The 576,716-nt window shown below is 41.4% G+C and overlaps 22 protein-coding genes and 1 long non-coding RNA gene across 38 annotated transcripts in view; 15 read left to right on the top strand and 8 right to left on the bottom strand.

The window, feature by feature from the left end:
• Window positions 1-28,140, top strand: part of slc25a21 (solute carrier family 25 member 21) — a 119,862-nt gene extending 91,722 nt beyond the window's left edge. The window contains exons 5-12 of the mRNA XM_079527730.1: window positions 4,264-4,347; window positions 16,832-16,898; window positions 18,187-18,246; window positions 20,644-20,751; window positions 21,429-21,593; window positions 24,615-24,796; window positions 26,725-26,777; window positions 27,290-28,140. Of these exons, the coding sequence (XP_079383856.1) occupies window positions 4,264-4,347; window positions 16,832-16,898; window positions 18,187-18,246; window positions 20,644-20,751; window positions 21,429-21,593; window positions 24,615-24,796; window positions 26,725-26,777; window positions 27,290-27,351 (781 nt within the window). The 3' untranslated portion in view covers window positions 27,352-28,140. The remainder of the gene's footprint in view (window positions 1-4,263; window positions 4,348-16,831; window positions 16,899-18,186; window positions 18,247-20,643; window positions 20,752-21,428; window positions 21,594-24,614; window positions 24,797-26,724; window positions 26,778-27,289) is intronic.
• A 3,576-nt stretch (window positions 28,141-31,716) lies between these two features.
• nkx2.9 (NK2 transcription factor related, locus 9) lies at window positions 31,717-61,315 on the top strand. Of its 3 annotated transcripts, none has more exons than XR_013792305.1 (3): window positions 31,717-32,256; window positions 50,936-51,004; window positions 60,210-60,346. XR_013792305.1 is itself a non-coding variant. In XM_079528427.1 (2 exons), exons 1-2 carry the CDS (start codon window positions 59,897-59,899, stop codon window positions 60,812-60,814), a joined length of 759 nt encoding a protein of 252 aa, XP_079384553.1. In that variant the 5' UTR covers window positions 59,481-59,896; the 3' UTR covers window positions 60,815-61,315. The 3 variants fall into 3 exon arrangements, 1 of the variants encoding a protein (XP_079384553.1); XR_013792306.1 differs by lacking the exon at window positions 31,717-32,256 and adding an exon at window positions 42,633-42,689; XM_079528427.1 differs by lacking the exons at window positions 31,717-32,256; window positions 50,936-51,004 and adding an exon at window positions 59,481-60,050 and having other exon boundaries at window positions 60,210-61,315.
• pax9 (paired box 9) lies at window positions 32,490-42,455 on the bottom strand. Of its 2 annotated transcripts, none has more exons than XM_079528426.1 (3): window positions 42,284-42,455; window positions 41,009-41,638; window positions 32,490-33,900 (listed from the first exon to the last, which is right to left on the bottom strand). In XM_079528426.1, exons 1-3 carry the CDS (start codon window positions 42,285-42,287, stop codon window positions 33,725-33,727), a joined length of 810 nt encoding a protein of 269 aa, XP_079384552.1. In that variant the 5' UTR covers window positions 42,288-42,455; the 3' UTR covers window positions 32,490-33,724. The 2 variants fall into 2 exon arrangements, with proteins under 2 accessions (XP_079384552.1, XP_079384551.1); XM_079528425.1 differs by having other exon boundaries at window positions 41,052-41,638.
• A 10,775-nt stretch (window positions 61,316-72,090) lies between the features above and the next one.
• Window positions 72,091-73,706, top strand: nkx2.1 (NK2 homeobox 1; the record flags this gene model as incomplete). The annotated part of the gene is made up of 2 exons (XM_079528255.1): window positions 72,091-72,457; window positions 72,929-73,706. The coding sequence occupies 2 exons, from the start codon at window positions 72,091-72,093 to the stop codon at window positions 73,600-73,602; spliced, it is 1,041 nt and encodes a 346-aa protein (XP_079384381.1). The 3' UTR covers window positions 73,603-73,706.
• A 16,164-nt stretch (window positions 73,707-89,870) lies between these two features.
• Window positions 89,871-95,695, top strand: mbip (MAP3K12 binding inhibitory protein 1). 2 transcript variants are annotated; one of them, XM_079528181.1, is made up of 9 exons: window positions 89,871-90,043; window positions 90,419-90,535; window positions 90,702-90,917; window positions 91,510-91,606; window positions 91,959-92,024; window positions 92,373-92,531; window positions 93,150-93,247; window positions 95,250-95,288; window positions 95,383-95,695. In XM_079528181.1, exons 1-9 carry the CDS (start codon window positions 89,939-89,941, stop codon window positions 95,491-95,493), a joined length of 1,008 nt encoding a protein of 335 aa, XP_079384307.1. In that variant the 5' UTR covers window positions 89,871-89,938; the 3' UTR covers window positions 95,494-95,695. The 2 variants fall into 2 exon arrangements, with proteins under 2 accessions (XP_079384307.1, XP_079384308.1); XM_079528182.1 differs by having other exon boundaries at window positions 89,872-90,043; window positions 95,386-95,695.
• A 128,085-nt stretch (window positions 95,696-223,780) lies between these two features.
• rps6ka5 (ribosomal protein S6 kinase, polypeptide 5) lies at window positions 223,781-256,885 on the bottom strand. The gene is made up of 17 exons (XM_079527691.1): window positions 256,586-256,885; window positions 249,827-249,898; window positions 249,408-249,626; window positions 247,485-247,600; window positions 247,223-247,324; window positions 246,100-246,183; window positions 245,519-245,622; window positions 244,991-245,141; window positions 244,645-244,806; window positions 243,151-243,276; window positions 242,384-242,517; window positions 240,870-240,963; window positions 238,813-238,983; window positions 238,232-238,423; window positions 234,479-234,638; window positions 231,905-232,068; window positions 223,781-231,642 (listed from the first exon to the last, which is right to left on the bottom strand). Exons 1-17 carry the CDS (start codon window positions 256,653-256,655, stop codon window positions 231,340-231,342), a joined length of 2,424 nt encoding a protein of 807 aa, XP_079383817.1. The 5' UTR covers window positions 256,656-256,885; the 3' UTR covers window positions 223,781-231,339.
• A 4,829-nt stretch (window positions 256,886-261,714) lies between these two features.
• On the top strand, window positions 261,715-265,436 carry LOC306941741 (trifunctional enzyme subunit alpha, mitochondrial-like). Its single transcript, XM_079527381.1, has 5 exons — window positions 261,715-261,872; window positions 263,801-263,839; window positions 263,941-264,011; window positions 264,131-264,264; window positions 265,081-265,436. The coding sequence occupies exons 1-5, from the start codon at window positions 261,803-261,805 to the stop codon at window positions 265,235-265,237; spliced, it is 471 nt and encodes a 156-aa protein (XP_079383507.1). The 5' UTR covers window positions 261,715-261,802; the 3' UTR covers window positions 265,238-265,436.
• Window positions 265,437-272,133: 6,697 nt separating this feature from the next.
• LOC306941740 (trifunctional enzyme subunit alpha, mitochondrial-like) lies at window positions 272,134-282,577 on the top strand. Its single transcript, XM_079527380.1, has 20 exons — window positions 272,134-272,292; window positions 273,632-273,670; window positions 273,772-273,842; window positions 273,962-274,095; window positions 274,915-275,053; window positions 275,130-275,249; window positions 275,386-275,488; window positions 275,950-276,072; window positions 276,247-276,365; window positions 276,528-276,584; window positions 276,714-276,823; window positions 277,924-278,058; window positions 278,656-278,827; window positions 279,019-279,105; window positions 279,443-279,583; window positions 279,776-279,844; window positions 280,098-280,293; window positions 280,440-280,554; window positions 281,289-281,434; window positions 281,983-282,577. The coding sequence occupies exons 1-20, from the start codon at window positions 272,223-272,225 to the stop codon at window positions 282,126-282,128; spliced, it is 2,292 nt and encodes a 763-aa protein (XP_079383506.1). The 5' UTR covers window positions 272,134-272,222; the 3' UTR covers window positions 282,129-282,577.
• A 576-nt stretch (window positions 282,578-283,153) lies between these two features.
• Window positions 283,154-288,998, top strand: kif3cb (kinesin family member 3Cb; the record flags this gene model as incomplete). Its single annotated transcript, XM_079528460.1, has 8 exons — window positions 283,154-284,560; window positions 284,688-284,789; window positions 284,951-285,073; window positions 285,318-285,436; window positions 286,333-286,449; window positions 286,693-286,807; window positions 288,041-288,216; window positions 288,869-288,998. 8 exons carry the CDS (start codon window positions 283,154-283,156, stop codon window positions 288,996-288,998), a joined length of 2,289 nt encoding a protein of 762 aa, XP_079384586.1.
• A 1,557-nt stretch (window positions 288,999-290,555) lies between these two features.
• On the top strand, window positions 290,556-310,151 carry asxl2 (ASXL transcriptional regulator 2). 2 transcript variants are annotated; one of them, XM_079527140.1, is made up of 12 exons: window positions 290,556-290,703; window positions 292,778-292,860; window positions 294,070-294,178; window positions 295,896-296,037; window positions 299,411-299,529; window positions 300,470-300,590; window positions 300,701-300,847; window positions 301,880-302,037; window positions 302,944-303,040; window positions 303,163-303,268; window positions 304,216-305,230; window positions 305,358-310,151. In XM_079527140.1, exons 1-12 carry the CDS (start codon window positions 290,647-290,649, stop codon window positions 307,203-307,205), a joined length of 4,002 nt encoding a protein of 1,333 aa, XP_079383266.1. In that variant the 5' UTR covers window positions 290,556-290,646; the 3' UTR covers window positions 307,206-310,151. The 2 variants fall into 2 exon arrangements, with proteins under 2 accessions (XP_079383266.1, XP_079383267.1); XM_079527141.1 differs by lacking the exons at window positions 290,556-290,703; window positions 292,778-292,860; window positions 294,070-294,178; window positions 295,896-296,037 and adding an exon at window positions 299,041-299,157.
• LOC306941607 lies at window positions 300,311-399,783 on the bottom strand. Of its 2 annotated transcripts, none has more exons than XR_013792190.1 (3): window positions 399,518-399,783; window positions 333,754-333,860; window positions 300,311-300,544 (listed from the first exon to the last, which is right to left on the bottom strand). It is a non-coding gene; the product is annotated as an uncharacterized lncRNA (long non-coding RNA). The 2 variants fall into 2 exon arrangements; XR_013792191.1 differs by lacking the exon at window positions 300,311-300,544 and adding an exon at window positions 310,439-311,852.
• dtnbb (dystrobrevin, beta b) lies at window positions 314,541-353,551 on the top strand (the record flags this gene model as incomplete). The annotated part of the gene is made up of 19 exons (XM_079527149.1): window positions 314,541-314,607; window positions 318,156-318,236; window positions 318,899-319,112; window positions 321,685-321,770; window positions 323,729-323,883; window positions 326,399-326,504; window positions 326,779-326,945; window positions 327,821-327,945; window positions 337,598-337,672; window positions 342,878-342,968; window positions 343,586-343,674; window positions 344,122-344,235; window positions 346,302-346,398; window positions 349,180-349,200; window positions 350,915-351,074; window positions 351,546-351,635; window positions 352,030-352,083; window positions 352,769-352,795; window positions 353,140-353,551. 18 exons carry the CDS (start codon window positions 314,541-314,543, stop codon window positions 352,780-352,782), a joined length of 1,806 nt encoding a protein of 601 aa, XP_079383275.1. The 3' UTR covers window positions 352,783-352,795; window positions 353,140-353,551.
• dnmt3ab (DNA (cytosine-5-)-methyltransferase 3 alpha b) lies at window positions 362,879-414,169 on the top strand. 6 transcript variants are annotated; one of them, XM_079527147.1, is made up of 22 exons: window positions 362,879-363,045; window positions 368,013-368,123; window positions 374,178-374,535; window positions 383,908-383,954; window positions 385,703-385,849; window positions 396,446-396,889; window positions 397,470-397,628; window positions 397,819-397,926; window positions 400,781-400,937; window positions 402,436-402,582; window positions 403,372-403,416; window positions 403,804-403,883; window positions 404,205-404,317; window positions 404,567-404,750; window positions 404,968-405,052; window positions 405,634-405,779; window positions 406,626-406,716; window positions 407,896-408,044; window positions 408,512-408,597; window positions 409,648-409,717; window positions 410,139-410,257; window positions 410,783-414,169. In XM_079527147.1, the coding sequence occupies exons 1-22, from the start codon at window positions 362,965-362,967 to the stop codon at window positions 410,946-410,948; spliced, it is 3,093 nt and encodes a 1,030-aa protein (XP_079383273.1). In that variant the 5' UTR covers window positions 362,879-362,964; the 3' UTR covers window positions 410,949-414,169. The 6 variants fall into 6 exon arrangements, with proteins under 6 accessions (XP_079383273.1, XP_079383271.1, XP_079383269.1 ...); XM_079527145.1 differs by lacking the exon at window positions 385,703-385,849 and having other exon boundaries at window positions 406,626-406,707; XM_079527143.1 differs by lacking the exon at window positions 385,703-385,849 and having other exon boundaries at window positions 406,626-406,707; window positions 408,512-408,612.
• A 2,554-nt stretch (window positions 414,170-416,723) lies between these two features.
• Window positions 416,724-434,615, top strand: dpysl5a (dihydropyrimidinase like 5a). Of its 2 annotated transcripts, XM_079529025.1 has the most exons (14): window positions 416,724-416,863; window positions 418,966-419,248; window positions 422,493-422,651; window positions 423,024-423,203; window positions 423,365-423,433; window positions 424,298-424,342; window positions 424,437-424,512; window positions 425,130-425,286; window positions 425,962-426,103; window positions 426,992-427,134; window positions 427,407-427,614; window positions 427,947-428,115; window positions 429,651-429,732; window positions 434,519-434,615. In XM_079529025.1, the coding sequence occupies exons 2-14, from the start codon at window positions 418,988-418,990 to the stop codon at window positions 434,535-434,537; spliced, it is 1,710 nt and encodes a 569-aa protein (XP_079385151.1). In that variant the 5' UTR covers window positions 416,724-416,863; window positions 418,966-418,987; the 3' UTR covers window positions 434,538-434,615. The 2 variants fall into 2 exon arrangements, with proteins under 2 accessions (XP_079385151.1, XP_079385152.1); XM_079529026.1 differs by lacking the exon at window positions 434,519-434,615 and having other exon boundaries at window positions 429,651-431,680.
• Window positions 434,528-441,688, top strand: mapre3a (microtubule-associated protein, RP/EB family, member 3a; the record flags this gene model as incomplete). Of its 2 annotated transcripts, none has more annotated exons than XM_079529028.1 (6): window positions 434,528-434,648; window positions 434,985-435,130; window positions 435,266-435,422; window positions 437,067-437,203; window positions 439,861-440,013; window positions 440,236-441,688. In XM_079529028.1, 6 exons carry the CDS (start codon window positions 434,528-434,530, stop codon window positions 440,302-440,304), a joined length of 783 nt encoding a protein of 260 aa, XP_079385154.1. In that variant the 3' UTR covers window positions 440,305-441,688. The 2 variants fall into 2 exon arrangements, with proteins under 2 accessions (XP_079385154.1, XP_079385153.1); XM_079529027.1 differs by having other exon boundaries at window positions 435,266-435,458.
• Window positions 441,689-452,801: 11,113 nt separating this feature from the next.
• LOC306942865 (otoferlin-like) lies at window positions 452,802-487,466 on the bottom strand (the record flags this gene model as incomplete). Its single annotated transcript, XM_079529013.1, has 43 exons — window positions 487,367-487,466; window positions 481,848-481,924; window positions 479,178-479,245; window positions 478,397-478,520; window positions 478,181-478,235; window positions 477,955-478,086; window positions 477,788-477,850; window positions 477,564-477,648; window positions 477,277-477,436; window positions 476,835-477,021; window positions 476,429-476,615; window positions 475,969-476,192; window positions 475,412-475,520; window positions 474,923-475,097; window positions 474,524-474,644; window positions 474,149-474,249; window positions 473,948-474,038; window positions 473,746-473,862; window positions 473,410-473,562; window positions 473,050-473,239; window positions 472,599-472,723; window positions 468,546-468,680; window positions 467,016-467,177; window positions 466,243-466,362; window positions 465,467-465,628; window positions 465,076-465,238; window positions 464,627-464,700; window positions 464,403-464,429; window positions 464,014-464,145; window positions 463,431-463,500; window positions 461,997-462,106; window positions 460,560-460,697; window positions 460,144-460,275; window positions 459,620-459,747; window positions 459,314-459,484; window positions 458,645-458,805; window positions 457,710-457,852; window positions 457,523-457,611; window positions 457,094-457,192; window positions 456,356-456,597; window positions 455,845-456,023; window positions 455,051-455,151; window positions 452,802-452,982 (listed from the first exon to the last, which is right to left on the bottom strand). Exons 3-43 carry the CDS (start codon window positions 479,218-479,220, stop codon window positions 452,802-452,804), a joined length of 5,361 nt encoding a protein of 1,786 aa, XP_079385139.1. The 5' UTR covers window positions 479,221-479,245; window positions 481,848-481,924; window positions 487,367-487,466.
• LOC306942866 (pre-mRNA-splicing regulator WTAP-like) lies at window positions 486,675-491,034 on the top strand. The gene is made up of 8 exons (XM_079529014.1): window positions 486,675-486,862; window positions 487,208-487,261; window positions 487,388-487,443; window positions 487,559-487,617; window positions 487,741-487,868; window positions 488,004-488,182; window positions 489,800-489,954; window positions 490,210-491,034. Exons 2-8 carry the CDS (start codon window positions 487,232-487,234, stop codon window positions 490,722-490,724), a joined length of 1,122 nt encoding a protein of 373 aa, XP_079385140.1. The 5' UTR covers window positions 486,675-486,862; window positions 487,208-487,231; the 3' UTR covers window positions 490,725-491,034.
• On the top strand, window positions 490,819-504,177 carry LOC306941816 (uncharacterized protein; the record flags this gene model as incomplete). Its single annotated transcript, XM_079527456.1, has 15 exons — window positions 490,819-490,830; window positions 492,010-492,226; window positions 495,592-495,702; window positions 495,947-496,021; window positions 496,133-496,296; window positions 496,957-497,059; window positions 497,514-497,630; window positions 497,919-497,973; window positions 499,010-499,248; window positions 500,285-500,465; window positions 502,111-502,279; window positions 502,459-502,563; window positions 502,680-502,721; window positions 502,837-503,047; window positions 503,436-504,177. 15 exons carry the CDS (start codon window positions 490,819-490,821, stop codon window positions 503,444-503,446), a joined length of 1,812 nt encoding a protein of 603 aa, XP_079383582.1. The 3' UTR covers window positions 503,447-504,177.
• A 90-nt stretch (window positions 504,178-504,267) lies between these two features.
• On the bottom strand, window positions 504,268-514,565 carry LOC306942007 (uncharacterized protein). Its single transcript, XM_079527657.1, has 13 exons — window positions 514,234-514,565; window positions 513,601-513,720; window positions 512,594-512,713; window positions 512,194-512,313; window positions 508,560-508,679; window positions 508,199-508,407; window positions 506,806-506,851; window positions 506,484-506,617; window positions 506,168-506,299; window positions 505,869-505,983; window positions 505,557-505,691; window positions 505,253-505,378; window positions 504,268-504,929 (listed from the first exon to the last, which is right to left on the bottom strand). The coding sequence occupies exons 1-13, from the start codon at window positions 514,457-514,459 to the stop codon at window positions 504,775-504,777; spliced, it is 1,758 nt and encodes a 585-aa protein (XP_079383783.1). The 5' UTR covers window positions 514,460-514,565; the 3' UTR covers window positions 504,268-504,774.
• Window positions 514,566-515,385: 820 nt separating this feature from the next.
• On the top strand, window positions 515,386-529,702 carry ahi1 (Abelson helper integration site 1). 2 transcript variants are annotated; one of them, XM_079528965.1, is made up of 27 exons: window positions 515,386-515,512; window positions 515,836-515,901; window positions 516,021-516,145; window positions 516,237-516,787; window positions 517,416-517,501; window positions 517,584-517,770; window positions 517,985-518,177; window positions 518,885-518,980; window positions 519,092-519,277; window positions 519,780-519,932; window positions 520,182-520,314; window positions 520,806-520,929; window positions 521,200-521,429; window positions 521,694-521,800; window positions 521,886-522,004; window positions 522,301-522,431; window positions 522,570-522,710; window positions 522,919-523,109; window positions 523,584-523,629; window positions 524,071-524,123; window positions 524,428-524,491; window positions 526,258-526,316; window positions 526,643-526,708; window positions 526,800-526,962; window positions 527,286-527,347; window positions 528,274-528,353; window positions 528,716-529,702. In XM_079528965.1, the coding sequence occupies exons 2-27, from the start codon at window positions 515,892-515,894 to the stop codon at window positions 528,897-528,899; spliced, it is 3,540 nt and encodes a 1,179-aa protein (XP_079385091.1). In that variant the 5' UTR covers window positions 515,386-515,512; window positions 515,836-515,891; the 3' UTR covers window positions 528,900-529,702. The 2 variants fall into 2 exon arrangements, with proteins under 2 accessions (XP_079385091.1, XP_079385090.1); XM_079528964.1 differs by having other exon boundaries at window positions 524,383-524,491.
• A 716-nt stretch (window positions 529,703-530,418) lies between these two features.
• On the bottom strand, window positions 530,419-547,576 carry slc18b1 (solute carrier family 18 member B1). 2 transcript variants are annotated; one of them, XM_079528537.1, is made up of 14 exons: window positions 547,139-547,575; window positions 546,237-546,376; window positions 544,911-545,006; window positions 536,218-536,291; window positions 535,817-535,964; window positions 535,374-535,530; window positions 535,122-535,258; window positions 534,505-534,606; window positions 534,051-534,142; window positions 533,835-533,930; window positions 533,574-533,648; window positions 532,680-532,773; window positions 532,449-532,498; window positions 530,419-531,958 (listed from the first exon to the last, which is right to left on the bottom strand). In XM_079528537.1, exons 1-14 carry the CDS (start codon window positions 547,167-547,169, stop codon window positions 531,838-531,840), a joined length of 1,413 nt encoding a protein of 470 aa, XP_079384663.1. In that variant the 5' UTR covers window positions 547,170-547,575; the 3' UTR covers window positions 530,419-531,837. The 2 variants fall into 2 exon arrangements, with proteins under 2 accessions (XP_079384663.1, XP_079384664.1); XM_079528538.1 differs by lacking the exon at window positions 544,911-545,006 and having other exon boundaries at window positions 547,139-547,576.
• A 646-nt stretch (window positions 547,577-548,222) lies between these two features.
• Window positions 548,223-566,937, bottom strand: tulp4b (TUB like protein 4b; the record flags this gene model as incomplete). The annotated part of the gene is made up of 14 exons (XM_079528333.1): window positions 548,223-550,120; window positions 550,289-553,770; window positions 553,924-554,067; window positions 554,241-554,334; window positions 557,303-557,447; window positions 558,016-558,154; window positions 561,084-561,318; window positions 561,726-561,950; window positions 562,536-562,702; window positions 563,754-563,861; window positions 564,424-564,637; window positions 564,827-564,988; window positions 565,398-565,526; window positions 566,686-566,937. 14 exons carry the CDS (start codon window positions 566,935-566,937, stop codon window positions 550,004-550,006), a joined length of 5,613 nt encoding a protein of 1,870 aa, XP_079384459.1. The 3' UTR covers window positions 548,223-550,003.
• Window positions 566,938-569,638: 2,701 nt separating this feature from the next.
• On the bottom strand, window positions 569,639-571,023 carry myct1b (myc target 1b; the record flags this gene model as incomplete). The annotated part of the gene is made up of 2 exons (XM_079528361.1): window positions 570,933-571,023; window positions 569,639-570,135 (listed from the first exon to the last, which is right to left on the bottom strand). The coding sequence occupies exons 1-2, from the start codon at window positions 570,985-570,987 to the stop codon at window positions 569,639-569,641; spliced, it is 552 nt and encodes a 183-aa protein (XP_079384487.1). The 5' UTR covers window positions 570,988-571,023.
• Between the last annotated feature and the right edge of the window lie 5,693 nt (window positions 571,024-576,716).

Raw genomic sequence — 576,716 nt, 5'->3', positions numbered from 1 at the left:
GGATCATTTAGGTTGGAAAATGCTTTTAACCTCATGTACCGATGCAATGGACTTTTACCATCTTTATGATCCCGCTCATTAAAATTAACTGTCTGGCTGTAAAAAATAGATTTCCTTTTAATGCTGCCTTCTGGATTGTCTTATGCAGCTAAGATCTATTATGAGAAAGTGTTTCAAACATTGGTCCCCTCCCCTCTGGCTCATTCAGTTTCATTTTTCATTTCATTGCTATATTGTTTTTTAGTTTTAGTTTTAAAAGAGGGGGGTTGCCTCTCCTTTTTTTGTTCCATCAAACCGCTTGCCGTTCCACGCAGGAAGGTGTAAGCAGATCGAGGCTTACAATCTACAGCAATCAGCCCAAATTCTCATTAATAAATGAACACATTAATGGCACCAAATCATTATAGTTTTACCATGTCAATTAAAGTCTTACATGATAATGGATAACTACAAATAATAACACTTTGTAGATGACATCATTGTTTTAATATGTAACTTTTATTCTTAATATAGCTACAATATATAAGACTGTATTTGATACTTTTAGTCCTCTGGTAGTCAAAGTGCTGGCTCTCAAAGAAATGAGACATTGCGCTCTCTCCCTGACATAGGAGTGGTGTGGAGGGAATACCTTCTCATTTAACAAGGTAATTTTTTAAAAGACCCCCTTTAAAAGCACGACCTGCCCCTTTAAAAGCAGACCCATCAAGCCTCTGTCTTTTGATCAATCCAATAACCTTCCCCCCCTTCCCATAGGCGTCTGTTTAACACCATCATTATTGAGCTTCACCTCAACAGCTCGTCCTCTCCTGGGTGACAGCCCGCCTTGTCGGTCCCGGCCCAAGCCCTATTACCACCAGGGTCTAGGAGCGGACACGACCCTAGACCAGTGGCTTCGCCTGGCCCTCGAACACCGCGCTCCGGTCCATAAAAAAATACAAAGAAAGCCCGCCACTCCGCCCTAATTTACCTTTTTGCCTCCTTTGTGGATGCCTGAAAGTTGCACTTTTATAGGGAGTGGAGGTCAGGTGGTGGAGGGTTTGAGGATCATTTACCCCAGAGTGCTCGTCTCACTCACAGAAGCACCAACCTGTCCTTGCGATCACCCTCACCTGGCCAGCTCAGGGACCTGTAAAGCAGGGCCGGCAGGACTGGGGTTGGGGGGTTGAGGTTGAGGTACAGGGCTTTCAATGAACTCACAGATCTCATCACCTCGGAGTATATCTCCGTTGTTGAGACCCAAAAGTGAAGGAGATGCTAGCGACGTGTTTTAAAGAGGCCCCAGGGCTTTCTTCTGTTCCTCTGTCTACTGAGTTTACAATCAGGATGGGCTGGCTCCCAAGGCCAAACGGCCAAGGCTATATACATCCCTCTGTCCATTTGGGCCTTATTAATGTAGTTCCATGTCTATAAGTCCTTTTAAAACGGGACATTTACTCAGATTCTGCACACAACTTCCCTATACATCTTACCGTGCTTAGCATGCGTTGTCTTCAACATTAGTAGTTGTGAAAGGTGACTAGAGATGTCCCAATACTATATCGGTATCGGCAAAAGTATCGGTATCGGCCCTTATTTGTCATATCGGGTCATATCGGTATCGGCGAATATGCCAATTTAACCACCGATCCGACACAGGGGTAAGGTGTTGACACTATGGCAAGGAAATAAAATGTTGGAGCATGTGGAGTTTGCTTTGGAGTTATATAGCTACAGTAGATAGCAGTAGATCACAACACTGGTATCTGTATTCGGTATCGGCTAACACAGATATTGTGGTATCGGGATCCGGAAATGAAAAAAGTGTATCGGGAGTCGGGACATCCCTAAAGGTGACCTTTAGTAGCTTCCTACAGTACCATGGGCTTGTCTGCCTTTTTAAAGAAGGAGTTTCACCCAGTACTGACGGAGTCTTCATTAACACATCTCCCTGCTATCACCGATGTGTTGTTTCCACTGTTCCGCTGTTGTGAAAGGCATTAGAAACTTCCCCACCTGGGGGCCGGAGGCTTTCCCCGCTGCCCAGTAGCTCCTCTAGTCCACCCCATTATCTTCCTCTCCCTGGGCTTTGACGTTTGGTCCAGCTTTTATGGCAGGGTAGTAGAGGGCCATGAGGAAATGAGGTGACCCCAGGGTCAGGAGTGGAGTCAGTCTGAAACCTGGACCACAGTCTCTGCCAACCCCGCTTTCTCCCTCGTTTCCTCTCTCTTGCTCTCTCAGTGCCGGTTTGGGTTGGGTCAGATAGAGCAGAGGGCAGAGAGACAAAGTATGGATCCTGCATGGGGACAGAGGACCCCTTCCATCCTTGACCCTGGGAGACATGTGCCTTTAATTAAGCCCGATTTGAATTTGTTTACAAGCCCCACTGGTCTTAAATCTTCCGGGTCTGTGCACCCCAACCCCCATCACCTCATCTCTTTCATGCTTCTATCCTCAAGTTCCTTCTTCTCTTTTTCTCTTCTTTTAACACGGTGTCGCACATCCATTTATTATGCTGTTTTAACTGGTTTTCAGGCACGGGTTACAAGCTATTTGGGAATCCACCAAATCGGGGGTTCTGAGGGGGAGCACCCCTCTAAGATGTTAATCTGTTAGCGATATGAAAGGCCGCTCACCCCACTAAAACCCACACCCCCGCTCCCCCCACCCCACTAAAACCCACACCCCCGCTCCAAACCCTCTGCTGGAACCTGGGGCCTTCTTTATGGCCCCATCAGGCACCCGCCTGGACGACTTACTGCTGACCTTGTGACCCTGGCAGTAGGAGCCATATGAGGAGAGAATCTTTCCCCAGCATGTCTCTGTTTGCGCCTCTCTTGTGCCATAGCCGTCAATATGAAATGTATTGGCCCAATGCTTTCATTTGTGCTGCTTCTATGTTACTGAAATAGTCGGAGGTGAATTAACTTAACATCAGACTGTTATGTTCTGTGCTGTTATTTCTTACTGGCTATATGGTTTCCTCTCATCATCTCCGAGTATCAATATCGCCAGCCCTTAATTTCTGGACCATTCTTTCAGATCCTCCACCACCACACCACCCCGCCCAACAGTTCTCTCATGTAAAAGATTTACACACAGCTCCAGGAGACTTTATTGGGGAGGTACCAGTGCTTTTTTTTTGCTGCAACCCAAAAAAAGCCCCTCGACTGGCTCCATCATATTAAACATTTACACGTAACTGAAGAGCTGTTACAATGGACTTACTAGCGTGTTAGCAGCAGAAACGCTCGCTGCAAAAGGCCTCGTCCCGGGGAGTTGGGCAGCTAATTGGATCGGGTGGGTTAAGTAAATGTTTGAGTTTTCCTCTGTGCTGCTGCTGCTGGTGGTGGTGGTGGTGGTGGTGGACGGTGGTGGTGGTGGTGGTGGTGGTGGTAGGAGCCTCTCGTTTCAGCTCAGGGGAACAGGGGATGAAAGGCAGAAGAGGAGGGAATGTGAGGGGGAAATTAGCTCATTATGATGATGCATTCAAATCAACTTCACGATAAAGTAGCCTACCAGTTGTATTATTGCATGTTTAGCCCATTTACGACAAGTCCGGACCGGCGGATCATGCCCAAATATGGACATAACCCGACGTCAGAGCAAATCGTCAGTCCAGAGCTCGATCAGTGAGAGAGAGACAGAGACGCATACAAGAGAAGAGAGGGAGAGAGAGGATGAAGGAAGTTATATGTGACATCGTCAGGCCAGCCACATTGAACTTTATTTTATATTAGGCCTGTGTTGGCCACTCCCCCTAGCATGTCGGGCAGGCCCATCACATGTAATAGATAAATAGTGGTGAGTAGTACTTGGCTGCAATAGAATTTGTTATTGTACTTAACTTGAGCTGATGTGCCACTGCTTTTTGGAAAACATTCTATCTATTGATAATTTACGGTATTTCTCATTATTTGAAGTGGGTTCCAAAATGACCTGGTCGCTGTCCGTGGTGCTGAACTCCTTTGTGTCGTGTGCGTGCACGCACTGTCGTGCATATTTTGGTTCCCTTTGTTTTGTCTGTCTAATCAAAAAAGTGTTTTGCTATGATGAAAAAAGGGAGATGAAGCCCCGCATTTGCGCGCATTTGTTCATTGTAATTTGTGCTAAATAACAATTATTATTTAGCACCATAATGCAAGAGTATAGTGCTTTTCTTAACCTGGCTTGTCCACCGCACATGGTACTGGTATAACACAGCACAGTGGTTGGGGGGAGGTATTATTGCGAATATATTAGGAATGCCTCTCATCAATCCCATTTTTGTATGTTTTGTTTCAGGTTCCAGATCCAGCGAGGAACCGGTGACCCCCATAGCTATAAGGGCTTGGGAGACTGCTTCAGAACCATCTATCGCAATGAAAGGTACAGTAGGATGTTGATGTCACTGGCAGCAGACAGTTGTAGTACAACAAAAGGCACTTTAGAGATACATGTGGTTTCCTCTTACATCAATCCTCCTCGTGTAGTTGTCCCTTGCATTGTGTAAAGTAGAGATATTCCCATATTTCCACCAATTCTGATACCTGCAACTTGCATCGATACAGAGTAATGATTCCAAGCTAGGAATAAATAGTAAAACAGTAGTGCAAAATGAACTGAAGCATTCAAATAAAACAAATGTTGTTTCACAACATACATTTCATGGTATTGGATTGGATCGGCAATTAGGTGTAGACGGGCTGACGGGCATACGGATATAACTCTATAATAAAGTGCCATCAGAATTATTACTATACCACTTGCTTACTGTAGCTATATAAATAACGTTTTTTGTGTCGAAGGCACTTTACTCACATAATATTTCATGGGTGCTATGGTGAGTGGTCATTGGCCATGGTCGTGGGTGGGAAGTGAGCAGCGGTGGGTGTTCTCTGTCGCTGTCTGGGCGCCTGCATGTTCATCAGGGAGCAGGAATATTTCAGCTCTGGAAATAATGTCAACGAGTTTATGGCGGTGTTGACAAGAGTGGTGGATGATGTTGTACCCATGGTGAAGGTGACGTTTCTTTCCAACCAGAAACCGGGTCGACAGATCCATCTGTGTTGCTCTGTACATGTGCACTCACTGCTGCTTATAATGCAGGACTTGTCCCCTATCACCACTGTGCTGATCAGCGTGAAGCTTTGCGCACACACTTCCAGTCAAGAAAGAACCTCTATCCCAAGTTTTTCAATGCTTCACATTTTGGCCATTTGACATTTATTTGTGTAAAATCTTATCTTATATTTCTCAATTTCGGTCACAATGACCAAACTTTACGTTTGGCAGTGACCTGGTTTCCTGCTGAAGGACAGGCCCAGAGTTACTGTAGGAGTATTGGAACAGTGTACACATTGGGAGCAAACGAGAACAAGTCAAGACAGAAACTATGAGTGTGATGTGCTCTTGTCTTAAGACTAAATAACACACACATATTATAGTCACAGTATAATGGCCATAATCTTTGTTTCACTCACAGTTTTGATTAATAAAATAATGCTGATGATACAACTGATGACTTCTGTCCTGACCATAACGCTTCTATACGTGTATGCAAATACACTCCTTGGGCTAAAAACATCCATAGCCACTTGCTCAAAATGTGCTGACCTCATCACATTTGTCATGACATCTATGTCCGTTTTTAGCCCAAGGAGTGTTTTTTTGTGCAAAACTAATGCTTGGAATAGATTCAGAATCATGAAAACCCCCTAGTTTGACATGTCACAGTCACTACTTAACGCATAAGGAAAGTGTGACATTTTTGAAATGTTTTCCTGCCATAGGATGTTAATAAAAAAAAACTAACAGCCGGTCAGCAAGTGGATTCATGAATGAATGTACATAGACAATATTTTAGACCAATAAAAAAGACTATACCAAATGCCCCACTTTAAACAAAAGAAGCCTGTTGGCTGCCGGACTATTAGAAGGTTTGTGTCACTCACTGATATGGTGCAAGCAGCGAACTGTTGGTGTGAAGAATGCACTATTATTGCAAATACATGCACATACTGTACGTTAGGTTACAGACTATAAAATACTACATGATAAAATATCTGTAGGTGCTGCTTTCTTTACCCACACGTGCCTTAAAACCCGAGCAGTGTGTTTGCCCGATGGAGGTATAGCGTGCAGGCAGAGCGGAGATGATCGGCCCAAGGTTAATCCGTCCCTGCCTCTTCCAACTGTTGTTTTCTTTGTTTCTAATACAAAATAATCTCAAAGTAAATATAGTAAAGTCAGTATGTCAACAACACAATGTAGGCAGTGGTAGAATAAGGGGTGTGCTATAAATTAATTGCAATGTAAATATTGTAGAGTCAATAGTATTGCCATAATTGTACAGTATGTCTAAAACACAGTGTAGAAAATGGTGGAATAAAGTGTGTGCTTATAGCATACAATACACAACGTGCTTCTGTGGAAATGGATGAAGGGAGAATAAACGTTGGGTTAATGTCACCAGTAGTGTAGTGGAGGCTTAGGACTGTCACAAATCACATTTGTACGACTAGCCAATCACAGCGCGTCCTTGCACAAGTGCACTCGCCAATCACAGAGCGTCCTTACTCAAGCGCGAAGGCCATTCGGCACTCGCGACAATCACTGACAGATACAGGCATCTTCATATGTGGGCATAACGGTCAGATCGGCGGTGGAACGTATACTGTAGGTGTGAGGACAGTGTGGCCTGAACATTTGTTGAAAAATCCCTTTAACCACTGTGCTGTCATGGGCACTTTGTGAGGACTAATAACACAAGTATGACTTGTTAATGTTACTCTAATTACCACCCAGGGGCATTATGAAAGAAGATAACTTGGTTCATTATCCCTTTTAATATTTGCAATGCTCAGATTAATGAGATTTACGACTTGCTTCTGCTCTGTGTCAACACCCCAGACACTTGCCTATAGCCTTGTGTAGAAAAAGACTTTGTTTGCCATAGATAAGGACCAAGTTGAAAGAAACGGTAGTCGTGATCCCAATCCCCATGCAGGCCTGCATGTGTCTGGCCCTGTGACAGGACATTGAGACAGTGCAGGCCCCAGGAGAAAGTGCTGGCCACTCTGCTCTGTTTATGGTGAGTCGACAGCTTTATAGTGGATATAAAATGGATCTGCTGCGAGGTGTGTGAGTGAGCGCTCCAGGAGAGCGTGAGGGCCGGCCCCAGGGCCCAATCTCTGACAGTCTGAGGAGGAGGGAGGCCGCCAGCTAGCAGTGGATGCTCAACAGCACCCATCTATCCTGCTACTGTGCCTCTCCCCCACTGCAACCACCACTCCACACACACACACACACACACACAGACACATGCACACATGCACGCACACGCACGCACGCACGCATGCACGCACGCACGCACGCACGCACGCACGCACGCACGCACGCACGCACGCACACGCACAGTGTCGCGCGTGCACACACACACACACACACACACACACACACACACACACACACACACACTGTGACCAAACACATCAGACATGCCATTCACATGCCATACCGCCACACACAGGAACATTGTCAGAGACGTCCCACGACTCCCACCATACACTGTATACATATGTGACACTTGTCTTTGTGTATACACTCAGGGTTTTGTTGTGTCCACATGCAGTGAACATGGCTCAGTATGTCAGGGAGACCTGGTAGACAGAAGATCCTCTTGCATACAGAGCAATTATCACTGACAGTATATTTTCGCTGAGGCCATAATCACTCCTTAGTGGCGAGTAGTGGATTGCCCCCAGGCCAAACCACTTAGTTATAATTTGTACAAATAGTAGTTTTAGGCCCCAGCTCTTGTAGAATTATTATTAAAAATAAACTCATGCCGGGACATGGCAGGGCTGAGCCACTGACTCTAGACCCTGATCTGTCTCTTTTTGTCTTGTTATTTCTCTCTCTCTCTCTCTCTCTCTCTCTCTCTCTCTCTCTCTCTCTCTCTTTTTCTCTCCCTCTCTCTTTTTCTCTCCCTGTCTCTCTCCCTCTTTCTCTCTTTCTCGTGCCCTCGATGTCTTTGCGCCTCACTCTCTCCTTCTCCTTCACTTTCGCTATTCTCTCAGTCTTTCTCTCTCTCTAAATATCTTATCTTATCCTTATGGTGTTGCGCGCCAAAAACAGCCAGTGTGCAAGCTCACAGTGCGTCCCAATGCGATGCATTGTGAGCTTGTAGATCGTATTCTTTGGCATGCAGCAGCGTCACGCGGCAAAGTATACATTGGGCTTAAGCCGATGAGGGAGAGGAAACACGAGCCCCCAGCCCTAGCACGGTGATTAGACTGAGGAAAGACACGCAGGCCCGCACATCTGTGACTCCGTCTCTCAGAGGCTCTCCAGCACTGTTTAGTATTGGCAAAGTAGTCAGGTCTGTAGGATTTGTATAGCTGGATAAAATTAGAACTATTAACGCTGGAGAAATCACTACTGTACTATATTTGTATGTTATTCCTGTCAAAACATTGGCCACATTTTTTATGTTAATAATTACTTTTTTTTAACAGTTTTTTGGAGCAGAATTGAGGAAAATATAACTTACTGTACCAGTACGGAATAGCTCATGCTTGTTGGCATGTAGTGCATGCCAACCATATTCGTTAAGGCTTTGTTACATGCCATGACTTGAGTGTAGGCGCTGCAGCAGCAGCATGAGCTTGTGCTTCAGTGTTTCAGACTGGACACACACAGAGTCACTGCATGCTAGTACAGTTGGGTGCCACCGATATTGTCCCTTATCATTTGACCCATTTAGGCCTGACCTCAAAATTTTAAAAAATCCATAGCGCGCCACTCGGTGGCGCGCTATGAGCTTGTAGATCTGCTATTTTTCAATAGCTAAATTATAACATAATGTTTAAAACACCAAAAGGGGTTCCCGCCCAAAATGGGTTAACTGTGCTTTTGCGCAGATCACGCAAACCTCAGCAAAAAGAAAAGGACAATATCGATGGCCTCCAACTGTACATTCACTACCACTGCATGCTAGTACATTCCCTACTTCACTCACTGAACTCCCCTCAGGAACTCAGGAACAAACATGATCTTGAAATCACCAAACCAAGAGTACGTTCCAACTCAACTGAACTTCAACATTGTCACATCAAGGTTAAAAGGAGTAAATGTTGAAGTTATTTGTCATACGAGCACCCATCATTTGCAGTTTTAAAGAATAATGGAAGAGATAAAAATATAAAACAAGGAAAACAGGTCAGATACTTCACTTACTTTACTTCAGTTACTTTACTTAGAGTAAAATAATAATTAAAAAAACAATAGCAATATACTGTAGCATTAAACATCGAAACATAGTCCCTTGTGCGTATTGTCTCACATGCAGGTGAGACATAATTTAACAGCAGATATCAGACAAACATGTCGGTGTAAAGGCAAGTGTCAGTTCCAGTGCAGCAGCACCAAGCACCAATGATATGTGTCAGTTCCAGTGCAGCAGCATCAAGCACCAATGATATGTGTCAGTTCCAGTGCAGCAGCATCAAGCACCAATGATATAAAAATACATGCATTTGTTACAGATTTTACGCACATCCCCTTTTATGTAAAATACAGAATGAGAAGTTCAATATGCATGCACTCAAAGATAAGGCACTATAAATTCAATTATGTCGATCATCTTTTTAACGTAATAATTACTAAAGTGGCGATTTCACACGCATACCCTCTAGCATTCCCTGCTCTTTGGAATGTAAGATATGTCAAACTTTAAATAAATAAATAACGTGTTTAAACACTAAAAAAATAAGTTAAAATTCTATGTCAAATGGGTTTCTACCATAGCCCACAGTTTGGATTGGGACAAAAGGGGAAAAAGAATCCTTACAAAAAATGTGCTTCCCTGGTGGTGGAAAAAAAGTTTGAAAGCCACGGAAATACCACATGGGCTCATGAGCAATCTATTCTAGCATTGAAGCTATCAGCTGTGCCTACTTCACTACACCCATATTCATAGTCCATTTTCATTGCACTCTTGCATTCCAATGGTATGATTTAGCATAAATCATAGCAGAATGGGTAGAGAAACTGCCAGGGAAATCAAAGGTCCGTGGTTCAGTTCCCGCCCACGGCAATGTGTGGAAGAGTCCCTGAGAAAATCACATAACCCCATCTCAGTACATTGATTCCTTACTATTTATTGCCCAGTGCAATATACTTGATGTTGTGATTTTATATAAGAAAATAAAAACTAGGCTAGGCATTGGGAACGTTTGAAGTCTATCAATTTGACGGTTCTCGAGATATGTGGGGGACAGTCACCCAAGCAGTGATTCTGTGTATTTACTGTATAAACATCCTATACACGTTTGGATTCATAGGATGAGATTCGTTGTGTAGCTGTATCTTGCATATCTTGACTTTTAAACATGATTAAACACAAAATCAAGTTCATAGAACGAGTGTTCCTGATTCTGACTCGGATTCTAATACCGATTTTGGTACAGAATGAGTACAACGGATCTTTAAAACATACACCAGTCCACAGTATAGAGCTGCCTGTGTTTGTGCGTTTTTGTACCATGAAACCTGATCAGTGACCCTTGGGCTGTATTGTGGCTGTTGGTGACAATGTCAAGGTTAGATCACTGGGAAACATGACAATATTTGCAGATAAAGCATGCTGGTGAAGGAGTTGTCTGTGATGACTCACAGTAGTGTGAAACTTCAAGACGCAGTCAGCAGCAATCGGTCTGACCATCTAAATGTTGTGTATGTTTACATGGGTCCTCAAAGAGATTGACTTGTAAATGGAAAACAAAAACGTTTGTTTTGGTTGTTTGAGATGGTGATAAACAGTACATTGTAACTACTCTCGCTTCTCATGGATTCCCAGTACTGTGAGACTTTAAGATACATACAATCAGCAAAACTACGCAGCCATCTAAATATTGGATATAACTACTTTGTGTCCTTGAAATATATTTAAAAATTATTTTAAAATACTATCAATCATTGTTATTCTTATTCTTTTTTCTTATTATATTAATCTCAGTTTGCATGTTCTCCGTGTCCCCTAGGGTAGGTTTTCACGATGTTTCAGAAATAGCAGATCTACAAGCTCGAGCTTCATGCTATTTTTTTAATAGTAAATTGTAAAATAATGCTTTTCAGCTGAAATCTAAAATGACACAGATGCTTTCCCGGTCTTAATGGGTTAAAGGTGTGACTTCAATCAACACGTTGCAATGTAGCAATCCCAACCAAGTGTCGTCAAGACCCCGCCCTCCAATCACTGTGGCTGAGATGCACGCCACATATTCTGCGTACTGCGGCTTGCCAACTCGGATTGGTGCACTCGTTGACGTGTGAAGCCATCGGCTTTTACAACATCCCTATGTTGTAAAATAGGGATGTGCCGATGAGACATTTTGGGCGATATCGATATCCGATATAATGAATTGCTGTTATGGCCGATAACCGATATTACCGATGTCGATATGATTTCATTCTGAAATTTAAAAAATATAAAAATGTTGTCCATTCTGAAAAAATTCATGTAACAGGATATCTGCACTGCAAGTCTGATTTAACTTTAATACCGTATATTTAATATTGCGAGCTTGTAGATCTGTTCAAGATGTTACTTTGGGATTATTCCGTTTGAATAATCAGACCGATGCCGATTAATAAAAAATCAACTAGAATCGGCCGATACCGATGTGTTTGCCGATTAATACCTTGCACATGCGTGGGCAGGACGTTGAGTGAGACAAACTGAGCTCTCCCAAAATTACTGGCCTGGGAATCACTTACACGCTAATCAAACCTCTGCTACCATTACTTGTGGTCGACAACACTTATTTTTTTCTTCTAACTTCATACGATCACTAACACATCGTTATCCTGTTCATTTCTAATTATGAGAAATGATAATTTGTGATGTGAATGATTGTGATTATCCAATTTGAGTAATTGGTTATTTCGGTCCCCTTTGTGGTGTGTTAAGCTGCTCCCCAGATGGATGGAGGTGGTTATAAGAAGGGAAAGTTTATGAAAATGAAAGACAAAGCATGCACGCACGCACGCACGCACGCACGCACGCACGCACGCACGCACGCACGCACGCACGCACGCACGCACGCACGCACGCACACTCACACACATGCACACATGCACACATGCACTCACGCACAACTACACGTGTGCATTCACAGGTCAAACATGCACATTTAGTAATACATGCCTATACTAACATACTGTAGCCTACACACCCACACACACACACACACACACACACACACACACACACACACACGTTCGCACACACTCTAGCCAGCTGGCAGCCCGCAGTAGCTAGTCCTGTGTCGAAAATGGATTTGTTTAGGAAAGCCAAAAGGGGGACTTAGTGTGTATTTTACATTGACAGTCAAATCAGGATTCAAATGACGGCCAGTCACTGGACAGCCATATTTGGCCTGTAACAAATTTTACTCACATTGTCACCTGGTGGCTCCATGACCTAACCACACCCGGGAAACCTGTGGCCAGCCATTTGCATGGACAAAGAGAGCCGAGGGCATGGGCTTCCGTCTGACTGAAATAACTTGTACACAGACAATACAGGGGATTAATTTCCACTTCCAGGAGGGATATCCCTGGAGCTATCACAGCATTATGATGGCTGTATCACTCAGAACCCGTCTGCCCGTGTGACTTCAGCTTGTTGACCAAATAGGTTGACGCTGTCATTTGATGAGAAGTGTTTTGATCATTAGCTTTGGGTCGTTGCAGGGTTTTCTGGGAGGCATCCCACTCCGGAGGTTTAAATGCTCCTCCCGTCCGTCCCGTCTCCACGTAATCGTGACATCTGTACTTCCAGAAACAATAATATTTACGCTTGGACGCAATCGTCCGAGAACATCTCCACCGGCCTGTGGAGCGGTGTTGCCACAACAGAGGAGGCCTGAGTTCACATACAAGACCTGGTCACGCCACACTGTCCACCATGTCCACAGACCTGTGTTCACTATCAATATGCACTTTCCTACTTATTTTGGGGGGGTATTTTGGCAAGAGATAGAAGGGAAACAGGACAGGGCATAGCGGAGGGGTCCCCGATTGGACAGTCAGCTCACACACTGTCTCACTAGCTTTATGTTTTCTCCCTCTCTACTTGTTTGATAATGTCACACCAGCACTCCATCTGCTTCTTTCTCTCTCTCTCTCTCTCTCTCGCACGCGCGCAGCCACGCACGCACACACACACACACACACACACACACACACACACACACACACACACACTGTGACACACACACAGTGACACACACACACACACACACACACACACACACACAGTCACACACAGTCACACACAGACAGAGCTGTTTGTACAGCCCTATTTCCCTTGTTCAAAGCAAAGGGAAAAATCTGAAAATTGTGTTTTCGACAATTTGTATTATACCTCATGTTTTTATTTCTGGCGAAGCCGTATCCTCTTCCTGACGGTTGAACGTGATACAAACGTTTGGAAAGTAACTTCCAAATGTTTACCAAAGTTCCCATGAACTTCTGTATTAATTCTCACAAAGGAATGATGTTGTGTTGATTGTAGTCATTTTAGACCTGAAGATTTAGACCCGTTCAACCTGTTCATGGTTGGTAAAATAACATTTGACAACAAGTCTCTCACCAGCTCTCACCAACTCTCTCACCAGCTCCACCCAGAACTTCACCCTCAACATCGATGACTAACCTCCCCCCACATCCGTAACCTTGGTGTCACATTTGACTCCACCCTCTCATTCCTCCCCCACATAAACCAGATCACCAAAACCGCCTTCTTCCACCTCAGGAATATCGCCCGCCTCCGGCCCTCTCTGTCTTTCCCTGCTGCCGAAACCCTCATCCACGCATTCATCACATCCCGGATTGACTACTGCAACAGTATACTCAATGGCACCACCTCCAAAGTTCTCAACAAACTACAACACGTGCAAAACTCTGCTGCCTGCCTGCTCACCAGTACACGCTCCAGAGACCACATTACACCCGTCTTCCACGACCTACACTGGCTTCCAGTCAAACAAAGAATTCACTACAAAATCCTGCTCACCACCTACAAAGCTCTCAATAACCTGGCTCCCCCTACCTCTCCGATCTTCTCGAACCATATGTCCCCCTCCGCTCCCTCAGGTCCAGTGAAGCCAACCTCCTGAAGGTCCGCAAGGCCAAGTACCACACCTGGGGTACTTGGGCCTTGGGTTACAGGGCCTTCTACGTTTCGGCCCCCAAACTCTGGAATGAACTCCCTAACCATCTCAGAGTTGCTCCCTCTCTCCTCTCATTCAAAACCTCACTCAAAACCCACCTCTTCAGGATAGCTTTCCCCAGCTGAGGTCTGGTTAGGATGTCCCCCCCCCCTTCCCTCGTTTATCCTTTTATCTTTTTAACCCTGTACTGTTGTTGTATATGTTATGTTTTGCTGTTCCTAGTGTTCCTATGTAAAGCGCTTTGGGTATTTAGAAAAGTGCCTGTCAGCCTGTCAGCTCAAACCCACAATGCAATGTTTTCAAGAGTGTTGCGCACATGCAGGCGTCAGTAGCATTATAAAGTTATTGGGACGCAGATTACTCTGAAAACCTGCAAAACCTGTCAGTAATTCAGTCAGTGACTCCGGCACGCCACCATCTATGGCAGTCAGTCTGTCACACCTCGTGACACGTCACGCCACTGTATATGGTCGTCACTCCGTCACGCCTCGTAACACGCTCCATATATGGCCGTCTCTATGTATGAAGATCATGACACTGACCTCATCAAACCCTGGATAGCCATATATGGAGAAGACTGGATCATCACCTAGATCTGCATCAAGCCGGCCAGCAACTCTACATCTGACCTGAAACCTCAAACCCTTAGATCTCCATATATGGAGCTGACCTGTTCTAACATTCCATATGTTGATCCTTCCCCACCCGTCCTTCTTCTTCGATATCTCCCTTTTGACTGATACCTGTCCATTCAAACTCTAGATGGGCCCGCCCCAAAGTTATTAGTGCAGCCGCGAAAACAGCCGGCGAAACCTAGAGTTCTCAACAGGCCCGGAAATTAAGGCCCGGCCCTACCTGGGCCCTCATTAAACCTTGTACACTCAAGACATTGCCCCCCTTAGATTCTATATGTTGATCTGACCTCATCAAACCCTGTACACTCAAGACACGCTCCATATATGGCCAGTACAGAATTCATTCCATATGTTGAGCTGACCCCCATGCCAAAGCACCAGCGCTCGCCCAGCAGTCTGCTGTCACCCAGGCGGATGCGTGCACGCACTAAAGAGCGAGGTCGCTTCTCACCCTCAGGGCATCTTACTGGTATATATAAAACCCCTATCACTTACATTTCCTCACCTCTATTTCCCATTCCAAGTGCACCGCTAGGTATATTTTTAAACAATTTTCAGCAATGTGATAATACTTTTTTGGTGGGCAGATCTATTTGAGCTGGTCATTTTGAAAGTAACCCGCAAGTCAAAAAAGTGTCTGCTGTACATGTACCTCACAGTGGGGAGAGCACGGCACCAAACCCGTGGTTAATGCCCGTGGATTGCATAGTGAGACGCTCATCCACTGGTTCTAACTATGCTGAAAATGTTACTTATGGTAAACTACTGTTAGGTGCTTTAGATAAAGCATGTGGTAGCCGGAGAGCAGTAGTTTAGGTGCTTTAGATAAAGCATGTGGTAGTTGAGGGGTTGCCGTTTGTCGTCACAATTTATTACATAATTTTCTGCAAATACTTTAAATGATTGTCGTAGCAACTGATATGAGTGTCAGCAAAGCAATTGAAAGTCAAGTTCCTTTTTGTATCCAAAGCTATATAAAAGTGACTGCTTGGCTACCACAACGCAGATTTGAAAATGCTGTCTCAATATACACATTGTGTGTGTTTGTATACAAAAATGTAATAATGCACATGCATGCTGCATGCACTTCCTGAAATGTGTATACAACACAATTTGTGCACTCTTAGCAAAATAGGGAACATACAGAAGTAGCTGTTCCCGCGTAGGGAACAAACATGAGAGTGGAGTTGTGCCAATAAAGGTTTCACTATAATAGGCTCTATTCAGTTGTTAGGGAGAATTCCCTGTTCTACTTTTGATCGACTTTGGTTGACAGTCTTGTAAATAAAAAGGAACAATTCATAATATGAATAACCTTTCATAACGTTTTCTTCTGCTCTGGCCAAGTTACATCATTCTAATGATGATTTCAAAACACTTCCGCATGATTATAATTGGTTGGGTCAGTAGAGGTGGTCGGTAGTCTCTAGAACAGTGGTTTTAAGTTTTCGTGCTGTCGACCAAGGCAGACCAAAGTCTAGTCTATTATGTATTGATTTAAAAATCATATCAAAGCGCAAGAAAACCCGTTTGAACACCAGACCTAAAGTCTCTGTACTTTGAAATGAGTGCACACATAGTACCGACATAGTAAATTCAACTTTTTGTATAGTTACATGTTATTGCATTGATGTGTGGTTTCTTGTCACAGAATCCCAAGACACACGTGGACACACTAGTGTGCCTCAGCACACCGTCTGGAAACCACTGCTCTACAAGTATACTTATTCTGATTACTGGCTAGTTAGTGGCTACTGGTGTGGTATTTCACTCAGATTGTTGTAGCATTCAACAGGGCTCGGTTTGTGACAGATTCTTTTGAAAAAGATTCAAAAGAATCTAAATCATGACAGACTCCGATAACTGTAAAGTACTAACCTGTTCTAACCTGTATCTACCAGGACTGTTCGGTCCAAAATACTGTAAGCCCTCAAAAGCTCTATTTTGTTTCCCAACATCCTAACTGGATTCCTTTGTTTATTTTCTATCTCCATGCAGAATCTATGGCTTCTATAAGGGGATCCTTCCTCCAATCCTGGCAGAGACTCCAAAGAGAGCAGTTAAGGTAGGACAAATTAACCTACAATCTATAGCCAAAACATACAAGCAAAACATAATATATGTATAATATTTACTTTACACAACCAGGTAGACCTACAGTACTGTATGCCCCCCCCCCCCCCACACACACACACACACACACACACGCCACACACAAACTTTACTCCTTCGCTTCTGCCCCTGTGAACATGCAGCACACATGGCAATCAAACATGTGACGCCATGTTTCCATGTTTGCCTTTCCTGTTCCTCGCGTTTGCTCTGGAGGACGGCCAAATATTGATCTACAAGCGTTACTGTAAACCATACCAGTGTGCGAGACATTTTAATGTAAGCCACTGTCTGTTGGGTTTTGGGGCTTGGCTGCCGCACAGTATGTTGTTCTCTCGCCCCGCCGGTGTGTAGCGATGTGTAGGGCTGTCACGCTTACACATTTAAGTTGCTGATTAATTGCCTTTAACGATTTAATTGTGTTTTTGTCATTGAACATTGGAACATATGAATAAAGAATACAGTTCTGTTTGCCTGGTAATCAAATAATGCACAGCGCAGATATCACAAGTAACTGAAATATACAAAGAAATTACTGCCATATTCATTATTGTTCATAATTTATTTTAAGGTAAAAAATAATAGCTGAAATAGCTTGTAGGTCTTTTTTTAATGTATGAACATTTTTCAACATGGAAACTATTATGACGATTATGACAAAATAATAATGCGATTATCTCAAATGATTGTGATTAGACGATTATGTAATAATTGTGACAGGGCTAACGAGGTGATTGGGGATGCGGGTGGGTTGGGGGTGGCTACCTGGCATGGGTCCGCCATATAATGAGATACTGGAGACAGAGGGTGTGTGAAATGTTGGATGTAAACACTGAGAGGATGGCGGTAATTGCTCGCATGGCAAACAAAGCCGGCTGGTGGTGAGCAATGTCTGGGGCGAGGGAATTTAAAGCAAATTAAACCTACGATTAAAACGCCTTTGCGGGCTTTTTGCCCTCTTGCTAAGACAAACAAATCAGGGAATGTGTCTCCCCTTAAACAGTGAACATGAAACATGCCTCTTTCAGCTGACGGTATGGTGCGAAACGTTAAGTACTGCGTAATGTTGTTCATCAGTTTGTTTACTCGATTTGAGACCCTTGCGGGCCAAAGTGTTCTCTTGAAGGAAGCTTTATTCTGCTAAGTGTACCTATGTGGATGCAAGTGTGCATGTGTGTGCTTGTTGTTGTGAACATCCAGTGGCTTTTGACAGCTCATTTATTCCCATCTCTTCTTCATAGTTCTTATGCTTTGAGCAATACAAGAAGCTGATGAACCTTACCTCTTTGTCTCCTGCCCTGGTGAGTTTGAAATGCAGAAACACCTGAACACACTCACACCTGATCTTTGTACCTAAACATGCACGCACACATGCAACTATCTGTGCAAACCAGGAAGGGAGCCAGCACAATGCATCACGAAGATGCAGGTGGCCGCATCCTTCTTGGCTGATCTCCATTTCTAGCGTAATGAGTCAGGAGGTGTAAGCAAGACGGATTACGATTTATGAGGGGGTGTGGTTACGCGCGCGCACGCCCACACACACACACACAAACACGCCCGCGCGCGCGCATGCACACACCTATTCAGGTGGCAGCCAAGTGTCAGCCATGATGGATGGCCTTCCTACAACCCGGCTTTCGCCTCACAATGCCTGGGCCGTCCCAGCACGGCGCGCATCCTCGGCTTTGTTTGCACAGTCATCGGAGAAGAAATGTTTACCTGTCCACATCCACATCCATCATGCTCTACTCCCCCTGGGAACTCACTCTGCCAATCCCCCCACTCCCCTTCTTCGCTCACCTTCTTTTCAAGCAGTATCAAGTACAGTAATCACATTGGATTATTCATTCATTAGTGCGGCTGAATTACAGATTTTGGCCTGAATGGCACTAACCCCCACCCCCGCCCCCCCCAATCCTGCTCTTTCTCTCTTTCTCTCTCTCTCTCTTTCTCTCTCTCTCTGTGTCTTTCTCTCCCGTCTCTCTGTTTATCTACCTCACCATGTTTCTTTCTGTGTCTGTCTCCCTCTCTCTCTAGTTCTCCTGTCTCTCTGTCACTGTCTCTGTCTGTCTGTCTGTCTGTCTGTCTGTCTGTCTGTCTGTCTGTCTGTCTGTCTGTCTGTCTGTCTGTCTGTCTGTCTGTCTGTCTGTCTGTCTGTCTGTCTGTCTGTCTGTCTGTCTGTCCTCTCTCTCTCTCTCTCTCTCTCTGTCTCTCCCTCTCCCTCCCGGGCCTCCCCTCCCCTCCATTCTGCACCCAGTGCAGCTGAATAGCTTCACTCTGATTAATGAGGACGCGCACAGTAATAATACAAATAAGGAATTAGAAGGTGGCCAGTATAAACAGCACTGGGGCACGTCTAAGAGGATGGGTCCAGTCCCGGGGCTCTGACAGCAGGATGAGTAATGAGGTACGGACACGTTCCTGACGCTTTACCAATCCCCCCCCCCCCCCCCCCCCCACACACACACACCCTGAGCACATATGTGCGCATGCACATGCAAGCACAGACGCACACAGACATGCTTGCTTGCACGCATATACACACACACTAACGGCAAACATGTTGTTGTTTCGTGCGTGCATGCATGCACACAGCCACACGGTCGCTTGCAGCCTCACGCGCACACACAGACTGCCGCAGCCATCACACGTGTGGGCATGCACACAAATGTGGATGGCCACTCTCACATCCACAGTTCATTTACACAGCTACCCATAATACACCTCCCCCCGACACACACACACACACACACACACACGTGCCTGTACACTTCCTCAGACCAGCAGAGCGCACGCACATGCTGTTACATTGCAACCTGTGAACCCACATTATAGCACACATGCACATGGCATGCACAACACCACTACACATATACAGTAGGCAGTGTTGCAACATACACTCGACTGCATACCAGACATTTATATACAGTTCGTCTTTATTTATCACCATCTGTCACTTGAAATGGATTGCAGTGCTCTTGCCGTCAGGGAAAGTTATATATTGCTTCCCACTGAGCAAACCTGCAAATATGTAGGTTGAAGCAGTCCATATTCTGGGACAAACCCGGGTCCCAGAATGTGTCTGGATTGAAAACCAGTGTGAGCTTGTAGATCAGCTACTTTCGCCGTACAACGACGTTTATAGGGTTTAAGTGATTAATAGACCAGATCTGCAACTTGATTGATTTCCTACTTCCTCCTCATTCCTTCTGTCTCCTCTCATTCACCTTTTCTCTTCCTCTTACCTATGGCCCTGACATTTGTCAAACGCTCACAATGGCAGCCATGACAGAGACGGATGACCACCCTAGAGGAGACACAGAGACTTGGCGAACAAGTTTCTGGGAACAAACCCGCAATTCAGAATCAAGTCCTTGTTACTTGAGTGTGTTACTGTTGACTGTTAATTATTCTCCCTTCTTTGTTGTTCACATTATTACCTTGCTGCTGTTTATCCGTTTTTTCAGTGCTTTTGTGACACTTTCACTCAGTGAGGACTGGAGACGCCTCCTCCTTCGCCCTCCATGGCAACAAATTGTTCAATAAATATTTATTTAACATACACACATACAGTAGAGTAATGAATAACAATACTGTTTTTCTTTTTTCTCTCCCTTAAAAACATGTTAGCAGACAGTGTTTCAACTTTTCAGTTGTACCCATGAACCCCCTCCGTCTCCGTCTCCCCCCATTAGGTGCTGGCGTTGGCTGGACTAGGGTCAGGTTTGACGGAGGCAGTGGTCGTCAACCCATTTGAAGTGGTAAAAGTCAGTCTGCAGGCTAACAGAGATTCTTTCAAGGAGGTAGGTAGCAATGTTGTACCTTTTTCTGCCTTGTAAGTAACCTTAATGTATTGATTTGTTTAAACGCCCATTTTCTGTTTTTGCATTTCCATTTTAAGGAATGGCCTGATTATATTTCCTCTCTTGCTTTTAAATCAAAGATCTGGTTTCGGGAAAAAGTGTAAAACAAGGAGATACACTGTTGAACAGTATTTTATCATTATTGTACATTTTCATTGTATATTTTAATTATTACTTTTGTCAGAATATTGGCACATTTTTTACGGAACAAGTCCTTATACTTGTCACTAAGTTAGTGACAAATCAAACTTGATTATTCTATGTAGAAAAACATGTCAAAATGTTTTTCTTTTTTCTTGAAGGGGCATGTTTTGCACAATAAGTCTTTTCATTATGTCTGCCCACGATCTCTTTGATTCATACAGTAGGCTACGTTTATTTACCTCAGTCACTGATACTAAATCTGATATTTTATTTTTATTTTTTCTATGAACCTGTGACTGTTATAAAACGGAAATAAAAAGATTTTGAAAAGAAAGAAAAACATGTCAATATTGAGTCATATTGTATACTGTATCAACATTTGGTCCATATGTATTGTGATAACTGACATGGCATCAAGGTAACAACTGAAGACAAAGTTTTGTTTCTGACACATACTCTCACTCCCAACACAGCAACCCTCCGCATTTAGGCAAGCTCGCCACATCATCAACTCTGACGGCTTTGGACTACGAGGACTCAATAAAGGGTTAACGTCAACGCTAGGTCGCCATGGTGTCTTCAACATGATCTACTTTGGGTTCTACTTCAATGTCAAGGACGCCATTCCTGCCAGCCCGGTAAAACATCAGAATCTATGCAGATATACGAGCTCACAATGCATTGTGACGCAGCGAGTTGTGACTTGTGAACTAGTTGATTGGCCTTGAAGTACCACTGTACTTATCAGGCTTAAGTGGTAAATCACTGAACCATACTAACTGTATGTCTGACGGGGCGAGCAGCAACCTTTTTGGAAGTAGGCATGATAAAACAAACAACGTTCAATAGAATTCTGATGTGATTGATTTTGACTTTTAAAACCATCACGGCATCTTACTTCTTGCGTCTTACAGTAACATGAGCACATACATTTAGCATGGGTGGCCTCGGTGGGGCTGATGCCCACTGAGACCCCTCAAACTCTGCACGGTTTAGCCATCCCTTTTTCTGCCATTTCCTTACTCCAACTACGCATTGAGTATTGCAGGCAATGGAGCCCCTAACGCCACAAGTGTTACTGGCAATCTTCTACACTTTGTGCTACACACAGGACTTAAGTAACTTTGAACTAACCTCTGTGTATATGATATCCACGTGTCCTAACCACTTAGCCTGTGGGGAATAGCAAGTTTTTGACAGCATGATTGGTTGGCCCGAGTTACCGTGGTGAGGGAGGGGAAGAAAATCAGAGAGGAGCTTGTAAGATCAATCCCACTAATACCTCGTCTGTTTGCGCTCCATAACATCCTCAAAGTCTCAGATTACACATCCGGCAGGGCCTGATGGCCCAAACAAAAGTTAATTTTGTTTAATGGAAACGTTACCATACGCCAGTTCCACATGTACAAACTGGAGCATTAGATTAACTCCAATGAACTAATTGGAAGCAGACAATAGTACAGTTTTTTCACAGTGGGATTTGCTGCGGTATCCTGATCGCTGCAGAACTCGACGTTTTTCCAGTAAAGTATGATGCTGACACAGAGAAGTAGTCATCCTCATACATGAATTGTAATGATGTATAGCCCACTGGCACTGATATAATTGCTTTTACACAGTACATTCCTCAGTGTTCATTTATCCATTTATAACTGAGTATACAAATGTGGGTCCATTTATGCTGTAAACCTGGTCTTTTTTTAAATGTTTTTTTGTGGCTTTCGCCATGTTATTTTACATTTTTTATGGAGGGATAGACAGTAGGCAGACAGGAAATGGGGAGAGAGATGGGGGGTGACATGCAGTAAAGGCCGTCAGGATTGGGAGTCGAACCCGCGGCACACTGCTAGACTGGTTTACCAGCCAAGGTGCCTAGACCGCTGAGCCACGGCCCAAGCCAACCTGGTCTTTGACAGTGACAGGTATATAGTCTACGTAACCAGACGACCGTACTAGCGGTATGTCTGGTGTCATCTTACTCATCTAGTTATGTAGTTGCAAGAACTACATGTGCTGACATGGCCGCTAACGAACCTATATCCACTGCTTTGAAAACAAATCATATCACCATCCCAATATGAACGACGGCCCCAATGTCTTTTCCTTGGTTCTGCAGTGGAGTATTTTATTTCAATATCCAAATTGGTTCTACACCGTTCTAGCATTGGATTTAGATGTCAGCAGATGTATTTGTAGGCGGGGATTTCCGTTCGTCAGGCTACACGAGACTAGTATACAGGAGAGATGACATACATGTGACTTACATTGTGACTATGACCACTGTACATTGGATAGAATGAATGCTGTGGCCTTTGGCAGCTCCAAGGATCAAGCCGATGATGGGCTCCCTCCACGTACTTTTGTCAGCAACGTGAGCAATGAGCTCGCAACTCAAACGTGTCCGTAGTCAAATTCGGCGCGCCAAGTCTCGGCCTCTCGCATATCGATATTTGAATATGCGAGTGAGATGTGGCATACTAGCGTCATTCAGAAGTGAATATGTGCGAGGAGATGTTTGCTCAAGGCTGCTAGCATGTCACTTGATGGATGCACTTATACTGCCTCTCTTCCCCATGTACACAGCGAAATCCACACTCTCGGAGTTACAAATGGTTAAATTAACACTGAGGATTTTTCCTGTGTATATCTCACTTGAGAGAAGAAAAAATAACTAGAAGAAGTGGGATTAGCTGTTGATTTAGCGCAGCTCTCAGGGTGTCCAGCCGTCTTGAGAAAGGCCTGGACCAGAGAGGCTGCTGTCATTTGTAAAAATATCCTGGCCAATTAGCTGTCAGAGCTCTCCAAGTCTGGGCTTCTTTGGTACAGTAATACCCCTGTGTCGAGTCACAGCCCAATTACCCAAATTGTCCCCATATGCCTTCCCCAGTCTGCCTGCATGAACCCTGTTTATAAATCCTCTCCCTCAGCCTCAACCAGAGAACATGTGCTTCTGCTCAGCCAATCAGAAACCCGCAATGCAGTCAGGAAGCACTAATCTGCCCCCCGCTACCATAAAATGATCAGGGCTTTCATGCCAGCTTTGCAATCATATGCTCAAGACCCCGTCATGCTCTCCCCCTCCCTCCCCCCAACCCTCACTCGCTCCCTCTCTCCCCCTGCCACAAACTCCTACTATCTCTGATTTTCCTTTTATCAACCCCATGTGCTCGCTTTACCCTATATTTCACTGCCTCAGGTATGACGTGCTATTTTCGTTTTGATACTATGCAGCCAGATTTATCACCAGACCTCCTCGCCTGAAACATCCATTCCAATAAAATCATGCATGTGGAATACAGACATGCAAGATACAAATCAGAAGCCTTGTATCTTCAATTTCAACTTTTTATGTTTTTTCATAAATTAAAAGTAGTGAAAATATCTACAAATCTACGAACGTCACAAGCTTGGTTTTATGAGTATTTAACCAATGAAAGGTTTTAACAAGAGAGTGTGTCTATACAACTACATTGGATCCATTCGAACACAGGTTTAAGTATAAGGCTTGATTTATACATTGCGCAGTGTCATGCACCAAACATTGCAGCTCTACAAGCTCACAACACATCATCTATTTTGGCACGTGGCACTGGCTTGCAAAAAAGTACTGTATAATTCAGGTTTTCACTTTTCAACCCGTCTTTCCTCTCATCTTATAGGATCCCACCTTGGAGTTTATGAGGAAATTTGTCATTGGCCTGGCATCCGGCACTATTTCCTCTTGTGTGAATATTCCCTTCGATGTGGCCAAGAGCCGTATCCAAGGTCCTCAGCCTGTACCAGGAGAGATCAAGTACAGCACCTGTTTCCAGTCCATGGCCCTGGTATACCGTGAGGAAGGGTATGATCATCTCCTACTTCATTATAAATTGTATGGAGCAAAGGGAGGTGGAGTGCTATTGGATGATTACTGTATACAAATATATCGTAACAGTCTCTAAAGTTAATGACATTACTCTGTCCCTTTATCTGTAGTGAATGTATGTTTGTTTGTTTGTTTGTTAGTTAGCACAGGGAAATGGACATGCTTGGAATGACAACCTTTCATGAAAGGTGGAGAATGGTCCCTAGATTTTGTGGCAGTTGGGTCGAAGTCAAAGGCCATGACAATTGGCTAAATAGATTTTCTCCATAACATTAATAGGAATGGTCCAACTAACATCAAACTTACTAGTATTACTATTTACCATTTCAAAGTTGAAATCTTGTGGGTCACAAATAACATCACAAATTACAAATTATATATTTTTGCCATAACTTCCTCAACAATATAGCTACATTTATTATTTCAGAGATATAATTGTATTCATAAGTGGATCATTGCCCAGAAAAGTCAGGGTTTGCTCAGTGTTCTATTTAAAGGGAAGTGGGGTTTGTCATGCCTGGCGCCACTTACTGTGCTGATTGATGGAGAAACTTTGTGCACCCTCAGTAGAATTTTGGGTATAGCAAGTTGGTATAGGAGAGGTCTATACAATTTTCACCACTACTTCTAAAATTATTGCTACTGGTACTTTGTGCGCCATAAGTAGAACTGCAATTTAAAGAAGCTTCACCATCTTCATCAGAAGTTATATACAATTAGCCTGTTTGTGTTGCTGTTGTTTTTATTTTTTATTTTTTGGAAGAATGAAGACCAATTCCTACATAGGTCTTGGTCCAAAATGTTGGACCTATATTCTCTGTAACCAAGAATCCACCACTTCAGCAGACAATCAGATAAATTATTCTAAAATTGTGCTTTTCTATAAGTACACAAATACCAGCGACAACCAGTGTTTACCATCACTTGGCTTGGAAAGTGTTTACTTCCCCTGCCTACAGCAGAAGTGCTTGCAGACAGAAGCTGGCCGCCAAGCCTCCATTGAAAAGGAGTAGATTAGTTCATAATATTTATCATCACAAAATGGCATTATTGGAATATTATTCTCTTCTATGACTTCATGCAATATGGGAATCTGCCATATGTCGCATCGGTTTGTATGTATGTATGTATATAAACTTATAGCCATACCTCCAGTAGTAAATGGTGTGAGCATCAGATATGAAACAAAAGACTCCTTTGACCCTAGAATAGTCATGCATGATAAAGAATTTCTAGACAAGGAAATAAGAGCCTGGAGTGCACACACTAGATGTGGGCCAATGAGATGTTTGTCGTTAGTGCAGGACACAAGAGCCTAGGGGCCTTGCTCCACAGAAATGGCACCGAAGCCCCGTCTTTCCAGGGGTGCAGAGAGGGGGTGCCCCCTCCGCCACATCCAGTCCCTCTGCTCTAACACAACACAGTCGCAGCTAATTAGTGGTCCCTATGGGAGACGTCGTTAAGCAGGCCCTAACGAGCTGCGCGGCGCTCCGCGGGTCAATCTAATCAGACAGAGAGCCAGGGAGGAAGTGGGTCGAGCCTTATTAACGCCACCAGTGGCGGGGGCAGGCAGTGGGACGGGGAGCGCGAGGCGGAGGCGGCCAGCCACTGATCACCTTGAACACATTAAGGGGCAGGTACCCTCCGCCACTGGCCATTAGGCCTCGCTCTGTACCTGGCTGGGGTGAGAGACAGGCAGGCAGGCAGTCGCCTCCACACATACCCCAGTTGTGCCACCATACACATACACGCACATTTATATAGACAGTATTGTACATGCACGCACACACGCGCACACACACGTAACCATATTCCTCTGTCTCCCATAACTGATAAACTGCCATACTGAATTCCAGTTTGTAGTACTGTTACATAATTTAACATCATGTTTCTCCCTTTTGCAGATACTTGGCGTTGTACAAGGGATTAGTTCCAAAGATAATGAGGCTTGGACCAGGTAAACAACATTTATTTTGGCCCTCATGGCTGCTGATATTAAAAGAGTCATATTGAGTGGCATGACACAGGTGGCTGAGATTGGTCTTGATATTGTCTGAATAATTGTTTTGTAATTGAAGGGCAATTTTAAATCATTATTTTGGCAAACGGAAAATCTCCATTAATTAGTCTGGGCTGGGTTTCCCAAAATCGCTTCACTACTAAAGAAGTCCTGGGCCAAATAATATTTGCAGATCATTTCTGTGGTTTGTTTTAAGCCACACTGGAGCCAAACAGGTGGGGCTTAGTCTCGTATAATAATAGGATGATATATAATAAGACAGTTGATATCACAAAAGACATCCGGTGGTTTGAAACAAAACTCTGAGGGTTCTTCACTGTAAATACTATTTGACCCTCCCAGAACTTTGCTTGATTGTAGACTCTCTGCAAAGAAGAGTGTGATGGGAAACGAGTCATAGTGCAGTGACCCTCCTATTTAATCTATCTCTCCTGTTTCTTTGGGCACAGGTGGAGCTGTGATGCTGCTGGTTTATGAATATGTGTCTGGATGGTTGCAGCTGAATTGGTAGCTCCACCCACTCTATGAAGTGTTATATGGACTTTGGACCTGTGCCATCCAAAGCATTTTTTATCTAGTATGCACAATGCCATTATGGACCACGCACGCACGCACGCACGCACGCATGCACACATGCACACACACAATTTGATCGTGCCAAATCCAATCATAGACCTACACACTCGTGCAAACTTTAGAGTGTTCTTTTAACTTCGAGTGTGTAGAAAATGGACCTGTAAGGTTAAAGGGATTCCGAAGTTTCACCAAAATTGCTGTTGGGGAAACTAGTCTTAATCTAAAAAAAACTCAATTTCTCAGGACTTCAGAGAAAGAAAACATGTATATTTTTAGATTTCATTTACAGTATTTTTTTAAATGTGCAATGGGTTTTTGATCGCATTCTGTGGGGGTTTGGTTAGGTTTCACAAACACATTTCTAATATAATAGAAAATAAACATGCACATTTAGCTTAAATGTTACTGAATTCTGTATTTTGTCCAGTTGAACACAATGGATCATCATCTATTTCCTTGTATATCCTGATATATATATATATATATATATATAAGTAATTTGTAATTTAATACATGCTTTTAATTTTTATATTTGTCAGTACAAATAAGAAGGCATGGTAATTAAATTGTTGATTTGACATGTCATAGAAAGTGTGTTATTCTTTCGTGTTACGTCACCATGTTCAAATTGTGTCACCTTATGTTAACTATGCTTTTCTCATTTAGAAGAAAAGAAAATCAATACTGTATTTTTCACTGTATTGGTAACCAAATTAAAAGCAAATGTACCCCCGCCCCAGTCTGTTTTGTGTCAGCATGTGTGTGTGTGTGCGTGTGCGTGTGCGTGCGCATGCGTGCGTGTGTGCGACGTGCGTGTCACACGTGCGTTTATGTGCATGCATGAGTATCGGCCTAAATACGCCACACAGGTGTCCTGTTCCCGTGCATTTGTGTTACACGTACCATGCACTGAATGGGAGAAGTATTTCTAGATTGCAGCAGTGCTACAATAGAGGCACGCCACTTCCCTCTAGTTTACCTCTTCTTCAACCCACCCCACTCCACCTTACCCCACGCCATTAAAGCCCACTGTTGTTTGAGAACCTGTCAGCCATTGTGGCTGCGTTAGCCAAACGGCGTGTCAGTCTTCTTGCTCTCCCTGTAGAGATGAGTCAGTGCTTCAGCATAGCTGACTGCAAGCTAAAACAACAAGCCCCGAGAAATTCAAATAGGTTTGAGGAATGGAGGTTACTGCACACGCATACACTCCCTGAACTGATCTGTCTCACACATACACCCCCTATACACACACGCACGCAGCCACGCACGCACTCATGCACCACACACACGCACGCACGTGCACGCACATACGTGCACGCACACACACACACACACACACACACACACACACACACATGTACACACCTGTTGCTCAACCTCAGGGGTAGTGGATGCTCCAAATAAACACCTGACTTCACTGACTTATTTTGATTCATTAATGTGTGTTAATTATATGATATAGTTTTGGAACTACCCAATAATTATGCAATTGTACAATCTGAAGTTGTGCTTATATTGTGTTGTCCCATGCTGATAATAAATATATTCTGCATTAGTGATTTATATAGTGTACTTCCAATATGTTTGTCATGGGTGAACAGGTCAATGGAATATGGCCATTACAATCTAAACTGTTTGCGAACCCATCTTAAGCTTCTCTGGCAGTCATGGTTCATACTGAGTCAGGTTTTCATTTAACACTTGTCATTAACGTGAGCGGAGTTGCCCTCTGCCAAAATGGAAAAGACTATTTTTTTGCCCGGAGGCCCGGTGCTGATAGACGAACAACTGTGACTTGCTGATTGAAGGAATTGTAAACGTTTTAACCTGCACTCTCTGTACGGGAGTGCTGAATGCATATGTTTGTTTGGGTCTTGACAACTTGTAGTGTGTGTAACATGTATTGCGTAGTAACAGTGACCACCCTTCACCTGAATTCTTTGCACACCATGATGACCATAAATCTTCGACAACCTTGTTCTCTGTCACCCCCTTTCTTATTATTTTTTGCACCCCTATCCCACATATTCCTCATCCTCACCCTTATAGGTCTACTTCAACATTTCCATTCCTTGGTTGAGTTGGCTCCACTCTGACAGGCATGCAATCAGGACGTGGCTGGACCTGTCTTCCTATGGAGCCAGGGTGAAACCTAATGATTAATATTCATTAATAAGCCCTGATACTTGCAGTACTGTATAGGTTCATATTGGCATGATTAGATATTGAAGGCACACACACACACACACACACACGCACGCGCACACACCACAGTAGCACAGAAGGAGCCACGAGCCAGACAAGCTGTGAGCACATTTGATTTCTTTTTTCTTAAAGAAAGAAAAAGGTTTTCTCACCTGTGTTTAAACTTGCTGTTTTAAGGCATTGGGAAAACAATCTGGCTGTTGTCAGCTTCTCCTTAAACTCCTCCAGTGAGCAAGAACATACATAAAGCATAGTGTATTGCAGTAGTGTTATGTACCCTGTTCAGTGTTACTCTGAAAAAGCACTGTCTCGCTTCTGATTGCATGTCGAGAAGTAAAGATAACCATATGACATTGAAGTCAGACTCAACATCATTAATTATAAACACGTGTTTGCCCCTATTTTTTCAAAGGATGCCTGTAGACCTCGCTTCCTTAAGGTTCACTTACATTAGACTACAGTACAAGAACACAGATTAGGTACAGTATATCTTACTGTCTGGAAGAAACAACCACTCCAAAATGTTCATTTTTCAGGAAATGAAAAGTTTTTTGTCGAAGCGCTTAATACTTTTCATTGGTTCAATAATTGTTGGTTAAAAAAAAACACACAGACGTAAAGGGTGTTCAATAGCATTGATTTATGTCTAAAAAAACCTCAAAAATGGAGTTAGGTGGTTTCTTCCGGACAGCAACGAAATACACTATATGCTTTAGAGAAACTTTCTCCCACTGCAACACATGGTCCAAGTTCCTTTAAAGCGCTGGGCTCCAGAAAATCATACACACTTTAATTTCATTGTGTGACTTAAATGAAGCCTCAGCCTACTCAAGTATGTACTTTTGTAGCCCTTGTAAGTTGCTTGCAAACAACACGACAGATAGGCGATACCTTGGCCACTTGCAGACAGTGGTGGACTGAACAGTAATGAAGTAGCCTATACATTTACTTAATTAGTACTGCGCTTAAGTAAAACATTTTTAGTATCTTACTTTACTTGAGTATAGGCCTGATTTGTATTTTTGGATACGTAGCCTATGGCTTTCCCTTTCCCTCCACTGCATTTCAAAGACAAATATTGTGCTTTTGACAATACTACATTTCTACAAGGGAAAAACTTATTATTAATTAATTGACCATTAATTTATCTGAAAATAGCAGATCTACAAGCTCACGATGCATGGCAAGAAGGCATTATTGTGTGCTTGTAGATCTGGTATTTTCATTATTATCGATATATTTTTTCTAAAGTCTGGAAAACCTTCCATTTTTATATATTAAATATAGATATTAAAGATAGATATTAAAAGGAAAATGCACTTTAATTTGTAGGCTACTTTTGAATACTTAAAAAAAGTACAAACAGAGCAACATTCACTTGTAGTTGAGTAGGCTAATATTTGACTAGGACTATCTACTTTTACTCATGGTTGAGTAGGCTACTTTGTCCACCACTGACGACAGGCCTATCCAGAGATAGTAGGCTACTAGTAATTTATAATAGACACCTTGGCCATTTGCCATTTGGCCATAAGAACTGCCATGACTGAGAGTTGTTGGCAACTATCATTTACTTGCACGTGACGGGTGGTGTTAGCAGGGAGGGTTGGCTGGTACAGCACGTCCCTGTGATGTGGTTCATGTACGGTCAAAGAAACACTACGATCCCTGAGCAACGGTCCGTGACCACTGGATGCGGGGGAGAGTGCTTTCCAAGTCAAATCAGCCCCTGCAGAGGGTGGACTGTTTACACTGTCACACGGAGGGACTGTTTATGCTGTAACACAGCATGAATTGAGGGGGGTGCGCGGTGCGGCTGGTGCTGGGCTGGTGGTGGGAAGGCATAACCAAAATATCCATCCCCTCACCCGTACCCCGGTGGATAATAATAGGTCTACTATGTAAATCAACTGCAGGTTAGTTTTGTTAAATTATAAATGCAAATGCATGGGCCCCATGTGGGTGCATTTGTGCGTTTTAAGAAGACACAAAAAAGCCCGATTTAAAATATGAATTTATTGTAGGCCTATTTTATTATTGCCATTATTTTTTTTGTAAAGTAGCCCACATTACAAATCATGCCATGATGCTGTGATTCTTGTTAAATTCAGGATTTCATTAACAATGAAGATTAGCCTATTAGCCTCTATTATTTACCCTTGCATGCTAATAGGCTATTCATTCGTTTTATAAATGGATGAGAATTCTCACCAATTTTGGCCCGAATCAGAATTAAGGGCGGGCACGAATGCCTTGACGTTTTAATAAAACGAAACTATTTGTTTACTTTTTGTTTACTTTTTTTTAAACTTTCTTCCCCAGCAGGAATTCTTCTATCTGGTGTCAATTAGGCCTGTATAGTCTCTTGAGACAGACTGTTGACTCCGTCAAATTCAAAGGAAAAGAGGGCACTGTTTTTCCTTTATTTTTTGACGATGGTTTCTCATATTGGGCCTATACCACCACAAGGTGCAGCCAGCGGACCATGTCAAACAGGCTAATGGCTATGTCCTTCTTTCCAGAAGTGTTAGCAATGAATTCGGCTGGTCGTCGTGTATTCTACGAGCAAGCAGTAGGCTAAGCACATGCACATCATATTTTTGAAGAAAGAAATTAGGCTGCCACGCTTTCGCTGGTAAGTCAACTCTGTGTGGTTTGTTTGCAGATATTACACGCGATGCTATTTCCTGCCCGTCTAAAAAAAGGCGTGTAGTCTGCGTTGAATTTGACCCCGGCTTCAGTTGCGTAGAGGAAGCAAATATATAGGCCTAAGTATGTTTGACGTCTTTCATCTTGCCACCGTCACGCTTTAAAATTGTTAAAGATGCTAATGATTTTCCAGCAGAAAACTGTCAGTGGTTCAGAAAGCTCAGTAACATCAAAACAATTTAATAAGATACATTCAATTTCATTGTGCAACATTTGGACATCTGTTAACGCTATCGACTCAAACATAAGACCAAATGCCAATTTTGTCTAAATGTGCGTGGAGAATCCCGTGCTGTCTGTGAGGCTAATTGCACTTCATTCAACGTACCTTAGTCTAATAAATAAACATGAACTTCTCTTGGGAGCTCTTGAACTGGCTACATTTTTTGAGAAGTGGGGGAAAAACAATGGTCCATAAGACAGATACTTTTATCAAAAACATAAACCAAAAAGCATAAACGTAAAACCTAACAATTGATAAGCACCCTGAAACACTTAAATGCAAATGGCGTATTCATGAAGTCATTACCACTGTTTTCCCCAAAGACATTTGCATATGCATGCAGTCATGAAATTGAGAGAAAATTAAGAAGATGGATGGCAAAATGTCCTCGTGTAGTAGCTGTCATGCCAGTCCTTCAATACACCTGTCCCTGGTTAGCTCTTTCAACACAACAGAGTCATTCTTTATACGAAAGGACCAGTCCGTCCCCATTTTGGGCCATGTTTATCTGGTGTCATTTTCTCACATGGGACCTATGGAGTGTTTGAGACCAGCACAAACATGGGTAACTTGGTACTGTAGGTCCTTCATGGGCGTACCGAGGAGATGATTGTGGTGATGATGAGGTGACGCAGGCCAGAAGCGGACAGACCTGAGCCATCTGCACCCTGGCCTTTCTCCACCCAATCTAGGCTCTATGCACACAGAATAACTTCCTACTTCTGTGCCACTTCCCTACTCCCTGTGTGTTACCGATTATACTAATTAAGGCTCTGTTCCATACAGTGGTTCTCAAACCCTTTAATTTCAAGGACCCCCATAACTCAAGAGTGTACAAATGGAACCATTTTGGTTCCATTTGAACACTGAGTTACACACACCTATACGGGGCCATTTGTAACCCACTCAAGGACACTTTGAGTCCCACTGCCTAGTGTTTCTGTTGTACCAAAATTAACGGCCTTCATTTGTATCGGTAACACCTGTGATTGAAGGAAGTAGGGAAGGGGCTCGGAAGTAGGAAGATTTATACTGTGTGCATAGATCCTATTCCTTTCTCCCCTGTGTCCTGTCTCTGTCTAGTGGAGACTTTACAGTGCTGAAGCTGTGATGGGGTGGACAGCGTCACGGTTTGGCTGTCCTGCTCTTGAAGGCCAGTGGGGTGGTGAGGTCACAGCTGTGGGGAGATAGAGCACTGCCACTGGCTGGGTGCCATGTGGCCCCGGTCACATAGGCCGACGTGGTGCCGCTGTACCCCATGTAGGGCGACACTTGGGTGGGACGGTGGTAAGGAGGGATGCTGGGAGCTGTGACATAGCTGTTCACTGTGGGCAATCCACTCGGCATCTACCGAAGGAAAAGAGAGTAATTGTTATTAAGGGTATATCTCTACTAAGAATCTCTAAAGAAATTGTTTTAAGGACTTAACTACTTTGTGTCAGACGCTTCTGCTTTGAGAAGATACTTATAGTTTGGGGACCAGGGTGTGGACAGAGACCTGCCAACCAGTGACATCATCGGTAAGCATGCTTGAATTCCCCATGATGATGTCACTGGTAGATGGTTTCCGAACTGTCCATGATATTCCTCTGAGATGCAGAGCGTGCAGACGAAAATGGTGCCATCTTATGCAGAGCGTGCAGACGAAAATGGTGCCATCTTATGCAGAGCGTGCAGACGAAAATGGTGCCATCTTATGCAGAGCATGCAGACGAAAATGGTGCCATCTTATGCAGAGCGTGCAGACGAAAATGGTGCCATCTTATGCAGAGCATGCAGACAAAAATGGTGCCATCTTATAAGGACTAATTATATGAATATAAGGTATCGCAATGTGAATTGTCTTCCTAGTTCAGAAATTAGGAAATGAATTACACAAAGAAAAGTCCTCACTTCCACTCTGTTAATGAAGGTCCCATTATTCATGTGTCACTTGCGGTTTACACTTTGGACAGAGTGAATTGAAAATGAGTAATCCCAATTTTGGTAGACGTATGTTTACAATTTAGGCATTTAGGAGATGCTCGTAATCCAGAGCGACTATACAGTAAGCGAGAACAAGTTAACACATGCATGGTAATACATCAAATACATACAAAATTGAATCATAACTAAGCTATAAGAACCTAGTAGAATATATGTACAATGAAACTATGAGTACACACACACACACACACACACACACACACACAATTTAACATTGAGGCTACCTGCAAGGCTGAGTGGAATGCAGGAGAGAGGGTATGGAAGAGCCAGTGAAAAAGAACAGAACTTGAATAGCTCACTGCTGTCTCCTAGATTACTCATTACTCAAATCTTGGTCAATTTGATTTATTTAACATTTTCCTGAAACCCATTCATTTACTGAGCAGCTCTAACACGAACGCGATTGAGGAAAATCAGCAGCAAAATCCTCATGTGTTGATTTGATTCAATTGACTGAATGAAATCGTAACACTGAGGGTTTTGCTGTACAGTCTTTTAATTAAGAGTTGGTTACAAAATGCCACAATTTGAAAACAGTCAAATCTGCACTTGCTAAATGAAAGTAAAGCTTATTGGAGTCTCTCTTAAGGCCCCTATCAAAAATAAATAAATAATAATAATCATAAATATATTAAGACAGTTGAAAGTGAGGGTCACTTTTTCAAATGACGGCTTCTTCTGAAATTGATGCATGCCGTTTTGGAACATATAGCTAACTCCTCAATTTCCTATATTATTGTTATGATCGTAATGTCTCAAAAGTTGACTCGAGATGCAGGGTTCTTTCTACATAAGTGGCAAAGTGCCATGCCAGATGATGGGAGACATGGGGTCTGGGTTAGGGTGGGGGGCACCGGCTCACCGCAATACAAATGTCACAAGAGATTGGGAGTGAAAACACAGGAAGAGTTGAAATATGATAGAGAATGAGGCAAGCATGAGGCTTTCACCATGAATGGTCTAGCGTTGCTGGCGGAGCGACAAAACTTAACTGGAGGAATTCAACAAAGCATTTCAACATTAGGGCAGAATTTCTATTCCTGGGTGGTCTATGACTACTGACAATCACTGGTGGAGAGCTGCATGCTTTTTTTCTGTTCCTCTGTCCTGTTTGACTAGGATTTGCTGCTAAGATAGCTGTGTGTGTGTGTGTGTGTGTGTGTGTGTGTGTGTGTGTGTGTGTGTGTGTGTGTGTGTGTGTGTGTGTGTGTGTGTGTGTGTGTGTGTGTGTGTGTGTGTGTGTGTGTGTGTGTGTGTGTGTGTGTGTGTGTGTGTGTGTGTGTGTGTTCACATTCATGCATGCATCTGTCTGGGGGTGTTTATGCGTGTCAGTATGTTTGGAAGTTTGTGCAAATTGATCTGATTATGCTAGTTTATTCCACAAAATGCCAAATTGACTCTAAAAGTGTTACATCATTATCAAAGTCATAGATTTTCAAATAAATAACCCCATAAGCTGTCATGATAGTTGGGGAAACTAGTGGGCCTATGTATTAGTGCATTAGGGCACAATTTCATGTTGGATCTTTGTATTATCCCCCCCCCCATCAAGATCACCATCTTATAGCCTATTGCCATTAGACTATAGTTACGTTTCTTCAGTTTCGAAATTATTTGTTAATTGAGTTATTTCCATCTCCGTTAATTGTCAATTTGTCATATAGTATCGATCCAAGCCTGACTTTAAAAGCTCGACTGAATGTCCAGACAAAAAACGCTTGCATGATTGACAATAATTAGACCTAGAAAAACTCAAACCAAACCTGATAAATGTTTGTATAACCATGTCAAATCAAATGTGGTCATAATACTACTAATAATAATAATAATTATTATTATTATTTGTTTTTATTTTATTTTATTTTTGATCAGCTAAATGTGGCGTTAACGCATGTTAATCTGAAATGGCAACCTAAATTTGTTTGCTAAAATTTTAGTTTATTTGGAAACTCAATGTATAAACGGTGTCTGTCTGATTGATATATATCGTTTCAGTCCTTTGGAGACACGGGGACGGAAAGTGGGCATTATGAATGACTTCCGAGCCGCAGGCTCTGTTTACATAGACTTGTGCGCATACATTAACCCTGAATCGAAATTTAATGATCCAATTCTTCTTTCAAATGAGGATCGTGTGATAGTCCCATGGGCGCATCTGATTGCAGTGCCTCTAGAAATAGCTTACGGCCAATGGCCAAACAGCCATTCGGCGTTTAGACTGGCGACTGGGGCTATTTGCGACTTCTCATTGGGCCGAAATAACGCCAAAAGACACAAATGACCCATAACATCTTTCGTCACCTTCTCCTTTAGGGCAATAGAGAAAAATAAGCTTAGCTTATGCTTATTTGGGTGCAGTGTGGATATCGAGATGTCTTGTGGAATTTGCGCCAAAGAATTGCTATCATGCATGGTTGCCATACAGCCGCAACACAGCTGCGCAACAAGCACAGCGTGAATATCATACAACATCGGTTGGGATTTATGTCTGTCATTTTCTCTCAGTCTCACTCACGCATTTTCACGCACGGTCTCAAATGGTGCACGCCTAGGTAGGCAACAGTGCAGCAGCTAAAATGGCTGATGCAAAAGAGCAAGCTTTTATAGACTATATGCCCTTTTGAGAAATAGTTGTTGTTCTTGGTTTGCCGTGAAATGCAGTCTGTAATTTATAGTTGTTATTTTCTGTATTTTCTGCTTTGCACTATAACTCGTTGTTCTGTGTAGTTTGTAGTCTAACCACATTTGTACATGCGCCATTACTTTGAAGAAGGCTTCACACGCCCTCAATGTCTGACTGTATCTGTTGCTTTATGCTGTTTTAAATAAAATTAGCGTAGAAACCAAACTATGCGGCTTGAAATTGTTTAAATGGTTTTGTCTCCACCAGGAATCGCGTGCCATGTAGGCCTACGCGCGCATTAGTATAAGCTACCGTATATGCATAGGCCTATACTGTCACACCAACACGCACGTGTGCACACAGGTACAGCTGTCATCATATCCCGCCATTGTCGTTTTCAGAAAATCAAAATAGCCTTTTGATGAGATTATTATTATTATTTTATAATTAAATACAGGCATGTGCCGCTGACATAATTGTATAGCCACCATGAATCACTTGAAAATCTAATCAAAAAGCCTCTGGATTAAACAAATAGTCCTCCCCTGACAGGCTGAGATGCATTTATTTTTCAGTTTTCGTTATTGTATTTAGAAACTGAAACAATTGTGTCAGTTGTAACATTAGAGCCTACATAATAACAATGATAATAATGCGCAAGATATTAATAGGCTATGCAGTTTCCAGTTTTTATATATGACTGGTAATGGGATATATACAATAGAATTGTTGAATGCTTAATTTCCCATATGGGCTATTTGAATTAGTCAAGCAAATATAGGCCTATTTATAACGCTCGAAATATTTAGCCCATTTCACAGGACTCCTCTTATAGGACATAGGTCATAGGCTATATACTATTTTTATTTATTTATTTGTTTATTTGACAAATCACGCATTTTTGCGCCAAATTAATATTGTTAAGGCCACTGAAACGTATCCTCAACTAAAATGCAGCTGAAATCCGAAAGTTGTCTTATGTCTTATATTTCACATTATGAATTATGTCATTCCTTAGCATATGGGCTGCAATTCATTTTATATAGCTTTGACGTGCATGGTTCTGCAAAAAAATGTATGAAAATATAGAATGGAAAAAGTATTTATAATTTCTTATGTTCACTTAAATGTCGTGCAGAGACCAAATCCAACACGACACTGGAACAAATGACAACGTTTGAGTGCGCCCACTATACAGAAGGAATGTATTCATATCGTGAGACAATTTTCCAGGCCATATACTTATTATTAGATCATTAAGCCTGGCATTAGGATCGTAGCCTTAATTACCAGGCTCTTATACTGACCGTGTTTAACACCAGGCAGGTCTCCATGCTAGCATTTAGTCCTCGAAAGTGGAACCCTAAGTAAATGAGAGAGCTCCTTATTTTTGTTTTACCTGCATGTGTATTTTGCTTCAGGTTCTAAATGCGGTTTATCCACGCCATTGACTATATAGGGTAGAGCTCGCTGGAGGAAAATTTGTCCTGTTTATAGCGTTCCATTCTTCTAGTTTGGCACTGGGAAAAGACTGTCACTAACTGGGGGCAAAAAAGAGACAGACAGAGGAGATAAGGGACGTCAGAGAAGATAAAGAAAATACCTGCACACTTTCCATTTATCTTTGCAGATCTGCACCCCGTTGCCAGACTATAGCCTATACATACCGGCCCTATATAAGCTAACATTTTGCTTGACTCATTCAGTATTTTCCCGCACGAACAATAGACTGAATAGTTTGTGAATATAGTATATAAGCATCGTCGACGTACAAAACAGCTTCCATTACATCCCTGCTGAAATCAGCGTGCGCGAACGTGCGCGCCCCCATAGCCGCTGATCAAACTGAAGGCCAATTCATGAACGCAATGCAGTAAGACGACCCTTTCGTGTAATAGCCAGGAGCATTTAGCCCACCAAACGCCTTCCTGTGGGGGGACAAATTAGATTTACTTTAACCGCTTCCCCTTTGTGCGTGATGGATATTATATTATACACGGCTCCCAACGTTTAAAGAATAGAGTAGGGGAAAGCAAGCCCACCGGTGTTGTAACTTGATGCGACTCAAGACAAAGAGTGTCTTATTTAAGATAGCTTATAGGCCTATAATTGTTCCTCCTACTTCTCGAAAATATATTTTTCAATAGTGGCCTATACTGAATTCATCATAAGCGTGTGTGTGTGTGTGTGTGTGTGTGTGTGTGTGTGTGTGTGTGTGTGTGTGTGTGTGTGTGTGTGTGTGTGTGTGTGTGTGTGTGTGTGTGTGTGTGTGTGTGTGTGTGTGTGTGTGTGTGTGTGTGTGTGTGTGTGTGTGTGTGTGTGTGTGTGTGTGTGACTATATAGCAGCCTGATATTTAAGTCCCTATTTTGATTTTTAAAATTACAGGGTAATAGGCACGCTTATACCTGTCCTTTGTAATAAGATTCATTTTCTTAATGAAATCATATGGCTGGTGAAATGATTGTGACACTAAAGGAGGCCTCACGTCATGTGTATGGTATAGGCTACTTATTTCGGCTTTCCAAACCTGCCGCAAACATCTGTTAATAATTTGGAAATGCATAAATTGTTTAGAAAGGCAGCCTTTGAGAACACATTCCTCCCCTAGTAATTTCTTGTTCGGCATGAAATATCTGCCTCGCATTTGAGAGACAATGTGTTGTTTAGACTGACCGAGTTAAGTTTGCATAGAATTGCCGAGGCCTCCCAAATCAAAGCACTGTCTGTCTGCCGGGCTGGGCATGTTTCTGCAAGGCACTGTCGTGCTATAGGTATACTCTGTCCTGACAGTAGTACTAGCACGGGCCCTCGGCTGACAACACTTCCCTTGCTGCCACAAGAAACATTGTCTCAGGAAAAAAGAAAAAAAAAAGTTTCACAACAACTTGTCTACCATTAACAGTGATTTATGGAGGATCCTGTTTCACTGTTTCCAAAACAGTTGCGGTGCTATTGAGTGCAAGAAGAAGTTTTATGGCTACCTGCATGTTGGCCCTACAAATATGCGTATATAGTCTATCTATATGCAATCAAAATTACCTTCATAAAACATTAATCTTTAGCACTATAGTAAACAGTAGCTTATCGCAGTCCAGACTCGACTGAAATGAAATCCCTTCAAAATCGAAGAGCGTATATTACTAGCCATACTTTTGAATGTGTGTGTGTGTGTATGGTGTGTTTGGTAATAACAGCGCTAACACAAAATGTCTGGTTCCTGGCAAACGTTGTGCACACCTAATTCTGATTCCGTTCACCTCGCCACTGCGCCTTGCTTTGGTTTGTCCACCCAATAGGCTATTCCACATCCGCTTCTTAATTATTACTGCAAGCTGAACCATCTGTTTCTATGCAAGACGTTTGAACTACAGTGCTATACAGTCCTATAGCCTATACTTTCACATCAATAACAAACCGGAGCCGAGGAGTAGGATATGATTTGCTCTCACTCCCTGCAGAGACGCCTACAAATCAGATCAGCTTTCGAGCGTCACTTTAACCAAAGTTGTTGTAACTTCTACAAAACGAGAGTACTGAAGAACTGTTATAATACACACACACACACACACACACACACACACACACACACACACACACACACACACACACACACACACACACACACACACACACACACACCAAACATACTGACACGCATAAACACCCCCAGACAGATGCATGCATGAATGTGAACACACACACACACACACACCAGCAACAGCAAGCAAGCATGCATGCATGCATGCAGCAGCGCACAAAAACCTTAGAAATTACATTGTGCCCTTTTCGTATAACTTCAAAAACACAATTAGTTTCCAAAGGTATATAGGCTACAACATGCTTACTTTGTTGCTCTGTTATCGACCGTATCCCAAGAATATCTGTTACCGAGTGCGATGAAGGCCATATCCTGTGCATAGCCATGTGTCCGGGAAGGGTGTGCATTCCGGGGGGAGTAGGTACTTTGGTCCCCGTGGCACCGATGGGAGTTGGATACGAGTATATGTGATTGTACGGTATAGCGGGCTGTGGTGGTGGGTGACCCTGCTTGCTCGACTCGTACTGATTCTGCTGGGACAGATTCCCAATCTTGTTTCGAAGGATCCGACTGATCGAGCTGACAGACGGCAGGTTGAACTTGTCGCAAACCCCGTCAGCGAGTAGTCTGTCCCGAATCTCCCAGGCAAAAATCCCCGGGTCTCTCTGCTTGTATGTCCGTATGTGTTTGACCACCGTGGGCGTGGTGACCCGCGGCTTGCTGCCTCCGATAGCCCCCGGGAGAATAGAGCCAGTCTCGTTGTACCGAGCTAAGATCTTGCTGACGCAGCCATGGGAGACCCGGAGCTGCCTGCTTATGTCACACGGCCTTATTCCCAGCTGGGCCAGCTCTACAATCCTGAGCCGGATGGCATTGGGTAGTGGTCTACCGTTGACGAAAACACCACCCAGCTGGTTCACCTCCCCGAAGGCTGGTTCTATAGTATAATCAAAAAACACAAAGAGAAGAAAAATGTAACCCATCACGCCAGCAGCAAGGCCCCAATTTGCTAGTACTGTAGGCTAAAGTGGTTACAATTTACGTCTGCTGATCATTTGATGATGACCAGTTTATGCATTTCAGTGTAGGCTATATGTTATAGGCTAAACTGAAGTTAATAAAGTGAGTTACTATATTGACTGCATGTTCTTTGGCACGGTTTTTCGATAACCAATATATTTCTGAGCATCATGCATCAAGTCGACCAGGAGAAAAGCCCATGTCTTGGGTTATTAATAATAATAATAATAATAATAAAAACACCCTCTACATACCACGGTCTTAATCAACGTATTGGTGATCTAACTAGTTATATTTCTCACAATGTATAATTTTGAGTTTGATGTTTGGATAACCTATATATTTTACTGCGTGCTTGAATAGACAGCGGCCATTGCCAACGTTCAAGCATAATTGATTCGTTCAACAATGCGTAACAGCCTTCCTCCTCAGTTAGATTACATCGTGAGGAAATCGCAACGCGGTGCAAAAACAATATGCCGCGCGTTTCCACCTACCGTTGCGAGTTCGACCGATCGCTCCATCCCCTGACACCAAAACGTTCAAACATCAACTTACTTACCCATTGCGTTATATCCACAAATGATGAACGCGGTGTCGCAATCACGCCTCCCGTGTGGGTACGGTCCTGTGTCCAGTTTTGCGAGTGTCCAGAATGCTGTCAAGGAAATCCCCTCGTGCGCCACGGGTACGATAAAGAGCGAGAGGAACAAATTCTCGATCTGTTTCCTGATGGTCTGGGAGACAGGCTTACATTTCAATCTGCACAAATCATGGGCTGGACTTCCAACACTTTCCCCGTCTGGTAGCGTCAGTCCACCAATAGGATGTCTAGATCGCGCACAGCTGCTATTCTATTGGCGCAAAACTTTGACATGACATGTGCCGTGCACGGGCTTCCCTCCTCTTCCATCAGAACCTGAGCGGGGATACCACGATGCATTGCATCTGTTATTCACACAGATATGGTAAGTTTCATACAATATCCAGACTGTGATTCTGAATATGAATCAGATCTTCATTATAACACAGTCGAGCCTTTGCAGAGAAGAGCTGGCAAAAGGGTAAATGGTTAGTTTTGAGTACAACATACTTTAGGAAGGTTTACAAACCATATGTCCATGCGTTTGAGGGCCATTGTATTTCAAGACATGACCAAGTATTCCCCAGGTGGATTGGGTATCCGTTAATCATCAACGAGCGAATGACAGACTTTATTACATATCACGTCATTCCCATGATGCTATTTCTTGTTCTAAACAAAGCCATCAAACGGTAAATATCATGAACCCTCTGAGAAATCCGTCTGGACTATATGAAGCTGGGACTGGAAAATGTGTATATAAATTAGATTAGACATATAGGACGAAGTTGTATATTACGCGCAAAGTTTCTATACCCAGAAAATACATGATATAGACTCTTTCAATTTATATTAATTTGTGCGTGTAGGCCTAACAGCTGACATTTATTCTCGACTTTTGTTACATACACACACATATATATAGGCCTACAATCACGTGCTGTTGCTTACCGGTATGTCAAAATGTCGGTTTGAAAGAGCTGCCGAGAAAGACTCAACTGTCAGCCTGCATTTCTCTCTCTTCATTTGAATAATTACGCGCATATTATCACCGTGTCATCGTCGCGCTAAAATCACAATGATCGAATTAAATTATGAAACAGTTACGTTGTTGTGTGTTGAGAGCACAGTAACATGGCTAATGTTTTGTACCTGGTCATTGTGGTCATTGTGAAAGTATTTTCACGGGGAATATATTTAGTTCATTGATTATTGTTCGACTCTTGGCCTATACTTTTGCATTAATGTAGTCGTTCTATAGATATTCCGTGCCCAAGACTTAAGGCACGTGTCTTTGTCAAGAGAAATAAACATTCACTAGGTATAGCCATATGGGAGCTGCTTCTTTCTCTCCATTTCATCCATGCGCTGTTTTCCCTTGCCACTACAAGGGGCCACGTAACAGCAGTAAGCTTCGCCCATGCCATAGATTTCAGGGGCTCAACACTACATAAACACCAAATCACTCGCAGCCATATAGCCCACTGCAGTAAGTTGTAAATATTAATGGCATATTTGGATAATCGATATAGGCTTTAAGTGGCAAGAGAGCAATGGAGAACAAGTAGGCTATAGGCCTCGTAGACTTTGTTGCCGTTCCCTGGCGCTATGGGCGTTTGAGGGGTCGATCCCCTGGCCCCACGCTCCCATGCCACTAATGCGTCAAGCATAATGTTTACCATTGGGAAACGTGCTCAACTTGTTTCCATTGAGGTGCTTCCGGTGGCTGAAATAACAAAAGGTCAACTCTAGGGATCAGAGGTCCCGATCTTCCAGGTTCGAAATAACCTATGCGGGATAATAAGAAAGTACGACAATTGGGGAAACAGGTCTAAGTGAACTTGTGCGCATTGATCTGTTATTGCACACCTGAGACAATAAGGGGCAGCAATAGGACGTGCATGCCATTACAACTCGGTTATAACTTATGTAGGCTACACATTTTGTCCATACACGTTTCTCTGCCAATGAAAAATGTCATAAAGAAATTGGAAAACTGTTTGGTAAATTAGCACAATTAAAAGCCTTGTGCATTGTACAAAACTGCTTGGAATCACAAATTATTACTTTTTGAATATATTTTCGCAAATTAGCATTTTTATGCTCCAACATAATAATTCAGACTTTTGGCTAAATTATTATTGTTATACATTATTTTTTTATACTTAAAAAAAGCCAATTCCATTATTGTATAAATTAATTAGGCTATATTGGATAACTATTGCTGATCATGGGGCATCGATCAGCAAGTCAGGCACGCGAATTTAACCAAGCATGGAAATGCCACGCGACACATTATGTCCAACAGATTCTGCACATGCATGATGTGTGCTTATAGATTTACATTAGATGCTTAATATTTACAATGGAATCATATCCTTTTGGTAAATGACAATTTATGGGACTGAATAATTCAGTTGAATTATGTCTTGTCTAATGGTTCAGTTCCTCAGCAGAAAGGCCATCAGTTAAAAGCTATAGATGGATCGTATATGGTTGTTATGCTGCTCACACTGAGTCCACTCAGCCAAAACTGTCCATGTCGAATTGAATTGTTCATACATGCCCGTGAAGGCAACGCATCACTTGTGATCTATTGATTGTGTAACAAGGAGCGGTGAGCAGGCTTAAGTCCTCACCGCGCGTTATTTCCTTAGACGGGATTATTGTGTTATAGTGAATTGGCTTATTTGGTTTCTTAAATTGAGTTGGGTTTCTTTTATTTTATTTACAAAAAAATATATGGGAGAGACATAAACAAAAAACTTGAATATTGTATTGCTTTTTATAAGTAGCCTATGCTGCAGTATAGGCCTATAGCAGGTCTGTCGCATATTTGCTGCAGTCACAAATGGTATAGCCTCCTTATTGCACCGTAGAATATTTATAATGCCATTTGGATGTTTAAGTCTATATTTTGAAATAAAAGCGCCTTTAAGTGTGATAATATTGAATTTGCAATATCATACTCCGAGAAGTATATAGGCCTATATATCAATTGATTGCAGGATATTCAAAATATGTAATCGAACAGAACGGTTTGGGCACACTGCTTTATTGTGTACAAAACCCTGCAATATTTATATTTTAACTGATTTTATAAGATATATGTCCTGTCGAGCAGGCAGCCAAGGGGGCCAGACCCCCCTCTGTAAACACACAAATGCGTTCCCATGAGACGCCAAGATCTGTATGATTTTTGGAAAAGGCATGCGCATGACATTTGAAATGTGATGCCATCACAGCTCCAGTGCACATTACTAATCCACGTCATATGTTTGTCTAACTTCAAAATGTTTAAGAAATATTACTGTGATATTTTTCTCTCAGCAGTCAATTCAGAAGTGTTATACAGCAGCATCCAGCACCCACCCCCCTTCCACCAGTGCCGATTTGGTATAGCCTATGTCAAGTTTATCCAGGAGCGCACCATGCATTTATTGCATGAAGTCGCTTCTATCGCATAAATGTCAAGCTGAACTAAAATGACTAACATGAACATATGAGTGACCGTTCAGTATCTATCTATAATTTAACTATTGGGAAATGCAATGTGTATAAAATCAGCAATCGTTGCTTAACCAATGAAGTTCAATGTCAGTCAATCGACACTCAATAATATAACGGAATAGGCCTCTGTACATTGCCTCAGCCTTTTCACGTGATGTTGTGATGCATAGGATAAGCAAGCATGCATTATCCTTCATTTTCTGTTTCCAGTTTTTCCTCATCTTTCTCTCTCTCTTTTCAAAGGAAAACACATCTATTTAATAAACATTACAAGCTATATATATCCCAACATGATCATCACCGTGCTTGCATGTGTGTCTACATCGAGTGTGCTTCGTTGCCTCGATGTTTACCTTTTCAGTAAAACAACGTAAACGTGCCTCACTGCTTGGAGCTGCATGCATGGTGCTTGGCTATTATATAGCCTAAGGTTGTTTGCATGCCATGGCTGAGATCCTTATGCTGACTCGGGATGAATTAAGTTGCAGTTCTTTGTTCTCAGTTGGTGTGTTGAATGTCGTTAGATCGTTGGATCTCTATATTAGCCTATAGGCCAGATGCGGCTCCAAATTGGTTAATGATGGCGATGATGATAATGAGGATGGTGACGTGATTGTACGATAACCGATGGTGCGTTCAGACGGGCAGATGAAACGATGCAAAGGCGCGCATCATTCCGTCTTTGCAACGTCATGTCGCTGGCTTCCATTGAAAATGAATGGTAGACTGCATCGTTTCATCTGCAGTCCGTCCGTGCATGTGAACGCAACATAATGTTATGTTAGTAACTCTGACTGTGACTGCGACTCTCCAAGTTTAGAATTAATTTGTTAATTTAAATTCCATTCCACTGACAGTGCGAGAGTTGGATCTGTGTGTTAATGCAACGTTTTAATAATATAATGATAAATGACTGCATGCACGGGCTTCCCCTTTCCTTTGTTTTTCTGTTGGATTCAAGACGCCACGAAGTCTCGTTTGGGACAGCCCAAAGACGACGATGAATGATGACAGCAAATTGCACAAAGCCCAGATCTGCTATTCTGAGATATAGGCCTATACAGGCTGCGATATGCTCTTACCTCCATTATCTTCTCTTTCTGTCTATAGAAGTGTCAGACTTGTTTCTGGTTATATTGTGACCAAATGTTCATCCTTTTCAGCAGGTGAAATTGGTTGTTTTACTGTAGTTAAGAACATATAGCCTATAGATGTGAGTGACAGCCTACAGCGCACCAAGCCGTGAGAATCTCTTTAATTATGCTCGTTTCTATAGCACTGGGCCTGTGTGCCCATAGGCCTGCTTTACAGCAAGTAAAACAAATCCGGAGACGGGGAATTCGCTTGCCTCAGGAATTCGTTTAAGTCTGTTTAAAAAAAGTGTAGGAAGTCTACAAATTAGGCTACACAGTAAATTAACAACCTTCCCACAAATATCCAGATATCGACAATTGCTTTAGGGGTTAGCGTGAACAATCAATCTAATCAGAGTCCAACCAATTGCTAAATGGCGCCAGTTCCTATAATTTCGTTGCATCGCCAAACTTAGAACTTAGAAAAGATTCTATACGTCGAGATCGAAATGTTGTGCTTTAAACATTTGATCACCATATGGTACATTCTTTTATATGAATATGCATTCGGGTTATTGTTGTTAATATGCCACCTGTCAAAGCATATTATGCTGACGCGCTCATATGGATGCTTGAATGAAGAAGTCATATAGGCCTAATTCACTGCATTTAAATTAAGAATCGGCATTATATTCGTCATTATTGTCCCTTGATTGGAAATGGTCAAGCTCATCTTTTTTTAAACGATGAGGATGACGGTGATATATTGGGATATTGGCTATATGTTTTAATGGCCAACGTTTATCGTTGAAATAATTTGAATTGGTTGGTTACATGTCGACGTTGATCTTGGTGATGGTAGCCTTTAATATTAGTTATTACTTGTTGTCATATAGTATTATTAGCCATACCTCCCTGAAAATTATACAGGCATAGTCAAAAAACCGAATAGTCTACTGAACAAAATGAATGTCCTTGATGGCGGGGAAACAGCACGTGACTTATAAAGTGAATGGATTCTTTATACCACGAGGCCTTAAATAAATACTGTAGAAAAAACTAGCTCAATTAACATCTATGGTCGCCATCAATTTGCAGCGAATATGCTGTGCATGGCCTATTTTATTTCCGATGCTGGTGCGTTTACAGTATGTTGTTACGTGGACGCAGAGCAGAATAAGGATGATTGATTGATTGATTGAAATTTGTATTCAGTTTGTAGAAAGGGTACAGTTCAAACGATAGTAGCCTGTCAATACAAAATCAGAAACCAGAAAAAGCACTAAGACTTGTTTACATTAGGGTCCTCCGTTTTCAATTAATCAGAAAAGACATATATTATATATACAGTTATATATGCGTGATGCATGTTGAAGTGTCTCTTACGAGGACATCATGCTATTGGTCCAGACTCCAGAGAAAACACGATTTGTCATGGTAAGACATTGATGACGCTAAGTAGCAGGTCACGGCTCAAATGTCTGCAGTCTCAGCTGTAATTTTACGCAACTTAACATTTCAATAGGCCTAATAAGGCATCATATTTCTGCCAGTTGTTGCCATATCTGTATTGGCTATAGCCTAACATTTAAATAGGTAGACAATTACATATTTCAATAAAACAGACTGAATATTTCATAATTTGAACATTTGCAGGGCTTTATGGAGTGATGTTGGTTATGGATTATAAATTCCCCCTTTATTTAATTTTTTAAAGATATATTTTTGAGGGCTTTTTGCCTTTAGGTTGACAGGAAACGGGGAGAGAGATGGGGTGGAAGACACGCAGCAAAGGTCTTCGGGATTGGGGCTCGAACCCGTGACACGCTGTCGCAGGTGTCGGATTACCAGCCTATAGGTGCTATATCTCCCCCCTTACATTTATTTATTATTTATTTAATATTATGTCTCCTTCAGTAGTTTCTATTGAGCTTGCATTTCACATGTTTTATCTATCCAAGTTAGACTTGACTTGACCATAATAAAATCCATCTGCTTGAAATTCATTGTAACATGATAGTATACATGGATTTGTGGGGCTAAACATAAAAAATGCATAAAAAGCGCATATTTTATCAAGACGCTTAATGGAATTGGCTTGAGAAATATACAGTAGGCTACTGGCTCTAATCCTCTCTGTGATTCCCTTTTCTGGGATTTCCCAAAAACATAATTTGTTCTCGTGGCGCTGTGGCGCGACTGTTCCCTTGTCCTTTGGATTCTCACAGATCTCCAATGACACAAGGTTAAAGCAGTGATGAATAAATGTTGTAGTATACCCATGTTTGCTGCATTAGCCAGTGGGAAGTTCAAATAACCACTAATGGGCTTTAAGGAGGTGCAGTAATTCTTATTACAGCAAAGGTTAGGGAAGGCTAATATCTCATACAACGGCTTGGGCTCCCATCATCATGCCTATAAGAACGAATTACAGTAGGCCCACATATAGAACATATTGAACTATTGTATTTGCGTTGCTTTGGAAAATGCCATCGCTTCAACCAACCCTTGTTGAAATAATAACCATTGATGACTCTAACCTTTATCGTTCAAATGGTGGTGACGCCATTAAAAGGCCTTTACAGGTTAACACTTCTCAAAGGTTGAGTGGCCCTGTAACTTTAGTGCACCCTTAATGAGGACGAACGCAGGTTAACGACGTATGTAGTCGTGTTTCAGAGGCCAGGGCCGGGTTTCACGTGAGAGGGACAAAAGAAACAATATTTACGACACTTTTAAGCATCCATCACTCCTGACATCTGTTCGTCTGGCACCTGGACTTCATTAGTATTAAATATTACATTCCACTCTAATTTGGAACCTTCTTTGTCCTGTCTGACCAAGGACACTGGAAAAACTGAGGAATCTACATGTATAGTGTGCATGATGTCATGATATTTTAATGAAACAGCAAAGCATATACAATATAAATAGCTGTAGTGGAAAGTTGAGGAAGCATTTACTCACAATTTAGGAATGTCAATATTAATAATTTTTCATTCATTATGATGCATGCTCAAACACAGACACATTTCTGCATGTGACTAATTTTGGGTCAGTGTTGGGCACACACTTTTCAGTGAGTGCACTCACAGAAGACACCAGTGAAATCCTCAGTATTCATTATAACTCAAGAGTATCTAATTTCATTATATTTTCAGGGATACAGATGAAGTTATGCCTTTGGCTTTTATGCAGGGAAAAGACATTGGGGACATAATCCATAAGATTTTTTTCGGTGATAATGAATGAAAAAATGATGAAATCTGTATATGACTTATTAGGAAGGTTTGTCCAAATGCTTGCCTTCTAACCTTATACAGATTATACTTATAATGTTCATGGGCCTGCAGTATAACCACATATCTCCGTAATTCAGAAAATATTTGTTGCTAACTACATTTTCAAAAAAAAACATCTTTATCTCTATTTTATAAAACAAACAAACAATTATAGATTTGAATCAGTGTTTCCAATTTTATTTCCAAATAATAATGTCTTACTTTCTTGTTCTTTCCAAGAGACAATTTAAATCACCATACACCTCCCTTTCTAACACACCCACAGGGGGCGGTATTCAATCAAATATAGAGGTGTATAACTATAGAATACCATTCTAATCTACACCTGACTGTAACCTTTAAAATAAAAGAGGCATTAATAATCACCCAAATGGGGAAAAGTGTAGCCTCAAGCCTTTAACTTTGTTTTCTTTTGACTTTTTTGATTGGGTACATTTATTGCATGGCTTATACTCTATATTTTGTTATTTTCAACATACCTAGATGGATGGGATGGATGGGATTCAATATCTCACATGCACATACACTTACTAAAGTACAGTATTTTAAATGTTTTAATGTGTGTGAATATAAACAACAATATAGACAACACTATGCTTGGAATGCTAAAATACCCATATACTGTCAACAGAAATTGAGGCAAATTGTTTGCATTTTGCAGGGTGTACACAGTATGTAGCCAATGCTATGTATAGAAACTGGGTAACTAACAATTCCTAATTGAATCATGTTTGATTTCTTTACAGGTGAGTTTGAGGGTGGACTGGAAAATGTGTCCTTGTGTCAAGCAGCGGCTTCAGAAGAATGAGAAACAGGTAAACTGAGGTTGAGTCCATTTTTATGACAACCCAACAACACATTTTCCAGTGGTAGTGTAATCATGGTGATACACTCAACATTTTTCTAGGCAATAGCGATATGGGCAATACTCCCAACAGGCAGCAAGCAACTGAGGCAAAGTTTCCAAAACGCCATTGAAATGATTGTAGGAAACAAAATGTTCCTATGTGAATAAGTAAACAGTTGAAGCAGTTATACATCATTGTTTGTATCAAATTATCCACAAAATGTTTTGTCATTGTCTTAAAGAACCAGTCCCTTATTTGGAACTATACAGTGCTGTGTCCCTGATTCAGTGCTGACAATCCTTGATCAGACTTTGCTAATACTATATCCCATAATGTTGTGGCGCCATCTCCTGGTCATTTCGATACAAATCCCATGATCTTTTCCCAAGGTTCAAGGTTGTACTTTATTGTTACATCTTGTGTACAGGTAAATAAGAGTAAAACTTTTTTGTTTGGCTTCCTTCAGACAATGCAGCAGCATAGATAGCATAACATAACATCAAACAACGATCACAGCAAACAAAGGGATAGAATAAAGAGTGTAAGAAAGAGCAAACGAGTAAAAAAGAGTAACATATGCACATTGATTGATTGAAGTATTTATTAACAGTTTGCAGAATTACATTTCAAGCCCAACTCAATACAAAAACTGTTAACTGCGAGTGGACGACCCAATAAAGCACTACACTTGTTTACAAGAGGGTCCACCTTGTTCAATTCATCATAACATTTAGAGACATACAAATATACACTTCTATATAGTAAAAAAACAGGAAATCATCATAAAGGAGGTAAAAAGGGAAAAGAAAACATATACAGTGAGGGTAAAAAGGGTTGGTGGGGGGAATCAGATTTTACGGGGGCCAGTTTCGAATTGTGTATAGGTGCGCTTTGAGAGCGGTTTTGAAGGAGTTAAGGGATTGAAATGAAATGAAATGAAATCTATATTTACCCAGGGTATCTGGGCTAAGCTCATTCGCATGTCCGTTGGTAGGGCGTTCCACATTTTGGTGGTATAGGAGCGAAATTAATTTAGTCCCTTGTTTGTGCCAAATATGGGTTGCACATGGTTTGTTGAGCTCCCTCTGGTGTTGTGGGTGTGGACGTTGACATTAAGGACGTATTTAGACAGGTACATGGGTATCTTGGTGGTGTATCGATGTGCATGTTTTCCCTGTAGTAGCAAAGTTAGGTAAAGCTTATGTTCCATATACTGTATACAGCAAAACAACGTTTAGAAAGGTGCAATTCGAGGCTATCTTCCATACAACACATTTAGTTTAGAATAGGCCTATCTCACAGCCCGCTTTCCACGCCCACTTCCGGTAAATAGTGGCGTCTTTAACATGAGCATTTACACGTTTTTTTCTCTGGAGAATCTAAGTACATTTTCTAATGTAAAAATGTGACAGACCAATATTATTATGAAACAAACAAGATGGTAAATCAGGTCGAACAGATAGAACAAATCTTACCTTGAGAAAACAAAAGTTGTAGACTTCTTAAATTAACTCTGTTAACATGTAGCGTCTATGGAGTGACGTCACGCTATCACCACTAACCCCGAAAGGGGGCGTATTTAGGGGGGCGGGGAAATTCTGTGAGATAGGCTTATTAGAAAGGTGCAGGATAATAGTGCGAGAGGTGTGTGTGTGTGTGTTAGGGCATTAAGCAACTAGTCGACTAGTCGACTAGTAAATCCACTAGTCGACCTTGCTGGTACTAGTCGACTAGTTGATAAAAAAAAAAGTTTTTTTTTTTTTTTACTGATTTTGTAGGCCTCAATATCAGGTAGATTATAGTTATAGTTACCAATGTACACAGTTTTTTAATGTACAAATATTTATTTCCAAAAAAAATAAAAAAAATAAAAGTTTTTTTTTTTTTTTTTTTTTTAAACATAAAAGGTGGTTTAACAACTAGTCGACTAGTCGACTAGTAAACTAGGCAACTAGTCGACTAGTAAAAATGACTAGAAGTGAATGCCCTAGTGTGTGTGTGTGTCACTCTGGTTCTAATCAGTTCGTTCATGTATCTGATTGTTCGGGGAAAGAAGATTTTTTTGCAGTCTGTTTCCAGTGGCTGCAAAAAGCTTCTTTCCCCGAAGCTTCTTTCCAAGTCAAGGTCTTCATCACCCTTAACCCCAGTTTACATTACAAATAAAATGCATATCTCAGGCATCATTGAGGGCACTTGGAATCTCTTAACCCTCAATCTGAGCCATTTTTTCCTTATTTTACTTATAAGCTGGTGATGACATTCCATATCGACACTGGGGCCTCCATTCCCACATACTTTGGGAATGGAATGAATTTAAGATAGATGTAATTGACTAGTATCCTTAGTCTACTTACTATTTTTAAAAAAGAAGATGAAACCTGTCTGATGAAAGTCTGTCATTCTGTCCTCATCCATTTTTGAGGGGTGCTAGCCCCTCCTAGTGCTATAGCAGCTACAGTGTAGATTTTCTCTTATACGGGGCGGCGGTGGCTCAGGGGTAGAGTGGCTGGATGGTAACCGCAAGGTTGCCTGTTCGAACCCGGGCTCCCCCAACTCGAGTTAGTGTCGAAGTGTCCTTGAGCAAGACACTGAACCCCAAATTGCTCCTGATGTGCTGGCTAGTGCCTTGCATGGTTTCTGCCGCCATCGGTGTATGAATGTGTTGTGTGAATGGGTGAATTGATGCACAATCTATGTAAAGCGCCTTGGATAAAGGTGCTATATAAATGCACCATTTACCATTTTACCATTTTACAAACATTCAATTCCCATTGACAATGAATGGATGATGTACAATGATAAGAGCGCCCCTCGCTTCACACAGGTTGGATTTTTATCTTTAGGGTTGACCAATCGATATGAACTTGGGCATGGACCATTGGCATAATGTGAGGGACGAAGCCAATTTGCGTGTCTTTCTAGAGAATGGTCTTCTACCACGACTACAGATCATGGTCCCATTGCATAGCATGGTCTCCCTCTCCCTGCTCTTCTATTGAGACATTTAGATCCTGTGTTTAGGTTGATCCTATGGGTTGATTTTTACATCATATTGGGCTGGACAATAGCCAGTCTACAAGGTCACAACACAACACCTATACAGTAGTTTTGAAGTGCTGAGAATCTCTGATTTCAGTGATTTGTTATTTTGGGTGCAACACCACCAGCATGCAACCAAGTAAAAATCAGTAGCCTCAAGGGGGCAGTAGAGCATCACAGACTACTTTGCAGTATACAGTGTTTTGTTGTTCTCTTTAAGGTGCACATTGCACAGTTCAACACATATGGGTCTAAAGTGATCTTAGGTGGCTTCAGTTTTCAGTGAGTAGTTCCAAGCAAGAATGTTGTGCCTATATTGTTGCTGTCTTGCAGATGGTAATGATGGTGATGGATCCATACCGTAATACTCCTTTGTCCAATTAGTCTTAGGCTATAGTCCAAATGGAAGGGAACCCTAAGTGGCCAGTGTGCAGTCAATACTGTATATAATCTTGTCCTACTGAAGAAAATCCTTTTCATTTGCAGGTATTCTTGATGCTTGACAGAGCAACAAAGCATGGTGGCAGGATCAAATCAAAATTATAAAGAGATATATACAGTAGATAGAATATGTGTAATAGTGCAATTTGACAAAATAATAAATGTACAATCTGTATTTTTTTAAATTTATACCTAGGATTTGACTGTTCAGATGGACATATAATATAGGCAGAAATAACAGTTCAATAATAATCTTCTCCTGACCATGTACTGTAAGGGTACAGTGGACTGCAAAGATGAAACATACCATTGGTTTAGGAATGTATGAAATGAAATGAAATTATTACTATATTTACCCAGGGTATCTGGGCTAAGCTCAAGAACTTGTTTCCAGCCAGGCCTTGCTCATAGAACATTTCATCGTAGTGGTTCAATGCCTTGTTCAAGGGCACTTCAGCGGTGGTAATTTTAACGTGTCGGACCGCTGATTCGAACTGGCGACCTTCCGGTATCAAGACCGCTCCGCAATCCGTTCGGCCACCGCTGCCACTAGATAACTGTGTGATAAAGACGGCAGATAATTTAGTTTAATCCTTGCCAGTGAAGATGTAAATATCTAGTATCATATTGTATTTAAATGCTGGTTTGTCCCTGCTGCAATTCTTCAGGGCTTTAGGGTGAAGAAAATGCTATTTTGCAACTCATGATGCCACCTTTTGCTGACATTGCCACCTTCTAATGAATTGGAAATGTCAAGTGGTGGCATTCCTTTGTTACTGCTCATCATGCCAGCCACTTTTTCATTGTACCAGTGCTTGTTCTGTGTGCTAAAAATTACACAGTACAATCCTGTTCATTTAACTCTGAGAGTGCACAAACTACAAATGGAACAAAACGTAACTCTCTGAATTAACAGGCCCATTTGGTTCCATTTGTATACACTCTAACAACTACAGTAAAAGTGAAGAAATGGGTCTTGGGCTGTGCTTTAAAGACGTCTACAGAGGCTGCCTGTCTTGGGTATAATGGGAGTTTATTCCAAGCCGTCTGGCCGTAGAAGCAGAATGCTGCTTCACTGTGATTGTTTTATGCCATTATGCCGTGCTGACCTGCACGTCGAGCAGGTCAGCACTAGAAGACCCGATGTGCTGTTTGGAACATATCTAGGCAGGCAGTCATGAGGTAGCAAGGTGCCAGACCATTGAGAGCTTTTTAAACAATTAAAATACATTTTAAATCAATCCTTAAAACAACCGGGAGCCAATGTAGTGAATCTAAAACTGAGTAATATGTTCTCTCATCTTAGTTTGGCTAGTTGTAATCTGTCAGTTGTTTTCTTTGGCAGGCCAGAAAAAAGTGCATTGCAGTAATGGATCCAATGTAGTTATTTAGTCACAAGCCCTCTGTTTCAATATTTATAAAACCCACAGACAGACCTATAGCCATTTTCATTTTAACATTCAGTTAAATTATTTTTTCCAAAAAATGTCCTAATTTTCCTAATTTTGTGTGACCCTAGTATTGTATCCTCGGCACGTACGTTGCAGTCGGCTAAAGAGCCATGGCCCAATGGTGGGCGAGTAGCAACGCAGCACATGTATAGCCTACCTACAGTATGACGAATTAGGGCATTAATTTACTTTAATTTGACTAATTGATTGCTACAGTACTATTACTATAGCCTATTACTATAGCCTATACTTGATTGCATTTTTTTCAGAATGAAGAGCAGTTACTTATTCTAAATATTATGACCCTAAACTTTACTTTATATAAATTCAACATCAGAAATGGACTGATGTTTAATCTAGAAGCATCAACATTAATATTGTTCACTATAGTGGGAACAATATGGACATTAGCTTAATATTTCCACTAACAGGTTACTTAGTCAGCCTGTATATTTCCTAGATTGTGAATACTGTAATGTGTAACTTATCTTAAAGTTTGTCTATTGTTTTTTCTTGAGCAAACAATACATTTCAGTCAGTTCATTTCAATGTTTTCATTTTAATCTGCTTTAAACAAAGGGGAGACATACTGTATAGTGTATACCAGGGGTGTCCAAACTTTTTTCAAAGGGGCCAAATTAGAAAATATTAAAACACCCAAGGGCCAACTACATCATTTACCTTCAGATTTAAACGATTCTATTTAACTATCATCATCAATATTTAATATAATGGTCTTTTGCCAGGTGTGTGCTGTGAACAAAAAGTGTATCTCAGCCTTTTTTCTGCCTTATGTCACATCACAAAATGTAACCAAGCAATCAAGGTAAAAAAAAGAAGAAAAAAATACAAGGAACAATGACAAATTATACTCTGGGAAATTCCCAGGTTCAAACACTTTCATGTAAAAATTCCGTTCATAATACAAGTCGGTATAGCTGCGGGCCATATCAAATTTGCCCGTGGGCCGCATTTGGCCCGTGGGCCACACTTTGGACACAGCTGCTGTATACTGTATGTAATACAACAGGGGTGTCCAAAGTGCAGCCCACAGGCCAAATGCAGCCCACGGGCCAAATGCGACCTGGGAACAGATTTTATACGGCCCTCGGCTTCATATCTGAATTGCATTACCCCAACATTTTTACAGTTTTTGAGTGGTGCAAACCACTCCAACAACCTGTATCTATGTATCTATGTTTGTGTGTACCTGTACATGGGGCCACGTATAGGTGAGCATGGTTGCTATGGTTAGTGTGTGACGTCACTGCACCACTCAGTTCACACGGGTGTGATTTTTTTATTAACCTGGGCATTTCCCCAGAGTATAATTTGTCAGGATTCCTTGTTCATTGAGTGTCATTGTATGTTGGTGTTTTAAAACAATAAAACACTGTGGAGCTGAAGCTGTGTGCGGACTTCTCTTTCTTCTCTGTATCAACCTTTTGTCCAGCACCATGCAGCGAGGGACTGGATGCGCGCAACCCACTTGTTTCTAAACTAACCCAAATCTTGGTGACATATTAAAATGTTGTTCAGAGCAACAAGTGAACCCACAGCTGGTCCACAGCTTCACCCACACAAGGCCCCAGTTACAGCAGAGAGGGATGTGACTGACTGCCAAGTCATTAGATGCCCCCCACCAAAATGCTAATTGAATTTACGGGGCAGGCCTGGGGAGAGAAGGATTCCAGAGGCAGGTGCAGCCTTCATCATGCAACAGTGAGTGACCAACACATTGTTTGAAAACCTGACAGCATATGAATGGCATGCAGACAAGAAATCAGGGGAGATATTTTGACGAGTGATATTCATGAGAAGACTTTGTGGCAAATCATATAGAAATAATTATAAGAACAGGTCAACATGTTCCTGCATGCATGTGGCGTGTACAATCTTTCATGTTATATTTAAATTTAACGTATTTCCATTAAGTCCGGCAGATAGCCAAGCTCTTGCATGCTTAGTGTTTAGATTATATGTGCTAAATGCCCAGCCCAGTGAGAAAACACCCATTTGGTTGAGAAAGAGGATGGAAATGGGGAGTTAAACAACAGAGTAAATATTTGGCTGTGAAGAGCTCTTGGGAGCTGCAGAGGACCCACTCTCACTGAAGCCTGCGGGTGTTAAATAGATTAAGGGCTGGCAGGGTCATTGTGGACAGAAAATTCCCGCTCTCTGGACATGACTTTTATTTGCTTTTCAGTGTTGTGCTCTCAAATAGAGAGCCCTCTGCAAACCAGACACTCCAGCATAGCCTATAGCCCTATACTGTAATCCTAAATTGTTTGTCAACCACTGGTAGCCTGTGTACACATGCAGAAAAGCTATCACTTGAGATTCAAGACTATAGCCATACCAGAGAGATTAGTTGTTGTTGCTGCTGTTTGTTGTTGTTGCTGCTGCTGCTGTTATAGGGATTATTTAAAGTGGTTAATGATACTTAGCCCTAGATGTTCACCTTTTTTAAATATAATTATTTGTATCATTCATTCTGCAAAAAATAGCATTTCCCCTCTGTGATTAACCTATAGAAAAGGCTACACAAATATCGGCTGAATTAGAAGCAATTTATTCACCATTTGATTTAGCCTTATATGAAGTTGTCGTTATAGTTTGTCTAGAACTGTGGAAAAACTAAAAGGAATGTAATAGCTATCGTAATATTGGTTTGCACTATAGATGCGTTAGCAGTAGACTTAAAGCAGTAGATATAGTACCCCGGATCCTATTCAGTCCCATTCAAAACCATGACAACACGGAACAAGCTCGGATTTATCCTAGAAAGTTAAAGCACATTGTGCCGGGGCGTCAATCAGCCATTATTGCGAGACTGAACAAATGCAAAATCTTGACTGGAACAAATGCTTCCAACGGGTCTCGGACGCGGGGCTACATTTTGCCCTTTGTTCCCCTCCTCTGGTTGGCATGTATTTGTGTTCACTCTCGTCCGACCACCCAGGACGACTGGGAGGCACGTCCATGCACCGCTCTCCTCTCTCCTCTCCTCTCTCCTCTCCTCTCCTCTCGGACAGGACCGGCGCTGTCACCGCGCTGCACATCCCTCCGCCTCCAGCAGGTTGTGGGAACTGTGACAATGACCTGCATGCCTCGTGCGCCACAGTGAAGTGTTTAGTGACCATCACAGAGACGTCTCATATATAGGCTCGATTATAGTAGGCCTACGATTTGTTTACATGTATTTATTTATTTATTCATTTGTTTATTTATTTAGTATAGAGCCTATCTCAAAATGTGCTTTTTTAATGAATGCTAATTGCTAACTGTTGAAAGACAAATATTATAGGCTAGGTTACATCACTTTTTTAAACGAAAATGTGACATATAGTCTAAGATATTCGAGCAAGCAAATATACAGACGCCCAATACGCACTCTAATAGTTAAATCAACTTGGGGCATTACGCTAATTGCTCACTTTGTATGCAAATATTAGACATGTTATTTTGGTGAGGAGGAGGGGGTGGTGGGATGGGCTCCGTTGTCACTTGCCACCCAAGACGTGATTCAGCTCCAAGCCTCCAACAATTACCATTATCTGTTTCCCAGTTGGACGATACGGGACGAATGTGTAATGATGACGAGTGTTTCCTTCGGTCATTGTTGAGCCTCTGTCTTATTCTTCTGACCGTCCACACCTACCGTCATTGGATGACAGCACTCCAGCCATTCAGGTACTTAGCGTCCCCCGAAGAGAAGAGGAGCCTTATAAACGACGCAAAGTGCTGTTTATATAAACAGTAAGCCTCGTGCACACACGGTTACACTAGCTATTGTTTTGGAAGCCTGCGCTAAGTGGAGAGGATACACATTGCCTTTATTCTCACGGTGCTTTCTACTGGATAGTTAGTGTTCCTTATTTGGACAGCTTTTACGCAAACGGATTCGACAGTGCAGTGCGCGGACGCAATGGCTGTGCCAACAAAGTTCAGTTTTTCCGTCAGGAGCATTCTGGATTTGCCTGAGCATGACACAGAGACGGCCTCGCAGCCGTCGCCGGTCCGCTCCTGCACCAGCTCCCCCTATTCCTCATGGATTGAGTGCGACCGGAGCCCCTGTCTATGTAAGTGCCATATTGATTAACGCGTGGGATTTCTTTCGTATAGGTTAATAATGCTGGCATCCGCCCTCACCCGACATTATCTAATTTGGGTATTATATGGCATTTCATGCAGCCCGACGGCCCCGACTTGTTATTAACATTATGTGCTTCTACTTACAGCTTCAGACGAAGGCAGTCTCGAGGCCTCCTCAGATTCGACCAAACCAGACGATCTGGCCACCACTGACTCGGATTCCGAGAGGAACAACAGCAGCAGCAGCAGCAGCAAGAAGAAGAAGCGTCGGGTTCTGTTCTCCAAGGCCCAGACCTTCGAGCTGGAGAGGCGCTTCCGACAGCAGCGCTACCTGTCCGCCCCGGAGCGCGAGCAGCTCGCTCACCTCCTGGGCCTGACGCCGACGCAGGTGAAGATCTGGTTCCAGAACCACCGCTACAAGATGAAGCGAGGGCGGACAGAATTGGGAGCGATGCACCACGAGATACAGCAGCCTCCGTTCCTGCGCAGAGTCGTGGTGCCGATCTTGGTCCGGGACGGGAAGCCATATCATCAGACCTGCTTAATTGACACGGAAAAGGGAGGTTGCATCGCGCCGGCAACCTGTCAGGCGCCCTTCAGTTTGGCCTACCACCAGTCTTTTCAGCAGCATCCGTTTGCCTTGGCTCCAAGATACCACCAGCACTTTCACCACGGGCCGCCTGCCTCCAAACACACCTTCGCCTGGAGAGACTTTATGAACGATTCTGCTCAATATAACGCGTTCAAATGAAGTTCCGTTTTGCGGTTTCTTCTATACGCTATATGTGCAAGTTCATTTAGAATTGCATCAAATGTATTCTGAATGTTATACTCTTGCGAATTTTCGAGCATCTTAAAAAATAGATTTTCTACTAGGAAATATTTTGCACATTTTATTTTGATATTTTGAGTATTTTGTGACTATTTTCATATGAATATTGTTCGTAATATTTTCTGAAGCCTACCTGTGAATAGGTCAATTGTTTATTCTGTAATATAATGTATTTGTATAGGGTTGTGCATGGTCGTTTTATAGTCTACACACACACACACACAATACTTGTGTATTTAAATAATGTTTGCCATAATTGTAGGCTGCACTAGTCCGTATGATAGCAGCAGTTAGCAGTAGCTATTAGTTTAAATGTATAGACATAACAATGTAAAATAATGTGTTAGGCTACTTGAAATATACCACGGCCACATGTTTTAATTGTTGCTTTTTTCCCTGAACAAAATTATGAATAAATAATTTCACATATATTCCTATTAATTTCTCCATCAGTTGAAAGTATATAGGCCTATTTTTCTTAGAAGATATTTTAGTCAGTGTGTGCTTAATAATATCTGGGATAGGCCTATAGCGCTTTTCTAAGTAGCTTATACTACGCATTATGTGTGGGGGCCATGGAGAGAACAGAGAAAATGACAATATAGGAAAAGATAAACGAGTAAAATATAAGAATGTCTTGCATACTGCATATAGGCCTATAGACTAAATTTGTTTAATTTGCATGCTACCATGGCAGTCTAATAGACGCTTGACGTTAAAATATGCAGCAGGTCAAGACATGGGCCCAGGAGGCTTTTATAATGATAAAAACTACCAAGAGCCAAAAGCTGAGCAAACATGACTGTAAAAAGACTGGATTCGGCTCAGCATAAGAATACATGGTAAACATTACAGCCATACACACTATAAAGCCTTTTGTCGTTTGGGCATGCACTGCTTTTCACTTTAACACAATTAGGCGTAAAAGTGACAGTATGCAAAAAAGAAAAAGAGTATAGTCTCCGACGATTTGACAAGAAATCTATTAGGTTTGAGGAGGAATTTCACCCTATATTTCAAAGACTTTGAAAATGGTTAGTTGCCACATCAGTTCGTAATATGAATATTAGCCTAATATAGCCTATATTAGCTGTGCTATCGGCCTATATGGCCTATAACTGCATCCTCAGATATTTTCCGAACATATATCTGAACTGACGTCTGCTATGTGGAAAAAAATCGTGAGCCCATTGTAAACTAGAAGAAGATAGATTTGTTATTTGGAATTAATTAGGCCTATCTGTTGCCTGTTGCATGGTGGCGCATTTATTTGTCTTTGTCTTTAGTCTTGTAATAATAGACCTACAATATTTCAGTTGGACAAGATAAGCTAACAGGCAACAGGCTGTATAGGCTATTTAAATGTGTAGCGAGACAGGGGGGGCTTGATATGTTGAAAACACGGAGCTTCGTGCTTTCACGACCCCTGTGATGTTGTTTGCTCGTCCTGTGACCCTGCAGCGCATCGTCCCTGTCACCTGGTCCTTTGTGCAGTTCGCTATGGCCACCTTGTGTCACATATGGAGGGGACTGCCCGAGCCCCTCAACTCGCTGCATCTCCCCTTAAACACTCTTTTTGTCTGAGTGTCTCCCTGTGAATGGACCATTGTCCGTCATCCAAAAGGGACCTAGACAAAATCTTTAGTGTTTCAATTCCCGAAATGTTTAATCAGTCCCCGCGACAAATTTATGAGGTTTAACAGCACAATGGTGTTTTAGAGCATCGTGGGTTTTAAGGGTGACAAAGACAGGCTTTTAGAGGTTGCCATTGGTTTTTAAAGTTGGTCAGAAGAACTCTGAAAAGGGTTTTGGTATAGTATAGGCTAAGGATATCCTACCCATGTCTTATAGTTTTATTCGGCCTATTGGGCCCCTTTCGGAAAGTTATGCGTTGACTTAAAGACTCGGTATCTATACGATTAGAACACAAAATGTAGCAAAATACCAAATTGGTGGGACATTATTAGACCTATAGCATTATCGTCACGGACTGTAGTGATGATAGTTAGGGCCTAAAGTGTGAAGAACTTGTTATGCTAGTATCAAGTCGTATCTTACCGTACATTATTTCATCTTTGGCTATGTTATTGTGTGTCATTGACACAGTCCTAATTATGCTTAATTTTAACTGTCAAATAAATTCTCAATATTGTGAATATAATAAAATATATTCACTCCTTTTTCTAATGTACAAGTAGGCCTACCGGTATGTTAAATGTTTCTCAATGACAAATGTTCTTTGCAACTTGTTATTGTGTCAAGCATTTCCCTATCAAGTTTATCCTGCATGCCAGGCTGTTGTCCGAATGCTCCATGAATCAGAAATCAGAATCCCACCATATAACCAGGCCTGTGTAAACACGAGTTGGCTTTGGTGCCTCTCCTGAACCCAGTGAATGAAGAGCTGCCATGCCACAGTTAACTTGAGAATGCTTGGCATGCATGGCTGGAGAAAGAGAGCACGACAGATACTTAGCTATTCCCCTTAAGCCGTAATTGTGAAACTTTCACCCATACTCTGAATTGGTGTTTGATTGAATCAAGAGAAATTTAGGGACAGTAATATTTTTTCTGTTTCTTTTGTTTCTGAAGGAAAAACATTTCATGGTGAATATAATATCTTAAGAGTTTAGTAAAGACGAGCTGTATAAGTTTATAGCATTAAACCACTTGGCACTTGGTACAAAACTACAAATACCCTATATGCTATTTATATTTGTCTGACTTGTGTATAGTATGCCAAAGTTTAGGCTTCAGCTAGTGTTGAGGAACTGAAAGACAAATGGATTCAATTGTCAATCTGCAGACAGCAGCTCTTATATTAATACACTTTTTATTACACTTTTCTATATTAGAAAAACTTTCAGCCAAATGTGCTCAATAATTGATTTTATTTTATTGTCATGTAAAACGCTAAAACACATTTCAACGCGCTGAAAACCTCTTCCATAAATATTAATCTGTGATTTACAATTCAATCTTTGTGGCTGGAAGAATGATACACCTGAAGAATGAGAATGAGAACCTCCTGAGAACCTCTTACTAGCAACAGGTGTTTAAACATAATAGTGAATCAAAAATATTTTTTCTTCAGGTATCTTCAAACCATTCACAATAGAGCTGTGCATCTGTGTGTATATATGTGTATATGTATATGTATATGTATATGTATATGTATATGTATATGTATATGTATATGTATATGTATATATATATATATGTATATATATATATATATATATATATATATATATATATATATATATATATATATATGGGGGGGAGAAAGGGACTGCACACTCCAGGGAACAGAGACGGCCGAACTTACTGCATCAACTTATTTATTAGCACGACGCGTTTCGTCGTGAGCTTCGTCAGGTGCTTCGTCAGGTAGCACCTGACGGTGGCTCATCTCTATTTCCCCCTAGAAATCCTCGCAGAAAAATGGCATTCATGAATCAGCAAATCAAATTTCCCATGACGACCATTAAAGGAGCATTCAGTGATTTGGGTGATTTGGGAAACCCCCCGGTCCGCTCCGGTGCAGTATGCAGGCCTGGGCCATGGCTCAATGGTCCAGGCACCTTTGCTGGTAATCTTGGCTTGGCTTGGCTGCCCATCTCGCTCCCCATTTCCTGTCAGCCTACTGTCTGTCCCTCCATAAAAAATATAAAAAATATAAAAAATCACACCCGTGTGAACTGAGTGGTGTAAGGTCTTATATAGCCTGTCTGACGTAATGAAATCATGTCTGACGTAATGAAATCACACCCGGGTGAACAGGGTGAACATAGCAACCATGCTAATTTTTTCTGCACAGACTAACAAAGCCAGTTGTAGGAGTGGTTTACACCACTCAAAAATATAAAATAAAGGCGAAAGCCAAAAAAAAAAGAAAAAATCACACCCGTGTGAACGGAGTGGTGTAAGGTCTTATATAGACTGATCAGCTGTGGTCTGACGTAATGTCTGACGTAATGAAATCACACCCAGGTGAACTGGGTGACCGTAGCAACCATGCTCATTTTTTGGTACGAACAGACAGACAGACAGACAGACAGACACGTAAACTAACAAAGCCAGTCGTAGGAGTGGTTTACACCATTAAAAAAAAAGATGTGCAGTATGCACACACGCGACAGGCCAAGCACATACACCAAGGCCCGCCCCTGCTCGATCATGATTGGCAGAAGGCCCCTCTCTATCCTGATTGGATGAAGGCTGGGCCACCTAGCCAAAAACGAGGGGTAACCAGGGGTTAACTGGGGACAGGGAGGCACTCCTTATATGGTCAGCACACTCTATACACTGACACCACGGCGCGTAATCAGCGCCTCAAACTGTGACTCCGCCCACCCCCTGGGGAAGTTGTGATTTGCACTCGTTCACTACAATGCAATTTGCGGCATTTTAAAAACAATATTGAGCAGAGTAGCGATTATCAAACGTATTTGCAATGCCATACGTTGAAAGATCTGTTGCCCGTGGACAAGGCATGCTACCTCCGCAAGTTAGATATCATCGGCATAGATGTTTGTCCGTATGTGATTAAGGATTGGACCAAGTTGCATTGGCAGCCATAGAAAATTCTTACCCCAGGCTAAAACCGGATGTGACGTTTTTGGGCGTTCCTATCTAGCTTGGTGTCAGTGTATAGTAGGGAGGATTATCACAACAAAACAAAAATTGAAGTGATATTTGAATTAAGTGAAATCACTGAATATACCCCGGTAAGACCCAACGATGCTTCTCGGTAACATTTTTATTTTAATTAATTTTTCTATAATTTTTTCACCTAAACATCAATAATCATCATTGATGTTCATTGTTTAGTCTTGCAATGCCATTGGTCATGATATTTGCATATAAATACCCCCCACAGAGGCACACATTTACACAACTTCAAAATCTCTGGACTCAGTGTAATTTCTAATCAAAATTGACCTATGACCTTTAATCTTTAACCCTGATAAAAGTAACTAAAATGCATGTAATACAGATATTTGTGGGATCATTAGAATGTCTAGAACATGTATCATGTATTATTGTGAAAGATATCCACCGAATGCAAATTATTAATTTATTATTATTATTTTAATAATTATTATAAATGTGCATAACATTTTAATTATTTCTTTTTTTTTTTACATATTTTTTTAACATAAGTCCTAGTAGTACAAAGTAGTAGTAAGGTTGAAATCTCTTTTTTGCAAGTAGAAATATATCCGGGTCTTACGGCATGCAAAATTGTGTTTTTCAACTAAATCATTAAACAAGGACAAAGACGTGGTGAGTTTTATTCTCAGTTTTGCTGATTATTGGAGTGCCACCTTCTTCAGATGTGTTTGGGAGATTCTCTATCCTTAAGCAGGTCTCTTTCTGCATGGGGGATTGTGTTGGTGTTTTATATGCCTACACTAGATGGCAGAATAGTACATGCTATTGGGTTTTGCCTCTGATGGATCCCTATAGTGCTATGGACTGAACTCGTGCTTTACCAATGAATTGCATTGTTTGCATTTGAAGTTGACCTCAGCATCAGCTTAGCAATATAATTATTAGGGGTATAAAATTGGTGACTTAATGTGACATCAGTACCTGCTTTATATATTTTGGAGGAAGCTAAGCTCTTAATTGTGACAAAACATGGAAGTTAAGGGTCTGAGATGAGAGTGGTGTATATATGCTCTACACATAAAAAGCATCCACGCTTTGTGTCCAAATGTTTTTTTGCTCTGAATACAATTTAAGCGATTGATTCAAGAATATGCTTAAAACAATGCTGAACGTTGGTAGAACTTGGGCCAAAACATTGACTACCAGGGGCTGTGAGGCCCTTTGACAATTTATTAATATTTATACAATAGGTTAACGCTAATACTAATAGACCTCTCTTATATGGCCATGCTGGGACCTTTTACCATAGCCCCTCCTGGTCGTAGTAGTCATGGGAAACCGGCTCCCCATGCAGGGCTTAAATATAGGTAGGTGGTGGTGCCCACCGACTGCTCATTCAGGGTATAACACTAGGGGGCCCTGAAAGATAACTGCATGGCCTATATGAGCCTTAACAGCCATACTGTATATGCCCAGGTTCTATGTGTGTGTGTATATATATATATATATATATATATATATATATATATATATAGCCACATATTTCCATTCTGCATATAGTGTCTAAAATCACACGTTTAGCACAAATGAAAACTAAACAGATTCTTACGACCCTTACTACCCTTGATGGAAGTTCTCTAGTTCAATACAAATTGACAGATCACCAATATCAATTTAAATGTTATGCATGTATAAATGACGACAACAGTAAGTGAACAGTTTAGTTGATTTAGTTAGCATGCAGTCAAACGGGGTACATCGACTTTTATTGATCGCAAGGGAAATTCATTGTCACAGCACTGCAGTATGAAACAAACTAAGTAAGGTAAGGCTGTGAGAACAAGTACAGAATAAGTATAGTAACAATAGGGTAATAATAATGTAAAAGACAGTAAATATGACAAAATCCAACCTGGCCCTCTGCACCAGGGTGTGCATAGTGCATGATCCACCAGTAGGTGGGAATAGAGGTATAGGTATCATGAATGAATTCTATCACCAATAGAAACAGACTGACCTGACCCGCCTGCACTTTTGACTGGACATAAATAGCCTAAATATATTGTACAATCTATCACAGTCAAATGGGCATACAGTATATACAGGCATCAACAGTCAAATGTACAGTATACATGCACGTAGAATACCGTAGTTAATTAGATATACTGTAAATAAATATGAATAGATATGTACAGGTATAGGCTACCACAGTTGTATCTGTGCATAACTGCATATGGATAACTGTAATTTGAATAAACCAATATGTAATTTACCGCATCTGTATTACCATATTATGTACAGATAATCAACAGTATGTGTGCTAAACAGTAGTTTAGCACACAATGGTAAATGTCCTTTCATAGGATATATATCATTTGACTCAAGGTCATCACTTAACCATGGAAGCTGTTATTATCTTTGTCAGAAGAGAAGACATTGTGTGTGTGAGTGAGTGAGAGAGAGAGAGAGAGAGAGAGAGAGAGAGAGAGAGAGAGAGAGAGAGAGAGAGAGAGAGAGAGAGAGAGAGAGAGAGAGAGAGAGAGAGAGAGAGAGAGAGAGAGAGAGAGAGAGAGAGAGAGAGAGAGAGGGAGAGGGAGAGGGAGAGGGAGAGGGAGAGGGAGAGGGAGAGGGAGAGAGAGAGAGAGAGAGAGAGAGATATGAAAATTAGGACATTAATTCCAAAAGGAGACAGACAGACATAGCTCTCTACTATACACTAAATTTGAATGTGTCCCAATATTATGGATTGATATAGGCTATATGCAGATTTGTAGAATGTAGAATACAAATGTGAGATTGAATTTAAATACAATTTCTACAAGCTACTGTGTATAATACAACCTTCTCTCCTTTGCCAGGTGAAAGTTGTTATAAGCATCATCACCATGATAATTCAGCTCATAAACAACTTGAGCGTTCATAGAACAAAGGCTCTGCACGCGCCACTTCAAAGTATCGTCATTATTCGGATGAATTAGTGCAAGCATTTGGACTAATTAACGCTAATTGACCGTAATAGCCACGTTCAAGTACAAAAAATGTAGGCCTACTGATTCAGATGATTAAGATTGCCTCCTGAAATGCCGCAATTAAGGAAGCCATATAGGCTAGGTTTACCTTGCATGCATGCAGACACAGGCTGTAATTCTAATTGGCCGCAATTATGACTCACATGCAGTCACAGAATATAAAAAATGACGGCATATATGGCATTTACCTTATACGCGCCTCTTGCATATAGATACCCCAAGCAGATGTTCTGCTACTTTTAATCCACTGATTCCTTTAGTTATTTTGCAGATCGAAAAATCACACCCGTGTGAAGTGAGGGCGCTCTTACATCATCATGCATCATCTCATACTGGCCAATCAGAATGCCTGTTGCCACAAATTTACGTCATATTTGGCATTGACATTTTACCTAATTTCTCCTTTCATTGTTATTGGCAAATATGAGACGTGTGGGGACAAAAGCTGTATATGTGATTGGTTAGCCGATTTGCTCGTCTTATATATGACGTACATTTTCCTTTCATTGTCAATGGCATTTCATGTTTTTTGTTGCCACGAATTTACATGGACATATGACCTAATTCCTCCTTTCATTGTCAATGGCAAATATGAGACACAAACTCTGTATATAGGACTGGAGTGAGATTGCATAGATCTAGGGGTCAAATAAGGCTCTGAAATAAGCCTGCTGCAGGCATACAGATGAATGCATCAATAATTATAATCCAATAAAGGAATGTGTATTTTTCTGTAATGGGACGTTCTGTATAGGCTATAGGGTATTTGTGATAGGCTTAAGGCTACTTTTGTATTTTTACTTAGGCCTATATCTTATTCTGAATCCTGGACTTTTAGAATAGTTCCACTGCTCGATGTCGATGAAATATGCTGCTTGGTGGTGCTGCCAGCTGGTTTAAACTCTCACTTTCGGCAGAGACGCACTAATTGTAACCATTTAAGGATCTGCATGTAGGATCTAACACCCCACTATAGTGGCGAGCACTACCCCAAGTGGCATCGTTGCCCTGGTTTCAATTTGCATTTGCGGTTGAAATTGGTTATTGGTCTTTATTTTATGTGCACATCATCCACACGTGCAATTGTCTGTGAAATTCGACTTAAGCAGAGTCAAGCAGAAGTCGAGGCAGAATTACCATATTAGCGCGACACTCGAGTTGTCCCACCTTATCGTGGCTGGCTGCTGATACTAGGAATTCAGAGGGCCTCTAATGAGGCTAAAAACACAAATTGTGGCAGCCAGCAAGACCCCGTGTTGTGTTTCCTTAATAGTCTGGAAATTTCATGAACCCAGAAATGGTGATTAGTATAAACTTTTATGATAGAAATGTTATAGGCCTAATGGATGAAATTCTGTTTATTGTTTGCTAAAAGTTGCACGTTGAGCAATTTGAGTATAGCATAATGTGACCATACCATTAACAATAAAAGAAAAAGTCAAAAACATAAGCATGTGACATGTCAAACTATAGGGGATTTCCATGATTCTGAATCCATTTTAAGCATTAGTTGCACTAATGGTCAGCACCAAATGTGCTGACCTCATCACATTTGTGATGACAGCTATGGCCGTTTTTAGCCCAAGGAGTGTTTTGTGTACAAAACGCTTGGAATGGATTCAGAATCATGAAAACCCCCTATAGTTTGACACATCACATGCTATAAAGAATTATGACATTTTGTTTTATTTTGCCTCGTATAGGTTGTTAATGGTATGGTCACATACCATTTACTATAGCCTACCCAAATTCTAGCAACAAAGGTTTATAACCAACATTTCTGGGTCTAACATGCCCTATGGGCCTCCAGTAGACTAAACCACCTGAACCCTAAGACTTATTATAAGTGCAGCGGACCTGATCAGTTATAAACTGCATGCCTACCTGAGAGTCTTGACTCTTGTTATAATCTCGTTGCCAAAAATAGCTGGATCCGCCATCCCCACAGAATAGGCATGCCGCATGCTGGGGTTCAAGTGGTTAAAAAGATATTTTCGCTATATGCGGAATATGACGAAGACTTAAGTGGTAAAATGATCATTAGCCTGTTATAGGCCTATCTGTAATTAGCCTAACGCAGACGACGGTGCCTCTCATTGAAATAAAGATATCAGGCTATATAACTGTCTTTAAATCATCATGGGTGCACTGCAAACTGCAAATGCAATGCAACGTGTCGTTTATATTTAAATACAACACTGCAAAATTGCCATCACAGGCCACAGCTCAGAACGGCTTTTGCCATCAGGCTATATCCTGCTTTAGCCTAGTTTGATTTATTCGCAATTATACAATATTTTGTATAGCCTGTAGGCCATCACATTCATTATTATTATCAGCGTTATAGTAATAATAATAATAATAATAATAATAATAATAATAATAATAATAATAATAATAATACTAATACTAATACTAATACTAATACTAATACTAATACTAATAATAATACATGTAATAATAACATGTATTATTATTATTATTACATTATATATTTTATATTTATATTTTGCTATATGTGAAAAGTCAATAATGTCAAAAGTCAATAATGGCGCCAAACCCTGGCTAGGCAGACATATTGCAATATAGATATTATTGAGTTCAACTATGGCTCCTTACGACGAGATGCAACTGACGGCTACCTGGTGCTACAGGAGGAGAGTGCTTGAACGCCGTTAACTTCACCTGAGTGGCTCTCCTACTCCAGGCTAGATTTTCTTTTGACTCGATCTCAGAAGTGTGCACAGTGCATCTGAATTTGGGTAGCACGCTGCTTGCACCCAATGGTATAAAAAGGGGGTTAATCATTTACGCAGCCACTTAACACGCGGATGTGTATTTATTTACTTATCAGTCAATTTCCCTCCCCGCAAGTGCACTTTTGCATGTCTGATAAGGCATAACACAAACAATCCTGCAATCACTGGAGGCCCTCTCATGGCCATTAAAAGTCAGTAGTTCAACTGAGGCTTGTTCAGAGGCGGAGTGGTTCTCCAACTCTCAAGTCCATATAGGCCTCCTTTCATGAAGAGGCCCTCGTCGTAAACATCACTACAGTTAATAAAGTGTATTGTTGTGGTCACTCCTGCAGCCCTAAAATACTGCCTTATCAGAGCATACAACCAGCAACATGTCAGTAACTCCAAATGCATCTGTAGAAGCACATCACTACACGTGCTACACAATGACAGGTTGAACATGTATGATCGATCATGTACAATTCTGGTTATTGTTAGTGGGAGGGGTAGGGAGCCAACGTGAAATTACGCTGGGCAGTGCTGGGCGAAAGAAGGCTATAGAGCTGCTTGTATTGTTGCCGATGCCCCGCCTCTGATGGTAGCCTTAAACCTGGCAGCCAGCTAAAACAAACGAAAGCCAGCACCGAGCTCCCACTCAATCCAATTAAGGCGGACTTCGGGCGCTCTCATACGTGTTCAGTGGGATCGACGTTGAGACAACAGGAACCAGCAGAAGGGCTTTGGGCGAAGAAAAAACACAGAGGAGAGCCTTGCCTTGCCTTCTAATTTCTCCCTCTCCAGCCCCAGAACAATGTCGATGAGCCCCAAGCATACGACTCCGTTTTCTGTTTCCGATATTTTGAGTCCCCTCGAGGAGAGCTATAAAAAAGTAAGTATGGAGAATAACAACTTGGGGGCACACCTCACTTGTTACCGACAGCCGCAGGTCTCTCAGGCGGCGATGCAGCAGCACCACATGGGCCATAATGGGACTGTTTCTGCGGCTTACCACATGACCGCGGCAGGTGTATCTCAGTTGTCACACAGTGCCATGGGGGGCTACTGTAACGGCAACCTGGGAAACATGGGAGATCTTCCGCCGTATCAGGACGGCATGAGGAGCAGCGCCGCAGCGACCGGCTGGTACGGAGCCAATCCGGATCCGCGCTTTTCAACCAGTGAGTAATACCCATGCAGTTCCTATAACTTATACTTTGAATCAGGGAAAGATGAGGGATTTTTATCCTGGTCTTTGTAATGACTTTCAAATAAGACTTGTAGCCTATATTTCATGTACCTTTGTGTCTGCGGGTCTGACACCTGTTTAGGTTATCTTAATAGGCCTATAGTTGTTCAGCCGACGCTCGCATGTCAAAATGCAGTCTAGCCTATTGAATTGCATTTTGTTTGACTGAATGCATTTTAATTGACAGCGGTGCTTTTGACCCTCCTAAGTTATAGCCTGTGTAAACAGAATAACAATTGCAGGGTTAGTGATTCAGACTTCAGAGGGCCTACAATCGACCTGTTTTCCCCATCAGATATAGACAGTTATATCACCGCTTTAGACTATTTATTTGTAATGTATTTGTTTGTTTGTTTTATAAAATTACGAATTAATAAATTTTCTTCTTTTTTTCCCCCTGCAGTCTCTCGCTTTATGGGCTCTTCTTCGGGCATGAATATGGGCAGCATGGGTAGTCTCAGCTCCTTGGCAGATGTGGGCAAAGGCATGGGTCCATTATCGAGCACCCCGAGGAGAAAGAGACGAGTGTTGTTCTCCCAGGCTCAGGTCTATGAGCTGGAGCGACGCTTCAAGCAGCAGAAATACCTCTCGGCGCCGGAACGAGAGCACCTGGCGAGTATGATCCACCTCACCCCGACGCAGGTCAAAATCTGGTTTCAAAATCACCGGTACAAAATGAAGAGGCAGGCTAAGGACAAGGTCTCCCAGCAACAGATGCAACAGGAGAGCGGTTCGTGTCAGCAGCAGCAGCAGTCGCCACGGCGGGTGGCCGTGCCAGTGCTGGTAAAAGACGGAAAGCCCTGCCAAGGCAGCGGCCATACGCCGACCTCCGCCGGTCAGACCCACCACCAGCAGGGTGGTAACGTTATGATCATGTCCAACAGCACTTCGGGCCTCGGTCCACATCAAACCCAGCAGGTGGGCAGCACGGGGCACTCGCCAGATTTAGCGCAACACTCAACCAGTCCGCCATCACTCCAAACCCAAGTGCCCGGCCTTTCTCACCTGAACTCCTCCAGTGCCGACTACGGCACTGCCCTCCAATGTTCCGCCTTGTTATACGGAAGAACGTGGTGACAAGAGCGCCAACTCGTATAAAAAAACTTGTTACCTAGCCTATAACACCGTTGACAATTGACATTTTCGCTACAGACTGCATAAGTTAACTGTGCGCATTAAGACCGCTGATCTTCTCGTTCTTAAAATTTCAAAGTTTTTTTTTAAAGAAAGTGGCTGGAAAGACCTTTGAAAAGACTGCTGGGAAAATGGGGAGGGTAAAAAGAAGAGAAACTTTTGAACTATAACGCTGCCAACGTGCAAGTGCAGCTTCTTGGGGATTATTTATGTAAATTATACTGAGGAAAAAAAAGGAAGCATGAGCAGTTGTAGGCCATCTGCTTTTGGTCCAGAAAGAAAGAACCTAAACACGTCGACAATAGCCTGTAGACATTGCCTACACTGTATGGGGGGCTTTACACTTTTTTCCACCCACAGATGGCTCTGGTTTATATTTGAATTTACTGTAAAACGTAGACCTAGATTGTATATTTCTGTAAAAGGTTTCAACTGGATAGGTACTGTATCTGTTGTATACAGTTTTGACGCTATTGGCGGTTTGTTGTCGTTCCACTGGTATTTGTACGTTTTAATTTCTTTGTAACTTATATAGATATTTGACTTAATACAAAGCAGTCCTATTAATAAATTATGGAAACAAAATTCTGAACTTTTTTTTGTTTAGATAGATTGCAATTATATTGGGTTTCAATCGGCTGAAATGCACCCAAACAAAGCCTATATTCTTATTCTTATATTCTTATTCTTATTATCAGTATTAGTTATCATTAGGCCTATACAAATTAGGCTACTTTGTAATAGGTTTTTATATTATGCAGCCTGTCGCCTATTCTATATTGGAAACAAGGAAACGGTTGAGGAAACGACATGTTTTCATTATGCTTTTCAGAGCATGGATTGGTCTATGACTTATTTCTATAGGAAATTGTGCTCCAAATTCTTCATTTTAAATCTGCTCGTCCCTGCATGAACCATGCATAATAAACGACGGGCAAATAGCCTATACCACAAAGGTATCACCGATTCCGATTTAAGAATTTGATTTTCTCCGATCATATTATAGCCTATATGACAGATTTATCATTTAAGCTACACAATATCAATTGCATGCCAGTGCCGCGGCTTTACTTTCTCCTTTGCGCGGGTGTGCGCACGCATATGCTGAATGTGAGTCAGAAAGGTGAGGTCTCGGCTCCCAACATCAAACAAACGCTCCTCAAAGGAAAGCTTATCGATGAAATCCCTGACCAAACAGCACGGTATTCTTTTCAAATAGCTTGCAAGACAAGTTCTCTGCGCTATTGGCGCTATCAGGAGTTGGTTTATCAATAATCAATCAGTGAATTGAAAAGAAAAGGACTGAGGTTCTTTGTTTTGCATGCGCATTGATAAGAAACCAAACCACTGAATGTCTTAAAATAAAAACCCACTCCTTTATTTTTCATCTCATGACATATAGTTTTAGTTTATTTCAAGGATTATTATTATTATTTATTTTCAAAAGTGCAAGCACTCTTTCGAAAGTGCGTCTTGTCCCCAAAGCACAATGGCGTGTTGCAGTGCCCTTGAATAGGCCTATACCTGCGGCTGTTAATGTTAATGTATATTGTGTATATAGCTCTGTCGATTGTTGGGCTATTGCCAAATGTTTTGAAAGCATTACCGTTGCACAATTTTAATTGATTGGAGAAGGTTACGACTGAAATTAGTTGCTCTTTACACACACACACACACACACACACACACACACACACACACACACACACACACACACACACACACACACACACACACACACACACACACACAATTGCCTGTGTAATACCATAATTTCCCTTCGCCTGTGCATGTCAAATTGTAAACAAGCCTGCAGTGAGATTTAAAATGCCTTTTGTTAAAATAATAATAATAATAATTCATGTAGCATAATAATTCAAGCCGTTTGCGTCCAGCAACAAGTGATGGCAATAATTCGGATCTAGACACATTTCACCGGGGGGTAAGGATAATAATAATAATAATAATAATTGATTACTTTATCGTGGGTGTAACATCTTTTTTTTAATCTTTGACGAAAATATTGTTTGTTAAATTGCTGATAGGCTGATTATCTTAAAGTCTATCATTGAATTATCGTGAATTTCTTGTCAATTTCCCCAACCATTAACACCGACGCTATTTGTTTATTTGTTTAATAAAAACGTTAGTAAAAAAAAAAGGAAAAAAAGAACTATAGGTGAACATTGCGGCCAGAGGTTTAAGACCCAACCATCAATCACTGTTATTTCTTACATTACGTCATGGTATATACCATCACGGCCCGGGCCCACTTGGTTGGTTTTGACAAGGCATGCTTTCTTCTTCGTTAACCTCCTGGCATTTATGTCGCCACCTGCTGCGGTATGGCACCCTATAAAATTGACAGTTTGAGTCTCGAATACACTTTTTTTCCTTCTTTTTTCTATATGATATAGACTAAATCTGCTGATTTACTTTGACCTATCACGCTCGCCCCTCATTTCGACACTCGGGCAAAATGTTGCAAATTGAATGACTTCATGCAGACATGCATGCGCGTCACACCGTGTCTAAATCCCAGAAGGGCTGCCGAGTGATATAGTACAGGCCATTAGGCTGTATTCTCAACATGGGCTGTTTGGATTCGATCTCATTTCAGTCGTGACATTATATTCAGTGTTGCTGCCTAAAAAATACAGGCATTTCCCTCAGCAATATTTTCACCCTCTCAAATACCCTCACTATACGTGCGCGAGAGCGCGCGTGAGTGATTTCATTTGAGCTATATAGAATATCCCCTGCAGGCCACCATTTAGGTTACCTAGCTTGAAGCCTATTGGACTTTTCTTTTAAATGAAATCTTACCGGCATCACAAACTATGTTCAATTAGGTATTTGCTGGGGTTGTTTTGTTCGGGGGAGAACTGAGAACTTCGGGATTACATTAACATGTCTTTGGCGCGGTGTGTGGTCTTTGTGTGCAGCTTGTAACTGTTGAGAATGACTTGTTGGAAGCGTGTGTGCTCTCGTCGTTCTCTTTTGTAGGCGTCCCCAGTATAAGGTCTCCCTGAACCCCAAGCAATTAGTCCGTAATCTTAAAGTAATCATATTTGAGTTAGGGCTATACTGAGGTTTAGTTCCCTTTTAAATTCTATTTTGGATGTAGTTCTAAACTTATGTATCCAGACGCCAGGAGTTGGACATTTCTTTCCAATGGGCTTGGGTTAAATTCGATGGAATTTCAAAATAGCATATAGCCTGCCTGAACCGATGGACGAGGCGTCATATTTTGATCAGGTGTAATAATAGTTCCACCTCATCCGTTAAGTTTTCTCCCGTCTGGAGTCTGGACCCGTCATCATTGATTGATTGAAATATTTATTAACAGTTTGCAGAATTACAGTACATTTCAAGCACAAACTCAATACAAAGACTTTTAACTGTTAACTGTGAGTGGACGACCCAATTAAGCATTACACTTGTTTACAAGAGGGTCCACCATGTTCAATTCATCAAAAATGCATAAATTGCATATAGCTCACAGCAGGTTGCAGTCTTCTGAAACATATATAGGCTATTTTGTATTGGAAATTTCTTGAGCAAATAACCACAAATGACATAAGCAATGTGTCACTGTGCTTAAACTTAAAAGCATTGCTGCTTCTTCATCATTTAGAAATTGTTTGTTTTAAAGGGGCAGAATAGATATAGGCATGTGCGCTGTCCATGGTGCTGAAATAATATAGCTCCTTTAAATTGAATTGAAATAGGATGAGGCGGCTTGCCGATGCTGTTTATTATATAAATACAGTATAGGAGGTGGCGCATGCACGAGTATCTGCATGCAAGTATGAATTTATTTATGGGATACTGTCTAATGTTGTAGCTTGTAGGCCAATGATGTTGGCTATATGTTTTTCACGAATACTGTTTCGCTAATGCATTAGATTGCAGGCAAAGTATAGAACTGTGCAACAGAAGCAAGAGAGATTTGCACATATCCACTTTTTTGTCCAATACAAAGTTCAGACATTTTAATCCAGCAGAACTTCAGCATGTCTTAATGTGCATTACAAATAGGACAATTACACAGTAACAGCAATCACCCACCAAAAATATTTAATTGTCCTGTATTTATCTGGTTCTTCAATCCATTGTGCGAAGAGCGCCCCCGAGGGTCATTTGGAATCTGAAATATACTTAGCATGCAAAGCGGAACACAAGATGCTGTTAATACTTGACCTTTCCGCATAATCGTTGCAGCAATGAAATACAGCATTCAGGGCTCACTGAGTGGAGTATTTTTCCCCTCCGAGGAACACATTTGGTTGTGCTCCTTTCAAAGGAAAATGTAATGGTACTAGCAAGCAATGCATTTTAATAAGCTGCATGGGAAAGATATACGCAAATGACTGCAGGGACACAAACAGACATAGTTGTATATCCTACGGGTCATTTTTGTTTGTTTTACTGAAAATTATATGAATTTCCATTAAATAATACTGTACACATTGAAAAGTTCAAGTTAGTTCATTTTTCAAGTAATGATGAAGTTTATGTACATGTGTTGTTTGCTTTATATAAAAAGTTATAGGGACTCAAGATCAATGGTATAAAACAAAGACCACATATATTTGTATTCATTGGACTTTCTATTTTGGAATCACGGTTTCATTCACTTCCCTGTGCTTGATTTATTTGGTTTAATAATCTAATAATCTCATTGGTCATTAACAGAGAAAAATCATATACATAAATGGCCACAGTTTATATCAGTCATCTATATTGGTCACATTTTGTTAGGTTGTATAACAAACAACTAGTAATTTTACAAATACATCAAACATTGGATTACAAATCAGTATATCAATTTCAATATATGCAGCCCATCACTTCCATACTGTGAAATTCTAAAAATACATGACCATGTGGTACCAATTGAGTTGTTGTCAGTTTGGGCTTTTGATGACCTATTAGGTATAGTATCCAATAGGGATAATACATTCATTTCTTCACACAATTTACAGTGAATTCTGGATCTAATTTAATAAACTATATAGTGGGCACAATATGTCAAACATTTAAGTGTCACAAGCAAAAAGGTAATAGCCTACTGGGTTGTTTTAACCAAAACCAGTCCTCCATGCAAGCCGGAGGCACTAGGCCTACACAAAATAATACTCAGGCAACCCAGGTTACAATCATTTTCAGATTAAATGTCAAATGTTCATATAATCCTCATGGTGTCCAATTGAGTTTTAGTCTCTTTGTTGTTCTCTTGTTAACATATAGCTAGACTTTGTAGAACTCTCTCTCTCGCTCTCTCTCTCTCTCTCTCTCTCTCTCTCTCTTTCTCATATAGGCATATATATATTTTTTTAATCTTTTCGTTTTCTTTTTTTCATGGCCAGTTATGTGGAGCAGTATAGTAGCCTGTTTTTTATACAGTGGTATTTATACAGTATATAGACCTATCTTTATCTCAAGAAATAGGCTGGCCTATAAGAAAATCTATACACTTTTAAAGTGCAAGACCACTTTAGTAGAGGTTTGGGTTATACCTTGCCATGATGCAACACCAAATGTGGACAAGAAATAAAAATAATAATTGCTCCAGTGATTAGAAATTGATAATTCGAAATATGCTCCTCATTGACTTACATTGTAAGTCAATTTGATTACGTAAACAAACACAAACAAAAGTTGATTCAGACAATATAGAGCAGGGGTGCCCAAAAGGTAGATCGCGATCTACCAGTAGATCACAAAGGCTGTGCAGGTAGATCACATGACATGCCCCTAAAGAGTATTTCATTTAAATATATTGAAGAAGAAAAAACGATTACAAAAAAAAAAAAAACATTTCTCCCCCTCTATTTCCCATTCCAAGTGCATTTGTCTTATACTGTACAGAATGTAACACGAACTCTACTATTCCGAAGCCCCCTCAGGTACATATTTAAACTATTTTCAGTGGTATAATAATTGATTTGGTGGGTAGATCTTGCAGAGCTGGTCATTTTGAAAGTAGCTCTCAAGTCAAAAAGTGTGGGCACCCCTGATATAGAGCATCACCAATCTTCATACTGTTTTTGAGGATGAGCTTTGAGGGTTTGTGTAAACACAAACATTGTAAAATAAAAAGAAGTGACAAAATACCCGATTTGCTCGTCCACATATGACGTAAATTCTCCATTCATTGTCAATGGCTGGGTTTCCCAAATGAAATATGCATAGGGAGTATGCGTGTGGTTCTTCTCAACAACACCCCCTTTCACTGTGAACATATATTCCGTGCATAGATGTGCCACGCAATGGTAGGCCTGAGGCCTGGTATGGTAGGCCTGAGGCCTACCATAGACCTGACGGTATTCCTGCCATCATATAGAAACATTTATTTCATGAAGAGCTCCTCATGTTCTGCAACGAAACATGCAAGGGCAACAAACCCACTGCCTTCTCCATATCTAGCCTCATACCGTTGCCCAAGAAAGGCGACCTCCAGCAGCCTGGGAACTACAGAGGTATATGCTTGTCAGCCATTGCTTCCAAAATCTACAATTCTCTTCTGCTTAACCGCATTACACCTCGCATTGACCCAGTTCTCCGTAGCAACCAAAACGGTTTCCATATAGGAAAAGATCAACTCTATACCACAGATCCTTGCTTTACCAACAAAGGCATTCCAGACAACCACAGGCATCCTTCAGGGTGACACACTCGCTCCTTTTCTCCTTGTCATTGTCGTTGACTATGTCTGGTCGTCAAAGTCAGAAGTGACCTTGACTATGCAGATGACATCGCACTGATTGCTGAGTGAACACATATCCTCTGCTCAAGAGCTTTTAACATCACAAGTGTCAGCAGCCAAAGTTGATCTATTGCTCAATGCTAAAAAGACAGAATGCCTGCTTCTGAATGAAGACTCTGTTTACCCAACCATCCGCTCCATGGACGGCAGTGACATCAAAGAAACTGAGGAATTCAAATATCTTGGATCATATGTAGTTAGTATAGCAGAAAGGACGTCCTGACAAGGAAAGGACAGGCCTTGCAATAAGCTACATCTTATATGGCAGTCAGACATCTCAAGAGCTACCAAGATCAACCTGTTCAAAGCCTGATCCGTCTTTATGGTGCTGAAACTTGGACAATGAATAAGGAGTTTCGGGATCGTCTTGACGGAACATACACAAGACTCCTCATGCGTGTCCAGAACCTCTCATGGAAGGACCATCCCACTAAAGCTCAGATTTAAGGAGGCATCCATCCCATCTCAGTTGTAGTGGCAGAAAGAAGACTCCGCTTTGCTGGACACTGCCACAGAGCAAAAGACCAGGTCATTTCAGATCATCATTTCAGCCCATCAAGAGGAACAAGACCTCTCACATTTCTAGATGTTCTGAGTAGGGACACAAGACTGACTATGAATGAACTTGGTGTGGCAATGAGCAACAGAGACCAGTGGAAGCAGCTTGTGTCACAGATCTCGAGGGCACTATATATATATATATATATATATATATATATATGGCAATTTAATTTCTTTGATGCTGAAGTAGGCCAAAACATGTTTCATTTCAAAGTTTTATATTTAAATGAGATGAAGAAAGTCACCACTCACATCACACATTTCTCTGCGAATGGTTTTACTACTGCCACATGTCGACAGGTGTGTGAAGGCTAAAGAGGCTTTAGGGAAACAGGTTTGCTTCTAAATGTATTTATGCAGGAGGCCTTACGTGCGCAATGAGGACAGGTATGGCTGTGCTCTAGTCTAGGTTGTCTATTTCTATGTTGTTGTGTTTGACAGTGTTTCCCAAAAAAGGACTACGTGCAACCCAAAATTTCTTTGGGAAACCCAGCCATTGGCATTTAATGTTTGTTTTAGGACAAGAATCTACACTTATTGGAGGGGCTAGCACCCCTCAGAAAATCACACCCGTGTGAAGTGAGGGGCGCTAATATATTAAAGTCTAACTCATGTTGATTAGGTGATGTAATGGTGATATAAAACAAACAGTGCCAACACAAACATTAAATCATTAAATTCCAACAATAAAGAGAATATGAAGTAATGAGGGACAATATGAGGTCAATTTTCCCTTCATTGTCAAAGGCGTTTTTAACAACAAACCAAACATTGAACTAAAAACAAACATTAAACCTGTATATAGAAGGGGCTAGCACCCCTCAAAAACTAGAGTGTAAAGACAAACATTGCGTAAATGCAAGCATTGAAGACAAAAGTGAGGACACATATTGTGATTGGCCAGAATGAGATGATGTATGATGATAAGCGTGCCCCTCACTTCACATGGGAGTGATTTAACTTCCTGTTGATTTTACTATTTGAAGATCTGGATCCGGATCCAGTCCGGGTTTTCTTCCTAATAAAAATGGCAAAATCAATAGGAAGTTAATTTTTTTTTATCAAAATCACACCTATTTGAAGTGAGGGGCGTTCTTATCATCGTACATCATCATACATCATCTCAATCCGGCCAATCAGAATTTGCGTCCTCACCATCGTCTTCAATGTTTGTGTAACGCAATGTTTAAACACTCAAAATTGTCACTGTCATTCATTGTCAATGGCATTTAATGTTTGTGTAGGACAAAGTTTGTTTGCACACACACTAAAAGCTGGACATATAGGAGGGGCTATCACCCCTCAAAAAATAAAATAAAAACAGTACGAGATTTGGTGAAGTTCTATATTGTCTGAATCAACTTTGTTTGTTTACGTAGCCTACTAAAAGAGTGACTTTGAGAGCTGTTTCAGAGTACAATGTATAAGTCAATGAGGAGCATATTTTGAATTATCAATTTCTAATCACTGGAGCAATTCTTTTTAATTTCTTGTCCACATTTGGAGTTACATCATGGCAAGGTAACTACACAATCCAAAACCTCTATACCAAAGTGGTCTTTAACTGGATAACACACACACACACACACACACACACACACACACACACACACACACACACACATATATATATATATATATATATATATATATATATATATATATATATATATAAAGCAATTTGGCGATATAGTCTGCATGCACCAACAAAAATGTCACCTAAAGTGTTCATCCAATTAGCTATTTTGCTGTGACGTTGTCATCCTAAAACGCACAATATTCTAATCTATTTGGGACTCGCTTCTCTTGCAGGGCAATTAAATGAGAGCACGACTAAGCCGAGTTGTCATGTTCTTGTACAGTACCAGCGGGAGACCTTTCAGAGCCAATGAGTCATCACTGACCCCGTTAAAACCAAATGAAGCGAGGCTACAACAATTCTCATTAATGGTTGATGATCCGCAAACGCGAACAGGGTGAATGGCTCAAGGATATCTATTCACATAACATTGTTACTTCAATGGAAATTCAACCTGTTGAGCGGAGCCTGACTAATGGTAAGAGATAGCAACCCACTGCACGAAACAAGAACGTCCAGTTGATTCTGCATTAATCTATTTATTTATATCAGGCCTATACGATTAAAGTAACAAAACAAACTTAATATAATAATAATATAATAACAATAACAATAATACTAATAATACTAATAATACTACTAATAATAATAATAATAGTCACATGGTTTGACCAACATTTGTGTTTGATTGCTGATTGCTGGTGGTGTTCTGCCCCTCCCCCCTCCCCATCAAACAAAAATGTTTGGTCAAACCATGTGACTCCCATTGGAAAAGCATTGTGGTGGCCTAAAAAAACTGAAAAATGACCAAACATTTGATTGATCGGTGTTTGATACGTGTGAATGAGGCCTCAGTCAGGTTTTGTTTGGGAAGCGAGGGGGGATGCCATTTGCCCCCTAATGAATTATGTCATTAGGAGGAATTCATGTGACACAAAAGAGGCGACCGTCAAAATTGTCCCACTGCTATTCAATAATTATATAGTTTGCCCTGGCAGCGGACCGCCTCGCATTGGGGCAGGTGGCTAGTCCATCATTCAAATGGTTTGGCTGTGCTGACATAATTAGCCACAGCGAGACGCTTAAATTAACAATTAACTAACATGCAATTCTGTGTACAACCTCGTAGTTTTCTTTTTGGCCTATTGTCAACGTAGGCTATTATATTCCGGTTGCTGAATTGCCCAGGCTAGCCTATATTATGTGTTTCATCATGGCCAGTAAATGAACAGAAATTGGCATGGGGTAGGCTATGGGCTCTAGTCCCAGTAACTCCCGAGTAGGCTTCTATGCAGAAAAGGCATCTATGTTCAACTCTATACAAACCCACCAGGTAGACTATGCAGGGATTTGTTCAATAAAGGGGAGTCAGCTGTAAAAATGACAATTTAACGGACAATTTCACCAAAAGTGCAAAAACAGACGCAGGGATACAGAATGGAAGTGTGGGGTCCATGGCCACATGCTGTGTTTGAGTCCGCCCAAAGGTTCTGCTATTCTAACCTCTCTACTGATCCCCTTGCAGCCGGCATCCTAAATACTATTCCTTTACTACAGGCAAATCATGGCCCACCCACCCTCTCATTATTCTCCCTGCCCTCCGACATGACACGGGAACAAAGTAGACATTAAGCAACATTAAACCCAGGGACGGGAGTAATCAGGAACCCGTTATCTCTTAATGAAGGCAAACACATGCGGAGCGATACACATAGCAAGTAATCAATAGAGAGCCTGGACAAAGCGAATCGGAGTGCAAAAAGGGACATGCAAATCAATTAGAATGGTTGTTTGCTTTGAAACCGTTCAGTCTATTTCCATTAATTACTTGTTCATTAAACGTAATTCGCCAAGGCTATGCAGCGACAACAGTCTCACACCCCGTCCTTTTAAAGCAATGTCAGTTCACTGGCAGCCTTCCAAATCCCAATCTGATTTATAGGCTATGGCTACTTTATAAAGTTTGATTGAAGGCAAGCTGGCTTTGGGTTCATTAGGTCTCACTCTCCTTATACTAAAAAGGGTTGGTTAATAATTGCAATAAGTCCAGATTTTAAATTGCCCAATTGTCTAAGGTCCCCCTTGGACATCATCACTCGGTGTAAGCCAAGACAAAGAAGGCATTGTAAGTGTGAAACAATTGTAGTAACATAGTATACACACTTAATTATTAAGACGCTAATTTAAGACTTGCAATATTTGCAGAACTAGAGTTATATTTCTTTCACAACTCCTTGCTATAAATGTCACATTTTACCCTCATGATCAGCAGGCTTTTTACACAGAGTAGCTTTTACCAAAGGCCCACTAGCTACCTCTTATGGTTGCTATAGCATTTTCAAGCACCATTCTACTAAGTCCCTGCCCCCACATAAACCTGCACCGTGCACTTGTCATAAATTATCTTGAAGTGAAACAGCTAAAAACGAGCTACCACAGCTCGGGTTGGACAGGGCACTTTACTGAATCATAGAATACTAGCCTACTCCACACACATTTTCTACTTGTTATGACTTGACAGAGTTTTTATTCTGTCAAAACATACATTTCTTTTAAAACCCTGACAAACACCTGTGCTAGTTTCTGACTGTTGATGGCTGGTGTTATGTAATCACATTTTGGCAGCAGCAGTAGTCTCTAGTCTGCATCCGTAGGCGGCTAGATAGGAATTCACGCAGAGCCTCCTCCCTATCCAGCAGTCTGAAGTGCAAACACATGCGTCTAGGAAAGTCAATTCAAAACCAGAGGAGCTCTGATTTGTTGCTTAATTAAACGTGCTACACCCTAAGCGTTCACTGTGCCCTACCTCAAAGTTTAGTGGCCAAAAATGTGGTATGCTAGTCTGAGCCCCCATCTTTGCCAAACTGCAGCAACTCTGTGTTCTTGACTACAACTAACTGCCCCCGTCAAAAAAATAAATAAAATGCATGTATGTGTAATATTGTAATAGTTATGTTATGTAATAGGTTTTTTATGTAGCCTACCGCAAGTAGACAATTAATGTGTTTTCAATTCAATTCATTTCAATGTAAAATAAAAAAAGCATTTAAGTATTCCGTAAATCCTTCACATGATTGTATGGCTGCATTTGAATATTTGGTTATCCACTGTATAGCCTAAGTAATAGGCATAAAATGAAATACTGTGGTAGCTACTGTAAATATATTGAATTCAGTGTTGATTGTTTCTTCTGATTGACAAATTGTCATTATTACATAATGTTTAATGCATATGAACAGACAAGAAGCTTCATAGATTGAATTCTAATACACTATAATATTCTAGAACAGTAGGCTATCAAACAACCCATGTTTTTTTTTCTTCACAATACTATTCTACTGGATCTTTTACACATCTATCTGGGGCTGCTTGTGCACCTTCCACTCCAGTGGTTTTGCGGTGCAGGACCAGTGCCTGCTGTGTTTTGGAAGGAAATCAATATGGGTGGTGGTGGTGGTGGGGGTGGTCTAATCATCCTTACATTTACCATCACAATCAACAATCAAAGCCAAGACCTGAGTCTTTATTTGTAGGCCTGAGACGAACGATTTTCCAACTGTGAAAGGCAGGCTAAATTAGAACCCTTGGTTCCTGTTAGCGGCTCTTAATGGCACTGATTTGTGAACTGCTAAATGAGGTTATGTAAATTGATCCCGAATGCAGACAGAGGCCCCCAGGTGACAGGTGCAACATCTGAAGGTGGGGGGAAGTCGGGAGAAGGGGGGTTCAGTTGCAACGCCACCAACTTAAATATTAGATAAACTACGCATAAGGTGGAATGGCTGTTGTTTATTGGTACATGCCAATCAGAGAGGACAGGTTGCAGGGAAGGTGGACTGGAGTGTCAGTCAGAAAACAATAAGGACATCTAAATGGTTTTGGTGGTGATGTTTTAATAATGACTTGGTCAGCATTGGCAAGCTCAAAGACCAAATGTATGCAATGTTGTCCCATGTATAGTCAATGCTAGTCAGTCCTAGCATGTGAACTATCACAATGACTATCCAATAATGCACTAGGATTGTTAGGAACAGGGACCTGTGTACTCCCTGTACACACATGACTGCACAGCCACATATGACTCCGAGTCCTACACCATCATCATCAAATACGTGGACGACACAACAGTGATAGGTCTGATGGTCAACAATGACGAGTCCGCCTATAGAGATTAGATCAACTCACTGGCACTCTGGTGCTGGGAGAACAACCTTGCCCTCAGCGTCAACAAGACCAAGGAGTTGATCATGGACTTCAGGAGGTCACGGAGAGATTTGTGCACCCATCCTCATCGATGGAGCTGTAGTATAGAAAGGTTCAGTGAGTTCAAGTTCCTCGGAGTACACCAAGGAGGTTGAGGGGGAGCTCAAAAGGGAGACACACACCACACACGTGAAGAAAAAGGCTCAGCAGCGCATGTACTGGCTTCGCTGCCTGAAGAAGTTTGGAGTAGGACACCTCATCCTCAGGCTGTACTGTTGAAGGCGTTCTATCAGGATGTGTTACGGCCTGGTATGAAAACTGTATACTGCCTGTGAAAAGAAAAACCTACAGCAGGTGGTGTGATCGGCTGTTTTTTTGTCCACCTTTTTGTCTTACCTCATTGTTAGGTACTTATCGCACCGGATAGATATCTGACTGCTACCATATGTAAATATTTACATGATTTGTTTTTGTTTATCTCTTCCCCTTTGTCTCCCCTTCTTCTATTTCTCTTCATGGAAATTTTAAAAATGGAGCTTGCACAAAAACAAATTTCACCCACTGTTTTACACCTGTAAACCTTTGATGTGACAATAAAGTTGATTCTGATTACTTACTTTGAGTAGAATTAGAATATAATTAATTCATTGAAGAACTTGTTTGTTGAATGTGATAATAACTTGGGGTCAGAGATAGGGGTGTTTTCTGGTCACCGTGGGAAGGGAAATTGCTTTTACAGCTTCACCCTGGATGCATGCTCAGATGGCTCTAATGAGGAGAAGTGTTAGGGGTAGTCTCTTTCTCAGGGACACTTCAATACATTGAGCGAGCCTAGGGTAGAACCGATGACCTTCTCGTCCCAGACGGTCTTTCAGCTGTCTTTCAGTTCTAATAAAGAACAAACACAAACAAACAAACAAGGTAACTAACTGAAGTTTTAAACGTCTTAGGTAACGCATTGGAGCTCTTAGACCCAATGAGAGACCCCTTGAATCGCTCCATCTGTGTAACAGAATCTTTCTCAAGAGGCGTACTGAACACGGACCAGAAGTGCTGTTCGTGCATCCTACTGATTGGAAACATGGTCATGTAGGTAGCAATGACCACAGTAAAAGCCAGTTAATGGTATCCTCTGCACTCTGTCCATATAATTAATGCTCTCCACGGTTAGGAGTGGTTTTAAGCAATAACGTGCCTGCCTTTAACCTTTGTGACTAACTTTCAACTTGTAATTTATCCCTATCACATACATTATCTTTGAAACAGATGCTCTCACTGCGTCTGTATGCATTGCATGAGCAGCAAATGCGATGTTGGTGGTTCCTTCATGGCCGTGGCCAGCATATGATTAGATGTAAAAATTGGAAATACAAAAACAGCTCAGAAGGCATTATTGCAATGATGCACTGTGATATTCTGGCAAGAGGGATTCTTTACAAACCCACTATATTCAATAATCGTAATGCTCTCTCTCTCTCTCTCTCTCTCCTCTATATATCCCCTCCATCTTTCTTTCTTTCTTTCTCTCTTACTCCCCCCCCCCCCCCCCCCCCACCCACCCACCCACCAGACAGAGTGACACCATCACTCTGTCAACATCATATGCCACCATGGAGGCAGACGGGCTCAAAAGCAAGCTTACTTTTCTGCAGGTGGCCGATGTGGCTGTAGCAAGTGGGAGCAACAATCCCCCATCACCTCCCATCACCTCCTTTCCCATCATCCCCAATCCCACCCCCAAGAACACAAAAACCTGGTTTCCAGGACAAACTCCTTTCCCATGCAATCTGTCTGTCTGTTCATTAGTAAGCCAATGCCAAATGCATCACCCAGAAAACGTGGCTGTTAATGTACAATTATTTTTTTTATTTTGAATTGGTTGATTTCTGATTGTCTAGTAAGAGGAACACAAGAGAAAAAATATGTTTTCTTTGTCAAAGTTGAGTACCTTGAAATTACGAAACTTAACAATTTAAAGAACAAATTAATTGTGGCTTCTGTGCATGTGGTCAGGCGAATTAAAGGAGCAATTCATTTCATTGCTCCTTGCTGTGTGGGAACATAACAGCTACGGCTCAGCATGTTAAACCATGTCAAGTGCTACAGTTCCCTTCCTGTCGCAGGAGGGAAAAATATCGCCCCAGAAATGAATTAAACTAAAAAGGCTTGTCTTCAAACCCCTTCCTAAAATGATTAACCCTTCGAGAGTGCATTATTGAGCTGAACCCAAGTGGTTGTGCTTTCTCTTTGCCTTGCAATTGTTCTTTTTCTGTTATTGCCTTTATCTGTCTCTCTCCCTCTCTCTCCTCATTATATGAAAAGAAGGGAAAAATGTCTGAATAGAGGAGGGAGATTTTCCCACAGTCACTTAACACTGAAAATACGCCATTGTAGCCAGGTTCCCATCCTAATACACTGCCTCACACTGCCACCTCTAGTTTGATGGACAGTGTTCTTATAATTGAGTGACCATTCTTTCTCTTGTTTGCTACTAAAAAAGTAAATGATGAAGGAGCATGTTAAATGTGAGTAAAGACCTTAGCTTGAGTCAATCTAATCTAGTAGGCATTTCTGATTATCCCTCTCACAAGTGCATTTTCTTTTTAAAAGCATGTATCACAAATTCACAAACTTGCAGGTTGCTTAATAATTGCATGATGTGTAGATATGCTTCAATAGAATAGGCAGCTATTTTAGTCTGCAGCCAATAGTACATTTTATCCATACAATTACATATATTTCACCTTGTGTTCTCTCAACTTGAAAGCTGTTCTAATACGAACTGTGAGTGAGTGATTATATTTCCAGTTGTATGGTAGGCTACTGAGCCTTATTATTGACTGGGAATTAAATAGTATTGCACCTGAAAAACAAATAAGCTACTACTTTCATTAGTTCAGTATTTGACTCCTATTGACACACAATTGACTCCTATTTAAGCGGAAAAAATACATCCTGTATTATCAATTGCGTCTATATGAAAAGTGAATAATTATTATGAACTTACTTAGCCTTCTTTGTACAGTAGGTACCACACGGCTGTTGTGTGGTGGGCTCATTATTATGCACAGGTTCACGACAGTGTAGTGTCTCTTACGTGAGGCGCAAGCCAACCAATCAAATACCAGCATTCTGGAAATGCGGAAATACTAACGGAGGAGAAAATGAAGCTCACTGGAAATGCTGCTCCAACTACCCCGATCAAAAATGATAATTTTAAGGACTGTGTGTGCACAATTGTCAACCTGTTGAGAGACTTAAGTGAAGAGGTTGGTTTGTAGCATGTTTCTGCGGCGTAGCACGATACGATACGATAGTAGAGCTGCTGATGCTATTGTTTTAGCTGCAGATGATGATAGCAGCATAGCTTTTTATCCTCATTGTCGCGATTCTAAATAGAAAAGGTTACAGTGTTGCCCAACAGTAATGAGTTTTCATATATCAAACAATGCAATTTGGCTTCTTACCAATTTCCGTTTTTATTTAGTTGTAGCGGTCGATATTATTTCGTTGTAATACGTTCTTTGTAGTGTTACTGATCTACCCCTGTCTTTTGTAAAATGCAATGTTAAATGATATTATAATCTGGTCAGCAACCAACATCGACAACTATGCCTTACATTGATTGATCTTTTTTTTTAAAGCTTAAACTTGATGACGCTGCTTTGAAGATATACGTGAATATTGATGCAGTGGATGTGTCATCTGCTTCAACTGCTTCTCTTTACAACTATGTGCAGCAACACATCTCCAAACTACAGGTAACCATATGACAGACAGTGACAGACTATGATTGGTAATTGAAAGCTTCCCTTAATATTGTCATGACTCAAAATATGATTGCATAGATATTTTAGGCTGCTAAATACATTTTGGGCAAAATTTGTGAGGTGTTACTTTTTTTTAAACATATTTTTGCTTATTCAGGCTGTTAAAGAAAACCTCATGGCACTAGTGGATGCAGAAAACAAGCCATCGTCAGTAGACCACAACACGCCAAACAATGCTGTTGTCCAAGCTTCACACAGTGAGAAAGAGACTCGGTACCATCCTCCCGCTGCTTGTCGAAGCACCTCGGAGGCGGATGAGAGCGAGCCGCAGGCTGATGACCTAACAGTGCAAATCCGAGCCGGCAAGTCAGAGGTGAGGGTCTGTAATATGATCGTCATCGTACCATCAGGCCGCTCGGCTCGGGCAGTGACATTTCTTTCGAGCGCTCTTCTTAACTCTCTGTCAAACAAATGAATAATCATAAGTAATTGCCCACCAAGTATGCGCAGATGAAGTGTTGCAGTGAATCAAATGCTTGATGGAGACCTGATAAGCGAGTTTAGCAGAGAATGATGGGGTCCTTCAGTGCTGTTGGTTGGGTAAAGCAGACCATATTGCTGGAGGGCTTTGAGAGATGGCCAGGCCCTTGATGGACTATGAAGTGGATGCTCATTACTTTGAGATTGCATGTGGATGAAGGACGAGAGTCCTATTCTGTTGTGCATTTATTTTGGTAGCCAAGCAAACACTGTGCTTTGTCATTTGATGATGCCGGATGGTTAGCATTATTCTTTTTGCCAAGCTACTGGGAATAATTTTGAACATATTTTCTGTCCTACAAAATGTGAATTTCTATGCATCGCCATTGATTTGTCTTGACCACTAAATGTTTTATTTTTTAAATCTATCAACAGCTTGTGAACTCACTGTATGTCATTATTTTCCTGTCCATTCCAACATCCAGATTGACCGAAGGATATCTGCATTTATGGAGCGCAAGCAAATGGAGATCAATGAAAACAATGTGCGGGAGTTTTGCAACGTGATCGACTGCAATCAGGGTGAGAATGGGAATCTGGTCCGGGGGGGGGGGGGGCTTCACACAGATTGCCAATGTTTGGGAGAGTGCTGATTTCTACAGGCGAGAGGTCACACTGAACTGTTCTCTAACAGTGAGGCTAAAATTGCACCTAAAAATGATACCTCCAGAAAAGAGGGGAAAAAAGGAAAATATAAAATGGACAAATTTAAAGCAATGACAATGATGAAAATCAGGGGCCCTAACTGTAGATTTGGCTCGCTTTAAAGACTGCTAAATGTTCACTATTAGAGCAATCTTTATAATTCAACCAATACAGACTGCATGTTAAAGTGAGGTCAAACTGTTTTTTCCCCCTCACAAATCTCATGTAGATGACAGCTGTGCCAGAACAGATGCAGTATTCACACCTTACCCAGGGTTTAGAAGCCATGTGAAAGGTAAGCACATTAAGCGGAAAACATTATACGTCTGGGTCAGATTTGTCTTTTCTTTTCTTAAAACAAATTTATATCATGCATTTTTTTAAAACTTTATAATAGATTTTCATTGAATTTCCTAGACCATGTATATAAAAAATTGTACCCAAATGACAGAATCATATAGTTTGCTTAACTGCAAACCTTAAAAACAATGTTTACAACCACAAACTATCGCTAGTGTGTGCCGTGGGATTTACAGATGTTGGACATATCCCCGTATGTCATGACTTATTGTTAGTGTGACATTATAAATAACATTTTGTTTACGACCCTGGTTTGCCTGTTTGGTGTGCCTTGGCTGGACAGTGACGCGGGTAGTGAACACATATGGGCCTCAGACACGCGGTGGGGTTGTCCAGGGGGAGGCCGGGGAGCTGCAGAGGGCACATGTGACCAGAGACTGTGGAAACGATGCCATAGAGGAGCGCCTTCAAAACATCGAGACTCATCTGAAGCTCCCAACAGGTACAGTAGTAAATCAGCCTGGATGTTGAGAGAAAAATAAAGTTTTGGAGATTAAATAAACTATCAATGGATCGGACCTGTTTTTACAGGTTGTAGGTTTTCCGGCTCATTCCAATCACAGCTAAGCATAACATGGGTTAGACAAACCTCTCCACCAATAGTTTTCCTATATGATAAAACATTGTTTTAAAAAAGAAATGTCACGCACATATTTTTCCAGTGTTGACGGATTTGGAAGAGATTTCGAAGGTCTGGTTCCAAAAATGAACCAGTATTTACATTGGAATCAATGAGCCCGGCTGGAAAGTGTCCAAGTGGAAGAGGGCGGGGCTTAGCTAAAGGTGAATTAATTAGACTGCACATGAAGTTGGTGTTGACATGCCATTCAGCTAAGTGGTCACGCTATAATTTTTTGGGTTGAAGTGACTGTTGCTAGCATTCTTGTAATGTTGGATCTTGAATGGCTCTTGAGTTAAAATAAAATGTCTCGCCTTCCATTTTGTCGATGACCTGTTTCATTTAAACAAATGTTCTTGAATTGCTATTACTAAGATAAGGATGTTTGTGTTATTTAATTATGATTGAGTCTCCTCAACTACTGTTGTTAATGTTTCCTAGCGGGTCCAGTCCCATTGAGTGTCTACCAGAGGTTGAAGAAGCTGGAGGATCGTATTCTGGAACTGGAGGGACTGTCACCAGAGTATTTTCAATCCTCTGTGAGTCCTCTTGTTATTCTTAAGGCACTAGAGTGGAGAAATATGAAAACTATATCAACAATGAATATACAACTTCAAGTGGGTTAAACAGATTTGTGTTTAAAAGGTTTGAGATCTGTCTAAAACTATCATTTATTTTTAGATATTGCATATAAGGTCTGTTTTGCACATGCTGTTGACAGGTTTGATGCGTTTGAAAGTAAGTCTTTTGGTCATGGGTGGTGCAAGATTAAAGCCACCTGCCCACCACCACCACAGAGTGTAGGGGTGTGTCTAAGGCTCTTAATTAAATCCTTGTTTCCCCCACTTGCGCTTTCATTGTGCCTTAGTCCCTCCCCCAGAAAATGCATGGAGAAAACGAGGTGAAGATGGAGGAAATAACATTGCTGAGCCCCACACCCAACTTAATGTTTCTGTTTAGACACATTAAAAAAACCTCATTGTTGGCAATGAAAGAACGTCCTTAGAAGAATTCTTTAATTTACCTCACTACAGTTTCACAGTGGCATCCCCCATGACACTGGTTCGCACACACATAACGTAACATTGCCAGCTGTAGGGGTGGAGTCATTAACATCATACTGTTCAGACTAGAACGTCTTCCTGGTTGGATGCACTTTTGTTTCCTCACTCATAGTAACTCAGTGATGCCTCTTAATCCAAAACTCCTTTCTCCTTGGAGCAGTTAATTAATAAGAGACATGGTCTGCGTCTGGCGGGGCAACCTCTGCTTCTGATTTGAGTGAGGATAAAGAAGTGAGGACAGGATAGGGACTGCCGGCTGAGACACACCCTAGGGGTTTGAATCCACCACAGTGCCTGTCTAAATGAACACAGTTGGCTGTGTTTGGGGGATGGAAGCTGAGCGGGGAGGATGATTTATCGACACACTAGCAACTCCTACGGATTGAGCAACGGCTGTCAGTAGGGATTGTTCAACAGGAGTAGGGTGGAGGCCTTGCGTCCTCCTGGTGGGGAGACCTCAATGGCCGGTGAGCCAGTACGGTACAAACGACTAACTGGAGGAGAAACGAAAAGATAAAATAGCTCAAATTATGGGAAACAAACCAAGGACTCTGTGGACACTGGTCTGCACATTTTCATGAAACCACAGGTACCCCTGGAATTTGTTAATGATTGAGGCACTGTTATTTGCCTCAGAGCTCACTGCTCATTGCTCACTTGGGAAATGTGCATTTGATCATTGCCTATTTGAACTATAATAACCAATACAATTATTTTTAAATCGTTCAAAATTGTATGCAGACCTAAATGATCTCATAAATTCCTGTGTTAAACAGTATCCATTTAATTTGTAATTTATTTATTTATCCTGGTGCTGCTACTCCTTGGCTCTTCACACTGGCACACTAAGCATGGCGTACCACTTTGATGAGCTTATTGCTCTCCATCTGCTTTTGACTGTTTGTGTGAGCAGAACTGCAGAAGTCTAGTGTCTTTGAATAAACTGGTTATTTTATATCTAGAGTACCGTTTCCCCCCCAAACACACACATTTTCAGAAAATAGTTTCAGTGCTTGCTAAAGTGCTTAACACAGTTGTCCCATGTTCCCTGCACCAAAAACTAAAGTGGCTCCTTAGCTAATCATGGCACGACTTGAAAATGAAAATATAATTCATGAGGTTGTACTGAATCAGATGATTGGGAATGTTGGGTCTCAGTGGAGAAACCTCTGCTATTCTTTGTTTCACCAATAATCATTGGTATATTGTTGCTGCTGTCTAAACTAGGTCTCTCTTGAGAATAAGACCTTGGGTCTCAATGAGATCACCTGTATAAATAAAAGTTATAATTAAATAAAACATAAAAAAGAATCTGCTGCCATTCTCCAGAAGATAGTCAGGCGATTTGCGAATGACATAATTATTGTGCAGTATTTTTCAAATGTTTTATATATATATTATAAATTATTATAAAAAAACAAAATATAATGGATTTTGTACTTCCCAAATGAACCAGTATGTCTCAATGCTTTTGCAGAGTTATCTTCACAAGCGACCAAAGACCTCTTCTGCTCAGGTTCGTAAATTCTGCTGCAGTTTGTGTTTTTGTTGTCGGCACAGAGTGATATTATGGTAGAATTGACGTTTGTTTGGGTGTGCCCATGTCCCAGCAGGCCTGCAGTTTGACAGAGTTGGATGGGAAAATCAGTGCAGTGAAAGCAGCGCTACTGAAGAGGGTGAACGAATTTGGACAAGGATATGGAACTGAATGTCCTCTCTAACACCTGACATGCACCCCAGCTGCACGCACGCACGCACGCACGCACGCACGCACGCACGCACGCACGCACGCACACACACACACCCACACCGTACACATAGAGAAAAAAACGAATGATAACGTACACAGTTGAACAATACGCTCTGAATTTGTGTTAAGTGACATAATTAAATGTAAATAAAACAACCAGATTTTCTTTTAAACCTGTGTTCTAATCACTCATTGGAATTGTTCAATGTTAATCATGATGTGCATTTAATTGGCCGTCCATTTATTTTTGTTCGCTTTAGCACAAAGAAATCCTAATTCCTTTGGTAGGGTGGTCTTCTGTGAATGTGTGTTCCACATGAAATAATTACACATAAGCAATAACTGGGGTGAAATTTTGATGGCTTTAGATCTTTACATTCTCCTTCGCTGTCAGATTAAGTTGTGTGAATAATTGAGTTGAGTCAGATGGAGCACCAGCCTGACTGCTGAGTGTAAATCATCTCCCCTGATGATTGTCATAACAAATGACCTGATTACTGAGACTGGTTGGGAAAATACATCAGAGACCCAACAAACAACTCTCGTACACATTCCTGCACACTGACATTAACAGGTGGATATCAAAACAAAAGAAAATATATATAATTGAATATTGAAAGATTTGAACTCTGTTCATATTGGGCTATTAATATAGCAAGATATTTTTCACTGATTTTGTTCATGACAAAGGAGAAATGTTAAAGTGGGGAGCAAGTGAATTCCATATCTTGGCACCTCTGTAAGTGATCCAAAATTGAGATGAAGTAGTTTGTGATTAAGGGGGCTGAAGCTGGGATGCTTTTCGTGTGGAGTAGCTATGAAATTGTTTGTTTGGGGTAATGAAATTCAGAATAAATTGGGTGAGTGTTTTGTTTAAGGTACCATATACAAATTGAGCAACTTAGTTGGAGCTTGTTAATTTGATGTAATTGCCAAGTTTACGAATTAGGGTTAATGTGTATGTCTTGGAGCTCAGGAGGCAGTGATTCTCACAACTAGTTTTTGTAGCAGTAAATGGATTGCAGTTTATTCTGTTGAGTACTGTCCCAAGCAATGTTACAAAAACTGGATACTTTTGTGATTAACGTCAATTCTGCCAGTTACACCAAGACATTTCGCAAGTAGGCCTACACCAATAGAGCACCGAAGTCTGACGTCAATATCGGTAGAGGGTGCAAATTCACGGGTTCATGTACTTTTTATTTGCATTGTAATCCCCATGGAGGGATTTTAGATCGCCTCATATAACAACTGTTTGAAAAATGTCATCCAGGCTGTTTCACTCATATTGATGAATCAACTGACTGAGAGAAAACGCTATTGTTACTGCTACTGAATTAGTTATTATGTAGCATGTGATGTATCAAACTAGAGGGTTTTCATAATGCTGAATCCATTCCAAGCATTAGTTTTGCAAAAAACAAACACTCATTGGCCTAAAACGGCCTTGCCCACCCGTTTTTAGCCCAATTAGTGATTTTTTGCAAATTCTGAATATTTTGCCTTCTATAGGTTGTTAATGGTATGGTCACATATTATGCCAATTATGAAAATTGCTCAACATATGCAAGTTAGCATCCGGCAGTTTCTACATGCTGGGAACCCATACTCAACATTTATAACATAAAACCTTGGTTCACATTCTGGCTACTAGACTAAAAAAAAAGTTTAGTATGTTAATTTTGAACAATTCCGAAAGGTTTTTCTGACAGAAATAAAACATACTATTATAACCAGCTGATTTCTTACTGTATGTAGTCACAAGGCATGAAGAAAGGTATACGAAGGGCATGATAATACCTGGTATTTGTCAAGGATCTTTTGACTAATGCAACAATAAATGTGTCCGAACTTCTGAATCATAAAGATCCTGCATATCTGCAATTTCCATATCTGCAATTTACTATAAGGCTCCTTCCTACTTTTTGACTGTTCCTCCTGGTATTTCACATCAAGATTTTTCATAGACGTGATTGATTGAGTGACCCGAGTACAATGGAAGACCATGCATTGTGTTTTTTTGGAAGATTGTCCTTGTGTAAAGGAGAAGTTTTTCTTTTCAGGTGCACCTCTTGAATTTGTCCTATTCCTCATAGAGAACCTTTTTGGATAATGGTGGCTACAGTGCACACTAGCGAGGGGTTAGTACTCGAAAGCCATGGCAATTGTGAACAAGGGGGCTGCTTATTGTTCACTGCAATTTTTTGTCCCAGAGACAGGCACCCCATATGAGGGTTAATGAGAACAAATTGGCCTGAGTGTAACAAATGGATTATGGGGTGAACAAAGGGTGGTATTTTTTGGAGCCTTGGCTCACCGGGATCCACCCATCATCTGCCCATTGAGCTGAGTGTGTAGAGTGCCGTCTGTGCGAAGTCTCTCCTCGCTAAATATCTTATTATCTTATTCTATTTGATTATCCTATTTGATTAAATTAGCACAATAACAGTATGTTTTCGACGTCCTGGAGTGAAGCATCAAAGCTGCTTTGCTATATGTCATCTATGTAATGTGACACAATTTGAACATGCATTTCCTTGGATACAAGTGATGCAGTTTTACAGTATATTCAACGTGTTTCACCCATGCAGCCATTTTAAGTTAAACATTCCAAAGTCTATAGGTCAACAGTAGTATCAGTTGATAATTGTGCTACAGTTGGTTGGGCACAGTATGACCTTTCAGATGAACTACAAGCCACTTCCACAGTAACTCTAAAGTCTTGTCTGTCGATCAATCTTTCCCACTCCACAATTTCTTATGTAGCTTGGGAACCTCCGCATAAAGCCACTGAGATGTCCCTAGTCTTGTAAGGGTCCCCTTTGCCTTAGAAGGCGGGGGTGGGGTGGTGGGGGTTAGGTCGAGGGAGAGGATTCATATCCATTCATATCTCACAAACTCTTAATGGGCTCCGGCCCTCCAAAATGAAACCTCTTTCCTGTGACTAGTCAGCCCCAGTCTTTATTCGTCTGTGGCTCTGTGTCAAAAAAAACTGTTGCTCGTTTGTGCCATGAACAATGAGGAACAAGGCTGAATCTGTAGCTGGGAACAAAAGATGGAAAACAGGCTTTTCACTCTGCAGAACATTAGATTCTGACACATTTTGCCATGGCAGTTTTTTTCCCCCTCACCCTGTCCCGAGTGGTGGGGTTCTAGAGACCACCTGTTGGCTGGATGCTTGTTCTTCATTACAAGCAGGCCTACACTGCAAAATCTGGAGTGTTCATTTATCTCTTGGGAGTGTAAAAATGGGTCAGTTCTTACACTCTCAGAACTACAGTCACTTAGTCCAGCTGCAACTTCCGGAAGGCTTTACATTTGTCAGCAGCCAAATTTAAGCTAGGTATGTACTGTATTTAGTCATCTTTGTGTTTTTTCTCCTTTTGTATAGTCTTATCGTGGAAGAGGGAGACACTCCATTTCAGAGCTGTCAGTCATAAATGGCAGAAATGAAAGATTACGTGAGTGCAACTACATACTTTTAGATTTTTATATTGTGCTTTGTCATGGACTGAACTTAATAGTGTACTGACATTGATTGTGGTCTCAATTAAGAGGCCCATGGAGGATTTTGTTCTGTTTTCGAAAATGTTCAACCTCAAATTATTATCATAGATAACTACATTAATAACAATGAGTTTCATGCATGTCAATCTGTGATGCACGATAGATCTGTCTTGATGGATTACATGAATGCATACCATGATAGCAGTAGATCATGTGTATGTTTATGGACATTAATTTGTATGTCATTGATTGATTGATAGATTGAATACTTTATTAGTCAGAAATGTAAACACGTGGTAGTCAGACATTAAGGCTAAAACACAAAAAAGTACTGGGAACTTGTTTCCTTTGTGGTCCTGTATGTATTACATTCATCAACATAGCATACACATGTATACAATAATACAAAATATTAGGAGAATAATAGGAGAAAAAGGAAAAACGGCGACAGTGAATGACATGACACCTCCGTTCATACCTCACCTCCCCTTGTGGTCTCCTGATTCATGTTTTTTTCAGTCCAGTTTTGAAAGAAACCATTGACTCACATCTTTTAATGCATTGGGGGGCGAGGGGGGGGGGGGCTGGGGGGGGTTCCATATGGACCATTACAGGTCTGTAACACTTGAGAGTGTATACAAATGGAACCAAATGGACTCTTGGGTCCATTTGGTTCCATTTGTACAATCTCAAGAGTTATGGGGTCCTTGAAATTAACAAAGGTAAAATTAAACCCCCTGTTTAGATGGTGGATGGTGTTGGGGCATTCCACATTTTCGTGGCAGAGCACATTGGCGCAAATAGGTGGGAGACAGGGGGGTCGCGTCTCCCTCCAAGACACAAAGTGTCCCGCCCGACTGCCCCTAGTAACAAGCTATTGTTTTATCGCCGTTTAACCGAGTCCTTGCTCTTGTCCCGCCTCTGAAACACCGTATCTGTTTCCCGCATAGATTTATATGTAATCGGCTATTTCCGTATCCGGAGATAGCCGGATGTTTACGTTCATGAAAGGAGAGGAAGGAGAGAAAAGAATCAATGGAGTCAGTCAGTAGATTATCATGGCCACTTTTAGTTTTTCATCCCCATTGTTACTTACAAGAGATCCTCCCGTATATACGCGAACAACCCTGTTTTTTGGACATGATCTTATAAGACACGTGGCCGTGGACGGTGAACCCATGCCACAAATTCAGTAATAGTGGTCTGTTTGCACAGACTCAAATATTGGATACATATAGGTAATGGTTGAAAACCAACAAGAAAGGCATCGTTTTCAAGATGGCGTCCACAGTGGCTAAAATGAGCTAAAATGCCTATAAACTGGGATTTAATATGTAAAAAATCATAACAATTATGCATTGCAAACTAATTTGGCTCGCCCCCTAGTGGTCGGTTTGCAATGAAACCACTATTTGATATGTCAGTATATGACCCGAAATAATTGATAGAAGAGATTTTTCGTTTTCAAGATGGCGTCCACGATGGCTGCCGGGAGCTTAAAATGCCTGTTTCATTCCAAAGTTGCAAACTGACCACTAGGGGGCGAGCCAAATTAGTTTGCGATGTTTTTTGAAAACCTTATGACCATACAGCGGCAGCGTCACGTAAAAAATCATAACAATTATACACTCGGTAACTGCTTTTTGAATTTTGCCATGCTGTTAGGTATGGTCATACGGTTTTCAAAATCCATCGCAAACTAATTTTGCTCGCCCCCTAGTGGTCAGTTTGCAATGAAACCATAGGCATTTTAAGCTCCCGGCAGCTCCATCGTGGACGCCATCTTGAAAACGATGCCTTTGAAGTTGTTCGTTTTCTGTAAACTTTTAGTATGTTATTTAGCACACCCAATGGTAACATAATCCATTGAAATATCTCTTCTATCAATTATTTGGGGTTCCAACCATATGCTGACATATCCAATAGCAAACCGACCACTAGGGGGCGAGCCAAATTAGTTTGCAATGGTTTTTGAAAACCTTATGCCCATACCTAACACCATGCCAAAATTCAGAAACTAGTCACCAAAAGCCAAATCTTGCTGATTTCTTCAAGTCCGCCCCCCGCTAGAATGTACGTCAAACTTGCATCCTTGTACAGGAATTGTTCGTCTTCATTCAGACAATGCAGCAGTGATAATAATAATAATAAGTCAATAATAATGACGACGGCAGCAGTGATGAAGATGATAATAATAATAACAATAATAATAATAATAATGACGACGGCAGCTTTATAAAACTTGTGGTTTTCGACACGACTGATTTCAGTCTTTTTGAACCTGTAGATCTATTTTCAGTTTTAGAGCATTTGATGTGGGCAATATGTTCTGTAGCATCTTCAATACAATCTGTAATAGTCTCCATATCTCACTTCAATAAAATCTGTAATAGTCTCCATATCTCACTTCAATAAAATCTGTAATAGTCTCCATATCTCACTTCAATAAAATCTGTAATAGTCTCTATCTCATATGAAAGCAAAATGCCTCAATCTGTGATTTCCTGGTTGACAGCAGTTGACAACATCATCATCATCATACAGATTTTATTGAAGATGCTTCAGAGTAGTGTGGCACTGGTCCGACAGCTAGTCCGACCCCAAACCCTAACCATAACCGCACGTTTTGGGGGTTTGACACGACATATAGACCCTTTGACTATCTTAAATACCAATGCCATTCTGATCCATCGTATAATGACAGTTTGTTATCGGAACGCCAAATTCGGATTTTGCCGAGTTCAGAACTGAGGGCTTGCTCAAAATGAAGAGGAGATTGGAGCATTAAAAAAATGTGGAGAAGAGGAAGTAAAGTTAAAACAAAATGCATTCTACGGTATATAGACTTCCTCAACTTGCATTTTGTCCTGACCAGGAGTATTGAGTCATCAGCGAACAAGAACAAATTGCAGTTACAGGCTGCTTTTATGTCCTTGATGCATAGAAGGAACCCTGCCTACTGCCTATTATGCTTCTTTGGAAATAATGTGACATGGTTTAAGCTGGTTGGCAAAAAAAGGTCATGATTTACAATAATGTTTTTTTTTTTACCTTTTATAAATGAACAGCTATATTTAAGCAGTTGCCAGTTACAGTTACAACAGCAAATATCTGTGTATTTCCATGCCTCTACTCTGATAGTACATCTCAGAGAGCTGTTGAACTTGTTTGAACAAACACCAGGGAGAGGGGCATGCACCTGTGACACCCTCCAACCACACCACACCACACCCCTCCCCTCCCCACCACACCCCTCCCCACCCCACCCAGAATGCCAGCCATAGTGGAACAGAGCAATCCCCTGCATGCTGCAGAGAGGCTTGAAATAAGAGGCAGTCAGCTGCTCTGTGCACCGTGGCCCCTGTAGTCCCCAGGCTCTCTGGAGTTAAATGTGTCTGTGATATTGCCAGAATTGAGCAGCGGGAGCAGAATTCAGGCAATTACAATCAAGTCAGGGGCATAGTTAGTTGCGTGGTCCCCGGCAGCACCTGAGCTGGATGCTGATGAGACACTTAAATCCCAAACCCTCGTACGTTTGGCCCAGGCACTGCTTAAAGCCCCCCGCCGCCCTTTCCCCTCTCTCCTACAGTACCATACCCCCTACTGTACACTTCTACTTACCCCTCACCTCATTTAGGCCTTTAGAGCTCTTTTACCCTGTCTATCTGGCCCTCACATTGCAATACTTGTGCTGTATATATATAGTGGAGTGGAGTATTACACTCAATCACTCTTCATTCTGTGGCACCTGGCCATGGAGAATGAAATAGAGTCCGTTTTTGAGGTGCAAAGCAACACGTTTTAAAGGTGTGTGTGCAGAGAGGACTAGTGGGAAGGGCTGTGGCTGCAATGCTCATGGACACTGAGCCAGTGTTGTCTAGGAGTCTGCGGAGTGGTAGTTGACCTGGGGGGGGAACACAGAAGACTGAGGTGAGAAAAATGGACTGCATTTCTGTGCTTTTTCTAGTTTTTCATAACACTAAAAATCGCCTTATGTACATTCACCCATTCACACCTAGACTGCAACAGAGTGGAACACTATTACTTACGCATTGTGCCCCCCGCAGGCAACCATGCAAGGCACCAGCTCATCTGGAGCAGTTAGGGATTCAGTGGCTTGCGCATTGACACTTCAACACGCATAGGAGTAGCTGGGAATTGAACCTGGAACATTCCGGGTCCCAGAGGGCCTCTCCCTCCTGAGCCAATGCAGCCCCACATAAGGGCAATGCTAAGCGTACAAGTCTGTTTGTCCGTGTTCCAACTCCGTTATCCAATGGCCTACTCTGTAACGTGATACCATAAGGCTGGGTAAAAAATCCGACAGGCTTTATAATTTCACTAGTTTGCAAATGTTCGTAGACTGTTAAACATTAAATCGCCTAGTTCTGAAATAAACCCACGGTAGGCTGGGTAAAAAAGTAACCGCAGGTACAGTGTTTCTTAAGGTGTAGCATGGAAAGGTAAGCAACACATATTTGACATGGTTAAAAACCACCACAGGCAGACAGTTGTTCAATCATTTGATACTGTTGTATAGCTTGGCGGACATCATCAGGCTAACAGTGCTTAAACTTTTATCCTCACTTTACCCTATTAGATGCTAATCTGAGGACATTTGGAGCTACGCAGAGGAGCTGCTCTGCTCTCTTTTAGTGAGAGGCATGCAGCAAGAACATGAAGATTTTTCAGCTACCTCTCCCCATCCCTTTGTCTACCCTTTCCTATCCACCAACACCAGTTCAACCCCATCTCTCCCGTCACTATCTCTCTGGATGCTCAGTCACAGGTGGCTGACTATAGAAACCCCTTGCCTTAGTGTTATGGCATCAAGAAGGGAGTGTGAGTGGAGAGGGAGTTTCGGTTCTTGAATATCTATGACCCAAGAATATGGAGTCAGACATCACAACAACACTCTTGGCCGCCTTTCTCCTCCGATAAGATGCTCTCAGCTCTTTCTGAGGGAAAGCCTCCCAGCTCCCGCCCTCTCTCAGCCAGGCCACACTTTGCTGAAGTGTCATTAGGATTCTAAAAGGGCAGGCTGCCGTAGTCCGTAGATCTAGCATTACAGAGACAGGCATACCGGTATCCCCGGATTCTTAGATAAAAACACAGCCTCACTTTGGATGTAAAGATGACTTTATCACCTGTAGAGAAGGCAGTGGTTGTACTGGGAGGGGACTGCATTGCTTCTCCCATCTGTAATCTGTGTGCACATACACATCTTTCATACATCAATTTCGAGCTCTGTTTTGGGAGATTGTTAGCCTTTGCTCTGCAATCCACTTTCATCTGTGACTTGTTAAAAGCCAGACACGCCAGTAGTTGGCACCACAATGGACATTTCTTTTGCCATGTTGGTTGTCTTTTGACTTTGTCCCTTGGATTGGCAGACTACCAGGAATAGTCTCTGTCAAATTATTACATTTTGGTGAAGTAAGGAAAAAAAATAAATTGGATTTTTGCTGATCCTGTTTTGTCCCCGGAGGGGGTACAGGAGACGGGCTGCAATATTATCCCAGGCTGACACCAGTGGCAAAGAGGCAATCACGGTGGCCCTCGCTCTGACAAAAACACTCCATCTGCACGGAGAGGACAAAATCACACTACAATGATGTCTTACTCTTCTTGCCTCTCTTTGGCAGCTGGGCTGTGGGACTGTAGGGCTCTGCTGCACAACGGCCACATGACTACTATACAACACACGTACCCAACGCCACAAAATCAGCATCTGCTTAATAATACCACAGACAAAGGCAATGCACCTGCCATCACACAGCGAAAGCTGACATTATTCTAGTGCACAGGATATCATGTCCGGACCTACATGATAATTATATAATAATAATATATATTAACACAATTATAATAATAATAATAATATAGTACCAGTATGCAAAATCCTGAATGTTAATTTAACTCTTTGTAAATAATAGACACTATATTTCAGTCATAAAAGCATAGCACAGTAAAAAAAAAAAGCCAATGTACCAGTATTTACAAAACAGAACTATACTACAAAGTACACAAACACACATACATATACTGTACACACAGGTGCACATGTAGCCTATCCACTTGTTTACATGCAAGGAAGCACGCACGCACCAACACATACACACTCATACTCACACATCGACATCACCACCAATCTGAATTTCCTATCTCAAATTCTAATCTGCCTGAGCAATAGTCACGAGAAATGACCCCTTGGCGTAAATAGCCCCCCTATTGATTATTCATGGTGCTTGCACGGCTCCAGCAACAGCTACATATGTCAACGAGTTCATCAAGGCAGCCAATTGGGCAAGAGATTAACATCTATTTCAGAGATAGGTGAATTTGTTGAGCGGAGGAGGCAGAGGAGGGAGGGCGGGGGAGTTTGAGAAGGAGAATGTGGTGTGTGTGTGTGTGTGTGTGTGTGTGTGTGTGTGTGTGTGTGTGTGTGTGTGTGTGTGTGTGTGTGTGTGTGTGTGTGTGTGTGTGTGTGTGTGTGTGTGTGTGTGTGTGTGTGTGTGTGTGTGTGTGTGTGGTGGGGGGTTGTCTCTTCAGGATTGTGCTGTAATCACAGGCCTCCGTCTGCATGGCACATCTCCAGAGTGGTGTCAGCTGGGCTCTCCTCTGTTTGCTAATAGCAGGGGGTCAGGCCTCTCTCACAAAGAGGTGCGTTTGATCCCCAGGTAAGGGACATGGAGGGAAAGAGGTGACACTGCTGAATACTAACAGGGCGATTTGTGCTTACTTGTCGCGCAAGCTTGTAAAGCTTGCAGATCTGTTTTTGTGAACAGATTCCGATGCCTCCAATGCCTGGCTTTTGAAATGACGTCATGGCAGCCAAGTCTATGGACTTTTTTTTTTTTTTTTTTAGAGCACTTTTAACTCAAATCTAATGGCAGCCAAGTTTGTGGACTTTTAATGTTTGTTTAGGGCAGCAGTTAAACAAACATTAACGACGTGAGATGTCATGTGGCCAATATAAATACATATTGTTTTATACAATATAACATACTGCATTCATGTCTCGTGATGTATATAATGTCAGTGAATCTGCAATGTCACGTGACTCTGCCATATATGTGCAGGCTTCTAAAAGTCAAAATGATGCTTCATTTAAAAAAACAAAAATACCGGTACATGCCCCCATGACGTCATGTGGCAGCCCTCACTTCACATGAGGGCTGCTTATTACTTGCGCAAGCAGAGTGTGCAAGTAAGTAAGTAACCACAGTATACTGCTAATCAACTTACAAATTACATATACATATATACATAGAGGCATTTCCTTTAATCCACCAGACACTGAAACATATCTTTATTACGTCACCATTGATAGCCAGTTATACCCTGGCATTGGTACATATCTTCATTACGTCATACGCAGCCACGGCATACGCATAAAACGACCCAAGTAACCACAGTATACTGCTTCTCAATTTACAAATTACATATACATAATATACAACTTACATATACATACATATACGTATATATGTAATCTGAAACCTATCTTTATTACGTCACCATTGCGAGCCAGTTATACCTGGCATTGGTACATATCTTCATGTAATGATTAATTTGTGCTTGATATGGCATTGGTTTCAGATTACATGTATTACATGTATTACATGTATATGTAAGTTGTATACTATAAGTCATTTTTAAGTTGAAAAGTAGTATACTGTGGTTACTTGGATCGTTTTATGCGTATGCCGTTGCTGCGTATGACGTAAGGAGTTAGAGACACCTATTACTCAGACCATGATTTAGTATTGATCACTATAATCCAAAATTAAGTAAAATTAAAGCAAGGTTATTGAAGGTTTAAAATAAATAATATTATACTATATACGTGATAACATATATATATTTTCAACTGATATACATTTTCTTTTCATCTGATATCCATGTTTTATTTTTCTTTGAGAAACTACAAGTGGATCCTGGACACTTCTAAACCGATGGGACTGTATTTCTTTTATAGATAGAAACTTTTACCATACTTCAGAATACTATTTTTTTTACCTCCAATGACTAGGTACGTAGCACATAGATAAACCTAATAATTCAATATTGAAACCAATATTTCACAAAGAGGCTGAGATTTGAAAGTTCGTAGCGGTCGACAGTACTTGCACGCTCTGCTTGCGCACTAGTAGGCCATTTATGGCCTACTTGTGTGCAACACGCAAGTAGGCATGCAGTCAGCCTTTTTGCAGTTCTTGTTTTCCATGTGTGTGTGTGTGTCTGTGGGATCTGTATCCTGAAACACTTGTTGTTTGTTTGTGCATCTACTTACTATTGTTTGTGTTCAAGAATGTCTTGTTAAATGTGAACGCAAATAATTAATTTGTGTGTGTGTGTGCGTGCGTGCATGCGTGCGTGCGTGCGTGCGTGCGTGCGTGCGTGCGCGCGTGTGTACGCGTGCGTGCAGTCCGTGCACATTAACTAACGTCCATAGTAGGCTATATCATGTACAGTATATACTATACATCTGCTCTGCTACGCACCCATATCTTACCTCAGATTGATTACCTCAGCCTCAGGCACTGTGTAAATACATTTGTTTGTTTCTTTGATTAATCTCTTTTCCTCCTTGCCCCCCCCCACCCCCTCCTTCTGTTTTCCACGGAAATAACAAAAACAATAGAGCTTACCCCCCCAAAATTCAAATTTCACCCACTTTTTTTTTTACTTCTGTAAACCTGTTATGTGACAAAGATGATTCTGATTCACATGTAAAAGGTTGATGATGTCTGTGTAGTGTTCTCTACGAACACTACACAGTTGGACAGAGAGGGGTGTGTTGGTCTGCTGAGTTCCTGCACAGCAGCACACGTCAACAACCCAAGGTAAAGGAACGGGGAGATTAATCTGTTGTGAGAGAGGCAGAGGCTCAAGTGGGTTTTTCCGATAGCTAATTAGTAAACCCTCATTTCAAAAACCCTCATACATACTAGAACGCAGGCACACACAAATATACAACTCGATTGTGCACATGCATACATCCCTGCGTGATTGTGTCCTAGAGCTCAGGCAAATTGGTTCCCGCTATACATCCCGTCTTTCTCTTTCTCTCTCTCACCGTTTCTCTATCTCTCTGTTGCTCTCTTTTTCTTTCACCCACTTTCTGACACACTGTGCTTCTTTCTCTACCTATCTTCCCTTTGACACACATGCGCACACACTCACGCATGCATGCGCACATACAGGACTGAGAAAACTTCAATTTCATCTGCAGGGGCAGAAATCAATCTCACATCTCTTTAGTTAATCCGCAATGGCTCTCTCCAGATCCTGACACTAATAAGGTATTGAGCAGGTGAGGCCAGGGACTGAGGAGAGGAGAACAGTGGGAGAGAGAGAGAGTGCAGAGGAGAGAGGCCCGCAGTCTGGGGGCCCCGACCGGCGGCTGGCACTGTTCCAGTGCAATTATGGAGCTTGTGTATGGTAGAGAAGATGGGTGCAGGAAAGAAGCAGCAGAGATAGAGAGGAGAGAGGAGAGAGAGAGAGAGAGAGCCCGAGAGAGGGGAAAGGAGAGAGGGGCATAGAGAAAGAGAGGGGGTGGGGGAAAAATCGATCCCATCTGTGGTATGATGGTTAATTAAAGCAACTCTTGAGCAGGCCGAGGATGAGAGGCTTGGCCGGGCTCCTGGAGGCACCGCTCTGATTACTCCCACAGAATGGATGGTTTCTTAGCAATGAAAGGAAGGAGGCCAAGAGCTGCCCGGTGGGGTGTGCAGACGGCGACGTCGAGGAGGGACATGTGTGTGTGTGTGTGTGTGTGTGTGTGTGTGCGGCGCGCCCCACACTTATGCATAATTTAGGCTCCTTCGTCCGACGGTGTCACGACCGATCTACAAGCTTACAACGCTGTACATGGCGGCGTGTTGTGAGCTTGTGTATTAGCTGTGTTCAGTGCTCGACACCGCCAGGTGGCGAAGTATAAATCTGGATTTAAACTGGGATGCATGCATACGCACAGTTGCACCCGCATATTATGTATATGCATGCACCAGGCACACAAAGACAGACACACACACACACACACACACACACACACACACACACATTCACACACAGTTTTCCAAATGCAGATTTCCATTCCAAACTGAGTACAAAAAGTCAGCATGTACAACTAATGGTAGATTGACCAGAGAATTAGATATATGTATAATGCATAGTCTTTGTTCACATATGGCTATGCAAATAAGCAAAAGATTGATTGAGTTACAATTGACAATCCACAACAATTCTATAAAATGTGATTCATTGCTTCATAAAACAAAAAAGTAATCAGAGTATCTGGGCAGGAGGTATAACAGTAACAGTGACTCCCTTAGATTCCATATTCGTGAGATTTCATTTTATATCAACACAATAAGAGGCTGATGGTTAGTGCGATTGTCACAACACTGACATTCATGGCTTCCTCTCATATTAAGGGGCCATGGGTGACCGCTCCATCACTTTGGTATGACCCTACCCCCAAATGGTGAAATGTGGTATTGCATAGCTTTTTCTTTTTGCCAAAATAGATGTCAGAGGGGGGTAAAAATGAACTATGACTAGTTCTAAACTAATCATATATGGTATCCATTATAGGGAAAAGGTTGTAGTCATATGTGCATCGTAAGCATAAATATAATTTTTTTTATAAACTTTATTTTACAGTTTTTCATATGACATGTACACAACTACACATACAAAATACAAGACATAGAAACATGTATAATAATATAATAATATAACCCCCATATATCCCAGGTTACTGGTTTTAGATCCTGTATCAAATCGTAAATCACAGACACGTTCTTTTCCATTGGGGCTAAATGTAAGCATAATTATTGTACGAGAGTCACAAAATGCATATTGCATTACTCAGGCATTATGAATTTGGCATGAGGTTGTGATGGTATGCAGTATACAAAACTTCTAATCATCATGAGCACAATTATTTGAATTATTTACATTTAAATCAGCCATGACAGCCATGATAACACTGTCCTTCTGACTTTATACTGTAGCTCTTACATTTGTGCACAACTTGCCAAGTTATAGCATAATTAATCTATGTTCCTTTTACTCTGCACTTTAATCATTCCAGAGGCTTCTGTTCTTCGACGTGGTACTATCACACTCTTCAAGATCTTTCCAATATTTCCAATGAATGTTGGTATGGCTTTGAAAACTGACTTTGACTGTAACAGAGTATAATGAGGCTTGAACACATAACCTGTAACAGAGTATAATGAGGCTTGAACACATAACCTGTAACAGAGTATAATGAGGCTTGAACACATAACCTGTAACAGAGTATAATGAGGCTTGAACACATAACCTTTGACTGTAACAGAGTATAATGAGGCTTGAACACATAACCTTTAGCACCTTCATTTAATTGCTTAGCCCATTGAGCCACTGAGTCAAACTGTTCTTTCCTTTTTGTTCTATGGGCAGTTGGGCACGTTTCTATGTTTCCGCTGTAGCCTATATTGTTTTGCAAAACCCACTTGGAATTTCCAATAATATTATGATATAATAATGATCTATGTTGTTAGCACTGTCCAAAACAATATTGCAAAATGTAAAGCTGTAGGCCTACTACCGTATGTGACTTTCCTCTTCTAGTCCCGATTTGAACCTGGTTTCCGGCGCAAGTGCTGACATTTTTACCATTGAGTTAATAGAGACTGCCTGCTTGCTCAGGGGATGAGGGGATACATTTTATGTTGACTTTCAGGTAAAAATTGGTGTCAGATCCTGTGGCTTAGGTGAGACATGACCTTTGAAACGATCTAAATGTCTCAATCGAAGAGCAGGGACACAAAATACAACCACCCAATTGTATAAGTTATATTGTACCAGTATGACGCCCTGAGGGCGAGAAGCGACACCCACGCATCCGCCTGGGTGACGGCAGACTGCTGGGCGAGCACTGGCGCTTTGGCATGGGGGGTCAGATCAACATATGCAATGAATTCTGTACTGGCCATATATGGAGCGTGTCTTGAGTGTACAGGGTTTGATGAGGTCAGATCAACATATGGAATGTCAGAACAGGTCAGCTCCATATATGGAGATCTAAGGGTGGCAGCGGGGACATTCTCTTGAGTGTACATGGTTTGATGAGGGCCCAGGTAGGGCCGGGCCTTAATTTTTGGGCTTGCACGAAAGCAAAGAAAAAATGGAGAGATAAAAGCGGATGGCAAATATTTTACACATGATATGAATTAAAGCAGGGCATTATTGTATCCCACTAACCCTCTCTTGGCCATGGGTCTGCAATAGGGCGACCGGTACCCCTAGTGAGTCCCGTGGTTAAATGTCCGAAAATTCATGAATCCAACATTAATAGAAAAGATATAAAAAACATGAACTTATTTACACAACACTGATGATAGTGCTGTTAAACAAGTCTATGCAGTTATCTAGGACATCTATGAAAAAGTTTAAGCACCACCATTATACAATATGTAGTGGGGGTCCTTGGCCTGAGAAACGTCTATACATTCTTCTAACCACCTGTTTACATTAAAATGGTCTAGAATTCTTATGTTCCAATTATTAATCACTTCCTGCTCCTTGACTATAAAATTGCTTTTTACTTTATAGCATATTCGCACTATAATTATTTGACCACTTGTCTGTTGTTTGACAAATACGATTCAGTAGGCTACTGACTTGCATAAATTCTCCTGGATCCTAAATGTGGGTCTCAAACCTATAATCCTTGTAACAGCATAATCTGAGAGACATTGTTTCTTTGTTCTCTGACTACAAGAATATAGAGTTTAGATATTAGTGAAAATGTGTATGTACTATATGTACCGTCTTTCTTAAAAGCCGGGACACACTTGAAAACTCCCACTGGAAAATGAATCGCAGCTTGCTGATAACCTATACTGTAAAAGATAATGGTTCTTAAAAGGCTATAGAAAGAACATACATCATGATATTCATACAAATCATTTTTTTGGAAACTGACACAGTATAATGATGAGGTTATAATATAGCTTACACTTTAAGGTGTATGAATTATGTGACTGATTCGATGCCTGTAAAAACCACAAGGAGTATGCAAGTGGCTGATTAAGGCTCCCGCCACATGGTGCATCATTGAAACACATCTCTTTATCTGGTTCAGACAGCTGAGGTCAGGGCCTGTGCTAATTGGTGCACGGCCCAGTGATTGTCGGCGAAATGAGAAAATTACACGTTCCAAGGAGAAATCCGCCGCAGTGGGGTGGTGTGGGGGGGGGGGGGGGGGGGGGGGGGGGGGGGCAGGTAGGGATGCATTTATGGTTGCTGTTGCATCTTGCCTGCGTCTGCAGTGGTAGAGAGTAGACGGCTGTCTAGATCCCTGTTTGCAGGGATCAAGGAGGAGGCTACTTGAGTGTTATCTCCAGTACTTATATTTATTCATTTGTGTGTGTGTGTGTGTGTGTGTGTGTGTGTGTGTGTGTGTGTGTGTGTGTGTGTGTGTGTGTGTGTGTGTGTGTGTGCGTGCGCGCGCGTGTAATGACATGTAATGATTGCATTAAACAATGTTAAACTCGCTTTGCCACTCGACTTTCCATTCACTTTAAGCATGCGCGTACCATCTATTATTGAAACATTTTGATTAGTACGCATGACATTTTCTGGTGTTAAGCGTATAATAGGACCAGTTACTGGTGCTCTTTTATGGCGGATTTGATTCACAGTCAAGCTTTTAACTCTTATGTGCACTGACATTTTTGCCCTGGAAATAAAGAATCACGAAGGGTTTTATCAGTCATTCACTAACTTATAAAATACCTGTAATAACTATAAGTGCTGTCCTTCTCATCTGAATGTTTGTCATTTTACTAGGGATCCAGCACCCACTTGAACTTTATTAACATGAGAGTTTGAGCATGTTTTTAGACGGCAAAAGTTGAACACATCCTCGAATTAGTGCTTTGCTCTGTAAGCAAACAATATCTCTGAACTGCGGCACTCTGCCTTTGGCCTCATGCCTATTGGCACACCAGAGCGACGGTACAGCACTCCCTCTCATATATTATGGCTTAATCAACAAATAAGTGCATCTGTGGTATATGGCAACGTATGCAAATAATGTTGATTTAAAGTTAATTTATAGTTCACTGCACACATACCCTTTTAGTTAAAAGGGTATTTTTGTTAAGGTGAATCTGTTGGAAAATCTACGAATTAGTTCTAAATTATGTATGTATTGTAAACTAAATTTTGGTCGCTTGGCACTTTTCAAGAGGGCTGTTCAGCAAAGTGCTGTATTAGCTTTTGCAGTTAAACAGACTTTTTAGGGTGGAGATCAAACAGACATGGAATATTGATACCTCCATCACATAAAATGACCATAAAAAGAGAGAACATCATTAAGAGGGACACGATACAAAGATGAAACCTGTCTCTTAGGCAAGAGTGTCAAGTGCGCTGAAAGTGTTAAAGCTGCTATAAGCAATAATATGTAAAAATATGCCAGCAATGGGTAGAACGCTCCCAAACAAATGTTATTCTCTGTGACACACCTAGGGGCCGCAATCTGTATTCAAAGATGTTCCTAGAAGCTTTGTCATTTGTCAGTGCTGATATTCTTTTTTACACACAATGTTGTAAGAAAAAAGTCCTTATGCACACCTACAGGGGACAGGTTCATCGGATAAATTAACTGGAAGAGTAGGAAATAAACTGGAATCCACACTGTCTTCACTTACAGAATTGTATTTATGCAGCATCGTTTCGGTCAGTCAGACCTATTTTTTCCTGCACACAATGTTGTGGATTATCCAGTTATAGGCCTACTCAACTTATCACCAATAGGGTTGCTGTCTACCAGCATGACACCATCCACTTATCACTGACAAAGATGGCAGCTCCCAAGGGTCTGAATTCATATCATGTATTGTATGAGTACTACTACTAGTAAAGGCTGTGGTGTTCATTTCTGAGGTCACAGCATCTGCTCTTAACGTGCATTGTGCGTGCATTACTAGTACTCTCGACCTAGATAGACCGGTAACAGGTACACTCGCCCCTTTTCCAACTCGCCCCCACGAAAAGTGAAGAACGGTCTCGCCCCAAGCCGTGGATAGCTCGCCCCCAAAGCGTGGATATCTCGCCCCACAGCGTGGATATCTCGCCCCAAAGCATGGATATCTCGCCCTAGCCTGGCTAATAAGCCAGACCGAATCAGCCGTTGGCAAAAAAAAATTGCCTGCCGGCGGATTACGGTCTGGAGAGGCTCAATTGTACGCCCATTTCCTACACCAGAGAACTGGTGTGGCCAATCGGGACACGGTATGCAATATGGGCGGGCTTTGGTACAGTGACTTTCAATGCTTGAGACCTTTGACTGACAGTAGCTCTGACCAATTGTGTCAAAGAGAAAATGTTTGAACCCGCCCCCCGGGAAACAAGATCCGTACACAGCATCTCCAGACTCAAATACCACACGACAGTGTGATTTGAGTCTGGCTTATTAGCCAGGCTAATCTCGCCCCATGTTTATTTTACCTTATTTCTCATATTAGAATATTTAAAACCAACATTTAGTTGTTGTTGGTCAAATGATGCATGGATAATGAATGGCTCAACCTCCTCCATTGTTCTGGAAATTCCATTATGGAGAACATTTATTGTTGTTGTTGGTCAAATGAAAATGATGCATGGTATGGATAATGAATGGCTCACCCCCCTCCATTGTTCTGTAAATTCCATTCTGGAAAGGTGTTCCATTCCTCCATTGTTACTTATTGTTGTTGTTGTTGTACTATTCTGCTATGTCTGCCTAAAAGTACTGTAGCCTACAGAATGCAAATGCACCATAAAAATATAGTACAGGTAAAAATCTCTCTCTCTCTCTCTGTTTAAAAGCACAGGTAAAAATCTCTCTCTCTCTCTCTGCTGTTACCTCGAAAATACAACGGTTTTACGGGGCGACTTGTCCGGACTTTTGGGGGCGACTAATCCGGACTTTTGGGGGCGACTTCGCCAGGCTTTGGGGCGACCGTTCTTCGCCGCTTGGGGCGAGTTGGAATTGGGGCGAGCAGTCTTGTATTCGATAGACCTAAGCCAGGTTTCCACTACCATGGCTTCGCACCACTCCACCCCACACCGCCTACTTGTACCTCCGTTTCCACTACAAGGAATTGGGCTAAGTGGTGTCAAAGTAGTACTAAATGAGTGCCTAAAAAGTACCATCTCCAGGGTGTGTCTAGGCTGGGCTAAGCGGGGCCAAACACTTCATAATGCCTGATCACTCACTCCCTTTTTATTTAGACCAGGATCATAGTTATGTAATTATAATAGATTATATTGTATTATAATCACTCTCAATCTATGTTAGTGTATTATAATTATCATAGTTGAATACATTATAATACGTTATATTGTATTATAATTAGTTATAAATAATCCAATATAGTGTATTATCATAGTTGTAATACAATCATAATACTTTATATTGTATTATAATGATCACAGTTGTAATAATGTAATAATTTATTTTGCATTATAACCATATGGTCCATTTGGTTCTCTCCCACTAGTACTCCTCGTCTGTGTACTCATCTACATTACATTGTTAGCCAAGAAGCAATGACCTCCACCTCCTAAGGGGGCGTCGATTCCTCCAAGGAGGGGAGGGGGTACTGCGAGGGGGTACTTTATTTTAATGGAAACAGTAGATATGTTGATGCGGTGTGGTCTGGTGTAGTGCCGTGTGGTGCTAAAGCTGTAGTCAAAATCGGGTGGTTGAAACCCAGAGAAATGACTGGAGTGCACACATAGTTGTTGATGACTTTAATTAGGTGGATAAGACTTGCCATTAATGTATTTGTTGTTGCTTGTTTAGCATACTGTACAAGCAAGTACGTGTGTGTGTGTGTGTGTGTGTGCGTGTGTGCATGCGTGCGTGCACATCATGCAATGCATGCATGTGAAATTGTCTGTGAAGGTTTGTGCACATGTGTGCATACAGGTGTGTGTGTGTGTGCGTGCATGCGTGCGTGTGTGTACATCCAATGCATGCATGTGAAGTTTTCTGTGGTTTGTGCACATGTGTGCATACAGTACTGTGTGTGTGTGTGTGTGTGTGTGTGTGTGTGTGTGTGTGTGTGTGTGTGTGTGTGTGTGTGTGTGTGTGTGTGTGTGTTCCTATCTGCCCAGGCGAATGATTCACTTATAAAACACAGCATTCCTCTGACACACCCAACAAACAGACCAACAACAAAGTGGAGTAAATGACTGAAGGCGCTGAACTGCCTCTCCTTTTGTTCGTACCCTTCTTTCTCTTCTCCTAGGTCTCTTTTTCTCTTTCCAAGACAGAGTCCTTTTTGGTGGTGAGACCCGGTAATCTTGAGTAAACGTCATTAACTGTTTGCTCATATCGCCCACAGAAAGTATGCCACAGCCTCCTTTGTCCCACTATCAGTTGTTTAAAGAGGTTTGTGCCGTAATGGCGTGGTCAGCCGGTGCCAGGAGACTTTGAAGTTCCCGACTCACCTGTGGAATTAACCTCGATGCTTGCTGAAAAGCCCACCTCACATAATGTAGCAGCCAGCCAGGGCCACGTGGCAAAACAGGAATCCCTATGTGCTGGTTGTGTATGCACACACACACACGCACACACACACACACACACACACACACACACACACACACACACACACACACACACACACACACACACACACACACACACACACACACACACACACACGGTACTAGTGCCAGGATATATTTCCAGGGGAAAGCCTGGCCCATTACTGTGGGTTTAGACACTGGTGTGGGCCAAGAGTGACTAATGGCACCAGTGCATTAGGAGAGGAAGGATACAGTATGTGTGATGGTCTGATTTCTGAGTCAACATCAGAGGCCGTGAGCTGACCCTACAAGGGAGGACACACTCTGATTTAAGAGAGCCCTCCAGATTATAAGCTTTTCACTGCAGCATTTGGTCCCTCATTTGGGCACACACAATATCATCCGAAATAAACCAAAAGCTATACCCCACCTATGCCATCCAATATTAGCCTGGCTAATAAGCCAGACCGAATCAGCCGTTGGCAAAAAGAAATTGCCTGCCAGCGGATTACGGTCTGGAGAGGCTCAATTGTACGCCCATTTCCTACACCAGAGAACTGGTGTGGCCAATCGGGACACGGTATGCAATATGGGCGGGCTTTGGTACAGGGTCGTTCAATGCTTGAGACCTTTGACTGACAGTAGCTCTGACCAATTGCGTCAAAGAGAAAATGTTTGAACCCGCCACCCGGGAAACAAGATCCATACAGACTCAAATACCACACGACAGTGTGATTTGAGTCTGGTTTATTAACCAGGCTAATCCAATATAGGCCATCCGGTATAATCTGCCTATTCTATACGATCCAATATTGGCCATCCGATATGCCCGGCCTATTACACAATCCATTATACCTCACCTATACTGTATGTACACCACATCTGCTATAACCCAACTACCATCCAATACCCCATCTGATATATACCCCACCTATTACACAATCCAAGATACCCCATACCCCTCATTATATTGCCTCCAATATACCCGCTCCAGTCTTGCATATACTACTCAGTTGATATATACAGTATGCATGCATACTTAAATGCATGCATAGACACACATACAACAGAAACATAGTATAAAGCAGTTTGGCAGGTAATAGAGGACCTTCATCTTCATTTCAGTGTTCCATTATGGAGTTGGAGGTAACGGGATCAAAATAGGTGCTTCCTCCAGAGAGAGAGAGAGAGAGAGAGAGAGAGAGAGAGAGAGAGAGAGAGAGACAGACACAGATCCCAGCTCATGCAACCAAGTAAATACTGCCTAATGGCCTCTGATTAATTCTACTCTGCTTTTCTGCTCTCATCAGAGCAGTAAAAAATGAAGACATGACCCGTATTTTGTCCTATGTCTCTGTCCCTCCCTTTCTCTGTCATTTTCTATCTCTGTCTATCCCCACGCTCAGCATTTCTCAATTTCTCCCTAATTTGTTCAGCTTTTGATTACGAATTAAAAGGGATTGAAAATGGCACAGTGTCGGTTGGCCTCGTGATTGCAATTATTTTTTTTATTAAGAATTGTCAGTGTGTGTTTCTGTGTGTCTTTTTTTCCCCACATTCGCCACAACACAAGGGACACAATGGCCACTGCTCTCGCATGGTACGCCATGAACTTGCGCTAATCAAACGCATTCTCTCTTCTCCCCTTGTTCCTTTCTCTTCCCCTTTTCTCATTTTTGCCTTTTCAAGACTTCTCAGGCATTTTGTATCAGCCACAAGACATACCAACAAGTGAAAATCACAGACAATTAAAGAGCATTGAGACAGACAGGTAGAGGACAGAAGGAGAACCAGGGTGAAGCTATGAAGATCTACATTCTGTTCCCTTGTCAGAAATCAGCAGACTGCTCTCTGAGAGTAGACTTTATTGTCATCTTTACAATAGATACTTCTGGAGACATTGTCTTGTGCTTTATCATAGTTTTATGAATCCTTCTGCTTCAGACTGAGGGCATATCTACAACACTTCAGTACAGGCCCTTACACGTATACACCTATAGCCTATGTCTCTGTATTTTAAGAATTCAGCAGCTGTAGATGTAATTTCAGATGGTAACCTGCTGCACACAACGTAACGTGCACCTTACAATCTGTGATGTGTCCATTTAAATGAATACAGATTTTTGTGTGGTGAGGAGCTTGGTGTGTGTGTGTGTGTGTGTGTGTGTGTGTGTGTGTGTGTGTGTGTGTGTGTGTGTGTGTGTGTGTGTGTTGTAGAGGCTTTTGATTGATTGACATTTTTTATTGACAAAAATACAACTATATAATTCGACTGTCGGAAACGATGCAAGTTGGGAACAATGCAAGTTCGGAAGGCATGACCCACCCGGTTATGCAATATACCCTTTGTACCCATCTGTCTGTCCCTTTTATGTGCAAATTATGAATTTCCGTGTGAGTCATGCCCCAATATAATCAGTCCAGGCCAGTCTATAATGTCAGACTATGATATTATACTGTGGATTTATTTATCTGTATTTCTTTTGGAGATCCCCTGTGTCGACTGACTTTCCACTCGGCGCATCACTTCACCATCACTTTGCCAACCGTCTATATATACGGTGGCATATTTGTGTCCAAGACATAGGGCTGCAAATATCTACTGTATTATTTTCTCAGTGATTATTCTAGTAGGCCTATGTCTGCATTGTGAGCTTCCAGATTTTCACTATATTTGAAAATGTGTACTTTTATTGATTAAATGTATTATTTGTATTAACTGTTGCACCTAGTCTATACTGTGGTACTACTGTACATTGTGAGCCTCTACACTGAGGATTTTACTGCATACTGTATATGGTAATACTGCACTTCAATTACAAATGCTCTTTGTATTTCTCTACACATCTTCTTTAAGGTATCTGTCTGATTGTGTGAGTACAATTGAACTTCAGTATGTTTATGCATAACATCATGTGTGTATACATGCTTGTGTGTTTATACTGGATGCCTCATCATATGTGCACACTTGTATGGATACGTTTCCACATGCATGTGTGTTTATATCCTCCACATGCATGTGTGTTTATATCCTCACACATCCATAGTATACAGGGCAGTTATGTGAGCATACATTTATGTGTGTGCACATACAGTACATGCTGGTGGATTTTGTCTGTAGACATGTCATACATGTGTTTGTGCGCGTGCATGCGTGCACTGCATACGCATGTATATATGCATCTGTGCACGCTTGTGGGTCTACTGTACATGCGTGCACGCCACGGACAAATGCAGACGTGAAATTGTGCATATGCTTGCCTGTGCATTGTACGCAGCTCTGTGTGGGCATGCAATACATGTGCGTGAGTGAATGAGTGTGTATGTGGTAATGGACTGTGTCCATCAGCACACAGAGCACGAGCCCTCTGCATCAGACACAAGACACACTTAATGCCTGTCACCGGGTCAGATCAAGTGTGTACAAAGGAGAATTGATTCTTTTGAGAAACAGAATCCAACCAAGGACAGTTTTCCCATTTGCTGAGGAGTAAGAAAAGAGAGAGGCGTATAGAGAAAAAATGGCAGAAGGAGAAAATGGGAGAATGAAACGGTGTAGGTGCCTGCCAGGAGGGAGATGTGTTGATCTTTTGAGATGAAAATAGGCCCCTGCGTTCACGGCGACTGCAAAATGGAATGGTGGGTTTCAGGGCCAGTGGTATATAGAAGAAGAGCTTCACTCCCCCCTCCAAGTTCCTTTGTTGGCCTCTCATCAGTCTGTGTGTGTGTGTCCGTGTGTCCGTGTGTGTGTGTCCGTGTGTCCGTGTGTGTGTGTGTGTGTGTGTGTGTGTGTGTGTGTGTGTGTGTGTGTGTGTGTGTGTGTGTGTGTGTGTGTGTGTGTGTGTGTGTGTGTGTGTGTGTGTGTGTGTGTGTGTGTGTGTGTTATGTCAACTTCCCCATACCACCAGCAAAAAAAATTAGGTTCCCTCCCTCCATCGCTCTGAGATGAAACACCGAGGTACTTTGCCAGCAAGGATGAACCATGAGGAGAATGGTGAGTTGAGACTGGAATTGCAGTAGGTGTGTAAAAAAGGGGCCAGGGGAGAGGGTAATGAAGGTTGTCTGTGTGTGGGGGTGGGGTGGGGGGCATAGAGAAAGAGAAAAGATTTCTGTGTGTGTGTGTGTGTGTGTGTGTGTGTGTGTGTGTGTGTGTGTGTGTGTGTGTGTGTGTGTGTGTGTGTGTGAAGATTTTTTTTTGTATGAAGGTGGCCCCCTCTCGCATTATATTCTTGACTCCCCTCCAGGAGGTGCCTAATGAAGCTCTCCAATTATGACCGCCTTGAGGAGGTTGGGGTGGGGGCTGGGGGGCGGGTGGCACCAGGAAGAAGCAAGCACCCATGCCACAGTGTGGAGGACGGAGCAGTCAAGAAACTGCAGAGAGAGAGAGAGAGAGAGAGAGAGGGAGGCGGGAGGAGGAGAGTAAGAAAGATATAGAAAGTGAGGTAGTGTGTGTAGAGGGGAGTGAGAGCAAGAAAATGGAAGAGAAGAGAGAGAGAGAGAGAGAGAATGGTGTCCCTTCTGGAGAAAAAAAAGGAATGAGAGGGGCCTCTTTTCCTCAAGACTCTTCATCTTCCTCTTCCTCTTCTCCTAACCTCTCCAACCTCCCCCTTCTTCTTGAACCCACCTCTCCACCTACACTCGTCTGCACACACTCCTCACTGCTCTTTCCTCAGGAGCAGCGCGGTCATTATTGCACACAGAAACTATTTTCCATTAGCTCAAGTATGTACAAAGAGCTAATATGTGATTGAGTTGAATTGTGATCTCAACAGCGCCCGTTTGACTTGGAGCCCTGTTGCTGGGTGTTGGAGGGGACCCTCAAGTAAGCAATGTAGAACATTTCTAGTGTATCAAAGGGCTGGATTCTGTCATCAGGAATGCAGTGCCTTGGTATTGTGAGAGTTAGGCAAGCTTTGAATTGATGGGGAGCCTTTTTTTCTTGTTTTTTGCAATCACTTTTCCTTCTGACAAATGTACGAAAAGTGATTGCAAAAAAAAGAGGAAAAAAATAATACTGTGGAAATGTGTGGATATTTTTTGTCACTCATCCCCAACACAAACTCAATACGCCCATTCATCTATTTCCCCCATTCTCACACACACCCACTCCATCCTTCTCCCCAAGAATGTCAAAGTATCCAACAAAATCAGAGGGTACAGTAAGGTCTTTAATCAAGGCAATCAGGGCTGTTTTCAGAGATGCATCGTTGCTGGTCTCATCGTTGCACATTAATTACTTGCTTTTGCATTTTGCATGGAGACTGGGTAGGGGGTGACGAGGGGTGATTGTGATATCACCTATAAAGCACTATCCAATTACTTTGTTTGGATGCCAATGATTGCATTTCATTAGTGGCCGCTCTTAGCCCTGCTCACCCAGTAAATGGATGAATATGCAATAATTCCAATAATTGGAATTATGAAAATGTCTTTTAAATAGACGACACAGTTATCATCAGCTTTCCGCTGTGACATAATGCCATTTTAATTGCTATAATAGTTGTAATTGTCAGTGGTCCTGCTGTGCATTAATCATTTAATTGTATTGTTTGTTCTGCTAGTAATAGCCTACCTAATCTACCCCCCACACCCCCACCCCCCAATAAACACATACACATACGTCCACGCTCTCTCTCATGCCCCAGCTCTGAAGATACAACATCACAATAGGCACTGCCACTGTCATTGTGATCAGAGACCAGGAAACACACAAGCAGGTTGGAAGCTTATTTCAATGTCAATCCGTGACAGTCAGGGTGTCTGTGACAGGAAAGACATTTACCAGTAGATATCTATGGACAGCATGCTGTGGCGTCTGCCTTATGATGCTATCTGACATTGTGATCCTGTTACCTATCCACTTCGTGCCTTGTGGCACATAAGGCCTTCACAGACGCTTCCACTTTTCACGGTCAGCTGCAGTCCTCACTTCAGACCATGATTTCCACCCTGCTTCTTTTCTTTCTTTCGGTACGCCTCCAGTTGGTCTTTGGTCTTCCTTTTCGTCTTTTCCCTTCTGCTGTCCATGACCATGTCATTTGCTATGTTGCAGTCGTTGTTGTGCATGGTCCTGCCGTGGTATGTGTCCAATCATCTTCCATCTGCGCAGCTTCACTTCCTCACTCTACGCCTACGGCTTCAGCTCTTTGATAATTCTTTGTAGGCATCAATTATGGAACACATCAACTGCCTTGTCTATTTGATCACATAGTTATAATGCGGTAATAAGTAGGTGACAGATCTTATCTATTGTTTTCCTCTGAGTGTGAAAGCATCACCCAACATCCAGTATATCTCAAACTCCCTCTGAACATAATCAAGCAGGCTAGATCCAACCTCACATTGCACGGACAATACACAGTTGATGCGTGTTGTTCATTCCAGTGGCCTGTGCCATTTCAAAACCCCCATCAGATAATGATGTTTGAACACCTCCAAGGACGACGTTGGCTGTCTTCTGGTTACTCTGGTCAGATTGAATGTTTTCAACAACATAAAACACAGAAACTACCATTCTGTGCAGACAGGTCAAGGATGTCATGCAGCTCACAATGAGATGTCATGCTGCAAAGGATGCATGGCCTAAGCCCTGGGAAATGTATTCATACATTACCTCCTTCAGCATATACTCTGTAATTGCACGTTGGTGGTTTTCGGAAGCACACCTACATTTAATCTCAGCCCCCCTAAAGAAATAATAATAATTTATATTATTATTGTTATTTAAAATAATAACAATAATAATTAATACTAATTTAAAATGTATCCCTCTAATGTTAGATTTTGCTATATTGTCTGCTAGAGACATGGGATGTATGATTACTGGTTCAAAGGGCTTTATGTAATTTAAAGTTAGTGTTATAGGGTTTAGCGTTTATCCATTAATAAAAGTCACGATGTTGCACATTCATAAATTATACTCAACCACGTATAGAGGGTATGCACATGACATCATCGTACCTGGAAGTTATGCGGGAACGCCCACTGAGTGGCAAAAAACTACTTTCTGGCCTTGACAGCCCATTCATCCAAACAGAAAAGTCCTATCTGTTTGCCTTAAACAATGTTAAACTCACCAACAGCAGCTGTACGAAAAGCTTGAATTATCCTCTATCTGCAAAGTTTTTGTTTCATAAAAATCAACCATAGAAACCTTATGAGCTACTTTCTGTCAAGAAATGCCCTGCATTTGATTATTTTTCTAAGTGTCAGACTTTGGAAGTGCTTGTTTTCAATAACACAACATTTTACTGCCTCCTGCATTATGTGACATTTAGAAACAGGTGGTACGCAGGACGGTTGAGTGATTTCCAACGAGCGCTTCCAAACTGCAACACTCCATGCTGCTCAATGTTTTGCCACTCAGTCTAGATGAGGGGGGCGTGACCTGATGGGAAAATCATGCATGTGCATACTCTCTATTGGCATGCAAATTTCAAATGTTTGTGTTCAACAGCAGGAGCCTTTAATAAACAATGCTGCATCAAGGCTGGACTATGCAACTGTTTTTCCTTAAAAAAGACATAGCACAAAGTCCCAACACTTTGCAAGAACGAAAGAAAAAGAGGAAAATAACAAAACAATACAAAACCTTTACAACACTGTATTAAAACCGGTAGAAAATCGAGAGAGGCTCAAAGGCTTACATTCCTTTATGTGTGTGTCAGTGCATATATAGAAGCAGGCAGAATGGTTCTTCTTCCTGGGGACAGTCAATCCTCGAGGTGATAGCAGCAGCACAGGGTCCCATCTGACTGACAGCCTTGAGAAGCTCTCTCTTGTCTCCTCCATCTCTCCTCAAGAGAGGGGAGGTCAAGTACCCCCCCTCAAACAAACACTCTGAGCTGCCTATGCAGAACATCTTGCCAAGCCTTTTAACCGCAGCTATTTTTCTTAAACTTGTGTGATCAAGAGTGCAAGAAAGTATTGCTAAGCTTGGAGCTGTAGGTGGGGTCACTCACTTGGTCCACTGTCAGCAGGAAAATGTTAGCAACATTGGCGTTAACTTATACTCCATCCCTGATATGTCCATGGGCTTTGTGTTAGTCCTATATGCTTATCATTGTCATATGTTAAGTGTCTCTGCTTCAATGTCACAACTTGGAAACACAATTCATTAGATTTGAGAGCGTGCTCTCCACTGTGAATAGCCTTTTTATATTAAACAGCAGCAGCAGCAGCAGAGAGAGAGAGCTCTAATATAAATACATGTTAGAAGGCTATAAGGGAGCTCATGGAAATCTTGGGGACCTTAGTGCAGTCCAATACCACCTATAAAAAGCCTGAATTCATGGAGATTGTTTTGTTTTTATCGCATTCCTAAGGCAATCATTTGATGACCGGGTCATCGGTAGGGGTCACCAACACGTCCGTACATGGACAAATGTGTTCGTGGCAAAGACTTGGTTATGTCCTGGCAAACTTTAGATTTTCTGTTTTACACATCATTATAATGTTCTCATTTTGATCATAACACCCACTTACTGAATGTCAAGTCTCCAGGTTTTCTCCAGAATAAGTGGCAGTCATCAATCCGTTTGGTTCCATTTGAACACTCTCAGAGTTACAGACCTGCTATTCAGGGCTATATCTATTCATGTGTTTCTGGTAATATTATTGTCCACTCATTTTGTATGTCCGTGGCATTTAATGTCCACCACAAACATATGGCGATGACCTCCATCGGTCAATAGGAGACTTTGCCAGTCATCAAATGATTGGCTCAGGAATGCGACAAAAACAAAACAAAACAAAATCTCCATGAATTCAAGGCTTCATGAGTGTGTGTAATTGATAGAAAATAAGTACATTTTTGGGTGAACTACTCCTTTAATCTGAGTTCTTGTGATAGGAATGATCTGCCTGTTAACCTGAGTTTGTTCTACTCTACTCTTTTCAGTTGGTTTCAGAATGGTTTAACAACTTAAGGCAATATGAAGAGTAAAAACATTTCATATCCCCTTTCCCACATTAAGTCCATATGGTGGATATCTATGGTTTCTTTTCTTATGGTGTCTGTTCCCGCATATTGGATGACTGTTACAAATACAGTACGTCAAGAGACAACATATAAGACTAGGCAATAACAGAATATTATGTATAATGCACGGTGTAGCGACTCAAATAGACTGCAGTTCCCTTATTTTTGTGTCAGTCTATTCCCAGACATTTTCTTGAAACGCTGTATTTGATTGTTTTGCTTGCTTTGTCTTCCTACGTATGCTACGCAAGCACCATCATGTTATGGAGATCAGTGCCATAGAGAGTAGAGATCGGATGCTTTCCTTCCTACTTTAACTGTGGATGATAATTTATGTAAATGATACTAGGTCGAAAGTGGGGAGATTTTCAGGCGTACAGACTCACAGTACACAAATATAGGACATTGCCAGTGGATAGCTTTCAGTGCAAGTGGGAAAGGGCCTTAAGTTATTTCCCATAAAAGTAAGTTTGCACTAACTAGCAATTTCACTAAATATAATGTCCACAAAAGGCTAGCTATAGGGTATATGATCTTCATGACTCATGTCAATACGATGCATCTTTGAGATGCCCAGAAACCAGTTGAAGTTGTGTAGCTTCACTTGGTCTTGTGCTTTTGATTCTACCATTTCATTTCCATTACCAATTTACCATTTAAAGCATCATTGAAAAACTGAATGAAATGCCAATCATCTTTTCTGGGGGGTCAATGTGGCAATTCTAAACTGAGTTTCACTGTGCAAAGGAGAGAAAGGAAGCAAATGACAAAAAAAGACGTTAAAGGAGGGAGAACATTTGAGAGTTAGAATGAGAGCAGAGGAAATGGGGAGAAAAACTGAAGACAACCTCACTCACAAAGGATTTGCCCTTGGTGAATTTACATTGTGTGTTGGAGGACCACGCTGCAAATTACAGGTCCATTTTTACACCCTATAATAGTTAAATGAACAAGTGGGAATTTACAGTGCATACTCTTCAGTTTCTATTCAATGTGACACATTTCTGCTCCAGAACAAGACTGACAAGACGGACATTTTGGTAGGTTATTAACACAATCCCCAAGGCTAAAAAGTGTAAAGGGCTCTTAGAATGGAACAAAGATGAATTGAACAAAGATGAAGATAATGTTCTCTAGGTCTTGGATGAGAAGACCTAGGTTGATGATCTTTTTCCAGTGCATCTGTTTAGGACATGGAGCATACTCTGCTTGTGATCAGTCCCTGCACGATTGTGCCACCTTCTGGGACAAAAGAGAACATGTCAGGCAGCAGTAGCCTATGTAACTGAAGAATACTATAAAGTTAGGTAAAGTGTGTGTGTGTGTGTGTGTGTGTGTGTGTGTGTGTGTGTGTGTGTGTGTGTGTGTGTGTGTGTGTGTGTGTGTGTGTGTGTGTGTGTGTGTGTGTGTGTGTGTGTGTGTGTGTGTGTGTGTGTGTGTGTGTGTGTGTGTGTGTGTGTGTGTGTGTGTGTGTGTGCATATCCTATATTGAAATTGGCTAACCAATTTTTTTTTTTAAAGACCACCACATCATATGACTCAGATACAACCATAAACAAACCCGATGGGGGAGGAGATTGGGCAGTACTTCAGTTGCCACACAAATAGATTTGGCTAATAGAGGGAGCCTCTGATCCTGGCTACAGCACAGCTGGAGCTCCCATAATTGGAGAGGGCGGAGAGGGTAGGAAAAAAATGAATAAGGGCCCAAAGTATACAAGCAGTGCAGCTTGGATATAACAACCTTGGCAATATGCTAAATCATAGAGAGAGGCACATCATGAAGTTGGTCATCTTATGACACACACCATTGTTGCTGTCCAGTGGAAACCTTGTGTTATTTAGTCACAAACTCTTGTTAATACTTTTCATTGGTTCTATAATTATTCATAAAACCCACACACACATTAACCCTAGAACACTAAACCCGGGTGATTTTCACCCGGACAATTATGTTTATGTGATTTGTATAATGTTGCTGATGTCTGAGGTGGGTGGGTGGGTCCTTACGTACCTTCATGATGCTCAGTGACAACATAGAAGGTAGGTTTGTTTTTCTGCCCACATCCCTACAGGCAGGTGTCCGGGTGAATTTCACCCGGGTTTAATGATATTGGGATTTGGGACCAGTGAAAGAATCCATACACCCACAATGGGCAAGAAGAGTACCTCAAATTGTCATGTATTGCTGTACTTTAATATATTTTGATGAGAAATATTTTTTATGGAATAATAAATCGGTTAAAATATACCCGGGTTTAGTGATAGTTTGACAAAAGTTGGGTTCTAGGGTTAAGCACTTTCAACCTGGCATCCTGGCATATGAGCATCAGCTAAATCAGTGGTTTTCAACCCTTTTCATATCAAGGCCCATTATGTATTGGGCATTTGAGCCACGGAACACCATTTGATGACATTTAGCCTCTCAGACCCAAAACTAAAGAATATATTGTTGTTGGATATGATTTTGTCCACAGTTCCATGCTGTATAGATGTTGGTAAGATAGGAGAGATAACTACATTCTGTAATTGTGTAGACTTCTTGTAAATTAAGTAATGCAGATGTTTAACAATAATTTTACTCTTGAGAATGTAAAATGAAATCAAATGGACCCGTACATTTTACGCTCTCAATAGTTAAAGCTCTATAAGGGTCCATTTGGTTACCAACTCTCCATTTAGCTGGGGACCACCTGGAACCTCCTCATGGACCACTGGTGGTCCCCGGACCACTGGTTGAAAACCACTGATCTATATGGCTAAAGCTTAATTTATTGTAATGTCATGACAGTTTAGTTAGCGTTCTGAGTTAAACATGTACTTTCTGCTTGAATTGTTACTCAATAACACAGTGTCTCTCTGCGATTGTTCTGAGCTGCGCTGTATGAGTGGTACCTGGTCCACTCTCAAACCCACTTTACCTTACCAAGGACCATTAGAGAAATAACACATCCAGATATGTGCAAACAGAAGCTTTATAACCATTTAGCTGTACTGAGCACATGGAGCTCTTTGTCAGTGAATTGTATTCATTGTTGTGAGACATCAGGGCTTATGAATGTATTCATTGTTAGGTGAAGTCAAGGCTTAAGATACAGCAATAATAACTTTCCATGTAATTCTTTGACCTGTATTTGACTAGTTAGGGCAGTGGTTCTCAAAGTGGAGTCCGGGGACCTCCAGGGGCTCCCATGCAGCCAAATTTGTTAGCAGCATATATAAGTCGCATCACTTTAACTTAATTCTATAGCCTATTTAAAAATGTAACACTTTTTCTTTTTACATAAATCTTCTCTTATGGGGTTCCCTGCTGGTACTCTTCTTAGATGGGGGTCTCCGGACAATAACCTACATATCAACTGGTGGTTTGAGAACCACTTAGTTAGGGAATGTGTTGATAATGTTTATTTCTCCAAACAAATTCATGAATATATCAAAAGAAGTGCAACGGTACGGTATGGTGACATCTGACATCATATCCAGTATCATATCCAAGTGACTTTTATTCTCCCAAATTGAATTTTGTCTCTCTGTTTTTGTTCTCATTACAATGTTAAAATCCCATCCCAAGAATGTACAAACTAACCTAATTTGTTTGTACTATTGGGTATGCTAAATAACATACCTAACTAACCTCTGGAAAGGCATAATTTTCAAGATGGTCATTGGTGACTGCTGGGAGTTTAAAGGTCCTCATGACATGCTGCTTTTCAAACATTTAAAGTTTTTATCATGGTCCTTAAAACATGTATAAAAAGGTTTAAACAGAAAAATCCACTCCCTGCAGTGAGCCATGGCAGGTACTTTTCTCTCTGTATTGAGGCTTTTTCAGGTGCAATGAAAAAATACCTAGTTGCCTGCGGGTGTCACTGTTAAGTGATTTTGCCTGTCAATCATCGCGTTGAGTGATTTTGCCTGTCAATCATCCCTGAAGGATAGGGGAGGGGAGGAGCTGGGAGGAAAGGGGGTGGAACTGAATGGGGTGGAACTGAATGAATGTTCAAAGTTCTGTTTTTTGGGGGGGGTGAAATTGAGGTCAGAAAACCTAAACAAAAAATTAAATTAAATATGTCATGAGACCTTTAAATGGCTGAACCATGATCTAAGATGCAGTCATGATCTAAGGAATCCTGGGGAAAATATTGTCTGGTCAAGAGTTATAGGCTGGTTATAGTGCCACCATGAGGCCGATTTGAAAAGTTTGGGGAGTTTGCATGCAAATTAAGTTTTACTGCAATTGTTCCAACAGCCAGGATGAACTGTTCATAGACACATGGACGGCCGGGCAAAATTCAATTTTGATCCCCAAATGTGTATAATAGCTTTTATCTTAGCTTCATTAGCTTGGCTGATATTCAGGCTCCAATGTACCGTTTTCATTTACATAATAGGTTTGTTGTTGGTAATAGAAGAAGCAAAAGGAAAATGTCAAAATGCACACTAATGTGTCTGTCTATTTTTGTGTCTACGGTATGTGAGTATGGGATGATGACCAGCAGAGAGAGATAGAGAGACAAGAGTGTCTGGAGGTCTTTGTGTGTGTGTGTGTGTGTGTGTGTGTGTGTGTGTGTGTGTGTGTGTGTGTGTGTGTGTGTGTGTGTGTGTGTGTGTGTGTGTGTGTGTGTGTGTGTGTGTGTGTGTGTGTGTGTGTGTGTGTGTGTGTGTGTGTGTGTGCGCGTGCATGCGTGTGTGCGTGCGTGCGTGCGTGCGACAAACACAGAGGGAGCAGAGGGCTCTTGTGTGTGTATATTCTAAAAGCAGGGTGTCTTTCCGACTCTCCACAAACACAAAGAGCTGCCCCACATGTACTCACCAGGGGGGCTTTTGGAAAACTCATCAGCTCCCAGGGAAAGGGCAAAGGAAAGACATATAGAAGACCAGACAGGGCGATTAGATGAGTGCGTCAACCTCTAAACTGACCCTCCTCACTGACTCCCTCCTCCTCCAATATCAATATCAACACAGTAAATTCTTCCTCCTGTGTTAATTTAACTCTGACATGATGATTTTCCCTTACTGAGGGTTTTTACTGTGCAAAGCGGAAAATGACAGGGAAGAATGGAGTTGCCTGCAGGCAGCCTATGGAGAAAGATGTTGGTAACTGTTGACACATGCACACTTTAGTAGTATTATTAGCACGGACATCCTCTGATGATCAATGAAATGAGGGGCAATATCGAAGATGTTCTAAGTGATATTTGTTTTTATTAAAACAAAACCTTTTTTGTTCAATATTTAAAACATGATTCCAATAATAATCATTGCGCTGTTTGTTCAGTAACAGGGGTCTCCCCGTCTCTCCAACTCTTTAGTAAAGTTTATAGTGCTCCAGTTCCAAGTTTTTCTGCTATTTCTTTTCCCATAATTTCCAATTTAACTTGTTTATCCTGTATCAGTTCTCTCTTGTGATTGGATGAAATTGGTAACCCGACAGCCGACATGAAAATAATAAATATATTTTCTGTTTGGATTGATTGATTCAATACTTTAACAGTTAGCAAAACATACAGAGTTACAGTTATACAATCATGCCAAAAGGATAACACCAAAAGCCCTGAGGGCTCGTTTCTATTGGGATCCTGTTTATTCATTTCATCAAGACATTACAAGACAGTACTATAGGAGAAAATGCACTAAAGACTTCTGGTGATTAGTAGTTTTTGTTCCCTACCTATGTTGAATACACTTATTGTAAATCGCTTTGGATAAAAGCGTCTGCTAAATGACTGTAATGTAATGTAATGAGCAGTAATAGTATATTTACAGAAAGAAAAAACAGTGTGGGGTCATTTCTATTGGAAAGACTTGTCTAGGTCCAGTTGCAAATTGCAGACAGGTGCTCTTTTATGTCGGTTTTGAAGGAGGGTGGGGAGTCCGAGTCACACTTTTTGATGGCTGGTGGTAGGGCATTCCACATTTTGGTGGCATAATAGTAGAATGTAGGGGCTGTCCTGTTTACTAAAGAACTGAAGAGATTGGGAAACCTTTGTTACTGAACAAACACTTATACTATGGGAATATACTGTAGAGCTATTCAACACTTATTTTAACAAAAAATAATCACTTAGGGCACTTTTAATATGACACAAAGCCCCTTTTTTATGACCATGAGTACATGTAGTGGCCCCGCAGTGGGAATTCTGCCCCCCCTGCCGGTGTAAGAGAGGGTGCTTCTACCCATAGTGGAATTAAGATCAACCCTATAATATGTAGGTGTGTGTGTGTGTACTATACCTGTGTGACTATGTGTGTGACTATACCTGTGTGTGACTATACCTGCATCCAGCGATCTTGGTACAATATAGAAATTGATCTATTGAAGATTCTGACGTTCAAATGTACATATTTTTTGTTTTGATTGTATTGATGTATTCTTGTATTGTGCTTTCTGCTTTGGCAATGTAAACGTATGTTTTCTCATGCCAATAAAGCCCTTTGAATTGAATTGAATTGAATTGTGTGTGTGTGTGTGTGTGTGTGTGTGTGTGTGTGTGTGTGTGTGTGTGTGTGTGTGTGTGTGTGTGTGTGTGTGTGTGTGTGTGTGTGTGTGTGTGTGTGTGTGTGTGTGTGTGCGCGCGCACGCGCGCATGCATGTGCATGTTTTAATTTGAGTTCTCTCTGTACAGTTCACAGGCTGAGATCACAGATAGACAAACAAAGTGACAGGGACATATAGGCTGTTATGGGGACGCACACACACGCACACGCACACGCACACACACACACACACACACACACACACACACACACGCACACACACACACACACACACACACGCACACACACACACACACACACACACACACACACACACACAGGCCAGCAGTCCCTCCCACTGTGTTTCCTTTGTATTGGACATTGTAACAGTTTTGTCTGAGCCATATGGACTGATTTAGGGCGCTAGACCCCCAGACAGCTGAGGCTTTGTCCCTGTGTCACAAAGGTCGCTGGGATTGTGTTCCTGGCTAATTCCCCTTTTCAGGGAGTGCAGATCAGAGTCTATAATGATCCGGGGCTGTCCTAGCACAGGGATTACTACCTCCCTGACACCAACACAGAGAGGGAGGGAGGAGAGTAGGGGATCACACAGACAGAAACCCAGTGAGATGACATCTTAAAATTAAGCATTGTCGCTGTTCCTTCGCGACAGGGATCAATTGATACCCCCTCAGCATGCCAAATCAACCCACCCACTATACTGACACACACCCCACCCACATACACACTTGCCGTTTTCCACCTCATTTCCCCTAACACTGCTTGGGCAAACATTGTTAGCAGTGAAAGTACATGCAGTGAAGGGTAAGTAATAGCATCTTGTGTCTTCACTGACCTCTGTTGTCCCCATATGGTTTGTCCCCATATGGTTTGACCTCTGTTGTCCCCATATGGTTTGACCTCTGTTGTTTCCATATGGTTTGCCAATCACAGACTATGTTTTGAATGCTTTCACCGTGAAGTTAAGATATCCACTTGTTACAAGTTACACTGTTTTTTCCATAATTCTAACTATGTATATGAGCATTAAAATTAACTAAGTTAACCTTTATCCATTAATAATTGCACTAGTAGCCTACAGATGGATACAGAGAGTGGGCACTAAGGAAGAGTGGACACCTCAATGTAGAATCGGCATGATGTACATGATGTGCACAGTAAATCATTATGAGACTTAAATTACCCTTAAATTTTTTGGTTTATGTTCTAAAATGATTGTATACTAGTTTTGTAGCAATTGTAGTAATATTAGACCTTAATTGTGTCAAATGTTCAATTATGTTCTAATCCTGTATACTCTACAATACTTAAGACCAAATATATTCTTTTTTATATAGCCTATTTTGTAAAATAAAAATTGCCAATTTTACATTGCGGTGCCCACTCTTTCTTAGTGGGCTAAAACGCATCTGTATCGTAAATATTTTGGTTTGCTATAGTGATTAGCTCTATGTTCTGTTGAGTCCTATTTACTCTTGTTCTGCTTATTTCTATGTATTGCATTTGTTGCTTTGTTTCTTATTGTTATTGCTGTTTTAATGTTGACTGTGTGTTCTTGTTTTATTCTATTATTTTATTTTATTGTACAGCACCTTGTAACGATCTTTTTCTGAAACATGCAGACAGTGAATGTTCTAGTAGGCCTACTTGATTTATGATGACATGCACCACCACAGCTTTAGAACAGTATCTTTGTTCTGTATTTAACGCTGTATCAAAGTACTTAAAGTGGCTTTACAACAAAAAAAGAACTTTACTAAAACAAAAGAACAAGAGAAATAATGTTTAGAAACAAAACAACTATAAGAGTTAAAATTAGAATGTAATTAGATTAGGTGAGGTGGGTTTTGAGGGTGGTTTTAAATTAGGAGAGGGTGGGGCAGCTTTAATGTATGTTGTGAGTGAGTTCCATGGGGAGGGGGCAGCAACAGAGAAGGCCCTGTCACCCCAGGTTCGGCGCTTTGTCCTGCAGACCAGACCACCAGGAGGTTGGAAACACCAGACCTGAGGGAGCGGGAGGGGGGTATGTTGATGGAGAGGTTTTTTATTTGGTGAATACAGCAAACACTCATTCTGAGGAATACATTTAGTCACATCTGTGTTTTCTTTGTGTCACCAATGGATGCAGTCGCCATGAGTTGGTGTGGAGATGGCTATACTGTGAATTAATTGTTTATTGCAAGGATATATCTACTGCAGTCAAGGGAAAGATATCAATTTGAGTGCAAATACTTGAACAACGCTGGGCTGGATTGTAATTAACAATGATGACAAACACCCTTGCAGGAAATGGGAAACCACCTGAGCAGTAATCATGGCTGTGCCTGTGTGTTCTCAACAAAAGAGATATACATTCAAATGAAGTGAAGAGTCCTTACAGTAGAATCTCTATTTTTCCCGACCAAGCAAGAACGCTTCTTGAACCTTCCAAGGCTGAGTTAACAAGGCTCCAGAAAACAAAACTCATCTGCTTTCATTACTGGTTTTGTGTTTTAATTTTCCAAAAGGAAACATACTGTTTCCGTGTCCACATCTGTTTTCATTCTGTTTTCTTCCTCCCACTGTGAAAGGGACTTTGATTAAAATTCATTCTCTCAAGGACTGGCACCCAGGCCAGAAGATAATAGGCCATCCTATTTATCCTACGGTTTTGTTTACCCCCCTTCCTTCGCTGGTTTTGGATTGATCATGATCTGTGCAAGAAGACAGCTGTCTCCTGACTATTAGCATTGCAAATGAAATAGCACAGAGGAAAGAAGTGGAGCTCCACAGGAAGAGACAGAGAGACACAGACAGACAGACAGACATGATGAATTAGTGTTACAGCACCTGCAATCCAATCCAACTTGTGTATTGGATTGGATCCAATACACAAGCTTCCATCCATTAATGGTGATTGTCTTGTCCCAAAAGTTACATTCACAGTCACAAAAATACCTCATTTGGACAGTGTCTTTTTACTGCACAACTTATGCAAATTATGGCTAAAATCAAAACACCTGTGCCACACACACACACACACACACAACTCTGTATTTGAACTGTACACTTTTCCCTATTTTAGTTTAAGCCTGCTGTGGATAAGTAGCATTTAACTGATTTGTCCAGTGTAATTTTGATGTCCATGTCAAATAAACTTAAATAAATCAATGTATGTAACCCAAGGCCAAATCAAAATGATATCAACAGCAAAGGTGAGTAAAAGGAGATGGCAAAACCCTCAAGTATTGTCATGGAGTATTTCACTATAGTAGCAAAAACTCCACGTATCTGTCCAGAATTTGAAGATGCTTTCTACATGTTGCTGATGACTACAGGGTTGATTCATCTAACCCTGCCCTGACTGATATTCTCACTTACAGGCAGCTACCTGAGAAAGACTTTCTCATCTGATCAAACTAATGCGTAATTTATGCTCCATCGTACAACGGCGTCATGGCCTGAAAATAGCAGCTCTATAAGCTCACTGCGCTTTGCGGATGCAATGCGTTGTGAGCTTATAGATCTACTATCTACTGTCTGCATGCAATGCATTCGTACGAGGTACGATACATTGGGCTCAAGCCTCAGGGTTCACAGGACAAGAGAGAAAGAAAGAGTGCAAGTATGGCCAGGACCCTTTACAAACTCTAGAGTGGCCATCCCTGCACAGCCAGTCCGCCACACACAGGACCACAATTGAATTCTTTGGCACGGTCACCCCCCCCAACCTTTTTCTTTTTTGTCCCTTGAGAAGAACCCTCACTTGAGAAATCACTGAGGCTGCTTTTTTTGTTTAAAGGGGGGAAAAAGTGCCTGTGTGACAGGGTGACAGAGGACACCACTCTCTCCCTTTTCTCTCACTTGGAAAGGCTGGGGTGAAAGTGTGTGTGTGTGTGTGTGTGTGTGTGTGTGTGTGTGTGTGTGTGTGTGTGTGTGTGTGTGTGTGTGTGTGTGTGTGTGTGTGTGTGTGTGTGTGTGTGTGTGTGTGTGTGTGTGTGTGTGTGTGTGTGTGTGTGTGTGTGTGTGTGTGTGTGTTGCCCACCCACTCCCACTACACACACTCCCACTCCGCTCTCCTTGGTGCCTCCTCTCTGCCTGCGTGGACTCCCTGGATGGTTCTCAGACCTCCCCCACATGTCTGTGTGATACCCAGCGGCATTGTGAGTGTCTGACAAAGAACAGGAAGCCCAGGGGTCGGCAGGGCACGCCTGAAGGTCAGCTCAATCAGCCCTCGTATGATGGATGCAGCGTGGGCAGCCGGGTCACCTGAAGACACGCCGCATGAGATTGTGAACGAGCACTCACCGTCCGTCCTGCTGCTCCTTTTGTTCTATCTCCCGTCCTTCATCTGTCTTTTTGAATGTCGCTCTCTTTTGCTTTCTCTTTCTCTCACTCACACTCCTTTAAACAGCATAGTTTTTCCACATCCGTCTACACAACATCTGTTACAAATGTTAAACAGGTGTTGCGTTTATGCTATTTGTTTTGTTCATACTACTTGCTTTACTTATTTATAACACGGTCAAATTGGAACCGGCCACTGAAATGGAAGTTCTCTGAGAGGTTTCGGTTAAAAATCTCGGTGAATCTTGCTGCTATTCGCTGGCATCTGGCAACAATACACTTAAGGCTGTGATATATGCATTATTATACCACTGTTAAAATTACATGCTGTTGGTGATCGGATATAAAATGATCAGACACAAATTGAATGGCAGTAATATTTGCAGAATTGTATGTATCGTTTTCTTTTTTAATTCTGACCCTCTTCATGAAACTTCTGACACTAGTAAACAAGGTACTTATTCTATATATAAATAAATAAACCAGCTTCACAATGTTGACAATAATTCACCAATACAGAGTTTAATTAAGCTTACCTTTTGCTTCATCCCCCGGCTTCTCCCCCTCTCTCCCACCAGCAGCCTTGGCAGTGTTATGTCAGCGAGGGTGTGGGAGTCCACTGTCGTCATGGTGACCCCTGTGTGTGGGAAGCAGTCCAAACATGACAGGCATGGGGCTGGAGTTTACTGACTCAAGGTGACTGGGCCGGTGTTGGGGGGGGGGGGGGGGGCACAACAACAGGCAGACAATGGAGGCTCCATTAGTGCTAATGGGGGACACATGTAACAGGATTAGGGTAAGGACACCTGGGGGGGGGGCCGGGGGGGACCACATGGGGAGATGCTGCACTTGTCCCACCCCCTCTGTCCCTCTCCATCACACTTGCACAAAACAAAGTGATGTTCATGCCCACCGTGATTCCATCTTCATCCTGTGGACATCAGTGCTGTTGTGGTGCACTGTGTGATTATGCATTCACTAACCTGAAAAGATGTCAATGCTAAAAACTGAAAGTGTAATTATTTTATATATAGCCTACTAGAGCGGTGCCCGTTGGGCTACTTGGAACGATGCAAGTTGGAAATATCTCCATATATGGAGATCTAGGGGTGATCAGGGCCCTGTTCTGGAGCCTGGGCAGAGGCTTTTGTGCTGGTTCTGGACAACCGGCGATCCAACGGACTTGACACCGAGCACTGCAATCCATGTGGTGGCGTGGAACGCATGTGTCAAATTTGAGTCGGTGGGGCGAACGGTTCTCGAGTTACGTGGATTATAGACGTACCGTACACACGGTACACAGAGACGTGGTGCATTTATATTAGGATATATAAATGGTAAATGGTGCATTTATATAGCGCCTTTATCCAAGGCGCTTTACATAGATTGTGCATTACATTCACCCATTCACACACACATTCATACACCGATGGCAGCGGAAACCATGCAAGGCACCAACCAGCACATCAGGAGCAATTAGGGGTTCAGTGTCTTGCTCAAGGACACTTCGACACTAACTCTGGGAACTCTGGGGGAGCCCAGGATCGAACTGGCAACACACACACACACACACACACACACACACACACACACACACACACACACACACACACACACACACACACACACACACACACACACACACACACACACACACACACAGTATGACTGAGAAGTATATGACTGAGAAGTTTAACACATGAGAAGTTTAACACATGCTTTGGTGAAACAAGGCAGCAATTTATCACTGTTAGGGCATTGTTCTCTCCTGGCCAGCAACAGTGTAAATCAAAATGAAATAAATCTGAGGAAGAGGTCAGTGAATCTTCCCCCATTGCACTGGGAATCACCCATCGTCCCACCTCTCTCCCTCCGCCCCTCCATCTTCCCAACTTTCCACCCACCCCCTTCTGCAAATTCCTGCACTCCTGCCCAAGACGCCCAGTCAATTAATAAGACATTGTCTCCTCCCCTTGGAGGCTGTGCACAAGAGGCCACCCAGGAGCCAGTGGCCCTTCATCTAAAGCTGCTTCACTGGTGGCCCCCCAGGAATGTCAATCGTTTTGGGATCGGACCCAGTGTTGGGAAGACTGGGTTGGGGGGGTGACGGGATGGAGGGGATGGTTTCTGGAACGCTGGAAAATGGATTCAGCCCCATACACTGGAGCAGGCCAGTCAAAAAACATGTTGGGAGAGCAAGACAATTAAATGTGTTTGTTTTCTGAAGATTTATGGTGCTACTTCAGCTCTGCAAAAAGTCCATAAATGCATGCAAACACACATAATGCATGCACATTAATTTATGTTTAGCAACATGTACATGCAAACCCAGAACCCACACATGCATGTTTTAGCCTATTTCTTGTTTGCCTAGTCTATAGCCTATATAGCCTATAGCCTATAGCATACCCTGACCTATAGCATATAGCATATTTCTTGTTTGTGAACGTGTTTCCATTCCACTCAGAACTATATGTCAGGTCACAATGATTTCATGTTCCTCATGTGCAGCTCAACATGCCAAAGGACTTTGTTTATGTTAGGTTCTCTGTCTCTGTAAGAGCGACCTTGCGAATTACACCCTATGCCCCTTTTTCACAGACTCCTACGTCTCTCTCAGTAGCCATTCCAGATAGCGTGACCTTGTTACTAAACGGGAGACAGCAAAAACACCTCTGACTGCTAAATAGTTTACAGAGGTAGGTGAAGTCAGGGTCTTATCTACAGGTTGTCATGGCAACGCATTCAACTTCATGGGACTCCCTCTCATCGCCACCACACCATCATCACTTCGCTGGACTAGAGGTTGCCAACATCAGCCACGCCAGGTCTCCGTCAGCTGACAGCAACGCGTGGACGCCTCTGCAGTCACGATAGAACAACACATTGCATCATTTTGACTATAACTCTTGGTACCTGGTACCTGCCACTTGGTACCTGCCACAACACAGTCTGCTGTTCCCTTTGAGTACAACATTGATACAAAAATAAAATACAAAAAATAAAATAACAGGAGATTTGTCTATTGTTTCTTTTGCTGTTGTTTATCTCTAGACGTTTGAATGTTTATGAACCACAATGGAAACAAGTCTCTGGCTCTTCTGTCATTATCTATTCGGCCTTAAGAACAGCATGCACAGTGGCTCACTGGGTACAGAGCCTGCCTGGGAATCAGGAGGCTGCAGGTTCAAGTCCTGGCTCTGACATAGTGTCCCAAAATCATGAAAATATGACAAAATATATTATGCCGTCCCAAACCATGGACTATAGTATGTCGTTTTTTCAAAAAATAAAGGTCCAGGGTGCAATCCCACCCCAGTCTTGATGATGAAAAACGGCATGCTATAGTATGCCGTCTTAGATGGTACAAGGATTTGAGAAAAAGACGAAAATCACTCCGAGACCATGGGCTATAGTCCATTTTCTCGAGTGATTTCCGTCTTTTTTTCAAATCCTCAAAAAGGATGAAAAACGGCATGCTATAGTATGCCGTCTGAGATGGGCTACAGCCCATGGTCAAAAATGAAAAACGAGGATTTGAAAAAAAGATGAAAATAACTCCGAGACCATGGGCTATAGTCCATTGTCTCGAGTGATTTTCGTCTTTTTTTCAAATCCTCAAAAATGATGAAAAACAGCATGCTATAGTATGCCGTCTGAGATGGGCTACATCCCATGGTCAAAAATTATGTAAATGAGGATTTGAGAAAAAGACGAAAATCACTCCGAGACCATGGGCTATAGTCCATTGTCTCGAGTGATTTCCGTCTTTTTTTCAAATCCTCAAAAATGATGAAAAACGGCATGCTATAGTAGGACGGTGCTGGTTCAAATCACCAACACCTAGAGTAGGTGTTGCCAGGTGGATTAATCAGATGATACCTAGTAGAAGTGTGCTGGTTCAAACCTGACAAACTCCTAGTAGGGTTGTGATGGTTCAAATCACCGACACATAGAGTAGGAGTGGCCGAGAGGATAAATCAGTAGGACGGTGCTGGTTCAAATCACCAACACCTAGAGTAGGTGTGGCCCATTGGATAAATCAGATGATATCTGTAGAATACCTAGTAGGGCGGTGCTGGTTCAAATCACCAACACCCATGGTCTCGGAGTGATGTTCGTCTTTTTCAGAAATCCTTGTTTTTCAACATTTCTTTTTTTTTTTAACTTTATTTTTTGATTTTTTGAATATGCAAGAGACACAAAAACCATGGGCTGTAGCCCATCTCAGACGGCATACTATAGCATGCCGTTTTTCATCATTTTTGAGGATTTGAAAAAAAGTCGGAAATCACTCGAGACAATGGACTATAGCCCATGGTCTCGGAAAGATTTTCGTCATTTTTGACCATGGGCTGTAGCCCATCTCAGACGGCATACTATAGCATGCTGTTGTTCATCATTTTTGAGGATTTGAAAAAAAGACGGAAATCACTCGAGACAATGGACTATAGCCCATGGTCTCGGAGTGATTTTCGTCTTTTTCTCAAATCCTTTTTTTTCATCATTTTTGACCATGGTCTGTAGCCCATCTCAGACGGCATACTATAGCATGCCGTTTTTCATCATTTTTGAGGATTTGAAAAAAAGTCGGAAATCACTCGAGACAATGGACTATAGCCCATGGTCTCGGAATGATTTTCGTCATTTTTGACCATGGGCTGTAGCCCATCTCAGACGGCATACTATAGCATGCTGTTTTTCATCATTTTTGAGGATTTGAAAAAAAGACGGAAATCACTCGAGACAATGGACTATAGCCCATGGTCTCGGAATGATTTTCGTCTTTTTCTCAAATCCTCATTTACATCATTTTTGACCATGGGATGTAGCCCATCTTTGACGGCATACTATAGCATGCCGTTTTTCATCATTTTTGAGGATTTGAAAAAAAGACGAAAATCACTCGAGACAATGGACTATAGCCCATGGTCTCGGAGTGATTTTCGTCTTTTTCTCAAATCCTCATTTACATCATTTTTGACGATGGGCTGTAGCCCATCTCAGACGGCATACTATAGCATGCTGTTTTTCATCATTTTTGAGGATTTGAAAAAAAGACGGAAATCACTCGAGACAATGGACTATAGCCCATGGTCTCGGATGGATTTTCGTCTTTTTCTCAAATCCTTTTTTTTCATCATTTTTGACCATGGTCTGTAGCCCATCTCAGACGGCATACTATAGCATGCCGTTTTTAATCATTTTTTGAGGATTTGAAAAAAAGACGGAAATCACTCGAGACAATGGACTATAGCCCATGGTCTCGGAGTGATTTTCGTCTTTTTCTCAAATCCTCATTTACATCATTTTTGACCATGGGCTGTAGCCCATCTCAGACGGCATACTATAGCATGCTGTTTTTCATCATTTTTGAGGATTTGAAAAAAAGACGGAAATCACTCGAGACAATGGACTATAGCCCATGGTCTCGGAATGATTTTCGGCTTTTTCTCAAATCCTCATTTACATCATTTTTGACCATGGGATGTAGCCCATCTTTGACGGCATACTATAGCATGCCGTTTTTCATCATTTTTGAGGATTTGAAAAAAAAGACGAAAATCACTCGAGACAATGGACTATAGCCCATGGTCTCGGAGTGATTTTCGTCTTTTTCTCAAATCCTCATTTACATCATTTTTGACCATGGGCTGTAGCCCATCTCAGACGGCATACTATAGCATGCTGTTTTTCATCATTTTTGAGGATTTGAAAAAAAGACGGAAATCACTCGAGACAATGGACTATAGCCCATGGTCTCGGAATGATTTTCGTCTTTTTCTCAAATCCTCATTTACATCATTTTTGACCATGGGCTGTAGCCCATCTCAGACGGCATACTATAGCATGCTGTTTTTCATCATTTTTGAGGATTTGAAAAAAAGACGGAAATCACTCGAGACAATGGACTATAGCCCATGGTCTCGGAGTGATTTTCGTCTTTTTCTCAAATCCTTTTTTTTCATCATTTTTGACCATGGTCTGTAGCCCATCTCAGACGGCATACTATAGCATGCCGTTTTTCATCATTTTTGAGGATTTGAAAAAAAGTCGGAAATCACTCGAGACAATGGACTATAGCCCATGGTCTCGGAATGATTTTCGTCATTTTTGACCATGGGCTGTAGCCCATCTCAGACGGCATACTATAGCATGCTGTTTTTCATCATTTTTGAGGATTTGAAAAAAAGACGGAAATCACTCGAGACAATGGACTATAGCCCATGGTCTCGGAGTGATTTTCGTCTTTTTCTCAAATCCTTTTTTTCATCATTTTTGACCATGGTCTGTAGCCCATCTCAGACGGCATACTATAGCATGCCGTTTTTCATCATTTTTGAGGATTTGAAAAAAAGACGGAAATCACTCGAGACAATGGACTATAGCCCATGGTCTCGGAATGATTTTCGTCTTTTTCTCAAATCCTCATTTACATCATTTTTGACCATGGGATGTAGCCTATCTTTGACGGCATACTATAGCATGCCGTTTTTCATCATTTTTGAGGATTTGAAAAAAAGACGAAAATCACTCGAGACAATGGACTATAGCCCATGGTCTCGGAGTGATTTTCGTCTTTTTCTCAAATCCTCATTTACATCATTTTTGACGATGGGCTGTAGCCCATCTCAGACGGCATACTATAGCATGCTGTTTTTCATCATTTTTGAGGATTTGAAAAAAAGACGGAAATCACTCGAGACAATGGACTATAGCCCATGGTCTCGGATGGATTTTCGTCTTTTTCTCAAATCCTCATTTACATAATTTTTGACCATGGGCTGTAGCCCATCTCAGACGGCATACTATAGCATGCCGTTTTTCATCATTTTTGAGGATTTGAAAAAAAGACGAAAATCACTCGAGACAATGGACTATAGCCCATGGTCTCGGAATGATTTTCGTCTTTTTCTCAAATCCTCATTTACATCATTTTTGACCATGGGCTGTAGCCCATCTCAGACGGCATACTATAGCATGCCGTTTTTCATCATTTTTGAGGATTTGAAAAAAAGACGAAAATCACTCGAGACAATGGACTATAGCCCATGGTCTCGGAGTGATTTTCGTCTTTTTCTCAAATCCTCATTTACATCATTTTTGACCATGGGCTGTAGCCCATCTCAGACGGCATACTATAGCATGCCAATTTTCATCATTTTTGAGGATTTGAAAAAAAGACGGAAATCACTCGAGACAATGGACTATAGCCCATGGTCTCGGAATGATTTTCGGCTTTTTCTCAAATCCTCATTTACATCATTTTTGACCATGGGATGTAGCCCATCTTTGACGGCATACTATAGCATGCCGTTTTTCATCATTTTTGAGGATTTGAAAAAAAAGACGAAAATCACTCGAGACAATGGACTATAGCCCATGGTCTCGGAGTGATTTTCGTCTTTTTCTCAAATCCTCATTTACATATTTTTTGACCATGGGCTGTAGCCCATCTCAGACGGCATACTATAGCATGCTGTTTTTCATCATTTTTGAGGATTTGAAAAAAAGACGGAAATCACTCGAGACAATGGACTATAGCCCATGGTCTCGGAGTGATTTTCGTCTTTTTCTCAAATCCTTTTTTTTCATCATTTTTGACCATGGGCTGTAGCCCATCTCAGACGGCATACTATGGTCAAAAATGATGAAAAACAAGGATTTGAGAAAAGACGAAAATCACTCCGAGACCATGGGCTATAGTCCATTGTCTCGAGTGATTTCCGTCTTTTTTTCAAATCCTCAAAAATGATGAAAAACGGCATGCTATAGTATGCCGTCTGAGATGGGCTACAGCCCATGGTCAAAAATTAAAAACGAGGATTTGAAAAAAAGACGAAAATCTCTCCGAGACCATGGGCTATAGTCCCCCACTCAAGTCTTTACTTTCAAGACCAATTTCAGCAGAACTAAACAAACAAAAGCAGTGTGATTCGTTTGGACCCAGTGGCTCAGTGTGTTAGGACGCTGCCACATGATCGGGAGATGGTGAGTTCAAACCCCACTCAAGTCTTTACTTTCAAGACCGATTTCAGAAGAAGAAAACCAACAAAAAAGCAGTGTGAATTGTCTGGACCCAGTGGCTCAGTGTGTTAGGACGCTGTCACATGATCGAGAGATGGTGAGTTCAAACCCCACTCAAGTTCAAACCAAAAAGTGAACGTCCAGGGTGCGATCCCACCCCAGGCTTTACTGTGACACTTTGCTTTCCACACTGACATCAAGTAGAACAGAAAAGCTGTGTTGTAGTAACCAGCAGTTAGCTCAGTGTGGTGAGAGGCTGTCCTTGGGAGCCACAGGTCCATGGTTCAAATCCCACATTAGTCATAACTGTGACACTTTGCTTTGCACACTGATTTCCAGAAGAACAACTTTAAAGCAGCCCAGAAATTCACCATGATTGTGTGCCGGTAAGTGGCCCAGCGGATAAGTCAGATGATATCCGTAGTATACCTAGTAGAAGTGTGCCGGTTCAAACCTGACATAGGACGGTGCTGGTTCAAATCAGTGTGCTGTTAAGTGGCCTGGTGGATAAATCAGATAATATCCTTAGAATACCTAGTAGGACGGTGCTGGTTCAAATCACCAACACCTAGAGTAGGTGTGGCCAGGTGGATTATTCAGATGATACCTAGTAGAAGTGTGCTGGTTCAAACCTGACAAACTCCTAGTAGGGTTGTGATGGTTCAAATCACCGACACATAGAGTAGGAGTGGCCGAGAGGATAAATCAGTAGGACGGTTTGAGGATTTGAAAAAAAGACGGAAATCACTCGAGACAATGGACTATAGCCCATGGTCTCGGAGGGATTTTCGTCTTTTCTCAAATCCTTGTTTTTCATCATTTTTGACCATGGGCTGTAGCCCATCTCAAACGGCATACTATAGCATGCTGTTTTTCATCATTTTTGAGGATTTGAAAAAAAGACGAAAATCACTCGAGACAATGGACTATAGCCCCTGGTCTCGGAATGATTTTCGTCTTTTTCTCAAATCCTCATTTACATCCTTTTTGACCATGGGCTGTAGCCCATCTCAGACGGCATACTATAGCATGCCGTTTTTCATCATTTTTGAGGATTTGAAAAAAAGACGGAAATCACTCGAGACAATGGACTATAGCCCATGGTCTCGGATGGATTTTCGTCTTTTTCTCAAATCCTCATTTACATAATTTTTGACCATGGGCTGTAGCCCATCTCAGACGGCATACTATAGCATGCTGTTTTTCATCATTTTTGAGGATTTGAAAAAAAGACGAAAATCACTCAAGACAATGGACTATAGCCCATGGTCTCGGAATGATTTTCGTCTTTTTCTCAAATCCTCATTTACATCATTTTTGACCATGGGATGTAGCCCATCTTTGACGGCATATTATAGCATGCCGCTTTTCATCATTTTTGAGGATTTGAAAAAAAGACGAAAATCACTCGAGACAATGGACTATAGCCCATGGTCTCGGAGTGATTTTCGTCTTTTTCTCAAATCCTTTTTTTTTCATCATTTTTGACCATGGTCTGTAGCCCATCTCAGACGGCATACTATAGCATGCCGTTTTTAATAATTTTGAGGATTTGAAAAAAAGACGAAAATCACTCGAGACAATGGACTATAGCCCATGGTCTCGGAGTGATTTTCGTCTTTTTCTCAAATCCTCATTTACATCATTTTTGACCATGGGCTGTAGCCCATCTCAGACGGCATACTATAGCATGCTGTTTTTCATCATTTTTGAGGATTTGAAAAAAAGACGGAAATCACTCGAGACAATGGATTATAGCCCATGGTCTCGGAATGATTTTCGTCTTTTTCTCAAATCCTCATTTACATCATTTTTGACCATGGGATGTAGCCCATCTTTGACGGCATACTATAGCATGCCGTTTTTCATCATTTTTGAGGATTTGAAAAAAAGACGAAAATCACTCGAGACAATGGACTATAGCCCATGGTCTCGGAATGATTTTCGTCTTTTTCTCAAATCCTCATTTACATAATTTTTGACCATGGGATGTAGCCCATCTTTGACGGCATACTATGTCATGCCGTTTTTCATCATTTTTGAGGATTTGAAAAAAAGACGAAAATCACTCGAGACAATGGACTATAGCCCATGGTCTCGGAGTGATTTTCGTCTTTTTCTCAAATCCTCATTTACATCATTTTTGACCATGGGCTGTAGCCCATCTCAGACGGCATACTATAGCATGTCGTTTTTCATCATTTTTGAGGATTTGAAAAAAAGACGAAAATCACTCGAGACAATGGACTATAGCCCATGGTCTCGGAGTGATTTCCGTCTTTTTCTCAAATCCTCATTTACATCATTTTTGACCATGGGCTGTAGCCCATCTCAGACGGCATACTATAGCATGCCGTTTTTCATAATTTTTGAGGATTTGAAAAAAAGACGGAAATCACTCGAGACAATGGACTATAGCCCATGGTCTCGGAATGATTTTCGGCTTTTTCTCAAATCCTCATTTACATCCTTTTTGACCATGGGATGTAGCCCATCTCAGACGGCATACTATAGCATGCCGTTTTTCATCATTTTTGAGGATTTGAAAAAAAGACGGAAATCACTCGAGACAATGGACTATAGCCCATGGTCTCGGATGGATTTTCGTCTTTTTCTCAAATCCTCATTTACATAATTTTTGACCATGGGCTGTAGCCCATCTCAGACGGCATACTATAGCATGCTGTTTTTCATCATTTTTGAGGATTTGAAAAAAAGACGAAAATCACTCGAGACAATGGACTATAGCCCATGGTCTCGGAATGATTTTCGTCTTTTTCTCAAATCCTCATTTACATCATTTTTGACCATGGGATGTAGCCCATCTTTGACGGCATATTATAGCATGCCGCTTTTCATCATTTTTGAGGATTTGAAAAAAAGACGGAAATCACTCGAGACAATGGACTATAGCCCATGGTCTCGGAGTGATTTTCGTCTTTTTCTCAAATCCTTTTTTTTTCATCATTTTTGACCATGGTCTGTAGCCCATCTCAGACGGCATACTATAGCATGCCGTTTTTAATCATTTTGAGGATTTGAAAAAAAGACGAAAATCACTCGAGACAATGGACTATAGCCCATGGTCTCGGAGTGATTTTCGTCTTTTTCTCAAATCCTCATTTACATCATTTTTGACCATGGGCTGTAGCCCATCTCAGACGGCATACTATAGCATGCTGTTTTTCATCATTTTTGAGGATTTGAAAAAAAGACGGAAATCACTCGAGACAATGGATTATAGCCCATGGTCTCGGAATGATTTTCGTCTTTTTCTCAAATCCTCATTTACATCATTTTTGACCATGGGATGTAGCCCATCTTTGACGGCATACTATAGCATGCCGTTTTTCATCATTTTTGAGGATTTGAAAAAAAGACGAAAATCACTCGAGACAATGGACTATAGCCCATGGTCTCGGAATGATTTTCGTCTTTTTCTCAAATCCTCATTTACATAATTTTTGACCATGGGATGTAGCCCATCTTTGACGGCATACTATGTCATGCCGTTTTTCATCATTTTTGAGGATTTGAAAAAAAGACGAAAATCACTCGAGACAATGGACTATAGCCCATGGTCTCGGAGTGATTTTCGTCTTTTTCTCAAATCCTCATTTACATCATTTTTGACCATGGGCTGTAGCCCATCTCAGACGGCATACTATAGCATGTCGTTTTTCATCATTTTTGAGGATTTGAAAAAAAGACGAAAATCACTCGAGACAATGGACTATAGCCCATGGTCTCGGAGTGATTTCCGTCTTTTTCTCAAATCCTCATTTACATCATTTTTGACCATGGGCTGTAGCCCATCTCAGACGGCATACTATAGCATGCCGTTTTTCATAATTTTTGAGGATTTGAAAAAAAGACGGAAATCACTCGAGACAATGGACTATAGCCCATGGTCTCGGAATGATTTTCGGCTTTTTCTCAAATCCTCATTTACATCATTTTTGACCATGGGATGTAGCCCATCTTTGACGGCATACTATAGCATGCCGTTATTCATCATTTTTGAGGATTTGAAAAAAAAGACGAAAATCACTCGAGACAATGGACTATAGCCCATGGTCTCGGAGTGATTTTCGTCTTTTTCTCAAATCCTCATTTACATAATTTTTGACCATGGGCTGTAGCCCATCTCAGACGGCATACTATAGCATGCTGTTTTTCATCATTTTTGAGGATTTGAAAAAAAGACGGAAATCACTCGAGACAATGGACTATAGCCCATGGTCTCGGAGTGATTTTCGTCTTTTTCTCAAATCCTTTTTTTTCATCATTTTTGACCATGGGCTGTAGCCCATCTCAGACGGCATACTATAGGCTAGCATGCTGTTTTTCATCATTTTTGAGGATTTGAAAAAAAGACGGAAATCACTCGAGACAATGGACTATAGCCCATGGTCTTGGAGTGATTTTCGTCTTTTTCTCAAATCCTCATTTACATCATTTTTGACCATAGGCTGTAGCCCATCTCAGACGGCATACTATGGTCAAAAATGATGAAAAACAAGGATTTGAGAAAAGACGAAAATCACTCCGAGACCATGGGCTATAGTCCATTGTCTCGAGTGATTTCCGTCTTTTTTTCAAATCCTCAAAAATGATGAAAAACGGGAGATGGTGAGTTCAAACCCCACTCAAGTTCAAACCAAAAAGTGAACGTCCAGGGTGCGATCCCACCCCAGGCTTTACTGTGACACTTTGCTTTCCACACTGACATCAAGTAGAACAGAAAAGCTGTGTTGTAGTAACCAGCAGTTAGCTCAGTGTGGTGAGAGGCTGTCCTTGGGAGCCACAGGTCCACGGTTCAAATCCCACATTAGTCATAACTGTGACACTTTGCTTTGCACACTGATTTCCAGAAGGACAACTTTAAAGCAGCCCAGAAATTCACCATGATTGTCTGCCGGTAAGTGGCCCAGCGGATAAGTCAGATGATATCCGTAGTATACCTAGTAGAAGTGTGCCGGTTCAAACCCGACATAGGACGGTGCTTGTTCAAATCACCAACACCTAGAGTTGTAGGAGTGTGCTGTTAAGTGGCCTGGTGGATAAATCTGATAATATCCTTAGAATACCTAGTAGGACGGTGCTGGTTCAAATCACCAACACCTAGAGTAGGTGTGGCCAGGTGGATTATTCAGATGATACCTAGTAGAAGTGTGCTGGTTCAAACCTGACAAACTCCTAGTAGGGTTGTGATGGTTCAAATCACCGACACATAGAGTAGGAGTGGCCGAGAGGATAAATCAGTAGGACGGTTTGAGGATTTGAAAAAAAGACGGAAATCACTCGAGACAATGGACTATAGCCCATGGTCTCGGAGGGATTTTCGTCTTTTCTCAAATCCTTGTTTTTCATCATTTTTGACCATGGGCTGTAGCCCATCTCAAACGGCATACTATAGCATGCTGTTTTTCATCATTTTTGAGGATTTGAAAAAAAGACGAAAATCACTCGAGACAATGGACTATAGCCCCTGGTCTCGGAATGATTTTCGTCTTTTTCTCAAATCCTCATTTACATCATTTTTGACCATGGGCTGTAGCCCATCTCAGACGGCATACTATAGCATGCTGTTTTTCATCATTTTTGAGGATTTGAAAAAAAGACGGAAATCACTCGAGACAATGGACTATAGCCCATGGTCTCGGAGTGATTTTCGTCTTTTTCTCAAATCCTTTTTTTTCATCATTTTTGACCATGGTCTGTAGCCCATCTCAGACGGCATACTATAGCATGCCGTTTTTCATCATTTTTGAGGATTTGAAAAAAAGTCGGAAATCACTCGAGACAATGGACTATAGCCCATGGTCTCGGAATGATTTTCGTCATTTTTGACCATGGGCTGTAGCCCATCTCAGACGGCATACTATAGCATGCTGTTTTTCATCATTTTTGAGGATTTGAAAAAAAGACGGAAATCACTCGAGACAATGGACTATAGCCCATGGTCTCGGAGTGATTTTCGTCTTTTTCTCAAATCCTTTTTTTTCATCATTTTTGACCATGGTCTGTAGCCCATCTCAGACGGCATACTATAGCATGCCGTTTTTCATCATTTTTGAGGATTTGAAAAAAAGACGGAAATCACTCGAGACAATGGACTATAGCCCATGGTCTCGGAATGATTTTCGTCTTTTTCTCAAATCCTCATTTACATCATTTTTGACCATGGGATGTAGCCCATCTTTGACGGCATACTATAGCATGCCGTTTTTCATCATTTTTGAGGATTTGAAAAAAAGACGAAAATCACTCGAGACAATGGACTATAGCCCATGGTCTCGGAGTGATTTTCGTCTTTTTCTCAAATCCTCATTTACATCATTTTTGACGATGGGCTGTAGCCCATCTCAGACGGCATACTATAGCATGCTGTTTTTCATCATTTTTGAGGATTTGAAAAAAAGACGGAAATCACTTGAGACAATGGACTATAGCCCATGGTCTCGGATGGATTTTCGTCTTTTTCTCAAATCCTCATTTACATAATTTTTGACCATGGGCTGTAGCCCATCTCAGACGGCATACTATAGCATGCTGTTTTTCATCATTTTTGAGGATTTGAAAAAAAGACGAAAATCACTCGAGACAATGGACTATAGCCCATGGTCTCGGAGTGATTTTCGTCTTTTTCTCAAATCCTCATTTACATATTTTTTGACCATGGGCTGTAGCCCATCTCAGACGGCATACTATAGCATGCTGTTTTTCATCATTTTTGAGGATTTGAAAAAAAGACGGAAATCACTCGAGACAATGGACTATAGCCCATGGTCTCGGAGTGATTTTCGTCTTTTTCTCAAATCCTTTTTTTTCATCATTTTTGACCATGGGCTGTAGCCCATCTCAGACGGCATACTATGGTCAAAAATGATGAAAAACAAGGATTTGAGAAAAGACGAAAATCACTCCGAGACCATGGGCTATAGTCCATTGTCTCGAGTGATTTCCGTCTTTTTTTCAAATCCTCAAAAATGATGAAAAACGGCATGCTATAGTATGCCGTCTGAGATGGGCTACAGCCCATGGTCAAAAATGAAAAACGAGGATTTGAAAAAAAGACGAAAATCACTCGAGACAATGGACTATAGCCCATGGTCTCGGAATGATTTTCGTCTTTTTCTCAAATCCTCATTTACATAATTTTTGACCATGGGATGTAGCCCATCTTTGACGGCATACTATGTCATGCCGTTTTTCATCATTTTTGAGGATTTGAAAAAAAGACGAAAATCACTCGAGACAATGGACTATAGCCCATGGTCTCGGAGTGATTTTCGTCTTTTTCTCAAATCCTCATTTACATCATTTTTGACCATGGGCTGTAGCCCATCTCAGACGGCATACTATAGCATGTCGTTTTTCATCATTTTTGAGGATTTGAAAAAAAGACGAAAATCACTCGAGACAATGGACTATAGCCCATGGTCTCGGAGTGATTTCCGTCTTTTTCTCAAATCCTCATTTACATCATTTTTGACCATGGGCTGTAGCCCATCTCAGACGGCATACTATAGCATGCCGTTTTTCATAATTTTTGAGGATTTGAAAAAAAGACGGAAATCACTCGAGACAATGGACTATAGCCCATGGTCTCGGAATGATTTTCGGCTTTTTCTCAAATCCTCATTTACATCCTTTTTGACCATGGGATGTAGCCCATCTCAGACGGCATACTATAGCATGCCGTTTTTCATCATTTTTGAGGATTTGAAAAAAAGACGGAAATCACTCGAGACAATGGACTATAGCCCATGGTCTCGGATGGATTTTCGTCTTTTTCTCAAATCCTCATTTACATAATTTTTGACCATGGGCTGTAGCCCATCTCAGACGGCATACTATAGCATGCTGTTTTTCATCATTTTTGAGGATTTGAAAAAAAGACGAAAATCACTCGAGACAATGGACTATAGCCCATGGTCTCGGAATGATTTTCGTCTTTTTCTCAAATCCTCATTTACATCATTTTTGACCATGGGATGTAGCCCATCTTTGACGGCATATTATAGCATGCCGCTTTTCATCATTTTTGAGGATTTGAAAAAAAGACGGAAATCACTCGAGACAATGGACTATAGCCCATGGTCTCGGAGTGATTTTCGTCTTTTTCTCAAATCCTTTTTTTTTCATCATTTTTGACCATGGTCTGTAGCCCATCTCAGACGGCATACTATAGCATGCCGTTTTTAATCATTTTGAGGATTTGAAAAAAAGACGAAAATCACTCGAGACAATGGACTATAGCCCATGGTCTCGGAGTGATTTTCGTCTTTTTCTCAAATCCTCATTTACATCATTTTTGACCATGGGCTGTAGCCCATCTCAGACGGCATACTATAGCATGCTGTTTTTCATCATTTTTGAGGATTTGAAAAAAAGACGGAAATCACTCGAGACAATGGATTATAGCCCATGGTCTCGGAATGATTTTCGTCTTTTTCTCAAATCCTCATTTACATCATTTTTGACCATGGGATGTAGCCCATCTTTGACGGCATACTATAGCATGCCGTTTTTCATCATTTTTGAGGATTTGAAAAAAAGACGAAAATCACTCGAGACAATGGACTATAGCCCATGGTCTCGGAATGATTTTCGTCTTTTTCTCAAATCCTCATTTACATACTTTTTGACCATGGGATGTAGCCCATCTTTGACGGCATACTATGTCATGCCGTTTTTCATCATTTTTGAGGATTTGAAAAAAAGACGAAAATCACTCGAGACAATGGACTATAGCCCATGGTCTCGGAGTGATTTTCGTCTTTTTCTCAAATCCTCATTTACATCATTTTTGACCATGGGCTGTAGCCCATCTCAGACGGCATACTATAGCATGTCGTTTTTCATCATTTTTGAGGATTTGAAAAAAAGACGAAAATCACTCGAGACAATGGACTATAGCCCATGGTCTCGGAGTGATTTCCGTCTTTTTCTCAAATCCTCATTTACATCATTTTTGACCATGGGCTGTAGCCCATCTCAGACGGCATACTATAGCATGCCGTTTTTCATAATTTTTGAGGATTTGAAAAAAAGACGGAAATCACTCGAGACAATGGACTATAGCCCATGGTCTCGGAATGATTTTCGGCTTTTTCTCAAATCCTCATTTACATCATTTTTGACCATGGGATGTAGCCCATCTTTGACGGCATACTATAGCATGCCGTTATTCATCATTTTTGAGGATTTGAAAAAAAAGACGAAAATCACTCGAGACAATGGACTATAGCCCATGGTCTCGGAGTGATTTTCGTCTTTTTCTCAAATCCTCATTTACATAATTTTTGACCATGGGCTGTAGCCCATCTCAGACGGCATACTATAGCATGCTGTTTTTCATCATTTTTGAGGATTTGAAAAAAAGACGGAAATCACTCGAGACAATGGACTATAGCCCATGGTCTCGGAGTGATTTTCGTCTTTTTCTCAAATCCTTTTTTTTCATCATTTTTGACCATGGGCTGTAGCCCATCTCAGACGGCATACTATAGGCTAGCATGCTGTTTTTCATCATTTTTGAGGATTTGAAAAAAAGACGGAAATCACTCGAGACAATGGACTATAGCCCATGGTCTTGGAGTGATTTTCGTCTTTTTCTCAAATCCTCATTTACATCATTTTTGACCATGGGCTGTAGCCCATCTCAGACGGCATACTATGGTAAAAAATGATGAAAAACAAGGATTTGAGAAAAGACGAAAATCACAACGAGACCATGGGCTATAGTCCATTGTCTCGAGTGATTTCCGTCTTTTTTTCAAATCCTCAAAAATGATGAAAAACGGCATGCTATAGTATGCCGTCTGAGATGGGCTACAGCCCATGGTCAAAAATGAAAAACGAGGATTTGAAAAAAAGACGAAAATCTCTCCGAGACCATGGGCTATAGTCCCCCACTCAAGTCTTTACTTTCAAGACCAATTTCAGCAGAACTAAACAAACAAAAGCAGTGTGATTCATTTGTACCCAGTGGCTCAGTGTGTTAGGACGCTGCCACATGATCGGGAGATGGTGAGTTCAAACCCCACTCTAGTCTTTACTTTCAAGACCGATTTCAGAAGAAGAAAACCAACAAAAAAGCAGTGTGAATTGTCTGGACCCAGTGGCTCAGTGTGTTAGGACGCTGTCACATGATCGGGAGATGGTGAGTTCAAACCCCACTCAAGTTCAAACCAAAAAGTGAACGTCCAGGGTGCGATCCCACCCCAGGCTTTACTGTGACACTTTGCTTTCCACACTGACATCAAGTAGAACAGAAAAGCTGTGTTGTAGTAACCAGCAGTTAGCTCAGTGTGGTGAGAGGCTGTCCTTGGGAGCCACAGGTCCACGGTTCAAATCCCACATTAGTCATAACTGTGACACTTTGCTTTGCACACTGATTTCCAGAAGGACAACTTTAAAGCAGCCCAGAAATTCACCATGATTGTCTGCCGGTAAGTGGCCCAGCGGATAAGTCAGATGATATCCGTAGTATACCTAGTAGAAGTGTGCCGGTTCAAACCCGACATAGGACGGTGCTTGTTCAAATCACCAACACCTAGAGTTGTAGGAGTGTGCTGTTAAGTGGCCTGGTGGATAAATCTGATAATATCCTTAGAATACCTAGTAGGACGGTGCTGGTTCAAATCACCAACACCTAGAGTAGGTGTGGCCAGGTGGATTATTCAGATGATACCTAGTAGAAGTGTGCTGGTTCAAACCTGACAAACTCCTAGTAGGGTTGTGATGGTTCAAATCACCGACACATAGAGTAGGAGTGGCCGAGAGGATAAATCAGTAGGACGGTTTGAGGATTTGAAAAAAAGACGGAAATCACTCGAGACAATGGACTATAGCCCATGGTCTCGGAGGGATTTTCGTCTTTTCTCAAATCCTTGTTTTTCATCATTTTTGACCATGGGCTGTAGCCCATCTCAAACGGCATACTATAGCATGCTGTTTTTCATCATTTTTGAGGATTTGAAAAAAAGACGAAAATCACTCGAGACAATGGACTATAGCCCCTGGTCTCGGAATGATTTTCGTCTTTTTCTCAAATCCTCATTTACATCATTTTTGACCATGGGCTGTAGCCCATCTCAGACGGCATACTATAGCATGCTGTTTTTCATCATTTTTGAGGATTTGAAAAAAAGACGGAAATCACTCGAGACAATGGACTATAGCCCATGGTCTCGGAGTGATTTTCGTCTTTTTCTCAAATCCTTTTTTTTCATCATTTTTGACCATGGTCTGTAGCCCATCTCAGACGGCATACTATAGCATGCCGTTTTTCATCATTTTTGAGGATTTGAAAAAAAGTCGGAAATCACTCGAGACAATGGACTATAGCCCATGGTCTCGGAATGATTTTCGTCATTTTTGACCATGGGCTGTAGCCCATCTCAGACGGCATACTATAGCATGCTGTTTTTCATCATTTTTGAGGATTTGAAAAAAAGACGGAAATCACTCGAGACAATGGACTATAGCCCATGGTCTCGGAGTGATTTTCGTCTTTTTCTCAAATCCTTTTTTTTCATCATTTTTGACCATGGTCTGTAGCCCATCTCAGACGGCATACTATAGCATGCCGTTTTTCATCATTTTTGAGGATTTGAAAAAAAGACGGAAATCACTCGAGACAATGGACTATAGCCCATGGTCTCGGAATGATTTTCGTCTTTTTCTCAAATCCTCATTTACATCATTTTTGACCATGGGATGTAGCCCATCTTTGACGGCATACTATAGCATGCCGTTTTTCATCATTTTTGAGGATTTGAAAAAAAGACGAAAATCACTCGAGACAATGGACTATAGCCCATGGTCTCGGAGTGATTTTCGTCTTTTTCTCAAATCCTCATTTACATCATTTTTGACGATGGGCTGTAGCCCATCTCAGACGGCATACTATAGCATGCTGTTTTTCATCATTTTTGAGGATTTGAAAAAAAGACGGAAATCACTTGAGACAATGGACTATAGCCCATGGTCTCGGATGGATTTTCGTCTTTTTCTCAAATCCTCATTTACATAATTTTTGACCATGGGCTGTAGCCCATCTCAGACGGCATACTATAGCATGCTGTTTTTCATCATTTTTGAGGATTTGAAAAAAAGACGAAAATCACTCGAGACAATGGACTATAGCCCATGGTCTCGGAATGATTTTCGTCTTTTTCTCAAATCCTCATTTACATCATTTTTGACCATGGGCTGTAGCCCATCTCAGACGGCATACTATAGCATGCCGTTTTTCATCATTTTTGAGGATTTGAAAAAAAGACGAAAATCACTCGAGACAATGGACTATAGCCCATGGTCTCGGAGTGATTTTCGTCTTTTTCTCAAATCCTCATTTACATATTTTTTGACCATGGGCTGTAGCCCATCTCAGACGGCATACTATAGCATGCTGTTTTTCATCATTTTTGAGGATTTGAAAAAAAGACGGAAATCACTCGAGACAATGGACTATAGCCCATGGTCTCGGAGTGATTTTCGTCTTTTTCTCAAATCCTTTTTTTTCATCATTTTTGACCATGGGCTGTAGCCCATCTCAGACGGCATACTATGGTCAAAAATGATGAAAAACAAGGATTTGAGAAAAGACGAAAATCACTCCGAGACCATGGGCTATAGTCCATTGTCTCGAGTGATTTCCGTCTTTTTTTCAAATCCTCAAAAATGATGAAAAACGGCATGCTATAGTATGCCGTCTGAGATGGGCTACAGCCCATGGTCAAAAATGAAAAACGAGGATTTGAAAAAAAGACGAAAATCTCTCTGAGACCATGGGCTATAGTCCCCCACTCAAGTCTTTACTTTCAAGACCAATTTCAGCAGAACTAAACAAACAAAAGCAGTGTGATTCGTTTGGACCCAGTGGCTCAGTGTGTTAGGACGCTGCCACATGATCGGGAGATGGTGAGTTCAAACCCCACTCAAGTCTTTACTTTCAAGACCGATTTCAGAAGAAGAAAACCAACAAAAAAGCAGTGTGAATTGTCTGGACCCAGTGGCTCAGTGTGTTAGGACGCTGTCACATGATCGAGAGATGGTGAGTTCAAACCCCACTCAAGTTCAAACCAAAAAGTGAACGTCCAGGGTGCGATCCCACCCCAGGCTTTACTGTGACACTTTGCTTTCCACACTGACATCAAGTAGAACAGAAAAGCTGTGTTGTAGTAACCAGCAGTTAGCTCAGTGTGGTGAGAGGCTGTCCTTGGGAGCCACAGGTCCACGGTTCAAATCCCACATTAGTCATAACTGTGACACTTTGCTTTGCACACTGATTTCCAGAAGAACAACTTTAAAGCAGCCCAGAAATTCACCATGATTGTGTGCCGGTAAGTGGCCCAGCGGATAAGTCAGATGATATCCGTAGTATACCTAGTAGAAGTGTGCCGGTTCAAACCTGACATAGGACGGTGCTGGTTCAAATCAGTGTGCTGTTAAGTGGCCTGGTGGATAAATCAGATAATATCCTTAGAATACCTAGTAGGACGGTGCTGGTTCAAATCACCAACACCTAGAGTAGGTGTGGCCAGGTGGATTATTCAGATGATACCTAGTAGAAGTGTGCTGGTTCAAACCTGACAAACTCCTAGTAGGGCTGTGATGGTTCAAATCACCGACACATAGAGTAGGAGTGGCCGAGAGGATAAATCAGTAGGACGGTTTGAGGATTTGAAAAAAAGACGGAAATCACTCGGGACAATGGACTATAGCCCATGGTCTCGGAGGGATTTTCGTCTTTTCTCAAATCCTTGTTTTTCATCATTTTTGACCATGGGCTGTAGCCCATCTCAAACGGCATACTATAGCATGCTGTTTTTCATCATTTTTGAGGATTTGAAAAAAAGACGAAAATCACTCGAGACAATGGACTATAGCCCCTGGTCTCGGAATGATTTTCGTCTTTTTCTCAAATCCTCATTTACATCATTTTTGACCATGGGATGTAGCCCATCTTTGACGGCATACTATAGCATGCCGTTTTTCATCATTTTTGAGGATTTGAAAAAAAGACGAAAATCACTCGAGACAATGGACTATAGCCCATGGTCTCGGAGTGATTTTCGTCTTTTTCTCAAATCCTCATTTACATCATTTTTGACCATGGGCTGTAGCCCATCTCAGACGGCATACTATAGCATGCCGTTTTTCATCATTTTTGAGGATTTGAAAAAAAGACGAAAATCACTCGAGACAATGGACTATAGCCCATGGTCTCGGAGTGATTTTCGTCTTTTTCTCAAATCCTCATTTACATCCTTTTTGACCATGGGCTGTAGCCCATCTCAGACGGCATACTATAGCATGCCGTTTTTCATCATTTTTGAGGATTTGAAAAAAAGACGGAAATCACTCGAGACAATGGACTATAGCCCATGGTCTCGGATGGATTTTCGTCTTTTTCTCAAATCCTCATTTACATAATTTTTGACCATGGGCTGTAGCTCATCTCAGACGGCATACTATAGCATGCCGTTTTTCATCATTTTTGAGGATTTGAAAAAAAGACGAAAATCACTCGAGACAATGGACTATAGCCCATGGTCTCGGAGTGATTTTCGTCTTTTTCTCAAATCCTTTTTTTTCATCATTTTTGACCATGGTCTGTAGCCCATCTCAGACGGCATACTATAGCATGCCGTTTTTAATCATTTTGAGGATTTGAAAAAAAGACGAAAATCACTCGAGACAATGGACTATAGCCCATGGTCTCGGAGTGATTTTCGTCTTTTTCTCAAATCCTCATTTACATCATTTTTGACCATGGGCTGTAGCCCATCTCAGACGGCATACTATAGCATGCCGTTTTTCATCATTTTTGAGGATTTGAAAAAAAGACGAAAATCACTCGAGACAATGGACTATAGCCCATGGTCTCGGAATGATTTTCGTCTTTTTCTCAAATCCTCATTTACATAATTTTTGACCATGGGATGTAGCCCATCTTTGACGGCATACTATGTCATGCCGTTTTTCATCATTTTTGAGGATTTGAAAAAAAGACGAAAATCACTCGAGACAATGGACTATAGCCCATGGTCTCGGAGTGATTTTCGTCTTTTTCTCAAATCCTCATTTACATCATTTTTGACCATGGGCTGTAGCCCATCTCAGACGGCATACTATAGCATGTCGTTTTTCATCATTTTTGAGGATTTGAAAAAAAGACGAAAATCACTCGAGACAATGGACTATAGCCCATGGTCTCGGAGTGATTTCCGTCTTTTTCTCAAATCCTCATTTACATCATTTTTGACCATGGGCTGTAGCCCATCTCAGACGGCATACTATAGCATGCCGTTTTTCATAATTTTTGAGGATTTGAAAAAAAGACGGAAATCACTCGAGACAATGGACTATAGCCCATGGTCTCGGAATGATTTTCGGCTTTTTCTCAAATCCTCATTTACATAATTTTTGACCATGGGCTGTAGCCCATCTCAGACGGCATACTATAGCATGCTGTTTTTCATCATTTTTGAGGATTTGAAAAAAAGACGGAAATCACTCGAGACAATGGACTATAGCCCATGGTCTCGGAGTGATTTTCGTCTTTTTCTCAAATCCTCTTTTTTCATCATTTTTGACCATGGGCTGTAGCCCATCTCAGACGGCATACTATAGGCTAGCATGCTGTTTTTCATCATTTTTGAGGATTTGAAAAAAACACGGAAATCACTCGAGACAATGGACTATAGCCCATGGTCTCGGAATGATTTTCGTCTTTTTCTCAAATCCTCATTTACATAATTTTTGACCATGGGATGTAGCCCATCTTTGACGGCATACTATGTCATGCCGTTTTTCATCATTTTTGAGGATTTGAAAAAAAGACGAAAATCACTCGAGACAATGGACTATAGCCCATGGTCTCGGAGTGATTTTCGTCTTTTTCTCAAATCCTCATTTACATCATTTTTGACCATGGGCTGTAGCCCATCTCAGACGGCATACTATAGCATGTCGTTTTTCATCATTTTTGAGGATTTGAAAAAAAGACGAAAATCACTCGAGACAATGGACTATAGCCCATGGTCTCGGAGTGATTTCCGTCTTTTTCTCAAATCCTCATTTACATCATTTTTGACCATGGGCTGTAGCCCATCTCAGACGGCATACTATAGCATGCCGTTTTTCATAATTTTTGAGGATTTGAAAAAAAGACGGAAATCACTCGAGACAATGGACTATAGCCCATGGTCTCGGAATGATTTTCGGCTTTTTCTCAAATCCTCATTTACATAATTTTTGACCATGGGCTGTAGCCCATCTCAGACGGCATACTATAGCATGCTGTTTTTCATCATTTTTGAGGATTTGAAAAAAAGACGGAAATCACTCGAGACAATGGACTATAGCCCATGGTCTCGGAGTGATTTTCGTCTTTTTCTCAAATCCTTTTTTTTCATCACTTTTGACCATGGTCTGTAGCCCATCTCAGACGGCATACTATAGCATGCCGTTTTTAATCATTTTGAGGATTTGAAAAAAAGACGAAAATCACTCGAGACAATGGACTATAGCCCATGGTCTCGGAGTGATTTTCGTCTTTTTCTCAAATCCTCATTTACATCATTTTTGACCATGGGCTGTAGCCCATCTCAGACGGCATACTATAGCATGCCGTTTTTCATCATTTTTGAGGATTTGAAAAAAAGACGAAAATCACTCGAGACAATGGACTATAGCCCATGGTCTCGGAATGATTTTCGTCTTTTTCTCAAATCCTCATTTACATAATTTTTGACCATGGGATGTAGCCCATCTTTGACGGCATACTATGTCATGCCGTTTTTCATCATTTTTGAGGATTTGAAAAAAAGACGAAAATCACTCGAGACAATGGACTATAGCCCATGGTCTCGGAGTGATTTTCGTCTTTTTCTCAAATCCTCATTTACATCATTTTTGACCATGGGCTGTAGCCCATCTCAGACGGCATACTATAGCATGTCGTTTTTCATCATTTTTGAGGATTTGAAAAAAAGACGAAAATCACTCGAGACAATGGACTATAGCCCATGGTCTCGGAGTGATTTCCGTCTTTTTCTCAAATCCTCATTTACATCATTTTTGACCATGGGCTGTAGCCCATCTCAGACGGCATACTATAGCATGCCGTTTTTCATAATTTTTGAGGATTTGAAAAAAAGACGGAAATCACTCGAGACAATGGACTATAGCCCATGGTCTCGGAATGATTTTCGGCTTTTTCTCAAATCCTCATTTACATAATTTTTGACCATGGGCTGTAGCCCATCTCAGACGGCATACTATAGCATGCTGTTTTTCATCATTTTTGAGGATTTGAAAAAAAGACGGAAATCACTCGAGACAATGGACTATAGCCCATGGTCTCGGAGTGATTTTCGTCTTTTTCTCAAATCCTTTTTTTTCATCATTTTTGACCATGGGCTGTAGCCCATCTCAGACGGCATACTATAGGCTAGCATGCCGTTTTTCATAATTTTTGAGGATTTGAAAAAAAGACGGAAATCACTCGAGACAATGGACTATAGCCCATGGTCTCGGAATGATTTTCGGCTTTTTCTCAAATCCTCATTTACATAATTTTTGACCATGGGCTGTAGCCCATCTCAGACGGCATACTATAGCATGCTGTTTTTCATCATTTTTGAGGATTTGAAAAAAAGACGGAAATCACTCGAGACAATGGACTATAGCACATGGTCTCGGAGTGATTTTCGTCTTTTTCTCAAATCCTTTTTTTTCATCATTTTTGACCATGGTCTGTAGCCCATCTCAGACGGCATACTATAGCATGCCGTTTTTCATCATTTTTGAGGATTTGAAAAAAAGTCGGAAATCACTCGAGACAATGGACTATAGCCCATGGTCTCGGAATGATTTTCGTCATTTTTGACCATGGGCTGTAGCCCATCTCAGACGGCATACTATAGCATGCTGTTTTTCATCATTTTTGAGGATTTGAAAAAAAGACGGAAATCACTCGAGACAATGGACTATAGCCCATGGTCTCGGAGTGATTTTCGTCTTTTTCTCAAATCCTTTTTTTTCATCATTTTTGACCATGGTCTGTAGCCCATCTCAGACGGCATACTATAGCATGCCGTTTTTCATCATTTTTGAGGATTTGAAAAAAAGACGGAAATCACTCGAGACAATGGACTATAGCCCATGGTCTCGGAATGATTTTCGTCTTTTTCTCAAATCCTCATTTACATCATTTTTGACCATGGGATGTAGCCTATCTTTGACGGCATACTATAGCATGCCGTTTTTCATCATTTTTGAGGATTTGAAAAAAAGACGAAAATCACTCGAGACAATGGACTATAGCCCATGGTCTCGGAGTGATTTTCGTCTTTTTCTCAAATCCTCATTTACATCATTTTTGACGATGGGCTGTAGCCCATCTCAGACGGCATACTATAGCATGCTGTTTTTCATCATTTTTGAGGATTTGAAAAAAAGACGGAAATCACTCGAGACAATGGACTATAGCCCATGGTCTCGGATGGATTTTCGTCTTTTTCTCAAATCCTCATTTACATAATTTTTGACCATGGGCTGTAGCCCATCTCAGACGGCATACTATAGCATGCCGTTTTTCATCATTTTTGAGGATTTGAAAAAAAGACGAAAATCACTCGAGACAATGGACTATAGCCCATGGTCTCGGAATGATTTTCGTCTTTTTCTCAAATCCTCATTTACATCATTTTTGACCATGGGCTGTAGCCCATCTCAGACGGCATACTATAGCATGCCGTTTTTCATCATTTTTGAGGATTTGAAAAAAAGACGAAAATCACTCGAGACAATGGACTATAGCCCATGGTCTCGGAGTGATTTTCGTCTTTTTCTCAAATCCTCATTTACATCATTTTTGACCATGGGCTGTAGCCCATCTCAGACGGCATACTATAGCATGCCAATTTTCATCATTTTTGAGGATTTGAAAAAAAGACGGAAATCACTCGAGACAATGGACTATAGCCCATGGTCTCGGAATGATTTTCGGCTTTTTCTCAAATCCTCATTTACATCATTTTTGACCATGGGATGTAGCCCATCTTTGACGGCATACTATAGCATGCCGTTTTTCATCATTTTTGAGGATTTGAAAAAAAAGACGAAAATCACTCGAGACAATGGACTATAGCCCATGGTCTCGGAGTGATTTTCGTCTTTTTCTCAAATCCTCATTTACATATTTTTTGACCATGGGCTGTAGCCCATCTCAGACGGCATACTATAGCATGCTGTTTTTCATCATTTTTGAGGATTTGAAAAAAAGACGGAAATCACTCGAGACAATGGACTATAGCCCATGGTCTCGGAGTGATTTTCGTCTTTTTCTCAAATCCTTTTTTTTCATCATTTTTGACCATGGGCTGTAGCCCATCTCAGACGGCATACTATGGTCAAAAATGATGAAAAACAAGGATTTGAGAAAAGACGAAAATCACTCCGAGACCATGGGCTATAGTCCATTGTCTCGAGTGATTTCCGTCTTTTTTTCAAATCCTCAAAAATGATGAAAAACGGCATGCTATAGTATGCCGTCTGAGATGGGCTACAGCCCATGGTCAAAAATTAAAAACGAGGATTTGAAAAAAAGACGAAAATCTCTCCGAGACCATGGGCTATAGTCCCCCACTCAAGTCTTTACTTTCAAGACCAATTTCAGCAGAACTAAACAAACAAAAGCAGTGTGATTCGTTTGGACCCAGTGGCTCAGTGTGTTAGGACGCTGCCACATGATCGGGAGATGGTGAGTTCAAACCCCACTCAAGTCTTTACTTTCAAGACCGATTTCAGAAGAAGAAAACCAACAAAAAAGCAGTGTGAATTGTCTGGACCCAGTGGCTCAGTGTGTTAGGACGCTGTCACATGATCGAGAGATGGTGAGTTCAAACCCCACTCAAGTTCAAACCAAAAAGTGAACGTCCAGGGTGCGATCCCACCCCAGGCTTTACTGTGACACTTTGCTTTCCACACTGACATCAAGTAGAACAGAAAAGCTGTGTTGTAGTAACCAGCAGTTAGCTCAGTGTGGTGAGAGGCTGTCCTTGGGAGCCACAGGTCCATGGTTCAAATCCCACATTAGTCATAACTGTGACACTTTGCTTTGCACACTGATTTCCAGAAGAACAACTTTAAAGCAGCCCAGAAATTCACCATGATTGTGTGCCGGTAAGTGGCCCAGCGGATAAGTCAGATGATATCCGTAGTATACCTAGTAGAAGTGTGCCGGTTCAAACCTGACATAGGACGGTGCTGGTTCAAATCAGTGTGCTGTTAAGTGGCCTGGTGGATAAATCAGATAATATCCTTAGAATACCTAGTAGGACGGTGCTGGTTCAAATCACCAACACCTAGAGTAGGTGTGGCCAGGTGGATTATTCAGATGATACCTAGTAGAAGTGTGCTGGTTCAAACCTGACAAACTCCTAGTAGGGTTGTGATGGTTCAAATCACCGACACATAGAGTAGGAGTGGCCGAGAGGATAAATCAGTAGGACGGTTTGAGGATTTGAAAAAAAGACGGAAATCACTCGAGACAATGGACTATAGCCCATGGTCTCGGAGGGATTTTCGTCTTTTCTCAAATCCTTGTTTTTCATCATTTTTGACCATGGGCTGTAGCCCATCTCAAACGGCATACTATAGCATGCTGTTTTTCATCATTTTTGAGGATTTGAAAAAAAGACGAAAATCACTCGAGACAATGGACTATAGCCCCTGGTCTCGGAATGATTTTCGTCTTTTTCTCAAATCCTCATTTACATCCTTTTTGACCATGGGCTGTAGCCCATCTCAGACGGCATACTATAGCATGCCGTTTTTCATCATTTTTGAGGATTTGAAAAAAAGACGGAAATCACTCGAGACAATGGACTATAGCCCATGGTCTCGGATGGATTTTCGTCTTTTTCTCAAATCCTCATTTACATAATTTTTGACCATGGGCTGTAGCCCATCTCAGACGGCATACTATAGCATGCTGTTTTTCATCATTTTTGAGGATTTGAAAAAAAGACGAAAATCACTCAAGACAATGGACTATAGCCCATGGTCTCGGAATGATTTTCGTCTTTTTCTCAAATCCTCATTTACATCATTTTTGACCATGGGATGTAGCCCATCTTTGACGGCATATTATAGCATGCCGCTTTTCATCATTTTTGAGGATTTGAAAAAAAGACGAAAATCACTCGAGACAATGGACTATAGCCCATGGTCTCGGAGTGATTTTCGTCTTTTTCTCAAATCCTTTTTTTTTCATCATTTTTGACCATGGTCTGTAGCCCATCTCAGACGGCATACTATAGCATGCCGTTTTTAATAATTTTGAGGATTTGAAAAAAAGACGAAAATCACTCGAGACAATGGACTATAGCCCATGGTCTCGGAGTGATTTTCGTCTTTTTCTCAAATCCTCATTTACATCATTTTTGACCATGGGCTGTAGCCCATCTCAGACGGCATACTATAGCATGCTGTTTTTCATCATTTTTGAGGATTTGAAAAAAAGACGGAAATCACTCGAGACAATGGATTATAGCCCATGGTCTCGGAATGATTTTCGTCTTTTTCTCAAATCCTCATTTACATCATTTTTGACCATGGGATGTAGCCCATCTTTGACGGCATACTATAGCATGCCGTTTTTCATCATTTTTGAGGATTTGAAAAAAAGACGAAAATCACTCGAGACAATGGACTATAGCCCATGGTCTCGGAATGATTTTCGTCTTTTTCTCAAATCCTCATTTACATAATTTTTGACCATGGGATGTAGCCCATCTTTGACGGCATACTATGTCATGCCGTTTTTCATCATTTTTGAGGATTTGAAAAAAAGACGAAAATCACTCGAGACAATGGACTATAGCCCATGGTCTCGGAGTGATTTTCGTCTTTTTCTCAAATCCTCATTTACATCATTTTTGACCATGGGCTGTAGCCCATCTCAGACGGCATACTATAGCATGTCGTTTTTCATCATTTTTGAGGATTTGAAAAAAAGACGAAAATCACTCGAGACAATGGACTATAGCCCATGGTCTCGGAGTGATTTCCGTCTTTTTCTCAAATCCTCATTTACATCATTTTTGACCATGGGCTGTAGCCCATCTCAGACGGCATACTATAGCATGCCGTTTTTCATAATTTTTGAGGATTTGAAAAAAAGACGGAAATCACTCGAGACAATGGACTATAGCCCATGGTCTCGGAATGATTTTCGGCTTTTTCTCAAATCCTCATTTACATCCTTTTTGACCATGGGATGTAGCCCATCTCAGACGGCATACTATAGCATGCCGTTTTTCATCATTTTTGAGGATTTGAAAAAAAGACGGAAATCACTCGAGACAATGGACTATAGCCCATGGTCTCGGATGGATTTTCGTCTTTTTCTCAAATCCTCATTTACATAATTTTTGACCATGGGCTGTAGCCCATCTCAGACGGCATACTATAGCATGCTGTTTTTCATCATTTTTGAGGATTTGAAAAAAAGACGAAAATCACTCGAGACAATGGACTATAGCCCATGGTCTCGGAATGATTTTCGTCTTTTTCTCAAATCCTCATTTACATCATTTTTGACCATGGGATGTAGCCCATCTTTGACGGCATATTATAGCATGCCGCTTTTCATCATTTTTGAGGATTTGAAAAAAAGACGAAAATCACTCGAGACAATGGACTATAGCCCATGGTCTCGGAGTGATTTTCGTCTTTTTCTCAAATCCTTTTTTTTCATCATTTTTGACCATGGTCTGTAGCCCATCTCAGACGGCATACTATAGCATGCCGTTTTTAATCATTTTTTGAGGATTTGAAAAAAAGACGAAAATCACTCGAGACAATGGACTATAGCCCATGGTCTCGGAGAGATTTTCGTCTTTTTCTCAAATCCTCATTTACATCATTTTTGACCATGGGCTGTAGCCCATCTCAGACGGCATACTATAGCATGCTGTTTTTCATCATTTTTGAGGATTTGAAAAAAAGACGGAAATCACTCGAGACAATGGACTATAGCCCATGGTCTCGGAATGATTTTCGGCTTTTTCTCAAATCCTCATTTACATCATTTTTGACCATGGGATGTAGCCCATCTTTGACGGCATATTATAGCATGCCGCTTTTCATCATTTTTGAGGATTTGAAAAAAAGACGAAAATCACTCGAGACAATGGACTATAGCCCATGGTCTCGGAGTGATTTTCGTCTTTTTCTCAAATCCTTTTTTTTCATCATTTTTGACCATGGTCTGTAGCCCATCTCAGACGGCATACTATAGCATGCCGTTTTTAATCATTTTTTGAGGATTTGAAAAAAAGACGAAAATCACTCGAGACAATGGACTATAGCCCATGGTCTCGGAATGATTTTCGTCTTTTTCTCAAATCCTCATTTACATCATTTTTGACCATGGGATGTAGCCCATCTTTGACGGCATACTATAGCATGCCGTTTTTCATCATTTTTGAGGATTTGAAAAAAAAGACGAAAATCACTCGAGACAATGGACTATAGCCCATGGTCTCGGAGTGATTTTCGTCTTTTTCTCAAATCCTCATTTACATCATTTTTGACCATGGGCTGTAGCCCATCTCAGACGGCATACTATAGCATGCTGTTTTTCATCATTTTTGAGGATTTGAAAAAAAGACGGAAATCACTCGAGACAATGGACTATAGCCCATGGTCTCGGAGGGATTTTCGTCTTTTTCTCAAATCCTTTTTTTTCATCATTTTTGACCATGGTCTGTAGCCCATCTCAGACGGCATACTATAGCATGCCGTTTTTCATCATTTTTGAGGATTTGAAAAAAAGTCGGAAATCACTCGAGACAATGGACTATAGCCCATGGTCTCGGAGGGATTTTCGTCTTTTCTCAAATCCTTGTTTTTCATCATTTTTGACCATGGGCTGTAGCCCATCTCAAACGGCATACTATAGCATGCCGTTTTTCATCATTTTTGAGGATTTGAAAAAAAGACGAAAATCACTCGAGACAATGGACTATAGCCCATGGTCTCGGAGTGATTTTCGTCTTTTTCTCAAAACCTCATTTACATCATTTTTGACCATGGGCTGTAGCCCATCTCAGACGGCATACTATAGCATGCCGTTTTTCATCATTTTTGAGGATTTGAAAAAAAGACGGAAATCACTCGAGACAATGGACTATAGCCCATGGTCTCGGATGGATTTTCGTCTTTTTCTCAAATCCTCATTTACATAATTTTTGACCATGGGCTGTAGCCCATCTCAGACGGCATACTATAGCATGCTGTTTTTCATCATTTTTGAGGATTTGAAAAAAAGACGAAAATCACTCGAGACAATGGACTATAGCCCATGGTCTCGGAATGATTTTCGTCTTTTTCTCAAATCCTCATTTACATCATTTTTGACCATGGGATGTAGCCCATCTTTGACGGCATATTATAGCATGCCGCTTTTCATCATTTTTGAGGATTTGAAAAAAAGACGAAAATCACTCGAGACAATGGACTATAGCCCATGGTCTCGGAGTGATTTTCGTCTTTTTCTCAAATCCTTTTTTTCCATCATTTTTGACCATGGTCTGTAGCCCATCTCAGACGGCATACTATAGCATGCCGTTTTTAATCATTTTTTGAGGATTTGAAAAAAAGACGAAAATCACTCGAGACAATGGACTATAGCCCATGGTCTCGGAGAGATTTTCGTCTTTTTCTCAAATCCTCATTTACATCATTTTTGACCATGGGCTGTAGCCCATCTCAGACGGCATACTATAGCATGCTGTTTTTCATCATTTTTGAGGATTTGAAAAAAAGACGGAAATCACTCGAGACAATGGACTATAGCCCATGGTCTCGGAATGATTTTCGGCTTTTTCTCAAATCCTCATTTACATCATTTTTGACCATGGGATGTAGCCCATCTTTGACGGCATACTATAGCATGCCGTTTTTCATCATTTTTGAGGATTTGAAAAAAAAGACGAAAATCACTCGAGACAATGGACTATAGCCCATGGTCTCGGAATGATTTTCGTCTTTTTCTCAAATCCTCATTTACATCATTTTTGACCATGGGCTGTAGCCCATCTCAGACGGCATACTATAGCATGCTGTTTTTCATCATTTTTGAGGATTTGAAAAAAAGACGGAAATCACTCGAGACAATGGACTATAGCCCATGGTCTCGGAGTGATTTTCGTCTTTTTCTCAAATCCTTTTTTTTCATCATTTTTGACCATGGTCTGTAGCCCATCTCAGACGGCATACTATAGCATGCCGTTTTTCATCATTTTTGAGGATTTGAAAAAAAGTCGGAAATCACTCGAGACAATGGACTATAGCCCATGGTCTTGGAGTGATTTTCGTCTTTTTCTCAAATCCTCATTTACATCATTTTTGACCATGGGCTGTAGCCCATCTCAGACGGCATACTATAGCATGCTGTTTTCCATCATTTTTGAGGATTTGAAAAAAAGACGGAAATCACTCGAGACAATGGACTATAGCCCATGGTCTCGGAGGGATTTTCGTCTTTTTCTCAAATCCTTTTTTTTCATCATTTTTGACCATGGTCTGTAGCCCATCTCAGACGGCATACTATAGCATGCCGTTTTTCATCATTTTTGAGGATTTGAAAAAAAGTCGGAAATCACTCGAGACAATGGACTATAGCCCATGGTCTCGGAGGGATTTTCGTCTTTTCTCAAATCCTTGTTTTTCATCATTTTTGACCATGGGCTGTAGCCCATCTCAAACGGCATACTATAGCATGCCGTTTTTCATCATTTTTGAGGATTTGAAAAAAAGACGAAAATCACTCGAGACAATGGACTATAGCCCATGGTCTCGGAGTGATTTTCGTCTTTTTCTCAAAACCTCATTTACATCATTTTTGACCATGGGCTGTAGCCCATCTCAGACGGCATACTATAGCATGCCGTTTTTCATCATTTTTGAGGATTTGAAAAAAAGACGGAAATCACTCGAGACAATGGACTATAGCCCATGGTCTCGGATGGATTTTCGTCTTTTTCTCAAATCCTCATTTACATAATTTTTGACCATGGGCTGTAGCCCATCTCAGACGGCATACTATAGCATGCTGTTTTTCATCATTTTTGAGGATTTGAAAAAAAGACGAAAATCACTCGAGACAATGGACTATAGCCCATGGTCTCGGAATGATTTTCGTCTTTTTCTCAAATCCTCATTTACATCATTTTTGACCATGGGATGTAGCCCATCTTTGACGGCATATTATAGCATGCCGCTTTTCATCATTTTTGAGGATTTGAAAAAAAGACGAAAATCACTCGAGACAATGGACTATAGCCCATGGTCTCGGAGTGATTTTCGTCTTTTTCTCAAATCCTTTTTTTCCATCATTTTTGACCATGGTCTGTAGCCCATCTCAGACGGCATACTATAGCATGCCGTTTTTAATCATTTTTTGAGGATTTGAAAAAAAGACGAAAATCACTCGAGACAATGGACTATAGCCCATGGTCTCGGAGAGATTTTCGTCTTTTTCTCAAATCCTCATTTACATCATTTTTGACCATGGGCTGTAGCCCATCTCAGACGGCATACTATAGCATGCTGTTTTTCATCATTTTTGAGGATTTGAAAAAAAGACGGAAATCACTCGAGACAATGGACTATAGCCCATGGTCTCGGAATGATTTTCGGCTTTTTCTCAAATCCTCATTTACATCATTTTTGACCATGGGATGTAGCCCATCTTTGACGGCATACTATAGCATGCCGTTTTTCATCATTTTTGAGGATTTGAAAAAAAAGACGAAAATCACTCGAGACAATGGACTATAGCCCATGGTCTCGGAATGATTTTCGTCTTTTTCTCAAATCCTCATTTACATCATTTTTGACCATGGGCTGTAGCCCATCTCAGACGGCATACTATAGCATGCTGTTTTTCATCATTTTTGAGGATTTGAAAAAAAGACGGAAATCACTCGAGACAATGGACTATAGCCCATGGTCTCGGAGTGATTTTCGTCTTTTTCTCAAATCCTTTTTTTTCATCATTTTTGACCATGGTCTGTAGCCCATCTCAGACGGCATACTATAGCATGCCGTTTTTCATCATTTTTGAGGATTTGAAAAAAAGTCGGAAATCACTCGAGACAATGGACTATAGCCCATGGTCTTGGAGTGATTTTCGTCTTTTTCTCAAATCCTCATTTACATCATTTTTGACCATGGGCTGTAGCCCATCTCAGACGGCATACTATGGTAAAAAATGATGAAAAACAAGGATTTGAGAAAAGACGAAAATCACAACGAGACCATGGGCTATAGTCCATTGTCTCGAGTGATTTCCGTCTTTTTTTCAAATCCTCAAAAATGATGAAAAACGGCATGCTATAGTATGCCGTCTGAGATGGGCTACAGCCCATGGTCAAAAATGAAAAACGAGGATTTGAAAAAAAGACGAAAATCACTCAAGACAATGGACTATAGCCCATGGTCTCGGAATGATTTTCGTCTTTTTCTCAAATCCTCATTTACATCATTTTTGACCATGGGATGTAGCCCATCTTTGACGGCATATTATAGCATGCCGCTTTTCATCATTTTTGAGGATTTGAAAAAAAGACGAAAATCACTCGAGACAATGGACTATAGCCCATGGTCTCGGAGTGATTTTCGTCTTTTTCTCAAATCCTTTTTTTTTCATCATTTTTGACCATGGTCTGTAGCCCATCTCAGACGGCATACTATAGCATGCCGTTTTTAATAATTTTGAGGATTTGAAAAAAAGACGAAAATCACTCGAGACAATGGACTATAGCCCATGGTCTCGGAGTGATTTTCGTCTTTTTCTCAAATCCTCATTTACATCATTTTTGACCATGGGCTGTAGCCCATCTCAGACGGCATACTATAGCATGCTGTTTTTCATCATTTTTGAGGATTTGAAAAAAAGACGGAAATCACTCGAGACAATGGATTATAGCCCATGGTCTCGGAATGATTTTCGTCTTTTTCTCAAATCCTCATTTACATCATTTTTGACCATGGGATGTAGCCCATCTTTGACGGCATACTATAGCATGCCGTTTTTCATCATTTTTGAGGATTTGAAAAAAAGACGAAAATCACTCGAGACAATGGACTATAGCCCATGGTCTCGGAATGATTTTCGTCTTTTTCTCAAATCCTCATTTACATAATTTTTGACCATGGGATGTAGCCCATCTTTGACGGCATACTATGTCATGCCGTTTTTCATCATTTTTGAGGATTTGAAAAAAAGACGAAAATCACTCGAGACAATGGACTATAGCCCATGGTCTCGGAGTGATTTTCGTCTTTTTCTCAAATCCTCATTTACATCATTTTTGACCATGGGCTGTAGCCCATCTCAGACGGCATACTATAGCATGTCGTTTTTCATCATTTTTGAGGATTTGAAAAAAAGACGAAAATCACTCGAGACAATGGACTATAGCCCATGGTCTCGGAGTGATTTCCGTCTTTTTCTCAAATCCTCATTTACATCATTTTTGACCATGGGCTGTAGCCCATCTCAGACGGCATACTATAGCATGCCGTTTTTCATAATTTTTGAGGATTTGAAAAAAAGACGGAAATCACTCGAGACAATGGACTATAGCCCATGGTCTCGGAATGATTTTCGGCTTTTTCTCAAATCCTCATTTACATCCTTTTTGACCATGGGATGTAGCCCATCTCAGACGGCATACTATAGCATGCCGTTTTTCATCATTTTTGAGGATTTGAAAAAAAGACGGAAATCACTCGAGACAATGGACTATAGCCCATGGTCTCGGATGGATTTTCGTCTTTTTCTCAAATCCTCATTTACATAATTTTTGACCATGGGCTGTAGCCCATCTCAGACGGCATACTATAGCATGCTGTTTTTCATCATTTTTGAGGATTTGAAAAAAAGACGAAAATCACTCGAGACAATGGACTATAGCCCATGGTCTCGGAATGATTTTCGTCTTTTTCTCAAATCCTCATTTACATCATTTTTGACCATGGGATGTAGCCCATCTTTGACGGCATATTATAGCATGCCGCTTTTCATCATTTTTGAGGATTTGAAAAAAAGACGAAAATCACTCGAGACAATGGACTATAGCCCATGGTCTCGGAGTGATTTTCGTCTTTTTCTCAAATCCTTTTTTTTCATCATTTTTGACCATGGTCTGTAGCCCATCTCAGACGGCATACTATAGCATGCCGTTTTTAATCATTTTTTGAGGATTTGAAAAAAAGACGAAAATCACTCGAGACAATGGACTATAGCCCATGGTCTCGGAGAGATTTTCGTCTTTTTCTCAAATCCTCATTTACATCATTTTTGACCATGGGCTGTAGCCCATCTCAGACGGCATACTATAGCATGCTGTTTTTCATCATTTTTGAGGATTTGAAAAAAAGACGGAAATCACTCGAGACAATGGACTATAGCCCATGGTCTCGGAATGATTTTCGGCTTTTTCTCAAATCCTCATTTACATCATTTTTGACCATGGGATGTAGCCCATCTTTGACGGCATATTATAGCATGCCGCTTTTCATCATTTTTGAGGATTTGAAAAAAAGACGAAAATCACTCGAGACAATGGACTATAGCCCATGGTCTCGGAGTGATTTTCGTCTTTTTCTCAAATCCTTTTTTTTCATCATTTTTGACCATGGTCTGTAGCCCATCTCAGACGGCATACTATAGCATGCCGTTTTTAATCATTTTTTGAGGATTTGAAAAAAAGACGAAAATCACTCGAGACAATGGACTATAGCCCATGGTCTCGGAATGATTTTCGTCTTTTTCTCAAATCCTCATTTACATCATTTTTGACCATGGGATGTAGCCCATCTTTGACGGCATACTATAGCATGCCGTTTTTCATCATTTTTGAGGATTTGAAAAAAAAGACGAAAATCACTCGAGACAATGGACTATAGCCCATGGTCTCGGAGTGATTTTCGTCTTTTTCTCAAATCCTCATTTACATCATTTTTGACCATGGGCTGTAGCCCATCTCAGACGGCATACTATAGCATGCTGTTTTTCATCATTTTTGAGGATTTGAAAAAAAGACGGAAATCACTCGAGACAATGGACTATAGCCCATGGTCTCGGAATGATTTTCGTCTTTTTCTCAAATCCTCATTTACATCATTTTTGACCATGGGCTGTAGCCCATCTCAGACGGCATACTATAGCATGCTGTTTTCCATCATTTTTGAGGATTTGAAAAAAAGACGGAAATCACTCGAGACAATGGACTATAGCCCATGGTCTCGGAGGGATTTTCGTCTTTTTCTCAAATCCTTTTTTTTCATCATTTTTGACCATGGTCTGTAGCCCATCTCAGACGGCATACTATAGCATGCCGTTTTTCATCATTTTTGAGGATTTGAAAAAAAGTCGGAAATCACTCGAGACAATGGACTATAGCCCATGGTCTCGGAGGGATTTTCGTCTTTTCTCAAATCCTTGTTTTTCATCATTTTTGACCATGGGCTGTAGCCCATCTCAAACGGCATACTATAGCATGCCGTTTTTCATCATTTTTGAGGATTTGAAAAAAAGACGAAAATCACTCGAGACAATGGACTATAGCCCATGGTCTCGGAGTGATTTTCGTCTTTTTCTCAAAACCTCATTTACATCATTTTTGACCATGGGCTGTAGCCCATCTCAGACGGCATACTATAGCATGCCGTTTTTCATCATTTTTGAGGATTTGAAAAAAAGACGGAAATCACTCGAGACAATGGACTATAGCCCATGGTCTCGGATGGATTTTCGTCTTTTTCTCAAATCCTCATTTACATAATTTTTGACCATGGGCTGTAGCCCATCTCAGACGGCATACTATAGCATGCTGTTTTTCATCATTTTTGAGGATTTGAAAAAAAGACGAAAATCACTCGAGACAATGGACTATAGCCCATGGTCTCGGAATGATTTTCGTCTTTTTCTCAAATCCTCATTTACATCATTTTTGACCATGGGATGTAGCCCATCTTTGACGGCATATTATAGCATGCCGCTTTTCATCATTTTTGAGGATTTGAAAAAAAGACGAAAATCACTCGAGACAATGGACTATAGCCCATGGTCTCGGAGTGATTTTCGTCTTTTTCTCAAATCCTTTTTTTCCATCATTTTTGACCATGGTCTGTAGCCCATCTCAGACGGCATACTATAGCATGCCGTTTTTAATCATTTTTTGAGGATTTGAAAAAAAGACGAAAATCACTCGAGACAATGGACTATAGCCCATGGTCTCGGAGAGATTTTCGTCTTTTTCTCAAATCCTCATTTACATCATTTTTGACCATGGGCTGTAGCCCATCTCAGACGGCATACTATAGCATGCTGTTTTTCATCATTTTTGAGGATTTGAAAAAAAGACGGAAATCACTCGAGACAATGGACTATAGCCCATGGTCTCGGAATGATTTTCGGCTTTTTCTCAAATCCTCATTTACATCATTTTTGACCATGGGATGTAGCCCATCTTTGACGGCATACTATAGCATGCCGTTTTTCATCATTTTTGAGGATTTGAAAAAAAAGACGAAAATCACTCGAGACAATGGACTATAGCCCATGGTCTCGGAATGATTTTCGTCTTTTTCTCAAATCCTCATTTACATCATTTTTGACCATGGGCTGTAGCCCATCTCAGACGGCATACTATAGCATGCTGTTTTTCATCATTTTTGAGGATTTGAAAAAAAGACGGAAATCACTCGAGACAATGGACTATAGCCCATGGTCTCGGAGTGATTTTCGTCTTTTTCTCAAATCCTTTTTTTTCATCATTTTTGACCATGGTCTGTAGCCCATCTCAGACGGCATACTATAGCATGCCGTTTTTCATCATTTTTGAGGATTTGAAAAAAAGTCGGAAATCACTCGAGACAATGGACTATAGCCCATGGTCTTGGAGTGATTTTCGTCTTTTTCTCAAATCCTCATTTACATCATTTTTGACCATGGGCTGTAGCCCATCTCAGACGGCATACTATGGTAAAAAATGATGAAAAACAAGGATTTGAGAAAAGACGAAAATCACAACGAGACCATGGGCTATAGTCCATTGTCTCGAGTGATTTCCGTCTTTTTTTCAAATCCTCAAAAATGATGAAAAACGGCATGCTATAGTATGCCGTCTGAGATGGGCTACAGCCCATGGTCAAAAATGAAAAACGAGGATTTGAAAAAAAGACGAAAATCTCTCCGAGATCATGGGCTATAGTCCCCCACTCAAGTCTTTACTTTCAAGACCAATTTCAGCAGAACTAAACAAACAAAAGCAGTGTCATTCATTTGGACCCAGTGGCTCAGTGTGTTAGGACGCTGCCACATGATCGGGAGATGGTGAGTTCAAACCCCACTCAAGTCTTTACTTTCAAGACCGATTTCAGAAGAAGAAAACCAACAAAAAAGCAGTGTGAATTGTCTGGACCCAGTGGCTCAGTGTGTTAGGACGCTGTCACATGATCGGGAGATTGTGAGTTCAAACCCCACCCAATCATTCCGAGCCCATGGTCTCGGAATGATTTTCGACTTTTTCTCAAATCCTCATTTACATCATTTTTGACCATGGGATGTAGCCCATCTTTGACGGCATATTATAGCATGCCGCTTTTCATCATTTTTGAGGATTTGAAAAAAAGACGAAAATCACTCGAGACAATGGACTATAGCCCATGGTCTCGGAGTGATTTTCGTCTTTTTCTCAAATCTTTTTTTTCATCATTTTTGACCATGGTCTGTAGCCCATCTCAGACGGCATACTATAGCATGCCGTTTTTAATCATTTTTTGAGGATTTGAAAAAAAGACGAAAATCACTCGAGACAATGGACTATAGCCCATGGTCTCGGAGAGATTTTCGTCTTTTTCTCAAATCCTCATTTACATCATTTTTGACCATGGGCTGTAGCCCATCTCAGACGGCATACTATAGCATGCTGTTTTTCATCATTTTTGAGGATTTGAAAAAAAGACGGAAATCACTCGAGACAATGGACTATAGCCCATGGTCTCGGAATGATTTTCGGCTTTTTCTCAAATCCTCATTTACATCATTTTTGACCATGGGATGTAGCCCATCTTTGACGGCATACTATAGCATGCCGTTTTTCATCATTTTTGAGGATTTGAAAAAAAAGACGAAAATCACTCGAGACAATGGACTATAGCCCATGGTCTCGGAATGATTTTCGTCTTTTTCTCAAATCCTCATTTACATCATTTTTGACCATGGGCTGTAGCCCATCTCAGACGGCATACTATAGCATGCCGTTTTTAATCATTTTTTGAGGATTTGAAAAAAAGACGAAAATCACTCGAGACAATGGACTATAGCCCATGGTCTCGGAGTGATTTTCGTCTTTTTCTCAAATCCTCATTTACATCATTTTTGACCATGGGCTGTAGCCCATCTCAGACGGCATACTATAGCATGCTGTTTTTCATCATTTTTGAGGATTTGAAAAAAAGACGGAAATCACTCGAGACAATGGACTATAGCCCATGGTCTCGGAATGATTTTCGGCTTTTTCTCAAATCCTCATTTACATCATTTTTGACCATGGGATGTAGCCCATCTTTGACGGCATACTATAGCATGCCGTTTTTCATCATTTTTGAGGATTTGAAAAAAAAGACGAAAATCACTCGAGACAATGGACTATAGCCCATGGTCTCGGAGTGATTTTCGTCTTTTTCTCAAATCCTCATTTACATCATTTTTGACCATGGGCTGTAGCCCATCTCAGACGGCATACTATAGCATGCTGTTTTTCATCATTTTTGAGGATTTGAAAAAAAGACGGAAATCACTCGAGACAATGGACTATAGCCCATGGTCTCGGAATGATTTTCGTCTTTTTCTCAAATCCTCATTTACATCATTTTTGACCATGGGCTGTAGCCCATCTCAGACGGCATACTATAGCATGCTGTTTTTCATCATTTTTGAGGATTTGAAAAAAAGACGGAAATCACTCGAGACAATGGACTATAGCCCATGGTCTCGGAGTGATTTTCGTCTTTTTCTCAAATCCTTTTTTTTCATCATTTTTGACCATGGTCTGTAGCCCATCTCAGACGGCATACTATAGCATGCCGTTTTTCATCATTTTTGAGGATTTGAAAAAAAGTCGGAAATCACTCGAGACAATGGACTATAGCCCATGGTCTCGGAATGATTTTCGTCATTTTTGACCATGGGCTGTAGCCCATCTCAGACGGCATACTATAGCATGCTGTTTTTCATCATTTTTGAGGATTTGAAAAAAAGACGGAAATCACTCGAGACAATGGACTATAGCCCATGGTCTCGGAGTGATTTTCGTCTTTTTCTCAAATCCTTTTTTTTCATCATTTTTGACCATGGGCTGTAGCCCATCTCAGACGGCATACTATAGCATGCTGTTTTTCATCATTTTTGAGGATTTGAAAAAAAGACGGAAATCACTCGAGACAATGGACTATAGCCCATGGTCTTGGAGTGATTTTCGTCTTTTTCTCAAATCCTCATTTACATCATTTTTGACCATGGGCTGTAGCCCATCTCAGACGGCATACTATGGTCAAAAATGATGAAAAACAAGGATTTGAGAAAAGACGAAAATCACTCCGAGACCATGGGCTATAGTCCATTGTCTCGAGTGATTTCCGTCTTTTTTTCAAATCCTCAAAAATGATGAAAAACGGCCTGCTATAGTATGCCGTCTGAGATGGGCTACAGCCCATGGTCAAAAATGAAAAACGAGGATTTGAAAAAAGACGAAAATCTCTCCGAGACCATGGGCTATAGTCCCCCACTCAAGTCTTTACTTTCAAGACCAATTTCAGCAGAACTAAACAAACAAAAGCAGTGTGATTCATTTGGACCCAGTGGCTCAGTGTGTTAGGACGCTGCCACATGATCGGGAGATGGTGAGTTCAAACCCCACTCAAGTCTTTACTTTCAAGACCGATTTCAGAAGAAGAAAACCAACAAAAAAGCAGTGTGAATTGTCTGGACCCAGTGGCTCAGTGTGTTAGGACGCTGTCACATGATCGGGAGATGGTGAGTTCAAACCCCACTCAAGTTCAAACCAAAAAGTGAACGTCCTGGGTGCGATCCCACCCCAGGCTTTACTGTGACACTTTGCTTTCCACACTGACATCAAGTAGAACAGAAAAGCTGTGTTGTAGTAACCAGCAGTTAGCTCAGTGTGGTGAGAGGCTGTCCTTGGGAGCCACAGGTCCACGGTTCAAATCCCACATTAGTCATAACTGTGACACTTTGCTTTGCACACTGATTTCCAGAAGGACAACTTTAAAGCAGCCCAGAAATTCACCATGATTGTGTGCCGGTAAGTGGCCCAGCAGATAAGTCAGATGATATCCGTAGTATACCTAGTAGAAGTGTGCCGGTTCAAACCCGACATAGGACGGTGCTTGTTCAAATCACCAACACCTAGAGTTGTAGGAGTGTGCTGTTAAGTGGCCTGGTGGATAAATCAGATAATATCCTTAGAATACCTAGTAGGACGGTGCTGGTTCAAATCACCAACACCTAGAGTAGGTGTGGCCAGGTGGATTATTCAGATGATACCTAGTAGAAGTGTGCTGGTTCAAACCTGACAAACTCCTAGTAGGGCTGTGATGGTTCAAATCACCGACACATAGAGTAGGAGTGGCCGAGAGGATAAATCAGTAGGACGGTTTGAGGATTTGAAAAAAAGACGGAAATCACTCGAGACAATGGACTATAGCCCATGGTCTCGGAGGGATTTTCGTCTTTTCTCAAATCCTTGTTTTTCATCATTTTTGACCATGGGCTGTAGCCCATCTCAGACGGCATACTATAGCATGCTGTTTTTCATCATTTTTGAGGATTTGAAAAAAAGACGAAAATCACTCGAGACAATGGACTATAGCCCATGGTCTCGGAATGATTTTCGTCTTTTTCTCAAATCCTCATTTACATCATTTTTGACCATGGGATGTAGCCCATCTTTGACGGCATACTATAGCATGCCGTTTTTCATCATTTTTGAGGATTTGAAAAAAAGACGAAAATCACTCGAGACAATGGACTATAGCCCATGGTCTCGGAGTGATTTTCGTCTTTTTCTCAAATCCTCATTTACATCATTTTTGACCATGGGCTGTAGCCCATCTCAGACGGCATACTATAGCATGCTGTTTTTCATCATTTTTGAGGATTTGAAAAAAAGACGGAAATAACTCGAGACAATGGACTATAGCCCATGGTCTCGGAATGATTTTCGTCTTTTTCTCAAATCCTCATTTACATCATTTTTGACCATGGGATGTAGCCCATCTTTGACGGCATACTATAGCATGCCGTTTTTCATCATTTTTGAGGATTTGAAAAAAAGACGAAAATCACTCGAGACAATGGACTATAGCCCATGGTCTCGGAGTGATTTTCGTCTTTTTCTCAAATCCTCATTTACATCATTTTTGACCATGGGCTGTAGCCCATCTCAGACGGCATACTATAGCATGCCGTTTTTCATCATTTTTGAGGATTTGAAAAAAAGACGAAAATCACTCGAGACAATGGACTATAGCCCATGGTCTTGGAGTGATTTTCGTCTTTTTCTCAAATCCTCATTTACATCATTTTTGACCATGGGCTGTAGCCCATCTCAGACGGCATACTATGGTCAAAAATGATGAAAAACAAGGATTTGAGAAAAGACGAAAATCACTCCGAGACCATGGGCTATAGTCCATTGTCTCGAGTGATTTCCGTCTTTTTTTCAAATCCTCAAAAATGATGAAAAACGGCCTGCTATAGTATGCCGTCTGAGATGGGCTACAGCCCATGGTCAAAAATGAAAAACGAGGATTTGAAAAAAGACGAAAATCTCTCCGAGACCATGGGCTATAGTCCCCCACTCAAGTCTTTACTTTCAAGACCAATTTCAGCAGAACTAAACAAACAAAAGCAGTGTGATTCATTTGGACCCAGTGGCTCAGTGTGTTAGGACGCTGCCACATGATCGGGAGATGGTGAGTTCAAACCCCACTCAAGTCTTTACTTTCAAGACCGATTTCAGAAGAAGAAAACCAACAAAAAAGCAGTGTGAATTGTCTGGACCCAGTGGCTCAGTGTGTTAGGACGCTGTCACATGATCGGGAGATGGTGAGTTCAAACCCCACTCAAGTTCAAACCAAAAAGTGAACGTCCTGGGTGCGATCCCACCCCAGGCTTTACTGTGACACTTTGCTTTCCACACTGACATCAAGTAGAACAGAAAAGCTGTGTTGTAGTAACCAGCAGTTAGCTCAGTGTGGTGAGAGGCTGTCCTTGGGAGCCACAGGTCCACGGTTCAAATCCCACATTAGTCATAACTGTGACACTTTGCTTTGCACACTGATTTCCAGAAGGACAACTTTAAAGCAGCCCAGAAATTCACCATGATTGTGTGCCGGTAAGTGGCCCAGCAGATAAGTCAGATGATATCCGTAGTATACCTAGTAGAAGTGTGCCGGTTCAAACCCGACATAGGACGGTGCTTGTTCAAATCACCAACACCTAGAGTTGTAGGAGTGTGCTGTTAAGTGGCCTGGTGGATAAATCAGATAATATCCTTAGAATACCTAGTAGGACGGTGCTGGTTCAAATCACCAACACCTAGAGTAGGTGTGGCCAGGTGGATTATTCAGATGATACCTAGTAGAAGTGTGCTGGTTCAAACCTGACAAACTCCTAGTAGGGCTGTGATGGTTCAAATCACCGACACATAGAGTAGGAGTGGCCGAGAGGATAAATCAGTAGGACGGTTTGAGGATTTGAAAAAAAGACGGAAATCACTCGAGACAATGGACTATAGCCCATGGTCTCGGAGGGATTTTCGTCTTTTCTCAAATCCTTGTTTTTCATCATTTTTGACCATGGGCTGTAGCCCATCTCAGACGGCATACTATAGCATGCTGTTTTTCATCATTTTTGAGGATTTGAAAAAAAGACGAAAATCACTCGAGACAATGGACTATAGCCCATGGTCTCGGAATGATTTTCGTCTTTTTCTCAAATCCTCATTTACATCATTTTTGACCATGGGATGTAGCCCATCTTTGACGGCATACTATAGCATGCCGTTTTTCATCATTTTTGAGGATTTGAAAAAAAGACGAAAATCACTCGAGACAATGGACTATAGCCCATGGTCTCGGAGTGATTTTCGTCTTTTTCTCAAATCCTCATTTACATCATTTTTGACCATGGGCTGTAGCCCATCTCAGACGGCATACTATAGCATGCTGTTTTTCATCATTTTTGAGGATTTGAAAAAAAGACGGAAATAACTCGAGACAATGGACTATAGCCCATGGTCTCGGAATGATTTTCGTCTTTTTCTCAAATCCTCATTTACATCATTTTTGACCATGGGATGTAGCCCATCTTTGACGGCATACTATAGCATGCCGTTTTTCATCATTTTTGAGGATTTGAAAAAAAGACGAAAATCACTCGAGACAATGGACTATAGCCCATGGTCTCGGAGTGATTTTCGTCTTTTTCTCAAATCCTCATTTACATCATTTTTGACCATGGGCTGTAGCCCATCTCAGACGGCATACTATAGCATGCCGTTTTTCATCATTTTTGAGGATTTGAAAAAAAGACGAAAATCACTCGAGACAATGGACTATAGCCCATGGTCTCGGAGTGATTTTCGTCTTTTTCTCAAATCCTCATTTACATCATTTTTGACCATGGGCTGTAGCCCATCTCAGACGGCATACTATAGCATGCCGTTTTTCATCATTTTTGAGGATTTGAAAAAAAGACGGAAATCACTCGAGACAATGGACTATAGCCCATGGTCTCGGAATGATTTTCGGCTTTTTCTCAAATCCTCATTTACATCATTTTTGACCATGGGATGTAGCCCATCTTTGACGGCATACTATAGCATGCCGTTATTCATCATTTTTGAGGATTTGAAAAAAAAGACGAAAATCACTCGAGACAATGGACTATAGCCCATGGTCTCGGAGTGATTTTCGTCTTTTTCTCAAATCCTCATTTACATAATTTTTTACCATGGGCTGTAGCCCATCTCAGACGGCATACTATAGCATGCTGTTTTTCATCATTTTTGAGGATTTGAAAAAAAGACGGAAATCACTCGAGACAATGGACTATAGCCCATGGTCTCGGAGTGATTTTCGTCTTTTTCTCAAATCCTTTTTTTTCATCATTTTTGACCATGGGCTGTAGCCCATCTCAGACGGCATACTATAGCATGCTGTTTTTCATCATTTTTGAGGATTTGAAAAAAAGACGGAAATCACTCGAGACAATGGACTATAGCCCATGGTCTCGGAGTGATTTTCGTCTTTTTTTCAAATCCTCGTTTTTCATTTTTGACCATGGGCTGTAGCCCATCTCAGACGGCATACTATGGTCAAAAATGATGAAAAACAAGGATTTGAGAAAAGACGAAAATCACAACGAGACCATGGGCTATAGTCCATTGTCTCGAGTGATTTCCGTCTTTTTTTCAAATCCTCAAAAATGATGAAAAACGGCATGCTATAGTATGCCATCTGAGATGGGCTACAGCCCATGGTCAAAAATGAAAAACGAGGATTTGAAAAAAAGACGAAAATCTCTCCGAGACCATGGGCTTTAGTCCCCCACTCAAGTCTTTACTTTCAAGACCAATTTCAGCAGAACTAAACAAACAAAAGCAGTGTGATTCATTTGGACCCAGTGGCTCAGTGTGTTAGGACGCTGCCACATGATCGGGAGATGGTGAGTTCAAACCCCACTCAAGTCTTTACTTTCAAGACCGATTTCAGAAGAAGAAAACCAACAAAAAAGCAGTGTGAATTGTCTGGACCCAGTGGCTCAGTGTGTTAGGACGCTGTCACATGATCGGGAGATTGTGAGTTCAAACCCCACTCAAGTTCAAACCAAAAAGTGAACGTCCAGGGTGCGATCCCACCCCAGGCTTTACTGTGACACTTTGCTTTCCACACTGACATCAAGTAGAACAGAAAAGCTGTGTTGTAGTAACCAGCAGTTAGCTCAGTGTGGTGAGAGGCTGTCCTTGGGAGCCACAGGTCCACGGTTCAAATCCCACATTAGTCATAACTGTGACACTTTGCTTTGCACACTGATTTCCAGAAGGACAACTTTAAAGCAGCCCAGAAATTCACCATGATTGTGTGCCGGTAAGTGGCCCAGCGGATAAGTCAGATGATATCCGTAGTATACCTAGTAGAAGTGTGCCGGTTCAAACCCGACATAGGACGGTGCTGGTTCAAATCACCAACACCTAGAGTTGTAGGAGTGTGCTGTTAAGTGGCCTGGTGGATAAATCAGATAATATCCTTAGAATACCTAGTAGGACGGTGCTGGTTCAAATCACCAACACCTAGAGTAGGTGTGGCCAGGTGGATTATTCAGATGATACCTAGTAGAAGTGTGCTGGTTCAAACCTGACAAACTCCTAGTAGGCTTGTGATGGTTCAAATCACCGACACATAGAGTAGGAGTGGCCGAGAGGATAAATCAGTAGGACGGTTTGAGGATTTGAAAAAAAGACGGAAATCACTCGAGACAATGGACTATAGCCCTTGGTCTCGGAGGGATTTTCGTCTTTTCTCAAATCCTTGTTTTTCATCATTTTTGACCATGGGCTGTAGCCCATCTTTGACGGCATACTATAGCATGCCGTTTTTCATCATTTTTGAGGATTTGAAAAAAAGACGAAAATCACTCGAGACAATGGACTATAGCCCATGGTCTCGGAGTGATTTTCGTATTTTTCTCAAATCCTCATTTAAATCATTTTTGACCATGGGCTGTAGCCCATCTCAGACGGCATACTATAGCATACCGTTTTTCATCATTTTTGAGGATTTGAAAAAAAGACGAAAATCACTCGAGACAATGGACTATAGCCCATGGTCTCGGAGTGATTTTCGTCTTTTTCTCAAATCCTCATTTACATCATTTTTGACCATGGGCTGTAGCCCATCTCAGACGGCATACTATAGCATGCCGTTTTTCATCATTTTTGAGGATTTGAAAAAAAGACGGAAATCACTCGAGACAATGGACTATAGCCCATGGTCTCGGAGTGATTTTCGTCTTTTTCTCAAATCCTCATTTACATCATTTTTGACCATGGGCTGTAGCCCATCTCAGACGGCATACTATAGCATGCTGTTTTTCATCATTTTTGAGGATTTGAAAAAAAGACGGAAATCACTCGAGACAATGGACTATAGCCCATGGTCTCGGAATGATTTTCGTCTTTTTCTCAAATCCTCATTTACATCATTTTTGACCATGGGCTGTAGCCCATCTCAGACGGCATACTATAGCATGCTGTTTTTCATCATTTTTGAGGATTTGAAAAAAAGACGGAAATCACTCGAGACAATGGACTATAGCCCATGGTCTCGGAGTGATTTTCGTCTTTTTCTCAAATCCTTTTTTTTCATCATTTTTGACCATGGTCTGTAGCCCATCTCAGACGGCATACTATAGCATGCCGTTTTTCATCATTTTTGAGGATTTGAAAAAAAGACGGAAATCACTCGAGACAATGGACTATAGCCCATGGTCTCGGAATGATTTTCGTCTTTTTCTCAAATCCTCATTTACATCATTTTTGACCATGGGATGTAGCCCATCTTTGACGGCATACTATAGCATGCCGTTTTTCATCATTTTTGAGGATTTGAAAAAAAGTTGAAAATCACTCGAGACAATGGACTATAGCCCATGGTCTCGGAGTGATTTTCGTCTTTTTCTCAAATCCTCATTTACATCATTTTTGACAATGGGCTGTAGCCCATCTCAGACGGCATACTATAGCATGCTGTTTTTCATCATTTTTGAGGATTTGAAAAAAAGACGGAAATCACTCGAGACAATGGACTATAGCCCATGGTCTCGGATGGATTTTCGTCTTTTTCTCAAATCCTCATTTACATCATTTTTGACCATGGGCTGTAGCCCATCTCAGACGGCATACTATAGCATGCTGTTTTTCATCATTTTTGAGGATTTGAAAAAAAGACGAAAATCACTCGAGACAATGGACTATAGCCCATGGTCTCGGAATGATTTTCGTCTTTTTCTCAAATCCTCATTTACATCATTTTTGACCATGGGCTGTAGCCCATCTCAGACGGCATACTATAGCATGCTGTTTTTCATCATTTTTGAGGATTTGAAAAAAAAGACGGAAATCACTCGAGACAATGGACTATAGCCCATGGTCTCGGATGGATTTTCGTCTTTTTCTCAAATCCTTTTTTTTCATCATTTTTGACCATGGTCTGTAGCCCATCTCAGACGGCATACTATAGCATGCCGTTTTTCATCATTTTTGAGGATTTGAAAAAAAGACGAAAATCACTCGAGACAATGGACTATAGCCCATGGTCTCGGAGTGATTTTCGTCTTTTTCTCAAATCCTCATTTACATCATTTTTGACCATGGGCTGTAGCCCATCTCAGACGGCATACTATAGCATGCCGTTTTTCATCATTTTTGAGGATTTGAAAAAAAGACGGAAATCACTCGAGACAATGGACTATAGCCCATGGTCTCGGAGTGATTTTCGTCTTTTTCTCAAATCCTCATTTACATCATTTTTGACCATGGGCTGTAGCCCATCTCAGACGGCATACTATAGCATGCTGTTTTTCATCATTTTTGAGGATTTGAAAAAAAGACGGAAATCACTCGAGACAATGGACTATAGCCCATGGTCTCGGAATGATTTTCGTCTTTTTCTCAAATCCTCATTTACATCATTTTTGACCATGGGATGTAGCCCATCTTTGACGGCATACTATAGCATGCCGTTATTCATCATTTTTGAGGATTTGAAAAAAAAGACGAAAATCACTCGAGACAATGGACTATAGCCCATGGTCTCGGAGTGATTTTCGTCTTTTTCTCAAATCCTCATTTACATCATTTTTGACCATGGGCTGTAGCCCATCTCAGACGGCATACTATAGCATGCTGTTTTTCATCATTTTTGAGGATTTGAAAAAAAGACGAAAATCACTCGAGACAATGGACTATAGCCCATGGTCTCGGAGTGATTTTCGTATTTTTCTCAAATCCTCATTTAAATCATTTTTGACCATGGGCTGTAGCCCATCTCAGACGGCATACTATAGCATACCGTTTTTCATCATTTTTGAGGATTTGAAAAAAAGACGAAAATCACTCGAGACAATGGACTATAGCCCATGGTCTCGGAGTGATTTTCGTCTTTTTCTCAAATCCTCATTTACATCATTTTTGACCATGGGCTGTAGCCCATCTCAGACGGCATACTATAGCATGCCGTTTTTCATCATTTTTGAGGATTTGAAAAAAAGACGGAAATCACTCGAGACAATGGACTATAGCCCATGGTCTCGGAGTGATTTTCGTCTTTTTCTCAAATCCTCATTTACATAATTTTTGACCATGGGCTGTAGCCCATCTCAGACGGCATACTATAGCATGCTGTTTTTCATCATTTTTGAGGATTTGAAAAAAAGACGGAAATCACTCGAGACAATGGACTATAGCCCATGGTCTCGGAATGATTTTCGTCTTTTTCTCAAATCCTCATTTACATCATTTTTGACCATGGGCTGTAGCCCATCTCAGACGGCATACTATAGCATGCTGTTTTTCATCATTTTTGAGGATTTGAAAAAAAGACGGAAATCACTCGAGACAATGGACTATAGCCCATGGTCTCGGAGTGATTTTCGTCTTTTTCTCAAATCCTTTTTTTTCATCATTTTTGACCATGGTCTGTAGCCCATCTCAGACGGCATACTATAGCATGCTGTTTTTCATCATGTTTGAGGATTTGAAAAAAAGACGGAAATCACTCGAGACAATGGACTATAGCCCATGGTCTCGGAATGATTTTCGTCTTTTTCTCAAATCCTCATTTACATCATTTTTGACCATGGGATGTAGCCCATCTTTGACGGCATACTATAGCATGCCGTTATTCATCATTTTTGAGGATTTGAAAAAAAAGACGAAAATCACTCGAGACAATGGACTATAGCCCATGGTCTCGGAGTGATTTTCGTCTTTTTCTCAAATCCTCATTTACATCATTTTTGACCATGGGCTGTAGCCCATCTCAGACGGCATACTATAGCATGCTGTTTTTCATCATTTTTGAGGATTTGAAAAAAAGACGAAAATCACTCGAGACAATGGACTATAGCCCATGGTCTCGGAGTGATTTTCGTATTTTTCTCAAATCCTCATTTAAATCATTTTTGACCATGGGCTGTAGCCCATCTCAGACGGCATACTATAGCATACCGTTTTTCATCATTTTTGAGGATTTGAAAAAAAGACGAAAATCACTCGAGACAATGGACTATAGCCCATGGTCTCGGAGTGATTTTCGTCTTTTTCTCAAATCCTCATTTACATCATTTTTGACCATGGGCTGTAGCCCATCTCAGACGGCATACTATAGCATGCCGTTTTTCATCATTTTTGAGGATTTGAAAAAAAGACGGAAATCACTCGAGACAATGGACTATAGCCCATGGTCTCGGAGTGATTTTCGTCTTTTTCTCAAATCCTCATTTACATCATTTTTGACCATGGGCTGTAGCCCATCTCAGACGGCATACTATAGCATGCCGTTTTTCATCATTTTTGAGGATTTGAAAAAAAGACGGAAATCACTCGAGACAATGGACTATAGCCCATGGTCTCGGAATGATTTTCGTCTTTTTCTCAAATCCTCATTTACATCATTTTTGACCATGGGATGTAGCCCATCTTTGACGGCATACTATAGCATGCCGTTTTTCATCATTTTTGAGGATTTGAAAAAAAGTTGAAAATCACTCGAGACAATGGACTATAGCCCATGGTCTCGGAGTGATTTTCGTCTTTTTCTCAAATCCTCATTTACATCATTTTTGACAATGGGCTGTAGCCCATCTCAGACGGCATACTATAGCATGCTGTTTTTCATCATTTTTGAGGATTTGAAAAAAAGACGGAAATCACTCGAGACAATGGACTATAGCCCATGGTCTCGGATGGATTTTCGTCTTTTTCTCAAATCCTCATTTACATCATTTTTGACCATGGGCTGTAGCCCATCTCAGACGGCATACTATAGCATGCTGTTTTTCATCATTTTTGAGGATTTGAAAAAAAGACGAAAATCACTCGAGACAATGGACTATAGCCCATGGTCTCGGAATGATTTTCGTCTTTTTCTCAAATCCTCATTTACATCATTTTTGACCATGGGCTGTAGCCCATCTCAGACGGCATACTATAGCATGCTGTTTTTCATCATTTTTGAGGATTTGAAAAAAAAGACGGAAATCACTCGAGACAATGGACTATAGCCCATGGTCTCGGATGGATTTTCGTCTTTTTCTCAAATCCTTTTTTTTCATCATTTTTGACCATGGTCTGTAGCCCATCTCAGACGGCATACTATAGCATGCCGTTTTTCATCATTTTTGAGGATTTGAAAAAAAGACGAAAATCACTCGAGACAATGGACTATAGCCCATGGTCTCGGAGTGATTTTCGTCTTTTTCTCAAATCCTCATTTACATCATTTTTGACCATGGGCTGTAGCCCATCTCAGACGGCATACTATAGCATGCCGTTTTTCATCATTTTTGAGGATTTGAAAAAAAGACGGAAATCACTCGAGACAATGGACTATAGCCCATGGTCTCGGAGTGATTTTCGTCTTTTTCTCAAATCCTCATTTACATCATTTTTGACCATGGGCTGTAGCCCATCTCAGACGGCATACTATAGCATGCTGTTTTTCATCATTTTTGAGGATTTGAAAAAAAGACGGAAATCACTCGAGACAATGGACTATAGCCCATGGTCTCGGAATGATTTTCGTCTTTTTCTCAAATCCTCATTTACATCATTTTTGACCATGGGATGTAGCCCATCTTTGACGGCATACTATAGCATGCCGTTATTCATCATTTTTGAGGATTTGAAAAAAAAGACGAAAATCACTCGAGACAATGGACTATAGCCCATGGTCTCGGAGTGATTTTCGTCTTTTTCTCAAATCCTCATTTACATCATTTTTGACCATGGGCTGTAGCCCATCTCAGACGGCATACTATAGCATGCTGTTTTTCATCATTTTTGAGGATTTGAAAAAAAGACGAAAATCACTCGAGACAATGGACTATAGCCCATGGTCTCGGAGTGATTTTCGTATTTTTCTCAAATCCTCATTTAAATCATTTTTGACCATGGGCTGTAGCCCATCTCAGACGGCATACTATAGCATACCGTTTTTCATCATTTTTGAGGATTTGAAAAAAAGACGAAAATCACTCGAGACAATGGACTATAGCCCATGGTCTCGGAGTGATTTTCGTCTTTTTCTCAAATCCTCATTTACATCATTTTTGACCATGGGCTGTAGCCCATCTCAGACGGCATACTATAGCATGCCGTTTTTCATCATTTTTGAGGATTTGAAAAAAAGACGGAAATCACTCGAGACAATGGACTATAGCCCATGGTCTCGGAGTGATTTTCGTCTTTTTCTCAAATCCTCATTTACATAATTTTTGACCATGGGCTGTAGCCCATCTCAGACGGCATACTATAGCATGCTGTTTTTCATCATTTTTGAGGATTTGAAAAAAAGACGGAAATCACTCGAGACAATGGACTATAGCCCATGGTCTCGGAATGATTTTCGTCTTTTTCTCAAATCCTCATTTACATCATTTTTGACCATGGGCTGTAGCCCATCTCAGACGGCATACTATAGCATGCTGTTTTTCATCATTTTTGAGGATTTGAAAAAAAGACGGAAATCACTCGAGACAATGGACTATAGCCCATGGTCTCGGAGTGATTTTCGTCTTTTTCTCAAATCCTTTTTTTTCATCATTTTTGACCATGGTCTGTAGCCCATCTCAGACGGCATACTATAGCATGCTGTTTTTCATCATGTTTGAGGATTTGAAAAAAAGACGGAAATCACTCGAGACAATGGACTATAGCCCATGGTCTCGGAATGATTTTCGTCTTTTTCTCAAATCCTCATTTACATCATTTTTGACCATGGGATGTAGCCCATCTTTGACGGCATACTATAGCATGCCGTTATTCATCATTTTTGAGGATTTGAAAAAAAAGACGAAAATCACTCGAGACAATGGACTATAGCCCATGGTCTCGGAGTGATTTTCGTCTTTTTCTCAAATCCTCATTTACATCATTTTTGACCATGGGCTGTAGCCCATCTCAGACGGCATACTATAGCATGCTGTTTTTCATCATTTTTGAGGATTTGAAAAAAAGACGAAAATCACTCGAGACAATGGACTATAGCCCATGGTCTCGGAGTGATTTTCGTATTTTTCTCAAATCCTCATTTAAATCATTTTTGACCATGGGCTGTAGCCCATCTCAGACGGCATACTATAGCATACCGTTTTTCATCATTTTTGAGGATTTGAAAAAAAGACGAAAATCACTCGAGACAATGGACTATAGCCCATGGTCTCGGAGTGATTTTCGTCTTTTTCTCAAATCCTCATTTACATCATTTTTGACCATGGGCTGTAGCCCATCTCAGACGGCATACTATAGCATGCCGTTTTTCATCATTTTTGAGGATTTGAAAAAAAGACGGAAATCACTCGAGACAATGGACTATAGCCCATGGTCTCGGAGTGATTTTCGTCTTTTTCTCAAATCCTCATTTACATCATTTTTGACCATGGGCTGTAGCCCATCTCAGACGGCATACTATAGCATGCTGTTTTTCATCATTTTTGAGGATTTGAAAAAAAGACGGAAATCACTCGAGACAATGGACTATAGCCCATGGTCTCGGAATGATTTTCGTCTTTTTCTCAAATCCTCATTTACATCATTTTTGACCATGGGCTGTAGCCCATCTCAGACGGCATACTATAGCATGCTGTTTTTCATCATTTTTGAGGATTTGAAAAAAAGACGGAAATCACTCGAGACAATGGACTATAGCCCATGGTCTCGGAGTGATTTTCGTCTTTTTCTCAAATCCTTTTTTTTCATCATTTTTGACCATGGTCTGTAGCCCATCTCAGACGGCATACTATAGCATGCCATTTTTCATCATTTTTGAGGATTTGAAAAAAAGACGGAAATCACTCGAGACAATGGACTATAGCCCATGGTCTCGGAATGATTTTCGTCTTTTTCTCAAATCCTCATTTACATCATTTTTGACCATGGGATGTAGCCCATCTTTGACGGCATACTATAGCATGCCGTTTTTCATCATTTTTGAGGATTTGAAAAAAAGTTGAAAATCACTCGAGACAATGGACTATAGCCCATGGTCTCGGAGTGATTTTCGTCTTTTTCTCAAATCCTCATTTACATCATTTTTGACAATGGGCTGTAGCCCATCTCAGACGGCATACTATAGCATGCTGTTTTTCATCATTTTTGAGGATTTGAAAAAAAGACGGAAATCACTCGAGACAATGGACTATAGCCCATGGTCTCGGATGGATTTTCGTCTTTTTCTCAAATCCTCATTTACATCATTTTTGACCATGGGCTGTAGCCCATCTCAGACGGCATACTATAGCATGCTGTTTTTCATCATTTTTGAGGATTTGAAAAAAAGACGAAAATCACTCGAGACAATGGACTATAGCCCATGGTCTCGGAATGATTTTCGTCTTTTTCTCAAATCCTCATTTACATCATTTTTGACCATGGGCTGTAGCCCATCTCAGACGGCATACTATAGCATGCTGTTTTTCATCATTTTTGAGGATTTGAAAAAAAGACGGAAATCACTCGAGACAATGGACTATAGCCCATGGTCTCGGAGTGATTTTCGTCTTTTTCTCAAATCCTTTTTTTTCATCATTTTTGACCATGGTCTGTAGCCCATCTCAGACGGCATACTATAGCATGCCGTTTTTCATCATTTTTGAGGATTTGAAAAAAAGACGGAAATCACTCGAGACAATGGACTATAGCCCATGGTCTCGGAATGATTTTCGTCTTTTTCTCAAATCCTCATTTACATCATTTTTGACCATGGGATGTAGCCCATCTTTGACGGCATACTATAGCATGCCGTTTTTCATCATTTTTGAGGATTTGAAAAAAAGACGAAAATCACTCGAGACAATGGACTATAGCCCATGGTCTCGGAGTGATTTTCGTCTTTTTCGCAAATCCTCATTTACATCATTTTTGACAATGGGCTGTAGCCCATCTCAGACGGCATACTATAGCATGCTGTTTTTCATCATTTTTGAGGATTTGAAAAAAAGACGGAAATCACTCGAGACAATGGACTATAGCCCATGGTCTCGGATGGATTTTCGTCTTTTTCTCAAATCCTCATTTACATAATTTTTGACCATGGGCTGTAGCCCATCTCAGACGGCATACTATAGCATGCCATTTTTCATCATTTTTGAGGATTTGAAAAAAAGACGAAAATCACTCGAGACAATGGACTATAGCCCATGGTCTCGGAGTGATTTTCGTCTTTTTCTCAAATCCTCATTTACATCATTTTTGACCATGGGCTGTAGCCCATCTCAAACGGCATACTATAGCATGCCGTTTTTCATCATTTTTGAGGATTTGAAAAAAAGACGGAAATCACTCGAGACAATGGACTATAGCCCATGGTCTCGGAATGATTTTCGTCTTTTTCTCAAATCCTCATTTACATCATTTTTGACCATGGGATGTAGCCCATCTTTGACGGCATACTATAGCATGCCGTTTTTCATCATTTTTGAGGATTTGAAAAAAAGTTGAAAATCACTCGAGACAATGGACTATAGCCCATGGTCTCGGAGTGATTTTCGTCTTTTTCTCAAATCCTCATTTACATCATTTTTGACAATGGGCTGTAGCCCATCTCAGACGGCATACTATAGCATGCTGTTTTTCATCATTTTTGAGGATTTGAAAAAAAGACGGAAATCACTCGAGACAATGGACTATAGCCCATGGTCTCGGATGGATTTTCGTCTTTTTCTCAAATCCTCATTTACATCATTTTTGACCATGGGCTGTAGCCCATCTCAGACGGCATACTATAGCATGCTGTTTTTCATCATTTTTGAGGATTTGAAAAAAAGACGAAAATCACTCGAGACAATGGACTATAGCCCATGGTCTCGGAATGATTTTCGTCTTTTTCTCAAATCCTCATTTACATCATTTTTGACCATGGGCTGTAGCCCATCTCAGACGGCATACTATAGCATGCTGTTTTTCATCATTTTTGAGGATTTGAAAAAAACACGAAAATCACTCGAGACAATGGACTATAGCCCATGGTCTCGGAATGATTTTCGTCTTTTTCTCAAATCCTCATTTACATCATTTTTGACCATGGGCTGTAGCCCATCTCAGACGGCATACTATAGCATGCTGTTTTTCATCATTTTTGAGGATTTGAAAAAAAGACGGAAATCACTCGAGACAATGGACTATAGCCCATGGTCTCGGAGTGATTTTCGTCTTTTTCTCAAATCCTTTTTTTTCATCATTTTTGACCATGGTCTGTAGCCCATCTCAGACGGCATACTATAGCATGCCGTTTTTCATCATTTTTGAGGATTTGAAAAAAAGACGGAAATCACTCGAGACAATGGACTATAGCCCATGGTCTCGGAATGATTTTCGTCTTTTTCTCAAATCCTCATTTACATCATTTTTGACCATGGGATGTAGCCCATCTTTGACGGCATACTATAGCATGCCGTTTTTCATCATTTTTGAGGATTTGAAAAAAAGACGAAAATCACTCGAGACAATGGACTATAGCCCATGGTCTCGGAGTGATTTTCGTCTTTTTCGCAAATCCTCATTTACATCATTTTTGACAATGGGCTGTAGCCCATCTCAGACGGCATACTATAGCATGCTGTTTTTCATCATTTTTGAGGATTTGAAAAAAAGACGGAAATCACTCGAGACAATGGACTATAGCCCATGGTCTCGGATGGATTTTCGTCTTTTTCTCAAATCCTCATTTACATAATTTTTGACCATGGGCTGTAGCCCATCTCAGACGGCATACTATAGCATGCTGTTTTTCATCATTTTTGAGGATTTGAAAAAAAGACGGAAATCACTCGAGACAATGGACTATAGCCCATGGTCTCGGATGGATTTTCGTCTTTTTCTCAAATCCTCATTTACATAATTTTTGACCATGGGCTGTAGCCCATCTCAGACGGCATACTATAGCATGCCATTTTTCATCATTTTTGAGGATTTGAAAAAAAGACGAAAATCACTCGAGACAATGGACTATAGCCCATGGTCTCGGAGTGATTTTCGTCTTTTTCTCAAATCCTCATTTACATCATTTTTGACCATGGGCTGTAGCCCATCTCAAACGGCATACTATAGCATGCCGTTTTTCATCATTTTTGAGGATTTGAAAAAAAGACGGAAATCACTCGAGACAATGGACTATAGCCCATGGTCTCGGAATGATTTTCGTCTTTTTCTCAAATCCTCATTTACATCATTTTTGACCATGGGATGTAGCCCATCTTTGACGGCATACTATAGCATGCCGTTTTTCATCATTTTTGAGGATTTGAAAAAAAGTTGAAAATCACTCGAGACAATGGACTATAGCCCATGGTCTCGGAGTGATTTTCGACTTTTTCTCAAATCCTCATTTACATCATTTTTGACAATGGGCTGTAGCCCATCTCAGACGGCATACTATAGCATGCTGTTTTTCATCATTTTTGAGGATTTGAAAAAAAGACGGAAATCACTCGAGACAATGGACTATAGCCCATGGTCTCGGATGGATTTTCGTCTTTTTCTCAAATCCTCATTTACATCATTTTTGACCATGGGCTGTAGCCCATCTCAGACGGCATACTATAGCATGCTGTTTTTCATCATTTTTGAGGATTTGAAAAAAAGACGAAAATCACTCGAGACAATGGACTATAGCCCATGGTCTCGGAATGATTTTCGTCTTTTTCTCAAATCCTCATTTACATCATTTTTGACCATGGGCTGTAGCCCATCTCAGACGGCATACTATAGCATGCTGTTTTTCATCATTTTTGAGGATTTGAAAAAAACACGAAAATCACTCGAGACAATGGACTATAGCCCATGGTCTCGGAATGATTTTCGTCTTTTTCTCAAATCCTCATTTACATCATTTTTGACCATGGGCTGTAGCCCATCTCAGACGGCATACTATAGCATGCTGTTTTTCATCATTTTTGAGGATTTGAAAAAAAGACGGAAATCACTCGAGACAATGGACTATAGCCCATGGTCTCGGAGTGATTTTCGTCTTTTTCTCAAATCCTTTTTTTTCATCATTTTTGACCATGGTCTGTAGCCCATCTCAGACGGCATACTATAGCATGCCGTTTTTCATCATTTTTGAGGATTTGAAAAAAAGACGGAAATCACTCGAGACAATGGACTATAGCCCATGGTCTCGGAATGATTTTCGTCTTTTTCTCAAATCCTCATTTACATCATTTTTGACCATGGGATGTAGCCCATCTTTGACGGCATACTATAGCATGCCGTTTTTCATCATTTTTGAGGATTTGAAAAAAAGACGAAAATCACTCGAGACAATGGACTATAGCCCATGGTCTCGGAGTGATTTTCGTCTTTTTCGCAAATCCTCATTTACATCATTTTTGACAATGGGCTGTAGCCCATCTCAGACGGCATACTATAGCATGCTGTTTTTCATCATTTTTGAGGATTTGAAAAAAAGACGGAAATCACTCGAGACAATGGACTATAGCCCATGGTCTCGGATGGATTTTCGTCTTTTTCTCAAATCCTCATTTACATAATTTTTGACCATGGGCTGTAGCCCATCTCAGACGGCATACTATAGCATGCCATTTTTCATCATTTTTGAGGATTTGAAAAAAAGACGAAAATCACTCGAGACAATGGACTATAGCCCATGGTCTCGGAGTGATTTTCGTCTTTTTCTCAAATCCTCATTTACATCATTTTTGACCATGGGCTGTAGCCCATCTCAAACGGCATACTATAGCATGCCGTTTTTCATCATTTTTGAGGATTTGAAAAAAAGACGGAAATCACTCGAGACAATGGACTATAGCCCATGGTCTCGGAATGATTTTCGTCTTTTTCTCAAATCCTCATTTACATCATTTTTGACCATGGGATGTAGCCCATCTTTGACGGCATACTATAGCATGCCGTTTTTCATCATTTTTGAGGATTTGAAAAAAAGTTGAAAATCACTCGAGACAATGGACTATAGCCCATGGTCTCGGAGTGATTTTCGTCTTTTTCTCAAATCCTCATTTACATCATTTTTGACAATGGGCTGTAGCCCATCTCAGACGGCATACTATAGCATGCTGTTTTTCATCATTTTTGAGGATTTGAAAAAAAGACGGAAATCACTCGAGACAATGGACTATAGCCCATGGTCTCGGATGGATTTTCGTCTTTTTCTCAAATCCTCATTTACATCATTTTTGACCATGGGCTGTAGCCCATCTCAGACGGCATACTATAGCATGCTGTTTTTCATCATTTTTGAGGATTTGAAAAAAAGACGAAAATCACTCGAGACAATGGACTATAGCCCATGGTCTCGGAATGATTTTCGTCTTTTTCTCAAATCCTCATTTACATCATTTTTGACCATGGGCTGTAGCCCATCTCAGACGGCATACTATAGCATGCTGTTTTTCATCATTTTTGAGGATTTGAAAAAAACACGGAAATCACTCGAGACAATGGACTATAGCCCATGGTCTCGGAGTGATTTTCGTCTTTTTCTCAAATCCTTTTTTTTCATCATTTTTGACCATGGTCTGTAGCCCATCTCAGACGGCATACTATAGCATGCCGTTTTTCATCATTTTTGAGGATTTGAAAAAAAGACGGAAATCACTCGAGACAATGGACTATAGCCCATGGTCTCGGAATGATTTTCGTCTTTTTCTCAAATCCTCATTTACATCATTTTTGACCATGGGATGTAGCCCATCTTTGACGGCATACTATAGCATGCCGTTTTTCATCATTTTTGAGGATTTGAAAAAAAGACGAAAATCACTCGAGACAATGGACTATAGCCCATGGTCTCGGAGTGATTTTCGTCTTTTTCTCAAATCCTCATTTACATCATTTTTGACAATGGGCTGTAGCCCATCTCAGACGGCATACTATAGCATGCTGTTTTTCATCATTTTTGAGGATTTGAAAAAAAGACGGAAATCACTCGAGACAATGGACTATAGCCCATGGTCTCGGATGGATTTTCGTCTTTTTCTCAAATCCTCATTTACATAATTTTTGACCATGGGCTGTAGCCCATCTCAGACGGCATACTATAGCATGCTGTTTTTCATCATTTTTGAGGATTTGAAAAAAAGACGAAAATCACTCGAGACAATGGACTATAGCCCATGGTCTCGGAATGATTTTCGTCTTTTTCTCAAATCCTCATTTACATCATTTTTGACCATGGGCTGTAGCCCATCTCAGACGGCATACTATAGCATGCCGTTTTTCATCATTTTTGAGGATTTGAAAAAAAGACGAAAATCACTCGAGACAATGGACTATAGCCCATGGTCTCGGAGTGATTTTCGTCTTTTTCTCAAATCCTCATTTACATCATTTTTGACCATGGGATGTAGCCCATCTTTGACGGCATACTATAGCATGCCGTTTTTCATCATTTTTGAGGATTTGAAAAAAAAGACGGAAATCACTCGAGACAATGGACTATAGCCCATGGTCTCGGAGTGATTTTCGTCTTTTTCTCAAATCCTCATTTACACAATTTTTGACCATGGGCTGTAGCCCATCTCAGACGGCATACTATAGCATGCTGTTTTTCATCATTTTTTGAGGATTTGAAAAAAAGACGGAAATCACTCGAGACAATGGACTATAGCCCATGGTCTCGGAGTGATTTTCGTCTTTTTCTCAAATCCTTTTTTTTCATCATTTTTGACCATGGGCTGTAGCCCATCTCAGACGGCATACTATGGTCAAAAATGATGAAAAACAAGGATTTGAGAAAAGACGAAAATCACTCCGAGACCATGGGCTATAGTCCATTGTCTCGAGTGATTTCCGTCTTTTTTTCAAATCCTCAAAAATGATGAAAAACGGCATGCTATAGTATGCCGTCTGAGATGGGCTACAGCCCATGGTCAAAAATGAAAAACGAGGATTTGAAAAAAAGACGAAAATCTCTCCGAGACCATGGGCTATAGTCCCCCACTCAAGTCTTTACTTTCAAGACCAATTTCAGCAGAACTAAACAAACAAAAGCAGTGTGATTCATTTGGACCCAGTGGCTCAGTGTGTTAGGACGCTGCCACATGATCGGGAGATGGTGAGTTCAAACCCCACTCAAGTCTTTACTTTCAAGACCGATTTCAGAAGAAGAAAACCAACAAAAAAGCAGTGTGAATTGTCTGGACCCAGTGGCTCAGTGTGTTAGGACGCTGTCACATGATCGGGAGATGGTGAGTTCAAACCCCACTCAAGTTCAAACCAAAAAGTGAACGTCCAGGGTGCGATCCCACCCCAGGCTTTACTGTGACACTTTGCTTTCCACACTGACATCAAGTAGAACAGAAAAGCTGTGTTGTAGTAACCAGCAGTTAGCTCAGTGTGGTGAGAGGCTGTCCTTGGGAGCCACAGGTCCACGGTTCAAATCCCACATTAGTCATAACTGTGACACTTTGCTTTGCACACTGATTTCCAGAAGGACAACTTTAAAGCAGCCCAGAAATTCACCATGATTGTGTGCCGGTAAGTGGCCCAGCGGATAAGTCAGATGATATCCGTAGTATACCTAGTAGAAGTGTGCCGGTTCAAACCCGACATAGGACGGTGCTGGTTCAAATCACCAACACCTAGAGTTGTAGGAGTGTGCTGTTAAGTGGCCTGGTGGATAAATCAGATAATATCCTTAGAATACCTAGTAGGACGGTGCTGGTTCAAATCACCAACACCTAGAGTAGGTGTGGCCAGGTGGATTATTCAGATGATACCTAGTAGAAGTGTGCTGGTTCAAACCTGACAAACTCCTAGTAGGGTTGTGATGGTTCAAATCACCGACACATAGAGTAGGAGTGGCCGAGAGGATAAATCAGTAGGACGGTTTGAGGATTTGAAAAAAAGACGGAAATCACTCGAGACAATGGACTATAGCCCATGGTCTCGGAATGATTTTCGTCTTTTTCTCAAATCCTCATTTACATCATTTTTGACCATGGGATGTAGCCCATCTTTGACGGCATACTATAGCATGCCGTTTTTCATCATTTTTGAGGATTTGAAAAAAAGTTGAAAATCACTCGAGACAATGGACTATAGCCCATGGTCTCGGAGTGATTTTCGTCTTTTTCTCAAATCCTCATTTACATCATTTTTGACAATGGGCTGTAGCCCATCTCAGACGGCATACTATAGCATGCTGTTTTTCATCATTTTTGAGGATTTGAAAAAAAGACGGAAATCACTCGAGACAATGGACTATAGCCCATGGTCTCGGATGGATTTTCGTCTTTTTCTCAAATCCTCATTTACATCATTTTTGACCATGGGCTGTAGCCCATCTCAGACGGCATACTATAGCATGCTGTTTTTCATCATTTTTGAGGATTTGAAAAAAAGACGAAAATCACTCGAGACAATGGACTATAGCCCATGGTCTCGGAATGATTTTCGTCTTTTTCTCAAATCCTCATTTACATCATTTTTGACCATGGGCTGTAGCCCATCTCAGACGGCATACTATAGCATGCTGTTTTTCATCATTTTTGAGGATTTGAAAAAAAGACGGAAATCACTCGAGACAATGGACTATAGCCCATGGTCTCGGAGTGATTTTCGTCTTTTTCTCAAATCCTTTTTTTTCATCATTTTTGACCATGGTCTGTAGCCCATCTCAGACGGCATACTATAGCATGCCGTTTTTCATCATTTTTGAGGATTTGAAAAAAAGACGGAAATCAATCACTCGAGACAATGGACTATAGCCCATGGTCTCGGAATGATTTTCGTCTTTTTCTCAAATCCTCATTTACATCATTTTTGACCATGGGATGTAGCCCATCTTTGACGGCATACTATAGCATGCCGTTTTTCATCATTTTTGAGGATTTGAAAAAAAGACGAAAATCACTCGAGACAATGGACTATAGCCCATGGTCTCGGAGTGATTTTCGTCTTTTTCTCAAATCCTCATTTACATCATTTTTGACAATGGGCTGTAGCCCATCTCAGACGGCATACTATAGCATGCTGTTTTTCATCATTTTTGAGGATTTGAAAAAAAGACGGAAATCACTCGAGACAATGGACTATAGCCCATGGTCTCGGATGGATTTTCGTCTTTTTCTCAAATCCTCATTTACATAATTTTTGACCATGGGCTGTAGCCCATCTCAGACGGCATACTATAGCATGCTGTTTTTCATCATTTTTGAGGATTTGAAAAAAAGACGAAAATCACTCGAGACAATGGACTATAGCCCATGGTCTCGGAATGATTTTCGTCTTTTTCTCAAATCCTCATTTACATCATTTTTGACCATGGGCTGTAGCCCATCTCAGACGGCATACTATAGCATGCCGTTTTTCATCATTTTTGAGGATTTGAAAAAAAGACGAAAATCACTCGAGACAATGGACTATAGCCCATGGTCTCGGAGTGATTTTCGTCTTTTTCTCAAATCCTCATTTACATCATTTTTGACCATGGGATGTAGCCCATCTTTGACGGCATACTATAGCATGCCGTTTTTCATCATTTTTGAGGATTTGAAAAAAAAGACAGAAATCACTCGAGACAATGGACTATAGCCCATGGTCTCGGAGTGATTTTCGTCTTTTTCTCAAATCCTCATTTACATAATTTTTGACCATGGGCTGTAGCCCATCTCAGACGGCATACTATAGCATGCTGTTTTTCATCATTTTTTGAGGATTTGAAAAAAAGACGGAAATCACTCGAGACAATGGACTATAGCCCATGGTCTCGGAGTGATTTTCGTCTTTTTCTCAAATCCTTTTTTTTCATCATTTTTGACCATGGGCTGTAGCCCATCTCAGACGGCATACTATGGTCAAAAATGATGAAAAACAAGGATTTGAGAAAAGACGAAAATCACTCCGAGACCATGGGCTATAGTCCATTGTCTCGAGTGATTTCCGTCTTTTTTTCAAATCCTCAAAAATGATGAAAAACGGCATGCTATAGTATGCCGTCTGAGATGGGCTACAGCCCATGGTCAAAAATGAAAAACGAGGATTTGAAAAAAAGACGAAAATCTCTCCGAGACCATGGGCTATAGTCCCCCACTCAAGTCTTTACTTTCAAGACCAATTTCAGCAGAACTAAACAAACAAAAGCAGTGTGATTCATTTGGACCCAGTGGCTCAGTGTGTTAGGACGCTGCCACATGATCGGGAGATGGTGAGTTCAAACCCCACTCAAGTCTTTACTTTCAAGACCGATTTCAGAAGAAGAAAACCAACAAAAAAGCAGTGTGAATAGTCTGGACCCAGTGGCTCAGTGTGTTAGGACGCTGTCACATGATCGGGAGATGGTGAGTTCAAACCCCACTCAAGTTCAAACCAAAAAGTGAACGTCCAGGGTGCGATCCCACCCCAGGCTTTACTGTGACACTTTGCTTTCCACACTGACATCAAGTAGAACAGAAAAGCTGTGTTGTAGTAACCAGCAGTTAGCTCAGTGTGGTGAGAGGCTGTCCTTGGGAGCCACAGGTCCACGGTTCAAATCCCACATTAGTCATAACTGTGACACTTTGCTTTGCACACTGATTTCCAGAAGGACAACTTTAAAGCAGCCCAGAAATTCACCATGATTGTGTGCCGGTAAGTGGCCCAGCGGATAAGTCAGATGATATCCGTAGTATACCTAGTAGAAGTGTGCCGGTTCAAACCCGACATAGGACGGTGCTGGTTCAAATCACCAACACCTAGAGTTGTAGGAGTGTGCTGTTAAGTGGCCTGGTGGATAAATCAGATAATATCCTTAGAATACCTAGTAGGACGGTGCTGGTTCAAATCACCAACACCTAGAGTAGGTGTGGCCAGGTGGATTATTCAGATGATACCTAGTAGAAGTGTGCTGGTTCGAACCTGACAAACTCCTAGTAGGGTTGTGATGGTTCAAATCACCGACACATAGAGTAGGAGTGGCCGAGAGGATAAATCAGTAGGACGGTTTGAGGATTTGAAAAAAAGACGGAAATCACTCGAGACAATGGACTATAGCCCATGGTCTCGGAGTGATTTTCGTCTTTTTCTCAAATCCTCATTTACATAATTTTTGACCATGGGCTGTAGCCCATCTCAGACGGCATACTATGGTCAAAAATGATGAAAAACAAGGATTTGAGAAAAGACGAAAATCACTCCGAGACCATGGGCTATAGTCCATTGTCTCGAGTGATTTCCGTCTTTTTTTCAAATCCTCAAAAATGATGAAAAACGGCATGCTATAGTATGCCGTCTGAGATGGGCTACAGCCCATGGTCAAAAATGAAAAACGAGGATTTGAAAAAAAGATGAAAATCTCTCCGAGACCATGGGCTATAGTCCCCCACTCAAGTCTTTACTTTCAAGACCAATTTCAGCAGAACTAAACAAACAAAAGCAGTGTGATTCATTTGGACCCAGTGGCTCAGTGTGTTAGGACGCTGCCACATGATCGGGAGATGGTGAGTTCAAACCCCACTCAAGTCTTTACTTTCAAGACCGATTTCAGAAGAAGAAAACCAACAAAAAAAGCAGTGTGAATTGTCTGGACCCAGTGGCTCAGTGTGTTAGGACGCTGTCACATGATCGGGAGATTGTGAGTTCAAACCCCACTCAAGTTCAAACCAAAAAGTGAACGTCCAGGGTGCGATCCCACCCCAGGCTTTACTCTGACACTTTGCTTTCCACACTGACATCAAGTAGAACAGAAAAGCTGTGTTGTAGTAACCAGCAGTTAGCTCAGTGTGGTGAGAGGCTGTCCTTGGGAGCCACAGGTCCACGGTTCAAATCCCACATTAGTCATAACTGTGACACTTTGCTTTGCACACTGATTTCCAGAAGGACAACTTTAAAGCAGCCCAGAAATTCACCATGATTGTGTGCCGGTAAGTGGCCCAGCGGATAAGTCAGATGATATCCGTAGTATACCTAGTAGGAGTGTGCCGGTTCAAACCCGACATAGGACGGTGCTGGTTCAAATCACCAACACCTAGAGTTGTAGGAGTGTGCTGTTAAGTGGCCTGGTGGATAAATCAGATAATATCCTTAGAATACCTAGTAGGACGGTGCTGGTTCAAATCACCAACACCTAGAGTAGGTGTGGCCAGGTGGATTATTCAGATTATACCTAGTAGAAGTGTGCTGGTTCAAACCTGACAAACTCCTAGTAGGGTTGTGATGGTTCAAATCACCGACACATAGAGTAGGAGTGGCCGAGAGGATAAATCAGTAGGACGGTTTGAGGATTTGAAAAAAAGACGGAAATCACTCGAGACAATGGACTATAGCCCATGGTCTCGGAGTGATTTTCGTCTTTTTCTCAAATCCTTGTTTTTCATCATTTTTGACCATGGGCTGTAGCCCATCTCAGACGGCATACTATAGCATGCCGTTTTTCATCATTTTTGAGGATTTGAAAAAAAGACGGAAATCACTCGAGACAATGGACTATAGCCCATGGTCTCGGAGTGATTTTCGTCTTTTTCTCAAATCCTCATTTACATCATTTTTGACCATGGGCTGTAGCCCATCTCAGACGGCATACTATAGCATGCTGTTTTTCATCATTTTTGAGGCTTTGAAAAAAAGACGAAAATCACTCGAGACAATTGACTATAGCCCATGGTCTCGGAATGATTTTCGTCTTTTTCTCAAATCCTCATTTACATCATTTTTGACCATGGGCTGTAGCCCATCTCAGACGGCATACTATAGCATGCTGTTTTTCATCATTTTTGAGGATTTGAAAAAAAGACGGAAATCACTCGAGACAATGGACTATAGCCCATGGTCTCGGAGTGATTTTCGTCTTTTTCTCAAATCCTTTTTTTTCATCATTTTTGACCATGGTCTGTAGCCCATCTCAGACGGCATACTATAGCATGCCGTTTTTCATCATTTTTGAGGATTTGAAAAAAAGACGGAAATCACTCGAGACAATGGACTATAGCGCATGGTCTCGGAATGATTTTCGTCTTTTTCTCAAATCCTCATTTACATCATTTTTGACCATGGGCTGTAGCCCATCTCAAACGGCATACTATAGCATGCTGTTTTTCATCATTTTTGAGGATTTGAAAAAAAGACGAAAATCACTCGAGACAATGGATTATAGCCCATGGTCTCGGAGTGATTTTCGTCTTTTTCTCAAATCCTCATTTACATAATTTTTGACCATGGGCTGTAGCCCATCTCAGACGGCATACTATAGCATGCCGTTTTTCATCATTTTTGAGGATTTGAAAAAAAGACGAAAATCACTCGAGACAATGGACTATAGCCCATGGTCTCGGATGGATTTTCGTCTATTTCTCAAATCCTCATTTACATAATTTTTGACCATGGGCTGTAGCCCATCTCAGACGGCATACTATAGCATGCTGTTTTTCATCATTTTTGAGGATTTGAAAAAAATACGAAAATCACTCGAGACAATGGACTATAGCCCATGGTCTCGGAATGATTTTCGTCTTTTTCTAAAATTCTCATTTACATCATTTTTGACCATGGGATGTAGCCCATCTCAGACGGCATACTATAGCATGCCGTTTTTCATCATTTTTGAGGATTTGAAAAAAAGACGGAAATCACTCGAGACAATGGACTATAGCCCATGGTCTCGGAGTGATTTTCGTCTTTTTCTCAAATCCTCATTTACATCATTTTTGACCATGGGCTGTAGCCCATCTCAGACGGCATACTATAGCATGCTGTTTTTCATCATTTTTGAGGATTTGAAAAAAAGACGGAAATCACTCGAGACAATGGACTATAGCCCATGGTCTCGGAATGATTTTCGTATTTTTCTCAAATCCTCATTTACATCATTTTTGACCATGGGCTGTAGCCCATCTCAGACGGCATACTATAGCATGCTGTTTTTCATCATTTTTGAGGATTTGAAAAAAAGACGGAAATCACTCGAGACAATGGACTATAGCCCATGGTCTCGGAGTGATTTTCGTCTTTTTCTCAAATCCTTTTTTTCATCATTTTTGACCATGGTCTGTAGCCCATCTCAGACGGCATACTATAGCATGCTGTTTTTCATCATTTTTGAGGATTTGAAAAAAAGACGAAAATCACTCGAGACAATTGACTATAGCCCATGGTCTCGGAATGATTTTCGTCTTTTTCTCAAATCCTCATTTACATCATTTTTGACCATGGGCTGTAGCCCATCTCAGACGGCATACTATAGCATGCTGTTTTTCATCATTTTTGAGGATTTGAAAAAAAGACGGAAATCACTCGAGACAATGGACTATAGCCCATGGTCTCGGAGTGATTTTCGTCTTTTTCTCAAATCCTTTTTTTTCATCATTTTTGACCATGGTCTGTAGCCCATCTCAGACGGCATACTATAGCATGCCGTTTTTCATCATTTTTGAGGATTTGAAAAAAAGACGGAAATCACTCGAGACAATGGACTATAGCCCATGGTCTCGGAATGATTTTCGTCTTTTTCTCAAATCCTCATTTACATCATTTTTGACCATGGGATGTAGCCCATCTTTGACGGCATACTATAGCATGCCGTTTTTCATCATTTTTGAGGATTTGAAAAAAAGACGAAAATCACTCGAGACAATGGACTATAGCCCATGGTCTCGGAGTGATTTTCGTCTTTTTCTCAAATCCTCATTTACATCATTTTTGACAATGGGCTGTAGCCCATCTCAGACGGCATACTATAGCATGCTGTTTTTCATCATTTTTGAGGATTTGAAAAAAAGACGGAAATCACTCGAGACAATGGACTATAGCCCATGGTCTCGGATGGATTTTCGTCTTTTTCTCAAATCCTCATTTACATAATTTTTGACCATGGGCTGTAGCCCATCTCAGACGGCATACTATAGCATGCTGTTTTTCATCATTTTTGAGGATTTGAAAAAAAGACGAAAATCACTCGAGACAATGGACTATAGCCCATGGTCTCGGAATGATTTTCGTCTTTTTCTCAAATCCTCATTTACATCATTTTTGACCATGGGCTGTAGCCCATCTCAGACGGCATACTATAGCATGCCGTTTTTCATCATTTTGGAGGATTTGAAAAAAAGACGAAAATCACTCGAGACAATGGACTATAGCCCATGGTCTCGGAGTGATTTTCGTCTTTTTCTCAAATCCTCATTTACATCATTTTTGACCATGGGCTGTAGCCCATCTCAGACGGCATACTATAGCATGCCGTTTTTCATCATTTTTGAGGATTTGAAAAAAAGACGGAAATCACTCGAGACAATGGACTATAGCCCATGGTCTCGGAATGATTTTCGGCTTTTTCTCAAATCCTCATTTACATCATTTTTGACCATGGGATGTAGCCCATCTTTGACGGCATACTATAGCATGCCGTTTTTCATCATTTTTGAGGATTTGAAAAAAAAGACGAAAATCACTCGAGACAATGGACTATAGCCCATGGTCTCGGAGTGATTTTCGTCTTTTTCTCAAATCCTCATTTACATAATTTTTGACCATGGGCTGTAGCCCATCTCAGACGGCATACTATAGCATGCTGTTTTTCATCATTTTTGAGGATTTGAAAAAAAGACGGAAATCACTCGAGACAATGGACTATAGCCCATGGTCTCGGAGTGATTTTCGTCTTTTTCTCAAATCCTCATTTACATCCTTTTTGACCATGGGCTGTAGCCCATCTCAGACGGCATACTATAGCATGCCGTTTTTCATCATTTTTGAGGATTTGAAAAAAAGACGGAAATCACTCGAGACAATGGACTATAGCCCATGGTCTCGGATGGATTTTCGTCTTTTTCTCAAATCCTCATTTACATAATTTTTGACCATGGGCTGTAGCCCATCTCAGACGGCATACTATAGCATGCTGTTTTTCATAATTTTTGAGGATTTGAAAAAAAGACGAAAATCACTCGAGACAATGGACTATAGCCCATGGTCTCGGAATGATTTTCGTCTTTTTCTCAAATCCTCATTTACATCATTTTTGACCATGGGATGTAGCCCATCTTTGACGGCATACTATAGCATGCCGTTTTTCATCATTTTTGAGGATTTGAAAAAAACACGAAAATCACTCGAGACAATGGACTATAGCCCATGGTCTCGGAGTGATTTTCGTCTTTTTCTCAAATCCTCATTTACATCATTTTTGACCATGGGCTGTAGCCCATCTCAGACGGCATACTATAGCATGCCGTTTTTCATCATTTTTGAGGATTTGAAAAAAAGACGAAAATCACTCGAGACAATGGACTATAGCCCATGGTCTCGGAGTGATTTTCGTCTTTTTCTCAAATCCTCATTTAAATCATTTTTGACCATGGGCTGTAGCCCATCTCAGACGGCATACTATAGCATGCCGTTTTTCATCATTTTTGAGGATTTGAAAAAAAGACGAAAATCACTCGAGACAATGGACTATAGCCCATGGTCTCGGAGTGATTTTCGTCTTTTTCTCAAATCCTCATTTACATCATTTTTGACCATGGGCTGTAGCCCATCTCAGACGGCATACTGTAGCATGCCGTTTTTCATCATTTTTGAGGATTTGAAAAAAAGACGGAAATCACTCGAGACAATGGACTATAGCCCATGGTCTCGGAGTGATTGTCGTCTTTTTCTCAAATCCTCATTTACATAATTTTTGACCATGGGCTGTAGCCCATCTCAGATGGCATACTATAGCATGCTGTTTTTCATCATTTTTGAGGATTTGAAAAAAAGACGGAAATCACTCGAGACAATGGACTATAGCCCATGGTCTCGGAGTGATTTTCGTCTTTTTCTCAAATCCTCATTTACATCATTTTTGACCATGTGCTGTAGCCCATCTCAGACGGCATACTTTAGCATGCTGTTTTTCATCATTTTTGAGGATTTGAAAAAAAGACGGAAATCACTCGAGACAATGGACTATAGCCCATGGTCTCGGAATGATTTTCGTCTTTTTCTCAAATCCTCATTTACATAATTTTTGACCATGGGCTGTAGCCCATCTCAGATGGCATACTATAGCATGCCGTTTTTCATCATTTTTGAGGATTTGAAAAAAAGACGAAAATCACTCGAGACAATGGACTATAGCCCATGGTCTCGGAGTGATTTTCGTCTTTTTCTCAAATCCTCATTTACATCATTTTTGACCATGGGCTGTAGCCCATCTCAGACGGCATACTGTAGCATGCCGTTTTTCATCATTTTTGAGGATTTGAAAAAAAGACGGAAATCACTCGAGACAATGGACTATAGCCCATGGTCTCGGAGTGATTGTCGTCTTTTTCTCAAATCCTCATTTACATAATTTTTGACCATGGGCTGTAGCCCATCTCAGATGGCATACTATAGCATGCTGTTTTTCATCATTTTTGAGGATTTGAAAAAAAGACGGAAATCACTCGAGACAATGGACTATAGCCCATGGTCTCGGAGTGATTTTCGTCTTTTTCTCAAATCCTCATTTACATCATTTTTGACCATGTGCTGTAGCCCATCTCAGACGGCATACTTTAGCATGCTGTTTTTCATCATTTTTGAGGATTTGAAAAAAAGACGGAAATCACTCGAGACAATGGACTATAGCCCATGGTCTCGGAATGATTTTCGTCTTTTTCTCAAATCCTCATTTACATAATTTTTGACCATGGGCTGTAGCCCATCTCAGACGGCATACTATAGCATGCTGTTTTTCATCATTTTTGAGGATTTGAAAAAAAGACGGAAATCCCTCGAGACAATGGACTATAGCCCATGGTCTCGGAGTGATTTTCGTCTTTTTCTCAAATCCTTTTTTTTCATCATTTTTGACCATGGTCTGTAGCCCATCTCAGACGGCATACTATAGCATGCCGTTTTTCATCATTTTTGAGGATTTGAAAAAAAGACGGAAATCACTCGAGACAATGGACTATAGCCCATGGTCTCGGAGTGATTTTCGTCTTTTTCTCGAATCCTCATTTACATCATTTTTGACCATGGGCTGTAGCCCATCTCAGACGGCATACTATAGCATGCTGTTTTTCATCATTTTTGAGGATTTGAAAAAAAGACGGAAATCACTCGAGACAATGGACTATAGCCCATGGTCTCGGAGTGATTTTCGTCTTTTTCTCAAATCCTCATTTACATCATTTTTGACCATGGGCTGTAGCCCATCTCAGACGGCATACTATAGCATGCTGTTTTTCATCATTTTTGAGGATTTGAAAAAAAGACGGAAATCACTCGAGACAATGGACTATAGCCCATGGTCTCGGAGTGATTTTCGTCTTTTTCTCAAATCCTCATTTACATCCTTTTTGACCATGGGCTGTAGCCCATCTCAGACGGCATACTATAGCATGCCGTTTTTCATCATTTTTGAGATTTTGAAAAAAAGACGGAAATCACTCGAGACAATGGACTATAGCCCATGGTCTCGGAATGATTTTCGTCTTTTTCTCAAATCCTCATTTACATCATTTTTGACCATGGGATGTAGCCCATCTTTGACGGCATACTATAGCATGCTGTTTTTCATCATTTTTGAGGATTTGAAAAAAAGACGGAAATCACTCGAGACAATGGACTATAGCCCATGGTCTCGGAGTGATTTTCGTCTTTTTCTCAAATCCTCATTTACATCATTTTTGACCATGGGCTGTAGCCCATCTCAGACGGCATACTATAGCATGCTGTTTTTCATCATTTTTGAGGATTTGAAAAAAAGACGGAAATCACTCGAGACAATGGACTATAGCCCATGGTCTCGGAATGATTTTCGTCTTTTTCTCAAATCCTCATTTACATCATTTTTGACCATGGGCTGTAGCCCATCTCAGACGGCATACTATAGCATGCTGTTTTTCATCATTTTTGAGGATTTGAAAAAAAGACGGAAATCACTCGAGACAATGGACTATATAGCCCATGGTCTCGGAGTGATTTTCGTCTTTTTCTCAAATCCTTTTTTTTCATCATTTTTGACCATGGTCTGTAGCCCATCTCAGACGGCATACTATAGCATGCCGTTTTTCATCATTTTTGAGGATTTGAAAAAAAGACGGAAATCACTCGAGACAATGGACTATAGCCCATGGTCTCGGAATGATTTTCGTCTTTTTCTCAAATCCTCATTTACATCATTTTTGACCATGGGATGTAGCCCATCTTTGACGGCATACTATAGCATGCCGTTTTTCATCATTTTTGAGGATTTGAAAAAAAGTTGAAAATCACTCGAGACAATGGACTATAGCCCATGGTCTCGGAGTGATTTTCGTCTTTTTCTCAAATCCTCATTTACATCATTTTTGACAATGGGCTGTAGCCCATCTCAGACGGCATACTATAGCATGCTGTTTTTCATCATTTTTGAGGATTTGAAAAAAAGACGGAAATCACTCGAGACAATGGACTATAGCCCATGGTCTCGGATGGATTTTCGTCTTTTCTCAAATCCTCATTTACATAATTTTTGACCATGGGCTGTAGCCCATCTCAGACGGCATACTATAGCATGCTGTTTTTCATCATTTTTGAGGATTTGAAAAAAAGACGAAAATCACTCGAGACAATGGACTATAGCCCATGGTCTCGGAATGATTTTCGTCTTTTTCTCAAATCCTCATTTACATCATTTTTGACCATGGGCTGTAGCCCATCTCAGACGGCATACTATAGCATGCTGTTTTTCATCATTTTTGAGGATTTGAAAAAAAGACGGAAATCACTCGAGACAATGGACTATAGCCCATGGTCTCGGAGTGATTTTCGTCTTTTTCTCAAATCCTTTTTTTTCATCATTTTTGACCATGGTCTGTAGCCCATCTCAGACGGCATACTATAGCATGCCGTTTTTCATCATTTTTGAGGATTTGAAAAAAAGACGGAAATCACTCGAGACAATGGACTATAGCCCATGGTCTCGGAATGATTTTCGTCTTTTTCTCAAATCCTCATTTACATCATTTTTGACCATGGGATGTAGCCCATCTTTGACGGCATACTATAGCATGCCGTTTTTCATCATTTTTGAGGATTTGAAAAAAAGACGAAAATCACTCGAGACAATGGACTATAGCCCATGGTCTCGGAGTGATTTTCGTCTTTTTCTCAAATCCTCATTTACATCATTTTTGACAATGGGCTGTAGCCCATCTCAGACGGCATACTATAGCATGCTGTTTTTCATCATTTTTGAGGATTTGAAAAAAAGACGGAAATCACTCGAGACAATGGACTATAGCCCATGGTCTCGGAATGATTTTCGTCTTTTTCTCAAATCCTCATTTACATCATTTTTGACCATGGGCTGTAGCCCATCTCAGACGGCATACTATAGCATGCCGTTTTTCATCATTTTTGAGGATTTGAAAAAAAGACGAAAATCACTCGAGACAATGGACTATAGCCCATGGTCTCGGAGTGATTTTCGTCTTTTTCTCAAATCCTCATTTACATCATTTTTGACCATGGGCTGTAGCCCATCTCAGACGGCATACTATAGCATGCCGTTTTTCATCATTTTTGAGGATTTGAAAAAAAGACGGAAATCACTCGAGACAATGGACTATAGCCCATGGTCTCGGAATGATTTTCGGCTTTTTCTCAAATCCTCATTTACATCATTTTTGACCATGGGATGTAGCCCATCTTTGACGGCATACTATAGCATGCCGTTTTTCATCATTTTTGAGGATTTGAAAAAAAAGACGAAAATCACTCGAGACAATGGACTATAGCCCATGGTCTCGGAGTGATTTTCGTCTTTTTCTCAAATCCTCATTTACATCATTTTTGACCATGGGCTGTAGCCCATCTCAGACGGCATACTATAGCATGCTGTTTTTCATCATTTTTGAGGATTTTAAAAAAAGACGGAAATCACTCGAGACAATGGACTATAGCCCATGGTCTCGGAGTGATTTTCGTCTTTTTCTCAAATCCTTTTTTTTCATCATTTTTGACCATGGGCTGTAGCCCATCTCAGACGGCATACTATGGTCAAAAATGATGAAAAACAAGGATTTGAGAAAAGACGAAAATCACTCCGAGACCATGGGCTATAGTCCATTGTCTCGAGTGATTTCCGTCTTTTTTTCAAATCCTCAAAAATGATGAAAAACGGCATGCTATAGTATGCCGTCTGAGATGGGCTACAGCCCATGGTCAAAAATGAAAAACGAGGATTTGAAAAAAAGACGAAAATCTCTCCGAGACCATGGGCTATAGTCCCCCACTCAAGTCTTTACTTTCAAGACCAATTTCAGCAGAACTAAACAAACAAAAGCAGTGTGATTCATTTGGACCCAGTGGCTCAGTGTGTTAGGACGCTGCCACATGATCGGGAGATGGTGAGTTCAAACCCCACTCAAGTCTTTACTTTCAAGACCGATTTCAGAAGAAGAAAACCAACAAAAAAGCAGTGTGAATTGTCTGGACCCAGTGGCTCAGTGTGTTAGGACGCTGTCACATGATCGGGAGATGGTGAGTTCAAACCCCACTCAAGTTCAAACCAAAAAGTGAACGTCCAGGGTGCGATCCCACCCCAGGCTTTACTGTGACACTTTGCTTTCCACACTTACATCAAGTAGAACAGAAAAGCTGTGTTGTAGTAACCAGCAGTTAGCTCAGTGTGGTGAGAGGCTGTCCTTGGGAGCCACAGGTCCACGGTTCAAATCCCACATTAGTCATAACTGTGACACTTTGCTTTGCACACTGATTTCCAGAAGGACAACTTTAAAGCAGCCCAGAAATTCACCATGATTGTGTGCCGGTAAGTGGCCCAGTGGATAAGTCAGATGATATCCGTAGTATACCTAGTAGAAGTGTGCCGGTTCAAACCCGACATAGGACGGTGCTGGTTCAAATCACCAACACCTAGAGTTGTAGGAGTGTGCTGTTAAGTGGCCTGGTGGATAAATCAGATAATATCCTTAGAATACCTAGTAGGACGGTGCTGGTTCAAATCACCAACACCTAGAGTAGGTGTGGCCAGGTGGATTATTCAGATGATACCTAGTAGAAGTGTGCTGGTTCGAACCTGACAAACTCCTAGTAGGGTTGTGATGGTTCAAATCACCGACACATAGAGTAGGAGTGGCCGAGAGGATAAATCAGTAGGACGGTTTGAGGATTTGAAAAAAAGACGGAAATCACTCGAGACAATGGACTATAGCCCATGGTCTCGGAGGGATTTTCGTCTTTTTCTCAAATCCTCATTTACATCATTTTTGACCATGGGATGTAGCCCATCTTTGACGGCATACTATAGCATGCCGTTATTCATCATTTCAGAGGATTTGAAAAAAAAGACGAAAATCACTCGAGACAATGGACTATAGCCCATGGTCTCGGAGTGATTTTCGTCTTTTTCTCAAATCCTCATTTACATCATTTTTGACCATGGGCTGTAGCCCATCTCAGACGGCATACTATAGCATGCTGTTTTTCATCATTTTTGAGGATTTGAAAAAAAGACGGAAATCACTCGAGACAATGGACTATAGCCCATGGTCTCGGAGTGATTTTCGTCTTTTTCTCAAATCCTTTTTTTTCATCATTTTTGACCATGGTCTGTAGCCCATCTCAGACGGCATACTATAGCATGCCGTTTTTCATCATTTTTGAGGATTTGAAAAAAAGACGGAAATCACTCGAGACAATGGACTATAGCCCATGGTCTCGGAATGATTTTCGTCTTTTTCTCAAATCCTCATTTACATCATTTTTGACCATGGGATGTAGCCCATCTTTGACGGCATACTATAGCATGTCGTTTTTCATCATTTCTGAGGATTTGAAAAAAAGACGAAAATCACTCGAGACAATGGACTATAGCCCATGGTCTCGGAGTGATTTTCGTCTTTTTCTCAAATCCTCATTTACATCATTTTTGACCATGGGCTGTAGCCCATCTCAGACGGCATACTATAGCATGCCGTTTTTCATCATTTTTGAGGATTTGAAAAAAAGACGAAAATCACTCGAGACAATGGACTATAGCCCATGGTCTCGGAGTGATTTTCGTCTTTTTCTCAAATCCTCATTTACATCCTTTTTGACCATGGTCTGTAGCCCATCTCAGACGGCATACTATAGCATGCCGTTTTTCATCATTTTTGAGGATTTGAAAAAAAGACGGAAATCACTCGAGACAATGGACTATAGCCCATGGTCTCGGAGTGATTTTCGTCTTTTTCTCAAATCCTCATTTACATCATTTTTGACCATGGGCTGTAGCCCATCTCAGACGGCATACTATAGCATGCCGTTTTTCATCATTTTTGAGGATTTGAAAAAAAGACGAAAATCACTCGAGACAATGGACTATAGCCCATGGTCTCGGAGTGATTTTCGTCTTTTTCTCAAATCCTCATTTACATAATTTTTGACCATGGGCTGTAGCCCATCTCAGACGGCATACTATAGCATGCTGTTTTTCATCATTTTTGAGGATTTGAAAAAAAGACGGAAATCACTCGAGACAATGGACTATAGCCCATGGTCTCGGAGTGATTTTCGTCTTTTTCTCAAATCCTCATTTACATCATTTTTGACCATGGGCTGTAGCCCATCTCAGACGGCATACTATAGCATGCTGTTTTTCATCATTTTTGAGGATTTGAAAAAAAGACGGAAATCACTCGAGACAATGGACTATAGCCCATGGTCTCGGAATGATTTTCGTCTTTTTCTCAAATCCTCATTTACATCATTTTTGACCATGGGCTGTAGCCCATCTCAGACGGCATACTATAGCATGCTGTTTTTCATCATTTTTGAGGATTTGAAAAAAAGACGGAAATCACTCGAGACAATGGACTATAGCCCATGGTCTCGGAGTGATTTTCGTCTTTTTCTCAAATCCTCATTTACATCATTTTTGACCATGGGCTGTAGCCCATCTCAGACGGCATACTATAGCATGCTGTTTTTCATCATTTTTGAGGATTTGAAAAAAAGACGGAAATCACTCGAGACAATGGACTATAGCCCATGGTCTCGGAGTGATTTTCGTCTTTTTCTCAAATCCTCATTTACATCATTTTTGACCATGGGCTGTAGCCCATCTCAGACGGCATACTATAGCATGCTGTTTTTCATCATTTTTGAGGATTTGAAAAAAAGACGGAAATCACTCGAGACAATGGACTATAGCCCATGGTCTCGGAATGATTTTCGTCTTTTTCTCAAATCCTCATTTACATCATTTTTGACCATGGGCTGTAGCCCATCTCAGACGGCATACTATAGCATGCTGTTTTTCATCATTTTTGAGGATTTGAAAAAAAGACGGAAATCACTCGAGACAATGGACTATAGCCCATGGTCTCGGAGTGATTTTCGTCTTTTTCTCAAATCCTTTTTTTTCATCATTTTTGACCATGGTCTGTAGCCCATCTCAGACGGCATACTATAGCATGCCGTTTTTCATCATTTTTGAGGATTTGAAAAAAAGACGGAAATCACTCGAGACAATGGACTATAGCCCATGGTCTCGGAATGATTTTCGTCTTTTTCTCAAATCCTCATTTACATCATTTTTGAGCCATGGGATGTAGCCCATCTTTGACGGCATACTATAGCATGCCGTTTTTCATAATTTTTGAGGATTTGAAAAAAAGACGAAAATCACTCGAGACAATGGACTATAGCCCATGGTCTCGGATGGATTTTCGTCTTTTTCTCAAATCCTCATTTACATAATTTTTGACCATGGGCTGTAGCCCATCTCAGACGGCATACTATAGCATGCTGTTTTTCATCATTTTTGAGGATTTGAAAAAAAGACGAAAATCACTCGAGACAATGGACTATAGCCCATGGTCTCGGAATGATTTTCGTCTTTTTCTCAAATCCTCATTTACATCATTTTTGACCATGGGCTGTAGCCCATCTCAGACGGCATACTATAGCATGCCGTTTTTCATCATTTTTGAGGATTTGAAAAAAAGACGGAAATCACTCGAGACAATGGACTATAGCCCATGGTCTCGGAGTGATTTTCGTCTTTTTCTCAAATCCTCATTTACATCATTTTTGACCATGGGCTGTAGCCCATCTCAGACGGCATACTATAGCATGCCGTTTTTCATCATTTTTGAGGATTTGAAAAAAAGACGGAAATCACTCGAGACAATGGACTATAGCCCATGGTCTCGGAGTGATTTTCGTCTTTTTCTCAAATCCTCATTTACATCATTTTTGACCATGGGATGTAGCCCATCTCAGACGGCATACTATAGCATGCTGTTTTTCATCATTTTTGAATATTTGAAAAAAAGACGAAAATCACTCGAGACAATGGACTATAACCCATGGTCTCGGAGTGATTTTCGTCTTTTTTTCAAATCCTCGTTTTTCATCATGGGCTGTAGCTCCTCTCAGACGGCATATTATAGCATGCCGTTTTTCATCATTTTTGAGGATTTGAAAAAAAGACGGAAATCACTCGAGACAATGGACTATAGCGTGTGAAAACGTGTACGTCACCAAGAGCGGGGCGGCGTCTGAAAAGCTAGGGACGGCCCTCTCGTGGGCATTAAATTCTAGCCCACATCACTCAGAATAGAGTGACGGTGGTATGTTTTTGTAAATATGTTGGCGACAACATAGTGAACAAACACCAGGATGGATAGAAAGAACGTCGGGCCCAAATACATTACAAGGACAAAGAAAATGTTGTGAACAAACATGGATGTGCTTAGATACTTTGTTGAACGTTATGTCTCTGCGCCCGTGCGCCGATCCAAGCCATTCTACGTCTTTTTGTAAACTCGTCAATCTGGGTTTCTTGATGCTGTCTCCATGCTAGAAAGCTGAACATCTAATTCCGTTTTCTGGCTCATTTCCTCGACGTGACCTGCTGTGGCACTTATTTACTGAGCAAGTCTGCACCATTGTGAGGTCAGTTTAAAAAAAGAACGTATACAAGCACACGGATAGTCGCTCAATGTAAACAAACCAGACAAGCCAGCAAGTATGGCGGCCGCTACCACGTGACACATATGTTGACGCCCCCTCCAGGAGATTTTGGTACACCCTATAGCCCATGGTCTCGGAGTGATTTTCGTCTTTTTCTCAAATCCTTGTTTTTCATCATTTTTGACCATGGTCTGTAGCCCATCTCAGACGGCATACTATAGCATGCCGTTTTTCATCATTTTTGAGGATTTGAAAAAAAGACGGAAATCACTCGAGACAATGGACTATAGCCCATGGTCTCGGAGTGAAAAAATAGCAAATTTCTATTTGCTGGACTCAAACAGAGTTATACTAAGGCACCACCATTTTTGTGATTTTTCGGTTAGCGTTATCCCATTTTTCAATTCTGAACAAAAAAAGGAAAAATTAGCAAATTTCGATTTGCTGGACTCAAACAGAATTATACTAAGGCACCACCATTTTTGTGATTTTTTTCCGGTTACGTTTTCCCATTTTTCAATTCTGAACAAAAAAAGGAAAAAATAGCAAATTTCTGTTTGCTGGAATCAAATTAAACAAACAAAAATCACAAATATGTTTTTTATATGTTGGATTCAGATTCAAATAAGGCAATTATACTAAGGTCCCCTGACCTCCTACATACTTACACCTAGAATCCCCATTCAAACCTATTTAGGTTCATCTTACGGTGGACATGTTTGCCTGAAAAGGAATCTTTGAAATGTTTCATAGTTTTAGAAATATAGTGCTTTAAATTTGAGAAATGTATAATGGCAGATAGTGGCACGTCAAAAAATCATTCACCTAGAAACTCCATTCACACTTTTTATAATTCAGCTTTCTGTGGAGACACATGCTGGAACTTTTTACTTTGAAATGTTTTGTAGTTTCTGAGTTATTTAAGTTAAACGCCCAATGCATTCCCAATGGCAATAGCACAAACTTTGGCATGCTACTAGTCCTACATACTTACACCTAGAAACCCCATTCAAACCTATTTAGGTTCATCTTACGGTGGACATGTTTGCCTGAAAAGGAATCTTTGACATGTTTCATCGTTTTAGAAATATAGTGCTTTTAAATTTGAGAAATTCAGAATGGGGGTCAATGGCAGATTTTGGCAAGTAAAGATTTGAGTGGGGTTTGAACCCACAATCTCCAGATCATGCAGCCAGTGTGCTAAGTCAACTTAAACCCTCAATGCATTCTCAATGGCAATAGCACAAACTTTGGCATGCTACTAGTCCTACATACTTACACCTAGAAACCCCATTCAAACCTATTTAGGTTCATCTTACGGTGGACATGTGTGCCTGAAAAGGAATCTTTGAAATGTTTCATAGTTTTAGAAATATAGTGCTTTCAAATTTGAGAAATTTACAATGGGGCTCATTGGCAGACACTGGCACGTCAAAAAAGCACTTTCACCTAGAAACTCCATTCACACTTTTTATAATTCAGCTTACTGTGGAGACACATGCTGGAACTTTTTACTTTGAAATGTTTCGTAGTTTCTGAGTTATTTAACTTAAACGCTCAATGCATTCTCAATGACAATAGCACAAACTTTGGCATGCTACTAGTCCTACATACTTACACCTTGAAACCCCATTCAAACCTATTTAGGTTCATCTTACAGTGGACATGTTTGCCTGAAAAAGAATCTTTGAAATGTTTCATAGTTTTAGAAATATAGTGCTTTCAAATTTGAGAAATGTATAATAGGGCTCAATGGCAGCTCTATCATGTCATGTCAAAAAATCACTTTCACCTAGAAACTCCATTTATAATTCAGCTTACTGTGGACACATGTGCTGGAACGTTTTACTTTAAAATGTTTTGTAGTTGCTGATTTATTTAACTAAAATGCCCAATGCATTCTCAATGGCAGTAGCACACATTTTGGCACGCTACTATAGTCCTACATACTTACACCTAGAAACCCCATTCAAACTTTAATAGGTTCATTTTATGGTGGACATGTTTGCCTTTTGAAATGTCTCATAGTTTTAGAAATATAGTGCTTTCAAATTTTGAGAAATTTCACGCCCCCCAAATGAGACAGCGGCTACACTTCAGGTCCTTTACAACGGTGTACTGCAGCTGTCAATGCAATCCCTATGAGAGGCAACATAAAATACCCTAATTTCACTGGTTCATTACTGAGGCTCAGGCTGTAGCGATTTTTTTGTGTTCTAATAAAGTGTCCCATATGTTTGATTTGTCCTTTTCAATGTCACATACCTGCCATCTCAATATACAACCCACAATGTACTATAATATACTCCATCAGCATGTCAAAAGTGCTAGCATTGTAAATCTCAAGTTAAAATGGTATCCCTTGAGGTTTTCAATATGTGTAACTGTTTTTAGATAATTTTGAATTTAGCTTTTATTTGAAATTTTGTTTTAGCTTTTTATTTGTAAACCTATGTAATTTCACATGTACAGTATACCTTGTATTGTATTGTATTATTTGTTTTTATTTTCCTGATCTTCTGATGTATTGTGATGTTTTTCTATGTGATTGTATTACTTGACGACACTGAAAATGAGTTTGATTACTCAGTGTAATTTCAAGAATAAATAAAACTTGAATGAATTAATGAATACCCAGATATTTGTTGTGTTTCGTTTTATATGCTATGTATTTGTGGAAAATTAACCAAACAGCATCTTGCAAGACTAATTATTAATACTCATCTGGAGAATTCACTGGGTAGTTGAAAATGTCAGGATATGTCACTCCTCCATTTAGCTGGGTTATTTTTCCCAACTACTTGTATAATTAACTATAAGTTAATTATACAAGTGGACAACAGTAGTATAGTCCCCATGTGTCTATGCGCAGCAAACATCGCTTCAATTGGCTTTTCCAACTGGCCAATCACAGCGGGCATTCCTTGAACTGAGGTGGGATCCATGATAACTAGGGCATGCCTGCTCTTTGCACGCCGTAAATTGCGTAGTTTTTGTTGTGCATTTCGTAAGTGCATACTGAGACCTGAATTGGGTGGTTTCGACGAAAAATGTGTGCATGTTGGCAGGTCTGCTACTTGTATGATCACTTATACCAAACAATGCACGCTCAGGCTGCGTACACACCTAAAGAACAAATGTTTGGTCCGTGTGCGATGCCTGATTGCTATTTGATTGCTGCTCCAATTCATTTTCAATGGGAGTCACGTCGTTTGATCGGACAAACCTGTCCGATGTGGGGGCGGAGGGCACAACAAACACATCGGACACCTTGTAGTCAAAACAGCCAACGAACAGGGTGGGACTTCAGATCGGACAGAAGGGTGGTTTTTAACCGCCAACTAATAGGAGAGAACTTCCGTTCTTGACAGCACTGCGTGGGGTTTAGGCTGTAGTCTTCTGAGTTACGTGACACAGACTATTATATCGCTTGTTTGTATGTCTTCTTTTGGCTACGTCCGTGCGTAACTTGGAGAGTCCAAGTTGCGCACGGCTGTCTCCAGTGAGTGAGTCCAGAAATACAGGACGATAGCCAAAATAGCCGTCGGGCCTCGGCAGTTGTGAGGCTGCATTAATAATTAGTTCTAAAAGCATGTATTTTTTACGGGGATCACTATTGATTTTAATAGTAGGCAGGCCTAGACGCATATATGTCTATGAGTAGCCTAGAGTAGAAATGTAATGGCAGCGTACGAGGTTCACATGCGCAAATATAACAGATGTACAAGTTATCGACACGAATGGTACTTACGGTATGGTACACGATGTAAGCTTGTAGATCTGTTTATTTTAAGCATGCGCCGCCGCCACCACGAAAAGTTATGACGCGCGCACATGTGGGGGGAGAGACCCGATATATTTTATAGCTCTATGGGAGAGACGCAGACAGAGAAATATTTAAAATCATCCTGTCTCGCTCTAGCGCACGGCCGCACGCATAAAGAGCCAATGGAGCAAATGTTAAATAAGCTACACAGGTGGTCCTAAATGATTAATTAATTACATCACTATAGCAAAAGACGTGATATAGGTCAACTCAACTGCAGCGGAGCTGTTCTGACTTGAAGCTTAACTGGCCAGCACGGCTTCAAGTTTAAACCATAAGATGACATGGAAATGCTCGTCGATTTGATGCGCAGAAATAACAGGCCTATATCGAATCAGGTTAAGGTGCACAGTCTGCACACATGGAAGAAAAGTCCTTTTTATCGGGATTCGGGGATACTTTGTTGTAGGCTATACGTCTCCGGTGAATTGTATGCACCAGCAGCAAGCACATTATTGTTCAAACACCTGCTCCTCTGTTCATCTGTTGTCTTATTTGGCTAATAAAATTATTAAGAATTAATGCAATTTCAAGTTGTTGCTGCAATCATGATTCATGTTGCTGTTCTCTGTGTGACTGAAGGTTGCGCCCAAAAAATGTAGACAGTGATTTCCCGCACCCCCTCATGTTATTTTTCCCTCGTAAAATGACCTCTTTTCTTTTTTTCACTATTTGGTTCGCTTAACGTGTCCACGTGTCATTTGTTTACATATTTGGTACGCTTTACAGTCCAGTGTGAACACCAAACGGACCAAAATCAAAATGCAAATATGTGGTCCTTGGTCCTTGATCCGGACCTTCTAAGGGAACTTTGAGTGTGAAAAACGGCCTCGACAAACTATCGCTAGCTGCTGCTGCAGTCAAGAAAACTACACTGAACATATGTGCATCTATTTCCGCGTGTCGTAGCACCGCCCAAATCGCGCAAAGCATTGTGGGACATGGAGGCATCAAATCATAAAAATGTAATCAGTGGTCGGTCGGACAGATCTGTGTGTCCGAAAGGTGTGTACGAAGCCTCACAACAAACTTTCCTGACTTGGTGGAGACCTGTGCTCCGAGGAGCACACTTTCTAGTTTTAGTTATGGAAGTGCCCTTTGAGCCCATGACCACATTGATACCTCACTACAGTTAATGTATAAGGTCAAGCCCATGATTCATTTTACATATAGATTAAACACAAGAGAGACTGAACGTTAGTGAACTTAAAAACTTTATTTGAAGATGTGACAAACAGGAACAACATGGTCATTTCTATAAATGATTCAATAACCTTAAAGCCCTTAACTTCTTCTCTTTTTTTAATAAACTTTTTATTCACAGATATATTAAACACTGAACAGGTAAATTCTGCAAACACAAACAAAGCTCAAACATTTACTTTACAAATGAACATCAGTCCCTTACTGTCCACAACCAAGTTGATTCAACTATTCCCCAGACTCCTGAAATATCACACCAGTATTTGTGTCAAAACATCCTGGCAATATAAAATGCATGAATGTATTTTTCTTTAATGAATGAATCCCTCTTTATCAATCCCACACTGCACACATGTAGTTGAAGATTAAGTCATACTCTGACATAATAAAACCGACTGAACATTTACAGTATTTACAGAACCCTTTAAGACACAAAGAAAAATAACCTTAATTTGGTTTTAAATGTACATTTATCGACTGAATTCCAGTGTGAACTTAACTGTACATGTAAATCTCTAGCCCTGCTAGAAAACATGGGACCACATATTGATATAGGTATAAAACAAAAACAAAATGTCTCTGTATACCGATTGGCTATGGATAAATATCAAATTGTTAAGAACTCATAACACTCACAGTGAGAAGAAGCTGATCAGCTACACAGGAGGTGTACTGTTGTATTTTAATCAAACACTGCCATCTAGAGGTTGCATGTTAAAAATGCACATCCTAGAATACAACATTCCAGTGGATGATTAAAAGCACAAAATAAATAACACTTTATAATTTCTAAAGCTTTGTATTTCATAACATGTCTTTCAAAACAAGAATACTTTTCAAAATGTGAACAAATGTGTGCCTAGTCAGAGTAAGAATACCTTTAGAAGTCACCAAGTATAATTTAAACAAACTGGGGGAACTTTTACATTTTTATCATGATTGGTGACACCTCATATATACACAAATTCAATTCCTGGTATCACAAAATATTTCCGTAAAATATCTTCCATAAAATGTAAATTCCAATCTATGCAACTACAGCCAAGTACTGTATCTATCTACTAACAGGTTCAAACATCACTGATATCAGGTTATTAAACATACAGATATATTCAGCCAGCTAGTAAAGCATTTTATAAATATGAAGCAAATGAAAGAAAGAAACAAAAACCTATGTCCTCAGAATTAACCTAACCATCTCTGTTAAGACCTCATTGATGGTATTCACAGTGCCCAAAAAGTATATACTGTACGGTGTATCTCATTGCAGTAACTGAAGCAGTAACCAGTGGTATATAATATATAGCTTTTTGTTTTAATAAACGCAGGACAACAGACACTAACAGAGCAACTGAGAGGTGATGCCGAAGTCCAACGTCTGACCATACAGGAAAAACATCTATTTTCAAGACAAATCAACAGCACAAGATCAACAGAACATACCTGCTTCAAAGTGCAAAACCTTGCCCTTAAAGATTGATTGCATGTTTTCAAAGGAGGGATATTTGCTAGTCTCAAAGGGATTTGCTGCAACAGTACTCGGGTTAGTTTCAACCAGGAAAAGTACTGTAAGGCAATGGCATCAACAATGTACATTATATACACATTTGAGCCGGTAACAAGTTGTGAGTGCACACTTTGTGCTCAGTTAAGTTCGGCAAGTCATAGACCGTGAAGCGCGTCTCCAAACCTACCCCTGCATTTCACGCCAGCTCTGTGGTTTCCATGCGCTGGCCCCAGAATATACACGGACAGCAGACACACAACATTAACGGAGAAACAACAACACGAAGCAGTGGACACATGACATTCACGGAGAAACGGAACAACACCACCACAACCGGCCCAGCACGGAAAACACAGGGTCAGTGGCCAAAGATAAAGTGTGTCTCTCACTCGGATCGCACTGAATCACAGATTCGTGGAGTTAGACCGAGACCCGAGCTTCTAGTAGCATGTACAGTAGCATGCAGAACAACAACTTGATAAGCATAAACCCTCCCTGATGGCCTGCAATAAATCAAACACTGTGGGTAATGCATAGCTAAATTATGTGCCATGACTAGCAACCATTATTGGCTTTGTTGGCACACCAATTCCACTAGACTGCAGCCATCAGTTGAACAATGTGATGCTGCAACAACACTCCTGCTAGGCCCACATGTGCTGACCAGGTATTGCATTCTGACAATGTCTTCTTCATATGGTTTCCCCAACACTGCATTCTCTTCAGCACAAATAGAAGGGGCCTTGGACAGTTCCAGCCCATCTGTCCTAACTGCTGATCACAAAACTGACACAACCAGGTCACTTCAGTTTCTTTAAAAGCATTGCAGAGGAGTTTCACAATCCCATTGAAACACCTGATGCTCCAGCACTCCTATAGTTATGGCACATATACAGTGTGCCTATTTATTTTGGTTATAAGCCAGGTGGTGTATCTTAAGCGCATCCACACATCACTGTCTCAAAAGGCAACAGGAGCATCTGCTGATCCCTCTGGCTCAGTGACAGCAGACAACAGCCTGAGAGAAAATGTTAATGCCTACGTTACAAAGAGACAACGAGTGGGGTATTATAATGATACTAATAATAATAATAATGATAATAATAATAATAATAATAATAAACAGCCCATTAGCTCGAGTTTCAGTTCAGTTCAGATCTAGACCTTTAATAAAGCACTACAGAGAATACGCCTATCACTACAATCAAACATCAAAATTACATCAGAAACAAAACCTCAAAACAAAAAAAGTGGCACTCTGAACAAGCTGTTCCCTAAAGACAGGAGGGGAGGGGACTAGTTAGGAAGTGGGAACCAGCCTTAAGAGACTGTGTTACTTAAAAACACCCAATTTCTCTGACAGCATACCTGGGTCCCCACAGAGTCAGTGAGCGGAATAATTTTCTTTGGAACAAACAAGCAGCGCATCAGCTAATAGAGCACGTCTCCCAGAGGGTAGTTCAATGTAGGACACTCCACTTCCCCTTCCTCCGCTTAAGCTATTAATAAACCTAAACAAAAGAGAAGAGGGCTAATGAGGCAGCAACAGGGAACTCATGCACACAGAGCTTTGTGGTGTTTAACTGCAAGGGATACTAGACAACAGATACTACTTGTCTATTTTAAAAGCACCGGTAAACTTTTGTTGGCTATTTCAAGTGCCGTGTTCTGATCCCGTCGACTGCTTAACCACTTTCAACCCGGCGTCACTATTTAAGCATGTCAATATAGGTAAACATTTTCATTTGTTTTTTCCTTTTCCAAAAATAGATCTAAATAAAAAAAGTCGTTAAAATTATAATCAATTGAATAGGCGTACATGGATGCATAGTTCTGAGTGAAGAAATGTACTGAATGTCTTGCTACTAAAAGATACTCTTTACATATTTTACTAGTTAGACAGAAAATAATGTGACAGAAAGAAGCATTTCTGTACATATTTGCACGAAAGAAAATATCTCATGCAGCTTAAAAGCAGACTGTGAAGTTGTCCCACTGTTGAAAATGGAATTAGATGAATGAGTTACTTAAAACAGAAACGTCCAGATAAAAAAAAATCCCAATGAAGTCTTATTCAGGTGAAGCCTTTTATACTGTATGTAATTTCATATTCTATATTAACAGAATATCCCAAATAACATGGGATAATATAACTCATGTTGCAGGGATCATATCTGTATTTTAAAAATATATACAACTTTGTGTTTTTTTTAAAGGGCCTTTGCTGTTCAAATGTACTGCTCCTTATCATTCCAGTCACTCCAATTGTCAGAATAATTTAAACATACTCTTATTAAAAATAAAAAAGTATAAATAATAAAGTATCAGCGTCATAAAAGAATGCAAGTTATCACACAGTGCAAAGATCATTATTTCAGTCATGCAGTACAACATGGCAAAGAGAGGAAGTGCTTTGGAAGAAAAAAGCAGAGTTGGTTTAAGTTCCTCATTAGGGTATAGGTTTAAGGTATAGGGTATAGGGTTTAAGCGATATTAATGAGTGCATTAATGACAATAAAGAACACCCTTGAGTGTAATATTGCAATTATACAACAGTTATCCTTAAAACTAAGATAATCGCCGAAAAATTATATATTTTTAATGACAGATGTAGTCACTACGACCCGATTTGTTATGGGTAGATGGGGTTAGAATTGTTCAAACAAACAAGATGTATTCTACAACGTATTTCCCGAATGCAAGTGTGTAATGGGGTGGCACCTGGGCTGGCACCTCAGATTCCAGGGATGATGCATGACACACGAAACCACCCACTGGACATGCCACTGGACACACCACATTTTCTAAATACGGTAAAAATATGTTTTTAAGTGGTTAAGAAGCAAGGCGGTGATAAGCAGGGGAACTTTTTTGCAGCAAGTCTGATGGACAGAGGAACTGCGTCCACTGTGTTCTGTTGCACAGTTCACTTTGTTGCCAGTAAACTAATTAATCATATTTAGGTCAAGAAGTACCATCCATCACCACACTTTAGCCTGCAGCATACTCCGAAAGCAATTCAAACATTTATTCTGAGAACGAACCATTTTATACTGGCTGAGGCTCAGCTCTGAGTTCTTATTTTGCCTGCTATTTCTGTCATTATTTGGTATTTTATACATTTATGTTTTTCTATATTTGGTTTCTACATTTTCGAATTATTTTGGTAAAAAGGTATTCTTTGCAGTTTAATTTCATATTTCCGTTCCATTCTGTTCGTATGGGTTCCATTCCTCATTCATTCCCTTTGAGTTATGTGCAGACAGTGAGGTAAATGATTTGTTTATGTGAATTTTATTTTATTACATTTTATGCGTTTTGTTTTCCGTTGCTTATTCTGAACACTGTTTATTATATTTTGTGTTGTGTGTCAGTTTGACGTGGGCGTTTGAGCACAAATAAAGCCGCCAATATGTACAAAAACTATTGACTCGTTCTTCTCATCAAAAGGGAGTGACACTTATACTGTACATACTGTACACAGTTCTGGAACAGTGATTTTACCAAATATCTATTCTGTTTGTTTACATCAACCTCTGACATAACCTTGACATAATTTGTCTCACCATTTCTGGCGACAGAAACGATGGACAAGGTGTGTGTGCCATCTCTCTCTATTAATTACTTGTCGTCTGCTCTGATGACTCTGATATATATAATACCTCATAACCACCCACAGACAACCCTCCTACAAAGCTATCTATGTTACACTGCCAGCAGATTGTGGAAAGAAAATACAAATCACAAGTGCATTGGGTGTCTGACCAATCACATGCCTCTTTAGTGACGTTTGCTAGTTTGCAAGTCTTGGAGGTGTAGGATGGCCAGGCACTGCGTTTGTACGTTTGCTCGGCAATTACCTAATTCATTCTGTTGTTTGACTGCTGAAGCATTCATTATTTCTTTGTATGCTGCAGGCTTTACTCTACAATACATGCTCTACGGACTACTGTAAATGACAGCCATTTTATTCCAACTTCATACTCAAGGGGTTGGCAATCCCCCAGTAAGAAGTACAGTAAGAGCAAAATGTCCACTGTGTGAATATCTGATAGGTCAGATAGTAATTTTCTTTTGGCACACAAACAATATATATTAGCAAGTCTAACTTGCCCCTTTGGCATGCTGAACCTCAGCAACCTCAACTTAACAACTAATACCCCCAAGGGCTGGCCAATCTGAATGTTCTGGTAGGATATTCCAACCAGTCCCATTCTTTGTATTCATGTTGAAATTATGTCAACTTTTAGGTCCTTCACTATAAAATACTCCCAGTCCCACGACAATTCCGCTAAAGGCCCACATATTGGGTTAAGTATCAAACCATGTGGTATGTCAACCATGGTAACACAGTCATCCTCATTACAGCTACCAAGCTAAATGACCAAGATTCTGGACAGATTCCTTTCCATTAGGGCCACTTCCACTCAGGTTTTTGACTGACACAACTGCATTTGATTGACTATGAAAATACTGTATGTACACATGTTCTTATCAACAGGCTACGCTACTTTAAAAGCCAAAATAAATATTTAAGCAAAAAAGAACCACATAGGAACCATAAAAAGCGGCAATGCATGTCAGTAAGTAGGCAAGCAAGTAGGTTGAAGTGGCTTATTGTCGGTTTCATCCAAGCAACAAGGCCACGACCCCCTAACAACAAGGCCCTAGACCAGGGAGATGGATTGCTGAGGTGGAGCACCTCACCTACTGTCAGCTCCCAATACTTATGCACAAACAAAGCCATGCTACTCATACGCTTAGTTGGAAATGCCTGGGATCCAACCCAGGCACGCTAAAGCAGCTGGTAGGGTAGAGAAACTTGAGCCACTGCTCAAATGTACCATCATTTAGCTAGTTTATTTTGCACCATGCTTCTGAAGATTAGACACTTTAGACACTTACACACACTTTTACATGGGCTCTGTACTTAATGTGTAGCCATGGGGTCTCACATTGAGAGTTGGAATTAGAGATGCACTATATTGACATTATGAACGATATCCGATCTCAGATTATTTGCAGGGTCATATCGGCCGATACCGATATATTACTTTATTATATTATATTTATATTGAAATTTGGTGAAAGTAGACTAACACCTGACATTCTCACAGAGAGAGACAGGGAGACTGGCTTCTCTGCCAGTACAAAGCCATTGACGCTCACATTATTATTGAGTTGCGTCATCAATATGAAAATGAAAAATTCTGTGAAAATAACCTGGATTATTTTGAGATTGGTTCGATACCGATATGGCCGATTTTGATATGCTACCAATTATATTCTGCATCTCTAGTTGGAATTAATTTATCTCAACGAGTTGGCAACTATGAACATTACATAGACATTGTATTTCTTTCTTTTTTGCTCAATGCATAAATGTCTCTACATACACAGAATATCTAGTTTTAAAAAGACTCGCACTGTGTCCATTGATTAATCTCAGAGCCATCTGAAGCACACACAAATAAGTTAACATAAAAACAATATAGCTCATCATAAATAAACTTCAGTCTGTAAAGTTTTAACATATAAATTACCCTGCTCCAGACATTTCTCAGAAGAAGAAAAAAGTGGACCCCTTTACCTAATAAACTGTATAAAGTACACTGCAACGTTCCCTTTAAAATCTCTAGAGCTCTGGACACATGGCCAAAATGTATACTTTGTGTCAAAGTATAAGTTAGCCTCAACATGTTGGACACACAGGGGCAGTAGGACAGCACATCTGTTTGCTGACACTCTTCCCGGGTACACTCCCTGATTGATACTGTCTCATGTGAGAGGTGGGACATGTTAAAGACTAAGGGAATTACTAAAGGCTATTGCTAGACATGATTGATTGATAGATCGATTGATTGATTGGTTGAGGTTGTTGCTGCTCCTGTTGCATGCTCATTTCGGAGTCATGCTCTTGTCCATGCATTTGAGGCAGCGAGCTGCCAAAGGGAGAGTGAGAGTAAAAGAAAGAGATAAGGGAGAGAGGGATCTCTACACTGTTCCTATCCATCCTTTAGTTCAACAATATTTGCCTGTGTCACTCCATCTCTCTTTCACTGACCCTCTGAGAAGCAGAAGGCTGGAGGCACTGGCTGGTCTGTGTGTTCAGAATCCGTACCCGGGGTCAGAGGTGTGTTGACAGGGGTGCTGCAGCAGGGCTGGGACATGGAGGGGTCGCTCTCCGGTGGGGTCTTCTCCTGAGACTGGGATGAGGACGAGGAGGACTGGGTGCTCTCGCTGGAGCTGCTGCGCGTCTCTGTGCTGGTGCTTGTCTTCTTCATCTTCCTCCTTTTGGCCAGTGGCGCCTTATCCACCGTCTGTAGGCGGAACCCCTCTCGCTTGCACTTATTGAAAGCCTGTGAAAAGCCAAGGGATTGATCTGGATTAACGTCATGTAAGAAATGATAAAAACACAATGATAGAACAGAAAGGGGAGGAATCGTTAGACCCCCCCAAAGACAAAATGCCATGATTGAGTGTGTGTGTGTGTGTGTGTGTGTGTGTGTGTGTGTGTGTGTGTGTGTGTGTGTGTGTGTGTGTGTGTGTGTGTGTGTGTGTGTGTGTGTGTGTGTGTGTGTGTGTGTGTGTGTGTGTGTGTGTGTGTGTGTAATTTCATACATGGAAGGTGGCTTTGACATAGGTGTGAACGTTGGCGGTGGAAGAGCCCAGGATGTCTGGGGTCATTAGGGGGTTGGAGGACAGCTGGCTGTCATCCTGGAGCCAAGCGTTGTAGCGCAGACCACACATCTTAATCCTCTTGTTTGGATCCACCGTCAACAGCTCTATGTGAAGCCAGACTCAAACCATTAATGTTAGCTTTTCTGAAAGGGTGAGCCAAAGCTGAACTGGAAAAGAGCAAGCATTTCCCTGGCCAGGTAGTTCAGCCAAACTGAGCTGCTCAGTAGAATTTTTAAGGTTTAGACTTACAAAAAAAAGAGAGCATATACTGTGCCATGAACCATATAGGTTGAGAGTTCTTAATTCATGGCAGACAATTTCTCTGCTATTCCTCCAGTAAAATGTTATACCCTTTACAAAATTTCCTGGGAGAAAAATAAATAAAAACAGTAAAACATTTTGGTTGGATACACATTGCTGTCAACTCAAATCTAAATCTTTAAGCTAAGTGAGACTGATGAAAAGGATTCAACTTTCCTTCCAGTCTAAATAGCAAACAGCTCACACAATTAGATTTTTTTCTTGTTGAAAATAAAACTTTTAATGACAAGACCAAGTAAGGGCCTGAGGTGACAAAACAGATCAACATTGACTTCACAAGCTCAATGGTCAGCTGTCAATTTGACCACTTAAAAATGTTGCCAGTTAACAGCATGTTTTATTATAGGCAAGGCTAGGCTGAATTAGTCTTGGGTATGTTTTGTACACAACACAACAACACAGCATAGAATACTGTATGACCTATAACATAACTGGGCATAAAATATAATTAGACCAATTTAGAGTGCAGATGGGCCAAGTACCTTTGGAAATTATACAAAGCGAAGGCTGGGTGGGATAATGACAACTACATCAGTTGTAGTGCTGCAAGAACTGGCCAAAAATGACAGTCAAATATTCCTTTTAAAACACCACGTGGGTTCGACTCATTCGAAAAAATCATTCGAACCGTTGAGCCGATTCTACTCTATGGCTCCGAGACATTGACACTTTCAAAGAAACTAGAGAAACGGTTGGATGGCACTTACACCCGCCTGCTAATGAGAGCGCAAAATCTGTCTTGGAAGAGCCACCCATCGACTAATCTAATATACGGCAACCTTCCCCGTGTTTCTTCACTAGTCCAATCCAGAAGAACACAGTTTGCCGGCCACTGCTACAGAGTTGACAATGAGGTTATATCTTCCCTTCTTCTCTGGAGTCCTGCCTCAAAGCAGACCAGAGGTCTGCAGAGGTCAGGGAACTGTCGTTCCCTGATGTCATCGCTAGGGACACATGCATCAGTAAGCAGGAACTGGGGGTGGCAATGAAGGACCGGGAAGTCTGGTGTGGCATTGTGAAATCGATGATCTCGACCGCAGTCGAAAAATGATGATGATGATCGAATGTTGAATGTATATAATTTTAATATAAAATATTGTAGCCTAATATGCAGTAAAACGTTCTCTTTCTTTCTCTATATGTGCCGGCCGCGGTTGGTGCTGAGAAATGCGCTCTCTTGCGAGATCAAATGAATGATTCATACTTATTTGAACTTATACCCTAATTTTTGTAATGGTTTAGTTTAGGGACTTATCTGGGGAACAGAGACGCATCACTCCAATGATGTGCTCGCCTCATTGTGCTGTGATAGAAGTTGGAACAATCCTTACCTCCACATCAAACGGGAAATAATCAAAGCAATGAATTTTAAATCAAATTAAGGTAGCGTAAAAGATAAATGTGTCACGGAGGGAGCTTTACTACAAGAGACAAGAATCCATGCATAGTTTCTACATCGTGTTTTCTGTCGTCGAGTCACTGTCTGTAAACTGTCTGCCTTCACTACCAAATGAATCACTGTTTCAGCTTGACCCGTTAACACTTGATTAAACGTGTGTGCTTTCTAAAACAGAGCAACTTAAAGTCAAAAGCCTACAGACTCCGAGGCTTATATAACTCTATGCTCCGAGGCAACTGAGTGTGCAGTGTGCACCCACACGGGCCCCACCGTGTCTGTGTTAACAGTCTATGTTAACAGGCAGGTAGCGTAGCAGCGAGTCAGCTGATTTATTCTTCGTTGTATGACAGTGTTGTGTGGAAAACATAACTAATCTACAAGATCACAATGCGTTGCATCAACGACGCATTGTGGACTTTTAAATGGGCTCGCGTTTACACACCGCACAGTCGTACAATTAAGTAAAGCTTGATGGGAGACTATGGGAGACTTCTCCTGCTTTCTGCCTCTGACTGGCGGTTCTTTGATCTCGTTAGACCAGCCGCCGTTTAACGTTACATGGCCCAGAGTCTCGCGAGAACTCTCACAGCATTTTATTATTTCTATTTTTCTTTTCGAACCTTAATTTTTTTTATAGTTGATTATTGTTTAATTTTTTTATATTCCAATATTCCTTTGAATATGGAATATCCGTTTTCAGCACTAATCAGTTGTAAACTAGAAATGATACTAGCGCTAAACTTAGCAGTGTTTAGCAATGGGTGTAAAACAGGGACCACAGAGTACATCCTCACCTTGTATGAGGTCCTTAGCCTGCTGGGACACATTCCTCCAGGCCTCTCCCTCGAAAGAGAAATCCCCCTGTTTGATCTTCTTCATTATCTCTGCTGCACTGGTGTGGGTAAGGCTCTTCTCCTGGCACTGGAATGGTACCTGGCCTGACAGCATAGTGTACTGAAACGAACAAGAACATCACGGTGAGTCCATTTCAGTCAAATAACCTGGCCAGACATCACAGTGTACTGAGACGAACAAGAGCATCACAGGGAGTCCATTTCAGTCAAATCACCTGGCCAGACATCACAGTGTACTGAGACGAACAAGAGCATCACGGTGAGTCCATTTCAGTCAAATCACCTGGCCAGACATCACAGTGTACTGAGACGAACAAGAGCATCAACTGTGTGTCAAGTTCCAGAGTGAAAGGAACCTTGGTTCCTTTCACTCTGGAGTATATCTGGAGTATATCTGGAGTATATCTGGAGTATATCTGGAGTATATCGGGAGTATATCTGGAGTATATCGGGAGTATATCTGGAGTATATCTGGAGTATATCGGGAGTATATCTGGAGTATATCTGGAGTATATCTGGAGTATATCTGGAGTATATCTGGAGTATAGGGTTTAGGTTGTTAGGGGGCTCTAATTTCCAGTACGAGAACTTTGCTAGTTTTAGAATATGGGAGTGACCTTCACAAAAATGTAGTTAGTTATTTAAAATACTTGGTCTCACACACACACACACACACACACACACAGGAGAGATAATTTTCATGTAGTTTCATTAAATACATAAGGTTTCTGCATCATGAGCAATTTAATAAACTGAATCCGTCATATCAATACAACAACCAATCAAGATGTGCTGTGCCGTATATTAGACTGCTGGATATCTAATGTAAACAAGCTTTTAGGCATTAGATTATTGCTTGAAGACCAACACACTAAATACCATATATTTTAAGGAGTCAGTGACATGGACATGGAATTTAGGCAACACTGGTCATGTTTCCACCACAAGTTGGTATCTGAATATATATTTGTAAATGTAACTATTTTATGGCGATCATTGTGCTAGAGATGAGACAGTCTGGATACGAGATTACTTCAGAAAGAAATCAAGCAGGCATTGAAACATGAACGAGCACTACATTAAATTGGTGTTAAAATGTGATCCGCATTTTGAACATTTGTGACATTTGGTAGGCTATTGATGGGCATTTAATATTGAATCTCGTTACACAGTTTAACTGGAACCCACTGTTACACTTCAGATTTTGTTAGCAAAATAACCTTTTAATTCAAACATTTATATTTTAAATCTTATCTACTTTGTCGTATCGAGAGAATATCTTCCGCTTCCAATCACTGTATTCTGGTTTTGCTACTTTTCAAAGCAATTAGAAAAAGCATTACTTGGCATAATCCAATGCCATGGCGTTCTACTGCAATTATAATAAATTATTCAGAGAAGTCAACAGAGATCACCGTCCATACCACATCTACAGTAGTATTGTAGCAACAACATGGCAATAGCCTGTGCCTTTTATCTCTCTGTATGGCTACGCCATAAAATGAGGGGCAGAAATAATGTTGAGATTACTATTAAGCCTGAAAGCCTTGGCATGCTTAATTAGAGCCGTTTACTGGCATCTCTAGCCATTTGCACTTCTGCAGTACTAAGTGTTAATGACCATGGTTGGATCTCTGCTGAGTCTCAGAACAAATAGAAGAGATCTTTGTGCTAAACTGCCAGAAGAGAACACTCTCACCTTGGCCTGATTATATCTGCCCTCCAATTTCTCATTATGCTTAATTTATTCTTAGTTTTGCGACCGGTGTCGCTTGCCAAATATAGCAGATCTACAAGCTTGGACATCAGCAATTTTTCGGCACACATCACATACAGCATGCAACGATGTAAAAATCAGGCTTTAGAGTCACAGCAGAGGGCTTTAGGCTGTGTACACTCAGATGTATATGTATCTCTCTCTCTCGTTTTCTCTCTGTTCCTCCTCGCTTTCTGGCACATGCATATTGTGGAAATGCACTCTGTTTGATGTATTTTTCGGACTCTCCTTAGCTCGCTATGTTTCCAGGGCATTGTGCAGGCAGCTTGTCAGGAGCCATTTCGTCAGGGCTCCATGAGGCGGTATTGCTCCCTATCCCCCCCAGGGGGCGACAGTGTGGAGCAGTGCTTACAGAGATAGAGAGCGAGAGACATGACAAGAGAGTAAGCGGGAGTGAGTGAGAGAGAAAAGGCTCTGCATGCATGAATAGTCTCTCTCACTATCTCTCTCTCTCACGCATGCCCTCTATCCACAAGCTCTGCTTCTAATGTTAAGCATGAATTATACTTGGTTGCATGCCGGTGTCGTGCAACCAAAATAGCTAGTCTACGCGTTGTGACTGTGCGCTTGTAGATCGGCTATTTTTGTTGGCCGACACATGCACAGTATTGCACACAACTAAGTATAACTCAGGCTTTACTCCTGTGCAGAGAGCTGTTGAGTTAGAATGACATTTGTTCTGCCGGGGAAAGCCAAGTCTCAAAAGGATGCAATCTTCAGCTCTACCAGCTCTCTGAGTTGGAGCTGGTTACTAGTGGGTCTGTGGTGCATGTTGAAAACTGTGTCAGCACACCACAGGACACCAATGCATGCAGTGCTGAACAGGAGAGGGAGATGGAGATCACACAAACCTGACACAAACGTATGTGTCGGACACGGACACGGACACACACAGACACACACAGACACACACAGACACACACACACACACACACACAATCTTGAAATCCAAAAAGGGATTAACAATGCTCACTGCTATTTCCTACAGTCCTAGGGAGAGTACAGACAACCGCATGTCTCCTCCGATACAACATGATGCCACTTCTTCTCACCCGACAGTGTGGAGTTTTACAGAGAGGACACAATGCAAGTGTACGGTCCTGTGTCATTAGTCAGACGGCTCATTATTCCGACGGCGTGTTGGTCCAGCCTGCGCATTACTAACCATATCCCTAACCCTAAGCAAACGCGAAGCCACATAGTCGGACTAATGGGATGTCAAGAGTTATGGGCAGTCCCCATGTGTACAGTACATCTTATACTTCATAGTTGCACACCCCACTGAACAGGGGCCTTGATTGACCAACCTTTTTTTTTTTAACTTTAGAATAAGACACTATAAGTGGTCCATAAGACACTAAGTGGACCAGGAGCATGCCACATATAGGCTTTGGCCTGACAGCTTTCCTGTCCATCTTCATTGATACTATCAATAAAGGCAGAAAAGCCAAAAACTAAACTTTTTAAAAAAAAGTACAAGACACTATGATGGTCCTATAAATCAGTGGTTTTCAACCTTTTCAGGCCATAACCCCCCAAAATAATTATATTATAACTGGGGATATATTTTAACTGGGGACGCCCACCCTGATAAGCACTTGGAATGTAGGAGTTGAGGCATTACATTTTGTTTGACTCCACAGATAAATATTGTGAAAATATCAGATCTACAACAGATCTACAATCTAACTAATCGGCAAAATGTTTGCCTCTTTTATATATTATTTGAAAATTTGGCCAAACATAAAAGTACATTAAAAAGGTCTTACATTCATTAAATTATCACTTGACTGTCATCTCGGGACCCTCCCCAAATCCACCCACAGGTTGAGGGAGCCACTGCTATAAAATGACCCTCTCTCTTGGTGTACATCCAGGCCCCGTTGCCCGTCTTTGCCTTTCACAAGGCCACTCACCAGGATGACCCCCAGACTCCACAGGTCACAGGACTCGTCATAGCCATCATACTTGAGGATCTCGGGTGCGGCATAGTGCAGTGTGAAGCAAGGTGTCTTCAGAAGCTGATTATCTGGAGGTTTTAAGCGAGCAAAACCAAAGTCTATGATCTTTATCTCCAAGTTTTCACTCTCGTCTGTGAAGAGCAGGTTCTGTGAAGCAAGTTAGACAGAAAGATAGATTGTAATCATTTATAGAATCCGGTTCACACCTGCACTGTCATTCTATATTAATTTGCATCTGTGACATTGTACTGTGGTTCAAATGTTTGTTATCGTTTTTTCATTATATGTATTGTGTTTTATATGCTGTGATCAGGGCGCCCTTAAAAAAGAGAGCTTGCTCTCAATGGGCTTCCCTGAATAAATAAAGGAAAAGGAAAGATAATAGATTTTTTTACACAGTGTTTATTGTCCATTTATAACTCTGGGAATATACAAATGGAATGAATTGTACGCGTAAATCATTTGGTTTCATTTGCACATTCTCATCGTGAAATGAATATAAGGAATAATTTATGAAAATGTTACAGTATGTGTACCTCTGGTTTGAGGTCTCTGTGTACAACCCCGACATCGTGCATGTGGCTGACAGCGGAGACCAGTCTGCGCATGATGCGGCTGGCCTCGCTCTCACTGAAGTGCTGCTTTCTGCGGATCCGCTCCAGCAGCTCTCCTCCACCCAGCATCTCCAGAACCAGGTATGTGTGGAGCTACACAAACGGAAAAAGTTCAATTTTGAGGTTTTTTTTTTTTTACTTCGCTAGAGTATTTCCAATTGTACTTTTACTTCTGCTCCACTATAGCTCAGAAGCAAATATTATACAAAAAAATATATTAAAAGAATGTGAGTTTTTGTCACACACACACACACACACACACACACACACACACACACACACACACACACACACACACACACACACACACACACACACACACACACACACACACACACACACACACACACACACACACACACACACACACACACACTTCACCCACTTCTTTATTCTTTGACATCACCCACTTCTTTATTCTTGACATGGATTGAAAAATGATATTGACGATATCAACATGTGCAAACATTCCTGTAGGGTTATGCAACTTCAACAAACAGTGAGTTCAATTACACCTTGAAGTTGACTGATGTGTTTGTAAGTTGATCGTGTTCTCTCAGTTTGGACTGCAAGTTGAAAACAGTCAAACACAGACCAGTGATCTGCTGGCATCAAATCGTTTTTTTATGACAAATATCAGCCCCCCCCCCCACCCTCTCAATCCCAATGTGAGATCAAACCAACACGGTGTTCTATGAAGTGAAAAGCAGGCCAAAACAAAATTGGTGATGGGAATAATGTGCATGTTCCTGGTAGTGGTGGAGGTACAGTTTCTCATTAGTGCAGGAGCCAGGGAACAAAGGCAGGGGCTGGGGTGAGGCCGCGGCGGTAGTGCTTTGATCTGGGTCACAGGTCCTCTGAGGTACAGTAATAACCCCACTGAGCTCATGAGAGTTTAAAGCACTGCTCTCGTGCTTGAAGGGCTGGTGCTAATGAACCTGGGCGCCATCAGCCACACAGATACACACTGTTCCACGGCAGAACAAGCACACCATGTTCCTCACATTGTGCACACTCGAGTAGGTCAAGTGTGGACCCAGATTAGGCAACACAGCACCGGTAAATCTAGGTTGTATGTAAAGGAGCTGCAAAATAAGTAGTGGTGCAGCTGATGTCGTTTGAAAATGGATACGATGTGAGATACCAGCAACAGGGAAAAGTGTTTCTGGGCCGATACGCAAAAAGATAGAGACCCAGAGGGCTCCCAACCCCTACCCCCATCCCCCCCCCCCCCCCCCCCCCCACCCCACATTAATCCTCTTTGTTCCAGTTCCAGGACTTAATAAGGCTGCAGTCTCTAGACATTCACAGTGAACATCAAATAAAATTAACTGGTGTGAATACAGACATAGTTTTGCACCTCACCCATGGGCGTCACACCCATATATATATATATATGGTGAGTACGACGTGACACCCCCACTCTCACAGATCTGTGGTGTCATCCCCCCCCACAATGGCTTTGTTGTTTTTTTCCGCTTGGATGTCCGCGATGCGTTATGATGATCCCGCCGCAGTTAGAAAAGCCCCACTGTGATTGGCCAACTCGGTTTCCCCTAGATGAAAGTCTATCGCCCCCGTGCACGAGTGTGCACGGAAATACACACGAATCCCCTCCCCACGCTCATCCACCCCCCACCTTCAGATACGCTATGACAGGGGTTCTCAACCTGGGAGTCGCGACCCCTTCGGGGGGTCCCCAAATTATTAAAAAAATAAAAGGTTTTTTTTTTGGCAACTGAATGGCTTGAAAATTGAAATTTAGAGTTTACATAGTACACATAGCGGCAGCGCATGCATAAACGTTCCTTAAGTATTATATCTGGTTTCAGTATTTATTTATGATGTATTTTTTCTATTATTAAGGTCGTTATTGTAGCGGTCAATTTGTATTGGTGGTGGGGAGGGGGGTCGCAAGGCCAAAGCATTTTCGGGGGTCCCCAGCCAAAAACGTTGAGAACCCCTGCCCCAGGCCTCACCTGATCGTGATAGACCTCATGTAATTTCACAATGTTGGGGTGGCCATCACACAGCTTCAGGGCTGCTATTTCCTTCTGTGTTTGCGCCTCCATCCTGAAGGTGTGAAAGTGAGAAAAAATCTAAATGGTAACTGAAGTGTGAACAATACAAGACAAAACCACAAAGACGCAAAACCATGCAGACAAAGTCACCCCAGTTCTATAATTCAAGCCGTTGTGCATATGAACAAGGGTGACATAGTTCACTAAAGTATCATTCACTTAGGTGGGCATCATCGCAGGAAGGTTGTGCTGTCATACTTGTCTTCCTAGAGGCACTCTGGGTGGCTGCTTGACACAGTTTATTAGTGGAGGAACTTCTGCTCATGTCAGAGGGTGTCACTGTCGGCACACCTTGAAGCCTAATTTATGCCTTGGGGAATATGCGTTGTGTGACATGTCACTCGACATTTTTGTTGAAGCATAAATTAGGCTTGTAATTGAGCTCTGTATGCAGAGCAAGAACAGCCCAGCTGTCTTGTGACCCGGGGGCCTGTGCACCAAGCTGTGTGGCCTTGTGCAATGTGTAAATGTCATAGTCAACAATGGTCAATCAATTAATCAAGTACTTAAACCATTACGACCTGAGGGTGATTCTACAAATGCCTTCTAAATCAGTAGTTCTCATACTTCCAAAAATGTTCCAAAATAACAGATGTACAAGCTTGTACTGTATCTGCTATTTTTGAATAGCCACGGCTAAAATCTCAAATTTAACAGATGCTTTCCGTTTTCAGTTTTAGATTCTTGGTCACCAGACATTATTACATCGTGGCTCTGCAGGAAAAAAAGGGGGTGTCAGTGTGTCCTTTCCCAAATTTGGAATCATCAGCCACACCATTCCCACGATTTGTTTTGAGAGAGGGATGTAGAGTACTAAGTTAAATGATGAAGACCAGTTTCTGACAATCTTAAGTTTACAAGTTTGCAGTGTAGCACAAACTCAGGACTCTGAGCAAAGCAAATAGGAAGATGTAGACAAGCATGTGAGCAGTTTCACCGAGAGGACTTAACACATTATTCTTCTGAGTTCAGAGACCCCCAAATGAACAGGCTGCCTGACTACTAGTAATCACAACAGCAACAGCAATCACCCTCATAGAATGAGAAAAGAAATATGTATTCAACCGTTTCATCACATGACGCCAATAGCATCTAGTTTGGCAAACATGTCAGCGTGAGCAGGGTTTAAGCTTGTACCTTTGGCTGACAGTCTTGATTGCTTATTGCACATTTTAGCAAAGATGTGTGGCTTTGTGATCATATTCACTTGACAGTCAGTGTTTCTAACCTTGCCCAAACAGTTTGTCAAGAAATTAACAAGCCATTAAATAACAGCTCATTCATAATATCTAGGTTAACACGAGCACATCAAAGGAAGCATGTTTGAGCTGGTACATTGTATTAAAATAATCATAACATAACACTGATAATATTTAGGTAGACAAGCATACTAGCAGACTATGAGCAAGTACCTCTTGCTGACAATCTTGACTGCATATTTCTGTCCAGTCTTCTTGTGTGTGCATTGTCTGCAGATGGAGAAGCTGCCCTCTCCTAGAGCGTTGTCCTTCATGTCCATCTCATAACTCATATAGAAAGGAGAGTCCTTTGGAAGGGGTAGACATTGTCTCAAAACAATTAGATCTAACATTACATTGTTAGATCCAAGAGCAAAATAAGTACATGTACGGAGGACATGCAGAGGTTGATTCCAAAATGGCATGTCAATGACACCTAGTCACTTAGGGTCATAGTAAAACATTTGTTTAAGCAAGAATCATTTCAGCTGTTGCATTTTTCATGAAAAAATATTTTTGAATGAATCTGTGGTAAGGCTTAGGGTTTATTTTTTCCCCCAAAAAATAGATAATTTGATAGATATTAAATGAAAACCTTTACCCTATTTAATTCAAGTTTTTTGTTTAGATTGTTTAGATTCATTTTACATCAAATACAATTAGTCATTTTGCCTCCAAAAGGACCTCTATGATAACCAAACTGAAAGTCTTCCCCCCATATTGGTCACATCACTAGAGAACCTGCCAGAGACACTCAAGATGTTTGTAAGCAAGCCCAACAAAACAGAGTCAAATGCAAACACTAGGCAAAACATTATCAAGAATGGCTCAAAGTTTACTTTAACGCTAAAAGGACAAGAAAAGGAAAAAAGCTATCCGTCAATGAGGGAAGCCATTAACGTGAGTGTTTGTGTAGTGGGTTCCAGGCCCATCCATCTTACCTTCATCATGGCGCTGCGGGCCACTGCAGCAGAGCCTGGTCTGTCAGAGCCCCCACACAGCTGGACGGTGTCATCCATCACCACGTTCCTCTTGAACAAGATGGAAGGGGCCATGAAGGAGTAGCCCTGCACCAAAACATGCATACAGGACCACCACACATTTACATTATGGAGAAACATACAACGTGGAGCTTGGCCTATGTCACAGCACTATACAGAACAGAGCCTCACATTGAAAGGGAATTCACATAATTTAAAGCCTCAGACTAAACCGTAGTATCACCATCCAATTGATATTGGATGGATATAGTGTGTGTGTGTGTGTGTGTGTGTGTGTGTGTGTGTGTGTGTGTGTGTGTGTGTGTGTGTGCGTGTGTGTGTCACACACACACACACACACACGACTGACATTGGCTGTCCATCTGTGCCTATTATTAGAGCTGTCATTCGTGGAAGGCTGCCTGCATGGTTCCAGCTGTTCGTAGCTCAGGGCCTTGAGCTGGCATTAATGTCTCCCTCCACTCTTTTCACTCAGACACAGAGACACCACACAGCTGTGTGGCACATAGTGACAGCCGTGGATGGACGGAAGGATGGTGTAGTTGAATGCATGAGAAGCCCCTAAATTACCAGGCTTGAATATTTGATTGCTCTGCTGTGAAATTACATCTCAGGCCCATTAATGCAATTTTAATCTTGTTTTGTAAGACAGTATTGTGGGGGGTTGGGGGTAAGCACACCGTTTAAAGTTGGGCTCGCTGCCATTACCTCAGATTGCTAGGCTTGCAAATTATAAAGACCACAAAATTTGAGACTGTGAATGGCAGGCGAGAGGTGAAGATAAAAAAGAAAAAAGCCAAGATGAAGTTGGCAATCAAAGGTTGAAGGCGTAACCATGACAGAAATGGTGATTCTCTCAAAGTGTAACCTTTTATTCCATGAGAGAAGCCTGTTAATGGATCTATTGATCTGCTGGGCTCAAGGATCCAGAAGGCAATCAGAGTTGAAAATTCATACGATACATCAGACAGACATCAGCTGGCAGAGTTTGCAGGCCACATTATGGTTCAAAGCCACATAAAAAATAGTCATTCACATCTGTTACCTCAATCAAAAGCTGCATATGGCAGTAATTACAAGCCTTCAGTGAAATCCCCTTCAGTCAATTTCAATACTGATGCACACAGACAGGCTTGTGTTGACTCACAAGCAACATTCAAGTGCATTCAGATTTTCACTTGAGCATTTCAATAACCGTGGAGTGAGTATTTATAATTTTACACTGCATGCAACCAAAGCCCAGGCGTAAAACCAAATAGGTATGCCTCCAAAAATAGTGTACAAAAACTGAAGCATAAGTGACAGTGAAAAGTAGGTAAATGTAACCTAAAAGCACCCCACAAAAGATATTCTCCCGTTCATAAAAAATAACAAAGCTATGGAGCCACAACAAAAATAGTCTGACTGTCTCAAACTCCCTCATGTTCTTCCCACCTGGAAGATACGGTCACAGTTCAGAGGCAGAGCTGCAGGAGAATAGGTAGGGTCCATCTCTGTGAACTCTTCTGCAAAATTGCTGACATCCAGCTCGTCTCGAATTACTGGCTTGAAAGGGGCGGGCACCTTCTTAGCTGCCAGATCTTCCCAATTAATTTTCTAAAAGAGATTATAAAAGGTGGGGGGGGGGAGAAAGTTTATTCAGCACCAATTTCTTCTCCTCATCCTCAAACTACATTCAATTTAGTTAAATGCTTTCCCCTCCAAGTGGCTCCGTGATGCAACGCCAACAGCCCACCCTGCATTTAAAACAATGTGAAATGTCAGGAGAGATGTGTCCCACCTGGTAAAATGGGTGTTTTTTTACATTTCCGGCCCCGCTAGGACCTGAGCCCAATCTCTTATTTGGATCTTTGACGAGTAGCCGCTGGATGAGGTCTTTAGCCAGTGGTCCCATTTCTTTGGGGAAAGGAGGATCCTTCTTTAAAATTCTCCTGAGAGGAAAGGGGCAGGGAGACAGTCAGTTATCGATGTATTGCAAGATTAATTTCAGTACAGCATGGAAATCAAATTAACAGTGGCTTGAAATCTGCTCAATAATATATATATATATATATAATTTATTTATTTATTTAGTCAAAGCCACATTATTTTGGCATTTTAATGCAAAAACTCATTGGAAGATTCTTGCAAAGTACAGATTTGAGTGTTCAAGTAATTAGTAAAATTGGAGAAATAAATAAATAAAGCCATCAACAGGAGAATGGCCTAATTTTATGTAAAATATAAAGTCTGATGACAATGACATCAATATTGCACAGTCCTTGTCAATATTGCACAACTGTAGTTGGAGATCAGAGAGTATCCATACTTGGCGATGTCTGTATGCGAGTTCTCATCTCCATCAACAGTGAAAGGTGATCCACCCGTTAGAAGCTCATACATCAGCACACCGAGACTCCACCAGTCCACAGCCTGAAAAACATTCAATATTACATTTTTGAGTGGTGCAAGTACCAGTAGGGGCAAAAGTGGCGCTGTTGTGCCAGAAACAGAGAGAGAGAAATAGTGCTGCACTGTTGCTTGCTAATGAGATAGAGAGAGAGAGAGGGGGGGGGGGGGGGGGGGGGGGGGGGGCAGGTGGAGAGGGGAGTTGCACCACTCAGTTCACACGGGTGTGATTTTTTTTGTTACGTCCCATTATAAAAGTATGAGAAAGTCAAATTCCTTGGTTTCGACTCTTCTCCATTCCAGGAACAAGTGAAAACAAAAAAGTACAATAAAAATGAAAACACCCATCCATGACCGGTCACTTTATAGAAAACTAAAGAGGAGTTCATTGTAGATAGTGTAATACACTAATTACATTCTGGAAGAACTCAGGGTGTGTTTCAATGAGTGGAAATAAATAAATAAAAATACAAAGAAGAGCAGCATGAAACTGTAATATACCTTGTCATGCCCAGACTGCCCTCCTTCCACAATTTCTGGAGCCATGTATTCAATGGTGCCACAGATGGAGAATGCTCTCTCCACCTGTGTGAAAACAAGAATTACATACTTTAGAACTCCCACGTTTTAGGAAGTTAAAACATTAACATTCCACGTTGAGTTAGAGATGTGATGGAATATTTAAAACTTGAGAATCTAAACTACTCAACCAGGGCCTCTGTCCAGAGATTCTATAAAGTTTGGTAGCCATTATTGGATTATTTTTAATCTGGAATTGTAATTTTTTCTTTTTTCTGTATTATTATGTTTTGGGATATTTATTTTTGTGGCGTATATGTCTGTGTACTATTGATACATTTATAAAAGACCAATACAAATATTTGAATAATAATAATTAACACAAGATACTAGCGTGGTACAAACGTGTGTTTATACCACGGAATGTGATGATTTGATTGGCTGAGCACGGAATGTGATGATGTATGCTGATAAGAGCGCCCCTCACTTCACACAAGTGTGATTTACTACTTTTTTTAAATATCTTTTTTCTGTTTTTATTGAGTGGTGCAAACCACTCCAACAACTGGCTTTGTACCCGTGTTTGTTCGTACCAAAAAAACAAGCATGGTTGCTATGGTTAGCAACCAAAAAAACGAGCATGGTTGCTATGGTTAGTATGTGACGTAGTTGCACCACTCAGTTGACACGGGTGTGATTTTTGATAGATAAACAATTGGCCGACTACTGGTCGTTGGGATCAGGACTCGAACGCGCGACACGCTGTCAAGCTGGATTACTAACCTAGGTGCCCAGGCGGCTACGCCAGCTGCCCGGCCCATAATTAACACAGGAGTTGAGAAGCCCAGGACCTCCAGTACAAACTATTGGCACTATCACCACCAATAATAATAAATGATTGTTAGAGCAGCAGCAACACTATCTGCACAGTATATATATTATACAAAAAATAATAATAATAATCAGTGAGCAGATTGATGATTCCCAATCAACGTATAATTAAAGTAGGATTCCAGTGTGATGACTGATGTGAATGTCACAGTAGGGTACTATCACTTTCCTTACTAAGGATGGAAAATCCAAACATACGATCACACAGACATACCTGGTCAAACTCTTTACTGAGGCCAAAATCTGTGAGGACTATATGACCACTACAGTCCAGCAAAACATTCTCTAGCTTCAGGTCACGATAAACAATTCCTAGCTGCATTGGGAGGAAGACACAAGGGAAAAGGTACTGTGAAGCGCATATTTTTTTATATTACAGTACATTCATTATTAGCAAAATTTAAGCAGACATAATGTGCACTCTATGCTATTAACAAAACTGAAGAAAACCTGACTAAGTGGAATGTGGGAGTTACCTCGTGTAGGTGCTCTAGTGCTAGCACGATCTCGCCACTGTACAGGGCCACTTCCTGCTCCTTAAACCTAACCCTCTGCACCAAATGTGTGAAGAGCTCCCCGCCGTTTACATAATCTACAATGAGAGGTGCATGACAAAGAAATGAAAAGACATTGGACACTTCATGCATGCAATATCATTACCACAAAAATAAGTTCACTTTGTGGAAGGTCAGCTGTGTACCCCCCTTGTGTATAGAATCATCCACCTGGTAAACATTGGTCCACTTATTTCACCAGCCGAATGTAACTGACAAGGTGAAAATGTGAAAAAGGGGAGTAGATTTTCTTAGCCACTTAAGTCCACTTGCCAGAATGTGAACCCAGGCATGTTGAGTTTACCAAAGTTTTATGTTAGAAGAAATGTTGAGTATGGGTCCCCAGCATGTTGAAACTGCCGGATGCTAACTTGCATTATGTTGAGCAATTTTCATAATTGGCATATGTGACCATACCATTAACAACCTATAGAAGGCAAAAAATTCAACATTTCATCATGCTTTATGTAGCATGTGACATGTCACACTAGGGGTTTTTCATGATGCTGAATCCATTCCAAGCATTAGTTTTGCAAAAAAAAAACACACTCATTGGGCTAAAAAAATGTAGTGTTTTTTGTGCAAAACTAATGCTTGGAATGAATTCAGCATCATGAAAACCCACTAGTTTGACATGTCACGTGCTGCATAAAGCATGACGACATTTGTATTTATTTTTTGCCTTCTATAGGTTGTTAAAAGGAACCCTGGCTAATATGACAAATATGCCTTAAAACATTATACTTGCCCTCTATAACTAAAATTAAAAACACTTTAAATATTTTATAACTAAAATTAAAAACACTTTAAATATTTTATTTCTTTCATAAATAGAGAATCTTTCACTCAATAAGAACTGCTCCGGTCGCAAGTTGATGATGTCATATGTCTATGTGTGGTCCACCCTTAGAGTATATATGAATAGAGACGGCACCCGGAAGAAACCCTGAGGCGCAATGGACATAGTGGCTGAATTTGATATTGCAGCGTGGGCCAAACACATTGTCCGTTGACTATCATTGCGCACGTTCATGATGACACGTGAACGCGGTTTCAGTGCAATGGCAGCGCGTTCATGTGTTTTGCCCAATCAATCCCAGAATGCACTCTGTTCCTACAAGGAAGGAGGAGTGAAATCGCCTCGTGAGCTTTTGAGCAACTTAATGCAAGTGGATGGGAGGAGAACTCGGGTGACGTCTCTATTCATATACTCTAAGGGTCCAGCCCTATGGAATATATGGAATGCACATGCTAATAAAAAGTATTTAAAAATTGCTTTGATGCTAATATTATCCTTAGGAAGCATAGTTGGTTTTTATTGTCTCCACCAGGCCGAAGGCATGGGGAGAGAGTATGTTTTGCACTCCGTCCGTCCATGTGTCCGTCCGTCTGTCTGTGAACAGCTAATCTCCGGCACCATTAACCCGGTCGATGCCACATTTTGCACACACGCTCTCTGGATGCCAACGATGAACCTCTGCCCAAAAAATTCCAGAAAGGCCTGTTATAGCGCCACCAGTAGGCCAACTTTTGAAAAACAAAATCATTACACACTATCTCTATAGTCATGTGTTCAAGACAGATCTGTCCGATATTTCATCTTCCATCCTAATTGGCCAACATTGGCTTTCAAAGTTTGCAGGATTGGCCCTTTTGAAACAAAGAGCCTCAAATCATGAACGCAGCGTGCAATTTACATGAAATCTTTCACAGACTTTCCTACTAGGCTGAGGAATATATTCCATTATTTTAACATTGGCCTGTCATAGCGCCACCAACAGGTGGATTTTTGCATGTAAAATAATTAATGACAAGAGGGGGTTTATCAAAAGCAGGGGCACTGACCTAGAATGAGGTGCAGCTTGGTGTCTGTCTGGAAGGCGTAGTGCAGCGTGACAAGGAATGGCGACTGTCGGATGTGTTCCAGGACTTGGCGCTCTGTCCGTGTGTGCTCGGCAGTCTTTGCTTTTTGCACGATGGTGGCCTTCTTCAACACCTTCATGGCATACAGCTTCCCTGCATCGTGACCACTCACCTTTCGCACCAGGAACACCTTACCATATGCTGACAAGGGAGGAATGTTATCACAAAGACAGCACACCTCAATGTTGAGTTAAGTGCCTTCAACACCACACACTGTTGGACATAAACAAGGAACCTCATCACTTCAAAAACAATGATTCAAACACTTAACATTATCACATGTGCAACACATTATAATCTAGGTGGCAATAAGCAGGCAAAGATTTATCAGTGTTACTTACCTCCAGTGCCCAGCACCTTTAACAGCTCAAAGTTTTCAATGCCAACCCTTTCCACATGGCCTGTCAGATTGGCTGAAAGTTTGAAACAGAGCAAAAAAGGAATCAGATAATGTAAACTTTATATACACACTTAATACACTCTGGGTTCATATCATGCCATATAACATTGAAAGACAAAGATGGCTTGAGAAATAACGGAAAAAGAAAAGTAAACACAACAGCATCACAAAAACCAGGGGGTGAAGCCATCAGCTGCCCTGATTGGCCAACCTAACCCATCGGCTCCACGGATTGGCCAAGCTTTGTGGTTTGTGCCGCTGCGCCAATATACTGTAAGATGTCATCAATATGTCATCAAAGTCAAGTGGGTACTCTGACAAGTATTAACGGGTATTGCATAAACAGGTGGGGTATGCATTGATCCCAAGTTGCATTCTTCCCAACTGGCATCATTCCTGAGTAGTAGTAACAACAACAACCACCACCCTGCTTGCACTGGGGCAAACAGAGTTGCATTGTAGAACCCTAAAAAGAAGAAGGGATGGTGGTACCGTAAATGAAAAAATCACACCCGTGTGAACTGAGTGGTGTAAGGTTTTATATAGCATGATCAGCTGTGGTCTGACGTAATGTCTGACGTAATGAAATAAGGTAAGGTATTATGTAGCCTGATCAGCTCTGATCTGACGTAATGAAATCACACCTGGATGTGATTTCACAACTGGCTTTTTTTGTGCAGAGAAAATGACCACGGTTGCTACGGTCATCCAGTTCACCCGGGTGTGATTTAATTACGTCAGAAATTATTTTGAACATAGCAACCATGGTCATTTTTTTATGCACACAAAAGCCAGTTGTAGGAGTGGTTTACACCACTCAAAAAAAGAGGAACAGGAAACAGGAAATGGAGGATCACCAGTTTCAATCCCCTTAAAAAAGGTCAGTGGCCCCTTGCATATAACAGAGAGAACCCACAATATTGCCATAAAGATCACTCACTATGCTGGCTTTCCCAGTTCCACCTTGAACAGGTTCAGGTTGTACATGGGGCTGTGTTACAAATCATAAGTCTAGGGGTAAAATGAGTAAGTAACATAAGAAGGGGGAGCAGGAAACCATGATCAAATACGAAGTTTTATTATAAAAGGTATATATAATAAAACGTAGTCAAGAATATAAATACAATAACGGCTCTTAAAGGAGCATTCAGTGATTTGGGTGATTTGGAAAACCACCCAGTCCGCCCCGGTAACAAAATGTGCACATGCACGCTCTACAGTGGGGGGAAGTGCAACAGGCCAACAGCATGTGCAACAGGCCCGCCCCCACTCGATCATGATTGGAGGAAGGCCCCACTCATCCTGATTGGATGAAGGTTTTGCCACCCGCCACCAAAACTGAAACTAGGGTTTTTTGACCCCAGGGGCTCACTGGGGACAGGGAGGAACTCCTTATATGGTCAGCACACTCTATAGTAGGGAGGATTATCCAGAAAAAAATTAAAAATAAATTATATTTGAATTAAGTCAAATCACTGAATATACCTTTAATCAAAACAAAAAGGAAATACAATAAAGGAACAACGCCTTTCCGAAGGGCGTTCGGAAACACAAGTTAAACAAGGTTAAACAATAAGGTAGTTTTCACAGTTAGCACTGACACATAGTAGTAGCGGGTCGGAGGAAGATCATAGCGATGTTCCCCGGCGAGCTGTCAGACACAGACTGACTATGTAGAGACAGTGCACTCATGGCCATCGAGTGCACGTGACCGGCAGCCAATCAGGGAGTCAGGCGTTGATCAGACGCCTGGCTAAAGCCGGCCCCTCGTTGATGTTACTACAAGGCAAACACAGCCAATCCAACCTGAAGTGGAATAGAACACATATATAATAGAAGGCGCTCTCTATTCCAATATATGGTTCATAACAAGTCTACTAGATGTATAGCTATATATATATATAAAATCACACCCGTGTGAACTGAGTGGTGTAAGGTATTATATAGCCTGATCAGCTCTGATCTGACGTAATGTCTGACGTAATGAAATCATACCCGGGTGAACTGGGTGACCGTAGCAACCATGCTAATTTTTTGGTACGAACAGACTGACAGACAGACAGACAGACACGTAAACTAACAAAGCCAGTCGTAGGAGTGGTTTACACCACTCAATAATAAGAGATATCACAGATAGGTCTATACATATATACACTATACCACAACAATACCACCAGTTACCTCATATAGATATATACATAATATTAACCAATAAATATATATATATATATATATATATATACACTACATCATACTACTCATAACAAAACTAATCATAACAAATAATAAACACACACGTGACCACAGTCCACGTGACAGGCTGCTAGTGACAAAATTTGTTGTACCGAGTGAGCTTCTCCCAGGTGTGAGTATGTGTAATGAATGTGTAGAACTGTAGCAGGTCAGTGCTGGAAAAAGAGCCTGCATGCTCAGCAAACTTTCCCTGGACAAATTCTGGCCAACCACTCTTTTCTCCGGTAATGTAACCCAGACTAATAAAACACTCACCTAAATAAACACCACCCATGTGGCCTAATTGTCATTGAACAAACGGTCTTCTTTAACTGGCAGAAGTGTCTTAACTTTCAAGTTTCATCCATGAATTTGGCCCAGGACTTCAGTGTGCCAATGATTTCATCACGTTGGTGTCGTGATGTCTGTTTGTATCCCAGTACTATCCGTGTTCAGCTGAATGAGCATACAGTATCATGCTCATATAGACATGCATGCCCATTGTACTGAACACATTCCTTCTGTCTCTCACTCTGAAAATAGACACAGCACTGCACAATTAAGGCATCAGATTTAATATTTTTTCAGTGTCCCTCTTTCAAATTAGATAAGAAACTAGTGTAACTATTAGACAATTTAAGTGAATTTCATTTCAACAGATCAATTATTTGACAAAATGTGAGGCCAAGGGTTCAGGTTGCATAACACCACCATCAACCTCTCCCTTCTGGGTCAAGTTTGATCTCAGTACTTATTAATAGACTAGATCAAGAAACATAGCCTAACTACTTAAGTCTGCTTGGCTCAAACTAAGCATGTAAGGGGAATGGCATCCTCCCTTCATACGATTAGAAAGATCTTTCCGTTTTCTTCTAAATAAACAGCTTTCTCTCATCCAGGCTTACTATATTAATAGGCAGGTGTTTGACATACATATTTGGGCATATAGTGCATGCATCTTATGCAAAGCAACATTGCAAATAAGCAAAAAAGGCTTTGATTTTTAAGTAAATCACGAACAGTGTAAAACTAAAACAAAGCAATAGTTCCCATAAAATATTACTTTGGTCTAGAACAATATTGTGTAAGAGAAGAGTGCTACAAAACAGCAGACAGGAGCTAGGGAGGGAGAGGGACAGAGTATTTTCTCCCTCAAGGACAAATGACATACCACTAGAACAAGTACGCTCGCTAGAAAAACAAGATATAGTATGAAGGGAGGGGGTTGAACGTGGGGCTGCATGATGTTATCATATTTTTATTACATAGTGCAATATGAATTTCCACAATAAACATATCACAAAGGCCTTCGATGTCAGAATGGCTGAGTTACAGGAAACTGGCCTGCTGGTTGTAATTGTTCACTAATGTAATTATAAACATTAAACAAGTGTCAGATGCAGTCTGCTGATGCTTTTTCTGAGGGAATGCACACTGTCCGTTTTTGTAGGGAATCTTGCCCCATACCAGTAGCTACGTGCAATCATACCTGCTCAGAGCAGATAATGTTATGATGTCTTAAGTTACAATCGTCATCATCAATCAATTATCGCCTTCCCCTTATGTCCTATAGTGCCCCCCACACACACACACACACACACACACACACACACACACACACACACACACACACACACACACACACAGTCATAGGTCAATAGGTCTGGGTCGATTTTCTTCTGCCTTTTTCTCGTTATTCCGTCCATATATTATTTTATTTCCTCTGTGTGATGTGTTTTATTTTATTATTTGTAACAGATCTGCATTTCCAATGTTGATGTATAAATCTTAAATGTTCTGGGGTTTTAGGCTTTCTCCTTCACATGTTTTAATGACTTTGAACATTTTTAAATTGAAAAAAGTGAAAATAAACAAACAAATTATTATTTTCAAGGTATCATCTAATAACAGAAAGGGTTGGAGGTGACAATGTAGGCTTTTTAACATTGCTGGCAATGCTTAGAACAGTACAGTATCGGCATGTAGTCAGTGAATAAAACAAATATATATCACACCGTTATTTTCACTATATTGTGCAGCCCTACTTCTTGAAGAGCAAAGCCAAACAAATGAATGCCAATTGCCACCACAATAATAAACAATAGCCCATCCACTGCTCAGCATTTATAAATGACGTTGCTTGGAAGAGGGTTTTTGGTAGTCTGGCATGGCCATTGGGGCCGATTCATACTCCTATTTTAGAGCCGAATAAAAGTCGGTTCGGCTCTGTAGAGCCTACAATGTGACGTCATTTGAGGTTCGGGGGGGCGGGTACCGTCCTAAAGTCGGCGCTTCGGTGCTACTGAAAATTTCTGACGAGCCGAAATCATTTCGGCACTACAGCGCCGAAACAGCGGTAAAATAGGAGTATGAATCGGCCCTTGGCCAGACCAATATCTACGCAGTGATATTAGTCTGGCCAACAAACTTTGGTGTGGACAGTGGAAGATATATTTACAAGGGGCGGTTACAAACAGATTCCAATATCACAGCAAAAAGGTTGTGGTGAGCGAAATGTAATTCAAACTGAGGAGTGCCAGACCAATCTGCTCAGGGCATTTTTCTTTTCCTGTGGCAGATTCATCTGCATGGTTTCCAGACTAGGTTTTTGTGTCGATTTTGCAGGCCACTTAACTCAACGTGACAACGTGAATTATCTACCTTCTCTACACATTCTAAACCTCATATTCTAAGTCTCTATTACAGGCCTCAATATATTTTGTGGGGCCTTTTCTGAAAACTAATTCACTAATAAATGAATATAAATTAAACTATACAATGTATCTCTAAAATGATAGCACACGATTCCCGATGAAGCCGGTCTATTTGACATATGGCTAATAATAAAGTGGGATAGACAATAGTCTGGCTGCCCTGTTAGAGAAACCACACTAAACTAGACTATCTGCATATTTAGGGCAGGACACAGGACAGAAAATGGAAGGGGGGAGGGGGGGTTAGCTCTACATGTTGGTGCCTGAATGAAACTTATTATAAACCAGTGGGGTAACTGCAACTGCATTCAGCAAGCCAGGACAACTTTAGTTTTTTTCAACCAAGGTTGAAGTTTTAGGTTGTTATTAGACAAAGTAAAAGGTTCCTTTTTTTAATTTGCTGCTTGCTTTCATTTTAGCGATTTTAGCTATTTTTGACAGGGGCATTCGAACATGGGGCTAAATACATCCTTTTTTACAAACTTTTACAGCGATATATAGTAAATATTTAATATTTAGGCAGTCCTACTAGACCCCAGGAAATTGCATCTGGTCACAAAAGATCACAGGATCTACTGAATGAGATGGTAGAGGTACTAGGGGATGCCATACTGTGTGTCTAGGCTCAATATGTCAGTTTGTCACATTCAATAGATCCCGTGATCTTTTGCTGCCAGATATAATTTCTTGGGGTCTAGTAGGAAATAGTAAATAGTAAAAAAAAATAATCACCATATTTTTTTGTAAAAATAATACATATTTAGGACCATGTTCGAATGCCCCCGCCCCCTGTCAAAAACAACTAAAATGAAAGAAAGCCGCAAATGAAAAACAATTAACACTCATCTTTTACTTTCTCTAATAACAACCTAAACCATTGGTTGAAAAAACTAAAGTTGTCCTTTAAGTACAAGACAGAGTGTTCTCTACACAGAGTCATTATTACAAACATCTGGGAGATGCTTATTTGCAGTGGCTTGTTTCCTGTTTTCATGGTATGGTGTTTTGGTGGATGCATTACCTTTCAATTGCGTGTTATAATAAGTATAAATTAACAGTCAGTAACCTAATTATAACAAAATCAATAAAGTATTCTTTACTTGAGACATGGAATGAGAAATTAAACCATGGTCTGCCGAGCAAGTAAGAATGAAAGATTGTGTTTTTCACGTGAATCAAAATTAAATGCTACAACTAGTATTCAGTATAAGTAACCTAGTCGTTGTTCTTGTGACTGTCCACTCCTATCAGAGTGGAGACATCGCCGTTAGCTGTTCAGTGTTCATGTATGCGTGTGGTCACTGGTCTTTGGTTTGAGTACAAGTTATCCGACGTTATGTCCGAATACAAATCGAAACAAACACTTTTACGTTTTCTGTTATGTTATGATTTGAAGACTACGGAAAGTCAAGTCATTTATAGCTGTGAGCTGTGTTAACTAGGTTAACAGTAGTATTAGTTATAGTAACAAGGTTAGGTAACAGTTTGCTTGCCAGAAAGCTATACAGCTCCCGTGGACGGTTCACTGACGTTAGGATTTCCCTGCCTTTTTTGGACTTACTAAGGGGAACACTAATGTTGTAGATAATTGCAAACGCCCATCGACGGGGGAAAGATATGCCTTTAAAGGCTACTAGCTTAACACGCTATAATCTATCCTGTGACTGTCACACGTGTCACCAAAAGAAGAAGGGACGGACGGGACAGGTATATACTGGCTATCAAGTGCACAGCTGGCTGGCGGCCAAACTTACCATGTTTTAGCTCATGTTTCACAGTAACCAGGTCACCTTCTCTGGAAGATCCCTCCATCGGGGATGGCATCGTAATTTCGTATTCCACTTATGTTGAGACACCTTGCTATTCACATTAGCAAGTCAGTTTGCAATATAAATATGAAAAACATACGAATTTAGCAAGGTACACTAACGCATTTGCATTAGGAACCCGAATTAAACTTAAAGAACATAATGCACAAATAAAAAATGGCAGAATATTATTGCAAAATCTAACGTAGCAGCGCAAGGAAACACTTGCTTTCACCACCACTGCCACTACCATCGCAACCACGAAGCCCTACAGTGGCGATTGGTGTTGCTATGTGAAAAGGTACCCTCTAATTGGCCGTTTTTTGTGTCGGTCACATATGGACCGCCTCCGTTGAAGGAATTCCCCTCTAATGTTGTTATCATAGTTGACGATAGATGGCAGCGTTGGATAGCAATACATCCGCACAAGATCAATCGATGAATAAATTAGAATGTCACCAGAATCACAACTACGTTTCCCATAATCCAACATTTTAATGATATATGATGAGTTTTCTTTTTTTTTTTTTTTTACTATGGATAACTCAGAATGGAATTCTGGAATTTTGGCAATTCTTCAACAGTGAAGTGCTGGCAGTAGCCAGTACCAACATAATGTCAACATTTAAAACCTATGCAGAGGACACCTGTAGGTCCTCCTTCTCCTGTGTATGTACCAGGCAAACTGACTGTTTGCCATGCTATGCCATGCCATGTCATAATATCTGGACTATGTTTGCCATGCCATACTATGGACTGTGTTTTCCATGCCATGCCATATACTATGGACTGTGTTTGCCATGCCATGTCATAATATCTGGACTGTTTGCCATGCCATGTCAAGTCATATCTGGATTCTGGACTGTTTGCCATGCTATTCCATGCCATGTCATAACATCTGGACTATGTTTGCCATGATATGCCAAGCCATGTCATGTCATAATATCTGGACTGTTTGCCATGATGCGACTGAAAAGCAGCACTGGCTGGGACACTAGTGTCAGTTTACCATTAGGCCTACTGTGTTCTGGTACAAGAACACAGAAATTGAATATTGAAAATAAAATTAATATAGCCTATATTCATTTCATGTTATTACCCAAAATTATAGTTTGTGGCGGCAGGAGCGGTATTGCAGTCGCTGTAGGCCTACCGGCGTGTTGTGACGAAAAGAGAGTTGAGCTAGAAGGCAAAGCTCTCTGTCAACCGAGCAATCTTCGTTCCTACTCTCACCTATGGTCATGAAGTGTGGGTCATGAATGAAAGAATAAGGTCGCGAATACAAGCGGCCGAAATTAGTTTCTTCGTCGGGTGGCTGGCAACTCCCTAGGGCATACATGGGCAACTGGCGGCCCGGGGGCCACATGCGGCTCCCACCTTCACTTAATGTGGCCCTCAGGTTAATATCAGAATACTGACATATTATTGATTTGCAAACATGACTGGGTTTATTACTTCAGTATAAATTAGTAGCTTAATGAGTAGTATTAAAATGTTATTGTTTTTTATATGTCCAAAATTTGTATTTAGTTTGTAAAGTTAACATAACTATAATTAAAGGCATTTGAAATTAAATAAAAATGTTACTTTTCAGGATTCCAGTTGAAAAATAGAAATAAATTATTCAGGATTTCAATTCAAATACTCAAGCTCAAAACTGAGTGAGTGTGGAAATACAGTGGTCCTCTCCATCGTCAAAGTTGCCCACCCCTGCCCATAGGGTGAGAAGTTCAGTCACGCGAGAGAGACTCGGAGTAGAGTCGCTGCATGCTTATTCGCCTGGAAAGGAGCCAGCTTATAGGTGGTTCGGGCATCTGGTTAGGATGCCTCTCAGGCGTCTCCCAGGGAGGTCCTCGAGGCGCGTCCCACTGGGAGGAGACAAAGAGAGACATATACTGTATGGGCATAAAAGGGACAGATGGGTGTAGCCTGTAGCGGGTACTCTGACACGGGTACAACGGCTATTGCATAGCAGGGTGGGGCATTGATCAGTCGGTTAACTACTACTAACCCGGCCCGGGCGACTGGCGTAGCCGTCTGGGCACCTTGCCTGGTAACCCAGTCTGGCAGTGTGCCGTGGGTTCGATTCCTGATACTGCAGTCACCCCCCCATCTCTCTCCCCATTTCCTGTCAGCCTACTGTCACCCTATCCCTCTATAAAAAATCACACCTGTGTGAAGTGAGGGGCACTCTTGTCATCGTACAAATTTACATCATACTTGGCGGACATTTGACCCAATTTCTCCTTTCATTGTCAATGGCAAATATGAGACGTGTGGGGACAAAAGCTGTATATAGGAGGGGCTAGCACCCCTAAAAAAAATAAAAATAAAGGCAAAAGCCACAAATAATAACTAACTAAGCCAACACCAGCGCCGTATATATGAGAGTTGTGACAACTCCGTTCACCTCACGGGGCCAGAAGTTGACAGAATGCACTGGACTCATAGCCTGGCTCCAGCCCTGATTCGCTATACCATTAAAAAAATTGAAACAAAATGAAAATTCAGACTGATTGTGTTAGGCTACTGGACTCAGGCAACAGCCCAGCTTTAATGATCTTAGACATATACATTTATTTTAGATCGTTTTATTGTGACCGCAGGTCGCATTTACTATGAAAACGTCCATTTCCCGTCAGTCAGTTAGTCACTTATTATACCCATAGGATGGTCTCGTGACATCATGTGACATCATCAGGGATGGATATCTCTGATGTAATAGTAAATGTGCCATATTTGGAGATCCCTGATGTCATTAATATTGGCCAGCAACTCTACATCTGACCTCAAACCTCAGACCCTTAGATCTCCATATATGGATATATGTCAGAACCTGTTCTGACATAGGCCTACCTGTTCTACACCAGGATCAACATATTATGTTGATCCTTTCCCATTACCCCCCCAACCGCCCACCCCATTTTTTCCCTCACTGTATATGTTTCTTTTCCCTTTTTACCTCCTTTATGATGAATTCCTGTTCTGTCCTTTGTCTATATAGAAGTGTCTATTTGTACGTCTCTAAATGTTTTTGATGAATTGAACATTGTGGACACTATTGGAAACAAGTGTAATGCTTAATTGGGTCGTCCACTCACAGTTAACAGCCTTTGTATTGAGTTTGTGCTTGAAATGTACTGTAATTCTGCAAACTGTTAATACATTTTTCAATCAATCAATCAATCAATCCTTCCTCTTCGATGTCTCCCTTTTGACTGTTACCTGCCCATTCAAACTCTAGACGGGCCTGCCCCAAAGTTATTAGTGCAGCCGCGCCCGGCAGCCGGAGACAATTAGAGTTCTCAACAGGCCCGAAAATTAAGGCCCGGCCCAGCTGGGCCCTCATCAAACCCTGTACACTCAAGAGAATGTCCCCAGTGGGGACATTCTCTTGAGTGTACAGGGTGGTAGTGGGACTCCCCACTACCACCCTTGGATCTCCATATAGGGAGCTGACCTGTTCTGACATTCCATATGTTGATCTGACCTCATCAAACCCTGTACACTCAAGACATGCTCCTTATATGGCCAGTACAGAATTAATTCCATGTTGATCTGACCCTCCATGCCAAAGCGCCAGCGCTCGCCTAGCAGTCTGCCGTCAATTAGGCGGATGTGTGCACGCTTCTCGCCCTTAGGCAATTGGTTTCGATAGCACATCAGTGAGCTGGATGCAATCCTACCTGGAGGGGAGAGAACAGATGGTGGAGGTGAATGGAACACTGTCCCCCCCCCTCCCAGTGAGCTGTGGCGTTCCACAAGGAAGCATACTAGGGCCTCTACTGTTCCTAATATATGTAAACGACATGACTTCAGCTTGTGACTGCAATTTGTTCCTGTTCGCAGATGACTCGGCACTGCTGGTCTCGGACAGGGACAAACTGCAGGTTGAAAATGCCCTCAGCTCTGAACTCGGTAGAATCTGCACCTGGCTCGCTGATAACAAACTATCTTTACACCTGGGAAAAACTGAATCCATTCTCTTTGGATCTAATAGTAATCTCAGCAAGGCAAATGGCTTCTTGGTTAGAGTGGGTGACAATGTTATCACACGTAAAGATGAAATTACCTACCTAGGTTCCATCCTGGAGGCTAATCTTTCCGGTGATAAAATGGCCACCAACGTAATCAAAAAAGTCAACCTAAGAACAAGATTCCTTTAGTTTACAGGATCTCCTCACTGGTCGACAAAAACACCTTGAAGACCTTAACAGGAGCCCTTGTACAAGGCTTCTTTGACTATGCATGCACCTCCTGGTACCACAGCACCTCAAAGGCCCTTAAAACTAGGCTCCAGACCTCCCAAGACAAACTGGTCAGGCTCCTACTTGGCCTCACCCCCCGAACCCACCTCACCCCTGCCCACTTTGACAGACTGGCATGGCTTAGGGTCGGCGACAGAGTACAGCATCTTGCAATGGGTCTGGTCCACAAGATTCGTTCAACCCAGATTCGGCACAAACAAGGGACTAAATTCTTTTCGCTCCTATGCCACCAAAATGTGGAACGCCCTACCAACAGTCATTAAGACATGCGAATCCCTTGACTCCTTCAAAACCGCTCTCAAAGGGCACCTACGGATGGCTGCAATTCGAAACTGGCCCCCGTAAAATCTGAATCCACTCACAGTTAACAGCCTTTGTATTGAGTTTGTGCTTGAAATGTACTGTAATTCTGCAAACTGTTAATAACATTTTCAATCAATCAATCAAAAAGTTGTCACTGTAGGCTACAATACAAAACAGTTGTTATGTTGCAGTATGCAGTTGCACAAATGCCTATAATTGCTGATATTAACTCGTTGAAAACAATGTATTCCGAACTCCAGCTTGTCACATTCCAGGGCTGCATGAACAGTGCTCGAGCGAGCGCTGTTTTCTGCCCCCTCAATGGCGCAACTCTCCTTCAATGACGCTGCCCAACACATGACCCAACTTTGAAAGCGCGTTGTCATCAGCATCATGATCACACCACAACCAATCAACCGATGGATCGTTCTCTTAACAGCCAATTAACTGCGAGTCCGCTCTAAGATCAACCCGTCTGTCTTTCCGGATATAAAATCAAGTCATCCCAGGCAGGCGGCGGCCGGCTAGTTTCATCTGTACCCTGTCAGTCTGCTGTTGTTGAATTTTGACTGTACTTGACCTCCTTTCCAACATGGCTGGCGTTCGAGCCCTTGGTGCACTCTCCAGAATAGCATCAAGGAGATACGCTCTCATTAATACAGGTACACAACTGGCTTAATTTCTCTTACGATTTTTTTTTAAAGAGACCACGTTTAAACGGAAAATTGTCCACTGGGAATAGTTAGCCTAGCGGGAAGTTAGCTCGGTGCTGCTGGTCGACTCAATGAAGGCTAACAAATTATTATTTCACTTCGCTCACGTCACGTCTAATAACACAACACAAGCTTGTAATGTCCGTGAATACTTCTCCATCCACACATAGGGGCTTGAGGAATGAGGACACCAACAACTAACAACATTTGACACCTGAAAGTATGAGCTGGGTAGTAGTGAAGTCAGCTGGCTAGCAAAACCAGACTAGAATGGGAACCGTTCGCTTTGCAGATCGCAGATCCGGTTAAGAAATAATGGATACGGAAACTGTTTGTGTGCGTGTTTGTTTGTGTGCAAATTACAGGATACAGTAGGTGGTTTGTAGACCGGATGTGAGCATTGGGTAGTTAAATAGAACTTCGGCACTGCTACGGAAAGCCTTGATGCGAGGTTAAACCAGGCCGGTGTGTTTGATAGAATCATAGAAATACGAGTTTGGTGTAGCTTTATTACAAGGTTTGATTACAATACTGGCATTCACTTCAGTTCTTGGTTTGGTGATGGATATTGACAGACAGTGATTTGGTTGTGTTCATTCATTCGACTTTTCTGTGTGCGATTGGGAGGGAGGCGGGGATGTAGTAGCCCGTCTCCGGACACCCCGGGTTGAGCTCCTTTGGACCCCTACCACGTAGGGTCCGGTATCACCGGCTTCAAGCGACATGGGATGAAATCTGATTTACCCTGACTTAGCCCTGTGCTGCGCTGTGGGTGTCACGCTGACATATTCCAAACGAAGCATATGAACGCTAGGAGACAACGAACCATCTGACCCCCCCCCCCCCCCCCCGAACGGCTCAGAAGCCGTTAAGTATTTTTGAGTGGTGTAAACCACTCCTACAACTGGCTTTTGTGTGCAGAAAAAAATGAGCATGGTTGCTATGTTCAAAATAATTTCTGACGTAATTAAATCACACCCGGGTGAACTGGATGACCGTAGCAACCATGGTCATTTTTTCTGCACAAAAAGAGCCAGTTGTGAAATCACATCCGGGTGTGATTTCATTACGTCAGATCAGAGCTGATCAGGCTATATAATAGCCCTACACCACTCAGTTCACACGGGTGTGATTTTTAATGTTTGTACGACCGTTTTGGCAGCTCTCTTCCTTCCTTCCTTGACTTCCTTATTGACATCCTATTGTACCGCCTCCATCACCTGCGACAGAGCGCCGGAACTGGCTATCTGCGCGTTCCTGCCTCTGTCGCAGGTAGCTGCCAAAACGGTCGTACAAACATTAAAAATACTTAACGGCTTCTGAGCCGTTCGCGGGGGGGGGTCAGATGGTTCGTTGTCTCCTATAGCGTTCATATGCTTCGTTTGGAATATGTCAGCGTGACACCCACAGCGCAGCACAGGGTAAATCAGATTGCATCCCATGTCGCTTGAAGCCGGTGATACCGGACCCTACGTGGTAGGGGTCCAAAGGAGCTCAACCCGGGGGGTCCGGAGACGGGCTAGGGATGTAGGTGAGAGGGCAAGTTTCAGTGGATTTGCATGCGGTGTCCTGAGTCCTGACTCTGACTGCCAGTCTTTTCAGGTCATAACACAGAACTGTCAGTCTGATGTGCCAGTTAAGCAGTTGTCCCAGCCAGGATGTTATATGTCATAACGGGTTGTACTGCAGGGCTATATTCGTCATGGTGGGGGGGAGAACGCAGTCAAATCATTTTAACCATGGTACTTAATGTAAACAAATTGATCTGGGTCCATTTGGTTCATTTGAATCTGATTCACAAATGCATAAAATTAATTTAACTGAAATAGTCCTTGTTCTGTGATTGCATGTACTTATGGTGTAACTTTTCCTCACAGCTACTTATCGTACCTTCTCAGTTGCACCTGCCATGCAAGGTAATTTAAAATTATATGAACTCAATTATATGCTGTGGGCATACGGTACATTTGGTTAATTTTCTATCTCACTGCACATTGCTTGTCTTGTATACTTTTAGCCAGAACTCACGTAAGCTATGAAGTCAAAGGCGATGTTGCTGTTGTACGGATCAATGACCCAAACTCCAAGGTATGAACCATTGACTGCATATAAGCAGCACTAATGTAATGAAAGATGAGGCTGCGGATGTCATTTAGGACCTGTGTACAGAACCATAGAATTTAACTCTGTCTTTTATGTATTTTCAGGTCAACACTTTATCGGTACAAATGCAAAAGGAGATGGCAGAAGTTATGGAGGAGATATGGGGAAATGATACTGTTCAAAGTGCTGTTCTCATCTCCTCAAAGCCTGGTTGCTTCATTGCAGGAGCTGACATCAAGTAAGATAATGGCCCTAACCAGTGGTGTAATGGTGATTTATTATTCTTTCGGTACCAAGTCACGCGCACATGCACTCGCGTGCACGCTAGCCTCCTACATGCGCACAGAACAGCTGCTAGCCTAAGCCTATATTGTTTATAGTGTATGAGAGTCCCACCGCCAGTAAACCTAGACCACTGCAGGGTACTTGGTGTGTCTTGGAAAGTCTGGTGACCCGAGGTTAGGTGCGTCTTCTCTTGAATCTAGGGGGATGCGTTCTAGTGTGCACGGCACGCGTGTGCACCGTTCCGTACCTGCGCGTGCATGTCACAATTTTTTATTACCACGGTGTGGTATTACGTTCTACGAGCATGACACCACTGGCCCTAAATAACCCTTTCATAATGTATCCTATTGTGTACATACTTATTTTGAGATTATTAATATTACCTTCATTTCTGCTACTCTTGATTTCACTTGTGAGTTGTGAATTACATCTGGCTTATTTGCAATGTACTCGTCAATTTATCCAGAGTGGTGTATTGAAACAAGTAGTGTGGCATGAAGATAACTTATTTATATATATCTATACATCCAATCAACTTTGATTTGGAAAATAATCATAATGGGAGAATAGAAATTATGTATAGAAATTTGATTCAGTGTTGTGCTTCCATGTCGCACATGGAAGAGGATGTAATCTATCCATGGGGACCTCTATGATGCTTTGTTCCATATTATGTAGATGCGTTGTTTATGGTAATAGTGGAACTAAACTTTTATGTCTATTTATGGAAGTGTCTAAAATGTTTTAATATTCTCCCAATTGTCTGCAGTATGATCCAGGCCTGCAACAGTGAAGAGGAAGTGACCAAACTGTCTCAGGAAGGGCAAAAGATGTTTGAAAAAATTGATATTGAAATTATCATAGTTGACGATAGATGGCCGCGTTGGATAGCAATACGTCCGCACAAGATCTGGATCAATCGATGAATAAATTAGAATGTCACCAGAATCACAACTACGTTTCCCATACTGGAAAGGAGGGACGCATCCCCAGGGGACTACGCATCAAAAAGTTCCCTGCTGCCACTCCCGATGCCAGCTTCAAGGCTAAATGGGAGGCTATCCTTAATAAATGTTCCATGGACTTAATGCTGCTATTGATTGAGGAATACAAGAAACAGCGGGATGAACTGAAGGACAAGATCGCAAACCTCGAATCGTCCATCACTATAGCACCGGATCTACGGGTTCCTTTTGATGATAAAATCCGGGCTGAGATTCGCAAATTGGAGGTTGAAGTGAAGGATTCGAAGGTGGACAAATTCAGAAGGGATTTGGAGGACTACCAACTGGACCGGGTCTACAAGTGGGTGCAGCCACCGCGGACCCCACGCACGCCGCACCATAATAAGAATCAACAACACCGTTCCAGGGCCGGGTCAGATAGGAGCGTCTCTTTCAACATCGCCAGTAGTGGAGATGAAGAGGAGCCAGTCTCCAATCTGCTTACCGACCGTGCTTACCGACCGTGACAATTTTTTAGACCCAGAGTGGCCTACCCTGTCCCTGAGCACAACCTCGACAGCCACCCCAGACACCCACGCACACGCAGGGGTCGGAGGAGGCGGCGCCCAGCCGCAGCGCCCATCCCTACGGACGGCGATACGACAAACAACTCTACGCAGCCAGCCGAGGAAACACTATCGGTAGTTAATCTATCTGGTGTTAGCCTAAGCAGTGTTCAATTGAGTGTGCTAGCAAAAGGTATGTCTTTTTCCCCCACGTATAATACAACTTTGTTTGATACCAGGATAGATCTATTCCGTTTTTATCGGAACTTACATCTAAAGACATGGCATCACCACCAATCTGAACATACCCACCGTTTCCCGAACCCTGTTACAAGTCCGGGTTCGAGTTCTGATTCTGGCACTACCCAGACAGACACTGTATTGCCACCTGACCCCTCGTCTATATTTAAACCTAAATCCCGGTTCACTCCCTTGGTTTCTAATCCCTCTCTCATTGCATTCACCAGAAAAGTTGATCATGACATTGACAATCTGTTTGGTGACACATATGACTCGGGTATTAAACCCAAAAACAATTTGACACACAAGGAGCGCTTAGCTCTTAATGAACTATCTAAGAATGAGTATATCATTGTTCGACCCGCGGACAAGGGTGGCGCTGTTGTTGTTCTGTCCAAAGAGCAATATATTATTGAGGCGAAACGACAGTTGAATTCTAAACATTATATTAAACTTCCTAACAACCCCTTAGGCAACATGATGTCAGAATTCCGGGCTCTCTTAACTAACGCCAGGGAGTCAAATTGGATCTCTGAACAAGAATTTAAATACCTCTCGGTTGAGTGTCCTATGACCGCTTCTTTTTATTTACTTCCTAAAATTCACAAACAACCCTTTGATAATCCTCCTGGCCACCCGATTATATCAGGCAACGGTACTTTGAGTGAACCTGCTTCTAAATTTATTGACTTTTATATTAAGCCTTTTGCTAAGAAGCTTCCTTCATTTTTTGAGGACACAACCGATGTGTTGAATAAAATTGCTAGCCTGGGTAATTGTAAGTCACAATTTCTAGTCACCATAGATGTGGAGTCATTGTACACCAACATCGTTTACATGCTTTGAAACATTTTCTCTCCGACAGAGAGACTTCACCTCCTACTGGGTTTATCCTTATGTTAACAGAATGGATTATTCATAATGTTTTCTTGTTTACTGATGAAGTGTACAAACAAATTATCGGTGTACCGATGGGTTCCTGCTTCTCTCCTAATTATGCTTGTCTTTACCTGGGCCATTGGGAGGAGATGTTTGTGCTAAATCCTATGAATCCTTGGTTTCAATATATTACTTGGTATGGTCGTTACATTGATGATTTGCTGCTGGTGTTTAATGGGTCTGAGACACAACTCCTACAATTCCATACTTATTTAAATACTTTGAATGAAAACATCAGACTTACTATAGAATACTCGCAGCAGACCATTCATTTCCTTGATTTGACCATTTACAAAGATGACTTGGGGAACCTTCACACAACGATTTATAGGAAGGAGATTTCAAGGAACACACTGTTAAGAGTGGATTCATTCCACCCGCCACACCTAATTAAAAATATCCCTTTTGGCCAATTTCAAAGATTGCGCCGTATTTGTGACAGCGATTTTGATACTAAGGCAGCAGATATGGGCAACCGCTTTAGGGAGAGGGGCTACAAACCCACTAATATTTCGTGTGCACGTAATAAGGCACTTGAAATAAACCGCCCTGAGCTTCTGGTAAAAAGGAAGCGCACTAACCATAGTCAACCCCGCCCCTTTTTTGTCTCCCAATACAGCACTGCGGCCTCACGTATACAAAATATCATCAGATCTAACTGGTCTATTATAGAGAGTGACCCATCCCTCCGCAGTGTGTTTCCTGAACCTCCCATCTTTTCTTTTAGGAGAGCTCCCACAATAAGGGACAAATTGGTTCACAGTTACCTTCCTCCTGACAAAAAGACATCTTGGCTACACAAACCCATAGGGACTTATAAATGTATGAATTGTCCTCATTGTTCAAATGTACTTCAGGCAAAAACCTTTTCAGACCTCAAAACACAGAAGATATATAAAATCAATGATTTCATTAATTGTAGTACCACACATGTGGTCTATCGTCTCACATGTCCTTGTCCTGATGTATTTTATATAGGCAGAACCAAGCGTCGCCTAAGAGACCGCCTGGCTGAGCATAAATATGCCATTCGTATTAATAATGATAATTACCCTATAGCCAGACATTTTAGTCACTGCCATGACAATAATGATACTTTGTTGAAAATCACAGGAATTGAATACATCAAACCTCTTACCAGGGGGGGTGATCGCATCAGGAGACTGAACCAGAGAGAAACATTCTGGATTCACACCCTGGATGCAATTACCCCGCCTGGCCTGAATGAGGACATAGACTTCATGTGTTTTTTATAGGTTAATTTGGGCTCTATATTAACCTTTGCTTCATTTACTATTGTCTGTGTCCTCTGGTTTACATGTTATATCCTATAGATTATTTAGCATTTATATCTGTTTTTAATGGTGTAGCCTTCCAATGTATTTATATAGCTTTAAGTGTACTTTTTCATGTGTTTGGTCCTTTTTTCACTTGTTTCTTTTTTCCTTTTTTCTACTTAATGATTGCCTGATTGTTCCTATGTAATAACGATGTAATGAGTTGAACCACGTGATCTATTTCTAAGTGGTTAATTGTAATTGCTGGACTGGTCCCCACCTGGTTCCAGCCCTATTTAATGAGTTTGTTGCTCTGTGTGTTGTTAGCCCTGATGAAGACCGTATAGGTCGAAACATGTCGGTTCAATAAAATATTTCCTCCTTTTAACATTAAGTGTGCCCGGATCTCCTCTTTGCTCTATATACGTTTCCCATAATCCAACATTTTAATGATATATGATGAGTTTTCTTTTTCTTTTTTTTTCTTTTTTACTATGGATAACTCAGAATGGAATTTTGGCAATTCTTCAACAGTGAAGTGCTGGCAGTAGCCAGTACCAACATAATGTCAACATTTAAAACCTATGCAGAGGACACCTGTAGTAGGTCCTCCTTCTCCTGTGTATGTACCAGGCAAACTGACTGTTTGCCATGCTATGCCATGCCATGTCATAATATCTGGACTATGTTTGCCATGCCATACTATGGACTGTGTTTTCCATGCCATGCCATATACTATGGACTGTTTGCCATGCCATGTCATAATATCTGGACTGTTTGCCATGCCATGTCAAGTCATATCTGGATTCTGGACTGTGTTCGCCATGCCTGGACTGTTTGCCATGCTATTCCATGCCATGTCATAACATCTGGACTATGTTTGCCATGATATGCCAAGCCATGTCATGTCATAATATCTGGACTGTTTGCCATGATGTGACTGAAAAGCAGCACTGGCTGGGACACTAGTGTCAGTTTACCATTAGGCCTACTGTGTTCTGGTACAAGAACACAGAAATTGAATATTGAAAATAAAATTAATATAGCCTATATTCATTTCATGTTATTACCCAAAATTGTAGTTTGTAGCGGCAGGAGCGGTATTGCAGTCGCTGTAGGCCTACCGGCGTGTTGTGACGAAAAGAGAGTTGAGCTAGAAGGCAAAGCTCTCTGTCAACCGAGCAATCTTCGTTCCTACTCTCACCTATGGTCATGAAGTGTGGGTCATGAATGAAAGAATAAGGTCGCGAATACAAGCGGCCGAAATTAGTTTCTTCGTCGGGTGGCTGGCATCTCCCTAGGGCATACATGGGCAACTGGCGGCCCGGGGGCCACATGCGGCTCCCACCTTCACTTAATGTGGCCCTCAAGTTAATATCAGAATACTGACATATTATTGATTTGCAAACATGGCTGGGTTTATAAATTAGTAGCTTAATGAGTAGTATTAAAATGTTATTGTTTTTTATATGTCCAAAATTTGTATTTAGTTTGTAAAGTTAACATAACTATAATTAAAGGCATTTGAAATTAAATAAAAATGTTACTTTTCAGGATTCCAGTTGAAAAATAGAAAAAAATAATTCAGGATTTCAATTCAAATACTCAAGCTCAAAACTGAGTGAGTGTGGAAATACAGTGGTCCTCTCCATCGTCAAAGTTGCCCACCCCTGCCCATAGGGTGAGAAGTTCAGTCACACGAGAGAGACTCGGAGTAGAGTCGCTGCATGCTTATTCGCCTGGAAAGGAGCCAGCTTATAGGTGGTTCGGGCATCTGGTTAGGATGCCTCTCAGGCGTCTCCCTCTGGGAGGAGACAAAGAGAGACATACTCTCATACTGTATGGGCATAAAAGGGACACAGACAGATGGGTGTAGCCTGTAGCGGGTACTCTGACACGGGTACAACGGCTATTGCATAGCCGGGTGGGGCATTGATCTCCAAATTCCATCGTTACCGACCTGTTGCTCTACAGCCGGGAGTTTAATGCTCCTCATTTAACATTTCCCATCCGGCAACAGTGACTCAGTCAGTCGGTTAACTACTACTAACCCAGCCCGGGCGACTGGCGTAGCCGTCTGGGAACCTTGCCTGGTAACCCAGTCTGGCAGTGTGCCGTGGGTTCGATTCCTGATACTGCAGTCACCCCCCCATCTCTCTCCCCATTTCCTGTCAGCCTACTGTCACCCTATCCCTCTATAAAAAATCACACCTGTGTGAAGTGAGGGGCACTCTTGTCATCGTACAAATTTGACATTGACATTTGACCCAATTTCTCCTTTCATTGTCAATGGCAAATATGAGACGTGTCGGGACAAAAGCTGTATATAGGAGGGGCTAGCACCCTTAAAAAATAAATAAAATAAAATAAAGGCAAAAGCCACAAAAAATAACTAACTAAGCCAACACCAGCGCCGTATAGATGAGAGTTGTGACAACTCCGTTCACTTCACGGGGCCAGGCCAGTCCAATAGCGGCTCATCTACATTTATTATATTGGCGAAGTGCTATAGGCGAAGTGCTAGGTGAAGTGCTAGGCAAAGTGCTAGGCGAAGTGTGATGTGTGACAAAGTCCTGGACTGGATGCACTGGACTCATAGCCTGGCTCAAGCCCTGATTCGCTATACCATTAAAAAAATTGAAACAAAATGAAAATTCAGACTGATTGTGTTAGGCTACTGGACTCAGGCAACAGCCCAGCTTTAATGATATACATTTATTTTAGATCGTTTTATTGTGACCGCAGGTCGCATTTACTATGAAAACGTCCATTTCCCGTCAGTCAGTTAGTCACTTATTATACCCATAGGATGGTCTCGTGAGTCGTGACATCATGTGACATCATCAGGGATGGATATCTCTGATGTAATAGTAAATGTGAGCTGCTGTCGCAATTAAGCCCATATTTGGAGATCCCTGATGTCATTAATATTGGCCAGCAACTCATGTCAGAACCTGTTCTGACATAGGCCTACCTGTTCTACACCAGGATCAACATATTATGTTGATCCTTTCCCATTCATCCTTCCTCTTCGATGTCTCCCTTTTGACTGTTACCTGCCCATTCAAACTCTAGACGGGCCTGCCCCAAAGTTATTAGTGCAGCCGCGCCCGGCAGCCGGAGAAAATTAGAGTTCTCAACAGGCCCGAAAATTAAGACCCGGCCCAGCTGGGCCCTCATCAAACCCGAGTGTACAGGGTGGTAGTGGGACTCCCCACTACCACCCTTAGATCTCCATATAGGGAGCTGTTCTGACATTCCATATGTTGATCTGACCTCATCAAACCCTGTACACTCAAGACATGCTCCTTATATGGCCAGTACAGAATTCATTCCATGTTGATCTGACCCTCCATGCCAAAGCGCCAGCGCTCGCCTAGCAGTCTGCCGTCAACTAGGCGGATGTGTGCACGCTTCTCGCCCTTAAGGCGTCTTACTGGTAGTAATAGTAGGCCTACATAAACATTTGATTACAGAGACTTTAGTTGTCACTGTAGGCTACAATACAAAACAGTTGTTATGTTGCAGTTGCACAAATGCCTATAATTGCTGATATTAACTCGTTGAAAACAATGTATTCCGAACTCCAGCTTGTCACATTCCAGGGCTGCATGAACAGTGCTCGAGCGAGCACTGTTTTCTGCCCCCTCAATGGCGCAACTCTCCTTCAATGACGCTGCCCAACACATGACCCAACTTTGAAAGCGCGTTGTCTTCAGCATCATGATCACACCACAACCAATCAACCGATAGATCGTTCTCTTAACAGCCAATTAACTGCGAGTCCGCTCTAAGATCAACCAATTGACTTTGTTGTCGCGGCTCCGTCTGTCTTTCCGGATATAAAATCAAGTCATCCCAGGCAGGCGGCGGCCGGCTAGTTTCATCTGTACCCTGTCAGTCTGCTGTTGTTGAATTTTGACTGTACTTGACCTCCTTTCCAACATGGCTGGCGTTCGAGCCCTTGGTGCACTCTCCAGAATAGCATCAAGGAGATACGCTCTCATTAATACAGGTACAGAACTGGCTTAATTTCTCTTACGATTTGTTTTAAAGAGACCACGTTTAAACGGAAAATTGTCCACTGGGAATAGTTAGCCTAGCGGGAAGTTAGCTCTGTGCTGCTGATCGACTCAATGAAGGCTAACATTACCGAGCCTTTATTTTTGACATTATTATTCCACTTCGCTCACGTCACGTCTAATAACACAACACAAGCTTGTAATGTCCGTGAATACTTCTCCATCCACACATAGGGGCTTGAGGAATGAGGACACCAACAACTAACAACATTTGACACCTGAAAGTATGAGCTGGGTAGTAGTGAAGTCAGCTGGCTAGCAAAACCAGACTAGAATGGGAACCGTTCGCTTTGCAGATCGCAGATCCGGATAAGAAATAATGGATACGGAAACTGTTTGTGTGCGTGTTTGTTTGTGTGCAAATTACAGGATACAGTAGGTGGTTTGTAGACCGGATGTGAGCATTGGGTAGTTAAATAGAACTTCGGCACTGCTACGGAAAGCCTTGATGCGAGGTTAAACCAGGCCGGTGTGTTTGATAGAATCATAGAAATACGAGTTTGGTGTAGCTTTATTACAATTTTTTATTACAATACTGGCATTCACGTCAGTTCTTGGTTTGGTGATGGATATTTACAGTGATTTGGTTGTGTTAATTCATTCATTCGACTTTTCTGTGTGCGAGTGGGAGGGAGGCGGGGGATGTAGGTGAGAGGGCACGTTTCAGTGGATTTGCATGCGGTGTCCTGACTCTGACTAGGTGCTGCCACACTATGAAAAGAGCTGCGCGCGTTCTCGGCTGCTTGCAGCTTAAAGCTTGAGTTTTTAGACAGCTGGTGGATGGAAATTAAGCTCCACCTCCGCCGAAGACTTGCGCGACGGCCAGATTCCCGGAAACGCTCTCCTCCGCTCAAGTCTTCGGCGGAGGTGGAGCTTCTTTTCCATCCACCAGCTGTCTAAAAACTCAGAATTTAAGCTGCGCGCAGCTTGAGAAGTGCGCAGCTTAAGAAAGTTTTGCGCTCAGGTGTGGAGACGGTGACTGCGAGTCTTTTCAGGTCATAACACAGAACTGTCAGTCTGATGTGCCAGTTAAGCAGTTGTCCCAGCCAGGATGTTATATGTCATAACGGCTTGTACTGCAGGGCTATATTCGTCATGGTGGGGGGGAGAACGCAGTCAAATCATTTTAACCATGGTACTTCATGTAAACAAATTGATCTGGGTCCATTTGGTTCATTTGAATCTGATTCACAAATGCATAAAATTAATTTAACTGTGAAATAGTCCTTGTTCTGTGATTGCATGTACTTATGGTGTAACTTTTCCTCACAGCTACTTATCGTACCTTCTCAGTTGCACCTGCCATGCAAGGTAATTTAAAATTATATGAACTCAATTATATGCTGTGGGCATACGGTACATTTGGTTAATTTTCTATCTCACTGCACATTGCTTGTCTTGTATACTTTTAGCCAGAACTCACGTAAGCTATGAAGTCAAAGACGATGTTGCTGTTGTACGGATCAATGACCCAAACTCCAAGGTATGAACCATTGACTGCATATAAGCAGCACTAATGTAATGAAAGATGAGGCTGCGGATGTCATTTAGGACCTGTGTACAGAACCATAGAATTTAACTCTGTCTTTTATGTATTTTCAGGTCAACACTTTATCGGTACAAATGCAAAAGGAGATGGCAGAAGTTATGGAGGAGATATGGGGAAATGATACTGTTCAAAGTGCTGTTCTCATCTCCTCAAAGCCTGGTTGCTTCATTGCAGGAGCTGACATCAAGTAAGATAATGGCCCTAACCAGTGGTGTAATGGTGATTTATTATTCTTTCGGTACCAAGTCACGCGCACATGCACTCGCGTGCATGCTAGCCTCCTACATGCGCAAAGAACAGCTGCTAGCCTAAGCCTATATTGTTTATAGTGTATGAGAGTCCCACCGCCAGTAAACCTAGACCACTGCAGGGTACTTGGTGTGTCTTGGAAAGTCTGGTGACCCGAGGTTAGGTGCGTCTTCTCTTGAATCTAGGGGGATGCGTTCTAGTGTGCACGGCACGCGTGTGCACCGTTCCGTTCCGTACCTGCACGTGCATGTCACAATTTCTTATTACCACGGTGTGGTATTACATTCTACGAGCATGACACCACTGGCCCTAACTAACCCTTTCATAATGTATCCAATTGTGTACATAATTATTTTGAGATTATTAATATTACCTTCATTTCTGCTACTCTTGATTTCACTTGTGAGTTGTGAATTACATCTGGCTTATTTGCAATGTACTCGTCAATTTATCCAGAGTGGTGTATTGAAACAAGTAGTGTGGCATGAAGATAACTTATTTATATATATCTATACAGCCAATCAACTTTGATTTGGAAAATACATCATAATGGGAGAATAGAAATTATGTATAGAAATTTGATTCAGTGTTGTGCTTCCATGTCGCACATGGAAGAGGATGTAATCCATCCATGGGGACCTCTATGATGCTTTGTTCCATATGTAGATGCGTTGTTTATGGTAATAGTGGAACTAAACTTTTATGTCTATTTATGGAAGTGTCTAAAATGTTTTAATATTCTCCCAATTGTCTGCAGTATGATCCAGGCCTGCAACAGTGAAGAGGAAGTGACCAAACTGTCTCAGGAAGGGCAAAAGATGTTTGAAAAAATTGAGAAGTCTCCTAAACCCATTGTTGCTGCCATCAATGGTTCTTGCTTAGGTGGCGGCCTAGAGGTGATGAAAGCTCTTTTAAAAGTTGAATGTTTTCTTTTAATTGATATTAGGTAATTGCATATAATGTATATTTCAGTTTGCCATTGCATGCCAGTACAGAATTGCAACTAAGAGCAAGAAGACAGTCCTTGGCACCCCTGAGGTGATGTTGGGGCTTTTACCTGGAGCTGGAGGGACACAAAGACTCCCTAAAATGGTTGGTAATACCACTTGAGAAAATTCTTTACTGTACAAAACTCTTACATGTGTTGTATTGCGATTGTGGATTGATCCCATGTATTCTCTACCACCACCACCAGTATAACAAAGCAAATATTCTAATTGCCTTTTAGGTTGGACTTCCCAGTGCTTTTGATATGATGTTGACTGGCAGAAATATCCGAGCAGATAAAGCCAAGAAGATGGGGCTTGTACATCAGCTTGTAGACCCGCTTGGTAAAGCCCTATCCTTACTTCTTGCATCCATTGTTGGTTTGAAATTCTCCTTGTGAGTGATGTCGAGCTGTGTACCTCACAGTGCAAGCAGTGACCAGTACAGTATGTCCTTCAAGTGACCGTGGTAATTCATTAATCATGTTATTTAAAAGAACACACAGTATTTACAAAAATGAGTTCCATAATAAGTACATAATTGACCTTTCAACTTGCCTTTGAAACTTCTCCAGAATCAGTAGAATCACATTTCTATGTATGTATATTAACTTTACATTAAGAGGTCTGATCAGACACCAAAATGGCATGAACTACTGTATGATAATACAGTGGTCTGCCATTGGTCTGCCACAAAAAAAAAGATCTAGTGTGAAACGGTCCTATAACAACTGTCATATTTATGAAGTGTAAATTGGGTACTGTGGCTTTTGTTTTAATGCTTCTATTTCCATATTGTGTTTTAGGCCCTGGTCTGAAGGGGCCAGAGGAAAGGACAATGGAGTATCTTGAGGAAATTGCTATTGATTGTGCAAGAGGAATTGCCAATAAGAAAATCTCACTCTCCAAACCAAAAGGCATGATGCAGAGTAAGTAAAACTGAACAGAAAAGTAGTTTTTTCTTTATGATCAAAGCAAATGAAGAAATTGTGCGCGTGTGTGGGGGGCATGGAATGTGATTATTTGATCGGCTGAGCACGGAATGTGATGATGAGCGCCCTTCACTTCACACAAGTGTGATTTTTATTGTATTGTCTCCATAGAGCTTCAAGACTACGTTATGAGCTATGAGATGGTGCGGAATCAAATCTACAAAACTGTCCATGGGAAAGTTATGAAGCAGAGCAAGGGACTTTACCCAGCACCCCTCAAGATCATAGATGTAAGTTTAAGGTTTTTTATAAGCTTTAATTTTGAACTTGTGAATAAGAACTGAAACATTATCCTCTGCCCTATTCTCTTTTGTGACAGTATTTTGTTCCTTTTCAGTTCTAGTCCAGAATTTGCCCGTTAAGACTTAAAATTATTTACATTTGTTTTTCAGTCTGTAAAGGCTGGAGTAGAACAGGGTCCCACTTCTGGATATCTCGCTGAATCTCAGGTGAGGGGGAAACGCATTTGTTTTTCTACATCAACAAATGCACTTATGTATTCATTCATTCAATAAATATACTGTGGTGGCTGTTGTAACTCATTTCCACGTTTTTGTTTACATTATTTTTTTACACAGAACTTTGGTCAGCTGGCAAGAACCAGTGAGTCAGCAGCCCTCATTGGCCTTTACCATGGCCAAGTTGCCTGCAAGAAAAACCGCTTTGGAGCCCCTGAAAGAGCTGTGAAGTAAGCTAATGTAAAGACACTTGAAGGGCCTGATTTTGGGGAAAGCGGATTGGCGTGAGCCTGAGGCTTGCAGCAAATGGGTGTATTGTCCATTTTCAGAGGTGAAGTGGTGTGATTTTTGCATGCCTGCATGCGTTCGGTATTTTGTGGACTCGCTGTGCACCATGTGGGGGTAGTGCAGTAGGGGCTTTGTTTTGTGCAAATCAGCAGTGCACTGCAATTTTGGGGTCAACAGTGATCAGGATTTGTGCTGGGCTGAGAAACTCTTATCATAGGACCACCAGTGCCAGACATATCTGCATTTCTTATTTCTGTATATTTGTTGTTGACATATTCATTATTATTGCGAACGCAGTGAGCATTTACTATGAGACCCAGCAGATCATCTGTCTGTCTGTGTGTGTGTGTGTCACGCTGTAACACCACCCGCCCACCACCAGAGGGCGCAGCTGTATCACACACAAAAACACACACACATGCACACGCACGCACACACACACACAAAACTTAACTTAAAAAAAACTTAACTTAAAAAAAAACTTAAAAAGGAAAAACTTAAAAAAAACTTAACTTAAAAAAAACTTAACTTAAAAAAAAAACTTAAAGGAAAAACGCATGCACGCACACACAACAATTAACTTAAAAAAAACTTAACTTTAAAAAAAAACTTTAAAAGGAAAAACTTTAAAAGGAAAAACTTAAAAAAACTTAACTTAAAAAAAAACTTAAAAAGGAAGCACGCACACACACACAAAACTTAACTTAAAAAAACGTAACTTAAAAAAAAACTTAAATTACGTAATTTATTCTAATTGTTTTTGCAATTTACGAGCTGCGTTCGCTTCCCGGGTTCGCGCGTCTTACTTGTTATTATTATATATTTGTGTCCGGTCAACTTGTGGAGTCGTGCGGGAAGGAGCTGATGGTAGGTGTGGCGCTCAATCTCCCAGGGGTCTAGCGTATTGTAACGGGTATAGACACCCGCGTGTTACTGGCTGATACCGACAATAAGCCACTCCCCGACCTACTTCTTACATATATTCAAACAAGAATATACATTTCAAGTATCTGTTTTTGTGTCTGTCTTTATTATTGAACAGAACACTGGCCATCTTGGGAGCAGGTCTGATGGGGGCTGGCATTGCCCAGGTAATGGTGGACAAAGGTGTGCACACAATCCTGAAGGACACCACTGTGGAGGGATTGGCAAGAGGACAGCAGCAGGTCTACAAAGGGTGAGTTTCAGAGACCAAATTATGTTTTCTTGGCTGTTTCTGAGGCATGAAATCTCCCTTTTATTTAAGAGTTAAGGTCATTACACACTGGCGAATTAGCGACGCGAATTATTCGTGCGAATAATTCGCCTTTTTTTAAAACCAATTGAAGTCAATGCAAGCTTCCACATCAGTGGCGAATGTGCGAATGTGCGAAAATGCGACCGTTTTCGCTCTTTATTTGTTCGCTCCGGTGTTCGCTCCGGTGTCGAATTTTTAATTCGCGTCGCTAATTCGCCAGTGTGTAATGACCTTCACACTGATTTAGAATGTTGATCAAAGATTTGCATCAGAGCTGTGGTATGTTAAACCAAATTGATGGAATTTCCGAAAATGTAGTGTTCTCCCAAGTCTGCATACGTTTTCGTTCTTTTATGCAGGTCTTTAATCCCTCCTATACTTAATAGTATATCATGTATATAACTCAACATGCACTTGAGTAGAAGTGAGCAAAGTTGGAAATTGTATGGGTTTTGTTGAGTGTGTATGTGTGTGTGTGTGTGTATATATATATATATATATATATATATATATATAATATGTATTTTTTTAAACCAGGCTTAATGACAAGACTAAAAAGAAGAACATCACATCCTTTGAGAGGGACTCCATACTTTCCAACCTGACTGGCCAGTTAGAGTACAGTGGGCTTGAAAAGGCTGACATGGTTATTGAAGCTGTGTTTGAAGACATCAACATTAAACATAAAGTCATAAAAGAGGTTGAGGCCGTAAGTAACTTCATGCCATATTATGTACTTTGCTTAATCAGGAAAGGTCTTTATATTGTGGGATTGTCATAAAAGTATTACTTCCTTTAAATAAAAGTTGTACTAAACTTAATTTAAATATTTAACCAGTTAATATTTGTTGATGCTTAATTAATATTTAAGCTATTAATCTACCAAACCTTTGTTTGCAGGTGATTCCTCCACATTGTATATTTGCCACCAACACATCTGCTCTGCCAATTAAAGATATCGCTGCTGCCAGTAAGAGACCAGACAAGGTGGGTAATGGTAATCTCTATATTATCGTAATATAATATTTACAAATTTGTTTTCTTTGCACTCTTATTTATGTGATAATTTATCCGATCCTATATTTTGACTAAGGGGCTTCATGCCATTTACTCTGATCATGCATTTGTCTAGATAATAAATGCCCTGATTGTAAATGTGGCCAAGAATACCTTTTCTTACCATTCGAATCACTTTGAGGCACAATAATTGTACAGAAATTGTCTTTGTGACAATGGGACAGATGCATATACAAGGTTGAAGTCTCAGAGCCAATACTGACATTGGCATACTTTTTAATTACATTCTGTTTTTCTATGCCCCTAGGTCATTGGAATGCACTACTTCTCTCCAGTTGACAAGATGCAGCTCCTGGAGATTATCACCACTGATCAGACCTCAAAGGACACTACTGCCTCTGCTGTGGCAGTGGGCCTGAAACAGGGCAAAGTCATCATAGTTGTGGGGGTGAGATAAGTACTGCAGCTTCTTGTTAGCTAGATTGATATCAAGTCTCGTATGCCTTGATATTTGCCAGCAAAGTAGTTGTTTCTGATGATGGAATCGTGTGTCTTTAAAGATTTAACCACACACATCCTGGGTAGAAATTGAACAGCAACTAGGAAAGCATGTTTTGACTTGTTAAATTTTGTCCTACAGGATGGACCTGGATTCTATACTACAAGGTGTTTAGCTCCCATGTTGGCTGAAGCAGTGAGATTACTTCAGGTTAGTAGTGTCACGGGGTGAAACCAACTATGAAGTTAAAGTATGTTGTAGCCTCTCCCATATTGCTTGACTTAATGTATGAGTGTTGAGTAAACGGAAGTGCTCAATGACTGAATACATACCAAGCCATACATACCAAGACAAACAAAATGAACAACAAAAGATGGAGTGTACACTGATATATGCATGCACTTGTTCCTTTTAATAGTTCCTTTTTAATTTGTGTACTTTGTGTATTTCGTTTTACTTACAGGAAGGAGTTGGCCCCAAGAAGCTGGATTCTTTGACCACAGGCTTTGGGTTCCCAGTAGGTCTAGCAACATTGGCTGATGAAGTCGGCATTGATGTTGCTGCCCATGTGGCAGAGGACCTGGGTAAAGCTTTCGGCTCTCGCTTCGGTGGTGGAAATGTGGAAGTCCTTAAAACCATGGTGGACCTGGGATTCAAGGGTATGATCATTCTACCTGAAGGACTGTAATTATATATTGACTACATAAAATATTTCACATTTGAAATCAGTTGTAGATCGCATGATTGTTTTAAAAAACACAACAAGGTAATGTATTAATTGTTACCATGTCTTTTTAATCCAAAGGTCGCAAATCAGGAAAGGGTTGTTACGTCTACCAGCCAGGCCTCAAAGTCAAAGATGTCAACCCCGATATTGAGGATATCCTGGAGAAATACAAGATGACACCAAATCCTGCAGTGTAAGTTAACATTGGAGAATGGTACTGTATGCTGCATCTCTTTATCTATCACGTTGGGTCAACATTGCTTGGACATAATCACTGGATTTGATTATTTTTAATCTCTTGGTACCACTTACGGTGTAATTATATCATGGCCACAGAATCACAGACCTAAATCAATGCTCTTAATTAAACTGCATTAAACATAACCGTAATATCAATCTCTGCACTGTAATCAATTGTAAAAGTACAAAATATAAACACCCACTTTTTTGGTTGTCATGGTATACATTGTAACGGTTTCCTCAGTAGCTTATTTGGGGTGCCAGGCAGGAGTGTACCTACCAGAGAGGAACTTAGCCTCTCCTTTTTTGTGTAGCCAGGTGCTGTCAAGGAAATCGAACAAAGGACTCAATAAAAAATAAAGAACCCTTGAATGTGTTGGAACAGTCTTTGTATTGAAACCAGGGGTGGGTTAGGTAACATTTGCTTTCAATGAAAATAACTTCCAGAACCAATAAAATAATAAACCCCTAAAACAAAATATACTCAATGTTTTCAATCAATATTCAACTCAAAACCTTCAAATTGGGATAATTCAACCTATTTTGAAAAATAAAGCAAAATGAGTCTTCAGAAAATAAACCAATTCAAAGAGAACAAAACAAACGGATCCTCTTCAATTCTCAATGTTAAAGGGAAATATCCTAAGTCTGTACTATCAGAATACATTTTTCGCCGTCTTCCTTCAGGTCCTCGGATTCTGATGTGCAGTATCGTCTGGTCTCACGGTTTGTCAACGAGGCAGTGCTTTGTCTGCAGGAGGGCATCCTTAACAGCCCTGTGGATGGAGACATCGGGGCAGTGTTTGGACTGGGATTTCCCCCTTGTCTTGGAGGTCAGCGTTCAACTATGTTTCCTGATCACAAGAGCAGCTCATGTTGTGCCTGTTGAACAGTTCATGCAATAAGACCGGGACTCTGAGAGAAAGTTACATTGTTTTGTTTAGTCATCAGTTTGACATTATTACACATTATGAAACACTTGCATGAAAGAAGGCTTATCGATAATGAAATGTATGGTGCATTTAAGTCTCATCATTCAGCATTTACAAAATTGGTGTATATACAGTGCACAACGATGTAGTATCTACCAGTGGGGAAGTTTAATAGCATCTTATTCACAACTTGTGCGAATGTAAATCTATGGAGGTGGTCATGTAGACATTGTAGAGTATTGCTGTTTTGCTGCAGTTCTGTGATTGTCACACAAACATAAAACATCATAGTCATCCTTTCCTCTTCACAATGGTTCTGCTGAAAGAAATGCCTCTTGAGGGCATGTGGACCAGTTGAATGTTCACTATTTGTGGAATACAGTGATTTTAAATGTTGTAATGTCTCCCATCATGTGAAGCAAACCTCATAGTAATCTTCTGTTGTTCAGGTCCATTCCGGTTTGTGGACTCCTTCGGTGCTGACAAGTTGGTGGAGAAGATGAGGAGATTTGAAGCAGTCTATGGAAATCAATTCACCCCATGCCAACTATTGCTTGACCATGCAAATGACCCCAGCAAGAAGTTTCACAAGTGAACCTGGACACCATGTGCTGATACAAACTCATGCAGTCCGCCAGTAGAACGTGCCTAAGATTTGCGTGGATCACAAAAGAGCAAGAAAGGAATTTAAAAAATAATACAATGTCCTCTGTCCAAACTCAAGCATTCTGATTGTTAGAGATGGATATGGTCTTTTTGCACTTTTTTCCCCTAACAATATTCCTTAAGTTCCTACTATGGTATGAACCAAAAGTTTGATAGACTACGGGCTTGTTCACACTGTTTAAAAAATGTGGATGCAAAGAAATTCCAAGTTGACACAAATAAGTATGGATTGGTCAGTTAGTCTATTAATAAGTTAACTGTTGAAGTGACTGTTGTTTTTGTTTTTTACATTAAAGACTGCTTATTTTGTGGTGTGGGCACTGATGTATTATATTTGAACCAGTAAATAAATAAAACTTGTTATTGAATTAATATGAATATTTGGCTGTGGGTGTGAATTTGAGTCTAATTATTATATTTACAGTGTTAATATTGTAATGTGTTTTCTGAAATCCAATTTGTTGTGCAAGTCACATGTCTCTTCCATTGTCCGCAGAGTAGGTAGGGTGTGTGCAACGGGTACTAGTCTGGGTTGGGCGTGTGTGGGTTTTTACTCTGGCGGAGGCACATTTCGCAGCATCCTTTGTACCATGATACCATATGCATCATCGCTTGCCGGCTAGGGCAGCCATACGGAGGGGAGTGACGTTTCTTCATGAGACTGTTGGCTAGGGCTAAAGGATGCGAAGGGTGGAGAAAAGGGAACAAGACGCAACGTTCATCAGGACCTCCATACGATACAAACTGACCTACGGCGATGGGGATATCCTGTGGGAGAGATGAGGTGTGTCTCGACTGCGTGGCCGCTTTTGCTAAATTAACGTGCATAATAACATTGCCGCTGCCGCACCTGTATACGAGGAAGACGCGCGGTTGAGGTACTACTGTTTTGATACGCAAACGATATGGCTTACATAAGGCGTTGACTATTAGTAAGAGGATTGTTTAACCAAAATGTCAAAAACCAAACATTCCGAGGCTGTTAGGGTGGTGGTCCGCTGCCGCCCATTCAGCACGAGAGAGGAGATGATGGGCTTTGATGACATCCTGGAGGTGAATGATAAACTGGGACAGATCACTATCCGGAATCCGAAAGCACCACCTGATGGGCCAATGAAGGTATTCACATTTGACTCGGTCTATGACTGGAAATCAAAACAAAGCGATATTTACGATGATAGAATTAGACCTCTTGTGGAGTCCGTGATACAAGGCTTCAATGGGACTATAATTGCTTACGGACAGACCGGGACAGGTAAAACATACACAATGCAAGGCGTTTCAAACGACCCAGAGAGGAGAGGAATTATACCAAATTCCTTTCAGCACATCTTTACACAGATATCCAGAACCCAGAATCAGAAATACCTGGTGAGGGTTTCATATCTTGAAATCTACCAGGAGGAAATCAGAGATCTTTTGTGTAAAGACAACAACAAGAAATTGGAGCTCAAAGAGAATCCTGATTATGGGGTGTATGTGAAAGACCTGTCCTCAGTAGTCTGTAAAAATGCCACAGAGGTTGAGCATGTGATGAACATGGGCAACGAGTCCAGGTCTGTGGGGTGCACAAATATGAATGAGCACAGCTCTCGATCCCATGCCATCTTTGTCATAACGGTGGAGTGCAGCGAGATCGGGGCAGATGGTGAGGACCACATCCGAGTTGGGAAGTTGAACATGGTTGACCTGGCTGGAAGTGAGCGCCAGAGCAAGACGGGTGCTAAAGGGGTGAGGCTGAAAGAGGCAGCCAAAATTAATCTGTCCCTCTCTGCTTTGGGGAATGTAATATCAGCCTTGGCAGATGGGAAGAGCCCTCATGTTCCTTACAGAGATTCAAAGCTGACCCGCTTGCTCCAGGACTCACTGGGTGGCAATGCAAAGACTGTTATGGTGGCAACAGTGGGACCATCTGGCAAGCACCATGATGAATCCCTCACAACACTGAGGTATGCCAGCAGAGCAAAGAACATCAAGAACAAACCTCGGATCAATGAGGACCCCAAAGATGCCTTGCTGAGGGAGTTTCAGGAGGAGATTGCCCGTCTGAAAGCACAGCTGGAAGAGCGAGGTATGCTTGCAAAAGAGAGGAGGAGGAGGAGAAGGCACAGTAAAAGATTGAGTCAAAGTCTGGCTGGCGTGGAGGATGAGCTCTTTAAAGAGCGAGAAATAGAGTTGTGGAAGGCTGTTGATGAGGAGCGGGAATTAGAATACTATCTGAAACATCAGTTTATGGACAATGCTAATGCCAATGACTGCCAGGGAAGCCCTGAGAAGTGGAAGCAGCTGGGCGAAAAAGTAAGAATGGAGGATATGCAAAAGGACCAGGAGGCCCTAGAAAAGATTATTGAGAAATATAAGGTACTGTGCAATAAAATCACTTGCCTTTCACTGTAGTACAGTATCCAACAACTACTGTACCATTGGAATTGGAACAAAGGAATTCCACATAAATAATGTATTGCATCATGTCTGTCTTTGTTCTCAGGCTATGGAGAGCAAATTATTAGTTGGTGGAAAGACCATAATTGATCACACAAATGAGCAACAAAAAACACTGGAGCTGAAGAGGCAAGAAATTTCAGAGCAGGTAAATTGTATCAAACTAAGAGTCAAAGAGTCAACTAAGAGTCAAAGTTGGTGTCTGTGACACCAACTTTCTTCATATTATCTGTGCAGTTCAGAATGTGTGTACTTCTTGTGTCATTGTGTTCTGGACCTTGGAGCTGATTTATTTCTCTGGGTTTCTAGATAAGACATGAGAGGGAGATTCAACAGCAAGTGATGCTGCAGGATGAAGAGACCATAGAAATGAGAGAGACTTTCTCTTCCTTACAGCAGGAGGTGGAACTCAAAACTAAGAAGCTAAAGAGGGTAGGATGACTCACTCACTCATCAATATGTCACTCACTCACTCACTGCTCTTAATGAAGTAATACAATTTGTATATATAATATATATAACACCACAGCAATCAAAATATATTTTGTTTGTGGCTATAAAACAGTTATTCATCCCATTTGATCTGTGTAATTTAATTATAAAACCCATGTCACTTTAACTTAATGTTAGTTAATATTCAATCACAACCTAGTAAACTATTCCTATGTCCATTAAGATATATGCCAAGCTGCAGCTCGTGAAGGCAGAGATTGGTGATGTAATCGATGAGCATGTTACAACTAGGCAGGAGCTTGAACAGACGCAGAATGAGCTCACCAGAGAACTTAAGTACAAGTGAGTAATGCACACTAGCAAACATGTCCGCTGATGTCCCATCAGGGGACTCTTTTATGCAGAGCGTGGGAGTCCTACTAGTAGTAAAAGCGCCGGCTAGTCGGCTACTACTAGTAGGGCGGGGTTATAACCAAAAAATCACACCTGTGTGAAGTGATATCATAACATAACATCATATGCCAATTTGCTCAATGACAGACAAAACAAACATTAAACTCTGTTCATTGTTAATGGCATTTAATGTTTGTGTTAGTGACAAAACAAACATTAAACTCTGTCCATTGTCAATGGCGTTTTTAATGTTTATCTAGGAAAGACAAACATTAAACCTGTATATAGGAGGGGCCTCAAAAATAAAAGCATAACAGCTTCACAATTAAGGTATTAATGGATGTAACTGTTATGTATATCATAGAACATAGAGCCCGCTGGCCTAGTGGTCCAGGCACATACCACATATAGGCTCTGGCCTGACAGCGCGTTGCATGTTCGAGTCCCATTCATGACGACCTTTCATGACGACCATCAGCCTTCTCAGGCTGATGCATTGGGAATCTAGAGAGGGAACCCAACAACCCATTGTGAACTTGCTTCTAGGTTTTAGTACTACAGTACAATCTGTATAACGCTGATGGTTCTTGCTCACACATCTCAATATGTTATTAAAATGCAGTAAAGTTAATTACATGCAAACTACATTTCATTGATTGGAAAAATGCCTTCTGTTATTGCGGTCGAATTTCAGAGCTAACCATATTTTTCTCAAGTGACAGGTTACAAAGCTACTAATAGAATATTTATCAAGGATTGAATGTCTCCACTTTGAGTGTACAGCATGTATTACATTTATGTCTGCTGTTCACAAAATGACACCTGTACCTGCGTGTTTATTGCAGGTATCTCTTGATTGAGAATTTCATACCTCCGGAGGAGAAGAACAAGATTATGAACAGACTGCATTTCGACAATGAGGAGGACCAATGGCACTACCGGCCTGTCATTCCATCAGAGAGGTCAGTGATTTGATATGACTAACAATAGGTATAGTGTAGTACATTCTGCCCATCCTTTTAATATTTCTGTTTTCATTCAAATGGTAGGAAAACAGGTAAGTAGAATACAATAAAAGAGATAGTTACAATACAAGCTACAATAATGTCCATTATGGTTCCAGTTATAATTATTTCACCTATTACACTATCTATAGGAAATAGGAACATATTTCTAACCCTTGGTTTTCCATGTCTTCATGCCAGTGCACCCACTCAGGTTAGAAAAAGGCCTTGCTCTGTCATGGGACACAAAAGACCAATCAGCCAATATGCACAGCTGGCTGTTGCCACAGCAGCATGGGCCCCATCAAGATACCAGGTTGGTGTTAATGAAAAATAATGATATAGATATATAATATATATATATATATACATATATACATATATATATACATACACACACACACACACACACACACACACACACACACACACACACACACACACACACACACACACACACACACACACACACACACACACACACACACACACACACACACACACACACACACACACTCACGCATACACACTTCCTCGGCGTGTACAGTATATGGTTAAACAACTTCAACTATGGTAAATAACTATGGCTAAACCTCATTTATGACTAGATCTTTAGTTTTTTTCCTTTCGGCTTTTCCCAACAGGGGTCGCCACAGCGAATCATCTGCCTCCATCTCACCCTGTTCTCTGCCTCCTCTTCTCTCACACCAACTAACTTCATGTCCTCTTTTACTACATCCATACGTCTTCTCTTTGGTCTTCCTCTAAGCCTCCTGCCTGGCAGTTCCAACCTCAACATCCTTCTACCGATATACTCACTATTCCTCCTCTGTAGTACGTGTCCAAACCATCTCAGTCTGGACTCTCTGGCTTTATCTCCAAAACATCTGACATGCGCTGTCCCTCTGATGTACTCGTTCCTGATCCTATCGATCCTTGTTTAATACTCCCAGAGAGAACCTCAACATTTTAGTCTCTGCTGCTACCTCCATCTCTGCTTCCTGTCTTTTCCTCAGTGTGACTTTCTCTAAACCATACAACATAGCTTGTCTCACCACTGTCTTGTACACCTTCCATTTCATTCTTGCTGATACTTTCCTATCACATATGTAATCATTTCAACCACAGCAGCTTGAATATATAGCATATATACATTGGATGATTTTTTTTTTAAATTGGAGCAAAACTAAATCTATATGAAACATATGAAACTACATTTGACAAAGAACATTTCATAAATCATGATGTTTGGATCAGAATCAGAATCAACATTATGTTATTGTTGGTCACAACAAGTAAAAAAGTGGGTGAAATTTGTTTATGTGCATAATTCTCATGGTGTAATTTTTTCCAAGAAAAACAAGAAAGGGAAGAAGAGAGAGGGGGGGGGGGGGGGGGGTAAGGAGATCAAGGCAGAAGAAAGTTTGTGCCCTTTTACCACAAAAAGTAAAGGGTTTCAGATCATTTAGAAGCTCATATTTCCTTGTAAACATAGAATATTAGAATTGTGTGAGAAACCAACCACGTTCTTTATCTGTTCTTCCTCCAGGCTGAGAATATAATGCTGTTAGAGTTGGATATGGCTCCACCCACAATGTTCACCTTGAACCTCAATGGAGCTCATCTGGAGCGGGTGTTCTCTCCCAGACCGATGAGGGATCTGCTCACAAGTGCACCCTTCAGGGAGAGGAACACTACATCGCGAGTCAGGAAGTCCCGATCCTGGTGAGAGAATGGTTTCAAAAGGCAAAATATTAACATGGAAAAAGGTGTCCAACTTAATGTGTGATGATGACACTGTAATAGCCAATTCAACTTGTTAGCTACAGTACATTAATCATGTTTTGAAGAAACATTCAAAATGTCTTGCAGAAACAAAAGACACGTTAAGTGTAACATTGTAAAGTGCAAACTAAGTGGAGGCACAATGTAGAATACTAGATATGATACAGTATGTGGTATAACCCACTGGCACCAAGCCCCCAGTAAGGCTATCCAACGTTGAAGATGCCACTACCTACTGGTGAAATGAGGAATTGCAGCACTTTAATGGAGGTGGACCGACGTTCATGACGTCATGTACGTAAGCCCAGACCTCAGAATTGAGGTCCGGGGCTAGGCTAACTTCCGCTTGCTCAAGCCATTGAGTTATAATTATACTTCCGGCAGTCTTCCAGGTGCTTCAAAACGCCACTGAGCAACTTCCACTGAAGGGGGGGGGGGGTGGGGGGGGGGGGGGTGGGGTTACCGCTCCGGTTCGGTCTCTATCCTTTATAGCTCTATGACTGGCACCCATAATTATGCTGTGTCAGTGTATTATTCTTTTTTTTGTGTAGTGTCACTAAATAAAGTCTTATTCTGTCGTTATACACTACAGGTATCAAGCAACGCAAGCACCACAAATCACATCCTCCTCATCATCCCAGTGCCTCTCTCAGCCTCCAAGACAGAGACCATCCTCCATTGCCTATCATCCACTGGAAGGTGCTAGTGAGACGAGCCCTTGACATGTGTGAATTCTCTTGCATACACAAACACACACCGCTAGCCTCTGTTCTAAGTGCTGCTTGTGGTTCTTGATTAGCCAAAGGGACAAAATAACTGATTTAATATCTAGTACATTTTTGTATTGATTTTAAATTAATTTGTGAAGATATGGGATTCAGTAAGCATGTATCTGGTGTCGCAGGAGAACTCAGCGTCTCATCTTTAATTTGGGTATACGCTAAAACACTATACTAGAATGAAGTTAGAAGCTTGTCAGAAGAACATAGTGATCCGTGGAGCTCTTGTAACTAAGCCTACCAGATGCACAGTAAAATCCTCAGTGTTGTACAATCCATTAGTTTTATGTTGTCTGCCGATGGAGAGAGGTAATTGCAATCAGTGGCAGCTGATTGCACCTAAAGCCCCAGAAGGGCTTTAGGTGCTGCAGCACAGGGCACCAACCTTGGGGGGGCACCAAACAACGGGGAGAAAGTGAAAGAAGACTCAACTATCGCTGCAAGAGTGCCGAAGGCTGCTGAAGGAGCACTAAAACGGTGAAATGCGCTGGTGAAGCGACAAACCCCCCGCTCCCACAACCCTTAAAACAGTCCCAAGGAGGCACCGAAACGGGTCGTAGCACCGGGCAGGGCACCAAGATTGCAATTGCAACATGGTACACCCAAGATTTGAAACAGCTTTCCTTAGCCTTGGAGGCATACCATTTTCAGGTTTATGATCCGGTCGGGAGCGGTAACTTATGTCATGTTGTAGTCACTGGTTTGTAGTCATCAGGCAGGAAACCACAAACCAGAACCAGAAAATTCCCTGTGATCAAGGGCATCATCATTTTAGGGCCTACCCAATAAAAGCCTTGATACAGTGTCATCTAGGAATAGCACAACTCAAATAATGCTAATAATACGTTGCATTAATTAAAAAGCACTATTATTGCGCAAACAGATACAATTTTGGGTGGTGAGGATGAATCCATATGTATTCCATGAATGATGCAATCACTGTAGGCCTAATGCTGACAATAGATTCACATAAAAGGTATTTTGGATAATTACACTGTCATGATGCCAAAAATTGGAAAATGGGTGCAAGTTAAAACGTAGGGGAAAGATGACTGTCCCTATATTAAGGTGAACCCTCGTTAGATATGTAATCAATTTAATGATGGGTTGTTCATTGTTGCTTCTGCCACTCCCTGTATGAGCAAAACATTTTGTGAATAAATGTGATGCTTTCTTGATTAGCTGCCTTATTTTTCTTAAGGTTGTGAAATTGTGCAAAATCCATTTGCTTTACACATCAGAATAAACAGATTGAAGAATGGAATATGACTCTTAATTATTTTTATATATTTACGTAATTAGGCCTACCAAGTCATAATATTTGGCGGTCATCATGTGTGACTGTGATGTGATGATCATGCACATACCATATATACATAGCCTACATACTGTACATGAGATTGAGAAAACTCAGGACTTTGAAATGACAGCAGCCATACAGTAAGATGACGTCTCTATCGGAGTCACATGACACGCTCTTTACAGTAAAGTCCAACATGGCAGACGGAGAGGAGCTTACGCGGTAACTAAAGCAACATTTCAACAGAAACGGACACGTATAACACTAAATACTCCGCACAAGACGGCGACGATGAGGGAGAGGCAGAAGAAAAAGAAGGGGAGGACGTGGGCAGAAGCAGCCAAGACGGTATTCGTACCGGTTTTTTTTAATCGGCCCGTGTGTTTGTGATCCTTTGCAGCTCTTCCACTTGTACAACTGTGTTTATGAGTTCATGACCCGCCGCCGACTTGTCGTACGATGGTGTCGCTCGCCGACAAGTGCCGGCCTGCAAGTTCACACGACGCGTTGTGAGCTTGCCGATCGGCTCTTGTCGGCGAGCGAGCGACACCAATCTACGACGAATACAAATAGGTTTGAATGCTGCGTCCACGGCGACGAGGCCTGTGTGTGGATTGGAGTGGAGTGTCAGTGTGGACGGGGATCCTCCTGGTCTGGACGTTTGGACGTTCCACCGCGGTCACGGCTGTTCGAGTGTTCGTTGCTCGACCATGTCGCTCGATAAAAATGATTCAAACTGGGACTGGGGTGGGGGAAGGAAAAAAAGTGTAGACGCGAGTCTTCGCGTCATTTTTGTCGCGAGACACGCTCGTGCGACGTCCATATTAAGCTTAAAAAAAAAGAAGAAAAAAAAAAAGATAATGTGTTGTATCCAGCCTTAAAGACCAACAAAAGTGTTTTATTTTTGTATTTGCACCCAAACCCGTGCGTGTTCGTAGTCCACATAGTGTTATAACACAGTTTAGCGCGCGTGACAGACATGTCTCACATTTTGAAGTGAGCTAAAGTAAATCCTCCTTAGTAAACAACACGTCAAAGTGTTGCGCCCTAACTAAGCTAGCTGTGCTAGCCAGTTAGCAGCCCACTAGCTTCTGGCTGACCTAGCTAATCTCAACATGCTAACGTATCAAGATATAACATAAACACATAATTTAATAATCACACAAATTAATTTAACTATGTTGCTTTTGTGATTACAAACACTGCGATTATTGTTTACCTCTAGGCCATGCTTTAAAACCTTCAGGAGTTTCAATACAGCTGGGTTGGATGACTGTTGACACAACTCGTATGCAGATGTCAGATAGACAATAAAACTAACGCGAGAAATGTTCAAGTTTGTGAAAAATTGTGATTCTGCGGTGGCATCATGCGGTCATTTGTTTTATTTTGATTGATTGAATACTTTATTAACAGTTTGTAAACGGTACAGTGGCACGATTTTACAATGATTGTTAAAGGGATAACGCAACAAGCCTTATGGGTTGTTGTTGTTGCCATTGTGGTCTTGGCCTGGGTATTCATCAAACTCATACTACCACGTTATCAAACTTCTTAGTAGCAAAGCACCTCAAACGAGCCTTACCATTTGGTGAAAATATGACATTTGACATGCAATGAAGTATTAGAATTTAACCGTTGAGACTACTGTCAAAACACATCTGTCATTCTATGCATCCTCTCACAGCGATGGAAGGTCAGACTCTCAGTATATCACTGACCCTCTGCAGAATATCAAGGTAGCTAGCAGTAGGTTACAAACATGATAATATTTCCAATAAATGACATCCCTCCCAAATACATTTGCCTAGATTCAGTGCTTTCCACCACCAGAATAATTTACTGTACTACTGAACTTGTCCACTAGGGTGGGGGGGGTCATGATATAACAGTAGAAAAGCACACCTTTATTCATTAAGGAAGCATGTATGCATCATGCATGTATCTTTTATTTGTTATTGTGGGCATTTTCAATACTGTGCAATGATCCCAGAGGCAAGGGAATTCATTACCACAGATGTTATTTCAAACCGCTGTTAGCTCAAAGATTAGATTTCAGTGGATTCCCCAGCTCCAAGCTGTCAACCACACCAATTGTAGTTATATTGCATTAACATACTCTACCATACAGATTGGACAAAATTAAAATGTATTCATTAAAAAAGTTAAATAGTACTGCCGTATTAATGCAGCACTTATAACTTCACAAACTCCTCAGATTTTGAAAACTGACATGTTGCAACCCATAGGCTAACAAACGTTATATTTAAATGATTTTGTTTTATATAGCTACTGTAGTTACTACTCCATAAAGGTGTGTATTACATAGAATTATATTAGTTTATGCTGCACAGCATAGTCAAACTGTATTTGCATCATTGTAATTTTGAGGTCCTTAAAACAGTATGTTTCATTCTTTCAGGTTTTGGAGAAGTATCCAAACACGCCCATGAGCCATAAAGAGATCCTGCAGGTCATCCAAAGAGAAAGGCTTAAAGAAATTAGGTAAAGAATAATTCTAGTTCCTTTATTTCTGGCAGTAGTCTAATCATGGCAAATGTTGTTCATACTGGGTCCATAGCATCATAAGAAGCAGTGCGTCTTTCTCCTTTCTCATGTCATGTAATTTCCTTACATAGTGGTGATTATTTCACTCAAATTCTAATTATATAATTTCTTTTTGTTTCATTGTCACTGTTCTCATCCAGAAGGTAAGATAAAAGCTAGACCCCATCCCCCACCTGCCCACCAACTTTACCCTTTAACCAACTCACTGTAATGCCATTTTGTTTTGTCTTATCCTGTGCATGTTATTAACAATAACAGGTCTTTCGTTCAGTTTTGTTTCGTTGTGTAACTAGACCATGACTGAGCCCAACCTTTATTCAAATTTGCTAAACACATCTGAATTCAGCTGTTGCATAAAAATAAATTGGTTTCTATCTAGAAGCAAGTTACATTTGCATCGTCTTATGGACCTTTAGTGATTGCTTTTAATAAAAATAAGCTGTCAAAAATGTTAAATGAACTGAATAAATCAGAAAATACTGAATCAAATTTTAGCCAACTTTAGCCAATATCTCTAAGCACCCTGCTAGTGAACAGTGAAGTAGCAGGAGTAATTGTGTTCCTTATCAGTCATAAAGAAATATTGTTCACAATAATTAAACATTAACATATAATGTTTTGTGTGTTTGTTTTCCTATGGAAAGATACAACTGCTCAGCCTGAAAATCTAAATTGTATTTGTTTTTATGCAACAGTTTTACAGCATATCATGGCAGTCTTAACGCTCAATTTATGCTTAAGTGAAAAAATGCCAGGCGACATAACTGAAATTACTTTTCAGTTACAAAATGACTTTTTAACTGAAAAAGTGAAAAATATAGCTATTAATTCTTGTCAAGCTACAGGTCACATGACATGTTTTTGCCAACAATGCATACATTTGGCTTAATTAATTAATTGCAGATTGCTGTAATGCTTAGATCAACCAAGTTTATGCATTTGATTCTTTATCTAGCAAAAAATTAAAATGCCTTCCAGTGACACAGATATGAATTTGAGTTGGAAGTGATGTTTGCCCATTCCTCTTAATGCATGATAGCTTTTCCCACCCAGATACCAGAACAGGTTTCTTTCCTTACAGCACCCATGCAGTCTTTCTTAACGGTGAAACAGATGTTTAATTTGCCTTTCTCTTTTATGATCTAGTGGAACCTCCCCATTGGCATGTCTCAATGCAATGCTACACACAAACTCCCGTGGGGAAGAGGGATTATTCTACAAAGTTCCTGGCCGAATGGGAGTCTACACCTTGAAGGTTAGCCTGACACTAAAGTGCCTTGCAGAGTCGATCGTAATCGACGCAAAAATACATACGCAACGGAGGGTGAGATAATTTTCTCCCTTGCGTCGCGTCAGTTACGTGATCTGTCTCGTTCCGTCGGGTTGAGATCTGATCCCAAGCCAACCTAACCATATTGCTTGCGTTGCATACCTTGCGTCGAGGACACCCTGCACCTGGAGGCAGCAGAGAGCAAGAAGGCTTTTCCTTCTCTGCTCGACCCCTCTTGAAAGAGGACGACACTTCCGACAACTCTGCGGAATTACAGCGGAGAGAGTGTGTGTGTCTCCTAATCCTATGCTTCCATTTGGTGACAATTTGACCGTTTACAGACGCGACCAACAAACCGTGTTTTCCGTTGCTGATGATCATCCACTAGCGGCTTCCTTTGACAATGAATGGTAGACTGCAATCTGCCCATGTGAACGCAATGATTAATTGATTACGTCACTAGCAAAATACGCAAAACTGGGTCAATTTAATTAGAATAAATAAACAAGTTTCAAGCTTGCAAGCGTCGTGGTGTGAGCTTGTGGATCGGCAGTGGTATATAGCCTACTTCGATTGATGATATAGTGTAAAACTCATTATATACAGTTATAACTACATCTCAACTCATAACAAAAAATCACACCTGTGTGAAGTAAGTGGTGGGGTCCCCGGAGGGGGGGGGGGGGGAGTTCCAGACCCACAGGAACGCACCCAGGGTGCCGGCCCGATTCCGGCGAGCCGCCCCGCGTCCGAAACGGTTGAGAAATGACAGAGTTACCGTGTGGGGGTCCCTCTACTGTACCCTTCACTGTACTGTACTGGCACACCCGAAATCACCATATATACTGTTAATATGTGCGTGTGTTTGTGTGTGTGTTAGGTTGCGCACAGGTGGTGAAAAACAACCATGCTGTTTTCGTGCTCAGACGCACCCACCCAGCCAGCCACCCACCCAGCCACACACATAGTCACTTAAGGAAGTGGTTGCACCACTTCAAAATAAAGTATTTGACGCATCGCATTCGCATGTAATAAAATAGACCAACTGCAGGGGTCTATGTCTAGGTCTATGTCTAGATGTCACAGCTGCCATCTAGTGGGCGAGTAGATGCTTGCACATTAAAGATTATAATAGACCGACGTAAGACGACGTAAGCGACGGAGCGACTATGTATAAAATAAGCTTGCGTTTTTTGTGTCCGTTTGACTCCCCCACGCAAGGAACAAAACGGACTCTGTCCAGGCCTTTAGACAGCTTTGAATCAGAATCAGAAACACCTTTATTGGCAGATACATTTGCATATACTAGGAAGCTGACTTGGTTGGTGTACAGTGTAAACTGTAAACAGCTCTTCACAGAAGTAAATTCAATTCTCTACGAGCAGAATAAAACACCAGCCAACGGGTGGTACATTTTGTCTGTGGCTGGTCAGTTTTCCTACTGTACCAGCCACTTTGGCAGCCCTCCAAAAATAATAATGAAGAAAATAATAAAGTGCTCTTAAAAATGACTGGTGGCACAACAATGCTAAATAGGGTGTAAGTGCATGGTCATTACAGCACTTAAAAGATAAGTAACAACCATTTTTCATACACAAGCACATATTCACGTGCGCAAGTACACACACACACACACACACACACAGTCACACACACACCTGTAACATACAGGTAATTAATATATGCCTGCCATTTGTTGTAGACGGACGCCTCAGATGTGGCCAAAGAGCTGTCTGAAGAAGGCTCTGAAGACAGCAGCGACAATCTCTCTGATTCCCGAAGCACAGAATACAACAGCAATTCCACTGCACCAGAGGGCAGAAGGGGAAGGTGGAGGCGGAGAGGTACAGTGCACATTAGCCAAGAAGTTCAGAACTCATTCATTATAGCATTAGTCTTGACTTTATGTACAAGATTTGAAGATGTAACAGATTTTGTTAGTAGATTTCACCATAGATAATAATATTGTGTGTGTGTGTGTGTGTGTGTGTGTGTGTGTGTGTGTGTGTGTGTGTGTGTGTGTGTGTGTGTGTGTGTGTGTGTGTGTGTGTGTGTGTGTGTGTGTGTATTTTTATTTCCTCCCAATATTCTTGTAGAAAATACCAATGAAATACTGTGTGTGAGATACCTCAATATATACGCACGCACTCTGACCGGTGTGCACCGTTTGACAAAAGCAATTTGGGATTACTCATTACTCAAGTATTCAGTATATTTGGTATTCAGTATTCAATTCAGTATTCAGTTTAGTATGTTTTTTTTTCCTTTCCTAGAACAATTCTGGTTGCATTTCTTTATTTTACCAGGATAGGGTCACTGAGTACACCTGCAACATCCTTGACACTCACAATAGTCACACACATTCCCATTTAGGAAGTTAATGACACCATAATGCACTGGCGGAACAACCCGGGCCGGGGAGGTGACCGCACAAAAGGGCCCCGAAGAACCTGACTCCCAAAGCCCCCCCCCCCCCCTCCCCAATGCCATATATCGGCGGTGACGCTTGACGTCGCGTAACATCACTTTTAAACAAACATATCCCAACAACTGCAGATGAGTTGCTCTCTCAACTTGATTAAGGTGTCAGACAATTAAGCTACAAATCGTGCTCACCAGACCGCAGAGCTCGCAGGTAAAAGTGGACCCACTTCTGAACTAAAATGAATATGGCACAGCGGCCAACAGTTCCAAGTACATCCTTGCAGGCAGTGACAGTACTGTAGGCCTACTGTAGCCTGCCTGCCTACCTGCTAATGTTTTGGGCAGTTGCTGCTGCTGATTTTACCAGCGTCAGCGTGATACTTTTACAATGAATTCATTACTCACCTAATGCTGGCTACCACCGCAGTAAATGGTGCATTTATATAGCGCCTTTATCCAAGGCGCTTTACATAGATTGTGCATTACATTCACCCATTCACACACACATTCATACACCGATTGCGGCGGAAGCCATGCAAGGTACCAAGTACCAGCACATCGGGAGCAATTTGGGGTTCAGTGTCTTGCCCAAGGACACTTCGACATGTAGACAGGAGGAGCCGGGATTCGAACTGCTGACCCATGGATCATTGGACGACCTGCTCTACCTTTTGAGCCACAGTCGCCCCCAGTAGCTCGATAGGATCCACTTCCACCATGTTTAACGTATATTCCAAAGTGTGTACACATTGTTTAAGTCAAAGATGCGCAGCATCATGGCTTTCATATGGTAATATAAACTTTGGCTAAAAGCATTCCACCACCACCATCACTTACGCCGGGGCTCCACCGGACGCGTTGCGTCTCCGTCACGTGCGTAAAAAAACGAACCGGGGCAATTTTAATGCAGTCACGCAACGCAACGCAACGCGGGCAGTGGAGCCACCCTTCATTGATTAAAAAGGGAACATTCCCTGACGGTGTCGGAGACGCGACGCTGACGCGCCCGGTGGAGCCCCTACAGTCTGTCAGTCCCTCCCTCCCGGCAATATTATGATCTGGAAAAACAACTGTCTGTCATGGAAGTAGGCTACAACCGAAACAGACTTCTTCTTCCTCTTCAAAATAAGAGCTATACTTGTATAGCTCTCCAGGGGGGCCCGGCCCGGCCCCCCTGGAGTCACGGGCCGGGGGGAAACTACACCCCCCTCCCCCCGGTAGTTCCGCGCCTGCCATAATGGTAGTTGTGGAGAGAGCATAGAGTCTATATAGACCAGTGGTTCCCAAAGTCCTTGAGGGAGTTTCAGGGCGTCCCCAGCTAAATGATAGCTTGGAACCAAATGGACCCTTATGGGTCTGTAACTCTCAGAGTTAAATTAACATAGATTTTACAATATAAATTGGGGGTCCCAAAGATAGAAATGCCATTAAATGGGGGTCCGTAGACTAATGCATTTCAAACGGGGGGGTCCTTGAAATTAAACAGGTTGAGAATCACTTCCTTGGCATATCTCTTCAAATGTATTTGATTGTATAGTAGTCGATCTCTGTACTCTAAAGCAAGAAAGAATAACATGAGACAGACGGTGACTGCTTTCTTTCAGTGCTGTGTAAACAATCCATTTAGTTTTATTAAACACATTTCTTCCATGTAGCCCATGTTTTGTACCGTAATTGCATCATCATGCTATTATTATGTCCATGGATATACAGCGTGAACTCAACAATTATAAATTAATATGATAATACCTTTTATATAATCACCAACATGAATTATGTTTGTTATTTACAGCTAGGTAGAGTAGTGGGGCGAGATGGAAAAGGGGTGACCGTACCTGTTACCGTTATTACCCTTCCAGAACTGTACTGCTACCCCTGTAGGTGTTGTACAATTGTAGAACCAAATAGGAAAATGGAAACATCGTTGTGAGAAGACCCAAGTTGACCCAAGTTGGCTATACTGGGGAAGTGGTGATATACATTGTAAGATATAGCCTATAAGCAATAGACATACCGGTATTCATTCACGTAGATGTTTTGTTTGATTTGATATAAGGGGGAGGCGTCATGTGGCATGGAGACAGTTAATACGGTATATAATCTATAATATTTTATGTGTCAATAAAAGTAATCTATTTATTGCCAACAGCATAGTTTGTGGTTATTCGTCAAGGTTCTTTGGCTTCTATTATTCTTGTGTCTGCTGTGCATATTGTTTCAAACCACTTTGTTAGCTTAACTGCACCGGATTATTGTTTGATTGTAGAGGAGCTTCAGTAGAAGACCTTTTTGCCCAAGTATAGCACGCTGTTATTGGCTCTCATTACTGCTCTGAGTGTTGAAACAGGAAACAGTATTTTCTCAGTTTGACCCGTGACCACTTCCTCATTATGCATGTTAGAAACTGGTGAGCAAATAACCTTGGCACAGACGGGGTGGGAGAATGACTCTTGACTCTATTTATTTGTGAGATAATCTATGCAAAGAGCCAAGAGGTCAAATGCTAAGAGAAACACCTAAAAGACAGCAGCTCTGCTACGGTATGTGGAAACTTTGCACATCTGTGAGAGATGAGGAAATGGCAGAGAAGTTGTCCCGAGTCTTCTGTGCCGTGAGGCTTTTAGGCCATTTTGATTTTAATAATCAGTTATTCTTGAATAGTAATGCCATATGCCTATTTTTGTATCTTAATGGTTTTAACTTTCATCAAAACAATGGTGCTGCATGATAAGTCACTGGCTCCCTCAGGGTGTGTATTTTGTAACATCTACTTTGCGCTTTTTGTTTTCTTAGTCCCCTCCAAGCTGCAGTCGCAGCCCTCGTCTCCACAGCCTCGCTGCTCGTCACCCTCTGTCCCTGCCAGCAAGCTCATCTCTCCTTCTCAGAAACACAGCAAGAAAGCCCTGAAGCAGGTATATGTCTTTATTTTCTACAATTACTAACAATGCACTGTTGCAGCACCATTATAGTATCTTGCAGACAGTCTGTTGGTTTCTTTTGTGGTCTGAAAAAGGATGGTTTTGAATAGCAACATGCCACAATTCATATTAGTTGTTCTTTTCCCTGTAATCCTTGTTCATCTGGAATATCAAAACAAGGTTGCCTTGAATTTGACGTTCTTTGCTGCAGTACATTTTCACCAAATGCGTGAGCACATACTTTTGCTTCTAGGTTTTCACACAGCACTCGTTATGCTTGTTATGCTCAATTCCCAGTGTGTTACTTAGACATCTTGTGCTGGTTATTTAAAAACAATGGGGTGTCAGGGGAAAAAGTGCTTATAGCTGGTTTTATTAATGTTCTCATAATCCACCCCTTCAACACTTTCCTATTGGCTGACTCATGCCTTTTGTGTTGCATGTAATTAGATTTCACTTGATTGCACAGATTGTAATTCACTCCATCTGCACTCTTGTGGAAATGTTCAGCTAAAGAGCTTTGGTTTATTAGGCCATTGAAACCCTAATAAGATGAAGATTTGGCTAAAATGTGAGGTATTGTGGAGAGGTATTATGCCCCCACCCCTTTTTTGTATTTATTTGTTATTAGTCATTTCTTACACGTTTCAATCATTTGAAAAGCAAGCAAAAGCATGTCATCAATTGTTCTGGAATATGTTGGTTATCTTTATATCATAATTTGTGATCACAAGTTATGCAACACATTTCATTGGAACACCATTTTAAACTGTTATTCAAGCAGGCAAGCAGACTAAGAATACATTCTTATTTACAGCAACAGACTGAAGGAGTCGCTGTCATTTTCACACAGACTTGTTTTGAACATTTCTTATCGTGCTTTCGTATCATTTTGTGTTTTTGTCATTGTCTTTTTTTCTTTTGCTTGTTTTAGGCCTTGAAGCAGCAGCAACAGAGGAACCAGCGTAGGCAGGGTGGAATGGCTACTACCTCCAGCCCCAGACTGCTCCTGAAGACGGTTAAAGATATGACTGAAAACATTACTACAAAGACTAGTAAGTGGTAAATATTTAAGTTTAAACCAGCCCCAACACACCCAGCATATTTAGTTTAGCTTGGCAATGTAGTGTTTCATCATTAAAAAAAAAACTTTTATGATTGGCAGCATCACTATGGGAACTGAAACAGTCAGATCGCTGTCCTGCCAGCCCTCAGAACTCGTCCTCCAGTTCCTCTTCCTCTGTCAAAACAGAACCATGCCACACGGCTGCAACCAGGAAGATAGCCCAGAGGTCCAGTCGTCTCAATGCACGTGAGTACAAATGTCAGGCAGTTATATTAAATTATCCAGTATGAAACACTCGGGGCACAGGTCTCCACCAGGGCAGGTCAGGTTGTGGCCTCCTGGTGGCGCTATAATAGGCCAATGTGAAAAGGGTGCCATTTCTTCTTACGCATGGATGGCAATTGGATGATTTGAGGCATTTGTTCCAAAGATGTGTTTTGCAAAAATCCACCTGTTGATGGCGCTATAACAGGCCAATGTGAAAAGGGTGGGATATATTCCTCAGCCAAGTAGGAAAGTCTGTGAAAGATTTCAGAAAAATTGCACGCTCCGTTCATGATTTGAGGGTCTTTGTTCAAAACGGGCCAATCCTGCAAACTTTGAAAGCCAATGTTAGCCAATTAGGATGGAATCTGAAATATCGGACAGATACGTCTTGAACACATGACTATAGAGATAGTGTGTACCGATTTGCGGGATTTTTGGACAAAATCTGGAGGACTAATATCCAAAGATGCGTTTTTCAAAAGTCGGCCTCCTGGTGGCACTATAACAGGCCGTTCTGGAAGATTTGGGGCAGAGGTTCATCGTTGGCATCCAGGGAGTGTGTGTGCAAAATGTGGCATCGACCGAGTTAACGTGCCGGAGATTAGCTGGTAACGGACAGACGGGCGGACAGACGGACGGACGGACGGACAGACAGACACACGCACAAACACACACACACACACACACGGATGGAGTGCAAAACATACTCTCTCCCCATGCCTTCGGCCTGGTGGAGACAAAAAGGGGAAAATCCCTTTGAATTGGCCTCTGGGGGCACCGCCCGCTTCCACTTGTAGAGACTGGATGTCGGCCGGTCACTATCCTTTAGCGCTCCACTTCCGGTCGCTCATGTCTTTGTTTACATTCCTAACATAAATAACTCTACAAGTTGTAGCAGGAGTTGCCGAAAGATGAAGCTGCGGAGATCTGAATCTGTCTTGAGAGATTAATAAATCGAAAATTATGTATATTAAGCCAATGTTTATATCCCTTCCTTGGTTTGTTTTCCAGGGCAGCTGAAACGTAACAAGTGTGAAATAGATGTGGAAACTCCAGACTCCATCTTAGTCAACACCAACCTCCGTGCGATCATCAACAAGCATACCTTCTCTGTCCTGCCCACAGAATGTCAACAGAGGCTGCTCAAACTTCTACCCGAGGTTGATCAGGTGGATCCAACATTTCTGCAACCTTGTTGCTCTTTTAAATAACTAGAGCGGTGCCCATTGCCACTGGCCTACTTGGAACGATGCAAGTTGTAAATGCATGCTCCACCCAGTTATTATATCTGTGTCCCTTTTATGACCTTATATGGAGTTCATTGTCAGGCATACCCAAATATGGAGTCTATGCAGATGTCAGAATAATGTCAGAACAGGCCAGCTCCATATATGGAGATATAGGGGTTATCAGGTGCAGAGCCCGGGCCTTTTGTGGCGGTTCTGGACAACCGTGGGCCCGACCGACTCGACACTGGGCACTGCACTCCCTGTGGGGGTGTGGAATGTGTGTGTCGAATTTGTGTCGGTGGGGCGAACGGTTCTCGAGTTACATGCATTACAGCCGTGTGGGGATGTGGAATTTGAAGTTGATGGGACGAACGATTCTCGAGTTACGTGCATTACAGCCGTACACACATACAGACGTACGTACAGACAGACAGAGACGTGGTGCATTTATAGATAGATAAGATCTGTCACCGAATTCGAAGAGAATACCAGGGAGACATGTATTGCATAATTTGAGATTTCAGTCTGGCACCAAACAAGTTAAACCCTCTATACTATGGACCATGGTCTTGCAGTGGTTTGCACTCCCCCCACCCCCACCCTTTTCCCTCTACACCAAATATCTTCCCCAAACCAGCTGATCTGGTTGATGATAGCTATAGGCTATCATGACATGGTGTGAGCTTGTAGATCTTCTATTTTCGCTGAATGGTCACCCATTTTCACAGAATATTTGCCTATTATAACCTTCCCAGGCCCCAGAATAGGGCTGATAAGGTTCTAAAGGTTAATACATGGCAAACCATCTCACACACCCTAATACAGGCCACCCCCTCTTCTCCCCAGGCATGTATGGATGGTCTCCTCAAGGTCACCGGTTCAGCCCTGAACAACGAGTTCTTCACATCGGCTGCACAGTCTTGGAAGGAGAGGCTGGCTGAGGGTCAGTGTGACTGCATCCATGAAAAAACTATTACATTACGAAGTCCATTATAAGAACCCCGCACAAGAGGGGATGTGGAAACAGCACGTATAATGTAAAACATTTTCTCTTTGTTTTTTCAGGTGAGTTCACTCCAGAGTTACAGCTAAGAATGCGACAAGAAATTGAAAAGGAGAAGAAAGTGGAGCACTGGAAAGAAGCCTTCTTTGAGAACTACTATGGTGAAAAGTAAGTCACTCTTACACATCACCCAACCCATCTTCACAGATCATGGGCCGAGCTTTGTGACAATAGTCATAGCGTGCACAAATAGAAGTCCATTATTTTACAAAGCAACACACTAAATCTCTATATCTGTCTGTCTGCGGGTTCGTATGTCTCCCATTTATGTATGTCATCAACACAACCTCAGCAGTTATTCACAGCTTCACGGATCCTTGTATCTCATTATTTCATATGGTAGTGGGTACCACACTGGGTACTCTCACAATGGGTACTCTCACAACAAGTACAACAGGAATTTCATAAATAGGTGGGGCATGCGTTCCCAACTTGTATCATTCCCAAGTAGGCCAGTGCCTATATATACCGTAAATAATACATTGATTGTAATATCTAACATTATTTGTACTGTTGTAACAGATATCAGAGTGGGTACTTTAGCAACGGGTACAGCGACTACCCACAGGTACAACCGGTGGAGTATGCATTCCCAATTTGTATCGTTCATGACTTATCAGTCCCAACTTGTGTGGTCCCCGAGTATGTCTAGTTTTGTTTAACTACAAATACTGTTTCATGGATCTTGTTGTCAAATTTTGACATAATTTTATTTACATATTTGCACTATAACTAATTCATCCAATAATGTATTAGTGAGCATCAACTGAAACTGAAAATTTGCCCACAAAAACATGAACAATAATAAAACATGAACAAATAAATATAAAATAAAAGTAAAAAATCATATTTAACACAGACATCCAATGTTTGAGAAACAAATGTATTCTAAATGAAAATGTCCCACGAGTAAATTACATTTTCTTCTCTGCTTTCCAGAGAATTGTTTCTGTCACTGTGTTCCTGCTTGGAACAGAAAGCGGTGATTTGTTGACCATTTGAATTCCTTTGTCTCTTTTAACACTCCTTCCTCCTCCCCATTCTCTGGTGTGTAGTTCTGGGCTCAGCTATGAGGAATCTAAAGAGCTGACGGAGGCTGATCTGAATCAAGAACCTTCCAGGGCCCAGTCTCCCGCCCGTCATACAGGACCTGCTGCTCAAGCACTGGAGAATCCCAAGGACACGAAGGATAGCAGACAGTATGCTGCTGCTTCTAGTAGAGACATGAAGTCAGCATCGTCACTATCACAGGAGCCCCCAAAGCCACAGCCTTCCCTGAAAGAGTCGGCCCCCCCAACTATGGAGCCCATGAAGACACGGCGATCTCAGCTCATTGGGGATCGAAGGCTGTCCAGATCCGTGGCACCTGGACCTGGTCCAGTGCCAGCACCTGGACCTGGTCCAGTGCCAGCACTTGGACCTGGTCCAGTGCCAGCACCCGGACCTGGTCCAGTGGCAGTGCCAGCACCTGGACCTGGTCCAGTGCCAGCACCTGGACCTGGTCCAGTGCCAGCACCTGGACCTGGTCCAGTGCCAGCACTTGGACCTGGTCCAGTGGCAGCACCTGGCCCTGGTCCAGTGGCAGTGCCAGCACTTGGACCTGGTCCAGTGCCAGCACCTGGACCTGGTCCAGTGCCAGCACCCGCAATGACAGCCCTCACTGTGGAGAGACCTGCCGAAGTGGATGCAGAAGAAGTCATTCCGCAGGTAAAGGACCACAAAGAGGGCGTGAAAGGGGAGGAGGATCTCCCTCAGTCTCCCGTAAAGGAAATCGTGCCACCAACGGCCACTTGTGAGTCAAAGGAAGACCTGCCAGGATCTGTGGAACAGCCTAACCGGCAGGAGAGTGAAGAGTCTTCATCAATTACCCTGGTGGCCACCGGCCCTGCAGAGCCACTGAAAAGGAAATCTTCCAGCGACTTGGAGGTTGAACTGACACCTGAGAAGAGGCCCCGTTTGTCCTCTGTTTCTTCAGTGTCCTCGGTTTCCTCTGTGTCTCCTTCAGCGTCATCCATGCCAAGCCCTGCCACACCCACTGCAACAACGAACCAGAAAGTTCCACCACTTAAGGTAGACAAATATTAGTCAATTGAAATTCCTTATTAAGTTATTATAATGTGTTATTATTATGCATGTATGATGTGTTTACTCTCATTGATATGTGCTCATAAAATGATTTGTCTTTTCCCAACTGTAGATTCCAGTGTCACGAATTCTTCCCATCCCATTGTCGCCAAGTCCAGTCTCGCCAAGGACGCCACTCCCCACTCCCCTCAGCAGCCCTGGCCGCACCGGTGCCCGTACCCTCGCCGACATCAAAGCCAAAGCTCAGCTTGCCCGAGCACAGAGAGCAGCAGCGGCTGCAGCTGCTGGGACGTTCGGATGCAAAGGTGCAGTACCAGGCCCTGGGCCAGGGGGAGGCAGTAGTGAGCAGGGACAAACATCGCTGAGCCCCAGCCCAACATCATTAGAGTCATGCACTCGGTTACCAGCCAACAGCAATCAGACGATCACACCTCTTCCCCACTCATCAGAGCTTCAGTCTCAAGCCTCTACCTTCCGCAGGACTGAGGGTGAAAAACAGAAAGGTCAAGTAGTTGGTCCTTTAAATGTAGGGCTCCAGAATGTTCAAAAGGCTATAGAATCATCATCAGTCCAACCAGGTCCCTTTTCTGTGTGTGGTGTTAAGGGACCAGATAGCCCTTTATCCAGTGGATCAATCATAAGGTCCAGCTACTGTATCCCTGCAAATAACCCACTTGTCACTCAGCTACTGCAGGGCAAAGAGGTTCCCCTGGAGCAGATCCTTCCAAAGCCATTGGCTAAGATGGAGGTCAAGGTAACAGGCTTACCATCTAGTAATAAGGGAAAGACATTGCATGCAACCACCGGATGGGACCACAAATCGGAAAAGCAGGTCTCTCACCAGCCCTCAGTAACAGGACGATCCACTGTTTTCCAAGACTATGTGCGACATCAAAGAGAACTGCCTGATAAGGAGACCCAGGATCAGATACTACAGGCTCTGATGCAGAGGAAAGCCCAACAGAGCCAGCCTTATGGAGTCATTGTGCCTCCACAGCCCATCCAGTACACAGTCAACCAACTGGGGCATGTGGAGGAACGTGAGAACAGGCCTAGGTTCTCTGTCGGCTTTCTGAGTCGTAAGGGGATAGCTAGACCTGCTATGATGGGACATTACCTCCTCAATGTGTCTACATATGGCCGAGGGTCAGAGAGCAGCAAGAGGTTGCACCAGTCTGTCATTCCAAACACTACTATGACCAACTTGAAGAGAGAAGACGCAGAAGGAGAGGAGGGAGGACCCAAGGATGAGGAGCCAGACAGGAAACGTCTGTCTCCTCCTTTTGGGGTAAAGATGGAGCAGCATGGATACTCTGCAACAAAGTCAGATGAATCAGTAAGCTTTCCGCAGTGTTCTAGAGTAAAGACTGAGCCTCTGCCAGTATGCTGCATTTCAGAGGATGGTGCTGCCGATGTCGATAACAGCGACAGCATGAGAGCCAAAGATGCCGGTCCCTTTCCTCAGTTCCAGCGGAGGCACCTCGAAACCAGCAATAGTAATCAAGGGAATTCCCAGCCATATCTCGTATCTCCCCACATAGCAATGGACCCCAGTCACCAGCGCCGGCCCGTATTTCAAACGCAGAGGACGCTCGATAATCAGGAGCCTGCTGTAGGTCCGTGCTACGGTGGCACTATCAGCATGTCAGTACCTCACACTTTGAACCACAGCACCTCTGCCTCACTGTCAGGGGCTAGTGACGGTGGTGTCCACGGGAGCGTGATGTCCTTCTCAGTGACTGTTACTACCATACCTGCAGGTCACTCGTTAGATCACAGTAACCAGGGGGAGCCATCACCGGAACAGTCATTCATGGAGGGCTCCGGCATAGAGGATGTCCAATCTAAATGCTACTGTCGGCTAAAGGCCATGATCATGTGCAAGGGGTGCGGAGCTTTCTGCCATGATGACTGCATCGGACCCTCTAAACTTTGTGTCTCGTGTTTAGTGGTACGATGATAGGAAAGTAATAATAATAGTGGGTTATCGTGGTCTATTTGGTTTGTATTGCATCCGTGCACAAAGTAGATACGTCATTCAGGATTGATTGATAAACAATCCTGAAATCCTGTCCCTTACCAAGCGTGAGGGACAGTAGCCGTACACCAGCATGTGGTTGCTATCAGTAAGGCAGGAATTCACACTGGATGTTCTTATGTTCCCCCAACAGCTGAGAAAAGTGGTTTGTTTTGTGCAATTTTGGTAGTAATGTTGATCAGTTTGATGCAAATCGGTAGTCTTTCAGATATGTGACAAATGTCAAATCTGGCAATTTTTTGCACTCAGATAGGATTAGTGTGCTATATTTTTTTATGTTTGTAGTTTTTAAAAAGGAGGGAAAATGAATGTTGCTATTTTTGTAGAATATAATGACTGTGTTGTGTTTTAGACTGACACTTTTTATTGTGGGGCCTAAGTTGGGATTGTTCAAAGACAAAAAGGGCGTTAATGATAATCATTGGTTGTACAGTATCTCCTATTTGGAATCTATGTACAAGTGGCAGGGAACGTGCAACTTAAAAGTAACTATTTTATATAAAACTGTACATTTAGTACTGAACACATTTCAGAACTAGAAAAATTCTATACTTTTAAAAAGAGATATTATTTAAAATATATATATACTTTTGAATGATACTTTATAAAAAATAATAATGTTATGAGGATTGCACATCACCTTGTTTTTACTAACAGTTACAGGGGAAAGCACTTGAAAAATCACCTACATACATATACCATAGTAATAATGTACAGCACTTAACACTCACATATGATGTAAAATACATTTTGTCATGAAAAGAAGAAAAGAAAACAGGAGGAAGAGAGCCAGTGTAGATGTTCATGTTCTAAGTTGGTTTCTACTGTGTGAGCGCTTATGGCCACGGTCATGTTCTAAGTTGGTTTCTACTGTGTGAGCGCTTATGGCCTCCTCATGTTCTAAGTTGGTTTCTACTGTGTGAGCGCTTATGGCCTCATGTTCTAAGTTGGTTTCTACTGTGTGAGCGCTTATGGCCTCCTCATGTTCTAAGTTGGTTTCTACTGTGTGAGCGCTTATGGCCTCCTCATGTTCTAAGTTGGTTTCTACTGTGTGAGCGCTTATGGCCTCCTCATGTTCTAAGTTGGTTTCTACTGTGTGAGCGCTTATGGCCTCCTCAAAAAGCCTAGACGTGTAGATATGCTGTCTATGATGTGTACTGTATACTCTCATCTGTTATCTGTTTGTAAAGCTAGTAAATGTTATCCGTTACAAACGGTAGAAAATGACAAATGGAAAAAAAAAGGACACTCGAGGGAAGGGAAGAAAATGAAGATAATCGCTCTTGGGCTTGTTTGTTTATTTTCTATGTAAATATTTGCTCAGATTTGCCTAGATTTAGACCTTAATTTTCTTCATGTTGCACTGCACAGCTTGCTTGAGCATAGCCATCTTATATGACAAAAGGATTTATACAGTGGAAAAGAGAAGAACGGCAAGTTTTGATAAAATGGCAAGAGCTATACATCATGGAACAATTCATTATTGCACAGTTCAGCTATACGAGATCATGGAGGTACAATATTACACAGCAAGGCAGAGTGTTTGTCCGTGCTGATGGCAAATCAAAGAATTATTAATAATATTTTGAAATCTCACCGAGGTGCAACCTAGGCCTACATTTTATAGCAATTATTTTAATGGTAATATATACCAGTCACCTTAAGCAGACAAAATAATCAGATGTTTTTCATTTTGACTTGTTAATCAAAGTAATATATTTTAATATACAAATCTATTTGCTAATTTAAGAAAAAAGAAAAAGAAAAAAAAACATCAACAGGGTATTTACTATAATAATATACTGTGATTTGTATTTAGTGCACAGACCATCATGAATAGATTAACTACTTTTATGAATTGAATTGCCCAATATTCTAATTCTTTATGGCCCAGGTTTTTGAATGAATCTGTCTATTTTTCCAGAGGGAAGATTATCTAATATTTGTAGCCCTCAAACTGGCTGCTGTTTTAATAACTAGTAGGCCTACTGTATGTGAAATTAGTAGTGATGTTATTTAGGGAAATGGTCCTAATGAAAACAAGTATATTTGACCAAAATAGTTTAAGCATTTATCCAGAGTCACACCCATTGTAATAGCTAGTACATTTGTTTCTTAACGAGGCATAATGTCATCTATATAAAAGCATTTAAGGTGGAGCTGTAGAATCCTAATGGTTCCCCCAATACTGAGGATGGACATTTGAAATGAGAACTGATATTTGGTAGTATAAAATGTGTAACATTTTATTTAACCCTTGCCTTATAATTTGGCTAATTTGATTGAATGTCTTATAATGTGATATTACAATGCTTATTTACTGATATGAAAATTGTGCTGCAGACTGGATTGCACTGTAAAAAAGAAAGAAAAAAAACAATCACAACCACACAGGGCAGCTTGCATCTTAACATATTTATATTTGAGAGGCTTGAAAAAGCGATTAACCATTTGTCTCTCTTCTTTCATCATTGACTTTTAGTTTGTGTGTGTGTGTGTGTGTGTGTGTGTGTGTGTGTGTGTGTGTGTGTGTGTGTGCGCGCACACGCGCGCGCATCTAGAAGTGCACAATACACAAAGTTCACTGGGAAAAGTGTCACAGGCAATTAGAAATGTTTTAAATGCTCACGTTTGTCATGAGTTGTGAATGTCTGTCTGTTGTTCTCGCTGTTTTGCATCGTTTAATGTCTCCATTTTAAAATGCAGTGAATGTAATATAGTAATCAGCACTTGTAAACATTTTATTGAAAGATATAGGCTATTATAAATAAATAACAGAGAAGTAAACATTTTGACCATGTGAATCATTTTAAGTGTGATCAGCTCAGGAAAAAACAGGATACAGCTTATGTATGTTTTCATGCTTATGTATTGTATAATGCAATAGAGGGTATATGCGCATGCATAAAGTGAGTGGCAAAGTGAGTGACAAAGTGAATTTAATGTTGTTTAAAGTAATTTAATGCAATCAAATAGGACTTTTCTGTTTGTCTGTATGGGCTGTCAAGGCCAGAAGTTAGGTTTTTGCCACTCAGTATGGCATTCCCGCATAACATCCAGGTATGATGATGATGTCACGCTCATATATATCTATGATACCCTCTATATTTGAAAGTGCTATAGAACAGTACGTGGTTCTCAAATGGGGACCCCCATGGGTTCTTGAGGGGGTTCCAGAGGTGGTCCCCATGCAGCAAAATGTGTTAAGCATCAAAATCGGTTTTGCCTATTGCCTTATCGGCTATTTGAAAATTCAGGCTATTTGAAAATTCAGAGGATCACGTGTCACAAAGCATTGTGACACGTGATCCTCAATTTTTTAAAGATCTTGAAAGAAATATGAAAAATGGAGACCTATATTTTGAAACATTTTAAACATTTGGGGGGGGAGGTCCCTGGGGTCCCTGGTACAAAATATTTTCAGATGGGGAATTCTGTTGCCAAATACTAATACTAATACTAAATAATAATGAATACAATTTCCAATCCTTGACTGTCTTCAGTGGCTTGACATGAAAAAGTTTGAGAACCACTGCTGCGAAATAAGTGACGTCATAGCAGTTGTATAGTGCGCCGTGCGTGCACGCATGATGCGTGAATTATATGCTATGGATCTGGATCCCATAGTCGGACCGGACCGTTGTGCAGTGATTGGATAGTTAGTTGTCAGGCAACCACGTAATGATGTATTAAAAGAAAGGGAAAGTGGACAATTTCACAATTGATGGATGTAGGTCTATTAATTAAGATGGAACAGCATGCCATGATATATATAGTCTATTTATTATGCGGACACAATAACGACAGTAGCCTAATTTATTTTCAGCTGATTTATTTTCAGCTGTGCTGCGTTTAAACCGCAGATATTGACTAAAACAGCGGTTGCCTAACAACCACATAACCAATCACAGGCACAGCGCAACCCAGAGAGAAAGAGAGAGTCCCTTCGGCCTGTGGGATCTACTACACTGATAGCCTGTGTGTGTGTGTGTGTGTGTGTGTGTGTGTGTGTGTGTGTGTGTGTGTGTGTGTGTGTGTGTGTGTGTGTGTGTCTGTGTGTGTGTCTGTGTGTGTGTGTGTGTGTGTGTGTGTGTGTGTGTGTGTGTGTGTGTGTGTGTGTGTGTGCGCGCGCGCGCATGGCAGTACCGTGCGCGTGGCTGCTTGCGCTTTGCTTTGCTGTCCTCTGCTGTCGGGTCGTTGATGATGCTGAGCAGAGCGGGGCGCTCGTACATTTTTACGTTGCTACACAACCGCAGTTCTGCAAAGATCGAGTCGAATGAAACAGGAAAGGAACTTGAAATGCGATGATGATGATGATGGATGGTGCGGATCGTTTCTCATCGCCCGGACAGCAATAACGTCAGCCGGACCAGCGTGCGCATACATCAAAGGTGAGAGTGTGCAGTGATGAATCATGGAGGAAATATCCTCCTTATTCACCCTGGACCACTTATCCTCTTCATCTGATGCTGATGATGATGCTCTCCAGTCTAACGCAACCTGCGTGATTTGATCTTCCCCATGGTAAGGCTAGTTGTCCAGTATGCCTCTTAATTATTCGGTGACCAGCTTCGGAGAGAGATCATTTGAGAAAGCAGAATGTAGAATTATCTGTATTTGTTATCCAGAAATGCATCACGACACACAATTCACATTGCGGAAATAAGGTAAATTGGGAGTTAAATCATCAATATGGCCGCGTTTTCGTGCCGTTGCTACCAGAGTAAAAATGCAAGTGCTTATAGTGTTCCTCACGGTCAGATTTGAGGTTTATGGACACTGAGGAAGTAGGAAAATATTTGAGTCGTTCGAAGGTACTGCAGTAGCCGAGTGCTTATGTGGAGTCGCGTCAAAGGATGTTGTCATTACCTCAAAGCTGAAGGTGCGGTTACAGTAAAATGCACATTTATTATGGACCTATGATGAATAATAAAGACTCCATCTGGAAAGGTAACTGCATGGGACCACATTGGCTATAATTGTGCAAATGTGTTTATTTTAAATGTTGCATTTGTCTTTTAAAAAAAGGCTCACAATGGGTGTTATTATATGGATTTAAGAATCCAAAGACTCAGGCCTTTATCGTGACTGATCACTGATGGACATGGGCACGTGAACCTGTTATATGCATAGCCGTTATTAGGTCGGTTTTAGGAGCTATATATCTGAAGCCTAATCACTGATCAATCAAAGTATTATTTGTATTTGTTTTAATGTCCTCAGTCTTTCAGATGTCCCCTACAAGCCCTTTAGGGCTCAAGGGCTTTAACTTACTTTTACTCATCATTTAATGTACTCCAATTATTTTTCATTGCACAAATAACTCAAATAAGGTATAGATTTTATACCACCATAATCTATCTCCTCATGGACTGTTCACAGTTTAGCCGTCAAATGCCTTCCCACACAAGGCTGTGGTTTGCCTACATGAGTTTATTGTAGTCACTTCATAGCTGGATGTTTACAATGAACCATTGTGTGTTATTTTGCTGACGTGTCTATTAGGTCTCCCACTGCTCAGCTGATGTTTTCTACCCTTTCCTCCCTCTGTCTGATGATATTAACTTAAGACATATAGGCCAGAATTGGGCTGACTTTTGTATATATAGACTGTATAAAATCCTAAATGTTAATTTAACTCAGAGTTTAAAAAAAAGAGAGAAAAGTAAAAAAGTGTGTGCAAATGGTTCCATACTCTTAGAGTGAACTTATGTGTAGCATGTACGTGTGTACACGTACACTCTGTGTGTGCGCGCGCGTGCGTGCGTGCGTGCGTGCGTGCGTGCGTGCTTGCATGTATGTATGTATGTGCGCGCACGCTGCACATGTGTGTCTCACACAGTGTATATATTCTATTTGGTGGATGTATTCATCCAAAGCACCTTACATGACTGCATACATTTTTAGCATGGGTGGGCCCGGGGGGAAATGAGCCCCTGGTCCTGTGGCAGTGTGACTGCCATGCTCGAGTGTAGCTGTTGAACTGCAAAAGGTCGCACCCCTTTGGTGGGTCAAGGAATCCCTGGTGGTCCCATGAGCCCAAGTCCTCTTTTAAAGCTAAAAGAAGTCTTTATCACCAGACTGAGGGCTGTCGTAAAATCTCACTAAAGAGTGAAATGTTTCGAACAAAGAGGAAACTGTGGTCTCACCACAAGGAAAAGAAAACAGCATCACGTCTATCGGCTGATATCCTGGAGTTAGCTTAACCACAGCTACTTCGCTTTGGTGATCCACACACATCCTGTCTGTTTGTTCAGTAGTACCCTCGTTGGTCCACGACCACGACTGCATTCTGTGTAACAAACATGTGACTAAGACATGCTTTGGCGTTAAGTCCCTTAGCCTCGGCTGTCAGTGCTACCCGGGTCTTATCCCTCACTGGCCAGCCCTAACGTGCTCCTCCTTGTCCATCATCGAGTGGTTCCTCTGTGGCCTGGTTAGTAGTAGTACCATTAGCCCACAGGATGTGGTCTTTGCCAAGCGGAATGTCATAGAGAATTAGCATTTACACAGAGCATGGGCACTCACACACAGACACTACATGGTGAGGGGAGCAAATGTGCAAATTGAGAAGCCCTATACAAGGACATGAAAATGGGTGTTAATTGCTTAGTAAAAAGCTAAGTGTGTTCTGTCAGAGAAGAATTGTTTACCTCTTGGAGTAAAGTAAGAAACCATTACTAACGTCTTGATAATATGACTTCTCTCTGTAGGGTCGACGTTTAGACCTTCACTTTGCTTGAAATTCAGCCAGCGACAGGTAAAACTATATGGCCTGACAAAGTATAACATAAAACCTCTCTATAACAATCAACTTCTACTTACACTTTAATGTGTGTGTGTGTGTGTGTGTGTGTGTGTGTGTGTGTGTGTGTGTGTGTGTGTGTGTGTGTGTGTGTGTGTGTGTGTGTGTGTGTGTGTGTGTGTGTGTGTGTGTGTGAGAGTGAGAGTGTGAGTGTGTGCGTGTGTGTGTGTGTTTGTGCGTGCGTGCGTGCGTGTGACTGTGTGCGGGTGTGTACAGTCTCACTGTATGAGATACTTGTTTGGTACCTTCATTATATACACTACTATACATTTCTGAGTGATAATTAAATTAACAGCTTGAACTTAAAAACACAAGTAATGGCTAATTCACTTTATACTTTGCAGTACAGAAACATTAACTGAAAGTTTTCGCTGAACAGTCAACAATAGCCATACGATAAAGTATTAATTAGGTTTAAAAGGTGCATGCTCTCCTGTTTGATGTGCCACAGAATGATCGAGGAGGGCAGCAAACGAGGCAAAGCCATGGTGGAGAAGAGACAGCTCTTCATGGAAATGAGTGAGTGGACCCTCCCCTCCTCAGACAGCATGGGCTTATGCAACTCCATTACTGACTGGACATCACATGCACGCTTAGTCTCTTCCTCTGACGCACGCACGCTCTGACGCATGCACGCACGCACGCAAGCACGCACGCATGCACGCACGCATGAATGCACGCACACACTCACACACACACACACACACACACACACACTTTAACAATGTACTGTATTTATGTCCGCACAAAAGAAATTGCATACAGTTCAGGTGCAGCAAAGTTACATCCACAAAATCAAGGCATATGTCCTCAGTCACGATACAACGAGCATGTCATGTCACGCAGCATTCCATCACCACAAGGCGTAGTGTATCCTAACTCCAAAACCTGGAGGCATGTCCCAGCCTCCAGGCTGGACCACCCGAAGAAACAAAGTTTCCAGTCCACTCCTGCATTGCCGCCCGGTTTCATATCGCTCTCCGTGGCGTATCAAATGGGCACAAAATCCTAGCCTGGCTAATAAGCCAGACTCAAATCACACTGTCGTGTGGTATTTGAGTCTGGAGATGCTGTGTCCATGGATCTTGTTTCCCGGGGGGCGGGTTCAAACATTTTCTCTTTGACGCAATTGGTCAAAGCTACTGTAAGTAAAAGGTCTCAAGTATTGAACGTCACTGTACCAAAGCCCGCCCATATTGCATACCGTGTCCCGATTGGCCACACCAGTTCTCTGGTGTAGGAAATGGGTGTACAATTGAGCCTCTCCAGACCGACGGCTGATTCGGTCTGGCTTATTAGCCAGGCTACCAAAATCCACCCACTCTGACAGCAGACGGACACAGCGCTAGAAGGCCAGGTCCGGCCAGGTCCTTCGGCTCTGTTGAAGGCAAAACTTTCCCGAGATTCCTTGTGAAGCATAGTGGAAGCATGAGCGGAAGCTTGCCAACCTTCCGCGTGCGTCACAGAAGGGGAAGTTCGGTAGGCCAATCAGAGGCGTGACTCCCTCTGTCCCAGCGGCACTTGCTTTGGCAATATACACATTTGTTTCCTCATGCCAATAAAGCTCCTTTGAATTGAATTGATAGGTCCCGGAAAAGACACGCTGATTGGCCAGTAGTCACTTCCGCCTTCAATGTTAGGAAGTTCTAGCGTTGCTAGCAAGGGGCCAGTGAGGCTATTCAACGTTGAAGCACTGGGCCCTAGTGGTAGGAGGAGGGACTACAGGCGGACCCGTGGATTCATGACCGGGAAACCCGTGCAGCTGGGCTTTAACATTGAGCGCTCGGTTGCACTTCCGCATTTGACCACCAAAGTTTGGTGGTCAAATGCGGAAGTAGACGTTCTGAGACGGTACTTCCGGCAGTCTTCCGGGTGCTTCAAAACGCCACTGAGCAACTTCCACTGACATGAATAGCTGGGGGGGCGGAGCTTCGCGCCAGTTCAGTCTCTATCCTTTTATATACTCTATGGTTGCTAGAGACACATCGCTCCAATGAACTGCAGCGGCCAATGACGCAGGCGCCACCAGGCAGTGTCCTTCTTGTATATGCAGGCTTGCAATCGTGTTAAAGCACAGTGTCCACAGAGGTTGCAAATGCATCTTAAATCTGCACCCACTACATTCATGGTAGTAGTTACAAAGGAACAGTTTAACGTCATGCCCAGGACAGACACGCACACGCACATGCACAAATACACGCGTACACGCACGCACGCACGCACGCACGCACGCACACGCACACGCACAATACCCTAGCCAATATTTGTCATGTTGAATGGCATTAAATCAATGTGTTTGTGTAATCCTTCTTTGTCATTACTTTTTAGGTTATATTAAGGTTTCTTTTCAGTGAAATTAAAGGATGACTTCACCACTCAAACTATCTTCATATAATTGGTCATCACATGATAAAATAGCAAAAACAAATTTGTGTCTCATAGGAGGGCTGTGGGCAGTTCAGAAACCTCTTCCAGTGACATCATCGATGGGGAATCCAAGCTAATAGAAACTATTTCTATTCCTATTTATTTTCCCGAAAAGTTACAATACAATAATGGAAGCCATTGTTCTCGTGTTAATACAAATCTTTTATTTCATTAAAGAAATCTGCGATGATGTCACTGGAAGACAGGTTTCTGAACTGCGAGACACAGGCAGAGTAGAAAAAAAATCACACCTGTGTGAAGTGAGCGGTGCAACTGTACCGTGTGTGGGTCCCCGGGGGGGTCCCCGCAACATTCAGACCCCCAGGAACGCGTCCAGGGGGGCGGCCCGGTTCCGTCAAGCCACCCGCGTCCAAAACCGTGGAGAAATGACAGAGTTACCGTGTTGCAGCTTTCCGTGCTCTGACATACAGACCCAGGGACAGGGCCAGACACAGGGACCTACACACATTGCTACGTAATGGAGCGGTTAGGCACCACTCAAAAAAAGTGCCATTTTATCATGAATATTAGTGAGGACCAATTATACAAACTAGACCTGTGCCCGTCAGCCACCGGCCTAAATGGGAACGATGCAAGTTGGGAACCTGCATAGCTCTGGTCCATAGCTCTAATCATGCCTTCATTAGAGCTATGCTACTCTCGTCTTCCTGCTCTCGCTAGTCACCAATACAAAGGTGGCTTGTGTTGTTAGAAAGCCTACTTTCCTTGGTGGACGCACTCTGAGCCCCCCACCACACATATAAAATGTACTTTTTGGCCAGAAAGGGATTAATTTTTCACCTGAAGAAAAACGTGTTACCCCACTGCGCTTCTACCGATATTGCCAAGAGAAAACCCCATAGACAAGATTTTTCCTCCCTTTCTGGCCAACTGCATTTTATACGTGTGGTGGATTGCGTCAAATTGCGTCCACCGCGGAAAGTAGGCTTTCTTTTCAACAATATATTTATTTTCGGAAAGTAGGCTTTCTAATAACACAAGCCGCCTTTGTATTGGTGAGTAGCGAAAACGTTATTTTTATTCTGGCTACAGTTGAGAGGCTGGTCTGCATTTCATGCGAGAGCAGGCATAGCACCCGTTTTAACCGTCTGTCTGTGTCCCATATGGAGATCTCTGTATCTGTCTGTCAGCCTGTGTCTGAAGAGTGCAAACTGACTGTGAAGAGTGGACTGGTTAAGTAATCAAATGGCAGGTGTGGGGTTGCCAGGCAATCAATTGGCTGAGGCAGAGGCTGGGAATTGTGCAGGTGAGGGGACTTTTAGGCTCATTAGGTCCACTGGCAGAGCCTGACCAGAGCCTTTTGGGGTGTTTCTGGACAACGGTGTATACCAACGACTCACTGCACTCCCTGTGGTGGTGTGGAACGTCTGTGTCAAATTTGAAATCGGTGGGGCGAACGGTTCTCGAGTTACGTGGATTACAGACGTACACACGTACTGTAGCCACGTATACGTGGAGCATTTATAGTAGGTAGGATATAGGTTGAAAATGGTGAAGTCGTCCTTTAATGACTTCACTGTGAATAATATGAAGTAAAATGTTTGTCTGATAGTCTGATAGTATGTAACGTTTTGTAGGAGATCAAAAAATCTGTAACTGTGTCTTGTTTATGTCAACAGGAGCCCAGAACTTTGATGTTATTAGATTGTCAACCTATAGGACCGCCTGTAAGCTGCGGTTTGTGCAGAAAAGATGCAACCGTAAGCAAACCTTTGTTTGAACCATCCTACGCTATCCTACAATCCTACAAATAAATAAGTAAACCTCAGTTCTCCTCAGTTGCTGGAGAAATTTGCACACAGGCATTGAGCTCTTTAGGTGATCATAATTAAATGAAGAATAGAAATGTCTTCAGGAATACAACTTACAAAATTACGAATTACAACATTTTACTCAAGTACTGTACTTTACTTGAGTATTTCCAATTTTGCCAACTTCTACTTCTTACTTGAAAACTTAAGTTCCTAGATACTTTGCATGGATTTAGATCATTATTACAAAAAAATACATTGAGCCTTATACAATTATACGGTAATATATATATATATTGTGAGCTCTAGATATGCTATTTTCAAAAGATTTGTATACTTTCTATACATTTGAAAACTTGTGAAATGGGACATTCTGCATAATAATCTTTTACTTTTGTAATTTAAGTATATTTTGATAGCAACCCTTTTGTACCTTTAATTAAGTAACCAGACTTTTACTTCTAACAGAGTATTTGTACATTGCAGTATTGATACTTTTACTTAAGTAAAAAGTAAAAACAAATGTGAGTACTTTTTCCATCACTGCTAACTACTCTTGTGCTCATTTGAAGTCTCTCTCGCTATCTCGCCATCTCTCTCTCTCCCTCCAGTTCATCTGGTGGACGTGTGGAATATGATCGAAGCCTTCCGCGACAGCGGGCTCAACACGTTGGACCACAATGCTGAGATCAATGTCTCCCGGTTGGAAACCATCCTGTCTTCCATCTACTATCAGCTCAACAAGCGGCTTCCCACCACCCACCAGATCAATGTGGAGCAGTCCATTGGCCTTCTGCTCAACTTCATGGTGGCCACCTATGACAGGTGTGTCCACTATGGTCAACGCAGAATAGGGCTGCAATCGAGAAGCATGTTTTTATGCATAGATTTTACATCAACCATTCAACGTGAAAACATTTGATTGATTTTTTATAATCAGTTAAACTGATAAAAATGGCCAATCTACAAGTTCACAATGTAGCCTCCATACCCAGGCTTTTCGTTTCGAAAAGGCTTTTCGTTTCGAAAAGGCTTTTCGTTTCGAAAAGGCTTTTCGAAACGAAAAGCCTGGGGAAACCCATTGGAAAATATGGCATATGGTATTTCGCTAACAATAACAGTGCAGAGGCATATCGCTCCACATTTGGTGAAGTCAGTGTTCTCTGCTGTTTTCTACCGGGGAAGGGAGGGGAGGGGAGGGGGGGGGGTGCTCAGATCGGTGAACCAATATGATCCACTGCCTGTTTTCGACCGGCACCCGCCCCTCTAGACCAGAAACCACACAGGCTGGGCCCTTAGAGTATATATTAATAGAGACGGCACCCGGAGGAAACTCTGAGGCGAAATGGACATAGTGGCCGAATTTGGTATTGCAGCGCTGGGCCAAACACATGAACGCGCTGGTCCGTTGACTATCATTGCGCACGTTCATGATGACACGTGACCGCTGAACACGTGCAATGATAGTCAACGGCCAGCGCGTTCATGTGTTTGGCCCAATCAATCCCAGAATGCACTCTGTTCCTACCCGGAAGGAGGAGTGAAATCGCCTCATGCGCTTTTGAGCAACTTAATGCAAGTGGATGGGAGGAGAAATCCAGTGCCGTCTCTATTAATATATACTCTAAGGCTGGGCCAGGCTACACAATATGTTGCTACTGTGAGCTTGTAGATCAGCTAGCCTTGCTGTTTTCTAAAATAGATGTACCGATAATTATTACCATATTTTTTATTATTTTCGAATTGATTAAATCGATACATTCAATTAACTGTTGCACCCCTAAAGCAGAACAACACCACAGTCTATTTACCTATCTGTTGTCTAATGAATAACAATGTAGCCAATGTTATAACGAACATCACAAGTGCATTAAATGTACAGGAACATGTCTGGTAGGCATTTGATCTCTCTGCATTGATGCAGAGAGATCAAATCTTAATAGTACAGAGCATGCTGTATGCGTAGTGCCGGGACAGTGGCATCTCATAAGTGCAAGAGTGTAGTTAGTGCATGACAGTAGATTGAAAGCACTGGTTCTCAACTTGTGGGTCAGGACCCCCAGGGTCCCCACACGTTTTTTTTGTTTGTTGGGGGGGAGGTCCCCAGATGACTTGACAATTGACAATTTAAGGACTTTTCATAACTTCTTAATACCTTATTAAAAAAAGAGAAAGGCAAAGAAAAAGACCACGTACTGCATAAAAAGTAATCAAACTAACATTGGCCAAATAGTAATATAAATAATATAAAAAGAGGCAATTTGTTTTAATTAGCAATTAAAACAATTACATTAGCAGCATGTTACAAGCTCAAAAAGCCTTGCGTTTTGTAGATCTGCGATTTTCACAATATTTACAGTAGCTGTGGAACCAAAAAGGTTGAGAACCACTGCTGTACAGGTTTAAGTAACGGTGCCTAACCCTAAACTTATTTCTAATCTCATCCTCAGTAAAACAAATACAAGAACACAAGAACCGCTCTAGTGTGCGGTCTGTGGGGAAAAAATGGGGGCGAACGCGTTTTGGGGTGAGCCTGGTTACTCAGTAGACAGTAGGTTACTTGAGTACTTGATTGATCTGAGGGGAATGGACTAGCACCATACTTCCTTGGACAACTGAGAAAAACTGCCCAAAGACTCTATCACCTATGTTTCTAAGTGCCTCTTTCCCAGTGCCCAAAACCTGATTTATACTATATTACGGGCTGGTGACTTATGCAAAAGAAATGCAGATCTACAAGCTCACGTAGATTTTTTTGTGATTTATTTGTGTGCTATATTTAATTTATTGTACCATAATACTGCTTACATGTCTTCTTTCTTTTATGGTGTTTTTTTGCTCTTATATCCTTTAGAAATAATACGGGAACGTGGAAAATACTGCAAATGATGTCAGAAGTTGTTTTTGCTCTCTGTCCCTGAGGTCCAAACAGAATAAAAGAAAATACGGTTCATGTACCTCTAGTCTGTTCCCTCTGCTCATTACAAACTGATTTAGACGTGAATGAGCATCTAGACTTGATACAATTCTGCAATTCCGTCAGACTGTTGTTGAACTAATGGCATCACTCGACTAGTAGCCTACATTTTGACCATTTGGCTGTTACAGTTTGTAATTTACACATTTTAAATATTCTTATATACAGCATGTTATTTTAACATGTTTTTCATCCAACTTCTGTATTTGCAAAGATATACATTTCTAAACCAGAGCTACAAATTAATCTCTGTGGGACTACCAGGTTAAACAGTAGCTATCTCTTAAAAGTCCTTATGACTGAAAACTAATTAGATGCTTTCATGAGCTTATTGCAAGCTCACTTCTTAAGTAGTGGGTTGGTTCAAAAGCAAGGTGTGTGCACTTGTAATGAGGTTTATTTGTTCTTTATGTTTTACAGTGAAGGCCATGGGAAGCTTACTGTGTTCTCTATGAAATCCATGTTGGCAACTATGTGTGGAGGGAAAATTGTGGACAAACTACGCTGTAAGTTTTTTAACCACTTGATAGACAATGCTTCAGAGTCAACTGTATTTAACCTGAATATAGTTTTCCTGGGTTGCTGGTAGGGTGACCAGATGTCCCCCTTATCTGGACACCCTAGTTGCTGGTGTTTTATCTACTATTTTTTCACAGACCCAAATTGTCACTAGGTGTAGTTATTCAAACGATGCACACAGGGGCACTGTTGGGACACATATGTTTTAATTGCTTGAACTTGCTCTGAATTGTTTTAAGTTCTACAGAAATTGCACAGTGTTATTCTCATAAAAGAATGGGGCCTGAAAATAAATAGGCTAGCTGATTTAATTAGTAATTAGTAACATCTCAATCAGATTAGACTTTTTATATATATTATCAAAGAAGTCTCTTGCACTGACACTGAGCAAATTCACATACTGTTGGATTAACCAGGAGAAAGGCAATGGAGCATGGATCTAATTCCAAAACAAAACAAAAACATTTAATTTGCAAACAGACCAGTGAGTACCACAGACGAAAAACAGTCTAAGTCCAAATTTCAGACTGACACCTCCACGAAAAGGCCTCGTTGTCCTGAACCCTTATCTATCATTTATATATTATGGATCAATAGTGTGGACTTAGACTGTTATTCGTCTGTGGTACTCATGACCGTACTGCTTCTTGATAACCTGACTCCGCCAGATAGCGGCAGCAGTGAGTTCGGGAACTTGTGAACTTAAGGGTGCGTTCGGAAATGCGCCCTGAACGCACTGGGGTGCTCTCTTGTCGTTCGTTTATTCAGTGCACTCGGTGCGTTGTCGTTCGAAAATCCAGTGCGCTGCGCACCGGGTGTGCCGAGTGCCCGCACTGAGCGACCCTACCCTGAAGCTGGGGTTGTCCAGTGTGAATGCGTCACAGCTGTGGTCGTTCGTAAATAAAGCACACTGAACGCACTCTGTGACGTCACCGCCCACCACACTCAACAAACTGACCACATTCCCGGTGCGCATTTCCGAACGCACCCCAATACTGCCACAATCTGAGTCAGGTTATCTTCATGAGACTGATGAAAGGATTCGTCAAAACTTTGGTCCTATGTGGGTTATTGTCTCCGCCAAGCTGAAAGGCGGTGGATGCCACAGCAGTACATCTGCACCAAATTCTTCAGATTGGCCTGTTATAGTGCCACCAGGAGGCCAGTTTTTGCATTTCTTTATATTAGTCCTACAGATTTTGACCAAACATCACACAAATCGGTACATGGTGGGCACGTTCGGAAATAGCGCACTGAGCGTACTGTGCAATGCAAACTAATAGGTGAGTGCACTCCCGGTGCGCATTTCCGAACGCACCCGGTATCTCTATAGTCATATGATCAAGACTGATTGGCAATTGGCTTCCAAAGTTTGCGGGATTGGACCATTTTGAACTAAATGCCTCAAATCATGAACGCAGCGTGCGATTTCTTTGAGAGTTTGCAGTTGCACGCACATTCCCATTAGGCCGAGGAAGAAAAGCCGCCCTTTTCACATTGTCCTGTTATAGCGCCACCAGGAGGCCGATTTTTGCAATACATTTTTTTATATTACCCCTACAAATGTTGTCCAAACATCATGAAAATCAGTACACATTATTATTTTTCATATTCCATCCTGGTGGTGAATTCCAAACATTGCTGGCCCACAATAACTATACCTTATACCCATGTGCTCCGGGGAGCACTTTTTCTAGTTCCTTTTTCTAATTCTTAACCACCTATTTATTATCATATTGTTTATGTCCCTCAAACGTATTTCTAATGGTTTGAGCCTAAATAACCACTCTCTGATATAACCGGTCCATGTCATTTCTGTCTGGCTTCTAAACCAGACTGTTGTACAATGAAGTAGAAAATAATGCTTGGATGGTTAAGAATCAGGCAGAGGCGCCAGATAGTCTCTAAATGAATACAAAATCATGTCAATCTTTCTTTCTCTCAGATGTTTTCTCACAGATCTCTGACTCGAGTGGAGTGATGGTCTTTGCCAAGTTTGACCAGTTCCTTCGCGAGGTGTTGAAGCTGCCTACTGCTGTGTTTGAGGGACCTTCGTTTGGCTACACCGAGCACTCAGTACGCACATGTTTCCCTCAGCAGGTAAGAGGCAGAAATGAGAGGCCTACCATTTAAATGACCAAGTAGGTGAATCAATATAAGGTTTAACCCCAACAAAATTGATACACAAGGTTTTTCAATTCTGGTAGTATTGGGCATGCTAAATAACATACTAAAAGTCTACCAAAATCTACTCTCCAGAAAGCCGTCATTTTCAAGATTGCGTCCCAGACAGAGTTTAAAATGGCCATATATCAAATGGGAAAACATTTTCAAAGTATTTTTCAACTTATTCTAGTACCTCTGGACATGCTTAAGAACATACTAAAAAGTTAGGAAAATATACCTTTGGGAAAGGCGTAATTTCCAAGATGGATTGAGATATAGCAATTTTAAGCTCCCGGACGCCGTTTTGGACACCATCTTGAAAATGAAGCCTTTCCCAAAGGTATATTTTCCTAGATTTTTGTTATGTTCATAAGCATGTCCACAGGTACCAGAATCAAGTGACAAATCATTAATATAAATATATTCTATTGAGATATACAGTGTAGCCAATTTAAGCTTGGCTGGCTGCCACGGCTGCCATGTTGGACGTCATCTTGAAAATGAAGCCTTTCCTGAAGGTAGATTTTGGTAGACTTTTAGTATGTTATTTAGCATGGCCAATACTACCAGAATCAAGTGAAAAATCTTTTGTATCAATTTTTTCTATTGAGATATACAGTATAGCGGTGCCAGCTTCCATTTTGAACGGCATCTTGAAAATGAAGTCTTTCTGGAAGGTGTATTTTCCTAAATCTTTTGTATGTTCATAAGCATGTCTACAGGTACAAGAATCAAGTGAAAAACCTTTTGTATATTTCTTTTCAATTGAGATATACAGTATAGCTGTTTATAAGCTTTATAAGCCTGCCATTTTTAACGTCATCTTGGAAATGACGCCTTTCCCAAAGGTATATTTTCCTAAATTTGTAGTATGTTCTTAAGCATGTCCAGAGGTACTAGAATAAGTTGAAAAATACTTTGAAAATGTTTTCCCATTTGATATATGGCCATTTTAAACTCTGTCTGGGACGCAATCTTGAAAATGACGGCTTTCTGGAGAGTAGATTTTGGTAGACTTTTAGTATGTTATTTAGCATGCCCAATACTACCAGAATCCATTGAAAAACCTTGTGTATCAATTTTTTTGGGGTTAAGGGATATTTTCTTCCTAAATTGACTCACCTAAAGGGTTGGATTTGCTTGAAGGTATGGGGGCGAAATCCACACCTCTACTTTTGTATCCTCCCCTCCCCGGGCATTCTAATAGAGCGTCGCAGTCCCGCCCCCTAGGAAATGATTCTCCGTTCATTTTCCTCATAGACATTTCAAAAAGTATTTATTTAAAGACCTTTTAAGCCTCGTACAAAGCCAACTCTTGTCATGACAAATCATGACAACAAAACACAAATAATTAGAAAGAAGAAAAAAACGGCAGGTTACAACACTTTGTTGTTTTTCTTCTTTGTAATTATTTGTTTGGTCCAAAATATTGTGTTTGTTGTCATGAGTTGTCACAACTCGAGTTGGCTTTGTCCGCGGCGTAACCGTCTTTAAATAGATACTTTTTGAAATGTCTATGGGGAAAATGCATTGGGAACTATTTCCTGGGCCTGGCGTCGTCATGAAAGGGGGCGGGACTGCGACGCTCTATAACAATGAATTAAAAGCAAGCGTCAATGTAGACTGGTATGTTTGATAATATGATATCACAATTGAATTAAAGTAAAGAGCCACTATGGCTCATTACTTAACCACATTAAAAGGTGATGTTAAGTGGTATGTGTTGGTTAAAAAAAATTTAGTCCTGTTCCTGCTGGATTTCTGACCATTCCCACCTGTACCCATAATTGTAACATTTCTGACCACCTGCAACACTAATGTAGTCATTTAGTCCTGCATAATCCCGTAATATTACCATGTAGTTAATCCTGTAACATTTCCATTGGGACCCAAAAACGTTGGAAACAGAAACACAGAATGAGAGAGAGAAAGAGAGAGATACTGCAAGTTGGCAATTACAGCACCACGGACAGCAACACAGTGGATTGGACTATTAAATGCTTTATGCACATAACTGTCGAGAACAATGTTTCGATGTTATGTTTTCCTCTGCATTTGGCCACAAGATAAAGGTGTTCATATCAAGCTAAAGAAAAGCGTGACATCCACATTACATACATTGAGACAAAGTGCCTGGAATGCTATAGGCCAGCGGTCCGGACACTAGCCTGACAGCGTGTTGCGGGTTTGAGTCCTGATGAATTTCTAAAATAGCAAAAATATCAGATCTACAAGCTCACAACACGTCACGATGTGACTATGTATATATTGATTAAGAAAATGCTCGGTTCTTTTTTACATATCGAACCCTGATGACAGCTCATATCAAAATGAACTCTGAATCTTTTACTGCAATTTTTTATCAGGTCTTGCTACAGATCTTTATTTATTTTTTCTCTTGCTATTATTGGATGCTTTTCACTGAACGCATGTGTCTATTCAAATCTAGAAGAAGATCTTGCTGAACACGTTTTTGGATGTGTTGATGGCAGATCCTCCCCCACAGTGTCTAGTGTGGCTACCTCTCATGCACCGACTCGCTAATGTTGAAAATGGTACGTGTGGCTTTTGTAACATGCAGGTCTAGCATTTCCAACATTTGTTGGAGGGATAATTACTTGAGAGTTCTCTTACATTATACAGGGCCATAGTGGGAAAGTATTATCCGTTTAAACTTTTTCTTTTCTTTTTTTTAAATCCTTTACCCTTTGAAAAGTTATTTAAAAAAAATTGTCTGTCAATAATTTTTTTGTCCTTTCAAATGGCATTTAAAAGCATTTTGTCTTTAGCCTGTTCATTTATTCCCCCTGTACTTTCTTCACCACCCAGTCTTCCATCCAGTGGAGTGTTCATATTGCCGAAGTGAAAGCATGATGGGCTTTCGGTACCGTTGCCAACAGTGCCATGGTTACCAACTCTGCCAGAGCTGCTTCTGGCGTGGCCATGCCAATGGTCCCCATAGCAACCAGCACCAGATGAAAGAACATTCGTCCTGGGTAAGGCAGATCCTGGATTTCTCTCAAATACTACAACGTGTTTTTTTGGTCCTCTATCCAAAAGATATTTACTATAAAGGGCCGTTCACACTGAGCACTATAACTATAACAATAACTAAAACTATATTGTTCTCCATTGCATTTTTTTCATAGTTGGTGTGAATTCTGCCATCCACTTGACTTGATTTTTAAAACTATATTTTTAGTTATAGGGCTCAGTGTGAACGGCCCTTAAGTCGTGGTCATCCATCTGTACCACAAAGCGCCCAGCCTGCTCGCCACATTGCTCATGCCTTCAAAGCGATTCAGAAGGGGATTTCATAGGGGTTTCACTCAGTTTAGCCAATAACATTGTATTGATTGGATTCTCACTGTTGCTTCGTTTCCCCAATGCTCAATCATTGCGTTGTAAATTGAAACAAGGGAAGATATGTGCGCTGCTTCCCAAATCCAATTCCCAACCCACTGAGTGTTCTACAGATAAGAAGGATTGTTCAAGAGGCCTCGGGACCAGAAGGAAATGTCATAGAGCATAGAAAGTAGGAAAAGGATGTTGAAATCAGCTCAGTGGCTAGGCTAGAGCGTGACACTAACATGGGGCTTGTTTAAGACCAAGACTATGACTACTGACAATGTATGCATTTATTGTGCTGCAGAAAGAAACTACTAAAATTACATGTGAAATTACATGTAATCAATAAGCCACTGTTGACATAGTATAGCATTAAGTGTGTCATTTCTAGCTCTAGTTATGCAAGCTACACCTAAATTAGGTTAAATACAATCATAAGCCACTGTACTGCATTATAAATGAACAAGCTGATGGCAGCAGATATCAGATAACAGATATAACGTCTGCTCTGCCCTTCTCACAGAAGTCTCCGGCCAAAAAGCTGAGCCATGCAATCAGTAAATCTCTAGGCTGCGTCCCCATCGGAGAGTCACCTCATCCACTGTTCCCAGAGCAGGCTGAAAGACCACAGGAGCTTACCCACACAGTGTAAGTGCTGTTCTGAAGACGTTTGTCACAGTCTTTGTGCAATTAATGACAGAAGTCTAACCGATATATTGATTAACAGCATGGCAAGGTCCAGTATACCGGTGATGTATGGTCTATTCTTGCCATGTTAACCCACCTCCATCTTTCCATCTTGCCTTCATAAAATCAAGTATTGGCTGACATCATTCAAAGATATCAAGCCCCTGATTATTTGATAATGTGAAGAGGCTGATATGTTATCTGAGTTTGTGTGGAGCTGCAGAGAGCAGCACAGCCCTCCCCATTAGTCTGTTGGCAATGAAACTAGAGGGATGGTATAAATCTCTGCGCTCTGCCTTTGAAGGCTCCTGGAAGTCATTATAGAAAATGCATTATATTCCAATGCTGTCTTAAGCCTTCAGTTTCATTTACATTTCAGCTGAGAAATAGGAGGATTTCCATAATCAATTCCACCATCGAGATAGATCTGCGGTTGTCCACATTGCTAAGGTTGCTTCATATCTTTCTTATCACTGTGTAGGTCTGAAGATATGGCCTCACCCACTGGAACATAATGTGTTAATGTTGAAATGAAAAAAGGATTTATGATATATGGTCTTCATTGTATTCACAGCATCATTTGAAATGTCACAATGTACTTGTGACGTGAAGATTTGAATGTAAAGCCTGCATTTGTTAATGGCACGTTTCATTACATAATCATGCTCCATATTCAAGCCATGGCCACAAATCTAAGCTGTCGGCTATTTTTCTTTATGTGCCGCGCATGGCAAGTGTCAGTGAGTAATTGATAGCCAGTTGCATCAGGGAGGAGAAACTCGCTCTACCATGGAAAATAGACAGGACGTAAATACATCAGAGTGATTTTCTGTTTTACGGCATGATAAATATCCTGATAAATATCATGATAAATATCATGATATAAATGATAAATATCCAACATCCCCGAGTCACTTCTCACAGAAGTTCCAGGAGCTCAGACAGAAAGATGTTTATTTTCTTCTGCATTGTAACCAAAGTTATGCATTTAAGATTAAGTTAACATTTACATAAATTTACAATTCATTACAACGCGGGAAATAAACTGTCAACCCAAATGTTTCCCGCCAGCAAGAGATCAGGCGATTGGATTAGCCTGTGCGGTACAGGCTGTGTAGCATGAAATTGCATTACGCAAGTAGATTGATATTGATTAAAAACAAAATTTGCAGCTAAAACTATTTGAAGATCACATCTCTTCGGTAACCACAGAAACCGGTAATCCATGCCCTTTTCATGTTCATTGGTTTACACAAACTAGGGCCATGAGAATATCAAGCACTTTCCTGGAGAATCAGGGAGAATTCAGCCGGGGCTTTTCGTTTGTACAGGATTTGATGGTATAAAGACCCTTCACATTGATTCCATTTCTTAGAAAGACTTGCTTTGAAACGGGATTCTAATTTGAGGTTTTAAGGCTCTCGTGATAAAGCAGATGCAATCTCCACTGTTTCAATAAAAACTAGCAATGTATCCATAGATAATCCCTCAAATGTATATTTTTGCTAAAAAGACAAACAAATAAAGAACTAGCCCTTCTGGGCACAGGTCTCCACCAGGAGGATAGGAGTGTGTGTGTGATGTTTGGCAAAATGTTTTGTGTGTGTGTGTGTGTGTGTGTGTGTGTGTGTGTGTGTGTGTGTGTGTGTGTGTGTGTGTGTGTGTGTGTGTGTGTGTGTGTGTGTGTGTGTGTGTGTGTGTGTGTGTGTGTGTGTGTGTGTGTGAGACACGGCTTGGCCTGTTGTAGCGCCACCATGAGGCTGATTTGTAAACTGTCAAGTGGCATTTCTTCCAAAGCCTAGTGGGAATATGCATGCACAGTTTCACCACAATCGGACGCTGCGTTGAGTAGTTGTGGCGATTTGTACAAAACGGGTACAAAGCGGGCTACTCCTGAAAAGTTTAGAAGCCAATTGTAGCCAATGAGGGTGGATTATGAGAAATCAAACAAACCCGTCTTGATCACATGACTATGGAGAGCATGTGTACCGATTTGCGTGAAATTTGGATAGAATCTGAGTAATATTAGAAAATGTGTTTTACATATGTCGGCCTCCTGGTGGCGATATAAAGAGCATATGTGAAAGATTCCAGGCAAAGATTTTTCCTTGGCCTCTAGGGAGTTGGCATACAAAGTTATCCACAGATCCGTGCAGTTAGAGGTAAAAACACTTTTCGGCCAGTTATAGCGCCACCATGAGGCTGAGTTGAAAATGTTCATGTGGCATTTCTTCCTCGGCCTAGTGGGGATGTGTGTGCACAATTTCACGGAAATCACACGATGTGTTCATGATTTGCAGCATTTTGTTTGAAACTGAGCACTCCTGCGAACTTTGGAAGCCAATCTTAGCCAATCAGGATGGAGTCTGAGAAATCTGAAAGACCAGTTTCGTTGAATGGCTCTAGAGACTGTGTACCAATTTGCGTGATGTTTGGACAAAATATGTAGGTGTACTGTCCAAAAACTTGTTTTGCTCAAAGCGGCCTCCTGGTGGCGCTATAACAGGCTGTTCTGGAAATTTTGGGGCAGAGGTTCATCGTTCCTTCATCGTTCCTTCATCGTTCCATCCAGGGAGTGTGTGTGCAAAATTTGGCATCGACCGGGTTAACGGTGCCGGAGATTAGCTGTTCACAGACGGAAGGACGGACACACACACGGACACACGGACGGACGGACGAAGTGCAAAACATACTCTCTCCCCATGCCTTCGGCCTGGTGGAGACAATAACTGGAAGCGTTCACTGAAAAACTTTATTTCTGGGGCATGCTCGCAGATGACTAATAATGCATCCACCACCTGGGTTGCAACGTCCTTCCGCCTCTCTCCCCTCAGTCTCCTGTCTCCTGTCTGTTTTGAGTATCTGTACTTTACTCAAGTACTAAATTAAGCACTAATTCCCATTTAAATATAGTGAGAAAAGGCGATCTACAAGCTCACAATGCGTTGTGTTGTGAGAATATTTGTTTGCATCAGTTCGTGTCACCTCACTGTGTTCGTTGAATACAGGAACTAAGTAATTTAATGACTGTAAGTCATCAAGAATAGTATGATTAAATGTGTTTGTGAACCTAATGACATTTTGAAATATAATGAGTGAGGATGTATTTTTACGTCTGCCCTTTTCCATTTCTTTGGTTTAAATCTTGTATTCAAGGTCTAATGCCCCCACATTAACTAATTCTATCTGAATAAATCACAGCACAAAATGACTTTTAAAGGCTAATCCATAAAACAGGCAATACATTTTAAGCATGGATGCAAACATGAATTTCAGTTAGTCTGGGATATGATGAAGAAGCATGATATGATATTAGAACAATAGAATAAAATGTGGAAACCGCAACTGTTAAAAAGGCCATAATACAGTGAATACAGTTATTAGTTATATTAATCAAAAGTAATCTAATTTATACATGAACTGTTCTGTTTGACTTGCTAGAATTTGAATGAATACTTCCTGCTAACTGCAGAATTCAGCAGACGTATAATGGATAAATGTTACATTTATACTGGCTGTTAAATTTGAACAAGTCGTTTCTAGACCAATTCTCACTGGAACAGTAACCTAAAATGTTTATTTAAGCGCACACAGTAAAATCCTCAGTGTTCATTTATCCATTTGTAACTTTAGCACATTTGTAAGATTGTACAATTGTATCTTATAATGCACAACATATCTGTACGTATGTCCATCCGTCTGTAGTTCATGTATCTGAAGAACCGTTCGCCCGACTGACTTCAAGCTTGCTCCCGAGTGAAATAAGATGTAGTTGGTTAAATTTGCACTCTTTTACTGTGTAGCTGTGTAGCTCCTTTATTAGTGTTACATAGAGAGAGAGAGAGAGAAAGAAAGAGAGAGAGAAAGGGAGAGAGAATGTACTGTAGTGTCATAAAACCTAACTGCAGCAGAAGGGCTGGGCGATATGACTTCAAATCAATATCACAATTATTTCAAACTTGTGCCTCTTACGATTTACGAACAATTATGTTTAAAAAATAGAGTGACATTTTTGCATGCGAGCATTGTACAGTGAAGTATTGTATAATACAGGGCTTAAGTGGTTAATTAGACTAATCGGTTTAATCAATTTTATATATTACAGTAGATATGTCCCGATACTGTATCGGTATCGGAAAAGTATCGGTATCCCTTATTTGTCATATTGGGTCATATCAGTAACAGTGAATATGCCATTCTAACCACCGATCCAACTCAGTGGTAAGGGGTTGAGACTATGGCAGGTAAATAAAATGTTGGGGCATGTGGAGTTTGCTTTCGAGTTGCCCAAACTGCAAGTGCATGTTTGAGTGAGGAGTCTGCTAATACACAACATGATATATAGCTAGATAGCTATAAACACAACACGAGATCACAACACTGGTATCAGTATTCGGTATCGGTATCGGCTAACACAGAAATTGTGTTATCGGGATCGGGATATCCCTAATATATATATATATTAGGGATTTTTAATATATTCACCGTATATATTTTTGTTTCATTCATTGATAAGAAATGTTAAACAAATTAGCACAAAAAGCCATCAACAAGATCGCCCAGGTAGTGTGTAAAATGTTTTGTGAGTGAGCATTTGTGTGTGTGCCTGTGTGTGTGTGTGTGTGCCTGTGTGTGTGTGTGTGTGTGTGTGTGTGTGTGTGTGTGTGTGTGTGTGTGTGTGTGTGTGTGTGTGTGTGTGTGTGTGTGTGTGTGTGTGTGTGTGTGTGTGTGTGTGTGTGCGTGTGTGCTAGTGTACACAGTGTACACATAAGTGTGTGTGCGTGCACTGAGAGACAATGGCAGAATCAAGGTAGAACATTGGGTTTGATCAAACTACCTGCTTGAATCGAACAGATATGAGACTCCCAGCTGGCCAAATTCATGTGCCCGCATAGACAAATGTAGCTACTCTGATGTTTTGAAATATTTACTCGCATCTGAAAGTAAAGGCTATCAGCAAGCTGACCTGTGAATTTGATGTCATCTCAAAACTGTCTGTGAGATTCTTGGGGATTTGTGGCTGGGACTGAAGATATAGGTTTAGTGTCTCTAGGATATGACTAACAGAATTCACAGAATTCTGCTCTGCATTGCTTCAGCTGAAACCTTTCAAGCAGAGACATTATTCACAAATGTGTACCAAATCCGACACTGCATTGATGTGGAATGCATATTGTACATACAGTACAGTGTCAAATGTTCAGTGCTGCATTTTTAACTGAGTTTTATAAAAAACACATAATCCCCAGAAATCCCATATTCCTTAATGGTTTCCACTGTTTTACACAGTTATTCATTCTCCCGAATAATGCAAATTCCATTAGTGCCATTAAAATGGGAGCACAATGGCACATGCATGCAAGTAATTTGCCTGTTAGCATAGACCATGTTTTTGTGTGTCTTTATGGTGTTATTGACAGACAAGCTTGGGGAAGAAAGAGAACAGACCTTTGCCAGTAAGCTACTATAGGACGCGGAGGCTGGATTGTGTTGGCATATTATTTTTTAGCCAAGAGACGATGATCAAATGCAACCATGCATCGAGCAGTGTCAGAAATAGACTGAGGCTGAACAGTGTTATGAACTGAACAGAAAGCCATCAAAGCCCTGACTTAAGTCCTCCTTTCTGCTAAAGGTGATGTACAAGGAGAATGGGGGAACATTGTCATTCACGGCACACAGGTAGCACGAGGCTTAGCGCATTGCAGACTCTGATCTTTGAGTGCCTAAATGTTATGTCAATCTATTGCTGTGTGACCTCTGAGGTACCTCTTGGCTCCAGCAGGATTGATGACCGATGGTGTGCGCGGGCGCTTTTGTGACCTGTGTCACATCCTGATGTGTTGTTGTCCGTGGAGACTGGAAATCTTGACTGTCTGGGAGGGAGAAGATGCAGATGGAAGCACAGAGAGAGAAAGTGTGAGAAAGAAACAGAAGAGAGAGAGAGAATGAAAGAAATAAAAGAGAGAGAGACACACACACACACACACACACACACACACACACACACACACACACACACACACACACACACACACACACACACACACACACACACACACACACACACACACACACACACACACACACACACACACACACACACACACACACACACACACACACACACACACACACACACACACACACAAAGAGAAAGGAGAGCAGAAATGGCATCATTTCATCATTCTGTTGGCCAAAAGCAGCATCACTGACAGCATCACTGACATGATGCTGTAGTTGTAGTTAAACAGAATCACTGTTTAACTACTTCTAACTTGGCGTCACTATTTAGGCTTATTATTATAGGCAACATCTTTCAAAATCTTCAAGAAATGTACTATATTTTCGTTATTTATGAAAGGTTTATAGAACTTAGGCACTTAAACTGATCCAAAATGTTAGCACACTCTCTCTCTCACACACACACACACACACACACACACACACACACACACACACACACACACACACACACACACACACACACACACACACACACACACACACACACACACACACACACACACACACACACACACACACACACACACACACACACACACACACACACACACACACACACACACACACACACAATGATGTTATCCATACTTCACCCGCGCTGCTCCACACAAGTTATTTTGGTGTTGATTTTAGTTTTTTTTTTCCATAAAAAGGATACAGGTAAAATGCTTGTTATGTAACTTGCCAGCTGAGAGGGGTCTGGGGTCACAGTATGTAAATGTAATTATTTGGAGGGCAATTATTCTCTAGGGAGAGATAAGAGAGAGAGGCTATTTGGATATCGTGGCTGCAGGGTTTTTCCTGGCTCAGAATAGGCCCGGCAGTAATCATGATCTGTACACGTTGTGACTATGCAACATTAAAAGGCAATGAGCCTTATTTAAGATAAATATATATATAACATTTGATAAACCACCCTTATGCGCCACCCTTATCCCTAATCTAATTTGCCATTTTTTACTATTTAAACTTTTTAAAATAGTTCAACTAGCCGATCTCCATCGAGACATTGTGAGCTTGTAGATCGGCTATTTGAACTATTTTAAAAGGTTTTTTTAAATAGTAAAAAATGGCAAATTAGTTTAGGGATCAAGGTTAAGGGGTGGCGCAAGATATAGCCCTATATCTATTTTGCTTTTGTAAATGAAACCCCAATGAACAAAATGAAAAAAAGACAAGAAGAAACTGGAAGGGAGGGAGATGGGAGTGAGTTTGAGGGAGAGGGGGGTGAAATAGCTGTATTCAAAAGGGCTGGTGATTGATTTATTGATTGGCAAAAATAACTTGTCTTACTTGGGCACATATTTTATTGTCAATTCGTATTGTTTTGGTGTTGGTGACTCTCCTTTGGGGCAGTTAAAACCTTTTTGTGGGGGCACCAAAATTAAACTGCAGGAAAACCCCTGGGCTTGATATTTGCCTTTTCCTTCATTGTGGGTATGTATGCATGTGATTGTCCATTTATGTGATACAGATAGTGATTGAACAGAGAGCAGTGGCCAGTGCATGAGAGAGGGAGTGTGAGAGAGACAGGGAATTCTGAGAGAAGAGCGGAACTGGGTATGAGAGAGAGCTTGAGAGAGAGCTAGAGAGAGAGAGAGAGAGAGAGAGAGCGAGAGAGAGAGAGAGCGAGAGAGAGAGAGAGAGAGAGAGAGAGACAGAGAGAGAAAGAGACAGAGGGAGGGCGAGAGAGAGAGAGAGAGAGAGAGAGAGAGAGAGAGAGAGAGAGAGAGTCTGTGTCGTCATAGAGGCACGTGACTGCTGAGTTTCCTTGGAGACAGCAGCAGTATAGTACATTGAGATGCTCGCCCGCCCAGTTGAGGGCACAGCAAGGCATCTGACAACAGCAGCAGCAGTAGTTGGATGTATTTGACCAGCCAGGCAGGTGCCTTCCATCCTTGCAGTTGTAAGTAAGTGATTCCTTGGGTCTCCCATTTCCTTAATCAGAAGAAGCTTGAGTGTTATTGATGCTTGTGTGTCTAGAAGGAAAGATTAAGCTGGCGTTCTGTATTGTCTGGAGAGTATGGAAAGAAAACAATTCAGTGAAATTGGATTAGAAGAGTGTGTGTTATATGTAGGTGTTTGTGTACACTGTCTGCCTATATGGCATATTCACCCGCATATTCCAGTTTTGAGTACTCACAGAGATACCCTCAGCTGCTGCCATGTCTTATTTCTCCATTTTATTTTGTGGTGAGAAAGTTAACCAGATTAGCAGAATTAATGTCTGTGCCATTTAGTTTGGAAACGGAACAACCCATGAATTAAGGACCATAAAAAAGGATTCCATGGCTTTCTTTGAATGTGTTAGACTAGTCTTGTAAGAATTGCAAATGTGTCACATACAATTCATAATTGGCCCTTTCTTGAGAACAACATACTGGCTGAAAATTCATGCAGTAAGTAATTCAACCTATTGACAAATAGCAAAAAGGAAAAAATGAAAAGAAACTGCACAAATTACTTGCAATTAGGGACCCACAAATTATGCTGTATTATTACAATCATGCAGACATAACTACTACATCAGTATTCAGCCGCTGTACAGAAAGGATTGTGTGTGCTGTTCAACTGTTGACAACACCAGGAGGATACAGCTTTTCCTACATCGTGCTGGACACTATTCTATACGACCTGGAGGAACAGTTGATAGTTTGATAGTTGCCACAATTCTTCATTGCAGAAATAAGCACAGCAAGAACACAACACTGTGCTATGTATACTTTGCTGTCTTTGTGTTACCATCCATTCAAAAATACAATATATGAAATTTGAATTTATTAATGCTTGAAATGCAAGAAGTGGTGGAGAGATCGCGGTAGAAGTTGCGCACGCGCGTACACACGCACACGCACACACACACGCACACGCACACACACACACACACACACACACACACACACACACACACACACGCACACGCACACGCACACGCACACACACACACACGGAAATATGGCATTGTCATTGTGCTGGTTGTTTTCCATCCCCGGGATGTGCTATTGTAGGGTCTTGGAACACCTGATATGTGCGGACAGATATTATTTAGATCTGCTAATGAGGTACTGTTGTCCAGGTCTGGGTGCCAGAGCGAGAGAAACTATCACCAGCTGGACCTCCATTGCTTTGTTTACTCTCACAAATTACCTTTTGCAATGTCACCTTTCCTTTTACCACATACTTCCTAGTTTAATTAGATTCCTTGTCTGTGGTTGTTCCTCTTGCTTGTTTTAATTGGCTAAGGGCGTTAAATAGAAAAGGGGAAATCTAAATGATCTAAGTTATCGGAAAAGTCAATTATTCAAGTAGGATTTAGAATGAACTGGTGTAGAATGTGTCACGTTGCCAGTTTTCGTGGTTTACAACTTCAGATAATAATTCCCTGACATAAAAGCATTTTGTACATGTGCAGTCAGGATAGCTGATCCATGGTTATTAATAACATACAAATGTCCTCTCCCCCCCAACACGCACGCACAGATCCACCCCCCCCCCCCACACACACACACACACACACACACTCCCTGGTAACAATCACGAAGGGCTCGGCAGTATAGCATTAAAGACCTCTAATCTTGTCTTTTAGTCAGCCGAAACCAGTGACCAACAACATGAACGACACAATGCTAATGTCCTCTGGGGCACCGACGCCCACTAAAAGGTAAGTGCCTCAGGTACATGTTCCCCCTCACCTGACCTTAGGCATATCCACACGCACATGCGCACACACGCACACGCACACGCGCACACGCACACGCACACGCACACGCGCACACACACGCGCACACACACGCGCACACACACACACACACACACACACACACACACACACACACACACACACACACACACAATCGGTGGGAACAAGTTAACTTGAAAACCAGTACCGCATATTTTATAGATGACAATGCATTTATTCAGTTACAGCACACGCACTGACTGTATATCAAATGATATGCACTTTTTGCGCATGGGAAGAGAAAAAAGGGAGGGAGACAAACTTTCTCTTCCAAGCTGAAAGGAGGAGAACAACATGCAGGACTACAGATGTTATTGCTTATCTAGACACACATTGTTTGCATCCCGAGCAATATGCCCTTTCAGTGTATTTTTAGAGGGAAATTTGTTACGCTGTCAGGAAGAATATCTGAGCACACCCACTTAGCAGGCTCATTTGACAAAGAGATCATGATGGAATTACAGCGTTATAGTGTAACCAGATAGATGCGAGGCTCTCTGTGCAAGCTATCTAATTGTCCTCTCGTTTCAGCCCCTCTCAGTTAAAGGCCACCCCTATTATTATTTATTTGTAATGGTAATGAACCGTCTAATAGTGTGCTGTGGTTATGAATTCAATAACAAGAGAGCACTCTGAGAGCGCTGTAATGTGTCTGCACTCTGTCCTCCATGTCTGCCCATTACATACAGCGTACAGCATCTCGTTCAGCCGTATCTTTATAGTAATTTACACGAGCGAGATGGAACAACTCTGAAAGGATTCTCTGAGGACTTCTCTCAGGACACGTGTATCTGGAGGGAGGGAGGAGCAGGTGTGCTTTGTAGGATGCAGCCATCATAGAATTGCTACTTTTTACTGCAGGCTTGTTGAACCTTTCACAGTGATATCCTCAGAGTTAATTTATACATTTGAAACTCGGAGGAATTTACCGTTTATCCTTCAACTGTCATAATTATTTTACAACTACAAGGAATGTTTTGATTACCAATTGGCTGAGAGACATTTGAAATGTCTACTAACAATATATTGATTTAGTATATTGACGTTATACCAAGATGTTAAAGTAAAAATGTGTCTTTGGTAATTGTTTTTTTGTCTTTGGTATATTGATTGAATGCTATACCATAATGTTAAAGAAAGAATGTTCTGGGGTGAATGCATGAAGTGGTCCTGATGCAACAGCCAACATCCAAACAATTTTATGTCAGCTGCTGGGTTAATTTGCCTGACAAAGACCTTGTTAGTGTAAAAGTGTTGTACTGGGTGCTTGAAGCCAATGTGGGGATACTTTTCCATTTGTGCCATCATGCTCATGTGGTGATGGGTTGTCATGCTACCTAGACAGCAAAATCAGTGCACTTAAAGGGCAGTACTGGAAAAAATGCCAACGGTTACAAGTCGTTTAATCTATTATTGTGTCCTAAATTCCAGTTTTTCCCCTTGAAGCGGAAAAAAACTGCCACAGAGGCAGATAATTTAGTTTGTTTACAGTGCAGAATCGCATGGTTCATGACCTTTCATCACAATTGCCAACATCTTAAAATGAGGCAGATTCCTCTATCCCAATCCCTAGTGTCAAGGTAATGATACATGATTCAAGATCATTTGCATTCTGAAGAGTTAAAAGAAAATGTCACCCCAGTACAGATCTTATTTTATTTTTACGTTCACTACTAGATCAAATGTCTCATTAAGGAGGAATTTTGGAGCAATGCGGAAGCTACATAAATTCCTTGAGAGAGTGGACAGTGTCCAGAATAAAGGCGATTTGAAGAGAGCTGACATGATTGAGACACCTCGGGCGGTAAATCGTGCCGTTCATCCTGACCAACGGAGGTCAGTGGAATGCTGCAGTGTGTAAAAATGGAAGAAAGAAAAAAATCTGTGCTCTCCTGGGGTTTATTTCACTGTGGCAAGTAATGAAAGAGCCCGATAACCTTTGTCTTGACATTTGGCTCTGTGAGTCAGAGCTGTTCTAGGGAGATGTCACGTGCCAAACGATGTTTTCGCCTGAAGCCGTCGGAGCATATAAGAGACGGGAGGGTGTAGGGGCTGAAGTCTTAACAACTTGAAAGCTGCTTCCATATTTCGGGCAGAAATAGCACATTATGCCACTGTGCCAATGCCAAATGGTAATTTGTGTTTGAGTATCCACGTGGATGCTGGTTAATATTGTTGGACAAGCAATAAAAAGGAGCAGGCCTGTTTTGACAGTCTCTTCTAGACTGTCTGGGTCTGAGTGAGTTGACATATGCTGTCTTGTAAAAGATGAATCTGTTGATACGGTTAAACTTGCCTCGCTTGGCAAGTCCTGTCAGTTGAAGATGCCATTTCTAAATAATGTAAATCTCCTCTGGTGGCAATGTCTCTTTGCCTCAAGACTGGATGTCATCTTGTGTGTGTCTTCCCCTTCCAGTTTTCACTGTAATAAGAAAGACAATTCATTTAGGACACTCTGGCCTCTAGAATATTGCGAGCTCAGGCTGTGGTGGTGTCATTGCAGACAGGAGAGCAGCGCATCCTGGTGTGTATGAAATGGTGTTTCCTTTCGGGTCTAGACGTGCGAGTCATGCTCCCAGCCATGCAGCCTCCATCACAGTCTGTCCCTGATACTGTCTGCTGTGCTGACACGGCATCTGCTACCCTCCTGCCTCGCTCTCTGTCTCTCAGACAGTCCTTTCACTACCAGTCCTCCAAGGGCGAACCGACACCCCACAATTTATTACCTGTTAGTCATGCAGAACCACCGGTGCCAGAAGATATATATAAAAAATAAAAAAGGAAAAAAAAACTAATTCGCTGTCGGAGCTGGATGAGTTTTTAATTTAGAGTTAACTTGGGTAACCTATTAAACCAATGGTGTCACTGGATATGAAATCTTTTAACTCAAGTGGTAGCTGTATCAGTATAGTGCCAATACTATTATGTCCAAAATGTAAACAGAGACTTATCTCCTAAAATACTAGGGGCTCCAGTTTTGTCTCATCTTTCTAAAGCCACTATTTGGGGTTTTAGGAGTGGGGAAAGGGTGTTCCCCCACTAAAGTTAGTATTTTGGTTACCTGTCTAAATCCCTTAAACACCTCCGTTACCCGTTATATTATGCATAGGTGTGGTTTGGGCGTTGCAATAATTAAACCACATTGAACCAATCACCAGTCTTGGCTTTAAGAGATCCCTTTAAGAGATCCCTTACCCGTCGCCCGTTAGTGCTATATTGCTTCATAGCCGCTGCCGCCCATGACCACACCTCTAGGCGCAAATACCGCTGTCGGCAAAAAAGATAGCGGGTGACGCGGGACGAAAATACCATTAAGGGACAGAGAAAGCTCCTATATTCGGCTGAATTGCGGGCCGCGCTGCGGGTAAAGGCTGCGACAAAATTGGAGCCCTAGATGTCATATGCTTTGTAACAATCTAAACATTGGAAATAAATAATTATGTTAATTGGTACTGTATATATATCATCATTGGTATATCTATATTATGTCAACTCTTACCATATTTGATTGTGAGTCAAGTGTTTGAGCTAATCCGGTGGTATGTACTTGGTATAGGTAGGGTATCAAGGTCAATGGAGGAAGGCCAATAATTAGTTAATATTTAATATTATACAGTTCACGCATGCATCTGGAGACTGGTGCAAGTACCTAGAATAAAGAAAGATACCATTGGACAGTGATTGTCACAAACAATCGGAAGTATGTGTGTAGTGTGACGAATCCTTGTCTGATATCTTTATTCTGGTTATGTGCCAGGAAACTTTGGCACTGAATCAAAGTCATAGAGAGAGGCATGCAGATAAATAGCCTGAGCAGTGCATCCAAATGACCCCTGTAGGGTCAACTCACATTATGTGCGAACAGAGAAGGACTCTGATGTACCTTAATGTATTACTTTAATCTACGACGATGACCTCCGGCACCCTCTAGAGTTTAGACCACGAATTAAGCTGTGTGCTGCAAAAAATGAACGTTGAGTCTGTTTCTGTGACAAGAAACCTGCCACCAAGATAAGATTATTTGACTTGTGTGTACTGTAAGCCATCTAATTTCTAATGTTCACTGAAACGCAAACATTTTCTAATTAATCTTTGTGGCTTTATTACAAGATACACTGTTGCTGGTGTAAGAAGAAGAAAAACATTTGTGAAATAACCTTATTCCTTTTCTTTTTTCTCTCACCCATATAGAGTGATAGAGTTTAGTTGTGAAGCCAGATTGGGTTTTAACTCTTTGGGTGTCAGGGGGTGGACACCAGTTTTGGTCCTGGGTGCCACTTTTCCCATTATAAATAAAAGAAAGAAAATGTAATTCTATTGTGCATGTAATGTGCATGTCATAACCTGCACACCAGATTAGAGGATTTTTCAAAAACATGGATTTTTTTTTGCTCGTCTTAACGTCCCTGGCAATCAGTACATAGTGATATCAGGCTCGTCTTAACGTCCCTGGCACTTAAACTGTTTTAATGGGCTTAATCATTGCTCACTCCCCAGTCAGATCAAGAGTGCTGTGCCGTGCGGTGTTGGGTGAAATCACCCCTCACACCTGCATGCTCCTCGTGCATGCAGGCAGGGAGCCCAGCATCATTTCAACTCTCCTTCACTTCTCATTACAGAGCACTCACCAAAAAAGGGGCAACCATATTCCTCATCATCTATCCATCCATGTCATGTACGATGTACCGCACTACCATTCACACTCACATGCGTATTTGGGTTTTCCACTAATAAAAATGATGGGGATTCGGGAATGATCATTGGCAGAACAGCTGCCAATGCATTTGGCATACTGCATTGGTAATCTCTTATGCCCATCTCAAATCATAATATCCAATAGTCAGTCCATGACCACACAAGTCATAATCACATGGCATTCTTTAAGGGCAGTTCAGTTTACGTTTATCTTAGTAAAAAAATGAATTGACGGTACAAGTGAAGAGTTTAATTCCACAATGAGACATCTGCCCTCTGAAAATGTACTGTACTTTGCTAAATCTTTAGTAAAACTAATATATTTACTGATCAGCTATCGGCTTTATCAAGGTCTGTGCTCTCAGAGGATAGGAATGTCTGTACTTCTGAAATAACACACTGATGAATTTTTCTTGCTGTCTATTCCATCAGTGTCTTGGAGAGTCCTAGCCGGCTAGACGAAGAGCACCGCCTCATCGCTCGCTACGCTGCCCGACTGGCAGCTGAAGCAGGCAACTCCACTGTGAGTGAGCTCCAAGAATGCCCTGTGTGGTCCACTTCAGTCAACCCGCATTTCGATTTACCAAGTTGGCTGATTTATACTATGTCATACAACGGAGCACTGTTTCTGTCTTGCTTGAGAACCTTTCAACACTGATGCAAAAGCTGGATGAATCCACACTGCAAAAAACAGTTCATCCTTATATGTTTAATCTTGTGTTGTTATAGTCTGAATTTCTATTTAATATCTTCAACAAGTGAAAATGAAAAACTGCCAATGGGGCGAGATAATTTAACTTGTTTCTACCTTGGCAAGATTTTGAAAATTAGGCAAATCTCTCTGCTTGTTTGGTTCGATAGTTTCACTTATGTTGGGGGAAGAAAAGAAAAGAGATGTGAGATGTTTGTCTCATCTACCCTATAGAATAGAATAGAATTATTGTATTGGCATTACAATAATGACACTGAGCTTGTTCATTGTTAAATGAACGGGTAGATCACAGGAGTGAACGTCCCCTATACAAGCCTCTAGGACAGTCATTAAATGTTTCATTATTGTTGTCAACAATAGCATGTGGGGTTTGACTTTTATACTCTTCTATTCTTCAATTACATTTTTATGATAACTTTGTCTTTCAGCAACAATGTCCTCCAACAGATCTGAGTTTCAACTTTGACGCCAACAAGCAGCAAAGACAGCTGATTGCCGAGCTAGAGAACAAAAACAGGTGGGATGCTGCAAATTGTGTATCATAGTGCACATCTCGCCTGAGGTGATCTGAATTTGAATTATGCCTCCATACGATATGATTGAGTATGAGTACATACATAGGTGACATCCTACATAACTGTACAGGGTTGCCCAGAGTGCAGGGGTGATACCCCCCCATCTCTATAACCTTAGCCCTGCTGGTCTTCTTTCCTGTGCATCCCATGTGCTGTCTCTCTGTCAGCTTTCCAACTGTCTGTTACATTATATTCACAGACATATTGAAGTAGTCTACATGGTGGGTTCCAATAGGGATTCCCCAATTTTTCCTCAGTGGGAATCGCAGTGTCAGTTCTTCTAATTACTCACTTTTGTTCTCCAAAGATCTAAAACAAATGATGACTCGTAGTTATTACAGTTAGGTCTAGTGTGTTGCTGATGTTTGTTGTATCTTGGGGCTCCTCAGGGAGATCCTACAGGAGATCCAGAGGCTGCGCTTGGAGCACGAGCAGGCCTCCCAGCCCACGCCAGAAAAAGCCCAACAGAATCCTACCCTCCTGGCTGAACTACGGCTCCTCAGGTAGAATATATGGTTAATACTATAATAAATTGTATTTGTAAAATGTTATGGCACCTTTAATGCATAGAATGCATCTAAACGTGCTTTACAATATTGATGATATATACAATATAAAACATTACATGAATTGACAAAAAGTTACAACAGCACATGTATAAGTATGGGCCGCCCACCCAGCACCCCTAGTTCTTGTGTACAACCCCTGGTATGGACTAGTGATATAGCCTACTATATATTAGTAGACTGTGGCTCAAGAGGTAGAGCAGGTCGTCCAATGATCCATGGGTCGGCGGTTCGAATCCCGGCTCCTCCTGTCTACATGTCGAAGTGTCCTTGGGCAAGACACTGAACCCCAAATTGCTCCCGATGTGCTGGTTGGTACCTTGCATGGCTTCCGCTGCAATTGGTGTATGAATGTGTGTGTGAATGGGTGAATGTAATGCACAATCTATGTAAAGCGCCTTGGATAAAAGGCGCTATATAAATGCACCATTTACCATTTATGATGTTCTGCAAAATACTATGCCTTTTGTCTGAAGAAACCAGTGGCTTAGTTTACCCCCACACTGATAACTGACAGAAACACATTTAGAATTCCATAGTTTGGCCCAGCATGGCAGTGTTTCTTTTGATTGGTGAACAACAGGGAGTGGGGTGTATCGAGGTAATCAAGCAACTAAACTATTCAAGGGTTCTTGTATTTGTGTCAGCAAAATACATTCCTCTGGTAGAGCTACAGTCGTTCTAATTATAGACTGTGCTTTGAATTGGCTTCATAGAATGTTATCGTCTGCTGGCAAAATACACAGGAATCTTGGTCTCAAGCCTGGATAGAGCCAAAAAGTGGCATCACTTTCTACCATGAATGACACTTGCTGACTGTACTTAGTTAATTCATGTGATTATGTTGTATCTTTTTCAAGTTTCCATGTGATCCATTCAGAGATATGAAGTAATTCAAGAGTACATTATAAGATAATCACTGAAGCGCACGTTAATTGATCCCTTTCTTCTTTGTCTCTTCTGGTTATTCAATTCTCTGTTCTACTTTGGTGGTGTAATTATTTTGTATATGATGGCATGCACTGATGCAAGTCCTCCAGTGATCATCAGGATCAGATCATCCTGTTTTGGCTGAGGCACAAGGTGAAAAACTCTCAGTTGTTATTGAAGAGCATTTGCAAGGGCCTTATCTGACTCATTGAGCCAGTTTTCAAGTGTGACATTCCCTCTCTGCCCAGCCTGGAGAGGATTTCAGAGCTTGGAGAAGGAAATATTATCAATCTAATGTTCCGATTGCAAATTAGAGGAGTTGGATTGGGTTTGGTGTTTGGATGGCTGGCTGGACTGCCCCGATATTGCTTTGCGCTCGCCCCAGGGTATAGAGGAGCAGAGATAGTCAGAAGCAGCAGATGTTTGTGAGAGTGTGATACCAGGACACCGGGCAGATAGACAGGAGAGCTGTGCTGCTCTGACTGTGTTTCAATTCTCACTCTCAAATTGGAGTACATCCCATGAACACCAGAGGGAACTGATGAGTCAGTTTTGTCCTCACCAAAGAGACAGCCACCAAGCATTGTGACCAAACTCACAGAAAATGGCAATATTTGGTGGTGTTAAATTGACAGACAACTGGGGATCACAGGATACTGAAAGTTACGATCCAGATATATAGTGGTTGTTGAAGATGCTGGGATACTGTGAGCCTACAAACTTATACAAGTCAGTAATAATTACAATACATTGAGTGTTTGTAATGCCCATTTAAATAGGATGGTGTGGTCAATAGACCTTTGTATTCTGTTTATACGTGGTATGATTTTCCTCTCTACACCAAATCGCTTCACAGTAAACAGCTAATCTACAAGCTTTTGCAGCGCATTGTGAGCTTGTAAATCTACTAGTTTTGGTAAATGTTCCCCTCAGAATATGGATACTAAGTGGACAGTTATTCATAGACCTGCATATTGTGGTCTGGTCAAAGTGCGACAGAAAATGAGTGACTGACAGAAGATGAATTGATTATGAAAACATAATCGTTAGTTGTCCACCCTCTTTGGCCACAGACACAGGAAAGACGAGTTGGAGAGACGCATGTCGGCCTTGCAGGAGAGCAGACGAGAGCTCATGGTGCAACTGGAGGGCCTCATGAGGCTGCTCAAGGTAAGAACACAGGCGTCTCAAAAGCCTAATTTATACTTACGACCGTGTCGTCACTCATACAACAGATCTTTAATCAGTTATATTCAGTGAGCGCCAGTTAGAGACAGTGCCTTATGATGTAATATGGAGAGACATTTAGAGCTTCTGATAGTAAACTCACACAGAGGGTGCAGTTTAGTTTCACTGTATGTTGCAGTTGATGCTAATGAATGATGTATGACTATGTAGAATGCAATAGTTTTTAAAGCCAGTAAGTTACTTGATAAATTAATTTAGTGTTCATTTAATTGACACAAGTGACTTTAAAGGGATATTTCGACATAGCTATGCATCTCAGTTTCACTATGTAAGTCATTACAGGTAAAAAGGTTACATCCCTATGTGTGACACTGTTACGGCCATTTAAAACTGGCTCAAAACCAAGGCCTCATAACATAATAAAAGGACGCAAAGTCAGATCAAAAGTTTACAAAAGCAAGCACTTTGAAAGGTGCGCTCAGTAGAGTGCAAATCTACGCCAGGAGGCATGCCCTAAGAATAGTGTTGTACTTTATTCCGAAGTAGCTGTTTTTTTACCGTAATCTGACGATAATATCCATTACCCACTGGTTGAGGCAAAAAAAGAGAGCTGTAGCTCTGAGCAGGGAGGAAGGGTCTATCGGCTGCTTGCTTTAGACGGAAGCTCATTTGGGACAAAACTCTATGGATGCATTTCCAACATTATGAAAAACAATTTTAATTGTCAAGCGATCAAAAAAAGCGAGTTAGAGACCCGCCCTGCATGGTCGGAGCTGAGGCGCGCTCGACATGGAGGGTTTTTCTTCATCGCCTCTACCACTGGTTAATGGATATAATAACATGCCGCTCTAATAACAATAGAGTGGCATGTGATTACCAGTTCTTCATAGTCCCTGCTGTCTTCCACCCGCTCTCTCTCATACACATTATCTACCTTTCTCCATCTTTCTGTACTGTGCTGTCATTCAAATGTATCTGTAAGTCTGATTGTTAATGTCATATACTGCATCGGTTATGTTTGTATCACCAGTCAGTCATTTTGAAATGTGTTGTTTTTTGCTGCCCCTCAGTCACTTTGCGAGTCCTTTGCAAGAGGAAGTAAGCGCTGTAATGTCATTGACATAACAGCTACACAAGTTGACAACTGTACATGAATGGCATGTAGGTCAGGTTGAGATGTACACTCTACACTAGTATATCTGAAAGGTGGCCAACCATCATGCCAGCATAGTTTCAGGAGAGTCCTGTGTGTGCGTGTGTCACATTCATGTGCATGCGATGGAGAGAGAGAAAAAAAGACATGGATGCATATGGATTTTCAACCCATATGCATGCATAACATATTTAACATTAAATTCAGTAGGGATGTCCCGATCAAAACACACAAAACATGTTATTTTCACCTACAGTTTGCTTGTTCAGCAGCTGTACATGTTTGTGCTTTTAAGACCTGGCTGTAGTTGGCTAAATTAGTTGTGGTGCATGCATGCATTGGCAAACATCAGAACTTTAAATTGTGTGTCAGACTCAAACCGCAGATCCGTCCGATGTGTCGGAGTATGGGTATTGGGGGCTTTGTCAGAGTACTCGCTGTGTCCCTTTTGTGCTCATAGTGCCCATAGCCTATTATAGAGATCTCTGTATCTGTCTGTCTATACGTGTGTCCCTTTTATGCCCATATTATCCTTGTCCCTTTTACGCCCATACTGTATATGGAGATCAGTTGGATCGGCGATTCTGAATCGCCGATCAGTTGGATCGGCGATTCTGAATATTCATATATGCCTAATTGCCTATATATGGACATATTGGTGGTTCTGTACAACCTCTTATTGGAATTACTCGACGGAGAACACGGCACTCCCTTGAGCCTTGCCGATGCTTGAGTTTGAAGTCGGTCGGTATGGGCATATAGCAGTTGAATCTGTGGCTATGGACAACCAGATCTCCATGTATGCCTATATACAGGTATATGGGCGTATCGGGTTTGTTTATGGTTATTTCTGAGTCAGAGTAACATGGCCGTGGTCCGCCCGACCTCCCATTAGCCAATTCTAATATAGGATAATACAACAAAAAGATGTACAGTAGATGTCGTTGACCGATTTGAATAATACAATATAATGCTGATTGGCCTAGTAGCATGGAAGTTTAGTAGCTGTGGACAGACACAGGCACTACACACATACACACATACACACAGGCACTACACACACATACACACAGGTATGTTTAGTAGCTGTGGACAGACACAGGCACTACACACACATACACACAGGTACTACACACATACACACAGGCACTACACACATACAAACAGGTACGAATGCATGGATCTCCTGGCGGAGTACAATTTAGATACAAATACAACCAAGGTATCCCTTGTAGTCTCTTCAAAGTAACTGTGCATGCAGAAAGGCTGTCTGCCATCTTTCACTGCTTTAATTCTGTTGCTTTCACTCTTCCTGTTCTCTCTCTCTCTCTCTCTCTCTCTCTCTCTGTCTCTCTGTCTCTCTCTCTGTCTCTCTCTCTCTCTCTGTCTGTCTGTCTGTCTGTCTATCTCTCTCTCTCTCTCTCTCTCTCTCTCTCTCTCTCTCTCTCTCTCTCTCTGTCTCTCTGTCTCTCTCTCTCTCTCTGTCTGTCTATCTATCTCTTTCTCTCTCTCTCTCTCTCTCTCTCTCTCTCTCTCTGTCTGTCTATATATCTCTCTCTCGCTCTCTCTCTCTCTCTCTCTCTCTCTGCTTACCTTTGGCTGGCTAATAGGATGAAGAGCAAAAGCAGGCAGTAAGTGGCCCTTAATTCAGTTTGCGAGGAGCAATAATTGGCTGACATCACAGCACTTAGTACTTCCATCTTTACACAGAAGATTCACATAGTGTGTAGAATTGCAATACTTTCCTAGCTCTTCATATAAATGAATGCATGACGTGAATGTTATAAGATATTATACAGCATGTTTTCACATGGTATAAATCTTATGAAAACATTGAAAACATAATGTTAGGAATCCACTATCTACCGGAAATGAAATCCTCTCATTTCAGGCTGTCTCAGCATTACATTGCTGTCGTTCTAAGTCATTGACCGAGCTTAAATGCGAGATTATGACCTTTAAAAAACAGGATTTTCTCAGGCCTACGGTGTGCGTGGGTTGTCAAGATTTGTGTTTTTCTTTGCCCGAAATGTCAGAGACCTGTTCCTTTCATCAACGCTAACAACCTCCCGTCTAATGTGACTGCAGTCTGGCTGGCCATCTGCTGCCTGGCTCCATGCCACAGGCCTGGGCCCTACCCCACTACCAGGCGTGCACACAGTGCCCCTTTTCTCTGCAAGCTATAGCACCCTACTCAGCACACCCCCCAGCCTCTCGCCCACACATGGTTCTCATTACCAATCTGGACACAGAAAAGGTGCACTATAGATGGACAGTGTATGGATGGTGAGCTGCTGCTCAGGCAGTCGGTGTAAAGTTACCAAGTTACATTTGGATTACTGCTTTATTTTCCCATCCTTTTAAGGGGTTAAGTGCCACATGTGTGTATATTTGCTTTAATAAAAGTCACTTTTGAGAGGCAGTCCCCCCCCCCCCCCCCCCCGCAATCCCCGAAATAAGTTGTGGTGTCCCCTCATTACTGACTTTGTGGTGATTTAGTGGTGATTCAACTCAGAATTGATTATCTGACCTCTGTGTGCAGGTACAGCCAGGGTGCAACGGTTAACTGTATTTGTACATACTTTTTAGCTGTTATGACTGTAAACCCCTACAGTAAATAAAAAGGTTCTGATCAGTTGAGAACAGTCTGGTAACATTATTTTGTTTACATCTACAGGAGCATCCTTTAAGGTGAGCACACACTATGTCGTCCTAGATAACATTTCCAAAGCATATTAACGTGTCCTGGGTTGTTCAGTGTGACAGGGTCAATGATCTTGACCCTGATTGTCTACAAGCTAAGGCAACGGCTGAGTTCTGGTAGGGTCAAAACATTTTGCTCATGTGGGGTGCCTGGTGGCTCAGCCAGTTAGCACACAGAAGACTCTAGTATCTACTCTAGTATTGTCTGCTCTTTTTCTGCCCTATAGGTTTCCTGTCTCTACAGTCTACATTCTCCTAGCTAGTCCTATCTCATAAATAAACCATACAAACGTTTGGGCCATGTTTGTCAAGTGGCTGATGCTACAGTACAATGGTTGTGAATGTGAGACGGCTACAAATGTGTAATGTGTAATATGTTAACAGAAAATGTCACCTTTAAGGTAGGAATTCTACAGCGACTAAATCGCTGCGTGCTAGACTAGATCAGTTTAGTTAGTGTACAAACACTGAGATGGTACATCAATACCACCAACACCAACACGGTACATTGCAACATCACTGCTTTTTTAATGTTTTCAACACAGAATGTCAATATTAACTCTAAATGCCATTTTGCAACAAAAATAACAGGGTTTAATGTGAAGTTGCTCTTTAACTGGTAACAATGTTTGTACATTTCAGTCCCAGTCAGGAGGTTCCCCTCATTCTTCCCCGAGCCATGGTGCAGGCTGCTCGATGCCCATGCCCATAAGGTCCACCTCTGCTGGGTCCACACCTACTCACACACCCCAGGACTGCCTGGCAGGCGTAGGAGGTGATGTGCTGGAGGCCTTTGCTCATGGTGAGTCAGTCGGTCTGAATGACTTCAAACTTGATTCAATATTGTTGGTAACTCTAGCATCCCTATTCTGGGCCAAAGTGAAAACAGCCGGTTTCGGCTATGAGATGTTGTGTAGAGGGGGGAAAGGAGTGGACCAAGTATAGAGCCTATATTGCATGAATTTCAGCAAAAGCAGCTGATCTACAAGTTTACAGCACAATGCATTGTGAGTTAGTATAGAGCCTATATTGCATGAATTTCAGCAAAAGCAGCTGATCTACAAGTTTACAGGACAATGCATTGTGAGTTAGTAGATCAGCTAGATCAAAAGGATTTGGTGTAGTGGACCTACTTACCAAATGTTTACATGCTATAGGCTCTTGGCCTAATAGGAACATCAATGTTAATGTTTATCTTTCAAAAATGGATATGTGCTATTTTGGAACAAAATCCTTGGAATGAAATCCAGGCACATATCTCCCTCCGTTCCAGGTGTGCCAAGAAATCTTCGGAATGATCTGTTAGTTGCTGCTGATTCAATCACAAACACCATGTCATCGCTGGTCAAAGAACTCCATTCAGGTTAGTCTAGAGTTTATTATTTATTAGTTAAATTTTAACCACATTATAACTGGCATTCCAGTTTTTGATTTTCGTTTATGTCTCTGCCCATATTTGAGGTTTTTATTTGTAGTGTTTGCTTTTTAGCCCGAAGAAAACCTTACAGGTCGAAATGTTGGTTTCTTTTTAATACATTTTCCGCAACGTGCAGCCTTTTTCTTCTTGTTAGCCTGTTTAAAATAATAATAATAATAATAATATATATATATATATATATATATATATATATATAGCCTATATATGATTATAGGTTTTCTTTTTGTCCATTTCTTAGCGTTTTGTGTTTTTTGTTAAAGTATTTTAATGTTGGTGCTAAAAGCAACCCTAACTGAAGTTTTGGCTGTTGAATTTAAAGTTGATGATAGTGTACTTGAAGACGAGGCCAGCATGCGGAACGGTGGGGACCGAGGTAAGTCAGTCTTCAGATTTGCCAGACTAGATGTACTATACAGACATCTACAGTTGGGTGCCACCGATATTGTCCCTTTTCATTTGACCCATTTAGGCCTGACCTCAAAACTTTTAAAAATCCTTCTAAATCCTCCAGTTTTCTGAAATAAATATTTTCACGATTTTTCAAAAATAGCAGACCTACAAGCTCGTAGCGCGCCACTCGGTGGCGCGCTATGAGCTTGTAGATCTGCTATTTTTCAATAGCTAAATTATAACATAATGTTTAAAACACCAAAAGGGGTTCTCGCCCCAAAATGGGTTAACTGTCCTTTTGCGCAGATCACGCAAACCTCAGCAAAAAGAAAAGGACAATATCGATGGCCTCCAACTGTACATGCTAGTTACGTTTTCTTAGCCGTCTCACTCAGATTGGTTGATTAGGGTTCATGCCGCTTGCTTGCATCTTGCATTTTGTCAAGTCACTCTAGATAAGAGAGTCTGCAAAATGCCTAAATTGTTTGTATTCATTTGTTTCTTTTTTCTAAGTTACAACCATTTCTAACCTTCAAATGAGTCACATTTGGTGAATGTATAGTAATATGAACTATGCAATCTGTGCATTTTGTTTGTTTAATTTTATCCCCAATGAAAATGAGTCATATACAGTATGTCTCTGAATATTTTTCTTCTCTGTTTTCCAGCCGAGGCAGATTGAACAAAGACAAAAAGTATGCACTGCATTTCTATTTTATATCATTAATAACATTTTAAAAGTTGAGATGTACTGTAATTGTTACTTATCAGGAATTTGTCTTGATGACTGATGCAAAGGCATTGACGGCTAACAGAGTTTCAAAGTTATACAGACCCTATGGTAAGACTAGACAAATGTAAAAGGTTGTTCTTCGTCCATGACACGGTCTGAACACTTTTTGGTTCTGACCCACTGGTTGACACATGCTTTAAAAGGTCAACAACAGCTGTGACTAGGGTTTAGATTAAACGGTCTGTAGTGCACAGTAGCTGTCGTGAGCACTAAACACAATTGTCTCTGTGCAATGTACCCATCTAGGCACAGTCACGGTATACAAGCACTGAGAGAAAAGAGAACTCCATTCCATCCTATGAGGAAATCCAGACCTCTACTGGAAAGAATCAGCATCAACAACAACAATCCCCTCTGGCGTTAGCACATAGAGTAATGCATGCTGTAACCTTTACAGGATATCACTATGTGAATTGAAACTGTTTCACACCTTGCAAGGGAGCAAGATGTGTATAATTAGCGAGTGTGTATGTTGTTCTGTATACAAAAAAGATGAAAAAAAATGAAAAAAAAGAAAGAAAACAACTACTCTAAGTACCTAACAATTTCCCTCATGACTGCTAAGAATGGCTTGCTGTGCTTTCCTCTCCACCCCCCACCCCTAAACTCTGTTCCATTGAAGCAGGTCATTCTGTATAATACTGTAAAACACACACATGTACACATGACTTTGGGACAAAGTTCCCGTCTTTGCTTTTTGTATAATTAGCATTAGTATTTATTTGTTTTCTTTTCTTTTTTCTTTTTCTTTTTTTGGGGTTTCTTTGCATGGCGTTGCACTCATGTCTGGATTTAGGTGCTGTTATGCCAGCTCTTTGTTGGGTTTATTGTGACTTGCTGGGGTTTCAGAAGTTGTCTAGCCCCGGAATTCACACAGTATGTTTACATGCACATTCATATTCTGGTATTACGGAGGAATGTCAAGAGGCGCATGTATGCACCACATCAAAGAACATCCATTTACAATTAGCTATATAGCCAGCTAACCTTGTATTCCAATGATGAGAAAGATCTAAAGATCTGTTATTATCCAGAAAACTATCTGAGGTGTGTTATCCCATTTATGGTAGTTTTTTTCTGTGGCTTGTGGTAATTGAATTTCCTTGGTAATATTCAGAAAAATCTGCTTATTTCAGAGATACTGGTTTATTTAGTAAGTTACCCACATGGGTAACCAAAAATACACCACTCACCCAGAGGGGAATCCGGCTACGCTTAGGAAGATTAAGCTTATGGGCCTCAGTCAAGGCAACTCTGCTACATTCACCCGCCTTTGACGATCACCCTATTCGCAAACCCGATCCAGGTCACAGAACCAATGTTGCCACCTGGACTCTAACCTGGATCTCCAGCATGGGTTTCCCCATACGGCAGACATCTCATCCAAATGGGAATCTCCCACATCCCGGCCAAGCGCATCCAAAAAAATCACACCCGCGTGAAGTGAGGGGCGCTCTTATCATCGTACATCATGACGTAAATTCGCCATTCATTGTCAATGGGAATTGAATCTTTGTGTAAGACGAAAATACCGATTTGCTCAGACACATGACGTAAATTCTCCGTTCATTGTCAATGGGAATTTAATGTTTGTGTAAGACGGAAATGTACACTAATAGCTGAATATAGGAGGGGCTAGCGCCCTTCAAAAAGACCTTAGCCGTGATATGATAACATAGTAATCCAGAATACTGTGTGCATATGAATGTACTCGCTGAGTCACATACTGTACTGCTGCTGCTACTGTGAGCTCAGTGAGCCATCCTTGCAAATAGGAGGGCTGTTGGGTCAGAGAAATAGAGGGGCTACTATCAACTCAATAATACGCTGATTCTTATCGTCTTGTCTCTGTGAAAACCTGAATGGACTTTAAAAACATTGTAGAAGTACCTGTTGCGCATTTTAAAACTCGCAATGCAAGGTTCTTCCTTAATGCACTGACTAGTGGGTAGGTGGTATTTATTGCTTAATGAAAAGGTGGGAAAACACCTCAGGATGTTTAGATTAATATTATAAATTACGCATTGAAATCTTTTACTGAGAATTACGAAACGGGACACATACAGTATGTGAGTAAGTGAGAAAATAAGTAAGTAGGAAAATACAATTAAAAGCTTTATTTAGTTAATAAAAAAGTGGAATATACGTATGTTTATGTGCAATGAAGGTAGGTGCTCAGGGATTGTAGTATTATTGTAGGTGAAAGGTCATGATTTTGACCTTTAGTTAGTGGAAGTCATTGTCTACAGACTGGCTTTGCTCTGAAAAGAGGTCACAGGGCCAGTGTTAATACTGAAGGAAGGGTTTCAATCCAAAATGCGATATCACTTTTGAGTAAATCTAAAGCCAATAATGACTTTAAAACAAGATATCCATCCTCAAGAAGAGGTTCCACAACAAACTATAGGTTTAGGCACAGGTTTATATCCCACTTTGGAATGAAACTCTCGAGATGTCTAGAGGGAAGTAACAGCAAGTAGCTAAACGTTTAAGGATGTGGATTATTAAAGGGAGCAAACTTTCTGAAGTGCTTTTTGGTGCTGCATGTCAGTGGAAACACAGTCTGTGTCTGTGAATTAGTGTGTCTGCCTTTGATGAGGAGTGTTGGTCAGTCACTGACTACAGGGACAGCTGTCGACATACACAGGATATTTACTTGAATCAGGAGGCGATCAGGTCTTAGTTACTTTTATTTGTCTTCTGGTGGGAGATTTTAGACATTCTGGGTGGCCATGTCAAATAAATACGCTATATCTGGCTTTAGTAATGGTGAAGGTGAAGATTTTCAGTGCAATCTGTAGTTTGTAAGGAAGTAATAATACTGTGTTGGACAAATCCATATATAAGGTTAGGGACGAGTGTGTGTGTGTGTGTGTGTGTGTGTGTGTGTGTGTGTGTGTGTGTGTGTGTGTGTGTGTGTGTGTGTGTGTGTGTGTGTGTGTGTGTGTGTGTGTGTGTGTGTGTGTGTGTGTGTGTGTGTGTGTGTGTGCGTGCGTGCGTGCATACGTACAGTCTCTTGAGACAGACTGTTGACTCCGTCAGTAGGAAAAGAGCGCTGTTTTTCCTTTATGTTTTGACGATGGGTTCTCAGATTGGTGTATCAGTGCGTGTGAAACCTGTATGGGAACTCAGTCTGAATCGTACTGTACCAACAACTGGGCAAAACAATCCAAGCTGTACTTAGAGTCCTGAAGTTAGAAAAAGCGTGAACTCTCATGTGAGATTTGTACAGTAAGCCTATCTTATAAGCTAAGTAAAATGGTCTCAACAACCTATTACACTGTGTCGACAAAAAGAACAAAAAGACGCTCCTCAATATTGTTGTTCTAAATGTTATGTTTTCATTCAGCTTTTTTTTTTCTTCCTGAATGCCATTATCCTAGCTATTCTTCTTTGTTAGTGGAGTTTGATCACTGTAATGATTTTGTCAAAGCACAGATTAACGTGCACACTTTGCACGTTGCACACTAAGAAGTAGCCTAGATACACAGTCAAATTCTCAGTGTTAATTGAACCACTTGAACCATATCGTCCCTATTCTGAGGCAAACATTTGGTGAAAATAGCCAATCTACAAGCTCACAACGAGTTGTAGTGCGACATGTACTGAGCTTGTAGATTTTCAGCAAAGAGATTTGGTGTAGGGGGAAATGACGACCTGGTCAACAAAGCAGATAGGATGTTAAGTGCTTAACCAATTTTAATTGGGCGCTGAAGTTGTTGACTTGGGTCCATTTGACACTTTCAGAGTTAAATTAACACTGAGTCTATAAAAGCAGGCGTAAAAGTGCTTCATAAAGCATGGAGCTCATTGTGACCAACACTGTCAAAAAAGGCTCTACTGTCTATATTCAACCTTGAATATCCAAAAATAAATGAAATGCTGAGTAAGATTTTTATTTATTTTATTTTTAGAGAAGTGAATTTATTGTCTTCCCCTTCATGCTGGCCACAAATAGGAATGCAATGTCAAACTGATCATTTTCTTTGTTTAGGTTGTGCCTATAGGTGTTCTGTAAAGTGCTGTATAAAAGTAAACATTCTGCAGATAAGATGATCTATCAGCCTTTATGTAGAAATTTTAGTCTGTGACCTTGTGGAGTTTTAATTTATTGCCTTCAGGAAGTGGTGGGGGAGAAGTTGTAAACTTTTTTTTTTCTTCTGCCTTTACATTTGTGCCAAACTGTTTGCAGACATTGTGTCAGTAAATCCGTATTACTATGTTGTTGTCGCCCATTGTTGATCACAAAAATGCCTGTAGCTTTATCTCTCCACACTGAACTATTTTTTTCTCTTTTCTTTATTATTATTATTATTATTATTATTATTTTTCAAAATTACAGAATTCTGGAAAATGCTAGCATTTCATATACTTAGCAACCAAGTAGTAAACATTCCAAATCTACTGACAGTCAGTCAGTGATGTCATTCTAGCCCTTGGGGAGGCAATATGGTATACACCATCTGACCAATCTCGGGGTAAATACAAACACATAGACACCCAATCATCACACCAGAGAGGGGCATCCATTGTGGTCCTTTGTTTTTGTTTGCAGAGAGACAAATGTGCAAGCTCAACAATCTCAACAGCGCTCCTGTGTTGTTATTTATCTACGTACTGTATGTTACATTGTTATGCTTCTGGTATTCATTTGTTTATGTTCATTTTACAGATACGATAGTTATATGTCACACAGCCACTGTCTTTTGTAAATAAATAAATAAATTGTGAAATATATATTAAAAAGATTTAAAATATAATACGTGTTTGTGTCTTTATTAAGATGATAGGTTTTTAGTTTTGCTGCTCTATACTCAACCATCATACTCAAATCATTTGGCAAATCAAGAGAGACAGGCTAAGAAGTTTATTTTAAATAAAGGCATAACTTGGTTATGCCATAGAAAACTATAGGAAATCAATTCCTCAATGTCATTTGTTGTTGTAGTTGTGCAAAAACATTTGTACAAAGGAGCCTAATACTCTCTGAGCTAAATTACCCCCCCCCCCCCCCCCCCCACACACACACACACACACACACACACACACACACAAATGTTCCATCTATTCACTACCTGCTTCTTAACTACCTTTGCGGAACAGAAACATTATTTTGTCAGTTCAGCTATAAATGTGCATTCGCCCAAACACGGGATAGATGAAGTCAGCTCATTTTGAACCTCAGCATCCCCCCGTTGAGAAGACTCTGGGGAAAGCGAGGTGTGTGTGTGTGTGTGTGTGTGTGTGTGTGTGTGGGGGGGGGGGGGGGGTTGTGTCATCCTTCTAGTACTGTCCTAACATGAACCACAAGACTCCACAGACAAGACAACAGAGAAAGACTGCAGAGCGGAAGACAGAGGCAGAGAGTCAAGAGTCTCCACCAGTCCACCTCCCGTTAGCCGTTAATGCATTAGTCTTGTCTACTGTGTCCTCGTACTACTGTCCTCACATGAACCACAAGGCCAATGATATAGCACAGACAATGAAGAGAGAGTGAGAGAGAAAGAGAAAGTGCAAGTGCACGGATGAGAAGAAAAATCTACATGACATCATAATCTCAGTGTACACTAACAAGTTACGATTGGCAAAACAATTGACTTATTTTCCCAAATACAAGTGGTTGGACTTGGTCCTATAGCTTGAGTCCTACCCTCTTCAACATATATCAATTAATTTGTTGTTGAATCTGAATAAAGACAAAATGCTGATATTAAAAAGACCCAACCTCCAGCACCACAAATACAATTATAGGATTGCTCTAGATGTGAATGGCCTGAGACTGCGAGACAAGGCAGGGCTTTTCACAAATGTGGGCAAGGTTACAGTGTGATCAAGGTCAAATTAAAGTTACACGTTTCAAAAAGTATAAAACTGTGTAAAATGAGTGGAGGTACTTTTGTGGCCCACTGGCAGGAGGAACATTTGTGACGTACAAGCCAAGGCTATAGCCTCTTTCAGAGAATCACACTTAGGATGACCAGATGGCAGGCATCCCACAAATTGAGACCCTGTCCCACATTGTGACTGGCAGGCATCAGTGTTCAAATGCCCTAATAGTTATAGTCCCCTATTAGTTGGATTTCTGTTAACTCTCATAGTCTCTTTTCCTCCAATATGTGTTTTTAAGCCTGCTAAAATAACATGAGAAATATCCCCTGGGCTACAGCACCAAGCCATACCACCCATGACCAAAATTAGCATTTAAAACAAACAAAACAAAATGAGGCAATATTAGGCCTATGGTCGAATATGACATCAAGACTTTTAATAGCAACTTAAGTAATAAATTGCTAAGCCTGTCCCACACAAGCAATAATTCAGCCCCTCAAAAGAACAGTTTGATCTGCATGGTAACCCTAGTCCCTAGTCACATTGTAAAATGGTGCTTGACATAAATATTGTAATTAATCACGGTCTCTCTCTCACACACACACGCACACACACGCACGCACGCACGCACACAATTTTCTTCCACATAAACAGAAGGACATAAACACTGTCAGTGCAGTCAGACAAAAGGAAAACAGCCAGTCACAATGTGCCTATAAGGCAGATGGCAGAACATTATTACATACAATACAAGTTGACATACTTGTTGCCTCCCTGCAAAGTCCCTTGTCAAGCCTCACATTGAAATGACCTCGGCTCGGGGTTTGGCCATGGAGGTGGGCAGCTGCATGGGCACTACTCAACCTGCCTGACCTAAAACGCAAACGGAATCATGTCGCCGCCTAGTGGTCATGTACGGAATACGTGTTTTTTGATTGATTGATTTACTTTTTTTCCACAGTATGCAGAATGGGTACATTTCAAACAAAAGCACAAGTCAATACAAAAACTGTTACTTTGTGGATGATCCGTGATTAAGCATTACACGTGTTAACAGGGTCCACCGTTTTCAATTCATCAGAACATAAAGACGTAGCTGCCTACAAATATACACTTCTATAAAAAATAGGAAATCATATAATAGGCTAAAGAAAGTAAAAAAGGGAAAAACATGTAGGCCTACAGTATGGGAAGAAAGGGGTGGGTGGGGGGCTCAGAGCTCAGACTTAATTTACAGGGGCCAGTTTTGAATTGCAGCCGTCCGTAGGTGCTCTTAAAAGTTTTGAAGAAGTCAAGGGATTCACAGGTGTCTTAATGGCTGTTGGTAGGGCGTTCCACATTTTAGTGGCATAGGAGCAAAATTAATTTAATCCCTTGTTTGAGCCGAATCTGGGTTGCACGTGGTTTGTTGAACTCCCTCTGTGAGTGTGGACTTCGTTGACATTATTGGTGACACATGGTACCTCATGGTACCAACCGTACCATGTAGGCTAACACAGTGGTTCCCAAACTTTTTCATGTCAAGGACCCCCAAATCAACATGTATTAGGCCACGGACCCCCCATTTGAAAACATATGCCAGTGACCCCGATAAGGGAGGATTTTTACGGCTCTAGCAGTGATTCGTTCATTTCATGGACCCCCAGTTTCACACGCATTAGTCTACGGATCCCCGATTTAATGGCATTTCTATCTCTGGTACCCCAATTTATATTGTAAAACCACTGTTAATTTATCTTTGAGTTACAGACCCATAAGGGTCCATTTGGTTCCTAACTATCTCTAATTGAGCTCTTAAGTACCCCTAGGGGTCCCCGGACCCCACTTTGGGAACCCATGGGCTAACAAGTACAACAACTGTAGTACTAGTGTGGTCACGTTTTAATGACCTTTGACATGTAGGGGTTTTGAAATTACAGCCTATGTTTTACACATTTTACAGGCAATAGGGAATATGCCTGGCAGGCATATTATACACAGGTAGAACTCCATAGCCTGGTTAATAAACCAGACCGAATCAGCCGTTGGCAAAAAAAAATTGCCTGCGACAGTGTTGTGTGATATTAGTCTGGCTTATTAGCCAGGCTAAGAACTCCATACATATAACCCTTTCTACATTAGGCTACTATCACTGAAGATGCTTGATCAGATCATATACACATGACAGACAGACCGTCCTAGGACCTAGCCTGAAGAAAGAAATAAGAAACGGCCATGCAACAGCATCATTTTGGACCTCCAGGAATTTCAACAATATGGGCTTTAAACAATTTTGCCTATTATTAAGAAGTAAAGTTTAAACCTATTCTGTGTGAGACAATCCAAATAGCGATCCAAGTACAAAAAATAAAGGCTCTCCAATGTATTATGTAATAACACAATACTGTATAATATTATTATCACTATCAGGCTCTTAACTCGAACGGCTGCCTTTAGGACCTGGTGGAAGCTCTGTAGCAGACAGTCCTCGGGCCCCTGCAGTGAGGAGCGGAGCATCTGGAGGAGTGTTGGCCGGCTGGGGAGGCGGTGGAGCGGAGGACGGGTCGGGGAGACAAGAGGAAAGGAGGCTCCGGCAGCAAAGCGAGACAAAAAAGGGTCAGGCCTGCATGGGACTTGGCAAAAAAAACGGGTAACGATTGAACACTGTGACTCACTCGTTTAGAACCGTAACCCGGCACTACTACTAGCCGTTGAGCGAGCGTAACCTCTATCGGAACAAAATGTGAAAGAGCCTCTCTCTGAGAGCGGAAGACGCTCGCGGTGGAAGAGGAAATAGACAGCGATTTAGGTTATGGTTGCTTTTTTTTTTTTTTTTGCAGATGTGCCGATAGACGCTGGCCGATGTGCACTTGAACTTGATGAGAGAATTTACAGCAGGGGACAGAATTGCTGGTTCGGATAATAACCCGCGCCTCTCATCATGAATATAACGGGGTTTTATCCTCAAGTGGCTGTGGCCTGTAAAAGAGGTATAATCCCTTGGGGTCATTTATGTAGACTTTACCCCTGCGAATTAAGACATCTGAAACTTTGACATTTTTAATGCATAGTAACGTATCGAATAATATGTGATTCAGGTGATTACCGTAATTTGATCGCAGTCGTTAAAGCGACCTGATGTGCATGAAAATATGCATGAACACTATACTACAATGCCTGTGTGGCCTATATCTATCTATCTATCTCTTTCTCTCATATATATATATATATATATATATATATATATATATATATAAAATCTATCTATCTAATCCATCTCTATATATCCATCTCTATATATCCATCTCTCTCTCTCTCTCTCTCTCTCTCTCTCTCTATATATATATATATATATATATATATATATATATATATAGCCTATGACCTGCAATAACGTCCAGGGATTAGAACATTCCAATCGCCTGGTCCTATGAATACATCAAAACCAATTGCAATAATCCTGGTGTAGCTTTTAAAGGAAATTAAATACAGACTTGGTTTGCGAAATATGGTTTACATTACTGTATTGTGCGTATACATGGGCTCCTACCAAAGTGCGTTACACTTCAGTTAAACCTGGCTGGCGAGTTATGAAAAATGGTGCGGTTTAACAATTAACGGTATATCACCGGAAAAAAATCTAATACAGTATAATATTGCCATCCAAATTGTGTTTGTATATGCCCTGTCACCAGCTTGGTCAACGCAACAGTGCCATTTCTTGCCGTCATAGTGTACAGTATCTGAATCCATGTGGTGTGAAAAGTGGCCTATAGGCCCCATGCTATAGTAGCCATATAGTATTCTATAGCACCCTAAGACCCGCAGTAGTATAGACCAAGCACATTTTCAAATATTATATGCACGTTTTGGCTGCTATTAGATCTTTTTGGAAAAATATGCAGTACACTAGCCTATTCATGGTTATAGATTTTTTTTTTAATGTTTCAAAACACGTAGGCGGTAGGCTTGTTACTGAAAGCCAATCATTGCAATACTACACATTCCATGGCATGTAGACTACTCCGGCTTAAAGCATCCCAGGCAGACAGTAATGTAATACTAAACCTTTTAGAATATCTGTAATACCTCACTTATTAACATGCTGGTTGTCAGATTATTCACCATATACTGTAGTGCTAATCAAGTCTGTTTTTCATTTTACAGGAGAGCAGCAAGAAGGATCATCAGTTCTTTTGTTTTGTTCTTTTGTTGAGTTAAATTTCCACCAGAAGATTCCATTGACCGTAAGATTCCTTTACAATGCCGTCCAACATTGGTACCAACATGCCAACCACCGCATTTAAAAATGCAGAGTACAGCGATTCACCTGGACACAGAATGGTAAGAGAACAAAATGGCCATGTAGTAGAAATTCCCAACCTGTGGATCGGAGCCCACCAGTGGGTGGCGAGGATATTGCAAGTGGGCCCCCAAATAATTGGCAAAACACTGAGATTTGATAATATAACATTGATATAAAACAATGAATGTAAAAACAAAAGTCATGGTATATATGTTTTTTAAACCTTGAACCTTTTCAGTGTGATACAGATACAGTAAATAGTAACTTAAAGTATACTGCGTTATTTCCATTGATCCAAGCCATAGAACATGATTGATTCATCATTACAATATGATCCCTGCATGGGCCCTGATCCAGAAAAGGTCGGGAACCACTGATGTAAAGTATTTGAGTATACGTTTATTTTGCCCAACCTGCAAGTGTAGTTAGTGAGAGGAACTGCACACTCCAAAACGAAGGTGGGGAGGTCTATTCTGTTCCAAAGCTTTGATGAATGGAAGCTACAGTGTTAGTGGTAAATGGGGTCATCACTAAAGCCTTATTTATACTTTGTAAAGTCTTATTTATACTTTGACAGTGTCTCGCGCGGGTCTACAAATAGATCTACAATGTCCGGCGTGCAACACAGCTGTACGATGGACAATACATTAAGCATTAATATGCCTTACAAAATGTCTCCGGGAGTTTTGGGACAAATATATATTATAATATATAGGCCTACTATAGAGCGTCGCAGTCCCACCCTCTTTCATGACGACGCCAGGCCCAGGAAATGATTCCCAATGCATTTTCCCATAGACATTTCAAAAAGTATTTATTTAAAGACAGTTACGCCGCGGACAAAGCCAACTCGAGTCGTGACAACTCATGACAACAAGGCGGTATGAGGCGGGACTGCAACGCTCTATAGGCCTACCTTAGTTGATGGTAGTGTGCTGTGGGGTGGGGACAAGGGGTTAGGGGGGTGGTAGTGTGCTGTGGGGTGGGGACAAGGGGTTAGGGGGGTGGTGACAGCATTTGTGCCATACTGCACTTTCACAGACTATAGTTTAGGTGTATCTGATAACAAAACAACTTATCTGGGTCCAGTGACACTCAACCACTCCACATCAATATGCCCATATTCCCCGGTCACCAATTTTATGAATGGACTGATGATCACTTCAGCAATCAGTTCATTCATTAATTTCATGCCTTATTGATTCCATGCAACCCACAGACCCACAGGAGAAGACTTGGTAGCATTGATCCCTCTGTCCTTTTATTGAACTTAGGAATCTACTCTCTACTCACCTTGGTGCATGCATGCTGGCCTGTAATACAGTTTCCGTAATCCTAATCAATGTTACCGTTACATTTTGTCGCTGTCGGGCAGAAATCTCCATATTTCAACCTTTTACGTATTCATCATAAATCAATTAATGCCCTATACTACTTTACCATACAAGAGTGTAAATAACCGATCTACAAGCTCACAAAGCGTTACTATTCTTGAAAACAAAATCACACCCGTGTGAAGTGAGGGGCGCTCTTATACATACATCATCCATTCATTGTCAATGGGAATTTAATCTTTGTGTAGGGCAAAAATAGCCGATTTGCTCGTACACATATGAGGTAAATTCTCCATTCATTGTCAATGGGAATTTAATGATTGTGTAAGACGAATATCTACACTATAGCTGAATATAGTAGGGCCCTCAAAAATGTGAAAGTACCAAAGTGTTTCAGTGGGTTTTATAAATGTTGAACCAATGAAACACATTCACAAGAGCTTGTGACTAAATAATAACTACAGAACACAGGTTATTTTTGAGCAGTGCTAACTGCTCCAACACCTGACTATGTGTGTAGCATTAGTCAATTAGTCCGCTATTAGTCTACTAGTCCGCCCTCTGTGACGTCATCATCATCATCAAACGTCATTTTCTGAAAAGTGACGGTCTTAGACGGTCTCCAATTGGCAGCATCTCTGCCTGCCTGTGTGAGGTGAGACCATATAATGCACAGTTCCATACTGTAGGTGACGCCTGGTCTTGGTAACGGTGGTTGATGACGTGGGCGTTGGCTTGATGTAGGTTGTGTCTGTGCAAGGCGGAATGGCTCTATGCTCTGCTTTTTTACTGGTGGGGGGTTGGGGAGCGGGGGGGGTGATCTGTCCTCTTCCGCTACTATGCTACGCGGCACTGCCCCTGGTCCTGTTGCCTAGCAACAGACATTGCCTTAAATAACCGTCCGCCTAGACTAAAATAGTGCAATGATATTGACGGCATTATGGAGTTCATTCCAGGCAACAACAATTTGTTTTACAGGCTGCTTAAAAGAAATACATTTTAGATGAATCCATGTGGGAAATACTGTAGTAGTAGTGTTTCCTCTGTGCGTGCGTGCGTGCGTGCGTGCGTGCGTGCGTGCGTGCGTGCGTGCGTGCGTGCGTGCGTGCGTGCGTGCGTGTGTGAGGGTCTCTCAATAGTGTGCTGTAGGCCTATAGTCCAGTGGTTGTTTTGTGCACACCAATGGGCAAGTAAAACATCTTAAGGCACACCTTTATTCACTGTGAAATGAGAAGATCTACAAGCTAATAAATGCTTCATGATATGATGGATTTAGAGCTTGTAGATTTGCTATTTAGAATTAAATAACGTACAGTTTTCGCCTATAATGAGAATGACATACCCAAAATAGGAATGCCAGGTTGAAAGTGGTTGCACCGTGGTGGATTCAAGCGTTTAGACGCTTGGCTTTGTTGATATTGTCACTGCATGTACAAATACGGGCTGGAGTGGCACCTGTCAGCGGGGAGTGTTGGGCGGGCGAGTAGGACGAAAGCTCTATGTGGTGGCTCCACACTGGCAGGTGAGCCAGTAGGATACAACAGCAGTGACATCACACAGAAATGTATGTGGGGAGGAATATCGCATACCGACGAAATTGAGGAGTAAAATCACACCTCTGTGAAGTGAGGGGCGCTAATACTGTATATTAAAGTCTTAACTCATGTTGATTAGGTGATGTAATGGTGATGTAAAACAAACTGTGCCAACACAAACATTAAACGCCAATAAAGATACAATATGACGTAAACGAGACATTATGATGTAAACTTTCCCTTTATTGTCAATGCGTTTACTAAACAAACTTTGAACTAAAGACAAACATTAAACCTGTGTATAAAAAAGGGGTAAAAAGCAAAAAACGATATATTTAGGAATTTGGAAATGAGTTCTGATATCGTCAATTATTAAATAATTCATAACTTGCTATAATATGTGGTTTTCACAAAATCACAAGGTACGCCTGGACGTTGTCTCGCGCCACACCAGTGTGCCTCACCGTTTGGTAACCACTGGTGTAGTCTGTTCAGAGTGTCAAGAAATAGTGTAATCAATTGTCAATGTGAATATAAAAACTTTTTCTTTTAGCGCCAGATTATGTTAATTCGATTTAAGACTGATGTGTATTTGTTTGTCTTTTTGTAGTTAATCCCATTTTCTAATTCTAGAATGGGAGAGTGACTAACTTAATATAGTAGTGGGTGTAAACAATACCTTTTTGAGAGTATAACTCGATCGCTGACTCGCTATAAAGCCACAACTCAATAGTCACAGCTCCGAATACTCCTGTCCCAACAGAAGGCAGTTTGTCATTATGGAATGTTGAGGATGGTTGTATTTTCTCCATTCCCCAGCAGGCACTTTCAGGACATAACAGCCTGACCTTTGAAATTCCTAGCTATTTTTATTGACTTAATTTCCCCTTTTAGCCCTTAGTATAGAGTTTGGGAATCTGTGGCTACACAAGGATTTTCGTAATATATCAAAACACAAATATGCCATTTGTCTTTTTTGCCTGAACAGCAGTAGGGCTGCAACCGGGCAACCAAGTTACTTGCATTCGTTATTGTTTCTAAGTTACTATAAATTTAGTTATTACAGTATATAAATTATTGATCGTAAATGCTAATAAAGTAATCTGAACCCAAACAGACATCTTGAAATTCATGAAAAAGGAGCGATCCGATCACTCCAAAAACTTCAAATAGAGGAGAGGCCCTCTCCTCTGGAACCTTCTTTAATAAAGATTAAAACGCCAACATATTTCGACTCAAGCGAGTCTTCATCAGGGCAGGACATCTTGAAATTGCTTAATATGCTCAGCGTATGAGCTAATAACTTGTCATTTATAATATGATAATACATTAACGTTTTAGAATTGTACAGTAAATAGCACAGACATTTTTACATTAAACATAATTCAAATGTTGACGGACCCCTACAGCAGTCAGCAAACCAGCAGGCAGACTCCATATTGCACAGTAGAATAACTGTCAGTAAAGAGATTGTGTTATTATTGAGGGCATCCCCCCTCTGTACGGGGATTGCAATCTCATTTACATTCAGGCGTGGTGTTGCTGGTGGTCCTATTCAGTGAATACTGAAACGCTGGAACATATACATTAGTATCATCTTTTCTCCCATCAACCCTAGCAGGTGCTTTGTTTGGGTGGACATGGGCTTTGTTCAGTTGGTGGGAAGACAGTTTTATTAATCAAAGAGAAAATTGCAGTGTAGGGGGCTGGGGGAGGGGGGGGGGGGTGTAGCAGACGTCTTTGTAACGGTGTCAAGAAGGGGATCCTCTGTGTAAGGTCAGCTCGCGTCTGCAGAGCTTTCACTTCAGCCTGCCTCAAGAGTGTGTCATTCAATTTGCTAGCCATCTCATTGTCCACTGAGCCCCAAAAGGGGCTCAAGAGCCCTGTTGTAGTTCCCCTGACTGTTTGAGTGTTTGTGTGTGCGTAGGTGGATTGGTGAGTGTACAACAAATGCAATCTGAAGGTGGCACATCTTTAGTTGGGTTCAAGCAGCCACTCAGCCCCTTGCATTGACGATCCCACCCCATCAGACCTGTACTGTAATACTGATATGTCATACTTTACTTACTGTACTGCATAATTACCTCAGCTATTGAAGTGTGTCTCAGTCTAATGCTGGCTCTTTTTGGTTCACAGGGTGAACAATACACAATACTGGACAAGGATCTAATGACAAAGGAGAAGCCGGCCAAATGTAATGCCTCTTATAAAACTGGCAAGCTTGGAAGAAAACGCAAGCAGTTCCCAGTAAGTACCAGTGACTTTATGTAACAAGAATCCTGCTATCGCCTGTACTGTAGTTTGCTGACAGTTATTCTACTATGGAGCCCGTCTGCCTGCCGTTTTGCTGACTGCTCATATTACAGTTAACAAAAGAAATAACTTTTTCAAGACCAAAATGTCCCTTAAAGGTATATTCAGTGATTTCACTTAATTCAAATATCCCTTCTTTTTTTGTTTTGTTGTGATAATCCTCCATACTATAGAGTTTGCTCACCATATAAGGAGTTCCTCCCTGTCCCTAGTTAACCCCTGGGGTCAAAAAACCTTAGGTTTCGTTTTTGGCAAGGTGGCCCAGCCTTCATCCAATCAGGATAGAGAGGGGCCTTCCGGCAATCGTGATCGAGCAGGGGCGGGCCTTGGTGTGCGTGCTGTTGGCCTGCCGCGTGTCCCCCCACTGTCTTGTTACCGGGCGGACCGGAGGGTTTTCCAAATCACCCAAATCACCTTAAATGTCCCTTAATAAAGCATTGAACTTGTGCAGTAATGTGAATAATCACTGCATGGCTTATTATGTAATTTCCAGATCTGATCTACAGTTGGTACAGTATGCAATATGGGAGGTTCTACTACGGCTGCAGTTCCCCCTTTAGAATACAATGGAATTATATCTCACATAAGACACCTCATTCCTTGCGAGTTTCCTAGTCCTACTACTTGCTATACCAGTATCACCTGACACATGCACCTAAAAAGACCACGCTCATAAATCAACTAAGGTTCATTCTACTGAGTGTCAGCTAACCCTAGCTAACCCTTTCAAACTAGGAAGGGTATGGCCTGGTCAGCCTGCAATGACATGCATAAGATCTGGTCATCCCAGCTTAGTAAGATGTTAAAAATATGTAGGACGACCGTTGAGCCGATTCTACTCTATGGCTCCGAGACATGGACACTTTCAAAGAAACTAGAGAAACGGTTGGATGGCACTTACACCCGCCTTCTAATGAGAGCGCAAAATCTTGGAAGAGCCACCCATCGACTAATCTAATATACGGCAACCTTCCCCGTGTTTCTTCACTAGTCCGATCCAGAAGAACACAGTTTGCCGGCCACTGCTACAGAGCTGACAATGAGGTTATATCTTCCCTTCTTCTCTGGAGTCCTGCCTCAAAGCAGACCAGAGGTAGAAAACTGTCGTTCCCTGATGTCATCACTAGGGACACAGGCATCAGTAAGCAGGAACTGGGGATGGCAATGAAGGACCGGGAAGTCTGGCGTGTTATTGTGAAATACACGATCTCGACCGTGGTCGAAAAATTATGATGATGAGTGTCTGTCTTATACTTAAAGCCACTGATTACTGAAGAGTGTCCACAACTAGATAAATAACCCCCGATGCTTGCAATATGGGCATCATTGCACACCTCTGGGAGTTTTCACAGCAGTTAAGTGTGACAGAGGTAGGGCAGAGTTACCACATGCATAAATGCTGGAGACTGGTACTGTAGGTGATTTAATGGGACTTTTATCTAGCAGTAAAGCTGCCCGAAAAAAATATTCTTGACATTTGACACATTTCCTTGTAAAATGCACACACATCTCAAATGGCTATTATTTGGAATTTTATTGCTATGCTAAGCACTTTATCTAAACACAGCAAGGCAATTCACTAATAGCATACGTTGTTGGTAAACGTGATCTGTAAACATGATGTTACAACCAACTTTATGCTGGTGTATACTATATATATATACACACACACACACACACACACACACACACACACTAATTTGACAGTACATCTTTTGACACCTACAGATTTTGTCACGCAAATTGGTACAAAGTCTCTCTATAGCCATTAAACGAAAAGCGTCCTTCAGATTTCTCATACTCGCAGGAGTTCTACGTTTCACACATTCTTTTATATTACTCCTTCAGATTTGATCCAAATTTCACGCAAATCGGTACACATGATCTCGATAGTCATGTGATCAAGACAAGTTTGTTTGATTTCTCATTTTCCATCCTGATTGGCTAAGATTGGCTTCCAAAGTGTTCAGGAGTGGCCTGTTTTTTACAAAATTCCACAAATCATCAACGCAGTGCCTGATTGCAGTGAAACTGCACGCATATTCCCACTAGGCTGAGGAAGAAATGCCACCTAACATCTTTCAAATCAGCCTAATTTATTCTTGACATTTGACACATTTATTAGCTATTAGTTATTATTTGAAAATAGGGAATTAAATAAATGAATCATTGAGCAATGAAGTAATCAATTAATTTTGTAATTAATATTTGTAATTAATTATGTTAATAACAAATGACTACTATAGTTCTGGTCTCATTCATAGTTACAGTATGACAAAGCAGTGATGAACTGTGGCTGGATTGTGTTTTGACCTGACCTCTGTCTAATTGTCTGTGCTGCCTGATTGACTGGCTGTGAACTCTAACATCTGGCAGAGGGCCACATGTGGATCAGTGTGTCACTAAATGTATTACATAACACAGACTGTTCCTGACAGGCATTGGGGGTGGTGTGTGTGTGTGTGTGTGTGTGTGTGTGTGTGTGTGTGTGTGTGTGTGTGTGTGTGTGTGTGTGTGTGTGTGTGTGGTGGGGAGGACTATGTTTATGTGGCTTGGTGTGATTGTTATTTTTGTGTGGTTGCATCTTCGCTAGGACACCCTGTCTGTGTGTCTGTGCTTGCCTCCTGTCCTGTGCACACCTAATCTCGGAAACTGCTAAGCTAAATCAGAATCAGTTTTGTCACTTCCACAATACACACTAGGCAAGAGGCATACAGGGGAGCAAAATACCGTTCTCCGCAACTCATGGTGCTTCACATTTAAAAACAATAGATGAGTCAAACTCATCATGGTGGCTCAGGGGTAGAGTTGCCAGTTCGAACCCGGGCTCCCCAGAGTTAGTGTCGAAGTGTCCTTGAGCAAGACACTGAACCCCTAATTGCTCCTGATGTGCTGGTTGGTGCCTTTCCTCCAACATTAGTGTATGAATGTGTGTGTGAATGTAATGCACAATCTATGTAAAGTGCCTTGGATAAAGGCGCTATATAAATGCACCATTTACCATTTACTAATCTAGTGAAATTTGAAGTTTTATGGGATAGACAGCCACATTGGTGTTTGAAGTTCTTCTGATTGGTTTATTTCAATATTGTTTCACAGTGCATTACTTAAGTATAATACTCTTTAAAGGTATATGATATACCATTACTTACTGTACATCGTACATCTACATTTTTGACGTTCCAAGACCTTTTCTTCCCCCTTTCTCAGGAATGCTGCATCATTAGTGGTTTTGTCCTTTGTAACTGCCACAGCACCGATTTTACAGAGAGCAAGTGCTATATGACATACATTTTCTAGATGTAGATTTTAGACCTTGGTAGATTTTGTTTCTATCACTCCCGTTTGCTGAACATCCTCGGTCTGAAGACAGAAGTCTTTGTCGTCCGTCTGAATTACGGGGATTTAGATGTAAGCACTCTACCTGTCGACAGGAGATGAAGGCTCTAGTGCTACTGTCGACAGCGTGATCTGATCTTGCAAGACATGCTCCACTTTCTGCTTTCACTGACCCAGTGGGATTGTCTGGGAAACTGTTTTTTCTGTTCTTTTTTCACAGCTATTTTTAGGGCAGGAACAGAGACGCCCTATCAAAACACCCCATTCCCTCCCTCCACCCCCCCATTATTACCCCATCTCAAATTTCCTACACTTAAAAGAGAATTGATCTTTTCTAAGTCGACCCAAAAGACAAAGAGTACATTTGGAGATCAAGGTGAAAGGGTTGTGCAAGTGATGAATCTCTGTCTTTCTCATTTAAAATACCTTTTTCTTTTGAGTAATAGTAATGTCTCTCGGAGTTGGGTAAATGCTCTTCATAGAATTAACCATAGTTTCCTGGGCGTTCCAAACTAAACAGACCTAAGGGGGGGGTGGGGACCCTCCTGTCAAATAGCCAGCATTCTTTTCATATTTGTGTCTTGCTGTAACATAGAAACTACACGGTTACAGGAAGCTCCGTACTGTACTCTAGTCTGTATACTGTACAGATTAGAACTCGTACGTTATCCTTTATTTGCCTCTCTTAATTGGCGTACCGCAGAGCTATATACACAGCTTTGAAGTTTATGGCTTCCTATAAATGGAGCAAGGTGGGAAATTCCTCAATTCATTGACTAATACGTGTAAAGTCAAGGCACAGTTTTTGATTATCCCCAGACACAGCTGTGCACTATATGAGATAGTTGCATATCGTTGCTTTCGGGTAGAAACTGTGTATGTCCGACTGTTCCAATGGAACAAATGTAGTTATTATTTTGTCACAAGCTCTTGCAAAGCATTTCAGTGGTTAAATAAATATTTATAAAACCCACTGACGGACTTATGACTGTGGTTTCAAACTGGTGCCCCCCATCTGAGCATGACATTATAGGCAAATATAGCCGCTCTACAAGCTCACAATGCATTGTGAACTCGTAGTCATAGATCAGTATTTTTGCTACTTTTGTCTTTTATCTATCTATAAATGCACCACGTCTCCTCTGTGTGTATGTACGTGTGTACGTACACGACCGGGAGTGCAGTGCCCGGTCAGATACATGGTTGTCCAGAACCACCACAAAAGGCTCTGTCCAGGCTCTGGACAGGGCCCCTGCCCGGGCTCTGGACAGGGCCCCTGCCCGGACTCTGGACAGGGCCCCTGCCTGGGCTCTGGACAGGGCCCCTGCCTGGGCTCTGGACAGGGCCCCTGCCCGGGCTCTGGACAGGGCCCAAATTAGCCAATTGAGCACCCCTAGATCACCCCTAGATCTCCATATATGGAGCTGGCCTGTTCTGACATCACAATGGTGTTCTGACATCTGCATAGACTCCATATTTGGGCTTGCCTGACAAAGAACTATGGGCATAAAAGGGACACGGACATAATAACTGGGTGGGGCATCATTTCCAACTTGCATCGTTCCAAGTAGGCCAGTGGGCACTGCTCTAGTGAAGTATAAAATAGGGCTTAAGTGGTTAAAGAATGTCCAATAAATAGCATTAATTTATGAAAGAAAAATATGAGAGATGGAGATACAAGGATTCTGCCCAACAACGATGATATAGGCCTACAGTAAATGTACCACTTTCTGTCAAGCTGTCCATTTCCTCTCTCGCTGTGGCATCAACCTATAAAGGGCTTACCCTGACACATCCACAATGGGAATTTTCTTTCCCGAGCCACTCTCTCAGATAACATTTTTCTTCAAGGCTTCTCGATGACACCTTGTAAATCCTGGGATTGTGTACTACAAAGCCCTCTGCAGTAGATCCAATGATGTGTCATAACCGCTGGCAGCTGTTCATTATATCAAACGGTGATTTACTGCTACAGGTATAATGATATGTACACCTGACAGATGGCCACGGTACAACAAAAAGACAGCTTTCTCTTCTCCTGCGTCCCTGCAGGTTAAAAGCTGAGTACATTAATGTGGGCAACTCGTTTAATGGTGGCCACAAGGGACGCTGATAGCCAAGCGGTTAAGGCACAAACCACATAGAATCTGATGCCTGACAGTGAGTCCCGGGTTTGACTCCCTTGGCCGCACTGCTACTGCTGTCACTCTCTCCCTGTTTCCAGTATCTCAGTACACCCTCCCCCCCCCCCCCCCCCCGCCCCTGACGGGTTAGTGTGGGCAACAGGTTAGTGGAGAGAACTGCAGGGACAGCACGTTAGTGGGCATCAAGTTATGCCTGATTTACACTTGGTTGCCCGTCAGCACACAACTAAGTAAGTATAAAAGAATATTAATAGTGACTCAGCAGCAGTAGTTATTTCCATTTATCACAACAAACTAATTCGCTGGAGCAGTGCTCTTTGCCACTTCCGAACAGTTTTTTGGTTAATGCAATTACCGAGTGGGGGGTTTCCTTAAAGCAATATTTAGTTATACTTTTTATTTATAATATAAAAAAGTCAAACATTATTAATCTACATAATACAGTATATCTTAATATATACACCATTTATTATTGATAAATCTATTCTTTGCCTGGTGCTTGCAGGTGGAGGGCTGCAGCTCCTTTGCAGAGAGCATGGGTCTGCAGGGTAACTGCCATCCAGGGCTGGGTAGGCCGTCCATGGCACAGGTCCACAATGGAGACGTGGGCGGGCACAGAGACAGGACGTCCGCCGCCTGCTTCCCCAAACAGGAGAAAAGGGAAGTGGAGAATGGGCTGCCTAGAGACACTCCCTGCCGGGCAGAAGACGGCTCACTGGGTCAGCACGGACCAGAGCGCCCTTCCCTGGAGAACGGATTCCTTGTAGCCAGCCGCGAGGAGCAGGATTCTCACGGGAAGGACGACAGCCTGGCAACCCCGCACAAGAAACGAGGCAGACGGAAACTGGAGCGCCCGACAAAATGTGAGTTATTGGCTCAGTTTTCTTCTGTCTGACGCTGTTCCTATTGTTCAAGCAAGTGAATAGGATTTCCAAAATACAACTATGTTTAGACTGCATCCGCAGAGACCCTCTGCTTGTCTTTTCTTATTTTAATTAATTGAGATGTGTCTGGGCGTCACCCTTTGGACAGTAGGGGTGCACTATTGGTGTCATTGAGCCAGGGAGGAGAGGCCAACGGTGAATGTTGTGTTTACAGTACACGCCACAATCGACATAGTTTAAGCCAAGGGAAGGGTGGGTGATGACAAATGCACAATGATGAACCATGAGCTGCAAATGAACAACAGACCTAGAGATCCTATATAATTAGGACTTACAGTATGTGTGAGTCACGTACAACGCCAGTGTTGCAGATCAACTTTCCATTGGGCCAGTATAACATATTATATTCACTCATCATGGCATTAATGTTTTTGGATCAGCGCACAAAACTAAAACCTTATTCGAATGCACAATATATACCGGTAATGTTTTGAGCCGAGCGGTTAGACCTGCTGTTTCTCTCTCCGTCTCCCTCTCGCCATATCTCTGTCTTACATACAAGTCTCTCTCTTACTGAATATATCACTCTCTCCATCTCTCCCTCTCATACTCGTCTCTCCTTTCTATTTTATCTTTCTCCTGGTCAGCCACGTGTTCTCTCTCACTGCCGCGGAGAGACGCTTAGGCAGTGACCTTGATGAGTGGTGCAGTAAATAAAACCTAGGGTAGAGTGAGGCAAGCCGTCTCCTGGCAACGTGCCTCCGTCTTTGCCGAGTGCAGGGAGTCAGCAGGTCTCTCTTGTGGCCGCCACTTGGTTGCTGTCTGTGTGTGTGTGTGTGTGTGTGTGTGTGTGTGTGTGTGTGTGTGTGTGTGTGTGTGTGTGTGTGTGTGTGTGTGTGTGTGTGTGTGTGTGTGTGTGTGTGTGTGTGTGTGTGTGTGTGTGTGTCTGTGCATCAAATAGGATCAGGTGGGGTGGGGGCTTCCAGGTGGATGGCACTGTGCCCAGAGCTCTTACACACCAAGTCTGCACTCTGTATTAACCTGATCTATGCATGCTGTGAGTGCAGTGTCTCACACACGCGCGCGCACGTGTGCAGACACACACGCACGCGTACACGCACACAGAAAATGTGCATTGAACAACTCTAAATTACTTCATTAACCCCAGAGCCCACTGGTCCTTGCAGACCACACTCTAAATTGGCTCTATGCGTCCACGTGGACACGCTACAGATTTACATATTTAACCGAAATGTAATCAACAGACTCTTATTAATTACATGTTAGTATATCACACTGCACGTTCACGTACAGTATGTGGGGCGACGTCATTACAGTCACTAAATTAATTTGTGTAGAGAGAGAGAGACAGACAGACAGCACCCCATGACAGAGCGTTAAGAGACCGAGGGGGCAGCATGGTGGATCGATAGCCTGCCATGCTGGGTTTTTGTTATCCATCTGGAGGGCACAGGAAGGATTTGAGCGCCGGCTGGAGTGGAACCGAGCGCTAGCAATACGAGAGCTGGAACACAGTCAAACTGGCAAGGTATACTCTCTGTGGGCAATGCAAGCCAGCTCTCCTCACAAACCCAACGACCTTGGCAAGTAACTCCCCCCAACCCCCCATACACACACATACATATGCACACTGACTGCCTCAGCGAATTGTTATGTAGTCACTTATTCCCATTGAGGGGGGGGGGGGGGGGGGGGGGGGGTAGAGGGATGGAAAAAGAGAGCAGGGTTGGACGGTGCATGCTACACATGGAACAAACTAGAATAGGCTGTTAAGAGAGCGGTCCATTGTTTGGACAGGCCTGTAGGGTGCTTCAAAGACAGCGCCAACACGCCACTTTGAGCTTGTAGATCTTGGCCATTTCCACTATTCAGTTAGTTATTAAATGATGTAAGTTATTTGTCATATCTGCCCTGTACACATTTTGTTTTACGAAGCCTGAAAGCCAATGTGATTTTCATTCATAATGTTCCAACGACAGAAACACAATTCAATTGTTAAACACAATTATTTGAGCGATTAATGATTAAGTATGATTAAGTATAAATGTCATAATTGTGACAGCCCTATACACTGCTACTTTAATAGTTGTAGAGTGTGACGGTGTTGTCAAATCTCTGAGTTCACACAGTGCTGGAAACAGAACTTGATTACTTTCAAGTTAACCACATTCAACCTGGTGTTTTAATTATTTTCCAAAATAACGGATCTACAAGCTCACACGTAGCGAGTCGCGACATGTTGTGAGCTTGTAGATCTGCTATTTTCGCTGTATGATAAACTATAAAACAGCACTAATCGGTTAAATACTGTGAGCCGAGAGTAGGCAAGTAACTGGTGTGAGATTGAGGATGACATGCACAACAGATCTGAGTCCAGTTTTGTAGTTGTCTCCACCAGGCCGAAGGCATGGGGAGTATGTTTTGCACTCCGTTTGTCCGTCAGTCCGTCCGTCCGTCCGTCCGTCCGTCCGTCTGTGAACAGCTAATCACCGGCACCGTTCACCTAGGCGATTTGCACACACACTCCCTGGAGCGCCACCAGGAGGCCGACTTTTGAAAAACACATTTTTTGATATTACTCCTCCAGATTCTGCCCAAAAATCCCGCAAATCGCTACACTCTACTATAGTCATGTGTTCAAGATGGATCTGTCCGATATTTCATATTCCATCCTAATTGGCTAACATTGGCTTTCAAAGTTTGCAGGATTGGCCCTTTTGAAACAAAAAGCCTCAAATCATGAACACATCGTGCAATTTACGTGAAATCACTTTCCTACTAGGCTGAGGAATATATCCCACCCTTTCACATTGGCCTGTTATAGCGCCACCAACAGGTGGATTTTTGCAAAACACATTTTTGGAACAAGATGCCTCAAATCATCCAATTGCCATCAATGGTGTAAGAACAAATGGCACCCTTTTCACATTGGCCTATTATAGTGCCACCAGGAGGCCACAACCTGACCTGGCCTGGTGGAGACCTGTGCCCCGAGGGGCACTTTTTCTAGTTTGCACTTTGTCCATCCGTCCGTATGTCAGTGTGTCCTTCCGTCCGTCTGTCTGTGACCAGCTAATCTCTGGCACCGTTGGCTTGATCGCAGCCATACTCTGCACACACACTCCCTGAATGCTAGAGCTGAACCTCTGCCCCAAAGTTTTCACATTGGCCTGTTATAGCGCCACCAGGAGGCCGCTTTGTGCAAAACAATTTTTTTGACAGTACACCTACAGATTTTGTCCAAACATCACGCAAATTGGTAGTCTCTCTAGAGCCATTCAACCAAACGGGTCTTTCAGATTTTTCAGACTCCATACTGATTAGCTAAAGGTGGCTCCACACTGCCCCGACGATCGGCAGTCTCCAGACGCGAGACTGTCCGCAGGAGACTCCCCGACGAGAAGCCCCCGTCGCTTGCCGTCCCTAGCACCTTATCGACGCGTCGGAACCCGTTGATGAAGAACCGAACATGTCCGGTCGGTTGCCGATAAAATAATGCTATCTTTGTTTGTTTTGGTGTGAAGCGCTGTGTTGCCAGATTCTGTGAGTGAAACAAGCGACCAGGTCTATGAAAACAAATCCAAAAGAAGCAACCAGTTTCACTACTTGAGCCCTATTACATCAGCTATTTTTTAAATGAATCATGAAAGCAAGCCCAAATAAGCAACTACACTTCAGAAATAAGCCCAAACTATAAAGCAAAGGGCAACTATGAATATTAAGCTATGTTACAGGACAACTAGCCCAAAAGCAATATGAGAGTTTTAAGTAGTCTTTGACTGGTCTGGACAAGTTTCCTCGGTCTGGAGTCACCTTAAGATTGGCTTCCAAAGTTCACAGGAGTGCTCCGTTTCAAACAAAATGCTGCAAATCTTGAACACATCGTGTGATTTCCGTGAAAGTTTGCACGCACAATACCACTAGGCCGAGGAAGAAATGCCACTTGAAAACTTTCAACTCAGCCTCATGGTGGCGCTATAACTGGCCGATTAGTGTTTTTACCTATACTGTAACTGCACTGATCTGTGTAAAACCTTGTATGCACACTCCCTAGAGGCCAAGGAAAAACCTTTTTCACATCTGCTCTTTATAGCGCCACCAGGAGGCCGACATATGTAAAACACATTTTCTAATATTACTCCTTCAGATTTTATCCAAATTTCACGCAAATCGGTACACATGCTCTCCATAGTCATGTGATCAAGACGGGTTTGTTTGATTTCTCATAATAATCCGTCCTGATTGGCTACGATTGGCTTCTAAAGTTTTCAGGAGTAGCCCGTTTTGTACCCGTTTGGTACAAATCGCAACTCCTCAACGCAGCGTCCTATTGCGGTGAAACTGTGCATGCATATTCCCACTAGGCTGAGGAAGAAATGCCACTTGACAGTTTTCAAAATCAGCCTCATGGTGGCGCTACAGGCCAAGTCGCGACACACACACACACACACACACACACACACACACACACACACACACACACACACACACACACACACACACACACACACACACACACACACACACACACACACACACACACACACACACACACACACACACACACACACACACACAAAGAAAAAGCTTCACCATTGTCCTAATTATAATGCCCACTGCCCTCACACTCACACTCACACACACACACACACACACACACACACACACACACACACACACACACACACACACACACACACACACACACACACACACACACATGTTTATATTACTCCTAAACATTTGGCCAAACATCACACACACTATCCTCCTGGTGGAGACCTGTGCCCAGAAGGGCACTTTTTTTTAGTTCAGTGTTGTTTTTTACAGCAAATTTTGATTTTAGTCATAGTCTCTCATAGTCTTGAATGGTTTTCATTTAGTTTTAGTCACATTTTAGTCACCTGGAATGTTTTATTGTTAGCCTAGTTTTAGTCGACTAAATATCATAAGATTTTAGTCAACTAAATCTACAGTTGATTTAGTCGACTAAAATGAATTTTGGCGGGCCTTGTTGTCGTCGCAATGACTGTTTTTACACTTGCTGAAAATAGCAGATTTAGTCGACGAAATCAACATTGATGTAGTTTGAGTCAGTCAAGTTGTGCAGCATATGCACATAATTGCTCATATTTAAATAAATAATAAAATACTATGAGCTCAGAAATCACACAGTATCAATACCATGGCTGTTCATGCCGCGGTAATACGGTATACCTTTACACGCCTAGCCGAGAGTAGCTATGCGTTTCTTGGGCAGTTTGTGATAAGATGTGATTTTGGCTTCCTTCCTCCTGCTGCTCTAGGGAAAAAGGAAAGACGAAAAAAGAAAATTTCATGAATCATGAATCCTGTTTGATAGTGTTTCAGTTGGGTTGTCTCCATGCTCCCTGGCTAACCTTTCTGCTCCGCTGAACACAGGAAAACAATGATGTTCAAGAATGAATAACATGCCTTTGTTGTTAGGGACCTCCAGAATCATGGCTTGAGTTAATAGGAAATCCCCGACATTCTAAGATTTTATTGCGGTAAAGCCTTTTCTTTTTTATTACACTGTGGTTTCGGTGCAAATTTCAGCAGAGCCTGGAATATTTGCTGTTATCTTTGACGGTTTATACACTCTCCCGCTAGTTTGTAGTTTTTGTAGCTTCCTAATAGATTCAGCAGCTAGTACATGTGTAAGTACCTGGCTGATATATGATATGTGCAGCTCCCCACTTTTGGATGGTTTATTAAACAATCTAAAACCTCAGTCAGATTGAGACATGCATGGTATTTTCATAAGCTTTAAAGGTGGAAATTATTTTAACATACAAACAGGATCTTTGTAATATTCAAAATTACATGGTTATTGGCAGATAAAGACCAAACACCATCCTCTGTGCCCCCGCTGCAAGTTCAAAACTTTTAGATCGAGACCACACCGAGAACAAAATATAGGGGTAATTGTTTTTGTTTGGGAAACACTGGACTATAAGACGCTCATAGTTTGATCCTGATTCCTGCCATGGGAGATTGGTGTGGAGATTATTATGTGCCCCCCAATGTCACACAAACGAAGCAGTATGTTGTTGCCTTTTCTGCTCAGTGTCAAGGGTGTGTGGGAGGGACCATGCTAATGGCAGCCAGCTGCAACTCTCGTGAAAAGAGGGATGTAGGGTCAGAGGTGTGATATTTGCCAAAGTAAACTTGGCCGCTCTCCACACTCATCATAACCTGGGCAGCATCTCCATGCCTTCTGGGTTGCATCAAACCCAAATATGGCACTCACCACCTAGTGTATACCTGGGTGTGCAATGTGATCCTAAATCCACTGTGATCAAGCAGAGTTTAACGGAGGATTTAGAACAGAGTAGAGGACGTTAAGCTTACATAGGCCCTGCACCCGCGTAAGGAGTTTTACCCTGTCGGTTTCTCTTAGTGGAAGCCTTTATTTACTTATTTGAACTTTATTTAATCGGGCAGGAGTCAGGACCATAAAGAGTAAATTGCTCTGGATTAGTGTCTGCTTAAATTGTACAAAGAAATGTGTGTATGTATGTGTGTGTGTGTGTATATATATATATATATATATATATATATATATATATAAGCCCATCGTTAGCCCTGGGCTGATGAAAAGTGTTTTGTTTTAATGCTTTTTGATTGATTGATTGAAAAATGTATTAACAGTTTGCAGAATTACAGTACATTTCAAGCACAAACTCAATACAAAGGCTGTTAACTGTGAGTGGACGACCCAATTAAGCATTACACTTGTTTCCAATAGGGTCCACCATGTTCAAATCATCAAAAACATTTAGAGACGTACAAATAGACACTTCTATATAGACAAAGGACAGAACAGGAATTCATCATAAAGGAGGTAAAAAGGGAAAAGAAACATATACAGTGAGGGGAAAAAAGGGGTGGGCGGTGGGGGGGGATTCACGTTCAGCTCCGTTAATTTGTTTGTTTTCCTTGGAGGAGCTGCGTTGGGTCCCCAAGTCGGCTCCGTGGCCGTACCTTGAGATGCAGATACGGAGACTCAGATTATGTGAGTGAAACTAGACCAGGTCTATGAAAACAAGCCCAAAAGAAGGGACCGGTTTCAGCTATTTTCAAAAATAATCTTGAAAGCAAGCCCAAATAAACAACTACACTTAAGCAAGCCCAAACTAAATCAACCTGCAACTATGAATATTTACAAGCGACTTTACAAGCCCAAAGTTGCTTATAATAAGCAGACCTGGCAACACTGGCAGACTAGCATTGCAAGCTACTTTCGCCTCCTGGTGTGATGGTTTGGAGGTGTCATCTGAATGCAATGTGCTGTCGTCCGACTTTTAAATGCCAACTAATGCCAACAGACTACAACAGAGTAGCAGTCTGAAGCAGTTTGAAGTAGTGTGTGAAGTAGTCCGTTTTGTGGAGAGAGAGACACCTTAAAGCAGGTTCCCAACCACTGGTATGTGTACCTGTGCTGGTACATGGGACATGTCCCACTATGGTATGCGAGAAGGGAATCCCAAGTTTTCCCGACCGTGAATCTATAACTGTGCGTCACCAGGATCAATGATATGGTCAATGACAATGATATAACATTATTTTGTGATATGATATAGCAGCGGGTAGGCTACTTGAGGCCAGTCAACTGTCTTCCGTGTTTTGGTACGATGATGCGCGACCTCAACGCACCCCAGTCCCCCTACCCCCCAGCCATGCCGGTCCGAACATTTTATGAACTGTCAGCCAGACAGTGGTAATAGAAAGGTTGGGAACCCCTGCCTTAAAGGACAACTTCAACCAAGGTTCATGTTTTAGATTGTTATTAGAGAAAGTAAAAGATTTTTTTATTTGCTGCTTTCTTTAGTTTATAATGATTTTAGCTATTTTTGACATGGGGCAGGCATTCAAACAAGTCGCTAAATATGTATTTTACAAAATGTTACGGCAATTTATTTATTATTATTTACTATAGTCCTACTATGGCCACAAAAGATCACGGGTTGAATGTGAAGGGGGAGGTGACAAACTGACATATTGAGCATATGACACATAGTATAGCAGCCCCCTAGTCAGATGTTCGTTCAGACAGACAGAAAACAACTACGGTGGCCTGATGTAAACTTCCCTGGGTCTAGTAGGACTATAGTAAATTATAATATAAAAAGTCACCATAACATTTTGTAAAATGTCAAAAATAGCTAAAATCGCTAAAACGAAAGAAAGCAAAAAATTAACACTCATCTTCTACTTTATCTAATAACAACCTAAAACATGAACTTTGGTTGAAAATAAAAGAAAGTAATTTAAGAGCAGTGATTCTCAACCTTTTGAATTTCAAGGACCCCACTAGCTCGTACGGCACCCTCCAGTACAAGCACTGGGGCAGATCTACAAGCTCAAAATGCACTGTGACCTTCTACATCAGCTTTCTTCCTCACATGACAACAAAGCGTAAATGTATCATGGCTATTTGTTGTGGCAAATTCACACAACCCTACCACACTACTATTCAAGAGAGGAAGAGAGGGTGTGCTTCACCTGAGTTACACCAAAGATATATATCAAAGTAAATCACCAAATGAACACCATGACACAACGCTACACATAAAGTAAAGGCCCACCACATAATCCCCCAATGCATTCCCAATCCCATTGTTAAAAAATAAACACACTTTCTGCCATGAGTGCATCATGGGATATCAACAGAGATTCAGTGACACTGACAACACAGCTGTTACTAATCGACAAATTAGACAAGAATGAATAATTCAGACAGATTGAAAAGGCTTGTACTGTAGGCCTTATTTTAAGCCTATACCACGTGTGTCAATCAATAGTTATAATAGTTTATGTGCTGCTGAACTGAATCCAAACCATTGTTTAGTGGCAAGGTGTGTTATAGCAACAACTCAAGATCACTTTAGGATATTGATTGATTTTCCATATATAAAATCCTTATTATAAAGTATAGCAGTCCCACATAACGTGAAGTCACCCTACCATTGAGGTGCGAGGGGTTAAAGGCGATAGCCCTGCAATGCACTAAAATCCAATTCCTTTATTGGCCAATTATCATATTCTGAATGTATTCTTCTACCGTTATCAAGTTAATTGAGCAGCCCTACTGTAAAGTAACTACATCATAGCATAATGTTAATAGCCTTAAGGATGACATAAAGACTTGAGCTTGACCGTCCTGTATAATTGATGTCTATTTACTAATTAAAAGGGTGGCTTCCTCAGCTTAATGATCTAGATTAGGTATAATTGATGTGACCTGTAGCTTCTCCAGTCTCTTATGAATAATTCAGATCATCAATTGTCTCACTGTCTTCCCTCTAGATGTGGAACGCAAGGAGGATGACGGAGGAGATGTGGTCAAGAACGAGGTAAGAATTCTCTTTCATTATGTCTTCTTTCCCTGGCTATTGTGAATATGCTGTCAAGGACAAGCCACCTCCAGGGCCTACATTCACCAGACTGCTGTTGTGATGCTAGTGTTAATTTGCTGTCAAGGAAAATCCACATCAGGGCCAGTGTACACCAACAATTACTCATCATCTGTTTGTTTTTTCTTTTCTTCCAAACTACTTAGAATCTTTGTGCATGTCTTGTGATGGGGGTGGATGAAGACGCAGTGGGTTAAACACAACATTAGACAGTTAACAGTGTACTTGACAAAGGATGGTAGGAGGAAACCTAAGTTCTTGGCTGATAAAATGACACTAACAGAGAAAGTCTGGCCTATACATTGTATATATTTGTTATCAACTATCAGTGGGATTTTGTTATGTGGGATTTTTTATATGGTGGTAAACAGTACTCTAAATTAATACATTTAAACAGTAAGTCTGTAAACAATTGAGGATGTCAGTTGAAAATCACAGTTCTGTTTGACACCATCAATGAGATTATTCGACGTGATTTCTGATACATGAGAAGATATCGTGATATAATATTGATATTGAAAGAATTGTCGTGATATACTTTTCTTCCCTTCAGTTCATACTATGGTCAGTCCAAGTGCAGACTGCCAGGTCAGTCTTTAGGTCTTTAAATGTATATATGGCGGTTTTATTGGTGATAGAATGCACAAGATACCTATGGTCCTATGCCTCTATTTCTATCTACTGATAGAAATAGGCTTATTACATTATGCTTACTCGTTCAGTCCAGGCACAGAGGGCCTGGTCAGATGTTAAGTCAAATCACAACAGTTATACTGTCTATATTTGTATACTCTCTACTGTTACTCTACTACTTATTCTGTACTGCACTTGTTCTCTACCTTTACCTGTATCTTTATTTCATCCTTACCAAGCGGTGCTACTTCTGTTTGACAACAGAATTTCCCTTGGGATCAATAAATGTCTGTCTGTCTGTCTGTCTATCCATCCATCTATCATTCTCTACTGTATATTCCCTAAATCTTGGCATTGCTCTTTATACCAAAGGATGAACTGGTAATGGTTATTGTTCCACAATGGATATACTATATCATGTTTATGGCCTGGTATGATGACCTAAACTGGGGTAATCAGACATTCCATGTACACAGTAATATCCTCAGTGTTCATTTAACTCACAAATGGAGCCAAATGGACCCATAAGGCTCAGAGTTTGAATGTATAAATTAAGTAGGCTGCTTCCTATTGTCACTGTGTGGGTTTGTCACTACACCAGCTTAAGCTGTGACATGACCTTGGACTTGTGAAAGAAATGGTACCTAATGGCGTATAGAATTGAAATATCAAATACACTTGGGAGGCCCTCACATTGGCTGGCTCTGGCGACTTTGAGACAGTGCCAGGGCGAGTGCAGTTAATAGATACTGTGGCCTTGCTCATTGCCGCTTGACAACTCACAAGCTGACGGCAACAGGGGGCCAGATCAACATGTGAGTCATCATCTCTTTACAGGTTAGACATTCCCCTCCAGTGCCTCAACCATAGAACAAATCAGTGAATCTTTAACAAGAGTCTACCTCAGCTGCTCCAGAGACAGCTTCAGTTTAGCAGCAAAACTCACCTCCTCCTCTCAGAGTCTGTCACAGAACCCCCCACCCCCCCCAAAAAAAGATTCAGATTTATTTATTTTATTTATCTATTTATTTATTTGTATTTATCCCTTTAAACAGGGAGATCGGGGGAGGCTGCGAGGGGGAGTTGGTGGGGAGATCAGCCTTCGTCAGAGGCCCATGCCCAGAGTAACCTTCCAGGCTGGTGACCCTTATTACATTAGCAAGAGGACCAGGGAGGAATGGCTGGCCAAGTGGAAAATGGAGGTGAGTACCCCTTCTGGGTCCTGGCCACTGTCTTAGGGGCTGCTAGACAGTACTGTCGTATAACAAACGTATTTGTTCCTCAGTAGGAAATAAGGATTAGGAATAAGAACAGTAACTTCACAAGTACTAAAACGCAGGGTGAAAATCTACCTCAAAGTTTATTTCCTATCCTGCGAAAAGGATTGTTGGTACAGAAGTGGATAATTGTAGATCATGTGGGTACAGGTACAGTGTAAAATATTATGGCATGTAATGTATACAGTACAATGGACTATAGTATAGTATATACTGAAAACCCTAGTTTTGACATCAGACCTTCAGAAACACAAAAAGCTGTTTGCCATTTTGCCTTTCTAGGGCTATAGAATTGCGCAGGAGGATTCAAGTTGGCTTGCTGGCTGGTCATGGGTTGTGAATCACTAGGGTTAAGAGTACGGCACCATAGTGCATTTGTGTCCAAGTGTATTTGATGGGTTATTTGATATCACATGAAGGTACCATTTATTTCATTGGCTTTGTGTGTGGGGGCCTTGGTTCACTCGGTTCATGGGTTTCCTGTCTTTGTGCTAGAACTATTGTTGGCAAATGCACAACGTCGTTCCCTAAAGGTTTTGTTCCTTCGACAACACATGGCTTTCTTCTCACAACACTGTACGATGAGAGGAAATGTTTCCTTTTGACAAATTAACACTGATGATTTTACTGGGTACTGTTGTAGCACTCTGGTTCCTATTAACCCTATTAAAAATATGTTTGCACAGCTAAATCAATAGTTAAATGTAATTTTAACAGGATGTGTCAACGCCGGTGAACAATAAGATGGAACAATGTTTTTATCCCACTATATGATCACGACACATAGCCAGTCTTAAGTCTCACTGAATATGGGTGCAAAGCGTGGTTTCATTACAGACCATTAATAACTGTTCCCAAAAACAACACGGTGTGTAAATCCTCGTAAATGTACTGTTTCCAACTCGCCTGCCCAACCCCTGCACTACTACGGCTAGTCATGATAGATATTACTCCTGGTTGTAATGTGATGTAGAGCGACTTTGAGTGTTACATAATGAGTTGTCTCCATAGTAACAAGAATTCTACTACTGACCCCCCTGTGTGTGTGTGCGCACACACACACACACACACACACACACACACACACACACACACACACACACACACACACACACACACACACACACACACACACACACACACACACACACACACACACACACACACACACACACACACACACACACACACACACACACACACACACACACACACACACACACACACACACACACACACACACTCTGTTGGAACAGGCTTGAGGAGAAGCCGTTAAAGTGTCTAAAGTAAGGAAATATTGCCAAATTAGCAGGACATGCTGGGGTCTCACAAGTGAAATGTCGTAAAATACAGGGGGAAATAGGCACTTCCACATAGAGAGGGATTTTCTCTACAAATAGAATATCGAAAATGGTTGTTTTTCAGTTTTTGTTGTTGTTGCAAAGATGCAGATTCTGTGCAAGCTTGTCTCTTGCTTCCACTTTTTGTTATTTGGGTCATTACACGCTTTCATCTAATTTGGACAAGGATTGATTTGTTTTGGCGTTGCAGCCCTTTTCTAGAGGACCTCGAAACGGTGCAGATTAAAGTTGGGGTTGATTCTGCTCTGTGCCCACAGAGCATTTTTGTCCTAGCATGTTGCTGGGGCGGTCGGTCGGGTCTGTGAGGACATTTTGCCTGAATGGGTTAGTTTAAGGAGGTCTGAAACCCTGCTGTCTCGCGCCTTCCCTCCGGGAATGGGATCACTCTTTTTGCGTGTCTTGTGTTACAGTGGACTTCTCCCACTTCTCACTCTCTCCCACCCCATTCTCTTTCTGACCCCTCCCCCAGCTATGGAAATAAACTCTGTGTTATGGATATGAGGGTGAAGATGAGGTTTGCAGCAAATTTCCAGCCCTGCTTGCTCTCGCAAAGCAAGACAGCCTCTTGGATCGCTGCCAACATTTTGCAAGTCCTCTCTAGCCAACCAGAATTCCTGTCTGGAATCACCTGACCCTGAATTCTCAGACAAAGAAATGTTCATGCTTTCTTTTTTTTTCTGAAGCAATCTCTCCTACCCCTTAGGAGAGCTGAGGGGCAAAAAAAATTCCAATCCCGACACATTGGATTAGACGTGTCGCGCACCGGCGTGTATGGGTATGTGCAATGCATTGTTTGTTTGATAACACAGTAGGAAAGTGTGCATGTCTGATTAGCCTGCTTACAGCGAGAGGGAGAATATGCTGACTTCAGGTATTTCCACGAGTTGTTATGGACCATCTGCTCTCTGCACGGCTTAAAGGGAAACCGTCTCTTTAAAAAAAAAAAGAAAAAAAAATGAATGAGCGGGTGAGTGAGTGAGTGCAGGCGTTTGCAGATGTGCTGAGGGGAAAAGTTGCTTGGGGGGGGGGGTTAGAGTGATCCCATGGGGGGGAATGTGCAGAAAGTATTTCCTATTTTATAACGGGGCCAAGAAATGTTGATTTCTTAGATCAAGTGTGTTTACGGCAAATATTTGTAGAGCAATCACATGATTTCATCTTACGTAACATAACATAGGCCTATTTGTTTTGGAGGTAACAAAACTGTATTAGACTAACATTAAATTATTCTTATGATTTGCTCTGTGCTCTGATAGTCTAGTAAGCTGAGGTGTTAGAACACATGACAAATGCTTTAGTCTTTTGAACTTACGCTGACCTGGGTCTTTATCTGATATATTGATTATAAGAACTAGGAGAAAGTTCATAGGCCTGAAAGTCCTGTTTTGTTACCCAGCAGTCACCGAAATCATGTAATTACCTTGTACTTTGTTCTCTTTGAAGAGTGAATGGTGCGTTTTCCCCTCTGTTTTTACATTAAGTAGGTCTATAACCACAGGAGCACTAAAGGGATTACTTAACAACCTTTTGAAAAGCTTTTGGGAGCCATATAGGCAAACTCCTTGGGGAGCTATTTTAACAATGCTACTTGTGGATTCATGGGGAATTATGTTTATGTATTCATGGCTGACCCTGTAATATTCCTAATTATCTCTTAAAAGGATATAACACAATGAAGACCAGATGGCCTCTTTTTCTCTGACCCCCTCGCCCCCCCCGCCCCCAAGAAGGCTATAAATGAAATACGCCGTGCCTTTGTGCGGACCAGTGCTTAAAATCTGCCTTAATGAATGCAATAGCTACACTGCTGCACACAACAGATCTTGAGGAATGTTAGCTTATATTTTCTGCTTGAAAGAACCTTTTTCGAGACCAGCGTTAATGGGTCTAATGAGTCCAGTTTGTTAGCTCCAACTGTCATAACTTGAAGTATTTGTTTGTATGTCGGCTCTGTCGTAAAGACGAGCTTGGCCCTATGGAAGTGAGTGCACTGAAGTCATATCTCACTGTATAATCCGTCAAACAACCATACAGCCCCCTGCAGCGTCTTTCTTGTTTGATGCGCATGACAGAATACTGTATTCAAAGGTCAACATCTTTTGTAAGACTTCAAAGGCTGGCTGTCATATGGTATAATGAAGTAATGTTCATCATTATACCTGATAAAGCTTTCCCCTTAAAAATGTCAATTCAATATAAGAATATTCATGATTTTTCTTTCTACTGTATGACTGCTGTCTTTGTACAGTACCTGCTGTCTTTACTAGATGATGACAACTCTACCTATGCTGCTTCTACTCTGTAGCAATGGGGCTTAGCATCCGTGCCCTGCAGCACTACAATCAGAGTAACAACTTTGATTATTGTGAAAATACCTGTTGGTGTAGTCAGGAGAATGGCCATGAAATCAACTGCAGGTGTTCACCTCATAAAAGAAGAATTAACCATTGTGTTGCTATAGTCAACTCTATACCATTAAGCGTTGTGTATGAGCGGAAAGGCACTTTAGGGCTTAATTCAGCTCTGACTGGATGTCACTGTATTTTTTTCTCCCCCATCTCCCAACATATGTCCCAAAATACATGTGTTGAAATGTCTACACTCCACCAATTTCTCTCTTCTTTTCTTTTTCCACTGACTCCCAATGCACTCCATCACCCCTTGAGCCCTCAGGGTATCATGCTGTACAGAGCTCTAAGTCAGATTAGCCCCTATTGTGCACCCAACATGTCTCTGCACTCTGCCAGCGGAATAGAAGACTTGTGTTTTCACTGTTCTTCAATCTGCAGCAAAAGCCCACTATTACTGTATGTACAGTAGGTAGGTTTCCATTGTAGTCATTTCTCTAACCCGGCTCTTGTCCAGGAATAACAATTTGTTGGTTTGAATCTTGAGCTGTTTGTGACAACAGAGACTCTTCTGTATGTAATAATCCCGAGTGTGGTGTCTTTTTTGTTTGCCTTTGTCTTTCGACACAGACTGACAGGTTATGTAAGTGCTTGGTATTCCTGAAGCTGTCAGTGACAGGCAGGCGTGCGTAAATGATAAAGACGGCATTGTGTCTCCGGGAACCTCCTTTGCTATTTTCCCCCTCAGACCCAGAGAGCCTGTCTTGCTGGTGTAGCAGAGCTCACACTGTGAGGCCCCCAAAAGGGGGCATTTACAACTGGGAAGAAAGCCAGAGACAAATATCTGCTTCTTATAGCCACTGTACTCAACCCCTCCCTCTTCCTATGACTGACCCCCCCCCCCCCCCCAGCATTTTCGATGTCACTTTCCCATTGGTTCCAATAGTGGAGTAGTAACCGTAGGCTGTACCTCCAGAGTCAAACCCTTACACCAAAAAATTTATCATAAAACATATAGTATCTTTCCTGCTCTTCTTTAGTAGCTTTCCTGCTGCAGATGACAAGCAATCACTTCAGAGCAAACAGGATAATTTCTCCTACAATGAGTGTCTGTCAGCCCCTCTCCTTTCTGAATTGCATGGTGCACAGATCCGTTTCCCCTGCGATATGATGATGTTTATGCCACATGATGTGTGTGTGTGTGTGTGTGTGTGTGTGTGTGTGTGGGGGGGGGGGGGGGGGGGGGTATAGACAAACACACAAAGCCACACGTTGCAGCGGTTAGCACTGCTCAAAAACAACACATTTAAACAAATCTAACTGACTTTGGGTTAGTTTTTGCAGTTCATTAAGCCATGTGCGATGTGCACCATCCAAGTAGGGCTGTCTAACACTGACTCCAGTGTGGCTGCACTGGAGCCAAGAGGCCTAACACATATGGCCCAGGCCTTTGAACTTCCAACCAGGCCTACTGTACTGATATTTATATACCACAGTGGAGCCTCTTGATTGAAGAGCACATGTTTCTACTCTGCACGCCGTAACCCCTCCCCATGCTGTCTAGCAAGCCCCCCCTTAAAGGCCTTATTGTTAACCAGACTCTCTCTCTCTCTCTCTCTCTCTCTCTCTCTCTCTCTCTCATATATCCAGGGATATGCACACTGAAAGTATTTGCAGACTTTGGTTTATGCGCTGTGTACATGCATTGCATTTGTATTGCTGAACATCCCTAAACAAAGTATTAGTAGCAACTATTAGCAGCATTCAGGTGTACCACACACACACACACACACACACACACACACACACACACACACACACACACACACACACACACACACACACACACACACACACACACACACACACACACACACACACACACACACACACACACACACACACACACACACACACACACACACACACACACACACACACACACACACAGGACCCCCAGCGAACACACACACTGTGCAGGACAGGTCCATCCGTTGCAATGTGCAGACCACGGCCATTTGCCAGCAAGGTGGTAAATAGATGCAATTTCCCATTGACAGCCCATACATGATACATCCAAACAGAAAAGTCCTATCTGATTGTATTAAACAACTTAAACTCACCATTCCTTGCAGGTGATTTTTGTTTTGGAGTTTGGAAGCGCTCGTTTTCAGTAAATAATCAACTTTATTTATTTAGTCAAGCGACCTCCTGCTGCCTCCTGCATTATATGCAAATTCAAAACAGGTGGCACGCAGGGCCGTTGATTGAAATCCAACGAGCACTTCCAAACACTTAGAAAAAAAATAACATGACAGAAGTAGCTCATAACATGTCCACGCTAGATTTTTATGAAACAAACACTTTGCAGATATAAAGAGAATAATTCAAGCTTTCCGTATAGCTGCAATGTTGGAGAGTTTGACGTTGTTTTTTTGATTGATTGATTGATTGAAATATTTATTAACAGTTTGCAGAATTACAGTACATTTCAAGCACAAACTCAATACAAAGACTGTTAACTGTGAGTGGACGACCCAATTAAGCATTACACTTGTTTACAAGAGGGTCCACCTTGTTCAATTCATCAAAACATTTAGAGACGTACAAATAGACACTTCTATATAGTCAAAGAACAGAACAGGAATTCATCATAAAGGAGGTAAAAAGGGATTCAGATTTTACGGGGGCCAGTTTCGAATTGCAGCCATCCGTAGGTGCCCTTTGAGAGCGGTTTTGAAGGAGTCAAGGGATTCGCATGTCTTAATGACTGTTGGTAGGGTGTTCCACATTTTGGTGGCATAGGAGCGAAAATAATGTAGTCCCTTGTTTGTGCCGAATCTGGGTTGTACATGGTTCGTTGCACTCCCTCTGGTGTTGTGGGTGTGGACTTCGTTAACATTAAGGAAGTATCTAGACAGGTACATGGGTATCTTGGTGGTGTATCGAATCTTGTGGACCAGACCCATTGCAAGATGCTGTACTCTGTCGTCGACCCTAAGCCATTCCAGCCTGTCAAAGTGGGCAGGGGTGAGGTGGGTTCGGGGGTGAGGCCAAGTAGGAGCCTGACCAGTTTGTTTTGGGAAGTCTGGAGCCTAGTTTTAAGGGCCTTTGAGGTGCTGTGGTACCAGGAGGTGCATGCATAGTCAAAGAAACCTTGTACGAGGGCTCCTGTTAAGGTCTTCAAGGTGTTTTTGTTGACCAGTGAGGAGATCCTGTAAAGGAATCTTGTTCTTTGGTTGACCTTTTTGATTACGTTGGTGGCCATTTTATCACCGGAAAGATTAGCCTCCAGGATGGAACCTTTAATTTAATTGAACCGTTTAATACAATCAGATAGGACGTTTCTGTTTTGATGTACTGTATGGGCTGTCAATGGACAATTGCATCTAGTATACCACCTTGCTGTCAAGATGGCAGCGGTCAATTGTATCAGAGAGTGAGTAAACGATATCAGCGAGTTCACTGGGTTTGTGGTACCAACCTGACACTGAACTATTAAGCCTGATTTACACTTGGTTGCACGCTGGTGTCGTGCATCAAAAATATCAGATCTACAAGCTCACAATGTGTCACGGTGTGTTTCATGGGGTGTTTCAAAAGAATACTGACACATAGCTTGCGGCTCTTGGAATTCTGCTGAGTGGCCCCTGGGCCCTGAGCCATCTTAAGTTGAGTAGCCCTAATGTATACTGTCTATCCCTCTTTCTCTAACCCTCTCTCACTGTTCTTCTGTCTTCATTTCCCCCTCTGCTCTCTCTCTCGTGCTATATATTGTACAGTACCATCCATCTCTCCCCACAGTCAATCTGGCCTGGGCCATTAACACTGTGTGTGAGAGAGAAACCTGAGAATGTTTTTGGGGACAGAGTAATGGCATGAGCACAGCTGTGCAGGGGAGACACGTTGAGCCTATACTATGAGTAGCATGTGTTTACGTACTGTATGTGACTGCGGGTATATACTGTTGTTGGGTCCTGGGACCACTCTGAGATTTTACAAATGGACGCTTATGGGGGTCCCGTGGGCTACTGCATGTGTGTGTGTGTGTGTGTGTGTGTGTGTGTGTGTGTGTGTGTGTGTGTGTGTGTGTGTGTGTGTGTGAGTGTGAGACAGACAAGCGCCTGGAGGGAGTGTGTGATAGATGAATAAAGTGAGTGCGTGCATTTTAGAGTGTAGACTATAGAGAGGGAGAAACAGAGACATCAGAATGAGCGCAGCTGTTGGGGATTTAGTGTGTGAGGGGCTTAAATCACGGCTGGGACTCGTCCTCTGATGCGCATCGTGTCATGCATCTAATATAAAATATCAGATCTATAAGCTCACAACGTGTCGCACCGCGACACGTTGTGAGCTTGTAGATCTGATATGTTTGATGCACAACACCAGCATGCAACAGAGTATAAATCAGGCTTAATGGTTCAGTGTCAGGTACCACAAACCCAGTGAACTCGCTTCCAGCAAAGCCTGAGACACTATAGAGTTACTGTACATGCAGTTATTGATGAATGGGTCCTTACAGTCGCAGATAAAAACATGTTTACTCAAGGCTGTGTTAGTCCCACTATCTCTATCCACCTTATACAGTTGGGTGCCACCGATATTGTCCCTTATTATTTGACCCATTTAGGCCTGACCTCAACATTTTTAAAAATCCTTCTAAATCCTCCAGTTTTCTGAAATAAATATTTTCACGATTTTTCAAAAATAGCAGACCTACAAGCTCGTAGCGCGCCACTCGGTGGCGCGCTATGAGCTTGTAGATCTGCTATTTTTCAATAGCTAAATTATGACAATGTTTAAAACACCAAAAGGGGTTCCCGCCCAAAATGGGTTAACTGTCCTTTTGCGCAGATCACGCAAACCTCAGCAAAAAGAAAAGGACAATATCGATGGCCTCCAACTGTACAGTAAAGACACACATACAGCAGGATACTTGTAATCATGCATTGTAAAATGCTGTGGATTTTACTGTGTAGAAATGCCTCTTATAGTATTAAGAACAACAACAAAGCCAGTCTATGACATCAATCATGTATGACAGCAAAGTTTCAGCCCAATCCATTCCAACCTACTTTGTCTTATACAGGATAAGATTAATTAAAACATGTGAGAAAGAAGTATTCTGGGATATACTTCCTTGTCCTGTGGCAGCATGCACAAGAAGTCTGGTGCTGAACGGTCCAGCGCTTATCAAGATTATCTGGAGAGACGCACATGCAGTTTTTATGCCATTGTTTTTAAACCCTGTACCACTTTGAGATTTGTGAAAATGTCAAGTGCGTTACAAATAAAATGTATTCTTATTACAGACACAAAAACCCTCTTCTAGTCTGCTCAGCTCCTAGGAGCCACACTGTAAAAACAGGCCTGGTTAGTATGCATACTAAACGGGAACAGACCTCATGACATCATGGGTTCAAATCGGTCCAATGATCAGTGTCATACACTAGCTACCCCACAAACAGAAAGGCCTTTAAACATAATCCTAAAATCATTACAGAAAACATTCATCCTTAATACAGTTTCACAGTCTGTGGCTAGCAGACACAGACAGACATGCAAAAAGTCAACCATCAACAGGACAGGCAAAACAAGCACCAGGGTTTAGAATTGTTAACCACTGAATAAATGTAAAAATAAGTGCTTTTGGATTGAAAAAACTTTTTTTGGACGTTCTATTTTCATGTCTCCCTCAATCGCCCTCTCTCACTTTCTCCATTTCTTTGTTTTTCCCGCCATCTATGCATAACTATAGAGTTACTATATACATTGCTGCTGATGAATAGGTCTCACAGTCTGACAGAGATAAAGGAGTGTTTGCTCAGGCTTTAGTAGCTTGACATTCTAGACTGTACCATTCTGCTCATATGCCTTCTGCCATCTACACTCTATATGCCTTACAATCAGTCTTCTACCACACAAAGGCAAACAGGGAAATTCATGGGTTGTGAAACTGAGAGAAAATTTGAACAAAGATGGGCATTTCACACAAGTAGCATACAGTATAACGCTGTAATATTTGCAAAACCATAATCATCACTTCAGACCATGAAAACAGAGAAATCAGTTACTGCTGTCTTTGTTGGTCAGTGCTGTTGATACGTCTTGAGGATTTATACAGCATGAGGGAAATGGCATCTTAAATTGCTACTTGTACTCAAAATGGTATGTCAAAACAAATAACAGGTTTTGTAAGTGTATTCAAAAGGTAAAAGGAGTGATGTTTCTATAATTTGAAAGCTAGCCTTTGCGTTATAGATTTGTCCAGCGGTTCATATGAATGGCCTAACCTACATTTGCACATATTAACCCATTTCGACCTGACACCAAATCCTGTCAGTGGTTCTCAAACTATTTCATGTCAAGGACCCCAAAAATTACTGACCCCCATCTGAAAATGTGTTGTTCCAGGGACACCCCAGAAGCAAAGATAGTTAAGATAGTTAAGAGTTAAAAATGTACGCTCTGAAAGAATGTATATTCAAAATTTGAAAGGCCTACAAAAGCCTACAAGCTCGTAGCACGGCACCGCTTGTAGATCTGTTATTTTTCAATAGCTAAAGTATAACATAATGCTTAAAACACCAAACAAGTATAAATTGTCTCTACTATTTGTGTGTATCACTGCTAACAGAATAGTGTATGAACAGCACATGGAACCATTTTGATTTTGCATCTCTGAATTTACGTTTCTATTCTGATTTTGATGTAAGAGACAGGACCCAATTCAGGGTTTGTTCCTTTTTTCTGCACAATTTCCAATCCATTCCATAGCTGACATCTCTGTTGTCCATGGGATTGCTTTTCAGGCAGACAAAAAAAAACTGGTATCAGTGATGAACGTGATGGAAGACTACGAGGACCATGAGGAGATGGAACCAGAGCCCCAGAAAGAGGTTTCAGTAATCAAGCGTCCTCTGCCACAGAAACAGAAGCAGCCCCAGTCATACTCTCAGCGTCATTCTCATCCTCATTCTCAGCCTCATTCTCACCCTCAACCTCAGCCTCATTCTTACCCACAAACTCAGTCTCAACCTCAGTCCCATCCTCAGTCTCAACCTCAGCGGCAGCCCCAGTCCCATCCACTGAAGCAGCAACAACAATCACAACCATCACCATTGCCACCACCACAACATCAGCAGCAGCCCACTGACCCTGCCTCCCCTACTGTGGCCACAACCCCTGAGCCAATGGCCATTGGAGGGGGAGAGAAGACATCCCCCAAATCTGCAGACACTGAGCCAGAATATGAGGTAAAAGCACTGTCTCAGCCAGTTAGTTCACTGACCATTATGCTCCTTGTGAGTCATGAGGAGGACCAGAGTTTGAATTCCACTTCCATCATGTCCTCTCTCTCTCTCTCTGACCTTGGTTTCCTGTCTATCTATGTTCTCCTATCTAAATAAAGCAAAGAATAAACTGCCATAAAATATATTTTTTTTTCATGTGTTATGGTTTAAAACCACTAACTAAAATAAAATAGAAAACCACACACACAGACAGACAGGGACAAGTTGGTATTAAGCAAAGTAGCGGACAAAGATATTTATCAGACACTGACTAGACTAATGCAGTTTTTCAATAGAGTCTATTGGGAAAATGGGATTTCATTATGTTTTTATGATTATCTCTGAAGCCCATAATTTTTCCCTAACACTATCACCTAATCTCCCGAATCTCACAATTTTCACAAATGATTTGTATATTTGTTCATTTAAACAAGTGTCTATGGCCTGTCAGCAACCCTAAGGCGACATTTTAGAAATGTATTTTAAATTAGACTGTTTGGTTAGTGTGGTTATGTGAAATTGTGTCTATTATATCGGGCTGCAGGATGGCCGTGGTTTTGGATGTGGAGAGCTAATTTGGGGGAAGCTGCGGGGGTTCTCTTGGTGGCCTGGTTGTATCGTGTCCTGGTACGTGACGGGTCGGAGTAGAGCTGCAGAGGGAACCAGATGGGTTATGTGGTATGGAGATCGAAAATTCTCAGTGGTGAGTGTGACAAAATATTTCTCATCTTTCACTCAATTTTCTTTTTAGATTTGTAGTTTTACACTTTATCAGGCTGTTGTAAGATGGAATGTTTTATAATCTCATCTGTACAAATCTGTTTAAAGGTACTTCGATGTTTGCAAATAAATAAAAGTTTAATTTCTCTGTTTCTCTGTTCTCTCCCTCACAGGTCTGTGTAGAGAAACTCATGCCTTTAAGTTCCTTTTGCAATGCCTTTCACCAGCCAACCTATAACAAGAAGCCGACATACAAAAAAGCCATCTTTGAAGTACTGCAGGTGAGCATACTGTATATTCAGTGTAGGGCTGGGGTGGTATGGGATTTTTGTTACCGCAGTAACCGTCGGTATGGCGATAATTACCGCACATATTAAATAAATTCCAAGTTAACTGACGATAGATAGAATGATAGATAGCTGATGCTGAGAGCCTTAGCCAAACATATATGATACATTAAAAGGCTCCAGCCGCTGCTGTTCCACCACGCCAGCAGCAACCATTTGGTTTGTGCTCGTTTTACATTATTGCTGACATGATTAGACTGAGCTTCACTGATTCCGTGTTTATTATGATAAACTTTTCATTTCATATCACACCATATGCACGTAGGCCTAGAACTTAGGTCGGCAAAACAGCACGAAAAGAAGAAGAAGAAAAAATATATCTATTTTATTTTTATTATTTTTGAGTGGTGCAAACCACTCCGGCTGGCTTTGTACCCGTGTACTCGTGTTTGTTTGTTCGTACCAAAAAAACGAGCATGGTTGCTATGGTTAGTGTGTGACGTCACTGACATAGCTGATCAGACTATATAAGACCTTGCACCACTCAGTTCACACGGGTGTGATTTTTTATTTTACCACGGTAATGAACCCTTTATTTTACCACGGTAATGAACCCGATACCGCGGTATGCGTTACATACCGGCGGTATGGCGATATTGCGGTTATTGCACCCAGCCCTAATTCTATAAAATATGTTCTTCTCTCAGTGTCATTATACTGTGTACCGGTATATCTATTATGAACAAATTTCTTAGATAGTGGAAGATTACGGTTTCTATTTCAAACTGTATCGCTCATGCCATGCTACTCGTGATTGAACCCGGAACCTTGTGGTCCTAAGGCGACTGACTGAGCCAACACTAGCCGCAATTTGCAACTCTAGATTTTTGTTTCCACCAGGCCGAAGGCATGGGGAGAGAGTATGGTTTGCACTCCGTCCGTCCGTGTGTGTGTGTGTGTCCGTCCGTCTGTTAACAGCTAATCTCCGGCACCGTTATCCCGGTCTATGCCAAATTTTGTACACACACTTCCTGGATGCTAACGATGAACCTCTTTTTTTTATATTACTCCTCCAGATTCTGTTCAAAAATCCCGCAAATCGTTTCACACTATCTCAAGCCGATGTGTTCAAGCCGGATCTCTTCGATATTTCATATTCCATCCTAATTGGCTAAAATTGGCTTTCAAAGTTTGCAGGATTGGCCCGTTTTTAACAAAAAAACTCAAATCATGAACACGTCGTTTAATACAAGCAAACGCAAATTGGATGAATGGGTAGTCAATGGAGGGTATTACAACTCTAGATTCACCCCATTATAAAAAAAATCTAGAGTTGCAAATTGCGGCTAAGCCAACACAACACAGAAGCCTTATCCAGTAGAAGCATAAAGTCACTTAATTATTAAAGTGATCCCAAAGGGGCCAGTTGCCAACTTGTTATTTCAACAAGACATATGCTATGCACCGTATTAAAATGAAAACAAGGGTGAGGGAATAACAGGCCACACCAAAGGGAGGAACAACAGCAGAAACCTTTTAAACTTGGCTGTGGCGACTCAAATCATAATATAAAATGTTGACTCACTCATTAATTTTATCTCTGCGGTGCTGGTCCTGAATGGAGTCACTCAGCAATGTCATCAATCTCCTGCTGTTGCTGCTGCACGGTGCACCTGTATTGTTGATATAGCCACATGGTCGACATAATATATGTATCCAAATGTGTGTCCATGTAACAGTCTTTGGCCCTTGATGAAAAAGTTTGCAACAGTACTACCAATATAGTTTTTTGACAACAGCTATTTGACTGTTGTGTTCCATTCAGGTAAACAGGGTGCTGCTATTGTGCATGTTGGCTCACTGGAAATGCTCTGCTACACTGGAAGAGAGCCTTAATTAGTAGCATTGGTGACAACTGTGTTTGTTTACCCTACAATTTCCTGTCAATATGGCTGCAGTGAAATAGGTCTATTACTGTAGCTCGCTTAACAATTTGCAATCAATTTGTTTTTTGCTAACAGTTGCAACATGCAACCACACACCAGTTACATGCTTGACAAACATGACACAATATAATAATGATTGTCTGATAATTAATTTATGTATGTATGTATTTTAGTCTGATCTGGAAAGACAGACTGGCTAGTTTGTAATAATAATAATAATAATAATAATAATAATAATAATAATAATAATAATAATAATAATAATAATAATAATAATAATAATAACAACAACAATAATAATTTATCTGGTATCCCTGTATTCATTTTCAATATAGTTCAGAAAGTTAGAAATCAGTTCAGTTTCCTCCTAAAGTGATTCATCTAGCATCTTTCAAAATTTCCCATGTTATGGAAGTTGCTGATAGGATAATAGCAGGTTGATAATATACAGATGGGGCTCTTTGATATGTCAGATGTAGTTTAGATACACTGAACGATGAAACATTTCATAGGCTAGTTGGTAGTTTTATTTTCCCCAAAACTGAATGTTGTATATTACAGTTGGAGGCCATCGATATTGTCCTTTTCTTTTTGCTGAGGTTTGCGTGATCTGCGCAAAAGGACAGTTAACCCATTTTGGGCGGGGACCCCTTTTGGTGTTTTAAACATTATGTTATAATTTAGCTATTGAAAAATAGCAGATCTACAAGCTCATAGCGCGCCACCGAGTGGCGCGCTACGAGCTTGTAGGTCTGCTATTTTTGAAAAATCGTGAAAATATTTCTTTCAGAAAACTGGAGGATTTAGAAGGATTTTTTAAAATGTTGAGGTCAGGCCTAAATGGGTCAAATGATAAGGGACAATATCGGTGGCACCCAACTGTATATTATATTTTCTCACAGGTGGCAAGCAGCAGGGCAGGCAAAGCCTTCACGGCCTGCCCTGACACTGATGAGACGGAAACATCCAAATCAGTGGACATGCAGAACAAGCAGATGATTGAATGGGCTATGACGGGCTTCCAGCCCACTGGGCCCAAGGGCCTGGAGCCACCAGAGGGTAAGAGGAAGTCTGCCAGTTAGATACGCTAAGATGAATTTAAAGTAATTTTTTTTTTAAATCGAGTTAAAGATAGTCAACTGGGGTGACTTTATGGCCACGGTCTGTACACAAAGGTAGTGACTCAGTATTATAGTTTACATCTCGCTGCGCTGCTTGGAATAATTTGGAAATGGATAAATACATGAATAAATAATAATAATAATAATAATAATAATAATAAACTAGAGATAATAATTGATGGATTTATAATTAAGATAAAACCCATTTAGTTGCATAAAAATGCAGAAGGGACCAAAGATATAAAGGACTGTATTATACTGAATTACTGAGCCACACAGGGCTAAACTATAAAAAAATACTTTAGAGAAAGTACTCAAAGAGTACACAGAAATACTCAGCACCACAACTAGGCCGAGAGCCTATGACCAAGTTAACCATTAGTTTTAAGCAGGAAATACTCTTTTAGAAAAATACCTTGTACCCAATTAAAAAGATGACACCACCAGGAAGAAGGATTGTCCAGTCAGCAGATTATGGTTTAGTTAATTCATTTTCAGATCAGAGAGACAGAACAGATCCGCATACAGCCAAATTACACTCTCCCCTGTACCACCAAAAGGGCACAGGGTAGTCTCTGACGAACAATTCATTTCAAAGGCTATTCATACTGTAGAATACGTTATTGTTGATACACATTTCATTGGCTGACTACACAGTTAATTTCCACTTTGCCACGCTGGCACTAGGTGTCGAACGCTGATTGGACCAGCACATAGATGATGGGACTGATATTGGGACAGCTTCCTTAATTCCGTCCTTGATGGCCATAGACCGGGAAAGCGTGGACGCTGGCGTTGCCAGGCAACCTGTAGATAACATTCTTTCCCTGCTAGCAGAGACAGAGAGAAATACTCCTATCTACTTTCTCACTGGGCACCAAGGTCAAATACATGTAGTGTTTATCCAAATAGACCTCTCAATATGCCAGCTAACTTTTGACTACAGGCAGACAGTATGGAGCCTAATTAAGATATAAAATCTGAGCTTGGCGTCAGGCAATCCATAATATAATATGATATAATAATATAGGCCTGAGATGATTAGGCCTGTGGAGGGTGATAAAACTGATGGTCAAAGGGCAAGATGACAAAATATGAACACTTGACACATGTCCACAAAAAATACCAAAGTAGCAGATCTACAGATCCATCAACAATAATAATAAACTAGCTTCTTTGTTGCCCGTCCCAAAAACCTGCCGTGTTATCACCCATGCACTGTTAAATAACTAGAAGCTATTGAACTTTTATTGTCGTATTGCACATATAAATTGCAATATAGAAAAAGTAATAACACAATTAAGGTAATTAGAGATAGAAAGGAAGAGAAATTAAGAATGAAAGGAAGGGAGAAATATAGATATAAAGTCAGCATGAATGAAATAAAGATGTTAAACACATTACCGATTGTCTAATATCACGTGCTGCTTCACCAGAGGAGCGTAACCCATACAAAGAAGTTTACCCAGAGATGTGGGTGGAGCCGGAGGCCGCAGCTTACACGCCCCCTCCAGCCAAAAAGCCTCGCAAAAGCACAGCAGAGAAGCCCAAGGTCAAGGACATCATTGACGAAAGGACAAGAGGTAAGCTGCCTTGTTAATGGGGCTAAAACAGCAGTCATGAACCCTATATCCCGTCCCTTGGGGAGAAGTCAACTGAGTTAGTGCACGGGGAAAAAATGGACAAGAGGCCCATTAGCTGGGCAGATTTAAAGGGGAATAGCACTCATTTGTGTGACGTCAACAGGTGTAATGTCTGGAGCTGCAATAGGAGACTGATTGTGTTGACTGCATAGGCCCACCCAGTCTGAGTTTTTATTAACAGAGATTCTATAGAGGCCTTTTAACCAAGGAATTCTCCCAATTGTACCAGTCACCTTTTCCCAGTGGATTCTATGTAGGGCTGTTCTTAGTTTTAGACCTGATGATATGAATCTTTCAGTCTTTCTGGAAGGTTACTGTCATCCAAGATTGGGATATATTAGATGACATGAACAGGAAATAGGAACTTATGTGGCTCCAACTTTCACTCATTGAATGAGAGTACTTTGAAATCTTTCTGCCTTTACCTAATCTTTGTATCCTTTGTGGGTTAACCCTAACCCTTGTTTTTACTGTACTGCTGTACTGTTTTCAAACTTCTAATAATAAAGTATTCAATCAATCAATCAATCAATCAAATGTCACATCTTGTCACATAGTAGATTTACCAACATCATAATGTGTTGTTTAGCTGCAAATATTAAAAGCGAAAACAATACGTTTATTTTCAAACCAACCAACTAACCTCTGAAATGGGCTGTTGAGAGAAAAAGACTAATCATAAGCGTTGTCCTCCGTTCCTCAATCAGTTGTTTTATGTTGTGTTTTCAGAGCGGCTTGTTCATGAAGTCAGACAGAAGTGCCGAAGCATAGAGGGTAAGTGATGTGTTCTCTGTGTGTTCTGGCCTCCAGTGGGACCACAGGGCTTCTCAGGGGACATAAACACATAGATTAATTGCCCTTGAGGTTGATGAACACACATGTGTGGCTGTGCTAATGTTAACCACTTCTCACCACATGTCATTCAAATCCTCCAAAATGTATGTACTGTATACCTTGTTTTAAATGGCTATTTTTGGATTTATGTATAATTTTCTTATGAGATCTATGTGCGTCACACCTATTCAAATACTTGTATTGAAGTGAGAGGATTTTCATTGTGTGACAGCGGAGTGTTCGCACCTCTGGGGGCGATGTGTGTGTGTTTACTGTTGGTACGTTTGTGCAATGTCTGATATGCTCCGTTGCCCTGTTTATACACAGACATTTGCATCTCCTGTGGAAGTCTGAATGTTTCTGTTGAACATCCATTGTTTGCTGGAGGAATCTGCTCAAGTTGTAAGGTAAGCTCTGGTGTAGTGGCATTGCACGGATATAGAGTCATGGATGTTCGATTACGTTTCTGTAACTACTGTTCCTTAAACATACCTTTACATACAAGGTGACTGCTATGAAGTAGAACGCATTTTGAGCATAAAAAAACCTAACAAAAATCTTTCATCCACATAAATGCATTCTGTTTTCTGTATCTTTTGTCTAATATTGAGTGTACAGTACACTGGAATGGATGTTATACAGTCCTGCAAACCAAATTTTCCATTTGGGGACAATAAAAGTTTCAAGTGCACATTTCCAGCTGCCTTGAATCCGTCTCCCTGTTGCAGAACTGCTTCCTAGAATGTGCGTACCAGTATGATGACGATGGCTACCAGTCATACTGCACTATCTGCTGTGGGGGACGAGAGGTCCTCATGTGTGGAAACAACAACTGTTGCCGGTGAGAGCTGCTTTATTCTGCTGATACTCTTGTATGTATTCAGATGGTCTGCATTTCTGTAGTGCTTCTATCAAAAAGCACTTTAGAATGGATTTCACAAAATATTACGATTTTTGAGAATCTTTTGAAATACTTTGAAAATGTTGTAATTGCGGCCCCAAAATATCTCTTTCCATAAAAATGGGTATGCAACCCAAAATTGGGTCCCAGCCATGACCATAATAATAAAAGCCCTTTATTTGTGGGCAGGTGTTTCTGTGTGGAGTGTGTTGATCTCCTGGTGGGGCCAGGTGCGGCCGTTGCAGCTATTAATGAGGACCCCTGGAACTGCTACATGTGTGGTCAGAAGGGTGTGTTTGGTCTACTGGAGCGCCGTACCGACTGGCCATGCCGTCTCCAGCATTTCTTCGCTAACAATCATGACCAGGATTTTGTAAGTGCTGCACCTTATTCTTACTCACAACGTGTTGCGATGTAATGCATAGTGAGCTTGTAGGTTGGCTATTTTCGGTACACAATCCCGTCGTACGAAAGTATAAGTCAGGCTTTAATCCCAATCACTACTTCATGCAGTTGTAGTCTCCATCAACTTTGTCTAATTTCTTCTGATTTTGTTTCCCCCCTGCCCCTTTTTTGGTGTCATTTTTCAGGCACCACCAAAGCTATACCCCCCAGTCATGGTGGAGAAGAGGAAACCGATTCGTGTCCTATCACTATTTGATGGCATAGCAACAGGTTAGACCAGAAGGAATTCCCCTCTGTCCTCTAACAAAACACCCTGCAAAAAGTCCCTGTCTGTACAACAGCTTCTCCCTGTATTAGGTTACATCAAAGTGCCCCACTTCTTACTAAATACATAACACTGGCACATAAATGCAAAGGCAGCATAAATCTATTCATACTGCTCCCTTCCATACAATTTTCTCCCTGCAGAGAACAGATAATTGCTCCTGTCTATTAAAAATGTTGCATCTCTAAAATGAAAACTTTTCAGGAATTGAGGAAAATAAAGTAAGAACAGGAGAGAAAATGAAAAGCGTGTGGATGGGCTAGGTCTATAGAATGACAATCCATGTATCTGTCAATTTAATGGCTGTATTAATTTTATTTGACCTTTGTTGGGTCTGAAGAAGACCATAGGCTTGAAATGTCACTGGAATTTTTTGATGTAACAATAAATTACACTTAAGGGAGCTTATATCATGGAATTTCACTTCCACTTTTCACTTCCACTTTCACTTTGGTCGGATTATGTTTTATAATCGATTACATTGATTGTTTCGATTGACTGTTGCACCTTACATTGATCCACACAGGGTTGCTGGTGCTGAAGGACCTGGGTATCCACGTTGAACGCTACATTGCATCTGAGGTGTGTGAAGACTCCATCACTGTGGGTATCGTCCGGCATCAAGGCCGCATCATGTATGTCGGCGATGTGAGAAACGTCACACGCAAACATGTGAGTTTACACACATCTATATGAAATCCATCCATCTATCGTATGAAAAACAATTATATCAAGGAGGGATGAATGAGTGAATATCAATAAATCAGGTCCTTTCTCCTCCCTCCCAGCTGAGATTATGACGCACATTATATTTTAAAATAAGCATTGGATAAGCATTAGCATTGGATAAGCCAGACCTGACTGGCCCAAAAAAGAACTAGAAATAAACTCTGTTGAGGTGCCAACTTGCGCCTTGCACACAAGTAGGCCTTACATGGCCATACAAGTAGGCCTAACATTGAAACCTATCTTAGTTACGTCCACATCAACAACCAATAAGGGACCACCGAGGACACGCCTACATACCCAGCCGACCGCAGTACGATCGCCGATCGAACTGCACCGATCACAGTACCTTTTACCCACCCAACATTGAAACATATCTTAATTACGTCACCATCAACAGCCAATTAGAGACCACCGAGGACAGGCCTACATACCATACATACGCAGCCGACCACAGTATTGTGCGCTCTGCTTGTAACCTTAAAGAAAAGTCCCATATTTTCTTTCATACCTGGCCTATCAGTTAGCCCTCAATTACTACACATAAACCAAATATCCCTGTTAGCTCACTTTCTCCTTCTTAACCACTTTCGACCTGGCGTCCCTCTCCTGCGTATGTCGTTATAGGCCCATAAGCAACATTTTTAAAAACAAAATTCAAAATCTTAACAACATTTTCAAAAATAGTTAAAATAGCAGATCTACATGCCCAAAATGCTTTACATTGCATCACACTGTTTTTGTAGTGTGACAATTTCACTCTTTTTGTTTCTTCATCTCCTGTCTCTAAAGATACAAGAATGGGGTCCTTTTGACCTAATTATTGGCGGCAGTCCATGCAATGACCTCTCCATAGTGAACCCTGCTAGGAAAGGTCTGTATGGTAAGTCTTGACAAACCCATCACTTTTATACTGTATTCTATTGCCAAATTCCGATTCTCTTTTTTCGGCCTCCTCACCCCCTCCGTCCTTCAATTTTTTGTCGGGAGAAGTGATGTAAAAATGGAAATCTGTTTAGTTATTGGATACTGCGGCCTACCGTCTCCCCGGCTACACGCCGGGAGAGGGGATCCGAAAGCCACGAAATGTTTGATCTGCTCATATTCTAATCATGGATATTTATTTTATGTTCGTGCTCTTGCACAGTCACAGTAAGTTACTTAACCGAATGACTCTACACTGCCTATGCCAGCAATTTATGTTAATTTGTATCCACTGCTATCCAGCAATATATCTGGTAATTGGTACTTCAGTTAAAATGCCTTTTAATTGATGTCGATTCTAAATAACACTACACTGAGTGAGAAGTGTTCGCATTCTCAAGAAGCACCCAATCAAATCCTCACCGCCTTCCTTTGGGAGGGACAAGGAAACAGTGTGAGTGAGAGGCAACAAGGCTATATATAAAGAAGGAAAGGAAACATTGTACGGCATGCACCATTGATGCACCTGGGAGGCAAACATTATATTTGAAGGATTGTGACTGTTGTAAGTATTGGTTCAATAAAATAATTAAGACATATGATACATTGTTTTCTGATCTCTTGGTTTTCAAAGTGCATGCTAGATACATTTATTGAGGTATCTAAAGAGCACAGAGTATGTTTCTGACTGGGCAATATGGGCTGATAGATTTTATAATTTGACAGTCTTGCAATGACAGCCCATATTTACACCTCACTCAGTCAGAAGCGTACTCTGCTGTTTAGATACCCAATGAAATTATAATAGTGTACATCAAATAACAAAACATCAGAAAATGTGTGATGTCTTCATTTCCTTGCCGCAATAACATTTTCTACAAGAGTCACAATCCTTCAAAGATGTGTTTATTCATACATACGCTTGTCCACAGGCCTCTTAGACTTCAATGCATTCCATCAAACTCTCAGCTCCAGTAGGCCTCCCAGTGCGTTGAATCTGACAGCTGGAATTGCCGGACCAAGAAAGTGATGTTTGTTGTTTCTTTACATGGCCTTGAGGGATGTGAGGTTGGGAAAAAAAGAGAATTGAAATTTGGCTATTTATGCAGTGTGTGAAATGTGTTTCTCTGTCCTGTAGAGGGCACCGGTCGCCTGTTCTTCGAGTTCTACAGGCTGCTACATGAGGCCAGGCCGAAAGAGGGCGACGACAGGCCTTTCTTCTGGCTCTTTGAGAACGTGGTGGCGATGGGCGTCAGTGACAAGAGAGACATATCCCGCTTCCTGGAGGTCTGCCGCTTTACTGATCATTAACAGCATCACCTTGGCAGTGTTCATATGATGGGGCATTCCTTGATATAATGTGCTCATATGGTGCATGTCTGTGACTAATGTTTTGTTTTACTCCCCCTTGTGGCTCTAATTTGACATTTACAGAGTTTAAACTAAGTACAGTGCTCATTCTTAGTGCCTCTTTAGTTTTATAGTACGGTATTTCCCTCAATAATGTTTTTATCACATGGCATAGGGTCTTTAATAGGTTGATTAGACTATTATGTTGCATACATATGCATATGTATATATATACATATGTGATGTAAGCCCCCCCAAATTGTTAAAAAAAAATACTCAGAAAAGAAAATACTAAGAAATGGGGGTGTCATGCTGATGAGTCATGCCATACCAAAGCTAAACCATAGCATCTTGCTGTAGCTCTTGTCTGAGCAGTGTATATTGTTTTGTGTTTCTGTGCTCAGTGTAACCCAGTGATGATCGATGCCAAGGAGGTGTCTGCTGCCCACCGTGCACGCTACTTCTGGGGTAACCTTCCTGGCATGAACAGGTTGGTGGTAGAATGGTGAGGGATAAAGCAGGCTGTGACTTATAGAGCAGGCAATGGGAAGCAGCTAAACCCACAAGCACAACCTGAGCAAAACATAACACAACAGGCAGACAGACAGACAGACAGACAAAGATCTTTACAATTGAGAGAATTCCACGCCCACAATGCCCATAGAGCGCACAACTTTGTGCGCTGGTTCAGCTGGCCAAGTCATAGACCATGACGTATGTGGAAGTGCCTTTCACACCTGTGCTGTGTGGCCGTGATACGCCACTGCCTTTACCTCTGCGTTTTCAACCCAGCTTGGTGGCTCTTAGACTATACTGGCCAATCACAGTGGGGCTTTCCTAGAACTGAGGCGATGCTCCCTGTACTTTCTCTACCTCTCTATCCTTGCGCTACTTTTTCTCTCTCTCTCTCTCTCTCTCTCTCTCTCTCTCTCTCTCGTCCTTACAAATATCTGTAATATAGAATACAAATAATGAATGATGATACAATTGACAGTGCTGAGTGGGAATCCGGACGGACCGGCACCAGAAACAAAAAGGCACAAATGCCTGCATCTGCCCACAGGTCTGTGTAGGACGCACCAAATGTCTCTGTCTCTGTCTCAATTGGGTCGTCCACAGTTAACAGTCTTTGTATTGAGTTGTCAACACAACAGCAGTTTTTAATTACATTAGGGATAACTGTATCTACATTTGGTCGATAGATTGTATGGTAGTGGGTACAGCGAGTATGTACTCTGACAACAGGTACAAGAGGTATTGCATAACCGGGTGGAGCATGCATTCCCAAATTTCATCTTTCCCGACTTACATCGTTCTCGACTTGCTTGGTCCCTGAGTAGACCTACTGTAGTACCTTTAACCACTTGAACCCCAGCATCCCTATTAGCCAAAAATAGCAGCTTGTTGCAACGCATTGTGAGCTTGTAGTTATTTGGTGTAGACAGAAAAATGCGGTCGAGGTAGTTCTAACTCAAGTCCATTTTACTAAGACTACAGGAAGGATTTAAGTTTGATCATTATTTGTCTTTCATCCCTCTAGGCCTCTGTCTGCAATGTATTCTGACAGGCTGGGACTTCAGGATTGTTTAGAGCATGGCAGAACCGCAAAGGTATTTATTTAGCATACCAATGAACTATGTCAGTGGTTCTCAACTGTTTTTATGTAGGACCCCAAATTAATATGTATGTATTATTTTTGTTTTTGACTGTGCAAGGGACCCCCATATAAGATTTGTGTTGTTAAAGGGCAAGAACACTTTTGGTAGAGGTTTGGGTCTTTTAGCCTGTAAACAAACACAAGCAAAGCTGGTTCAGACAATAAAGAATACATCACAAAACCCATTACTGTTTGTTTTTTAAATAAAAAAATGTAAATTCGCTGTTGATTTTAACATTTGAAGATCCGGATCCGCGGATCCAGTCCGGGTTTTCGTCTATAAATATAAAAATATTCACACTTTTTAGCAGATCTACAAGCTCACATGAGTGACTGTGAGTGTACTAATGTTTCTCTATTTTATCTCTCTGCAGTTTGAAAAGGTGAGGACTATTACCACCAGGTCTAATTCTATAAAACAAGGCAAAGACCAGCACTTCCCAGTCTACATGAATGAAAAGGAGGACATATTGTGGTGTACTGAAATGGAAAGGTAAGAAGTACTGTGTGTGTATTATTTCTTAGTGATTACTCTATTTATTACTTTTTGATTAATAGAATAATCAAGACCACTTAAGCCCTATTTTATACTGCATCAAATATAGTACAAATAAAATTGAAAATTGCTCATCTACAAGTTCGCAACACGCTGTGAGCTTGTAGATTTGCTAATAGTGATCGATTATTAATCTATTATGTTATTCAATTATTGATTATCAATGAATGTTTGATATAAAGGGCCACATAGGGCAGCGGGTAGAGTATTTAGATAGCACTTCAAAAGGTTAGAAGTTAATTTCCCCCATTCGGACCACCACCCATGCTAAAAATGAATGCAGTCATGGTAGTGTAAAGGTGCTGTGGATAAAATTGCATGTGACTCAAAGCCTTAAGAATGTCCTCCGCTCTCTCTCCCGCTGTCTTTCTCTCCTGTTTGTCTGTGTCTCTGTCCATCTTCCTGTCTGTTTGTCTGTCTGTGTTTGCTTTCTCCCCTTGGTCTGCTGGGTTGCCATGCCAGGATCTTTGGCTTCCCTATCCATTATACAGATGTGTCCAACATGAGCCGCCTGGCGAGGCAGAGGCTTCTGGGGAGGTCATGGAGCGTCCCAGTGATCCGCCACCTGTTTGCTCCACTCAAAGATTACTTTGCTTGTGAGACAACGAAGACGAGTGCGGAGCACTGAGCAATGAGACGACTCACACGGAACCATTCATGACACCCACCTTTGGTTGTGTGAGCCTTGCTATTCAGATTATACTGTCATATATATAACTTGGAGGAATGAAACATGGACATAGAAATTTGAAATTATTTCTTGTATTTTCCAATGTAATTCTTATTCTATTTAATTTTTTGATATTTCATTTTACCTTTTAGCAGTGTTATCCAGTTTTTATTTTTTATTTTATTGATTTATTTGTGCAAGCTATACTTGAGGACTTGTTTTCTTCTCAAGACACTGAGAAAGAAAAGTACTATCTATCGGATTTAAAACGAGACGAAGATGTAATGGAAGACACCTGAAATACAGCTAGGGATGTTAAATTTAACATAATTTTATCAGACAAAGCATTTAACAGTTAAATGCTTTGGCTGATAAAATTACATCAGCTGAACATCAGGTGCTGGACTACAACATCAGAGGTGGACTACAACTCCTACGTAAAGTGAAGCCACGCTTCCATCTACTGAGCCTCATAGGCACCTTTTCCACCAAAATAATTTTGGTTCTAGAACTTGTTCCGTTCTAGATTGTTGGAACCTTGGTGCTTTCACGGAACCGGAGGCCATTTTTTGGTTCAGTTACGAACCAACTTTTAGGGTTCTGAACCAATTCATCTTCAGTGGAAACACTCTGAACTGGTTCAATATTAGGCGGGAAAAAGAACCGAACTGGTTCAACCCCGGTGGAAAAGGGGCCTTAGAGATGTGGTGAAAAAGTTGATTCAGTGTCTAGACAGCTGTGTCTCGGAGAATCACCAGATCACATATACCTCTTTGTTTACAGTTTATATATACACAACTGAAGGTTATAAAGGTACTACTGTAATATGGTTACAACACCATGGTGCTCAAATATGATAAGAAACATCACAACCCATGTGGCATGACAACCTAGACAACATGCAGCTCTTTTAAACGGTCGCTTGGAAAAACGTTTTCCGTTTTGACGTTTTCACACTTTTGAAAAGAAATAAACAAAAAAAAACACATCATGCTGTTCTGTTTACTTCAAAGAAAATAGGATTGAAAGTAGACTGAGAGACGCTCTGCATAACCTCTTATCTGAGTTTTACAGCTTTTATAAATGATTCTACTGGTGCTTATTTAATCACTCAGCCTCGCTATGCTCAGGCTCCAACTACCTGTGTCTGCACAAAAAGAAAATTAAGCTAGCCACATGGGAGATGATGTTTTCTGTCATTCAAGGAAGAAAAAAAAACCTTGAGATCAAAGTCTGTGGTGAACTACTTTTTTCTAGTTTCATCCTGACCAGTGACATTACTGTACAACTGTTAGTAAGTGTGGTTAATGGAGAGAGGGTGACCAGGTGTTTCCAAAAAAATCCAGGTGAACCTCCCCTACTTCCACCTCTGCAAACTGAGGAGAAAAAAAAGAAGAAAAAAAACCTAAACAAACAAAACTGTCAGGTGCAAATCTTCAATAATATGGTGCGGCTTCACAATGTTCTACCCTTTTATAGCAATTTTGTGCTGTTTTACCAACAATATAAAGCACTTTTATATGTACACTTCCTTTTATTTCCTTGATATCTTAAGGGAAATCTTGGTTCTTGTGAATTGTTTTGTTTTATGATGTGAACTGATACTACCCTTGTGTAATACTTTCTGTATACAGTAGGGCTGTGCCAATAGAAGTGAAAGATTGGATATTGATATGTGAAACATGTATTTGACGCATTGTACAGTCAATGGAATGAAATTTGCTGTCCCTCTCTTGCATCATTCATATTGTCCTCTGTGGTTAAGCAGTGACACACTGTTGCCACCCCATTGAAAGAATGTCTCTATTTCTATTAAGATTGTAAAATTTAAGGCAGAGTTTTAAGGAACTATGTCATTTGTATTATATTTTGTCCCCTTGTGAAACAGAGTTTGTCCACATAAAATTAGTAGTACAGAAATAGAAAATGTTTATATTTATCCAAATTTGGATTGCTTTCAAAACATCGAAATTCTCTTGATTGTAACCTTTAGGCTAAATAAGGAGGATTTAGGCTGTAGTTTGTCAGAACTCAAAACTGGCAAGATGTTATTTTCTCAAGCTTGGCGATCAAAACAAAACATGTTATACTTATTTATGTGATATTTAAGTATTCAAAATGACAAATGTTTTGGGAAATTTAATTTCATAGTGTAATTAAGTTCTTAAGTGACCTTATTGACGTTTTTTTGTCCACTGCCCCTGGGTTGATATGAAACCTTGTGCTTTGGCATATCGTCGCTGTCGGACAGAAACCTATATGTGCAAAACTGTTACTTTCCATTAAATGGAAAAGAATAACCTGTGTTTCAATGGATCCAATGTAGTCATGATTTAGTCACAAGCTCTTTGGAATTGATTGCCTGGTGTCCCTATAGGCATTCAGGCACTCATTGTAATCAGCTTTTTCTACCTAAAAAGAAAATGCTGATCTACAGTACAAAACACATGATTATGTGATGCATATGAGCTTGTTATATTTGTGCTACTTTTGTGTGACACTGTCATAAGACACAATATGAAATAGGGCATTAATTTATGAAAAAAACAGATGAAATATGGAGATACAAGGTTTCTGCCCAACAGCGACAATATTATTTTGACCAGATGTCATTTTCCCCTCTTCCACAGAACATGCAACGGTTGTATTGCAACCCTAATTTCTTTGTAAGTTATGTACATAGTTTTGCTGTTGCTGTTTCCAATTTGTTTTTGTTTTTTAATTGTTATTACGTATGAGATGTACAAATATAATTCTTTTGCTAATATATATATATATATACACCATGAAATTAGAAAATCTTAGATTCAAAATGGAAAATCAAATGAACGAAAAATTTGATTCAAAACATACTTTGAGCATTGATAGGTGAGACTCCACAAGTCTAATTCTTTTTAGTACTGTTAAATTGATTTTCTCTACTTTTATTTTTTATTTTGTGTGATAAGTGAATCGTGGTTAAAATGTCAGCTGACCTAAATGGAGGCCTGCAGAACAGCTTTAAGGTGGATGGTTTAAACTTCACTGCACAGCCCTACATGGTGTTGTTTCATGCTTTTATTTCTGTTGTTCGTTTTAAAAGAGCGGTTGTAGGTGTTTCCAATGGTGCTAAACATTTTATCTAATCAAGAGGAAAATATATTTGATTTGAAGAGAAATAAAACTTGTATGGACAATGACTGTTTTTAAGTTCCTTGTAGTAAATGGGGATGAAGCACTATAATTTCAAAATATATCAACAAAGGTATTTTAACTTTGTACTTGAAAAGAAAAGTAACAATAACAGTTAATGAAAGTTTACTATATTGTTTTAGCCTAGAGATTGCTGTAGTCAGTGCTATCTGTGGGGAAAATATTCATAAGGGAAAAAAAAGATCCAAAATACTTTCACTGTAGCATAATGTATTCTTAATACACATCACATCGTAATCCTACATTCCATGCCATAATATCCTCCATGTCTGTTTTTTTAAAACAATTATTTTTTATTGATGCATACCTTTTCTTTATTTGTTCTTATTTTTATTTAGTTTTAGTTTTTACTGACAACAATATTACATTTCACTGTTCACGGAAGGTCAGTCCTATATTAAGTGATGCTGTTCAAAGACACGCTCTGTGACTTACTTTCTGTCATAACTGTTTATGACCTGTGATTCTTTCCAAGACCAGATCATACAGCAAATGTAGCAGTTCTTTCATTCTCCACTTTTACCCCATACTTATGTTTAGGGTCCAGGGAGAAGATAAAAGGCTCCTTATGTACTTGTGCTGGAGAACACTTGAATAAATGTGTTGTTTTTGTGCAAAAATACCATAGCTCTTTGTTATTATTCATTTTGATGTTAAAGGTAGCGTAAGTGATATTTTGTTGTTAAAAGGTTAAAGCTCTATATTCCCCCATCTTCGATTTAAAGGAATTGAAAGTTATAGCAGACCTGCAGTTTTTTCAAGATTCAAGATTTCATTACACCCCATATACAGGTACTGTACATGAAGAGTACATTTGTTTTTGGCTTCTTGATACCGTTATGTAACAACAAGCCAAACTAGAAAATTTGCAATTTTGGAAAATTGCAAGTGTGGTTGCAATTAGCAACCACATTCTTCATGATGACGTATGATGATGATGTCTCATGTGATGATGATGTATTACTCATGACGTCACAGAGGGCCTGTTAGTCCGGCAAACTTTTGGGGTTGCTCTAGAAAGAATAATAATAATAAAAGAAGGAAGTCGGGCAATTACTATAGTCCGGTTGCCCTACAGGCAATCACACTAATTAGCAAAAAAAGAAGCTCACATCCACTGATCCTCTGCATTGTCTCTGCAGCGCTTTGCAGTTGAGGGAAGTGCAGTACCGAGGCCAGTTATGTTCTTGTGGTGCCTCTGTAGAAGGTCTTTATAGGATCCTGTGCCTCATGCCTAACCTCTTCAGCCGCCTGAGGTGAAAACGTGTTGCCTTTGCCCTTTTTGACAGTACCAGTGTGTACTGTGTCTGTGTGAAAGCGGAGGGAATTGAGCAGCAAATTCTACAGTTGACACATTGATGTCGATGGGGTCCAACCTTCCTCCACTCTTCTTGTAATCCGCCATCAGCTCCTTGGTATTGTCAGTGTTGAAAGAGATGGTTTTCTTCTGGCACCATTGGCCTGTATCCTATTAGGCTGTCTCTGCCATGCAGGGATAAGGCTTGGCTATCATGTATAATTGTCATGTCATCTGCAAATGTAATGACCACAACTTGGAGTTTGTTCCAGATAGTGGTGCATGAATTGAAAACTAAATGCTGATTCTCCACCTTGGTTATGATTCTGGATACAGATTACAGTCCTGTCTCAGGCGATACGACCTAAGAGGTCAGGATGTTTCATAACGTAGCAGAAGGTTAGAAATGTTCTTTAGTCCTAAACCTTGTGGCTGTCAAAGTGGACGGTGGACATGCCCTCGAGCAAGGGACATACTGTAGGCCTACTCTACGGCAGGGATCGGAAACCTTTTTGTGCCATGTTTTTATTTTCTTGGTAGTCCATGTGCCATACAACAGATTTTGATTGTTTTCTCCATCTTTTGAAATAATTTCTTTCACATCAAGACATTGTAATGATCATTAGACTCAATAACCCATGCATGAATCTTATACCCCCAGTCAGATTTCAGAGTCTCCCCGGACTCACCCCCCCCCCCCCCCCCCCCCCCCCCCACACACACACACACACACACACACACACACACTGTAGAGAGAGATGGAAAAAAGGGTGGTTCCCTGCAGCTTCTATTATCAAAGCACTGGATCAAAGATGTTAAGATGATCCTACAGAGTCGGGCATACACCAGGCATTCATTAAGAAAGAGCACGCTAACTTATACATTTATATAATTAATTACATTTAGCCTAATCTAGAATCGTAATTGTTTGTTTGTTATTTCTCTCATCATTAATGGTCAAGCGAAGCCTGTAGCTATCCCATATATAGGCTATAGGACATAATGCTGTTTTAATGAATACAAATGTACATAATTATAATATATCACATTCAAAATAGATTAAAAATGATTTATTACACACCCTCATTATGTTATTCCTCCCAGTTCACACCCACTTTCTCTAACAGTGGAACAGCCTCTCAGTGGGCACGCCCTAACTCCAAGGCAATTGGTTTCTCTGGCCACAGCAGCCGGCTTTAGATGCTGGTGATTGGAGCATCTCTCTCCGTCTTGCAGCTTTGGGATGCTGCGATCGGCTTCTGGTCCCAGCACGGAGGCATCTGCTGTGTATCCTTGTACGTGCTATACGGATTCTGTAGCATGCTGTGATTGTCACACAAAGTAACCATAAAGACGCCTGGAGCGGTATAGGCCCATAGAACAGGTATGTGGTACCCGGAATTATTCTAGCAGGTAGTGTTAAGTCTAGCTTGGTTTTAGCCTAGCCTACATACAGCGGAGATGTTTAGTTGCAGGGAGCGATCTGGACACTTTGTTACCCATATAGCTGCATGTCTGGGTGCTGGGTGGCTACATGCCCCTTGATTGGTAGCCTACATCCTAAGCCTACTGTTCCTGACATCATTTTTGGTATATCGATCACCTCAAGTGCAATCTGGACCACTTGAGAGAGCAGGGGAGATGTAGAATTGTAAGGCTGCTTTGTGCCAAGCAACATGATCTTTAGTAGAGGAGGGAGGAGAGAGCACAGCTGTTTGAAACGCGGTTTCTAGGTCGGTAACGAACAGTATGCAGGATGGAGACCGGGTTCTTTGTGTCAAGTCATAATGTGTGAAAGTGTCACCTTATTGCTTTAATCCCGGTTCAGTAAAATGCCCACAGCGCCAGCGCCCTTTAAAGAGAATATGAAATGCAAATCTGCATTGTCTTGAAATCCTATTTTCGTTTTCTATGAATTCATTTTTAGGCAATAATGTAAAGCACTGAAAGGTGCAGACATGTTTGATATTGTGTTACCAAAATGCTAATCACATTTAACTGAATTGGAAACACTATATAAAGTAGATAAAGCCATTTCATTTGAATTGCTTGGCTGCTTTTAGTACTTTCAATGTGGCTATCTGTAAAAATGAGAAGATAACTAGTTTTTTTAAGATGTGTTTTCTCTAGCTATATTCATAATTTAGGAAAGAGGCGACCATCCCTGCATCGTGCATGTGTAATGTAACCATTGCCAATTAGTGTTTAAAGACGCCTGTGGACAAATGAGCTCATTTCCATGTCATCTGCTTCCAAATGAAATCTAAATCTATGGAGTCCATGCGGTAAAGTTGCCGCACCCACCATCCACACCGTCTATGCGTGCATACTCACACCGGACAGCATAGTCTATAGACACACATGCATGCAGGTCGACACATGCACACGCACACACACACACACACACACACACACACACACACACACACACACACACACACACACACACACACACACACACACACACACACACACACACACACACACACTTATAGACAAAGGGGAGTGGGAGGAGGATTGGATAATATCTTAATAGCTTTAAAGACTCTTCTGACAGAACATCATTTTTATTCTGGTATAGCTGCATGGCATTGGTAATAGAATAGTACACACATACTGTATACATACATAGTTAGTTAGCAAGTAGACTATGTACTGTAGCTACCACTGGCTACCACTCCATCACTGCCTATTGTGATGTACTGTAGGTCACAGGCAGTGACTGACACAGTCTTGTAGCTGATGTCACTTACACAGCCTGACTGACTGGCCATGCCAAACACAGAGCAATATCATTCATTGACCATTCTGTCAGCTAGGCTTATAGCAGCCAGTCAAAATGAGGTACAGTAAAAGTTGTTTTTTATAGTTGTGTTTTCAGCTGAATGTTCAGCTGTTCATTTTGTGAAGTTAATAGCAAATATCTGTTTTGGTTTTTTTATCCTTGTCATAGTGTTTTGTTTATTTATTTTGTGATAGTGAGTGTACAGTGATGGGGATATTTGGATATTCTAAGTGCTATAAGACTACGACGCATAGTGCTGCATGCCAGATTTTGTCTGAAATAATAATCCATTTTATTTAGCAAAATATTGTGATGACCATTAGGCTATTATTGAGAATGAATAATAATGTTTGATGATTCGTGGAATATAATTGTTTTATTACACTTTTTGTATCTTATATATTAATTTTAAATCAATACAGTAGCAGTAGCCTATGTATCTTCAACTACAGTGTGTCTCCTGAAATTAAATGTTTTAATATGCTTACTGTAGTTACTGTAAATCGTTCTGGATTAAGAGCATCTGCTAAATGCCTAAATTGTAATATTATATTGCTGATTAAACAAAATGGTGAAAAGAAATAAAACCGATGCAACCACACAGGATCAATTGTGCATCCGTACTGGCATTCAACAGACACATAACAAAAAATTAATCAATAATACAGCTTACTTACGGTACCTGTATTTGTCTCTTCCAGAGCTACAGCCAGCACAGCCAACATGTCTTCTAACACAGCAACGAGTCGGATTCTGATAAAGGGTGGTAAGGTGGTGAACGATGACTGCACCCTGGAGGCTGACGTTTACATCGAGAACGGAATCATCCAGATGGTGGGGAAGGACATGATGATCCCGGGCGGGGCCAAGGTGATCGACGCCTCAGGTAAACTGGTCATGCCAGGCGGCATCGATACCAGTGTGCACCTCGAAGAGACCTTCATGAATGCAACCACAGCGGATGACTACTACAGCGGCACCAAGGTATGGAGGTCCTGGCTGGAAGGGAAGTAAAGAGATAGGAATGAGAAAAGGACCCGGAAATACCTGAAAATTAACATTTCATGTCTTATGAAAACAATACTACAGCAGCACAATGATAGGAAACATGTTGGAGATCTTGTATGTTGATGCAAATTTGCTTTATTGAGAGCCATCAAGAGAACAGGCCACCACAATCAATCACACATGTTGCCAAATCCCGTTCTAACTTCTGTAGCTCATTATAGTACTTTATACATATACTGGACAGGCATAACTTACAACAAATGGGAGTATTCTCCCCTCATTCTTCTGACACATAACTCTATAGCCGTACAGCTACAGGTGTTCATCAGGCAGTCTGTGATCCACCACACCGTGCTGGTTTTCATATCCATGTGTTCCTCAACACAGTGACGTAGAGTCTGTGGGGGCCGGGGGGCCAGGGCCCCCATGAGGAATTGGACCAGGGATCTCGGCCCCCATGAGGAATTGGACCTGAATATATATTCGCCTCGGTTCGTCCCGTTTGTGCCGCATCAGGTCGCGCCCGTTCGCGCAATTCTCGCTTGCATTGACTTTGTTTGTAATCGCGCCGCTCTAACCATCCAAGTCTGACACCTTAACACATCCGTTTTCCTCACTGTCCGGGGCGGGGGGTGGACCGCGTTACCTGTCCCCTTGTACACATGCAGATCAGGCATTTAAATGTTAATCTGGGTGCTTAACCTGCCAGGTAGGTAAGGGTACTCTGCTTCTTAGTAGATTAGTATATAGGCTATACAAGTTAGGCAGCACAGCCACCGTTCCTCTTTTTATACTTTTGTATAGCCTATGTGCAATGATTAGCGCTGTGCTGCAGCAGGTGTAATCAATCTAAACGAGCAATTATCTGACATTCAGAGGTGTTGCGCACCAGCGAATATATATTCAATCTCCAAAGTCAAACTCATAAGTTCACAATGATCATGCCACCCTTGTGAGCTTTAAGATGATCAGAGAGAGAGAGAGAGAGACGAGTGCATTATATTTATATATCAATTCTCTCCCATATTATACTCTTAGAATAAGCTTTTCTTTTTTTTGGTGGCCATCTACAGGCCGGCCATGTGTACTACAGCTTTCCATTGAATCCGGAGCAGTTTACCGGTCTCTTCTATACAGCATAATAATTAACATAACCGCAATGTGGACGAAGGAAAGTCGGGCCCCCATGAGGATTATGAAAACTATTCGTCCCTGCCTCAACATCTCCCCAATCAGAAATGGCTAGATAGTATTGGTGAGAGAATTTTAAGACAATAGTCACGGTGTGCCCGCCCCATCCAGATGGGAGTTGGCCCATTGCAGATGGGACCATCAGCAGCACTGAGGCTGATAAGTAATTTACAGTGGTTCAAGAGAAGGCTTCATGAGTCATCAGATGAGTGATGGTGGGGTGACACGCAGCAAAGATCGTCGGGATCGGGAGTCGAACCCGCGACACGCTGTCAGGCTGGATTACCAGCCTAGGCGCCCGGACCGCTAGGCCTGGGCTGGGCCTTTCCTTCTTTGACACTGGAGCCAGACAGGATGTTTTCCAGCGATGGTCCACTCTCCAGTCTCAGGTTCATATCAAAAGGTTTTAGGGCCCAGTCCTGGGGATACTTTGGTGTACCCCTAAGGATGTCCACCTATGTAATTTCCCCAGATCACTCCTCCTCACCCTGTCCTTAGTAACAGCCCCAGTTTCGTACTTTCCTCCTGTAGCAGTCCTTGTCCTTAACTACAGCTCTCTCTGTACCCATCTATAGCCCCATTTGTCTCCCTCCTGAAGGCCTTCTTCTTTTCAATGAGAAGCTCCTTCAGGTATTTTGCAACCCAAGGTGTATTATTTTGGTATAAATTAACAGTCTTCTCAGGGTACTGATGCATGAATATACTGTATTCACACAAAATTGGCCTCAAAGAATTGCATTCTTTGAGGCCAACAATATTCTCAACAAAATGCACAACAGAAAACATTCCTATGTCAGCATGATGTTGTAATTTGCTCTCGATGCTAGCTAGCAGTATAAATACAAGGCAATAACGCTTCCAGACAAGTAGAGTCAGCATGGTGACTTACAAGGGCTATACCCCCATTATTCTTCAGAGCCACAATGGTGAGTCATGGTTCTGTACTGTAGCACTCAGAAATGATAAAAGCTGGGAGCAGCATATAGTATTTATGTCAAGAGAAACACGTCAGGAGGGCCTATTCACTGGAATGAGGGCTGGCATACACTGCTTCAAACAGAGGGTTACTATTCTCTACCTCTCCCCGCCCCTCATCCCTCGCTCTACCCTGCCCCTCTCCCCCTACAATCCCCCTGCATATTCGACCAAGTCCGGAGACAAATACGGACCGGCTTCGGTTTCCATGGCTACAGGGGGGCTGCTGCAAAGCCTTTTTTTCACTTAACGCAATTGTGCTAGGAAACAATAGTTCTCAGACAACCCCCCCCCCCCCCCCCCACCCCCACCCCTAGACACTACTCTACTCTCTAGGGTCAGCTGACAGATGCTCAGTGAAGCATGCACTTAGACACAAAATAGTTTGTCCTCGCATTTGTAATTATTTCTGAGCACTGATTGGGTTATTAAGATATACTGTAGTTGGTGGGAGTAGATGATTGTGGCTATAAAAGTGTCTTGACTCTTGATTATACACCAATAGGAAGTAGCTCCTAACCACCGGTTCGACAATTTTAATACAACCACTTTCAAATTTACAATAGTATACAACACATTTATAATGCATTATAATGCAGTTATAAATGGTAAATGGTGCATTTATATTACGCCTTTATCAAGGTGCTTTACGATGATTGTGCATTACATTCACCCATTCACACACACATTCATACACCGATGGCGGAGGAAACCATGCAAGGCACCAACCTGCTCATTGGGAGCAATTAGGGGTTCAGTGTCTTGCTCAAGGACACTTCAACAGTAACTCTGTGGGAGCACGGGATTGAACTGGGAACCTTCCGGTTCCCAAGCAGCCGCTCTACCTCCTGAGCCACTGCGCCCTCAAATTTGGATTCATACATCATTGATATGTTTATAGATGATGACTGACATGATCCTACTGTAGATGACTGACATCACAGGCTGCATAAATTAATTGACATTTTCAAACAAACGTGAACTAAGACAATAGCAGACACACCGTTATGTGCCCAAATGTCTGAATATTACTGTTTGTGTGTGTTTCCTCAAGGCTGCTCTGGCTGGTGGTACCACTATGGTGATAGGACATGTGCTACCAGAGAAGAATGAGTCTTTGCTGGATGCGTACGACAAGTGCCGCAGCATGGCTGACCCTAAAGCCTGCTGTGACTACGCTCTGCATGTGGGAGTTACTTGGTGGGGACCCAAGGTATTGTCACACCACACATCCCCCATCAGACCTATCATAGATGTCTGTCTAGAAACAAAAATCAGAACTCATACAGTAAAACCCTGAGTGTGAGTGTACACAAATGGACAGGATCCTACAGTACAGAATTCAAATTCTATATTGTGACATTACACACACACACACACACACACACACACACACACACACACACACACACACACACACACACACACACACACACACACACACACACACACACACACACACACACACGCTGCCATATATTGCATCCACTTTCCTCTCTGCTGTTAGGCACTTGTTCTGACATTACAGTGCAGTGCTAACTGAGGGAAGTGGATTGTATTACTCATTCACATTCTGATCTTGCAGGTGCGGGCTGAGATGGAGAAGCTGGTGAGAGAGAAGGGAGTGAATTCTTTCCAGATGTACATGGCCTATAAGGATACATACATGCTGCGGGACAGTGAACTCTACCAGGTGCTCCAAAACTGTAAAGACATTGGAGCCATAGCCAGGGTTCATGCTGAAAACGGAGAACTGGTGGCGGAGGTGAGTAGCAATAATTCAATTAAAGGACGATCCCCCATTTAAACACACGCACGCACGCACGCACGCACGCACGCACGCACGCACGCACGCACGCACGCACGCACCTGACCTCAAACCCTTAGATCTCCAGCTAAACCTGTTCTGACGTTCCATATTTCCAGGGTGCAAAGGAAGCATTGGACTTAGGAATCAGCGGTCCAGAGGGCATTGAAATCAGTAGACCTGAAGAGGTGAGACATGTTTAGATTCTTTGTGATTATCAAGACTTTTACTGCAATTTCTAACCAGATTCAGCATCTACTTTAAGGTGAACTAAAGGTAACTTTAGAGAGTTTGCAGGCATCTAAATGTTTATTGTCACGTCACAGGTTTTGGTGTAAAAAAAAGTCTTTGTATTTTGTAGTATTCTGCGAGAAGAGAGGATAGAGGCAGTGTGAGCGCAAAAGAGAAAAGAGAAAGAAACGTGGGATAGAAAATTAGAAATACATTGTCTAGACCTAATACACGTACGTCAACACCTAACATTATTAATAGCTGGAGCTGTGTTTCTTGCATTAATACTGTACCAAGGTCAATCTAACTCCTGATGACTTTTCCTTTAGATCATTGGTTCCCAACCTTTTTATACTGAAGTACCACCTCAGAAAATATTTGGCTCTCCAAGTACGAACATAATAACTGATGTTAAAATACAGGAGCGTATACCTGCCCTTTTTGTTCCATTCTTAATCCAATAATGCTGCTCTGACAAAACTCTGTGTAATCAGTAATCAGCACAACTGGTGATAATTCTAATGATTAATCCGTTCTCAAATATTCTATTAACGGCTAGGTGTGCTGTCATGCTCATTTCATTTCATGTCATAGCCTATTTCAACCAATTGCTTGGTCAGAATAACTAACTGTAGTAATATAAATATTTCATTCCACTTTTCTTTTTTTGGGCGACTCCTCTGTGTACCACCAGAGGGGGGCTCAATTACCACCAGAGGGTACTAGTACCAGTGGTTGGGAACCTCTGCTTTAGATGTCAGCAAACTCAATAGACCACCCGATATGCTGCATGATCACATCAATGTTCTTTCCTTTAACAGCTGGAAGCAGAGGCAGCCCACAGGGCAATTACCATTGCCAACAGGGTGAGAACAATCTCTAGCACATTAATAGAAGCACATAATAAAAGACAAAGCGTAACATATCCCTACAATTTATGATATGTACTTTTCATTTTAGGCCCATTCTCCCATTTACCTTGTTAATGTGTCCAGTATGTCTGCTGGAGATGTTGTGGCCACGGCCAAGATGCAGGGTAAGGCGAATGTATTTAACTATTTCCATGTGAAGAATGTCATTCCACACTGAGATATCAATGGATACTTTTACAGAATTATTGCTGAAACATCATGTTGTCTTGCCTTGGATAGTAAAAAACACTTTTGAATGTGATTTAGATTAATTTAACAGGTAGTAATTTAACCCAGCAAGCCAAATGTCATCATCATGACGTTATGATGACCTCCGGTGACGTTCAGGACTAGGCCAGATCACAGCCCATATGGGGATGATCTTTACGTAATTTCCAGGACGTCTTCACCAGTTGAAATAATATAGCTTATTCTGGGCCAGATTTGACTAGTTATGATATGACTTAAGCTGATCTGGCCTCGGTCGTGCTCTCTGATTCATCCAGGGACGTCCGTCTTAGTGGGCAGAATTTATGTTGGTTGAAATCAGGTGATATTCTGGGCCAGATCTGACTAGTCTTTGACATGATCTGGCCCCAATCGAGACGCCACTAATTCGTCGTAAAATAATTGTTTATTTAGATATTAAGCAGGTGTCACTTGATTTGCACCATCTATGCACTGGTCACCGACATCATGTATTTCTAGCATAATTGTATCATGTGCTGTGATCTATCGACAGGTAAGGTTGTCCATGGGGAAACAACCACAGCGCATGCTGTGCTGAACGGTCTACAGTACTATCATCAGGACTGGGCCCACGCTGCTGCCTATGTTACGGTGCCTCCCCTCCGCATAGATCCAAACACACCAAATTATCTAATGAGCTTGCTAGGAAGGTAAGTCAAAGGCACAGATAACAGAACATGTCATACATGAGCAACTAGTACATTTTTGAGTGGTGCAAACCACTCCAACAACTGGCTTTTTTTACCCGTGTACCCGTGTGTGTTTGTGCCCAAAAAAATGAGCATGGTTACTATGGTCACTGACATTACGTCAGACCACAGCTGATCAGGTTATATAAGACCTTGCACCACTCAGTTCACACGGGTGTGATTTTTTATGTAGCTTCTAGCTCACAGATGTCTCTTTTTTCTGCTCAGCATGATATTGCCAGTTGCCACATGATAATTTTTGTATTTCTACTGTGTGCGGGCACATTGTTTTTTAATCTCATCGTTTCAATTCATTGGTGTGAATTCATGGTCTGTTTCACTGTTGTACTTAAATCGCTGTATAAAAACATCTAAATGGCTAAAATGTGTTTGTAATACCGTATAGAACAAACAAAGAGGTAGGAGCGCACACCAATAGTGGGGAGGTGCTGACCACGGGAGATAAACTTTAAAAAGAAAGAGAGGTCGCACAAATCGTATAGTCACAATGCAAAAAACGTTATTTTATGATGACCAACGTTTTGGCACAAAATGCCTTCTTCAGGGTGTGTAATATCGTACAGCACACATCGTTACGCCGAACATCCCAGTCTCTCACCCCTCCTCTCTCAACAGTGACACCCTAAATGTTGTGGCGTCTGACCACCGGCCCTTCACCATAAAACAGAAGTCCATGGGCAAGGACGACTTCACAAAGATCCCCCATGGACTCCCAGGCATCCAGGACCGCATGAGCGTCATCTGGGAGAGAGGAGTGGTATGTGTAAACCCTTTGTTCTCCTTTGCTTGTGAGGAAACTAACTCCTCCAAAGATATCCAACATAGCTGAATGGTTAGGGTGCATACAAAATGCCTTGCAAAATGCATGTCCGCAGTTCCAAGGAAGAACATCGCCTCGACATTCAAATCGGCCATGGTAATGTATCACTTCACCATTTGGCCTTTAACTGTAGGACCGGACGCACAATCAAATTTAGTTTCCCCAGATTCCGTGGCTCATGACGCCACTCCACATAATAGGCTCTACAATTTACACTTGGGAGATTTTGCGTTTCCTTCAAAACATACTTTTTGCTACTACTCATACAGAGTTATCTGTCCAATTTTCACATTTCTTTCTGATTGGCTACAATTGTTTGCAGGAGGGGCCCGTTTCACACAAAATGGCTCCAATCACGAATGCAGCGTCCCATTTAGCAAAAAGTGATTGCACTTATGACATTCGTGGGGTGCAGAGATTTACCATATGTGGCGCCTGCTATGGAGCGGGCACCACACATGCTAAATCTCTGCACTGACTGACAGCATTGGGTATAGGCAACCTGGCCTGGCGAGGATCTGCGCTTTTCTAGTTGTCTCTATTGCTGTGTTAGGATAAGAATCCCTTGGGGCCACCTACTGTAGGCCCTCAGCCAATTATTTGTGCACCGTTTATCCACAGACCTTGGTATCATGTGTTCAAATCCAGCTCGTGGTTGCTCTGGTGTGTTCCTCCATCTCTTATTCCCTCCCATCTTGCTACTGTGCATAATAAAAACAACAACATTTTTTCTTAAACAAAATCGGTCGTCCCGAAATCTTCATGCGCAAACCAAAGGAGCCAGTCTCAGCTTATTAAGTATTATGTGCTTGTCATGTGCCCTAGGTCGGAGGCAAGATGGATGAGAACCGTTTTGTAGCAGTCACCAGCTCGAACGCAGCAAAGATCTACAACCTATACCCCAGGAAGGGCAGGATAATTCCCGGGGCAGACGCTGATGTGGTGGTCTGGGATCCCGAGGGATCTAAGTATGGAACCCTATCCATCCCTGAATCGACAATCTTGTCTCTCTGCTGATCTATCATATATCATGCCTCCTGTTAATGTTTGGTAATGCTTGTGTACACTGTACAGTGACACACTTCAGTGAAAAGTGTAATATATTTTGTACCAGTTTTAGAGATTCCTTATAGCTTTTAAATTCCAATATATTACATATTTTTACTATTGGCCTATACATACGGTTTTAGTCTTACTTTTTACTTTCGTTATCTAATTTAATCCTGCATGTTCTCTACAGGACCATCTCTGTGGAAAACCAGTTCCAAGGGGGAGATATTAATCTGTATGAAGGACTTCGTTGCCATGGTGTACCCCTGGTTACCATTAGCCGTGGCCGTCTGGTTTATGAAAATGGCATGTTCACATGTGCAGAGGGCTCCGGAAAATTCTACCCACTCAGAACTTTCCCAGACTACCTTTACAAGAAGATGGTCCAGAGGGAAAAGGTACATTAACAGATATAAATCTGCGATGCTCAAACTTAAAAGGTATTGGGTAGTGCAGAGGCATCCTTAGTGAATACAGACACATTTACGGTATGTTGTAAATAATATACACATTAGGTGGATGATGCCCTCATAATTTATGGTGTGTGTGTGTGTGTGTGTGTGTGTGTGTGTGTGTGTGTGTGTGTGTGTGTGTGTGTGTGTGTGTGTGTGTGTGTGTGTGTGTGTGTGTGTGTGTGTGTGTGTGTGTGTGTGTGTGCGTGTGTGCGTGCGTGCGTGCGTGCGTGTGTGTGTCACTCACCTCTGTACATGCGTGTGATCCATCCATACAGAGCCAGGCTGTAAAAGCTGTGGAACGAGAGCCCTACACAGGTGATGTTGTTGCAGTGACCAACTCAGGAAAGAAGGACTTTGGGGCTTCAGACCTGGACACACCCACACGCCCCTGTACCAGGCATGGGGGGGTGAGAGACCTCCATGAGTCCAGCTTTAGTCTTTCTGGTAAGGCGTAATGCATAGCCAGAAGCTCCCCATGTCCTAATATCTATAGTCTACTAATACCTTTAGTCTTTCTGGTAAGGCGTAATACATAGCCAGAAGCTCCCCATGTCCTAATATCCACTGACAGTCAACATGTTGTTTACAATACATTTTGGAGTCCTTTCAACAAAAGGTAAACTAAAAACCAAGGCTTTAATAGCTGATCTTTTCACAACAGTCTCTAGCAGGAGCTTATCAGCGTAGGTCTGCAAGCCTCTTACAAACCTGGTATCAATCAGAGCAATTGCTTGTAGGTGTTAGCTGTCGCACCTGAGCGCCAACTCTTGTTGTCACTGCTGCTTACAGCTGACACCCAAAAATCATCACACCGCTGCCACACAGAAACTCCTGCACTAATCTATTAGTGCAATATGTATTATTCTATTGTCAAATCATTTAAAATCCCATTTCCCATTTGTACTTGTTTCTGTCAAATAAATAAGGAACTACATTAAAGAAATACAAATATTGGGCTGGTATCAGGATTGACTTTCAAAGCAGTGGTCGTAGGTTTGTTAGCACGCTCATACATTGAATTTAGATTGCCCTGGCCTAGATGTACTACTACTGTATCAGTAGGAGGAGATCTCTGATCGTCTGGCTGTGCAAGACTACTGTGCACATTTAAAACTGTTAAGTGGTCTACTGTACTCAAGTGAAACAGGGGTAAAATACCTGTCTACCACCACAGCATCTAGGGGTTTGAATCCACCGTGGATCATCCGACAATGCAGTGTTTATGCAAACACATTTAGCGAATTTGAATGTTGTCGCCACCATCATCATTTTATAATAATATTGAATATTGAAGAGGTGGGTTTTGAGAGCGGTTTGGAAGGATTGGAGGGTGGGGGCTTCTCTGATAGTATATTGGGGGAGTGCAGGGATGCCGTGAGCCCAGGCCAGCACCTGTCATTGGGTGTGTTGAACGGAAAGAGTATAGGACAGAGGTATTCTGTCCTATAGGGATGGATAATCGGCATAATAACAAAGTGTGTGTGTGTGTGTGTGTGTGTGTGTGTGTGTGTGTGTGTGTGTGTGTGTGTGTGTGTGTGCGTGCGTGCGTGCGTGCGTGCGTGCGTGCGTGCGTGCGTGCGTGCGTGCGTGCGTGCGTGCGTGCGTGCGTGCGTGCGTGCGTGCGTGCGTGCGTATTAGACCATTATGTTTTTATTGCATGCTTTGGTGCTGTTGACTCTTCTAGATAACAGTAGGGGTGAGATGGTACCTTTTAGGAAGCAAGTAGTCTCGTGTAGCCAGACAACTATTCCACGATCTCCGAATGCTATAGTCAGGATTAGGAACTACACCTCCCAAAATCTGAGTAATCTGTTTGTCATTTCCGTTCACAAAAACATATTTTAAAATATCTAATATATATATTAGATATTTCCGCTTTATATTTGACTCATGATCAGAGCTTCCGTGCTCCAGACTATATGACGGAAGCATTTGAAAATTGCAAGACTAACACAGTCCCATTACACATTATTTGTCAGGCTCCCAACTTGACGACAAGATTCCAAAGAGATCGTCAGCTAGGATTCTGGCTCCTCCCGGGGGGAGGTCCAGCGGCATCTGGTAACTATGGTAACCAATGGCGGTTCCACAAAGCAGAGCACTAAGCCGGAAGGAAATGTCACAAAGGCCAAGCAAGAAAACCTGAGGAGGGGGCTTAAGGTCACATTTTTACTTTGGATTCAACACAGTTGTTTAGGGCAGGGTCGGTGGAACATTATACTGTATTACTGTATGTGTTAGCCAAGAATACTGACTAAATGGATAAGCATAACGCATTTCAGTTGAATGTTAACCAAATGACAGCAGCAGATAACAGGTAGTTAATTTGGCCACTGGATCAGAATTAGTAAAAGTATACTGTATGCTGTAACTTACTAATAGTTTTAGGGATATGAGAGCGAGTTGGATTCTGCATTATGATGTTTTTACCTCACTGTTAAATACGACTTTGCACTTGTATCATGTACTACTTAGCTGCCTTTTTTACATGATTTAATGTGTCACAAATGGAGTCTTTCTACGCAATGCCATTGTGAAATAAATCATAAATGTCATAAAGTCAGTGAAGTCACAACAAAGGAACTGACATGATTTTAATATGGCATCACTAGTAAATACAAAACATAGGTCACAATTAACCAGCTAATGAAAAACATTTGAATACAGGCTGGAATTTCTTTTTTTATATGTCTATTTATTTATTCTACTATGTAAACTCTTCCGAAACATTGTATTTAGCAATCTTTATCAAAACAGACTCCAAAATAAAATAAAATACGTATGATGTCTAAGTACAGTAACTTAGCCTGTTCAAAATAGCATTCCAAAACATGTTTACAACATTGTACACATTCTAGTATTATTCTTCATTACCACACCACATGTTAATGAGTCTATGGTGTGCCTACTACTAATACACACTGTACTTAAAGTCATACAGTAGCCTATGGTGGCAGCCATAGATAGCCCATAACTCACAATTTAAACACTGGAATCATGCAGCATTCCAAGGTAAAATACTCATACAGTAGTACATTTCCACTGTAAGGAAAATGCACATCACCACAAACTGCCTTTATCTCACCATAGTAATCATCTCACACACCAGGCACATATAACTGTACCACCATATAGACCAGTCAGCATTATAGATCATGTTGATAACTGTCATATTGTTTAGACAGAGCATTGTTTTTAGCAATTTTTATGTACTTCTGGTCTTGCACTGAAATGGGTACAATGAATTGTTCCCTCTGACTGTTGTGCTTATACCTCCTGGCACTTTCCAATGTAACCTATACCACCACTGTGATGCATACAGAGGGCAAATTGATCCTCTTGGTCTGTTGTTTCTTTGCAACTTTTACAGTTTAGATAAATAAATGTCATGTTTTTAGGGGATCGAATGTCTTCATAATATGCCACGTACAGCTCAGTGCCACAACAGGAAGCAACTTCAGAGAAAAAGCACTGCATCTAAGAATTAGTATCGTCTATCATTGTTTGTTAGATTTTATGATGATTTTTGTTTGTGAATGAATTTGTAATTGTATTTGATTTTGTTTTTGTTTTTGTCATAAATTGTTTACTGGGTAGTACTGCATAATACACAAGGTATAGCAATGGAAAACTGCATACGGCATACAGAATGGAAGAATACAAACAATGAGATACACACAACAATTAGAAATACACATTTAACAATTACAAACAATTAAACAATTAAAAAGTTAAAAAAATATTTTGTATGATACCTAAACATTTGGTCTTTCACCTGGACATTGTAATAATAATAATCCATAATAAGGTGTGTTCTGACGTGAGATTTTTTAGGATTTGGCCAGATATGGCAACTATAGGCTCAATAAAAATACATTATTAAATCAACTCAAAAACACACTTGTGTATATTATCTAGTTAGTGCATGAAGTGTTATCATGTTTGGTTATTCTATCTTTTATTTGTTCTTGCAGCTCTTTATCACATGATTGAGTGCAAATAAACCACAATGAAATCCCAAATTGAATCACCTTTGACTCCATAATCATCTATAATGGCCTGGCTTGAAGTTCACTTCGAAAGTGCTTGCTGTAGCACTTGTCCTATAGCCCTGATGACCTTGCAGGCTTATGCAAAGGCTAAAATGTAACTAAGATTGCATGTTATGTAGACAGATACAGTACCAGGTTATTTGTAGACCTGGCATATAGTGTTTCAATGTTGATTATAGATCTTTTCGATATTATAATGCCTATATTGTAAAGACAAATCATTAACTTAATAGTTAATACTGGCCGTATGCCGTAGATGTATACGCCTAACACATAGTTCTCAGAGTGGGGTCCGTGCACCCCAGTGTCCTTGGCTTGCGTCCTTAATTGCGGGGGTTAATTATTTGTAATGTTATATTGATGTTTGTGTGCAACACTCTTAAAAACAAAATATTGCTTTCTGGGTTTGAGCTGACAGCCCATTTTTATGTCAATCAATCAAGTCAGCTTAATTCAAGTGCAGGCAGATGTCAAAAATAGTGTTGTTTATATTTAAATTATATATTTTTGGGGGTGTGGTCTACCGTACCTGCACAGCCTATTGTGATCTGGTAGATCATGATCAGATCAGATTACTGTGGCAGCGGTGGCCGAACGGATAGCGGCGCGGTCTAGATACCGGAAGGTTCCCAGTTCGAACCAGCCGTCCGACACGTTAAAATTACCACCGCTGAAATGCCCTTGAACAAGGCATCAACCACTACGATGAAATGTGTTCTATGAGCAGGGCCTGGCTGGAAACAAGTTCTTGAGCTTAGCCCAGATACCCTGGGTAAATATAGATTTCATTTCATTTCATTTCATTTCATCTACCTTTTGGGCACAAGATCACAAAGTGATCACAGTGATCACAAAGAACACATTGTCATCTTGTAGATCATTTTTTCCATATCTTTTCCATATCTTTGTTTGTTTGTTTTTACATTTAGATTTAACTACACAAATCTTGCATGGGGTCCCTGGCACAAAATCTTTACAGGTGGGGGTCTGTGGCAAAAATACATATTAATTTGGGTGTCCCTTGACTTGAACATGTTTGAGAACCACTAGCCTATTATTACAAAACATTACTCATTGGTGGTAGGCCTAAAAACCAACCAGACACATCATGTGTCGGGTTAGAATAGGCCAAAGTCCTATTTATAATGAGCCTCTAAACAGCATGGAGTCGGGCGCAGGCGCATTGGGGCGTTGTGTTGTTGCAGCCCAGACGGAGCGGCTGTGGTGGTGCACTGGTGGGGGACTGGGGGTGGCCCGTTACCAACCACTGCACCGCGGCGCGCAGGATCTGCTAGCAACGACAGCAACGGGCTTTGACATTACTGACTACTGGCAGCGTGATAACAACAGAGATAGCCCTAGTATACAGTGAGTATTGATGCATCATGCAAGCACGCTAAATTAGCCTTCTTCTGTATTATTATTATTTTTTTGCTTTTGCTTTTCTGCACTAATCTCTCTATGCATGCGGCTGTGTTTGCGGTGAAACCGGTCTTTTATTCCCACCCAGTGAGAATAATTTCGCTTGCATTGACAGTCCTGAGGTATTCGCGGAGGCCTGTAGAGGGGGCAGCTTGGATAGCAACAACGTTGCGACACACAACAAATGTGCACATTTATTGTTCTCTCGGAAATGCATTGCCTGCAATGGCAGGGCCCGAGGGCCCCGCAAGATTCCCGACAGATTTTAAAATGTTGCTTTAAACGTTAAACATTGCTGCAATGATTGTACACGCGGCCCTTTAAAGGCCCGGTCGGACAGGGCTTTATGATTGCCGGTAGCTTCATGTGCAACGGTTGTAACCATCCTATTCCATATATTGTAACCCATAGTCTAGTAGGACTGCATGAAGCCTATGCGGTGGAATGTGGCTGAGATTACCCGGTATGTAGTATTCCTCATATACAGGTTTATAATTATAGGACAGAAAGTGTATACCGGTAATCATCTAATTGTAGGCATGCCTCATGGGAAAGTGCAGTTCTAATCCTGGAGGTGCAGTCTCAATATAAAATGTGCAGGTTAATATCAGAATCAATCACCATCTTCATAGAATAATTTGTTCCCCAGCCCATAATTACCTTTAATCTGAATAGGTTTGTAGTTATATCAATTATTAGGCCTTAATGACTAAATGCTGGAATAATATGTCTAATATAAATTGGACCAAAAAGCTGTAATTGTGATTAGGCCTATAGCCTATTGCACTCACTTCCGACTGCGTTTGACTGAATAAATCCCTAAAGGTCTTCATACCTCACACAGGCAATATGAAGTAGGCCTAAGATAATGAACATATGATGATAGAAGACCATTTTTGACACCCATGGAAGGCAATGGCATTACTAAAGAGCAGGCTGGAAAGCCAGCCCAGATGTGCAATGTGTGCCCCTCACAAGCGCATTAAGAACTAAAATCGAATCTAGGATTACAGCTACAACACATAAATACAACAGATTAAATGTTGATTGCTTCTCAGACAGTGACTGCTCTGTGAAGTTACTACAAGTTAGTAAACTTGATTATTTGCTAAATGTTTAAATATTTTATCACACATTGTGCCAATGAAGAGGTAAATCTGCAACATTTTGGTTGAATGCGATTGATTTTTAGTGAATCAATGTGAACATCAAGCATCCATGCATATGTCTATCAAAATACATTATAGGGGCGCTGTGTCAGCAACTGCACTTGTATAGACCCTGAAAAGAGTTGTCTATACATTTTTCCTCATGGTATGATGACCGCTTCACCTGGCGAAAATAACAGATTTTCAATCCTGTGTGTGTTGCAGGTATAGGGGATGGCAGTGAATGTGTATGCCACGTCTGTGTCCATTGACAACCTAAGTCGACATGATATGTTGGCATGGGTCAACGACTCCTTGCAGCTCACTTACACCAAGATTGAACAGCTATGTTCAGGTGAGGCTTGTTAAAAAGACGTGAGGCAGAGTAATTGAAAAGTATTCAAGATTTTTCAAACACTTTCAAGATTTTTCATAAATGGTCAGACATAGCAGATTTATAAGCTCGCAGCATGGCACAAAGTGATGCGCTGCTGTTTTTTAATGGCCAACACTAAAATCTAAAATGACAGATACTTTCCCAGTTTTAATGGGTTAAGTAAGTTTCAGGCGAATACAGAATTATGCCAAAATGTACTCTCAAATGTACCATTCAATCAGGAGCAGCGTTTGATGGTGACAAGCTACTTTTGTTTGGTCTGTTAATGATTTCTTTGAATGTCCTTGTTTCCAGGAGCAGCATATTGCCAGTTTATGGACATGCTGTTTCCAGGTTGTGTTCTTCTGAAAAAGGTCAAATATCAAGCCAAATTGGAACACGAGTTCATTCATAACTTCAAAGTTCTTCAGGCAACCTTCAAAAGGATGAGTGTTGATAAAGTCAGATTCCTGTTCTTGTCTCATATAAATATATCATTCATATGATACTGTGTTAATTAGTTTGTGTACAGTGTATTCTTAGCTTTCCTATTGTACATCAGCATAATGTATTCCTATCACCTTCATTTTTTGCAGATTATCCCTGTAGAAAAACTCGTAAAAGGAAAGTTCCAGGACAACTTTGAATTTGTGCAATGGTTCAAGAAGTTCTTTGATGCAAACTATGATGGCAAGGAGTATGACCCCCTACTAGCCAGACAGGGGCAGGATATGGCCCCTGCCCCCAATCCAGGTGATCACTTTATCCACAGACCAAAGAGAAACCCAGGTAACCAAATGGTTTGACCTTTGCTGCACGGTCTTGCTGAGCTTTGGATGGCTCAAAAGCGCTCCCTCCAAGCAAGTGGTGTGCGCACGATTCACAGAATGATTGCTATTTAGACCCATCTCACTGCCCAGCACTGACAAGCAACATGATATTGTGTAGAGTCACTGCTGGGATTGCACTAATCATCTCAATGACTAGTGGGATGCAGCAGTAGATTTGATGAAAATTCATGAAACAACACACTGTTGTTTTAAATACCTGCTCAATTGACTGTGATCTGCCATGTCTCAAAAACCACTAAATTAAATCAAATCATAATTTGATTGGAGTGTTGGACTGATACATGATTCAGTTGTTTCATTTTACTAGCAACAGTGAAGTCTCACTCTTAAACTGAAGCTTCACTGTCTGTGTGAGAGCTTTTCTTTTTGCTTCGCCTTTGGCATAAGGTTGCAACAGTGAATTATCTCATTTAGTGTCTGCTCAGCCTGCTGTGTGACATTGTTACTGCCAAGCAGTCTGGTTGAAAAGAGAATATTTGACAAAATAATGATAAAGTGTGTTGGCATGGTTTTTGAAACACTATAAAGCATTGATGATTTATTATTATTATTATTATTATTATTAATGTATTTTTTCAGATACTAATTATTCAGAGGATATTAAAACAATCTGAAAATAAATTCCTTACCAATACATTTCTTCATCAATATGTTTGTAAAGGTGACTAGTTAACATATCTCACAAAGACAAATTCATTTTCACAATCTGGAATCTGACAGCTGCTGAAAGTTGGGGTACCATTAATAATAACATATATGCATGCAACATTTTCAACACTTAATTCTGCTTTAAGTAGCATGTGAGGGGTCAAATTAGAGGTTTTTTCATGATAGGATTCTGAATCCATTGCAAACATTTGTTTTGCATGAAAAACACTCCTTGGGCTAAAAACGGCCATAGCCACTTTTCAAGTTCATCACATGTGATGACAGCTACTGTTTATGGCCGTTATTAGTGTTTTTCCGTTCAAAACAAATGTTTGCAATGAATTCAGAATCATATCATGAAAAACCCCTAGTTTGACCCCTCACATGCTACTTAAAGCAGAATAAAAAATTGTAAATTTTGCCTGCATATATTTATTGCAAATAACTTTCAGTAGCTGTCACAGACTCTCATAAGGAAACTGAATTTCAGTCTTTGTGAGATGTGTTGCTAGACACCTTTACAAACACATTGGTGAAGAACTTTATTGGTAAGGAATTTATTCTCAGATTGGGCATTTTTCTGATAATATTCCCTGTCTATAATGCAATTCTGTTTAAATCAAATGATCTGATTAGCCTTTGACAATGGATTGCCCAGAGTTGTGCCTTTTATATAGGCTTTGATGCAGAACAATCTGAAATGTCCAACTTTGGGGGAAAAACTAAATCGCCATATCAAAGACACAACACATTTTTGCTATGCTTTCAACTTTAGCTGGCAGTAAAATGCTGCATACATACATTGCCATGACTATTACAAAGTCAATTTAATTCCATTATGTTACTCTCTATATTCACTCGTATGCTAAACATGGCTGACAATATCTGACCACCCCAGGACCACAGAGGACATCTCCCACAGTTCCCAAAAACATGCCAGCACCACAGAGGGTCCAACACACCACAGTGAGGAAGAACCCAACTTTATCTAGAAATGGGGGCAGTGATGCTGAGATCATGGAGCTAAATCAACAGGTAAGGTATTGGGAGGAGGCCTCCACACTAAAAAGTTCAACACATAATATTTTAATCTGTGCAGTTTGCCTTTAAACTCAAAGGAAGAACTGTGCTTCTTCTCGTCAACAAATGGCCTTTGCCTCTTGTGCCACCATTAGCCCAAAACTTTCAATTAGCAAACAGTACAGCTCAAAATGTACAATTTAGGTAGTAAATTACAATTTAGGCATTAATATGCTCTTATCTAGAGTGACTTACAAAGTGCAAAATGTAAGTAAATTAGCTGAACCATAGTCAGCCAAAAACAAGTAAATAAGAGTGTTAAGAAATGAATTGCTACAAAGTAACTAGGATAGCAGGTAAACATCATTCTAGCATCTGTATAAACATACTATCTAAATAATATTGCTGAGAGTTGTGGATGCACTCTAACCATTGGAGGCATTGAGGGACCCCATGATATTATACTGTAACCTCTAGCACCATTTTCAGACAAAAACGCATAAAATCTCAATCTAATTAGTATCTAGCATTCTATGGATAATAAGGGGTTAACCTCAAACAAATTGCAACAGAAACGCTTTCAACTTATTTTTGTTTCATCATCACAAAATGTGATGGTTATCACAAATGGGCAAGTGGCTCCATAGCCACCATTTTTAGCCCAAGGAATGTTTTTTGTGTAAAACTAATGCATGGAATGGATTCAGAATCATGAAAAACCTGTCACATGCTACTTAATGGACAACTTTAGTTTTTTTCAACCAAGGTTCATGTTTTAGGTTGTTATTAGAGAAAGTAAAAGATGAGTGTTCATTATTTTTCATTTGCTGCTTTCTTTCGTTTTAGGGATTTTTTGACAGGGGGGCGTTCGAGCATGGGGCTAAATATGTATTTCTTTTACACAATTTTATAGCGATTTCTTTTTTTATTATTTACTATAGTTCTACTAGACCCCAAGAAATTACATCTGGCCACAAAAGATCACAGGATCTACTGAATGTAAAGTTGTCCTTTAAATCAGAATTATAGGTGTACCCTCACCTATTTTAGCATTTTTCAATATGTTCCCCTACTGGAATTTCTGAGGACGTTATAACATATTTATGAAAAGAAAAAAGTTGAAAGCGTTTCTCTTGCAATTTGTTTAATGTTAACCCCTATAATGCCTATACTATAATGAGCAGATTGCTATAACCCTACTGGTTTTGATGACCCGATGACCTTTCCTCTAACCGTTTCTCAATGCCCGATCTGGGAATCATCAGGGGTGCATATGGACCTTTACAGGTCTGTAACTCTGAGAGTTAAATGAACAATGAGGATTTTACAGTGTAGAAAAATCTTTTAGTGTCTAAAAGATTGAAAACATCACACCTGTGTGAACTGGTGCAACCGGTGCAACTATACATTTATTGTTATAATTGTCTCCACCAGGCCGAAGGCATGGAGAGAGAGAATGTTTTGCACTCCGTCCGTCCGCGTGTGCTTGTGTCCGTCCGTCCGTCCGTGTACAGCTAATCTCCGGCAACGTTAACCCGGTAGATGCCAAATTTTGCACACACACTCCCTGGATGCCAACGATGAACCCACATTTTCCAGAATGGGCTGTTATAGCGCCACCAGGAGGCCGAATTTTGAAAAACACATTTTTTGATATTACTCCTCCAGATTCTGTCCAAAAATCCCGCAAATCGTTACACACTATCTCTATAGTCAATCTATAGTTCAAGACGGATCTGTCCGATATAAAAAGCCTCAAATCATGAACGGAGCGTGCAATTTACGTGAAATCTTTCACAGACTTTCCTACTAGCCTGAAGAATATATCCCACCCTTTTCATATTGGCCTGTTTTAGCGCCACCAACAGGTGGAGTTTTGCAAAACACATTTTTGGAACAAAATGCCAGAACGGAGCGTGCAATTTACGTGAAATCTTTCACGGACTTTCCTACTAGCCTGAGGAATATATCCCACCCTTTTCACATTGGCCTGTTATAGCACCACCAACAGGTGGATTTTTGCAAAACACATTTTTGGAACAAAATGCCTCAAATCATCCAATCCCTTTTCACATTGGCCTATTATAGCGCCACCAGGAGGCCACAACCTGACCTGCCCTGGTGGAGACATGTGCCCCGAGGGGCACTTTTTCTAGTAACTGTCTGTACTCTACTGTGCGGGGGTCCCCGGAACATCCAGACCCCCAGGAACACGCCCAGGGAGCCGCCCCTCGTCCGAAACGGCCGTGAAATGATGGAGTTAACGTATGGGGGTCCCCGGGGGGTCCGTGTGGGGGTCCCCGGAACATCCAGACCCCCAGGAACGGCCCAGGGCTCGTACTGTAGTGTACTCTGTGCCACTTTAGGTGTTGCAGCATTCCGTGCTCGGACATACAAACACAGAGACAGACATACATACGGACACACATAGCTCCGTAATGGAGCGGAGCCACCGCTCAAAAATAATCCATTTGTACACTCCCATTTGGACCCTGGTGGATCCCGGACCAGACATTGAGAAAAGTGCTCCACTTAGTTCAGTGAATTTACAATATATACAATATTCCACCCCATTCTCCCACTTTTATTATTGTTTTTAATTTTAATTTGTTTTTCAACTGGTTTATACCAACTCTTCCTTTTACACTTTGTCTTTGTACGTTTCTATTAAGTTGATGGAGTTGAAGTTGACAGTGGATGGATTAGAAAAGGAGAGAGACTTCTACTTCAGCAAACTACGGGACATTGAGCTCATCTGCCAGGAACACGAGAGTGACACCAACTCACCACTCAGCAAGATCATTGACATTCTCTACGCAACAGAGGTGTGCACTGTGTAATGAATTGTCAAAGATGACGTCTGTGACTAGACTGGATGAGGTGTTAAAATGTTCAACTGAACTAAGAGAATCTTACTAGTAAACATAGAAACAAGATGTCACATTTCTGCCCATGGATGATTTCACAGAGAATTCAATTGAACAGAGTTGTATTTATTTTTGATAAAAGTTGAACTAAATCTTTCCGTTTTTTTTTTTTTACCTCAGGATGGGTTTGCGCCCCCAGAGGAGGATGAGCTTGATGAGCAGGCCCATCTGGACCAAGATGAATACTGAAACCCTTCCCATCCTTCTCCCGTAGATCTTTATCCATACCTCAACCACCCCACCCCTCATTCCCCCTTTGTCCTTATTTGTTTAACATTCTCTCTGCACGCTGTCTAAAATATACTTCTCCCTTGTTCTTGCTCTCTTTTCCTCATACATATATCTGTTTGTCCCCTCTCTGCCCCCTCTGGCTGTCTATGTACTATACACTACAACAAACGATATCATTTGCTGCTCCCCCATCGCCCAACACAGGCACTGTAGCAACGACAATAAAATAATGTTGATAATCCAAGTTATTTCAGCATGAGCCAAACCGAGACAATGGTATGGAGGTTATTATGGTACTGTATATGGTGAATTTCAACCTGTATATATTGCGATTTCACTCATCACGCATTTCTTTATTTGCCTTTCTTCTGTTATGTTTGACTTCTATTGAAGAGCACAGACAGGCACTGCGCCCATGTTTAAATCAAGATATTCCACAGCCTTTTAAGCTCTAAGCAAGAAAACATTTCACATTTTAAAGTATAATGTCTTATTTATGCAACTTAATTTAATTAATTTAATTTAGATTAGCAACTCTTGGTAGCAAATGTTGGTGCAAAATCTACTGTACATAAATGAAACACTGATGGCCCACATTAACTTTTTGGTTTGCGTTCGAGTCGATAGAGCTTTTGGTTTTGTTCTTATGAAAGATTTGATTTGATGAAATTACTGAAGGAATTGCGGTGATGTAATTACTCATATGCATAAATGATCAATGCTCTTTGACTCTTCATGATTGATCAGCAAGCAACATATCTGAGCATCAGAATGTTACATTGCATTGACTGTGAATGAGCGACATATTTTTTCAAATGTATTTTATGTGGGGATCTTTACTTGACAATTCTAGTTATCTGCCATTGTATTTATTTGGCCATTATACACTTATGTCATGTGAGGCTATAACTTAAGCCCCCCCGTCAAGCCATTGACAAGTGGCTTTTAGATTGTAGTTATTACAATGTTTATCCTATTCCTAACACACAAATTCTCACACTGAATTAACATGCCAAACAGGCCAAATCGTTTCTTGGCAGTTTTTTTTTTTTGCCACTTATCACCTTTACACTTTTATTTAAAGGGTTGCCCAGTTGAGGGGTATATAAGTAGACGCTAACAGAGTAGGGACGTCAGAATGAAGGGGTCCGTGACCAGTTCAGAATGATGCTGGTCGTCATTAGCATCTAATTAATCTACAGGAGTGTCTATCCCCTGCTATTTTACTTTTACTGCAAAGACTGACCACTGGTCATCTGCACTCGCCTTCATTGAACGTGTGTAAATGTTTGCAGAACACTCATCTTTTGAGTTTTGAGTAAATAAACAGTTGTGAAATACATTTATTTTTGTTGTTTATTCATTGTCAAAATGTAATGCCACTATAGGACTAATTTAATTTCCAGCTACACAAGTAATCTCAGATCAGATAAAATGAATAACGATGCTGGTTCTGTGGCACATTTTAAACTGTCCAGATGACAACTGAATTCATATTTAACAATTGTATACACTCTGGAATTGGAACTTCTCTTTCAAGAGCTCTGGTTATACCATTTTGCTACAGTAGGGGGCAACATAACATCAGCTCTAGTCTGCTGTTTGGGAGATTTCTCACATAAATGTGTCAATTTGTCTGCTTTACATTATATATGAATGTAATTGCAGAAGCCTTCATTTGACACATGAAAATTATTCCAATAACTCACATATACATACTCTTTTTGAGTGGTGTAAACCACTCCAACAACTGGCTTTGTTAGTTTACGTGTGTGTCCACGTGTTGTACCAAAAAAATGAGTATGGTTGCTATGGTCACTCAGTTCACACGGGTGTGATTTCATTACGTCAGACCACAGCTGCAGGCTATATAATACCATACACCACTCAGTTCACACAGGTGTGATTTTTTATGTCTATGCCTGCTAACTAGACTTGCACCTCGCAGGCTCGCACGGGTCTTTTTGGATGTGCAGGAGTCCCATACACACACACACACACACACACACACACACACACACACACACACACACACACACACATACATATATATATATATATTAGTGTTTGTTTTAGGGGCGCTATAGCCCCTCCTATGCCCAGCTTTCCGGGTCTGTGTGAACACAAACATTGGCTGATTGAATGATCACCCCAAAGCGATGATTTGAATACATATTGAAGATAAAAGTGAGGGCAGAAAAGATGCCAAAAGTGATTGGCCAGAATGACGTACATTTGTGATCATTTGAAAAGCCTGAGTACATGTTAAAGGAGCATTCAGTGATTAGGGTGATTTGGAACCAATCCGGTCCGCCCCGGTAACAAGATCTGCACATGCACGCACTACAGGGGGGACACGTAAGAGGGCCAACAGCACGCACACCAAGGCCCGCCCCCGCTCGATCATGATTGGCGGAAGGCCCCTTTCTATCCTGATTGGATGAAGGATGGGCTACCTAGCCAAAAACGAAACCTAAGGTTTTTAGACCCCCATGGGTTAACTGCGGACAGGGAGGAACTCCTTATATGGTCAGCACACTCTATAGTAGGGAGGATTATCACAACAAAACAAAAAAAGATATTTGAATTAAGTGAAATCACTGAATATACCTTTAAAATGCCCCAGAAGTGTTTTAAAGTACAGTATATAGTATACCCTTTAACATGGGCAACATTCCCATACAGTTGTTAAAATAATGTTTTATTCCTTAAAATAAGCTAAATGTTTAAGTGATACAAAAAGGAAAGGCTAACTCTTACATCATGATGGGTATATGTTTTTGACTATAAGCTACAAAAGATGATTCAAAAAGGTTGGTTGTTATTGCCAGTTTATTCTGAATTTTCAAGTCATACATACTGCACACTTTTTCACTGTGAAATATAATTGAATGAATTGCTTGTTTTACCAACAAACAGTAGCCTAGTAGCTAGGCCTAGTTGTTATACACTTCCAAAGTTAAGGCAGGTGCTGGACCAAAAGAAGACAATAAAACAAAAAACACAAGACACACTGTAGTTCCCTTAAGGAGCACTTCACCCATTTTCAACCCATCTTCAAAGTGACATGCAAAATACCAGGAAAATAAGTATGAAGAAATACATTTCCCAGAATACCTCAAGCCCCCAGCATTTTCTTCACCATGTATCCAGGCGCGTTGTAGATGAACAATCCCAGCATGGCCAAGAGCAGGAGAGCAAAGACAATCTTGATGGTCAGCCACCTGTACTGGTTGCAGAGTAGGTTATATGCTGCTTTGAATGGAATGAGGAACCACAGCATGGCAATATCTGGACGGCTGGTAGAGACAACAAATCAAAAAAGCAAAAAGTGTGTGAGGGCGAGGCCAGAACTCTAGATGTTCGGGCCAACCCGGACCTCACCCGGAAAAAACACCAGATCTATACAAATTTGGATTTTGGAGCATAGTTTAGCCCAGTGGGCAGTACTTTTCAAAAAGCGTCCCACAATGTCTTGACTCTCAGCTGGGCCCGGCTAAAAGGTGAAATTAAGACTTTGACTTGCGACCGTTCCTGTATCTGCCCTGAACATTTGTTGTGCTGGTTCAGTTTTCTTATTCTTATTTTCATTCGTTTCATTTCCATTACATGGTGGTTAAATACACTGTATAGCCTCCTGGCAGTAAAAATACATAAATTCACTGCCATGTCCAGTTTGTGGGTCAAAACCTTTAAGCCTTTTGTATTTGTTTGGTACGATTTATTACTTTATTGATTACTATTAGTATTAGCACCAGGCTTAGACTAGCAGAGGTGCCTCTTAATAGGATAGGTAACATCTTATATTAGTGTTTTGCTTCTTGTAGTACCTGATGTACTGTAGCCCCCAGCCAGGACCCGGCCCACAACAGCCCTGACAATTGGGCTCAGCCCTATTGGCACGATAGGTTGTGGGTCAGTCTGGCAAGTGGGAGACTGGGGTTCAAATCCAGCTTAGTGCAAATCACTACACTGACATTTGATGGTGTAGTTAGTATACCCGATGCTACTATCATGACTTGAGTATCTCTCTGCACTGTTAGGTACATATGAATGTATATATCTGTTTTGAGTTCTATTTAAGGAATTGTCAAATTGATGTTGTCTTATCTTTGTTTGCACTGTTTGTAACTTTTAATGTTGGTTTCATTATGAGTATTGTGTTGCCAGCGAATACGAGACATTTCACCCCGGTGAGTTGTCTTCACTTTTTGACATGTCGGGGTGAGTTGTCCGGACAGCTCACCCCGGACAGCTCACCCCGGAAAGTGAAGACAGCTCACCCCGGAAAGTGAAGACATCTCACCCCGGTGAGATGTCTTTACTTTCCGGGGTGAGCTGTCTTCACTTTCTGACATTGCGGGGTGAGTTGTCTGTACTTTCCGTGGCACCCATTACAGTAGGCATAATTCAATTTCGGATCTAACTATCGGTTCCTACAGACGTGCGCAGTCACGGCTAATTATTTATTTATTTAACAGTAAAATCCGGTGAAACACTTGTAAGGAGTAGAGCGTCTCTCTCTCTCTCTCTCTCTCTATGCAGCATTGAGGGGGGGGGGGGGGGGGGGGGTCGTTTGTGGATAATGTTTGCGCTTCAAAGGCAGAGTCTGACGGCTGTACAAAGTTGCTAATTAGACGCACAACGGACGCATGATCAATCAATCACAGTTCTAATAGGCCTATACTGACTGAATTACATCTGAATTGAATGCCCCAGTGTGGAGATGAGCACACTGCACTGCACAACTTTTGACCAAAATGGGACAGCACACTGCACACTGCACTGCACACAGCACAACTTTTTTCTTTCTTTTTGTAGATATGACAACTTTTTAGTGCACAACTTTTGACCAAAATGGGACAGCACACTGCACTGCACACAGCACAACTTTTTTCTTTCTTTTTGTAGATATGACAACTTTTTAGTGTTTTTGTAGCAAACTGATGTTTTTTTTAATTTTTATGACAACTTTTTACTATATTTTTTAGTTTACATTTTTTCTATACTTAACTTTTTTCTATATTTTTTTGTACAAACTGATGTTTTTCTAAACTTTTGATGTTTACCTTTTTTATATTTTTTGTACAAACTGCTGTTTGAACTTTGTTTACAATGTTTCTATATTTAAATAAACTACATTACATTTGACCGTACATTTGACTCTTGTGTTATATTCTTGTGAAATATTCAGTAAAGTATAGCTCAAAGGCTACATATTCAGTCAGACTTTTGGTGAGTTGTCCTGACAACTCACCCCTAAACGTGAAGACATCTCACCCCGAAAGTGGCCAAAAGTGAAGACATCTCACCCCGGAAAGTGAAGACATCTCACCCCTAAAAAAGCAGGGGTGAGATGTCTTCACGTTTAGGGGTGAGTTGTCTGGACAACTCACCAAAAGTGAGTTTAGGGGTGAGTTGTCTTGTTACCTTGCCAGCTGGGTCACTTGTCAGTTAAATGCCTGTGGTATCCGAGGCTACTTGTCAGTTGACCCAGTCTATGCAGGTGTGTCTTTGCTGGAAGAGCTACCTGCTGGTTGCAATGTGTTAAGCATATCTTTGTGATACAAAGGCTACCGTTTAGGTACGTATCATGTTTCGGACACACAGTTGATAGATAGAGGCAGCAGAGCATTCAAAAAGTTGGTTGTTAATGTCAGTTTATTCAGAAATTCCAAGTCATACTTTATTTTGCACACTGTTCACTGGACAATATACGTACATCACATGAATGCTTGTGTAAACAACACACAGTACTAGTAGTGGACCAAATGAAGCCAATAATAAAGCATAAAACAATGTCCTCACACTGTAAGCCCCTTAAGTGCAATTTATTAGCACATCACGTGCTTATGTAGCCACAATATTAATAACCACAAACTGTCATTGTCCTGACAAAAAGAAAAACTAATCAGTTAAAAAGACAAAGTTAATGCCAGAAAAATAAAGATTCCCTATTGTTTTGCCTTTCCAATAATATTTTAAGCATCAGGATTAGTTTGTTCAATGGCAAAAATGTGTTCAAAAAATAAAGATGTCACTAATGAAACACGCTTTTACAGTACGCCAGTGTCAGCTGCCATTAACCTGTTATTGTCAGGTATAGGTGCTGAATTCCAACCTATGAGAAAAGCAAAATACCAGGAAAATATGTATGAATACATCAAGCCCCCATCATTTTCTTCACCATGTATCCAGGCATGGAATACAGGAAAATTCCCACGATGGCCAAGAGCAGGAGAGCAAAGACAATCTTGATGGTCAGCCACCTGTACTGGTTGCAGAGTAGGTTATATGCTGCTTTGAATGGAATGAGGAACCACAGCATGGCAATATCTGGACGGCTGGTAGAGACAACAAATCAAAAAAGCAAAAAGTGTGTGAGGGCGAGGCCAGAACTCTAGATGTTCGGGCCAACCCGGACCTCACCCGGAAAAAACACCAGATCTATAAACATTTGGATTTTGGAGCATAGTTTAGCCCAGTGGGCAGTACTTTTCAAAAAGCGTCCCACAATGTCTTGACTCTCAGCTGGGCCCGGCTAAAAGGTGAAATTAAGACTTTGACTTGCGACCGTTCCTGTATCTGCCCTGAAAATTTGTTGTGCTGGTTCAGTTTTCTTATTCTTATTTTCATTCGTTTCATTTCCATTACATGGTGGTTAAATACACTGTATAGCCTCCTGGCAGTAAAAATACATAAATTCACTGCCATGTCCAGTTTGTGGGTCAAAACCTTTAAGCCTTTTGTATTTGTTTGGTACGATTTATTACTTTATTGATTACTATTAGTATTAGCACCAGGCTTAGACTAGCAGAGGTGCCTCTTAATAGGATAGGTAACATCTTATATTAGTGTTTTGCTTCTTGTAGTACCTGATGTACTGTAGCCCCCAGCCAGGACCCGGCCCACAACAGCCCTGACAATTGGGCTCAGCCCTATTGGCACGATAGGTTGTGGGTCAGTCTGGCAAGTGGGAGACTGGGGTTCAAATCCAGCTTAGTGCAAATCACTACACTGACATTTGATGGTGTAGTTAGTATACCCGATGCTACTATCATGACTTGAGTATCTCTCTGTACTGTTAGGTACATATGAATGTGTATATATCTGTTTTGAGTTCTATTTAAGGAATTGTCAAATTGATGTTGTCTTATCTTTGTTTGCACTGTTTGTAACTTTTAATGTTGGTTTCATTATGAGTATTGTGTTGCCAGCTGGGTCACTTGTCAGTTAAATGCCTGTGGTATCCGAGGCTACTTGTCAGTTGACCCAGTCTATGCAGGTGTGTCTTTGCTGGAAGAGCTACCTGCTGGTTGCAATGTGTTAAGCATATCTTTGTGATACAAAGGCTACCGTTTAGGTACGTATCATGTTTCGGACACACAGTTGATAGATAGAGGCAGCAGAGCATTCAAAAAGTTGGTTGTTAATGTCAGTTTATTCAGAAATTCCAAGTCATACTTTATGTTGCACACTGTTCACTGGACAATATACGTACATGAATGCTTGTGTAAACAACACACAGTACTAGTAGTGGACCAAATGAAGCCAATAATAAAGCATAAAACAATGTCCTCACACTGTAAGCCCCTTAAGTGCAATTTATTAGCACATCACGTGCTTATGTAGCCACAATATTAATAACCACAAACTGTCATTGTCCTGACAAAAAGAAAAACTAATCAGTTAAAAAGACAAAGTTAATGCCAGAAAAATAAAGATTCCCTATTGTTTTGCCTTTCCAATAATATTTTAAGCATCAGGATTATGCTTGTTCAATGGCAAAAATGTGTTCAAAAAATAAAGATGTCACTAATGAAACACGCTTTTACAGTACGCCAGTGTCAGCTGCCATTAACCTGTTATTGTCAGGTATAGGTGCTGAATTTCAACCTATGAGAAAAGCAAAATACCAGGAAAATATGTATGAATACATCAAGCCCCCATCATTTTCTTCACCATGTATCCAGGCATGGAATACAGGAAAATTCCCACGATGGCCAACAGCAGGAGAGCGATTACGATCTTGATGGTCAGCCACCTGTACTGGTTGCAGAGTAGGTTTTTTGCTGCTTTGAATGGAATGAGGAACCACAGCATGGCAATATCTGGACGGCTGGTAGAGACAACAAATTTAAAAAGTCATTCGTTATTCAGTAATCCAAAATGCACCCCAGCAGAAATGCTGAAGAATCTCTTTACCACATCCATGCCCTGCTCCTCAAAATATGGGAAAGTTCCTGCACAACTTAAGGATGCTCTATCTCAGGATTTGGCTAATCGACTCATCCTCATCAGAAAACATTCTCTCAGAGTCTCAGAGTAGATACGACCCCAACAGAAGTACCATGGATAGGATTTTCACTGCCTGTCAATTGCAAGAAAAATGCTGGGAATAAAATCAACCTTTATATACCATCAGACCCTCTGGCTTATTCCAGCAACACTTAGCTGCCCAGACAAATATGTCTGGATACTGAGACTGCTGCATGACAATATGATAGCCACAGTACTGAGTGGCACTGGAGAACTAGAAATAGAACCCATCAGGGTTGACACGGAAGTGACTGTGTCAATGCTCCTACGTTGTTCTCCATCATTGTTCTCCACTGGTATACATCTGCATGTGAAGGAGTCAAAATGATGTACAAAACAATAGACAACTTCTGAGCATCAACAGATTCAGCCAAAATCTAGGCAGCCTCCTATCCTCCGAAGCTGTCAACGGTCATTAAATACCCAGTTGTGCCAGTATGACTTCTTCAAACTGAGATAAAGGGTCTTCGAGAACCATGACCTCATGGACAGGACCAAACTGCTTTACAACGCAGTAGTACTGCCCCATGCCCAGTTGCCCACCCTACTGTACAGATCAGAAACCTGCACCACGTATAGCAGGTACTGGAAGGCAATCATCAGAGGTGCCTCTGAAAAATCCTCAAGATCAGCTCTGAAGATAGACGCACCAACACCAGCACCATTGATGAAGGTGATATCTCCATCATAATCATGCACTGCCACCATCGCCCATCACCAGCTCAGATGGACTGGCCATGTCATCTATGTATCTGACTCACACCTTGGAGACTTGGAGAAATTTTATCTGGCAACATGCTGCATGAAAATGACCTCTGCCATGCTGCATAAGACAAGCGCAGACTCAGGAAGGAAAGGGCTTCAACCATACACGCCCAAACTAAACCGACAACCACCATCGCTCACCCCTGACCACACTGCCCCAAAATACGTGTCTCTAGAATTGTCCTCTTCACACACAAATGAAGACGAATTGAGGACACCAAGTCAAAAGTATTCAGTCAATCAATCAAACCCACAAGGACAGTCAAACTCGACTCTGAGTGACCATCAAAGATGGTTGTAGGTTGACTACTCTAACACGTTAAATTCACAATTCTGATGGTTGTGATAAAATATTAGCAACATGTATACATACTGTTAATAGCAACATTTATACTAGTACTACTCTTGGAAGACCATCTATTCTACATACTTTCCCACCAAGTACAATGACATGGCATATGACTTTACATCATAAAGTTAAAAATCACACTCATGTGAAGTGAGGGCATTAAATATACTTATATCAGCGAGATGACGTCTTACGTCATCATTTACTACCCTAAACAATCATTCAAGTCCATAGACTTTACTGGCAAATAATTACATGCCATTCATTGGAGGGGATAGAGCTCCTCAAAAATAATAAAGAGGGCACAGGAAATCGCCTTCCATTCACTTGTATGGTATGGAGTTGCTCACCCAGCGCATACTCCCTTTTCACCGGGTTGGAAAAGTGTGACGGGTAGCCGCAGGGCCTATTTTGGGTGTTTGTGACGCATTTTGCGTCATCTCGTATGCGCAGTAGTGTCACCTCCGTGCGCACTCCTGTGCGCAAGCTCGTGAGTTGAGTCCATTGGACAAAACACTTTTCGCTCGTTCATGTGTCTTACGCCTCAGCCATAATGTATGCTGCAGTACCTATGATCGGCCAGCATGTCCATTGCGCTTCATGAGCCAATTGTCTGTGCATAACGTTTGTGCCACATGAGTCAATATAAGTGGCAGCTAGGAGGGGAGGAGCAGTGGAGGGGGAGGAGAGGAGAGCTAGATGTAAGCCGATATAAATGGCAGTGAGTAGAGGGGAGTAGGAGGGGAGCAGAGGAGAGGAGGGGAGAGAGAGAGGCTGGCCTAGGCCAGGAGACTGACCTAGAGAGGCAGAGAGGGGGATAAAAGAGGGGGGAGACAGAGACGTAGCGTGCATGTGCAGGCCTAAGTTGCTAGATGTGAAGGCTGTGGAGCGGCCCGAACCAGAACCCTATTACAGTTGGCTTGTGTGGTGTGCAACCATCAAACTTTGAAGCTGCCACTACCTACTGGCCAAAAATGGAACTGCAGCACCTTCATGGAGGTGGACGGACGTTCAGTGACGTCATGTGCGTAACATGCATCAACCCTGACCACAAATTTGAGACCGCTCTCAACTTCCGCTCGCTTGAGCCATTGAGTTATAATAGTACTTCCAGCAGTCTTCCGGATGCTTCAAAACGCTGAGCAACTACCATTGAAATTTATAGCGGGGGGCGGGGCTGTCGCTCCTGGTCCGCACTCTATCCTTTATAACTCTATGACTGGGACAACACAAACATTATTTTAACGGGTGCAAAAATGTCAAACAAACGTGACATTTCTGTCCAAATGCAGATGTTACATCATGTGTTACATCACAAACGTAATATGCCCATATGGAGACCACTTGAAACTGGTTCCCTTTGGAATTGGTATCTAGGTGGGAAGGCCACGCAGTGGTCTGAACATCTAGTTGAGTAAAATGTAACCGTGAAGAAAAATAAACATGCTGTCTGAAGGGTTCTTGCTGTTTATGCCGGATTGTAAGACAAAAAAATCAGTGGCCTTCCAACTTCTTGCTAGTCATTTCAATGCAGAAAACATGAGGGCACTTAAGGGTATTAGAGAAGTTGGAGGAGGTTCATAATATTTATTCACAAATTTCAAAACAATCTGGTTTCTCTCTCTTCTCCACTTGCACATAAATACTACATATTTCCCTCTTCTGTCAATCACTTTAAAGTAGTGGTATAGATTGGAAGGAGAAGAGCAGTGAGCAAGATGATACAATTCCTGAATACGCGCACAATAAACTGCATCACTGAATTTTATTGAATAGTCAGTGGTGTTTGTTGGGTGACCAGATAGGGGCTAGCTGTTCCTTTGGGATGTTCTGCCAATCCACTGGTGAAGATATTTTACCTCAGTTTCTTTTTAAGCAAGTGAAAAACATGATAAATAAAGCTTAAAATAAGTAGACTGACTTCTTCTTTTCATGATCCCCTTATATGGTCCCCATGTTTATGTTTGTATATTGTGGGCCGTACATATCCATCCGATGAGTTGTCTGACCATTATCTCAATATTGGTAGACACAATATCTGCATAGTTCTCTTCAGTATGTTCTCCTCATTAGACTGTTGCTCATCTCAGTTTCAGGTGCATCCATGTAACCATGTACAGTACACGTACTGTATGTCATGTTCCAACCACAATTCGTGTGAAGAGAAGACTTCCGCACACCGATTCCTTCTAAGCAGGTGCGTAGGCGACAGGGCAATACAGATAAGAGCACAAGATAGACCCGCAGGCGCACACTGACATTTGCTGGTTCAAGAGATTTTTTTTATTATAAGAGCAACATTTCGGTCATGAGACCTTCCTCAGGCCGCCATCCCCTTCTTCCTCCACAGTTTAGCACTTCCATCACCTTTCTCATCTGTCTTGCAGAACTTATCAAGGTTTTTGTTTCTTTTTTTTTAAATCTTTGACCGTTGTTCCATGCTGATGAGATCATGAGAGATAACAATCTAGATGTATTTCCGTTTAAATTCCACACTCCTCTTGCTCACTCTTCATATCTTGTTCTTCATATACCTCTACTCATTATACTATAGATCTAGCGTCCTCTCAGGAATGTATATTTTCTTGGAGTATTCTTTGCAGACAAGAGATGGGTTCCTCTTGGTTTCCTTTGCCTTTCTTCAGTGATCTTGGGCTGCTCATCCAATGTGTTCTTCCTTCTTCAGAACAAACTCCATATTGTTGATTTTGGAATATACAAAGGGCTCCTCTGTATCTGTTTTCATCCTCATAATTATACTTTTCAATTGCAGATATGTTTTTCATCTTCAGTTCAAAACACCAGACTTTACTGGCAACTTAAGAAAGCTAAAAAAAGAAAAATCTAACTTATCAACCATAATATGGAAATGGTTGAAATATGAATCACCATTAAAAATATCCGATGGAAATTAGTGACACTATAAAAACTAAATTAAATCATAAATAAAACATGAACTGAGACTTTACTCTACTCCAGCATCATAGGCTAGACAAATGATTGGAATTATGGGCAGTTCCCCTCAAGCTCCCAACATTTTCTTGACCATGTAACCAGGCATGCTGTAGAGGAAAATAGCCAAAATAGCCAGAAGCAGGAGTGCGGTGAGTATCTTGATGGTCAGCCATTTGTACTGATTGCAGATCAAATTTTTTATGGCCTTGTATGGAGTGAGGAACCACAGAAGACTGGTGTCTGGGCGGCTGGTGGAACAGGAACACAGAGGTTAACAATACTGGAATGATACAATACTAAAATTTTGATTATGATTACAGTATAAAGTAAACTATATTGCTTTAGAAATTGGAGTTGTTGGCTATGCACATGTAATCTTATTAAGTAGAAAGCAAGAAAGAAAAACAAAAAAATCTGGAAAATTCAAAGGATACTTTGCATTAGTAGCCTATGTAAAAGACAGCAACTTACCATGTAAAGTAAGATCGTAGGTAAAAGTCCAGAAGTTGTTGTAGGTTGTAAGAAATTCTTATTGAAGTCTTTCAGATTTATTTCATTTAGTTATATTTAATGCCGTTTAGAAAAAGCAGTTTATTTATTTGTTTATGTTTTTTTTAATACCTTTGGTAGAGACTATGATATTTATTATGTTTATAATTAATTATGTTTATTTCATGAATTATGTTATTTTAGGGGGATTACGTATATTGCATTTGAAGTTGAATTCCTTGATAACAAACACCCCAGTGCATATGTGCACTGGGGTTGTCAATGTCCATGTATTGTGTATGCGTATATGCGACTAGTATGCATATGTATAACTTTGAGAAAAACTTGACTTGACACGACTCGAAAACGTTTCGGTCCTAAGACCTTCGTCAGTGCTATATGCACTATAGCACTGAAGAAGGTCTTAGGGCCGAAACGTTTGCTTTTTAATTGCACTTTGAGCACAGAGCATTTTATGAGCATGATAAAATAAAAGGAAAAATGTTTCCCTAAGTCTCAGTCTATAGAAGTTTTTACTTCATTTTGTTATACAGTGAGCGAGTCGTGTTTTTGAGACCACCGCTCCTGTAGTCAAGTTTGAAAAAAAAGGACGAAGAAAGGCGCAACAGTTTTCTCAGTGCTTCTATGTATAACTTTGACACAGAGTTTAAAAAGAAGAATTAACTAGAAAAAGTGCCCTTCTGGGCACAGGTCTCCACCAGGAGGATAGGAGTGTGTGTGATGTTTGGCAAAATGTTTAGGAGTAATATAAATATGTTTGTTTGTTTTTTGCAACAATTTTCTTCATTTTGTTGAGGAAATGCAGAGCCAGATCACTCATAGAATCTCTGAGGATAGAATTGTGGATGAGCAGGACATGTGCAGCATTTTGAACGAAACGGGCCACTCCTGAAAACTTTCAATCAGTGTAGAATCTGATAAATCCAACAGACTCGTCTTGATCTCATGACTACAGAGATCATGTATACCGATTTGCGTGAGATTTGGATGAAATCTGTGCGACTAACATAAGCAATGTGTTTAGCAGAAATCGGTCTCATGGTGGCGCTATAACCGGCAGATGTGGAGGGATGCAGGGACAATGTTTTTCCATGGCCTCTAGGGAGTGTGCATACATAAGTTGTATACAGATTGATGCAGTTATAGCTAAAAACAGGAATTGGCCTGTTATAGCGCCACCATGAGGCTGATTTGGAACATAATGAGTGGCATGTCGTCCTCGGCCTAGTGGAAATGTGCGTGTATAATTTCACGGAAATTGCACACTGTGTTTGTGATTTGTGGCATTTTGTTCGAAACGGACCAATCATGTGAGCTTTGGAAGCCAATATTAGCCAATCAGGATGGAAGATGGGAAATTGTGCAGATCTGTGTTGATCACATGACTATGGAGATAGTGTATACCAAATTGTGTGATGTATGGATAAAATGTGTACGAGTAATCTACAGAAATGTGTTTTGCCTAAATCGGCCTCATGGTGGCGCTATAACAGGCCGTTGAGGAATATTTGGGGCAGAGGTTCATCGTTGGCATCCATGGAGTGTGTGTGCAAAGTTTGGCATGGATCGGACCAACGGTACCGGAGATTAGCTGATAACGGACGGAAGGAAGGAAGGACACACACACACACACACACACACACACACACACACACACACGGACGGAGTGCAAAACATACTATGCCTTCGGCCTGGTGGAGACAATTACTGCAAACAATGTCTTTTGAAAATTGATAGTCGGAAAGAATGAATATTGTAAAAGGTGGAGACGGTGAGGAAAATGTAATGGGAGAACATCCTGCATACTTCGGTTTCTCTAGCTGGTCTGGCTCGTTGCGTCCGTCACCGGCTGGACTCTTATCGGCTTCCTCCCCTGTCAACAGGTGCAGCTCTGCTTCCACCTTTCCCTGTAAAAGCGATTGCTTAATTCAATGCATTTATAGTACAGAGTGCACGCAACAATTGCTAACAGGGAGTATAGGTTCCTCTCCACTTGGACGGCAGGCTTCCCATTAATACGCTGCATTACTATGTGGGTGTATACAGTGTTATGCGAGACCCGTACGCCATACGCTGATGTGGCAATCCGCTGACCAATTGGGCGGGGTATTTAAGTGCACCTATGGCTTCACTCACACCTTCGCATCTAGCATACAACATTGTTGGATGCTAAATGTAAACAAAGGGTAAGTGTCATGGCCGCCCCAATGCATTTCCAATGGAAGTCACATGGTTTGACACAACATTTTTGTTGTACGGCTTTCGGCTGTGTTTAGACTGCCCCCCTCCCCCTCATACAACAAAAATGTTGTGTCAAACCATGTGACTCCCATTGGAAATGAATTGCGAGCTTGCATCAGTAAACAATTAAGTCTCATGCATCAGCTTTACAACAATCTGTTGTGACCGTGTGAGTGAAGCCTATGTCTGCGTTCTTCCTGTGTTCCTGGTTGTGTTATGCATTGTTTATTATTATTATTATTATTAGGATTTGTAACATTTTACAAACTCATTCATAGGTTCAACTCTCACAGCTGGATCACTAAATTTGGTAAAACCATGACCAGGAGTTTGGTGGAAAGTTGGTGGAGAGAATTTACCGTGAGTTCAAATTCATCATTTTCATCTCTGGCCACAAAAGGCCACCAGCCTTTGATCCTCTTCTGTTTGAAGATGGAGACCATAGGCATATCTCCTTCATTGGTCACCATCTCCAGGGTGCACTGCTTCGGAGTCTTCGCACCACGGGGGAACCGGTTCAGGTCCAGTTCAATCGCACCTACAAAAAAACACATTTAATTATTCTATGGAAACTTTGAGATAAATATAACATAAATAGCACAGTAACTATGAACTCTTTGTTTTTTTGTTTTTTGACAGAAAACAACACAATAAGCTCTTTTCCAAAACACAATAAAAAAATATTAATTATTAACTGAAATTTCCCCCAAAGAAATCATTCAATAAAATGTTCCAGCAAGAAAAGGTAATTTAGTAAACCACAGCTTCAAGATACCTAAACTTGTAGAAAATACCACTACTAATACATTCATTTTGTGCTATTAGTGAATAATTAAGGCTTCGACTACTGTAACCAATGGACCACAGCACCTAAGAAGTCATCAGCAGAGAAATGGTCAGCGTCCCACACTTGTAGATTGAGACGAGCTGGGATCTTGTACTCGGTCTCATCCCACGCAAACATGGACTCCTTTTTGGAGATGACGATCTTCTCCTCAGCCATGAGGTAGTCGAAGGGGTAGATGTAGCGCCAGTTGAAGTTACCCTCTCCTGTGATAGAGTGGTAGTGGACATCTGTATCCTGTTTGTCCTCCTGCTGTCCTTTCAACCAACTGTTGAAGTTTGTGAGGTGGTAGAAAGAGGTTTTAGGTGTAGATGATTGCGTCAAAATCAGAGAGTATTTGCCTATGCTACACAATCAGACAAAAAAATCGTCATGGTTATGATTTGCCTTATATCTCCCTGGGCCGAGAACTAGCCAGCACAGTGATTTCTTATACATCTATGTAGGCACAAATGGCAAATTACTCCACAGTAATGTGAATTTCTGATGTCACAACATTCCGCTGACAATGTGCAAGTTTGACTAATGCATTAGTGTCCATGACAGTCATATCTAATTGGCGAACAAATGTTTGTTTGGTGCAACAGCATTACACTGCAGTTGGTGAAATAATATTGTGGTACTAGGTTGTCGTCGCTTTCTATTCTATTAGGGACAAGTGAATAGGCATCTAGTGTTAGATATATCAATTCCACTGCTGTGTGTCAAACTCGTGAACCCATCAATTATGCTGTATTCCAGATCATTAAATAGAGACTATTTACCCTCGCACAAAGATATCACTTGACTTCTCGCCTGTGAAGATGTCATCATCCTCAAGAACAACTTCATCTGTGTTCCAGATGATCACTCTCAGTTCAAACCTGGAAATAGGAATAGTCAGATTATGAGTAAATGATATGAAACAGATGATGAAGAAAAACAAATGGGTAGACACAGACAGTATTTTTGGCATGATATGTACAACTCTCAGCCTTGATATTAGCCTGCTTGAAATACCAGGGTTTACCGCATTTCAGGTACGTTTTGAATACCAGTATAGTACTATGGAACGGTATTATTCAAATACTGTGTCTTAACTTTGTGGGACTCATTTACTATCATTGCTAAAAATGACCTCGCCCTCCTCAACAAGCATCAAAGCAGAACAAAAGTAATCTATAGCTTCACTAAAGTCTGAATAGAGAACGCACTTCTTTGGTTTCCTTGGTGAAATATCAAGTGCAGGTCCAGCAGGAGTGATATCTTTAGGGAAGATGTCCACCCACATCTCAATTCTCCCCTACAAACAACAAGAAAAACACATGTTAAGCATGCAGCACATTTTATTTAGTAAAAAATGAATACATTATTGGGTTGTAGTTAGCATGAATGACATACTTGTTCAAGTCCAGGTTTATCTGGATGAAGGAGTGGTCTAGTTTCCACGTGTTCATTGATCAGCTTGCATCCCACCCGTGGGATGTGCTCCCAGTGCTTCAACGCAGTCAGGGCCAGGTGCTCGTCTGTCTGCTTCTTCAGACCTGATAAACATCATCAGATGTTGAGCACAGACTTAAATTGGAGTATTTTAGAAATATTGAAAAGTTAAAGTTGTCACCTCCCATTGCAATTTATGGGGAGGACTTTGCTTGAACTGCTTACATCAAAGGTCAGCCAGACCTACTTTTAATGTAAACAAGATGGGGTTTAATAACCTCATACTTCATGTGGGCATGTGACAGTATTTCTGACAATCTACTGCATACAGTAATTAGGCAAGGTGGCCAATTAAAGCATTGACTGCCATTATAAAATAAATAAAAAGTATCTGCCCCTGCCACTTGCACCAAAATGACGCAGGCATCGTAAACGTATCACATGTGTGTTTATTTATGTAAAAGGTTTGAAGTTAATAATTAGCGATTCTGAGAATGTTTTTGCATTCACAATTAACCTCTGCACTATGACCCTGCAGCATTCAATTTGGAGCAGTACGTCTAGGGAACTGAATTCTAGAGAGAACTAGGGAGCCAAAAAGGCTACAAAAATAAATGGTACACAATGGGACTTTAAAGTTAAATATTTCAAAAATATAAAGCATATGTGAACTTCATTGGTAAACTGGTAGTGTGCACAAGAAATTAGGCACTGATCGGTTTGTGAGATTAGAACCGGACATACACTGAGTGCCATTCTAGACAGCTCATCACCTACAGTACATGAGCCACACCATAGAAACTGACTTTTAACTTTAACTTTAACTTTTAACTTTGCATGTATTCTGTTTCATTGAATGGACGATACAAACTGGTACCAATGAATGCAATGCATACCATTTTCATCCTCTATCTCAGTTGGAGCCATGAAGACCCGGTTGGCCAGCTTCACCCTTCCTCCTGGGCCGTAGTGAGGCCCGTCCACCTTGCCATCCTTACATAGCTTAGCCAGGATCTGTGTGGGCTTCAGAGGGTCTCGCCAAATATTGTAACCATGACTGTAGATATAAAGAAAAGCAGTGAGAGTCAACCACTTAAGCCCTAGTTTACACTCTGTCGTATGACGGTGTCGCAAAAACAATTGTGATATTTAATTGTGAAAACTTTTAAAATATATTTTTCTTTTCCATATTTTTGAAAATTCCCAAAACATACCTAAAACCTGTACATCAGCTTGAATTGAAAGTGGTTACTTCATCCAGACAATACCTATACAGTGTATGGCTGGATCTCATGGAAAAAGTATATAACATATATGGGCCAAATCGTATTGGCAAATACTTTCTAAGTTTCTATGGTTTGTTTAATCATAGTCAGGTAAAGAGAATTAGGAATGACTGACTTCTGACTTTCAGTGACTGACAAATCTCAATTGTACTGGCCCAGCAAAGAGCACCCATTTATTATTCCAACTAAGTCCAGGAATTATTTGAAACTATAGTACCAATTAGATCCCTGTGTGTCTCACATACCCTGTCACAGTAACATCAACAATGTGATTCTTACATGGAGTAGTTCTGTGAAAGACCGCATATGGGCCTGTGCTTGCTGTAGTAGCGGTTCTCAAGGTCGAGTTTCGTTTCTCCAATGAGATCGTCTGTCCCCACCAGGTCCCAGTCATAAATTGACACTGTTAGTGTGGAATCCATCGGGAATGTGGCCTCGATGTCAAATGATCTGATGGGAGGGGGGAAAGGGGTCAATTTATGTTGCGCTTTCACAGTAACATTCTGTTCATTTCAAATGCACGTGTAACCAAATGGACCTGCACAAAATGAGGCACTGTCAGAAATGCAGATTTTTCCTACTTACTTGCCAAACAATGGGTTCAGTTGTTTGGAGAGGTAGTTCTCTTTGTCTTTGATCTCTGTCTTTCCCAGTTTGATTGCAATGTATGGGTCAGCTTTCCCATTTATGTCTGCTGGATGCAGATCAGTGGCCTGTCAAAAGGAAATACAATGTGTATTGACACATGTGGAGCTTGGCCCATTTGATTATTGTTAAGCACTGTGTAAAAATCTGAATGATTTCTATTGCCAGGTATATTTGCACATACAAGGAATTTGTCTCTTTGAGATTGGCGCATTTCACTTAATGATGGTATTAAGAACTAAGTTCTCAAAAATACAAAACATAAACATAAAGATATAAAGTATCTATAACTAAAGTATGTATGTATCACTAGATTGATCATTTGAAATGTACAGTATATCTGTGTGTCCTTCAGTGTGTTATAATCTGAGAAACCGACATTCACAATGTATAGTAACTATCATACTTGCATTTGCAAAGATTAGAATTTGGTACAGTGTAGAAGACTAGAGCATAAAACCTACCCTGATGACATAGACGCGGACGAGGACATTGACTGCGTCATTGGTAGGGATGTTCTGGAACATACCCATGTTGCCGTCATATCCCATCTCTCTGGACATATCATCTGCCACTTTGTACATGCACAGTGAGCCCTGAGACATAGAACCAAAGTCATAGGTGAAGAGTTCGTCTCAAAACATTTATATATCATATATATGTCATTTTTCTGCCTTACAGGGTATGAATGAACTATGTTTTCAATCAATAGTGCCATCATGTTTATCATGTGCCATCAAGTGCAGCTATCATATCTTTAAAATATCTCATTAGGAAAAGCTCCTCAAATGCAACTTCAATGTAAATGTATACTAACTGACTTACTGTATTGTATATGATGCAATATATTGTTGCAAGTTATCACTCTGCCCATTCTTACTTTAAACTTTCCGATAATCCTGTCCTCATCCGTCATGTTATGATCCTCATCCTCCCCTCCCTTTCCCCTGAACAGGAGGAAAGTGTGGAGCCAGTCCTCAAAGTTATCATATTCACTCTCCAGTTCCTTAGGATACACCTTTCACACACAAAAAAGAAAGTAAAAAAGACAGTTTCATCAGGTCTATCACCTTTTGGCTTTTTCAAAATGCTTTCAAGTCAGTCACCTAATAGAGAGGGAAAAACGATTTAAAAAATCTTGGGGTCAAAGTGGAAAAGCACGATTGTGTAAAAAAAAAACAGATGAAAGATGAAATTGTAAAGTATTGCAATCCAATTCAAGTGAGATTTGTGTTTAGTTATTGTATATTTAGTTGTGTTATGGTTAAAACATTGACAGTGCCTGCTGTGTTGTGGGGTAGCATGCAGTGGAAAGCCTGATCCGGTCTAAAGCCTGCCTACTGTCTGTGTCCGCTATTTTCCACACACACACACACACACACACACACACACACACACACACAACACACACATACATGCACACACCACCACTTCCGCATCATAAACAGTTCATATTTAGATGTCATGTTCATGTACAGTAAACTGTTTGTATTGCCTTTGAAAGAAGCGTAAACAAAATCAAGCTTTCACATTGCATACTCTCTCTTTATTGCTCATCTCTGTTACTGTGATTTTATCAGAGCACAATGTGAAAAAAGGTATTAACTATTTGGCTGTAAAACACCTTGTGGTTGCATTCATTCAGCACCATGGACAGCAACTAGCCTCTGTCTGTCTGTCTGTCTGTCTGTCTGGCACTGGCCCTTGGACTTGAACCCGGAACGAGGAATATAATAGACCATATGCACATGGTGGCCATCTTGCCATTACATTAATGGCAGGGTGGCAACTAGCCACAATTTGCAATTGACAGCCCATACATCCAAACAGAAAAGTTATATCTGATTGTATAAACGTCAAACTCACCATCATTGCAGCTGTACGAAAAGCTTTAATTATCCTCTTTCTATCTGCAATTATCCTATTTCTAAGTGTTTTCACTCGTTTTCAGTAAAGCAACATCCTGGTGCCTCCTGCATTATGTGCCATTTCAAAACAGGTGGTACGCAGGGCCGTTGATTACCAAAGAGCGGTTCCAAACTCCAACACTAAAACATCAACTGCAAGGAATTTCATGACAGAAAGTAGCTCATAACATGTTTACGGTGGATTTTTATGTGACAAACACTTTGCAGATAGAGGATAATTCAGCCTATAGCAGCTGCATTTTGGAATAACAGTCAGGAATAATGATAGAGATGACTGCTTGTGACCGACATGACTCCCATGTAAAGGGAATGACAGTAATCAATGCAGGAGGAAGGGAAAGCATGTAAAACCAAATTCAGAGATGTGCCGAGTACATTCCGTGTCATACCTTTAGCTCATCGATCTTTGGCTTCTTCTTCTCGGACAGGTCATGCACCTGCTTCTTCTTTTTTCCCCTTTTCTTGGTGCTTTTTACACGAGGTTCATCTGGATTGATCTCTGAGTTCAGGTTAGCATCGGGGCAGAGTGAAGGGAGGAGGATGACGACGACAACAACGAGGAGGTGTAGGAGGAGGGGAGGAGGAGGAAGAGTGTACAGAGTTTGATGAGATCAGATCAACATATGGAATGTCAGAACAGGTCAGCTCCACATATGGAGATCTAAGGGTGACAGCGGGGGCAGTGTCTTTTTTTTATTTATTTTTTAATGTTTTTTTTGTGTGGCTTTTGCCTTTATTTAATATATTTTATGGAGGGACAGACAGTAGGCTGACAGGAAATGGGGAGAGAGATGGGGGGGTGACATGCAGTAAAGGCCGTCGGGATCGGGAGTCGAACCTGTGGCACACTGCCAGACTGGATTACTGGACCGCTGAGCCACGGCCCAGGCCCAGTGTCTTTAGTGTACAGGGTTTGATGAGGGCCCAGGTAGGGCCTCACCTTCATTTTCAGGCCCGTTGAGAACTCTAGTTTTCGCCGGCTGCCGGGCTGCACTAATAACTTTGGGGGCGGGCCTGTCTAGAGTTTCAATGGACAGGTATCAGTCAAAAGGGAGACATCGAAGAGGAAGGACGGGTGGGGGAGGGTCAACATATGGAATGTCAGAACAGTTACTGGCCGGCTCCATATATGCAGATCTAGGTGATGATCCAGTCTTCTCCATGTATGGCTATCCAGGGTTTGATGAGGTCAGTGTTGTGATCTTCATATATGGAGATGGCCATATATGATGGCATAACGTGTCACGAGGCGCGACGGTCTGACGAACAAATATGGTGATTTGACAGAACGACTGACAGAACAACTGACGGAGTCACTGACAGGTTTTGCAGGTTTTCATAGTAATCTGCGACCTACAGTCACAACAATCCTAATGACAACGTTCATGGCAGGCATGTGGCTCATATGCATCTGATTGGGGGAAATGGGGCAATGAGGATGCATGTGGTGCATGCAGGGGACTGTACTGTAGGAATTGCAAGCTAACACATGCAAAGATTTGAACTGAAGGGACTGGGACAGTGCACACAGCACACCTGAGTAAACAGTAGTTGCAAATACTTGTGGTTTGTTTATCTAACAATGGTGTGCTGTGCTTTAGCACATGGGATAATACAAAGATTGTGAACCTTTCAATCATGTAGTATAATACATGAATGGCAGGATTCAATAAAAAATTGTCCTCGTGAAATTAAATTAACTTATATGATCTACTATTTGCAGCTGTTATCTTACCCAGGTCTTAAAAATGCACATGAAAGTATGTGAAGAATGATTTTTAAGTTGAAATTTGACTCTGATAGAAGGCCTCGTCTGGTTTTACCTCCATCTGCGATGTCCATGTCCTCCTTCTCCTCTGTGTCCGACATAGTTGCCTCTTGTGCTTTGAGCGCCTGTAGAACCAGACAGTAAGTCTTTACTGTACTGATATTATTGAGAACTCTTGCACTCTAGCTGTTTAGGAACAGGCATGATGTTTGAATACAAGAACGCTCGGCCCAAAACACGCTCAACCCGGTGTCAAATCCGGTGACCGGGGAATGGTCAACACCAGGTACTAAACATAACCTCAGTAAATCTATGCCTAAACATAACCTTATTCCTACTTAACCTCTTATTTATTAACCTCAGTAAAACTGTTGGGGGGGGGGGGATGGGGGCGACTGTGTTTTGGGGTGAGCGTTCCGATTACCGTTTGAAGTCAAGATAAAAGGGAATACAAACAAGAAATAAAACATGAAAACTGAATTGTAAAAACAATACGCTTATCCATAAATTGTAATTTTTTAAAGACCTGTAAAGTTTTGTTTATGTTCATCAGGTTCATACATCTGTTGTGTAAATTCAATGGTGACAAAAGGTCAATTCAATGGTAACAAAAGGTACTACATCAAACCATCTCTCACCTCTGTTAGAGTTTCAATGGAGGCAAAGTATTTGGACCACCAGTCCAATGTGCTCTCATCAAGTTCATCTTCCTCCGGCTCCTCGCCACCACCCTTCTTTCGCTTCTTCTTTTTCCCCCCCTTCTCATCATCCTTTTATACAAACAATGTGTAAGAGCTTGTGAAGATATTGTAAAGAAAGAAATTGAAAACAAATAATAAGGCCTGAGAATGTATAAGTGTTAATCAAATTAACACTTTCAAGAATTTTACAGTGTAATAACTATTCATTGCTATGGCTTCTCTACATGTTGGCAGCATAGCAAGGAAAACTCTTATTACTCCCCTTGCAAGGCCTTCATGTTCTTGACATTTATGATTATGATAATCAGAGGCACTTTAAGTCTTACCTCCACTTTGATCACAGCATCAGAAGACTGAAAAGAAAACGAAAAAGGTAACATAATTAAAATAGACTGGGGTCAAAACATTGCTGTATTAGCTACTAAAGCAGCATGGTTCTTCTTTTGTTGTTGTTCATTCGTCCAGTCTATCAGTCAGTCAGTCAGTCGTCCAGTCTATCAGTCAGTCAGTCAGTCAGTCAATCAACTTGGCTGACTTGGTTGTAACGTACACCGTCTAGCTTGACCACAGTTTCCATCTTCTTAACTTTGTCCTCTGTTTCCATGCTGACAACCACAATTTCATCTAAAAGATGGAAGAGAATAATGGCTCTTGTTAAATCACATCTGTAATTATAACTGCAAACGATTGTGCCTGCTGGAGGCAGGAGGTCTGGATAGGAATCCAGAAGAGCGAAGCGGAGCTGAGTCAAGCAGCAGCAGCAGAAAGGAGAGCTAGGCGAAAAGTACCTCAATCAGCGTCAAGAGGCAACGGCAGAGCATTCAAGTGCAATCACTTCCAGAAAGACTGTCTTTCGTGAATTGGACTGCACAGCCACACAAAACACTGCTCCCTCAGCACCACCTGATCTAATCCAAGTGTGCTTTTGCCATGGTCTCTTGAGACTGACGGCCGTGCTACTACTAGTATAGCATGACTGGAGGTTTAGTTGGTTATTACCTGTCGTGTTCCAGTTGTTGGTCTGCTTGTCTGAGGATTTGTAGATGAACTTGCGCAGGTTGGTGACAGCAGTGGAGCCAACCAGGGTGTAGCGCCCAAAGGCCCTGCAGTCCACCACTCGGATGTTCAGTGGTGGATGAAGCAACTCGTTCTCAGGCAAGTCCTGACAAGGAAAATTACCCAGAGGCAAGAACAGCATTTTGAATTCGATATTTATTTGATTTGAACTGCATTGTTTTTTGTTTAACAAAAGTAATCTAGGACCAGCATGAATGACAATATAACTGATTTGTTTAGCATTATGTTTATTATCTATCCTTCTTTAAAAATACCTTGTAAAATAGTGATGAATGTTTTTTTCTTATTATTTGCATTAATACATTTACATTACCACTTCAAACGACTTGACAAGTGTGGTGAAGTTGGGATTTTTCTTGTAGTCGTTGATGAGTGCAGACTGGATGCCCTTCCCAGCACATTCAATGTCCACACGAGGCCGGTCGACCTGAGCCAAGTTGACTCTCTTAAGATCCCTCAGGCCCCAGAACAACACCTGCAGAAGGGGGATATTCAGTGTGACTTAAACCCAGAAGCGTAGCGTCCATTGGGCCACTCGGGCACCAGGCGCGGATTTACATAGGGACAGGTAAGGCACCGGCCTGCTTCGGCTAGGTTTGTGGCTCCCCTCAGCCGAGAGGCTGTTTGTGTATATTTGCTATGTACTGTATATCGCCGCCTATTCAAGGCTGACAGACAGAATACACATCTATTCTCTCTCTATGTCCTGCATGCCAATGTGTATTCTCTCAGGATTCTTCACACTCTCTATACTAGTATGAAATGTGTCAGACAGGTGCCTGCATCCCCCCATTCACAGAACCGGTTTACTACAGGCTACATTATATCTGACTGGTGCAGTGCTTGTGGTTCAAGAAAGTACAAAATAAAAGTGTATGTCAATATTGTTATTGTCATGGTTAATCATTTACCAATCATCTAGCCATGGTTCACACAACGCTCGTTATGACAGTCATGTTTCAGGGCTACCAATCATCTAACTATTGTAGCCTCTATAACAATATAAGCTACAACATAAATATACATTTTATTTCGGTAACTTCTGTCTATCAATCTGCGTTCACGTGAGAGCATAGTGGAAGTCTTTACCTCAATTCTGTACTTGCTAAGCACTGGCCTAATGCCCATTGGTACCGGGAGGATTGGGCCACGGTCCATGTCTGTAGGACCGTCTATGGGCGGCAGGTCAGCTTTCCCATTAGGACCAATCTGAAGGAAAAGGTACATTTGCATCACAATGGAATATGTGTCTTGATAATTCTTGGAACATCGACACATATTAATAAAGTTGACACAATGTCAACCGGAACATGTTGACTGAAGTGTGTTTCATGATGTACAATTTACGAAAGGATCATTAATTCACTCGTTTCCGAAATCATCCAATAATAAGAATAGTTGTCATGGCGCAGGACAAACATTGACTGACTTGCACTGCATTGTATGTACTGTATGTGGGAGGCCAACCTGAAGCAGCTCATTGTATGTACTGTATGTGGGAGGCCAACCTGAAGCATTGTATGTACTGTATGTGGGAGGCCAACCTGAAGCATTGTATGTACTGTATGTGGGAGGCCAACCTGAAGCATTGTATGTACTGTATGTGGGAGGCCAACCTGAAGCAGCTCATTGTATGTACTGTATGTGGGAGGCCAACCTGAAGCAGCTCATTGTATGTACTGTATGTGGGAGGCCAACCTGAAGCAGCTCATTGTATGTACTGTATGTGGGAGGCCAACCTGAAGCAGCTCATTGTATGTACTGTATGTGGGAGGCCAACCTGAAGCAGCTCATTGTATGTACTGTATGTGGGAGGCCAACCTGAAGCAGCTCATTGTATGTACTGTATGTGGGAGGCCAACCTGAAGCAGCTCAAAGGCAGCCAGCATTTCTCCAGCCGTGCAGTTCCCACGGTAGATCTGGTAATACTCCAGTTGAGGAGGGAAGCGTGGTGGCCCATAGTGCTCATCAGCCATCTTAACAATAGGCTTGGCAAAGCTTCTGCCCATGAACTCTGCTTTTCCCTGGAATTGCAGAGGAGCGGAAGTCAGCATGAGATCTACAAAATGAATAAATATTGGGCTAACACAAACACAATTTCTGGGGAGGGGGGTGGTCCGCCTACCATCTCCAATCCAGGAAGAGTCATCCATGTTCCATGTTACAGTTACAATGTTTTTTTTAAAGAAATCAATAAATTACTCATATTGTTACAACACTGTTCAGTTGACATACTGTACCCATTGATGAAAACATGGCTTGCAATGCCCATGTTTTTAGGCAGTATAGTCAAAAGAGCAATGAAGACAAAGAGCAAAATAAATAAAGCAAGAAACCCAACATGACCAGTAAACTGCAAAAAAGGGCTATTCTTCTGAAAGTAATAGCAATGTCTGTCTTGCAGTTAGTGGTTAAGTCAAGTGATTAAGCCAAAGTCCTCTGTCGACAACATTCAGTAAACACAGATTCCGCTTAAGGAATGCAAGAGGTATAAGTTAAATGGAGAGGACATTATTATTATTAAGTCCAGTGAATGTCTTATTCCACTTGCATGCCTTTTGGGCATCACATATGTTCTAGTCTGCACACAATACAGTGCTTCTACGGTACATCAAACCACCAGAATCCACACTCTACTTATCCAAGGCGTCATCCAATACAATGGTGTTTATGATAGGGGCAGTAAATAGAATTCTCAGTCAGCAAAAGCATTCTTCAAATATAATTTATATCAACTAGTTCATGAATAAAAACTGATGAATCATAAATGATATTGACATTATAAATTCTAAACAAATTCAATGCAAAAGTAATAACACTAGGCCTGTTGCTATACTATAACAAATACGATAATATGATATACTACCAGCAATATAGGATGATATACTATACTGTATGTCACAATATTGAGATATTATCAGTAGTTTCAGATACTGTATATGTCCATACTACAGGTTTCGTGTACACACTACTAAATTTAAATGCCATTCAAATGCAAAATCACATTTGTACAGTATACTGTAGCAATGACATTTTCAGACTTACATTTCAAGGGGTAGAGAGACTCGTTTACATTATTACGAGGACATGAAATGGATGATTAGACTGTTCCTATCTGTCAAGTTAGGTTACATGATCTTAACACATTTAAGATTCTTAAGTTATTTTGTTTTTAGGTGCGTATAGGACAACCAGGAAGGTCCAAATGTTCAGAAATGGTTCTATGTCCCGAACACTGTTTGGAACTTACAAAATGATTTAATAAAGAGCCTCCTTTTTGCAAGTTCCAGACAGTGTGCAGGAACTTTTTCTTTGATATCATAGATCCCTTTCTGAACACATTTAAGATTACTGTAAAACAGGGAACCTTTTACAACCAAATCCAGGCTTACCACTGTGTCCTGATCATAGATTTCAAGGACAATAATTGGAGGATCATCTCGCAGTTCAGTGGCCTCTCCAAACAGCTCAACGTTCTCAAAAACCAGCAACTGATCCCAGGTAGGGCAGAGAGTCTCAGGCAGGATCTGGAAAGAGATACAGTATATGACATTTGGAATTCTATTTAGACAATGTTTATATATTAGACATATATATTTTTGAGGGGCGCTAGCCCCTCCTATACACAGGTTTAATGTTTGTCTTTAGTTCAATGTTTGTTTTGTAAACGCCATTGACGCCAATTTACATCATAATGTGACTCATTACATCATATTTAGGACGCACAGGCTAAACTTGACCTCAAATGGTCCGTACAAGGATTTTGGATCCTCCAAAAAGAATCAAATATAATAGACTCTGTCTCTAGTTTGTTTATTTTGACTAGGTTTGACTCTATATAGGGCAGTGAGCAGTGAGCTGTGGTTGGTCTACTTTTGAGGGGACAGACATAATGGGCAGTATTATGCGTGTCTTAAGTACCAGGTCGTATTACTTAACTTAAGACCTGCCATTTGGCTATTCTGAGTGGCCAAACAGCATTGACCACGCCTCCAGGTCTTAAGTTAAGTAGTAAGACCTGGTACTTAAGACACGCATAATACTGCCCATTATGTCTGTCCCCTCAAAAGTAGACCAACCACAGCTCACTGCGCTGTGACCTCAGGCCATGATAAATAAGTGTATCATCAACAGTCTGCACAACCAGAAAATGCCTGGCGAACTGAAAGTGAAATTTGTGAATAGAGTGAATCTTACACAAAAGCAGCCAGTTTGTCAATGTGGTCTCACTGTGACCAAAACTCTCACTTGATTGTCTACCAACATACCTAAAAACACCCTCTCGACTTCCCTATCTTCCCTTGACTTTCGGTGGTCAAAGGTCAAGATAGGTGACGAGTAGTGATGGGAGATTAATCGGCAAACACATCGGTATCGGACGATATTGGCCTTAAACCAATATATCTCTCTCTACGTCGTCCTCAGACGAGCCCTCCATCGGCGTCTCCAGTCATCTCGGTTCTCCATACATCTGGCCAGCTCATTTGTGCTTTCTGCACCAGCATCTTTCTTTAGTACGTCCACATAGGTAGGTGTGGGACGTCCTCTCGATCGATGCCCGTGTGTTGGTTCCCACAGTACAAGCTTTTTGGCCGGGAGTTCTTGGTGTCGGTGGCAGTGGCCAGCTAGTCTCATCCTCCTTAATGCTATCTTCTCTGATACATTTGGTAGTGCTCCATACAGACGCTTGTTGGTGATGTGCTCGTCCTGGTTGATGTTCAGTACCACACGTAACATTCTGGTGTAGCACCCAGATTTTTTTCCTTTTGAGTGGTGCAACCACTCCAAGGAACAGCTTTGTCCCTATGTGACTATGGGACTATGTTACTATGTTACTATGTTTAGAGTACCAATAGGGGGTGCTGTTGCACCACTCGCTTCAGACTGGTCTGATTATTCATTAGAGCCTGGTTGCAGATCTCCAAGATGACTTCATCAAGCTTGCAGTTCTTGATGACCTCAGGTGGAACGCCGTCAGGTCTAGCACTTTTCCCTTGCCTTAGGGAGGCTTTGACCTTGGCAGCAGGCAAACTCTCCTGCTGTGAAAGGGCCGTCATCAATGTTGAGATCCTCTAGGACTGCAGGTATTTCCTTCTCAGCACCTTCCACTGTCTGGTGTGTGCCAAGGAGGTTCCTGAAGTGAGTTAACCAGGTGGTCACTCTCTCTTCTGGGCTGTTTCCTGCCACCTGTCCCTCTTTCGGTCTTTTCCTTCCACACATCTCATTGATCACCCTCCATGACTCGCTGTACTGGAATTCTCCATGAGCAGCTTCCACTCTGCAGACTTTTTGCATCAGCTCCTCACCCTTGATTTTATAATACTCGGCAAAGAGAAGTCGCTTGGCTTCCTTCAGTGTCTCGCGTTGTTCTGCAGACGGTTCTTGATCGAATGCATGGAGTGCTTCCTCTACTCTTTGACGTGCTGCCATGACATCCGGGTGTTTCGATCTTGTGGGGCCTCTGGTCTTCTGCATCACCGGCACATACCTCACTGTTGCAGCCTTGTGTGCTTCCATGAACTTCATGTACCCTGCGCCCGGTTCCTCCTTCACATCCTGTATGTGAACGAGGTCCTTGAACTCTGCTGTGTATCTGGCTTGTAGTTCAGGGTTTGCGGAGAATGTCCTCCAGTCATGGTGTACCATGACTGGAGGACATCGATTTACCATATATCGGTAAATCGAAAAATAAATTAAAAAAAGCCTGAAAAAGCATTTTATTATGATGAAGGCTGCAAATGATATCATTGTTTTCTGGGGAAGCTTTCAAAATAATCAACAAGTTGGAACATTTTTTAAATAAAAATACTACATTCAAGCTGTTTATGTTGGGATATTGGCCGACATTTCAATAACGGTGTTATTGAATAAAGTTTTGGAATAAAGAGGCATTTTTTCAGAATGGCCCAAATTATTATATTTTCTTAATACAGAATGAGATCATATATCGACATCGGTTATCGGCCATAACAGCAATTAACTAGAAAAAGTGCCCTTCTGGGCACAGGTCTCCACCAGGAGGATAGGATTGTGTGTGATGTTTGGCAAAATGTTTAGGAGTAATATAAACATGTTGTGTGTGTGTGTGTGTGTGTGTGTGTGTGTGTGTGTGTGTGTGTGTGTGTGTGTGTGTGTGTGTGTGTGTGTGTGTGTGTGACGCGACTTGGCCTGTTGTAGCGCCACCATGAGGCTGATTTGAAAACTGTCAAGTGGCATTTCTTCCTCAGCCTAGTAGTGGGAATAGGCATGCACAGTTTCACCGCAATCGGACGCTGCGTTGCGGAGTTGTGGCAATTTGTACAAAACGGGTACAAAACGGGCTACTCCTGAAAACTTTAGAAGCCAATCGTAGGCAATCAGGATGGATAATTATGAGAAATCAAACAAATCACATGATCACATGACTATGGAGAGCATGTGTACCGATTTGCGTGAAATTTGGATAAAATCTGAAGGAGTAATATTAGAAAATGTGTTTTACATATGTCGGCCTCCTGGTGGCGCTATAAAGAGCAGATGTAAAAAAATTCCAGGCAAAGGTTTTTCCTTGGCCTCTAGGGAGTGTGCATACATGGTTTTACACAGATCGGTGCAGTTATAGGTAAAACACAAATGGGCCAGTTATAGCGCCACCATGAGGCTGAGTTGAAAATATTCAAGTGGCATTTCTTCCTCGACCTAGTGGGAATGTGCGTGCAAAATTTCACGGAAATCACACCATGTGTTCATGATTTGCAGCATTTTGTTTGAAACGGAGCACTCCTGCGAACTTTGGAAGCCAATCTTAGCCAATCAGGATGGAGTCTGAAAAATCTGAAACACCCGTTTCGTTGAATGGCTCTAGAGAGACTGTGTACCAATTTGCGTAATGTTTGGACAAAATCTGTAGGTGTACTGTCAAAACATCTGTTTTGCACAAAGCGGCCTCCTGGTGGCGCTATAACAGGCCAATGTGAAAACTTTGGGGCAGAGGTTCAGCTCTGGCATTCAGGGAGTGTGTGTGCAGAGTATGGCTGCGATCAACCAACGGTGCCAGAGATTAGCTGTTCACAGACGGACGGACGGACGGACACACGGACGGACGGACGGACACACGGACGGACGGACGGAGTGCAAAACATACTCTCTCCCCATGCCTTCGGCCTGGTGGAGACAATTATATCGGATATCGATATCGGCCAAAATGTCTCATCGGTCCCTATGAGCTGCAATTTTGGTTGGCTGGTTGCCCACCTCCCACAAATTGGCCCTTGATCCTCATGGTCATCTTCTGGCCATATTTGTCCTGAATAGTTAACTAGGTCAATAGTAAATGGTATTGTAAAGGAGGAGCACCTAAACATATAAGATCACAATTCACAAGCAATACCATTCAATGGGTCATGAAACCTTGAACATTTTCTGGCAATCACTGAATCTCCATATAGCATCCTCAGTTTCCTCACCTCAGTGACCTGACTTTGTGTGGAGAAGAAGACCCTGGTAAAGGGGTCGGACAAGCCTGTGCTGTCTGCTGCATACAAGCTACGAGCCTGGTACATATGGACCCTCAGCTGAAATATCTGTTTCACTGTGGAGTTCAAAGAAGCAAATATCGAATGAGTTATTCAGTTTATAGATAGCTGAGAATCATATAGAGTCCCGTTATGTGATTTACTTTTGAAGAAATGCATTCTATATCATACTGTATCTATGTACTCTTACAAAATGACAGCACAAAAAGGGTATACTGGCCACAGTTAATCCTAGATTTTGAAAAAAGATTGTTTTAAAGACTGAATGGTAATTTTATGGTAACATTTCTATTCAGTACATTTGGGGAATGGCCGTGATTAATTAATGGCGAAGAATATAAGGAGGTGATCAACGGTGTTGTGAATTACTGTGCAAACTTACTCATGTATGTGAGGCTGATGGGAGGAGAGACTGCCATGCCAGGTCCTTTTGACAACTTGTTCTCCTCAAAACCATTAGGCAGGCCAATGAGGTAGTCCTTGCGCTGCCTGTTCAGACCCAGCCACAGGTACAACTCAACCTTCGCCTGCACCGTCCAGCCAGCAGGTCCAAAACCTTTCTTACCAGGGATCTTCAGTAAATGACAAAATAAATTGTGGAACACAACATTAGTTTATTGCCATTTTAAGCGGAAGGCCCATAAATAACTGGTGGAACATCAATACACTTTTTAGAGCATTTATCACTATAGGAGTTCATTCATAGTGAGTAGTCTGTTCTGGTGCAAAGGTGCAAACACACCCTCAGAAAAAGTGTTTTGACTTTTCCACAGTCCTTTCCCATCTCTTCCTCCACACCAGAATGGAGTATGTCTTTGGCGGGGACCCGGGCGTAAGCAATGCGCCTGCCGTTGCTTATCATCCAAATGAAGACATCAGGGACACTGTGTTGTGGCTGATGAAACAAACACAGAATGTTCATATGTAATATGTACAAATAAGGTGTGCTATTTCACTTACCCTATAATTAAAAAAAATATCCCTGATACAACTAACATATTACACACACACATACTGTATTATATTATAAACATAATCAGCATGATATGATGTACAATGCATGAGAAATGTATCTTACCTCATCTGCCATGAAGCGTAGCTTTTGAAGGAAGTTCTGAGCCAACTTAATTTTGTCTCTCACAGTACTTTTCTTCACCTGTGTTCTCATGACCTTAGCTTGCTGGCCAATGCTCTCCTACAAGCAGTAACATCCGGACACTTAGCATGATAGCACCAGAATGAATAAAGACAAAGTCAAGAATATTTTATGTTTGCCATACCATTTCTGCCATCAACAGCTTCAATCTCTCCCGGTCAAGTCTGGTTCTCCCAGTCTGATTCGAGTCCTTGTTTGCCAGTGATATGAACTGACTGAAAGAAATACAACTCAGTCAATCTGAAAGTCTACAATGACATCTAATGGATTATGAAACAAGTGCTGCTCTTCTTATAATGCAATGTAAAAGAGCGCCATTAGGGACCTGCATCCTTGGCTGAGTTCCTCCAGGACGCCCCTCAGCCTGCGCTCAGGGAAGGCCTTCTCAGTTTTAATGATCTCCTGCACATCGTTGAGTCCATCTTCCTGTTAGAGCAGTAAAGGATGTTGATGTAAAACTAAAACATCTAATACTTTAGTTTAGATGTACATACAGTAGAAAGTTCATACTTTCATGCTCAACACAAATTAATGGTGTTTCTGCATGATTAACTAGGGGAAGGGGTAGTAGAGGTAGAGGGCTTTTCACTTTTAGTTTAGGCTAGATTCTAGAAGATAGGGAATGATGGGTCTGATGTATTTGTATTTTGTACTCTACATACATACAGTATCTCCTGCTTTGATAAAGTTCATGACTTGCCAGTTTATCTGCAAGGTTGTCAATGATGTTTGCATTGTACAGTCTCCTTCTCTGATCCTGCCAATAGCTCTTGATATAGATGCATGGCTTCCTCTCAAAATACGGCAGGTGGAAGTAATTCCTGTAGATACAGCACATGAATGGAAACAGCTCAACAATCAGAAGAGATTAAAATAACTTAGTGTATGTCTGCTCCAATGAATATAGAATGCAATTAAATACAAAGAGTCATTCCTAAACAATATATGCTATTTTTAATTTGCTATTCTTATGCAACGATTAACATCACAAAACTAAAACATGTGGTGGTACTTTAAACAGTATGAACTATATTTTAAACAACTCTCCATATATATAATAATTTGTTTCTCCTTTGTACTGGCATGTTATGATTCTGACCGGTCAGTAATGACAGGTTTCATGGGCGGAGTGCAGGACACCGAGGTCATGTCTCCATCATATTCCATCTCTTCGTCGTCGCTGGAGTTATGGATGAGCTCAGAATCCTCCCCATCACTTCTCCTACCCTTTTGTTTTGGTTGGATGACCGTATCAGCCTCGTTTCCATAGTAACCTACATGAAAACCAATAATGATGTTATTGCTACACAGACCGCTGAATGTGCTGCATTGATTGATTGAATACTTCTATTAGCATTGACAGACAGGTTTTATTAACAACGACGGACAAGTTCAAGTCAAAGTCTATAAGCATTACAATTATTATGAATATAGTTATGAATTTAACTATTTATTAACTTTTATTAACTTTTTCATCCAAATTAAACATAGAAATAGAAAATGTAACAAATGCATATTTAGATTTTGGTTAGGATAGTTAGGATGCATTATATGGAGCAGTACCATAAAGAATAGACCTGGTCATTACCTATGGTGACCTCGAAGTTGATGGGCTTATCACCATTGTTCCTATCAATCATAGTGGCCTCAAGGAATGTCCCAAAAAGGAAAAACTCCTCTACTTTTCCAGTGGAACTCTGTGAAGATGGATAAACAATAGTTTTGTGCATGTGATGTGAATAACAGGATCCTGCCTCCTTGTGTGTAATGACTCTGAGCTATGATTGGATGCTATCCTATGCTATGTAATAAAAGAGTGCTCTGAAAATCTGGTAAAATGATCTGTTGGATTGGTGAGAACTAAATGAAATGGACGACTCCCACAGAGCACACTGACTGCCCCTCTGTTCTCAGTTCAACCTGTTGTGTGACTATTGTCCATCAACAGAAAAGGAAGCCACATCTGTGCAAATAGCAAGTTAATAATGCACCAGGTGGGCTAAATAAAGATAGGTCTAATCAATAATTCACCCACAATTGCACCTCAATGACCTGTCACCACCATGCATGCACAATGCAATGCCACAATGGGCCTCCACTGCCTGTCTGCCCTTCCAGAGGTGGACCTACAGTACAGTACTGTACCTCTGAGATGTTGGGCACTTGTTCCACCTGCACTTCAGTGGAGCAGGTCACCTCAGGGGAGGCGGTGTCCAGGATCTCCATGCCCAGACTGATGAGCAGGCGGGCCCTGAAGGACGCCCCCTCACCCAGCCCGTCGTTCAGCTCCTGGTACTCATCCATCAGGGAGAAGTTCCGGGTGGAGCCGTACATGTTCACCCAGGCAGGGCCCAGTGTGGGAAGAAAGCCTAAAAAGTAGAAAAAGAAAATGAGGCATGACCAGAGAAAAGTGTAATTCACAAAGATAAACATTAAGGGAGAATGTGTGACGGTTACCCAATAGTGTCAAACAGCTTACAATAACTGAGTAGAGACCCACACACAAACAGCATTCTGAGTCCCTCTCTCTTTCTCTCTATCTCATATAGGCTCAAATCATTGGCTAAAGCATACAGTAAATATAAGCAGACCAAACCGCAATCACCTTCGTCTGCGTCATTTGAGATCATCCGCAGGTCAATGTAGTGTGTTCCTATAGCCACATCGTTCACTTTGTCTGAATCTCTGAGCTGTAGCTTCATTCGTTTGCACAGTGGTGGAAACATCTCAGTGAAAGCGATTTGCTCATTCCAGATGGGCTCATAGTTGCTCTTTTGAATCGAGGTTTTCCCCTGTAAACACACATGCAATTATGCTACCAAGGCACCATTTCCTACAGTATAAAAAATAAACAGCATACATTTTTGGCAATAAAGATATTCTCATACCATCTTGTATTCTACAATTACTACTAAAGTTTCATGATGACCTGATTGTTTAATTATAATGGTGTCACAAAAGGGGAGGCAATCACATTTGACTTCCCATCAGTCAACATTTAAATCATTTACCTTCTGCCCAGCAAACTGTACAAGGACATACGGATCAACCAGGTCCTTGTTCTCTCCTATGAAGGCCTTCTTCATATTTGTCAGGACACTGGCGTTCATTCTGGGAAGTCCCTCTGCTTTGTAGATCTTCACGTAGTACCGAGCCCATTGCCGCTCTGCTGGTACCCCCTCTGGCAACAGAAGATTCCTGAACCAGGAACAGTTTTAGAAAAAATGCTAGTTAACAAGGTTATGTGTTTGGCGATGCTAGGCAAAGCACAGTGAATGATAAAGATAAAAACGTTTCTATGAAAATGTATGAATATACAGAGGCTCCATGTACAGTCTATATATTGTATCTATTATTACAGCTTAATGCATTATCTTTACTTATTTATTTTAATTACTTTCAATTAATTAATTAAATCTTTGCACAAACAACTTTATTCTGCAGCAAAATTACCCTTCTATGTCATCTTCATCTTGCTCGTTAGACTTGTGTGGAGTCTTTACGCTGTCTCCTTTAGCGACGACTGCAACGTCACATTTAATGTAGCCCTTACACCCAGCGGTGATGTCTTCAGGATCGGACAAAAGGGCCCATTTGTGGTAGAACTGATGTTCTGTAAAATGTCAGAGAAAGGACGTCATATAGTAACAAAATACATACAGTATTATTATTTATACAGAATATAAAATCTATAATTATTATACTGTACAGTACATCCAAAATAATCAGATTTCCCCTACCTGGCTGGGTGTAGATTGTGCCCACGTCTAGTTTAAAAGACCCAACCAGTGTTCCGCTACGTAGAAGGTTTTTGGAGTGGATCACCTATGGGTTGGTCATAGGAGTAAAGAATAGCATTTTGGATAATTACATGATAATGTCTTCTCCCTCGGACTGGTATTTTATGACGCAGTTATAATGTCTCTTAACAAACCACTTAGATGAGGCAGAGGAAAAAACTTACAGACAACTTCAGGATTTTGTCAAACATGACATCAGGAGGAACATGGAAGTCAAACACGAAATACTGTAACAATAAAAGAGCATTGGGTTAGCCTTGTGGGATTTGTTGTTGGCAACGATAGTATGTATGTAGATTTGCACAAAGGTGTAAGGTACTATTTATGTCACCTCATTGTAGTACGGGCAGTTGGTTGATTCCTTCATTGATGTGTACTTTTTATCTTCTCCAATCTCCACACAGACGACTGGATCCATGTTCAATCCGACAAGCTGCCTGGCCTCTATTACTGTCACACTGACCTGGAAGTGATGCATGTATATAGTGTTAAGTCGGTGTACTGTATGACTGATGTTCTAGAACTTGGCCAAAGACATAACACTGTGTTGTTCTTACTTGGTAATCTCCCAGTCTCCCAGAACTGGGTTCCATCCTTATGTCTGGTTTGGATCTATAGAATGTAATTTTCAGTGAAAATGTTTGTGATTAGTGTCATATTGTTGATGCATTGCCTTCATTTGTGTTACCGTGCCAGTTATCACATAGCCATGTATCACAATGTATTAGTAAGCACACACTATAAGTTCCAATAAGAGAAAGAATGATGCATGCCTCTTATTGGACACATTGGTGCAGACAGCCGTGACCGATGCCAGTGAGATGGTGTCAGGGTCGGGGCCTCCTCCCATGAACATGCCCTGTTCCAGGTCTTCGGTCTCCAGAATTGCTGCCTCATCTGGAGATCACAGGAAAAACATACTTACTGTAGGAACAACCTCTTTATGTAATAGCTTTATCATATAGAAATGGTAAAACAATGGAATTGTTTACATTTATCGAGTTTGCTGACAGGTAAAAACTTGCCAGGCTGTGCTTGGTGCATTGTGTTGTGTGATGCTACCAAAGTGTCATGGGGTCCCATGAATACTGCATAATTGCATTATGGCGCCCCCTGTTGAAGATCTGCTGCACTGTTTCAAGGCAAGACTTATTGAATAGAATATCTTTCGCTTACTGTGAAAGATATTATGTTTTGTTTGTCCTTTTGTGGGGGTCAATTTGTTTAATGTCTGTAAAAACTAGAGTGAATTACACAACACTATTTAACAAATCTAAAAATTAAAATAACCAAAACATACAGGATAAAGTCCATCCTCAAAACCAGGAACCAAAGTCATCCATGAGTAGGGTTACTAGGGTATGCTTGAGTATTCATGTGTTGATATGTTCTAGTGGGGTTAAATGTATAATCAAATGGTTGGTTGGAGCTCAAAGAAGTGACATTAATATAAGAAACCCTGACCAATATCTAACCCAGCATGAGACTAATCAAACAACAACTTTGTAACTCCATTTGACTTATTGGACAGTGACACATCAATGTTACAGATACCTCCATTCTTGTCCTCCTTGTTGCCACGATGCTTGCGTGGCATGGTTCAAAACAGGCCTTTCCTTGATCTGGAAAGAAGTTGATGCTTGATGATTAGGCTTTGATAGATTGCATTGAAACAGATCTATTTTTAATGATTTAGTTATCAAGATAGCAAACTAATACAGATTAAAGCCAAACCATTGACAGAGGGGTGATTCTGCTCTACCACACCCTCATTTAGCCTCCAATAGAAGCTTTTAATTATTCAACTCAGCTGACCTTAATGCATCAATTAGAAGAGGATACATTTCACATGCATTGTGGAAAATAATACACTTCAAGTAATTGATTGGTATGATGCATTTTCCATATTCAAAATAAATATATACTGTATAGGTAGGTGAAAACACTGTTGTTGGTGTTGTTGTGTGTTTTTTAACACCCCAACAAATCCACCCACACTCTCTGAATATTGATACACTGACACACGTATATGAAATATATAAAACAAAGCACAATATCTTAAACTCTGCATAGGCCAGTTAATTTAGCATACATGGGGCATGTGAGTTTAATACAATCTTAATTGAAGCCACCTCACCAGACAAATGATCAAACACATTTGAGTGTATTGCATGTTGGGAAAACCAATAACCACATATAGTATGCCAAAGAAATACCCAAATTGCAAAAGTAGCAACTGACAGGTAAAAAGGAAAAGCATTGGCCATACAATTCTGAATAATTTTGGAGCCTGCCAATAATAACATACATTTAAACACACAAACAAGAATACATTTTAAGTAACCATTCTAACAAATGAGAGCAATGGTCCCATTTTGAAAGAGCAACATATTCATTTAAAGTCCTTTAAAGAAAATACAAAATGTCTAATTATGTACTGAACGCATTCTGCAAACACATGACAAAAGCATATTCTTCACAATATGGACAGCTTAGCAAGATTATAATAACAAAATTAACAGAATTTGTTGATAATGATAACAAATTAACAGAATCGCTTCATACATACCAACAAGAAAGAGGCACCTCCAACCAGGTTCCAAAAAAGACCCTGAACTTTTCTTTCTCTTCTCCAAAACTTAATACAATACTACATAACCATTTTGAGCACCTACATAGAAATAAGGCCGTAAAGTGAGGTTGCACAGAAAAGAATTAGGTTCGTCCAAGACTGAAGTTGGGCTGGAGTGATGTGATATGCCAATGAATAGTGTATGAACTGTCGAACCCGAGCCTGGTAACTATAACTAGGGACTGCTGACAGACGTCATCATGAGCTGAATCTGCCAATCCAGTTAGACTGTTGATACAATAAGATGTAATGCAAATACATTACTTAAATACCTACTTAAAGTACTTGTTTACTGTATCTTTAAAGAATAATTCTTTAAAGAATAATTGCCTTTGTCTGAACAATGTGGATAAGTTTCCCTGAAAATGTTATCCATCTAGCATGCACTAAAGAGATCTCCAAGAATCATTATACAAGACATCATGCAAACATTTTAGCACAAATTGTATAACAAAGGTATTAGGATACCAATACCAGGTCAAGTTTTTTTTTTAAATCATCCCAGAATGATGTTGATGTTTCCTTTTAGAAACACCGAAAAAACAAAGCTAACACAACAAATATACAGAAGATTCCATTCCAAAACAGAACAGAATGGTGGACTCATTTGAAAGGTAATATAAAAACTATGCATGCAGTACTGCTCCAGTCTAGAAGACCTCAGCAAGAGACAAATGGAAGCTAATGAATAAATTGTCATGTCACATGTGATAGAATTTCATGCAAGTAAACAAGTCGATCAAGCCAAACTGGAAGAATGCTTTCCTTTTAATCATTAATAAGGTACTGTTCCAAAATGGGCCTTGCTACGGTATCTATTTGTATCTATTTTGAGTGTAGTCACGATTAAAATCATAGATGTGATGTGACAGGTAAAGTGTCCCTCCTACAAAAAGAGAAAGGAGCATTAAATGTAAACATTGATTATTATATTTACTGAATTAAGGCACGCTTTGACAACTTCTATTCAATAAAACTTCCATTGAACAACGAGTACAACTCATCAATTACACATATGGCCAGCCTGTAAGCCATACTTCAACGTCTTAAGTTGCTAGTATCCGATGAAACAAGGCACTCAATTATTTAAGCACTGCAGCCAATTTTGCATATGTCACATTCATTATGTTAGGGTATCACTGCTCACTACAAAAACAATGGATTCATGTTTTGTTTAAAATGAGCACCTGCAAAACATGAAGTATCATAAAGTTTGGTAAAAATGTTCTACTCTACTAAATAAGTAGTGACACAGTGCGCATCACTGCGCATTTGTGCACAGTGCATAGTAACAACCTGTTAATTTATCAATTTGTATGTTATTTTGAGTGAAATTTGTACACTCTGAGACGGAGAGTGTACAAATGAACACTCAAGATTTTACAATCGAGCCACAAACTATATGTCCAACTGCTTTCTCATTGGTTTTACTACTGTGCAATATGTAACAGTTATATTCCCTACAGCTCAACAGGTTGCATGGCACAACTATGCAATATGTAACGGATGTGTTATTGTATGCTCCTTACAGCTCTGCAGCATGTTGAATGGCAAGACTGTGCAATGTGTAACAGACATGTTATGTTCCTTACAGTTCAGCATGCAGATTGTATGGCACAGGATCCAGGTGTAGATGTGTGATACCCATAGTGACACCAATGTGACCTTCCTGTTGAGAGATTCCAGCGTTAATTACATGTTTCAATGCAGGCCAAGAGGGGTTGAGGGGACCTACAGTAGTACTCTCCCTCTCAGGCACCCCCAGTAACCATGTCACCATTGGTGCACGGTTACCATTCACCAATGTCATTTCTCTGACTGGGATTTCCCAAGAGCACAGGAACACTCCTGGGTTCCACCTGATCAGCAGACCTCTGTTCTCTGTACACCATGGCTCTTTTTTCCAACGTGGTGTCCCTATCCACATCTGTGGAATCTGGTGAGTTTGACTGATATTACTTGAATATCATTTTTGAGTGTGTGTGTGTGTGTGTGTATATATATATATATATATATATATATATATATATACACACACACTCAAAAATGATATTCAAGTAATATCAGTCAAACTCACCAGAACCAGGGACATGTGTTTTAAATGAATCGAACATGGTTAAAATTAAGTTATGGGTTAAGGCATAGGAAGTGGATAAAAAGACTGGGAGATTACCAAGTAAGAACAACACAGTGTTATGTGTTTGGCCAAGTTCTAGAGTGATAAAATGAATGTCAAATATCTAAATATTGAATTAAGCAACTTAAAAAACTGGAGCACACAAAATTCTGAGTAGGTCTACGTTAAAATGACCCAAGAAGTGTTTTAAAGTGATAACACTCTTTTCCAAGATAAAATAACTGAAAAGACCCTATGCAATGACATCAGAAGTCATTAGAAGATGTTGACACTCATTAGACTCTGACACACCTCTGCCAGAGGTAATACAACACCTTTAAATCATAAATGATTAATAACTATTTTTGAGGGGCGCTAACCCCTCCTATGTCCAGCTTTGAGGGTCTGTGTAAACACAAACATTGAAGACAAATGTGTGTAAACACAGACATTGAAGACAAATGTGTGTAAACACAAACATTGAAGAAAAAAGTGAGGACACAAATAGTGATTGGCCGGAATTAAATGATGTATGATGATAACAGTGCCCCTCACTTCACACGGGTGTGATTTTTTGTTTTACTATATTCCAACTACACATATAATATGATTTTTGGCCGGACAGCTAGGGTAGCAGTCAGGGCACCTAGGAGCTGATGCAGCCTGACAGTATGTTGCGTGTTCAACTCCTGATCCCGACGACCTTTGCTGCATGTCTTTCCCCTTCTCCCTCTCCCAGTTTCCTGTCAAACTACTGTAATCTATCAATAAAGACAAAACAATACAAAATAAATATATATAAAACTAGATAAAGTGCCCCTTCGGGGCACAGGTCTCCACCAGGGCAGGTCAGTTTGTGGCCTCCGGGTGGCGATATAATAGGCCAATGTGAAAAGGATGCCATTTCTTCTTAGCCTTGGATGGTTGTTCCAAAAATGTGTTTTGCAAAAATCCACCTGTTGGTTAACATCTGTTTATTATGATTTTTGGTATACAGGCATTTCAATAATATTTATGTGTTTTGCAAAAATCCACCCGTTGGTGGCGCTATAACAGGCCAATGTGAAAAGGGTGGGATATATTCCTCAGCCTAGTAGGAAAGTCTGTGAAAGATTTCACGTAAATTGCACGCTGCGTTCATGATTTGAGGCATTTTATTCCAAAAATGTGTTTTGCAAAAATCCACCTGTTGGTGGCGCTATAACAGGGCAATGTGAAAAGGGTGGGATATATTCCTCAGCCTAGTAGGAAAGTCCGTGAAAGATTTCACGTAAATTGCACGCTGCGTTCATGATTTGAGGCATTTTGTTCCAAAAATGTGTTTTGCAAAAATCCACCTGTTGGCGGCGCTATAACAGGCCAATGTGAAAAGGGTGGGATATATTCCTCAGCCTAGTAGGAAAGTCTGTGAAAGATTTCACGTAAATTGCACGCTGCGTTCATGATTTGAGGCGTTTTGTTCAAAACGGGCCAATCCTGCAAACTTTGAAAGCCAATGTTAGCCAATTAGGATGGAAGATGAAATATCGGACAGATCCGGCTTGAACACATGACTATAGAGATAGTGTGTAACAATTTGCAGAATTTGTAGACAGAATCTGGAGGAGTAATATAAAAAAGTGTTTTTCAAAAGTCGGCCTCCTGGTGGCGCTATAACAGGCCGTTCTGGAAAATTTGGGGCAGAGGTTCATCGTTGGCAACCAGGGAGTGTGTGCAAAATGTGGCATCGACCGGGTAAATGGTGCAGGAGATTAGCTGGTAAGTGGTAACAGACGGACGGACACACACACGGACGGACACACGGACGGAGTGCAAAACATACTCTCTCCCCATGCCTTCGGCCTGGTGGAGACAATTATTGGTACTTTTTAATCTAGGTTGCAATAATTAACATGCATGAGCAGCATGCAACTGAGCCCTAAAGTGACACCTTTCCCAGTGTCGTCTAGGGTAACTGGGTAAACCACATAACGACCTGATACCAACCGTGCAATCTTATCGTGTTTGGGCGTGCAGTGTCCAGAACCCTCTGTTGGCTGGGTTGCCTGTCAGTTATTGTCATCTGCTTTGTGCTCCAGTGACTCAGTGTGTACACCACCTGACCACGGTGTAGTGTATCAACATTATACTGTACCGTCTGTGAAACATAGACATGGCCCTTTGTTATTGTCCTTATTGGTGTTCATGTTAAACCCTGGCCTAAGTCAGGGCCTTCCTTTTCGGAAATTGCGCATACATTTTACCTTAAAGGGACACTTCACCCCTGTTGCAACCAGATCTTATTTTAATGATGTTTGGAAGACAAGAAACACTTTCCTTTGGTTATTATGTGGGTAAAATGTGTTTTTAGATAGTATTTCAAAGTGTCCATGATGTCATGGACATTGGGCTCACTTACTTCCTGGACTACATGTTGTCTCAGTAAGACAGCCCTCCACCTGACCTATCCACAAGGAGCAGTGCACCAAAGCATTATGGGAATTGTAGTCCAGGAAGGAAGTGAGCCATGACATCATGGACACTTTGAAATAGGCTAATAAAATATCTAAAAAAACATATTACCCACATAAAACCCCCAGGAAAGTGTTTATTGTCTTCCAAACATCATTAAAATAACATCTGGTTGCAAAAGGGGTGACATGTCCCTTTAAGTGACGATGGCCTTAAACAAGGCCAACATGTCTGTTATAGAGCCTACAAACTAACTACATCTCAAATTGCTTTATCCCAACATGGGCCCTATATACTAATGAGATTGGGCTATTTGTGCCATATAGGCCAGTCAATTGAGTTGTGCTTGAAATGTAGGCCTACTATAATTCTCCAATCTGTTAAATTCTTCAATCAATCAATCTAAGCTAAAAAGGGGTGTGACCCAAATTAAATTGCAATAGTTTTTTTTATTAAGGTCATCCAAATATAACATGTTAAAAAATGTGAATGAAATACGTGGATCATGGTAAATTCAGGGATTGAAAGTTGGGAGTAAAAATTCTTTCATTATGCTTTAAGTAGCATGTTGAGCTTATTTGAAGGTTGAAGGCAGGGAGTGGAGCTACTGGAGTATGGAGTATGTATAGGAGTATGTTTTGTGCAAAACCAAAGCTTGCAATGGATTCAGAATCATGAAAACTAGTTTGACACATCACATCTATCTATAAATGCACCATATGTCTCATTGTCTCTGTACGTCTGTCTGTCTGTACGTGTGTACGGCTGTAATGCACGTAATTCGAGAACCGTTCGCCCCACTGACTTCAAATTCGACAGAAGCGTTTCACACCCCCACAGGGAGTGCAGTGTCCGGTGTCAAGTCACGGTTGTCCAGATCCGCCAAAAAAGGCTGATGCCCGGGCTCTGCAGGGCCCCTGCCCAGTGTCCATATATGGAGCTGGCCTGTTCTGACATCCCAACACTATATATTTGGGCACGCCCAATGACACAGAACTCCATAGAAGGGAATAAAGGGACACAGGGAGACAGAACCAGGAATCTCCATATATGGGCATTGGGCATAAAAAGGGACACAGGCAGATGGATTTAATGGGTACTCCGACACGGGTAGAACGTGTATTGCATAGTCGGGTGGGGCATGGATCTTCAACTTCCATCGTTACTGACTTGGTGCTCTACAGCCGGGCACGGTGGGCAGCGGTCTAGTGATTTGTATGTTTCGCCTTATAGGCTATAGGTTGTTAGTGGTAACCCAACTTTCATCCCCTGAATTTACTATGATCCACTTAGTATTTCCTTCACCATTGTTGAGGGGCGCCAGCCCCTCCTATACACAGGTTTAATGTTTGTCTTTAGTTCAATGTTTGTTTTGTAAACGCCATTGACAATGAAGGGAAAATTTACTCATAATGTGCCTCATTACGTCATATTGTCTCTTTATTGTTAATGGCGTTTAATGTTTGTGTTGTTGTTTTACATCACCATTACACCAGTAAGACTTAGACGCCTTAATATAGGCGAGAGGTAATCAACATGAGTTAGACTTTAAATCTTTAATATATTAGCACCCCTCACTTCACACAGGTGTGATTTTTAATGTTATTTGGATGACCCTAAGGATCATAAAAACCCTTGAACGATTAGTTATTGCAATTTCCTTTGGGTCAAATTTTGATTGACTGGCCTGTAATAGTAATAGAGACAGGTATCTTTGTACTATTTTCTTTTCGCAGATAAGTAAGCCTGGGACCGAGGCTAACTATTACCCAGGCCAGATACTGGTGCACCAACCTCGTGTCGCCACTCGCCAGGCTTTCCTTATCGGAGGAAATACCCAGATACAATATTATTTTCCCAATAATGAATCGAAGCGCCACCTAGTGGTCACAAAACAGAATGGTCCTTGTAACCTAACCGTTAGCTGGCTTGTCTTGTTGTTGCAGAGCACTGCAGTCATCATCATAGGATCCGCACTGTTAGTTCAACAGTCATTCAGGGCCCATCGGAACGATTATTCTACTATTACACTGCGTTCGGGTAAGAAGTTAACATTATTTAGCTAACGTTTGTTAGTTTGGTCGATTGCATTCACAAATAGCAACATAATAGCCAGCAGCTTGCTAATGCAGCTAGCCTCCATGCTAAACTTGGTTTGTTCATTTCGTTGAAAGCGAAGGTTAGCTCGGGGTAGAATTGTACTTTTCCTTACAAGCTCTTTGCGCTAAATCAGCGTCGTTAACAGATTGACTACTCGATCCACTCGGAGCTGTCCGACCATAGACAAACAGTCGTGGAAACTAGCTGCTAACATAATAGTGTGCTAAGCTAGCGAACTGAAAGTTGGTGTCACTGTCAACTGATGAAAAACATTTTATTTCACAGCCAACCAAACCCAGCGGCCGCAGGATGACTGACGACGAACCTTTGCCCAAAAAGGCGAGTGAATAAACTAACCATGCAGCTGTTGCCATTATCAGAAACGCCGGATTATCCTCTTTAAATGAATAGTTTACCTTCATTGTGACCGTTTTCTACTTACACTTATTTATTCCACTTTCGCAGGTCCGTCTAAATGAATCTGATGTTAACAGTTTGAGTCGGGAGGAACTCTGTGAAAGGTATAACAAAGTTACAGTTTGACTGAGTCCGACACAAATGCCACAGTCAGTCACCCACTGACCCAAATGAGCAGCACTGTTTGAATGATGCTAATGTTTTTGTTTTTTTTACCAGGTGGAAGCAGGACGAAACATATGTCGAAGTTCTAGAAAGAAAATATTCAGCGTTGAATTGTAAGCTCTCATTTTCACCACTATTTATATGAAACTGGTCTGGTAGTTTTTCTGACTTGTCGCCCAGGCACTGATAATTTACTAGTCATTTACTGGTCATCATTACCATTTTCTGTCTCACAGCAAATGATGTTACAAACTTGAGGGAGTCAGAGGAGAAACTGAAGCAGCAGCAACAGGAGGCTGCGCGACGAGAGAACATCCTCGTCATGAGGCTTGCCACGAAAGAGCAGGAAATGCAGGAATGCTCGGTGAGAATCACTGTGAATCTGTTCAACCATATAATCATCAGCCTTGGCAGACATGTTGGAAGGTTGCGGTTGCAGTCTGCAGTGATGGGTAGCTGCATGGGCTGAATGTGACACCTGTCCTCTGCTCTTATCCAGACGCAGACTCAGTACCTCAAGCAAGCTCAACAACCCAGTCTGGCCCAGCTGAGATCTTCCATGCTAGACCCGTCCGTCAACCTGTTTTTCATCAAAATGAGGACTGAACTGAATGAGACTAAAGACAGATTGGAGCAGGCCCAAAATGAACTGAGTGCTTGGAAGTTTACACCTGATAGGTAAACCAAACCACAATCCTCCTGCTGAGACATTGACCAGAGAACTCACATCCTGCAAGAATGCAAAGTGTGGGGAAAGGCAGAAAATGTTGTGTTCGAAACATGACTGACATTTAAACACAAAAGAGAGAGAGAGAGACCAGGGAAATACGTTACCTGATCCAGTGGCGCCCCCAACTCCTGCACTTGTTGTTCATGATAGACTGTCAAAGACTGTCAGGTGAACACTGATAACAGCTCAAAGGAGCATGAAGGAAGCAGAAGAGATGGTCGCTTTCAACCTCCGAATGAGCCCCTGTTAACATAGGAACAACATTATACTCTTTGTGGATGGATAATAGGATTGGTGCATTTTATGTTTATTGAGGTTTAACACCTAATGACATAACATTTTGTTATCTAGCTGTAATATATCCTCTACTACAGGTACTTGGTTTTCAAAATTAATTATTAATCCGTTATGCTCTGGCAAAACCATACATTTCCACAAACCCACGTACAGTATAGATGTTGAGAATTGATATGGAGGAGCTGCTCATGAGGCACCAGAAACTGTATAAATACTAAAGACTGTTGGTCTCTGGAATGATGTTGGGCTTGCGACAAGTTGAGCTGACACAGGAGGCACCTTGAACATCAGTTTGTCATTAATATGAGCCATGTCCAGGTATGACAGTTTGATTTCATTAATCTGAATTTTAATTAATGTTATGAATTATCTTAAATTCATATGGTCACCACTGTTGTTCCTCTTCTTTCACTCTGGTTTACTTTTGAAAATGATCTGTATTTAAAATGCCTAATCGGTAACCCAAATGTGAAAAAAGGAACAGACTAGCAGGCAGCTGGAGTGGTTTTCAAATTGACAAATTGTATTTTTTTTAAATTTGTTGCAAAGTTATTTAACTATTTGAAATGTGGTTTTATGGGTTGTCGTCAACTATAGGTTTTCTGTTTATAGTTTAATTTGAACAGAATCTGTGTACATGCACTGCAGTTTAATTTCTATAAATGTGGCTATACCAGTTGATCATATAAGTGGGTTCAGTAGCCTTGACCATAATTGTTGTTCAACAGAACTAATTGTCTTGTTGAAGAACATTGAGTGTAGTCTGACAACACATTTATAGATTGTTGATGGGACTAAATTATGGTAAATCAACAAATGGGTTCTACATTTAGTGCTGAATTGCTTTAAAATGCTAATGGGGGGAGAGTGAGATCTTTAAGAACCAGAATAAAACCTAGTGGCTTTATTAGCTTTAGAAAAAAAGAATAATTTTATTGCTTTCTCACCAGACTTGTTTAAAGGGATAGTTCACCCCAAAAATGTCATTTTTTGATTACTCACCCCATGGAGACTTGGATTCATGGATATTCTTTTTGTCACATTCCTAAGCCAATAATTTGATGACAAGCAGTGGTTTTCTATGGAAACACAAATAGTCTCCTTTGTGTCTCCATAGGGAACCGTTGCTGGTTATCAAATTAATTGGCTTAGGAATGCGACAAACAAAATAATATCCATGAATTCAAGTCTCCATGGGGTGAGTAATTGATAGAAAAAGTCATTTGGGGGTGAACTATTCCCTTTAAGGTATGAACTCTCCGTTGCAGCCAGACAGGGAAGAAGCTGATGGCGAAGTGTCGGATGCTGATCCAGGAGAACCAGGAACTGGGTAGACAGCTTTCCCAGGGACGAATCGCCCAGCTGGAGGCTGAACTGGCCCTTCAGAAGAAATACAGCTGTGAGCTCAAGAACAGCCAGGATGGTGAGAAGAAGATGCCTTTTCTAATGGTTCCCATTATGTTTACTGCACTTATTGTGATGGTAAAGGTCTTTCCAGACTGTTTTCAGAAATCTTCCAGCAGTCTGCAACAACCCAAATAGTTGGATCAGGATCACACAATAGACCATATAAATGTTTTTCAGTTATGTGTGATTAGATGTCATAGATTTGTTTGTATTGTTCCATCACTGATATATATATATTTTTTATTTTATTTTGGTGTCTCTTCCGCTACAGAGCTTAATGATTTCATCATCCAGCTGGACGAGGAGGTGGAGGGCATGCAGAGCACCATCCTGGTCCTTCAGGAGCAGCTGAAGGAGGCTCGGCAGCAGATGACCCTGCAGGCCCAGTGCCCTCCAGGAAGTCATGCAACCCCGGACCCTGCCCACAACAAGGACTCCCAAGAAGGAATCACCAACAGTCCAGGCAACGCAAGCCCCATTCATAGGATGGCAACAGAGCCCGCCAGGGAAACGGGCAACAGTGACACCGAGCAGTGTTCAATACCATCCCCCTCCACTGACACAGATAGGAAACTGTTTAATTCTAACCACAGTGGTGCCGTGAGCCAGCTTAGCGAAGCCTATGAGACAGTTGACTCCCCCACTGGTAGTGAGACCTCCTTTACACAACATTCCCTTGGCGCAGACTCGAGCCAAGACTCACAGGAGGACAGGACATCCGCAGGGAAGGGTAGCAGGACTGCAGAGTCAAGCCATGTCCTGAACGGCGTGGATTCTACAATTTAGGTTCCTTTGAGACATTATTAGAATAGAAAATCATGAATCACCCCCTGCCCCATTAGGGTACTGTTATTATATTATGTGCATGCACTTCCCAGGAATGGATGAGACGGTGGACAACTTCTCCATGAAATTGTAAAGCATTGTCTTAACATGTTTAAACTAGGAATGTAATTATTTAAAGTCAAGTGGAACTTTGTCAAGTGCTGCTATTTTCTTTTACCGATATGATTGTGATTTTCTGTTTATTGTAAAGAACCTTTTTTTGTTTTTGAAGAGGGGTAGATCTTCTTACAATAAATTTTTATGTCTAACATCTAAAATGTACTTTTTTGCTTTAAAAATATAAATTGTTCATAGTAGTAGACTATAAATCTATATTTGTGCTCAGCAACTGAGTTATTTTTCTAGGTAAACTAATATATGGTCTGAAAAGTGTATTGATCTCTGGTTTGGGAGTTACAAGGTTTACCCATGAACATCTCATTTTCATTCTCCTGACCCAGATATTTACTTTCCATGTAAAGTCTGCAATAAAAAAAAAGGTCGGAATAATTTTAGACCCTGCACAGAGCCAGCAATAGCACATGAATGCCATTAAGTTATAAGTGAGCTTGATCTTCAAAAGGAAAGCCCTCCATCTAGTGGTAGCATCTTTTCATTTACCAGTGGAGCATTATGGGTAAAATGGGTAAAAATAATCTCAGTGCCTCTCTTTTATTGAGGGCAGTGTGTGCATCAGAGCGGTGAAATGCCCTAGCAGTACATGTCAGTGCATACCGGTATGCAAGTGCATGAACCACTGTTGTCCTGGTAACCATTCACAAGCACTCTGCCTTCCTTCATTCTGCCATCAAACCTCTATATACCTCTATGCTTACATAGAAACTTGACATCCCTCTGGCTTCTTGCATTAGAAACTACATCCCTCAAGCTGCTTGCATCTAGAAACTCTACATCCCTCTGGCTGCTTGCATCTAGAGAAGAGGAGTACAGTGGGCAGAGTTCAAGCAACACAGCTTTGCAACATGCAATTAAAGAGCAGCAGACTAGGATGAAATCTTTAAAAGGAATTTAACATTTTAGCCTCAACCTAGGGAGGATACGAGTTTCTGGAGTTGTACAGCATTATCACAAATAGGAGAGGAAGGTTATTTTTCTTTAGATTTCCCTGAGGATTAGTGCAATTGCGCCCCACTTTTTTGTTCTTCTTTTCTGAATTGGATTGCAGTGCACAGCAAGCAGCTGATGCAGGAGACAAGCTTGGCTTAACGGCTGTACGCGCTCACAGGAGGAGAGGACCCAGAGGCATCTGGAAATAGAAATTGACAGGAGGGAGGAGGAGGATGAGAAAGCTGAAGGCAGAGTGTTGAGTACCAGAGTTGTGGTATGTCATCGGGGCTCAGTACCTAGCATGGCTGTGCAGAAGAAAAAGAGTGGCATCCCTCCATCGCAGGGACTGGTTTCTAACAGAACCTACGAGAAGAAGGGAGCCAAGAGGCTGGAAGGTTAGTAGCTTCCATATCATGCTTATATGTTTTAAAGAAAAGCCTCTTTACAGTATCAGCACTCACAATTATAAGCCTGTCCTTTGGATCCTAGCAGGGGCTTATTGCAATATGGTAATTACTAGATCTTAGGGGCATGTTGGTGACAAATGAAACATGAATAATGATTTATTCTGTTGCTGTTTTGGGGTCTAGCATCCGCACCTACTTTCTAAATATGGGAGGTTTTGAGAGCCCATGTTCAGAGGAAGATGGTGGCAGTGATTACATAATACACCTCAAGAACAATAACAGTGTATCTTACAATGTTTATGTTTTTAACAGTGGGATAAATATACCCATTATGTTATTGTGTTTCCCTTTCTATATACAGTATATACAGTATTCTGATGACTGCCTGTGTTCATGTTGTTCTGATCCTTGATAATAATCTCAATGTTTATTTGTTTTAGTCATCGCCACGAGGACTGGTCAGGTGCTGGCCTGTTCTCTATGCCTCTTAACAAGCAGCTCACAGCTCACAATGGCTCTTTCATTTACCGATAACCTTAGGGCCATCATAGTTCATAACTTCATAATAGCAACCGTCAGGGGCTAAATTCAGGTAGTTGCGTGCATCTTAGTGATTATACTAATTGGTAGATGGTGGAGTTACCACATGCTATACTAATTAATAGATGGTAGGAATATCCCCATTGATACACTTATGGCCATACTGTTCCATAATATTCACCATTTGAATGTCTGGAATCTTACAGTAGCCTACATATTAGGCATATGTAGGATATTGTGTGTGTGTGTGTGTGTGTGTGTGTGAGATACATACATATATGTGTATATATATATACACATGTATATATGTACACACACACACACACACACACACACACACACACACACACACACACACACACACACACACACACACACACACACACACACACACACACACACACACACACACACACACACACACACACACACACACACACACACACACACACACACACCCTGGGGGGGGACCTCATGCTTCCTTCTGTTGTTAGTAGATTTCTTTAATTACTACTGATTGCAGATGCCCCCAGGGGCATCATGTTCCATAACAGTCTATAGTGTATAATAGATGCCCCCATGCAGGGGCATCATGTTCCATAACAGTCTATAGTGTATAATAGATGCCCCCATGCAGGGGCATCATGTTCCATAACAGTCTATAGTGTATAATAGATGCCCCCGTGCAGGGGCATCATGTTCCATAACAGTCTATAGTGTATAATAGATGCCCCCGTGCAGGGGCATCATGTTCCATAACAGTCTATAGTGTATAATAGATGCCCCCGTGCAGGGGCATCATGTTCCATAACAGTCTATAGTGTATAATAGATGCCCCCGTGCAGGGGCATCATGTTCCATAACAGTCTATAGTGTATAATAGATGCCCCCATGCAGGGGCATCATGTTCCATAACAGTCTATAGTGTATAATAGATGCCCCCATGCAGGGGCATCATGTTCCATAACAGTCTATAGTGTATAATAGATGCCCCCATGCAGGGGCATCTTGTTCCAGAACAGTCTAGGTGTGTATAATAGATGCCCCCATGCAGGGGCATAATGTTCCATAACAGTCTATAGAGTATAATAGATGCCCCCATGCAGGGGCATCATGTTCCATAACAGTCTATAGTGTATAATAGATGCCCCCATACAGGGGCATCATGTTCCATAACAGTCTATAGTGTATAATAGATGCCCCCATGCAGGGGCATCTTGTTCCAGAACAGTCTATAGTGTATAATAGATGCCCCCATGCAGGGGCATCATGTTCCATAACAGTCTATAGAGTATAATAGATGCCCCCATGCAGGGGCATCATGTTCCATAACAGTCTATAGAGTATAATAGATGCCCCCATGCAGGGGTATCATGTTCCATAACAGTCTATAGAGTATAATAGATGCCCCCATGCAGGGGCATCATGTTCCATAACAGTCTATAGTGTATAATAGACAGATGCCCCCATGCAGGGGCATCATGTTCCATAACAGTCTATAGTGTATAATAGATGCCCCCATGCAGAGGCCATCATGTTCCATAACAGTCTATAGTGTATAATAGATGCCCCCATGCAGGGGCATCATGTTCCATAACAGTCTATAGTGTATAATAGACAGATGCCCCCATGCAGGGGCATCATGTTCCATAACAGTCTATAGTGTATAATAGATGCCCCCATGCAGGGGCATCATGTTCCATAACAGTCTATAGTGTATAATAGACAGATGCCCCCATGCAGGGGCATCATGTTCCATAACAGTCTATAGTGTATAATAGATGCCCCCATGCAGGGGCATCATGTTCCATAACAGTCTATAGTGTATAATAGATGCCCCCATGCAGGGGCATCATGTTCCATAACAGTCTATAGTGTATAATAGACAGATGCCCCCATGCAGGGGCATCATGTTCCATAACAGTCTATAGTGTATAATAGATGCCCCCATGCAGGGGCATCATGTTCCATAACAGTCTATAGTGTATAATAGACAGATGCCCCCATGCAGGGGCATCATGTTCCATAACAGTCTATAGTGTATAATAGATGCCCCCAGGGGCATCATGTTCCATAACAGTCTATAGTGTATAATAGACAGATGCCCCCATGCAGGGGTATCATGTTCCATAACAGTCTATAGTGTATAATAGACAGATGCCCCCATGCAGGGGTATCATGTTCCATAAAAGTCTATAGTGTATAATAGACAGATGCCCCCATGCAGGGGTATCATGTTCCATAACAGTCTATAGTGTATAATAGACAAACTATTAGAGAGTGAGTCTGTTTTGCAAGTGTGAACAGGGTTTATAATGTCTTGCTAGCTCGATAATGACTTAGTTATTATTTTTCATGGTTCAACTTTGATCATCTGCTGGAACTGGCTCCAACGTTTCAATTCTACATGTATGTAGTATTTTAATTTGCCTTTGGAACATATTGTGCTTTGTTGGTAGGTCTATATAGGGGTTGGTATATGGGTTTATATTATGTGAAAATAATCTTTGTCAAAATCTGTTTGTATACTGTACCTTCATGTAAACCGAACATCAAGTGAAGTTCCTAGAATACGGGAGTGTACATTGCAAATAAACTCAATGGTGATTCTAGTCCTCTGAGTTATGTTTAGGGATCATACCTCCCGTGTAAGTTTTTCCGTATACGCTTATAAAGACGACCAAGTAATGCTGAATTTGTGTCTGGTTATACAGACTTGGATTCCCAGCTCCCCAGGTGGGAGCTGATGCTATTTTTGTCCCTCAGTATCATAGCATGCTGAAGGACGTTGGTCTTTTTCTTCCTCGTTTCAGGAAAAGCGGCAAACATCAAGCCAAATACACAGACAAAGAAAACTGCTTGTACTTCCTCTGCCAACAAATCTGTCCAGATCAGTAATACAGCCACTCCACGCAACACTGCAGGTTTGATTAAGCTTTGTTTTCCTGGTGGTTGTGCATTTATTGAGCAGCTGAGCTGTCATGAGACTCCTTTTGGAATTCATATTTAATAGAACTCTGGATTAATAGTATGATCTACTTTTACTGACTGCTTTGTTTTTACACTTTTTCTTCAGACTTATAATTTGATATTTGTAATGGAAATAATTGCATTATTCAAGTGGCTGCAATATATTTGTTTTATACCTGGTAATTCCTGGTGTTCCAGGGGCAAATGGACTAAATGTTGATGAGAGATTGCGGCTGGTACGAGAGAGGCGAGAGGAGCAACAGAAGTTCCTTGGTATGTCAACATCTGTTATGCAAAATTGCATGCACAATCTTTAAATTTTACTCAAAAGTGATATATGAATGCGTTAACTGGGTATTATTGTTGCTTTACGGATGTTCACAGCCTCTCGGGAGCTGAGCTGGCTGGAGAGAGAGCAACGGGCCAAGCAGTATCATGACAAACAACTGGAGGAGCGCAAGAAGAAACTCCAGGAGCAGAGACTGAAGGAAGAGAGGAGGCGCGCTGCCGTTGAGGAGAAGCGCAAGCAGAGACTGAAGGAAGAGAAAGTGAGTTTTTGAAGTTGAGTCTCTGGCATGGAATTCAAATTCACTATTTTTTTGTTCCAAAAGAGGGGGAGTTTGTTTGCAATAGGTAGCCAAAACACATGCTTGGCTCTGTGCATAACTGTAGTCCCAGTTTTCAGAAGGTGACATTTGGCATTATTTACCTACCCATAGCTTAGTTTGATTGACTGAGCAGCAGGTTTAAACTGGAAACACACATGACACATCCATGTGTTTCCAGTTCAGTGCTGTTGAGCCAATCAAACAAAGCTATGGGAGAATTAACTTGAACAGGAAACAGCTATTTTGTGGCCCTTTGTCATAGATGCTTCAAGAACAACTTAAGTGAAAAGTGGCTCATCTTACCCCCTTCTCCCTACTGTACTACTATCTAAACTATCTAACTATATAAATTGCAGAGATGACCAAAGAAGCAGCAGCATAGAAATGTTGATTGAATGACATCCAACATCTTTGTGGACAAATTTAATATATAAACAAATAATTCTACATACCTGTCAAAAGGATAAAGCACAAAGCTTACTTTCATTAATAGAAATAAAATACTATCTATGTAGAATGTAGTCAATGATTTTACAACGTGGTGTGGTCACTGAGGCGAGAGCACGTAGTATCGTTAAAGCTCATTTGTCCTAAATGAAGGAGCGATATGAATCAGCAGTGCGCAAGACCCTGGAGAAGAGCCGACGGGCCCAGCAGAACCACAATCAGAACAGCCGTGGAAGACAGCTCAGCAAGAACAATGGTAGGGTATACGGTATAAGGATTGATGGGTTTCCATTTTGTTCCTACTAAAATGTTTGGTAACACTTTAGTCTACATGGACATTATTCCAGTGTACTGACCTGGGTCCAGTTCTAACCTATAGAAAAAGCGTACAATAAAACAATGTATAAATATAAATCTCAGGCCTAATAGAATGGAACCACAAAGTGGACAATTTTATTAGCATTTATAGTGTTGTGAGTTACACCCATATTCCTTTAAGTATTTTTTTTCATATGCCTACTGGTTGATGCCCTGAAATGATGCCACTGTAAACTGTTACTAAACATTTACCTTTCTTAACACGTAACACCACCAAGCATACTTATACATGTACACGTATGTGCTCTTTATAACATATTAACATTGTCAGTCTTGCCCTGCTTTTTCCTCAGTTATTGCATCTAATTCTGTATGCTAATTGCTAATGTTAGTTCCACGCCGCTTGCCTCTGACTACATGGGAGAAGAACTTGATCAGTCGCCTCCTAACTCCCACATGCTCCTATCTGGCCAGGAGCAAGAGTGCTGGTTGTCACTCAGGAGAAGAAGGTACTATTGCCAAGAATATATATAGAATTCTGTATTATTTAAACATTACAGCTGTGCCGTTATCAATATTCATTACCACAATACTTAAATTATGGCTACAGCAACTAACTTCCAGACTATAACATAACAAATTTGGATCTAACTTTGGTCTAACTAAACTCAGTTTACTCCTTTGTCTCCTTTCAAAAACACTGCTTGAGATGCTTTTTATGCTCTTCGCACATTTCCTCCATTTTGCATACATTTCTCCATCATTGTTTCCCAACAACGGCACTAAAACATGTTCAGTTGTCCATGTTTGTCGCCGTTCAGTCTCATACAACTCCATGAATAACACCACCACCATGAACAACCCCATCACCACCATGACCACCCTCATCACCACTGGCAATCAAAAACCAGGGCACCACTTCAGTCCCGCTCAACAGAGAGCATCTGCCTTGCCCAGCCATAGCAACAGAAGCATCAATTCAGCACAGGTAATCCCAGTGGTCTCCTTTGACTTTCACCATTATACTTATGTTGATAATGATAATATGCTGGGTGGTCTGTCTGAAGAGAGACTGTCTCTCATCAGCATTTTTCCAACACAAGATGAACTTTCTACTAGATTCAGCACACATGACGCCAAAATCGAATATGCCACCACAATGCTGTGTTTCTTTCTGTATCCAAAGAGGTGTGAGGCATGTAATAAAAAGTGTTCTGAGAAAGTTTGTTTTTATTTGTTCCTTTCTTAATAAGATCAAACCAGGAAGCCCACAAGAGCTCAAGAAGAAGATGTTAACCAGCAAACCACCCACTGCCAACAGCACAGTGAAGCCAACCACAAAACCAGAGAGCAGAACACTATCACCATCACCCGAGCGGTAAGCAAACCATTATAGTTTGTGTTTAGGATACTGGTTCCCAACCTGTGGGCCCGGGGCCCACTGGTGGGCTGCAAGGGTTTTACGAGTGAGCCTCCAAATAATTGCCAAAACACAAAAGCGTTAATGATAATATAACTATATTAAAAAGTGATACCAATAAATTAGATCTCATTATACTACTTTAGTTCCATTGATCCAAGCTGGAATACAATCGATTGATCGATCATTCAAGTAAACATGCTCTGAAATGCATGCGGCCCATGTTAAATGGTCTGATGGGTGTGGGCCGCAAATGCTTTCAAGATTTTCACGTACAACTACAAAATCATATTAACCAACAAGCCAACCGGAAGTATCCACGTTTTAGTTTTGTTCCCTAGCAATCAGTCTCCTAGCAACATGAGTGCATTTGGCTTGAACGGTCTATAATACTGTATATAGCCATGGTAATGTGGACAAATAATACAGTCTAAAAATTGTCCACCTGCTGGACACTTGATCTTGAAGGACTCGCAGAAGATCGAGCAGCAGACTGTCCACACCTCTACAGTTGGAGCTTCCATCAGTCCCTGAAGAAGAGCTTCCTGTGTGTAGTTCTGCCCTGTCTCCTAGCAACATGAGGCCTATTAGGACGCCAGCTGAAAGTCTGAAAGAGGAGACAGGGGATGCGAGTCCCCCAGAAACAACACGTTCAAACTCGCCAGCAGCTCCAACACAACCCGAGACCACTACAAAAGAAGAGAAATGTAAGCATCCAAAACATACACTTCCAACACTAGAGCTGTTCCATCATGTGTGCAACAACAGTTACTCATGAAGTCCCTCTCGTCTCGAGTGGTCCTGCTGTTAAAGGTTTGATACGTACGAACAACCCAAACAACTACAATTGTAAGCATGCAATAACATTTAATCCATTTACCATCAGCTCAAATATCTGCTCCTCCGTTAAAAATCACACCCGTGTGAACTGAGTGGTGCAGTGACGTCACACACTAACCATAGCAACCGTGCTCATCTGTACGTGGCCCCACGTACAGGTACACACATACACAGATACAGACAAAGCTGGTTGTTGGAGTGGTTTGCACCACTCAAAAACCTTGGTTTCACCCTTGACTGTACCTTTACCCTCAATAAACACATAAGCACTGTAGTACAAAGCAGCTTTTTTCAACTGCAACTGCTTGGTTTGGCCAAGGTCAAACCAAACAGCTGGAGATGACAATTCATATCCTCCAGACTGGACTACTGTAAATTTCCTCCTTTCCGGTATCGATTTCAATCATCTCTCAGGCGCTTGCATTTTGTGCAAAACACGGCTGCTCGCCTCCTTTCTGGCATAAAGCGAGAACACATAACTCAGTTTTAGATGCACTGTGGCTCCCTGTCACTTTTAGAATATATTTAAATTTAATTTTATTCACCTATTAATCCCTGCACGGCCTGGCCCCTTTATATCTGTCAGAACCTTTGGAGCCCTACACCCCACAAAGGGCACTGAGATCAGCTAACAAGCTGCTCTTAGAGCTTCTCGAAACCAACCTGAGGAGTAGTGACTATTGCTGCTGCTGCTCCTAGACTGTGGAACAGCCTGCCCTCTATATAAAGTGCCAACGCTCAAAAAACATTGGCTTTTAACCCACTTAGTGTTTGTGTCTTGATCTGTTTGTTGTATGTGACACTTTTATTTTTGTTGCACTCGATTGTTGTAAATATGCTTTATGAATAAAGTTTGATTTGACGCAAGGTGCTTTGGGTAACGTGACCACGTGTTATGTCCAGGTTCCTTCCAGATGCCACCCCCTTCAGCTCCACTGCCTCCCCTACCTGAAACCATGAGCAGGCCATTAGCCGGTACTACAGACCCAGAAGAGGCCTCACGTGTCCTGGCTCAGAAACGGAGGGAGGCCCGTCTCCAGAAGGAGAGAGAGGAGCAGAATCGTCTACAGGAAGAGACAGACAGGTGGGAAGTAGTCAAGGTTGTTATTTTCACATGCACTTACAACTATAGCAACATTGCAGGCAGGAAATTATTGTTTTTAGACCGTCCTCAACATTGTAACAACAATGCAAATACAATAAGTTAAAAAATATATACCTATATATTCAGTTTGTGTGTAACCAACCATCCTTCTACCCTAATGGACAGGGGGTACACAAGCACATGGCCGTTTATCCGTGCTCCTTCTCCTACCAAACCACACTGTTAGCACACATCTCTCAATGCAAAAACAAATCTGCACGCCACCCGAAACCAGCTGCACTACATTGCATCCACGCAACTGTCATATTTACTGTACAAATATTACTTTTGTCAGACACACTGTTATTGCGCAACATTCCGCTTTGATGCAAATTATATCACAACTTCCTCATTCCCCGGCACCTCCCCTTTTCACTGCACACACACATACACACACGCACATGCGCACACACATACACAGGGCACAGCAGCACGGTACAGCACAGTATGCTACAGTACAGTACGGTACAGTACAGTATGGTACAGCACAGCACACTATGGAACAGTACAGTAGCGTACAGTACAGTATGGGACAGTATTGTACAGTACCGTATAGTACAGTATGGCACAGTTCAGTATGATACAGTACGGTCCAGTATGCTACAATACGGTACATTACGGTACGGTACAGTACAGTACAGAAGAGAGCAGAACAGAGGAGTACAGCACAGTGGAGTACAGTACAGTACAGTACAGTACAGTACAGTACAGTACAGTACAGTGGAGTACAGTGGAATACAGTACAGTACAGTACAGCACAGCACAGCAGAGTACAGTGGAATACAGTACAGTACAGTAGAGTACAGTACAGCGGAGTACAGTGCATTACAGTACAGTGGAGTACAGCACATTGGAGTACAGTACAGCACAGTGGAGTACAGTACAGCCAAGTACAGTACAGTGGAGTACAGTAAAGCAGAGTAAAGTACAGTACTGTACTCTGCTTTACTGTACTCCACTGTACTGTACTGAGTACAGTACAGCACAGTCCAGTACAGGACAGTACAGTGGAGTACAGTACAGTACAGTGCAGCGCAGTGCAGGACAGGACAGTGCAGAGGACTACAGTACAGTACAGAGGAGAACAGTATACTATTCCCGCTAGGTTGCAACATTTACGACATCCAAGCAACTTGGTATATAGAAACATTGCCACTTGCCATGCTGAAATAAAAACAAGCAAAAACAAACAATAGGGCCATTCAGCCAGGTTGCCAAGACAAAAACAGTAGCGAGTATCACCCTCCCGCTATTGCGTTCTTCCAATTTGCGACGTGTGGCGCTAGGATGAGCGGGCCAAAGGCCCGCGAAATTCTAGTCTATCTAATAGATAGCACAAGTCACAGAAGTGTCTGCTTTAGTGGTGGTAAAGTGAACAGTCCGTCTCATTGTTTGAGTTATGGCCTAGGGATAGAAACTGTTCCTCAAGGATCTCTAAGGTATGAACACAATGAATATGACTATGTCTGAAGTAATATTCTGCCCATAAAGATACTGTACATATCATATGGTTTACTTTATTACGAGGGTAGTTGTCATGAGTCATAAATGGACATCTTGTCATATTTTGCTGTATGGTTTCTAGGAAGCATAGAGAAGAACTGGAGGCCAAGAGGGTGGAGGAGAAAGCACGTCTACAGGCAGAGGCTCAGCGTCTGGTGGAGGAGAAGACGAGGAGGGAGATAGAAGAGCAGAGGAAAGCTGAGGAGGAACGTGCCTTGGCTATGAAGGAAGCCGCTCTTCTCTTGAAGCAGGTGAGCAGTTCAAATACACTCCATATACAGTATAGGGATTGATGTCTGCAGGTATAAATATTGTTCTACCCAAATACTTGTTCCTGTACAAACTGTGTATTGGTACCTAAAAGAAGTCAATCCTCTCGTATTTTAAGAATTATTTGTTTTGTTTTAAACATACTGTGTTGCTTACTCAGAGACAGGAAGAACAAGAAAGAGAGAGAGAAAAGGCTGCCCAAATGCAGAGAGAAAGAGAAATACTTGCTCACAAAGAAGAAGAAGAACGACAAGCAAGGAAAAAGGTGATGGGAGTTTAAAAATGTAATGTGAAGAGATATAATCTTGGCTGTGATAAACACCAGTTTCAGAGATAATCCAACCTTGGTAACCTTTTAACCATGTGATTGTCTTTTTCCAGAGACTTGAAGAGATCATGCGGCGAACACGGAGGACAGATATGGTAAGATGTATGACTCTGTTTAAAACCGCCTTAGGGATCTCTGACGCATGATCAACCACATTTAAGAGGCAAGAGCCTACCCCTTGACTAAACTGGATTAATGTTGGTTTCCTAGAAATCCATGCCAGAAAGGATACAGCCTAATGAAGTGCAACCAAAGGAAAATACAGAGCCTGTGTATAATTGCACAATAGCTGAAGCTGCCAAGCCTCCGCAGCAAGTGCTGAACGCAATGGAGGATATGGTCCCTGTTGTGGCGTTTAAAGAACGCAGGTCACTCCGAACCCTGACAAGCCTTGAGGAGATTCAGACACATCAACGTACAGGTGAGAAGTTGTCGACGTAGCACTACAATAAAGGTTGATCATTAAAGGTGCTGCTGATATGTTGTTGCTATCTCCATGTCCCTAAACATTTTCAGGTGGCACACCAATTTTAGCCAGTCAGGAGAGAGAACCCATATAATGTTAAAATGTATAACATTTCACTTACTATCACTTACTGCACCACAAAATAAATTGTATTTTGGCCACATGTAAAAACTTTGTGAGTTTTGGAATGAGCTACTGTAGCTACATTTTACATCTTTAGTTAGACCCTTGAATCTACTGATCTGTGAAACATCACTAGGGTCTTCATCTTTTGAATTGGTTTGAACTACAACATTGTGTCATTGATTGTACTGTATTTCTCTTTTCTCTCTCTCTTTTTTAGAAGTCATCTGACCTTGGAGCTAGGCAACCCTAAAAGCATTTCTTCAGTGCTGTGGTCTCTTTGCGACAAGAATGACTACAAGAAGACCATGTTTCTGCCCTGCACTCCTAAAGAGCATGTTAACATCACTACCAGTACCACCTAAAACCTGACCTACTGTAAGGACGATGTCTGTGTTCCTTTCACTTTTCTCTGATTTAGCAGTGGCACAAGCATGGGTTATCTACAGCAATTTGCTGAGGTTTGTTCGAACCAGTCTTCACAGTAATAATGGCAAAGATATACAGTAGATTTAGACAGCCAAGAGGTTACTATAGCAGGTATATATCAGCTGTGGCAAGAGTTGTCTCTGTAAACAACTATTTACATCAGCCATATGCTTGAGCTTGTTCTTGATATCTCGACAATGCTGCTATTCAAGCACTTTTCCTTCCTCAGTTATGTCACTGTGGAATTATGGGTAGTAGTAACTGTTTGCACTAGTATTACATTTCACTAGTGATAGTTCACTTCCTGTCTAAAGCCTTATTTATACTTTGTCGTACAACCATGCTGCTCGCTGAAAATAACTATTCTCAACTGAAAATCTGATCATTTTACTTGAGGGACAGTCATACGACAAGGTATAAATTTGCCATTACCCCCCTTGGTTTTTGTAAAGAAATTGTGATTTTTCAAAGCTGCTATGGAATTTGTTCCCCAAAATCAAAAGTTTCCATTTTCTGTACATCATTATAGACAAAATAATTGCACTATAGCTTTTAATGTCTTGACTGTTGCTTTCTTTTAAATTGTGCTTTCATTTTAAAGCAATGCAAGGCTTGAACAATAGGGCTTAAATGAATTTATTGAAATATAAAAAACAATATTGTTTGCAATTCATTAAAAAAAAGTATGTGTGATATATTAACTGTTGCTTGTAGGTTTATCCTTACTCTCTACACTAAATATAAAACCTGTACAAGTATAAAACGTCTTAACTTGTTTAAAAACTTAAAAAGTATATTCCATGTTTAATTAAACTTGGTATTATGCAGCATGCCTGTCTCCTTTGGCAGTTAATGTGTTGATTTAACAATATGAGGTAACACATAGAAAACACAAAATAATACACATAGAAAACACAAAATAATTCACACACAAACTCTAAAGAACTACTGTTCTATTCTACATAAACTTAGCACCTTCAATCGGTTTGGCTGCTAGTGCATTCTTGCTCATATGACTAACTAGCACAGCTTACCTTTGAATCATAGTTGAGTTAGCTACTCATGTACGTATACAAAAAAGAAAAGAAAAAAAGATTGGTACCTGACACAATTCATAGTAAACGCATCTCTCAATATTTACACTCAGTAGAAGAAAGGTCAGAAGATGTAGAAGAAGGGAGCTGAATCATCTGCAGTAGACGTCTTGTCTCCTCTGTCTGTGCATGCACCCTCCAAAGCTGTGTTTGCAGTCCACTACCAGCCAGTAAAACCGAAAATTCACCATCTGCAGAGTCACAAGGCATGTCACTCCTCAGGGTGATTATTCCTGATTGGATAATGTATGTGCCCACTTGAAAATCGGTTCTCTTCCTGTTTTGTTTTTAAATATATGTGTTTGGTCACCATGCCGTTCCACAATTACACAGGTTTGCGGTCACTAAGTAGGCCCTACCTGGGCTCAGTACTTGCACAGCCGGCCTGGGCTCAAATTCGACTCAAGTTTGCTGCATGTCCTTCCCCATCTCGCCCTCCTGCCATCTCTCTCCATTGTCACCATCAAATAATGGCTTGAAACTTAAGTTACAAAACACGTACATAGTTACATACCCTTGTTGAGGTTGTATATAGTTGCTATGCCAAGTTGCTGGAATCTCACTTCCTCGTTTTTCAGGAACATCGATAGGTATTCTGAGGCAGCAGTGTAGTGAGGTCTCAGCAACTGGATGACTTCCCCTAAATAAAGTGTTCAAGTTTAGGTTCATTTAGGTCTGCTATTTTTGAAAAATCGAAGAACAACTGACATAGAAACATAGCTTTTTCAGAAAACTGTCAAGATATAGAAGACATTTTTAGAATCTGATCTCATTTAAAATGTAAAGATAGATATGAGTTCTATTTGCAATCACATTACCATTCATTTCTAGTTTGCTTATGATGGCAGCAGAAGTGTATGACAACCGGGGATTTCCCATTTGTCCTGACAACTTCACCAGTGCTGAAACTTGTTCCAACGTTATTGTTTTTGATAAATGAGACTGAAGTGTATCTGAAATTGTGAAATGAAACCCAGGTCACGTAATTCAGTAAATTAGAGAAAACAAGGCAGCATATTATCAATTTCAAGTTGTCTAAAGGCTACAGTGGAACACAGGATAATTGAAGTTCCAAAACCAACATTCATAAGACAGCAAGACAGCCAAATTCCCACACCCAGAGCACTCACCCCAGGACATCAGATGATGCAGGCATGATGCCACACACAGCAAAGTCTCCTCTGAGGGAATAGGAGACACAAGAACCTGAAGTAGTCCCGATAAACACTGCGTTTCCGTCACAGCCTGAATTTTAATGACAAATGTCCAAAGTTTAATGTCCAAACATGCAACTCTGTCGCTGACCCTCTGCTCTGACCTATCACCATCACAAAAGGCACAAGCAAAAATACAAAGTGATCAAGAGCACAACAACAACCACAAGACGTCAAGAGTTAAAACCGTGATTGGATAGCAGCACTAGCCTGACCTGTTGGCCTGTGCTGGTCCTACACAAGTTGGTGACTGTGGTAGAGCTGTTAGTGATGATAACTGAGCTGAATCCATGATGATGGAGCAACTGGCCAACCGCATTCAAAATGCCCTCACTCAACAGGGCCTCCTGAAATTAAAAACAGTGAAATCACGTGGTGTTATAATTCTTTGGAGTACGATGTTTTGTGCCGTGTTTATTTGACGATTGCAGCCAAACTAATGGATCCTCATCAACATAACATTCTCATGAAAATGATATATTTTTTCTATATTTAACTCACACTTTAACTTGATGATCTATGAAGTCTTACATTGTTTTGGGGGTTTGCAGACAGTGTAGACAGCAATGTTATTGCTGACTCTGCCCATGCAGGACTAGAAGAACACAGTACAGACTTGAGTTGCAGCACACAGTCCAGCTCCATCAGCTGTCCTTGAATCAGAACTATGAATAAAACAAAACATACAGCATGGGGCGGGGCTCTGTAAATTACATCAAATCTCTATCCACTGTTGGTCTCTTATGCTTTTTCACTCTTTTTCTTTGGTCTTTCTTGGTCTACTCTTCTTAACACTAAAAACAAAAAGAAAGCAAAAAACAGATCAAATGAATATAATTGCCATTGTGATTACCATTCTCAGAAAGGATTTGAAGACATCTGCATGCTTGGGATGAATTCTGTAGATGGAATAAAAAGGTTTATAATCACTGGTCAAGCAAATATTGTGTGTGTGTGTGTGTGTGTGTGTGTGTGTCTGTCCATCTGCGTACAGCTAATCTCCGGCATTGTTGGCCCGTGCAATTTCCGTGACATTATGCACACACATTCCCACTAGGCAGAGGACGAAATGCTACTTACAAAAAAACAAATCAGCCTCATGGTGGCGCTATAACAGGACAATTCAGGTCCTTACCTATAACTGCACGAGTTGTGTACAACTTTGTAGGCACCATAGATATAAAAAAAAATAGATGCCTCATTGGCCGTTGCAGTTTGTTGGAGCCATGTGTGTCAAATTAATAGAGGGTATGCGCATGCATAAAGTGAATGGCAGATCGAGTGGCAAAGTGAGTGACAAAGGGTATTTAATGTTGTTTAAAGTCATTTAATGCAATCAAATAGGACTTTTCTGTTTGGATGTATGGGCTGTCAAGGCCAGAAGCATAGCTTCCACTATACTTCGCAAGGAATCTCGGGAATATTTTGCCCCCTCTCGATAACATACGCCCCAGAGTATGTATGGCGCACTCCCCCATTTTTCCACATCTGCCGGTTATAGCGCCAAAACACATTTCTGTACATTACTCGTACACATTTTATTCATACATCTGTTAGATTTTTCATAGATTACTCCTACACATTTTGTCCAAACATCACAAATGCTATTATCCTGGTGGAGACCTGTGCCCTGAGGGGGACTTTTTCTAGTTTATGTTATGAAATCAAACTGATCAGACTAATTCAACTGCCAATCCCTCAGTCAAATCATGCAAAAAAAAATAAAAAATAACATTGGCTATTCGACTAAGAGATTGGTAGTCGACTAAGACTGTCTTGATCGATTAGTCGACTAATCAAGGTCAGTTGTCTAATAGTCGACTACCAGTCGACTATTAGTAATTAGACTAATAATAGTGGACTACCAGTCTATCCATAGACAACATTTGACCAATCAGTCGACTATACAAATCTTTAGTCAGGGACAGCCCTAATATTCTTTAATTATAATATTTAATATTAACCCATTTTGGGCGGGAACCCCTTTTGGTGTTAGCATTATGTTATGCTTTAGCTATTGAAAAATAGCAGATCTACAAGCTCATAGCGCGCCACCGAGTGGCGCGCTACGAGCTTGTAGGTCTGCTATTTTTTTTAAATCGAAGAACAACTGACATAGAAACATAGCTTTTTCAGAAAACTGTCAAGATGTAGAAGACATTTTTAGAATCTGATCTCAGGTCAAAATGGGTTAAAGACAATAGAGAGCTCCTCACATGGCCTGTGTGACGTCAGTTGAGTATTACCTTTTGCACAGAAGAAGACATGAGAGTCAACAGCGACTTCAAGAGGAAATGATCCCCGATGCACAGCAACGTGGAATGATGCTCCTGGACCACAGCGATGTTGCACAGAGCAGAGCAGCTGTAAAACTGAACTTCCCAATCTGAGGACTGCAATAGAAGCACCAAGACAGGAATGGCCCCTGCTTGACATAAGACCCTCATAGACCAGACTGGAAAAAGAGGGGACACGTCACTGGGTAACAATTCCATATTTGAATATTGCACACAGAACAAATCAATGTCAACAACAATATAGATGGCACCTTTTTTTGCTTTGTTGATTGTTGTGTTCAACACACATTAAACCCAGGCCAGTACCCACCTGATTGTGTGAGATTTAACAGGGCCCAAACTGCATTTTGTTGTACTCGAGAGTCATAGGACTTTGCTAAAACCAGCAATGATATCACTCCATCAGACACAATGGCCTCTCTGTTTGATTCTGTATGAAGAAACACATAAAAGCACATTACACATGTGCTCAACTGTCTGATATACAGGTACTGTCTGTTATGTTCCATTGTTAAGATATAATATTGGTCTTGGACAATACTTCACATACCAGTAGGAAATTATCCAACAGAATGAACAGATGTTTGACTATATCTGTTGAGCATTTAGAGAAGAAAAACCCTAATGAATCACCATCTTTAAAAAGGTAATTTTACATTGTTTTATTTTTTAAATCCGGTTAGTAACCTTTGGTGGACAGTGGTCTCATGCCAATCTGGGGGGGCATAACACCAGTGGCGCCTTCGGTACGTAAACATTGGGGGGAACAATATTTGAGAGGGAAGTTGTGGACATGGTTGTCACCACACGACACGGCACATCAGATTGACTACATCCTTACTCGTAGGAAATGGAGGAGCAGTGTCACTAACAGCGAGGCATACGGGTCCTTCAGCTCACTCTACTCAGACCACAGGGTCGTAACAGCAACAGTTAGACTGAGCCTGAGGGCCCCAAGGAAGGAGGGAAGGAGGAAGGTGAAATATGAATGGAGTCAACTGGCAACGGACCCTCTGCTACAGGAACACTACGCAGTAGAAATCAAGAACAGGTTCCAAGTACTGCAGGAGGAGGAGGAGAACATATCAGCCCGCTACAAAAGTTTTGTTGAAGCAAACAATGCAGCAGCTGAGACATGTCTCCAGCAAGTCCCCAAAGCAAGGAGGAAAGACGGATGTCTTGACCCCAGAATCATCAAAGCCAGGGAGGAGCTGAGAGCAGCACACAGGGACCTTGTCGCTGATCGAAAAGGAGAGGGTCTGAAGGAGGAATACAGGCGGCGGAAGGAGGAGCTCTACCAAGTCTATGCAACACTGGAACAACAGGAGCTAAACCAGAAGATCAAGGAGATCGAGGAGGCTCATGTTAACCAGAAGCAATGACATCTCTGGCAGAAACTCCTCTCAGACTTCCAAGATCCGGGGAGAAAATGCAGAGGAACGGGTTGAAGCATGGTACCAGCACTTCAAAACACTCCTAGGTAACCCACCTGCAACCGAGGATGAGGATGTTCTGATAGCCCCTGTCTTCCATGACCTTCCCATTCCAGATGGACCATTCACCATGGATGAGTACCAAAAGGCCAAGGCTACGATCAAGTGCGGCAAGAGCTGTGGGGAGGATGGATTGACACCAGAGGTTCTGAAATACGTGCCCATAGACGAGGTGGTGCTAGATTTTATCAACAAAGCACACATGTCTGGAGAGCAGCCGGAGCTATGGCGCACAATGAACATCGTTCCAGTACCAAAGTCAGGTGACCTCACCAAGACGGACAACTACCGTGGCATCAGCCTGAGCTCACAAGTTGCCAAGACCGCTAACAGGATGATCCTCAATCGTCTTAGACCAATCTTAGACCCTCTACTGAGAAACTCACAGAACGGCTTCCGCCCGGAACGAACAACAGTCGGGCAGATACTGGCACTGAGGAGGATATTGGAAGGGGTAAGGGAGCGCAACCTGTCAGCGGTGATCACATTAATCGACTTCCAAAAGGCCTTCGACACCATCCACCGCGGGAAACTCATGAGTATTCTACGTGCCTACGGAGTTCCAGAAAAGTTGGTCCAGATGATAGTCAAACTACAGCCAGACTAGAGCCAAGGTCCAAACCTGCGACGGAGACACCAAAGAATTTGAGATTCTTGCAGGCGTCCTACAAGGTGACACTCTTGCCCCCTTCCTGTTCGTTGTAGTGATGGATCATGCACTGAGACTTGCAATCAATGGCAGAGAGGAGGCGCTGGGGTTCACTCTGGTCCCGAGGAAGTCAAGGCGAGTACACCCCATCATGGTCACTGACCTCGACTATGCAGACGACATCGCCCTAATCTCGGATACAGTCGAGAAAGGAACGGAGCTACTTCTGGCAGTAGAAAAGGAGTGCAGGAAGGTCGGCCTCAAGCTCAATGCCAAGAAAACAAAGGTAATGACAGTCAACACCGAGGACAAAACCATTGCCACTGCAGACGGGACGGTGCTCGAGCAAGTCGAGGACTTCAAGATACCTTGGGGCCTGGACTGCCTCAACTGAACAGGATCTGAAGGTTCGGAGAGCACTTGCCTGGAAAGCCTTGCACGGGATGAGGAGAGTGTGGAAATCAGACATGGGAGAAGACCTTAAGAGGCGGCTGTTCATAGCTACTGTGGAGTCAGTACTGCTGTATGGGGCCGACACATGGACCCTCACAGTACAACAGGAAAAAGCCCTGGATGGAGTCTACACAAGAATGCTACGAATGGCACTAGGTGTCACATGGACGGACCGCATCAGAAATGTGGACCTCTATGGGGACCTACCACGCGTCACGGACAAAGTCAGAGAGAGAAGGATGAGGCTGGCAGGGCACTGCGTCAGGCACCCAGAACTTGAGGCAAGTAAATTGACCCTATGGGAGCCAACCCAGGGCAAAGCCAGGAGGGGAAAGAAGCGTACCACCTATGTAGACGTGCTGCGGCGCGACAGCTTGGCTGACAACACTGCAGAGCTCAAGAACCTGATGTTGGATAGGAATTTGTGGAGGGCAGCAATCCAGGAATCCCGAGTTGGTGTTGGCTAGACCTCACTCTCGCAGCAACGAATGATATTTCAGACTAGAGAGCTATATAGCCAGAATGGTCATTGCGGCTAGAGGCAAGCATGCAGCGGCAGCTATACGCAACGATGATTGCGCAACAAAATGGGAACGGTGCTAGAGAGACCAGACAACCAAATAAATAAAGAAATCATTCCCCAGTCAGTTATTCCCCAATAGTGTGGGGACATTCACACCCAAATGACCCCCTATCCAGGGCCTATGCATAACACTAAGAACAAAAACAAAATCACACCCGTCTGAAGTGATTGGTGCTGTACTGTACTGTACTGTACTGTACTGTACTGTACTGTACTGTACTGTACTGTACTGTACAAGCCCTCCTCCCTGGCCTGTGTGTGTCTGTGTCAGTGTGTTAGGCTGTGCAACAGTGACACTTGGTGGTGAACAAACGCTATAACGCTATTTCCGTGCTCGGACACAGCCAGGGACACAGGGACAGACCCAGGGACCCAGCCACACACATAGCTGTCTATAGGAGTGGTTGCACCACTCAAAACTCCAATCCAATGAAGATTTTCCACTATACTCTGCCATACTTAAAACCGTTCTGTTTAAAGGTGGATTGTGCTTGTCTCCACCTGTTTTGCCATGTCAAGAGTGTAAGACTTTCATCTTTCAGCACAAGCTCATATTTCTGGAAGTGTGAGGTACGAATGACTTGATTACTGTCTTAAACAACTAGAAATGGGCAAAAGATATTAACTGCATATTACTGCTGGCAGATGTAAATTGGTAACCTGACTCCGCCAGATTGGCTCTTCAATCAGGTATAAATTAACTTTTCAGTTGTAGGGATTTTTATGCTCAAGTTAAAAAACAAATCTCCTCTGTGTCCATACAAACCTGACGACGCCAGCATAGCAACACATGCACATGTGTGACACTGAACAGTGGGGTCTGCAGACTGAAACATCTCTACCAGAGGCACCAGCATCCCCATCTCTATCACTAACTCTTTACAGACTGGGAAAGAAAGAACAACAAAGAAAATACATAAGGTTGTTCAACTCTGACAGCAGAAATGGCCCTGGGTATACCCACAATGACCCCCCCAGCCTTATTATAAATCCTAAAACTACAATGTATATTTAATGAATGGAAGTGTGTATAATGTACAATCTTGGTTAGATAAATGCTGAAACAACCCTAAAGGATACTGTCTGTAGGCTGACTTTAATCATCTTAGGCTGGCATCCCTATTTTGGGCATAAATATTTAACAATTTTCAAAAATGGAGTCTTACCATTATTCTTTGCCAACACATTGACCAAGGATAAAGAGGTGGTCTTCTGCACATCCAGATCACTTGACAGAAGCAAAACCATCAATGGCTCTAGGAAGGCAACTGGCAGAGGAGACTCCACTGTAACAAATAAGGAAATACGTTGAGTATTTGGCTGGTGGCCATGGTTCATTTCAAACCTTCATTAGACTCACCTATAGCGCAAATCTGCAAGAGAAGCCACTAACCCACACCTCTCTGAAAGGTACAACTATATGTGGTGGTGGTGGTGTGGACACATTTGCGTAAGAATAAATGTAATCTCTTTTTTCTTTTGTACAGTACAACTCATTGTAATGTAAATGTTATTCATAATAATGCATATTGGTTTCACTAAACTGAATCTATTAGGCTTTTCTCTCTCATGTTTACATTATCCCAGCACAACCTAAGAATCTTCTACCCTTTATCAGAAACTCCGTTGTACATTTGCATAATACTGGTCATAACCGTAGTCAAGAGTAATTATCAGTACAATGGTGATATGATGCTGAAGAAACCTCAGGTGCAAATAATATGTTGCAGGGAACTGCAGATAGAGAGGCAAGGGCTGAAATTCCATAAGAGGGTACTTTTGGACAAAAACAGCGTTGCAGATCTACAAGCTCACAACGCATCGCACTGCGACATGTTGAGAGCTTGTAAATCAGCTATTTTCAGGGGGCACAACCCAGCACTGGAGATGCGGTGTACGACATGGATTTCGAAACAAATTAGTTCAACTCAAAATGCTGTGTTCAAGTTCAGCAGACTTTGGAAAAAAGCTATTCTCCTGATGCTGCCTTCCAGTATGGCATGGAAAGGAGAGGCATTTGCATTACTTTCACCATAGTAAATCCTGCATTCATGGTCTGGAAAGGGCAGTTGTTTTACAGACAGATGTCTATGTGTGCACATGCCTGATAAGTTCATCACATGCAAAATGTGAGAAATTAAGAATCCACATACAAATCTGTTTATCTACTCACATTGTTGACTAACTTGTAAATAATACAAGGCGGCAGCCTGTTGTAGTTCACAGTCGTCTGAGGATGAAAGTCTTTTCAGTGCTTGCAGACATTCTTGACTGACTGTTGGGTTTTCTTGATCTGTGAAGAGATATAGAATTCTGAATGACTGTTTGCACAGTCATGACATGACAATTCTTGTCATGTCAAGAACAGTCTGTCCTAAATCGAATGAGCTCAAATGATTGGCTTTATGTCAAACTAGACTATTATTTTTTATACTTTGTTTTTGTTTTGTAATTTGTACACGTTTAGCGGTAATAAAAAGGCTAGCCCAATAAAGTACACAAAATACAAATAAATTTAAAACAAAACAAAACAAAAAAACAAGCACTATAAATCTAATCTCAAAAGAGAATTGTTTTGTTTTAGCTTTCAGATTAATCATTTTCATGATATTTCGATTAGTAATAGGCCTACTATAGCCTATAGGGCGAGATGGAAAAGGGGCGAGCGTACCCGTTACCATAGTACACATAGTTCTCAATAAAATAAACGAGGGGGAAAATACATAGATAGACATAAACACCCACAAGCACAATATGTTCTACTACTAAGGCCAGCTCCTTCTCGTGTAGCCTATATAGTATATACCATTATCCAGGAGATGTAATAACGTCAGCTCATCCGTAGTTTTCTTCTCTTTCTTCGGATTCTTCCTTTGGCGGTTGAGGGAAGTTGCTCTCTCCAGACAGGTGCATCGGCCAAGTTCTCTGACCAGGTCCCTTATCCTTTGTTCAAAGTCTGCGCAAAGTCTCTTGAAATTAGCAGTAAAGGCTCGGAGCAACTGTGCACACTTTCCACAAAGCTCAGAGGCCATGACTACAATGAATGTACTGCACAGTATGTACAATATATGTATGTTGTTCGACGTAATGCATGCCCCCCTGCGTGTTGTTGCCAAGACACTCACCTACCGCACCAACCTGCACATAGGAGGTGGAGGTGGTCCTGCACTAAAATACACGCCTATAGGCTACCACGTGACTACCAGATTATTTACTTTGAGATTTTCATCATGTTCTTGTAATGTTAGAAATCACGTTTATAAATGTTGCTTCATGCACATAAATTATTTCGAATTAAAAACGAAAATAAATCAGAATCAATGTGTATTGCATTACATTGTTGTTATATGGAATATTAGAATGTATGATATTGGTACGCTATGTTATGCTATTGATATGACATAATATTAATATGCGATATGTGATGTTACATTATTGCTATAATAACCTGCCTATTATATTACTTGAAACATAGGGAATCTCATTGGTGAATCCGCGTTCGAATCGATGACGTCACTACAAACCCATCCCATAGTCAGGGGGGACAATTTGTTTGGTGTTGCCAGGTTTGCTTATAAGCGACTTTGGCCTTATCTTTCAGTAAGTTCAGAGTGGGTTCTGGTAACCCCCATGCCAGGGACCCCACCCAGTACTAGATTTGTGTTGTTAAAATGTTTCAAAAACTATTAAAAATGTGTCACTTTTTTGAAAATAGCAGATCTACAAGCTCACAACGTCACGTTGTGAGCTTGTAGATCTGCTAACGTGTTGTGACCTTGACCTATTTTCAAATCTCCTATCCAATGTTTTTTGATTGATTGATTGATTGATTGATTGATGGAATACTTTATTATCAGTTTGCAGAAAAAAGCACAGGAAAGTACAGTTCAATACAAGGTCTGCTAGGAATCAGAGGACAAGGCATCCTTCAAATTCAATTAATTAGAGCCGACCTGGTTGCTTATTTCGCTCGCAAACTCTGGCAACACTGGCTTTGTTGTTGACTTGGTAACCATCGCGGCGTCGTCAGTGAGCAAACTCAGCACTAGAGCACTCAGTGCTCAGCACAACCACAATCACTGCAGGTTAGGAACTTACTTACTGTAGGGTTAGCTCATTGTATTGAGCTGGTGTTTAATTTGTTTCGCTATATGCCTATATAATTTCCATAGATGTGTACCTGCCACTTATCTAAATTTAAATACTTATGCTAGCAAGCTAAGTAACGTTGCCCGAGTTAACATTAGCTAAGCTAATCTTTTCTGTCATTCTTCTGTCATTATACTTTTCTTTTGTTGGCTTTGAGAGTGGCGTAGCATCTTCCATCTTCTATACTAACCTTTATAGCTGAATATATAACCAACAACATACGTTGAGTGTAATGATTTTCTCTCTGTTATAACGGAAGAGTCCCTTTGGCTGAGTGTATCTTCTACAGAATGAGATTAATTTCGGTGCCTGAGAATGCCTGCAGGTGAGTCCTTAGCTTTACAAACAAACAAATGCACGCCTATCCTATGTAAGGACATTTGCAGAATAATGTACACAACCCATGTCAGCTCATGGTGTTCACTGAAGACTTTCTTTCTCCAGGTGTGAGTGAAGCCCGTGCAAAGACCAGGGATACATTCAATGAAGTCCTCAAGAAGTACACTAACCCTCCATCAGAGAAGAAAAAGTCAAAAAAGAAAAGTTCAGAACATCAGGAGAGCATTGTGGTATGATCAAAAGAGACTTTATAGGAAGTTTTGTATATTGTAGTTAGTACAAAGTAGTAACTCATCTTTCTTTTTCTACTCCCTTTCTCAGCTGCACACTCTGAAACACAGTCCCAACGTTGAGAAAGACACAGAGGAGGATGAGACTATCATTCAAAACGCATACGAGCATGGCAGCCCTCGTTTCAACACACGTGGAGAGAGAGAGATAGCAGAGAAGGTTAAGGACATCAGGAATGAGGAAGACACTCAGCCGTCTAAGGGCAAGAAGAAGAGCAGAAGAGCACTTCCTTCACCCCCTGTCCATGAGGACACACCTGGTTTAATTCAGAATGACAGCACGGAGGACGCTAACGCTTCCAGGTCAGAGGTCAGCATGGTGCCAGATGATGCAGCTGGAGCGGCATCAAAGAGAAAGAGTAGAAAAGGGAAGAACAAAGGCGATGCGGAGAGGCAGTTGGCAGTGGATGCTGAGGATGAGCTGCTGCGTGAATACCAGCTGCAGATAGCTCAGGTGGAGGAGGAACGGACCACAAAAAAAGGAGACGAGAACACCGCTTCCCAAGACATCGTTTTGAATAATGATGTGGGGAAGAAGAAAAAGAAGAAGACAAAGTCTGTCAACACAGAGTCAGAAATGAGGTGTGTAATAACAGTAAATTCCTTCAGATTTTGTCTTTGTGGGTTGGAGGGACCTTCTGAGCTTGAAAATGAAAAACGAATATTAAAGGTATGTTAACAGGGTGAAAGGTCCTTTAAATTGGATCTGTAACCTGGTTATTTGTTGGTGGCGAAAATACTGACTTACGCGGACTTACACAACTCTGTCACAGTTGGTTATTGGTCTCAGAGTTTGGGCAGAATGTAACCTTGCGTCACCAGGCTTTCCACCTCGGAGGAAAGCCTGGACTGTGTTACTAAATTGCTGTGTGATCCGGTCGGGAGCGGATGATATCGTTACGTCATGTTGTAGTCATTGTTTTGTAGTCATCAGGCTGGAACCCTCTAAACCAGAACATCCTTTCCCTCAAACCAGAAGAATAATCCCTTCCCAATAAAAGGTATTATTCTTCCGGTTTGAAGGAAAGGATGTTCTGGTTTAGATGGTTCCGGCCTGATGACACAATGACTACAACACAATGACTACAAAATGAAGTAATGATATCATCCGCTCCCAACCGGATCATAAACCCAAAAAGTAATGCTGCCCAGGCTAGGCAGAATGTAGAGGTAACTATAAAAAGGAACTCGACTCTCTTTTGCTCATGAGGGAGGAAGAGGAACTTGCAGAGCAGGATGCTGTTGCAGAGAACAAAGCTGAGTCCAAAGGAAAGAAGAAAAAGGAAAGAAAACAAGGTAATGTACAACTGATTATAATCACAGAATTATCAACACATACAAGGTGGATGATTTGCAGCACTTACTCTCCCATTCTCAGTCATCAAGGATGAGAGTGAAATGGAGACAGACGTGCCAAAGAAACCAACATTTGATGAGAACCTGGTGCTGGCAGTCTACATCCACAGGACAGACCGCCTTAAGACTGACCTACTGATATCACATCCCATGGTCAAGGTCCATGTCATCGATGAGACTACTGGACAGTATGTGAAGAAAGAAGACTGGTGAGAATCGATATGCTGCTTTGTTGCTTTGTTTTGTTTCTTTCAGTTTAATTTTATGCAGTGGCAGTAACGTAAATGAGGTAGTGCACTCTTGCTGGATAAATATGGAGGAGACACTGGCATTACGTTTGCTGGCCAATACCTGCCCAATTTGCCCATTACATTATGCCTGTGCAATTTCCAATGACTTGAAATGCTTTGTCATTCTTTTCAGCCATCGGCCAGTCATCTCATATTATGAGCAGGAAAATGTTGAGCATATTCTTCCCATCATGACCCAACCCTTTGACTTCAAAAAGAACAAATCAACCGTTCCTGAGTGGGAGGAGCAGATCATCTTTAATGAGCGCTTTGGTTACTTCTTCCAAGAGGATGACAGTAGCCCCAGGGTTATACTCTTTTTTGAGGTAAGCTCATGTCTTCAACTTTTACTTACCTAGGTAAGATTTGTTGTGCATGCATACTTATTTATTTGCATCAGTATTGACACCCGAGAGCTGCCCAGCACAACCACAGTCTCCTGCTGTAGCACCGACTAGCAGCTAAACTTTCAACTTTCAAATCAGGTTTATTGTCACAAGTCACAAATTTACAGTTGTGAAACAACATTTTGCCCTAACTAACGATCCACATGGCAAATTGTATGTTTTGACATATTAAAGGTAATGTATTTGAGAAATGTATAGATACTAAATGGACTTCTGCAAATATGCCATGGTAAATTCAGCCATGGCAAGTAATGCCTATATTCCCATTTTATTTGGTTATTTCCCATTAATTGGAAAGTTTAGTTTACACCTTGAATATTCCTGGAATTTAGCAACCCTAATTGATAGTCCTATAACCTATATATACATAAAGTAGTGATAATGGCGTATGTAGGCAAGACTGACATAGCGACAGGGCTCAGAACTTGTTCAACTGTTTCATAGTCTGGTTGAATTGCTTTTGATGCATGATGCATAGGAATCGCTTACTTCAATGGAAGTTTATTATTTGTTCAGTTTACCTCTCCAAACTTTTCCAACCTGTTCTAGGAATTTAAACTGGTCATTATTCAGGAACAAGTCTGTCTTTTGCCTTTAAGCTACTTTATTTTTTTATTTTTTTACAGGTGATTGATTTCATGACTATGGAGGAAGCAAGAGCGAACATTGATGTTGACAAGCATGAACGAGGATTCAGAAGAATTGCGTGGGCATTTCTGAAGGTAAAACATGCATGTTGTTGACTGCTCATTGAAAATAAACACACTAATTTCCACTTAGTTTTTCATTGCATCTTTTTTAATGCTTATGTGATCTTCACCTCTATCTTTCAGCTTGTAGGCACTAATGGAGTGCTCAACATTGACACTAAAGTTCGACTCCAGCTATTCTGTCCCCCAGCACGGACAAAAAAACAAACAAAATCTATTGAAGTCGTAGACTGGTGGAGAAAACACCCCCGGAACAGATATGCATCCACACTTTACATTTCTGTGAAGGGCATCAAACTTCCAGAGCATGTAAGTTGTTTTTTTTGTTAAAACTACAACTTTATTTTACTCATACTTTTTGAGTGATGCAACCACTCCCTTACGGAGCTATGTGTGTGGGTGGGTGGGTGTCTGGGTATTAGCACGAAAACAGCATGGCGATCTATGTAAAGCGCCTTGGATAAAGGCGCTATATAAATGCACCATTTTATGGTTGTTTTTCACCACCTCGCAACCTAACGCATACACAAACACACACGCACGTATTAAGTTTATATATGATGCTTTCGGGTGTGCCAGTACAGTACAAAACTTTTAACTGTTCCAGAAATTATGGCAAGCATTATAAACACCATCTAATAACATGCAACAATGGCTCTGTTTCTGTCTACTGTACATGGCCACTGCAGTTTACGATATTGTTACAATGTTATAGTAACATCCTTTTCAGGCATTGTGGTATAAAATTCTGATGTCAAACAATTTATGAGCTAAGTATTATGTGGAAGCTGATTTAACATGTGTTCTCTAGGTGGATCCCAGTATGCGCTCCATGATGGCGCTGCAGGAGGAGAGAGGCACCACCTCTTATAGTGAGCTCCAGAGTGAGGTCACCAGGAGAAGCTTGATACAGCCTCTAGAGAGCAAAGCCTCTGTTCTGAAATGGAGCAGGATGCCTGGACAGGTTGTTGGAGCTCAAATTACTAACTGGAAGGAGCTATTCAGACTTTTTTTCCCCCTGTTGTGGTAGTTGTTCATTTAACAGTGTTGTTTTTAAATTATTTTATATACTGTAAATACCCCTATCGAAAAGCAAAACAAAAACGCAGAGGGCAGGTGCAAAGGGCACAAAAACTCTACCATTGCAAACTAATAATGAATTTGATAATTTAGTGAAATTTGTAAATGTTTTGTCTTGTTTTTTATATTAAAGATCTGTCGGATTCCCAACAAGCCTGTGTTGTCGTTTCGTGGTGGTCGGATGGGATGCTTCACACTGCGTTTCTCTCATGATGGGACAACGCTGGCTGCTGCCTGCGCTGACAGAGATGCTTTCCCTGTCATAGGTAACTCATGCCTCATGTCATGCTCTGATGCTCCCTCTTAGTCCTCACAGGGTTTCAGCTGATCACTCAGCTCGGAAAACTCTAGCTAAATGAAGCCTGATGTGTTCTGTGGCTAAAATAGTTGGGGTTTACAACTGTGACGTTGACAAACTGTTTGTGAGCAGCACTAGGAGGGATAATAATAACAGGATTGTAGAACTAAGGCACATACTTTAGGGCGGTCCTATTCTTATGGTATCAGATTCATTTTCAAACACATGGGTGTAGGCTTGTTTGGTTTTCTCCACCGTTCAATCCCTTACATTAACTTTTGACTTCCCCAGGCTGAGCAAGACTAACAACTTGCAGGAAAAAATACCAAAAAGTTTTTTCCGTTTATATTATTTATCTATGCTTATGTAGAAGGAAAGTGAGTGATTAGAAAAGCGTTATAAAAACAATAATCATTAACATATTCCCAATAAAGATGTTAATTAAGCCTGTTTTTTCAGTGTATGAGATTCCCTCTGGCAAGGTTTTGGCTGCCTTCAATGGACATCTCAGCATTGTATATGATCTCTGCTGGTCCAGAGATGACCGGAGCCTCCTGTCTGCTTCCTCTGATGGCACTGTCAGGTACATCAGATAAATGGATCAGTAATATCGACACACTGAAACTTAAGACACAAATTATGTTTGGAACTCTCACTTTTATAATGGCTGACTTTCATAGCGCCTCTAGAGGGAGCTCTTGTTGTAGCGATATTAATCTTCTGTCTCTCTGCTGATTATTTACTGATTTTTCGTCTCAAGAAGTGTCTAGATTAATCTTTTAGCATGACATACAATTGTATTTATTGTGTCAACGTGGATGGGTAAGGTTTCACAGCCTTCTTTCCTGTATAGAATATGGAATGTGGAGGAGCTCCTTGGTATAGCTCAGAAGGTGCTCCCCCACCCGAAGTTTGTGTATTGCGCTCAGTTCCACCCTATGGCCACGAACCTGGTGATGACAGGGGGTTACGACTGTCTGGTGCGGGTCTGGAGGCTGGATGTTCATGAGGTCAACGGCCAGCTGCTCCAGGAGTTCGAGGGTCACAGCAGTTTCATCAACACGGCTTGCTTTGACTGTGAAGGTGCGCTTTTGCAGAATATAAATAACCCATACATTATACATTTATGCTTATTTTATACATACACACACACACACACACACACACTGCATTTTAGGATGTAAGATTACATAGTCTATGGAAACAAACTCTTGGCGTCTACTGTTTTGTTTTTATTGTCATGTTTTGTGATGGGATAGAAGAGTAAGCTATTATTTATTGGAATGACGAGGTATGGGTGTGTTCTGAGAAGTTAAAATGTTTTAAATTATTTCAAATTTCATTCAGGGCGGAGAATGTTCACGGCAGACAACAGTGGTCTGATCATTGTGTGGAAAACCTCACTGAGTGAGGGCAAGCAGCGGCAGCCATGCCGTCACTGGTGCATAGAGAGGGTAAATAGAAAACAACAAACAGGTGTTCTCTTGTTTCCTATACTTATAAAGCAAAGTTGAATATTCTCCTGTCATCTCCTCTCAGAAAATTGATGAGAGAGACCTGAGTGGCATTCCCATCAACATGTTGGAGGTACATCCAAATGGACGACGGCTTCTCATCCATGCCAAAGACAGTGTCCTTAGGGTGATGGATCTGAGAATGTAAATACTGTATACTTTTGATCGTGTGTGTGTGTGTGTGTGTACAGCACCTGCATAACATGTATATATTATATGTATATAATTATCATTCATTTTATTAAGTTACTTAAACTCTCTCTCTCTCTCTCTCTCTCTCTCTATATATATATATATATATATATATATATATATATATATAATCATTAATTACAATACAAGTACAGTATGTGAAGTGGGGATATCCATTTTATGTGATGTTCTTTATTAGTGTTTTAGACTATTGTAATTGTAACACTTTATTTTGTCTGTTTTAACAGCTTGGCGATCAAGAAGTATACTGGTGCCACAAACTACAGAGAGCGTATCTACAGTACCTTCACTCCTTGTGGGAACTTCATTTTCTCCGGCAGCGAGGACGGGATGGCCTACGTTTGGAACGCTGAAACTGGTGAGGATGTCATGTGCTTCTGTCACTCCTTTAATCACTCCAAGCGACCTGTCTGTCTGTCTGTCTGTCTGTCTGTCTGTCTGTCTGTGGTGGGAGTGGTGTTATACAGCCTGATGGATGTCTTGTCTGGTTTCCCAGGCGACCAGTTGGCAGTGTACTCTGAGCTGTGTTACCCTACAGCGCTCCGCGGCGTTGCGTTTCACCCTCACGAGAACATGGTGGCCTTCTGTGCCTTCGGTCAGAGCCAGCCTGTCCACATCTACCTGTACGACCACAAAGGTTGGCATCTTTTGTTTTGATTTGATTTGATTTGCCATGTCCTGTCTGATATTTTCAATTGTACCACCCATGAACTCTGAACATCTTTTTTCTTTTCATTGCTCCTTTGGGGTTTTATATGATCTTTTTTATGACTGTAATAATCTCTGTTGTAATGACATTCTTTACGAACTCTCTCAATCATTCTTTCCTATTCTAATCTGTGCAGTCTCCCAGCTGGAGGTTCGGAATATGAAAGTGCTGAATGGGAACAGCTCGTCAGATACCAAAACCCACAAGAACCCATCCGAGAACATGATGTTCCAGGACACCTCTGCCTCTTCCTTCCATCAGTGCACCCAAGCAGCAAGGATGTCATTGAAGATGCGGCGTGTGAAAGACAAGCTGGACTCAATGCTTGTAAGTAGTCACCTTGCTTCTACTGAACATTTTTTTGACTGTCTGATAAATTGGTGATGTGAAACCCCACTGTCGGGATGGGTATGATGTAAGAGCAAAATGGCTGCCATGTGAATATGGTCAATTAGGCACAGACCGCATTTGACACAATTTTATTATCTTGGGGTCCCCAATATACACAGTCAAATCCTCAGTATTAATCAAATGAAACGCCTTTGGAGTTAAATAGCAGTAAAGGTCCATTTGGTTCCTAACTAACTATCATTTAGTTTGGGACCACCTGGAACCCCCTAAACTAAAAAGACCTGCAGTATAAATGAAAAAAGTGTCTCACTTTTGATGGTCCAAACTTTATTTATTTTTTAGCAGCAAACAATAACCATACATTGAGAACCAATGCATAGATTAGTTCCAAATTGTTATTTCACTCTCTTGTATACTGTTAATCTTGGAACACTTTCAAACCCTTCCTAGGAGCCACGTCAACGTTCTCAGACTACTGAATACTTTTATGAACAAGGTACGTATTTGAGGCAGGAGTCTTCTGTTTGCTATGAAAAGGTCATGGCCACGGTATGCTGACTTGCACCTCATCTACACAGGCAAGGAGCGAGCATTCTGACGGCTGTCCTGATATGGAACATCGACCATTGCGTAGCCTGAACCAATCAAATAACCAATAAATAGTAGCGTGTAGATCTCAAGTTAACCAATAAAAGTGTTTGGTGGCCCGCTCAAATAGAGACTGCGAGCGAATATAGGAGGGGTGGACGACGTGTCAGCACGGCACGTTGTCGCTCGCGGTACATCAGGACAGGCTCATTGAAAAACATGTCTTCTAATGAGATTTCATTGTTCGCTTGCTCGCATCGCTGTCAGTGTGGATGAGGTGTGATACATACTATGTGTTTGCTTAGTACTGAAGGGACAAACTCATGAGCTTTGTGTTTCTGGTTTCTAGACAAAGTTTCTATGACTCAGATAGGGAGGAGTCTGACTTTGGACACTGGCACAGTGAGTATCATTGTTATAAGATTTATATGCTATTTAAAGGACCATACTGGTGTCGATACAGTGAACAATAAAGCACAACCTTGAACCTCTTAGGTTATTACTTTAGAAGCCCTAGTGGTACTATGGTATAAAACTCTGTCTTGGGTAAATGTTTCAATTTAACATTTTTAACACTTCTGTTCGACTGTGTTCTTCTGAAGGAGTATTCATGTCCTTAAAAGCATACACAGCCATGTAACTTGATTCGTCCCCTCTTCAGGTGGGACCAAGCACCTTATTACCTCTCCTGTCTCCTCACTCCAAGATGCAGCTCTCTGGCTCTGTGGCAGAGCCGCTTGTCCCCCAGGCATCCCTGAGCACCCACAGTCGTGAGTACCGTATGCATTGTTTTCTTCTGAGGCAATACAGCCAAGTCATTGTTTGCTACTAGCAGCAACAAAGTAACAGGCTGCAATTCATTTTCAATGTAAGCTAGCAACATAAAGCTACAAACTGCATGACGGGCACTACAAAACTAAACATTGAGCCGGCTTCAACTTTTTTTCTGTTCTCTAATGACGCAATAAAGTGTCAATCAAGCATGCCTTTGTTTCGTGATTTCCACTTCCTTCCCTCTCCCCACAATTCCTGCTCCACTCCATGAATGGAAGAAAAACTACATTTTGCTGTTAACCAGTTCCCGAGGGAGGGCGAAATCCATTTTACACCGTCGGACTAACGACCGACCGTCGGACTTACCGACCGCCGCGTCGGACTACCGACCGGCTGGAATGGATCTCGTCCCTCCTGGAGTTCCCTGTGCTATTTAACCCAGGGTAACTTATATTAGTTACAGTATGGCTTGAGCAACACTTCAACGCCAACTCGTGAGCAGTGTAGCTGACCACACTCTGTCATTTTGAGGCTTTTGTCGCCACTACAATGCAGCACAGGAGTGTTCATATCTAATATGAACACTCATATAGAATTTCAATATTCAAGTTTCTTTATTGTTAAATCGTGTGTATGGCTACATAAGGGAACAATTATCCCTGTTTTATAGTACAGTTTAACCAGGGTTCTGTTATAGAGGCTCTAAGTCGTTAAACTGAAGTTAGATTGATAAATTCCAAATGTTATCAAATTATCCTGAGGCACCCTAGGGCCTAGGGTGCCACAGCACCCACTTTGAGAAGCTCTGCACTACATTACAGACAATGGCTGGGTTTCCCAAATGACATTATGCGTAGGGAGTATGCGTGTGGTTCTTCTCAACAACACCCTCTTTCACTGTGAACATAGATATTCCGTGCATAGATGTGCCACAATTTACAATTTAGGCATTTAGCAGACGCTCTTAATCCAGAGCGATTTACATTAAGCACAATGGAATGGTAGGCCTGAGACCTGGTATGGTAGGCCTCAGGCCTACCATACCAGAAAAGAATGCTGAATTAACTAGCTTGTGGGTTAATAAATATAGGCCTATACAAGGAGGTTAAATGGGAGGCTATTGTGCAGTCAAAGTTACCAATACAAGCTAGTTCATTCAGCATTCTTTTATTGATCGGTCAGGCCGGTATGGTAGGCCTGAGGCCTACCATTGCGGGGCACATCTATGCACAGAATATCTATGTTCACAGTGAAAGGGGGTGTTGTTGAGAATAACCACACGCATACTCCCTATGCATAATGTCATTTGGGAAACCCAGCCATTGTATCTTATGTATTAACACATACACTTATCACTAAATCCTAATATTATATATGCAGTAGAGGGTTTGCTCAAAAGAGGTTAGTTTGTGCAAATGAATATGCTGAGGTATAAGGTCAAATATTTGTGAAAATTAAAAAAAAAAAAAAGTCTTAGAAGGCTTAAACAAATGAGCTTAGGACCACCTCATGCAGAGATGATGGGATTCTGCCAACAAAGCATAACAGGGATTTAAGAACTCTTAAATCCCTGTTTCCTAGTACCAGTATTGTGGTTTAGCATCTCAAGAAGCATGTATACCATTGAGAGAGACACAGATGGACCTCTTGTAATATTCACTTGTGTCCGTAGGTAATCACTGCAAATTATGTCAAATGTCTTTGGAGTTGTCGTGTCAGCTGCCATGTTCAAAGTTTTGTATTGTTTCTGCTGTGTTTACAGGTGGGTTCAGTCCAGTTGGTCAGCGTCTTAAAAGAGCCACCTCTCTCAGACTACAGGCGGTAAGGTTGCTAGTGCTACTTGCTAAAGCAATTGTCACGTATTTTGCATGTTTTATGTCAAGTTTAATATTACTAATATTGTCATAGTGTACTTATTTCCCAGAATGCTAAATGACACCGTCAATATGTTTTTTGAATATCTTAATGGCTTGAGTATGGCTAATACACAGTGTTAATTTATCCATTTGTAACTCTGGGAGAGTGTACAAACCAAATTTACATTTGTACACTCTCATAGGTGCTATTCTTTTCTATCTACTAAACTGTAAGATTCCACCATATGAACCACTGGGGAGATTTAACAACTGCAAATGTTTTGCCATCAGAACCTCCATGATCATGCTTCCCCAGCCAACCGCCTGGGAACAGAACCCACCACAGTTCAGCAAACGGTACGTACTATTTGCCTAATCACACGCAATCTGTTTCACGCTGTCCTGACTACTGCTACTAAAATCCTCTTCCTCTCTTGTTCTTCCTCAGGTCATCTCGCTGTATGACTACAGTGCCAACCGTTCAGACGAACTGACTGTGAACCGCGGCGATGTCATCCATGTGCTATACAAAGACAATGACAGCTGGTGGTTTGGACGTCTGGCAAACGGACAGCAGGGTTATTTCCCAGCTTCTTATGTAGCAGAGGAGAGTAAGTGAACACTCTTGTTGCTGTGACAGACCGTGTAGATGCTGTATAATGTATCTCTGTGGATGCTGTATGTCTTTGGGTGCTGTATGTATGTTCGTTTATGGTGTATGTACCTCTGTTTATGGTGTATGTACCTCTGTTTATGGTGTATGTATCTGTTTAGGCAGTGTGTATCTCTGTTTATGGTGTATGTATCTGTTTAGGCAGTGTGTATCTCTGTTTATGGTGTATGTATCTGTTTAGGCAGTGTGTATCTCTGTTTATGCAGTATGTCTCTCTGTGGATGTGGCCCCAGGTGATGAGGTATTTTCTATCCATTACAGGAGATGTTGTCGAAGAGGCTTCTCAGTCCGAGGGGAATGTTGAGAGATCAACGCCAACCAAGGTAAGAAATGGAATGCAATGATCCTTTGGCATAGATCAGCGGTTCCCAAACCTTTTTGGCCATGCACCCTGTTACCTCCCGACCTAGCTGATGCACCCCCTGTTACCTCCCGAGCTAGCTGATGCACCCCCTGTTACCTCCCGAGCTAGCTGATGCACCCCCTGTTACCTCCCGACCTAACTGATGCACCCCCTGTTACCTCCCGAGCTAGCTGATGCACCCCCTGTTACCTCCCGACCTAACTGATGCACCCCCCGTTACCTCCCGAGCTAGCTGATGCACCCCCTGTTACCTCCCGACCTAACTGATGCACCCCCTGTTACCTCCCGACCTAACTGATGCACCCCCTGTTACCTCCCGACCTAACTGATGCACCCCCTGTTACCTCCCGACCTAACTGATGCACCCCGTTACCTCCCTACCTAGCTGATGCACCCCCTGTTACCTCCCTACCTAGCTGATGCACCCCCCACATGGAAATATAAATTGCATAAGCTATATAGAGACATACATTTCCTTTTTATCCACATACCTGAATATGGCATATATGCAGCATAGGCTATATTCTGCATTACTTGCCATATATTGGCATAATATGTTAATATATTTAAAATAAAACCATAGCACCACCATTAGACTTTTCATGTCGCACACCCCCTAGAAGGCGCTTGCGCACCACAAGGGAATCACTGCTAGATAATGTGGTACTGAGAACTGTTTTTGTAAATGAATTGGTGTAATAGGTTGTACGGTGCTGTTTTCTGTCACAGATAAGAATAGATTTGCTTACTATAACTGAATGAATAACTGGACGATAATTGTGATGGTCAACACGCTAATATGCCATCTAACGCCAACACCAGTGTGTTACTATGCTACCTTTTCCCTCATGCTCTCATTCATGTTTTCCCCCTGTTGTCTCCAAGGTGTCTGCTGCCATTAGTGCATCTGGTGAACTGAAGTTTCTTTCCGAGCAAGATACTGACCCAGAGTTGAGTGATAACAAGTAAGCCCCTTAGCTGTCGCTTTGACCCTTGCTTCTGTCTGTAAATTCTTCCAGTTTCAACCTGTGAGTGAGATCACTAAACGGCGCATAAGGACTACCTTCACAGTACATCTGCTTTTCAATTTTCTTATCTTATTTCTTTTTTAGAAAACAGCAAGTTTCCTTCTAAATTGAGACTACCTTCTACCCAAATAAAGATACCTGCTTTTAAAAGTGACCTTAAGTACTACATTAAAACGAATGCATTTCTTTACCATTTCTAGACATTGAATAGCTTATTTTAGAAATTATGAGTTGATGTTTAGCATCATCATCAAATATTTTGTTTTTATAAACCTTCCTCACTTTTGAATTTCAACCAGAGGCAAAAGGAAAAAGAAGGTGAAAAGGCTTGGAGTGCCACCATCACCTCCCTCTCAGGCCACATCTTCAGATCCAGATGTCCCAGGGTCACTAAGCAGCAGGAGGAGAGCTAGATCAACAGGCAGACCTCTCCCAAAGAGGCCAACAGGACAGCCTAATGGAGCCTTTGAACCCGATATCTAAACCCATGGAGTTTCTTCTATGCTACGGCCCACTTTGCTTACATATAACGTTTTAGTAATAGGATACTATATCGTCACTGTCGGTTACAATCCCCATTATGTCCCAAACTGTACATTTCCAGGAAAACAACCTGGGTTCCAATGGATAGTAGTTTATTTAGTCTCAAGCCCTTGTTAATAATTTTCATTGGTTCAATATTAAAAAACCCACTGACACTTTCAAGGTGTTTCAAAAATAGATCTCCAAGCTCATGAGTCACGTCCTGAGCTTGTAGATCGGCTATTTCCGTTAGTGTTGTACAAGAAGTAGGGCATTCATTTATAACATAAAAAGTGAAGATACAAAGTTTCTGCCCGACAGCAACGATGTACTATAGTCCAGCCAGTATATTCGTTGTTGTTTTTGCACTTTATAAAGAATATAACTATGTACAGTAATTTGGTTGTCAGATCATATAATGTACAATCCTGGGGATTGGAATTTTGCTGTTTTATATATTTTATTATTTATTATAGTCAACTAATATGGACTGTCTTTTTGTAACTTTTTACAGACTATAGATGAAAGACACATGAATGTAGGTGTATTTTTTTAAGAGATTAAGAGTGTACAAGTCAATAAGTGTACAAATTAATTAACATGGGTTGCCAAGTGTGATTTGTTGGTTCCTGTAAATCTAACTGAATCTGGTGTGTCATCGTTGCTCACCCATTCAAATCTTTGCCTCTGAATTGTAAAAACAAAATAGGTTCAATTATATGGTAGTACAAAATGTTAAACAGAGTAAATATTTCAATAAGAAACTGTTTTGAGTTATTGATGTTTTGAATGTATCTGTGCAGTTGACTGATGTACCTTGACAATTGTTTGGGCAGGAAAACAATGGCACGGGAAGGAATATGAGACAGCGTTTATGCTGCATAGAAGATGAAACGTAATCTTTTTTGTCTTACATTTTACATTCAAATCAGTTTACAACATTACAGAATTAAATAATCTTCAAGTAGTTGACAATATGTGTAAGGCACAGGGTAGTGTGAAAAAGGCATAGTCTTACGATGCTGCAGAAACATCTGTGACAACGTAAAGTTAATTTGTTCTAGTTTGTACCAGTGGTGGAAAACGTACTCAAATGTTTAAATATGTAGATGTACTCTGTTACAAGTAGAAGTCCTGGATTCAAAATGTAGATAATGTACTCAAGTGAAAGTACAAAAGTATTGTCATCAAAATGTACTAAAAGTACTCATATTTCAAGTTTTCAAAAGTATAAAAATCTTTAGAAAATAGCAGATCTACAAGCTCACAATGCACCGCATGGAGATGCCATGTGATCTTGTAGATGGGACAAAATCTACAAAGTAATAAGAGTAAAAGTACACATTTTTAACACTTGGAAATTGGATATACTCAAGTACAAATACCTCAGAATTGTACTTAAATACAGTGCTTAAGTAAATGTACTTAGTTACTTTCCACCACTGCATCTGTGACTAGGTAAAGTTAATTTGTTCTAGTAGTAACATTACTATTACAAGTAACATTTACCATCAGTCACCATTGCCGACAATTGAAAACAACTGAAAAACAAGACCATTATGTTTGACAAATGACCCATTGTACCACAAAGTATTAGTCTAGGGCCATAATATAACAGTATTGGAGAGTAGTACCTATTGGGCAATGTAGCCCAAAGTGGATCAGTTAAAGTTCATTCACCCTATTTACTTGTACAAATAACATTAACAAAATTGGAAGGTGGTCAGTTTATTTTCTGTAGCCATGAATCCAGTCACCGGCTCTGGCATGTGCAGCTTAAGAGGTAATCCAAGTCATGTGTAAAGCTACAGGGCATTAATCTAGTAGCAACCGTTGAATAATAGGGATATATTTACATGGTACATGGTAAACCCTTTCAGTTTCAAGTTTTGACTGAATTAATTGGGAATGAATGAATTTATTAAAGGACCACTTTTCAACCCATCTTCATATAATTGGTCCTCACTAATGTTCATGGTAAAATACCATTTATTTCTACTCATAGGAAGGCTGGGGCAGTTCAGAAACCCGTCCACCAGTGACATTGTTAGGCAGTTTTATTACAAGAACAAGATTGTTTTGAGATTTGTATTATTGTGAGAACAATGGCCTCCATTATCGCATTGCAACTTTTCAGGAATAGAAAGCCTGCAGTTTCTATTAGCTTGGATTGCCTATTGATGATGTCACTGGAATTGCCCACCCTATGAAACACAGAGTAGAAAAAATCACACCCGTGTGAACTGAGTGGTGTAAGGTCTTATATAGACTGATCAGCTGTGGTCTGACGTAATGTCTGATGTAATGAAATCACACCCGTGTGAACTGGGTGACCATAGCAACCGTGCTCATTTTTTGAGCACAGACAGACTAACAAAGCCAGTTGTAGGAGTGGTTTACGCCACTCAAAAAGATTGTAGCATTTTATCATGGATATTAGTGAGGACCAATTATATGAAGATAGATTGAAAGTGGTGAAGTGGTCCTTTAATAGAGACTGAAAACAGTATTTGTTGAAAACTAATAGCACCTGTACTTATTTGTCTACAGCTATTCTATTGATAAATGCAAGAGAAAAATGTTGAGCATATTATTACTCAGAAGAATTAAATTCAGAATATGAATACATGAAAAGTAATAAATAACCAACCCTATGCAAGGCAATAAAAATAATTGCAAACCATATTCATACAATTACATGAGGAACCATTACATTTATAAAAGGCATTTTGCTACTCTTATGCTGTGTTCACACGGGCAGATGCAAAGCTACACAGTGTATTTGTAGCTGTTTTGCAGCAGCTACAAGCGTCGGATTTGCTCCTAGCTTCACGTCGCTAGCTTCCATTGGCAATTAATGATAGACTCCGTCGTTGCATCTGCCCGTGTGAACGCAACATTATTGTGGACGAGGAGTTTCACCGGCTGGTTGCCCTCCATCATGCTGGCTTTCTTCATTCAGAAGTGGAGTCGTTTCATCTACATGCGTAATCCCATTGTCGTGAATGGCTCTTAAATTCCTACAACAAAAGATATGTTCGTCACTACAGGTTTTATGTTCATATTTATATTATTTATATTATATTTTGTGCCTTAGAGAAAAATACACAATGTAAAGCATTAAAACTACAAAAATCTCCAGTCCAATCCAGTGCACCATCTGCTTTAAATAACCCACCAATGCGGGTGTCCTATAACCTGACTCCGCCAGATGGGGCAGCAGAGAGTACACTGGGTTCCCCCCTCCTGCTCCCATCTGGGAACTCTCAGGCAGACTTGATGCCCGGCCACAAAACGGCCTGGCCAATCAGCAGCAGCTATCCCGCCTCTAGCTGCTGCTGATTGGCCAGGCCGTTTTGTGGCCGGGCATCAAGTCTTCACCAGGGTTGAAATGTCTCAAAGCTAGAGTAGCGAGACCACCTCCAGATTGGTAAAAATAACATTTTATTCTTTCAAATAAGTCCACTCCCAGATTGTAACTTTAATTGTTAATTAGCAGAAAAGTATTACCTTGATTGCCGGGGTTTTAGACAGAAATAGTACACGCCGCAAAGATGGGCCTGTTGAGTGGACAACATAATGAGAACAGATGAGAGTTACATGTACCTTTGGGTGAGATGTTTCAGACAGTTTATGAAGTGGTTGAGCTAACATGGGTTTCCCAATATTACAGTAACATGTGGCTATTCACAATGAAATTACATTTGGTGCTACTACTAGAACAATGCCATTGATACTTACAGCAAAGCAGCACAAGCCTCCTTGCATAGTAGCTGCCCATTCAAAGCTGAGCTGTTGTGTGATGACACCGCCCACTATTGGTCCGTAGAACATCCTTACAAATACAGATGCATTTCCAGGTTACAATCAATATCACAGGGTACATTACAAAATCAAAGCAATTTCAGTTTAGCTCAGAATTAACCATTTATTGCAATTCTATTGCGTTCAGTTTGGCGGTGTGACTCTTCTCCTGTGATACTACAGATTATCTGTGCAAGCATGACACATAATCTGAGTTCACAAAAAACCCCAGAGAAGTAGAACATAAGATTATGATAGAGAGTTATGCATCAACATTCTATTCAAGGGCATAAATTAATATACATATTTTACATAGAATCCACAGAACATAGAATCCACAGAAATAATATTCAGCCCTTCAAAGGCATAAATTAAGACAAACAGATATAACATCATACAATCCACAGAATCAGATTAGATGATTAGATGGCAGAGGAGGAGGCTGGGGAGGTGGAGGGAGTTTGATAACCAGACTCACTTTTCTCTGTGTTTCATCCTGGTGGATAGGGTTTTGAATTTAACCGTTAGGGTTTGGGTTAGGCATAATGTTTGTGAAGTTAGAGTTAGGGTTAAAGTTAGGTTATAGGCATAGTTTAAGCATAGGGTTACGGCGCAACCTGGGAGACACACCAATGAGTAACAGGAACAGCTGCAGGAACAGTGTTCTGTTTAAAAAGACAGCCTAAATCAACCATTAGATTGAGGCTGTATGTGTTAGCTTGTTAGCGAATGGGAATGAAGGGATCTGAGTGAGGTTGAACGTAGAAAGACATGTGAGGCTGAGCGTGTACTTATCCTGACTTGAGTCAATAGGCGTTAAATAGGACTTACCCCAACGACCACACGGCGCCAAACAATCCCGACACCATTCCAAGAGTGCTTAGTCCCTCATCAAATCCTTCTTCACTACCATTTCAGAGGGAAACATATGCATATTGATATTTTTCACAAAGATGTTTAAAAAGGCATTTATGCTTGGTTAGAATATAATAGATGGAGACAGAAAGATTAGGGGACTTGCAAAATAGTATTTATATTATAAATTAGGACAAGTATGCAGAAAATACAGGTAATAGGCCTACATTCACTCACTATGCACAATCGAGGATCTCCGGAAATGTGGGAATTGCACTCATGCCCAGAGCAAACCCAATAATGCCAAGCATGCAGATCATCAACCACAACTGACTAGAGAAATGGAAACACAACAAAAATTAAAAAAGATAAAAGTAATTAACCTGGATAAAAAAGATAAAAGTAATTAACCTGGATATTAATTCTGTGAATTTTAATTCCTCAAGTGTTCACCTTGGTATATTGAGAACAGGCATGGGACCAAGCAGGCAGAAGCCAACTGCAGTGGCGAGGCCTCCAAGAACAATAAACCAACTCCTCGTGGCCTGATGAACAATCACACAAATACACACGACTACAAGTTGTTAAAAATGTGACATTCTAAAGGTGCGTTCAGACTTGAATTTAAATATTCGCCTCAGTTCGCCCCGTTTGTGCTCCGTTTGCGGCGCTCGCGCAACTTCTCGTCTTTGCGTTGACTTTGTATGTAATCGCGCCGTTCTGACCATCCAAGTCTGAACGCACCTTAACACTCAGAGACTCAAGGTTGAACCATAAAGTAAAGTGTTATTTTAACTCGTAAGAGAACACAAATGGAATCATATGGGTCCATTTGTACTCTCTTTGGATTTAATTTAATATTGAGAATTTTAGTGTGCATATGTCATCATAAATATTTCATACTTACAGGACACTTGTCAGTGATATATCCAAGAATCGGTGATGCCAGACAATAAGGTAGCGACAAACCAAGTAAGATGAGTCCCACATAGCCAGTTGATAAATTAAACTGAAACCAAATGGATACAATTAATAACAGTATAGGCTACCGTAATCTGTGTCTACAACTATTTGACTTCAGGAATTCTGAGAAGCTGGAGATATTAAAGTTGATATTATATAATGTTCAATAGTTTAGCTAGGCTTCAATAATAGCTTGGTCAATAATGGAAAACTATGGGCTGCTAGCCCTGCTATAGGTCCATACTGAAATTGGCCAAAGGGTAGTAGTGACAGTGGAAAAGCCATGGATGAGGTCAGACCTTCACTACTGAAAAGCTATTTCATTCATAAAACCCCATAATATTCAGAAATGTAATTAACGCAGCAACTTGTAGCAACCCTACTGCCCAACACTGGCATGTGTTGGGCAGTAGGGGTGTATGAACACCAGATTCACTAGATTCATCCTGATTCCTTCCTCCACAGAATACCAACAGACTCTGTCAGTCCTTTGTGCCGGTAGTCCCGAGGCTATTCACATTTGTTTCTACCCCTAGTGTCTCCTTTTTCCTGGGTAGTTACCTTTTCAATGGCAAATATGGACAAGGTGGCATCCAGGAAGGAGAGCCCTGAGCTAAGAGTGAATATCACAAAGCAGATCAGCAATATTTTCAGACGTGTAAGCAGTCGAATGAAAGAATCTTTTGATGGCTCGGCATCTGTGTGAAGAAAAACAATCACACATTACAGCGTCTCTGTGTAATTATACACACACAATACATTCAATGTTTCATTATCATACAATAAGAACGAGTGAAATCTCCTATTTCCTACCAAAAGATGGTAAGATGTAGATGTTGAAAGGAACCATAATTAACAGTAAACATCCAAGGGCTATAAAAGGGACTTCATATCCAAATGACTGGTAAAGCCATCCTCCGATTGGTGGCCCCAGAATAAGTCCCAGCCCTGTGAAAATCTCCAAACTACCCTAAAGGAGAAAACGCAATAATAATATATATTGTTTGCTTTACTAAAAAATTTATATACGTGTTTCTATACAGGCCTATGGGCAATGTGTGTATTAAATAAATCCAAGCATTTTTGTCAGCACTATAAACAAATTGTGTCAGTACACATGTCTACAGCTATTTAATACTTTCCAAAGTTGCAGGGATTACGGTTTGTTGCAAAACAACTCAAAACATAATGCTTTTTTTGTTTGCTCATAATTCTAATGCCTAAACAACATTCCAGTCAGACAAGCAGTCACTCACCAGAACAGTTGCTATATTGTTTGGGAATACTTTTGCTGATACTGCAAAAGAGGCAGTCATCGCACCAGCAAAGCCCAAAGCGTCGATGGACCGTATTACAAAACAGAGGATAATAAAATCTCGCCCTGAAGGAGTTCTATCAATCAATCTGTAAAAAAAGAGAGAAAATAGATACATAATTAATAATTTTGAATGGATCACAGGTCTTGTGGCTTATAATTACTACTTAATAATAATATATGATATGCAATGATAAACCATAAGGTTTGGGTTCAAGGACAGACAGACAGACAGACAGACAGAGTAAGTCCTAAATCTTGCAAATCTAAATCAATTCTAAATCTTCCAAGGGGAAAGACAAAAGGTTTCATATAGAACAAAGGGCACTGACCTTGACTTACCCGAAAAGCATGGTGCAGACAGAAGAGACAAATAATCCTGCAACTAGCATGAACTTCGCCCCGATCTGGACAATCTGAGGCACAGACGAAGAAGGTGTCAGTGATGTCTTTTGGAAGTTATCCCTGTCATAATCAGCTAGCCTCATGTAGAGCCACTCCATAAAAAGGGGTTTCAACTATATGACCACTGACCAGTACCATGGGAAGTGTGATATCAAACCCAAATATTAAAAACTGAACTATCTCTTTTTTTTTAATGTTTTTTTTTTGGCTTTCGCCTTTATTTTATATTTTTTATGGAGGGACAGACAGGAAATGGGGAGAGAGATGGGGGGAAGACATGCAGTAAAGGCCGTCTGGATCGGGAGTCAAACCCCACTGCCAGACTGGATTACCAGCCACGGTGCCTGGACCATTGAGCCATGGCCCAGGCCACTATCTCTCTTTATAGTGTGTCAGCAAAGCTTGCGGAATCATGAAGGATTCAAGCCATCCCAACCACAGACTGTTTGAGATGCTGCCGCAAGAAAAACTATTTTGCAGTTTCAAAGCTACTGGAAATAGACTGCAAAAAAGCTTCTTTCCCCGAACAATCAGACAAGACAAGATAAGATACATCATACATCAAGATACAAACTGTTGAGAACCAGAACGCCCCAGGTCAAAGAAAAACACTAGCCCCCCACTTTTCCCCTCACACCTCTTCTTGCACTATTTTACTTGAACTGCACCTTCCTGTTTTACTTGAACTGCACCTTCCTTAATTTGCTGTATATACTGTATACAAAGCATAGCCTACCTACTGTGTGTGAAGTTCACAAAAACCCACCTAACTTTGTTTCTACAGGAAAATATGTGCACATGTACATTATGATGATACTCTTTTTATTCTTTGTTTGCTCTTTTTTGCACTCTCTTTATCCTAACTTTTTGCTATTGTTGCTGTTTGTTGTTATCTATGCTGCTGCATTATCTGAAGAAAGCCAAACAAAAAATAAGCTGCATGCATACTACGGTTTGTTATGGATGCACTAAGCAAAGTTTTGTTGTACATATGAGACGTAGCTTGCGAAGTTAGTTCATTCAGACAACCTCAAGGGGGTTCATGCCATGCTCAAGGCGCATACTATACTCAAGGGGTTAACATGCTGCATTACTATGTGGGTGTACAGTGTGTGCAGTCCCTCACGTCATTCGCCGATGCGGCAGTCAGCTGACCAATTGGGCGGGCTACTTAAGCTCACCAGTCTGCATGCTCTTCCTGCCTTCCTCTGCATATGGTCCCCGGTTGTATGCGATGTTTTTTGTTCCTCGTGGTTGTTGCTGCTGCTATTGCTGTCCGTGTGTGCAGCTACTTCTGCTTAAATTATGCTTCTCAGCTACTGTCCTTGCTGTGATAAGGGCCTGCAGGTTGTATGCAAATATTGAGTTTGATATGATTCTGCTAATGCTGCTGAGTTCTACTATGTGGCTTCAACAAGCTTCATAATAGCCCGTTTTGGTAATTAAGCCGGATGCGCAGTCAGTGCTGCAGCTTCTATTGTAACATGGTACGTGTTCTATAGCCAAGTTCTCATTTTGCTAATGTTTTGCCAAGTCAGCCCAGGTGCAGTGTTTCTCCCATTCAGTGATGGGTCCTCAACTCATGTGCAGTGGTTGCCACGTCCGCTTTTATAAGCAATGTTGGGCTTGTTTTCTGTAGTCAATTGTTCGGTCAAGATTTCCTCTACGGTTCTGGTGTTCTGTCATGGATCCAAATGACCTTGTCCAATGAACTGTATTGTTTCAAAGTCGTCGTAGTCAGTAGGGTATATATTGTAAGTTAAGTTGTCACGTGGCGAGTCCTAGTCGGGTACAGGATGGTTCTACACCTGGTTGCTTTCTTTCTCAAGATCTGGCAACTCAGCTGCCTGCTTGTCTCCTAGCAGTTTCATTCATTTTGGAGCAAGACTTCAGTCACACTCTGCTTACCAAAGTATTCCTTAAAACACTTTCTATATGTGCTTTGGAAAGTGTTGTCTGTGAGGTAACTACCTTAATTGCAATCTTGATATAGGTTGGTGCTTTTGTAGCCATGTGGTGTTGAGGTTCCTCATTGCCATGAGGGTTTGTTCATGCTAAACTAATGCTAAAGCTAGCACCCTTTTGCCTGTGATTTATTATGCTTCAGTTTATGCCTGGTTAACACTAATACATTTATGCAGCTCTAGAAGAGCTTTCTGACTGTCAAGTCATATGTGGCATAGTTATTAATCTTAAAGTTATTCCATGTTTCCAATTCATAAGGACAGTATATGTTATGGTTAATTCATCTCAATCCATTTCAGTTATGTGCAGCGTCATTCTAAAGTAGGTTAAAATTGCAAATTGCATTTGCAGTAATGTCATGTCAAGTGACATAGCCTACTGTCTACTGCTGTAGATCTGTAGATTTGTTTCTAGCTGTTTATTTTCGGACGTATTTCTCAATGGGCATCATTTAATTAGTGCTTTCTTTTCGTTGTATCATGTCTCAGCTTCACTATCCGGGTTGAGCTGTCTTGGAGAAGAGTTAAAAGCCTTAACAGACTGCTGCCTCCGTCCGCCTCTTCAAGCATATCTAGCTGTCGGTCTAGTCACTCCAGTGTATACCCCCCTCACTCTCTTTGAGGTCAGAAGTTCAGATCAATATATATATATATATATATATATAGCGTCTTGTCACCGTGTGTCCCATTGCCCATTTGTCACCTTTAATGTTTCAGATTCATATTGTATGTTCTGTTGATCAGTCCTTGAGTAGGACTAGGTAATGGCAGTTGCTTTGTGGGACTGAAGATGTTTCAAAAGGTGGTAGGCTAGCAGCTTGCGTATTGCTTCATTTCTGCACAACTAACATCCACTGCCAGGAGCTCTAAAGTGAAACTCCTAAGCATTAATTCATCACTTATCCGTGAGGGGACCTGGGATGAAGGAAGGCAGCCATAGACGTATGTCTATGTTCGCAGCAAGCTTGGCTTCCGTGTCGCAGTGCTTGTGCGACCTATAGCGTGTGAAAACGTGTACGTCACCAAGAGGGGGTGGCGTCTGAAAAGCTTGGGACGGCCCTCTCGTGGGCATTAAATTCTAGCCCTGCACATCACTCAGAATAGAGTGACGGTGGTATGTATTTGTAAATATTAAGCTCGTTCTTGGCGACAACATAGTGAACCAACACCACGTCGGGCCCAAATACATTACAAGGACAAGTTAAATGTTGTGAACAAACACGGCTGTGCTTAGATACTTTGTTGAACATTATGTCTCTGCGCCCATGCGCCGATCCAAGCCATTCTACGTCTTTTGTAAACTCGTCAATCTGGGTTCCTTGATGCTGTCTCCATGCTGGAAAGCTGAACATCTAATTCCGTTTTCTGGCTCATTTCCTCGACGTGACCTGCTGTGGCACTTATTTACTGAGCAAGTCTGCACCATTGGGAGGTCAGTTTTGTTTTTGTTTTTCTCCATGCAAACAAGCCAGCAAGTATGGCGGCCGCTACCATGTGACACATGTGTTGATGCCCCCTCCAGGAGATTTTGGTACACCCTATTGGTGGTGTTTTCCCCGGTGCAGCCGGGAAATGTAGTCTGCCAGTTTGTATTCAGACCAGTAATCGATCTGATGTCGCTCAGTACCACTATAGTATTGAGTAACAGCATTAGGCAAATATCACAGTGATGACGTTTAATGTCTTTAATTCCGCAGTGGATATATCATAAGTTGGGCTAGTTGCAACTTGCATAGGAGGCCTTTGCTTGTTTCTCCAGTTTCAATTGAAACGGGCCTCCACCCTCAGGGGGCCTCCGAGCGCTGGCTGACTGTCGGGTGTCCCCCGCCACCCTTGGCCTCTCGCTCACTCGCTCACTCATATCTTGTTGTTAATCTACTTAACGTTGCAGTTAGTAGGGATGGGACCGATTTTCTTCGTGGCCGCTTGGTAGCTACTTGGTAGCTACTATCAGGTGAAATCTGTTGTAAGCCTTCATTTTCTGGTACCAGCTCAGGGGCCTCGCTGCTAGTCGAGTCCGCCCAGGGTCTGGGAGGTTGTGGCTCGATCACCGGCTGGGTCATACCAAAGACTCCGGGAAAATGGGAACCCAGTGCTTCCTCCGATCCTCGGCACTCTGCATCAATGGTCGGACCGGAGTAAGTCCCTGCGTCATTCCAGTGTCACGTCCAGGGGCTGTACGTGTACATCAATCCGCCTCACACTTCTGAATCAAGAGTTGGGCTCCTGCCCCGGGCCTCATGACTCTGCAAGGCTTGTTTTTCTGCTCCTCTTAGTTATTGCTTCAAATGGCATTGGATGGCAATCTAAATGAATGCAGTATAAGTTCATAGGTAATGGCATCGATGTCGTCAATTATCTGTCATCGCTTCCTCATAGAAGCTGTTTAGTGTCATGTTAAATAAATTAATACATGTATTAACAATATTAATTATTATAATAAAAATCACACCCGTGTGAACTGAGTGGTGCAAGGTCTTATATAGTCTGATCAGCTATGTCAGTGATGTCACACACTAACCATAGTAACCATGCTCACCTTTGCACGGACACGTAGGTATACAGGTACACAATACAGACAAGCTGGTTGTTGGAGTGGTTTGCACCACTCAAAAAATAAGTGGCTATACAGGACAGGCATATATCTTGCTTTCTCTCAAAGCAGATCATGTTTTATCTATTATCTGTGGCTCATTTGTTCAACAGGTTCATGACCCTCAGATATTCTCTTGGTCCTAAGCTTTCTTTCAGCACAAGTCTCAGACGTCCTAAGGTCGCTCAGTCAGGAGATTCACCAATGCTTCTTCAGCTGGCGTTGGTCGGTTGGGGTTTCTTCGAAAGTGATGGTTCTAGTATCTTGCGAAGAAGTAAGTCCATCACCATCACCCTGACCCTGCAGCGCTGTTGATTCTGCAGCATGATTATAGATTGCTCGTATGGAACATAGTAGTGTATCTCATCCCAGTTCTGGACGAGGGTGGTCTTGAACAGTTCTCGGGTCTGCATGACATGAAGCTATTTTAACTTCTTTAAGCTCATATTCAATTGCTCAAAGGCCTCATGAAGAGCATATGCCGCTCATGTAAGTTAATTCATTAGGGGCATCTATCACGTGGGTGTCTAAATAGACTAGGATTAAGATCTAAGGCTTTTCTCTTTAAATATCGGTTTCTCTCTCTTTAAACGGCTTATCGGGCTCGTGTGGTGTGGGAAGTCTCTTCTGCTGATCTTGACCCTCAGCATGATCTCTGTTTCCGATCCGTGCTTAGGATCCCCTATTCACACTTTTAATCATTCAGCCAGGATGAAGTATAAGTAACTCTGTCTCTGCTTGTGTCTTTTAGTTCTGCATTGGGCAACCTGCTTTGGCTGCGTTCTGGACTCCGTAAGGTGGCGCGAGCCCTGCCTAAGCCAGGGCTATCGGTCTTCTCAGCTCATGCCTCGCTACTCCTGATTCTACTGCCACGCTGATGCGCCAGTTGCCAACCAAAACTCAGGCCATGGTCCTCAGCTGCCCATGAATCATTATGTGCATCTAATCAGAAGAGCTTCAGTTGTTTATTCAGGATGTAATGAATGCAAGTGCTGTATCCGATCAGGAATGGTAATCTTATTACCTTGCATATACGGTGGTCGCTGGGTGGAATGCTTACAGGTCGTTATCTCAAGCTTAAATGGCTATAGTAGCATACCGGTTCTCATCTCAAGCTTATGTTCATAGCGGCTCTGAAACAGCGGGCCGGTGGCGTTCCTCTTGCTGACAGAGGGCCGGTGGCGTTCCTCTTGCTGACAGAGGGCTGGTGGCGTTCCTCTTGCTGAGGACGTCGGCGTAACGGTGAATGGTTGCACTACACGCGTGTAGTGCAACAGCAGCAGCAGCAGCAGCAGCAGCAGCAGCAGCAGCGTAGAATATTCCTCTATTGGCAATAGAGGAATGGCCTATCGGCGAGCGCCCATACCGCTTCTCTTCTCAAGCTTGAGAAACAGCGGGCCGGTGGCGTTCCTCTTGCTGACAGAGGGCCGGTGGCGTTCCTCTTGCTGAGGACGTCGGCATAACGGTGAATGGTTGCACTACACGCGCGCAGCAGCGTAGAATATTCCTCTATTGGCAATAGAGGAATGGCCTATCGGCGAGCGCAGCCAAGCAGGCCTTTTTCAGCTAAGCTTAAGGTTAGTATGCCCCAGCCGATCCCAGATGGTTGTCTCTCATGCTGGGAGAAGAAAAAAGAAAAAAAAGAAAAAAGGGTATCGGCCGGGGCCCCACACATTATTTTTTCTCAAGAGGTAAGCCTCACGGCTCGGCGTGCAGTCATGGCTACACATAGCTCACGTAAAAGTTAAAATATCCGTGCAAAATCCAGAAATGCATAGCTTGCATTTCGTCACTATTCTCAGTGGGACATCTGCACGGATGTGTATCGGTTGAGTATTCCCGTAGGGCGTTCCGGTTCTGCTTTGTTGGGGGGGTTAGCATATCCGGCAGGTTCCAGAAATGCATATTTGCATTTCGTCACTGTGTATCCATAGTGGGTCACCTGCCCGGATCAACGGTGAGAGTTCACCGAAAGTATGTGTGTTGGGGGGGTTATTGTATATCTATCTCCCTGCTCTTTATATTCTGTGTTATTGCTTAACCATGCCGAGCAGGGAGAAATCCAGCAGAGCCGAACGCCAAATCTAATATCATATGCACACTTGTTACTCATTCTGCAATAAATATTGGTTTAACTATTCGTGAGTTGTCTGACTGAAATGAGACGTAGCTTGCGAAGTTAGTTCATTCAGACAACCTCAAGGGGGTTCATGCCATGCTCAAGGCGCATACTATACTCAAGGGGTTAACATGCTGCATTACTATGTGGGTGTACAGTGTGTGCAGTCCCTCACGTCATTCGCCGATGCGGCAGTCAGCTGACCAATTGGGCGGGCTACTTAAGCTCACCAGTCTGCATGCTCTTCCTGCCTTCCTCTGCATATGGTCCCCGGTTGTATGCGATGTTTTTTCCCACCTCCTCCCCAGCACCACCACGGCTCTGCTATTTATGTTCCCCATGGGGGGGTTATTGTATATCTATCTCCCTGCTCTTTATATTCTGTGTTATTGCTTAACCATGCCGAGCAGGGAGAAATCCAGCAGAGCCGAACGCCAAATCTAATATCATATGCACACTTGTTACTCATTCTGCAATAAATATTGGTTTAACTATTCGTGAGTTGTCTGACTGAACTATGTTTCTAATACTGAAATAGTGTGCAAGAAAGGCCAGCAGCACCTTTTCTGTTTAATGAAGTTAGCCAAGTTTCAGGTAGACAAATCATTAAGGATTGTGTTCTACAGAGCCTTCATTGAATCTGTATTTCCTTTGCTGCCATTTGCTGGTATTAGTAAGGGCATTTTATCAGGTATTTGACCAATCTGGGAACTAAATCGTTACCAAGACATTTCTTCACCAATGTGTTTCTAAAGGTGTCTAATAACATATACTAAAAGTTTGAAATTCAACTCCTGTGGGAAATTGAGTTATTAGCATAATATGTGACCATACCCTTAACATCCTATATAAGGCAAAAAAAGTCCAAATTTCATCATTCTTTAAGTAGCATGTGACATATGAAACTAGGGGGTTTTCATGATTCTGAATCCATTCCAAGCATTAGTTTTGCACAAAAAACACTCCTTGGGCTAAATTAGGCCATATCCACTTGACCAAATGTGCTGACCTCATCACGTTTGTGAGGCCGTTTTCCTCCCAAGGAGTGTTTTTTGTGCAAAACTAATGCTTGGAATGGATTCAGAATCATGGAAAACCCCCTAGTTTCATATGTCACATGCTACTTAAAGAATGATGAAATTTTGACTTTTTTGCCTTATATAGGATGTTATGGGTATGGTCAATTTCCCACGGGAGTTGAATTTCAAACTTTTAGTACATGTTATTAGACACCTTTAGAAACACATTGGTGAAGAAATTTCTTGGTAACGATTTAGTTCCCAGATTTTCATAGATTTCTCTTACTATATGGTAACCTAGGTATATTAGACAGAAAAATGCCCTTAACGGGGTTGTTAAGGGGGCTAGCAAGATTGTGGAGGAAGAATTCAGCTGTCTGAGTCATATATATGACAAGCAGGTGCTCAAAAAAGCATATTCAATTAGAGCAGACAGCTCTCACCCCCTAAACCGGGAATATGTAGTATTACTGGCTTCCGGCCAATGGTTAAAGACCCCTGTAACCAAAAATAACAGATACAAATTATTTTATACCTACCTCCATCCGGGCCATCAATAAGGGAAGCAGGAGGAGGTAGCTGCTGTTTAGTTTTAGGGGTGAGGATGGTTGTACAGTAGCTATACTTGGTGCACTTTTGGTTATAGTTGCACATTATATTTAAAATGTAATATTCTGTATCTTGTGACAATGTATACGTATTACGTACGTCTGTTGTTGCTTGTATGTCTGACCTACTGTTTACTGTATTGTGTTTTTAGAGCTTTTATTATCTGCTGTAAAGTGAATTGCCCAGCTTGGGAGATATACTGTAAATAAACTTGACCTTGATTTGACCTATGTCTCATACAGTGATGAATAAAGATCTTATCTTATGTACCTGTACACAAGATGTAACAATAAATACAACCTTGAATCTTGAAGGCACACACTTACATATCTTCCCATTATCAGTGAACCAAATAAGTTGCACACAGCATAGCAACCGAATATGAGGCCGATGACTGTCTGGCTGGCCCCTTTCTTCACTGCCTGTTTGAATAATAATAATGTACGTTAAGGTCATTTTAGGAAAGTAAAATTAATCCATTCTATAACTAAAAATATGTTAGTTTTAGTATTAAGACATCAACTTGCATTATTATTAAGACATGTCACAGAAACAACGCCAGAGTATTTGTGTCAGCTGAACCAGCACTTTTGTGTCTGGTGTTTAGTAAGGCCAGCCATTCATAAACCTTCAGCCTCAGGGGGTCTTGCTGATGTCAAACACATGACCCTACAGGACTACACTGTCCAACAGTGTTGCCTTGTCTGCTTATAAGCTACTTTGGCTACTTTTTCTACTTTGGTTGCTTGTAAATATTGGTAGTTGCGGGTTGCTGTTTTTTGGGCTCATTTCGAAAGTGCATTTGCTTATTTTGGGCATGTTGTTTAAACCAATGGCTCTTAAACATTTTCAAGTCAAGGACCCCCAAATGAATATGCATTTGTACGGACCCCCCCATCTGCATATATTTTGCGCCTGGGACTCCTGTGTCGTATCAGATTTGTGCTGTTAAAATCTTTCAAATAATATTCAAAATGTTTCACTTATTTTAGAAAATAGCAGATCTACAAGCTCACAATACGTCGTGATCGGTTATTTCGAAGATAACAGGAAGAGTGGCACCTCTGTGTTAAATTGGCTATTTATTTATTTTTTCAAAATGTAAAAATTAAAAAATATATATATATTTGGAAAATGTTTTGAAGTAATGTACATGATCAGAACATGTTAAGGTCTAGCCTTTCTACAATTGCTACACATCTACAAATCCAGTCATTTTGGGGCATAAACAAGAAGTTGAAGGATACAAATAAGTCTGATAATATACCGTGCATACTCATAATATTTTCTTTACTATTTCCTTCTTTTTTTCTTTTCTTTTTTAACATTTTGGACAAAATAGGCTGGCCAAGTTTGGTGCCCACTCTTCTTGTATCCTTTTCAAATATCTGATGCATAGAGATTTAAAGTGCTCATGTGGACTGTAGTCGCTTCTTTTGGGCTTGTTTTCAAAGACTGCTTATTTAGCAAAATCTGGCAACACTACTGTCCAACTTCCCACAACCAAACTCCAGTCAGTTTTTTTCCCCCACATAATTTGTGATAGACGTATAGGCTATGCCATGACAGACAGCAAGATATCTGATGCCAACAGTGTAAATTAATAGTAGCCTACATGATCAAGGAGAAGCACATTTCCTATAATCTCTTACCTCTGTAGGGAAGAATGGACCTAAAATGGAATAGCAAATCATTGAACTGAAGTTGACAGACGCCATTGATATCAATGTCAGGATCTCTTGCCTTGACATCCTTGGGGGTGTACTCGGAGGTTCATCTGCAGAGCCATTGTCTACCATTTGTGAATGGAAATACACATTAAAAACGTTTAACAACTGAAACTATTAATAAAACTTAATTTATGATGTCTTGTATATTATTTGTATGTCTTTAAATGTCTCAATTAAAGGTAGGGTGATATTCTTGGTTTTTGTTAAAAGGTTAATTCTGATAGTAACCATTAGTGGTTGATCAGTAACAGTCTCCCTGCTGTCTCTCCAGCTCTTTAATAAACAGAAAATACATTTGCAGGACAAAATTTCATCCCATCAGGAGAGAGTAGCTATTTATGATCTTAAAATGTTATAGTGTTCCAGTTCCAATTTTGTCTGCTACTGTAATTTCTTTGTGTCATCACTTACAATTCCACTTGTTTAATCTGTATCCTGACTGCGTTCTCTATCCTGATTGGATAAAATTGGTATCCCAGTTTCAGTTTCTGAAAATGTATTTTCTGTTTAATAAAAAGCTGGAGAGACATGGAGAGTTGGAGACTCCTGTTTTTTGTGACAGTGTCATCCTTTTAACAATAAAACAGTGAAATCCTACTGTTTACAAACTGTTAATAAAGTAGCCTATTAAATCAATCAATTTACATATAATAACGCAGCCTAATTCAACCTTTACGTCCCAATGGCTAATAAATACCTGTTGAGTAATAATTAGTAAACATCAACATTTCAACAGATTAGAGACAGAGTAGACTAGAGAATGAAATTGGATCACAGGCAGAAATTGAAATCAACTTTTAAATTGTTGTCGCAGTCGCACTAACCTGGTTGCTGGAGATCAACGTGCGTGTCCATTACTGTTCAATCAATGCCAATTGTTTTTGCTTCGGAATTGGCATCCCTGGGGCGAGCAAGGAAAGTGTTTTCCCCCAAAACCATAGAGTTAGCCCCAAACAAACTCACAATAAATAGTACCAAACTGATTCCTGACAGCTCATCTTAGTTTGTGATAGTCTGGATAATAATGGAATGCGCCTCGGTCACAGCTCTACGAGCTGATGCATTATAATTCCGTAGGTCCGCCGTCCACACGGCCTTCTGTGTATACTTTTCTCAGCCTTGACTGACCTCAGACTAGGGGCTCGCTCACTGGAGAATATCAAGATCTCAATCCTCCGTTTGAGATTTGATGTGCGTCAGTGATTTTGATGCGCGTCTATTCGCGCTGTTACGATAGGGGTGCTACCGGTGCTTGGAGCGGCCAAAACAGACGAGAGTTGCAATTTGAATTCAGCCAATAATAACAAGTAACGTCTCGTGTACACTTACAGTACATACATTACGAAGTGAAAACGATATTGATTGTACACATCATAACTCAATAAACTCATGAGTCAAATAAGCGTTGATGATAGCTATTATCATCACCACTGTTACTGGCTGATGCTGCTCCATCTCTCTCTCTCTCTCCCCGGCTCTAGGCCCCTCTTCACCTCCCCCTAACGCTCAACAGTGGTCTTAAAATGTTTAGTTTTACACAAATCTTGTAAATGGGTCCCTGACACAAAATCTTTTCAAAAAGTTTGAGAACCACTGCATTAGGCAAATGCATAGGTAAATGGCAGAAAGTGACATGGGCAGCTAGGGGAATTGTGTGGAATTTTGTCAAACCTAATTTAAGCACATTATTGAATTAATTATCCTTGATGCTGCACGTACATAGCTAGGCTATACTACATTTTATACACAAAACACCACAGGTGCCTCCCTGGAACTTGACATAACAGAGCTGGAAGTAAGACAAAATACTTGAAATGAAATGTTTTATTACGTTATTAGGGAACCTATAGTCATATCTTTTCTTTTACAAAAAAAGAAGGAAAAAAAAGAATAATCATTTCAGGCAACCAAATATTCATTGGGCAGTAATGCTGATAATTGAGACACACTGTAGGCTGTTAAGTCTCTAAAGTTGCAGTTTAAAATGTGAATTTGCTGCTTTGAATGATTCTTCAGAAAATGTCTCCAGTTACTCTGAAATAAACTTGAAACAACACAAAACAAATGTCAGTTACTGGATATGTTCACGTCTTTATACACTTTTAACATTTATTAATATGCAATGTTTCCAGCAGCTTTCTGTCTTTTTTAAGTGTAACATTCAATACCTCTCAATATCATCATGAAGCAAAGGGAAATTGTTTAATTACTTAAATTCTGAACAAATCAACACACATTTAGCATATAATATGAAGCTATTTACTAAATATAGAGTGCAAGGCAAGCAGCATTTTGTTATCTTTTTTGCAAGTACAACCTCAATCCTATAGGGAGCATTATTGCAGACAAAGCTATATCTAACTGAAGCAGCATGTTCTCCAAAGAGGCAAAGCACTTCACATTCAAAATGCAGTTTTCAAGTAGCTTCATGAACACCAACCGACAGAAACACAGCGCAAATCAAGCTAAGAAAACTCAGAACTCTGATCACAGACAAGGCATCTAATTTTTTTTGTCTCATGTAGCCTACCTGGTCACACAGAGCCTACTGTATTTCCATCTCTCAAAACATGGACCACTTTAGAGGTGGCATTTCTTTAAATGAAAAAGGACAGAATCATGTAATATCAATCAACTCAATCAACACATTCAAAAGCTCACATGAACAAATGATCAGTTTCATTCCAATATTCGGCAATATCAACCATTTGAAAAAGTGACACTAAAAACGTACAAAATGATTGATTGCACGGATTTAAAACAGATTGTGGTACTTGACTGAATAATGATTAATGATTCACAGTACAGTGGCCAAAAGAAGGCAAGATATCTCCACTGGACCACTTCATAGAAGTAACATAGAACAAAAGACTAAGTTGCTCAACATTTCATGTTGCACTTACACAATCAGTATGGTCTTCCATTGCACATCAAACATTTGAAATAGATAATACTGTATGAAAGATTAAAAATACAAAACACATGGAAAAGCTTGCCCTTGAACTAATTTATGGGATATATGAATGACAAATACTGGCACAAATAAAGACATCATTAAATCAATACAAATCTGTTTGATAGGGTATAATAAAAAGTTGTGATTCATTTATTCAGAAAGACCAACCCACTGATCTTACAGATATTAAGCTGACCTAATTAATAATGAATAGTGATACAGTACCAGATGTTTTTTTATTATGTCAAATACAGTATGACTTGCTGCCTGAAATGGACTTAAGATGTGTCCATAATTCAAAAATAATTATTAGCTATATATAATCTATCTATCACAAGACTAGTCAGTCATTGGCACTACAGTGGCACAAGTCCCATTCAGGACTGGCCAGTTAATCCATTCAAGAAGAACTGGATGAATCATATTTTTTCCGCAATGTCCTGTTTAAGCAGGGCGTTTCATTTGTTTATTTAACAGAATAATTTAACAATACTAACTTGCATGCCTTCAAAATTATAATCACTTAGCCTACAATGATTTGTAATGTTGTTTTCTTTCATGAGCATTCACATACAGTAGGTTACCATTGCCAGTTGTAAGGATTGTTTGTAAGTAATTTGCATGTGTAAGATCTTGCAAAAAAGACCTTCGACACCTTGTATTTGACAGCATTTATAGGTAAAATCCATAACCATATCTCTTTGCTTTGTAACATCACAGATAGATCATATTTTCACTTAAGCCTTTGAGTAACATTGGCTAAGGCCACAGCAAATGCCTGCACCGCTGAAAAAGGATATTGGAAATCCAGAATATATGCATTCCCGTCAATTCTCCCAAATTGCATTACCTAAAGGAATATAAAGAAAATAGCATTAGGGACATAGAAGACAAGGTGGATACAAAGCTTCCATAGATATTTCTTACACAATAGCATAATAATTAACATGGAATCAACAATGAATTATTTCCATTTTACTATAACATCAAGTGATTAAGCTTAAAAAGAATATCATACTTGTCTGCCATCCAGCTCAATTTGAAAATTCTTCGCTGACTCCTGGGTAACACGACCTCCAAAGTCAAGCTGGTAGACCTGTGTGGCTTCATTCCATAAGGGCTGTTTGTTGGCCATGACATAGACAAATCCCTGACTCCCCAAACTGCGGTCCTCTCTCTCGTTGGCCTTGCGGCACTTGATCTCCTCCAGCTCATTTGCCATGCGCAGGCTGCGCTTGCTCTTCCAGCTTTTTTTACTACTCTGATTCTGGTTCATGAGTTCATCGCCAGAGATGAAAAGCTCTGGCTCACTTTCTGAACTGTCTTGGAACTCATTGGTGGTTCTGCTTATCTTCTTGGTCTTGTTGAGTGGCTCTCTCTGGCCCTTAGGCTTCTTCTTCTCTCTGCCGCCAAGCCTTGGGCTCGATATGAGAGTGTTGAAATCAGAGAGTGCGCGTCCCTCCTTTCTGGATTTTCCTTCTGAGACGGTGGGCATGTTGGAATCCTCGGCTCTGCTGTCGAGCCTCTTGCGGCTCTTCTTGCTGAAACGCTCAGATTCCTGTGGGACGGGGCTTTCGTTCAGGGATGATAGCTCTGGGAAGTTATTAGCAGACTCCGCCAGGTCCACTGTTGCACCTTTTGATGGAAGAAGCTCCGTTGGAGGAGGAGGAGGTGGTAGAGGGGGTGGTGGAGGTGGTGCAGTTGGAGGAGGTGGGGACAGAATCGGCTTCTCTAACAACTGATGAGTTTTGGTGGGGAGGGGTGGTGGATGGGATCCTGGATGAGCTGGGGGGTCTTGCATGGGAGGTGGGCAAGGGTAAGGATTCCAGGGGTGCAAGTTAACAGGGTGCAGCTGAATTCCTGCACATGCACTGGCACCTGGGTACATCGGAGGGTGAGGGCAGCAGGCCAGGTTAGCCAGGCTGGGCGGGTAGCCAGGTGGTAAGACCAGGCTGGGGTCCTGCTGGACAAAAGGGACTGGGGCCACGACCTCATTTGGAGGGCACTGTGATGAAGGGCTCTGTACAGTCTGTAATGGGGATCCATTGTGGCCAACACTTGGAGGAAAGGGTGAGAGAGATATCTGGTAACCTGAGGGGAAAGTGAGAGTGCTAGTGCTTGGACTTGTGGGAGGCTTGGTTGTAAGTACAAAAGGGATCCGGGTCATGTCCAAGTGCTGAGCTTGACTGAAGATGAGCGGGGGTGGTTTGTGTGGTGCCGGTGGGGGGGCTAACATATTCTGTTCTGGGGAGAGCCAGAACTCCTCTGTGGTGGATGGGTCCCACTGGTAAGGCGGTGGGCGTTTCACCGTCAAGCTGACATCACCAAGAGTCAGGTGACGCACAGACTTCTCAAGTTGACACTGCTGACCTAAAGACTCATCTTCAGTAAAGGCAGAGTTGACATACACTGTTCTGTCCCTACTGTTTCCAACAGGATTCAGGAGATTATAAGATGATTGGGAGGCCAGAGGTGAGGCACTTTTGGAGTGCACAATGATGGTGCTGTGATGGGCATCTTTACCTGGAGGGAAGTCCTGCCTAACCACCGTACCACCAGCAATACCACTACTGCTGGTCCCACCACCACTGACACTAACACTTGTGCTGCTGCTATTGCTGCTACATTGAGTGCATGTATACAAAGCAGTAGACACCCTCTGCTGATAAGAGAGAGCCAGTGCACTATTCATCTTAGCCTTGGTGGGAAGGGTTCTTGAACTCTCCATCATCAGAGGTACTTTGAGACTTATGTCTCTGCGGTCACGTCTTAGGGTGGCATGAATCAAACTGTTATCAATTCTTTGGGGAGGAGGAAGTGTTGCTGTGACTTGATTTGCCGGATCTGGGTAAGGGGGTGGGTCTCCACTGGGTATTGAGTAACGGGGTACAGAGAGACGGCTTAGAGTTGCTGAGCTGTAGGGGAGCAGTATTTTTTTATTCTCTGATGAGGTGACTTTGAGTGTTGCTGAGCCCCCAATGCCTTGAACAGTGTAGGTATTCTGGTTGCGAATGAGGCGCCTGCGTGGTCGACAAACCTCCTCCACATTCCCACTGCTGTCAAAGGTGGTGATCCTTTCATATCCCAAAGGTGTTGGGTACTGTAGAGTGATAGGGTGAAGCAAGAACTCGTCCTTTTTCAGGCAGGGATCGGGGGCCAGGACACTCGGACTGTCACAGTTCGTGATTAGGGTTTGAGGAGGACCCGAGGTGGCCGCCGCAGGTGCAGACACAACAGTGCCAGGATACGGAGGAGGCGGATTCACCTTCCTCAGCTGGATCTCAATTGACCCATCTGTTTCAATGAAGGAGGGTGGTAAGGACCGGGGCATGCTCGGCTTCAGCGTGTGCCCATGCTCTCCCCTGTCCAGCCCAGGCTCTGTGGTAGGAGGAGGAGGGATCTGTGGCAGCAGGTGAATCTGCTGCAGGGAAATGGTTGGATAGCCAGATGGAGGCGGGGGCAAGGAGATCTGCATCTTCAGTTGTTGTTGCATTTGTTGATGCTGCCTCTGCATCTGCTGATGCTGATGCTGAATCTGTTGATGTTGCTGCTGAAGCTGCTGCTGCTGCTGTCTCATCTCCAGGATCTGTTGCCGAATCTGCTGCTGTTGCTGCTGCATCTGTTGTTGCTGTTGCTGCATCTGCTCATGTTGCATTTGCATCTGTTGCTGTTGCTGCGCTAGTTGGTGCTGGTGCTGAAGTTGCTGTTGACTTGGCACCTGCTGTTGGCTTTGTGGTATTTGTTGGTGTTGCTGCTGCTGCTGCTGCTGTTGTTGTTGTTGTTGTTGCTGTTGTTGTTGTTGTTGCTGTTGTTGTTGTTGCTGTTGTAGTAGTAGTTGTTGTTGGTGGTGATGTAGTTGCTGTAGCTGTTGATGTTGCTGCTGCAATTGCTGCTGCATTTGCTGTTGCTGTTGTTGTTGCTGCTGCTGTGTTTGGTGATGTTGTTGTTGATGATGGTGCTGCTGCTGCTGCTGCTGCTGTTGTTGTTGTTGATGATGATTATGATGATGATGATGTTGCTGCTGCTGCTGTATCTGTGGATGCTGCATTTTCTGCTGCTGTTGTTGCATCTGATGCGAATGCTTTGACTGCTGTTGGTGAGTTTGCTGTGGATGAGACCTCTGTGAATGTGGTTGGGGTGGAAGATGGTGGGGCGGCGGTGGAGGTGGTAGAGTACCAGGAAGAAGAGGACCCATCTCCAGCCCATTGAAGATCACTTGTCCTGGGTTAGCATATCTAGCTGGCACTGGGTACGGTGATGCAACTGCATCCTGGCTGTGAACAGGAACAGGTGCAGAGGCTGCTGCAGCCGCAGCCGCTGCTGCAGTGGCTGTGGGATTGGTCAAAACGTCAAGTTGAATATTCTGATTGGCCAACAGAGACTGCACTAGACCAATACTCTGAGTTGGGGACATGGCCTGGGCAGGGCTGTGGATAGGAGCAATAGGAATGTTGACTGTACATGTAGGGTTGTCTACTGCCACCCCAGAGGGACCCATCACTAGAAGGAATGAGGAAGAGAAAGCATGTAATAGGTGACATAAGTAATAAATGTGACATGTACAAGAGATTTCCGGTGTTCAAAAAGGTATATTGTGCATTAATGCATTCATTTGTTCATCTGATACTAATTTATTCAATTCTTCATTAATACCTGGCAAGTCATCCTCATCCTCACTGAAGACATTGGGGTTGAAAACAGGTAAGCTCATGAAGTCCAGGGATATCTTTCTTACTTCTGGGAGGTAGATGGTCATCTGTCTTGGTTGTAGATGAAGCAAACTGGTCTTGTAGATTACTGAAACAAAGATATTCACCATTTATATGACAGTAAGAATTGCATCTAACTTATTAACTTTACTTAGAACGTAACTTTGAAACTCCTCTATTATTCTCAATTCAAAACAAATTGACAAAGATTTGTGTAATGTCTACAGTCTATTGTCTAATGACTTATTTTGTCATAATTACCTGCACCAAGATTGGCAGGCAGGAAGGAAGCAAGTCCAACAATTTTGAACTTTGTTCCCCAGATGTTTGATGTAACTTGAGCTAGGTAATTGTGCTGTAAAGTAAAAGCAGAAATACAAAGAAGGAATAATTAATGACAAAGAAACTCACTAAAGACACTAAAGTTCAGTCTAAAGGCTGTATTGTAATTCATACCTGGATCTAACATAGTTTACTATATTAATGCAGTATGCTTTGTCTTATGTTTTTTCAGTGGCATGGAAAGGATTTTGCTGCAATTATCAGGAGCAGTTTGTTTGAATACATTTCCACCTTGCTTATTACTGGAAACGTCACTCATTGTTAGCACGTTGGACCGTAGGACAGGTATACTCGTCCTGAGTAATTCATTTTGCTCCATGCATTGGTTATACATGACGAGCAGGCTCGTCTTTAAGGCGTTTAATATCGCTAGAAGTAGAACATTGCCTTGCTGTGTTTCATTCTTTGAACCGCTCTGGTTGATCCCTCCCGCACCGTTTGTATTCACTCAACCACACTGGCTCCTGTTTTAGGCCACATCTTTGCAGGCTTTTTTCTCTGAAACTAGTGGCGTTGAACAGATCGGCGATGTTCGGGGGTCTTTTCTGATTATCCGTTGAGCGCGATGGGAACATTGGCTGGGTTTCCCAAAGGAATTATGCATAGTTCAAGATTATTTTTATTGCCATGTCAACAAGGTTGACATGGCATGTCTCAGTGACATTCATTGCAGTAACAGGGGGATGAGACAACAAATGAACTACACAGCTGCTGCCATTATTTCGGCGCTGCTCTCAGCTTACTTGCATCAGAAAAATTAAGAGTCAAGTAATCCAATAGTGAGTGGGCGTGTGGTTCTTCTCAACACCCCCTTTCACTGTGAACATAGATATTCCACGCATAGATGTGCCACGCAATGGTAGGCCTGAGGCCTGGTATGGTAGGCCTGACGCCTATGGTAGGCCTGAGGCTTTGATTGATTGATTGATTGAAGAATTTATTAACAGTTTGCAGAATTACAGTACATTTCAAGCACAAACTCAATACAAAGGCTGTTAACTGTGAGTGGACGACCCAATTAAGCATTACACTTGTTTCCAACAGGGTCCACCATGTTCAAATCATCAAAACATTTAGAGACGTACAAATAGACACTTCTATAGACAGAACAGGAATTCATCAAAAAGGAGGTAAAAAGGGAAAAGAAATATATACAGTGAGGGGAAAGAAGGGGGGGGCGGGGGGGGGATTCAGATTTTACGGGGGCCAGTTTCGAATTGCAGCCATCCGTAGGTGCCCTTTGAGAGCGGTTTTGAAGGAGTCTATATATATAGGCCTATATTGGTATAGGCCTGAGGCCTACCATACCGGCCTGAACGGTCAATAAAAGAATGCTGAATTAACTAGCTTGTATTGGTAACTTTGCCTCCCATTTAACCTCCTTGTATAGGCCTCCTTGTATTTATTAACCCACAATCGAATGTTATTCCATGTAATTCACTTGCACAATGGGACAGTAGTGTTTTCATATAGGCCTACATTTCCCTTGCCGACATCACTTCGACTCTGACATTTAATTTAATAATATTTGGTCTGCTGGACAGCTGACAGTATGCTCTCTTCACTCTTTTTTTTTTTTTTTTTACATATATATGGCAATTTAATTTCTTTGATGCTGAAGTTTACTGTAGTAGAAGAGGTGCGCCTGGTGAGGGTTTAAACCCCGCAGCTATGTCGAGTCCGCCTACAGGAAATACATAAGCTGCGATCATGAGACCTGTTTCTTTTTTCTTTTTTTTGAGTGTTGCCACTACTGTTGGAGCAGCCATAAACTAAACAGGTTCATCTCGATGTTCTGGGCATCTTTGTAATGTTAGTGTTAGTAAAAAGCAGGTAAAAGAGTAACGTTTGAGGCAAACTAACATCAGTCACTCTACCGTTCACTGTAGTAGAACAGGTGCGCATGGTGAGGGTTTAAACCAGGGGTGTCAAACTGGTGATCCGTGGGCCGCATGCGGCCCAGTGAGAGGTCCAATGCCCTCGAGATGATTTTCAAAAAGGAAACAATGCTGCTACTCCCCCTCCCCCACCTGCCCCGCTAATGGCCCTGCTGTAGACGGCTTTGTCTCTGCCCAGGTGCGGAATGTTGTCACTGATGGGCTCGTTAACATTCTATTCAACTACTAGTTGAGTTGTTGTGGATTACTCTCCTCACACTCTGATACAGCAGGACATGGAGAGGCTAACCATAGTTGTTACAGCTCAGTAGAGTTTAATTTCCCTTACCAAGTGAGGAATATAGTCTACTTACACACGATAGTCAAAGCAAAGAGATGCAAAGTGTCTGATTTCATGAAGGCTACATGTCAATTTGCCATTTTGGATATTTTTGATAAAATAATGATTGCATTTTTAACTATTTTCGAGTGGTTTATTGGGTCTTTTTTCAACCTCTCATACCAAACGTATTGTAGCCTACAACTGTAATACAATAAACAGTCTAGAAAACAAAGCCAGGTATCAAGTAGTGTAAGTCAACCCACGTGAGCTGCAACTGGCCGCGGCCCTCATCAAGTGACCTTTCGCGCAATGTGGCCCTTGCCCCAAAATGAGTTTGACACCCCTGGTTTAAACCCTGCAGCTATGTCGAGTCCGCCTACAGGAAATACGTAAGCTGCGACCATGAGACCCGTTTCTGAATTCGTCTATAGGCGGCCTAGAGGGGTGTGTTCAAGCTACGTGCAACACAACATTTATTTGGGAAACCTAGCTATTGGCGCGTTTTCTAGAGCTCATTTTAGCTCGGTAGCATTAACGCTAATACTTTAGCATTCAAGATGGAAGCCTAAAACGGAAGCGCATCACAGTGGAATGGCCAGAAATCCCCGGCAACCAAACGCCTTACCACCTTCGTCCAGCAGGCGCCACTCAATGTGTTAAGCGTATTACAACCCTTACATAAGGCTAGGGACAGTATGAAACCACCACAGCATCAGTGGTTACAGATAGTTTTTGAATCACATTGTAATATGACACTGTACCTCTGTGATTCCATCCATTGAGAACTCTCTACGCGTCAGACTGGGGGATCGAACTGGAGGCTTCTTTGTTGGCAGCCTTGGAGATCTTGGGCCTTCCTGATGAGCGCGTGAGAGTTTGGGAGATTTTCTAGATTCCATGTTCATCCTTCAAAACAAAGGAGTTACTTATCTATACCTTCAATGAGGCATTTTAGAATCAGAATACAACTTGCTGATGGATGATAGATACATTGTATATGATATGGAATCAAACAAATGTTTAGTATGTAATTCCTTATAGTTTACTTATAGTTTACTTTAACATGGTAGAAATATCATTTGTAATCTGTTTTGGATTTGCACCATATGGCAATACAATAAGACACAATACTTCTGACAACATACAGTACCTTACACTTTCTAAATTGGTGTGACAGATCCAATAACATGCCACTCATTCAGCATTGAGTATGATGGCTGCACATTGTGTGAATTGACTCTCTCAATTTGTATGACCTAGCAAGTTTTGGTGTGCCTTCAGGGGGTTCCAGGGGTCCCCAGCTAAATGATTCATAGGAACAAATTCAATTTGGTTCCATTTGTACACTCTCAGAGTTAAATTAACAATGAGGATATTATCGTGTGGATTGGGGTCCCAGAGATAAAGAAGTATGTGGTGTGGCCTAATGCATACAAAACTGGAGATCTTTGAAATTAAAAGGGTTGAGAATCACAGAGGTAACCTGTTTCCTCGTGATAACTTCGGTGATTTCTTCCCAACCCACTCATCACTCAGCTCAATGTCACTGGAGTCCGAGCAGTTACAGCTGTCAGTGTAGGCGATCATGGTATTGACAGTCACACAAACCTCATCTGGGGGGGAAAAAGGGAAAAAAAGAAAGAAATTATATTGACGGTGAATTTGCATTAGAATTAATATAATTATTTTCCTCAGACAGGAATAAATGGCATACAGTATACAGTTTAAAGAAAAAGGGACATTTGAGGGTTGTGGTGGATAAGCTGTGTGCAAAATAAATGCAGAATCCTGGGATCTGGTTCAGTTTATGTCAAGTTGAGTCCCTTCTGTCCTTACTTTTCTTTTTCTCTCAGCTGAAGCAGAAATGCCTTACATAACCTTAACATAAGCAGATTTTGTTTGTGTTTTGTGGGACTGGAGGCCGGTAGCAACGGCAGCATCAAATTCATCACACAGACTATTTCTGTATTGTATACCCAGAAATGTCCCTCCTGAGTCCTGACACAATCTACCTATTATATAAAATAAAATGGGTCATTACTCCTCTGCAGGTTCCTTTCTTTTCTGAGGGGCGCTAGCCCTAACAATGTTCGTCTTATTCATGCGCTCAGAAAACTCAGGAAGACCCCAAAAATCAACAGGCCCCCCAAAAATCAGCATGCCCCTACGTCCCCTGAAGTCATGTGGCAGCCAATGTTTGCTTTAAGCATGCCCCCGTGACGTACAAAAGCAAACAAAAGCGCCCCTCACTTCACACAAGTGTGATTTTTTTTAAAGTGAGTTCAAGTTTCAAGTTTATTGGTCATTTAAAATAAACACACCTTATACAATGTATTCAGGGTATATATTTTTTCTGTTGACCAAAAGGGATTGTTTGGCAGAAGCCTCAGCTTATAATGCCAGCCCTTTTAATATTCAACATAACTATAACTGATGAAAAATACCAACAAAACACAAAACAAGACAAAAACAAAACACAAACAAAAAAACGAAAAAGGACAAAGAGAAAATAATAGTAAAAAATAATGATAATAATAATAATAATTATAATAATAATTATAACTATAATTATAATTATAACAATAATAATAATAATAATAATAATAATAATAATAATAATAATAATAATAATAATAATAATAAACGCAAAGGAGGGAGGAAGGAGTATTTGTAATTCTTTTATATCAATCCACTTTATAATTGTCTATCATATTGTTTTTAAGATTTTTTTTAAATAAATATAATGAGCTGCTTAATTTTACCTCTTTATTTAGGCTGTTCCATGATGTTACTCCTGCAAATGTTAAGGATCTTTGTTTGCCATTTGTTCTGGTTTTTGTTTTTGAATAAACGCATGTACCCCTAAGATTATATCTTGTTTGTCTTAAATGGAACATCCTCTGGATACAGTCTGGGAGCATGTGATTATTTATTTTGTACATGAATTGAGCGATTTTGAAGTCCACTAATTCTCTGAATTTAAGACTGTTTGATTTTATAAATAATGTATTGGTTGGCTCATAGTACTCAGCATTGTGGACAATTCTTATTGCTTTTTTTTGAAGTATGTATATTTGGTTGCTTAATGTTTTATAAGTGTTTCCCCAGACTTCAATACAGTATGTAATGTGTGGTAATATTAAAGATTGATACAGAATATATAGTGAATCCATGGAAAGAATGGTTTTTGTTTTATGCAGTATTGCGATGGCCCTTGATATTTTTGTTTTTAATTGATTTATATGGGAATTCCAGCTTAGCTTATGGTCAATAACCACGCCAAGAAATGTATTTTCATAGACTCTCTCTATTTTTACTGTGTCTATCATAATTTGTATATTTTGTTCAATTTGACGATTTCCAAATATAATAAACTTAGTTTTATTTAGATTTAATGATAGTTTATTTGCATCAAACCACCTTTTTATTGTTTTTAATTCCCTTTCCACTGTATCCAGAAGATGCTTCAGATCTGTGCCAGAGCAAAACAAGTTTGTGTCATCAGCAAACAAGACACAATCCAGCCTCTCGGAGACATTGCATATGTCGTTAATGTATAAAATAAAAAGCTTTGGTCCCAGGACGGATCCCTGTGGGACCCCACAAGTGACTGTTGATGATTCAGATCTATCATTATTAATTTGTACGTATTGAGTTCTATTTTCTAGATAGTTTTTAATCCATGCATTTGCAACCCCTCTAATACCATATCTATTTAATTTATCCAGTAGTAATCTATGATTTATAGTATCAAATGCCTTTTTTAAATCTATAAATATTCCCACAGTGTATTCATTATTTTCGGTGTTGGTAGATATTTTATCTATAAGTTCCATGACTGCCATGGTTGTGGATCGGTTAGATCTAAAACCATATTGTTGGTCACTTAATAGATTTTTTGTTTCTATGAAATGTTCCAGTCTGTGTGCAAAAAGCTTTTCTAATATTTTTGAAAATTGCGGGAGAAGAGAAATTGGCCTATAGTTGGAGAAATTATGCTTATTCCCATTTTTGAAGATCGGAATGACCTTTGCAGTTTTCATTTTATTGGGAAATATTCCTGTCAGAAATGAATGGTTGCAAATATGGGTCAGTGGTTTTGCAATATATAATATAATATTTTTAACTAGGCTCATGTCAATATCATCACAATCAGTGGATCGTTTGTTTTTAAATTTATTTACCACATCAATTAATTCTTTCTCCTAAGTTGGACATGGAATGTGAATGGATCCCATGTTTTTATGACACTATTAACACAATTATGACACTATTACTAGAAGCTGTTAAATTATATTTATAACACTGTTTTGGATTTGATTATGTGTGTTTGCACGTGCGTGTGTACGTAGTCTACGTACATCGTATGTGTGTGTATGTGTGTGTGTGTGTGTGTGTGTGTGTGTGCGTGTGCGTGTGCGTGTGTGTGTTAAGTAGTTTGATTTGACTTTAGCAGACATTACAAGATAAATACCATACCAAATGGAGATGACAAGACAGTAAGTAGTATTAAAGTAAGAATGTATTAAGTTCACTGCTTACCTGTTTTGCTGTCTGTTTTTGGGTCCATGATGACAAACTCTGGTCTTAACTTGCTAATGCGCCGTCCTTTGAGGATAGGCACCAGTCCCCCCAGGTGTTCCAGGTAAAGGGTGTAGCAGGGCCCTCCTGACTCAGGGTTCTCCTCTGCTCTCTTCATGGTGCAATGGAGACGCTCATTTCCAGCTGTAGGGTAGCTGACAAAGTCACGGATGTTGTTTGGATCAGGAATCGGAGGCTAGAACAAAGAGAGGAAAGCACGCCAGATGGTGGTCATTCAGGACCAAAAGTTTCACAATAAAGTCATCTCATTATTGCTGAACTGCTTGTTCAGTAAGTTGTCTATATGATTACTGCAGTCTTCAAAACTGTATGACCTTCCTTGTACCTTGAATACACTTGAGTACATAGCGCACTGTGAATGAAATTAATTCGGTAAGCTTTCTATTGGCACGCTACACAGTCCAGAATAGCAAATTCTGCTAATAGCAAATGTGCACAAAAAACCTGCAGAAATAAATTAAGGGATATAATAAAAACAGTGATGAATGAAATACATATTATAACTTAGAAAATTGTGCAGGTTACCAAATAACCAAATAAAGGCCATTGTAAGTTTGTGTATTTGGTCACTGGTCAGTATACCTTGATGGTGGGTATGAAAGCAGTGGTCACGTAGGAACACAGGAGTGAGGGCATGTTCAATTTGCCCACGTCTCTCTCCTCTCGCAGTGCACTAGCGATGCCCTGCTGGCATAGCAGTTGGAGGCTGGCCACCCTATGTTCTACACGCACCACATACAATGCTGGTCCACATGCCAGAAAAAGACGTGAGTCTCTGTGGCCCCAGCAGATGGTAGTGATGGGTCTCTGAAAGACAGGCATTGATAGAAACAGAGTGATAGTGAACAACAATGTATGAATTTGCAGTGTGTACTATTTGTGACACTGTATGTTCTGTTCCTGTAAGTATTACCAAAGCAAACCCCCTCCAAATCTACAGCATTCCATTTTCTATTGTAATGTATTCATTTCAATCAAAGCATAATGAAAACTATCAGTGCGTATCTGTGTGAATGCAGTATGTTTTAAATCCCCAAGTATGCTGATTAACCACTAGATTTAGAAATATATACAATTTAAAAACAATAAATAATGACAAAATATTTTATTTGGGGTTTGTCACTATAGTAATTGATTTTGTATGAACAATAATTAATTCTAATAACTTATACACAATGTTTGAGCCATATAAGTCTGTGTATGTCTGTGTATAACGTGCCAAAATCCATGAGAATAATCTTTGATAAATCAGACTTGACTTGAACGTGGAAAGGTGTGGATTTGTGCATAAGCAAAAATGATGTGCGGCCCAATGTGTTTATATTTAGAAAGATAATATACAGTTGGGTGGCTGAAGAATTAAAGGAATAGGTCATATTACAGAGCACTAACCTGTGCAGGTGTCTCTAAAGTGTAGATGTGCTCCCCTTGGACATTATAAAACTTGACAAGGGCATTCCTCATGATGGAGGCACAGGCAGAGTCAGCAGTGAGCCCGTGTCTCTCCATCCCAGCCACTGCCAGGAGATCTCCTTGGGAGCACCATTGGACCTCAACATCTGTCGAAAAGAGTGCCTTAGTGAAGGGGAGTTTCTTCTATTGTTAAAATGGAGGGGGAGGCCACACTGCTTAGAGCAGTAGCCAACCCAGCAAATGAAATGAAACATCATTAATGTGATATAATTTTGAGCTAAGCACTGCACTAGTCATAATTCATCAGTGCCATTCTGAGGTTATTTCAGCCTGCTTAAAAAAAAATCCATCTCTGCCAGGAGATCATGTTTTCAATTTTGTCTATGTGTCCGTAATTGCTAATACAGTGAGAGACTACTCCTTTGGATCAGAAACCAAGATTAATTATAGTGTTATTATTAGGAGATTCACTCTTTCCCGGACCGCTACCTAGTGTTTATGAGGTTAGGTTTCTGGTTTAAGGACTTCAGTGTTCTGTACCATACAATTGTATGTATAAGTACAGAACAAAGAATGTTTGCTTTCGCCATCTTTGTTGAAGAAGAGTCTGGGCAATTATGTTAATGCCCCTATGAGGTACGAGCCGGTTAGGTTTCTGGTTTAAGGACTTCAGTATTCTGTACCATACAATTGTATATAAGCACAGAACAAAGAATGTTTGCTTTCGCCATCTTTGTTGAAGAAGAGTCTGTGCAATTATGCTAATGCCCCTATGAGGTACGAGCCGGTTAGGTTTCTGGTTTAAGGACTTCAGTATTCTGTACCATACACTTGTATATAAGCACAAAACAAAGAATGTTTGCTTTCACCATCTTTGTTGAAGAAAGGTCTGGGCAATTATGTTTTCATTTCTTTATGGCAGTGTGAATATTTGTTGACTAAAACTAGGACTAAAAGACTAAGGTTTTTGTTGACTAAGACTAGATAAATGACTAAACGCCTGTAGGTTTAGGCACATAACCATGCACATCAGGTAGAAAGGTATGGGAAAGAGGTAGCCCCTTATTATTAGGGCATGCCGCCAGGTGGAGATTTGCGCTCTACTTAGCACAACTTTCTAGTGATTTTACAGTGTCACTAAAACAGTATTTCTCATGCATTCACATCTGCAAAAGTTACATTTATACCTTACAGTACCTTTGAGTCCTGAGTGGATTATGTGGGGCGAGAGGTCATCATAGTTGTTCATTAAACTGATATCTCCTGATAAGAAGCTGACTGTCAATAAAGGCTTCACTCTCCGCACTTAAAAGAAAGAAAGAAAGGCACATAAACTTCCCTTTTCACACATGCTCTTTGAATGCAATACATGCCCTGATAGGATCTTGTAAACATAATTATATATATATATTATTGTTTTTAAATTATTATTATTCACACGGGTGTGATTTTTTATAATATGCTATGACACTAGCTCTGAGAACCTTAGTGCTTATAAAGCTTAGCTAATAAGCTTAGCTAATAATGTATTAAGTAACTATAAGACATGTATACCTACACATGCTCACTCCAAGGTTGTAATATATTTAGGGCAAAATCTACTGTCGCGTCAGACGTTTGACAAAACAGGATCACCTGTCATAACGCTCCCAGTAGTCCTGCGTCAAGTAACTGACAATGGAATGTAGAGAGAACTCATTGACACACTAGTAAAAACATTTAAAACAAGCACTTTTTCTAAGTCAATAGACTTAGAATCATGTTGTCCTCATCAGCATGTGCCACAGGAAAGCCTGTCCCATCAAACATCTGATGCTTGGTCAGATGTTGCCCAACTTGTCCCATAGTATAACCTGGGTGTGGTTACACGCTATATTATGTGGGAAAGCATTTATTGTACCTAAAGGTGGAACAGTGTCATCAGAGTCGGTGTCACTCTCTGTACTATCCTCCACCAGGAAACTAGGGCAGTTCCATGACATATTCAGGATGCCGTCAGACTCATGGAGCAGAACATGGGCTAACATCCGTCCATGGCAATCCATCACAATGACCTGACCATCCGCTGTACCGAACAACACCTGAAGGGAGCATCATGTATAAGTATAACCTTGCATATTCAAAACAATTACTTTAAAGTAAATGGAAAAAATAATCTGTTCCAATACATCCAATGTAGTACACATTTCTTATTACTACATTTCATTAGTTAGCCTAAATATTTATAAAACCCAGAGACAGGTGATAGGAAAAAAAAATCGTGGGCCTACCTGCTGATCATCAGGCGTCCAGATCCCACAGCTGATTTGACTCTCCAGGTTAATTTCTGAGGACCAGTGTCTTTGGCCACTGACTGACCCGACTAACACAAAGCCATCCCTATAGGCAATGAGAGCCTGGGTGCCATCATGGGACCAAGTGAAGTCACTCACCTAGTGGACAAAAATATTCACCTTTGAATAATTCTCTGAATGAACAGTAGTTCTCAATCATACATTTTCAAGGTCACGGTCAAGGACGCCCACTTTGATGCATAGTAGGCCATGGACCTGAAAGGATTTTGTGTCAGGTCCACAATGCATCACTTTGAGACTTGAGATGAGCTTTTTGATTAGCTATTTTTGAGTAGCCAATACTGTGTATATCTATCTATCTATCTATGACCGGTGTTGTTGAAACGTCAAAAATGTTACAGTTTTCCAAAATAGGCAGTTACATTTCCAAATGGGAGAGGGAACTGTGCGTGTGTGTGTGTGTGTGTGTGCGTGCGTGCGTGCGTGCATGCATGCGTGCGTGCGTGCGTGCGTGCGTGCGTGCGTGCGTGCATTTGCACATGCATACCTGAGCACCACGATCGTTTACCAACTCCACAGACCATCTTCCCTCATATTGAATCCAAACAAAAATCCCTCCTTCCATGTCACATGTAGCAAGCTTCTGGAAGGGTTCATTCCAACGCACCAAAACGACCTACCAATGTCCAAAACATGTGTTATTACATTTGCATTTCACAAAACACAAGGGGCTCTTTTATGTACAGATTATTACAAAGGGGAAAGAATATATCACCTTCACAAACATTTACACATAAAATAAGAAATTTAACATCATAACATCATCGGTGAATATGATTTGTTATGTTCATTTGGTTTTGTCTGTGTTATGTGTTCTGTTATTGAACAACTATATAATTAATCGACAAATCTACCTTTCTGAATCTAATGTGTTCATATTCCCTATTTTTGTATTGTGAAGTCATGAATACAATGAAAACCATTGTGCACATTACATGAGTGTGACTGTGATTTATAGGTTTGATTTGTTGGATGGAACCGAGTGATTTTTCACTGAGTGAATTAACTGAATAGAAAGCCTTTCTGCAAAACACAACGCATTTCATACTTAAGATACTGCTGGCATGGCTCACAGCTACACAAGTAAGCCTGATAACTTGTATTAGCCAATGTCAATATGTCATCCTTTTTTGGGGGTCATTCTTCACTCTGCTGTTATTAAAAGCAAAAAAAAAAAAAAAGGGGGCACGGTGGCACAGTTGGTAGTGCTGTCGCCTCACAGCTAGAAGGTCCTGGGTTCGATTCCCACTCGGGACGCTGTGGGTGCTGGCGGCGTGTTTCCTCCTTCACGTCATCAGTGCCCATACCCGAGGCGGGGTTGGCGAAATGGCCTTTCTGTGTGGAGTTTGCATGTTCTCCCCGTGTCCCCTAGGGTAGGTACCCTCACAAAAAACATGCAATAATCCTGGTCTCTAAACTGCCTCCCCCTGGCCAGCCGGGGCGCCTGATGGAGGGGAAAGGAAGTGGTTGGAATAACGTGTTCCTTCCACGCGCTACGTCCAACCAGGGAAACTCCCCCCTGTCAGGTGTAAAGGAGCAACTTGGACACTCAGGCATGAAGGAAGCATGAGTTCAAGTCCGTTGCTCTCCCCATGTCCCCCATATATGGGGACTAGGTTGGCGGAGGGTGTGTAGAGCCCAGGATCACATTAGATAATTGACACAGGGGTGAAAAATGGGTTACAAAATTGTGGGATAAAAATTATAGTAAAAAAAAAAAAAAGCAAAACAGAAATGGCTTCAAAATGAGTGAATAAAATAAATAAAAGCCACACCTCACTGTTGTGTCCTCGTAGGTTAAAGTTGATTCTCTGGGGGGTATTCCTGTCCCTCCTGCAGTGACTCGATGTAAAAGTCACCCCAACGACTCCTCTTCCGTTCCCCGTGGCGAGCCAGCCCTCCTCATAATAACGCCTCCGGCACACTGGCTTGTCCTTCTCGCTCTTGGGAACCCGGCCTTTCCAAGACAGGCAGAGGATGTTGGAGTCACTGCAGAGGATTGGACCGTGTTCCACAGCAGCCAACATCCCTACTGAGTGACCAGGCTGTAATGGGTTACAAAGAGGAAGAAGTGATTTAAAACAAAGGGAAACAGGTGTTTGTTTAAATGCTGTCATCATCACACTGCTGGCTTTGTTTATGTAGTAATTTAACCACTTGTCTTGAACCCTATAGCATCTCTATGCGAGCGTTCGGCGAAAATAGCAGTTGCGACAGGTTGTGAGCTTGTAGATCAGCTATTTCCAAAACATTTGGAAAAACCTTGACAAATTTTGGAAAATTACACATATCTCATATAGGGGTCCCTGGCACAAATTATTTTCAATTAAGGGTCTGTGGCCTAAACACATATCACTTTGGGGGGCATGACATGAAAATGTTTGAGAACCACTGTGCCAACATGAGAGCATGCAGTTAAACATACCTCATAGTTCCTGGACATGTTTGGTCAGAATGTATCCTCTGAAGGTGTCCATATTTCTATTCAGATGATACACTGAAGTGGTATGACTGATCTCTTCCTGGTGCATTGCAATTCAATCTATGTGGAGGTAAAGGACATCATAAAGCCAAAGTGTGTCCAGCTCCCAATTTAGTGAATCAATGGACACTGTGCTTCAAAGTTTGTCATCATGTGAGGCTTCGTTGATACCAAGCCCATCCCATTATCTTCCAGTGGTGTGGTTCTGGGGATCCGTAGGCTACAATTCTGTTCAAAAGGAAGTACAGAAAAATACCCTTATTCAACAAGTAATGCTATATGGCTCCCTCTTAATATAGCCGCGTTGTCATTCAGTGAATCAACCTTGAAAATTCAGTTTTTCCACAGTCTCTCTTTTTTATGCAACAGCAACACTGCATTGAAGATCAGGACACAGTCTCCATGGGTACAGATAGACCGGTTTTCCCTTCTTATTATCTTACGTCAAACACCAGACATTATAGCCTGTATACCAACTAGACAGGGATGAGTAAAACATAAATTAATCAAAATGATTAAGAAATGCATCGGCCTATTTCAGGTAGCAAAAACCGGCAAACAAACAAATGTCTAGCCTACTTACACACCACATATGCTCACACAATATGCAAGGACCGTCCTCTGCTGACTGGGTGAGGTTTTTGACTAATTCGAATTTACATCAAATGACTAGGTATTTCAAAGGCGCGTCTTTATCTCACCGCATGCACCAGTCTCTGAGCAATCTAAGCTGTCGAGGCGAGGGGGAAAACATTGGGGGGGATGAAGATGAATCTCTAGTCATTCAAGGAAGATATAGATAACATTATGTAATTCAACACAGCCTACCTGATCCCGCTAATGTGAGCAGTCAGCGCTCTGTGCAGTCGTGTTGCCAGGCGCTTCTGCTGGTGGCTGCCTGGCGCACTTGCTTCATGGCTTCAAAACGGGTTGCCATGTGACAGACGTAGTAGGCAAATAGACCCGGTGTTTCCACTGTGAATTCGTGTAAAAGACCGGTATGTGCAATGTGCATCACAGGCTACACGAACCTGTTGAAACTTTATTAATATGCATAATTACGGTGGGCTGCTGCTTAGACTAATAATGATTGTGCACAACACAACAACTTAAAACACATTTTATTGCTGTGTAGGGGCCTACCTCAGAAGGGGGTTTTCTTTCATAGTGGCAACCTCACACGAATCGAGCCACATACCGCGTTGTCTTGTCTGCTGATAGCATCCATGCATCCACTTTCACAAATTCACAATGTCAACGAATTGGGTCGTCATTAGTTTTAACGTTGTAATAGGCCTATAGGCCTAGCTATACGTTTCACACAGATATTTGAGAACAGTTATTCACTTGTGCTTCCCTAAAATTATCTTTCCTTTTTCTAGAGCAGGCTAATACATTTATAGTAAAAAGCCACAGAAAAGACAGTAAATAAAAACAATAAAACTTTATTTGTTTTTTTACATAATATAACTATGAGGCATTGTGTCTATCTAAATATTTTTTCTTACAGTTTTTTTTATTCTTAAAACACATTCCTCAATCCTCACGCACAAACCTAAGCTGCCAAGTCTCCTCTTTACTGTGGTTTGGGGCCCAAATGTTTAATTCTACTCATCATCTCATGGATAAAGTACTTTGACAGGGGAATATTGTGTATTTAATGTAAATGGTAGGCTAAATGGTGCATTTTTATAGCGCTTTTAACCAAAGCACCTGTATGTAATACATTGCAGATTCATAAAATCTGTGTCTGTGATTTAAGAACCACTGCTTTAAAGTGAGGAGATGACTGAAAGACTTAAAGGAGCATTCAGTGATCTGGGTGATTTGGAAAAACCCTGGTCCGTCCCATAACAAGATGTGCACATGCACACGCTCTACAGTGGGGGGGGACACAACAGGCCAACAGCAAGTGCACCAATGCCTGCCCCCACTCGATCATGATTGGAGGAAGGCCCCTCTCACCCTGATTGGATGAAGGCTATACTGGCTAACCCTAGCCAAAAACGAAACCTACGTTTTTTTTTTTACTCTAGGGGTAAACTTGGGACAGGAAGGAACTCCTTATATGGTCAGCACACTCTATATTAGGGAAGATTATCCACCCCCCCCCCCCCAAAAAAAGGGATATTTGAATTAAGTGAAATCACTGAATATACCTTTAAGCAATGGCCTGCACTGAGTCCCAAATACAGATTCACTTAAGATCGACAAGCACAAGATAGTCTGTAGAACAATCCACTGTCTCAAGTAGAAGTCTCTTGAAAAGCATGAATAACACTGTCATATGCAGGAGGCGGAGTCTGTGATGGCAAAAAGCCCTTAAGACCATTGGTGCCCAGCCAGAAGGAATGTCTTTTGTTTGGCACAAGGGACACAGAATCTGACATGCTTGAAGCAGCCGTGTCTTCAGGTAAGGTGATCTGGATGTCACCCCCTGTCTCCAGGCCAGCCCTGCTTCCTTTTGGTTGCGGGCGAAAGGTGGAGGACTCATAGCTAGGCTTGATTCCCAGTGGGCCCACCGGTTCGAGAGAGGGCTGCCGCTGGACATTCAGGAAAGTGCTTCGGTAAAGGCCCATGGGGCTGTTCACAGGGTTTGGTGTTCGTGAAGGTTGCCGTTTAGAGCGTCTGGTGATCATGGCTGTGGCTGTGCGCCTGGATGCCCATGTCAAGAGAACGTAGATCAAAGCTCCCAGCATCAGACCCACTAACATGGACAAGCAAAAGGCTAGTATCAAATTGCCTGTAACAACCAAGAAAGGGAATAAAACGTGTTAGAGAAAAGTAAGGGAATACATGCCAGACTAAATATGAGAGGAAATAGAGACAGGATGCACTGCATTGCTATGATTATTGGGATCATTTTAAAAGTCCATGAAAGGCACCAAGTTGGTGTAGGAGTATATAAATGCTTTTGATTGTTGCCCCAGAGCTTTTCTTCTTGCATGTCAGTAACCCACTTTTTTCACTAATCTTTCTACTATGTGTCAACATGTTTTAATGAAAGCAAGGACACAGGCACTCCATTCCTCCTGAGAATCACAAGAGGGAAAATGCATTATAGCTTAGACACTCTATTTGGCACTTGAATAGTATCAGTCAGTAGTAGAAAAAAGTAAAACAAATGTGTTGATTTTTTAGATTATGTGGATTAGGTTGGCTTGCCTAAATTGGTCGCCTAAGTGATTTTGATCTATTCTATTGATTTGCTATCCCTAGAGAAATAGCTCAGGGCATGAAGTTACATAAAATCTTACATCACACTGTGTAGGTTCGCTGCTTATGGCTCATCTCCCAACCCACAACAACCAGCAACACAACACCAAATGGACTGCATCACTGTTGGTGCTTAAAAATCCGTCCAAATCCAATTCTAGGTATTTGAAATGTATGCTTACTTTGTCTTTGACAGCTTAGTTAAGTTTGCCATTTCACAATGTACAACACTTGTAGACTAAAGCACATGGTCAATAAATACTCAACAATTCCTCCGGCCTACGTACTGAATAACTATTCTAAAAGTTAATTAAATACACTTACCTAGGTTAAATGATTTTAGTATTTCCAACAAGGGATGTGTTTCATTATAAGCCATTTTGGAAAAAGATGGTGTGAGAATCCACACTGATTGTAAAGTCAGACGAACACTGAGCTTTTCCTAATTTTCCCCCTGCAGTGTTTGCTATAACGGAAGCTTTGCTGTCATGCTTCCTTCCTTTTGTGACTTTTAAAATTAGCATTGCTTTGCTTATCTGTGTGAAGCACAACTATAGGAAGCGGGTTGTTTCCTTTTGCATCATTTCCTTAGGATCAATACAACATCTTTTAACAATAGTCAATGGCTATTTTTTTATTGACGATGAAATGAAAACTTAATCTTCATGCTAATGTGTGTTTCTGGAGAGAACATAAGAACACAACCGACATCCCAATCCATTACCACTTTAAAAACCCAACCTCTTGCTGACCCAAACAATGGTGGCATTGTTTCCAACCATCTTAACTGTGTCTAGATAAACCTAACTATGAAAAACTGGCCATTCACCAGAGTCTACACAGGCTATCAAGCTCTCAGACTCTGTGGGGATTTCCTTCAATTGTTGCATGGCTCTCACTTCTTCACTCCACCCATCAAAGCTCTCAGGCCAACACCAGCTGAACCGATTATATGCAACTGTTTCTGTTGTGAAAGCTGTAATATAATATATTGTAATTTATAGAAAATATTAGTTTGAACATGACAACTTCCAATTTTAGGTTACCAGAGAAAGAAGCATGGGGTATGATGATGACCATAAATGTCTAATGAAATATGTTACCAGAGGGTGGCACTATCATACTTTCAATGCAGCTTGTACTTCTGCTCTTCCAGGTTACATTGGAGAAAGAAATAATTAGATCAATGCTTGAAGGAGCCTACATTGAAAAGTACTGAACAAATTAAAAATGGTCAAACATTCCAAATTGTCAAATAATATACGAAAGAGGCAACATCTCTGAAAATAGCCGAACTACAAGCTCACAGCTCAGTGTTCACCACAATATTGGAAAACTAACTTTTTTCAATTAAATTCAAACTTTATACAACACTCACAGGGGCGTCCATATAGGTCAGAACACATAAAACATATAAACTAAAAAGTAAACTAAAAACTAAATAAACAAAGCATAAACAAACAAGGGGGGCATAATAGGCTCTGTACGCTAGAGCACCAGTGGCTCCATATTTTAGAATGATGACAGCCTATAACAGAGCTCTTAGCAGGATTAGAAAGTGCATGCTACAATGATACTGTTCACACACAGATACATAAGGTTTCATATAACACCGGGCAAGTGGGTACATTTATTTCCACAAACATTTGACTGGCACTACAGCATCTTGGGGCTTTGAGCAGCAGTCTCATGCAGTCGGCCACTGTCATTTCTTGCAGGCTGCACTTTTTGTAGTGTCGCTACAGGTGGGCAGTGTACAGCGGAGTACAATAGGCTTTAAAAAGTGAGATTTTCACTGGTTGAACTTGTGTATGAGTGTGTTGGCTTGAGCATACAGTTTACGTCGCTGTCTAAAAATATCTCTGTCATCACCAGATACAGTAGGTCATGTGTTATGAAATAACAGACAGGTAGAAGTGATGAGTCAGGAAGTCAGGAAATACCAGCTTACTGTCTTCCCTACTGTTATGCTCTTCTTAGCGTTGTACTTGACATCAAAATCGATAACGTACTGTGATCATACTCTTAGTAACTGCTGGAGACCAGCATGGACATAGGACCACCAATTAAGTCATCTGCAAACATAAGGTGGTTAATGATACAGTCACCAATAATACACTCTGTTTTACAGGCATTCAATTGTACAGATAAATCATCAAATTGGATGCCTCAACAACTCATTCCTACATTCCAAGTGCTTATTGGTCCAATGATTATTTTGGGGGGTCCCCAATTGAAATATGTTGCATGTAGCCTAATGGAAATGCAAATAAGTAAAATAATATGTGATGTAAATTATAGCCTATACAGGAGCCTACAGTAAAGTGCAAGTACTATATAATTTTCTGACATTTTTGTACAAAGAATAAAATGTTCATATTCATAAAGGAGTATAGTTCTCAAACTTGTTTAGGTCCAGGACCCTCAAATGGAGGCTGTCCTCAACAGCCAATAAGGGACCACCATTCTTGGTGACGTAAATTAAGGTACGTTTCAAGGTTGGTATAAGGTCAGCAGCAGTCATACCCAGACAGCAGAGAGCTCTATAGGATTCAGAGCAGCAGTCGTACCCAGACAGCAGAGAGCTCTAGGACTCAGAGCAGCAGTCGCAGTCGTTGTGGTGATGCCAGTGGTGAGCGTACCTCATGGCGCGCTCTGCTTGTGCACAAGTAGGCCATATGGCCTACTTGTGTGCAAGGCGCAAGTTGGAGAGAGAGAGAGTGCATTTCTAGTTTATTCATTTATTTAGCCTATGGATCCCCATGCTGGTGCCATAGCAACCTATATTCCTGTGGTCCACATCAAAACAGCTACAAGTACAGTTCAACTGTATTTATTTGCACATCATAAATTACCATAATAATAATAATAATAATGTAGGCCACTCAATTAACACATAGCTACTTAATAAACAAACTCATATTAATATTTTTTGCTAACTTATGGGAGAGATCCCCCAGATCTCACTTTGAGAACCGTAATGTAGCCTATAATTTTCACCTTTCTACAAAGAATAAAATGTCAAATTAAAAAAAGTAGGTCTACAACACCGACCTTGAGGAAGCGGGTTAATAAAAACCATCGGTGAACCCCACTCTCCCTCTGCACTGCAGCATGGCTGCATCATGCTGCTTCTGTTCTGTACAGCCACCGCTAGATGGATGCTACAATGTTTGAAATGTTACCCGTGGCAACGGTGGCAACTAAGTAACACACGGACACTTCCTCCATCAAAGTTGTCATGCTCCGGCGGGCTCGAAGTGGTAAGAAACTTTATAAACATTATTTTAAACCAGAGTGGCATTTCTTTGTGTGGAAAATCCCGCTGCGTTAAAATGTTTACATTTTGGCGGTAGGCTATACAGTTTAGTGACTTTGTACTAGTTTGTAGTGAGTGACGCGGTTTATTGCTGCGATAGCATGCACTCACTGGATTCTTGCTAACTTCATGTAAATTAATCAAATTAGCTTTGCCTGCCCCTGTAAAGTTAATGCAGCTGCGTACGAAATGCTACATATCTCACTCACTGCATCTGCGACGTCTGCATGGGCATTTAAACAAAGCTTAATTCACTCTACTTCCTTTCTGCACACGCAGAACTGTTGAATACAAATGCATATTAAACAAACAGCTATCGTTTCAAATTAACATTAGACCCAACAACAAACTGAAGAATAATGGACCATCAGCATAGGGTTGTATAGAGGCTTTTAAAGTGCTGATAGTGTCATTTACTGGTACAAATACTATACGTTAAATGGCGCACAACAGTTGTGGTCCATTGAAACCCACTAACTAACACACACTTCTCTTTTGCAGCCCTTGAATGGAACAAGTGCTGCTATTGGACAGTGATACTGCTTGTCCCCGCTTGAAACCGGAGATTCAATTGGAGCCTGTTCTGCAGTGACTTTAGGAGAGAGTGTAGGCCTATGTGTGTGAGAGAGAAAACGAGAGTGTAAAAGAACAGCAGAGAAGAGGAGCAGGAGGAGGAGGGTGAGGGGATGCCCCACTCAGGACAGTTGTGAAGGAGCTTCTGGCATCAGCCTCAGTGCCCCACCGAGTGTCTTGCAGTCATCTGTCGACATGGCCTCTCCAAAGCAGTTTGGTCGGCCCTCTATGGATATTCACAATGTGATGCAAAAACTGCAAGGTGAGTGTCATTACTTTGCTTCTACAGGGCCTCATTTACCGTACCTATACAACACATATACTCTGTGCAGCTGTGATGTTCTGCTGATTCAATACCTGGGCTGCATGCCCATTTTAAGTTTGATACGCATAGCAGGATGAAGATGCATGCTTTTATATACACATACAGAATTGTATAGTACAACAGTGCAGAATCACAGTTACTTTTATTGCATTAGCATTAACCGTTAATAATTATATAATATACCTACACAGACACACATAACTACATATGACAGCCGGTGAAATAGGAACAAGGTACTATGCCGGCATGACATCAGTAACTGATGTCAGAGTACTTCAAGAGCAGTCTATGATGTCATCATCATAGCACACTGCTGTCACACGCCAGTTTGGGCATCTCTTAGGGCATATTTGTCTGGACAGTCAAACAGACAACCTCAATATCTGGTCGGCTATGTCATAGAGTTATAATCTAGACTGGGTGGACGAGGAACGACAGCCCCACCCCCCGCTATTCATTTCAATGGAAGTTGCTCAGTGGCGTTTGAAGCACCCTACTTCCGCATTTTTTGTTGGTGGTCAAAATGCGGAAGTGCTAACGAGCGCTCCGTGTTAAACCCAAGCCCCCAGTGAGGCTCTCCAACGTTGAAGCACTCGGCCCTACTGGTAAGAGGTGGGACTGCAGGCGGACCCGTGGATTTATGACAAGGAAACCCGTGCCGCTGGAGTTTAACATTGAGCGCCCGTTTGCACTTCCGCATTTTGGACACTGTCCAAATCGAAAAAATGCAGAAGTAGACCGTTCTTTCGGGTGCTTCAAATGCAACTGAGCAACTTCCATCGAAATGAGTAGTTGGGGGGCGGGGCTGTCGCTGTCTCTCTATCCTTATATTACTCTATTAAACCCCAGCTGCAGGTGATTTACTCGTGTTAAATGCACCGGCCCGCCTGCAGTGCCAGCTTTGACCAGTAGGGCCGGCGGCTTCAACATTGGCCAGCCACTCTGGGGCTTGGGCTATGTGGCCCTCACACCCACGTCGCACCACCGATCCGACCATTATGTGTGAGTTATAGTATTGGAGGCTTTGTCAGAGTACCCGTCGTACCCAAGCCCCCAGAACTGGGAGGAAGAATTGTAGCCAGCTTGGGCCAAACACATGAACGAGCGATACAATACGATACAACAGAGCTTGTACTTGATAGCAGCGGTTCTCGTTCATGGCTTGAGCCCTGGCGCGTTCACGAATACAAGTATATGACGTCAAGGGGACTCACCCATCACTTTTGCATCTCAGAAGAAGAGGTGAAAAGGGAGTGCTAACAAGCGCTCCGTGTTAAACCCAAGCCCCCAGTGAGGCTCTCCAACGTTGAAGCACTCGGCCCTACTGGTAAGAGGTGGGACTGTAGGCGGACCCGTGGATTTATGACAAGGAAACCCAGTGCCGCTGGAGTTTAACATTGAGCGCCCGTTTGCACTTCCGCATGCATGGGTCAGCAACTCCATGCATGTGGTTGGGTGGGGATTTTCTGTGCCTCTCTATTATTTTTGAGTTGTGCAAACCACTCCAACAACTGGCTTTGTACCCATGTACCCGTGTACCCGTGTTTGTTCGTATCAAAAAAACGAGCATGGTTGCTATGGTTAGTATGTCACCTGAGTGACCTACCTTCAAATGACACTGTTGAGACTGAATTCATGCGGAGAGTACTTATGACACAGATGCTTTCCTGGTTCTAATGTACAGTAACTATAACAATAAATGTGTAGTTGCACCACTCAGTTCACACGGGTGTGATTTTTAACTCTATGATTGTACCCGTCTGTCTGTATGCCTTTTGTGCCCATATATGGAGATGTCTGTTCCTGTATGTTTACCTGTGTCCCTTTTATTCCCATATACAGAGATCTCTGTATCTGTCAGTCCTTGTCACTTTTATGCCCATGGAGATCT

The sequence above is a fragment of the Electrona antarctica genome (genome assembly GCF_951216825.1).
Source record: "Electrona antarctica genome assembly, chromosome: 18".
Classification (NCBI taxonomy): domain Eukaryota; kingdom Metazoa; phylum Chordata; class Actinopteri; order Myctophiformes; family Myctophidae; genus Electrona; species Electrona antarctica.
This window is presented reverse-complemented; position numbering and strand designations above follow the sequence as displayed.

Coding starts and splice junctions, on each gene's coding strand:
- slc18b1 (XM_079528537.1), bottom strand. CDS start 547,169: ATGGACACGCACGTTGATCTCCAGCAACCAG. Junction 536,292..544,910: donor CACTGATAATGGGAAGATAT/GTAAGTGTGTGC, acceptor TCTGTGCCTCAG/ATTGTCCAGATCGGGGCGAA. Junction 534,607..535,121: donor CCATATTTGCCATTGAAAAG/GTAACTACCCAG, acceptor ATTTGGTTTCAG/TTTAATTTATCAACTGGCTA.
- nkx2.9 (XM_079528427.1), top strand. CDS start 59,897: ATGGCTGTGCCAACAAAGTTCAGTTTTTCCGTCAGGAGCATTCTGGAT. Junction 60,051..60,209: donor CGACCGGAGCCCCTGTCTAT/GTAAGTGCCATA, acceptor TTCTACTTACAG/CTTCAGACGAAGGCAGTCTC.
- dnmt3ab (XM_079527147.1), top strand. CDS start 362,965: ATGCCGTCCAACATTGGTACCAACATGCCAACCACCGCATTTAAAAAT. Junction 368,124..374,177: donor GAAAACGCAAGCAGTTCCCA/GTAAGTACCAGT, acceptor TGGTGCTTGCAG/GTGGAGGGCTGCAGCTCCTT. Junction 405,053..405,633: donor ATTTGATGGCATAGCAACAG/GTTAGACCAGAA, acceptor TGATCCACACAG/GGTTGCTGGTGCTGAAGGAC.
- LOC306941740 (XM_079527380.1), top strand. CDS start 272,223: ATGGCTGGCGTTCGAGCCCTTGGTGCACTCTCCAGAATAGCATCAAGG. Junction 272,293..273,631: donor ATACGCTCTCATTAATACAG/GTACAGAACTGG, acceptor TTTTCCTCACAG/CTACTTATCGTACCTTCTCA. Junction 279,584..279,775: donor AAGTCATCATAGTTGTGGGG/GTGAGATAAGTA, acceptor TTTGTCCTACAG/GATGGACCTGGATTCTATAC.
- mbip (XM_079528181.1), top strand. CDS start 89,939: ATGAAGCTCACTGGAAATGCTGCTCCAACTACCCCGATCAAAAATGAT. Junction 90,044..90,418: donor TGAGAGACTTAAGTGAAGAG/GTTGGTTTGTAG, acceptor TTTTTTTTAAAG/CTTAAACTTGATGACGCTGC. Junction 92,532..93,149: donor TCATCTGAAGCTCCCAACAG/GTACAGTAGTAA, acceptor AATGTTTCCTAG/CGGGTCCAGTCCCATTGAGT.
- pax9 (XM_079528425.1), bottom strand. Junction 33,901..41,051: donor TATGGCCTTCATCGCACTCG/GTAACAGATATT, acceptor TTCCTTCGGTAG/ATGCCGAGTGGATTGCCCAC.
- asxl2 (XM_079527140.1), top strand. CDS start 290,647: ATGAGGGAGAGGCAGAAGAAAAAGAAGGGGAGGACGTGGGCAGAAGCA. Junction 290,704..292,777: donor GGGCAGAAGCAGCCAAGACG/GTATTCGTACCG, acceptor TCATTCTTTCAG/GTTTTGGAGAAGTATCCAAA. Junction 303,041..303,162: donor GAAGGAGAGGCTGGCTGAGG/GTCAGTGTGACT, acceptor TTGTTTTTTCAG/GTGAGTTCACTCCAGAGTTA.
- LOC306942866 (XM_079529014.1), top strand. CDS start 487,232: ATGACTGACGACGAACCTTTGCCCAAAAAG. Junction 487,869..488,003: donor AGGAAATGCAGGAATGCTCG/GTGAGAATCACT, acceptor GCTCTTATCCAG/ACGCAGACTCAGTACCTCAA. Junction 489,955..490,209: donor GCTCAAGAACAGCCAGGATG/GTGAGAAGAAGA, acceptor CTTCCGCTACAG/AGCTTAATGATTTCATCATC.
- dpysl5a (XM_079529025.1), top strand. CDS start 418,988: ATGTCTTCTAACACAGCAACGAGTCGGATTCTGATAAAGGGTGGTAAG. Junction 422,652..423,023: donor TTACTTGGTGGGGACCCAAG/GTATTGTCACAC, acceptor CTGATCTTGCAG/GTGCGGGCTGAGATGGAGAA. Junction 428,116..429,650: donor GTCCAGCTTTAGTCTTTCTG/GTAAGGCGTAAT, acceptor ATTATTTGTCAG/GCTCCCAACTTGACGACAAG.
- ahi1 (XM_079528964.1), top strand. Junction 520,930..521,199: donor TCCTCTGATGGCACTGTCAG/GTACATCAGATA, acceptor TTTCCTGTATAG/AATATGGAATGTGGAGGAGC. Junction 521,430..521,693: donor GGCTTGCTTTGACTGTGAAG/GTGCGCTTTTGC, acceptor AATTTCATTCAG/GGCGGAGAATGTTCACGGCA.
- LOC306942007 (XM_079527657.1), bottom strand. CDS start 514,459: ATGGCCTCTGAGCTTTGTGGAAAGTGTGCACAGTTGCTCCGAGCCTTT. Junction 506,852..508,198: donor TGTCTTCTTCTGTGCAAAAG/GTAATACTCAAC, acceptor TTCCATCTACAG/AATTCATCCCAAGCATGCAG. Junction 506,300..506,483: donor CTGCAAACCCCCAAAACAAT/GTAAGACTTCAT, acceptor TTTTAATTTCAG/GAGGCCCTGTTGAGTGAGGG.
- LOC306941741 (XM_079527381.1), top strand. CDS start 261,803: ATGGCTGGCGTTCGAGCCCTTGGTGCACTCTCCAGAATAGCATCAAGG. Junction 263,840..263,940: donor AGTTGCACCTGCCATGCAAG/GTAATTTAAAAT, acceptor GTATACTTTTAG/CCAGAACTCACGTAAGCTAT. Junction 264,265..265,080: donor ATTGCAGGAGCTGACATCAA/GTAAGATAATGG, acceptor AATTGTCTGCAG/TATGATCCAGGCCTGCAACA.
- rps6ka5 (XM_079527691.1), bottom strand. CDS start 256,655: ATGCCATCCCCGATGGAGGGATCTTCCAGAGAAGGTGACCTGGTTACT. Junction 245,623..246,099: donor GGCAGTCTGGGCATGACAAG/GTATATTACAGT, acceptor AATGTTTTTCAG/GCTGTGGACTGGTGGAGTCT. Junction 240,964..242,383: donor GTCAAGATTGTCAGCAAGAG/GTACTTGCTCAT, acceptor TCACACCTTCAG/GATGGAGGCGCAAACACAGA.